Source organism: Anolis sagrei, chromosome 2 (assembly GCF_037176765.1).
Source record: "Anolis sagrei isolate rAnoSag1 chromosome 2, rAnoSag1.mat, whole genome shotgun sequence".
Classification (NCBI taxonomy): Eukaryota; Metazoa; Chordata; class Lepidosauria; order Squamata; family Dactyloidae; genus Anolis; species Anolis sagrei.
This window is the reverse complement of record NC_090022.1, coordinates 18,019,965-18,461,895: the sequence shown is the minus strand read 5'-3', so window position 1 is coordinate 18,461,895 and position 441,931 is coordinate 18,019,965. Positions and strand designations below refer to the sequence as shown.

The 441,931-nt window shown below is 42.6% G+C and overlaps 12 protein-coding genes across 14 annotated transcripts; 8 read left to right on the top strand and 4 right to left on the bottom strand.

Annotated features, from left to right (window-relative positions):
• Nucleotides 1-7,397: 7,397 nt before the first annotated feature.
• On the bottom strand, nt 7,398-58,705 carry EHMT2 (euchromatic histone lysine methyltransferase 2). 2 transcript variants are annotated; one of them, XM_060759470.2, is made up of 28 exons: nt 58,633-58,705; nt 54,565-54,631; nt 54,205-54,444; nt 52,243-52,547; nt 49,917-49,989; nt 46,671-46,771; nt 44,198-44,341; nt 43,146-43,301; nt 40,541-40,676; nt 36,755-36,856; nt 36,323-36,468; nt 35,304-35,447; nt 34,857-35,086; nt 31,067-31,258; nt 28,730-28,812; nt 27,942-28,069; nt 26,497-26,619; nt 25,597-25,698; nt 24,589-24,693; nt 23,074-23,228; nt 22,803-22,970; nt 20,159-20,303; nt 17,125-17,202; nt 15,890-16,005; nt 14,002-14,088; nt 11,840-11,918; nt 11,283-11,458; nt 7,398-9,310 (listed from the first exon to the last, which is right to left on the bottom strand). In XM_060759470.2, exons 1-28 carry the CDS (start codon nt 58,651-58,653, stop codon nt 9,130-9,132), a joined length of 3,783 nt encoding a protein of 1,260 aa, XP_060615453.2. In that variant the 5' UTR covers nt 58,654-58,705; the 3' UTR covers nt 7,398-9,129. The 2 variants fall into 2 exon arrangements, with proteins under 2 accessions (XP_060615453.2, XP_060615454.2); XM_060759471.2 differs by having other exon boundaries at nt 40,541-40,655.
• Nucleotides 58,706-65,773: 7,068 nt separating this feature from the next.
• Nucleotides 65,774-78,227, bottom strand: ZBTB12 (zinc finger and BTB domain containing 12). The gene is made up of 3 exons (XM_060759507.2): nt 77,959-78,227; nt 70,070-70,680; nt 65,774-68,087 (listed from the first exon to the last, which is right to left on the bottom strand). The coding sequence occupies exons 2-3, from the start codon at nt 70,570-70,572 to the stop codon at nt 67,052-67,054; spliced, it is 1,539 nt and encodes a 512-aa protein (XP_060615490.2). The 5' UTR covers nt 70,573-70,680; nt 77,959-78,227; the 3' UTR covers nt 65,774-67,051.
• A 6,381-nt stretch (nt 78,228-84,608) lies between these two features.
• LOC132765693 (uncharacterized) lies at nt 84,609-184,782 on the top strand. The gene is made up of 37 exons (XM_067464751.1): nt 84,609-84,879; nt 86,968-87,195; nt 89,259-89,444; nt 90,815-90,988; nt 94,510-94,623; nt 94,705-94,844; nt 95,935-96,076; nt 99,934-100,014; nt 105,342-105,392; nt 107,482-107,571; nt 111,403-111,543; nt 112,595-112,692; nt 114,598-114,709; nt 118,787-118,940; nt 123,572-123,651; nt 126,728-126,819; nt 132,002-132,134; nt 135,615-135,664; nt 136,940-137,112; nt 144,913-145,058; nt 151,959-152,168; nt 154,097-154,282; nt 155,980-156,153; nt 157,596-157,691; nt 158,962-159,098; nt 159,678-159,816; nt 160,493-160,645; nt 163,553-163,654; nt 165,983-166,120; nt 167,249-167,346; nt 171,081-171,198; nt 173,433-173,580; nt 177,111-177,190; nt 178,127-178,239; nt 179,984-180,116; nt 182,896-182,945; nt 184,485-184,782. Exons 1-37 carry the CDS (start codon nt 84,822-84,824, stop codon nt 184,662-184,664), a joined length of 4,698 nt encoding a protein of 1,565 aa, XP_067320852.1. The 5' UTR covers nt 84,609-84,821; the 3' UTR covers nt 184,665-184,782.
• A 5,623-nt stretch (nt 184,783-190,405) lies between these two features.
• On the top strand, nt 190,406-223,668 carry CFB (complement factor B). The gene is made up of 18 exons (XM_067465205.1): nt 190,406-190,501; nt 197,726-197,935; nt 199,944-200,129; nt 201,530-201,703; nt 203,655-203,750; nt 204,247-204,383; nt 205,141-205,279; nt 206,787-206,939; nt 207,129-207,230; nt 208,771-208,908; nt 209,738-209,835; nt 211,456-211,573; nt 212,364-212,511; nt 215,196-215,275; nt 216,121-216,233; nt 217,626-217,758; nt 220,540-220,589; nt 223,397-223,668. Exons 1-18 carry the CDS (start codon nt 190,444-190,446, stop codon nt 223,574-223,576), a joined length of 2,313 nt encoding a protein of 770 aa, XP_067321306.1. The 5' UTR covers nt 190,406-190,443; the 3' UTR covers nt 223,577-223,668.
• A 628-nt stretch (nt 223,669-224,296) lies between these two features.
• Nucleotides 224,297-244,767, bottom strand: NELFE (negative elongation factor complex member E). Its single transcript, XM_060759524.2, has 11 exons — nt 244,660-244,767; nt 240,205-240,301; nt 238,292-238,364; nt 238,050-238,195; nt 237,886-237,960; nt 234,951-234,985; nt 233,947-234,257; nt 230,903-231,047; nt 228,058-228,112; nt 227,366-227,468; nt 224,297-224,468 (listed from the first exon to the last, which is right to left on the bottom strand). The coding sequence occupies exons 2-11, from the start codon at nt 240,277-240,279 to the stop codon at nt 224,395-224,397; spliced, it is 1,092 nt and encodes a 363-aa protein (XP_060615507.2). The 5' UTR covers nt 240,280-240,301; nt 244,660-244,767; the 3' UTR covers nt 224,297-224,394.
• Nucleotides 244,768-245,029: 262 nt separating this feature from the next.
• Nucleotides 245,030-283,575, top strand: SKIC2 (SKI2 subunit of superkiller complex). The gene is made up of 29 exons (XM_067465080.1): nt 245,030-245,162; nt 248,317-248,438; nt 250,100-250,209; nt 250,411-250,528; nt 252,082-252,196; nt 252,875-252,949; nt 254,509-254,562; nt 255,816-256,039; nt 256,147-256,290; nt 257,335-257,480; nt 258,601-258,747; nt 258,831-258,915; nt 258,996-259,102; nt 260,511-260,657; nt 261,875-261,974; nt 264,055-264,267; nt 264,417-264,527; nt 265,001-265,112; nt 266,317-266,435; nt 269,550-269,687; nt 269,836-269,973; nt 272,469-272,573; nt 273,606-273,768; nt 275,735-275,861; nt 276,377-276,587; nt 277,805-277,915; nt 280,278-280,496; nt 282,363-282,503; nt 283,270-283,575. The coding sequence occupies exons 1-29, from the start codon at nt 245,144-245,146 to the stop codon at nt 283,468-283,470; spliced, it is 3,822 nt and encodes a 1,273-aa protein (XP_067321181.1). The 5' UTR covers nt 245,030-245,143; the 3' UTR covers nt 283,471-283,575.
• Nucleotides 283,576-285,300: 1,725 nt separating this feature from the next.
• DXO (decapping exoribonuclease) lies at nt 285,301-304,349 on the bottom strand. The gene is made up of 7 exons (XM_060759520.2): nt 304,118-304,349; nt 299,506-299,903; nt 296,752-296,981; nt 296,203-296,422; nt 294,237-294,372; nt 288,042-288,136; nt 285,301-285,589 (listed from the first exon to the last, which is right to left on the bottom strand). The coding sequence occupies exons 1-7, from the start codon at nt 304,130-304,132 to the stop codon at nt 285,448-285,450; spliced, it is 1,236 nt and encodes a 411-aa protein (XP_060615503.2). The 5' UTR covers nt 304,133-304,349; the 3' UTR covers nt 285,301-285,447.
• An 11-nt stretch (nt 304,350-304,360) lies between these two features.
• On the top strand, nt 304,361-316,063 carry STK19 (serine/threonine kinase 19). 2 transcript variants are annotated; one of them, XM_060759530.2, is made up of 8 exons: nt 304,361-304,551; nt 308,620-308,718; nt 309,228-309,373; nt 311,383-311,478; nt 311,568-311,707; nt 312,797-312,894; nt 315,027-315,174; nt 315,570-316,063. In XM_060759530.2, the coding sequence occupies exons 2-8, from the start codon at nt 308,637-308,639 to the stop codon at nt 315,613-315,615; spliced, it is 756 nt and encodes a 251-aa protein (XP_060615513.2). In that variant the 5' UTR covers nt 304,361-304,551; nt 308,620-308,636; the 3' UTR covers nt 315,616-316,063. The 2 variants fall into 2 exon arrangements, with proteins under 2 accessions (XP_060615513.2, XP_067321566.1); XM_067465465.1 differs by having other exon boundaries at nt 304,551-304,581.
• Nucleotides 316,064-321,737: 5,674 nt separating this feature from the next.
• Nucleotides 321,738-355,374, top strand: NEU1 (neuraminidase 1). Its single transcript, XM_060759521.2, has 6 exons — nt 321,738-321,982; nt 340,755-340,947; nt 342,771-343,033; nt 347,747-347,932; nt 352,724-352,943; nt 354,598-355,374. The coding sequence occupies exons 1-6, from the start codon at nt 321,842-321,844 to the stop codon at nt 354,816-354,818; spliced, it is 1,224 nt and encodes a 407-aa protein (XP_060615504.1). The 5' UTR covers nt 321,738-321,841; the 3' UTR covers nt 354,819-355,374.
• Nucleotides 355,375-362,874: 7,500 nt separating this feature from the next.
• Nucleotides 362,875-377,480, top strand: LOC132765695 (tripartite motif-containing protein 10-like). Its single transcript, XM_060759976.2, has 7 exons — nt 362,875-363,354; nt 367,220-367,315; nt 369,302-369,532; nt 370,729-370,751; nt 374,834-374,946; nt 375,391-375,423; nt 376,815-377,480. Exons 1-7 carry the CDS (start codon nt 362,938-362,940, stop codon nt 377,339-377,341), a joined length of 1,440 nt encoding a protein of 479 aa, XP_060615959.2. The 5' UTR covers nt 362,875-362,937; the 3' UTR covers nt 377,342-377,480.
• Nucleotides 377,481-388,858: 11,378 nt separating this feature from the next.
• LOC132765694 (zinc finger protein RFP-like) lies at nt 388,859-406,034 on the top strand. Its single transcript, XM_067465493.1, has 8 exons — nt 388,859-389,335; nt 391,352-391,447; nt 392,222-392,452; nt 396,065-396,087; nt 399,002-399,120; nt 399,273-399,383; nt 401,056-401,088; nt 403,612-406,034. The coding sequence occupies exons 1-8, from the start codon at nt 388,907-388,909 to the stop codon at nt 404,127-404,129; spliced, it is 1,560 nt and encodes a 519-aa protein (XP_067321594.1). The 5' UTR covers nt 388,859-388,906; the 3' UTR covers nt 404,130-406,034.
• Nucleotides 406,035-410,767: 4,733 nt separating this feature from the next.
• LOC137096164 (tripartite motif-containing protein 10-like) lies at nt 410,768-420,683 on the top strand. The gene is made up of 4 exons (XM_067464750.1): nt 410,768-411,172; nt 413,608-413,703; nt 417,363-417,593; nt 420,657-420,683. The coding sequence occupies exons 1-4, from the start codon at nt 410,768-410,770 to the stop codon at nt 420,681-420,683; spliced, it is 759 nt and encodes a 252-aa protein (XP_067320851.1).
• Nucleotides 420,684-441,931: the final 21,248 nt, after the last annotated feature.

Here is a 441,931-nt window from a genome sequence, read left to right as displayed (position 1 = left end):
TCCAGGTGTTTTGGACTTCAACTCCCACAATTCCTAACACAACACAACAGGCTGTTAGGAATTGTGGGAGCAGGCTGTTAGGAATTGTGGGAGTTGAAGTCCAAAACACCTGGAGGGCCCAAGTTTGCCCATGCCTGATCCCAGGGGCCATACATCAGCTTTGTGGTTACCTTTTGCCCATGGATGCAAAGACCCAACTATACATACGGGGGTTGAATGAAAAGTAATGCCTCCACCTTCATAACTCCTCAACAGATGGCAGTACTGGTATGCGACAGGTACTGGCTTGTTCAGTAGACTCTCCTCTACAGTTCCATTTTGGTGGGAAGCCTTAGCACTGAACTGTTGTGTTGTTAAAGTGAGAAGTATGGTACCCTGTGTGGACGGTCAGCCAATGCAACTGAAGCAACGTTCAGTCATTGAATTATTGACAGCAGAAGGTGTCACCCCAAAGGAGATTCATCAGAGGATGCAAGCTGTTTATGGTGATTGTGTTGATGTGAGTACTGTACATCGTTGGGCCGAGTAAGTTTAAAGATTTTGAGGTGACACCTTCTGCTGTCAAAAATTGTACCTTGTCACATTCCCACCACATATGCATATAGGAGCCAGTTTCTCCACATCTGTGCCAACACAATTTTGCAATTAATTTAGTTATTGGGGTTCTATACCATTTGGTCAGTATTTGTGTTTCTCTAGTATGGGGCCATGGTGGTGCAGCAGGTTAAACCGCTAAGCTTCTGAACTTGCTGATCAGAAGGTCAACAGTTCAAATCCATTGATGGGGCAAGCTCCAGTTGTTAGCCCCAGCTTCTGCCAAACTAGTAATTCGAAAAGATACAAATGTGAGTAGATCAATAGGCCTTCTTTGGTGGAAAGGTCAGTGGGAAGATAATGGTGCTCCATGCAGTCATGCTGACCACATGACCTTGGAAGCGTCTAATGACAACGCCGGCTCTTCGGCTTAGAAATGGAGATGAGCACCACCTCCCAGAGTCGGACACAACTAGACTTAATGTTAGGAGAAACCTTTACCTTTATTTATGTTAATTTTTTTTTACTTTGTTGTACTCCACCTCAAGTCACATTCTAGTTTCTGGAAGAGCAAAAAACAAGCGCTGCTCACAGTGGTTGTGCTGGAACTGCATAAGTTCCAGTTCCTTTTGTTAGCCTGACTCATCCACATCTTGAGAGTAGCCATTTTAAAATTAGTTTTATGAGGGTGGAGTTTAAGGAAACCCTTCCTGATTTGTGTCAGTCATTTTGTCTGTCCCTTTGCCTGAGGAAAGGAAGCCATTTTAGATGGTAGACCCCCAGGGAATCTTGGAAGCAAGATGTGTTCAGTTGGTCTCAGTGAGATCCCAATTTGGACAAGCCATTTCAAGTCAATTTTCTAAACCAATAATTAGTTAACCAATAACTAATTAATGCCTTGGAAGATAGGCTGAGCCAGAGAGAGGGGGAAGAAGAAGCTAAGGCAGCCATAATTATCAGTTTGGAATTTGGGTTTTGAAAGGTTAGAAGTTTTGAAGCGGAAGGAAGGAAGAGTTTTGGGAACTGTTTGTTAAAAGGTAATTTGAGGAAAATAGTTAAAGCCAGCCAAGAGAAGGAGTAAGAGATATGTTTAGGCCTCGATAGTGTTAGAGTGCTGGTGTGGAAAGAGGATTCAAAAAGTTCAGAATAACCTGTTTGTATTCCTGTGTGTGGAACATTGCTTTTAAGAAACTCAAGTTAAAAGACCATTCTTTGTAAGAAGTAAAGCCTGATAGGTTATTGAAACCACTGCGCACCTTTACTGCTCAAGAACAAAACAAACTACATATTCTTGTTTCATTTCACCTGAAGAGTTTGTGTGTCTTCTTAAACATTCTGGCAAGGAGGTGGCCTGTGAAACAGTAGAAGGTGGCAGCAAAAGAAATCTTATTAAATATTTGGTGGCAGCAAAGACAAATATAATATACAGTGGAAGCATCACAGTGTCCTGCCTTGTCTGTGAGGGTGTGTGTGTGTGTGTGTGTGTTGTTCCTCACTTCATATTAATGACTTAGATGAAGGGTTAGAAGGCATGATCATCAAGTTTGCAGACAACACCAAATTGGGAGGGATAGCCAATACTCCAGAAGACAGGAGCAGAATTCAAAACGATCTTGACAGATTAGAGAGATGGGCCAAAACTAACAAAATGAAGTTTAACAGTGACAAATGCAAGATACTCCACTTTGGCGGAAAAAACGAAATGCAAAGATACAGAATGGAGGACAATGCCTGGCTTGAGAGCAGTACGTGTGAAAAAGATCTTGGGGTCCTCGTGGACAACAAGTTAAACATGAGCCAACAATGTGATGTGGCGGCAAAAAAAGCCAATGGGATTTTGGCCTGCATCAATAGGAGCATAGTGTCTAGTTCCAGGGAAGTAATGCTACCCCTCTATTCCGCTTTGGTTAGACCACACCTGGAATATTGTGTCCAATTCTGGGCACCACAATTGAAGAGAGATATTGACAAGCTGGAATGTGTCCAGAGGAGGGTGACTAAAATGATCAAGGGTCTGGAGAACAAGCCCTATGAGGAGCGGCTTAAGGAGCTGGGCATGTTTAGTCTGAAGAAGAGAAGGCTGAGAGGAGATATGATAGCCATGTATAAATATGTGAGAGGAAGCCACAGGGAGGAGGGAGCAAGCTTGTTTTCTGCTTCCTTGGAGACTAGGACGCGGAACAATGGCTTCAACCCACAAGAGAGGAGATTCCATCTGAATATGAGGAGGAACTTCCTGACTGTGAGAGCCGTTCAGCAGTGGAACTCTCTGCCCCGGGGTGTGGTGGAGGCTCCTTCTTTGGAAGCTTTTAAACAGGGGCTGGATGGCCATCTGTCAGGGGTGATTTGAATGCAATATTCCTGCTTCTTGGCAGGGGGTTGGCTTGGATGGCCCATGAGGTCTCTTCTAACTCTTTGATTCTATGATTCATCAGGAGAGAGGAGTAATAAATGAAATTTATTATTATTATTATTATTATTAATAGTACTATTTAATAAAAATTGAAGTTTTCTGTTCCTGGTATGAAAGTGTTATTTCCTGTTTAATTGTGCAGTACTTACTTTGAAAGTCGTTGTTATACTCCAAAATCTTCATAGTTGTTATACTTCCAAAAAGTATAAAGTAGTTGTTATACTTCCAAAAATGTTGAAACAACAACCTTCAAAGTTAGTACTGGACAATTAAATAGGAAACAATAATTTCAAACCAAAAACAGATTTTTTTCAAAGTTTGTTACATAGTCTTATAATTATTATTTTGAGTGCGTGTTTTATTTTTGGCTTTCTATTTTGTTATTTTAAGACATTTAGCTATAATCTTGTTGTATAAGAACTTTGCGGTTGTGTAGTTAGTTGTATGGAGCCCCTGGTGGCGCAGTGGGTTAAAGCACTGAGATGCTGAACTTACAGACCGAAGAATTACAGGTTTGAATCCGGGGAGCGTTGTGAGCTCCTACTGTTAGCCCCAGCTTTTGCCAACATAGCAGCTCGAAAACATGCAAATGTGAGTAGACCAATAGATACCACTCTGGCGGGAAGGCAAGTGCCCTCTATGCAGTCATGCCAGCCTCATGACCTTGGAGGTGTCTATGGACAATGTTGGCTCTTCAGCTTATAAATAGGGATGAGCACCAATCCCCAGAGTTGGACACAACTGGACTTAATGTCAAGGGAAAACCTTTACTAGTTAGTTGTATATATCTCAAATATTTGCTTGCGTTTTGTTGTTCTCGAAGAATTATTTTTGTAAAAGTGACAACATATCCGTACGTTACTGGCTACCTTGCTAAAGCCCTGTGAAGTAAGTGAAGTGGGTTGGTGTTGCAATTTTTGAACAGGTCGTTTGTATTCTGCAGTTCCTCAAAAGCAGTCCTAAGAAAAGGGTTTTTTTACTTTGATATGGCTGAATAAGCCAAGGGAGAAATGGCTCCCCCTCCTGATCATCTCCTTAGGACTTGTTTCTCACATCCAAACCCAGAAATAGATCCAGAATCCAAAAATGGCACTTCTTGTTGTCCTTATTAAGGTATGATCAGCAGAGGGAGTCAGTCCCCTTAAACAAGTGAAAGCTGCAATGAAGTCTTGCACGTTGCGTGTTCCCATTCCAGGTTCCAGCCTTCTTTCAGAATACAGTGGTGGGCTTCACTTTTACGGATGCTATTACAGTATGCAATACAATTTTTGTTCCTGGATTATAAATGTCATTTTCTATTTGGTTCTATCATAGAAATATGGGCAAAGTTTATTAAACACAAGAGTTTGATTTTGCAGAACATCCTGCAGCACATTTTAGTCTAGTTTTTCAATGACTATCTCATAGAGTCTCAACCAATTCACAATAGTTAGCAGCAGGCACAAAAATGAAGTTTCTGGAGCATAAAAACTACTTTCAAAGTAAGTACTGCACAATTAAACAGGAAATAATGCTTTCAAACCAGGAACAGACCCCCCACCCCCAAATATTGTAATGTCACCCTTTGGCAGCATATGTTCAGCTATTTTTCAGGCTCTCTTATGCCCAGATTGCATAGACAAATTGAAGACATTTGTATTTAAGGCAGGTTTTGAGACACTAGAAGCAAAAGCTGACTAAACTGAGACTGTGGTACTTTGTCCATATCATGAGAAGACATGATCTAGACCAGTGGTTCTCAACCTTCCTAATGCTGCAACCTCATAATACTGTTCCTCATGTTGTGGTGACCCGCAATCATAACATTATTTTCGTTGCTACTTTAGAACTGTAATTTTGCTACTGTTGTGAATCGTAATGTCAATATCTGATATGCAGAATGTATTTTCATTCACTGGACCAAATTTGGCACAAATACCCGACACACCCCAATTTGAATACTGGTGGGGTTAGGACGAGATTGATTTTGTCATTTGGGAGTTGTAGTTAATGGTGTTTATACGAGTGTTGAATGAAAAGTAATGCCTCTACCTTCGTATCTCATCAACAGATGACAGTACTGGCATGCAGCAGGTACTGGCTTGTTCAGTACTCTCTTCTACAGTTCCATTTTGGCAGGAAGGCTTAGCATTGAACGGTTGTGTTAATGGAACCCTGTGCAGACGGTTGGTCAATGCGACTTAAGCAATGTGCAGTCATTGAATTCTTGGCAGCAGAAGATGTCACCCCAAAGGAGATTCATCAGAGCTGTTTAAGGTGATTGTGTTGATGTGAGTACTGTGTGTTGTTGGACGAGTAAGTTTAAAGATGTTGAGGTGGGAACATCTGACTTGCATGACAAACAAAGAGTTGGATGTCCTGTGACAGCAACCACCGAGTTTCACAAGCAAATGGTTGATAGACTGATTCAGGACAATTGTTGTATCACTCAAGAGAGAAACTTCAAGCATAATTAGCATTTCACAAGAATGTATGGGTCACATTATTGCTTTGCTTGGCTATCGGAAGATCTATGCACAATGGGTACATTGAGAGAACTGTGAGATGCTGGTTGCGGGAACAGAGTGTCGACTTCTTCCGTGACAGCTTCAGAAAACTTGTTCATCGTTGGAAATGTATCCAATTGTCTGGTGACTATGTGGAAAAGTGAATAATGGTAAAGAGCACATTCTAAAGATTATTTCTGCATTAGATTTATTAAAATATTCCCATCCAAACCCAAGTAACTAAGGTGGAGGAATTACTTTTCATTCAACCCTTGCAGTTCACCTACAATCAAAGAGCATTCTGAACTCCACCAATGAAGGAATTGAACCAAACTTGGCACACAGAACTCCCATGACCAACAGAAACTGCTGGAAGGGTTTGGTAGATACTGACCTTGAGTTTTCAAGTTGTTGTTCACCTACATCCTGAGAGCACCATGGAGTTTGAGTGTCGTTGTTCATAGAGCTGGACCAAACTTGGCATGAATACTCAATATGGCCAAATGTGAACACTGGTGGAGTTTGGGGAAAACAGACCTTGATATTTGGGAATTGTAGTTGCTGGGATTTATGGTTCACCTACAATCAAAGAGCATTCTGAACCCCCCACCAACAATAGAATTGAGCCAAACTTCCCACACAGAACTCCCATGACCAACAGAAAATACTGTGATTTGATGGTCTTTGGCAACCCGTCTGACACCTCATGACCCTCCCCCCAAGGGGTACCGACCCCCAGGTTGAGAAATGCTGAATTACTGGCTGTTAGAGGAGTTGTGGGAGTCCAAAACACTCTGAGGACTGAAGTCTGCCCATGCCTGCTCTAAGGAGATGCCCAAGAGTAGAGCTTCTTAATGTTTTCCACTTGTGACCCATTTCTGCCTGGGATTTTTACATGATTCTGGGCATATAGGTATATAAATAGTTCTAAAAATCAAACATTTACTGATAATAAATCAGTGTTTGCAAGACTTCCTAAACAGGCTGATTTTCCTTTTCATGAGGTATGGCTGAAGCATTTTCTGCAGAGTTCTTTCTAAACCCTGCACAACAAATTCATGTAAATGTCTAAAACAGCCACTACGTGGCATTTAGAAATTTTGTACTTTTTTTTTTGTCGTGTCAGGAACAAGTCGCTTCTGGTGTGAGAGAATTGGCCGTCTGCAAGGACGTTGCCCAGAGGACGCCTGGATGATTTTATGTGGGAGGCTTCTCTCATGTCCCCGCATGAAGAGCTGAAGCTGATCCGCCTCTCCCCAGATTCGAACCTGCGACCTGTCGGTCTTCAGTCCTGCTGGCACAGGGGTTGAACCCACTGCGCCACCGGGGGCTCATAGCAGGATCAAGTGTGTGTGTTAAAGAAAAACCTTATGATGTTAATAATTATGTGCAGCTGGTAATGTAGGTCAGCCAGCATGTTTGGGCCACACCCAATGGGGTATAACTGTATGGATTTTAAAATAGTTTGGAGAAGCAATACGCTACTCTGAGGAGGAGAAGGAATATGCTGTAATGCTGCTATGCTCTAACAGCTATGCTCTTTGCTATGGTGGAATAGCTATTTACTCGAGGTTTATGTTTTGCTCTCTCATTTGAATGAAGATGAAGAGGTCTTATTCTGTGTTACTTACAAGGAGTATGTAAGCTTGTTGCACTGTTTGATTTTGTATGCAACACTGCAAGTTTGTGCCTCTGCTGATAAGAGTAAAGTTTTTCTGTTCCTTTTTCCTCTTGCCTGTGTGTCTTTTGCATGGGACTTGGCTAAAATCCGCTTCTGCGCAATGAAGTTTTTGTGAGCTTACGAGACCCCATTTGGGGTCAGGATCCATAATTCAAGAAGCACTGATCTAAACACCTGGCCAAGGAAGATGGGTATACAAGTTAGCACTAAACTGGATGCCTCACACTGTCCCAGGCAGAAGAAATTGAACAGGAATGAGAGAAAACACACCATCCAACTCAACTTCCTTTTTGTTTGTATCAAAATCATCAGATGCCAACATTTATTGGTTTTTGTGGCCCCAGGAAAAAAAATTACAGTTTAAAAAAAAACTCTGCAAATGTGAAAATCCATAGAAAAAGAGATAGGAAAGAGAAGGAAGGGACGGAGAGAAAGAGAGAGAAAAGTATCGTCTCTAAAGGTCAACCAGACTTCTGCTGCTGCTCCAGACATTGAAAAGGAAGAAGGAACTCTGACAACTGCAGCCTTTGAAATGCGAGGCACCAACACAAAAATAAATCATTATCGAAAAGAGAGGAGAAAAAAAACATTAACTTGGACAAGAGGTGGAGAAAAGCCCTATGCGCACAAGTTGTTTTCTGCCCAATCAGATAAGTTAAAAGAGGGAGAACATAAATACTCACATTGTTCCAACCACCCTGGGAACATAACTGTTGGCCCTCCTGTTCCTACACTGAGTCTGCACAAAGGAATGACCTGCCAAACCATCTTAAATATGGCAAAAGCAGGAGAGCCATCTTACTTTTGAGTAACTATTCTCACAGAGCGAGAACAGTGGGTTTTTCCTAAACCTGTATGGTAAGGAGTGTGCAAATTCCTCAGTTGCAGGCTGGTAAAACTCAGGGAAGACATGCCTTGCTTTGGCAAAGCAAAAGGGCATTTACAGGAGCAGGATTCAGGGGATGTAGAAATAGGACGCTTCCATGTTGTCCACTCCTATTCTAGTTAGTGACCCAGTGTCATGACCTTATTTCCTGGTTTTGTGAGGAAATTAGGCCATGCCTTAGACCTGTCCTGTGTATATTTGAAATCTGAAAGAGGGTAGAAATGGGGAGGAATGCAGGGGAGGGGCCAGGGTGAGGAAACTAAACTGTCAGTTGGAACTTTGTTGCATTCCCTAATGCATGCTTTTAAATTAAAGCCTTCCAACTTTCTTTGTGAGGTAATTATGTCACCAGAAATCTACAGATCCGGACACCCAGGGGCACTGTTTTGTTTTGAAGACGATACATACAACTATTGACACTTAGAGCTATCGTGGAAACTACCGTTGACCACCTTGGAAATATTGGACACACATCAGATATTTTGATAGGAGGCAGGGTTACAACAGTTGTCTGCAGAAGTTGTGACCAAAGTAGAAAGAGGCAACAGAGAGTGAGAGAGGCTCCTGGCTCTCCAATTTGAAAAAATATTTTCTTACCAAAAACTGAACATTTGACTCGGTTCCAAAATAATGAAAAGGCTGCATACATACACACACACACTCACACACACTTTTTCCAGCAGGCAATTTCGCTCAGACGTCTCTTTGATGCAAAGGGTTTCCTTCCCTTCAGAGAAGATGGCCTTTCCTCTATTTTCTCTCTTTCTTTCACTTCTAAAATTGGGACATCTTTCTCTCTTCTCTTTCCACCAACTGGATGCTTCCTCCAAGGCCAGGTGTCGGTTTCATGAGGCGTTCCAATTGCTGTGGGATTGCAAGCTCCAGCAGTCCCCCAAGTCAGAATCGCCAATGGGGAAGAATGCTGGGAGATGCAGTTCAGCATCATCTGTAAAGTCTCATCATCCCACCTCTATTTGAGGAGAGAGACGCATGGAGAAGGGAAGCTTTGCATCTGGCACATCTGGCCTTAGAGGACCTGCCCAGGGTTGGAGACGAATGTGGGGCTGAGGTGGGGAATTTGGAGGAAGAGTCCCAAAGTCCAGGATTGACAGTTGGGCCTTGGCTTCGGCTAGGCTTGGGCAACTGGAAGGCTGCTGCTATCTGGCAAGGCGTCCTGGTGGGCCTCAAGGCGAGCAAGGCGGCTCTGCTCCAGAGCAATGGCCTCGGCCGAATGTTTGCACTTCTCCGAGCCACACTGGCATGTGAAGTACTTGCTCTTGATATCCCAGAAGCGGTCGCCATAGTCAAACCTGCAGTTCAGAGAAGAGAGAAAAAGTGTAAGAGGGCTTTCTTTTGCGACAGAGAAATGTGTCCTTTCTAGTGTGCTGCCCACCAGGTTTTTGGACTACCACTCCTATTATGTCTGACCCACCAGCCAGGCTAGCTAAAGCAGTCTAAAGAATGTGGAGGAAACTGTATCTGAGAAGGTTGCAATAAGGGATTTCATGTGCGCTGAGAGGTCCCGGTATCTACAGGTTGGGCTTTGACTGAGGAAGCCTGGAGATAAACTTTCACTTGCTTAACATAGCATTTTAGATGAATCATAGAATTGAAAGAGATCTTGTGGGCCACCCAGTCCAACCCCCTGCCAAGAAGCAGGAAAGTCACATTCAACGCACCCCCGGCAGATGGCCATCCAGCCTCTGCTTAAAAGCCTCCAAAGAAGGAGCCTCTAGCACCCTCCTCCCTATAACTTTCCCTCACAAATTTATACATGGCCCTCATCGTGTCTCCTCTCAGCCTTTTCTTCTGCGGGCTAAATAGCCCAGTTCTTTAAGCTGCTCCTCATAGGGCAAGTTCTCCAGACCCGTGATCATTTGAGTCGCTCTCCTCTGGACACATTCCAGTTTAGAATCAACACCTCTCTTCAATTGTGGTGCCCAGAATTGGACACAATATTCCAGATGTGGTCTAACCGAAACAGAATAGAGGGGTAGCATTACTTCCCTGGATCTAGACATTAGACTCCTATTGATGCAGGCCAACATCCCATTGGCTTTTTAAACTGTCATTTTACATTGTTGGCTCATGTTTAACTTGTTGTCCAGAAGGATGCCAAGATCTTTTTCACACGTACTGCTCTTGAGCCATGCATCTTCCATTCTGTGTCTTTGCATTTTATATCTTCTGCCTAAGTGGAGTATCTTGCATTTTTCCCTGTTGAACTTCATTTTGTTAAGTTTTGGACAATCGTCTCTCTAATCTGTTCAGATCATTTTAGAGTCTGCTCCTGTCCTCTGGAGTATTGGCTCTCCCTCCCAATTTGATGTTGTCTGCAAACTTGGTGATCCTGCCTTCTAACCATCTAAGTCATTAATAAAGATGTTGAACAGGATCAGGACCAGGAGGAAACCCTGCTGATGGCACTCCACTCGTCACTCGTCAATACTTAAGCCAAGTATTCCATCCTTAATTGACACTCAAAGGGACATTTCAATATTTTGCAGGGAAGAATCTTTCTATCATTATAGTTTCATAGAATCATAGAGTTGGAAGAGACCCCATGGGCCATCTAATCCAATCCCATGCCATATTTTGCATGGTGTTTTACTATTGCTGTATTGACTTCAGCAGAAATGAAAGCAACACAGTCCTCCAAGTAGTGGACTAAAATCTGCAAAATTTGTCAGCAAGTCCCAGCAACCCTATGATGGCTAGAATTGCTAAGACTTGTAATTCAAAACATCTTGGAGGACTGCATGCCTCTCACTCTGAAGTGCCTGGAAATTTGTTTCAAAAGCCTTTCCCAAACTCTGGTCCTACTATGAGAGTACTATGTTTTTATAGTGGGATATGAAATCGTATATGCTGGGGTTAGGTTCCAGGACTACCCCGCCCCCCCATGGATACCAAGACCTATGAATCCTCAAGCCCCAACATATACAATAGTGTAGTATCTGATTTCACTGTGTAAGACAAATTTTGTTCATGGGTTATGAGTACCATTTCCTAATTGATTCTATCATAAACACATGGAAAAAAAGTTTGTGGAGTTTTGAATCTTGGCAGAGCAGGTTGAGCTCCCTCTGTCAGCTCCAGCTTCCCATGCAGAGACATGAGAGAAGCCTCCCACAAGGATGGCAAAACATCAAACATCCGGGTCTCCCCTGGCCAACATCCTTGCAGACGGCCAATTCTCTCACACCAGAAGTTACTTGCAGTTTCTCAAGTTGCTCCTGACACACACACACACACACAAAACAAAAACAAGAATTGACTGACCCGAGCTCTTCGCCAGTCTGAATGTCCCGGCTGCTGAAGAAGGCAATGCGAGGGAAACGCAGGTCCTGGTGCAGCATGAAGACCCGGACGGGGATGATGTTAGGGTCGCACAAATGGTTGATGAAGCGGCTGACATTGCCGTAGTAACGTGCATCGATACAGTATACCTCCCCATCCTATCCAAGGCAGCAGAAGGGGAAGGAGAGGAAGAGAGAAAGACCAGGCAAAGTTAGATCTCAAGAAGGTCCACTAGGACATGAAAACTCAGTGGATAACCTTTCAAGTATAAGGCTAGCCAATTTTCCAGTAGAACAGGTGCAAATCATTGAATTTGCAAGCCAGATTCACAAATATGGAGAGCTAACTGCACCTTGTTGACAAACGTATGCCAGAACCTGGAAAAGCATATCCATTTGGGGCAGACCAAAACAATAACTTTTCCAAGCTCTGAGTTCTGTACACATTATCTGTTTGGGGTACTTCCTGTCACTTCCAAAGGACAATTTATTCTAACTCTTATTAAACTGACTCCCATCCAGGAAGGTGGACAACCTCACCTTATTGTCCAAATCAAACAGGTAGGAATCATCTTCTCTCACATCGGCCTCTGCATCAGAAATGAGTTCCCCAACATACCTGGGAAATGCACAAGGGGAAAAAAGCACATAGAAAATGAATACATAACTGCCAAATAATTACTCTTTTAAGCTAGCAAATTGCTCAGTGATATGGCGATGTCAACCAACATCTGGGGGAATATTGTGTGCATACCAGGGCTTTTTGTCTTAAAAGTTCTGCTGTTAATCCTATGCCAACCTATTGTATATACTCATGTATAAGTCTAGAAATCGGGACCAAAACTGACCTAAACCCTGAGCCAACATATTCACAGGCCCTTGCAATCTCTTCTAACCCAGATTCGTATCCTAACAATGACTGTGGAAGAGCACATTTCCCAGCCTAACTACTGGAAAGCAGCTGGATTTTAAGATGTTGTGTAAGTATGCTCTTAAACACAGAACAGTACATAGGCAACAATTATGCCTTGGCCATAAATCACTCTTTGACTGGACTATATTGATCTTGAAGCGTGCGTGAGGCACTCTCTGGTCTCATGGCCTGGCTGAAGGGACCTCTTATTTGCTTATCTAATCAGAAATGCAAAATGGTCAGGAAGGGGGCAGTCTGAGCAAAATATGACACTAAGGAGCAAAGGATTGTTGTCGAACGCTTTCATGGCCAGAATCACTGGGTTGTTGTAGGTTTTTTCAGGCTATATGGTCATGTTCTAGAGGCATTCTCTCCTGACGTTTCGCCTGCATGTATGGAAAGCATCCTCAGAGGTAGTGAGGTCTGTTGGAAATATGGAAGAGGGTTTATATATCTGTGGAATGACCAGGGTGAGACAAAGGACTCTTGTATGCTGGAGCTAGGTGTGAATGTTTCAACCGAACACCTTGATTAGCATATAATGGCCTGACAGTGCCTGGAGCAAACTTTTGTTGAGAGGTGATTAGATGTCCTTGTTTGTTTCCTCTCTGTTATTGTGCTGTTGTAATTTTAGAGATTTTTAATACTGGTAGCCAGATTTCATTCATTTTCATGGTTTCCTCCTTTCTGTTGAAATTGTCCACATGCTTGTGGATTTCAATGGCTTCTCTGCGTAGTCTGACATGGTGGTTGTGAGAGTGGTCCAGCATTTCTGTGTTCTCAAATGGCACTGTCAGGCCATTATATGCAAATCAAGGTGGTCAGTTGAAACATTAACACCTAGCTCCAGCAGACAAGAGTCCTTTGTCTCACCCTGGTCATTCCACAGATATATAAACCCTTTTTCCTAGTTCTAACAGACCTCACTACCTCTGAGGATGCTTGCCATAGATGCAGGCGAAACATCAGGAGAGAATGCCTCTAGAACATGGTCATATAGCCCGAAAAAACCTACAACAACCCAAAGGATTGTTTTCTTCGTCTTTCTTTTAAGACTCCTCAAGCTGGAAGTGATACATGGAGAGAGTTTGTTTGAAGGTGAAACAGTTACTTAGTTTATTTGTATCATTTTTATGGTATATGCGTAGTGGTTACATAAGATCAATTGCTTGCTGCTTACAGAACAATGTTTCAATATGAGTTTCCCTCAATCTATTCTTTTCTTCCAAAAGAACTGTTATGCAAATACATAACAACAGGTTTCAAACTATCTTTAACTTGTTTCTTTAACCAATTTTCCAGCTACTCTTCAGCTATTTCCTTCCAGACCCTCACTCACTGACTAACTGCTGTTCTCTGGGCAACACAAAATGGCTGTTCGCCCGCCAGTCCTTTAAGGTAGGTCACTTATTCACTTTTTAAAGCAAGCGAAATTTGCTACAGCATGCAACTGGTTGTGCAATTGTGCAAACCCAAATATGGCTTGTATAGTCCTATGTCAGCCTAAATGTATGTTATGCAGTTACCATATATAATCCTGTCATCCATGGCTTGGGAGAGAGGAGGATGTCACGGTATCCATAACTAGCAGTAAAAATATAACAACAGGAATGTAAATCTAACCATTGACAAAGCAAGTAATACTTGAATGCCCTTTCCTGCTATTCCTAATCTCTATGGCTCAAGGCAGATGTGTTCTTCTGCAAAAGGGTAAAGCCAGCCTTGGGAAGAGCTCTCTGAAGACTCGGAAAAGTGGAGGGAGGTCTCCCTCTCTGCAATGACCACTCACTCGCATATGAAAGTCCCTTGGGGGATCGTCTGCAGCGCTCGGACACCCCAGCCCATTTTGGCAGTGCGATACAGCTGTAAACGGACCCTGCGATGGAGGAAAACACAGGAGAACAAGATAGAACAGTTAGTCTGGATGACGGGCAAGACCAGAGCTTTGAAAATTGAATAGTGAAGGGTGACAACAGATCTCCAGCTAATGAACTAGGTTTGTGATATAGCAGATACTAAAATATTATGCAGTAACTAATAATATCAGTGGTTGGATATATAGACATGTAGCAGACATATAGAGGTGATGTGAATCATCACACATAATTGTATTAGACAGCTCTTGTGCAGCAGCTCCTCCATATCCACAGATGCTGCATCCACAATCAACCACTGGCGCCTTGAAAATATTTTTAAGTCACTCCCCAAAGGAAACCTTGGTTTTCCCATTTTATATAAGGGGACAACATATTACTATGCCACTGAGAATCCATGGATTCTGGTACCCACTGGGAAGGAGCTGATGTCCTGGAACCAAAACTCAGCAGATGCCAAGGGACCACTGTAATGTTTTCTTTTAGCTCAAGCTAAAATAAATAAGTTACCATACATACTAGAGCAGGGATCCTTAAACTAAGGCCCGGGGGCTGGATATGGCCCTCCAAGGTCATTTACCCAGCCCTCGCTCAGGGTCAACCTAAGTCTGAAACCACTTGAAAGCGCACAACAACAACAACAACAATCCTATCTCATCAGCCAAAAGCAGGCCCACATTTCTCATTGAAATACTAATAAGTTTATATTTGTTAATATTGTTCTTAGTCTTAATTATTGTATTTTTTCCGTGTTTTTTGCACAACAAATAAGACATGTGCAATGTGCATAGGAATTCATTTGTGTTTTTTTCAAATTATAATCCAGCCCTCCAACTGTTTGAGGGACTGTGACCTGGCCCGCTGTTTAAAAAGTTTAAGGACCCCTGTACTAGAGTATAACCTAACCCAAACATAAGCTGAGGCACCCAATTATACCACAAAAAACTGGGAAAACATATTGACTTGAGTATAAGCTAAGGGTGGGAAATGCAGCAGCTGGTGGTAAATTTCAAAAATAAAAATTGTCTCTGCCTCTTTTCTTTTCTTTTCCTTCCTTCCTTCCTTCCTTTCTGTCTGTCTCTCTTTCTGTCTGTCTGTCTTCCTTTTAATTACTCCACTCCGCTTTGATTTCTCATTTTCTGTCCTGGGCCCGGTCCTGGTTCAACATCTTTATTAGAGACTTAGATGAAGGGTTAGAATGCATGATCATTAAGTTCGCAGATGGGATCAAATTGGCAGGGATAGCCAATACCCCAGAAGGCAGGAGCAGAATTCAAAACAATCTTAACAGATTGGAGAGGTGATTGTCCAAAACTAGCACAATGAAGTTCAATAGGGACAAATGCAAGATACTCCACTTAGGCAGAAAAATAAAATGCAAAAATACAGAATGCCTGGCTCTACAGCTGAACTTGTGAAAAAGATCTTGGGAGTCCTCGTGGACAACTAGTTAAACATGAGCCAACAATGTCATGTGGCAGCTAAAAAAGCCAATGGGATTTTGGCCTGCATCAATAGGAGTCTAGTGTCTAGATCCAGGGAAGTCATGCTACCCCTCTATTCTGCCTTGGTCAGACCACACCTGGAATATTGTGTCCAACTCTGGGCATCACAATTGAAGGGAGATGTTGACTCTAAGCTGGAATGTGTCCAGAGGAGAGCGACTAAAATGATCAAGGGGCTGGAGAACAAGCCCTATGAGGAGGGGCTTAAAGAGCTGGGCATGTTTAGCCTGAAGAAGAGAAAGCTGAGAGGAGAACTAAAATCAACTTCTGAGATTTAGGATATTGTGGGAAGGCTCACTTGATGCCACTCTGCACAACCCGGTTCTTGCAGTTCCTCCAGCAAGTGCAGGCCTGGTTACATTCAAAGATCAAAGGCGGTTCAATCTTGTTAAACTCTTGCAGTAAACGTCCATCCTGAAAAGAAAGCAACAAGAAGGTATGTTAGCCAATATGCTGTTGCGGCAACAGCTTTTTAATCCCATGCTCCCACATCTGTGGCCTCCATTCTTCTATTTTATTTTACTTTGTATTGTCGAAGGCTTTCATGGCCTGAATCACTGGGTTGTTGTAGGTTTTTTCGGGCTATATGGCCATGTTCTAGAGGCATTCTCTCCTGCCGTTTCGCCTGCATCTATGGCAAGCATCCTCAGAGGTAGTGAGGTCAGTTGGAACTAGGAAAAGGGGTTCATATATCTGTGGAATGACCAGGGTGAGACAAAGGACTCTTGTCTGCTGGAGCTAGGTGTGAATGTTTCAACTGACCATCTTGATTAGCATACAATGGGCTGACTGTGCCTGGAGCAAACTTTTGTTGAGAGGTGTTAAGATGTGCCTGCCTGCTTCCTCTCTGTTGTTGTGTTGTTGCAATTTTAGTTTTTTTAAATACTGGTAGCCAGCTTTTGTTCATTTTCATGGTCTCTTCCTTTCTGTTGAAATTGTCCACATGCTTGTGGATTTCAATGGCTTCTCTGTGTAGTCTGACATGGTGGTTGTTGGTGTGGTCCAGCATTTCTGTGTTCTCAAATAAAATGCTGTGTCCAGGTTGGTTCATCAGGTGCTCTGCTATAGCTGATTTTACTTTTTTCCTCTATCTTTTGTTTTCTTTGCTATTGTCTTTGATTTTGTGACAAGTAAATGTTACTTTCACAAATAATGTATACCCCTTTCACAACCCCCCTAATAAAGATTTTTTTTAAAAAAGCCTGCCTGAATAGAAAGGTTTTAGGCTGCCGCTGGTACAACAGCAGGAAGGGGGGTGTTTTGACTTCCCTGGGAAGGAAGTTCCAGAGAAGAGGGGCATTTGCTACCCAGAAGAAAGGAAGACCTGCTCTCTCTCTCTCTCACTCTCATTCCCACCAACTGAGCTTGAGATAGAGATGGGACTGAGAAAAGGGATCTCCTGAAGGGGATCTCAGGGCCCTGGCAAGTTTGTACAAAGGGATGCTGTCAGCCAAATAGTCTGGACCTGAACCATCTAGGGCTTTAAAGGTCATAATCAGCAGTTTGAATAAACCACCCAACCCGAGTGCTCACCTTGTCGTACCAGCAGCGGATGCTGAGCTGGCCACACAGACAGTTGCTGGAGGAGCAGTCATCCTGGCAGGTGCAATGCTGGGAAGTGAAAAAAAAAAGAGGATAAGTGAGACAAAAACACACCTTGGGGATTACAGTGAGGTAATAGTACAGACAGCCTTCTCAATGGTCTCTCCCATCCTTCAGGCATCTGCTTATCCAAAATAATAAAACCTTCTTGGTATTACGTGTTGCGCAGAAAGCCGATTATAGCCAACGTCCCAGGTCCAAATGCACAAGACTCACAGACAAGAGGAAAAATGAACACAAATTTTTTTACCTTTAATAGCAGAGATGAAACAGAAACTTGCAATGCTGCATGCAAAAATCAAACAGTTCAAGAAACTTACATAGTCCTTGTAAGTGATCTGCTGCCCAGTGTGGAACACATCTCACCACACTAAAACAGTAGATGTGGCTCTTAATGAGATATGCTGCATTATCATGGGGTGTCTGCACCCTAAACCACTGGAGAAATTACACTGTTTAGTTGGTATTGCACCACCTGACATCTGCTGGGAAGTAGCAGCCAATAGTGAAAGGACCAAGGCAGTGACATCTCCAGCTCATCCCCTGTTTGGGTATCAGCCAGCACGTCAATGACTTAAATCAAGAAATAGTTTTCTAAGATCTACAGAGACACTCGCTGGAACACCTCAGCAAGCGAGAGTCCAAAAGTGGCAGGCTCAAACCCAGAACCTCAATCAATGGCTGATACCAAATGAGAGACTCCCCCCTGGGCACACAGAAGACTGGGCGACTTGGAAGGCACTGAACAGACTGTGCTCTGGCACCACGAGATGCAGAGCCAACCTCAAGAAATGGGGCTACAGAGTGGAATCCACAACATGCGAGTGTGGAGAAGACAAACTACAGACCACCTGCTGCAATGCAACCCGAGCCCTGCTACATGCACAATGGAGGACCTTCTTATAGTAACACCAGAGGCACTCCAAGTGGCCAGCTACTGGTCAAAGGACATTTAATCAACTACCAAGCTTGCAAATTTTGTGTTCTGTTTATTTGTTAAAAAATGCAATACAACTGTTTGGCTTGCTCCAAACTGCTCCCATGAGCAAAGCCTTTGAGCATAGAGCTCCTCAGAGCAAAAGCTAAACTGTATTCAAAAACCCATACAGTTATACCCCACTGGGTGTGGCCCAAGCTTGCTGATTGACCTACATTACCAGCTGCATATTACAATTACTATCATAAGGTTTTTCTTCAACACACACACACACACACACACACACACACTTGGTCATGCTACGACTTAGTGTAAAGTAATATACAGCAGGCCCACATTCAAGGCAAGGGATCTGTTCCGGGTTGCTTTGCGGCCCTCCTGTTGTTTGGGGCTCCAACTCCCAGAAGCCCTAACAAGCTTGTTTAGTTCTCGGGAATTCTGGGAGTTGAAGGCCCAAACAGCTGGAGGGCCACAGTTTGAGGATGCCTGGTGTAATACAATCTCTTTTTCTCACCTGAAATGAATGGTGTACTTGACTTCCAGACAAAGACATGCCATAGAATCACAAGTAAGGACCTAAGAAATGTTTTAAGTCTTTAGTGCAATTCTATATTTAACTGGTGGAAGTTCCAGAGGAAGTCAATCCATAGACCTGCACTGCAGACTTAGAGCTTTCCGAATTGTCTGTCGCAACACATTCATGTGTTGGTTACAGTGTACAGGTGTGTCACACAAACGTATGTGAATTTTATTTATTTTATCGTGTCAATATCAACCAGACAATTGTATTACATTTTTAACAAATTTTTAACAAAAAGACAAAACAGAATTTGCAAGCTTGGTAGTTGATTAAATGTCCTTTGACCAGTATCTGACCACTTGGAGTGCCTCTGGTGTTGCCGCAAGGAGGTCCTCCATTGTGCATGTGGCAGGGCTCAGGTTGCATTGCAGCAGGTGGTCAGTGGTTTGCTCTTCTCCACACTCGCATGTTGTGGATTCCACTTTGTAGCCCCATTTCTTGAGGTTGGCTCTGCATCGCGTGGTGCCAGAGCGCAGTCTGTTCATTGCATTCCAAGTCACCCAGTTTTCTGTGTGCCCAGGGGGGAGTCTCTCATTTGGTATCAGCCACTGATTGAGGTTCTGGGTTTGAGCCTGCCACTTTTGGACTCTCGCTTGCTGAGATGTTCCAGTGAGTGACTCTGTAGATCTTAGAAAACTATTTCTAGATTTAAGTCATTGACGTGCTGGCTGATACCCAAACAAGGGATGAGCTGGAGAACGTATGTGAAATAAGCAGTGAATCGTATGTGTTGTCAAAGGCTTTCATGGCTGGAATCACTGGGCTGTTGTGGGTTTTTTGGGCTGTATGGCCATGTTCCAGAAACGTCAGGAAAGAATGCTTCTGGAACATGGCCATGCAGCCCAGAAAACCCACAGCAACCCAATAAGTCATGTATTTTTTAATTATATATTAAAGTTTTTCATGAGATACATTATGCTCCAATACATTTAGTTATTATTACAATGCATGTATCTCTTATAAGGGGTTGGCTTAACCTCTGGTTTGTTAGTAAAATTGAATTACTGGGTCACAAAATGACACTTGTCTAAAAAGCATGTCACGGCCCTGAAATGTTTGGAAAACCCTGACCTAGAGAAACTACTTCTTGAGACATTGCTAGATCTTGCTGAACAATTCTATGGCATTCGAAATGCATATAACTGAAACCGCATTCAACAAGGTTGCATAATAAGTGGGCCAACTGTATTTCTTATAGCTAAAGAGGGAAGTTGAAGGGGGTGATATTACAAGATGTTATTTTCTGATTAAAATAATTTCTGATCAAAATTCATGAACTCTGGACTTATAACACCACCATTTTATTCCCTCTCTGCACCCCAAGCTCTATGTTTGAAAGCTGTGTTTGGGCCAGGTGTCCTGTTTTAAAGAAATATGCATTTTTCTAATTCCAGAATCAAGAATGTTATGTCAAAAGCTGGCTCTTGTTAGAAAGCCCATGCAAATACCTGCAGATGGGTGATGTTCCGGTCAATGTTCATGGTGGAAGTCTCACAGTTTTCAGAGATGTATTTGTAATCTTCCGGACATGGCTCATCATCAATAGCATTGACGCAGGGAATGGGCACATTCTCATAGCCACGGGCCACATCCCTGGAAAGAGATGGTAAAAACAGTGACTTGAGTGGCTTTCAAAATTTGCAATGCAATTCAGCAATCTTGGTTGCAGCATCCTGGAAAATTCAGTTAGAGCCATGCTTAAAATTATTACTTTACATTTGCTATTTACGTTTGCTTACTATTTTATTGGTGGGAAGCCTGATTACTCTAAATGACATAGTTTACTTTTTACTATGACAAGAAGACATAGCCAGCATTGCCCAGGTGTTGTTGGAACCACTGCTTGCCTACTTTCTCTTTTCTCCAGCTCTGAGAAGGCCAACCTCAGTGTCTCCATGATATTAATTTCCCTCCATCTTCTCACTCTCTTTTCTTTTCTTCTTTCTTTCTCTCCTTCCTTCCTCCCTTTCCCTGATACTCCTTTACCCTCTTTCTATCCTTTCTCTTCCTTCCTTTTACCTCACCACCTTCCCTTTTACCTTCTTTCTTCCTTACCTTTCTCTTCCCTTCCTTTGCTTCTCTCCCCTTTCCTTTCTCTCCCCTCCTCTCTTGTAATTTCTTCCCCCTCCCTCCCTCCTTTTTCACTTTGTCTTTCTTTCTTTCTTTCTTTCTTTCTTTCTTTCTTTCTTTCTCATTTTTCCCCATACACATATCACCTAGCAGTAGCCAAGCTGCTTCACTTCCTTTCTTTCCCAGTCCCACAAGGCCACTTCACCTGACTACAGTCAATTTACTATGACCCTCCCCCTCTGCTTTTGGCCCAAAATGAGAAGTTCTTTTACTTCAAACCCATTAAGTATTTTAAGTTGGATAATGAAGGGTATGTGTTTCAAGTCTGGCCCAGATCCATTAAGTCATGTAGAACCAACATACATAGAGAGACACATATAAGTCAAAGTATAGAAAGAATATATTTAAATTGGGTGGCTGTGTTTGTCTATTTCGGAAGAAAAACCAAAAATCTTATGGGACCTTTCCTGATTGAATAATTTGGTACAGGCTTTCATGATGATGATGATGATGGTAAAGATTTCCCTGACATTAAGTCTAATCGTGTCCAACTCTGGGGTGTGGTGCTCATTTCAATTTCTAAGCCGAAGAGGCGGCATTGCCCGTAGACACCTCCAAGGTCATGTCGACAGCATGACTACATGGAGCGCCGTTAATAATAATAATAATTATTTATTTATATTCCGCTCTATCTCCCCCGAGGGACTCAGGGCAGATTCCAAACATAAATGGCTAACATTCAATGCCCAAACACAACAACAATACACCCATAGTAAGGATACTTGGCAACCCAACATATAAAAACAAATTATGACTTTACAACTAAAATTAAATAAAAAACGCAGCCTGTTATATCAGACATAAAACAAAACATCGAACAGAAGCATCAATTTTCCAGTTCCTTGGAGGCAAGTAGATTGATCATTACTCAAGATATCTATTGACCCCGTAGGGCGAACATTATATGGAATGCCATTTGCTCCTATGGATACATGTAATAGAAAGTGGCTCAAACGCAGGCATGGGCAAACTTCGGCCCTCTAGGTGTTTTGGATTTCAACTCCTACAATTCTTAACAGCCAATGGGCTGTTAAGAATTGTGTGAGTTGAAGTCCAAAGCACCTGTAGGGCCAACGTTTGTCCATGTTTGCTCTAATGTCATTGGATTAATTAATATACTTTGGGCTTATCAAATATGCTGAATGAGGATAAGGTCAACCCCTGGGATCACTGTTTCAAAATTCAGACTTAAATATGGAGTTGGTTCATCACACCATTAGCATCAAAGCAAATATGTTTGTTTACAGACATTTACATATTGCTTTTCATTTTCTGAATCCCAAAGCATTTCACAATAGGATGGCTAAACTAACAGTAACATCCACCCATCCACACTGTGGAGTGTGGGAAAAGAGAAAAAGTTGGCTCTGGAGGAAGGGCATTACAATCCACAAAAAAATCATACTGAAATGATTTTTCAGACACATATCAGACACAAGGGCACCACAAGCTTCTATCCTGGTTGTAAGAAAGGTTACTTCATATTATTTATTTATTATTTATTTAAAACATTTCTATTCTGCCCTTCTCACCCCAAAGGGGACTCAGCATATATATATGGCAAACATTCAATGCCGGGAAAAGAATTCATACACACATACATACATAAACATTAAAAAAATCTCAATATTAAAATACACCATTTAAAACTGTCTTGGAGGGAAGTCTTGGAGGTCTTGGTCCTGGAGGCTAACACTGGGCAATATTTTTTTTATCAGTGACATTGGGTGCATCTACATTGTAGAATTAAATGCTCTTTGAAACCACTTCAACTGCCATGACTCAATGCTATGGAATCATGGGAACTGTAGCTTTGGTGAGGCACCAACCACTCTTTGGCAGAGGAGGCTGAAGACCTGATGAAGCCTAGATGTTTGCAATGAATGTGATGCAGACACAACCCCATAGAAGCCAAACACATGATCATTCCTCCCAGCCAAGAAGCCCACTGGCTCTGCTTACCTGCTGATGATGCGCTCGGTGCGGACGGAGCGATTCAGGATCCCCTGGCGGATTTTGCGATTGAGCTGCAGGGCGAACCACACCTCCGAGTTCTCCAGGGTCAGGTCCAAGGGCGTATCCCCTTCCTTGTTGCGCACCTCCGTGTCGGCGCCCCGCGAGAGGAACAGGCTGCAGGAAGGCGGAAGAGGGTTACAGCAAAGGCATCGGGACATCTTGCACAACCTCTCCCTCCCTCATGAATCTCAATAAGGAGGGAGCCCTGCTGACTTACAGGACACATTCATGGAAGCTCTCCCGTGCTGCGATGTGCAATGGTGTGTCTCCGTGGAAGTTAACCGCGTGGAGATCACACTGGGCATTCAGCAGGACTTCAGCGATCTCAGCGCTTCCTGTGAAGGAGGCCCAGTGCAAGCAAATATTCTCTTCCTGTTTGGGAGAAGTGAAAAAAGTTAACAGGTGAGCAATTGTAGCAGACTTTTCCCCAGTGACTCAAGACATTCAAATATCAAAACTGAAAGTGGAAATGATGACAGTCGACCTTCCACATTCACTAGGGTTAGGGACGCAGGACCCCATCAAAGTGAAAAACTGCAAGCTCTATAATTGTTGAGATTCCCTTTAAGACAGTGATTCTCAACCTGTGGGTTCCCGGGTGTTTTGGCCTACAACTCCCAAAAATCCCAGCCAGTTTACCAGCTCTTAGGATTTCTGAGAGTTGAAGGCCAAAACATTTGGGGACCCACAGGTTGAGAACCACTGCTCTAGGATGATGTGGCTTCTTCAGCACGATTCTACTGTCACTCTCCACTAGAAGTTGACTACAAAATGTATTAGAGGACACAGAGACTCTCAGACAGGTGGTCTCTCTAGGGATACTCTGGGTCCATCAGCGTGATTCTATGATCCAGTGGATCTAGGGATTTCTAGAGATAACATTTTAATCAAATCTCTCAATAACACTATGTAACGTGATTTTTTGATCCTGGGTTCTAAATGCCATTTCCTAAATGATTTTATCATAAAGGCATGGAAAAGGTTTATTAAACTGTAAAAACTTTGTTTTTGTGGAACATCCTGCAGCATATTTTGTTATAGTTTTTCAATGAATGGTTTGATGATGTGATTGGACGATGTTTTTAACGAGGAGTCCCTAATGAAACCTGTTTTTATTGATTTTATTGATTCTGTTATGGTTTTATTATTCAATTGTTTTATTATATTGAAATTGTATTTTATGGTCAGACATCCTGTCCACAAGCCAAGATACTAACCCCACTCTCCTATTTATTTACTTACAGTATTTGTATACCGCTTTTCTCACCCCGAGGTGGACTCAAAGTGGAATAAACACAGAATAAACGGCAGCCTTTCAGATGTTAATGTATCACAACTCCTATCAGCTCTGGTCCTGATGTCTAATGATAAGGAATGCAGGAGTTTTAGTCCAGCACTGGAAGGCCCGCCTAAAATGGCATGGTGGGCAGCATTCAGCTCGTGGACCTTGAGTTTGACACGTGTGCTCTAGGTCCTGCAGCATAACAGAGTCACACTAGAGGACCTTGAGATTCCTTGAGATACAATTTTAACCAAATCTATTAATAATCAAATCTGCAAAAGCCAAAGCCACAAATGTGGAGGGATGACTGTACTTCTGACTTAGAAAACATGGTCCTTGGATGAAAGCTCCCATTCTGAAGGGTAACTCCCCATCTAGCTCTCTTTTGCATCAAACTGCAAGGCTGAAGTTCATGAAACATGGCAACCAGGGAGTCCCAAACTCACATACATTGTCAGTCAGGGTGACGTCGGCTCCACGGGTGAGCAGCATGCGGATCACCTCAATGTGCTTATGCTCAGCGGCCCAGATGATGGGGGTCCAACCTCCACTGTCCTATAACATGTGGGGAGAAAGACGAATGTTGTGTGATGCTATGATAACACAAGAAGGTTGCGGTGAAGCTTCAGAAGCTAAAGCCTGGAAATAATGAGCCATAAGTGATATTTAGACCACACCTGGAATATTGTGTCCAATTCTGAGCACAACAATTGAAGGGAGATATTGATAAGTTGGAATGTGTCCAGAGGAGGGCGACTAAAATGATCAAGGGTCTGGAGAACAAGCCCTATGAGGAGCAGCTTAAAGAGCTGGGCATGTTTAGCCTGAAGAAGAGAAGGCTGAGAGGAGACATGATGATAGCCGTGGCAAAGGGCTGGGCTAGTTAACCCTTGCAATGTGCAAAAGATCTGATAATGGATGCTTATGGGTTCTGGCCATTCTACAATTCTACAAAACAGAGAAAACCAAAAAGGAAAGGAGGTATCAGATAAGGATCAATGAGACTCCTTGTGGAGAGAACAAGTGGGGTATAAATAATAATAATAATAATAATAATAATAATAATAATTGTAATAATAATGTCACATTGAGGAAAAACAATGAAAGAAAACAAAGAAAAACTCAGCTGTTATCAAGACCTCAAAATCGAATTGCAAAGGCTCTGGCAGGTGGTCCCAGTGGTCATTGGCACACTGGGTGCCATGCCAAAAGATCTTAGCCGGCATTTGGAAACCATAAACACTGAGAAAATCATGATCTGCCAACTGCAAAAGGCCGCCTTACTTGGATTTGCACGCATCATTCAAAAATACATCACACAGTCCTAGACGCTTGGGAAGTGTTCGACTTGTGATTTTGTGATACGAAATCCAGCATATAGATCTCGTCTGCTATGACATACTGTGGTTTTGTGTCAGTAAAATAATAATAATAATCCTTCCCCAAACCCTCACTTACCTGGGCATTGACATCCACCTGTCCTGTGGAGAGCAACAAACTGACCATTTCAACATTTCCATTCTTTGCCGCATGGTGCAGGCAGGTAGAGCCATCGTCCTCCTTGGGAAGAATAATAGAAAGAGTGAAATAAGAATGTGTGTGAAACAACCACTTTATAATCACCTAAATCATCTTTGTCGTTCTTCATCTTTGCAATGGCACCCTTCACATGCAAAAGTATTCCTAACATCATTTACTACGTTGCATGCTCTCATAGTGTATTTATTTATTATTTAAGGCATTTATACCCCATCCTTCTCAACCTCTGAAGAGGACTCAGGACAGCTTCCAACAGGCAACCATAAAATGCAACCATATACATCATAACAACAGTTTGCCAGGTTAAAATCGTCATACAAATCAGCCCACTGTGGTCAAACAAAGTCTTATCTTCACCAGTAAATCAGTCTATTCTGCAAATGCCTGATCCCATAGCCAAGATTTAAGTTTCTTCCAGAAGGTCAGGCAGGAGGGGGCAGATCTAACATCCCTAGCAAGGGAATTCCACAGCTGAGGGGCAACCACGGAGAAGGCCCTGTCTCTCATCCCCACCAAATGTGACTGCAATGGTGGTGGGACTGAGAGCAGGACCTCCCCGGATTATCTTAAGATCCTTGGTGGTTCATAGAGGGAGATAATGTATGCAACCATATCCACTGGGCACAACACAGAGAAATGTAATTAATTTCAGTATGCTATCAGTATTACAGAGTGTTCTTCCATAACACTAGCAAGACTTACATATCTGCCATAAAACAATTCTAATTTCTCAACTGCCTAAACATACCTAAATAGCGTTTTTAACCCCATCCCTGGAAATATCCCTCCATAAGGAGAGGAGTCTCTTTCTTTCCTAACCTTGGTGTAAACACAGCCGCCCCTTTTGATCAAGTATTTTGCCAACTCCACATGGTTGTTTGCAACAGCCTCCATCAGGGGTGTCCGCCGTAATTTGTCCAGAGTGTTTATATTAGCACCAGCCTGAAGTAAAATAAAAATAATAATAATTATATAGACCCTCTACACACCCAACGCCCTAAGTACAAGACTATACATTCAACCAACCTCCAAAATCTCTCATACCTCACGTGAATGTAACAGGAAACCTCTGACTCTATGATAAATAAGCTAAAAGTCATATAGTTTTAAAAATGCAAGTGAAATGTTTTCATGAGATATGTTGTGTTCCCATACATTTTGTTATTTCAATCTATGTTTGTATTAGTATCTCTCATAAGGAGTTGGTTTAACCTTTGGTTTGCTAGTAATCTTGAATTATTGTGTTGTGAAATGACATACGTCTAAAAGATGTGTCACAAACATGAAATGTTTGGAGAGTTCTGGATAAAGACAATGCCTGTATAGAAAAGGGGAGATTTTAGAAGAGACTTAAAACAAGAAGTTTTGCAACACAGCTGTGTTGGGAGGGGGTATCAGGTTTGAAGGAAAGCATGAAATATTCTACTGAAAAAGCAAGATGACACAAAGACAAAAAGTGATGGGAGTTGGACATTAGAGAAAAAGTCAGAAAATAACAATGATTGCCTACTGAAGGTCCTTAAAAAGGTGACTCTTGGCTTATCTACACTGGACTAAAACCCTATTTCCAATCCAGAAGCTGAACCCTGACATCCAGACTATATCCAAGGACTTCCAGTCTGTAACGTGAATGCATGTCCGTAACGTGAAGTTGGGGAATTGTCCAGTTTTGGAGAGATTTGAGAGTATCCCCAACCTTCAGTCAGTATGAACAGATGGAATGGCTCTAATCCAAATCAGTCCACTACCCACAGGATAAATGCATTTCATACTTAGACTTGGGCACCATTTCAGAGACATCGCATTAAATATTTGCAAATATTCCAAAATTCCAAAATATCCAAAATCCCCAAAAGTCTGGTGCCAAGTACTTTGGATAAGGGATACTCTGCCTGTACCAAATGCAACCACACAGCGCTGTATGCTACAGGCACAAATCTCAATTTGAGTTACTGTACACAACACCTAAAACAGGACAGTGGGAGCAGATCAAAGCCAACAAGCAATGCACTTATTTTACAGACAATGAAAGTTGAGGAGATCAAACAAACCAGAGAAGAACATAGTAGTGGGGATAAAAATCTCTTGTCATTTCAGAAATCAGAAGTCATCACACACCGGAAATTATTGGGAAAGCTACTCTGCATCCTACTCTATGTTGTGTTTCTGCCATGGGCAGCAATGAAAGAAAAGAGCAAAATGTTTGTGTTGATTGGATGGTGAGCAGTGGAGCCCTTCCCTCCTGCTACACAATTCTAACCCACCTGTAGCAAAACGTGGCAGATTTCCAAAAAGCCTTTCTGTGCTGCCGCATGAAGTGGAAAACGCTTGCTCTGCTGTTCAGTCTGGAAATTGGGATCCAAGCTGTCCACCGGAAAGGAAGGGCAAATGTCTGGAGATTGGGAGAGAAACAGAGAAGCTTGCAAAACAGGATATGAAAGAAACAATGCCGCCGTTCTCCCAGAATGGCACCCAAGGTGGCTTCCAAAATAATTAAAAATTCACAATAAAAATGTAAAAATAGTGGAAAGCATATAAAACAGTGTAAAAAGAGCTCTAGTGGGCTCATACATAGAGGTAAGGTCCTCCAAATAATTTGACCCTAAACCATAATAGGCTTTAAAGTCCCCTAGCCTTCCACAGTTTCTCATCTGTTTTATGTAACAGTCTCTCCCTAACAAGTCCTCTTTAGCTGTCTTGGGCTACATGCAAACACCTCCTTGGCTATAAAATGCCTGTTAGAGGAACACTGAAACCAGTCCATCCCTTAGAATCATAAGAGTTGGAAGAGACCTCATGGGCCATCCAATCCATCCCCCTGCCAAGAAGCAGGAATATTGCAAATTCTTCTTTGGTGATTTCTCCCTTTATCCACTTCTTGTGCATGTCTCTTTTGAGTCTTAGCACAGTTAGAAGTTCTTTGGACATCCATTCTGGCTTCTTTGGACTTGTTCTATTTTTTCTCTTTGTTGGCACTGTTTGCACTTGCGCCTTAAGTATTTCACTCTTGAAAAACTCCCTTGCAACATGGTGCCCTTTAAAAGCAACTTACACAACATTAGCACAACTTTCTGGAGCTCCCCTTGCTTAACCGAGAGATAGAGCTGGCGAGGGTGGAATCGTAGCTTCTTGCGCCTGTTGGGAAGAGAAAAGGAGGGAAGTCATAAGAGAGATATTTTTTCCCTTCTAGCCAAATAAAAGAAAATTTGGGAGGGTATGCAAAGTATGGAAACCAAAAGACAAATTGGGAATATTTGTTTCAGATGATCTGGGGGAAATGGCTGTGCGTTGTTCATTCAGATGAACTGGTAAAAAAAACACGGTTTATTGTTAAGCCCAACAAAGGTTGAGCATCCATTATCCGAAAATCCAAAATACAAGTTAAGTATCCTTGATCTGAAATGCCTGGGACTAGAAGCGTTTTGGATTGCAGATTTCCCTCCCCAATACCTCATTTGCCAATACCTGAGACATCTTGGAAATAGAACCCAAGTCTAAACAGGAAATGCATTTATGTTTCATATAGAGAATACACATCACAAGAAGGTAAATTTATCCACAATATTTTGAATAAATTTGTGCACAAAAAATTGAGTCATCAGAGAGCAAATGTGTCATTCTCTCCATTACCCATGTGGACTACTTCGGAGTATTTTGGAATATTTTAGATTTCCAGACAAGGGATGCACAATTTGTATCTCAAAATACAATACTGTCCCTGTTGGTGGCTGAGATGGTGGCTCTTCTGCTTAAAGGGTGAGTGTGTGCGAACTTTGTTTCATATACAAAATTATTAAACATATTAGGTGTAAAATGACCATCAGGCTAAGTGTATAAGGCGTATGTGGAACATAAATGAATGTTGTGTTTTGACTTGGGTCTAAACACACTCCAAGATATCTCAATATGTAGGTATAAGCAAAAACAGATATTCCAAAATCCAAATCATTTCTGGTCTAAAGCATTTTGGATAAGAAATATTCAACCTGGTACCACTTAGAAAGAGTAAACAGTTACTCAAAAATTAGACAACAAACCTAATAATTAATGACAACTATGGTAGAGCCCCTCAAACAATGGGACTTGGGTCAATGTTGACATGTTGACATCAGAATTCTTACTTTCTAATATTTCTGTATTTGAAGAAGAATAAAAATAAGGATTTGGTAAATAAAATTCTTATATTGCTTATATTGTGTGCCACAATAGGCAAAACCTGGGAAAAAATAAAATAAAATAATTTATCAATAAAGAATTGGTTGAACAGGATATGGGCAACAACGCTATCAGAAAAGTTAGCCTATACATTAAAATCAGCAAAAGGAGAAATAAAATAAGAGATATTTGATAACACAGAAAAGTCATGTGAATTCAAACCACCAAATGACCGAAGAAAGATTGTGGATGAACAATTGGAGAATATATTTCAATAATTATATGTAATGGGTGAAATTACAATAAGCAGAATTAATACAACTGACAGAACTGTATTTTTATAACACTTTGTGAATGGTGTTTATGTTAAACAAGGTCACTACTTTTCAAACTAGTATTTTAAGTTAAATATTTTTATAAATAAATAAATAAATAAGAATTCTTACTCATGCAACAGGTATGCTCCGATTGGGATATGGGTAATATCACACTACACTGTTACAGCAAAATTGATCCACCTTAGCTGCTATGTCTGTTCCTTATGTGAATCCAGTAATTTGCAATTTAGAGGGGGCTTATCTCAGCCAGGTAGTTCTTAGGGTTCACTAAACTACAAACATCAAGAATTCCATAGGAGGCAGTCATAGAAGTTAAAGTGGAATAATAGCACTATAATAGCGCAGTGAGAGCTTGTGGATTGCAACCTAAGGGATTGTGGTTCAGCAGGCTGAGTGTCAGCTGCATTAAGATCACTCTGACCAAAAGGTCATGAGTTCGAAGCCAGCCCGGGTTGGAGTGGGTTTCCAACCAATTGTGTAGTCTGTTGTCGACCTTTGCAACCCGAAAGACAGTTGCATCTGTCAAGTAGGAAAATAAGGTACCACCTTAAAGTGTGGGGAGGCTAAATTAACTAATTTATGAGGCCATAAAAAAAAGACTCCAGCAAAAGCATGCGGGGAATACGGAAGTACTTCATCAGTGTCGCAGATGGACGATGAAAGCGACAGCTCCCCTGGCGGCCAGAAAAAAGTTAAATAGCCTCTGTGTATGTCTGTATATGTTTGTATGTCAAAAATGGCATTGAATGTTTGCCATATATGTGTACACTGTAATCCGCCCTGAGTCCCCTGCGGGGTGAGAAGGGCGGAATATAAAATCTTTAAATAAATAAATAAGGACAAAAACAACTGAATAGAAGGAAAGTACATGGTAGGCATTGCCTGGCATCACTTACCGCTCAGACTCCTGTACTACCAGGGCACGCTCCAGTTGTTCCCTCCCAGGCCCCGGAGGCAAACCCTGTGCTGAGAGCACAGTTCCATTTGGCAGGTTCAGCCGTGGCCCTGCGCTATCGATTCCTGGGCCACCAAGACCTGGCGTATCATCCGGCGGATGCTCAACGCTCGAACCTCCCCGCATTCGGGCACTAAAGAAAGAAAGAATAAATAATAAATAAATAAATAAATAAATAAGATGCAGGGCTATACCATCAAGCCTATCAGAAGCTTCAACTCCCAAATACCTTTAAAGAGTTAATCAACAGTCCAAAATCAAGCCGATAGACCAGGCATGGGCAAACTTTGGCCCTCCAGGTGTTTTGGACTTCAATTCCTAACATCCAAAACACCTGGAGGGCCAATGTTTGCCCAGACCTGCAACAGACCAACAGAAATGTAAATATTAGAAGGATAACACAACAGAGAAACTGAATGCCCATTCCGGAATCGTAAGCTGAATACCAAAGTGTCCAGAGCACAATGTGGAATTGGAATCCGTAAGCCAAGGTAAGTCCAGGTTTCAGGAACACAAGATAGCAAGAGTCTTAAGGTTGCAGATTCTACGTTTTGGTATCAAATTGCTGCCTAATTTGTAATGCCACTCTGAGTCTACTTTGGGGTAGAGAAGGGCGGGATATAAATGAAGTAAATAATGGGTTGTTGTAGGTTTTTTCGGGCTATATGGCATTCTCTCCTGATGTTTCGCCTGCATCTATGGCAAGCATCCTCAGAGGTAGTGAGGTCTGTTGGAACTAGGAAAAAGGGTTTATATATAATAATAATAATAATAATAATAATAGTAATAATAATAATAGCAATAATAGTAATAACAATAAAACTGATGTTGCAGCCAGTAATAAGGTGCCACCCTTGAGCTCCTACAATCCTAAATCCACAGGTGTTACCTGTTGCTGGCTCTCTTCGGAGCTAATCCCAAGGACATGCACACCTGAGACCCCTCTTTTCGCAAGTCCACAAAAGCTGGAACAGCTAACTCTTCCTTAGCCTGCTCAGAGGAACTAATTTGCACTGGTTCTACTTCAAAGCTTGGCTGAGGGAGCTGATGGACACTGCTGGGCTCCAGCCAAACTGCTGGGCCTTCCACCGGCATCTCCTCTTCCTTGCTTTCCAAGCTATCCACAGCAAAACTTCAACTATCATGGGCTTAACTTGCAAACTAGATATCAAACCAACCCCTTAAAAGAGATGAAAACCTTTCATTCACACACACACACACACACACACACACACACTTAAAAATTCTATATAAAAATCCAATTAGATTAGACACAGATGACCAAGACGGTTTTAAATGGTGTATTTTAATATTGAGATAAATGTTTTTAATGTTTATGTATGCATATAATGAATTCTTCTCCTGGCATTGAATGTTTGCCATATATATGCTGTGCTCCGTCCTGAGTCCCCTTCAGGGTGAAAAGGGAGGAATATAACTGTTTTAAGTAAATAAATAAATAAATAAATACGTAACCATTTTTTTGCCTTTCCTCTTCATCCTTCCCTCCTCTCTCCAGGAACAGTTGTAGCTCTGTTCTTTGGATTATTTGTTCGATCATGAAGATTGTGTCGCAGCAAATTGTTGGGGTTCTTTGCTCAGCAACAAGCCAACCCTTCTTCAGCATTCCTCCTCCAGTTAAGGAGCAGACAAGCACAACTTGTATCTTTTATAGAAAACTTTATACAGAAGTAAAGCTTTCCCCTGACACTAGTAAAGGTAAAGCTTTCCCTCCAACTCTGGGGAGTAGTGCTCATTTCCATATCTAAGCCAAAGAGCTGCCGTTGTCCGTAGACACCTTCAAAGTTATGTGGCAAGCATGACTGCATGGAGCACCATTTCCTTCCCACAGAAGTAATGCCTATTGATCTACTCACATTTGCATGTTTTCGAACTGCTAAGTTGGCAGAAGCTGGGCCTAACAGCAGGAGCTCACCCTACTCTTTGGATTTGAACCATCAACCTTTTGGTCAGCAAGTTCAGCAGCTCAGCAGTTTAACCCGCTGCACCACCAGGTATTTACAAAAGTCTAGCAGATGTTATTGACTCTTTTCCACCCCTTCTTTTCAATACTTTACACTCCCAGTCAGTTCATACCTTCTCCATAGTATTATCTTCTCCCTGGTCTTCTTCATTAGTCCTTCAATTTCTCTGTATCTCCATCTCCAGCAGCTCAACACTCTGGCAACAACAACTCACCACCACAACAACTACTACACCTCTACTAGCAGATAACCTTGTGCTTGGCTGTAAATTCTTCAATACTAGCCAGGTGATTAAGTCCTTAATGCTTGCTGCTGGGATGGTCCTGATCCTTATGATTACTTACTGTTACTTTAGAAATGACAGAATGTTACAAATCTGGGTTGTGTAGGTTTTTTCGGGCTATATGGCCATGGTCTAGAGGCATTCTCTCCTGACATCCTGACATATTGCAAGCATCCTCAGAGGTATTGAGGTCTGTTGGAACTAGGAAAAAGGGTTTATATATCTGTGGAATGACCAGGGTGGGACAAAGGACTCTTGTCTGCTGGAGCTAGGTGTGAATGTTTCAACTGACCACCTTGATTAGCATATAATGGTCTGATAGTGCCTGGAGCAAACTTTCGTTGAGAGGTGATTAATGTCCTTGTTTGTTTCCCCTCTGTTATTTTGCTGTTGTAATTTTAGAGTTTTTTTTAATACTGGTAGCCAGATTTTGTTCATTTTCATGGTTTCCTCCTTTCTGTTGAAATTGTGCACATGCTTGTGTATTTCAATGGCTTCTCTGTGTAGTCTGACATGGTGGTTGTGAGAGTGGTCCAGCATTTCTGTGTTCTCAAATAATATGCTGTGTCCAGGTTGGTTCGTCAGGTGCTCTGCTATGGCTGACTTCTCTGGTTGAAGTAGTCTGCAGTGCCTTTCATGTTCCTTGATTCGTGTTTGGGCAAGGCTGTGTTTGGTGGTCCCTATGTAGACTTGACCACCATGTCAGACTACACAGAGAAGCCATTGAATTGGCCTGCACGTTGAGGAGAATTGGCCTGGACATTTTGGATTTGGGATTTATAGTTCACCTGCAATCAATGAGCAAAGATGGAATTGGACCAAACTTAGCATACACAGCCCCCATGACCAGCAAAATATACTGGCGGTCTTTGGGGAAAATTCACCTTGATTTGGGGGAGCTGTAGTTCACCTACATCCAGAGAGCACTGAGAACCCAAACACCGTTGGACTTGGACCAAACTTGGCACACATACCTGATACACTGAAATTTGGTTACTGGAGGGGTTTGGGGGAAAACTGACTTTCCTTTCTGTGAGTTGTAGTTCACCCACAACCAGAGAAACTGTGGCCTCCACTGATGATGGACCTGGACCAAATTTGGCACACAAAACCCCCATGACTAACTCAACGTACTGAAGGGATTTGAAGGGACTGACTCACCATAGTGGGAGTTGTAGTTTACTCTACAGCTAGAGAGCACACTGAACCCCACCGGTGATGCATCTAGAGCAAACTTGCCCAACATAACAAACTTTAAGTACTGATAGAGTTTTTCGGGGTTAACCTGGCATGATGCGAGTTGTAGTTCACCCACAACCATATGCATTTTGTACAATTTAAACAGTGACTTTTTCAAATAACCTGGGCAACTCCAGGTACCCAAGCTAGTTAGGAATTTAAAAATGACATGTTTCCCTCTCCTTCCCAGATTCCTGCATCCAAATATGGCACTGTGTTCTCACCTCGGTTGTGTAGTGTCAGCACGGCCCGTACCCTCGGAGGTGCCCTGGCCGTGTGATGGCGGGATGGGGACTGGAGTGGAGGTGTCTGCCTTGGCTATTGTAATCTCCTGGGCCTCGGAAGCATCTTCTCCACAGTGTGGACAGAAGATCATGCCGTTCAGCTGGGAAACGCAGGCCTTGTGGAAGCGATGAGCTACGCGGAAGTCAGGGTGGCACTCCAAAAAAGTACCCTGAAGGGAGAAGGAAGGGGGGGAAAAACAAGCTGTCAAGGACTCTGCGTGAACAGGGCTGTAACTGGCTGGATTTAAGTCTGACCTCTCTCTGGCTCCCTGGAACCATATCCTTTTCCTGAGATATATCACAAGTTCTGGCATTGGTTCCTTCTGCCCCAACGTACTAATAATCCCACCCTTCCCAACACAGCCCTCCTTGGTGTCATTTACTCACCGCAGTGCAGAAATAGCCACATCCGGGGCAGCAGTGATGTTTCACCATCCTGGCCCGGTGGGACTCACACAGCACCATAAGGGGAACTCGGCTGGAGGGGCGCATCGTCTCCCGCTTTAAGATGCTACTGCTGCAGCCGTTGAGCTAGGAATACACAAAACAATGCAATTACTTATATTATTATTATTGCTGTTGTTTTGTTGTTGTTTTTATTTATTATTATTATTATTATTATTATTATTATTATTATGTTTAATGTGCTGTCGAAGGCTTTCTTGGCTGGAATCACTGGATTACTTTGCGTTTTCCAGGCTATATTGCCATGTTCCAGAAGCATTCTCTCCTGACGTTTCACCCACATCTATGGCAGGCATCCTCAGAGGTTGTGGGGTCTGTTGGAAACTAGGCAAGTGAGGTTTATATATCTGTGAAATGTCTAAGGTGGGAGAAAGAACTCTTGCCCGTTTGAGGCAAGTGTCAGCTCTAGCTTCTGCCAACCTAACAGTTCAAAAGCATGTAATGAGAGTAGATCAATAGGTTCCGCATTGGCGGGAAGACAAAAGAGCGCCCCATGCAGATATGCAGACATGCCGGCAAGAAAATCAGAGAGGTCTATGGACAACAGGCTCCTCGGTATGGAAAAATGGAACAATGGCCAAAGTTGAGCATTGCCTCCAGACGCTGGAGATGGAAAAAAAGGGAAGGCCTTTACCTTTCCCTGTGTTGTCTGTCATTGTTCACTGTGTCTAAAAGCACAACATTTGTTCTCCCATTATAGCCTCTGCATTAAGAGCCAGCTCTTTAGGACTGTATGGAAAGTAAGGGATCTAATTTGCCAAATAGTCACTGTTGTATGTTTTTATGTTGAATGTTTTTATATTGTGTAAATGCTATTTTAAATTATAAGTCGCTCGGAGCACCTTGGTGGAGAGCGACTAATTAAGAAATAAAGTGAAGTGAAGATCTCTAAAATACATTGAACCGAAAAGGGCTTTCTTCCAAATCACGAAAACGCTCACCTCTCCGTCGGCACTTTCGGTGGCCATGCATTGATTCCCAGCCTGCTGGCTGAGGCGCTCAATCGTTGGGGCTTCCATGCGGCAAGAGCAAAGGGGCAGCTCCTCAAACCGTTCTGTCTCCAAAGAGCTCGTCTCATTAGACACTCCTAAGGGAGACAGGAAAGGGGAAAATGGGAGATGGGAAGTGGCTGCTGTCAACAACAACTCCAACCTCCAGTGTAGTTTGAAGGTTCTCTTCCATTGTCTGCTCTGTCAGCAATGCTACAGACAAAGCTTCACCCAGCATGAAATTGAGCTTAGTTTTTGCCATAGTCATGCAAACACAATTTGCTCAATGCCTTCCTCCTGCAGCTGACCTTGGATGTCAACCCATTACACTTTCCATTGACCGAGTTTACAAAATTTAACAGGGAGAGAAGCTGGAGTACAAACCAGCATGGTTGGGGGACAAGGCCCCTTCATTGGGCAGCTCCAAACAGCCAAGAGGCACTTCGGTATATTCGCTCTGGATGGCCGAAGGACCGCCATTCAACCCTAGAAAGAAAGCAAAAGAATGAGGAAAAGCAACGCACTCACAACCAACTCCATTTTGACAGTTGTTCACTTAATCTGTATAGTTTGCACTCCTGGGGATTTCAGCCTCCTGAATCTTGCCTTTCTCCCAATATGAAACTTGAGGCAGCTCACAACATTTTGGGTAATGCAAAATACAACCAAAAACACGTCATGAAAGTGATTTTAAAATAATAGTGTACTAATAAGCAGTACGAGTACGCGAGCAGTACGTGTGAAAAAGATCTTGGAGTCCTCGTGGACAACAAGTTAAACATGAGCCAACAATGTGATGTGGCGGCAAAAAAAGCCAATGGGATTTTGGCCTGCATCAATAGGAGCATAGTGTCTAGATCAAAGGAAGTAATGCTACCCCTCTATTCTGCTTTGGTTAGACCACACCTGGAATACTGTGTCCAATTCTGGGCACCACAATTCAAGGGAGATATTGACAAGCTGGAATGTGTCCAGAGGAGGGCGACTACAATGATCAAGGGTCTGGAGAACAAGCCCTATGAGGAGCGGCTTAAGGAGCTGGGCATGTTTACCCTGAAGAAGAGAAGGCTGAGAGGAGATATGTTAGCCATGTATAAATATGTGAGAGGAAGCCACAGGGAGGAAGGAGCAAGCTTGTTTTCTGCTTCCTTGGAGACTAGGATGTGGAGCAATGGCTTCAAACTACAAGAGAGGAGATTCCATCTGAACACGAGGAAGAACTTCCTGACTGTGAGAGCCGTTCAGCAGTGGAACTCTCTGCCCCGGAGTGTGGTGGAGGCTCCTTCTTTGGAAGCTTTTAAACAGAGGCTGGATGGCCATCTGTCAGGGGTGATTTGAATGCAATATTCCTGCTTCTTGGCAGGGGGTTGGACTGGATGGCCATGAGGTCTCTTCCAACTCTTTGATTCTATGATTCTATAATAAAATAGTACAATCAACCTTCTGCACCCTCCCCCTTCCACATTTGCTGGGGTTATGGATGCAGGACTATGAATAAAAGAATGTATAACAATCATCACAATCATCATCATCTTTATTTATATCCCACCACCATCTCCCCAAGGGAAGTCAGGGCGGCTAACGTGAGGCCAAGCCCAAAAAATTACAATAAGGCAAAATGAAAAAACAGAAAACAACTAATCACACTGAATACAGTGCAAACAATAAAACAAAAATAATACAATAGAATAAACACAAAATATATAATAAAAGAATTGAACACAGTGGAGCTGAAAGATCAATGTGTTGTTGAAGGCTTTCATGGCCGGAATCACTAGGTTGCTGTGAGTTTTCCAGGCTGTGTGGCCATGTTTCAGAAGCATTCTCTCCTGAAGTTTCACCCACATCTATGGCAGGCATCCTTAGAGGTTGAAGGTTCTGTTAGAAACTAGGCAAGTGAAGGTTATACTTTTGTGGAATGTCCAGGGTGGAAGAAAGAACTCTTCTCTGCTTGAGGCAAGTGAATGTTGCAACTGACCACCTTGATTAGCATTGAATGGCCTTGTAGTTTCAAAGCCTGGCTGGTTGCTGCCTGGAGGAATGCTTTGTTGGGAGGTGTTAACTGGCCCTGATTGATTCTTGTCCAGAATTCTGCTTTTTGAATGTTGCACATTATTTACTGTCCTGATTTTGGAGTTTTTTAAATACTGGCAGCTAGATTTTGTTCATTTTCATGGTTTTCTTCTTTCTGTGGAAATTGTCCACATGCTTGTGTATTTCAATGGCTTCTCTGTGTAGCCTGACATGGTAGTTGTGAGAGTGCTCCAGAACAATGTACTAATTTTCGCTAAAAATACCTAAGTCCTCCAGAGCAACTCAACGTAGATATTCTTAGAGAGGTGTTGCCTCTAGGAATATCTAGGTTTCCTAGCATAACTCTAGACTCCACATCTGGCAGAAGAATTGCACTGGAGCGCCAATAAATTCTTATAGAGATCTTATTAATCAAATCTGTCAATAACACTATGTAGCATGATTTTTATTCCAGGATTATCAATGTCATTTCCTAATTGGTTCTATCATAAAGAAATGGAAAAAGTTTATTAAATTGCAAAAACTTTGTTTCTATGGGAAGACATTCTTCAGTACATTTTGCTATAGTTTTTCAATGACTATCTCACAGAGTCTCAACCAATTCAATGTAGTTTGTGGCAGCCACAAAAACAAAGTTTCTGGAGTAGAACAATTACTTGCTGCCGAAATTACTGGCTGCCGATCTGCTACCGGGCTCAATTCAAAGTGCTGGCATTGGCCTTTAAAGCCCTAAACGGTTCTGGCCCAACTTATCTATCCGAACGTATCTCAACCTATCAGCCCACCAGGACCTTAAGATCTTCTGGGGAGACCCTGCTCTCTATCCCGCCGGCTTCACAAGTGCGGCTGGCGGGAACGAGAGACAGGGCCTTTTCTGTGGTGGCCCCTCGGCTTTGGAACACCCTCCCCATAGAGGTAAAATCAGCCCCCTCGCTGATGGTGTTTCGGAAAAGATTGAAGACATGGATGTTTAAACAAGCATTCGGTTAATCCGTTGCAACGAATTATGATGACTAAAGGACTGGTAATCATGGACGATGAATTTGGATTGCGACTCCAGTTACGAGATGCATTGGATGGTTATTGGTGGCCCAATAATTTGTATTGTATATGTGTTTTATGCTTTTAAACTGAATATTGTTGTTTTTTAAGTGTTGTAAACCGCAATGAGTCGCCGATTTAGGCTGAGATATTAGCGGTATACAAGCGCATAAATAAATAAATAAATAAATAAATAAATAAATAAATACTTTCAAAGTAAGGACCGCACAATTAAACAGGAAATAACACTTTCAAACCAGGAACCGAATTTTTATCAAATCTGCAAAACTTTGACCTCGAAGGCTGCATTTTTGAAAATTAAATAATAATAATAATAATAATAATAATAATAAACCTTTATTTATACCCTGCTACCATTTCCTGGAGGACTTGGTGCGGTTTACAAGAGGCCGAGCCCAATACATCAATAAAAACAACACAGCAATACAGACAATACATAACTCATAAACAAAGCAATAAACAAAACAGTAACACCACAACGCATTAAAACCTATGGCAGGGCCAAATGTAACAATTAAAATTTTAAAATACTGGGCATGACAAGGTGACATATATTTGGAGAGAAATGGAGCGAGCAGACAATCCTAGATCATCAGTAAAGTGCGATTAGGGACATGTTGCTTAAGGTTCCTTATTCTGGGAAGGCACACTGGAACAACCACGTTTTCAGGCTCCTCTTAAAGACTGCCAGAGTTGGGGCATGTCTAATAATAATAATAATAATAATAATAATAATAATAATCCTTTGTATACTGCTCTATCTCTCCGAGCAGATTCAAGACGGTTTCCAGCATGGTAAACATTGCACTTACCAACATAAAACATACAAAAACATTATAACTATATAAACATAGTACTATATGACAATCACACATATTTAAATTAAAACCAATTCGGTTTTAAAATGGTTTAAACACATAGTTTTGCTGGCATCTGGAAGCTCATCTCTCGGCTCTATCCAGACCACTTAAAGGAGGCATTGCTTCCCCAAGAATCCAGCTTCCATTTCCCAACAAAACATCCCTCTTGTCATTCCATCTTGCTTTTGTTTCAGAGCTATTGAACGACAATTACCTCTGGCATCCTTGGGATGAGGATCTTTGCGTTTCCGTTTGCGTGAGGGCTTGACCCAGGGACTGTCGTTCCGCCACCGTTTCCGGGCCTTGCGCTTGGAGCTGGAGGCAGCACTCTGCAGCACAGAAAGGAGACCCTAAGATAGGGAAACATCCACTTTGGGTAGGATTGTAGCTCAGAGACATCAGCGTCTACATAGGTATAAACCAGCCATGGGCAAACTTCATCCCTCCAGGTGTTTTGGACTTCAGCTTGCACAATTCCTAACAGCCTATCGGCTGTTAGGAATTGTGCAAGCTGAAGTCCAAAACACCTGGAGGGATGAAGTATGCTCATGTCTGATATTGACTGAGTATCCCTTATCTGGATCTCTGAAAAGAGATAGGAGGGGAAATAGAAAACTGAATTGGGGGGAAAAAAAACAAGACCAAACAAAGCAACTATTCCAAAAGTAGAAGAGAAAAGAACATTTTCAAAACTAAAGTAATGTCACCTTGTCTGAAAGAGCGTATGTTCTCTCTGATTTTTCCTTTCAATTTGCAACTGATGTCCTGTTTCTTCAACAAGACCTCGAATACTCATCTTGAAAGCATTGGTCTCGCTCTGAGACACAAAACCTCAAGAACCCAAAAGCTTAACAGAATTATTTCAGCTTCTAATGCCAATATGGAAAAAGGGGTAAAAATCCAGAAGCAAAGGAAACATAAAACAAGAAAAGAAGAAACACAAAGTGTTGACTATTTATGTCGTGTCAGGAGCGACTTGAGAAACTACAAGTCGCTTCTGGTGTGAGAGAATTGGCCGTCTGCAAGGACATTGCCCAGGGGACGTCTGGATGATTTGATGTTTTTATGTTGACTGATTGAACAAGTTACGAATCCCTCCTCCCAGAGCTCCATCCTCATATATCACTATGCAACATGATCTTTGTTCCTGGGTTATAAATGACATTTCCTAATTGTTTATATCATAAAACATGGAAAAAGTTTATTAAAATGCAAAAACTTTGTTTTTGTTGGACACCCTGCAACACTATAATTTTTCAATGAATATCTCCTAGAGTCTCAACCAATTCAACATAGTCTGTGGCAGCCACAAAAACAAAGTTCTGGAGCATAATAACTACTTTCAAAGCAAGTACCACACAATTAAACAGGAAACAACACTTTCAATTCAGAAACATAACTTTTTTTCAAATTTTGTTACTCTTGGAAATGGCAACCTTCTTGAATCCTCCACTACTAATCTGTTCGTATATGATTCTGTTTGTTTACTGTTTTGTATACGTACGTTTTGGAATGCAGCTTTCCCTTTACTCTATGTTTCCTGAGGTTGTGGGAGGGGCTGAAGACCACATTATCAGATCTGGGATTGCTCAAATCTCAGACTCCATTAGAGCACTCAACAAAGAGATGCTTTAGACCAGGGGTCCTCAAACTAAGGCCCGGGGGCAAGATACGGCCCTCCAAGGTCATTTACCCGGCCCTCGCTCAGGGGCAACCTAAGTCTGAAAGGACTTGAAAGCACACAATAACAACAACAACAACTCTATCTCATCAGCCAATAGCAGGCCCACACTTCCCATTGAAATACTAATATGTTTATATTTGTTAAAATTGTTCTTCATTTTAATTGCATTGTTTTTAAGTGTTTTCTGCACTACAAATAAGATATGTGCAGTGTGCATAGGAATTCATTCATGTTTTTTTCAAATTATAATCTGGCCTTGCAATTGTGTGAGGGACTGTGACCTGGCCCTCTGTTTAAAATGTTTGTGGACTGATTTAGACTGTGGACTGTTGAGATCATAAGATGCCCTGTGTTGCCTGCACAGAGAAACTACTTCAAATCTATCTGTAACTGGATTGACAAGTGGTGCACCTGTATGCTGAATACATGAAGGTTGTGAGTAAACCAAATATGTTACTTTTAATGAAATCTACTTTATTTTTGTCTCTTTAAAGCATGATATAGAAACAAGATGTTTTTGGGCACTGAAAAGAACACTTCTGAAGAACTGCTATATTTTGTGCATTGGTATAATCACTGTTCCTAACAGATCAGAGACAGTCTGACAAATGAAATCCAAATTGCCTTGCATAACTACTTGAGGATATATACTACTGAAGATAGGATTTTACTCCAATGAGTTTTTGGCTCTTCTCTGGAAGATCATACTTTTAGAAAAGGTTATGATTTTCAAATGGTGTGAATGCCATTTTTCTCCAAAAAGCTATGGAGATTATGGCTTATCAAAAGGTTACGATCTCTAAAACATTGTATCTTTCCAAAAGTTACATAGTGTATTCATTTGGTTACAGAATGTTATTGCCTAAAGAAAATATAAACATACAAGAAAAGGCCAATCCAAACTGGGAAAATAAAATCAAGCCGGAGACTGCTTAGAACAGAACACATATGAAGTAGGTACTCAATGAAGTCTAGTTTGAACCATTATGTTTTTTAAAAAATCTCTTGAAGGCTGAAGTTTTAAGTGCCAAGCAGCACGAAGGGAGTTCTGAAACTGAGGAGCCACCGCTGAAAAGGCCCTATCTGCATATTCATTAATAAAGCAATTAAAATGGAAAAATGACCTTCAACTCACCCTGTCAGAAAGATTACCAGATTCCTCATCCTCTTCCTCCTCTTCTTCTTCCTCCTCCTCTTCCTCTTCTTCCTCCTCCTCTTCCTCCTCTTCTTCTTCTTCCTCTTCCTCCTCCTCCTCTTCGCTCATATGCTCTCCAACAATATCAGCATCCGACTACAAAAGAAAAGGAGACATTAGAATCTGGGTGGTAATAATATTAACATTAATAATAATTTTATTTCTTACCAGCTTCTCCTTGTGGCTCAAGGCGGGTTACAACATAGTCAAAACACATAGGCCCCTTCCACACAGCTGAATAAAATCCTACAATATCTGCTTTGAACTGGAATATATGGCAGTATGGACTCAGAAAACCCAGTTTAAAGCAGATATTGTGGGAATTTCTGCCTTGATATGGCTGTGTGGAAGGGCCCATAATCACTGTAAATGCATATATTAAAATGTATTTCCATTAAAGATGTATATTAAAATGTATTTCTATTTAAAAACCCCATAAAATACATTTTAAAATACATTGATTGAATGAGTAGCATTCACTGATGGGAAGAACAGTGAAAATTGGGAGAAATGTGCTTACATTTCCTTCCAATAATAGTAGAGGAAAATAATAAATGTAATACAAATAATAACAATAATAATAGAGTAAAACAATGGAAATGTAATAACAGTAATAAAAGAGTATAAAAATAAATGTAATAATAGAGTAAAATAGTAAATGTAATAATAATAGAGTAAAATAGTAAATGTAATAAAAATAATAATAATAAGAGTAAAATAATAAATAACTTTGATTTGAGTATAAGTTGAGAGGACTTATAGTTGAGAGGGCCGAAAAACCTGGCTTATACTCGAGTATATACGGCAAGTACCGCACAATTAAACAGGAAATAACACTTTCAAACCAGGAACAGAACAATTATACTCGAGTATATACGGTAAGCCAAGTTTTTCGGCCCTCTCAACTATGAGTCCTCTCAACTTATACTCAAATCAAAGTTATTTATTATTTTACTCTTATTATTATTATTTTTATTACACACGCTCCATACCTTGCTGTCTGAGTCGGCGTGGCCATCCACGGAGTAGCTGTCGTAGAAGAGGGTGAAGTCGTCCCCCACCTCCGTCTCCCACTCGGGGCCTCTTTCGTCTTGTGAAGCAGTGGCTGGGGCCGTCATATCTTCTGTCACAGTGATCTGGGAATATAAGTGCACTCATTTACATCACCTGTTTGTCCCACTTCAAAGCAGATTGCAGAGTACACACATCCCTCCACATTTGCAGGTTTAACTTTGGATGTAACACAATTTATAAGGAGGTTACCTCACACACATTATTATTTTAATCTTTCTATAATTCTTCCAAAGAAGGACAATGGCTCTACCTGAATGCATCATGTTGCAAAAAAATTGAAATGTTGAAATTGTCAGCTTGTTGCTCTCCACAGGACAGGTGGATGTCAATGCCGAGGTAAGTGAGGGTCTAGGGAAGGGTTAGAATTGCTCCTTATCTGCTACTTCCTTTCTTTTCAATTTTAGTTTTCTCAGTTTCATAGAATTGTAAAATGGATAGAGCCCACAAGCATCCATTACACTATATAACACAATTTTTGTCCATGGATTGTAAATGCTGTTTCCTAATTGGGTCTATGATAAAAACAATGGGTTGCAATCACACTTCCCCCTCAAGATCTCTTCTCAGATGAAGTACTTGTTCCTCAAGGTGATCCGTAGCGAGTTCACTATGCTAAGAACAATCAGACTCACTATCAAAGCTTAACATGTGCAGTCAGATACAGTGAACCAGCCATCAGTATCCACAGATGTTGCATTCATGGATTCCTACATGCACAGCCTGAAAATATTAAAACAAAACAAAAAAAAATCCTAAAAGCAAATCTTGGTTTTGCCATCACTATATAAAAAAGTCAAAGTATGTATGTGTGTGTGAGTCTGCACCAAAAAGGTTGTTGCTAGGTGAAGTGGCCCTCTGTGATGTCGCTGGGAAAGAAAGGGGGAATGGAAGAAAGAAGAAAAGAAAGGCAAGGGATGGAGGGAGGGACAAAAGGGAGGGGAGAGATGGAATGGGGATATGAAAGAAAGGGTTAGATAGAAAAAAAAAGAAACCAATAGACAGAAAGGAAGTGGAAGAAGGGATGAAAAGGGGGGGGGGGCAATACCCGCTCCAACACCATTTTGCTGTTGCTGTTTATCCATTCAGTCGCTTCCGACTCTTTGTGACCTCATGGACCAGTCCATGCCTGAGCTCCTTGTCGGCCGTGGCCACCCCCAGCTCCTTCAAAGTCTAGCCAGTCCCTTCAAGGATACCATCCCTGGTCGGCCCCTCTTCCTTTTTCCTTCCATTTTGCCCAGCATCATTCTCTTCTCCAAGCTTTCCTGTCTTCTCATGATGTGGTCAAAGTACTTCATCTTTGCCTCTAGTATCCTTCCCTCCAATGAGCAGTTGGGCTTTATTTCCTTAAGTATGGACTGGTTGTATCTTCTAGTGGTCCAAGGCACTCTCAGAACTTTCCTCCAACACCACAGTTCAAAAGCATCTATCTTTCTTTGCTCAGCCTTCCTTAGGGTCCAGCTCTCACATCCGTAGGTGACTATGGGGAATACCATTGCTTTTATTATGTGGATCTTCGTTGCCAGTGTGCAGTCTCTACTCTTCACTATTTTATCGAGATTGGTCATTACTCTCCTCTCAAGAAGCGTCTCCTGATTTCCTGGCTATAATCTGCGTCTGCAGTAATCTTTGCACCTAGAAATACAAAGTCTGTCACGGCCTCCACATTTTCTCCCTCTATTTGCCACTTATTAGTCAGCCTGGTTGCCACAATCTTGTTTTTTTCTTATGTTTAAATGCAACCCAGCTTTTGCACTTTCTTCTTTCACCTTGGTGAGAAGACTCCTCAGCTCCTCCTCGCTTTCGGCCATCAAAGTGGTATCATCTGCATATCTAAGATTGTTAATGTTTCATCCAGCAATTTAAACTCCAGCTTTGCATTCGTCAAGCCCCACACATCGCATGATGTGTTCTGCATACAAGTTGAAGAGGTTGGATGAGAGTACACAACCCTGCTGTTCTCCTTTCCCAATCTTGAACCAGTCTGTTGTTCCGTGGTCAGTTCTTACTGTTGCTACTTGGTCCTTATACAGATTCCTCAGGAGAGAGACAAGGTGGCTTGGTATGCCCATACCACCCAGAACTTGCCAGTTTATTTTACTATACCATATATAGTGACGCTTGACCTATGAATTTTGGTAATCACAGTTTCCTAAAGGTATCATCATCAATATCAGTATCATCATCATCGCCATCCAGCATTGTCAATAACAAAGGATTGTTGGTATTTTAGTCCCACAAAAGGATAAAGTTTGCATTGCCCCCTGATTTAGATGCAACAAGTTTGTGCATCACCTTAAAAACCTGCCAGACGTTTTCAACTTTGGAATTGCTACTTCTACCTGTATGGAAAAAAACATTATCCAAAGTTAGACCAGGTGAAGGAAGGCCTACCTCTGTTGTAGCTCTGGGACTCGACCGCTGGAGAGAGAGAGGCATCCGCTTGTGCATCGCCTCTGCCATATAGTCATACTTCCTGCGTTTGGCAGGTTCTTCTACAGGAAGAGAGGGGGAAATGAGAGATCTTGTAATTCTTTGATTTTTTTTAAAATCTATGTATTGCCTGTTTTCCAAGACAGCTTACAAAAGGTAATATAGATACATCACACTGGCAGGATCCCAAAACAGGCAGCCCTCGAAAACTGATGGAGCAAAAAGGTATTCACCTGCTGCTAAAAAAATCAGCTAGTAGGGAGTTCCAAAAGCCTAATCTATATTGCATTTTGGAAACTGCATTGAACTGAATTACACTATGTAACAAAATTTGAAAAAAAAAATCTGTTCCTCATCTGGAAATATTCTTTCCTGCCTAATTGCGCGGAACTGACTTTGAAAGTAGCTGCTATATTCCAGAAGTTTCGTTTTTGTGGCTGCCATAAACTAGGTTGAATTGGTTGAGACTCGATGAGATATTCATTGAAAAACTGTAACAAAATGTCCTGCATGATGTCCCTCCCGCAAAAACAAAGTTTTTGTAGCTTAATAAACTTTTCCCATGTTTTTTATGATAGAACCAATTAGGGAATGACATTTATAACACAGAAACAAAATTCGTATTATGTAGTGTTTTATGTATCTACACTGACCATATACTGCCATTCCCAACTGCATTATATGACAGTGTAAATCAGGGGTCCTCAAACTAAGGCCCGAGGGCCGGTTACGGCCCTCCAAGGTCATTTACCCGGCCCTTGCTCAGGGTCAGCCTAAGTCTGAAAAGACTTGAAAGCACACAACAACAACAACAACAACAATCCCAGCCAAAAGCAGGCCCACACTTACAATTGAAGTACTAATAAGTTTACATTTGTTCTTCATTTTAATTATTGTATTGCATTTAAGTGTTTTTTGCACTACAAATAAGATATGTGCAGTGTGAATAGCAATTCATTCATCTTTTTTTCAAATTATAATCTGGCCCTCCAACAGTTTGGGGGACTGTGACCTGGCCCTCGGTTTAAAAGGTTTGTGGAGCCCTGGTGTAAATGGTAGTCATGTGTGCAGTAACCATTTCTACTCTTTAATCCATGTTTTCGTACCGTTTCTTTTATTTGGCTGGCACAATATATAAACGCCCCTCTGATATGAAAATAACTGCGAAACGAAAGAAAAGTTTGAATGGCAACCGTTTTTATGTCTGCTTTTCATGAGCACAGTTTAATCTTTTTTATGGATCCCCAGCAAACAAGAAGTAAAGCCTCATTTCCTCTCCTCTTCCAGGAAGTCATCACTCTTCCATATCTGCAATTGGGAAGCTTCCTTAAAATGTCTTGGAGAGTGCGTGCATGGATCCTCCTTCCTCCTTCTCGGCTCTTGGAGCTGCCCTGGCAGCTGCTACAGTGCTGCCTCCATCTCTCATGCAAGTAAAGTGCCTGTAGCCCTCTCCTTTTCCTCCTTTGCACTTCTTTACTCTAGAGTAAGGCAGGCATCAGCAACAAACCAAGGCATCGGCGGCAGCTCCAAGAGCCAAGGAGGGAGGAAAGCATAAGAGGCACGAAGGAGGAAGAGGAGAGGGGCTGGAGGTGCCTTCCTTGCACGAGAGATGGAGGAGAATGAGGAGGGTTCCCAGCAACAGCAGCAAGCAAGGACCCAAATCTTGGTGGGCTAAGAATGGTAGATGTGCTCTCCACGTATGGCAATTTTCACCCCTCTAGCCCTAAAACTGAGGGGAAGGGGAGCCTGGGAAGGCCGCCCATGTTGGCCAATGGTCCAAAAAGAATTGTTCTTTTGGACTCGAAACAAAAAAAAACTCATTTGGAAAGGTGTCCGTTTTCGGGAGAGGCATTTGAAAACGAAAACAGGGCCTTACGAATGAAACAAACGGAAATGGATAGCAGTTCTATACAAATGCACAAGACTACTAGATGGGGGCAGAGCCAGGGGGAAGCCACTAAGGAGGCCCTCCCTTATGTTGCCACCAAAATGTATGTGGGAGGGTGATGGGACAAAGTCCTCTCCAAAAGATCTCAAAAAACAAGTAGGCTCATATAGGGAAATAGAGAGTTTTGGATAATCCTGAACTGAACTGGAAACTATGACATGGAGCAATGGATTAATAGAATCATAGAATCAAAGAGTTGGAAGAGACCTCCTGGGCCATCCAGTCCAACCCCCTGCCAAGAAGCAGGAATACTGCATTCAAATCACCCCTGACAGATGGCCATCCAACCTCTGTTTAAAAGCTTCCAAGGAAGAAGCCTCCACCACACTCCGGGGCAGAGAGTTCCACTGCTGAATGGCTCTCACAGTCAGGAAGTTCTTCCTCATGTTCAGATGGAATCTCCTTTCTTGTAGTTTGAAGCCATTGTTTCGCGTCCTACAATTCACATTGTAGGAAAAGATATTCTACCTAAGCAATAGGAAAGAGCTGTTCAGCAGTGGGATATGCTGTTTTGTGTTATATTGTTTGTATTGTATCGATGGGCGTGGCCTCATGGAAGCCGCACCGAGCCCCCTTGGGGGAGATGGAGCGGGGTATAAATAAATATTATTATTATTATTATTATTATTGTTGTTATTATTATTATTATTATTATATGCTGCTGCCTTGAAGCCTGGTAAAGTCTCCTTCTCTGGAATTTTTTAAATCAGAGGCTGGATGGCCATCTGTCAGGAGTGCTTTAATAGTGTATTATTGCCTGGCAGAAAAAGGGTTGGACTGGATGGCCCTTGGAGACTCTTTCAACTCTAACACTTTCAGATCACAACTAGCATTTGGATTTGTGCCGAGAAATAAACCAGCAGACAATGTAGCTGTTTCAAGAAAGCAGTAATGAACTCCTGTATTCAGCTTGTTTGCAGTCTGGTTACATATCTCTTTCAAGCTGAGGTTTTGAATGCTCTTTGAAAGCAGCCACACCATCATCCAAATCAGGCATGAGCAAACTTGGGCTCTCCTGGTGTTCAACTCCCAATTTGTGTTCAACTTGTGGGACTTCAACTCCCACAATTCTAAACATCTGGTAGGCCATTAGGAAATGTGGGAGTTGAAGTCTGAAACACCTGGAGAGGGCCAATGTTTGCCCATGCCTGATCCAAATGGTAGAAAAGGAGATGTAAACAGACAGTTCTGATCCCCAGAAGCCTTAACCCCAGAATCGCATCCTATGTCAGATGAAAGCTGCCAAGGTCAAGGCATACCTGGCTCTTCGATGCTCCTTAGATCATCTGGAACTCGGAAATGTAACATCTCAGAGACTCGCTTTTCAGGGACCTTGAAGGAGACAAGAATGAAGGAAGGAAAAGACACTTTTATCTAAGCTCCAGCCTTGGCATTCTTTTGAGTAACAAACCAGTTGTGCTGAAGATAAACTCCTTTAACCAAGACCATCCCAAACACTTATTTAATTTGTATTCAAACTAACTGCTACATCAAATTGCGTTCAAGAAGGCAAGCAAAAAGAAATAAAACATTGTAGCCATTATGACAATAATTTACAAGCATGTTGAAACAGTTTAAAAGGTCAGACTGAAGAGCAGAACCTGAGTGTGCGTGCCTTCATGCTGTCTGTTGACATATGGCAACCATAAAGTTTTCTGATGCAAGGAACACTCAGAAGTGGTTTTGCTAGTTTCTTCCTCTGAAATATAGCCCAAGACACTTGGTATTTCTCGGCAGTATCCCATCTAAGTACTGACCTGGCTTAGTTTTAAACATCCACGTTGTTGGAAAGCTAAATTTTCCTAATGAGTACAACAACTCTACACTATCACCCTTCCCTAAACTGGTGCCCTCTAGACAGTTTGCTCTAAATGGACTCTTGGCCAAAGAGTGCAAAATTATTTTTTCAAATACTACAGTTCCAGAATCCTTTTATCACTACAGCTGCTAGCTTTATGCATCTAGGAGTCTTAATCCCAAAAACTAACTTTTCTAAACTCCATCTCTTAATAAATGTGTATGTTTGGTTTGGAGAAAAGAAGGCTGAGAGGGGATATGAAAGCCATGTTCAAATATCTGAAAGGTCCCCAGTGACGCAGCAGGTTAAACCACTGAGCTGCTGAACTTGCTGACTGAAAGGTTGGCAGTTCGAATCTGGGGAGTGGGGTGTGCTCCTGCTGTTAGCCCCAGCTTCTGCCAACCTAGCAGTTCTAAAACATGCAAATGTGATTAGATCAATAGGTACGACTCCAGCAGAAAGGTAACAGCACTCCATGCAGACATGCTGGCCACATGACCTTGGAGGTGTTTACGGATAATGCCAACTCTTCAGCTTAGAAATGGAGATAAGCACCCCCCCCCCCCCCCGAGTCAGACACAACTACACTTCATGTAGTTGTGGAAGTGAGCTTTTTCCCTGCTGTTCTGGAGACTAGGACACAACAAATTGGCAAGAATAATAAATAATAATACTTTATTTGTATTCCGCCCTATCTCCTCGAGGGGACTCAGGGCAGATTCCAAGATACACAAATACAATGCCTAGAAACAACAAAACACAGATAAAGGTAAAAGCTTCCCCTTCCGGCTCTGAGCGGTGGTGCTCATCTCCATTTCTAAGATGAAGAGCATGCTTTGTTCATAGACACCTTCTAGGTCATGTGGCTAGAATGACTACATGGAGCACTGTTTAACTTCCCGCTGAGTCAGTACTTACTGATCTACTCACATTTGCATGTTTTCGAAACTGCTAGGCTGGCAGAAGCTGGGGCTATCAGCAGGAGCTCCCCCTGTTCCATGGAGTCAAACTGCCAATGTTCCAGTCAGCAAGTCCAGCAGCTCAGCGGTTTAACCCATTGTGCCGCTGCAGCCCCAGAAGATTCCCCCTAAACCAGGAGTCCACAAATTAAGCCTCATGGGTCAGATGCTGCCCTGCAAGGTCGTTTATCAGCCCCCACCCTAAACTTTAGACTTAGGGTCATTCTGAAACGTCTTGAAGGTACACAATAACAACAACAATCCTAATTAACTTGATCATCTCATCAGCCAAAAGCAGGCCCGCACTTCTCACTGAAATACTGGTATTGTTCTTGTATGGTTTTGCTCTGCTCTACAAATAAGACACGTGAAGTGTGCATAGGAATTCATACATGTTTTTTCTCAAATTATAGTCAGTCTGAGGGACCATGAACTGGCCCTCGGCTTTAAAAGTTTGAGGATCCCTGCCCTAAATGTTAGAAAGAACATCCTGATGGTAAGAGGTGTTCAGCAGTGAAATATGCTGCCTTGGAGTGTGATGAAGTTTTCTCTAGATGGTTTTTAATCAAAGGCTGGACGGTCATCTGTCCAGAGTGCTTTGACTAAGTGTTCTTCCATGGCAGAAAGGGACTGGATTGGATGGCCCTTGGGGTCTGTCTCTTCTAGCTCTAAAATTCTGAATTTGCTTGCCCTGCTTCTTAGGGAAAAGTCTGTCTGTCTGGAACTTTTGAAAGTTTGGAAATATTTCAGGTACGCAACTGAAAGCGACCAAGCCATAGACACATGTGTTGTCCCTCTGCAAGTGATAAAATACGTGAGCAGATTTACCTGCACTGTGCTGGCCTTTGCCATTGTTTTCCGTGCCCGATGGACCTTGGGCTTGACCTCTTCAGCTGCCGGGGATGGGGACTGAGTCGGGGATGAGTTTGAGGCTGGGCCCAAGGTTGAGGCCGGAGTCTCTGTTGTGGGCATCCCAGGATCTCCAGGAAGCCGCGACCCAGGCATACTCAGCAGGCGCATGGCCAAACTCTGGATGGACGTCGGGGATTTGCTGGTTCCGGTGAGTGACATCTTTGCCCGGCTCGGACCACCCGTTTTGCTGGGAGATGAGGGGAAAGTCTTGGCCGCGTGGCCTGAAACCAAAAGCAATTGAACAAAGAATCCTCAACTACATTTCTAGTCTTCAATCTTTACACAGATGAGGGGTTCTCAACTTTTAGTCCTTCCCGATGTTTTGGACTTCGACTTCCAGAATCCATCATCACTGAAGTTTCTGGAAGTTGAAGTCCAAAACCGATAAAACTATGTAGTAAGATTCTTGTCCGTGGGTTATAAATGTCATTTCCAAATTGGTTCTAGCATGAAAACATGGAAAAAGTTTATTAAACTGCAAAAACATTGTTTTCGTGGGACATCATGCAGCACATTTTGCTATAGTTATTCATTGACTATCTCATAGGGTCTTAACCATTTCAACATAGTTTGTAGAAGCCACAAAAATGAAGTTTATGGAGTAGAACAACTACTTTCAAAGTAATTTATTTATTTATTTTATTTATTTGCTGCATTTGTTAACCGCCGCTCTCAGCCCTAGGGCGACTCGCGGTGGTGTACAACATATAAAAAACATATTTTACAATAAACTACACGACAAAAACAACATATCACTAGTACACTATCATCTAATCACACTAAAATAATCCGCTTCGTCTTATCATAGAATCATAACCAGTCTCGTAGTCTATATTCCGTTCCAGTTGTCATTTCCAGTTACTGTAGCATTTAGTTAAATGCCTTCTCGAATAGCCATGTCTTCAGGCTCTTCCGGAAGGACATAAGGGAGGGCGCCTGTCTGATGTCAACGGGGAGGGTGTTCCACAGCCGGGGGGCCACCACTGAGAAGGCCCTATCCCTCGTCCCCGCCAGGCGTGCCTGTGAGGCAGGCGGGATCGAGAGAAGGGCCTCCCCAGACGATCTCAAGGTCCTCGTGGGCTCATAGGCCGAGATGCGGTCCGAAAGGTATTTTGGGCCGGAACCGTTTAGGGCTTTGTAGGATAGCACCAGCACCTTAAATTGGGCCCGGTAGCAGATCGGCAGCCAGTGGAGCTGGAACAACAAGGGCATTGTATGCTCCCTGCGTCCTGCTCCTGTTAGTAACATGGCTGCCGCGCGCTGGACTAGCTGAAGCTAGTACTGCACAATTAAACAGGAAATAACACTTTCAAACCAGGAACACGATAATTTTTCAAATTTTGTTACATCGTGTAATCAATGTGGACCTCACAAATAAAGAACTATTACTATCAAAAGATCAAAGCTGGACTGTATTTAGAAGTTACAAAGGGGGAAAATGGGGACTTGTGCCTAAATGTACTTTTATTGACAAAACATTCATTACAAATGAATGACTTCCCCTCATATATTTATACATGGCGCTCATCATATCTCCTCTCAGCCTTCTCTTCTTCAGGCTAAACATGCCCAGCTCTTTAAGCCGCTCCTCATAGGGCTTGTTCTCTAGACCCTTGATCATTTTAGTTGCCCTCCTCTGGACACATTCTAGCTTGTCAACATCTTCCTTCATTTGTGGTGCCCAGAATTGGACACAGTATTCCAGATGTGGTCTGACCAAGGCAAAAGAGAGGGGTAGCATGACTTCAAATTAAGCCATTAGGAACAAAAGATATTATAAAGTACAAACAGAAGGTATAACAGCAGAAAAATAGACTAAACCCACAGCATTGGAGCCACGTGGATGCAATTTCACAATATGCCTTCTTTCCTTCTCACCTGGCAAGCCTTTGCTCCCTGGGCTTGGGCTCGTAGTGGATCCAGCCGAAATCCCTCCGGCTTCGGGCGATAAGCTTCCTGCTTCTTTATTATTCCCGGTCACCTGCGTTCGTGCTCCATCGTCGCTGTTTCTGCCAGAAGCCAGCGAGCTCTCGGACGCTCCTCCCAAAGCGTTTTTGAACTTCCGAGGGGACAAGGATTCCGAGGAAGGATTGGGTCCATCTCTGGAGGGGGCGGCATCTAGAAAAAGAGAGACACCGATATGCTCACGATACTATGTGTACGTTTCAAACCTGGGCCTGATGACAGAAGAGAAGGGCACCTGCCCCATTCTCCACCCCAAACTTCCAAAAAAATTACCTGCTTCGTCTGATCCCGCTTCTACCAGGGACGACACACCTCCTGATATCCCTCGGAGAGCTTCGCCCTGAGAAAAGGAGCAAAGAAGTGGATACATAGAACTCAGCAAGACTGTGGGTGCATTTATTATTGTTGTTGTTTAATATTTTGATGTAATTTTACCTCTATTTTTATGTGTTACTAGCTGTCCCCTGCCACGCATTGCTGTGGCCCAGTTTGTGTATATGTTTTGTTTGTATATATATTTGAGTATTTGTGTATATGTGTACGTTTGCATGTGTGTATGTATGTATGTGTGTATATATACATATAGGTGTATAGATGTGTGTGCATATATGTGTGTATATATATTTGCGTATTTCTGTGTTTATATGTGTATATATGCTTGCCTGTGTATATGCATATATGTGAGTATATATGAATGTATTTGTATATATGTATGTGTGTGTGCATGCATAATGTATATATGTGTATGTGTGCATGTGTTTATGTATGTATATTTGTGTGTGCTCATGTGTATATATATGTGTGTCTGTATGTTCCCTGCCCCCTGCCACGCGCTGCTGTGGCCCAGTTGGTGTATGTTTTGTGTGTATATATATTTGTGTATATGTATATATATTTGTGTTTGCATGTGTGTGTGTGTGTATATATAGATATATATATGTATGTATAGGTGCATAGATGTGTGCGTATGTGTATATATACACACATCTATACCCCACCCTCTCACCATCGGGGAGAGAGGGTGGGTTATAAATAAATTATTATTATTATTATTATTATTATTATTATTATTATTATTATTATGTTGGGCTCTGTAATAATTATGATAATATTATTTAAATATTTAAATAGCTAGGGGTTTTTGCCTGGGTAAGTCACATACTCTTATCTCCAGAAAATCCCAGGTTAGGATTGACTTGAAAGCATCTAAAAGCAACAAATGCCTTGATTTTGTCTCCATTCCCACAGCTGCACTGCACGCAAAGATAAAATTGGGAAAAATGTATCCCACCTGAATCATAGAATCATTGAGTTGGAAGAGACATCGTGGGCCATCCAGTCCAACCCCTTGCCAAGAAGCAGAAAAACGCATTCAAAGCACCCTCAACAGATAGCCATCCAGCCTCTGCTTAAAAGCCTCCAAAGAAGGAGCCTCCACCACACTCCGGGGCAGAGAGTTCCACTGCTGAACAGCTCTTACAGTCAGGAAGTTCTTCCTAATGTTCAGGTGGAATCTCCTTTCTTATAGTTTGAAGCCATTGTCCAATGTCCTAGTCTCCAGGGGAGCAGAAAACAAGATTGCTCCCTCCTCCCTATGACTTCCCCTCATATTTATACATGGCCCTCATCATGTCTCCTCTCAGCCTTCTCTTCTGCAGGCTAAACATGCCCAGCTCTTTAAGCCGCTCCTCTTAGGGCTTGTTCTCCAGCCCCTTGATCATTTGAGTCGCCCTCCTCTGGACACATTCCAGCTTGTCAACATCTCCCTTCAATTGTGCTGCCCAGAGGTATCAAAGGTTGAAAATACAGTAAATAGACAACAGCATACAACTGCCAATACCTAAGAGAACCTTAATCCAAATTCAGGAAACACCTTTCTATGGGCAAACCACATCTGAATCTTGGCTATTTAAACAATTGAAAGCAAGTTCAACCCTCCAGAGCTTTCAGACAACCCTCTTCTGACATACTTCACAATAAGACTGATACTAATAACAAAAATAATGGTAATAATAATAAATAATCTTCTTGCCTCTTGGGCATCTTTCCCCCCCTGCTTCTTCCTGCTCTGTTTTTCCTATAAACTGACCCATTTGGAGTAATTCCGACCCATTTGGAGGCAAGAACTAGCCAAGTGCAACCCAGTTCTAATCAAGGAGCTCCCATCTAGAAGAGGTGTGGCCTATTGCCAAAGGTGTAAGCCCCGCCCACTTCTCTTATGCAGACTCAAGAAGAAAAGGGGTGCATTTACACCAGGCATGGGCCAACTCCGGTAGGCTGCTAGGAATTGTGGGAGTTGAAGTCCAAAACACCTGGAGGGCCAGAGTTTGGCCATGCCTGATGTAGATTGAAATTGGGTTTGCAGTTATTGAAAACAATTGGGAATCTCACATCTTATTGTTTATGTGTTATATGTTTGCCCTTTCCTCTCAACTGAATATCTAAAATTAAGGTCTAGGGTCCATTCGGGTATACAAGTATAGTCGGTCTTCCATATCCACAGATTTCTTTATTTATTTCGCTTGTTTATTTATTTCGGGCTGGACTGTGTCCTCACAACCTCTGAGGATGTCTGTCATAGATGCAGACGATATGTCTGGAGAGAATGCTTCTAGAATAAGGCCATATAGCCTGAAAAACCTACAACAACCCAGAAAATACTGTGTTTTCTGATGGTCTTTGGAGACCCCTCTGGCACCCCCTCGCGACTCCCCCCCCCCCCCCCCCAGGTCCTGACCTTTAGGTTGAGAAACACTGTTCTATCAGGAAATGCTTAGAAACTCTACATGAATGTTTGTGTACATCCTTCTGGAGGATACTTGTGATCTTAACATCATTTACTGTCCAGATTGAAAATCAAAAGAAGTATTGGCATGATATCCCTGTTTAAATGCTTGAAACAATGTCCCATTGAGAAAACTTGTTTTCTGCTGCTCTGGAAACTAGGACACAATGCACCAATGGATTCAAACTACAGGGAAAAAAGATTGCACCCAAACATTAGAAAGAACTTCCTGATGGTAAGAGTTGTTGGGCAGTGAAATATCCTGCCTTGGAGCTTAGGGCCCTTCCACACAGCCATATAACACAGAATCCCACATTTTATGCTCTGAACTGGAATATATGGCAGTGTAGACTCAGATAACCCAGCTCAAAGCAGATTTCCTGCCTTGATATTATGGGATATAGGGCTGTGTGGAAGGGCCCTTAGTGGGGTCTCCTTCTTTGGTGGTTCTTCACCTGGGGCTGGGTGGTCATCTGTCAGGAAGTAATGCTACCCCTCTATTCTGCTTTGGTTAGACCACATCTGGAATATTGTGTCCAATTCTGGGCACCACAATTGAAGAGAGATATTGACAAGCTGGAATGTGTCCAGAGGAGGGCGACTAAAATGATCAAGGGTCTGGAGAACAAGCCCTATGAGGAGCGGCTTAAGGAGCTGGGCATGTTTAGCCTGAAGAAGAGAAGGCTGAGAGGGGATATGATAGCCATGTATAAATATGTGAGAGGAAGCCACAGGGAGGAGGGAGCAAGCTTGTTTTCTGCTTCCTTGGAGACTAGGATGCGGAACAACGGCTTCAAACTACAAGAGAGGAGATTCTGTCTGAACATGAGGAAGAACTTCCTGACTGTGAGAGCCGTTCAGCAGTGGAACTCTCTGCCCTGGAGTGTGGTGGAGGTTCCTTCTTTGGAAGCTTTTAAACAGAGGTTGGATGGCCATCTGTCAGGGGTGATTTGAATGCAATATTCTGCTTCTTGGCAGGGGGTTGGACTGGATGGCCCATGAGGTCTCTTCCAACTCTTTGATTCTATTATTCTAGGAGGACTTTGATAGTGTCTTTCTGCCTGGAAGAATGGGGTGAGACTGGATTGTCCTTGGGGTCTCTCCCAACTATGAATCTGTAAGTCCATAAAATAGGAAAAAAAGGAGTATTTGTGAGATTTTTCTGACAAGGTCCCAAAGTTATTGGCTCTATATTGCAGAATGGGGTTGGACTGGAGAGCCCTTGGGGTCCTTCTTCCAACTCTATGATTCTCTCAATGCAATCTGGGAACAGTGGGGAATCTTCCTTCCTTGACTGCACTTCCAAATTTCCAAGACACTACCGCTTCTCCCATGCACAGCTCCTTCCCCTCCATCCCACACAAAACATTTCTTTTGCATTTCCTTTGCAAACCCAAGCCCCTCCCATGTGGCTCCCCAAAAATCAAAGGCCACATGCAATGAGTACGGGAGGAAACCGGGGCCCCTTCCTCTTTCCACCCTCGGGATTATTTCCCCTTCCCCTCTCTCTGCATCGCCCCACCGATCTCCCGCCATTAGCCACGGAAGCCCCAAACCTCCGCGCTTGCAGCCTCCATGGCCTCGCGCCCAAGCAGCAGCAGCAGCAGCAGCAACAGACCCGGCCCCGCACTGACGTCACGAGCGAGGCAAGGGGAGGAGGAGGGAAAGAGGAGGAGGAGGAAATCTCTTAAAGGGGCAGCACAGCTTGATTCCCTGGCGCTCAGACAAAGAGCAAGGACAACAAAAGGGGAGGAGGCCAAGGCTGGCTCAGGGTGCATTCTATACAGTCATGCCATGCATGGCCCAGTGCTATGGGACCCTGGGGGTTGTAGTTTCACAAGGTCTTTACTCTTCTCTGCATCTCAGGATTCACTCTGTCGCCACCTGAATTGCTATGGGATCCCTAGGAGTTGTAGTTTTCCAAGATCTTTTGCTTTCTTCTGTCAACTAATTCTAGCCCTCACCAAACTATAAATCCCGCGATTCCATAGCATAAAGAAGCCGTGCCGTTTGACCCCACTGGCTCTGCCAATGCTATGGGACCCTGAGAGTTGTAGTTTCACAAGGTCTTTTGCTTTCTTCTGTCAACTAATTCTAGCACTCACCAAACTATAAATCCCGCGACTCCATAGCATACTACCGTTTGACCCCACTGGATCTGCTAATGCTATGAGAAACTGGGAGTTGTAGTTTCACAAGGTCTTTAGTCTTCTCTGCATCTCAGGATTCACTCTGTCGCCACTTGAATTGCTATGGGTTCCCTAGGAGTTGTAGTTTTCCAAGGTCTTTTGCTTTCTTCTGTCAACTAATTCTAGCACTCACCAAACTATAAATCCCGTGATTCCATAGCATAGTTAAAGAAGCCGTGCCGTTTGACCCCACTGGATCTGCCAATGCTATGGGACACTGGGAGTTGTAGTTTCACAAGGTCTTTAGTCTTCTCTACATCTCATGATTCACTCTGTTGCCACTTGAATTGCTATGGGATCCTAGGAGTTGTAGTTTTCGAAGGTCTTTAGCCTTCTGTCAACTAGTTCTGGAGCCTCACCAAACTATAAATTCCATGATTCCACAGCAAAGTTAAAGAAGCCGTGCCGTTTGACCCCACTGGATCTGCTAATGCTATGGGACACTAGGAGTTGTAGTTTCACAAGGTCTTTAGTCTTCTCTGCATCTCAGGATTTACTCTGTTGCCACTTGAATTGCTATGGGATCCTAGGAGTTGTAGTTTTCCAAGGTCTTTTGCTTTCTTCTGTCAACTAATTCTAGCACTCACCAAACTATAAATCCCGCGACTCCATAGCATAGTACCGTTTGACCCCACTGGATCTGCCAATGCTATGGGACCCTGAGAGTTGTAGTTTCATAAGGTTTTTAGTCTTCTCTGCATGTCATGATTCACTCTGTTGCCACTTGAATTACTGTGGGATCCTAGGAATTGTAGTTTTCGAAGGTCTTTAGCCTTCTGTCAACTAGTTCTGGAGACTCACCAAACTATAAATTCCATGATTCCGTAGCATAGTTAAAGAAGTTGTTCCGTTTGACCCCACTGGATCTGCCAATGCTATGGGACCCTGAGAGTTGTAGTTTCACAAGGTCTTCTCTGCATCTCATGATTCACTCTGTTGCCACTTGAATTGCTATGGGATCCTAGGAGCTGTAGTTTTCGAAGGTCTTTAGCCTTCTTCTGTCAACTAGTTCTGGACCCTCACCAAACTATAAATCCCATGATTCCATAGCATAGTTAAAGAAGCCGTGCCGTTTGATCCCACTGGATCTGCCAATGCTATGGGACACTGGGAGTTTTAGTTTCACAAAGTGTTTAGTCTTATCTGCATCTCAGGATTCACTCTGTCACCTCTTGAATTGCTATGGGATCCCTAGGAGTTGTACTTTTCCAAGGTCTTTTGCTTTCTTCTGTCTACTAGTTCTGGAGCCTCACCAAACTATAAATCCCATTATTCCATAGCATAGTTAAAGAAGTTGTTCCGTTTGACCTCACTGGATCTGCTATGCATGGCCCAATGCTATGGAACCATGGGAGTTGTAGTTTCATGAGATCTTTAGTCTTCTCTGCATTTCAGGAGTCACTCTGTCGCCACTTGAATTACTGTGGGATCCTAGGAGTTGTAGGTTTCCAAGGTCTTTCGCCTTCTTCTGTTAACTAGTTCCAGCCCTCACCAAACTATGAATCCCGTGATTCCATAACATAGTTAAAGTAGTATTAAACTGCATTCGTTCTACAGTGTAGATGACAGAACTCTCTTAGAATCAAAGAATCCTAGAATTGAAAGAGACCCCAAGATCCAACCAGCCCAACCCCATTCTGCCATGCAGGAATACACAATCAAAGCACTCCTGACAGATGACCACCCAGCATCTGCTTAAAACCCTTCAGGGAAGGAGACTCCTCTACACCCCAAGGCAGCAGCATATTTCACTATCAAACAGCTCCTGTCCCCAGGAAACATTTATTAATCTTTTCCCCATTATATACACAGGTAAAGGTAAAGGTTTTCCCCAGACTTGAAGTCCAGTCGTGTCTGACTCTGGGGGTTGGTGCTCATCTCCATTTCTAAGCCAAAGAGCCAGCGTTGTCCATAGACACCTCCAAGGTCATGTGCCGGCATGACTACATGGAGTGCTGTTACCTTCCCGCCGGAGCGGTACCTATTGATCTACTCACATTTGCATGTTTTCAAACTGCTAGGTTGGCAGAAGCTGGGGCTGACAACGGAAGCTCAAGCCACTCCCCGGATTTGAACCTGTGACCTTTCAGTCAACAAGCTCAGCAGCTTTTGTCTTCCTATCAGCAAGTTGTGGATGCAGAACCAGTGGGTAGGAAGGACCATTTTCAAGGAGAGAGGGAAAAAGCAAGCTTCGCTGCTTGACTGGACATCCAAAGTAAAGTGAGACTCATTGGGGATCCCTTTCCTTATTCCCCCTCCCCCCCAGACAAGGCCCCTTCCTTGGGAAACACGTGTCTCTGTCCAACATGTTTAGACACAGGTGTTCAGGGGGCTCTTTATTGGGCGCATCAAACCTCCAGGTTTAATTCCCTCCATAGGAAGGATGGCCTCCTCTTTCTCCTCCCTTTTTGTGACCACCAGAAAACGCTGTTGGCCATGGGGGTTCTGTGTGGGAAGTTTGTCCCAATTCTGTCATTGGTGGTATTCAGAATGCTCTTTGATTGTAGGTGAACTATAAATCCCAGTAACTACAACTCCCAAATGTCAAGGTCTATTTTCCCCAAACTCCATCTGTGTTTATATTGAATATTCGTGCCAAATTTGGTCCAGATTCATCATTGTTTGAGTCCACAGTGCTCTCTGGATGTAGGTGAACTACAATTCCAAAACTCAAGGTCAATGCCCAGCAAACCCTTCTAGTGTTTTCTGTTGGCCAGGGGAGTCCTGTGTGCCAAATTTGGTTCAATTCAATCGTTGATGGAGTTCAGAATGCTCTTTGGTTATAGGTGGACTATAAATCCCAGCAACTACAACTCCCAAATGACAAAATCATAATTTTTGAGTGATGGTCACTCCTTGTGTTGTGAGATGTTTTGTTGCCAAATTTGGTGTTATTTCGTTCATTGGTTCTTTTGTTTTTAAGGTACTCATTACGCACAGAGCATTTTTATATATATAGATTGTCCTCCCAACCCTGCTATATACCTGCGAAACGTGGACTGTCTACAGACATCACACTCAACTCTTGGAACAATTCCATTAGCATTGCCTCCGAAAAATCCTGCAAATCTCTTGGGAAGACAGATGGACAAATGTCAGTGTGCTGGAAGAAGCAAAGACCACCAGCATTGAAACAATGCTTCTACACCATCAACTTCGTTGAACTGGCCACGTTGTCTGAACGCCCAATCACCATCTCCAAAAGCAGTTACAATACTCTGAACTCAAGAACAGGAAACTTAATGTTGGTGGATAGGAAAAGAGATTTAAAGATGGTCTTAAAGCCAACCTTAAATACGGTAGCATAGACACGAAGAACTGGGAAGCCCTGGCCCTTGAACACTCAAGGTCAGCTGTGACCAGCAGTGCTGCAGAATTCGAAGAGTCTCGAATTGAGGGCGAAAGGGAGAAATGTGCCAAGAGGAAGGCACGTCAAGCCAACCCTGACTGGGACCACCTTCCACCTGGAAATCAATGTCCTCACTGTGGAAGAAGATGCGGATCAAGAAAAGGTCTCCACAGCCACCTACGACCCATCAGCAAGACACTACATTTGGAGGACCATTATATTTGGACTACGAGGGATCCCCTAAGTAAGTAAAGTAATGTTGAAGGCCATTTCCATACACAAACTGCCAGGAATACTTGTCCCATTCCTCACTGATGTTTCACCCACGGTCTAAACAAAGCAACAAAATTACAGCAGCTTTTATTGGTTTTTATTTATTTTTTTAGAAAAAATGAAAAACAAAAAAGCTAGTTAGGGTCCAGGAGATCAGAGTCAATATCATCACAAGGAGAAAAAAATCCATATCCCATTTTTGTCAGCTCTGGGACCAATTCATGGCTGCAAGGATTCTGTGTAAGTAGGCATTTTGAGACTGGGTCCAGCATTCAGTGATCCAGAGAATTTAAATCCTGTTTAAAAGCAAACAAATAAGTCAAGTTTCTAGTTCTGAAGGCTGTGATGATCAATACTTGAAAATGTGTGGCTAATGCTTGCTTTGCAGAGGTAGGAAATGGAGTTTATCCAGTACAATCAGGCTTTCCAATGCCATAGGTAACATGCTTGACATGACACTTTGCTTTCATTTTTATTTGCAGAGGAAATATATAGCACAGAGATTGTACATTTGGTTTGATTTTCCTCATCTGTCCAGGTTACACAACCCAGTTTGGTATTTTGGGTTATTAAATCACTCTCTCCCAGGCTCAGAGGAAGGCAAAAAGAAACCTTGCCACAAAATCCCTCTGAGATAAGGTCAATGTCAACATGAAGACACACAACAACAGCAAAATACTAGAAACTGGGTCATCCATTTAAGATGAATGGAGATTCAGGACAGATAAAAAGAAATATACTTCGGAGCCCCTGGTAGCACAATTGGTTAAACCTTACTAGCAGGACTGCTGACTGAAAGGTCAGTGGTTTGAATCAGGAGAGTGGGGTGAGCTCCCATCTGTCAGCTGTAGCTTCTCATGCAGGGACATGAGAGAAGCCTCCCACGGGATGGTAAAACATCTGAGCGTCCACTGGGCAACGTCCCAGCAGACCATCAATTCTCTCACATCAGAAGCGACTTGCAGTTTCTCAAGTCACTCCTGACACAAAAAAAAAAATGCACGTGACTTTTGGGATTTTGTGCTTGCAAGAAATGACCAGTAACTTCAAAAGAGGGACTAATGAAATCAATGGAGGGTAAGACTTCAGTGGTTATTGATCTCATCCAGTAAGACAGACATTTGCCTTGAAGAAGAGCAGGAGCGTTTTGTTTAGACTTGGAAACAATACTGTTTTTGGACGAGCATTTGCAAAAATCTCCAGCGACTTAAGGAACTGTAGTCCAAAAAAAGTAGCTGTTCCCAGCTATAGTTCTACTGCCCTCGTGCGCTGTTCCCAAATACATAAGATTCTGGATTATATAGTTCTTTGGTCTAAAACAGCAGAGTCCTTCTTACATTCACAGTTTTACATCAGGCTCTGTTTGGTGGAGTTTGAGGCACTGCTTTAAAAACAAACAAAAAGCAGTCGACTCCCTTGAGCCTGAAACGAGTGTCCCATGTTTCTAAATCTCTGTGCTATAACTTACAAAAATTATCACACTCCAAAAGTTTTTTTCTGATACCACACAGCAGGTTTCAAGCACATACTCACAGCCATGAGGACTAGAAACTTGACTGAAATCCTTAAGTTGTTCTCAAAAATAGTTTTGGACAAACATGCGCAATCACACATTGTTGTCATAGATAACCAGAATACACTAAACCTTCCTCTCCTTAACAGCTACTCCTCACACTCCTCTGGTTTTCTCTTGCACAGCTGGTTTCTTGGTGTTTGGACAAACTGGGCACTGTTTTCTCCAAGATTAGCAGACTTCTGAAGTCAAACTACATAGTAGAGACTCTTGTTTGCCCAAAGCTTTTGGAAAAGTCTAGAGCTCTGGAAGAATTCACACAATAAACTTAGGTTGTTGCCAACTTCCCTTTCGTTATGCTAGTCACCCAGTGTCTTCAAAGCAGACAGACTTCTTGGTAGGGTGTTGCTAGTCTTTGCACTTTTACTGGCGAATAGTAGACAAAGTTTCAGAATCTTTGGGTTGTGGTGAATTTTCTGGGCTGTATAACTATGTTCCAGAAGCATTATCTCCTGACGTTTTGCCCACATCTATGGCAGGCATCCTCAGAGGTTGTGAGGTCTGTTGGAAACAAGGCAAGTGAGGCTTATATATCTGTGGAATAATATCCAGGGTGGGAGAAAGAACTCTTGTCTGCTCGAGACAAGTGTGAATGTTGCAGCCAGCCAGCTTGATTAGCATTGAATGGCCTTTAGGTTCAAAGCCTGGCTGCTTTCTGCCTGGGGGAATCCTTTGTTGGGAGGTGTTAGTTGGCCCTGATTGTTTCATATAATTCCCGTTTTTTAAGAGTTTCTCTTTATTTACTGTCCTGATTTTAGAGTTTTTTAATACTGGTAGTCAGATTTTCATGGTTTCCTCTTTTCTGTTGAAATTGTCCACATGCTTGTGGATTTCAATGGCTTCTCTGTGTAATCTGACAGGTTGATTGTGGACCCTGAGAACGCACAACTAACAACTACCATGTCAGACTACACTGAGATGCCATTGAAATCTACAAGCATGTGGACAATTTCAACAAAAATGAGGAAACTATGAAAATGAACAAAATCTGGCTACCAGTATTTAAAAACAAAATCAGGACAGTAAATAAAGAACAACACTCAGAAGACAATGGAATCCCAGAAAAGAAACAATCAGGGCCAGCTAACACCTCCCAACAAAGGATCCTCCAGGCAGGATGCAGCCAGGCTTTGAAGCTGCAAGGCCATTCAATGCTAATCAAGCTGGCCAATTGCAACTTTCTACCTCAAGCAGACAAGAGTTTTTTCTCCCACCCTGGACATTCCACAGATATATAAACCTCACTTGCCTAGTTTCCATGACACCTCATAACCTCTGAGGATGCCAGCCCTAGATGTGGGTGAAATGCCAGGAAAAACTGCTTCTGGAACATGGCCATGCAGCCCGGAAAACACAGAGCAACCCAGTGATACTGGCCATGAAAGCCTTTGACAACACATTGTCAGAATCTTGTTGGTGCCTTTAGCCAACCTGGGGGACATCAACTGGATTCTGACTGAAGTCAAAAGCAATTGATCTCTGCACCTTATGCTGACTTAGATCAATTTACATTTTGACCAAAATCAAAAGCGACTGATCTGAGACAACCTCCGCAATGCCTTATGCTGAGATCAATTCACCCTCCCTACTGACACCATATTGTTTCAGTGACTTTTTTCAGTTTCTTTGGCTGCTGAGATAGAACGAGGTCACATTTATGCCCCTTTAAGCAGAGGGGGAGGTATTTATTAAGTCGTGTGCGTCTCCCCTAATAACCCACAGATCATGATCCTATACCATTTACTTGGGAATTGGACCCACTGACTTCAGGTGGGACATTGTGTATACTCATGTATAAGTCTAGAAATTGTAGAAATTAATCCCCTACTAGGTTGATCTAGCCATGGGTCCACTTAAGTATTGTGCCCTAGCTTGTATCGAAAAGGAAACATCTTATTTTAGTGGAATGACGAAAAGGTCAGTCCATCTCACAAGAACCTAAAATAAGTACAGACCTTCTATTGTGTGTTGTGGCACCTCTTCCAGCCTTTTTTGGATCCTTGGGTGGGAAAATAGTGGCAGCCAAGGGCAGGTCCAAGACAATGTGGTGCTTTCCCCACAGAATGACCCTTGCCTTACCCACAAATTAAAAATTAAATTTTGGCTCCAAAATCTACATGTGGTCAACTTATACATAAGTATATACAGTAACTACCAAGTAAATATGCATAGGATCAGGCTTTAAAAGAGGTAGTGATTTCTGGTAACAGGACATTAAAAACAGAGGGATGGGAACTGTGAAGAAAGGAAGTGAAAAGAACCATGGAATCCTGTATCCTCACTGCCCGGATTCCCCCTAATCTGACCAACTAGATCCCCTTCATCTCCTGGGCAACGCAGGAGCCTTACTTCCCATACGACCTACTCTTCTTTTCTAATCCACTAGCCCCTGCCCACCCACAAACTCCTTCCACACAATCCAGGAGTTTCCATCCCTCTAGTAATCTAGACACTAATCCTATCCCAAAAAACTCAAAGGAAGAGCTCTGGCTCGCCACCCCTACATTCTAACCACTACACCCCACTTCCCTCCCTCAGAGCTCAGGAACTCCTTTCCACTTCTCAACGCTCCCAACCCTGCCATTTCTCCCTCAGCGTATGAGGACGTTGATCTCGGTCACGCTGGCTTCCATGACGTTCTCCGCCGTGGTCTTCCCGTGCTGTTCCTTGAGGTGGCGCCGGATTGCAGGCTTGTGAGCGAAGCGGACGTCGCAGTAGGAGCAGCGGTAAGGCCTCTCGCCGCTGTGGAGGTTCATGTGGTCGTGGAGCGTGGACTTTTGGGTGAAGCATTTCCCGCAGATGGTGCAGGAGTGCGACTTGACACCGCGGTGGACATTCATGTGCCGGTTGAGGTTGCTGCTGTGGTTGAACTGCTTGCCGCAGCGGGGGCACATGAAGATGAAGTGGTGGGCTCTCATGTGGAAGACCAGCTTCTCCACACCTTGGAAAACCTCCTCACACTTGGTGCAGCGGATGATTCTAGAGGCGCCGCTGCCTCCTCCGCCTCCTGCGATTCCTGAGCTGCCGCCTCTCCCCATGGCAGGAAAGGTGGAGAAGGGACGCCCACTCAGTCCTGCCAGCACCAGCCCCATCCCACCACCACTGCTCTGGCACTCAGCCGCCACAGCTGCCGCCTCACTGGTTTCCTCCAAGTAGCTTCCACCTGGGATGATCAGGAGGCCTTCACCCTCAGCATCCTCAGACAGGCTGTAGGAGGCTTTCACTACGCCATGTTGGGGTTTCTCGGGGCTCGATTCAGGAGAAGACCCCATGGTTTCTGCCACTGTAGAATTGACTTGAGGCTCTTCTTGGTCTCCAGATCCATCCTTGTTCCACTCTGATGGGGGAGAAGACTCTTTGCCCCATGTTTGCTGGGGAGAACTTTCCTTATTCCAGCTCTGTTGGGGTGACATATCTTTATTATTCCAACTCGTGCCTGCCTGTTGCTGCTGCTGCTTCTTCTGTCGCTGAGCTACCTCTATGGCTGACTCAATCTTCACAATGCAGATATCAGAGATAGCATCTTCATCTCCGTAGTCGTCCTCCTGATCTTCATCTTCATCTTCTGCCTTCATCTCCAGCTCTTCTTCCAATGGGAACTCCAGCTTCACAGGGCGCTGCATAGATCTACCAGACATAAAGATATTCTTGTTAGTGCACAATGGGAAATCTAGTGAAAGCTGACCTATCTGTCTGAGTACTTAAACTGCAAGTCAGGGGTTGGTATTTTAGGAGGTATATTTATCTGAAACTGATAAGCTAAATACCTTAATTTGGCCCTCCAAGTGTTTTGGACTTCAACTCCCAGAAATCCTAGCCATCTTACTGGTTGTTAGGAATTGTGGGAGTTGAAGTCCAAAACATCTGGTGGGCCAAGTTTGCCCATGACTGCCTTAAGGCATGAGATCCCATTTTATCTTGGAAGCTCTGGTTAATATCGAAATGGTAGATCATCAATTAATATCAGATGCTGTAGTGCTGTAGGACTTTGCATGGATGCATAAAACTATGGTTAACAGGTAACTCTATTGAATGAATGACTTGTGATAGAAGCATACCAGAGAACTGGACTGGAGGATCTAGGAAATGCCTGACAGGACACCTCAAAAACAATAGGCAACTTGAAGGCACATGCATTTTCCTGAGATTACAGTAGGGATGTTTACAAACCAGTGTTACAGCAAAAAAAAAATATCTTCTCATAATTATCCATATACCATATGATGAACAGGGAACAAAGTACACTACAGCAGTCAGGCACATATGAAATGGCCTCTGTTGAAGTGAACCAGGGGTCACTTTACATGACAATCACCATTATGCACCAGCATTTCTCTTTGGGGACATCATGCCATAAATACCATCCTTCTCAGGACTATATCCTCTGAGAGAGATCAGCATTTTTAGCTTAATTCAATAGATCAAGAAAAGCTTAACTTAACCTGAAGCAGATAACATGATCACTATTTTGGCTTCCAGAAGATGGCACCATCACCTTACCTACTGAAAATATTTTTCATGGCACAGTTAAACATTGTGATCATTAAGTAACTTGTTCTGGTTGCCTGGGGCAGGTAAGAATCACCTCCATGTGCTCCAAGGAACTTGGGCAACTTGGGTTGTATTTGTTTTCATTTTCAGCAGGAACTTGACTAGAATGGTGTCCAGGATTCGGATCCCTGCTTGGACAAATGTCTGAGCAGGAATTCTAGGTCTGTCTTTAAACAGGGTTAAGAAATCAGGAACTGCAGAAATAACAATGACACACAAATACACAGAGCAAAGGTAAAGGCTCCCCCTTTCATCTCCGGTTTCTGGAGGCAGTGCTCAACTCTGGCCATGGGGAGGTGCTCTTTCTCCATTTCCAAACTGAGGAACCTGTTGTCCGTAGACACCTCCTGGTCATATTTCCAGCATGGCTGCATGGGTGCCTTTTTATTACTTTCCCACTGAAGCGGAACCTATTGATCAACTTACATTTGTATGTTTTTGAAATGCTAGGTTGACAGGGGCTAGGGCTAACAGCAGGAGCATGCCCTGAATTGAGGCTTCAAGTTGCCAGCCTTTAGGTCAGCAGATTCAACAGTTCAACTGTTTAACCCATTGTGCCACCGCTGCCCTCGCTAAAACACAGTATTTAATTTTTCTTGTCGCGTTCCAACTCTAAGATATATTTAAGTAACTTGTCTATATAAGACATCCTTGAACTCTTCCAAAATGTTTCCACAATTATCTATTTTTGTCTATTTTTTTCTCACACAAAATTGACTATTTATGATGTTGTATTTAATTGTATGAAGTTCAAGGAGAGGCATTTGCTCTTTTAAGATGAGAAGGAAAGAGGCATTTATTTTTCTGTCTAGAGTGTATCATCATAGGTTACCTTGCATTGAAAGGTTTTCAAGTGGGGAATCCTGGATACCATACCAGTCAAGTTTCTTATAAAAAGGAAACCAAATACAACCAGAATATAGCAAGTCACATTCCTTCAGTAGAAGGTAAACCACCTCTGAACAAATCTTGGGAAGAAAACCCTGTGATAAGAGTCACCGTAAGCTAGAAAACTGTGGTAGACTATTTTCCAGAACACAAAGTCTTCATCAGCAAACCTTTTTCGCGAGTGTTCTTTACGGGTTGAGGTAGAAGTAGTGCAGCCCACAACACTGGGGGATTTGGACCTCCGGTGGATCCCGTATTTGGCCGTTTCTTCCTTGAGGCTGATCTTGGGCTCTATGAACTGAGACAAGGCGTTCCGGCACTTCTCCACCACGTGCTCCATCTGCAGGTAGCTGGCCGCCGTCAGGTAGTTGACGATGTCTCGGACGGCGAACTCCAAGGCGCCAGTGTAGCAAGAGAGGAGGAGGTCGGCGACAATCTTGGCGCTGTGCATGAGGGAAACCTGGAGCTCTGAGGATGGGTTGAGGAGAAACTGGTCTCTAAGGAAGGGGGAACAGGCAGCGAGGATGACCTTGTGGCCCCGGAACTTGAGGCTGTCTGCCACAATGGTGACATCGCAGAAGCGCTCCTCGGAACGGAGCTGGTTCATGTTGCGCAGAGTGGCCGCCTCATGGCCGGGGAGCTGGAACCGAAGGAGCTCCACACCCGATGCCATTGGTTCTGAGCAAGATGGAGAAGAAAGTCCAACTGTTTGGTGTGGAAGAAAGCTGGAAACAAAGAGGGCAGGAAGTGCTGAGTGTTGGAAGGCTGCTGAGAAGTGAAACTAGAGGGGGAAAAGAGGGGAAGGGAATATGAGTTTTGACACTATATAGTAGACAAGGGTAAACTTTAGCCCTCCAGATTTTTTGGACTTCATCTCCTACAATTCCTAAAAGGCTACTGGCTGTTCAGAATTGTAGGAGTTGATGTCCAAAAAATCTGAAGGGCCAAAGTTTGCCCATGCTTGCTATATACCGTGGCTTTTGGAGCCCTTCACCAAGTATGAAAGCCTTCTGAATTACAAAAAATGTTTTGGACAATTTTCATACAGAAAACCACTCAAACACATAGAAAAATACAAAAATATGCACCACCACAAACAATCCTGGATGCCATACTACCCACAACATTTGATTTCTTCAAATGCAGTGCTTCTCACATGTTTTGGATTTCATCTCCCACGATTTCAGACTATAGGCCAAGGTGGCTGAATCTTCTGGGAGTTGAAGTTCAAAACACCTAGAGAAGGGCTTCTGAAACTTATCCACTCAGGAACCTTTTTGGGCTGAGAATTTTTTTGCACGGCTCCAGGTATATAAAATGAGTATAAAAATCAAATATTTACTGATAACAAATCAGACATTGCAAGGCTTGCTAAACAGACTAATTTTCGTTTTAATGAAATAAAGCTGGAGCATCTTCTGCAGAGTCCACTGTAATAATCACTGCACAACAGATCTGTGTAAATGTCTAAAACAGTGGTTCTCAACCTGTGGGTCCCCAGATGTTTTGGCCTTCAACTCTCAGAAATCCTAACAGCTGGTAAACTGGCTGGGATTTCTGGGAGTTGTAGGCCAAAATGCCTGGGGACCCACAGGTTGAGAACCACTGACCTAAAACAACCACTGGGCGATGTTCAAAAACACTGATTCTTGTCAATTTTTTCGGAACAAGAAAGACAAATATCTTGGAAATGTATGTTATTATCTTACAAATCATATATTTTTTGAAAAATACATGAAAGATCTTCATGAGATATGTTATGTAGCCATACACTTTGTTGTTATTTATATAGTTATGTATGTATCCATATCTCTTATAAAGTGTTCCAAGTAAAACTCAATTACTCTGCCTTCAAAATGATGCATGTCTCAAAAGTGTGCTGCCAACAAGAAATGTTTGGAAAGCCCTGATTCAGATTAACAGCTACATTATAAGCTGTTTCACTTAGGGTGAAATGAGATATTACTGTTGTTACATGCCTGTTTTTTGACTTACAATGACCCTATTGCAAAACTACCATGACATTTTCTCAATAAGGTTTTCCATTGCCTCCCTCTGAGGCTGAGAGTATGCAACTTGGTCAAGATAAACTAATGGGTTCCCATGGCAAACTAGGCTTTCAAGCACTAGTCTCTTACTGATCTAACTGTCTACACCAGAGCTTTCCAAACATTTCATGCTGGTGACACACTTTTGAGACATGCATCATTTTGTGAAACCGTAATTCAGTAATACTAGCAAACCGGAGATGAAACCAAAGCCTTATAAGATATAGGGGCTCATATTTAAATTGTCATAATGAAATGTAACAGAAAATCCCTTGCTTTGCTCCCGCTCTCTTCTTGGCACACTTTCACATCTCCTCTAGGACAAGTTGCAATTCAGTAAAGCCTTTCTTTTTAAATGTTTCCTCCCCTACAGCTTTTTAAATAGGAAAAAATAAAACCCACTGCTTTGTCTCTTGGGTCTCTTCTCCACTGCCACATAAAATCCAGATTACCTGCTTTGAACTGGATTATATGGCAGTGTAGAAAGGGCCTCAGGGCCCTTCCACACAGCCATATAACCCAGAATACCAAGGCAGAAAATCCCTTTCTACTACAATAATAATAATAATAATAATAATTTAGTGCTGGTGCATCAGTTTAGAGTCTGAGTTTTGGGACACTGTAATAATAGTGATTTTAAGAAATCCTTCAGTGTATTTTTTTTAAATAGGAAGCATAAAATCCCTAGCTTGGCTCACTCTCTTTTTTACACAGTTTTGCATCTTGCACAGAACAAACACGATCCAGTTCAATATATATTTTTAAATCCTTTGCTCCACTCTATATTTTTTAAAATAAGAAACATAAACTCCATTACTTTGCAGCTGCATTGCAATGAAACTGCATTATATGGTCAGAGAAGACATACTGTAGTTAAACTGTGTTATGAGTCTAGGCTGAGCTTATAACACACTTTCAAACTATATTATATGGCAGTGTTGATGTAGAAGTTTCTTTAAAATTCCTTTCTTTGGTGTAGCAGCTTTTTGAAATGAAATTATTTTAACTCCTATGATTTAATAAAGGAATTTATCAAATGTATTTTCTCTCTCTCTCTCTCTATTATATTTTTATACTGCACTTCTCACCCCTGGGGGGATTCAAGGCAATTTACAACATATTAATGGCAAGAATTGTTTCTCTCTCTCTCTCTATATATATATATATGGAAACAACATATAATGTATATAATATATAATAGGAAATCCAGATATATATATATATTTTAACATAACTCAAAAACCACTGGGCAAATTGGCACCAAATTTGGACACAAGACACCTATCAGGTCAACGAGTGACCATCACTCATAAAAACACTGAAAAACACAGCAAAAGAGACTTAAAAAGCTAAAAAGAACATTACAATGTATGCACAAAACCACATATATACAGGTATATACACATATACACACAGAGAACACATATATACAGACTGGGCCACAGCAACACATGGCAAGGGATGGCTAGTATATATATAGAGAGAGAGGGGGGGATATAATATATAATAGGAAATACAATATATTATATATATGTACAAGCCATCCCCTGCCGTGCATTGCTGTAGCCCAGTCTGTGTATATGTGTTTTGTGTGTGTATATGTGTGTGAATATGTATATATTTGTTTGCGTATATATGTGGTTTTGTCCATGCGTTGTAACATAATTTTTGTTTTTTGGCTTTTTAAGTCTCTTCTGCTCTGTTTTTCAGTGTTTTTAAGAGTGATAGTCACTCGTTGGCCTGATACGTGTGTTGTGTCCAAATTTGGTGTCAATTCGTCCAGTTGAGTTATGTTAATCCCACAAACGAACATTACATTTTTATTTATATAGACTAGCCGCCTCCTGCCACACGTTGCTGTGGCCCAGTCTGTGTATATGTGTTTTGTGTGTGTGTATATATATGTGTGTGTGTATATATTTGTATATATGTGTGTATATATATGTGTTTGTGTATATATGTGATTTTGAGCATTCGTTGTAATGGTTTTTTTTTTTTGTTTTTTGGCTTTTTAAGTCTCTTCTGTTTTGTTTTTCAGTGTTTTTATGAGTGATGGTCACTTGTTGGCCTGATACGTGTGTTGTGTCCAAATTTGGTGTCAATTCATCCAGTGGTTTTTGAGTTATGTTAATCCCACATACGAACATTACATTTTTATTTATATAGATTACATTATATAATATATGTGTGTGTGTATATATACAATATATAACGTATATAATGTATATTATAATAGGAAATACAGTATATGATATCTATCTATCTATCTATATATACAAACACATACACACATGAAACTCCTAGCTTTGCTTTTCATCTCTTTCTTGGCACCATCTTTCACCCAATAAGATCCAATTCATTCAATATATATATATATCTTCAAATACTTTTCATCTCTTTCTTGGCACCATCTTTCACCCAATAAGATCCAATTCATTCAAGCTATATATATATATATATATATATATATATATATCTTCAAATACTTTTCATCTCTTTCTTGGCACCATCTTTCTTCCAATAAGATCAAATTCATTCAAGCTATATATATATATATATATATATATATATATATATATATATCTTCAAATATATATATATCTTCAAATATATATATATCTTCAAATATATATATATCTTCAAATATATATATATCTTCAAATATATATATATCTTCAAATATATATATATCTTCAAATATATATATCTTCAAATACTTTTCATCTCTTTCTTGGCACCCTCTTGCACCCAATAAGATCCAATTCATTCAAGCTATATATCTTCAAATACTTTTCATCTCTTTCTTGGCACCCTCTTTCACCCAATACGATCCAATTCATTCAAGCTATATCTATCTATCTATCTATCTATCTATCTATCTATCTATCTATAGATATATCTTCAAATACTTTTCATCTCTTTCTTGGCACCCTCTTTCACCCAATAAGATCCAATTCATTCAAGCTTTCTCTCTCGCTCTATATATATCTTCAAATACTTTTCATCTCTTTCTTGGCACACTCTTTCACCCAATAAGATCCAATTCATTCAAGCTCTCTCTCTCTATATATATATCTTCAAATACTTTTCATCTCTTTCTTGGCACCCTCTTTCACCCAATAAGATCCAATTCATTCAAGCTATATCTATCTATCTATCTTCAAATACTTTTCATCTCTTTCTTGGCACCCTCTTTCACCCAATAAGATCCAATTCATTCAAGCTATATCTATCTATCTATCTTCAAATACTTTTCATCTCTTTCTTGGCACCCTCTTTCACCCAATAAGATCCAATTCATTCAAGCTCTCTCTCTCTATATATATATCTTCAAATACTTTTCATCTCTTTCTTGGCACCATCTTTCACCCAATAAGATCCAATTCATTCAAGCTATATCTATCTATCTATCTTCAAATACTTTTCATCTCTTTCTTGGCACCCTCTTTCACCCAATAAGATCCAATTCATTCAAGCTCTCTCTCTCTCTCTATATATATATATCTTCAAATACTTTTCATCTCTTTCTTGGCACCCTCTTTCACCCAATAAGATCCAATTCATTCAAGCTCTCTCTTTCTCTCTCTCTCTCTATATATATCTTCAAATACTTTTCATCTCTTTCTTGGCACCCTCTTTCACCCAATAAGATCCAATTCATTCAAGCTCTCTCTCTCTCTCTCTCTATCTTCAAATACTTTTCATCTCTTTCTTGGCACCCTCTTTCACCCAATAAGATCCAATTCATTCAAGCTATATCTATCTATCTATCTATCTATCTATCTATCTATCTATCTATCTTCAAATACTTTTCATCTCTTTCTTGGCACCCTCTTTCACCCAATAAGATCCAATTCATTCAAGCTCTCTCTCTCTCTCTATATATATATATCTTCAAATACTTTTCATCTCTTTCTTGGCACCCTCTTTCACCCAATAAGATCCAATTCATTCAAGCTCTCTCTCTCTCTCTATATATATATATCTTCAAATACCTTTCATCTCTTTCTTGGCACCCTCTTTCACCCAATAAGATCCAGTTCATTCAACCTCTCAAGCGATATATATATATATATATATATATATATATATATATATCTTCAAATACTTTTCATCTCTTTCTTGGCACCCTCTTTCACCCAATAAGATCCAATTCATTCAAGCTCTCTCTTTCTCTCTCTCTCTATATATATATCTTCAAATACTTTTCATCTCTTTCTTGGCACCCTCTTTCACCCAATAAGATCCCATTCATTTAAGCATATATATATATATACACACAAATACTTTTCATCTCTTTCTTGGCACCCTCTTTCACCCAATAAAATCCAATTCATTCAAGCTCTCTCTCTATGTATATATCTTCAAATACTTTTCATCTCTTTCTTGGCACCCTCTTTCACCCAATAAGATCCAATTCATTCAAGCTCTCTCTCTATATATATATATATCTTCAAATACTTTTCATCTCTTTCTTGGCACCATCTTTCACCCAATAAGATCCAATTCATTCAAGCTCTCTCTCTCTATATATATATCTTCAAATACTTTTCATCTCTTTCTTGGCACCCTCTTTCACCCAATAAGATCCAATTCATTCAAGCTCTCTCTCTCTCTCTCTCTCTCTCTCTATATATATATATCTTCAAATACTTTTCATCTCTTTCTTGGCACCCTCTTTCACCCAATAAGATCCAATTCATTCAAGCTCTCTCTTTCTCTCTCTCTCTATATATATATATATCTTCAAATACTTTTCATCTCTTTCTTGGCACCCTCTTTCACCCAATAAAATCCAATTCATTCAAGCTCTCTCTCTATGTATATATCTTCAAATACTTTTCATCTCTTTCTTGGCACCCTCTTTCACCCAATAAGATCCAATTCATTCAAGCTCTCTCTCTCTATATATATATATCTTCAAATACTTTTCATCTCTTTCTTGGCACCATCTTTCACCCAATAAGATCCAATTCATTCAAGCTCTCTCTCTCTATATATATATCTTCAAATACTTTTCATCTCTTTCTTGGCACCCTCTTTCACCCAATAAGATCCAATTCATTCAAGCTCTCTCTCTCTCTCTCTCTCTCTATATATATATATCTTCAAATACTTTTCATCTCTTTCTTGGCACCCTCTTTCACCCAATAAGATCCAATTCATTCAAGCTCTCTCTTTCTCTCTCTCTATATATATATATCTTCAAATACTTTTCATCTCTTTCTTGGCACCCTCTTTCACCCAATAAGATCCCATTCATTTAAGCATATATATATATATATACACACAAATACTTTTCATCTCTTTCTTGGCACCCTCTTTCACCCAATAAAATCCAATTCATTCAAGCTCTCTCTCTATATATATATCTTCAAATACTTTTCATCTCTTTCTTGGCACCCTCTTTCACCCAATAAGATCCAATTCATTCAAGCTCTCTCTCTCTATATATATATCTTCAAATACTTTTCATCTCTTTCTTGGCACCATCTTTCACCCAATAAGATCCAATTCATTCAAGCTCTATATATATATATATATATATATATATATATATATATATATATATATCTTCATATATATATATATATATATATCTTCATATATATATATATACACACACACAATACTAAAAAGCTTTATTTGAAGATATATATATATATATACACACACACAATACTAAAAAGCTTTATTTGAAGATATATATATTATATATATATATATATATATATATCTTCAAATAAAGCTTTTTAAAATTGTAAAATAAGAATATAAATATATATATTAAATAATAATAATAATAATAATAATAATAATAATAATGGAAACAGACCACCCCTTGCTCAGGAACAACCTGATTCCTGCCCTCCCTTCTCATTCACACCTCCCCAAGCCTCCAATTCTCCCTTAAGAGAATACACAATGTAACATAGGATACAATATAGTCACAATATGACAAGCCAGCCCTCTCTAGGGAGGCAGAGACACAATGCCCAACTTTTCCTCACCTGCTGCAAGGAGGGAAAGGGAGAGAGAGAGAGGGGCTGCTGGCCCCAAATGGCCAAACAAGGAGGTTAAAAAAAAACCCAGAGAAAGGAATTAAAGGGGGGGCTCCTTAAAGGGAGGTGAGGGGAGAGGGATTATTTGTCAGCCACACAGAAAAGAGAAGGAGCAGGGAAAGGTCAATGGAAGAGAAGGGCGGAGAGAAGCCTCTCTCTCTCTATGGAAGCCCACCCACAGGGGGGAGCCTTTAAATCCACTCCCGCGTCCCCTTTAAGGCCCGTGGCGTCATTAGAACGCGCCGAAGAGAAGGCAGATGGGAGAAGGGTGGGGTTTCTCCCTCCTCCCTCCCTCCCGTCACCTTGGCAACAAATAGTCCCGCCTCCTCTTGAATGAAAGGGGGAAAGGGTTGCTTTGCATGTTTGATTTGCATAGCCCCACCCCCTTTCAAAGGAAGGAGGGGATCCTTTGGGTTTCTCTCTAGAAGGACACACAATGGCAGGAGGAGGCTGCCTTCTCTACACTTTGGCACCAAATTGACTGCCATGGCTATTGCAATGCCTTAGCCCCCTTCTACACTGCCAGATAAAATCCAGATTGTCTGCTTTGAACTGGATTATCTGGCAGTGCAGACTCATGTCACCCAGTTCAAAGCAGATAATCTGGATTTTATCTGGCAGTGTAGAAGGAACCTATAATATAATCCAGATTATCATATAATCCAGATTATCCCAGCAGGTAATCCACATTAACTGCTCTGAACTGGATTATATGAATCTAAACTGCCATACAATCTAATCCAAAGCAAATAATCTAAAAACAGCAGAGAGGAAACAACCAGGCACATCTTAACACCTCTCAACAGAACATTTTCCCAGGCTCAGCCAAGCCTTCAAATGCTAATGAAGGTGATCAGTTGAAACATTCACACCTAGCTTCAGCAGAGAAGAGCTCTTTGCCCCACCCCAGTCATTCCACAGATATATAAACCCATTTTCCTATTTCCAACAGACCTCACTACCTCTGAGGATGCTTGCCATAGATACAGGCGAAACGTCAGAAGAAATGCCTCTAGAACATGGCCCTATAGACCAAAAAAACCCTACAAGAACCTAGTGATTCCAGCCATGAAAGCCTTCGACAATACAAATAATCTAGATTGTATATAGAATCAAGGAGTTGGAAGAGACCTCGTGGGCCATCCAGTCCAACCCCCTGCCAAGAAGCAGGAATATTGCATTCAAATCACCCCTGACAAATGGCCATCCAGCCTCTGCTTAAAAGCTTCCAAAGAAGGAGCCTCCACCACACTCTGGGGCAGAGAGTTCCACTGCTGAACAGCTCTCACAGTCAGGAAGTTCTTCCTCATGTTCAGATGGAATCTCCTCTCTTGTAGTTTGAAGCCATTGTTCCGCGTCCTAGTCTCCAGGGAAGCAGAAAACAAGCTTGCTCCCTCCTCCCTGTGGCTTCCTCTCACATATTTATTCATGGCTATCATATCTCCTCTCAGCCTTCTCTTCTTCAGGCTAAACATGCCCAGCTCATTAAGCCGCTCCTCATAGGGCTTGTTCTCCAGACCCTTGATCATTTTAGTTGCTCTCCTCTGGACACATTCCAGCTTGTCAATATCTCTCTTGAATTGTGGTGCCCAGAATTGGACACAATATTCCGGGTGTGGTCTAACCAGAGCAGAATAGAGGGGTAGCATGACTTCCCTAGATCTAGACACTATGCTCCTATTGATGCAGGCCAAAATCCCATTGGCCTTTTTTGCTGCCACATCACATTGTTGGCTCATGTTTAACTTGTTGTCCACGAGGACTCCAAGATCTTTTTCACACGTACTGCTCTCGAGCCAGCTGTCCCCCATTCTGTATGGCAGTGTGTGTGTAAATTTCTTCTTATGGCTGCTGCTCTTTAAATTATTTTGCTGTGCATTTGAGTATCAAAGGGTCCCTCCATACAGCCATATTGCTCAGAAGATCGTCAGATAATCCACAATATCGGCTTTGAACTGGATTATCTGAGTCCACACTGCCAGAAAACTCCAGTTCAATGTGGGATTATATTCAGCTGTGTGGAAGGGCCTTAAGACCTTTCCACACTGTCATATAAAATCCAGATTATCTGATTTGAACTGGATTATATGGCAGTGTAGACTCCCAACAATCCAGTTCAAAGCAGATAATCTGGATTTTATATTGCAACGCAGAAGGCCTTGGCCTAGATCTACATTGCCCTATATCCCAGGATCTGATTCCAGATTATCTGCTTTGAACTGGTTTATATGGCAGTGTAGACTCCCAACAATCCAGTTCAAAGCAGATAAGCTGGATTTTATATGGCAGTGCAGAAGGCGCCTTAGCCTGGCTCTACACTACCCTATATCGCAAGATCTGATCCCAGATTATCTCCTTTGAACTGGATTATATATCTACACTGCTGTTTAATCTGTAATAATAATAACAACAACAATAATAGCAATAATCTTTATTTATATTCTGTTCTATCTCCCCGGAGGGGCTCAGGACAGATTCCAAACATAAAAGGCAAACATTCAATGCCCGAATACAACAACAAGACATCCATACTAACAAAATTTAAACAACCCAACATATAAACACAATTTATGACTTAACAACTAAAATTAAATTTAAAAACACAGCCTCTTATAACAGACATAAGACAATAAACAGTAATCTGGGATCAAATCCTGGGCTATAGGGCAGTGTACATCCAGCCCAGGATTATTAATTTCTGTTTGGCTGTGTAGTTTATGTGGTTAAATTGGAGCAAACATTTGGGTCAATAGCATGGGGTGAATCAATGTTTTGATGGGGCGGGACTGTGTTTGCCTCTTTTAAAAATGCTAGAGAGAGAAGAGTGGAATGACCTTGACTTCTGGTAAACATACAAAAACAACACTGATTTACGGGAAATGAAAACGGCATGGTTTTGCAAGGGGCAGTTGAAGGAGCATACAACATTCAAACCAGGCTGCAGGAGGATAAAGGACTTGGGAGTCATCTCCCATTCAGGAGCATTTGTCAAACGGATCTATAGGTCTAATTGATTGGGGGGGGGGGGACATCTACACCAGGCATGGGAAAACTTTGGCCCTCCAAGCTCCTTAGTGACTTGGTTTTCTTAGTGTCTTGGTTTTTGGGCCTGTTCTTTTGAGCATTGATCCAATACATTTCATTGGAAAGACTGCATCAGCTCTAGGTTGCCCATGCAGTTTGATATCACTTGAACTGCCATGGCTCAATGCGATAGAATCAAGGGAGTTGCTGTTTTACAAAGTCTTTAGCTTTCCTGCCCAAAAGTGCTGGTGCCTCACCAAACTACAAATCCCACAACTCCCTAGAATTGAGCCCTGGCAGTAAAAGTGTTGTCACACTGCATTCCTTCATCAGTGTTGTGCTGGTACGGATGTACCAGGAGCTCCAACTTTATTTTCTTTCTGTTATCTGTTTGCAGTCATAGGGCAGGCCTCCTGTCCATCATAATTAAGCTTTGGTTCCGCCCCTTGTTCAGGGCTCTGGGAGGGAAAGGAGCCATTTTTTGGTCAGTCTCTCATAAGGAGGCTAAACTATAGGACATAAACCAGCTCGTCCCGTAGAAAAGCTTCTTTTCTCAAGACTATCCAGGGAAAAAGGAGCATCCAGGGAAACAGAGCATCCAGGGAAAAGGAACATCCGGGGAAACAGAAACAGAAATTCCAGGGAAAAGGCCCCAAGGCTCTGACTGAGAGCTCACAGCCTCTCAGCCTCACAGCAATTAGAGGGAAAACAGCCCTTAAATTTCAAAGAATTCTCTGAGGGAGGACAGCATTCCAGATCCACGGAACTCCAGCTGAAATATCTTCAAGCCTCGGCTGGTAGTTCTACTCGATACCTAGACGCATTTGGAATCGGTAGTAGGACCCACACCAATGAGGCATAGATAGTAAACAGCATGGGAGAGGTTTAAAAGGGTTTTTCCTACAGAGAAGGTTCAGTTAATTAAAGTCAGGTACCAGCCCATTAAGGACTAGACTAAGAAAGCCTTGAAGTGTTGTTTAAACCATTGAAGATTTGTTGGTTGTTCCATAATAAAGACTTTGTTGTATCATTAAAGACTCTAAAGACTATTACTTCAGAAAAATCCCTGAGAGCCTCTCTTTGAAGCGCCCCTGGCTTCCTGCTGGGCTTAAAGTATACATCCTATAGAAAAGACAGCTGTTACAGGCGTAGCGCGTGACAGAACAAGTGTAGATGCACCCTTGGAAACTGGACACCCTTGCAATCTAAGGAATGTATTGTCGAAGGCTTTCATGGCTGGAATCACTAGGTTCTTGTGGGTTTTTTCGGACTATAGAGCCATGTTCTAGAGGCATTTCTCCTGACGTTTCGCCTGCATCTATGGCAAGCATCCTCAGAGGTAGTGAGGTCTGTTGGAATTAGGACAATGGGTTTATATATCTGTGGAATGGCTGGGGTGGGGCAAAGAGCTCTTCTCTGCTAGAGCTAGGTGTGAATGTTTCAACTGATCACCTTCATTAGCATTTGAAGGCCTGCCTGAGCCTGGGAAAGAGATTTTCCCAGGCTCAGGCAGGCCTTCAAATGCTAATGAAGGTGATCAGTTGAAACATTCACACCTAGCTCTAGCAGAGAAGAGCTCTTTGCCCCACCCCAGCCATTCCACAGATATATAAACCCATTGTCCTAATTCCAACAGACCTCACTACCTCTGAGGATGCTTGCCATAGATGCAGGCGAAACGTCAGGAGAAATGCCTCTAGAACATGGCTCTATAGCCCGAAAAAACCCACAAGAACCTAATCTAAGGAATGTCGGCTCTGATTAATACAGATCAATACAAAAGGCTTGAAAACAGAAGTCTTTTGGAATGTTTTGAGACAATCGGCATGATTATATAATGGAGAAGGGACCCAAGTCTAAACACGGATACAGTCATGCTGGCCACATGATTTTGGAGGTGTCAACAGAGAGGAGCACCAACCCCCAGAGTCGTACACGACTGGACTTACTGTCAGGGGAAAACCTTTACTTATCATTTACCTATTTATATAGGCACTAGCCATCCCCTGCCACGTGTTGCTGTGGCCCAGTCTGTGTATATGTGTTTTGTGTGTGTATATTTGTGTTTATGTGTATATATGTGTGTTTATGTATGTATATATTGTTTTGCTGTAATGTTTTGTTTTGTTTTTTTTGCTTTTAAAGTCCCTTCTACTGTATTTTCCACTGTTTTATGAGTGATGGTCACTTGTTGGCCTGATCGGTGTCTTGTGTCCAAATTTGGTGTCAATTTGTCCAGTGGTTTTTGGAGTTATGTTAATCCCACAAACTAACATTACATTTTTATTTATATAGACTATCTGTACCCGCCACACATTGCTGTGGCCAACCTTCCCTCCCTCTTTCTCTGCTCCTTTCCTTCTCTCCTTCCTTCCCTCCCTCTTTCCTTCCTTCTCTTTTTTTCCTTTCCCTTCTTTCTTCCTTCTCTACGTGTTTCTTTTCTCACTTCCTTTGCTCTTTCGTTCCATCCTTCCTTGTCTCTTTCCTGTCTCCCTTCCCTCCCTCTTTCTCTCTTTTGTTTCTTCTCTCCTTCTCTCCCTCTTTCACTTTTTTATTTCCTTCTCTCCTTTCTTCTTTCTCTAGTTTTCTTTCTTTCCTTCCTTCTCTACCTCCTTCCTTCCTTCCTTCCTTCCTTCCATCTTTCTGTGTACGTCTTTTGTGTGTGGATATGTGTGTGTATATTTCTGTATATATTTGTGTATATGTGTATATATGTGGTTTTGCGCATGCGTAGCAATGTATTTTTTTAATTTTTTTGCTTTTTAAGTCTTTTCGGCTGTATTTTTCAGTGTTTTTATGAGTGATGGTCATTTGTTGGACTGATCGGTGTATTGTGTCCAAATTTGGTGTCAATTCATCCAGTGGTTTTTGAGTTATGTTAATCCCACAAACTAACATTACATTTTTATTTATACAGATTGAATGTTTGCCATTGTTATGCTGGAATCCACCCTGAGTCCCCTTGGGGAGATAGGGCGGAATTCAAATAAAGTTGTATTATTGTTATTATTATTATTACTATTATTATTGTCAGGGTTCAAGGCTATAGGATTCCTGTGAGTTGTAGTTTCCCATGGTCTTTTCTGCTAAAGAGCGCCTGAATATACCAAACAGTAACTCCCAGGATTCCTCTGCATTTGTGCCATAGCCATTGTTTCCATGTATACTGATGATACACAGCCATGGCTCAATGCTATGAATCCTGGGAGCTGTAGTTTCCCAAACTCTCTCTAGCCCAGGTATGGTAAACTTGAGCCCTCCAGGTGTTTTGGACTTCAACTCCCACAATTCCTAACAGCCTACGGGCTGTTAGGAATTGTGGGAGTTGAAGTCCAAAACACCTGGAGGGCCCAAGTTTGCCCAAGCCTGTGTTATACTGATGACACACAGCCATTGCTCAAGGCTATGGGATCCCGGGAGCTGTAGTTTCCCAAGGTCTCTAGCCTTCTCTTCCTCGCCAAAGTACAAATCTCAGGATCACAGAGCAGTGTGCCAGGGCAGTTCAAATTTGCGTAAATTCGGGAGATTTCCAAAGGTGTGTGTGTGTGTGTGTGTTGGGGGAGAGATCAAACATGCCCTTCCTTCCTAGCTGTTTGGAGTCTCCAGCCTCCTGCTTGGCCGAAGCTTGCTCAATCCCGGGCTCTTTCCCACGGCATCAGTTTCTTTTCTCGCCTTCGAAGGCGGATCCTAGGATTTCCCCGAAAAAGCGAAAAGGTTTCCTGGCGGCTGTGAAGATTTTCAACAGGGAATAGGGAATTTGCAACAGGGAATCCTCGCTGGAAGCTGCCATGGCCCTAAGGCTGCTGCTCCTCCTCCTCCTCTGCACCCTGCTCACCTTCTGCCCAGGTAGGAGTTGCCTTAAGATCAGTTTGCGACCTGGGATATTGCGGGGGGGGGGGGGGTTCCCCTTGTGGGTGCATCTACACCCTCCCTCCAGGTGTTTTGGATTTCAGCTTCCTTAATTCCTAACAGCCGGAAGGCCGAAGTTTGCCCATGCCTGATCTACACTCGAATGGTTGCACTTTGCAATGCAAAATCCTAGGAGATGTAGCTTTCAATATTATATAGGGTACTAGCCATCCCCTGTCAGGCGTTGCTGTGGCTCAGTCTGGTGATCTGGAAAATAAAGTAATGAGAAAGTGTTGTCGAAGGCTTTCATGGCTGGAATCACTAGGTTCTTGTAGGTTTTTTCGGGCTATAGGGCCATGTTCTAGAGGCATTTCTCCTGACGTTTCGCCTGCATCTATGGCAAGCATCCTCAGAGGTAGTGAGGTCTATTGGAAATAGGAAAATGGGTTTATATATCTGTGGAATGACTGGGGTGGGGCAAAGAGCTCTCTGCTGAAGCTAGGTGTGAATGTTTCAGCTGAGGGATCCTCTCGCCTCTGCAGGAGTCTACCTTATACCATGCAGCTGTGGACAAGTCTACATAGGGACCACCAAACGCAGCTTTGCCCAAACACGCATCAAGGAACGTGAAAGGCACTGCAGACTACTTCAACCAGAGAAGTCAGCCATAGCAGAGCACCAGATGAACCAGCCTGGACACAGCATATTATTTGAGAATACAGAAATGCTGGACCACTCCAACAACCACTATGACAGATTACACAGAGAAGCCATTGAAATCCACAAGCATGTGGACAATTTCAACAGAAAGGGGGAGACAATGAAAATGAACAAAATCTGGCTACCAGTATTAAAAAACTCTAAAATTACAACAACAAAACAGCAGAGAGGAAACAACCAGGCACATCTTAACACCTCTCAACAGAACATTTTCCCAGGCTCAGCCAGGCCTTCAAATGCTAATGAAGGTGGTCAGCTGAAACATTCACACCTAGCTTCAGCAGAGAGCTCTTTGCCCCACCCCAGTCATTCCACAGATATATAAACCCATTTTCCTATTTCCAACAGACCTCACTACCTCTGAGGATGCTTGCCATAGATGCAGGCAAAACGTCAGGAGAAATGCCTCTAGAACATGGCCCTATAGCCCGAAAAAAACCTACAAGAACCTAATGAGAAAGTGTTGGTTTCTAATACAGGGTTAGTCAAAATGCATAGGCCAATAAGCCATTCAATTGAATGGCTTATTGGCCTATGCATTTTGACTAACCCTGTATATGTAATGTCTTTCTGCTTGTGAGTAAACAGTATTTCTTGCTGTTTCTTTGTCATTGTGGATGTGGAGAGTGTCTGGTTTGCCTACTCTAGAACATGCAACATATAATTGTCCTTCTTTAGGCATGGAAGTTCAGGGGAGCACTGAGTAGTCGGAGTCCATTCATAAAAACAGGAAGAGGGATAGGGGATTATGGGATCATTCCAGCCTGGTGTTCTTGGCAAAACTATGAATTCCCCTGGTTTTGAACTATCTTTTACAAAGTCCTGGGGTTGGGGGGTCACCTCCGATCTCACATTTAGAGAGCGACGTGTTCTTATTGGTCTAAAGGTAAAGGTAAAGGTAGTCCCCTGACATTAAGTCCAGTCATGTCTGACTCTGGGGTGTGGTGCTCATCTCCATTTCTAAGCCGAAGAGCCTGCGTTGTCCGTAGACACCTCCAAGGTCATGTGGCCGGCATGACTGCATGGAGTGCCGTTACCTTCCCGCCAGAACCTATTGATCTACTCACATTTGCATGTTTTTGAACTGCTAGGTTGGCAGAAGCTAGGGCTGACAGCGGAAGCTCACGCTGCTCCCCGGATCGAACCTGTGACCTTTCGATCAACAAGCTCAGCAGCTCAGTGCTTTAACCCACTGCGCCACCGGGGACTCCCTCTTATTGGTCTAGAATCCTGGAAAATACATTCTGTGTATGTCTGTTGTTTGTTGTTCTCTGTTCTTTCAACACAAGATGCTTATGTAATGTTCAAGATGAGTGCCAGGGAAGGGTCGAAATGCAATTAATTCTTATTTCGTGTCTGTTGCAGTGGTTGACGCACAGGAACCTGCAATTCCATCATGTCCAATAAATGTAGCTATCCGAGGTGGCACTGTGACGTTCTCGGATGAGGGTCGCCTTGGAAGCACTCTCACCTATTCCTGCCCGCCTGGTACATACCCATATCCGTTGCAAAGCCGGGTCTGCCAATCTGATGGAAAATGGACCCCTATGCGTTCCCCACATGGACCCCGTGTCAACACAGCACAATGCAGAGGTATGTGTGAGGTTTTGGGGGCTAATTTGGGTTTGAACTGTACCCATATCCAGAGAGCATTGTGGACTCAAACAATGATGGATCTGGACCAAACTTGGCCCCGACCCCCAGGATGAGAAACACTGCACTAGCACTATTTGGCAGAACAAACTCTCATTATTCCCTACCATCGAACCATTATGGTTTAAATGGGCTAAAACTACATTAATTCTGCAATGTAGATGCACCCATAGAAAGCAGTGTTGGTGCAGGACCTTTGATCCTTGCTTATTCTGTTTTAATTTTAATGGCTGACCAGAGTCAAAAAAGCACTGAAGACTGGGCAATCACTTCTGCTTTTGCCTTTTTTGGTATTTCCAGAGAGCAGGAATGTGAGACCTGCGTGTCTTTTGTTCATTTTGGATATTACCAAACTAAGGGAATTCCAGTGTTACATATTATTACATATTCCGTGATGCCGTGGAAATTTCCCTCCTCCCTTGCCAGGAAAGAAGTGGACATGTGTACAGAATGATGGAATAAAAGACCAATAAAAATACAAATACAAACATAATGGATCATATAATAAAGAATACAAATAAATGTGCAGAGGGGTCAAAAGAGGGTTTCTCCTCTACCATCTGCCTCCTAATCTGTAGATTAATAGAAAGGAATAATTTATTACTTTTCAGATATTGCCCTCATGGAAAAAGGGTTTGCCTTGGAAGAAGCTCCTGATTTCTGGTTTATGGATTTATGTTTGGTTCGCTGCTTTGGATTTTGGTTCTTTTGACTTAATATATTTTGCCATTTTTGGATTACTGCTATTTTGTATTACCTGCTTTTGGGTTACTGCTATTTTGTATCTTCTATTCTACTGACCCTTTTGGGATTGCCCCTTGATTGGCATTTGATGGCCTGGTAGTGCCTGGGGGAATCTTTTGTTGAGAGGTGATTAGATGTCCTTGTTTGTTTCCTCTCTGTTGTTGTGCTGTTGTAATTTTAGAGTTTTTTTTAATACTGGTAGCCAGATTTTGTTCATTTTCATGGTTTCCTCCTTTCTGTTGAAATTGTCCACATGTTTGTGGATTTCAATGGCTTCTCTGCATAGTCTGACATGGTGGTTGTGAGAGTGGTCTAGCATTTCTGTGTTCTCAAATGGCACTGTCAGGCCATTATATGCTAATCAAGGTGGTCAGTTGAAACATTCACACCTAGCTCCAGCAGACAAGAGTCCTTTGTCTCACCCTGGTCATTCCACAGATATATAAACCCTTTTTCCTAGTTCCAACAGACCTCACTACCTCTGAGGATGATTTCCATAGATGCAGGCAAAACGTCAGGAGAGAATGCATGTAGACCATGGCCATATGGCCGGAAAAACCTACAACAACCCATTTCCTGATTTTTTTGGAAAGAGGGATAATTTATAGTTTTCTTCCACCCCTACTCCATTATTGCCATGTTAAAAGAATAGGGACACACACACACACACACATACTGAAGTCTACACTAAGCAGGGAATAGAAACAGGCTCATATCATTGATTAATAATACCCCAGCTAATCTGAAGAGAAAGCAATAAAATGAACAACGGATGAAAAAGGAAGCTCTTTTGTATGCGGTTTTGCCTTAACTTCTGAGCAAACATTACAGAAGGGTCTTTGCCACAAGGCACTGCCTGCTGTAAAATATGCAATTAAGTGGAAAAGCAATATTTCATCAGCAGTAAATGAGCACCAGGTGGTGCAGTGGGTTAAACCCCTGTGCCGGCAGGACTGAAGACTGACAGGTCGCAGGCTCGAATCCGGGAGAGGCGGATGAGCTCCCTCTATCAGCTCCAGCTCCTCATGCAGGGACATGAGAGAAGCCTTCCACAAGGATGATAAAAACATCAAATAATCCGGGCGTCCCCTGGGCAACGTCCTTGCAGATGGCCAATTCTCTCACACCAGAAGCGACTTGCAGTTTCTCAAGTCACTCCTGATACGACAAAAAAAATAAATCAGCGGTAACTTCACAGTCCCCATATTCCAAGCCCCAGTGTTATTTCTTTTTTAATCTTCCCCTCTTTTCTTTTCTAGAGATACGGTGTCCTCCACAGATGTCCTTTGAACATGGTTCATCCAGTCCACGGCGAAGCTCTCATCCGATTGGTGACGTTTTGAGCTTTGAGTGCTATGATGGGTATCAGCTCCACGGTTCCTCCCAGAGACACTGCTTGCCCAACGGCCGCTGGAATGGGACCTCCCCTGTTTGCGACGATGGAGGTGATTTTCTTCTAAGGTTTCAGCACCACAGCAATTTGTCCTTCCTTGCTAAAGGATATGAAGTGCTGACTATAAATAAGCCTTATATGTACTTAAGATGATATTGACTATATAACTACAGCCAATGGGAAAAGGAACATTGATAATCCCATTGGCTATAGCAGGTCTATATTCAATATCATCTTAAGTACATCTAAGGTTTATTTATGGTGATATCTATGAAGTCTGTATCCAAAAATTCAACTCACCATGGCTCTAAAATATTTTTAAAAGGATCCCAAGAGCAAAGCATTGAATTGTTTGCCTTTTTATTCACAATTGTTTATAATGGCCCTTTGGCATCCACGGATTTTGACAACCTTTTGACAGAATGGGGGACAATGCCTGGCTTGAGAGCAGTAAGTGTGAAAAAAATCTTGGAGTCCTCGTGGACAACAAGTTAAACATGAGCCAACAATGTGATGTGGCAGCAAAAAAAGCCAATGGGATTTTGGCCTGCATCAATAGGAGCATAGTGTCTAGATCTAAGGAAGTAATACTACCCCTCTATTCTGCTTTGGTTAGACCACATCTGGAATATTGTGTCCAATTCTGGGCACCACAATTCAAGAGAGATATTGACAAGCTGGAATGTGTCCAGAGGAGGGCGACTAAAATGATCAAGGGTCTGGAGAACAAGCCCTATGAGGAGCGGCTTAAGGAGCTGGGCATGTTTAGCCTGGAGAAGAGAAGGCTGAGAGGAGATATGATAGCCATGGATAAATATGTGAGAGGAAGTCACAAGGAGGAGGGAGGAAGCTTGTTTTCTGCTTCCCTCAAGACTAGGACGCAGAAGAATGGCTTCAAACTACAAGAAAGGAGATTCCATCTGAACATGAGGAAGAACTTCCTGACTGTGAGAGCTGTTCAGCAGTGGAACTCTCTGCCCCGGAGTGTGGTGGAGGCTCCTTCTTTGGAGGTTTTTAAACAGAGGCTAGATGGCCATCTGTCAGGGGTGCTTTGAATGCAATATTCCTGCTTCTTGGCAGAGGGTTGGACTGGAGGGCCCATGAGGTCTCTATGATTCTATGAGTCTATGGTGGTGGTACCTTGGAACCAAACCCCAGCAAATACTGAGGGCCTACTGTATGTACATATATGGAATTGGCAATACTTGATAAAATATAAGGTTTAATTTGCAATTAATGAGTTGGGGAGATTTCTTTTTGTAGGGATGGCATATATAATGCCGAAATGTAATGTAATGATTTATTTCAACATGACAAAAAAGTCTCTCCAAAGTGTTGTTAACAAATAACAAGGAATATAAAAATGGAGAAGTCATATCACCCTGTGTTTTCTCTCTCCTTGTCCTTTTGTTCCCTCTCCAGTGGGCCATTGCCGCAGCATTGCCATCCCGCCAGGGGCAATCGCTACTGGAGGGCGCAACCGTCTTGGCGATCGGGTCTCATTTCAGTGCCAGAATGGCTTTGATTTGGTAGGATCGGCACAACGTGTTTGCACTCCGGAAGGCGAATGGTCGGGAGCAGAACCAAGTTGCAGAGGTAACATGTCCCATTCAGGAAACCGAATTTGATCAGAGTTTTGGAATGCAACTCTTAGGCCCCTTCCACACAACTGTATAAATTCCAGATTGAACTGGATTATATGGCCGTGTGGACTCAGATAATCCACTTCAAAGGAGATATTGTGGATTATCCGGGACTGTGACGCAGCTGGCTGGGTGTCAGCTGCATTAAGATCACTACGGACCGAAAGGTCATGAATTTGAAGCCAGCCTGGGTCGGAGTGAGCTTCCGGCCAATTGCTGTAAGTTGTTGTTGACCTTTGCAACCCGAAAGACAGTTGCATCTGTCAAGTAGGAAATTTAGGTACCACCTATGTGTGGGGAGGCTAATCTAACAAATTTACGAGGCCATAAAAAAACCTCCAGCAAAAGCATGCGGGGAATGCGGAAGTACTTCATCAGTGTTGCAGATGGACGGTGAAGTGACAGCTCCCCTGGTGGCCAGAAAATTGGAATGTTAAATAGCCTCTGACTGTCTGTCTATATGTGTTGTGTGTCTATGGCATTGAATGTTTGCCATGTATGTGTACATTGTAATCCGCCCTGAGTCTCCTGCGGGGTGAGAAGGGCGGAATATAAATACTGTAAATAAATAAATAAATAATCTGCCTTGATATGCTGGGGTAACTTTGTAAACCCCCCCCCCCCCCCCCAATCCACAGGATTGCTACTGGTATGTGGCAGGTACTGGCTTGTTCAGTAGACTGTCCTCTACAGTTCCATTTTGGCAGGAAACCTTAGCATTGAACGGTTGTGTTGTTAAAGTGCGAAGTATGGAACCTTGTGCAGATGGTCGGTCAATGCTACTTAAACATTGAATTCTTGACAGCAGAAGGTCTCACCCCAAAGGAGATTCATCAGAGAATGCAAGCTGATTATGGTGATTGTGTTGATGTGAGTACTGTGCACCATTGGGCAAGTAAGTTTAAAGATGTTGAGATGGTGACATCTGAGTTGCGTGATAAACAAAGAATTGGACGTCCTGTGACAGCAACCATGAGTTTCACAAGCAAAAGATTGACAGATTGATTCAGGACTAAAGTGGTATCACTCAGAGAAATTTCAAGCATAATCGGGATTTTACAAGAACGTGTGGGTCACATTAATACTTTCTTGTCTTTTGGAAGATCTGTGTACGATGGGTACCCAGGATGAGAGAACCCAGGATGAGAGAATAATCGAAGGGATTGTGTAGGTTTCCGCTGGTTGCAGAAACAGACGGCTTCAGAAAACTTGTTCATCATTGGCAGAAATGTATCCAATTATCTGGTGATTATGTGGAAAAGTGAATAGTGGTAGTTAAAGAACACATTCTAAAGATTGTTTCTGCGTTTGATTTATTAAAATATTCCCATCCAAATACAAGTAATGAAGGTGGAGGCATTACTTTTCATTCAACCCTCGTATATGAGCCAGGAAACATGGATAGCACTTCTCCTCTTTCTGGAGAGCCACAGTAAATTAAATAACAATTTACTCCCTTCCCATGGTAACTATCTTCATGATATGACTAGCTTTGCAGGAATCCCATTGCCAGCCAAAAACATTGGAATATCTCATATATGATGTTCACACTGCAGTCTTTTCAGTGCCTGGTTGAGACAAAAGGCCTTTTGAATAGGGTTTATTGCCTCCATTTGCAGTTTTATGGTTGTGTTATCTTTTGTGTTTACCTAGAGAAGAATGGCATATGCTTTTTCATTGTACTTTTATACATCATTTTACGACTTGTAAAAATGAAATGAAGCCTTGAATTTTTAAAAGTAAAATCAACAAAGACTGGAATTCACTATTGCAATCTATGTAACTGTATGTAGGTCTACTCCTCTATATAGCCAAGGCTCTAAAAACAATCCCTTTAGATCATTGTGAAGATGTAAGATTGTCCCAATGTGCATTTGGCTCTATGGATGAGCATGAACACTTTCTAGCCACTTTCCCAATGCACATCAGTCACTTTAGCTGGATCTATACTGCCATATAATGTTGTTTCAGAATGCAGATTAACTGCATTGAATTGGATTATATGGCAGTGTAGGGTCTTTTCACACACCCCTATGTGACATATTATTAAGGCAGAAAATCCCACAATATCTGCTTTAAACTGGGTTATCTGATTCCACACTTAGATAAAGTGGGATTTCCTGCCTTGATATTCTGGGATATAGGGCTGCGTGGAAGGGCCCGTAGACACAAATAATACAGTTCAATGCATTTAATCCACCTTCTGAAATTGCATTATATGGCAGTGTAGATCCAGCCTCTATTGACTCCCTTACATAGTAGCATCATGTTAGCATCTTGTTGAATATGGACATTGTGAAACTGCTAATTGCTAAACTGCTAAAGACAGACATTCCTGTTTGAATTCTGACCATTGGCGCATATATATATATATATATATATATATATATATGGTTGGAGTTACACTTAAAACATGCACCTGTTTTGACATTTATACAAATTCAACTTAAGAACAAACCTACAGAACCTATCTTGTTCATAACTTGAGGATTGCCTGTACTGTCTCCAAAAGGTCATGGACATGTATTGCAATTAAGCTTGCTATATATTACTTTTATAATTTCTATTGAATTGCATTTCCATTGAATTGCATTGAACCGCCTGAGCTCTGCGAGTGCTGCATTTTTCCGAATGAAGAACCGGGACATCCGTAGGGAGACCAAGGTGCTTATTTATAAAGCTATTATCCTCCCAACCCTGCTATACACCTGCGAGATGTGGACTATCTACAGACATCACATGCAAGTCCTAGAATGATTCCATCAGCGTTGCCTCCAAAAAAATCCTGCAAATTTTTTGGGAAGACAAGCGGGCAAATGTGAGCGTGCTAAAAGAAGCAAAGACCACCAGCATTGAAGCGATGCTCCTCCGCCTGCTGGACTGACCTCGTTGTCCAGATGTCCGACCACCGTCTCCCAAAGCAGTTGCTCTACTCCGAACTCAAGAACAGAAAACGGAATGTTGGCGGGCAGGAAAAGAGATTTTTAAGGTGGGCTCAAAACCAACCTTAAAAACTCTGGTATAGATACTGAGAACTGGGAAGTCCTAGCCCTTGAGTGCTCCAGCTGAAGGTCAGCTGTGACCAGCAGTGCTGCAGAATTTGTAGAGGCATGAATGGAGGGTGAAAGAGAGAAGTGTGCCAAGAGGAAGGCGCATCAAGCCAGCCCCGACTGGGACCGCCTTCCACCTGGAAACCAATGCCGGAGAACATGCAGATCAATAATAGGGTTCCACAGTCACCTACGTACCCACTGCCAGTACACCGATATTGGAGGACAATCTTACTTGGACAACGAGGGATTGCCTAAGTAAAGTGAATTACATTTGTAGTCATTGAGTATGCTGATTTTTCATTCCCCTCCAAGACCATCCTACCCATCCAACAACTCCAGTTCTAGTCTTCTGGACTCAACCCAGCGGCTGGCTTCTCTTCCATCTTGTCTTGTAATGACAAACAGCCTTTCTTCCAAACAGCTCCCTATTCGTATGACCGGGCCGAAGATGTTCGAGCTGAATTTGGGGCCTCCTTCACGGATGTTCTGAGTGAGGTGTCATCATCTGGACCTGACCCTTCTGAGACACTTCAAGGTGAGTCTCCACTAGGCATGGTCAAACTTTGGCCCTCCGGGTATTTTGGACTAGTATTACTATTTTTCTTTCTCTCCACGCTAGCTCCAAATTTAGGACGAAGGCTGATATTGTCCAAAGACAATTTCCTCTACATCTACATGCTTGCCGACGCTTCCCACAGCGTTACTGAAGCCAACTTCCAGATTTTTAAAAAATGTCTGGAAATTATCATCAACAGGGTAAGTTTATACGGAAGAGGCTCATTTTATGGGATGAGGAGGGTTTGATGGGAAGTTATTTCTGGTTAGTCTCAGGCATCCTTGCACAGTAAATAAATAATGGTGGCCCTGGACCAAATTACATGATACCTTAACTGAATGATTACATTGCAAAAATATTTTTTCTTGGTATCTTGGATTTTTGGCCTATTCCTAGGGCTATTTGGGATTCAGATTACCATCTTTTAATTGGATTATATGGCAGTGTAGACTCATATAATCCAGGTCAAAGCAGATAATGTGGATTATCTGATTTTTAATCTGGGTTATATGGTAGTGTAAAAGGGGTCTCAGTTTCTTTTCCCAGTTTTGCGCTTGCCAGGTGTATATAAACCACACAATCCAATTGTTGGCTGGGGATGATGGAACAACATATCTGAAAAGTGCAACTTATCTAAATAGTGTATCTTGGAGAAGTCTGCACATATTCTCCCTTATGAACTATCAAGAATGCTAAGACCTTCCGGAGAGGCCCTGCTCTCGGTCCTGCCACCTTCGCAAGCACGTCTGGTGGGAATGGGAGACAGGGCCTTCTCTGTGGTGGCCCCTCAGCTATGGAACTCTCTCCCAAGCAAGATCAGATCTGCCCCCTCCCTCTTATCCTTCAGGAGGCTAGTGAAATCCTGGCTATGGAATGAAGCATTCCCATAAAGGCTGAGACTGGTTACAAACCAAAGTGAGTGACCACATATGCGAACTGAGTTGAACATGATTTTATCTTGGCGATTTGGCTTATATGTATCTTTCCTATATGTATTTTAATACCAGCTGTTAGGAATTGTGGGAGTTGAAGTCCAAAGTACCTGGAGGGCCAAAGTTTGCCCATGTCTGGTGTAGACCCATATAATACAGTTCAGTGCAGTTGAGCTGACCATATAATGCCCATTCAAACTGTATTATATGGCAGTGTAGATCCAGCTATTGTGATACTTTTGGAATGAAGCATCATCCTGCCCTCTTTATCTTTCAACATAACTTGTTATGGGAGACTGCACTGCTTTATTTTGTTCTTGTGCTGTCTCTCCATGGAGTATGGTCCTTCTCTTCCCAGGTTGCCAGCTTTGATGTAGCCACCAAGTTTTCCATCCTCTCGTTTGCTAGCCAACCAAAGACTATTGTTGACATCCATGAAGATATAGCTGAAGATCCAGAACTGGTTCTTGAGAAGATGAAGACTGACATGAATTACAAAGGTATTGGAAATATTATCAGATTTCTACCAGTTGCCTCTTCTCAAAGTTTAGTTTTAAATTCGGGATCCTTTGATCTTCCTGAATTATTTTGGGGATAGGAATTCTAAAAGGACAATATTTCATTCCTACACATTTCCTTCCTGGATTTTCCATTCTTTCTAAGTCTGGATCTACACTGCCCTATATTCCAAGATCTGATCCCAGATTAACTGGATTATATGAGTCCACACTGCCAGATAATCATAGAATCATAGAATCAAAGAGTTGGAAGAGACCTCATGGGCCATCCAGTCCAAGAGAAGTAGTAATCTGGGATTGGATCCTAGGATATAAGGCACCGTAGATCTAGCCTTCGAAACAAGTGCTCTGACTCAGGATCATAGAATCATAGAGTTGGAAGAGACCTTGTGGGCCATCCAGTCCTATCCCCTGCCAAGAAGCAGGAAAATCGCATTCGAAGCACCCCCGACAGATGGCCATCCAGCCTCTGCTTAAAATCCTCCAAAGTAAGAGCCTCCACCACACTCTGGGGCAGAAAGTTCCACTGCTGAACAGCTCTCACAGTCAGGAAGTTCTTCCTAATGTTCAGTTGGAATCTCCTTTCCACTGCTGAACATAACAACAACAACAACAACAACAACAACAACTTTATTTTTCATACCCCGCCACCATCTCCCCAAGGAGACTCAGGGCAGCTTACAAAGGGAACAAGCCCAAAAATTACAGAAAAAATGAAACACTTTAAAATCAATCAAATAAAAATAATAAAAACATAACACAGCTCTCACAGTGAGGAAGTTCTTCCTAATGTTCAGGTGGAATCTCCTTTTCTGTAGTTTGAAGCCATTGTTCTGCATCCTAGTCTCAAGGGCAGCAGAAAACAAGCCTGCTCCCTCCTCCCTGTGACTTCCTCTCACATATTTATACATGGCCGTCAGACAGTTTTCCTACTCAACACATAGGTGCTTTCCTCCCGTTTGAATCTCGAAAGTTATTTAAGAGTTCAGGTGCATCTGAATTGTAGAATTAAAGCAGTTTGATACCACTGTAACAGCCTTGGTTCAATGTTTATGGCATCATGGCTTTTCCTGGTCTTTAGTCTCCTCAACCAGAGAGTGCTGTTATCTTCCCAATCAACAACTTCCATAGTACTGAGTCATGACAGTTAAAGTGGTGCATCAATAGGAGCATAGTGTCTAGATCTAGGGAAGTAATGCTACCCCTCTATTCTGCTTTGGTTAGACCACATCTGGAATATTGTGTCCAATTCTGGGCACCACAATTCAAGAGAGATATTGACAAGCTGGAATGTGTCCAGAGGAGGGCGACTAAAATGATCAAGGGTCTGGAGAACAAGCCCTATGAGGAGCGGCTTAAAGAGCTGGGCATGTTTAGCCTGGAGAAGGCTGAGAGGAGATATGATAGCCATGTATAAATATGTGAGAGGAAGTCACAGGGAGGAGAGAGCAGGCTTGTTTTCTGCTTCCCTGGAGACTAGGACATGGAACAATGGCTTCAAACTACAAGAAAGGAGATTCCATCTGAACATGAGGAAGAACTTCGTGACTGTGAGAGCCGTTCATCAGTGGAACTCTCTGCCCTGGAGTGTAGTGGAGGCTCCTTCTTTGGAAGCTTTTAAACAGAGGCTGGACGGCCATCTGTCAGGGGTGATTTGAATGCAATATTCCTGCTTCTTGGCAGGGGGTTGGACTCGATGGCCCATGAGGTCTCTTCCAACTCTTTGATTCTGTGAAACTGCATTAATTCTGCAGTGTAGATGTGCCCACAGAGTCTATGCTGATCTCTTTTGTTGTAACTTTTGGAACACATCCCCCATTTGCCATATTGGAAATAATAAATTTTTGGATAGAGCAGCAGTGCTCATAATAGCAAGATTGCAACACTTAAAAAATTCCAAAAGTGGAAATTCTTCTCTAAAGCAAGGCGTGTGCCCTTGACTTCTCATGCGGGACCCTTTCCAAGAGGCTATTGCTGTTCAACACTGGAAGCAGACTTCCAGGAACACTGAGTATATGTGTGTCTTTGAAGGAGTAAATATGCTTGACTATTTCATCACACTAGAGCATGAATCCACTTTTAAACCCAGTTTCTGCCTCCTGCAGAATTCTGGAGTTTGTAGTTTAGTGAGGCTGCTAAAGGCCTCTGCAGGAGGCAGCAAACGGATTTAAAGTGGATTCATTCGCTAGTGTGACGAGGCTGGGGTTGGATCTGCCAAATACAGGAGGGAGGTTGGGGGAGAGGGAAGAAAGAAACGTAGCAACAACTTTAAGATGAATTAGTTTCTATTTTTGCATGAGTTTTCTTTACCTGTAATTTTACTTCTTCAAATAGGCATAGAACGGCAATGCCACATCTAAATAAGTGAATTAATATCCATGAAAGATCATGTGAAAATATACAATCCAATTAGTCTTAAAGGGACTACTACAGTCTCTTTTAAAAAAATTTCTGTTTCCTTCTTCCTTGTTTATGCTGCAAAATAATATAGTTGCTCACCTTTGGTGCAGAAATTCCTATTCCATGGAACATGAGGAGTTTGGAAAAAGGGTCCATTGGGATATCCTTTTCTAGGCACCATCTACCCTGTATTTGAATTGCGTTATAATGGTCAGTGTAGACCAGGCATGGGCAAACTTTGTCCCTCCCTCCAGGTGTTTTGGACTTCAACTCCCACAATTCCTAACAGCTGATAGGCTGTTAGGAATTGTGGGAGTTGAAGTCCAAAACACCTGGAGGGAGGGCCAAAGTTTGTCCATGCTTGGTGTAGACTCATATAATGAAGACTGAACTGCACTTAACTGCGTAAGATGAGTACACTGCCATATAATACAGTTCAAAGCAAGTAATATGGATTCTGAAAATGGATTATCTGGCAGTGTCAATGTGACCTGAAGCTGCATTATATGGCAGTGTAGATGGCCTCTACGTGGACCATTTAAGGCACTTCCAAGCCTGTTTCAAACACAAAAGCAAAGAAAAAAAGCCTTTAATGCGTATCAGTGCTCTGTGGTTTGTGTCATCACCATTCATGACACAAACTGGTTCCAGGATTTCCTATGACACGATCGAACCAGCAAAACCATTTTCTTCAATACTGCCTTGAAATGGCTTTATATGGACAGTATGGATGGGATCTTACGCTCACACAAAACCAAAAGATAAAACTTTAAAAACTGAGAGAAGAGCACTATTTTATTGCATTTTCATTTTGCTGGTGCGCTAATTTAATTGTAGTTTTCAACTCATATCCTAACTGTTATTAAATCTTACTCTTTAGCCCCACCTACAATGACTATTTAATGCAGTTTCCAACCATTATTGAAGCAAAAGGCTTCACTGTGCAGATTTTTTTTCCGTGTCAGGAACAACTTGAGAAACTGCAAGTCACTCCTGGTGTGAGAGAACTGGCCATCTGCAAGGACGTAGCCCAGGATGTTTTACCATCCTGTGGGAGGCTTCTCTCATGTCTCTGCATGAGAAGCTGGAGCTGACAGACGGGAGCTCAGCCCGCTCCCCAGATTCGAACCGCTAACCTTTCGGTCAGCAGTCCTGCTGGTACAAAGGTCAAACCCAATGTGCCACGTACAGATAGGAAACCAGTCTGAGGCACACATGACCATTACTCAACCATAAAGCACTGATACCTATTATGAGATTTCTTTAATTCGCTTTCACTGGAGTTTATTGTCTAGCTGCTGCAGTTTGAAGCTGGCTTCGAACTGTATTCCATTATCAGTGTAAACAGAGTCCTCGATTCAAATACATCCACATCTTTTGTGGGGAACAGGAAAGACATAAGCCCATACAACTCAACAACAATTTGTTTCCTCCTGCAGATCATGGCAATGCAACAGGGACCAACACCTATGCTGCCCTTGATGCCATCTACAGGATGATGATTAATGACCGAGCAAATGCTGAGGGGTTCCGGTATGGCGGTTAGCAGCAAGATCCAGAGCTGCGCCGATTAAAATCTAAATCTGAAGGAATCCAGGGCGAGCCCACCCTCCTCGACCACCCAAACTCGAGGAGAGAAACACCAGAAGATCTCGGCCACCATCAGGGGCAAGAGCGACCGGGGGGAATCCCAAGGAACAAGAAAAAGGGACCCGGCAAGGCGGAGGAAGGAAGAAGACAAAGGAGCGCCGCCATTACAACGCGGCTGGTCGGCTCCCTTCTCCTTCCCTTAACGCCTAGAATAAACCCTGAACGCCAAACCTCACTGGTGAGTGCTGGGCTCTAACCACCTCCCTGGCATGGTGAAGAGGCAGTCTGCCCGGTCGGGATAGCTGCCGGGGCCGCCGCCAACGCTGCGGACGACGCAGCCGCCGCCATTACAGCGGATCCGCTCCGTTGTGGGAACATCCGCTCCTCTCTCGGAGCGTGGGGAAGGGAAGGACAGACTGCTGCCTGTTAGTTTATCATCGTATCCCTCCCCTCCCCCCCCCGCTGTGCCACCCCACCTCGAAGCGCGGGGAAGAGTCAAGAGAGGGAGGAGGAGCTGGCGAGGACTCGGCCGGCCTCTGGTGTTTCGCGGCCGACTGGCACCTCGCCGCCTGCGACTTCGGCGTTGCCGCGGCCGCAGGATTACCGCGGAGGGATCGGGCGGGCTGCGGCTCTTCGGCTGCCTCTCGGCCCTGCACCAACTGGCGGCGTGCAGCCTACAGCTCCAGCCCTGGCGCTCCGTGACTCTGCGCCTGCCTCCTGACGCCCGGCCTGTGTGCCGTTCGGGCTATCAGCATCGACCGGAGTTTGAAGACTTCCCCCTTTTCCATCGGGGGGCGACTGGCCAGCGTGGCTCTACCCAGCCGCCATCTCAGAGCACCATCTTACCGCTTTATTGCTAACAATGTGTATATGCTTCTCTGTGAACTTGTGAACTGTGCCATTATATAACGGTAATATAATAACAGTGTGATAGCAATAATTAATAATAATTAACATCATATTGCGGCCGTTGGGCTCAAAATAAGACTTACACCACGGACAGCTGAGCCTAAACGAAAATCCGGAAGTTCTGTCCGCTCATGACTCAGGGCGTTAATTGTAACTCGTAGAGCCCTTACCAAAGAACTAGACATCCATTCCCCTTATACTGCCCTCTGTGGCTTAGGAAAAAAGTGCAATAATTTCTATTACACAACGGACAACTGTGTAGCATGCTGTTAATTAGCAACAACTGCAGATATTGCCTTCATCATACAGACTACCATCTGTTCTGTTGGATAATTCCCCACCCAAGACATTCAAGAAGAACCAGAGATCTGACCCTGGGTGCCGGCTTGTTGCTCCACGGGCTCAGGTAGCTGGATCTCACTGGTGCGAATTGTTTGTCCTGATTTAGTGGTCGGAAAGTGGTTACTCTAGAAGCCAGTAAACTCTGCATCAGCTGCACTTTAAAAACTTCAGAACCACTCAGCACGAAGTCACTTTAACCTAAGCACCTTGGTCCTTTCATCAGAACCACATCAGAACGGTCAGGTGGCTATAACAATTTGCACTTTATTCTCTGTACTCTGGGTTCTCATACTATTAATTGCAGTAAGCATAATTGCTGTTAACACCATTTTATTATCATTACTCTTATGCCAATGTTTGCTCTGCTTCTGCTGCTACTGTTATCCCTCCAACCTCCAACACAAGTGCACTTTACAACAATACGAGCACAAGTGCACTTTATATCGGCTCCAGCACGAGTGCACTTTATAACCCTCAATACACTAGAGGGAATGGACAGCATTAAGGGAGGGGAATATCAGGACCCAGAGACAGATAACAATAATTGTAAGCATGTGCCTACTATTGAGACCATAGCTGCTCGAAACGGAGGGAGCACCCCCGGGGGGAGCGGGACCACGGGTGGGGGAGCCGCCATAGAGGTGGTGACTGGTAGAGGGAGATACGGGAAAGGGAGAATAAAATTTCCATTTCGGCCCAAAATTCACAGTAATAAATTGGCTATCCCTAAAGATGCTAGAAATCAAAGACAAAAGCAAATTCGGCCCAAAATCTTTAATAGGACATTGGCAATTCCAAAAATAGACACTACTATTCGGCTCGAAATTAATAAAAATAGATTGACAATTCCAAAATCTACTCCCGACAAAATACAGCTGAGGTGCCAAGACGGTGGCCCCTCCAAGCTAAAGGTGGTGCTGTTCAATGCCAGGTCGGTAAACGGAAAAACTGCCATCATTCAAGATCTAATCCAAGAAGAACGAGCCGACCTGGCTTGTATAACGGAAACTTGGTTGGACGAGGGGGGAGGGGTTAATCTCTCCCAACTCTGTCCACCGGGTTATTCCGTTCAGCACCAACCAAGGCTTGGAGGGCGGGGAGGCGGAGTCGCAGTGGTCTATAAGGACTTTATCCCACTGATCAGGTGTCCCATCCCTCAATCATCTTCCTTTGAATGTGCCGGCTTTAGGATAGGTGACCGGGACAGGATAGGGATTCTGGTAGTGTACCGACCACCCCGCTGCACTACAGTCTCCTTACCTGAGCTAGCGGGAGTGGTCTCGGACATGGTGTTGAACTCCCAACGACTTCTGGTCCTGGGAGATTTCAACATCCATGCTGAGGCCTCTCTCTCCGGAGCGGCTCAGGACTTCATGGCCTCCATGGCAACCATGGGCCTGTCCCAGCTAATATCTGGTCCCACCCATAGTGCCGGACACACCCTGGATTTGGTCTTCACCCAAGGATGGGATGAGGGTGACGGAATGGAGGAGCCGACCATCGCCCCTTTGCCATGGACCGATCACCACCTGATCAGTTTTAGACTAACTGTGCCTTCTAACCTTCGCAGGGGTGGTGGACCCATTAGAATGGTCCGCCCCAGGAGACAGATGGATCCAAATGGTTTCCTGATGGCTCTTGGGGATTTTTCCACCTCCTTGGCTAGCGATTCTGTCGATGCTCTGGTCTCTGGCTGGAATAGTGAGTTGACCAGGGCAATTGACACTATCGCTCCGGAACGCCCCCTCTCGAGTAACCGAGCTAAACCAGCTTCTTGGTTTACTGAGGAGCTGGCAGCAATGAAGCGAAAGAAGAGGAGGTTAGAGCGCGTGTGGCGCCAGAATCCCACCAATCCAGCCCAAACACACTTGAATGCCTTTTTAAGGTCCTATAGTGTGGCAATAGAGGCAGCTCAAAAAACATTCATCACAGCCAATATTGCATCAGCGAAGAATCGTCCAGCTGAGCTTTTCCGAGTTGTCAGGGGCCTGTTAAATCCGCCAAAAAGCGAGGCCCCGGATAACTCGGTGGCTCGCTGTGAAGCATTTGCTCGATTCTTCGCGGATAAAATTGAGCGGATTCGGTCTGGCTTCGACGTCATGTTAACGGCAGTCTCCGGGGATGTAACGAGAGCATCTGCTTGTCCAGTTTTGTTGGATTCGTTTCAATTGGTTCAGCTTGAGGATGTGGACAGGATCCTTGGAGAGATGCGACCCACCACATGCATCCTAGACCCCTGCCCTTCCTGGCTGATTAAGGAAGCCAGAGGGGGTTTGGCAGGGTGGGTGAAGGTGATGGTTAATACCTCCTTACAGATAGGAGAGTTTCCAGCGAGCTTAAAGCAAGCTATTATAAAACCGCTGTTGAAGAAACCATCACTGGATCCCACCCAATTCGACAACTATCGGCCAGTTTCCAATCTCCCCTATTTGGGCAAAGTCATGGAACGTGTGGTGGCGACACAACTCCAGGGGTTTCTGGTAGACACTGATTATCTTGATCCGGCACAGTCTGGCTTTAGGCCGGGACATGGAACTGAGACAGCCTTGGTCGCCTTGGTAGATGATCTGCGCAGGGAACTAGACAGGGGGAGTGTGTCCCTGTTAGTTCTGCTGGACCTCTCGGCGGCCTTCGATACCGTCGATCACGGTATCCTTCTGGGCCGCCTCATGGACATGGGGCTCGGAGGCACTGCTTTGCGGTGGCTCCGATCCTTCCTTGAGGGACGGACCCAGAAGGTGTTACTGGGCGACACCTGTTCGGCCCCACAACCGTTGTTGTGTGGAGTCCCACAGGGTTCAATCTTGTCCCCGATGTTATTTAACATCTACATGAAGCCGCTGGGAGAGATCATTCGGAGTTTCGGACTAAGATGCTATCTCTATGCAGATGACGTCCAAATCTGTCACTCCTTCACACCTGTCACCAAGGAGGCTGTCCAGACCTTGAACCGGTGTTTAGCCGCTGTATCGGACTGGATGAGAGCTAACAAATTGAAGCTGAATCCAGACAAGACAGAGGTCCTACTGGTCAGTCGGAAGGCCGAACAGGGTATAGGGTTACAGCCTGTGTTAGACGGGGTTACACTCCCCCTGAAGACGCAGGTTCGCAGCTTGGGAGTGATCCTGGACTCACCGCTGAGCCTGGAACCTCAGGTCTCAGCGGTGGCCGGGAGAGCTTTCGCACAATTAAAACTTGTGCGCCAGCTGCGCCCGTACCTTGGGAAGTCGGATCTGGCCACGGTGGTCCACGCTCTTGTCACATCCCGGCTGGATTACTGCAACGCACTCTACGTGGGGTTGCCATTGAAGACTGCTCGGAAACTACAATTAGTCCAGCGAGAAGCAGCCAGATTGCTCACCGGAGCGACATACAGGGAGCATACCACCCCCCTGTTACGTCAGCTCCACTGGCTGCCGATCCAATTCCGAGCAGAATTCAAAGTGCTGGTTTTGACCTATAAAACCCTATACGGTTCCGGCCCAGTGTATTTGTCCGAACGGATCTCCCTCTACATCCCACCTCGAAGTTTAAGATCTTCTGGGGAGGCCCTGCTCTCGACCCCGCCAGTCTCACAAGTGAGGCTGGCGGGGACGAGGAGCAGGGCCTTCTCAGTGGCGGCCCCCCGCCTATGGAATTCACTCCCCGGGGAGATTAGATCGGCTCCCTCCCTCCTAGCATTTAGGAAAAAACTAAAGACCTGGATGTGGGACCAAGCTTTTGGTCACTCTGACAATTAACCTAAGGACCTGGCGATAGACAAAGATAAGTGGAATAGAACGGATGTACGGCTCTGATATATGGACTCTGACATGAGAAGGTTTTAGGTTTTATGTTTTTATGATGTATTGATGTTTTAATCTGATTGTGAATTGTGATATTGTTTGGATTATTTGTTGTGTAATTGGGCATCTAATTGTGCCCTCCCTGTAAGCCGCCTTGAGTCCCCCCGGGGTGAGAAGGGCGGGGTATAAGTGAATGAAATAAATAAATAAATAAATAAATGTCCTAGAGAAATGGAACCAAGTTCGCCATGCTATCATTCTTCTTACTGACGGTGAGGAGAAATGGGGAGATCAGAAGGCTTGAGAGGGGTGGGTAGTTGGATGCATTATACCCAAGACAAAGAGTTGAATTGCTCTGTTATTGTAGCATGCATCTACTACACTGTAGAATTAATAATACACTTTATTTATATTCCACTCTATCTCCCCAAGGGGACTCAGAGCAGATTACAGTATCCACATATATAGGCAAACATTCAATGCCATTTATACAGTGAACAGTGACATACAATACGCCAACAAAGGCAAAGGTTTCTCTTTCTGTCTCTGGCGTCTGGAGGCAATGCTCAACTCTGTCCATGGGGAGGTGCTCTTGTTCCATTTTCCATGCTGAGGAGCCTGTTGTCCGTAGACCCTCCTGATCGTGTTTTGCTGGCATGGCTGTTTGAGTGTCTTTTGTCTTCCTGCCGAGGCGGTACCTATTGATCTACTCACATTACATGTTTTCAAACTGCTAGGCTGGCAGGAGCTAAGACTGACAGCTGGGAGCTCACCCCGACTGGCGACTTCGAACTGCCAACCTTCCGGTCAACAAATTTTTCTGCAGCTAGCGATTTAACCCGCTGTGATACTGTGGCCCCAGTTAATGCAGTTTGAACTGCCATGGGTTGATGCTATGGAATCATGGCAGCAATAATTTTAGAATGTCTAGCTTTCTCCTCCAAAATGTACAGAGGTCTCACTGAACTACAAATCCCATCATTAAAAGGGTGCCAAACTCATCTTTTCATTTATTGAACAGAACTGAAAAAGTGAATACAATATTACTAGTAGTATTTCTACTACTACTACTACTACTACTACTACTTGTTGTTCATTCGTTCAGTCGTCTCTGACTCTTCGTGACCTCATGGACCAGCCCACGCCAGAGCTTCCTGTCGGCCGTCACCACCCCCAGCTCCTTCAAGGTCAGTCCAGTCACTTCAAGGATGCCATCCATCCATCTTGCCCTTGGTCAGCCCCTCTTCCTTTTACCTTCCACTTTCCCCAGCATAATTGTCTTCTCTAGGCTTTGCTGTCTCCTCATGATGTACTACTACTACTACTACTAATAATAATAATAATAATAATAATAATAATATACTTTATTTATATTCTGCTCTAACTCCCCAAGGGGACTCAGAGCGGATTACAGAACACATATACAGTAAACATTCAATGCTATTATACAGTTAACAAGGGCAGACAATACATAAACTGAGGTAAAGGCTGCTTATAGCTCCTTCAGTCCCCCAGTAAGAAGGGTTATGAGTGGCTACAGTTTTAAAAATAAATATTCCTCTATCACTCAAGAAGTGTCTAATTTCCATATGTCACTGCATAATAGTCGCCATCGCATAATAGTCACATCCCCATTTTTGGCTTGGCAAAATTGGTATTTTTGTGTTCCTCGTATAATTGTTGCAGAGCTAGCTGGAGGTAAGGCAGTTTATTGTTTAAGTAAAACAAACCGGATAATCGCAGGCACAATAGTCGTGGACAATATTAAACAGAAGATTTTCAGAAGACACTAGGAGGTCAAATTCCCTCATCTTTTTTTTAACTTTCCATATTTTTCTTCTTCTTTTTCTTCCCTTTTCTTTTTTTTCCTTTTCTTTTCTTTTTTTGTTTTTGTTTTTTTTCCTCTCTCTCTCTTTTGGAAACCTTTAATCCATTTGTATATTTTATGAAAACTCTAATAAAGATTATTTAAAAAAAATAGTCATGCCCCCTTTCTTTGATAAAAAAGGGAAAGTGCGACTATTATGTGATGAAATAAGGTATTTTTTTCTTGTGGCTTTTACCTTGGCACAAAATGTTTGTGCCAGGGCTCCTGGAATATGGCTTTGGACTGTGAGGTTTTTAATATACCTGTTTTTAATATTATGTGTATTCAGTTATTGATTTTAATGTATATGTTTTGTTTTAGCTTATGTAAAAGTGGCATTGAATTGTGCCTTTTTTGTAAGCTGCCCTGAGTCCCCAGCAGGCTTGAAAAGGATGGGATATAAATGAAGTAAATAATAATGATAAAAAATAATAAATTGCTAGCAGTGTAATTTTGTTCTTCTGTCTAAGCAAGTTGGTAAATCTAATCCCTAGGTAAATCTAATCTTGGGCAGCCTCCTAAAGCTGCAGTGAGAAACATAGAAGACTTGGTGAATGTGAGAGAAAACCGGATAGATTATCTGGGTGAGCCATCTAAACATATCTTTCTTTGAGTGATTGTTTTGAGGTGGTCTTTTGTGCCTTAGGAAGTCAAACTTCATGACAGGAACCTGACTGTTCTGTTGTGCGCTGGGCCTGTAAAGAATTTCTTTTAGAACAGGACGTGCAACCTTTGCCCAGCAGGAAGCCAGGGGCCCCAAAGAGAAGTTCTCAGAGGTTTTCCACCACAAATAATCTTTAGATGGCTTGTGAAGTATAACAAAGTCTTTTATTAATGAACAATCAAACAAAACCTTTCTTGTCTTCAACAAAGTTAAACAAATGCTTCCAGGCTTTTATGCAACTGGTGGCTTCCTAAACTTGCCCACAAAGGACAGGCAACTGTCTTCAATAACTTCTTCTTTACTTTAAAGGAAAATCCCCTTTTTAACTTCTCCCAGGCTGACTGTAATCTAACCCTTACTGATGTGGGCTCCGCTACCGGGTCAAACTGCGTCTCGAAGCACCGAGTGGACCTACCAGTAAGGGCTTGGATATACTTCAGCTGGAGTTCTTTGGTCTTCCAAACTGTTCATCCTCCGAAATTCCTCAAAGCTTTAGGACTGCTTACCTGGAAATCTTTGGGTGCTCTTAAGACTGTTCTCCCCCAGATCTTGGATGCTCTTAAGACTGTTCCCCCCCCCCCCCCCGAAAGTCTTAAGGGTTGAAGCTTTTGTACAGGGGAAGCTTGCACACGTCCTGTACATTAGCTTTCCTTGCTGGAACTAACTAAAAAATGGCTCCCTTCCCTTCCCAATTGCCCTGAGCAAGGGGCGGGACCAAAACTTAACGATGATGGACAGGTGACTTGCCCTGTGACTGCAACCAAAGAAAGCCACCTATCTGCAGAACCCTGAAACTTAGGACTGTAAACAAACATTTAATACAAAGCAAATAAAGTAGGAGCTCCTGGTACAGCCGTACCAGAACACTGACTACCTACAAAGCCAAGTAGAATGTCATGGTGATGTTCTGGGTCCACAACCTCCAATGCAATACTATCAAAGAATGTGTTGACACTGTAGAATTAATGCAGTTTGACCTCACTTCAAAAAGCTTCTGCAAAGGTGTTTAAAGTAGCTTGTAGGTCTTTTTCTAAATGAGCGCAGACTACATTCTCATCAGCAGCATATAAAGGAAATTGAGATGATATTGTGATGGACCAAGAGTTTGAGGAGCTCAGGGATTGACTGAGCTCTGGTGATATCAACAAACCTTTCAAATCCTTGGCTACATCTTTGTTTATCTTGCTTTGGGTCCTTATATTAGGGGAAAGGCCAAGTAAACGTAAAGTTAATAATAACTCAATGAGCCATGCATTCAGCACAGTCACTGACAAAGACTACTTTGAGTTTGCAGGAGTTGGTAATCCAAAAAAATAAACGTGTTGTCAAAGGCTTTCATGGCCAGAATCATTGGTTTGCTGTGAGTTTTCCGGGCTTTATAACCATGTTCCAGAAGCATTCTCTCCTGATGTTTCGCTCATATCTATGGCAGGCATCCTCAGAGGTTGTGAGGTCTATTGGAAACTAGGCAAGTGAGGTTTATATATCTGTGGAATGATGTCCAGGGTGAGAGAAACAACTCTTGTCTGTTTGAGGCAAGCATGTGGACAGTCAGCGGTGGCCCCTCGAATATGGAACCCCCTTCCTAGAGATATAAGATCGACCCCTCCCTCCTGACTTTCGAAGAAAGGTGAAAACCTGGCTTTTTGAGCAGGCCTTCCCAAAGGCCCGCTAGGCTAAGCTGGCATAGTTATACGATATCATGGAACCACTTGATGACGCAATTGAATAATGACTTGACATGGAAACGCTCATGATAATGTTTTAAGGCTTTCTACGGTTTTAATATTTTTATATTATCTCAAAGAAAGATTCTCCCAGGCACTTCCAAGCCATTAAATGCTAATCAAGGTGGTCAGTTGAAACATTCACACCTAGCTCCAGCAGACAAAAGTCCTTTGTCCCACCCTGGTCATTCCACAGATATATAAACCCATTTTCCTACTTCCAACAGACCTCACTACCTCTGAGGATGCTTGCCATAGATGCAGGCGAAATGTCAGGAGAAAATGCCTCTAGAACATGGCCATATAGCCCTGAAAACCTACAACAACCCAGTGATTCCGGCCATGAAAGCCTTTGACAATATATTTTTATATTGTTTGCTAATGTTTTTACCAGTATTTTATGATTGTTTTATTTGTTGTAATTATTGTGGCATCAAAGTGTTGCCAATTGTGCACCGCTCCGAGTTGCCTCTGGGCTGAGAGAGGCGGTATATAAATATAGTAAATAAATAAATAAAGTTAAACAGAAAGGAGGAAAGTATGAACATGAACAAATGAACAAAATCTGGCTACCAGTATTAAAAAAAATAGCAACAGTAAATAAAGAGCAACACTAAAAAAAACCCAGGGGAATTCCAGACAGTAAACAAACAGGTCTCTTCCTTTCTGTTGAAATTGTCCACTTGCTTGTGGATTTCAGTGGCTTCTCTGTGTAGTCCGACATGGTGGTTGTGAGAGTGGTCCAGCATTTCTGTGTTCTCAAATAATATGCTGAGTCCACGTTGGCTCATCAGGTGCCAAAGGTGGCCAGTTGCAGCATTCGCACTTGCCTCCAGCAGACAAGAGTTCTTTCTCCCACCTTGGACATTTTATAGATATATAAACCCCATCTTCCTAGTTTCCAACAAACCTCACAACCTCTTAGGATGCCTGCCGTAGATGTGGGTGAACCATGAGGAGAGAATGCTTCTGGAACATGGCTAGCCCAGAAAACTCACAGCAACCCAGTGATTCTGGCTATGAAAGCCTTTGACAACACATCAATACACAGTTCCTTTCCAATTCCATCTTGGGCCTGTTTCTATGGTAGAGAAATAGATTTTCATTATGATCCCCATTACCTCTGTTCTTTTCTGAAGACCCATCACTACCACAATGATCTCATAAGCTACAGATGCAGCAAAACAGGGAAGGGAGAGAAGTGGAGTCAGACGTAAATAAGGACACATAATATGCCTTTGTTTGGAATAGTTGTAAACTGATACACCAGGTGCAATGCTCCAAGAAAAGGAAATATATGGAAGGAACAGGTGCAAAGCTCATAAAAGGACCAAACAAACCGGCTTGTTAGAGGTCAGCTCCATTCGAAATAATTAATTTGTATCCTGCTTTTGTTCCGAATGGGACCCAAAGCAGCTTATAGTATGAATTAAAACAGAACAGCGACAATAACATGGAGTACACAAGCTTTAAAAGCATTGAACAACACATTCAAATAAATCCAGTTTTAATTATTAATGTTTTAAATATTAATAATTAAAACAAATATATGTGTTGTCGAAGGCTTTCATGGCCAGAATCACTGGGTTGCTGTGAGTTTTCCGGGCTACCAATGACAGAAGTGGGCCAAACTTCCCACACAGAATCTTCATGACCAACACAAAATACTATTTTTTTTCTGATGGTCTTTGGTGACCCATCTGAAACCCCTTTGCAAGCCCCCTCCCCAGGGTCCCGACCCCCAGGTTGAGAAACGCTGCCTTAGAAAATAGCTTCAAAAGCATTTCTGGAATTTCCTCATATTTTTTGGAATTCCCCCCTATTTGTTGGCAGTTGGAAAGCAAATCTCCCGTTTCAGAAATGTTTTAATGCCATCTGTTCACATAGTTCATTGCTGGCTGTGTAACTAGTTAAGTCTTCAATGTCAATGGCTCTGGAATTTTGCAATATCCATCTTTCCATCCAGGATGCATGTGCACATCGAGGAAATCTTTGTGGGTGTTTCTTTTTCTTCATTTGTTCAGATATCTATGTCTTTGGTGTTGGAAACCTTGATGTGGACTGGAGTGCCATGAATGAGATAGCATCTAAGAAGCCCGGTGAAAAGCATGCGTTCAAACTGGAAAACCTTGAGACACTCAAGGAAGCCTTTGAAGATATACTGGGTAGGTATGAATTCTGCACACCAGAAAGCTGCTGGCAGTACAAGAGGAAGAAAAAGGCAAGGCAGGGACAACACACAGTGTTAAATCCAGTTGTAGTTTTATAAGCTCTTTATACAGTACTTCTCTGCTAAAGACAGATGGTCCCTCACCAAACTACAACTCCCTGGATTCCATAGTATCGAACTGTAGCAGTTAAGGTGACCAGAAGTTCACTAGAAAGTGGAATATAGATCACCATAAACATATACACCCACTGAAATGACGTTCCCCTTACCTAGAGGTATCAACATTGGGGCTGTTGTTGTCCAAAAATATATTTTTACAAGTTGGGTTGTTTTAAGTTTTTCGGGCTGTATGGCCATGTTCTAGAAGCATTCTCTCCTGATGTTTCACCTGCCTCTGTGGCAAACATCCACAGATGCAGGCGAAACGTCAGGAGAGAATGCTTCTAGAACATGGCCATACAGCTCAAAAAACCTACAACAACCCAGTGATTCCAGCCATGAAAGCCTTCGAAATTACATATTTTCACAAGGTCTTCACAAGGAGAGAGTGGATGAGCTCCCTCTGTCAGCTTCAGCTCCCCATATGAAAGAAGCCTCCCGCAAGGATGGTAAAACAACAAAAACATCTAAGCATCCCCTGGGCAGCGTCCTTTCAGACGGCCAATTCTCTCACACCAGAAGCAACTTGAAGTTTCTCAAGTTGCTCCTGACATGAAGAAAAAAAAAACAATGTACAAGTTCCTGGATTCTATAGGACTGAACTGTTTCAGTTAAAGTGGTATCAAAGTGTGTTAGTTCTACAATATAGAGACACCCTGTGTTGGATGATCACTGGTGGAAGGAATTCTGGCAGGGAAGGAGTGAAATGGAAATTGATCTAAGCCTGGCTTCAAAAGGGGTCCTTGTTGTCTCACCATTTTCTTAAAAACAGCACTGTACAATAGTGCTAAATAATATTGTAATCAACCAGAGGTTTATTTTTGGTTTGCCAGGTACAAATTTGTTGAAACTAAATGTTATTTTTCCTCCATTTCTAACCCTCTCAGACCCCAAAGATTTGGATGATATATGTGGTTTGGCAAATTATTCCAGCAATGCCGAGTGGTATCAAAAGAACCCCTGGCATGTTCTCCTCCAAGAAAATGTAAGTAGAGTTTATTCTCTTCTTCTCCTTGCAATGCCATTATATGTTCTTCTTTACAAGGTTTTTAGTAGCCCAGAGTAGCATTCCCCTGCTAGATGACCTCATTTTGTATTCCAGCTTTCATAAACCCTAACTGTCTTGTTGGTTGAGCCTGATGGGAGTGGTAGTCTAAAATGACTGGGCTGTGGTGCCGCTAGTTAGTAGCCAGCTGCATTAAATCACTACTGACCGAGAAGTCATGAGTTCGAAGCCAGCCCGGGTCGGAATGAGCTCCTGACCATTAATAGTCTAGCTTGCTGTTGACCTATGCAGCCTGAACGACAGTTGCATCTGTCAAGTAGGAAATTTAGGTACTGCAAATTCTCCCACCAAAAGCCCTCCTCCTATGTGACTGATCGGCCTCTCAGCCAAGGGAAGAGCTGTTTCTGAGACTCCAAGTGGGGAGGGGAGAGCAGGCGTGCTTGGCGCATGGTGTGGTGCACATGTGTGGGCGAGGGAGAGCGTGCAACGCTGGAGAGAGACTCGCACCAGTCAGTCCCTTCAAGGACTGGTGGTTCTGTCTGGGATGTTTGACCCAATTCTACATTGGTGGGCGGGGGGGGGGGGGGGGTTCAAGGGGCACTTTGATTGTAGGTGAAATATAAATCCCTGCAACTACAACTCCCAAATGTCAAGGTCTATTTTCCCCAAACTCCACCAGTGTTCACATTTGGGCATATTGAGTATTCGTGCCAAGTTTGGTCCAGATCTATCATTATTTGAATCCACAATGCTCTCTGGATGTAGGTGAACTACAACTCCAAAACTCAAGGTCAATGCCCACCAAACCCTTCCAGTATTTTCTATTGGTCATGGGAGTTCTGTGTGCCAAGTTTGGTTCAATTCTATTGTTAGTGGAGTTCAGAATGCTCTTTGATTGTAGGTGAACAATAAATCCCAGCAACTACAACTTCCAAATGACAAAATTAATACCCCCCAACCCCACCAATATTAAAATTTGAGTGTTTTATTTATTTATTTTTGCAATATTTGTTTATTTCCCTTCTCAACTCCAAAGGGGACTCAGGGCGTAATGGGTACTTGTGCCAAATTTGGTCCAGTGAATGAAAATACATCTTGCATATCAGATATTTATATTACAATTCGTAACAATAGCAAAATTGCAGTTATGAAGTAGCAATGCAAATAATGTTATGGTTGGGGGTCACCATAACATGAGGAAATGTATTAAGGGGTTTGCGGCATTAGGAGTAGAGCAGCGAAAGGAGAGAACTTAGTCTGTCCTGGGAGAAACACCAATCTATTTCTACTCTCTTCGCACCTCTTTGGGGAAAAGCATTAAAATAGCCTCCAATGTGGTTTTCTCATTGTGACATTTTAAAAGGCCAGAAGGAGTGGAGAGAATGGAGGGCATCCATCATTCCTTTAGGTTCTCCTGGGATGGGCTCAGCTCTCGTCTTTCGTCTCTTTACTCAGAGAAGGAGACTGTCCCTAGGAAAATAAATATTAAGGTACAATACTTGCATTGTATTGTCGGAGGCTTTCATGGCCGGAATCACTGGGTTGTTGTAGGTTTTTTCGGGCTATATAGCCATGGTCTAGAGGCATTCTCTCCTGACGTTTCGCCTGCATCTATGGCAAGCATCCTCAGAGGTAGTGACCTCACTACCTCTGAGGATGCTTGCCATAGATGCAGGCGAAACGTCAGGAGAGAATGCCTCTAGACCATGGCCATATAGCCCGAAAAAACCTACAACAACCCAATACTTGCATTGCCCCATGAATAAATCTACTAAGTTTTTCAGGTTTTTTTCCACTAACATTTCTAGACATTTATATGAGTATATGCAATAATCTGAAATGGCTAGTCCTACCCTGAATTAATTTAGTCCACTTTTCCTGTAGCGTCAAGTAGAGCCTTCTTGCCGCGGTGCCTTGATTTCAAAGACGTGGATCCTGACATCGGCTCACTGTTTCAACAAGCTGAACGACATTTCCACCTGGAAAGTTATTCTGGGTAAGATGCAACATTGAGGGAAGGCTGGGTGAGACTTCATTCATTTTTTCATTGGGCTTGGTTCTAGTGCTGCTCTGTGGTTTTCAGCTAATCCCGGTGGTGACTATGTTAATGTGGCAGTGGATATGTTCTGGGCTTTTATAGGATCACCTCAAATTGTGCAGATCTAGAAAACTGCTTCAAACAGCCCTATCGAAACAATTATTTTTTGTCATGTCAGGAGCAACTTGAGAAACTGCAAGTCGCTTCTGGTACGAGAGAATTGACCGTCTGCAAGGATGTTGCCCAGGGGACGCCTGGATGATTTGATGTTTTTATCATCCTTGTGGGAGGCTTCTCTCATCAGGCATGTAGCCGGAGGGGGGGGGGGCTTGAGGGGCTTCAGCCCCCCCCCCCCCCCCCGAAATTCTCATGGTGGTTCGTGAAAAGGCCTTACTGGTGCATTATTTAAACTGTTATGTTTATTCATATCATGATCTGATCACCATACTCAATATATCCCATATGCATGGGGGTATTGGGGTAATGATACAAAAGGTTTGCTAGGCTAGACCCTCTTTCACTCAGACTCAGCCCCCCCCCCGAAACTCAGCCCCCCCTGAACCCCCCCTGAAAATTTTTAACCCCCCCCCCCCGAAACGAAATCCTGGCTATGGGCCTGTGTCTCATGTCCCCGTATGAGGAGCTGGAGCTGAAAGAGGGAGCTCATCCGCTTCTCCCCGGATTCGAACCTGCGACCTGTCGGTCTTCAGTCCTGCCGGCACAGGGGTTTAACCCACTGCACCACCGGGAGCTCCAATATCAAAACAAATGAAATTAGTAGATGCGTAAGTGGGCGCCCTGGCGGTGCAGTGGGTTAAACAGCTGAGCTGCTGAACTTGCTGACCGAAAGGTTGGCAGCTCAAATCCAGGGAGCGGGGTGAGCTCCTGCTATTAGGCCCAGCTTCTGTCACCCTAGCAATTCGAAAACATGCAAATATGAGTAGATCAGTAGGTACAGCTTCTGCAGGAAGGTAACAGTGCTCCATGGAGTCATGATGGCTATGTGACCTTGGAGGTGTCTACGGACAACGCTGGCTCTCCAGCATAGAAATGAAGATGAGCACCATCCCCCAGAGTCGGACACAACTAGACTTAATGTCAGGGGAAACCGTTACCTTTACTTAGATGCATACATGACAGTGACCGGCAATATCTGCCAAAATTGAAGGAACTGTTTATCATGTGTCTTTAGCCCAAACTGGGGGAGCCCCCAGTGGCTCAATGGATGAAACCCTTGTGCTGGCAGAACTGCTGACCAAAAGGTCAGCGGTTCAAATCCAAGGAGCAGAGTGAGCTCCCATCGGTCAGCTACAGCTTCCCATGCAGGGACATGAGAGAAACCTCCCACAGGATGGTAACACATCCGGGTGTCCCCTGGGCAACGTCCTTGCAGATGGCCAATTCTCTCACATCAGAAACATCTTGCAGTTTCTCAAGGCGCTCCTGACACACACATACACAAACCCAAACTGGGAAAAACTATTATAAAAAGAGCAGGCATACTACAAGTTATTCTCTGTAAATTCCATGTTTTCTTAAGTATCTAACAAGTTAGGTAATGAATTAGTTGACAATAATAATAATAATAATAATAATAATAATAATAATCTTTATTTATATTCTGCTCTATCTCCCCAGGGTGGATTCTAAACATAAAAGGCAAACATCCAATGCCCGAATACAACAACAATACATCCATACTAATAAAATTTAAACAACCTAACATATAAACACAAATTATGACTTAACCACTAAAATCAATGCAGCAAATCAGATTTCTGATTTTAATTATAATTAATTATTTTAGTCCTTTCCAACATTCACAACGGAGGAATTAATTTTGAGACTATGTTCCAAGCTCTGGTGAAGGATTGTGTAAAATAATTCCCAAAGGTTTTGCAGGGCACAAATGCCTATTCCTGCAGTAAGGTAAAGGGATGACAGGTTCAGCCAGCAAACATCAGTTTCATTCAGCAAATATTTTCTTTTCTCAACTTCCGTGTAATGTTATTGTAGCCTATTCAGAATGCCGCTGGAGGGTTAGGACTACGTATTAATTATCCCTTCATTCATTAGATTCATTTCTCCTGGGAGTGTGCTTTCTTTATAAATGACCAGCTTCCTTCCATTCAGTATATTGTGCATTGCCTTTTAAGAATGTGAAAAAGGTTACAAAGAAATAAGTAAATAAAGCCCTTTCCTAGCAACACACCAGGAACTAAACACAATAATCAAACACAGGGCAGTTTTGTATTCTCAAATTCCCTTAGATAGCTCAAGTATTTTGCCTTGCTTTTTCTTCCTAAAACAATGTAGGGACAATGAAAGTCAGTGTGGTGTACTGGTTTGAGCATTGAACTATATAAAGGATACTCTCCCAATCAACTTGGGATGTCCCACCAAGTGCCATCAATTATAACCAACTGCTCTTAACAATGACCACCTAGGCAAGGACAGTAGTTAGAATTTAACCTCACACACAAGATGGAGACAAAAAGGCAACCCAGGTGAGGCCGTGAGGGAATTTAGAGCACACGTACATCCTCACTCATACACTACCAAATAGTGGGGAAGCAATATTGTCGAAGGCAATGGTGAGAACACAGAAATGCTGGACCACTCTCACAACCATCATGTCAGACTACACAGAGAAGCCATCGAAATACATAAGCATGTGGACAATTTCAACAGAAAGGAGGAAACCATGAAAATGATCAAAATCTGGCTACCAGTATTAAAAAACTCTTAAAATTACAACAACACCACAACAGAGAGGAAACAAACAAGGACATCTAATCACCTCTCAATAAAAATTTGCTCCAGGCACTGTCAGGTCATTATATGCTAATCAAGGTGTTGTTTTTTTTTTTTTTTTGTCGTGTCAGGAGCAACTTGAGAAACTGCAAGTTGCTTCTGGTGTGAGAGAATTAGCCGTCTGCAAGGACGTTGCCCAGGGAACGCCTGGATGATTTGATTTTTTTATCATCCTTGTGGGAGGCTTCTCTCATGTCCCTGCATGAGGAGCTGGAGCTGATAGAGGGAGCTCATCCGCCTCTCCCCGGATTCGAACCTGCGACCTGTCAGTCTTCAGTCCTGCCAGCACAGGGGTTTAACCCACTGTGCCACCGGGGGCTCCAATCAAGGTGGTCAGTTGAAACATTCACACCTAGCTCCAGCAGACAAGAGTCCTTTGTCCCACCCTAGTCATTCCACAGATATATAAACCCCTTTTCCTAGTTCCAACAGACCTCACTACCTCTGAGGATGCTTGCCATAGATGCAGGCTAAACGTCAGGAAAGAATGCCTCTAGACCATGGCCATATAGCCCGAAAAAACCTACAACAACCCAGTGGGGAAGCTGCCACTAAATATATTCTGCCTTTGCTCCTTCCAAAATATTTATTAAACTTTACTTTCGCTGCCACCAATTTATGATCTTTACAGGCCACCTCCTTTATTGAAATATTTAAAAGCCACTTTAGTTGGAATGAATAGGAAATCATAGTTTGTGAACAGACAGTAAGCGTAAGGGTTGCAGTTACCTTAACAGGCATATCTGGTTACATAGGATGGTATATTAAGCTTAAGAACAGAACAGATTCCACACACAAAAGATTCAAAATGGAATCTTTTTTAACAACTCCCTCCCTTCCTTCACAGCTCTCTAAGCACTTTAGAGGCCTATAAACAGTTAATCCTCAAAGTGGTAACTTTTAAAAAATTGTACTGAGCAAGTGGGGTATGAGGGTTTTTTTTGGTGGGGGGAGGGAGATTTCAGCTGGAAAAAATAGTTTTAGCAATTATACAAAGATGGTCTAAGCCAGTGGTTCTCAACCTGTGGATCCCCAGGTGTTTTGGCCTACAACTCCCAGAAATCCCAGCCAGCTTACATCTGGGGCCCCACAGGTTGAGAACCACTGGTCTGTGCAGACACTTAGGAATACCATATGTGTGAGTCCACAGATGACCGCTGGAAGAACTACATTTATGGGTAAGCAGCCTGCTTTTTGCAAACATTTTTTTTTCTTCCTCAGGAGGAGGAGAGAAGAGGTTGCCAATAAAGAGACGTATTGATCACGACCTGTACAATGTCCGTGCAAAGGTGTCCCAGGGCATCCAGGAATTCTACGACTACGACATTTCTCTACTTGAACTGGAGAATCCAGTACCATTTGGTGGGAGGATCAGGTAAGCTGCACAGGGTCAGACAAAGAAGTATTTATCACAGTTTTGGCTTTTTCTAGAGTCAGTGTGATTTTTTGTGTGTATCAAGACTGACTTGAGAAACTGCAAGTGGCTTCTGGTGTGTGAGAATTGGCCGTCTGCAAGGACACTACCCAGGGGACGCCCGGATGTTTTGATGTTTTATCATGCTTGTGGGAGGCTTCTCTCAAGTCCCCACATGGGGAGCTGGAACTGACAGAGGGAGCTCATCCACGCTGTCCCTGGAATCGAACTTGCAACTTGTTGGTCTTTAGTCCTGATGGCACAAGAGTTTAACCCATTGCACCACCAGTCAGTGTGATGTAGTGATTTGAGTGATGGACCACAATTCCAGAATTCCAGGAGAACAGAATTCAGATACTTGCTTGTATATGGAAACCTATTGGGTTCATTTATTTTGATTTATTGTGTTGGTAGCAAATTGAGAATGCAGTTATAATGTATAGAAAAACCACAAACAAAGTTAAATACTACATTTCCTTCAACCAAAAGCTGGCCATTTCAAGTTCCTCTGGTGTCGCTGTGAGAAGGTCCTCCATTGTGCATGTGGCGGGGTGCACTGGATAACCCTTAGCAAGTCCTATATGATGGCACTTTGAATAAATCTTGCCAAGAAAATTCCATGATACACTGAAAGACTGGAAGGCACACAAGAACATATTTATAGGTAAAGGTTTCCCCTTGACACTAAGTTAGTGGTGTCCAACTCCGGGTGGTGGTATGCTTCTCCATTTCTAAGCCAAAGAGCCAGCATTGTCTGTGGATGCTTCCAATGTTTTGTGGACTTAGGCTTGGTTGCATTTCATTATTTTAATGGCCAATATTTTAATGCATTTATAATCTTGTTGTCTTATTTAATATTAATTGTTTGTATTGCGATTGTTTGTTTGTTGGCATCTAATGAATGCCAGTTGTAAGCCACCCTGAGTCCCACCTCGGACAGGATACAAATGCCCGAAATAGATAAATAAATAAGGTCATGTGGCCGGCATAACTGCATGGAGCATCATTACCTTCCTGCAGAAGCGGTACCTATTGATCTACTCACATTTGCATGTTTTCGAATTGCTAGGTTGGCAGAAAGTGGGGCTAACAGTGGGAGCTTACCCCACTCCCCGGATTTGAACTGCCAACTTTTCGGTCAGCAAGATCAGCAGCTCAGCGGTTTAACGTACTGTCACCAGGGGCTCCTGTTTATTTATAGAGTGCAACTAATGTACAAAATCTACAAGTTAAAGAATCAAAACAATGGATTCTGCAAAAAGCATGCAATCTAAACTATATGTGTATACTCACACTCAATCAATATGACTTTTATGCAGCCACAATGCAAGAAACAAAAGGTGAAGAAGAGCAAAAAACAAAAAACAAAACAAAACAAAAACCCAGGACCATGTGCTTCCTTCACAGGATAAATGGAAACATTATTAACAGAGGTGGTGAATATATATTGTAAAGAAGATGAATAGAATCCTAGAGTTGGAAGAGACCTCATGGGCATCCAGTCCAACCCCCTGCCAAGAAGCAGGAAAATTGCATTCAAAGCACCTTTGACAGACTTTGGAAGAAACATAGTCCTATATTTGCCATGTTACATTTTAGAGAAAGATAAGGCATTCATGCTAAAATAGCTGAAAGACATGCTGCACCATGATGCAGAAGAGAGTTTTAGAGTGGAGTTATACAACTGAATTTCATTAGCATAAAAATATATTGAAAACTACATATATATATATATATATATATATATATATATTTCCATGTCACTTCTGGTGTGAGAGAATTGGCCATCTGCAAAAACGTTGCTCAGGGGATGCCTGGATGTTTTACCATCCTTGTGGGAGGCTTCTCTCCCACAAGGATGGTAAGTTGGAGCTGACAGATGGGAGCTCACCCAGCTTCCTGGATTCAAATAGCTGACCTTTCGGTCAGCAGTCCTGCAGGCACAAGGGTTTAACCCATTGCACTAACAGGGGTTCCTACTACGTATATGAACTGATATCATTACCTAAAAATAGTATAAAGAGAAAACAACAAAGGGTCCAGAACACCAAGGAACACCAACTGAAAGTGGAAAGGAAAAAGATACGTAACCTCTTGATACTATATTTAATACATGAACTGAGAGATAAGATGTGAATCATCTGAGAACTGAATCATTAAACCTTAAGTCTTGAAGTGGCTCCAGCAAAAGAACATGATTAATTGTGCCAAAGACAAAAGGGCAAAATCCAGACTGAAAGGAATCCATTACAGAAATACAGGGGAAAAGGTGAAGGCAATATACATTTCAAAACTTTCAAAAAGAAAGGCAACGATGAAACAGGACGATAGAAAGAGAAGATGGATAAAGTGTTGTCGAAGGCTTTTATGACCAGAATCACTGGGTTCCTGTGAGTTTCCCAAGCTGTATGACCATATTCCAGAAGCATTCCCTCCTGACGTTTCACCCACATATATGGCAGGCCTCTTCAGAGGTTGTGAGGTCTGTTGGAAACTGGGCAAGTGCAGTTTATTTATCTGTGGACAGTCTAGGGTGGGAGAAAGAATTCTTGTCTGTTGTAGGAAAGTGTGAATGTTGCAATTGGCCAGCTTGATTTGCATTGGATAGCCTTGCAGCTTCAAAGCCTGGCTGCTTCCTGCCTGGGGAATAATTTGTTGATAGCTGTTAGCTGCTCCTGATTGTTTACTGTCTGGAATTCCCCTGTTTTCTGAGTGTTGTTCTTTACTTACTGTCCTGATTTTAGAGTTTTTTAATACTGGTAGCCACAGTATTCCACAGATTTATAAACTCCACTTGCCCAGTTTCCAACAAACCTGCCATAGATGTGGATGAAATGTCAGAAAAGAATGCTTCTGGAACATGGCCATACAGCAACCCAAGATGGATAAAGTTTCTAAAGTATCAAGTGAAAGCTTCTTAAATCTGTGATTAAACTCGGAAGGAAATGTACCAGAAGGAATGGGCAGATTAATAACATCAAGAAAAGGAAGAAGAATGACAAAAATCACAGTATTTACGAAACAAAAAGGAACTGGTTCAAGAGAGAATGTAGAAGGATTTGAAGACATCAGCACTTTGGAGAGTTCATCTAACAAGACAAGGAAGTAGAAAGGAACAGATGTGTAATGTCAGTAATCAGAAAGGTTTAAGAACAACAAGATCAGGAAGGATAGTTTCGTTTTTATTTTTAGCGTTAAATAAAAATGCAAAATCATCCACAGAGAATGATGGAAGGAGGAGTGGAGGAGAAGGCTTTCAAAGAGAATTAAAGCAGATCTTGGGTGCATTTGTTCAAGGCAAATTTAGAAATATTGTCCCTTCAGAAAAAAAAAACTAAACCCATTGTTGGTTAAGGACAGTTAATAACATTTATTTTCATTTATTTATGAAACATTTATACCCCATCCTTCTCGACCTCCGTGGAGGGACTCAGAAAGGCTTCCAAACAGGCAACAATTTGATGCCAAACAATATAAAACACATAATAAATACATCCACAAAATTAAAATTATTCTAAATATACATTAAGAACCTGCTTAAAATCACCATAATTAAAATTGCCATCCAAAGCAGTCCAAGTCCAGTCCAATAAATCTTGTCTTTCCCAGTAAACAAATTATTCTGTGAACGCCTGATCCCATAACCAGGATTTAAGCTTTTTCCGGAAGGTCAGGAGGGAGGGGGCCAATCTAACTTCAATCGGGAGGGAGTTCCACAGCCGAGGGGCCACCACGGAGAAGGCCCTGTCTCTCGCTCCCACCAAACGCGACTGCGATAGAAATGGAGATATGCACCAACCTCCAAAGTTGGACACGACTGGACTTAATGTTAGGGGAAAACCTTTACCTTTACCTTTATATATTGTTATAATGCTATTTTTATTGATGTTATGCATTTTAATGTGTTATGTTTTAACTCTGTTGATTGGACTTGGCCCCGTGTACGCCGCCCCAAGTCTCTTCGGAGAGATGGAGGCATGGTACAAAAATAAAGTTAATATCTGGGTTGTTGTAGGTTTTTCTGGGCTATATGGCCATGTTCTGGAGGCAATTTTTCTCCTGACGTTTCGCTTGCATCTATGGCAAGCATCCTCAGAGGTAGTGAGGTCTGTTGGAAGTAGGAAAAATGGGTTTATATATCTGTGGAATGACCAGGGTGAGACAAAGGACTTTTGTCTGCTGGGGCTAGCTGTGAATGTTTCAGCTGATCACCTTGATTAGCATTCAATGGCTTGGAAGTGCCTGGGGGGAATCTTTTGTTGAGAGTGATTTTATGTGCCTGTTTGTTTCCCCTCTGTTGTTTTGCTGTTGTAATTTTTGAGTACACTTATTAAGCTTTGCAGAGTTGGAAAATGTTTTGTACTGCAGTTCCCAACATCTCTTGTAACTCCCTGCCCGTTTTACATAACTTTGGGTTTGCTGGCTTTACTTTCTCACTCCTCTTCCTTCCACACAGCCATATAACCCAGAATATAATCCACAATTTCTGCTTTGAACTGGATTATCCGAGTCCACACTGCCACATAATCCCGTTCAATGTGGATTTTATACACCTGTGGAAGGAGCCTCAGACTCTCAATTCTTCTTTGCAGACCAATTTGCCTTCCTTGCACTGAAGGTGCCAATAAAGCCCTGAAGAAGAAGTCAGGGACGACAACATGCAAAGATCATGGTGAGTGGCATATCTGGTTGCCAGATTTTCTCTAAGAAAGATCATAAAGTCATAAGTGTTGGAAAAGACTCTAAGGACCCTTAGCATGGCTGTGTCATTGTGGAAAGGAGTTCACATTGGGCAGAATGGGTTGGTAGGAGGTGAGCGTTTCCACCTGGAAGTGGCTCTGTCCCATGTTGAATTTTAAATTGTAAGTTGACATTTTTAAATAAGATATGTGTGTTTATATTCAGATACTTGAATATCAGTATATATATGCAGTATATATAGCAGAGCTCTAGAATCATAGAGCTGGAAGAGACCTCATGGGCCATCCAGTCCAACCCCCTGCCAAGAAGCATTCAAAGCACCCCTGAGAGATGGCCATCCAGCCTCTGTTTAAAAGCCCTATGTGGAATATTAGAAATGTGGACCAGGGTCAAACACCGAAGTGGGGAAATGTGTGGCTGCCCAGTTATGGTGATCTCACAACAAAGTATGTAGCATTTGTGACATGATGAAAATCGCGCTTAGTTCATGTTTGATCAGCCCACATACTGCCTTGCCAGAGAAAGAAAATATGCCACGCAGATGAACAGTAACGAACAAGTAGTTTACTCTTTGTAGAGTAACAACATAGGTACAGTCATGTGATCAATCACATTAATTCACATAATGTCCTTTTATGAGAGATTTGAAATGGTATTTCTTTGTCCATGTGGATGAACTCCTTCCAGCAGCTCATGAAGCAAGAACACACTTCAAATTCTGTCTCTCTCTGCATCTCTGCAAGCACATGCATAGCTCAAGCCTGAGAAATGTAACAGTATCCAAAAATCCCAGGCTCAGCTATCTCCCAGGGTATTGCCCAACCAATTAGCTTTGTGGATTTTATTTTACGGTTGACACACAGTAACTGATTTCTTGCATGCTTCAACGGCATTGACAGAATTAATGCAGTCTGACACCACTTGAACTGCCATGACTCCGTGCAAAGAAATCCTGAGAGTTGTAATTTGGCGAGGTGCTAACGCTAATTGGCAGAGAAGGCTAAAGGCCTTGTGAAACTACAACTCTCAGGATTTCACTGCATTGAGTGATGCCCAAGAGAAAAAATTCAACAGTCAAGATGTGCCCAAGTGTTGGAAGAAAATGGGAGGCCAAAAGAGCTTTAAACGCTGCAAGCAACTGGCGTGCCTGTCATTCAAGGAGCTGCACACTTCAGTGCAGGAATGCAACCTTGCTTTTGCTTTATTAAGGAGGAAGTAGCTTCCACCCTCTCAAACAAACAACCCAACCCAATTTCAGTAGAATATTGCACAAAGTGGGTCAGATATGGCATTGGGTGGGGGGCACTTCTCAAGAACTAAATTGTTCCCCTTCTGGTCTGTAATGTGGTTTCTGGACTGTATGGCTGTGTTCTAGCAGCATTTTCCCCTATAGCTTCTCCTGCATCTGTAGCTGGCATCTTCAGAGGATGCCAACCACAGCCCTTTCCCTTCCTACTTCCTCCCCACATTGCAGCCACTTGCTTCCCGCATGATTCAGCTTTACCAAGTTCCCTAGTCTTGTCCTTCCCTATAGCTGCTTGCTCTGTACTGCAGAAAGTGAAAGGTTAGCTTGTAAGAAAGGAAATGATAGTAAAGGGAGGACATGATTGTATATCAGAGTAGAGCAGTGGTTCTTAACCTGGGGTCCCCAGATGTTTTTGGCCTACAACTCCCAGAAATCCTTGCCAGTTTACCAGCTGTTAGGGTTTCTGGGAGTTGAAGGCCAAAAACATCTGGGGACCCCAGGTTGAGAACCACTGGAGTAGAGTTTTGTGCAAATGATTTGGAGAACCTCACAGCGGTTGACAGGAAGGTTTTGTAAGAGTTCAACAAACCTAATCATAGAATAGTTGGAAGAGGCCTCATGGGCCATCCAATCCAACCCCCTGCCAAGAAGCAGGAAAATTGCATTCAAAGCACCTCTAACAGATGGCCATCCAGTCTCTGTTTAAAAGCCTCCAAAGAAGAAGCTTCCACAACACTCTGGGGCAGAGAGTTCCACTACTGAATGACTTTCACAGTCAGGAAGTTCTTCCTAAACCAGTGCTTTAAACCAGTGGTTCTTAATCTGTAGGTCCCCAGATGTTTTGTCCTTCAACTCCCAGAAATCCTAACAGGTGGTAAACTAGCTGGGATTTTTGGGAATTGTAGGCCAAAACACATGGGGACCCACAGGTTGAGAACCACTGCTTTAAAGAGGGTTACGTAGTGGAGGTAGTTTTTGAAGACAGGAGATCATCAATTGTTGGAGATAATGACCTAATTGTTATAGAGAGGGAGCCCCCGGTGGCGAGGTTGGTTAAAGCTCTGAGCTGCTGAACTTGTTGACCAAAAGGTCGCAGGTTCGAATTCGATGAGCGGCGTGAGCTTCCACTGTCAGCCCCAGCTTCTGCCAACCTAGCAGTTCAAAAACATGCAAATGTGAGTAGATCAATATCTACTGCTCCGGCAGGAAGGTAACGGCACTCCATGTAGTCATGCTACCCACATGACCTTGGAGGTGTCTACAGACAACGCCAGTTCTTCAGCTTAGAAATGGAGATGAGCACCACACCCCAGAGTCGGACACGATTGGACTTAATGTCAGGGGAAAGCCTTTACCTTTACATAGGCCAAAAATATCTGGGAACACACAGGTTGAGAACCACTGCTTTAAAAAGAGTGACATAGTGGAGGTAGTTTTTGAAGGCAGGAGGTCATCAAGTGGAGATAATGACCTAATTATCTCCAAATAGTAGAAGAACCCAATAGTTTGAGGAAAACATGATTCTGTGAATAGATTTAGGCAGACTGAGCAACCAACTCAGACCCAAAAACTGTTTTCTTAGAACAGTGGTTCCCAACCTTTGGTCCTCCAAATGTTTTGGACTGAAATGAAGTCTCCCATACTGCTTTACTCACTAGACCTCACTCCCCTTCTGCCAGAAAAATCCAGTTCAAGATTACTTTCCCTTGCTTTTACTTAGTAAGTGAAAGAGCCTCTCTTCTTAACTGTAAAGCTTTGAAGATCCACCATTGTGTTTACCTTTGCAATATCTGCCTTGTAGAGCTGGAGCTGCTGAGTTTTGACAAGGTGCCTGCCCAGTTTATATCCTTGGACAACAAACGGATGAACGTACAAATCAAGACAAAGAAAAGCGTAAGCCTATTATTTCCTCTAGATTGGCTTCTGAATGATAAACATTTGAGATGTTGACACAAGAGTTATAAAGAGCCATACGGTCTCTGGGTTGGTTCAAAGTATGCAACAAGCAGAGAAACCACAGGATCCCAGGCTTGTCATCTGTGAATGGCTTGATGGTGGATGCTGCTACCTTGCTCCTGGTTGCCAGCTGCTGTTCTGTCTTGTTTCCTTCTCCACAAACCATACCTCCACAAAAAAACCCTCTTAAACTCTGCATTCATTGGCTGATTTAGGATGTCTTTACAAGGAGCTCTATTACTAGCTAGGAATATTGGCAGTAATGGTGACACGGGGACAAACCATCCTTGCCAGGTTAAGGTACAGGTGTCAAACTTGTGTTCCTCCACATGTTTGGGACTCCAACGTTCAGAAGACCTAGCCAACTTGTCGAATGGCCAGTAATTCTGGGAGCTGAAGTCCAAAATACTTGGAGGTCCACAAGTTTGACACCACTGGTTTAAGGAAAGAGTAATTCTGGCAGAATCCATGTGGACAGGAGATTGGTCCAAAATGGACCTGATCGCAGTGTCCGAACTGCCACATAGCCCCAGGATACTCTGCAATGTCAAGCAAATTCCATAGTATCCTCCAATTTTGCTTAAAGCAGGACAAAGTTGGGTTAAGACAGGGGTTCTCAACCTGGGGTCCCCTAATGTCTTTGGCCTTCAACTCCCAGAAATCTTAACAGCTGGTAAATTGGCTGGGATTTCTGGGAGGTATAGGCCAAAAAACATCTGGGGACCCCAGGTTGAGAACCACTGGGTTAAGACAAGATAACCTAGGATATTTACCGTAAGTTCCCTGTACGTAATGGGAAAAGATAGTAGTGGATTCACCATGAGTTTGGGTTTTTTAGACAATGTAAACAACCCCTTAATGCAGTACTTCCCAACCTTTTTTTGACCAGGGACCACTCTTCAACATTAGTACCAAAAAGGTAACAAATTTAGATTTAGTTTGCTTATTTGGGGTGCTGATTCAGAAAATTGCATTGGCTAGACCATATCAGCTCTTGTTTCTGATACAGAACATATGCCATTCAGTAGGCACCATCTTCTTACCCATAGAAAAGCATATTTAATAAGCCTCAGCACTATAAGAGGGTTTTGTGTCCAGAGGAAGGTGACTAAAATGATAAAGGGTCTGGAGGACAATACCTATGAGGAGTGGCTTAAAGAACTGAGCATGTTTAGCCTGAAGAAGAGAAAGCTGAGAGGAGACATGATAGCCATTTATAAATATATGAGGGGAAGTCATAGGGATGAGGGATCAAGCTTGTTTTCTGCTGCCCTGGAGACTAGGATGCGGAACAATGGCTTCAGACTACAAGCAAGAAGATTCCATCTGAACATGAGGAAGAATTTCCTGACTGTGAGAGCCATTCAGCAGTGGAACTCTCTGCCCCAGAGTGTGGTGGAGGCTGCTTCTTTGGAAGCCTTTAAACAGAGGCGGGATGACCATCTGTCGGGGGTGCTCTGAATGCAATTTTCCTGCTTCTTGGCAGGGGGCTGGACTGGATGGCCCACAAGGTCTCTTCCAACTCTAGGATTCTATGATTGAGAGATCAGTCACTCTCTCTGTAACTGTGAGGCTGCGGACCATATTTTAGTTCTTGCGGACCACCGGTGATCCACGGACCACAGGTTGAGAACCACTGCCTTAATGGGAGAAAAACTAGTCAGAGCAGGAGTTATACCAATGTTTGGATGGCACCATAAATAAATGATAGAGCAAAGCCATTTTATTTATTCTGCTGTGTGCGCAACTGAAAGAGTTGCCTGCAACAGCAAGCTGTTCAAAACTGCTAAGCCAGAATTTCTGGGGTTCCCTCACTTTATTGTATTATGTAATTTTGGCCATAACTGTGTGATGCTCCTGTAAATGTGGTGTGAACTTTTGCAATCCTTAAATTCATTAGCAGGGAACTGTTGAAAAGGGGATTTCCTTTCTGTGTTAAGCAGCTGTTGCAAGGAAGCACAGTTTATGAAAGGAAGTGGAATACTGAAATAGTTGCAAAAAAACAGTACTGTGAAAGAGTCAGCAAAATAGAGAACTGATGAAATTTTTGGACTGTATTTGCTGCCAGATTGAACAAGGAATCCTGCTATAATGTGTACAAGCAGCATACGCATGTATGGAGCCCAGTTAACAGACTTTTTGTTCTCCACTCACATAAAAAGAGAGATAAATCTAATGTATTGTCGAAGGCTTTCATGGCTGGAATCACTGGGTAGTTGTAGGCTTTTCGGGCTACATGGCCATGTTCTAGAAGCATTCTCTCCTGACGTTTCGCCTGCATCTATGGCAAGCATCCTCAGAGATTGTGAGGTCCTACAACTACCCAGAGATAAATCTGTCTAAGGCCCCTTCCACATAGCTAAATAAAACCCCAAATTTCGGCTTTGTACTGGAATATATTGCAGTGTGGACTCAGATAAACCAGTTCAAAGCAGATACAGTGGGATTTCCTGATTTGATATTCTGGGTTTCATAGCTGCGTGGAAAGGCCCTAAATCTGCTACATTACATGATTCATGATGAATTTATTCCCTTTCCTTATGCACCCAGGGATTGGGTGACAAATATACATACTGTTCATATGGTAGTTTGATAAAGTAGGATCTGCAGCGTTAAATGACATGCAATGAGGCCAATGTGATGAATAGCACGCAGTGTTGAATCCAGATTCTGGTGGAGACCTCAAGGGATCGAAACTTCAAAGAGAAGGGAAATCTCTAGTTAAATGGCTCAGTGCTTTAAACTCCGAGATTCCTTCAGACACCAAAGTGCATGGCAGCATTACAAAATCAAACTAATGCATTTTATATGGAATTTTAGTCTTGATTCATTAATCCAGAGTTCCATAAATAAGATTGCCATCTGGAGTGAGGAATACTACATACAAATGCAGGATGACATAGATTCATTGTCATGTCAGGAGTGGCTTGAGAAACTGCAAGTTGCTTCTGGTGTGAGAGAATTGGCTGCAAGGACGTTGCCGAGGGGATGCCTAGATGTTTTGATGTTTTATCATCCTTGTGGGAGGCTTCTCTCATGTTCCCACATGAGGAGCTGGAGCTGATAGAGGGAGCTCATCCACGCTCTCCCCGAATTTGAACCTGCAACCTGTCGGTCTTCAGTCCTTCCGGCACAAGGGTTTAACCTACTGTGCCACAAGGGGCTCCGTACACTTGTGCATTTTAATTCATTTTATTATATAGTGCAACCCCAATATCTGCAGGGAATATATTTCCAAACTTAGCAAATTGTGAATAGTAGAAAACCTTATTGAAATGATATCTGGTCTAGGTGTATAATAGAATTGTGCAAGAAAATGCTAGAAAGTTTGTTGGTCCTGGACAAATGAAACCATGGATATCTGTTTCACAGATACAGAGGTCATACTATATGCCATGTTTCATTTTATTTCACAGTAGTGAAACTGGTAAAGGTAAAGGCAAAGCTTTCTCCTTGACATTAAGTCTAGTGGAGTCCAACTCTTGGGGTTGGTGCTCATCTCCATTTCTAAGCCAAAGAGCTGATATTATCCATAGATGCCTCCTAGGTCATGTGGCTGGCATGACAGCATGGAGCGCCATTACCTTCCAAAAGGAGCAATACCTATTGATCTACTCACATTTGCATTTTTTGAACTGCTAGGTTAGCAGAAGCTGGGGCTGACAGCAGGAGCTCATCCCGTCCCGCAGATCCAAACCACTGACCTTCCGCCCAACACATGTTATTTATTTACTATATTTGTATACCGCCTTTCTCAGCCCGAGGGCGACTCAAGGTGGTTTACAGAGGCAAGATTCAATGCCCAATAACACAAAACATTTAAAAACTTTAAGCATTACATATAATATATGATCATAGTAAAATCAATAAAACATAAAACAATTCCGTCCCCTAGTTAAAAACAAAAACCAGTCTCATCATCCAATTGTTCCATTCCTATGTCTGTTACACTGCCTTAAAGATTTCCAAATGCCTGCTCAAACAGCCAGGTCTTAACTCTCCTCCAGAATGTTAGAAGCAAAGGGGCTGATCTGATTTCCTTAGGGAGGGCATTCCACAGCCGAGGGGCCACCACTGAGCCATCCAGTCCAACCCCCTGCCAAGAAGCAGGACTATTGCATTCAAAGCACCCCTGACAGATGGCCATCCAGCCTCTGTTTAAAAGCTTCCAAAGAAGGAGCCTCCACCACACTCCACTGCTGAATGGTGACACACTCCCTGTCTCTCATCCCCACCAAACGTATTTGTGATGCAGGCGGGATCGAGAGTAGGGCAGGGCCTCCCCAGACGATTATAACGTCCTTCAAACTACAAGAAAGGAGATTCCATCTGAACATTAGGAAGAACTTCCTGACTGTGAGAGCCGTTCAGCAGTGGAACTCTCTGTCCCGGAGTGTAGTGGACGCTCCTTTTTTGGAAGCTTTTAAACAGAGGTTGGATGGCCATCTGTCAGGGGTGCTTTGAATGCAATATTCCTGCTTCTTGGCAGGGGGTTGGACTGGATGGTCCATGAGGTCTCTTCCAACTCTATGATTCTATGATTCTAGTTGGTTCAGAGGAGGAAATGTGTTCGGACAGGTAAGTTGGGCCAGAACCGTTTAGGGCTTTATAGGCTAAACCCAGCACTTTGAATTGTGCCCGGTAGCAAACTGGCAGCCAGTGGAGCTGACACAACAGACAAGTCATATGCTTCCTGAGCACTACTCCTGTTAGTAACCTGGCTGCCATCCGTTGAACCATTTGGAGTTTCCAGACAGTCTTCAAAGGCAACCCCACGTAGAGGGCGTTGCAGTAGTCTATATGGGATGTAACTAGAGCGTGGACTACCATGGTCAAATCAGACTTCCCATGGTATGGGCGCAGTTCATTCAGCAGCTCAGCGGTTTAACCCACTGTCCCACCATGGCCCCAATGAAACTATGTCCTAAATAGCAATTTAGCCATTTAATCTGTGACTGTATTGTCGAAGGCTTTCATGGCCGGAATCACTGGGTTGTTGTAGGTTTTTCCGGGCTATATGGCCATGTTCTAGAGGCATTTTCTCCTGACGTTTCGCCTGCATCTATGGCAAGCACGCTCAGAGGTAGTGAGGTAATCTGTGACATGTTATTTTCTGTAGCGTCCCTCCTGTATTTCCGGAGCTGTTCAAGAAGGCATGATATATTCCCAAGTATCTGATGTCTCTGAAGTGGTCACAAACAGATTCCTGTGCAGCGGGAATGACAACCACGTGGAGGCTGCCACTTGCAAAGGTTATTATTATTATTATTATTATTATTATTATTATTATATCTACACAAGAGCAGTGAATGTATCCAGATTAAGTGTCGGAAGCGTGGAGAGAGGAAAGAGGAGCTGATCTGAATTCTAAAGATGCCTCTTCATTCCAATAAATTTGTTTGGATATTCCTACTTGCTGGAACAAGCCCTATGAGGAGAAAAACCCCTATGAGGAGCAGCTTAAAGAGCTGGGCATGTTTAGCCTGCAGAAGAGAAGACTGAGAGGAGACATGATAGCCCTCTATAAATATGTGAAGGGAAGTCATAGGGAGGAGGGAGCAAACTTGTTTTCTGCTGTCCTGGAGACTACAATGCAGAGCAATGGCTACAAACTACAGGAAAGGAGATACCACCTGAAGATGAGGAAGAACTTCCTGACTGTGAGAACTGTTCAGCAGTGGAACTCTCTGCCCCAGAGTGTGGTGGAGGCTTCTTCTTTGGAGGCTTTTAAACAGAGGCTGGATGGCTATCTGTGGGGAGTGCTTTGAATGGATTTTCCTGCTTCTTGGCAGGGGATTAGACTGGATGGCCCACGAAGCCTCTTCCAACTCTATGATTCTAGCTCAGGTATGAGAAAACTTTGGCCCTCCGGGTGTTTTGGATTTCAACTCCTGCATTTCCTCACAGCCAGTAGGAATTGTAGGAGTTGAAGTCCATGTTGTTATGAAATAAAGTGTCTGGCCAGTGCTATGCACAAAGGTTAGGTGCGTTTCATACCTGCCCTAGTGTATTATATTATTATCGTTAGCTTGTATAGCACCATCAAGTAGACATGTCCCTTTTCAAGAAAACAAACAAAAACAGTGGGTCCTGCCAAAGCCATACGATCTGAAATATAGGTGTGTATAATCCACACCCAGAAAGAATGAGGAAAAACAATATTATCATTGTCATGAGTAGAAGAATCCCAGGGTATAAATAAAGATAGAATGTTTTAAAAGTCACATGAGATGGCCTTTATATGAGTGTCATCCCATAGAGCACTATTTCTCAACCTTCCTAATGCTGCAACCCCTTAATACAGTTCCTCATGTGGTGGTGACCCCCAACCATAACATTATTTTCGCTGCTACTTCATAACTGGAATTTTGCTACTGTTGTGAATCGTAATGGAAATATTCTATATGCAGGATGCATTTTCATTCACTGGACCAAATTTGGCACAAGTATCCGATACACTCAAATTTGAATACTGGTGGGGTTGATTTTGTTGCTTCGGAGTTGTAGTTGCTGGGATTTATAGTTAACTTACAATCAGAGAGCTCCACCAAGGATGGAATTGAACCAAACTTGGCACACAGAACTCCCATGACCAACAGAAATTACTGGAAGGGTTTGGTGGGCATTGACTTTGAGTTTTGGAGTTGTAGTTCACCTACATCCAGAGAGCACTGTGGACTCAAATAATTATGGACCTGAACCAAACTTGGCACGAATACTCAATATACCCAAATGTGAACACTGGTGGAGTTTGGGGAAAATAGACCTTGACATGATAGACAAGGACAAATGGAATGGAATGGATATATGGACTTGGAACCCTGAGCATGAGATTGTTTTATTATTTTAATATGTATTGATGTTTTAATTTAATTTGTTGAACTGTTTTTGTTTTGTTTTGTATTTTGTATTGCTTGTCAATTGATTTGGGCACCTAATTGTGCCTCCTTTGTAAGCCGCCCTGAGTCCCCCCCCCCCCCCAGGGTGAGAAGGGCGGGGTATAAGTAAGTGAAATAAATAAATAATAAATAAATTTGGGAGTTGTAGTTTCTGGGATGTAAACTCTAGTGTAGTTTCTACACCAGAGTTTTGGAGTTGTAGTTCACCTACATCCAGAGAGCACTGTGGACTCAAACAATTATGGAGCAGTCCTGAGTCCCCCTTCAAGGGTTGAGAAGGACATGCTAGAAATAATAAAATAATAATAAATACTCAATATGCCCAAATGTGAACACTGGTGGAGTTTGGGGAGAATAAACTTGTCATTTGGGAGTTGTAGTTGTTGGGATTTACATTTCACCTACAATCAAAGAGCATTCTGCACTCCACCAATGATGCAATTGAACCAAACTTGGCACACAGAACTCCCATGACCAACAGAACATACTGGAAAGGTTTGGTGGGCATTGACTTTGAGTTTTGGTATTGTAGTTCACCTACATCCAAAAGCACTGTGGACTCAAAGAATGATGGATCTGGACCAAACTTGGTACGAATACTCAATATGCTCAAATGTGAACATTAGTGGAGTTTGGGGAAAATAGACTTGACATTTGGGAGTTGTACTTGCTGGGATTTATAGTTCACTTACAATCAAAGTGCATTCTGAACCCCACCAATGATAGAATTGGGCCAAACTTCCCACACAGGATCTCCATGACCAACATAAAATACTGTGTTTTCTGATAGTCTGTGGTGACCTGTCTGATACCCCTTGTGACCCCCCAACAGGGGACCCGACCCCCAGGTTGAGAAACACTGCCATAGAGCCAGCTACAGTCACATGCACAGTTGCTTCCGGATAAGATGTCAACTAAATTGGCATGCCTTCTCTTTTTCTGTAGCATGAGTAACCAAATAGACTGGGGTTGCTATAGCTGTAGTTAAGCATTTAATCTCTATCATCTTTAGTAACAAAGTTGTGGTTTATTTGGATACATAGTGAATGCCAACCTGATGGATTTTGATATTTCAATATGGAAGAACGATAAAGGAAGTGGCATAGTCAAGATAGTTGATAGTTCAAAACTAGACTAAAATTAAGTTTTATCAAATCTGGGTGTCATTAAATCTTGGTGTTAAGCCTATCAGTCTAGACATGCTCCATCTCCTGGTATGCCTGGGTTTTATGGTTGCTCCATCAGTGTTTAACATTTACACAGATGATCAGCCACTGCCAGAAGGGAAAGAGAGTTTCATCTATGCTGACGATCATGCCATCACCGCTCAAGCAGGGAGCTTTGAAATGGTTGAAATGAAGCTCTCTGAAGCTTTAGGTGCCCATACTGCCTATTACAGGGAAAGACAGCTGATTCCTCATCCCTCTAAAATGCATGTGTGCTTTTCACCTTAAGAACAGACAAGCATCCCGAGCTCTGAGGATTACCTGGGAAGGAATCCCACTGAAGCATTGCAGCACACCAAAATACCTGGGAATTACTCTGGACCGTTCTCTGATTTACAAGAAACACTGCTTGAATATAAAGCAAAAAAATGGGTGCTAGAAATAATACTGTATGAAAGCTGACTGGCACAACCTGGGGATCACAACCAGACACAGTGATGACATCTGCCCTTGCGCTTTCCTACTCTGCATGGTTGCTTTGATGGTGAAGAAGAGTGGTCACGTTAAGAGAAAGAAAGCACTTGGTATATTTAGAAGCCTGACATGGGAGTGGGATATTGTGGTTCCTTGTGTCAGCCTTTAATTCCACCTTTTCCTCTTTTTATAGGAGAATCTGGAGGATCACTCTTTGTAGAGAGAAGAGAAAGACATTTTCAGGTAAGTGAGCCTCTCATTGTATCTGTCTACTTTCCCTAGACTGACTAAACGAAGACTGACCTACTTTGGCCGTACAATGAGAACTAATGGCTTACTAAAAAGGACAATAATGCTTGGTAAGGTAAAAGGAAAGGACAAAGACAGCATTCCAAGTGGAGACACTCAATCAAGGAAGCCACAGCCCTGAGTTTGCAAGATCTGAGCAGGACTTTTGAAGATACAGGGATTTAGAGTTCCTTCATTCATGGGGTTGCCATAAGTCCTCATAACTTTTTTTTTATTTCTAGATATGATCACTGTTCATTTTAGGAATGAAAGTTGAAGGATACATATCCCTGTAGGGGCAAAAGCGTCTCCATAATAATAATAATAATAATAATAATAATAATAATAATAATAACCATCATCATCATCATCATCATCATCACTATCATCATCATATTTATTACGAGCAATGAGTTATCTAATGCGACTCTATCCATGCGACTCTATCCATGCGGCTTAGGGAACTGGGCATGTTTAGCCTGAAGAAGAGAAGGCTGAGAGGAGATATGATAGCCATGTATAAATATGTGAGAGGAAGCCACAGGGAGGAGGGAGCAAGCTTGTTTTCTGCTTCCTTGGAGACTAGGACGCGGAACAATGGCTTCAAACTACAAGAGAGGAGATTCCACCTGAACATTAGGAAGAACTTCCTGACTGTGAGAGCCGTTCAGCAGTGGAACTCTCTGCCCCAGAGTGTGGTGGAGGCTCCTTCTTTGGAAGCTTTTAAGCAGAGGCTGGATGGCCATTTGTCAGGGGTGATTTGAATGCAATATTCCTGCTTCTTGGCAGGGGGTTGGACTGGATGGCCCATGAGGTCTCTTCCAACTCTTTGATTCTATGATTCTATGATTCTATGAAGTCATTGTGATGCAGCTAACAATAACAACAACCTCATAGCTTTTCATTATCCACCCTGATACATACTTGTTGGAAGTGATGCAGGACAACCATCTTTGGAAGGATTAAGCATCAGTGGATGAAAATACCAGCATGGTTTGGTTTGACAAGAATATGTAAGAAGCAAATGGTAGGCAAGCTTCTAGAAGAGCCAGGTACAAAATAGCTGGCCTGAAGGGCTGTGGCAATCCTAGAAAAGAATTAAGTTGATCTCAATCTGACTTCTGCCACACTTATTCCACAGAGATGGTGCAGAGATGGTGTACTTTGACCCCTGTAAACTGTAGATTTGGCATTTAGTTTTTGGCTGAGTTCTTTTCTCTTTCCTGACAGGTGGGTGTGATCAGCTGGGGTACCTACGATCCATGCAAAAGGAAGAACGCAGAGCAGATCATACGGGTCTCCCCTCCACGCAATCATAAACCACGAGATTTCTATATCAGTCTTTTCAGCATCCAGGACTGGCTGAGGCAACATTTGGGCAAATCGCTGAGATTCATCCCTATGCAATAAACCACAAACCTATACATTTGCTGTTCCCTAGCTTTTTTCCCAGGCAACACATTGATTTCCATTATGCTTATTAAAAAAGTATCTTCGTTACATTTGGCATGCTTATTTTGTTGAAATCCACAACTTGAAGGATCATGATCCAAAACTGATTCTAGATCAGATAAGGGCAAACCTAGGCCTGGGAACTAGATGCGGCTACTTGGGCTCTTTTCTCAGACCCTCCTCCTCTCCATCACCATCCAATCCTTCCTTCTCTCTTTCCTTCCTCCTTCCCTCCCCGGCTTCCTTCCTTACCTCACTTTCTCCCTCCCTCATTCTTCCCTTTCACCCTTTTGTCCTTCCTTCCTTCCTTCCTTCCTTCCTTCCTTCCTTCCTTCCTTCCTTCCTTCCTTCCTTCCTTCCCCCTTTCCTCCCTCCATCCATTTCTCCTCCTTCTCTCCCTTCCCTTTTGTCTTCCCTTCCCTTTTCTTTCCTCCTTCCCTCTCTCTATTCCAGTGGTTCCCAACCTTTTTTTGACCAGGGACCATTTAACCAGGGATCACTTTGACCAGGGACCACACTCCAACATTAGTACCAAAGAGGTTATGAATCAGTTTTGGTCAACTTTATTTATTTATTATTTATTTACTGTATTTATATACTGCCTTTCTCAGCCAATCGGCGACTCAAAGCGGTTTCCAACAAAACAGTACACATAATATCATAAAACAAGTTAAAACATCAAAACAGTATAAAACAACAACAATAATAACAACAACATTAGTGTCTCCTTTAGATTTGGTTTGGTGTGCTGATTCAGAAAATTGTATTGGATTGATCACATCAGCTTTAGTTTCTGATACAGAACTTATGTGGCAGGCCGAGTGAAAGGAGCAAAAATAAAATAAGTAAAATAAAATAAAATGGAAGGAGGCTTGTGGACCGGATTTTCGTCTTCGGTCCCCGGCCCACGGGTTAAGAACCACTTCTCTATTCCCTTCCTTCTATCCTTCCTTCCTTCTCTTCCTCCCTTCCCCTTTTCCTTCCTCCTTTCCTCCTGGGGGATGTTTAGCTGGGAGAAGAGACAGTTGAGAGGGAACATGAAAACTATGTTTCAAGATTACAAAGGGTGTCTCATTGAGGAGGAAAACTGGCTTTCTGCTGCCCTAGAGACCAGGGCACAAGGGAGCAATGGGTTCAAATGGCAGGGAAAGAGATTCAACTAAAAAGATTAGGAAGAACTTCCTGGAGAGTGGCATAGGCTGCCTGGGAGTGTGGTGGAATCTCCTTCTCTGAAAGCTTTTCTGCAAGGCAGAGGGTTGGACTAGATACCTTGGGGGTTTCTTCCAGCTCTAGGATTCTAGGATTATATATCAGGAGTACTTACTTACTTACTTAGGCGATCCCTCATTGTCCGAGTAGGATAATCTTCCAGGGTGGGTCCGTAGGTGACTGTGGAGCCCTATTCTTGATCTGCATCATCTCCCACAGTGAAGGCATTGGTTTCCAGGTGGAAGGCGGTCTCGGTTGGGGTTGGCTTGACGCGCCTTCCTCTTGGCACGTTTCTCTCTTTCACCCTCCATTCATGCCTCTTCAAATTCTGCAGCACTGCTGTGCACAGCTGACCTCCAGCTGGAGAGCTCACAGGCCAGGGCTTCCCAATTCTCAGTGTCTATGCCAGAGTTTTTAAGGTTGGTTTTGAGCCCATCATTAAATCTCTTTTCCTGCCCACCAACATTCCATTTTCATTTCTTGAGTTCAGAGTAGAGTAATTGCTTTGGGAGACAAAGTAGGCAATACAGATTCTCATGGATACACTTTCTCTCCCACTCACCCTCTCAACCTGGCCAAGGCTAACCCTGTTGGGATCCAAACTTTCCTGACTTTCCTTCAGTTTCTGCCTCCTTGGGGAGAACCTGGCCCACCCATCCTGCTCCAGCCCGCCATGCAGCCCCCAATTTAGAAAGTTAGCCCATGTCTCTTCTAGAATTTGTCAGCCAGAGTTGTTCCACCAAACTTTGACTTCGAGCAATGAGTTCAAATGACAGGAAAGGAGATTCCACCTGAACATTAGGAAGAACTTCCTGACATGATAGCCATATATAAACATGTACCTGTTCCGACTTACATACACATTCCAGTTAAGAACAAATCTACAGAACCTATCTTGTTCATAATTTGGGGACTGCCTCTGTGTGTGTGTGTCTCTCTGTGTGTGTATGTGTGTGCGCGCGTGTATAATTCCCCTTAGGAAGGAAGTCTCCTAACTGATGCAATTCATAAAGTACATTTGGGGGATTTTTTGAATATTTTACTGGAACTCCTTCTTTACTTGATTTCTACTCTTGCTGACATTCTTTCCTTCTTTGGGTGGTGCTCCTGGCACTGAATGGTACTTCTCCTCAATCCAGTCCAGCCCCATCTCATCCACTTACAAGGAAATTTACCCAGCTTTTTACCCAAGAATTTTTCTTATGGTTTAAATGAAACAGCGCTCCATGCGGTCATGCTGGCCACATGACCTTGGAGGTGTCTATGGACAACGTTAGCTCTTCGGCTTAGAAATGGGAGATGAGCACCAGACCCCAGAGTCAGACATGACTGGACTTAATGTCAGGGGACAACCTTTAACCTTACCCTTTAAATGAAACAGGTAAACTACAAGACTGACTGGGAATACCTTCACTCCTCAACATCTGTTTCATGTCTGCTCTGTACAGAATATTGTTAACTTTCCAAAATAAAGAATAAGACCAAAAAAATCACAAGGTTTGCTGATTGATTCTAAAAGAAACCCTTAGATGTCAACCACACCTGCATGCTTCAGATACTTACTTACTTAGGAGAATACTCGTAGCTTGAGGACGATGGCCCTCCAAGTGTAGTGTCTTGGTGGTGGGTCTGTAGGTGACTGTGGAGCCCTATTCTTGATCTGTATGTTCTCCCACAATGAGGACATTGGTTTTCAGGTGGAAGGTGGTCCCAGCAAGGGTTGGCTTGACATGCCTTCCTCTTGGCACATTGCTCCTTTTCACCCTCCATTTGAGACTCTTCAAATTCTGCAGCACTGCTGGTCACAGCTGACTTTCAGTTAAAGCGCTCAAGGGCCAGGACTTCCCAGTTCTCAGTGTCTATGTCACAGTTTTTAAGGTTGGCTTGAAGCCCATCTTTAAATCTCTTCTCCTGACCACCAACATTATGTTTCCCATTCTTGAGTTGGGATTATAGTAACTGCTTTGGGAGACAGTGATCGGGCATTCAGACAATGTTGGCAGTCCAGTGGAGTTGATGACGTAGGAGCATCACTTCAATGCTGGTGGTATTTGCTTCTTCCAGCACACTGACATTTGTCCACCTGTCTTCCCAAGAGATTTGCAGGATTTTTCAGAGGCAGCGCTGATGGAATCGTTCCAGAAGTTGAGCTTGACATCTGTAGACAGTCCATGTTTCACAGGCATATAGGAGAGTTGAGAGGACAATTGGAATTTTAGTTTTTATAATCCTGTATATTTTGATCACACACACTAGTCAGTTTGCTTTATATCATGCTGTATTTTTTGTCTTTTGTCACGTTATTTGTTTTACAATTGTCTGGAATAGTTGCATATTTTATAATTCTTATATTCTCTCTGGATATATGTGAATGCACATATATTTAATATTGTATGTCTTGGGCAGGAACAACTGTTCTGGGTTGTTTCACTTGTAAACCACCATCAAGTCTAGAAATACAGCCAGTCATTCGATTTTGTTGGGTCTAGGGGCACAGGACCCTTGTGAAAGGGAGAAAACTGTGAATCTCTTTATTTATTTATTTACTATATTTCTATATCGCCATTCTCAGCCTGGGATTGACTCATGGCGGTTTACAGAACCCCGAACTGTATTTAGCACAAAGAGTGCGTGTATTGGTGGGATGGCTTGGACCAACTATTTGTGTTCATTCACTTACATGAGAGGGACAGGGAATTGGGAGAAATTGGACAACCATCCCTTCTCCTTTTCCCATCCCACCCATGTCATCTGGATAGCAGTATGTGTGAAAAAGATCTTGGAGTTGTGGACAACAAGCTAAACATGAGCCAATAATGTCATGCAGCAGCTCAAAAAGCCAATGAGATTTTGGCCTGCAAACTTGTTTTCTGCTGCCCTGGAGACTAGGATGTGGAGCGATCGCTTTAAACTACAGGAAAGGAGATTCCACCTGAACATGAGGAAGAACTTCCTAGCTGTGAGCGCTGTTCAGCTGTGGAACTCTCTGCCCTGGAGTGTGGTGGAGGCTTCTTAATTGGAGGCTTTTCAACAGAGGCTGGATGGCCATCTGTTGGGGGTGCCTTGAATGTGCTTCTTGGCAGGGGGTTGGACATGATGGCCCATGAGGTATCTTCCAACTCTATGATTCTATGATCTAATGCAGTGGTTCTCCCCACATGTTTTGGCCTACAACACCCAGAAATCACAACCAGTTTACCAGCTGTTAGGATTTCTGGAGTTGAAGTCCAAAATATCTGAGGATCCACAGTGGTGCAGCAAGTTAAACGGCTAAGGTGCAGAACTTGTTAAACGGAAGGTTGGCGGTTCAAATCAATAGGACAGGGTGAACTCCCTTTGTTAGCCCCAGCTTCTGCCAACCTAGCAGTTCGAAAACATGCAGATTAGAGTAGGTACCACTTTGGCAGGAAGGTAATGACACTCCATGCAGTCATGCCAGCCACATGACCTTGGAGGTGCCTATGGACAATGCCGACTCTTCAGCTTAGAAATTGCGATGAGAACCACCTCTTAGAGTCAGACACAACTAGACTTAATGTCAAGGGGAAACCTTTACCTTTCCTTTACGCCAAATGAATCCCAGGTGAAAGGTTACAGAGATAACCTGGTGCTCAGGTACAGCCAGGAGTATGATTTCAGGGGAGCAAATGAAGGCATTTGGGTGGCAATGTCTCCATTTGCCATACCTAATTCACACAAAACAGTAAAATCTAGTACAACCACAGCTGGGAATAAGTGGTTTGGAGAACTCCGGATGTAGTTCTGTGGTCAGCAAAAAGTTGTCAGCTCTCACTTTTGAAACTAAGCACTTCCAGAAATTGTCAGCAGAGTGAATATCATGCAGTGGATATTCCACACTAATCTACCCTAAAGTCATATTTTCTCATTACTCTCTAATGTGCCAAAACAAAAGAAGATTCAAGCAAGAGCAACATGGGTTAAGAGAAGGATGTTGACCTTTCCGCTATTCAAACAAGGCAGGTACTTTGGACTTGAGAATGATCCGGGCAAAGAATATCAAAGGGACACATCTGTGAGATGAAACAATGGATTCTCTGTCCCTGTCTCTTTTTCATCTTCAAGAGACTAGTTATTGAACACAATTACATTGTTAATTATTCATGAGATTTCTTTAAAAGCTAATGAACAAAAGTAAGAAAGGAAATAACACTTCTTACTGGAAAATAGACTAATAGAAGACAGTTCCATCTTGTCTTCTGTGCTTTACTAATAATATAATATAATATATTATATATACATATAATATTGATAATATTAAATGTAATACAATATAATACCAGTAAGAATAATATTATAAATTTAATTATATATTTTATACTACATGTAATATTACTAATAATATTACAATATAATGCTATAGTACAGTATAGTAATATATAATACTGATATTGTACTGTGCTAATAATATAATATATTGTATGTATTTATATATCTTGTAAGTCACTATGAGTCCCCAGAGTGAGAAGGGCAACATATAAATGTCGTAAATAAATACTTTTCAGCATACTTTGTTTTCATTCTAGAAAATATCCTTAAAAATGTGTGCTTTCCCCCAAATAATGTCCCCAAAAAAGCTACACCTGGATGACGTCTACATCGAAGAATGAATACAGCTTGATACCACTTTAACAGCCATGGCTCAGTGATATGGAAGTCTAGGTGTTGTTGTCTAGTGAGGCACCTCTAGCTGAGAAGGCAAAAGACCTTGCATAACTACATCTATAATCCTGTGACATTGACTAATGGTATTCATTCTACAGTTTAGATCTATGTTTCTCAGCCTTCCTGATGTTGCAACCCCTTAATACAGTTCCCCATGTTGTGGTGACCCCCAACCATAACATTATTTTTGTTGCTACTTCATAACTGTCATTTTGCTACTGTTATGAATCGTAATGTAAATATCTGATATGTAGGATGTATTTTCATTCACTGGACCCAATTTGGCACAAATAACCAATATGCACAAATTTGAATACTGGTGGGGTTGGGGGGGGGATTGATTTTATAATTTGGGAGTTGTAGTTGCTGGGATTTATAGTTAACCTACAATCAAAGAGCAATCTGAACCCCACCAATGATAAAATTGGGTCAGATTGGCACACAGAACTCCCATAACCAACAGAAAATACTGGAAGGGTTTGGTGGGCATTGACCTTGAGTTTTAGAGTTGTAGTTCACCTACATCCAGAGAGCACTGTGGACTCAAATAATCAGGAGCAAACTTAGCATCAATACTCAAAATGCCAAATGTTACCACTGCTGGATTTTTGGAAAATAGAGCTTGACATTTGAGAGTTGTAATGCTGGATTTATAGTTCACTTACAATCAAAGAGTGTTCTGAACTCCACCAATGATAGAATTGGGCCAAACTTCCCACACAGAACCCCCATGCCTTGAAGGGATTTGCTGGTGTGAGCCTTCCTCCAGACTCACGCGCTCTCCCTTGCCTGCACATGCGCATCACGCTGCCATGTGCCAAGCACACTTGCTCTCTCAGAAATAGCCCTCCCCTTGGCTGAGAGGCTGATTGAGAGGCTGGCCAATCACAGCCGAGGAAGCCTTTTGGTGGGAGGATTTGCCATCTGTTTCCAGAAAGGAAGAGAAGGACAGGTAGAGAGATCTTCAGCCTTCTTTGCCAAAGGGGTTCCTAAGACCATCAGAATTATATAGAACCATATAATCATAGAGTTGGAAGAGACCTCATGGGCCATCCAGTCCAACCCCCTGCCAAGAAGCAGGAATATTGCATTCAAAGCCTACCACCCCGACAGACGGCCATACAGCATCTGTTTAAAAGCTTCCAAAGAAGGAGCCTCCTCCACACTCTGGGGCAGAGAGTTCCACTGCTGAATGGCTCTCACAGTCATATGTTTTCTTTGGCGACCCTCTGAAACTTCCTTGTGACTCCCCTCCCGGGTTCCTGACCCCCAGGTTGAGAAACGCTGGTGTAGATGGACCCCAAGTCATTTTCTCTCTCTGCATGCCAGAACTCTATTTTTAAGATGAACCAGTTTGAATGTTTACGCTTTCTCTCCTCCTGGCAACCGTAAGCTGCTCTTTGATAGCAGTCAATGGCTTACTTCTGAAGAATCTAATTTCCTGCTACACCGATGCCTAATAAAATGAGGAAATTCAACTGAATAAATATTGTCTCATTCAAAAAAGCAAACACAGGGGGAGGAGCAGGGATGGGGTTCACGGAGCTTGGCCCTGATCCATGCAAAAATGCTGAGGACGTGACCCACTCATACCCTCTGAGAAGTCTCCAAAATGTGCACATTTTCAAAACTCTGGTGTGTCTATACTGGGGGATTTCCCTGCTTAGCTGCCTCCAAGACATTTGGATATTTCTCTCATTTCCTTTCTGCAGGGTCTCTGCCAGCTCTCTGTCCACCTGCAGGCCAATATCCAACTTGCCTTCACCCCGCCCTGGAGTTGCTTAATCTATATTTATGCCATTTCCCAAAACTCAGCTGTTTCACTTGGGGTGGAGTTACCCAGCAATGAAGGTCTGAAGAGGAAGGCCAACAGTATCAGAAATCAGCAGGACTGCATTGGTCCTGCCACCACTGAAGCAAGGAGGTGCGCTGAAGGCAGAACCCAAAATGCAGCAACTTCACCCTTTTGCCTGCATCCTTGTGGCACTTTTGGCCTTTTGGACAGGTAAGCCAACATATCCCAGGGATAATGGCAGAGCTATCAGAGGGTGCATAGCTACCTACAAGAATCAGTAAATATTTGAAGGCAAAAATGGGAAGTGTTTCTATGAGCTGATGCTGGAAGTATTCATTCAGGACTATCTGTTCAGATATAGAAGAGTTGAAAAGGATGGTAAATGGGTTGTTGTTGTTTTTTTTGGGCTATATGGCCATGTTCTAGAGGCATTCTCTCCTGACGTTTCGCCTGCATCTATGGCAAGCATCCTCAGACTACCTCTGAGGATGTTTGCCATAGATGCAGGGGAAACATCAGGAGAGAATGCCTCTAGAACATGGCCATATAGCCCGAAAAAACCAACAACAACCCTGTGATTCCAGCCATGAAAGCCTTCGACAATAGGATGGTAAATGCTTGCTGAAGATCCCAGCGACAGTATCTATATTGTCGAAGGTGTCTATATTTTCGAAGTATCTATATTCTATATTGTATCTATATTGTCGAAGCCCTCACAACCTCTGAGCATGCTTGCCATAGATGCAGGTGAAATGTCAGGAGATAATGCTTCTAGAACATGGCCATATAACCTTAAAAACTTACACCAACCCAGTATCTATATTTACTGGATGTTTTTCCTCCATATGGCTGTATCTACACTGTTATATAATGAAGTTCATGGCAGCTATATGGGTTTTCACTGATCATATAATGCAGAAGCCGAAAGGTGACGCAGGCTTTGATCTAAACTGCCAGAAGCCCATGTCACCTTTCGGCTTCTGGCAACCCCCTTGAATTTCATTAGGTTTTCTTAGAGAAGGAAACCTTAGAGATGTTTTCGCCTGTTCCTTCCTCTGAAACCGAGCCTACAGCACTTGGTATTCATTGATGGTCTCCCATCCACTTGCTAACCATGGTTGGCCCTGCCTAATGTGCAAGATCAGATCAGCATTTAACATACAGGATATAGTTTTTATTAATATCTGATATCTTATGTGTAATCTGATGCCGTGCATAATACCAATACAGGTTGAACATCCCTTATTTGAAGTGCTTGGGATGGGAAGTGTTTTGGATTTAGAATTTTCCCTCAGACTTTGGGCATATCTGCATTTACAAAGCCAATTAGTCATGCATATCTTGTGGATGGGACACAAAATTAATTGATGTTTTATATGTGCACATAACTTGAGAGTGATTTTATACAATATTGTTAATACTTTTGTGCATGAAACAAAATTTGTGTGGACTGAACTATCAGAAAGCAAAGAGGTTGCTATGACAGCCACACATGTGGACAGTTTTGGATATCGGAGCGTTTTGGACTTTGGGGTGCAGTGGTTCAGTATAATGACAGAAGGATTATCCTGTAATCCTTTTCAATAATAATAATAATAATAATAATAACCCTGTTTCCCTGAAAATAAAACAGGGTCTTATATTAATTTTTGCTCCGAAAGATGTATTAGGACTTATTTTCAGGGGATGTATTTTCCCCCAAATGGATATATTTGAACAAAAAGAACATAATCTGGCTACCAGTATTAAAAAACTCTAAAATTAGAACAGCACAACAACAGAGAGGAAACAAACAGGGACATCTAATCACCTCTCAACAAAAGATTGCTCCAGGCACTGCCAGGCCATCAAAAGCTAATCAAGGTGGTCAGTTGAAACATTCACACCTAGCTCCAGCAGACAAGAGTCCTTTGCCCCACTCTGATCATTCCACAGATATATAAACCTTTTTTCCTATGTATTGTCGAAGGCTTTCATGGCCGGAATCACTGGGTGGTTGTAGGTTTTTTCGGGCTGTATGGCCATGTTCTAGAGGCATTCTCTCCTGACGTTTCACCTGCATCTATGGCAAGCTACCTCTGAGGATGCTTGCCATAGATGCAGGCGAAATGTCAGGAGAAAATGCCTCTAGAACATGGCCATACAGCCCGAAAAAACCTACAACAACCCAGTGGATATATTTTATTTAATTGTAACTAGTTTTTGAAGTAGGGCTTATATTTTGAGCATCCTGAAAAATCCTGAAAAATCATGCTAGGGCTTATTTTCAGGGTAGGTCTTATTTTCGGGAAAACAGAGTAATAATATATTGATATACCATCCTATCTTCCCCGAAGGGACTCAGGGCGGTGAGCAACAAAATCAGCAGACATTCAATGCTATGCAACAAAATACCTATCCCACCAAATCCCAAAACAAATACAGATTTATACCAAAAGTAAGAATAATTAAAACAAATGATAGCATAAAAATGTGCAAATTTACATAATTTACTTAGCTTTGCAAAAGGGCGATAATGTTTTTAAATGGAGGATGAATCAATTATGTGAATCCATATCTGCAGCCTGTGGGGGGACAATCCAACACAGAGACAAGGATGCTATCTTACTAGGAAGAATTGATTTGAGGCTACCCATAATTAGAGAAAGCTTGCTGAGTTATTTTGTGTATATTGATATTTTTACTGCTTTGGTTGTGTTGCTGTTCTAACAGAAAAAGAAAAGTAACTCACTACAGAGTTTAGCTTTCGGTTCTGTTGGTTTGGGGAGTATTGTATTTAGGAAACGAAAGCAGAAATTACATTAACTATTATACAACTCCCCCCCCCCCCCCGGTAGCTACAGGTTTTGCATCCACAGATTGAACCATAAGCTCAAAAATATTTACGTTACAAATCTGAAAAGCAAACTTGATCTCATAGAATCATAGAATCAAAGAGTTGGAAGAGACCTCATGGGCCATCCAGTCCTTTTGTTCCTGAGTTATAAATGTCATTTCATAGAATCCTAGAATTGTAAGAGACCTCATGGGCCATCCAGTCCAACCCCCTGCCAAGAAGCAGGAATATTGCATTCAAAGCACCCCTGACAGGTGGCCATCCAGCCTCTGTTTAAAAGCTTCCAGAGAAGGAGCCCCCACCACACTCCAGGGCAGAGAGTTCCACTGCTGAACGGCTCTCACAGTTAGGAAGTTCTTCCTCATGTTCAGATGGAATCTCCTTTCTTGTAGTTTGAAGCCACTGTTCCTTGTCCTAGTCTCCAGGGAAGCGTAAAACAAGCTTGCTCCCTCCTCCCTGTGGCTTCCTCTCACATATTTATACATGGCTATCATATCTCCTCTCATCCTTCTCTTCTTCAGGCTAAACATGCCCAGCTCCTTAAGCTGCTCCTCATAGGGCTTGTTCTCCAGATCCTTGATGATTTTAGTCGCCCTCCTCTGGACACTTTCCAGCTTGTCAATATCTTACCATACATTGAGCATCCTGAAGATGTTAGATATATCCTCAGGCTCTCTCCAGAACTCATTCGAGTTGTCAGTGTTGTATAGAACCTTCGCCATGTTTCTTCACCATTGAATATGCATGGATTTTAGTATCCATGGAAGGGGTGATTGGGTCCTGGAACCAAGCACCATGAGATATGAAGCATCCATTATGTAATCAACCACAGGAACACTGATAAAAATGGAGTGCATAATATTGTTTTGGAATTTCCCTGTTTAGGACATGTCAATATTGCACCCCTCTTTTCCTCAGCGTTCAGAGAAATTCAGATTTTATTATGATCTCTCTAGAAATCTCTAGGTTTTCCAGGGCGATTCTGTGATCACCTTCTGCTGGACACTGACCATATACTCACTCTGATAAACCTAGAGATACCAAGAAAGAACATGTGATTTAGTTAGAATCATGGATAAGAGGATCTGTGCCCGGTGGGTGTATGCTACAACCAGAAGGGCCAGGACAGAGAAACAACTCACCAAGTTGTAGATTAGTCACGGGGGTTTGTTACAATTTGGCTAATTAGGATGAAAGTACAAGCAATTTGCTTCAATGTATTGTCGAAGGCTTTTATGGCCGGAATCACTGGGTTGTTGTAGGTTTTTTTGGGCTGTATGGCCATCGTCTAGAGGCATTCTCTCCTGACATTTCACCTGCATCTATGGCAAGCATCCTTAGAGGTAATGAGGTCTGTTGGTACTAGGAAAAAGGGTTTATATATCTGTGGAATGACCAGGGTGAGACAAAGGACTCTTGTCTGCTGGAGCTAGGTGTGAATGTTTCAACTGACCACCTTGATTAGCATTCAATGGGCTGACTGTGCCTGGAGCAAACTTTTGTTGAGAGGTAATTAGATGTCCCTGCCTGCTTCCTCTCTGTTGTTGTGCTGTTGCAATTTTAGAGGTTTTTTTTAATACTGGTAGCCAGATTTTGTTCATTTTCATGGTCAGCCCATTGTATGCTAATCAAGGTGGTCAGTTGAAACATTCACACCTAGCTCCAGCAGACAAGAGTCCTTTGTCTCACCCTGGTCATTCCACAGATATATAAACCCTTTTTCCTAGTACCAACAGACCTCACTACCTCTGAGGATGCTTGCCATAGATGCAGGTGAAACGTCAGGAGAGAATGCCTCTAGATCATGGCCATACAGCCCGAAAAAACCTACAACAACCCAATTTGCTTCAAAATGTACAAGAAACGCAAGACATCTTACAGAAAAATGCAAGACATCTTATATAGTTCTGACAACAATTCAAACTTCCCACTCCCTCCTCAGATTGGCCAGGAAATAGGCTGGCCAAGATCTGCACCAGGATTGGCTGAAGGCTCCACTGATGTCATGGCTTGGTCTAATAGGTTGGCCTTCTAGGAGGGTTGGAATCTGGACAAGACAATGCTAGTGATATGTTGATAAACTTTTGATTAGCTCACTATCCAGTTCCATGACAAACAATGATACAGGGCTCAGGAAACAAAGATGCTGATCCTGGGCAATCAAGGGATGGGTTGTAAAAAGAATTAACAAATGTGCATATTTGTAAGTCTCTGTTTCCACAGGGGGCAGCAGGCTCTGAGCTTCAGGTAAATCACACAAAAATCTTTGGTCTACTCTGGCTGGCACTGGAGATTACTTATCTTTGCATATATACAGTGAACCTGATGGTTGCATTATGTAACAAATTTGAAAAATGTTCTGTTCCTGGTTTGAAAGTGTGATTTCCTACTTAATTGAGTGATACTTACTTTGAAAGTAGTTGTTACACTCCAGAACCATCATTTTTGTGACTGCTGCAAACTATGTTGAATTGGTTGAGACTTGAGATATTTACTGAAAAACTATAGCAAAATGTGCTGCAGGATATCACACAAAAACAACGTTTTTGCAGTTTAATAAACTTTTCCCCATGTTTTTAAAAAAATGATAGAACCAATTAGGAAATGGCATTTATAACCCAGGAACAAAGATTGTGTTACATAGTGTTATCTGTGGTGCAGCTGGCTGAGTGTCAGCTGCATTAAGATCACTCTGACCAAAAGGTCATGAGTTCGAAGCCAGCCCGGGTTGGAGTGGGTTTCCAACCAATTGTGTAGCCTGTTGTCGACCTTTGCAACCCGAAAGACAGTTGCATCTGTCAAGTAAGAAAATTAGGTACCACCTTAAAGTGTGGGGAGGCTAAATTAACCAATTTATGAGGCCATAAAAAGACTCCAGCAAGCACTCCAGCAAAAAGCATGCGGGGAATGCAGAAGTACTTCATCAGTGTCGCAGATGGACGATGAAAGCGACAGCTCCCCTGGCGGCCAGAAAAAGTTAAATAGCCTCTGTCTATGTCTGTATATGTTGTATGTCAAAATTGGCATTAAATATTTGCCATATATGTGTACATTGTAATCCGCCTTGAGTCCCCTGCGGGGTGAGAAGGGCGGAATATAAATGCTGTAAATAAATAAATAAATAAATAAATAAATCTGTATTGGGAAATGGCCAGAGGGATTTGCCCAACCTTCCTATTCCAGCGGGGTAATAATAAAACTTTTAATAAAACTTTATTTATGGGTTGCTGTACGTTTTTGGGCTGTATGGCCATGTTCTAGAAGCATTCTCTCCTGACGTTTCACCTGCGTCTGTGGCAGGCATCCTCAGAGTTGTGAGGTCTCACAACTTTCTTTATATTCCTCCCTATCTCCCCAGGAGGACTCAGGGCAGATTGCAATGGAGGTAATGAAGATTTGGCTGTCTCTGGGGCTACAATTTCATTAATTTTTTATAAAGCAGGTCATATAAAGTGTATATAGGAAATACAGTGTACAGTTAAGATACAAGTTGCACAAAATCATGAAGTTGATCCCACATTGAGTCACTCAGTGCTACAGTGAGTTGTTGTTTGATCATTTGGAAATTCTTTTCCTACTTGAAACACTCAATTAATCATTACCTATTCTGCTACAGCTTAATAACCAGATCTTGTTCCATTTCACTGCAATATTGGAAGCAAAGTAGGAATAGTACGGAAGTGATTCCATTACCCCTGCTTTGAGGATTCCCTAGGAATCTTCATCAAGGAAATGCCGGACTACTTTCCAATTGTTGAATGGCTAAAATGTAGAAAAGAAATTCCAGGATTTCACAACATTGAGCTATGGTAGCTAAAGTGGTGTCAAACTGCATTAATTAATCAATGTAGTTGCTCCATACATTAGAGAATTAATGCAGTTTGACACCACTTTAACTGGCCATCTATTGGGTGGGCTATCATTGTGTATCCCTGCATGGCAGAAGAGGGTTAGACTGGATGGCCCTTGGTGTCTCTTCCAACACTGTGATTCTGTTATTCTATTCCAAGTGCTCTTAAATCTATAGATATTAGGCTGCTAATTGTTCATGGATGCCTTTCCTAACAGAAACAGTTTATTTAGTATAGAGGAAAGAGTAACTTGATGGCAGGTTTGGAAGATGGTTCCCCAGATGAACTCTGGATCTCATGTTTTCTTAGTATGTCAAGGCAGTAAAGAGTTGGTCTGGAGTAAAGTCTAGTATATAACTATGAATAGATTGTGGCTTGCTGGTTTCAATGGATTTTCAACTTTCTATTATGTTCTCCTCCCAGATCCAACTGATGCTGCTGCCTGTGACCCTGAAACAGCCACAATTATAGGCGGCAATTATACTTTGCTGGAAAATGGCACACTTTTGCAATACAGTTGCCCAGCTGGACAGTACCCATACCCTACTGACTTCCGGCGTTGCGAATATAATGGGAAGTGGAGCTCCATGCAAAAAACAAATGGCGACGCCATCCGCCAAGCCAAGTGCTATGGTATGAAAAGACACTTGTTGCCTTGTAAATAGAGAGTTCTTGCATATTATGGAAGCAGTGTTTCTTTAGCTAAGGTTTCAGGGAACAACCAGATCCATAAATCTCCAGATATGGTTTCCACGACACCTCAAATGTGGAATGTAGATGTTGATGTTTCTTGTCACATGCGTACACAAACACAACCTCCAAATACAACTGTCTTCATCCAAGATCCTATAATACTTCAGTGCTGCATAAATATGGGATTCTGTTACACAATTTGTATACTGAATATCAGTCTCGTTTAGGGTGAGCAACTGGACAGGGGGTGAGGCCACTTTTTTCACGGCACCCACCTGATGATTCACACCAGCATATACAGTCCAGTGAATCCAAAATGAGGTCATTTTGGTGAGTTCTATGAGGATTGGGAGAAGCCAGCCATGGTGTTTTAGGCTCAATTGGGCTGGCTTTCAGCTTACTAATTATCCTAAAATCCTGAATCTAATAATACAAATTGGTTTTGGGGTTTGGGAGGTTTCAGGAGCAGTATTTGGGGGTCCCAAAGGCAGCACCCAGCCTCCATGCTTTGACCACTCCAGATTTGGTATAATGTATGTGGATCAGTGGTCTGTGCACATGGTTTACAACCCATTGTACAAGTGCTATCTGTGGCGTAATGTAAAACAAACCACGTGTAGTTTACATTTGAGCAGCCCACACACTGCCTTACCAGAGAAAGAAAATATGCTCCACAGATTAACAGTAAAGAACAAGTAGTTCTCTTTGTAGTTCTGAACAACATATGTATAGTGTAATCAGTTGCATCAACTGACATAATGTCCTTTTATGTGAGATTTAAAATGGTCTTTCTTGGTCCATGTGGACAAACTCCTTCAGCAACTCATGAAGTGAGAGCACACTCCAAACTCTCTCTCTCTCTCTGCTTCTCTCTTTTCTCTCTGCTTCTCTGCAAGCACCTGCATAGCTCAAGCCTGAACAAAAATGTAACAGTAACCAAAAGTTCCAGGCTCAGCCTGCTCCCTGGGCATAGCCCGACCAATCAGCTTTGTGAATCTTATTTTACAGTTGACACACACACATTAGCTGATTTCTCTACATGCTCCAACACTGTGTACAGATTTATTTATTTTATTTATTTGTCGTGTCAGGGCAACCAGTCAATTATATTACATTTCTAACAGAACAAAGCAAACAAACAGACAAAATACAAAATTTGTGAGTTTGGTAGTTGATTAAATGTCCTTTGACCAGTATCCGGCCACTTGGAGTGCTTCTGGAGTGTGTACAGATTGTATGCATTCACTTTAAGACAATGTGTACACATTGTATGCATGCACTGTGGGACATGCTTTTGTTGCCATCAGCCAAATATGTCCTTTGTTCATGGTCCAAAACACTGCAGTGTATGTCACTATTACAATGCTTATGATTCCATTACTTCAAAAAAAAATCAATGACAATACTATTTAGATATCTACTTTAATTGTCATGGCTCCATTCCAAGGGATCCTGTGTTGTGAGGTACAGTTGACATTTGCAGGTTTGCCTTTTGTGAAACTGATCATTCACTGATTTGATTGCAATGTTTTCCCTAGGAATCTCTGGGTCCTCCAATTCAATTCTATCCAGAACTGGATGTTGACCACAGAGATTCCTATAGTGTAATTACAAGCAGGACATTACTACACATTTTTCAACTATGTTGATTCATGACCTGCAGAATGTCAGGCTTGTTGATTAACCATGGCATGAACTAGATAAGTCTTTGGTCTGACCTAGCAGCGCTTTTCTTTATAACACAACAATTAATTTTGGCGGGGAGCACGAGACAGGCTTTGAGAGGGAATGTTTTATGAGATTGGCCAAACACACAGGCTGAAAACTAGACAGACCTCTCCCTTTCTGACATTGGCCCTTCGTTCCAGACATCCGCTGCCACAGGCCTATAGAGTTTGAAAATGGCATGTATGAACCAAGGCAGTTCTACTACAATGTAAGCCAGGAGCTGACATTCGAGTGCTATGGAGGATACACGTTGCGAGGATCCCAGAAGCGCACCTGCCTCCCAAATGGAAAGTGGAGTGGAGAGACAACCATATGTGATGATGGAGGTGAGACCGTTCTGCAAAGTCTTTCTCTTTGGGAAAAAGTAGGCAATAAAAGGTCGTTTACATCTATTGGCCCCATTTGTTGATTTATCACCATGTTCAGTTACCATCACAAAATCAGAGTTGGAAGAGACTCCAAGGGCCATCCAGCCCAACCCCATCCTGCCATGGAGGACTACTGATCTCTGTATAACAACCTCAAGAAAAGGAAACTCCATCACCGTAGAATGGTTCTTACCATCAGGAAGTTCTTCCTTCCCGTAGTTTGAATCCATTGCTCTGTGTTGAGTTTCTGGAGCAGCAGAAAACATGCCTGCTCCATCTTCAATGTGGCATCCTTTCAGATATTTAAGCATGGCTATCATGTCCCTTCTCCTCTGGGCTCTAAATATATCCAGTTCCCTAAGCCAAAATGCCATATTCAGGAGAGAGGAGGGGTAGAGATCAAAGAAACAGCAACAATTCTAAAAATTACATCAATCCTGAGCAATTCTGTGGACTTTGTTTCTCTGCAAAGTAATATTTACAGAGGACTTCATCAAACTCTTAGCAAGAGACAGTAGATCTCACTTGTATTCATCTTTTCTTACAGTTTTTTGCATACAGGTTGCAATCTGGAGCCCTTTCCACCAGTCTATTTTCTCCTCATACATGTTTGAAATAGTGCTCTTCTACCCATCACATTAAACCACTGAGCTGCATAATTTGCTGACCAAAGGTCACGGTTCAAATCTGTGGAGCAGAGTGAGCTCCCATTATTAGCCCCAGCTTCTGCCAACCTGTTTGTTGTTCATTCGTTCAGTCGCTTCCGACTCTTAGTGACCTCATGGACCAGCCCATACCAGAGCTCCCTGTTGGCCGTCACCACCCCCAGCTCCTTCAGAGTCAAGCCAGTCACTTCATGGATACCATCCATCCATCCTTGGTTGGCCCCTCTTCCTTTTTCCTTCCATTTTCCACAGCATAATTATCTTCTCTAAGCTTCTCTGCCAACGTAGCAGTTCAAAAACATGCCAATAATTAATAAAGAAATAACTTAATTTTTATACTCCGCCTCCAACTCCCCGAAGGGACTCAGGGCGGCTTACTTATGGCACAAATAAACATACAGTACAATACAAAAATAATACCAATAGCATATCAAACAATAATTTAAACTCAGAACAGCTCCCAATAACCTAAGGTGAGAACTGTCATCAATGTGAATAGATCAATAGGCCCTGCTCCAGTGGGAAGGTAATGGCCCTCCATGCAGTCATGCTGGCCACATGACCTTGGAGGCATCTACAGACAACGTTGGCTCTTCAGCTTAGAAATGGAGGTGAGCACCAACCCCCAGAGTCAGACATGACTAGACTTAATGTCAAGGGGAAACCTTTACCTTTACTTTACCTATCACACTATGGATCCATTCCAAACCTGGAAGCTCTGCAGCAACTTACAATGGTCTCTGTCTTCTGCAAATCAAGGTATTATTTGCAAAAGCTCAGTTGTGAACTAGTTAAGAGTGCAGCTGATGTTCAGCTTGATGTTCAGCCTAGAATAACAAAAAGCATCAGTAGTTGTAGTCTCACCCTATGGGATGCTAAGCCTCCCCTCCCCCAAAAAAGGAGTCAGATTTACTTGCATACACCATCCAGTATTCACTGTTACAATATCAGTGAAAGTTTCATTGTTGTTTCTTGTCTTTTCCCACACAGCTGGCCACTGTCGCAACCCTGGTATCCCAATTGGTGCCCGCAAAGCTGGTACGCAATACAGGATTGAATACAAGGTCCAGTACACCTGTGAAAGAGGCCTCTCTCTTGTGGGATCCAAAGAGCGGGTTTGCCAAGAGTCAGGAATGTGGAGTGGAGCAGAGCCGGAATGTCGAAGTAAGTAAATTGGTTTGAGTGACAGGTGGGAGGACTCTGGAGTTGGCATGCTGGAAATTATGCTTGAGATCTTGAAGAACTCTTGCTGGACTAGATGGATGAACGAATCACCTGGCATTTTCACATAGACTGGTGGGGAACCTGTTGGGAATTAGTGTCTCCTGGGTTGTTAGCCCTTTCTGGGAAACATCTGAAAATAAAAACTATTAGGAATTAACTTTTGTTTAGCAAAGTAGCAGATAAAATGTGCCTAAATTTCTTTATGTTGCTTTCCCAAGTTCCATTGTTGACTCCAAAAACAAAAGTCGGAAGTGGTAGGTTTGCTAATGACTTTGCATTTATATATGTATTAAGAATCTACATCTTAACTAACTAGCGAAAAGATTGGGTAAAATAGGGGTGTCAAACTCATTTTCATCAAGAGCTACATCAGCCTTCAAAGGGCTGTTGAATCCATGGATTGAGAATCCATGGATACAGAGAGTCAACTATACACAAACACACACACACACACACACACATGTGTATATATAGGTTGGTGGTGTTCAGTTTTTACCCAATTATGTCATTGAATGATAAATCCCATCACTTTTTATTATCTGCCTTGTGGACTGGGGATGATAGGAATTGCTGCCCATGAGCACCTGTGGCTCTGAAGTTGGGGGAAGGTTCAAGGGCGTTTCAAAGTCAGACTTCATATCTACATGCCTTGTATCTAAATTCAAACCCCATTATCCTGACTAAACAGAACAAGCTGCAACCTAGATGTTATTGCATCCCAACTCCCATCAGCTCTAGTCATGTCTAATGATGATGAGGAAGATTGAAGTTGTAGTCTGGCATCTGGAGGATCACAAATGTCATGGCGAGTCAGATTTGGCCCACATGCCTTGATTTTGACACATGTGAGATAAAGTCTTCATTCTTTCCCAACTCTAAATGGCGACGATTAGAGCAGAAGAGCAGAGAGAGAGAGAGATAAGGAGAGAATCAAGAAGGGAGAGACTTAATATAATTACAGCCCCCCAGGAAATGTCCAGAGTCACAAGGTCTACTTTCGAGGTGTTTATGACCATGCATTTCAAAAGAGGGGAAGAACAAGTGTAGGGTTTAAAGAAAGAAATGCAAGAAACCCTATTCTGTCTAAAATCCCTATTGTAAAAGTTGGACAAAAGAGGATTAATCGGGATCCTCCCTGGTAAATTGAGGATATGGACTGGAAATCCAGGGAAGTCCAAAGGGCTATTTCCGCATCTGGGACAAATCTTTTGGGCTTCAGGGAAATAAATGTCAGACTTCAGAGAAGTAACAATCCATGCTCTGCTTCAGTCCAAAGAGTTTGGCAAAGTGAATTTTTGTGTGTGTATTGACTCCCAAAAGCCGCCAACCACTATGGCCAGTTCTTCGTATTGCTAATTCTGCCTCCATATTTTCCTTTCCAGGCCCATTCAGCTATGACACCCCAGAAGAAGTCTCCTCCAAGTTCATTTCCTCTCTCACTGAAACTGCTGAGTCCAGTGATTCTGACAAAAATGTTTGTAAGTAGCTTTTGTGAGTGAGACTTCTTACGAAAAAGCCTCTCCTTTGGATATTCTGAAAGGAGAGACAGTGATGTTGTTGTTTTTATTACTGCTGCTGCTGTTGTTGTTATGTGCCTATTGTACACCAGAGTAGGAACACCTCTGATTTTAAACACCACACCAGCTTGGTAAAATCAGCAAGCAGTTTATTGAAGAATATAAGTAGGCAAGACAGTAAAATTAGCAAAACAATAAAGTTCCAAAACAAAGGTTAGTCCGTGAGCTTCAAGGCAAATCAAGGTCCATAGGTATATAAATCCATGAGACAGGCACAAGAAACCATGAAACGAGGCAGCATGAAACATCCAATACACAAATCAGGAGCTTGGCAAAAACTTGGTACATGAAACTAAGAACACTTGAGAGCAAAACTGACATGAAATTGAAACATTGACCCAACTGAGGCAACTCTTTCCCATAAGTCAATATAAGGCTTTTCCAGATCCCAAAACCAAAACAAAAGCATTTTGCTTGACCTTCCCACCAGATAAAGGTTTTTTAATCTCTCTTTTGCTGTAAACAAGTTGATCTTCTTTGTGCCTGAGCACTCTGTTGCTGTTTACAAAAGCTTTGCTTTCTATCTACACTCATTAACTTCTGCACCTGACAAATTATCTCCAGACAGTTGCTCTGAGAAAGACAGCAAAGGGCCTCTCTCAGGAATGTGACCTTGTGAATCTTCCAGAGACAGCTCGGGCCTCCCATCTAAGCTTAACTCAGGCCTAGGCAAACCCTCATCCCCACTGTCAACAGGCCCAGGCCCACCATCAGGAACATCATCCCCATTCCATGCATGACACAATCACACAGTAAACAGGCTGATGTACAACAGTGCCTTCAGGTCCTTTTTGACTTAAGGTGACTCTATCATGGAGAGTTCTCGCCAAGATTTGGTCAGCAGAAGGCTTGTTTTGGCTTTCCTCTGAAGCTGAATGAGTGTGACTTGGCCAAGGTTACTTGGTGGATTTTCATGACTGAATGGTGGGATTTTGACTTTGTGAGCATTTTGGGGAGAGAGGGGGACAAACAAACATTTGTCAACGGGAACAGTTTCAAATCCTTCAATGCGTTTATTAGCAGAAGACAAATTAGGAGGGGACATTGGAATATTCTTGGAAGCTTGGCAGATATAAAAAAGAGGTCGGGACCCTTTCTCCACCCCTGGTGCAGATGCTGGACGGTGCTGAGAAATTCCTCCCTCTCCATCTCTGGCTCTTTTCCTCCACAGCCACTACAGGGAAGCGTAAAATCAAGATTGAGAAGGACGGCTCATTGAACATCTACATCGTCCTTGATGCCTCGCGGAGCATTAAGCGGGACCAATTCAAGGAAGCTCAGAATATGTCCATCAAGTTAATTGAGAAGGTACGGACGGTTCTGCGGAAAATCTTTCTGACCTGCAGACGATTGTCAGAACAGTGTCCCTAGGCAGGTCTTGACATTTGAACATAATCACTAACACCTTGGAATAATGTTCTATTTGTTAGTATCTTGTGATTCAGAGGAGCTGGGAGTGTCAGAAGCTGTGTATGCTTACTTACTTACTTAGGCAATCCCTCATAGCTCGAGGATGATTGTCTTCCAGATGTGGTGTCTTGGTGGTGGGTCCACAGGTGGCCGTGGAGCCCTATTCTTGATCCGCATGTTCTCCTACACATTTCTCTTTTTCTCCCTCCATTTGTGCCTCTTCAAATTCTGCAGCACTGATGGTCACAGCTGACCTCCAGTTAGAGCACTCAATTGCCAGGTCTTCCTAGTTCTCGGTGTCTATGCCACAATTTTTAAGGTTAGCTTTAAGACCATCTTTAAATCTCTTTTCCTGTCCATCAAAATTTCATTTCCCGTTCTTGAATATGTCATGTTTGTGTATGAGAGAGAAAGAGAAAGAATGAGTGTGCACAAGTGAAGTGAACCTCTGAGCATGTCCATGGCCTCCCTTTGCAGATCTCCAGCTATGACATCACCCCCAGGTATGCCGTCATCACCTTTGCAACCGAAGTCAAGGAGCTTGTGCGTACCACAGATGATCAGAGCACTGATGCATCCTGGGTGATTGAAAAGCTGGAGGGAATGAAATATTCAGGTAAGGCATATTTTTCAGTTCTGGAGCCTTGCAGAGATTGCAATTGAAGGGAGATATTGACAAGTTGGAATGTGTCCAGAGAAGGGTGACTAAAATGATCAAGGGTCTGGAGAACAAGCCCTATGAGGAGTGGCTTAAAGAGCTGGGCATGTTTAGCCTGAAGAAGAGAAGGCTGAGAGGAGACATGATGAGGGCCAATTACAAATATGTGAGGGGAAGTCATAGGGAGGAGGGAGCAAGCTTGTTTTCTGTTGCTCTGGAAACTATGAGACAATGGAACAATTGCTTCAAACTACAGGAAAGGACATTCCACCTGAATATGAGGAAGAACTTCCTAACTGTGAGAGTTGTTCAGCAGTGGAACTCTTCCCTGGAGAGTGGTGGAGGCTTTTTCTTTGGAGGCTTTTAAGCAGAGGCTGGATGGCCATCTGTCAGGGGTCCTTTTGATGTGATTTTCCTGCTTCTTGACAGAATGGGGTTGCACTGGATGGCCCACGAGGTCTCTATGATTTGATAATTCTGTGTATCGGAAGGACAGCTGTGAAGGAACTGGAAAAGATCCTCAAGTGTCAAGATATGTCATTGAATAGCATGGTGCTGAAGTGCTCTCAAACCGCATTAATTTCACAGTGTAAATGCATCCTGTGGTGATGATTTTGCCTTTTTCCTTCTCCAGAACACAAGCAGAAGCCTGGGACCAACATCCAAAAAGGCCTTTCTGCTGTCTACACAATGATGATCACCCAGCAAGCAGCAGAAAGGAGGCGAGGACTGAATCCTCCTCCGGTGTCCGAAAAAACTCGCCATGTTATTGTCCTCCTGAGTGATGGTGAGATCTTCTGGAGAGAGGAAAACAAGCTCTTTGGTCCTCCAGAGAGAATGGGGTTGCTCTCAAACACACAAATGCATACTCCAAAAACACTCCTCTGAGTCTAGAGCTGCCAATTGGTGGAGATTATTTGTTTGTTTGTTTGTTTGTTTGTTTGTTTACAGTATTAATATTTTGCCCTTCTCACCCTGCAGGGGACTCAGGGTGGATTACAATGTACATATACATGGCAAACATTCAATGCCATACACACACACAACATATATAGACAAGCAGTCAGAGGATATTTGGCACAGCTGTCTGAGTGTCAGCTGCATTAAGATCACTTCTGACCACAAGGTCATGAGCTTGAAGCCAGCCTGGGTCGGAGTGAGCTTCCAACCAATTGTGTAGCTTGTTGTCGACCTTTGCAACCTGAAACAGTTGCATCTGTCAAGTAGGAAAATTAGGTACCACCTCTGTGTGGGGAGGGTAATTTAACAAAATTTACGAGGCCATAAAAAAGACTCAAGCAAAGCACTCCAGCAAAAGCATGCGGGGAATGCGGAAATACTTCATCAGCGTCGCAGATGGATGATGAAAGCGACAGCTCCCCTGGCAGCCAGAAAAACTTAATAACCTCTGACTGTTTGTCTATTTCTGTTGTGTGTCTTTGGCATTGAATGTTTGCCATATATGTGTACATTGTAATCCGCCCTGAGTCCCCTGCGGGGTGAGAAGGGCGGAATATAAATACTGTAAATAAAATAAATAAATAATTTTTTAACATTCCAATTTTTTCTGGCCACCAGGGGAGCTGTCGCTTCACCGTCCATCCGTGACACTGATGAAGTACTTCCTCATTCCCCGCATGCTTGTTGGAGATTTTTATGGCCTCGTAAATTAGTTAAATTAGCCTCCCCACATAAGTGGTCCCTAAATTTCCTACTTGACAGATGCAACTGTCGTTTGGGTTGCAAAGGTCGACAACAAGCTGCACAAATTGGTCGGAAGCTCACTCTGACCCGGGATGGCTTCGAACTCATGACCTTTCAATCACTAGTGATCTTAATGCAGCTGACTCCCAGCCAGCTGTGTCACAGTCGTGGTGCGCATTTAAAAATCTTATTTATATAAAGACGTTTATTTTGTATTTATGGAAAGCTTGTGGTGGAATGAAAATCATGCGTAATTCACGTCTTTACCAGTTCACACACTGTCTTGCCAGAGAAAAATATATGCCGCACAGATGTTCAGTTAAAAATAAGATGTTTACTCTTTGTTATACAGAGCAACATGTGAACAGTTGCATTGACTCACACCCTGTCCTTTAAGAGAGATTCAAATGGTCCCTGGATGTCCATGCGAAAGATCTCCTTCCAGCAGCTCAGAAAATATATTAACTTGTCTTGGCAAGCTCCTGCACAGAAAAACCTAAACATGTAACTGTAGCCAAAACTCCCAGGCTCAGCTAGCACCCTGGGCATAGCCCAACCAATCAGCTTCAGGCTTTGCATTTTTCAGTGAACACTCTCAGCAACTGATTTTTACATGCTCCAACAAAGCTTTCATGTGCTGCTATGTGAGCGCCCTACCCAAAAGGTTGGGACAAACATAGCAGCACGTGATATCTTAATGCAGCTCATATGCCCTCTAACATTTTATAGATGAAAACACCCAAAATTGCAAAAGGTATAAAAGAGAAAGAACCCACAGGATAGGAAAGTCTGCAGCAGTGTCAGGTATGGGTAAACCATGTAGGGCTTTCAAGGTCAATGTCAACACCTCGTGCTTTACTTGGAAACTAATTGGCAGCCAGTGGAGTGACTTTAGGATAGGTGTAATATGTTTACTCCTGGAGCCCCCAGTGGTGCAATGGATTAAACCGTTGTGCCGGCAAGACTGAAAAATGAGAGGTCAGAGGTTCAGATCCAGGGAGAGTGCGGATAAGCCCCCTCTGTCAGCTCCAGCTCCCCATGCAGGGACATGAGAGAAGCCTCCCACAAGGATGGTAAAACATCAAAAACATCCAAGCGTCACCTGAGCAACATCCTTGCAGACAGCCAATTTCCTCACACCAGATGCGACTTGCAGTTTCTCAAGTCGCTCCTAACATGACCAAAAAAAAAACCAACAACAACCTCCTGAATGTTCCTGTAACCAATCTGGTTGCCGTATTTTGAACCAGCCGGAGTTTCCAAAATTGGTACAAAAGTAGCCCAATGTAAAGTACATTGCAGAAATCCAACCTTGAGGATTTCTACCAACTTTAAGTCCCCCAAATCTAGGAAGGGGTGCACAGTACATACATAGTGAAAGCAATTAACTCTTTATGTAGGCTTCAACTCCATTTGTCAACTAGTAAAAAGCATTCCCTTTTATGCAGCCTTTAACTCCAGTGATCAATTTCTGAAAACATCCCAGGAGTTGACCCTCTTTCTACCAATTTTCTCATGGGAAAGACTTTGCAGCTTTTGGATGTTTTCACACTACAAATCCACCTGCTCTATATAAATAATACCAAGCTAATGAGAGAATGGGGCCCCTGGTGGCACAGCAGGTTCAAATCCAGGGAGCGGGTTGAGCTCCTGCTGTTATCCCTAGCTTCTGCCAACCTAGCAGTTTGAAAACATGCAAATGTGAGTAGATCAATAGGTACTGCTCCAGCGGGAAGGTAATGGTGCTCCATGCAGTCCTACTGGCCACATGACCTTGGAGGTGTCTGCTTAGAAATTGAGATGAGCACCCCCCCCCCCCCCCAGCGTCGAACATGACTAGACTTAATGTCAAGGGAAACCTTTACCTTTACTAATGAGAGAATGTGGCATGTACCATCAGCTCCAATATACAAACCACCTTTATAGTAATTGAATCTCTCATGATTGTTCTCCATCCATTCCTTTCTCTCCCCCCCCTCCTTTTCTACAGGTGACTACAACATGGGTGGTGATCCAATTCGTGTCATCAGACAAATCAGGGACTTCCTCAGCATTGGACGTAACCGCACCCACCCCAGAGAGGACTACTTAGGTAATTTAGACTTACTTACTTACTTACTTACTTACTTACGAGTTCCCTCGTACTGCGAGGATGATGGTCCTCCAAGTGTAGTATCCTGGCCATGGGTCCGTAGGTGACTGTGGAGCCCTATTCTTGATCTGCATGTTGTCCCACAGTGAGGGCATCGGTTTCCAGGTGGAAGGTGGTCCCAGTAGGGGTTGGCTTGACGCGCCTTCCTCTTGGCACATTTCTCTCTTTTGCCCTCCATTCATGCCTCTTCAAATTCAGCATAACTGCTGGTCACAGCTGACCTCCAACTGGAGCGCTCAAGGGCCAGGGCTTAATGTCACTAATTTAGACATAGTGATGCAGTGGACTGTGTGTTGGCAGGCTGACATGAAGTTTCTGGTGTTGCCGTTGGTGGTCTCAAGGGCTGCCTGGAGTCCAAGGCCCATGGTATCTCTTTCTTATGAGCCTGTTAGAACTCTACAATTGATTAATCTGGGCTCTTATGTTCTTTGATCTTCAGATAGTTTCAAATATTTTATGGGAATGAAGTCAATTCTGGGTATGTTCAGGTCGCCTGTCAACTTTATGGTGTTGTTGTTTATTGGTTCAGTTGCTTCCGACTCTTCGTGACCTCATGGACCATCCCATACCAGAGCTCCCTGTCAGCCATGGTCACCCTCAGTTCCTTCAGAGTCAAGCCAGTCACTTTAAGGATACCATCCATCCATCTTGCCCTTGGTCGGCCCCTCTTCCTTTTCCCTTCCATTTTCCCCAGCATAATTGTCTTCTCTAGGCTTTCCTGTCTTCTCATGATGTGGTCAAAGTACTTCATCTTTGTCTCTAGTATCCTTCCCTCCAATGAGCAGTTGGGTTTTATTTCCTGGAGGATGGACTGGTTGGATCTTCTTGCGGTCCAAGGCACTCCCCGAATTTTCCTCCAACACCACAGTTCAAAAGCATCTATCTTCCTTCGCTCAGCCTTCCTTATGGTCCAGCTCTCACATCCATAGGTTACTACGGGGAATACCATTGCTTTAACGTTGCCAGTGTGATGTCTCTACTCTTCACTATTTTATCGAGATTGGTCATTGCTCTCCTTTCAAAAAGTAAGCGTCTTCTGATTTCCTGGCTGCAGTCTGCATCTGCAGTCATCTTTGCGCCTAGAAATACAAAGTCTGTCACTGTCTCCATGTTATCTCTCTCTATTTATCAGTTCTCAATCAGTCTGGTTGTCATAATCTTGGTTTTCATTGTTGTTGTTTAACTGCAACCCAGCTTTTGCACTTTCTTCTTTCACTTTGGTTAGAAGGCTCTCAGCTCCTCCTTGCTTTCGGACATCAAAGTGGTATCATCTGTATATCTAAGGTTGTCAATGTTTTGTCCAGCAATTTTAACTCCAGCCTTGGATTCATCAAGCCCACTTTATGGTGATTCCACAAGTTTTTGAGGTTTTACTTGGGCAAGGAATACACAGAAGTAATTTTGTTGGTCTATGTATTGTCGAAGGCTTTCATGGCCGGTTGCTGTAGGTTTTTTTGGACTATATGGCTATGTTCTAGAGGCATTCTCTCCTGACGTTTTGCCTGCATCTATGGCAAGCATCCTCAGAGGCAGTGACCTCACTACCTCTGAGGATGCTTGCCATAGATGCAGGCTAACTATCAGGAGAGAATGCCTCTAGAACAGGGGTCCTCAAACTTTTTAAGCAGAGGGCCAGGTCACAGTCCCTCAAATTGTTGGAGGGCCGGATTATAATATGAAAAAAAATTGAATTCCTATGCACACTGCACATATCTTATTTGTAGTGCAAAAAACACTTAATACAATAATTAAAATGAAGAACAATTTTAACAAATATAAACTTATTAGTATTTCAATGGGAAGTGTGGGCTTGCTTTTCGCTGATGAGAAAGGATTGTTGTTGTTGAGTGCTTTCAAATCATTTCAGACTTAGTTGACCCTGAGTGAGGGCCAGGTAAATGATCTTGGAGGGCTGTATCCGGCCCCCGGGCCTTAGTTTGAGGACCTCTGCTCTAAAACATAGCCCGAAAAAATCTACAACAACCCAATTTTGTTGGTCCCTTCTTCTGACATATAGCTTACAGCACTTCCATTGCCACAAGTCTGATGCAAGATATAGCTATTGTTATTGTTTGCCCCTGGAAACTGCTGTCATGATTTATGCAGTCACTGATCAGTGGAAAGGCTCTCACAGCATAGAAAAAGATCTTAATGCAAGAGTACAATATGGATTTCCTTCTCCTTTACCCATTTTGGTTCTGCCTTCTTCTTCAGGAGGCTTGACATTTCTCTACTCATCTATATGTTTCTATCCACATTTTACCACAGATGTCTACGTCTTTGCTGTTGGAGGCACAGTCGTGATGGAAAATGTGAATAAGATTGCATCTCAAAAGAGTGGCGAGACACATGCTTTCAAAATAAAAACCTATGAAGACCTTCAGCTGGCTTTTGAGAAGATGATCGGTAAGAAAGACCTATATTTTCACTAATTTCATGCTTTACCTGTTGGGCCTCCAATGCCAAGCCCTAAGAGGTGCAACTTAGGAAGCTGGATAATGTTTAGCTTGAAGAAGAGAAGGACAGGTTTCAATATTTGAGGGCATGTCACATTGAGGAAGGGGCAAGCTTGTTTCCTGCAGCTCTGGAAACTAGGACACAGAGCAATGGATTCAAATGGCAGGAAAAGGGAGAAGCAACTGGAAAAGTTTTCACAATATGAGGATTTAAAGATAGAACTGCAAAGACTCTGGCACAAGCCAGTAAAGGTGGTCCCAATGGCGATCGGCACGCTGGGTGCAGTGCCTAAAGACCTTGGCCTGCACTTAAAAACAATCAGCACTGACAAAATTACCATCTGTCAGCTGCAAAAGGCCACTCTACTCAGATCTGCATGCATTATCCGCCGATACATCACACAGTCCTAGACATTTGGGAAGTGTCTGATGTGTGATCCAATACAACAGCCAGCATGGTGATCTTGTTTGCTGTGTAGTAATCTTGTTGTGCTTCATATAATATTAATACATTTACAGTAGACTCCCAGTTAACTGGCACCCAAGGGGATTGGCAGGAGCTGGAGCAATGTAATTTCTAATTGGTTGAGAATTGCCATTAAAAATAGGCCTACTTAATACTATACTCCATACTGTGCCATACTATAACTCTATATATTGACTTCATTCAGCATGGACTAGTTCAGAATGTGATCTTAGGAGCCAACAGTGTCATGCAGCAGCTAAAAAAGCCAGTGTGATTTTAAACTACATAAATAGGAGTATAGAGTTGAGATCCTAGTTCTTGGTGTCTATGTCACAGTTTTTAAGGTTAGCTTTAAGCCCATCATTAAATTTCTTTTCCTGTCCATCAATATTCTGTTTGCCATTCTTGAGTTGGGAGTATAGTAACTGCTTTGAGAGACGATGATCAGGCATTCGGACAATATTACATTACACAGTCCTAGACACTTGGGAAGTGTCCGATGTGTGATCCAGTACAAAAGCCAGCATAGTGATCTCGTTTGCTGTGTACTAATCTTGTCATGTATCTAATAATAATAATAATAATAATAATAATAATAATAATTCTTCCTAGATGAAAGTGAGACTTTGTCTATGTGTGGCTTGGCCAAGGAGCACTCAGATGCAGACGACCAACAGAAGAACCCCTGGTACACCACGATCACCATCAGGGTAAGATGGAGACCTTTGGAGCGGAAGCTGAAAACAGTTGCCTTCTTTGGTTGTGATGTTGAGCTCATGGCTTCCTCTTTCTCCAGATGGGCAGGAAAAGGGGGAAGCAAGTTATGGCTTTTTCTCAACTTCCGTGTTTATTTTATGTTCACCTTCTGTGCAGATTCTTTAGAGCAGAAGTTGAATTACAGAACACAGAGATGATGATGATGATGATAGATTTCATTTCTTATTTATCTCTCCCCTGGTTTGAACCAGGCTAACAGTGGTTCTCAACCTTCCTAATGCCGCGACCCCTTAATACAGTTCCTCATGTTGTGGTGACCCCCAATCATAACATTATTTTTGTTGCCACTTCATAACTGTAATTTTGCTACTGTTATGAATCGTAGTGTAAATATCTGATATCCGGGATGGATTTTCATTCACTGGACCAAATTTGGCACAAATATCCGATACTCCCAAATTTGAATACTGGTGGGGTTGGGGGAGATTTGGGAGTTGTAGTTGCTGGGATTTATAGTTCACCTACAATCAAAGAGCATTCTGAACTCCATCAACGAAGGAATTGAATCAGACCTGGTCACACAAAACTCCCATGACCAAAAGAAAATGCTAGAACGGCTTGGTGGGCATTGATCTTGAGTTTGGGAATTGTAGTTCACCTACATCCAGAGAGCACTGTGGACTCAAACAATGATGGATCTGGACCAAACTTGGCACGAACACTCAATATGTGCAAATGTGAACTCTGGTGGAGTTTGGGGAAAATAGACCTTGACATTTGGGAGTTGTAGTTGCTGGGATTTATAGTTCACCTAGAATCAAAGAGCATTCTGAACCCCACCAATGATAGAATTGGGCCAAACTTCCCACACAAACCCCCCATGACCAACAGAAAATATTGTATATTCTGATGGCCTTTGGGGACCCCTCTGACACCCCTTCGCGACCCCCCAGTGGTCCCGACCCCCAGGTTGAGAACATAGAGTTAAAATGCAATAGATAACTAAATAACATGTAGGAAAGTGGTGGACAATTTTAGGGATTCACAACTGTCTTTTAGCTTGCTGTAATCTGTTGTCTGGGCTTGGCCTCATGTAAGCTGCCCCAAGTCCCCGTTGGGGAGATGGTGGCAGGGTCTAAATAAAGATTATTATTATTATTATTATTATTATTATTATTATTATTATTCTGACCAGATAGTGCATCACAAAAAAACCAGTGTGGCATTGGACCACGTCACTGGAAACGAGGGTTTCGAATCCACGCAGAGCCACAAAACCACTGCTTGACCTTGTGCAAGTCACATTCTCTCAGCCTCAGAGAAAATAATAATAATAATAATAATAATAATAATAACAACAACAACAACAACAACAACTTTATTTTTATACCCCATCACCATCTCCCCTAGGGGTCTCAGGACAGCTTACAAGGGGCAAGCCCAACAATTGCAGATAAAAACAGAGACACAATTAATATCAATCAAATAGAGTATAAAACAAACATAGTCAAAAACAACATTATAAAACAGTATGGCTGAGATAATGGGAACATAGCTGAGTTCAGGCTCAATAAGTACCACAATTCTTAAAAAGAAAGTGCCGAAAACGAATGAAACAAGGGTTGGGAAACTATTGCCAAGAGTGTCGAGGTAGCTGATAAGAAGGCTGAAAGAAGGTGCAGAGCTTAAAGTAGGAACAGGATATATTTCTGGTGAACTGCCAAATCAAAGGCACGATGGAACATCCAGGTTTTTAGTTCCCTCCGAAAAGAGGACAAGGTGGGGGCTTGTCTGATCTCCCTAGGGATTGAGTTCCAAAACCAGGGGCTACCACCAAGAAGGCCCTCTCCCTCGTCTCCACCAACTGTGCTTGAAGAGAGAGCAGAACCTCTCCAGATGATGTCAGGGTCCACATTGGTTCGTAGGGGAAGATGAGATTGCGAAGATAGGCAGGTCCCGAACCGTTTGGGGCTTTATAGGTGATCACCTGTACCTTGAATTGGGACCGGAAACTTATTGGAAGCCAGTGGAGCTGTTTAAACAGGGGGGTTGACCCCTCCCTGTAACTAGCTCCCATGAGAAAGACAGTAGCAAACCTCTTTTGAACAGCTCTTGCCCAGAAAACTCTACAATAGGATCACCAGAGGTCAGAAATCACTTGAAGGCACACAACAATGACCAGTAAAGCTGCTTTATGGCCATTTACAGGACTGTTGTACCTTACATGAATTAGAAAAGAGACCCCTATTACTATTCAGCAAGACATGGCAGATATTGTTTGACACATTTTTAGATATTCTGTTATGTTAACATCTAAGTTAGTTACTAATAAAGGAAAGATGCATTTTGGAATTACTAGCCTTTCCCTGTTTTGTATATTTTGCTAGGGGGAGGTTTACTTCTCATTGCCAAGTGGGCTCAGGTTAGAGTTTGCAGTAGTTTGCTTCCAAAAAATTAGGCACCCGCAATGCTCAGGTTAGATATTTTTGACATGGGTGAACTAAAACTCCCACCATTCTTTGTCAATCTCCCTTAAAGCCTGCCAGTATTTTAAGATGGTCATGTTTGTCATTTTCGTCAAAATCCATCATTGGTGGGGTCTGGTGACTTGAGGCTGTTGACAAGGCAAAATTCAATACCACCAAAAACACAATTACAATATAAAAACTTTAACATCAATAAAATCATAACAGCGGTAATAAAGCATAATTCAATAAATACTCATTGAAACAATGTCCAATCCATCTTGTAATTGATTCCGATTCTTATGTCCATTACTCAGTATTCACAACTGCCTGCTCGAATAGCCACATCTTGAGTTTTTTCCAAAATGCTAAAAGCAAAGAAGATGATCTAATGTTCATAGGAAGGGTGTTCCATAGCCGAGGGGCCACCACTGAGAAGGCCCTGTCTCTTGTCCCCACCAGCCGTGCTTGTGATGATGGCGGGACCGAGAGCAGGACCTCTCCACACGATCTTAAGGTCCTCGAAGGTTCATAAGGTTGACTGTGCCCTCTGTATGTGGGTGGACTACAACTCCCATCATCCTGGGTCAATCCCCCACCCCCAAAATCCTCACCAGTATTTAACATTGGTCATAATGGGTATGCATGCCAAGCTTGGTCCAAATCCATTGTCGCTGGCCATGACAGCGCTCTCTGAATTTGGGAACCTTCTTGGAAAATACATACATACATACATACATACATATTTTGACTTTTATGTATATAGATATTTAAAGTGCTGAAAGGGACAGTGCTTATGAATTTGCTGAAATCATTAATTACAAAGGCCCCGTCCCAAGTCTTCTGTGAGGGAAAAAGGAGCAATATGAAGAGTGACTACCCTGGTGTGCTCCTAGTCAAACCAAGTTCTTCATCACACTAGAGAATGAAACCATTTTAAATCCAGTTTCTGCCTCCTGCAGAATTCTAGGATTTGTAGTTTAGTGAGGCTGTTAAAGGCCCCCCCTTAAACTACAAACCCCAGAATTCTGCAGGAGTAAGCAACCAGATTTAAAGTGGATTCATTCTCTAGTGTGATGAAGTGCCAAGATGGGTTAACAATCTCTTTTAACAATCCCAAATCCCTTTTAGAGCCTTGTGTGATAATGTCCTTATTCCCAAGTAATGATCTACAGGATTGCAGTTGCAAAATATTTATCTACCATTCCAATGACCCTCTATTTACTAATTCCCCACTGCTTTTCCCCCCTTCCAAACCAAAGCGTACAGGTGGCGGCTTTGAGTACTGCAAAGGAGCCCTTGTTTCCAAATACTTTGTCCTGACTGCAGCCCATTGCTTCACTATCGATGATACAGCTAGTCAGATCACTGTCACTATTGGTAAGTCATCTCATTTCAAGATGAGGATGGAGAGAGGGGAGGAATTGGTGGGTTGCCACATGGCCAGGAAAAATAAAACTGGTCTAGTTTGCTCTTGAACCTTTAACCATGTTAAAGAGGAGGAGATTCCATCTGAACATTAGGAAGAACTTCCTGACTGTGAGAGCCGTTCAGCAGTGGAACTCTCTGCCCCGGAGTGTGGTGGAGGCTCCTTCTTTGGAAGCTTTTAAGCAGAGGCTGGATGGCCATCTGTCAGGGGTGATTTGAATGCAATATTCCTGCTTCTTGGCAGGGGGTTGGACTGGATGGCCCATGAGGTCTCTTCCAACTCTTTGATTCTATGATTCTATGATTCTATGTCTCAGTGAACAGAGACCAGTTGGTGCTATTCCATGATGAATATAAGTGGTAAAAATATGCAGGAGGCTAGAAGACACTGAAACCAGAAGTGACTAGACATCCAATTCCAATCTTGGTTTTGGGACTTTCAGCTTCAATTAATTAAATGCAAAACAATGCTCCTGTTGGCAGGGGCGGCTCAGCCCATTATGTAAAGTAAGCATTTGCAGTATAGTTGATCTTACCCAGGGGCGCTCTTGAGGGAAAATAGACCTTGACATATGCGAGTTGTAGTTACTGGGATGTATAGTTCACCTACAATCAAAGAGCATTCTGAACTCCATCAATGATGGAATTGAACCAAATACGGCACACAGAACTCCCACGACGGACAGAAAATATATATCCGTGATTGGGGGGGGGGGGGGGGGCAAAATACTGTTTGCTTACCATTGAAAATTACCCAGGGCTGCCTCTGCCTGTTGGCTTCTCAGATTACCAAAATGTTGCTCACCATTTCCCCCATTCCCCTTTTTAAAATTTTACTTACATCCTGATTTACCACTGTCTCAAGTGTGGTTGGTGGGGACGAAAGAGCCACTACCTTCTCTGTAGTGGCTCCCTGGTTATGGAATACTCTCTCAAAAGAGATTAGGTTAGCTCCCACCCTTGACTCTTTCAGATCCATCCTAAAAACATGGATTTTTAAGCAGGCTTTTGGCCTCAAATAGGCTTTTTGTGTGTCAGGAGCACTGTGAGAAATTGCAAGTCACTTCTGGTGTGAGATCATTGTCTGTCTGCAAAGACGTTGCCCAGGAGATGCCCGGATGTTTTACCATCCTTGTGGGAGGCTTCTCTCATGTCCCTGCACAGGGAGCTGGAGCTGACAGAGAGAGCTCATCCACACTCTCCCCAGATTCGAACCTCCGACCTGTCAGTCTTCAGTCCTGCCGGCACAGGGGTTTAACGCATTGTGCCACTGGGGGCCCCTCTTGAGTAGGCTGAAATGGGCCCATATGAGGTTTACACTTTGGCACTTTAGTTGTGAATTTAAGGCAGCTAGTTTTGACTACACATTGTCTGCATTTTAAACAGTGTTTTATTTTATTTTTATGTGTTGACAGTGGTTGTTTTTATAACTTTGGTTATATTATTTTTATTGTTTTGTATTGTTTTGTATTGTTTTTATACTCATGTACCATTAATGTTATATACTACACTTGTGGTGCTTGTAAGCTGCCCCAAGTCCCTTTTGTGAGATGGTGGAGCGATATAAATAAAGATAATAATAATAATAATAATAAGTTGTAGTAGTAGTAGTAGTAGTATTAACAGAAAGAGGGGAGGGTGTCAACCAAACCTCCTATGGGAGGGAGACAGAAACAGCGGCTCTTGTATTCCCAAGATACCTGCCTCATACCCTCCAAGGCTTTGTTTATGCCAACAAAAATATTTCAGCCTTTCAAATATTGGTTTAGCTAGAAACATACCTGCTGAGCTTGTTGATCGAAAGGTCGCAGGCTCGATTCCGGGGAGCGGCGTGAGCTTCCGCTGTCAGCCCTAGCTTCTGCCAACCTAGCAGTTCGAAAACATGCAAATGTGAGTAGATCCATAGGTACCACTCCGGCGGGAAGGTAACGGCGCTCCATGCAGTCATGCCGGCCACATGACCTTGGAGGTGTCTATGGACAACGCTGGCTCTTCGGCTTAGAAATGGAGATGAGCACCACACCCCAGAGTCAGACATGACTGGACTTAATGTCAGGGGACTACCTTTACCTTACCTTTACCTAGCAACATACCTTGAGGTATTTAGATGAGCATTGTAACTGCGTGCTAATGTCTGTGGATGTCCACAGTGGGTGTCTGATTTATTTTTCTTTTCTCTTCCCTAGCCAGAAGACAATATGATGTCAGAGGCCTCTACTCCCACCCAGATTATCAGATTGGGAGGCTGGCCAAGAAGGGAATCCCTGAATTTTATGATTATGATGTTGCTCTAGTGGAACTTGCATCTCCCGTCATGCCCTCTCCTGCTCAAAGGTGAGATGAAAGGAAGGAAAAATGAAAATAACAAAGAGGGTTGGATTTTTGCTCCACTTAAAAACCAAGGAATGTCACCTGTGCCCATTGAGGGGCTTATCACACAGAGTAGGTCCTCCACTTCTGTTGGGGCTAAGGGTGCAAGATCTCTGCAAAAGTGAAAAAACCTGGGAGAACAAATCTCTAGGAATCTCTTAGGTCCCATCCACATAGTATCTTTATCCCAGGAGCTCCCGCTTCAAAATGGAGTGTGGCTAGACAACGTTGCTGAAAAACTCGCGATGATTTGTTACAAAGGAAGGAAGTTGTGGGTTAAAAGATCCCCTTTTAAGCAGATTTTGGCTGAAATATGCGGATCTTCACATGTCTGTGTGATCCTTCATGCCAGAAAACACATATTTTCCTTCCCTTCCCCCTGTGGAGACTGCTCCAGCTGATGTACATCACTTTTAAAAAGCCAGAAACAGCTGATCAGCTGATTGAGCTGTCAAAAGGATGCACAGCTTGGTAGTTATATGTTTTTTGGCCTATATGGCCACGTTCTAGAAGCATTCTCTCCTGACGTTTCGCCTGTATCCTCATAGGTTGGAGGATGCTTGCCATAGAGAATGCTTCTAGAACAGGGGTCCTCAAACTAAGGCCCGGGGGGTGGATACGGCCCTCGCTCAGGTCAACCTATGTCTGAAATGACTCGAAAGTTCACAACAACAACAACAATCCTATCTCATCAGCCAAAAGCAGGCCCACACTTCCCATTGAAATACTAGTAGGTTTACATTTGTTAAAATTGTTCTTCATTTTAATTATTGTGTTCTTTTAAAGTGTTTTTTGCAACACAAATAAGATATGTGCACTGTGCATAGGGATTCATTCATGTTTGTTCAAATTATAATCCAGCCCTCCAACAGTTTGAGGAACTGTGACCTGGCCCTCTGTTGACAAAGTTTAAGGACCCCTGTTCTAGAACATGGCCATATAGCCCGAAAAACCTACAACAACCCGGTGATTCTGGCCATGAAAGCCTTCGACAATACATTGGACGCACAGCTGATTGAAAGGAAGCATGAACAGAGAGCCATTAGAACTCTCTGAAACTCTTTAACACTGTAAACACTGTAAACAGAGATTTAATAAATAATTAGGGGAAGGGAGAAATCTGGGGGAAGTTTTTTTTTCTAATTCCCTCTGTTATGCACTGATCTGTATATACGCCCATCAAATATATGGATCAATGCATAATCATATGCTTTTTAAAAACTTCCAGAGGATGTCCCCCATCCTCGCTCCATTTTATTCCAAGAAACAGAAGGGAGGCCAGTGAGGGCGACAGGGGAAGAAATCCTGGGACATACAGATCTGTGTGCAGATCTGCTCTCAGGTCCTGGGTTTCTTTTGTGGTGTAGTGAAAATCACGTATAATTCACATATTATTAGTCCACACACTGCCTTTCCAGAGAAAGAAAATATGCCACACAGATGATCAATAAAGAACAAGAAGTTTACTCAGTTCTTGTGGGTTTTTTCGGGCTATTTGGCCATGTTCTAGAGGCATTTCTCCTGACGTTTCTCCTGCATCTATGGCAAGCATTCTCAGAGGTGAGGTCTGCTGGAACTGGGGAAAAAGGGGTTTATATATCTGTGGAATGTTTCTCTCTCTGCTGTTTTTGATGTTGCAATTTTAGAATTTTTTAGCAGAGAGAGAAACAGGCAGGGACATCTAATCACCTTTCAAGAAGAGTTTGCTCCAGGCACAGTCAGCCCATTGTATGCTAATCAATGTGGTCAGTTGAAAGATTCACACCTAGCCCAACTTACAAAAGCCCTTTGTCTCACCCTGGTCATTCCACAGATATATAAACCCCTTTTTCCCCAGTTCCAGCAGCCCTCACCTCTGAGGATGCTTGCCATGGATGCAGGCAAAACGTCAGGAGAAATGCCTCTAGAACATGGCTAAATAGCCCGAAAAAACCCACAAGAACTGAGTGATTCCAGCCATGAAAGCCTTCGACAATACAAAGAAGTTTACTCTTTGTCATGCAGAGCAACCGTTGAATTGACTCACACAATGTCCTTATAGAGACATGTGTCCATGTGGAAAATCTCCTTCCAGCAGCTCATGAAGCAAAGCTCAAACCTGAATATGTAACTGTTGCCAAACCTCCCAGGCTCAGCTAGCTCCCTGGGCATGGCCCAACCAATCAGCTTAGTGCTTTGTATTTTACAGTTAACATACTCACCAACTGATTTTTACATGCTCCAACATCTTTGTCCTACCTATTAGACCCACAATTTGGTGCTGTCTAGAAGCACCCTTAGTCCTTCAGCATGACTTTATGATCAGCATCCACTGGAAGTTGACCGTAGACCACTGAACATTGACCACTGGAAGTTGACCATAGAGTTATCCTGGAGGTCATTCAAATGCCTGGTGGCATTTGTAGGAATTTCTAGTTTCTCCACTCTCATTCCTCCAGAGAAAGTTGTACTGGAAGACCTAGAGAATCCTACAGAGAACATATGAACCTAATCCGCAAATGATCTAGTCTGCAAAAGTTAAACCCAAAAATGTGGAGGGTTGACTGCATTTCATTTTCTCTACATTCATACCGCCTTTGGCTGCAGTTTATCCCACAAGTGTTCTCCCAATGCTGTCGTTTGGATATTTGGAAAGCAATTATTTTCCTACTTGAAACTCAGAAGTATTTTGCAGGCGCCTTCCTCTGAATATAGCTTATGAATGTAGCTATCTGGTATTCCCTGGTGGTTATCCTTCCAAGTATTAACCAGACTTGATCCTGCTTTGGAGGTCACATGGGATATTTTTGCAATTAATTTACTGCTTTCTGTGTATCGTCTTTGCATACCTGAGATATATAATGATATACAAGAATGATAACAGGCATAAGACATAAAAAATCATTAGGTAAAGGTAAAGGTTTCCCCTTGACATTAAGTCTAGTCATGTCCGACTCTGGGGGGTGATGCTCATTTCCATTTCTAAGCCAAAGAGCTGGCGTTGTCCATAGACACCTCCAAGGTCATGTGGCCAGCATGACTTGCATGGAGCACAGTCACCTTCCAGTCGGAGTGGTAACTATTGATCTACTCATATTTGCATGTTTTCGAACTGCTAGGTTGGCAGAAGCTGGGGCTAACAGCGGGAGCTCACCCTGTTCCCCAGATTCAAACCGCTGACCTTTCAGTCAGCAAGTTCAGCATCTCAGCGGTTCAAGCCCCCTATGGGTGGAGAATATTGCTACATATTTCCACAGAAGCCAGATGTAGCTGCTTTTCAGGAAAAAAAAAAGCCATAATGTTTGTTGATACTGTCAATGTTAACTATAGTTTGTTGAGTTGTCTTGCAGATGACCCAAAGCAGTAAATTTGGCAATGGATGCTGCATGTGTATAGTTTGCGCTGGTGAAGTTAGAAATGTTAATACTGCCCAAACAATAATGATGCAAGACTAGGCCATGCCCCTCTACATCACCATCCCTCCTAATTTCTGCTTTTCCTTTCCCAATCCACAGGCCTATCTGTCTACCGTGTACAGAAGGAGCTACCCGAGCTCTGAGAAAGCCCCATCCTCAGACCACCTGCAGGGATCATGGTAAGAGAGTTGTGTGTTTCGTTTGTGATTGACCAGTCAGACTGAGTGGTCCCTTTTAGAGAGAGGAGCCAAATCAGCCCCTGGGTTTTCCAAGGAGCTGGTGGTGATGAAAGGAGTGAGAAAAAGGACTTTATCACATGGAACACAGCAGCAGGACTAACAAGTCTCTATCATGCAGCACCATGTGATACACATCACAGGTCCACCACTTCCCCACGATGAAACCTGTCAATAGCTCCTGGCCATGCCAGTCCTGGGACTTTGCAAGTGTGAAGTGTCTTAAAAATAAATTAAAATGTTAAACAGCAAGCAAAGGGGGAAGCACCACAGTGGGAGGGCAGAGTTATATTGCCCACCTGAAAGTGCAGCTTGCTCCCTCTTAATGGTTTTTTGTCCTCAGAGTATATTTTCCCACCTGTATGAAGGTCTATTTTTATGACCCCATTCCTTTATGAGTTTCTCCCTCACAAACAATCTACTCCATCCCTGTCTCATCCTGATTTTAGTATTTTTAGTATTTCAGGTTTTTTTAAATCTTGCACATGCGGCCCGCTCATTGTTATTTTATTGTGTATGATTTTCCTTTATCGTGTTTTTTGTACTCATATGTTGTATGCATTTTACTGTGTTGTTATTGTGTTTTGTAACATGCTGTTGGGCTTGGCCTCATGTAAGCTGCCCCGAGTCCCCATTGGGGAGATGGTGGCGGGGTATTAAATAAAGATTATTATTATTATTATTATTATTATTATTATTATTATTATCATCTGTCAGGCTTGTTTTCATTGTGCTGGGTTGGATTGGGTTGGACTGGATGGCCTTTGGGGTCACCATAGAACACCACAGATCTGCTAGGATCCCAGTCTCCCTGTTCCCCGGCCTCTCTTACATTTTCCGTTTTGCCTCACTGCACTCAATACTCTTGGCTTTTTTTAGAGCAAGAACTTCTCCCTGCTTCAAATGTCAATTCCCTTTTTGTAACTGACTGCGAAGACGGTGGCAAAAAAGGGCTGCGTCGCAGAATCGTGCGGATCAAGAATGGGGATCAGGTGAGGAATGTATCTGGGCGCCCATTATGAGCAAGAACAAGGAATGGCAACCTACGCTGTGGCTCTTGTGGGCATCATCTCATAGGGGTTTCTCGGAGAGACTCATTCCAAGATTTGTCACTGCTTTCTTTTATAGAGTGAGGGAGTGTGATTTGCCCAAGGTCACGCAGGATGCATCTGCACTGTAGAATTAATGCAGTTTGATTTTACTTTAACTGCCATGGCTTTGTTCTGTGAAATTAATTTGATGTGAGTGTTGGTGCCTCACTAAGCTACAGCTCCTGGGATTGTATAGCATTGAGTCATGGCAGTTCATGTGGTGTCAGACTGCATTAATTCTACAGTGTAGATATGTTCTCAGTGGGTTTCCAGGAACATGCAAGAATTTGAGCCAAATAAGTAACAACATTGGACAGACTATCTGTTTTGGTTTGAAAATGTTATTTCCTGTTTAAGGGTACTTACTTTGAAAGTAGTTTATGCTCCAGAAACTTTGTTTTTATGGTTGCCACAGGCTATGTTGAATTGGTTGAGACTTTATGAGGTAGTTATTGAAATACTACAGCAAAATGTGCTGCTGGATGTCCTGCAAAAACAAAGTTTCTGCCATTCAGTAAACTTTCCCCATGATTTTATGATGGAAGCAATTAGATCAACAAGTTAAACATGAGTCAACAATGTCATGTGGTGGCAAAAAAAGCCAAGTTTGCAGATGACACCAAATTGGGAGGGATAGCCAATATTCCAGAAGACAGGAGCAGAATTCAAAATGATCTTGACAGATTAGAGAGATGGGCCAAAATGAAGTTCAACAGGGACAAATGCAAGATACTCCACTTAGGTAGAAAAAAATGAAATACAAAGATACAGAATGGTGGACACATGGCTCGAGAGCAGTACGTGTGAAAAAGATCTTGGGGTCCTTGTGGGCAACAAGTTAAACATGAGTCAACAATGTCATGTAGCGGCAAAAAAGCCAATGGGATTTTGGCCTGCATCAAATAGGAGTTTAGTGTCTAGATACAGGGAAGTCATGATACCCCTCTATTCTGCCTTGGTTAGACCACACCTGGAATATTGTGTCCAATTCTGGGCACCACAATTCAAGAGAGATATTGACAAAATGGAATGTGTCCAGAGGAGGGCGACTAAAATGATCAGGGGTCTGGAGAACAAGCCCTATGAGGAGAGGCTTAAAGAGCTGGCCATGTTTAGCCTGAAGAAGAGAAGGCTGAGAGGAGACATGATGAGGGCCATGTATAAATATGTGAGAGAAGTCACAAGGAGGAGGGAGCAAGCTTGTTTTCTGCTTCCCTGGAGACTAGGATGCGGAACAATGGCTTCAAACTACAAGAAAGGAGATTCCATCTGAACATTAGGAAGAACTTCCTGACTGTGAGAGCCATTCAGCAGTGGAACTCTCTGCCCTGGAGTGTGGTGGAGGCTCCTTCTTTGGAAGCCTTTAAACAGAGGCTGGATGGCCATCTGTCAGGGGTGCTTTGAATTCAATATTCCTGCTTCTTGTCAGGGGGTTGGACTGGATGGCCCATGAGGTCTCTTCCAACTCTAGGATTCTATGAAATGACATTTATAACCCAGGAACAAAAATCATGTTCCATAGTATACAGCCTTGCTATGCTTTTAGCCTTGAAATACTTCTGTTTTGAAATAAGGTGCCTGGTTCATTGGGGGCTGCTCTGCCCACGTGCTGCCTGAGTCAATCCATCGTTTCTCTCTTTCTCAGAAATTTGCCTGCGAGGAAGATGCCAAGAAAGCTGACCACTACAAAAACGTCACCAATGTGGCAGACGTGGTGACGGACCGCTTCCTCTGCACAGGGGGCTTTGATCCCCAGGCGGACCCAAACACTTGCAAAGGTGAACTATTTCAGTCTGGTTCCTATATCAATTAAATGAAGGGTGGCACTGTTATGACTAACAAGTTGACTTCAGCTCACACTTCCTAGGACAGCTTCTCAACCTCTTCCTAATGCTGCGACCCCTTAATACAGTTTCTCATGTTGTGGTGACCCCCAACCATAACATTATTTTTGTTGCTTCTTCATAACTGTAATTGTGCTACTGTTATGAATCCTAATGTAAGTATCAGATATGCAGGGTGTATTTTCATTCACTGGACCAAATTTGGCAGAAATAACTGATAGACCCAAATTTGAATACTGGTGGGGTTGGGGGGATTAATTTTGCCATTTGGTAGTTGTAGTTGCTTGAGTTGCCTGAGAGCTTAGAGGGGCGGTATACAAATCTATATAAATAAAAATGTAATGTTCGTTTGTGGGATTACCAGAACTCAAAACCCACTGGACGAATTGACACCAAATTTGGACACAAGACACCTAACAACCCAATGTATGTCCTTCACTCAAAAAAATGATTTTGTCATTTGAGAGCTGTAGTTGCTGGGATTTATAGTTTACCTACAATCAAAGAGCATTCTGAACCCCACCGACGAAGGAATTGAACCAAACTTGGCACACAGGACTCCCATGACCAACAGAAAATACTGGAAGGGTTTGGTGGGCAGTGTGCTTTGGTTTTGGAGTTGTAGTTCACCTACATCCAGAGAGCACTGTGGACTCAAACAATGATGGATCTGGACCAAACTCTACAAGAATACTCAATATCCCCAATTATGAACACTGCTGGAGTTTGGGGAAAATAGAATTTTGACATTTGGGAGTTGTAGTTGCTGGGATTTATAGTACAACTACAATCACAGAGCATTCTGAACCCCACCAAGAATAGAATTGGGCCAAACCTCCCACACAGAACCCCCGTGTGGACCACAGCAACACGTGACAGGGGACAGCTAGTATAATAAATAAATAAATAGTTGCTGCGATTTATAGTTCACCTAGATTCAAAGAGTGTTCTGAACTCCACCAAGGATGGAATTGAACCAAACTTGGCACACAGAACTCTCATGACCAACAGAAAATACTGGAAGGGTTTGGTGGGCATTGACCTTGAGTTTTGGAGTTGTAGTTCACCTACATCCAGAGAGCACTGTGGACTCAAACAATGATGGATCTGGACAAATGTGGCACGAATCCTCAATATGCCTAAATGTGAACACTGGTGGAGTTTGGGGAAAATAGACCTTGACATTTGGGAGTTGTTGTGCTGGTCAATGACCAAAATAAATGATTTGATTTGATTTGGGAGTTGTAGTTGCTGGGATTTATAGTTCACCTATAATCAAAGAGCATCCGAACCCTACAGACTATCGAATTGGGCCAAGCTTCCCACACAGAACCCCCATGACCAACAGCAAATACTGTGGTTTTTGGTGACCCCTCTGACACCGCCACATGCCCCCCCCCAGGTGCCCCCCGCCACGTGCCCAACCCCCAGGTTGAGAAACACTCTCCTAGGGCAAGGAAGTTTTATCCTAGAATAAATTGTTTCATCTCTACTTATGTGTAATGATGTGTCCCTGCTTTTAAATCACCTGTCAATTCATAGTGACCCTATGAATTTCTAGAGTTTTCTTAGGCAAGGAGCAGTCTGAGGTGGTTTTGCGAATTTCCTTCTTCTGCTACAGCACTTGGTATTCATATTCATTGGTGGTCTCCCATCCATGTACTAACCTGGCCTGATCACACTTAGTTTCCAAGATCAAACAGAATCTGGAGCCTTTCTAAACAGAAATTCTTAACCCTTGGCCTGTGGACATAATATCTTCACAGGCGTAAATGAATGAATGAGAGGAAGAAAGATAGACATAAGGACAGATAGGCCCTTTCTGCACAACTGAATAAAATCCCACATTATCTGCTTTGGACAGAAATATATGGCGGTGTGGACTCAGATAACCCATTTCAAAGCAGATATTGTGGGATTTTCTGCCTTGATATTCTGGGTTATATGGCTGTGTGGAAGGGCCCACAGATATAGTCTTACCTTGATCTCAGGCTGCATCTACACTATCCTATATCCCAGGATCTAATCCAGATTATCTGCTTTGAACTGGATTATTGAGTCCACACTGCCAAATAATCCACTTCAAAGCAGATAATCTGAATTTTATATGGCAGTGTAGATGGGGCCATATCCGGGATAAGCAGATAATCTGGGATCAGATCCTGGGATATAAAGCAGTGTAGATCCAGACTCAGAAAGCAGAAGTCTTGCCAGGGATAGACGGCGCTGCAATATCTCAAGCTATTCGAAGGTAATGCAAATAATGGTTTGATATCAGTATCTCAACATATTGAGCAATATTTCCCAAACTACTCAAAACTTAGAAATAAAATGGCTTGACCAGAAAAAAAGTTTTCAGCACTTGCTGCTTTGTAGGCAATGAGATAATACAAGTGAATGACGCTGTATGTCCCAGGATTCTATAGCACTGAGCCATGGCATTTAAAATGGTATCAAACTACATGAATGCCTTTATCTGGCTTGTTATTTTAATGTAGCCCTTATTTCATTCTAACCAGTTACTCACACCGAAGTACCACTTCTGTAACGATTGAAATGAGTTAACTATTTAAATCAAATAGTTGCAGAAGTGTTACTTTGGTGTGAGTGACCATACTGAGGATCTGGACATGTCCACATCCCTTTGGATGACTGAGCTTCACATACTAGCCACTGACGCATCATTTAATTCACTTTCTCCTTTTGCTTACAGGTGACTCTGGTGGTCCTCTCATAATTCAGAAAAGGCTGCGTTACATCCAGGTAAGTGGGCGCTTGGTCTGGTCCCAGACTGCCTAGATAGATGCTTTTGTGACCCACATTGATGCCTTAATTAGATCTGGTCTTTATACTGAAGAAGCACACCAATCTCCGCACTGAGGCCCCTTCTACACTGCCATAGAATCGAGGTTATCAAAGCAGATAATCCACATTGTTCAGTCATTTCCAACTCTTTGTGACCTCCCGGACCAGCCCACAGCAGAGCTCCCTGTTGGCCATGGCCAACTCCAGCTCCTTCAAGGTCAAGCCAGTCACTTCAAGGGCAACTTCCATCCATCTTGCCCTTGGTTGGCCCCTCTTCCATTTCCCCCAGCATCATTGTCTTCTCTAAGCGTTCCTGTCTTCTCATTATGCGGCCAAAGTACTTCATCTTTGCCTCCAGTGAGCAGTCAGGCTTTATTTTTTGGAGTATGGATGATTGGATCTTCTTAGTTCAAAGGCGTCTATCTTCCTCCGCTCAGCCTTCCTTATGGTTGAGCTCTCGCATCCATAAGTTACTACAGGGAATACCATTGCCTTAACTATGCGGATCTCCGTTGTCAGTGTGATGTCTCTACTCAACTATTTTATCTCCGTCTATTAGGCTTGTTTGATAAAAAAAAATGGTTCAAAACTTGTTTCGGATGTAAGGGGTGCTGGTGGTTCGATTCAGAAGTCAAATCTGATTTTCACAGAAAAAAATGTTCAAAACTTTTTGAAACTTCAGACTTCCGAATCCTTCCTTAATGGTTTGAAAGTGTTATTTCCTGTTTCATTGGGTGGTCTTTCCTTTGAAAGTAGTTGTTTTACTCCAGAAGGAGGGGGTGGGGGGCAAAGGCAGGACATTCATCCGGTCTGGTTTAAAACACTTCCCAAGCTTGAGACCAGAAGGAAGGGGACAAGAAAGGCAGGAAATCCATCTGGTCTGTTTTTTGTTAGTTTTGGCCAATCATCTCTCTAATCTGTTAAGATTAATAATAATAATAATAATAATAATAATAATAATAATAATAACAACACTTTTTTGGACCCCGCTACCATCTCCTCAAAGGACTCGGTGCGGCTTACATAAGGCCGAGCCCAAACACAACAATACAAGCAATAATAACAACAATACAAGCAATTAAAAAACATAAACAATAAAATACACAACATTATCAATAAGACAACACACAATTAAAAACAGTGGGAAGGCCAAATGTAGAGTTAAAATTGGAAATAATGCTGGGACATGGATGAAAGGTGATACTGGCGTTTGTGGAAGATTGTTTTGAATTCTGCTCCTGTCTTCTGCAGTATTGCCTACCTCCCAACTTGGTATTGTCTGCAAACTTGATGATCATGCCTTCTAACACGCCGGGTTAGAGAAAGTAGATTTGTTCTGTAGGTTTGTCCTTAAGTTGAATTTGTATGTAAGTTGGAGCAGGTACATTTTAAAGTGTAACTCCATTCTCTCGTATCTATCAATCTTAGGATAGCACAAATCCCATTGCCGCTGTAAAGTTTCCCATCTTACCTTTTTTCCTCTTTTTTTTTTTGCAGGTGGGCGTGATCAGCTGGGGCGTTGTCAATGTCTGTAAGAGTAAGAAAATCTCCTGCGACCCTCCAAGAGGTGGCCATGTGAACTCGCCCAGACATGCCAGGGATTTCCACATCAATCTCTTCAAGGTCATGCCATGGCTCAAGGAAAGACTGAGGGACGAGGACCTGGGATTCCTGTAGATCTACCCTTCCCACCACACCTGGGACACTCTGTGTAAATAGAAATTGTGTCTTTGAATCCCTTAGAATGGATTTCAGGCTAGTCATTGTATATTAAATTGCATTTTTTGAAAAGAAAGTTGTGCATTCTCTCATTACTTTCATCTATTCGTCTACAATTCTGTTCAGCAGGAGTTTTGGTGTCACACAAAGAACTGTGTGTTATATTTCACACCATCATTGGGTCCAGAATTCAGCTTTCTCTGAATCTTAGCCTTTCTTGTTTTTCTTCCTGTGTTTCAACATCATATGAATGTACAGAGAAGCCAGAGGAAAAAATAATGTATTTTTAAAAAAATTAGAAACCTTTGATTTCAGTTAAGAATTTGTGAGCTGTGCCGTTCACTTTAATTTTTTTTGTTCCAAAAGCCAATATTATATATTTGAAGCAGGGCAGATTGGCCTAATGCAGCTTGTTAACAACTGAAGATATTCATTACAAGTGGAGGATCCCTTATTTAAAATGCTTGGAACCAAACATGTTCTGTATTTCAGATTTTCTCTTTGTTGACAATTCATTCATTTATTTATAGTATTTATATTCCGCCCTTCTCAGCCTGAAGGGGACTCAGGGCAGATCACAACACACACATCCACAGCAAACATTCAATGCCATTTTTAGACATACAAGACAGACAGATAGAAAGAGGTATTTTGACATTTTTTTCCAACTTTTCACCTGGAGTTTATGCTCGATTCCAGCTGCAGGGGGGAGCCTTTTGATGGCGAGCCTTTTGATCGCATTTTCTCCTTGTTCTTTGATCACTGGCATTTTTGTGGTGTCGTAAAATACCTCACTAATTAGACATTAGGGTGTCTAATTTCTCTAAGCCGTTTTCGAATTGCTTAGGTGGATAGCAAGCTAGGCTTAACAGTCAGGTGCTCAGTTTGGGTTTCGAACTTGCCACCTTCTGGTCAGCAATGATCTATTGCTGGTGGCAATTAACCAGCTGTGCTACAGCTATGCAAATAAGTAATTTGAATATACTTAATGAGATAGCACCCTCCCTGTAGACAACAGACAGGCGCCCTCCCTCATGACATTCCGTAAGAGACTAAAGACGTGGTTCTTTGAGAAGGCGTTTGATTAAGTGCTACGACAATTGGCAATGATGATTGGAACGGAATATGGAAAACGAGATTGGATTGTGATTCTACGATGAGACGTTGCGAATGATTTAGTGTAATTGTAGTATTAATAGTGATGTTATTGTTGTTTGTGTAATTGCCTTATTGTAAATAATAAATAAATATCTTGGAGCCCAAGTCCAAACATGAAATTAATTTATACACAAAACCCGAATGTAATTTTATACACAATAATTTAATAACTTCGTACATGACATAAAGTTTGTGGACACTGCATCCCAACTCCCATCAGCTCAAGTCATGATGTCTAAGGATCAGGAAGGCAGGAGTTGTAGTCCAGCATCTAGAGAGTCACTTACAATGACACAGAGGGCCAAATCCGGACTTCCTTGAGGTGATGTGTAAAGAGATTGTACAAATTCCTTCTCGTGTATAGCCAGTTTGTTTCCCAGGGTGAGTTTGATGAACAATAAAATGGTGAGGCAGAGGGAGCAGTCCACCAGACATCGCAAGACTGTAGATTCGCCAGTTCATCAAGATTCATACAACTTTATAGAATTCATATTTTGAGGGGAATTATTTTTCAATAAGACTTTCATTTTTTAAAAAAAAAACCTTCACCTGAGTGGCATCTATACTATAGAATAAATGCATTCTGACCCTGCCTTAACTACTATGGTTCAATGCCAAAAAATCATGGGAGTTGTCGTTTGGCCAGCCATCAGCACTCTGACTAAGATGGCTAAAGACCTTGTAAAATTGCAAAGCTCTTGATTCCATCGCACTGAGCCATGGCAGCAACATCAAACTGTATTTCCTCAACAGTGTAACTGCAACCCAAGTTATTTACTCTCTCTGCATGTCAGAACTCTATTTTTATTGTTTTTATTGCAAATAAAAAAATGCTCCATAAAGCGAGGAGCTTTCAATAGTCTTAGAGTGATAGTATATGTTTTGTCATGTTACATAAAAAGAGTGGGAACAATATACTTTAGTAAAGTAGGAGATTTCAACAGAGAACATAGTACACATGGAAAGGTAAACTAATAAAAGGAAAAGGGAAAAAGAAAAAAAATGAAACCGGGGGGGGGGGGGGTGCATGGATGAAAAAAACTCCCAGGTTCCCCAAGTTGTGGGGTCTTAATTCTATGCCCATATCATTTTTGTCGTCGGATTTACAGTACAGATCCTTTGAGTTTCTTTTAGGTCATAGTAGTATATTTTCATGTATTATCTTTTTTTACAAAGTCAAGGACTTTCCTCCAATCAGTTCTATGGATGTTTGCTTAGTTAACTGAAATTTTTTGAGTAAGGATGTCCATATTCATCGTGTCTAATACTTTTAGTATCACCTCTAGACCATGGCCAAATAGCCCGAAAAAACCTACAACAATCCAGTGATTCCAGCCATGAAAGCCTTCGACAATACTTTTAGTATCCATTGGTCTGTAGTTGGGATTTCATTTGATTTCCACACTGGCTAGAGTGATTCTCGCTGCCATAGTTAAATAAAAAAAAATGTTGGTGTTTTTGTCCATTGGGAAGTCTGTTATCCCTAAAAGAAAATATTCTGGTTTTATATCAAGTTTCCTTTGTAAGATTAATTCTATTTTTTTATGAATTTGATGCCAACATTTCTTGACTTTCTTACATTTCCACCACATGTGGATATAATCACCTATATGTTCCCCACATTTCCAACATCTGTCTTTTATTTTACCTTTACTGAATCTTGATAATTTTTCTGGTGTCAAATACCATCTAAAGAAAGATTTGTACCAGTTCTCCTTGAGTTTGGTTGAGTATGAGTATTTCAGTTTCTTATTCCATACCTCTTCCCATTCGGACATTGTAATCGAACGATTTATATCTACAGACCATTTTAACATATTTTCTTTCACCTGCTCAGATTCAGTAGACCAAATTAGTAGTTGTGGTATATCTTTCTTATTAGTTTTGTTTCTACTGTAAGCATCTTGTCCCAGAACTCTATTTTTCAGAAGCATCCGTTCGGATGTTTGCACTTTTCTCTACCTGGCAACTTTAAGTTGGACTTTGATAGCAATCAATTGCTTACTTCTGGAGAATCAAATTTCTTGCTCCATTTGCTATTGGAAATTGGATCCCAGCTCCATTGGGACAGACAGTAAGCACACATTGACCTCTCCTTTAATTCTAAACTAACCTTCAATGAACATTTCTCTGCAATGTTGCCTATCCTTTCTCTGGAAGAGCCACGAGGGTTGTCATAATACTATCTGATTTTATTTATTGACTTATTTACTACATTTGTATACTGCCCCTTTCAGCCAGGAAGGCGACTCGAGGCGGTTCACAGTTGGCAATCAATGCCCCACAAAATAAAATACGGTCAAAAACATTACATATAATATAAACCATATAAAAGCAATAAAACAATTAAAACCATAAAGTACATGTCTTCAGCGTCTCATTGCTAAAATCATTTTCGGTCGCATCGTCCAATCGTTCCATAAGTCTCAATTAATCAGTTATACTGTGTCTTCAAATGCCTGCTCAAACAGCTAGGTTTTACCTCTCTTTCGAAATGTTAGGAGGGAGGGGGCCGATCTAATATCCCTAGGGAGGTTGTTCCATAGCTGGGGAGGCCACCGCTGAGAAGGCCCTGTCTCACATTCCCGCCAATCGAATCTGCGAAGAAGGTGGGGCCGAGAGCAGGGCCTCTCCAGACAATCTTAAGTATCTAGATGGTTCATAGGGAGAGATGCATTTGGAGAGATGCAAACTGGGCCAGAACAGTTTAGGGCTTTAAAGGCTAACGCCAGCTCTTTGAATTGTGCCCGGTAGCAAACTGGCTGCCAGTGGAGCTGGGGAAACAGAGGAGTCGTGTGCTCCCTGAGTGCTGCTCCTGTTAACACAGTGGTTCTCAACCTTCCTAATGCCAGGACCCCTTAGTACAGTGCCTCATGTGGTGACCCCCAACCATAACATTATTTTCGTTGCTACTTCAGAACTGTCGTTTTGCTACTGTTATGAATCGTAATGTAAATATCTGATATGCAGGATGGATTTTCATTCATTGGACCAAGTTTGCCCCAAATACCCGATACACCCAAATTTGAATACTGGTGAGGTTGGGGGGATTGATTTTGTCATTTGGGAGTTGTAGTTGCTGAGATTTATAGTTCACCTACAAAGAGTATTCTGAAGTTCACCGACAATGGAATTGAACCAAACTTGGCACACAGAACTCCCATGACTAACAGAAAACACTGGAAGGGTCTGGTGGACATTGACCTTGAATTTTTGGAGTTGTAGTTCACCTACATCCAGAGAGCACTGTGGATTCAAACAATGATGAATCTGGACTAAACTTGGCACAAATACTCAATATCCCCAAATGTGAGCACTGGTGGAGTTTGGGGAAAATAGACATCAGCATTTGGGAGTTGTAGTTCCTGGGATTTATAGTTGACCCACAATGAAATAGCATTCTGAACCTCACCAACGATAGAATTGGACCAAACTTCCCACACAGAACCCCCATGACCAACAGAAAATACTATGTTTTCTGATGGTCTTTGGTGACCCCTCTGACACCCCCTCGCGACCCCCACAGAGGTCACGACCCCCAGGTTGAGAAACACTGTGTTAACAATTTTACCCTGCTAATGTTTCCTCATCTATAGTGTTGTGCCAGGAACCTTCCCATGAGGTCTCCATTGTATATGCCAACACCCTGAGCACCTTTTCTGTATCTAACTGGCACCCATTGTATTAACCCAAGCTGGAATATCATAACCCTTTTCAACCCATAATCTCTTGCCCCACTACATTCCTTTCCAATTGCACTCCACTCCTGGGAGGATCAATAAACAGACTTAAGTCTTCAAAATAATCCAATAATAGTTAAAATTAAATTTCCTGCCATGACTGGAGCCAACCAGCAATGACGGCAGACAAAGTCCCAGAACAATCAGAGAGCAGGTCCTAGTCAACCACATTTTAGACCAATCAGGGCTAGCGGAGCAATGTGCCTTTGTTTTGCTATAAGTATTTCTGTATGCTTGCACTGAGCTATGTCAGTCTTTGAAGCTGCGGACTTGACTGACATCCTTTTTGGCCAAGGAGAACAAAACAGATTTTGCCTTCAATCTGTCTGCGTCTGATCTGGCCTTCTGGATGCTTGACAATCCAGACCCTGAAATCACATAACACTCTGATGCCTAATAAAACAAGGAAATTCAGCTGAATAAATATAGTCTCATTCAAAAATGCAAATACAGAGGGAGGGACAGAGACAATGTTCACAGAGCCCAGCTTGGCAAAATATTGAGCACGTGACCCACTCCTATCCTCTGAGAATTCTCCGAAATGTGCAAATTTCAAAATTCTGGTGTGTCTATTCTAGGGGATTTCCCTGCTTAATTGCCTCCTAGACTATTGGATATTTCTCTCATTTCCTCTCTGCATGGTATCTGCTGGATTCCTGTCCACTTTCAGGCCTACATCCAACTTGCCTTTACCCCTGCCCTGGAGTTGCTTAATCTATATTTATGCCATTTCCCAAAACTCAGCTGTTTCACTTGGGGTGGAGTTACCCAGCAATGAATTTCCAAAGAATACGACTGCCACCACTGAAGTAAAGAGTGTGCCGAAGGAAGAAACTGAAATGCAGCAACTTCACCCTTTTGCCTACATCCTTGTGGCCCTTTTGGCATTTTGGACAGGTAAGCCAACATATCCTAGAAGTAATGGTGGAGCAGCTGGAGAATGCACAGTCCCTAACAAGAATGAGTAAATATTTGAGGGCAAAAATGCTGGAAGAATTAATTCAGAAATATTTGTTTGGATATAGAAGAATCGAAAGGGATGATAAATGCTTGTTGAAGTTCCTAGGTGTGAATGTAAGCATTTGCTGGATGATTTCTGAATGTGTGTGCTTTCAAGTCATCTGTCAACTTATTGCAACCCCTTAGAATTTCATAGGGTTTTCTCAGAAGTTAATTGCTTGTTGTTTTTCTGAAAAAGACTCTACAGCGCTTGGCATTGACAGTGTCCCATCCATGTGCTAATCAAGGTTGACCTTGCTTAACTTGCAAGACCAGATCAACATTTAATATCCTTCAGCCCCCCCCCCCCCCAAATTCTCATGGTGGTTCGCGAAAAGGCCTTACTGGTGCATTATTTAAACTGTTATGTTTATTCATATCATGATCTGATCACCATACTCAATATATCCCATATGCACAACACCACAAATATGATATCATAGGGATCACTGAAACCTGGTGGGATGACTCCTATCGCTGGAATGTAGATATCGAGGGGTATAACCTCTTTCACAGAAACCGAACAAAGGGGAGAGGAGGCGGAGTAGCCTTATATGTCAAAAGCTCTTATGCTGCAGAAGAGATTCAAGACAGCAATCTGGGAAACCAGCTTGAAATCATCTGGATAAGAATCAAGGGAACTGGGACTCAAAAAGATGTCGTTGTAGGCGTCTACTACAGACCCCCAAGCCAGGAGGAAGAACTTGATGAAGTCTTCTGCCAACAGTTGACCAAACAGGCACAGAAAAGAGATGTAGTAGTCATGGGCGATTTCAACTATCCCGATATTTGCTGGAAAACAAACTCGGCCAAGAGTACAAAGTCCAACAAATTCCTTGCTTGCCTTGCAGACAATTTCATGGTCCAGAAGGTAGAAGAGGCAACAAGGGGATTGGCTACTCTTGATCTCATCCTAACAAATGCGGAGGACCTGATCGATGCGGTTGAAGTGGTAGGATCCTTAGGGGCAAGTGACCATGTGCTCCTGCAATTTGAGGTACAAAGGAAGGCCGAAACTAAGACAAGTCAAACCCGCATTTTGGACTTTAGGAGAGCTGATTTCCAAAAAATGAAGGAAACGCTGAGCGGCATTCCGTGGACACAGATACTAAAAGACAAGGGAGTTACGGATGGATGGGAATTTCTCAAGAGTGAAATACTCAAGACGCAATTGCAAACCGTGCCAACAAAGAGAAAAAATAGGACAAGTGCAAAGAAGCCAGAATGGATGTCCAAGGAACTTCTAACTGTGCTAAGACACAAAGGACACATGCACAAGAAGTGGAAAGAGGGAGAAATCACCAAAGAAGAATTCAAACAAATAGCCAACACCTGTAGGGAAAAGGTCCGCAAGGCTAAAGCACAAAATGAGCTCAGGCTTGCCAGGGACATTAAGAACAATAAAAAGGGCTTCTATTCTTATGTCAGTAGAAAAAGGAAAAACAAGGAGGCGATAGGACCTCTTCGCGGAGAAGATGGGGCAATGCTGACAGGGGATAGGGAAAAGGCAGAACTACTTAATGCCTTCTTTGCCTCAGTCTTCTCACAAAAAGAGAGTCTTCAACCTCAGCAAGATGGAGTGGATGAGGGATTGGAGGACATCCAACCCCAAATTGGGAAAGAAGTCGTCCAGGAATACCTGGCCGCTCTTAATGAGTTCAAGTCCCCAGGGCCAGATCAACTACACCCCAGAGTATTGAAGGAACTAGCGGAAGTAATTTCGGAACCATTGGCAACCATCTTTGAGAGTTCTTGGAGAACGGGAGAAGTTCCAGCAGATTGGAGGAGGGCCAATGTGGTCCCAATCTTCAAGAAGGGAAAAAAGGATGACCCAAACAACTACCGTCCGGTCAGCCTCACGTCGATACCGGGCAAGATTTTGGAAAAGATTGTTAAGGAAGCGGTCTGCAAACACTTAGAAACAAATGCAGTCATCGCTAATAGTCAACATGGATTTATCAAAAACAAGTCATGCCAGACTAATCTGATCTCTTTCTTCGATAGAGTTACAAGCTGGGTAGATGCGGGGAATGCCGTGGATGTAGCGTACCTGGATTTCAGTAAGGCCTTCGACAAGGTCCCCCATGACCTTCTGGCAAGGAAACTAGTCCAATGTGGGCTAGGCAAAACTACGGTGAGGTGGATCTGTAATTGGTTAAGTGGACGAACACAGAGAGTGCTCACTAATGCTTCCTCTTCATCTTGGAAAGAAGTGACAAGTGGAGTGCCGCAGGGTTCCGTCCTGGGCCCGGTCCTGTTCAACATCTTTATTAATGACTTAGATGAAGGGCTAGAAGGCATGATCATCAAATTTGCAGATGACACCAAATTGGGAGGGATAGCCAATAGTCCAGAGGACAGGAGCAGAATTCAAAACGATCTTGACAGATTAGAGAGATGGGCCAAAACTAACAAAATGAAGTTCAACAGTGACAAATGCAAGATACTCCACTTTGGCAGAAAAAATGAAATGCAAAGATACAGAATGGGGGACGCCTGGCTCGAGAGCAGTACGTGTGAAAAAGATCTTGGAGTCCTCGTGGACAGCAAGTTAAACATGAGCCAACAATGTGATGTGGCGGCAAAAAAAGCCAATGGGATTTTGGCATGCATCAATAGGAGCATAGTGTCTAGATCTAAGGAAGTAATGCTACCCCTCTATTCTGCTTTAGTTAGACCACATGTGGAATATTGTGTCCAGTTCTGGGCACCACAATTCAAAAGAGATATTGACAAGCTGGAATGTGTCCAGAGGAGGGCGACTAAAATGATCAAGGGTCTGGAGAACAAGCCCTATGAGGAGCGGCTTGGGGAACTGGGCATGTTTAGCCTGAAGAAGAGAAGGCTGAGAGGAGATATGATAGCCATGTATAAATATGTGAGAGGAAGCCACAGGGAGGAGGGAGCAAGCTTGTTTTCTGCTTCCTTGGAGACTAGGACGCGGAACAATGGCTTCAAACTACAAGAGAGGAGATTCCATCTGAACATTAGGAAGAACTTCCTGACTGTGAGAGCCGTTCAGCAGTGGAACTCTCTGCCCCGGAGTGTGGTGGAGGCTCCTTCTTTGGAAGCTTTTAAACAGAGGCTGGATGGCCATCTGTCAGGGGTGATTTGAATGCAATATTCCTGCGTCTTGGCAGGGGGTTGGACTGGATGGCCCATGAGGTCTCTTCCAACTCTTTGATTCTATAATTCTATGATTCTATGATTCTATGCATGGGGGTATTGGGGTAATGATACAAAAGGTTTGCTAGGCTAGACCCTCTTTCACTCAGACTCAGTCGTCCCCCCCCCCGAAACTCAGCCCCCCCAACCCCCCCTTGAAAAAAACTCAGCTCCCCCCCCCCCCCCCCGAATCGAAATCCTGGCTACGGGCCTGATACAGGCTGAGTATCACTTTTCTGAAATGCTTTGGACCAGAAGTGTTTTGAAGGTTGGCATAATTATGTTTGCATATACATACTTAAGAAAATATCTTGGAGACTAAATGTTTTGTATACAATTTATACACATATAGTCTTGTTGTCAAGCCACGACACCCCCAACCCAAAGGTTTATGGACATTAAAGACACCCCAAGCAAAACATATGATTTTCCTTTATTTTAGAAACATTTTCTGCAGCTCCAAAGTTGCAAAATGCCGAAGATGCTAGAAGCTCCGGAATGGTCTTATCCTTTAATAAATGCTATCAACTTGATTATTTGTGTGTAACTTGTATCTTTTATGTACTGTGTACATTCTTAAAGATATAAAATGTATAAATTACATCAAAGAAATGTATCGAAATGTATCTTGAAGGCAGCTATCTTTCTGTGCCCTCAGTTTGCATATTCCCTGGGAACAGAGATCAGGGCCACGATCCCTCGAGTTATTTTTGTTTTTACAGTATTTATTTTCCGCCCTTACCACGCAGGGGACTCAGGGCGGATTATAATGCACATATACATGGCAAACATTCAATGCCATTTAGACATACAACATATTTAGACAGACGCAGAGGCAATTTAACATTCCGGCTTCATGAGGGTATGCTCGATTCCGGCCACAGGGGGAGCTGCCCTTTCACCGTCCACTTGTGACACCGAGTCCTTGATGGAGTACTTCCTCATTCTTGCGCATGCTGCTGGAAGGTTTTATGGTGTCATAAATTAGTTAAATTAGCTTCCCCACATAAAAGGATACTTAAATCTCCTACTTGACAGATGCAACTGTATTTCGGGCTGCATAGGTCACCAGCAAGCTAGACAATTAATGGTTGAGAGCTCACTCCAACACAGGCTGGCTTCGAACTCATGACCTCTCGGTCAGTAATAATTTAATGCAGCTGGCTACTATTTCCCAAATTAGATAATATCAAGATCTTTGTGTATATCTTCTTTAGAAAAGAATGAGTTCAGGATGTTTGCCTATTCAGTTCAGGATGACAGTATGCCATTCCTGTAGAAGAGGTGGTTCAGCAAACATGAATTTGTTAACTTTCTAAATGGGCAGCCAAACCAATTTTCCAATGATCAGGACCAGGGTCATAGCCAGGGGGAGGGGATTAAGGGTTCTAACCCCCCCCCCCCCGGAAACCCGGCTTACTCAATTTAAACAGGTTAACCAAGTTATGAGTATACTAGGTCTCTTTTTTAACCTGACACATTTCAGGGCAGGGTTAAATGTTTAAATCCCCTCCCCCCACTGGCTATGGCCCTGATCAGGACATGTCAATATTGTGCAATCTCTTTCCACTGTATGTGGCGACAGAAAGACGAATTTCAGATTCTTGATTCTGAAATTGATTCAAATGTGTGCAGAAGACTAAATTCTCATCCTACACTGTATCATATAAAAAGAGAGGTTTTTGACTGCAACACTTAAAGACTTCATACTGAATGAAGGCTGCTTGAATTTGCTCACAGCTACTGCAACTGAAGAAATGAAAATGCACACCCTCAGAAACACATGAAGCCCTCTGACGATCAATATTCACCTTTTGGTTAGACATCACGTGGAGTAATACTGTGTCTAGTTCTGGACACCACAATTCAAGGAGGATATTGACAAACTGGAGTGTTTCCAGAGAAGGGAGATCAAAATGATCAAAGATTTAGAAGCCAAGCCCTATGAGGAGTGGCTCAGAGAACTGGGCATGTTTAGTTTGGAAAAGGAAGAGAGGTGACTTGATAGCTATGTTTAAATTTTTCAAAGGCTGTCACAATTCTAGAGACTTCATCACACTACAGAATGAATCTACTTTAATGTATTGTCGAAGCAGGGGCGGCTCGTCCATTACGCGAAGTAAGCGGTCGCAGAACATTTTTTTTTGCCAGGGGCGCAGAGGCGCCTCTGTAAAAGCCCCTCGACCGCCACTTGAGGAGCACCCCTTCAGCTCACAACAGCCCTAGCAGTCCGGGGGGAGCCTCGGCTTTCTTGCCTCGCTGCCGGGCGATCCTCTTCCCAAAGGGGCCGGGCCCTTGAGCCTCGCCTAGCCCCTCTTGTTCTTGCTCCACCCGGCCACCGGGTGCGTGAGCAGAGCCAGCGCTCAATCATTCTCCACATTCGATCCCTTCCCCATGACTGGCTCCCTTTCCCGATCCCCTGGCGCTCCACCCGCCTCCTCTCCTTTCCCCAATCCGCGGGTGGGCCAAGGGGCGGAGCCGCCATGCCTGGCCCGCTTCAGGTCCGGAGGCGTGTCTGAAGACCCCAGCGTGTGCACCAAAAGTGGCCTCTTCTCCTGACTTTCTCTTCAGCCATTGGGACCAAGAGAGAGAGAGAGGGACCTCCGCTCCCTCCTTTGTTTTTGTGCCTACCTTCAGGAAAGGTGGGCATCTCCACCTCTCTCTCTCTCTCTTGGTCCCAATGGCTGAGGAGAAAGTCAGGAGAAGAGGTGACTTTTGGTGCACACGCCGGGGTCTTCAGGCATGCCTCTGGACCCAAAGCGGGCCAGGCAAGGGAGCAAGTGCGGCAAGTGTAGTTACTGGGATGTATAGTTCACCTACAATCAAAGAGCATTCTGAACTCCACCAATGATGGAATTGAACCAAATATGGCACACAGAACTCCCACGACAAACAGAAAATATATATCAATGATTGGTTGGGGGGGGGGGGGCGCCAAAATACTGTTTGCTTACCGTTGAAAATTACCTAGGGCCCCCTCTGTGTCGAAGGCTTTCATGGCTGGAATCACTGGGTTGTTGTAGGTTTTTGGGCTGTATTGCCATGTTCTTGAAGCATTCTTTACTGACGTTTCGCTTGCATCTGTGGCAAGCATCCTCAGAGTTTGCTTGCCACAGATGAAGGCAAAACATCAGAAGAGAATGCTCCTAGAGCATGGCCATATAGCCCAAAAAACCTACAACAAGTCAACGCACTTTAAATCTAGTTGCTGCCTCCTGCAGAAATCCTGGAGTTTGTAGTTTAGTGAGGATGTTAAAGGCTCCTCCCTAAACTACAGACCCCAGAATTCTGCAGGAGGAAGCAACCGGATTTAAAGTGGATTCATTCTCTAGTGTGATGAGGTCCATTCTAGAGCAATGAATTCAAGTTGCAGGAAAAGAGATTTCGCTTAAGCATTGGGAAGAACTTCCCAATGGAAAGAACTGTATAACAGTGGAATATACTGCGTGGGAGTGCAATGAAGTATCCTGGAATTTTTTATACAGAGTCTGTTTGTTTGTCAGGAGTGCTGTGATAGTGTATTCTTGCATGGCATCATCATCATACAATTCATCATAGGCTATCACTCATGGTTGAGTACGATTATCTTCCAAGGGTAGAGTTTTGGTGTTGGGTCCATAAGTGACTGTAGGAACCTATGAACTGGATGGTATTGTGTCTCTTTTAATTTTGTGATTCTATTCTAAGTAGACTTAAACTGTACAGGTTAAGTTGCTAGTTGTACATGGATGACCTTCTTAAAAGAAACCACGTTTTATCTAAAACAGAAGAAAGAGTAACTTGGTGGCAGGTTTGGCGGTGGGTCCTCCAGATGAAATCTGGATTTCATGTGTTTCAAATGTGACAAGAGAGTAGGCACTCCACCTGGAGTAATGTCTACTCTATATAGGACTATGAATGGGCCGTGGCTTGTTGGTTGCAATGTATTTTCAACTTTGTACTATGTTTCCCCCCCAGACCCAACGGATGCTGTTACCTGTGACCCTGAAACAGCCACGATTATAGGTGGCAACTATACTGTGTTGGAAAATGGCTCACTGTTGCTATACAGTTGCCCAATTGGACAGTACCCATACCCTACGGAGTTCCGGCATTGCGGGTTTAATGGGAAGTGGAGCCCCATGCGAAAACCAAATCGCGCCGCCATCCACCAAGCCAAGTGCTACGGTATGAAAAGACACTTGTTGCCTTCTAAATAGAGGGTTCCTGCCTATCATGGTGGCCTGGAAGCAGTATTTCAATTAACTAAGGTTTCAGGGAACCACCAGTTCTCGAAGACTTAGGAGTTCTCAAGCATAATAATAATAATAATAATAATAATAATAATAATAACAATACACTGACAAAATCAAGATCTGTCAACTGCAAAAGGCCACCTTACTTGGATCTGCACGCATCGTTCGAAAATACACCACACAGTCCTAGACACTTGGGAAGTGTTTGACTTGTGATTTTGTGATACGAAATCCAGCATATAGATCTCATTTGCTATGATGTACTGTGCTAATAATAATAATAATAATAATAATAATAATAATAATAATAAAGAAATTTCTTTATTCATGGTTTTTCATTTTCATGGTGGTCTTGTGCCTCAGGTGGCTCCTCAGCCAGTCATTGTAGTGTTGCCCATCTGATGACAACATTGTGAGAAGGATGCAGTTAATCACTAAGGATGCATATATTTCTTAGAGCAATTAACAAATAGCACCAAACATCTAAATTCACAAAATGTTCTGGTATCTGACTCGTTCACTTGCCAAAAATGAAAGGTGGCAGTTTAGAACTTTACCTGTCTTTAGATCAGGCATGGGAAGCTTTTGGTCCTCCGGGTGTTTTGGACTTCAACTCCCACAATTCCTAACACCTTACTGGTCCAAAACACCTGGAGGACCAAAGTCTGCCCATGCCTGCTTTAGATGGTTGTTAAGAAAGCTTAAACAGCTGGATCCATATAGGATGTATGTTGTTTTAGGAGAAACAACCAAGGAAGCAACACTTTTGACAGGTTAGTCCTGGATTCCAGAAAGGTGCAGTAAATCACTAATAATGTATTTTAGGGTTATTAAAAATAGAACAGTATCAATAAATTAACAAATGTTTCAGCTATATGAATTCATAAGCTGCAGAATGTCAAACATGTAGGTTGACTATTGTTGAGGCCTGTGAAGCCTCTGAGGATGGGGATTTTCTGTTTGAGCCTGGTGTTTCTGTGTTGGAAAGCAAAAGTGTTTTTGAGATGATGGGAATGCTTTGGGTAGATCTGTTGATGGGGAAGCAGGCAGTGATTCTCATAAGAATTGGCCAGGGATTTATTCCAAAAGGAATGTGGAGGAGACAGGAGAGTTACAGATAATCTAGCATTTACAGCTCAGAAGGAATAGTACGAAACAGAAACAAATTTGTTGTTCCCAGAGGCTGAAAGATAAAGAAAGGAAACCCAGGTGTGAGAAAGAGTGATGTCACAGACAAGAGGGAGTATTCTTAAGGGATTGGAGTCAATGTTCAGTGGGGAGATCAATATTGGATTTTTGTGTGTCAAGTGACCTCTCTTGGGAGCTTCGAGTCAGGAGTTCTATTTTTGGGTCTGTATCTTGTTTTCCTGTTTAAATTCCATGCCTCCTGTTTGGATTACAAATCTTGTTTCAAATTTCAAGTCTTTGGGATTATAGTCAAGTATCCAGCCTTTGGATTATGCACATGTTCATGTTTTTTGGATATAATTCTAATTTAAGTGCGACAATCCTTGGATTACAGCTTCCTGCTTTTGCCTTTTGAATTCATATTCAAAGTTGGCTAGCTCATGGATGAAACTTTGAAACTGCTTTTGCATACTTGGTTTTGCTGGTACTTAAGTTAATGCCTAGTCTGCTTATTTTGAGTGCTTTTTTGAAACTGCTTTTTATATTGCTCTTTTCTTAATATATTTATTGTTGTTGATCTGTGTGGTGTTTGGATGAAAAAGGGATCAAGCAGTCAGCTGGTCTACAACAGCCATGGTGTAAAATAGATAGACCTTTGGTCTTATCTAGCAGGACCTTTCTTGATATCAGAAAATACTTTTTCTGCAGAACACTAAGAGACAAACTGTGGTAAGGGATACCTTATGAGACTAGCCAAAACTGCAGGCTGAAAGCTAAATCTCTCCCTTTCTGACACTGGCCCTTTATTCCAGACATCCGTTGCCAAAGACCTTTGGATTTTGAAAATGGCATGTATGAGCCAAGGCAGTTCTACTACAATGTAAGCAAGGAGCTGACATTCGAGTGCTATGGAGGATACATATTGCGAGGATCTCAGAAGCGCACCTGTCTCCCAAATGGAAAGTGGAGTGGAGAGACAACTATATGTGATGACGGAGGTGAGATTGTTCTACAAAGTCTTCCTCTTTTGGAGAGGCGTAGGCAATAAAAGTTCTCGTTGTGTCCATCAGTTGACCACATTCATTGGCAAACTGCAATATGTACAGATAAGGGAAGCCTATTCCACTGCCAAACAGCTCTTACCACCAGGAAGTTCTTCCTAATGTTTAGGTGGAATTTCTTTTCCTATAATTTGAATCCACGTCTAGTCTCAGAAGCAGTGGAAAACAAGCCTGCCGCATCTTTAAGAAACAAAACTAGAATCAATAAAATTAAGCTTGAACAATTTAATGAATTTTGTTTTTCTGTAAAATAATATTGACAGAGTGTGCCAGCCCAAGACCTGGAATCTTTGCATGTCAAATAGTTTCTGTCTTCTGCAAGTCAAGATATTCTTTGCAAGAGCTCAATTGTGAATCAGTTAAGACTGTTTCTCAACCTGGGGGTCAGGACCCCTGGGGGCGGTTGCGAGGGGGTATCGGAGGGGTAACCAAAGACTATCAGAAAACACAGTATTTTCTGTTGGTCATGGGGGTTCTGTGTGGGAAGTTTTCCCCAATGCTATCGTCGGTGGGGTTCAGAGTAATCTTTTGATTGTAGATGAACTATAAATCCCAGCAACAACAACTCCCAAATGTCAAGTCTATTTCCCCCAGGAATCCCACCAGTGTTCACATTTGGGCATACTGAGTATTTGTGCCAAGTTTGGTCCAGATCCATCATTGCTTGAGTCCGCAGTGCTCTCTGGATGTAGGTGAACTACAACACCCAAACTCAAGGTCAATGCCCACCAAACTCTTCCAGTGTTTTCTGTTGGCCATGGGAGTTCTGTGTGCCAAGTTTGGTTCAATTCCATTGTTGGTGGAATTCAGAATGCTCTTTGATTGTAGGTGAACTATAAATCCCAACTTCCAAATGACAAAATCAATCTCTCCTCCAACCCCAAAATTTGGGCGTATTTGGGCGTATTGGGTATTTGTGTCAAATTTGGTCCAGTGAATGAAAATACATCTTGATTATCAGGCGTTTACATTGCAGTTCTTAACAGTAGCAAAATTATAGTTATGAAATAGCAACGAAAGTAATGTTATAGTTGGGGGTCACCACAACATGAGGAACTGTATTAAGGGGTCATGGCATTAGGAAGGTTGAGAACCACTGAATTAAGAGAATGCAGTTGATGTTCAGCTTGACAATACTGAATTGAAGCATCCTAGCTGTATTTGTTTACCCCATTGCATGAATTAGAAAATATAGGTGACTGGGATAACAAAGATTATCAGTAGTTGGAGTCTCACCAATAGGAGGCTTACAAAAAAAAATCTGATTTATTTTAATACACCACCCAATATTTACTTTTAAAATGTCAATGAATGTTCCATCATTGTTTCCCACACAGCTGGCCACTGTCCTAACCCTGGTATCCCAATTGGTGCCCGAAAAGCTGGCACGCAATACAGGATTGAATACAAAGTCCAATACACCTGTGAAAGAGGCCTCTCTCTTGTGGGATCCAAAGAGCGGGTTTGCCAAGAGTCAGGAATGTGGAGTGGAGCAGAACCGGAATGTCGAAGTAAGCAAATTGATTTGAGTGACAGGTGGGAGGACTCTGAAGTTGGCATGCTGGAAATTATGCCTGAGATTTTGAAGAACCTCTGCTGTCAACAGGAGAATATTGGACTAAATGGACAAACCTACGCACCTGGCATGTTCATATAGATTTGTGGGCAACCTGTTGGGAGTTAGCATTTTCCACAGTGTTAGCCCTTTTTGGGGAAGGTATGAAATTAAAACTGTTAAAAATTAACCATTGCTTAGCAGATGAAACATGTCTCAATTTCTCTATGTTGCTTTCCTAAATCCTCTTCTTGACTCCAAAAAAACCCAAGGTAGGCAGTTATAGGTTACATCTTAAAGTTTATTAATGTCTTTGCGTTTACATGTGCATGGGGAACCAACATCCTAACTAATAACTGAAACAATTAGAAATATAGTCTTTATTCTTAACACCTTTCAATGGAGGAGGAAAAATATGGTTGAGACTAGAGGAGGAGAGCAGAGCGAGTGATCAGAAGAGAGACGAGACTGAGAATATATAACCAAAGGCCCCAAGAAAGTGTCCAAAGTCACTTGGCCTATTTAAAAAGTATTAAATGACCATGCGTTTCAAAGAATAGGAAGATGTGGGGCTTAGATGAGAGAAATAAACAGAATGATTGTTTATTATTTATAACATTTATATTCCGCCCTTCTCATCCCGAAGGGGACTCAGGGCAGAGCACAACATATATACAGCAAGCATGCCAGGAGTTAAAATAATTATAAATATACACAGACATTGAAATCACTTACGGTCAGCAGAATAGTTTTCCTATTATTGCCTCATTCACTGTCCCAAAGGCTTGGTCCCACAGCCAGGCCCTTACCATCTTTCTGAAGGGCAGGAAGGAGGGGGCTTATCTAATCTCGATGGGGAGGGAGTTCCATAGCCGAGGGGCAATCACTAAGAAGGCCCTCTCTCTTGTCTCCACCAAACGTGCCTGTGACGGTGGCAGGACTGAGAGCAGGCCCTCCCCAGAATATTTTAGTCTTCGCAGTGGTTTGTAGAGGGAGATGTGTTCGGACAGGTAAACTTGGCTGGGGCCATTTAGGGCTTTATAGGCAATAGCCAGCACTCTGAATTGTGCCCGGTAGCAAACTGGCAGTCAGTGGAGCTGATGTAACATGGGAGTTGTGTGCTCCCTGTATGCTGCCCCAGTTATTAACCTGGCTGCCTCTCATTGGACCATTTGAAGCTTCCAAACAGTCTTCAAAGGTAACCCCATGTAGAGTGCATTGCAGTAGTCTGTCCTGGATGTAACGAGAGCGTGGACCACCATGGCCAAGTCTGACTTCCCAAAGTATGGACGCAACTGGCACACAAGTTTTAATTGTGTGAAAGCCCCCCTAGCCACTGCTGCAACCTGAGGTTTCAGTCTCTGCGATGAGTCCAGGAGGACTCCCAAGCTGCGAACCTGCACCTTCAAGGGGAGTGTAACCCCGTCCAGCACAGGCTGTAACCCTATACCCTGTTTGTTCTGACATGCAAGAAATCCTATTCTATCTAAAATCCAGCGAGAGGCAAGAGGTGAGTATACTGAAATTTTTCAACAGAACCAGGTGGATTTGTCAGCAATTGAAATAAAATAGGGAAATGGAAGGAGGAAAGATGAACAGGGACATATTTAAAGTATCTGTAAATATGGGACAAGGAGGATTAAACTGCATCACCCCTGATAAATGGGGACAGTTGCAAGATATGATCTTGGAATCCAGAGGTGTCCAAAGGATATCTGGAACAAATGTTTTACGCTTCAGGCAAAGAAAGGTTGCGCTTCAGATAAGCAGCAGGCTGTCTCCTGCTCTGGTCCAAACACTTTGGCAAAGTTAACATTTTGTGTGTATCGACTCCCAAAAGCCACCAGCTAGCATGGCCAGTTCTTGTGCTTGTGTTGCTAATTCTGCCTCCATATTTTCCTTTCCAGGCCCATACAGCTTTGACACCCCAGAAGAAGTCTCCTCCAAGTTCATTTCATCCCTCACTGAAACTGTTGAGTCCATCGAGTCTGATAAAAATGTTTGTAAGTAGTTTTTATGATGGGGCTTCATACAAAGGAGCCTCTTTTGAAAGCCATTGGTAGACAGTGCTGTTGTTGTTGTTGTTGTGTCCCTTCAGGACCTTTCTGATTTATGACTGCTCTATCATAGGAAGGGTGTTTGGGGGGGGGGGGTGGTGGTTGTTGTGGCAAGATTTGTTTGTGGAGGTGCTTTTGCCTTCCTCTGAGGCTGAGAGAGCATGACTTGTGCAATGACACTCAAATGCCATGACTGACTGAATTTTGGCTGTTTGTAGGTGCTTTTTGGGGGGAGTAGAGGGAAATGAAAACTTTTGCCAACATAAATTGTTTTGATACCTTCTGCTAATTTGAGATACTTTAGGCAGGTTTGGCAGACATAACATAATTGTTGGGGTCCCATGCCATGTATAGACCACATTTTCTTCTCTGCTGATATACATGCTGGACAGTGCTGAGAAATCCTCCACTCTGCCCCATTTCTGGCTCTTTTCCTTCACAGCCACTACAGGGAAGCGGAAAATCAAGATTGAGAAGGACAGCTCACTGAACATCTACATTGTCATTGATTCCTCACGGAGCATTAAGCAGGACCAATTCAAGGAAGCTCAGAATATGTCTGTCAAGTTAATTGAGAAGGTATGGACAGTTCTGCAGACATTCTTTCTGGCTTGAGCACGACTCTCAAAACGGAATCAAAAGGCAGCCCTTATGATTTGAACAAGATTGCTCTCACCTTGGAAATAATAATAATAATAATAATAATAATAATAATAATGTCATTTGTTACCCATTTCTCCTTGTGGTTCAAGGTGGGATACAAATGGCTGGTAGGCTGTTAGGAATTATGGAAGTTAAAGTCCAAAACACGTGGAGGGCCGAAGTTTGCCCATGTCTGATCTACACTGTAGAAAATATATAGTTTGACACCATTTTAACTGCTATGGCTGAATGGTTTGGAATCAACACTCTTCATCTGACAAAGCTAAAGATCTTGTCAAATTGCAATTCCCACATGATATCGTAACATTTAGCCATGGCAGTTGAAGTGGTATCAAACTGTATTCTTTCTACAGTGTAGATGTATCTCCAGACACATCTTGTTTTTTGGGGGGAAGGACCTGTCTTTGACCTAAAATGGCCCAAAGGGTGTGAAAACATGCCCCAAATGTCCCTCATAGCACCAAAAGGGAGTGAGGACAATAACTATGGGGTGCTCTTTTTTGCAGTGAAGGACTGTGATGAGGATGTGTGCCTAAGCCTAATGTGGCTTCCTACTTGCCCAAAGTGGCCCACCCCTGCTCTACATCTTTAATATTAGAAGGTACAATGGCCAAGTCCATTGCCACATAAAGGAGAGTGTGCCCCTGAGCATGTTCTTGGCCTCCTTCTGCAGATCTCCAGCTATGACGTCTCTCCCAAGTATGGTGTGGTCACCTTTGCGACCGAAGTCAAGGAGCTTGTCCTTACCACAGATGAACGGAGCAGCAATGCAGCCTGGGTGATTGAGAAACTAGAGGGGATCAAATATTCAGGTAAGGCATCTTTTCCAGCTCTGGTGGTAGTTGTCAAGATGGAGAAGGAGAAGGGAAACCAGAAGGGATTTGCAACATAATAATAAAAATGTAGTTCAGCGACCCCTCCTCTTTAATTGAGTGAAAGTACAGGATTGCTGCAGAAGTGAAAAACTGTGAGGACACCTCTCTTGCAATTTCTAGGTTCTCTAAGATGTTATCACATTGGGTTATACTCTGTTGTTGAGCTCTAGCAAAGGGTCGTGGTGCTGGAGCTTGAGCACCTCAATGAAGCCACAAGTAAAAACCGTGAAGGGACACCCAAGACGGGATTGGTCATGGCAGAGAGGTCAGACCAAACGTGATCCCTGGGGAAGGTAATGGCAACCCACCCAAGTATTCTTGCCAAGAAAACTAAATGCATCAGTACAACCAGAGATATGTCGGTATGCCATTGGAAGATGGGACTCCCAGGTCAGAAGATGGCCAAAATGATACTGGGGAGGAGCAGAGGATAAGTTCAACTAGCTCCAGATGTGATGATGCAGCTAGCTCAAAGTCAAAAGGAAGGCCAACGGCCAATGGTGCAGGAGGTGAACGATGAATCCGATGCTCTAAAGATCAACACTCCATAGGAACCTGGAATGTAATATCTATGAGCCAGGGCAAACTGGATGCTGTTATTGGTGAGATGTCAAGACTAAAGACAGACATTCCGGGGGTCAGTGAACTGAAATGGACTGGAATGGACCACTTCACATCAGATGAAGAAAAAAGAAAGAGGGGCCGACCAAGGGCAAGATGGATGAATGGTATCCTTGAAGTGACTGGCTTGACTCTGAATGAGCTGAGGGTGGTGACGGCCAACAGGGAGCTCTGGTGTGGGCTGGTCCATGAGATCACAAAGAGTCAGAAGCGACTGAACAAATAAACAACAACAACACTTGTTGAGATTCTTTGAACACAATTCAGAACAGGTCCAACCACATGACATATACCCCATTCCATCAGTAATCTGTCGGAATCTGTTTGCAAAAACATAGCAGAAACAGAGGAATTGCACACAGGATTCTATTTGTGGGTTTTTAAAAAATATTATTTACTATGATTTTATAAGCTGCTGAGCCACTATTATTATGTATGATTGGAAGATCAGTATGCATCCCATCAGTTACAATCTCGCAAGAACAGTAGTCCGAGACTTTCAGCCTACATCACTGTGCAATATTAGGGGAAAACATTGTAAAAGTGACATAGGGACCATCTGTGGTGTGATGAACCAAAGCACAGTATTTTCAAAACATAAGAATGGAGTGTGATGGGGAGAGTATGCATCTTGTCCGAATACAATATGCATCCACTCCTAAAAAAAAACTGGGACTCGGAAGGACAGCTGTGAAGGAACTTCAAAAGATCCTCAGGTGTGAAGATATGTCACTGAATACCATGGCCATTGAACTGGTATCAAACTGCATTAATTTCACAGTGTAGATGTATCTGATGATGATTTTTCTTCTCCCATCTTCAGATCACAAGCAGAAGCCAGGGACCAACATCCACAAAGGCCTTACTGCTGTCTACACAATGATGATCAGCCAGGAAGCAGCGGAAAGGAGGCGAGGGTTGAATCCTCCTCCAGTGTTAGAGAAGACTCGCCATGTTATTGTCCTCCTGAGTGATGGTAAGATCCTAAGGAGAGAGAAAAAAACAAGCCCTGGGATCATCCTAAGAGGATGTGGCTGTTTTTGGAATCAGCAGATCAAATATATCCAGAAAGAGGGCTAACATTTGAGGAACCAAAATATGTGTTGACTAGTGTCATATATTGTGCTTTTTTGCCATCCTTCTCTTCCTGTCTCCTTTTCCGCAGGCGACTACAACATGGGTGGTGACCCAACATCTGTCATCAAACAAATCAGGGGTTTCCTCCACATTGGAATTAATCACACTAATCCCCGAGAGGACTACTTAGGTAAGCTAAGATATGGTGATGGAGTGGGCTGGGTGGGTGCTGTCTGACTGGTGTAATGATGGTAAGCACTGGATGGACATCTCTCCCAGGCTACTCTTTGGACATGGTTTCCTTGTACAGTGAACACTCCATATCTGGAAGCCCTGGATTTGTGGATTCCACAAGTCACAGACTGTAAAAATAATGTTGAAATATACAGTATTAAAAAAATACAAACATAAAATAAAAAAAAACAGCATGGGACATCTCCTCTTCCACCGGTGGCCAACTATGATGGAGTCTGTTCTGCTATGGTCTTCTGCTTAGAGTTAAGAACCTGCAGAGATAAAGCAGGGAAGAGAGTGAGGCTGGATCTACACTGCCATAAAATGCAGTTTTATGGGAGCAAAGGCAGTTCTGTGAGTGTATGTCTTTCAGTCACCTGTCAAATTATGACGGCCCCGTACATTTCATAGGGCTTTCTTAGGCAAGGACTCTACAGAGATGGTTTTGCCAATTCCTTCCTCTGAAATATAGCCTATAGCACCTGATATTTGTTGTCAATCTCTCACCCAAGTACTAACCACAGCTGACCCTTGATTTGGGGTGTGTGTTAAATGTTATTTATATGTATTTCTTGTATTTTAACTTTATATCCACACATTTTTTAATTTTTGTATTTGCCTTGTATTTATTTATTTATTTGGATGCTGTCATGTTGTTGTTAGTTTTCTTGAATTCCTATGGAGAGAAGGAAAGGGTAGAAATAAAGTGAAGTAGGGGAAGAAGGAGGAATAAGAAGAAGAGGAGGAAGAAGTGGTGAGAAGGAAGTGAAGAAGAGGAGTGATATTAAGGATGGCTATAATTTTCATGGTCTAATTTTGGTTGGATCTTTCTTATTAATCACTATGCTAGATAAGATGGGCCTTGGACTTGATTAATCTGGGCTTTTATATTCTTTTGATCTTCAGATAGTTTCAGATGTTTTATAGGAACTAAGTCAATTCTGGGTATGTTCAGGGCACCTGTCAGCTTATGGTGACTCTCAATGATTTTTCTAAGGTTCTCCTGGACAAGGAATATACTGAAGTAATTTTGTTGGTCCCTTCCTCTGAAATATAGCCTACAGCACTTGATATCTGTTGGCTGTCTCTCATCAAAGGAGTAAACAAAGCTGATCTTGCCTGGCGTTCAAGATCAGATGGGGTCTGGTGCCTTTAAGGTGTTTAGATCCTAGGGATTTGCAAGTCAGTTAGCCAATTTGATCAAAAAGATAAATTCCATAGCCACAAGTATGATGCAAGATACAGCAATTATTATAAAGCTTTTAACTCCATGCTGATTTTGGTATTGGAAATTGCTGAATGTAACTATTTATGCAGTCAGATCAGTGGAAAAGCTCTTTTACGATATGAAAAGATTTTATTGCAGTACTACAATTTGAATTCCCTTCTCCTTTGTTCATGTTGCTTTTGCCTTATTCATTCATTCATTCATTCATTTATTCAGGATCCTTAGACTTTCTGTATTCACCCATGTTTCCATCCACACTTGCATGTAGATGTTTACATCTTCGCTGTTGGGGGCACAGTCAACATGGAAAACGTGAATAAGATTGCATCTCAAAAAAGTGGCGAGAGGCATGCCTTCAAATTAAAGGACTACAATGACCTCCAGGTGGCTTTTGATGAGATGATTGGTAATAAGAACGTACATTTTCACTAATTTAATGCTTTACCTGCTGTGCCTCTAATGCCAAGCCCTAAGAGGAACAGGTTAGGGAGCTGGGAATGTTTATCTTGAAGAAGAGAGGAGGCACGATAGCCATGTTTCAATATTGGGAAAGATGTCATGTTGATGAGGGAGCAAGCTTGTTTTCTGCTGCTCCAGAGACTATTGATTCAAACTGCAGAAAAAGATATTCCTCCTAAACCTTAAGGGAAAATGTCTTGATGGAAGAAACTGCTCAGTGGAATATGCTGCAGTGGAATATGCTGCCTCCTCAGAGCGTAGTGGACTCTCCTTCTTTGGAGGTTTTTAAGCAGAGGCTGGGTGGCCATCTGCCTGCGGTACCTTTGGTACCTTTAGGGCAGCGATGGTGAACCTTTTAGGGCCTCCATTACTTTAGGGCATTTAGGTTCTGCAAAGTTAGCTAGACAATTTGATCAAGAGGATGCATTCTGTCACCACAAGCTTAATGCTAGATGCAGGTATTATTTTAAAGAGTTGAACTCAACACTAACTGTTGCTGCTGGAAACTTCTGGCATTCTTTATGCAGCTAGTTCCAGTTTTTTTCTTATATACTGTACTCTATCCACTGACCAATATCAGTTTGGTTATTCTTCTCCCAGGAGCTTTTTGCTTGCTCTCTCCATGGACCTCATCCCACTGAACAGATCAAGTGTTTGCATCCCTTATAAAGTTGGATGGAAACCATCTCTCTGCTTTTCTAGGGAAAGGCATCCTCTGGTTTTTTAAAGGATGCTCCAAATTTCAGCAGCTCTGAAATATATCTTCCTGTTCCTAGATGAGAGCGAGACTTTGTCCATGTGTGGTTTGGCCAAGGAACACAAAACACCAGACTACCAACTGAGGAACCCCTGGTACACCACAATCGCCATCCGGGTAAGATTGAGACCCTTTGAGTAGAAGCTGAACCTTCTTTGTGCTCATAGCTTCCTTTTCTCCTGATAGGCAGGGAAAGGAGGAAGCAAGCTTTGGCTCCTTCACAACTCCAGGGCTTATTTCCTATCCACCTTCTGCACAGGTCCTTTAGAGCACTACTTATTAAACTGTGGGTCCCAATCTCAAACGAGGTCCCTTTAGCTCAATGTTGGGGGTCACAAAAATTGTCAACAGTAGAAAGCTTGTAAACATTACCCACTTGAACAAATCTGTTAGCAACAATGTGCAGTGTTTACAGTGGACTCCACAGAAAAAAGGTTCAGTTGTACTCCACAAAAAGGAAAATCAGCCTGTTTAGCAAACCTTGCAAATACTGATTTATTTTCAGTAAATGTTTGGGTTTTTTATACCTATTTTATGTATCTATATATCTTGGGTTGTGTTTAACATTTATTGGGCTGAAAGTCGTAGTGAGTAGAAAAAAAATAAGAAATCCTGCTTTCAAGCAGAAGTTAGATTACAGAACACAGAATGGGATGATAATGATAATAATGATGATACTTTTGTTTTTATCCATCTCTCCCGAACATTGGATGCAAGATACAACGTAGTGTTAAATATAGAATAGATAACTAAAAAGATGAAAATGTTTAAAACAGATTAATAACAGTTATAAACATATGATTCGAACTGGGTAAGCCTACTGAGGAGATAAATCTTTAATAATTATTTTTAAAATATTCAGAATGTTGAGTCTCTTCCAGCAGTTCATTCCACAGTTTAGGAATTTCTTCCCATTGACCATCCACACTACAGAATTAATGCAGTTCAACACCACTTTAACTGCTATGGCTCCATCATATGGAAGTTCTAGGATTTGTTGTTTGTTATGGGACCAGAGTTGCAAATCCCGGAATTGCAAAGCACCGAGCCATAGCAATTAATGTGGTATCAAACTGCTATAATTCTACTGTGCAGATACAGCCATAGACTCACATAGACTATAGTCTTCTTCAGGACTGTCATGCCTTACAGAAAATAGAACGGAAACCAAGAAACAATACTATTCAGCAAGCCATAATAGATGGAATTTGACACGTTCTTAGGAGCCGGATCTTCTGTGACTTTAATATGTGACACAAAGCAAACAGAAAAAGACTAGTTTCTTAGTCCCAACAGACCTCACTACCTCTGAGGATGCTTGCCATAGATGCAGGCGAAACGTCAGGAGAGAATGCCTCTAGACCATGGCCATATAGCCCGAAAAAACCTACAACAACCCAAAGTTCCTCATTCTTGTTTCTGTCTGTTAGGAGAGGAGGAATTCATGTTTTACATTTCTACCAACATTGCTGCCATTTAAAGGCCAGATAGACACACAGCCACACAGCTGGTTGATTGCTACAGCAACAACAACAACAACAACAACAACAGTTTTATTTCTTACCTGCCTCTCCTTGTGGCTCGAGACAGTTTGGAGTGTCCATCTTATGCTCATATGAGAGAAGTCAAGAATGTAATAGGATGTTTTCGTCCTGAGTAAACATGCACAGAATTGCATTTGTATCCAGTCTATGGCTATTCAACCATTTTCTATTACTTTTCTCTTCCAAACTGAAGCGTTCAGGTGGTGCATATGAGCACTGCAAAGGAGCCCTTGTTTCCAAATACTATGTCCTGACTGCAGCCCATTGCTTCACTATCGATGATGAAGCTGATCAGATCACTGTCTACGTTGGTAAGCAACCATATTCCAAGATGGGGACAGAGACAATGATGGGATTGGGGATATAAAACTGGTCTAACTTGCTCTTGGACTTTTAAAAATTTCTCAACAAGTAGAAACCAGTTGGTGATATTCAATGATATATATAAGAGGCAGACCACTTTGGTCTAATTTTTACTACCTTACCTGCTGCCACCTGTATAAAAGTGTGATGTTTTCATGCTACGCACAGTCCTTGTTGGACTTGGTATCCAAATTCTTAATAATTTTGGTTGCCCTTCTCTGGACACTTTCTAGCTTGTCCAGATCCTTCTTGAATTGTGGTGCCAGAACTGGACACAGTGCCATTCCCGGTGAGGTCTGACCATGGCAGAAAAGAGGGACTATGACTGATCTCAACACTTTATTCCTGTTGCACAGGCTTGAATCACGTTGGCTTTTTTAACTGCTGCATCACACTGTTGACGCATGTTCAGCTTGTGATCTACGAAGACTTCTAAATCCATTTTCAAGCCAGATGCCACAAAATGTTTTAGTTGTTCACATGCTCCAGATTCTGTTGGTTTTGCTGCCTACTGTGAGGTTTTTAGATAATAGTAATAGTAATAATAGTAATAATAATAAGCTTTATTTATATCCCACCCCCTATCTGCTTACAGTAAAACAAACAAATATAATAAATAATATAACACAGACAATAATCACACATCAATTAATAAAACAATATAACACAAGAATTGTAACTGTGTTCATGTCTGTGGATGTCTTACAGGGAATGCCTAATTTTTACCTTCTTCTCCAGGAAGGACACAATATAGTGTGGCTGCCCTCTACTCACATCCAAAGTATCAGATTGGGAAGCTACGGGATCGTGGAATCCCTGAATTCTATGATTACGATGTTGCTCTGGTAAAACTTGCCGCCAGTGTCAGATTCTCGGCTCTTGCAAGGTGAGAGGGAAAGGGAAGAAACAAGAAAGTAACAAGGTGTATTATGTTTATGTTAAATGGGCTCATGTGGACTAACAAGGCCCAAATGCATTTATATTTTCCAAATGTAATAATAATAATAATAATAATAATAATAATAATAGAGTAAAATAATAAATGTAATAATAACAATAAAATAGTAAAATAATACATGTAATAATAATAGAGTAAAACAATAAATGTAATAAAATAATAATAGTAGAGTAAAATAATATAAATATAATAAAATAATAATAAGAGTAAAATAATAAATGTAATAAAATAATAATAATTACAGAGTAAAATGATAAAAACTTTGATTCGAGTATAAGTGGAGGGGGGCTTTTTTAGCCTAAAAAAGTGCTGAAAACCCCAGTTTATATTAGAGTATATATAGTAACCTTTTTCCCATGCTGGTCAAACATGTGTTGGGCATGCCTTTTAATCCAATTTCCTGCTACCCCTTGTAGTAGTCCAGCAACTATTTGTAGGGTCGGTGGTTTCATGTTGGGAATCTGACCATATGCAGGGCTCCAACACTCGGGATGGGGAGGTAGGGTCTAGCTCCAATTCTTCTCTTCCTCTGCCATTGTAGGTCTGGCTGTACATAGAGCAAGCAGTGTCTGGAGTGCTTGCTATAGGGCCTAACCTAGATCTTCATTCAGCTGTGCACATTGTCTGTGGCCTGTCTCTGAGTTGAAACAGCCAGAGTCACAGTTCCAGCTGAGCTTTAACCTCAAATGATTCTGGAGATCAGAAATAGCATGCCAAACAGATGCGGCTTGTGTACTCATGACTTTATCCCTGTCACCTTAACTACACTTGGGGTGGTTAATATCACAATGAATGTTTCCTTCCATCTAGGTTGAATGGACTCATTTTTCCAAACTTTGACCTTCATCTCCTGGTTGGAAAAGGTGGTGATTTATATTCATAGACATATTGTTGAAATGTGGATTTTTTTCACATAACAAAGTTTGGTAATTCAGCATCTGGACATTCGTGAACCAATGTTGTTCTTTATATTCCACCAGGATAACAACAGAATGAGGGATCTGAATGAGGAGATCACATTTTGACAAAATGCCTATGAACATAGGTCACCACCTTGTCCAACTAGGGGACGAAGTGTGGGTCAAAGGTTGGAAAAATGAGCCCATTCAAATACCTAATGTTAGCTTATGGGCCTCTTCTGCCAGAAGCACCAGTGCTGCCACCGCCCGGAGGCAAGGAAGCCATCCCTTGGACATGGTGTCCAGTTGCTTGGATAGTTAGGCCACCGGCCAGAGCCACAATCCCAACTTTTGGGTTAACACTCCTATTGCTATCCCTTGCTTCTCACTCACATAGAAATGAAGGGCTTTTCCAAGTCTGGTTGGCCCATAATTGGTGCTGATGTCAAAGCCTCTTTGATCAGGTTGAAGGCCCTAGTGTGCTCAGGTGTCCAATTAAGGGGGTCTCAACTGCCCCTCTTTGTGGCTTCATATGAGTGTCATGCCATGATGGTAAAATTTGGAATCAAGATGTGGCAAAATCCCACTGCTGCATTCACTCGGCACTAGTCCTGAACTGGCCGGTAGTCTTGGGTGCTAGGCTTTCACACTGGCAGTAGAGGAGTGTCTTTTAAGTCTTTCCAGGTGTATTCAAATGCCTTCCACTACTGGGCAGTGACACAGGGTAATTTGGCATGTATAGGAAACTATGTACAAGTGGGTCACTTCTCAAGCTCTGTGTTTGCCAGTTAGGTCTTTCAAAAATGGCTGGAGACATTTATCTCCAGTGGCTCCCATAACTGTAATGGTGCACTCTGTGACTGAGGCCAAGTGGTTAATTAGGACAGACTAGACCTTCAGATATTTATGTATAAAAAGCAACAGCAAAAGCTGCAGCCAAACAACAATAAAGTTGCAGGGAATGGGGGAAAAAGGCAAACCCCTGAGGCATGCATCATCAGTTTGCCCAAAGTAGCCAATTTGGCAGTGGAAGCTGGATGTATGTTGTTTGCTTTGGTGGAATCAGAAACATTTCTACAGTCCAAACAATAATGAAGCAAGATTTGAGCCATGTCCCTTTATGTTGCTGTCATGGGCAGTGTGGAGAGCAAGGATGAAGGAAAGCTGATAGGAGGCTCAGCAATAGAGCTGAACAGAGTGAACTCAGCCATGAAGTAATGTCTGATGAAAGAGCAACTCCTCAGCCGACTGAGCAAATACAAGAGACTTCTAAACAGACTGAGGAAGAATTAACTGCTCCTTCTTTTGTGAGCTTAAGAAAAGAAAGATCTCAACCGCTAGAGTAATTGAGGCTAGCTGACAAGAGATCCAGCAACTCTAACACCAGTGAAAGTAGGATCTAAGCAAATTGAAATTTGTTACCTGATTGCTGGCTACAACATCATAGTGCTTGAGCCTAGACCCTGGACTCTTGATCTCTCATGTTTCCTGAAACCTGGACTATTTTGGAATATTAGCTCTGGACTTTGACTCAACCTTGTATATTGTACATTTCTGGTAATTGGCTCTTGACACTGGATCAGACATTAGGATGTATCTCTTCTGTATTCCAGTGATTGTTTGGCATCTCTGTGGAACTGCTTGTATTTGGGGGCCAGGGCTTTGATAGTTGCTCTCCCTCCTAATTTCTGCATACCATTTCCCAATCCACAGGCCTGTCTGTCTACCATGTACAGCAGGAGCTACCCGAGCTCTGAGAAAGCCCCATCCTCAGACCACCTGCAGGGATCATGGTAAGTGGGTTGTGTGTTTGGTTTTTGAGTAATCAATTGGACACAATCACTTCTGAATGCCCCCTCTTATGGAGTGGAGCTAAATCAGCTCCCTGCTTTTCCAAGGAGCTGATAGCAGTGAAATGAGCGAGACAGAACTAGTGGACCTTTCTCACACAGAGGCAGAATAATGCTGTTTGCAATATCCTATGCTCGACCCTTTTTATAATGTGTTATGCCCATTGTATTACTGGTTTATTGGTTTTTGTTAAGCATTTTTTATTGAGTTTCAATACTGCTGTTTTATATTCTTATGTTTTATTTAATTGTGTTTTTATCTGGATTGTTATATTTCACTATGCTCTTATTTTAATTGTGTTTTTGCCTTAATTGATATCTTGTATTTACATCTTGTGGGCATTATGCCCCATATGTAAGCCACCCTGAGTCCATTCAGGGAGATGGTGGCGGGGTATTATTATTATTATTATTATTATTATTATTATTATTATTATTACATGCCTTAGTTGCAGCCCATTTGGAATACTGGAAAATACTCTACATGGGAACATGCTTCTCCTTTGGCTGCTCTATTGGCTGCCAGTTTGTTTCTAGGCACAATTCAAAGTGCTGATTGTGACCTATAAAGCCCTATATGGTGTCATCCTCATGGACCTCCTTCCATTCCACGATACTGCAGCTAGAATGCCAGCAATCTCATATGTGGATTGGACATATTGTGTGGCACCATGTTGTCAATAATGTTGGATGCCACAGGTCTGTTAGGATCCCAACCTCCCTGTTCCCCAGCCTCTCTTGCATGGTCCACTTTGCCTCACTGCACTCAATACTCTTGGCTTTCCTAGAGGAAGAACTTCTCCCTGCTGCGAACGTCAATTCTCTTTTCGTAACTGACTGTGAAGACGGTGGCAAAAAAGGGCTGCGTCGCAGAATCGTGCGGATCAAGAATGGGGACAAGGTGAAAACCATACCTGGGTGCCCATTTTGAATAAGAACAAGGAGTAGCAACATACATTGAATCAGGTCACTCAGAATGCATTGACACTGCAGAAGTTGATGTATTTTGACACCACTTTAACTGCCATGACTCCATCCATCCTATGGAATCATGCAAGTTGATGGAAATGCTGGTGCCTCACCAAACTACAGCTCCTGGGATTGCATAACATTGAACAATGGCAGTTCATGTGGTGTCAAGCTGTAGTCATTCTACAATGTGTAGATGCACCCTCAGTGGGTTTCCAGGAACATGCAAAAAAATTGAACCTGGTCTCTTGAATTTCTAGTCCCAGGCTTAAACCTCCTGGGTACATTAAAGAAGAGGAAACACAAATTCAAGAGAAATATGCAACGGCACTGCTTTACCCTGAGCATTAGAAAATAGTGGCGGGGAATTGCAGGAGGTCTGGGGACCCATTTTCTGTCCTTGGGGGACCACATGAACTGCAAACAGAAGAAGAGGCAAGAAGTCCCCTTCTGAAGTTGAAAAAAAGTTTGATTTTTTAAAACATTAAGCCAGACACAATTCTTAACCAGACTACTGCAACGCACTTTGAATATCACTCAGAAAGTGCTGCTAACTGGTTCCCCATAATAAAACTATATGACCCCAGCTTTAAAATACCAGTAATTGCACTGGCTAGCAATAAGCTTCCCATCCCAATTCAAGGGGCTGGTGATGATATCCAAAGCCCTGAACTGCTTGGATTCAATACCTGAAAGAACCTTCTCCCCTTGCGAGGTTAGAGGTCAGCTAGAGAGGACGCTATTTCTGCCCCACCTGTCAGGGCAATATATTTTGGGAGAATATGGGAGAGGGCCTTCTCAGCTGTGGTACCCCAATTATGGAATAACCCCCCCCCCCCCCGGAAGCCTAGATACCTCTATCCTACATTGTCAGACTAATGCTGTTTGACATCACTATACCATGAGAATCCTGGGAGTTGCAGTTTGCTAAGGCACCAACCCTACTGGCAAAAAAGTTTAAAGACCATGTAAAACTATTTAACCGGATGGTGCCATGGCAGTTAAAGTGGTGTCAAACTGCTTTAATTCAATAGTGTAGATGCACCTGTTGTTGCTAATGCTTAGGGCCATTCCATCACAAAGCAAAAATATAAATCTTTGGGGGGGGGGGGCATGCATTATTTTTGTCCATATTTGCATATGCATGTTTTCAAATGGTTTCAACTGTTTTAATAATGGCTTTAATATGCTTCTAGCCTTTCAATCTTTCTGGTTTAAATAGTTGCAAACTGTTTATGTTTAGTGTCAGGTTGGTTGGGAGCTGCTCTGTTTACATTGTGCTACCTGAATCAATCCGCTGTTTCTGTCTCTCCCCTTCTCTCAGAAACTGGCCTGCGAGGAAGATGCCAAGAAAGCCGATCAATACAAAAATATTACAAATGTGGCAGATGTAGTGACAGACCGTTTCCTCTGCACAGGGGGCTTCGATCCTGAGTTGGACCCAAACACTTGCAAAGGTGAACACTTTCAGCCTGGTTCCTATATCAATGAAATGGAAGGGTCAGGTGGCACCCTTTCATTTAATCGACTAGCAAGTTTATTTCAGCACACGTTTCCCTGGATATGAAATGGTTATGTGTTTACTCCATACTTGTGTGTGATTGAGTCTCTGTTCCTTCAAGTTGCCTGTTTCTTTATGGCGATCCTACAAACTTCCTAGGGTTTTCTTAGGGGAAGAACACGCAGAGATGACTTTCCCAGCTCCTTCTTTTACAGCTCTTAGTATTCATTGGTGATATCCTGTCCAGGTACTAACCTTGTCTGACCCTTGCATAGATTCCAAGATCAGATATGATCTTGCGCTTTCCTGCTTATCTTAAAACATTGGTGCTTAACCTGTGGTGCACAGATCCTCGAGCAGCTGCAATGTCTTCACAGAGGATTCTCAAAGGCTTTTATAGTTAGAATCAATCAGTCAGTCATGCAGTCAATAAAAAGTACACAAAGGAAAAGGTAAAGGTAGTCCCCTGACATTAAGTCCAGTCATGTCTGACTCTGGGGTGTGGTGTTCATCTCCATTTCTAAGCCGAAGAGCCGGCGTTGTCCGTAGACACCTCCAAGGTCATGTGGCCGGCATGACTGCATGGAGCGCCGTTACCTTCCCATCGGAGTGGTACCTATTGATCTACTCACATTTGCATGTTTTCGAACTGCTAGGTTGGCAGAAGCTAGGACTGACAGCGGAAGCTCACGCCGCTCCCCGGAATCGAACCTCTGACCTTTCGATCAACAAGCTCAGCAGCTCAGTGCTTTAACCCACTGCGCCACCGGATGGAAAATGGAAAATCATATGTTGATTTCAAAGCCTGGATCTATACTGACATACGAAGGGTGAATGAAAAGTAATTCCTTCACCTTTGTAACTCCTCAACAGATGGCAGTACTGGTATGTGGCAGGTACTGGCTTGTTCAGTAGAATCTCCTCTACAGTTCCATTTTGGCGGGAAGCCTTAGCATTTTATTGAAGATAAGTAAAAGCAGCAAAATAAAAAAAAACATTTTAAAGGAATAGGTGAATCCAATTAGGGAAGAAGATAAGCAGGAACAAATTAGTCCAAGGTAAGGTTCAGCGAAGTCCAAAACAAAGTCCACTCTTCTCTAATAAGATCCAAAGAACTAGGAAATGTTGACCCAAGGCAGAGACCAAGAGTCAAACCATGGAACAAGAAATCCTTAAACATGACTCTTCCAGGCAAAACTTCCATGAGACAAAAACAAGAACTTAGCAGGATTCTGAACGATGCTTCATTTGACTATATTTCCCATGCACAGAACTTTTATTCCCCCGTTAAGTCATTCCCAGCACTCAGGAATTGGTTTCGCTTTCCCCTTATCTTTTTCTGTTGGAGCCTGGCAGAACGCCGAAGGCCTTGGTCAAGCTGTCTGTTATGGCTAATTTCCACCCACCTGTCTATATGCTCATTAGTTTCTGCAGGTGCCAAGTTGTTTTCAAGCCCCAAATCCTGGGAACTCTCTGGGAGCAATTCAGGGAGTAAACCATCATCCCTACATCCTGTAGGAACATTCTCATGGGAAACTACACTTTGAACAGGTGCCTCTATGCCAGTGTTTCTCAACCTGGGGTCGGGACCCCTGGGGGGTGTCGCGAGGGGGTGTCAGAGGGGTCACCAAAGACCATCAGAAAGCACAGTATATTATGTTGGTCATGGGGGTTCTGTGTAGGAAATTTGGCCGAATTGTATCATTGGTGGGCTTCAGAATGCTCTTTGATTGCAGGTGAACTATAAATTCCAGCAACTCCAACTGCCACTTGTCAAGGTCTATTTTCCCCAAACTCCACCAGTGTTCTCATTTGGACAATAGAATATTTGTGCCAAGTTTGTTACAGATACATCATTGTTTGAGTTCACAGTGCTCTCTGGATGTAGGTGAACTACAGCTTCCAAACCCTTCTAATATTTTCTGTTGGTCATGAGAGTTATGTGTGCCAAGTCTGGTTCAATTGTATCATTGGTTGAGTTCAGAGTGCTCTTTTAATTTAAATGAACCATAAATCCCAGCAACTACAACTCCCAAATGATAAAATCAACCCCCCGCCCCCAACCCCACCAGTATTCAAATTTGGGTGTATTAGGTCTTTGTGCCAAATTTGGTCCAGTGAATGAAAATACACCCTACCTATCAGATATTTACATTATAATTCATAACTTCAGCAAAAGTACAGTTATGAAGTCCCAACAAAAATAATGTGGTTGGGGGGTCACTACAACATGAGGAACTGCATTAAGGGGGTCGCAGCATTAGGAACATTGAGAACCACTGCTCTATGCCATTCTCTGCATCAATACCATTGCCATCTTGAACCTCATTGACATCATTCCCCACATCCAAAGCACCCTGATCCTGAAACACAATCACAGGCTGAACTTCAACAATTCCCATTAGCTGCTGCGGGGCTCTCCCGCCATCTTTAACCGCCATTCCACCAGCCGCTCTGTGGGAGGGAGCCAGTTTACCAACCAGGTACTCACCAACAGCTGCTAGAATATGGCCATACAGCCCAGAAAGCACACAATAACCTATTGAATCCAGCAGTGAAAACCTTCGACAATAGTTCATTACATGTAATTGCAGAAGAAGGTGTATTTTGACATGAGGACACATCCATGCTCCTGAATGTACCATGGATCTGGGCCACCCACGTGCTTTTTGGTCTGAGTTTCACATCACAGCTATTGAAACATTGCTTTATCATCTCTCTTTCCTCCTGCCTGCAGGTGATTCTGGCGGTCCCCTCATCATTCAGAAAAGGCTGCGTTACATCCAGGTGAGTGGGCACTTGGTCTGGTCCCAGGCTGCTCAGCTAGATGCTTTCGGGATAAAATTATTAGGTCTGTATAACAAACTTAAACAAGGAAAATATGAAGGAAAAATACAGAAATAAGACAAATTGAGAGAAATCCTTAAAAGAATAGAAAAATCAAAACGGAGTTAACAGGAGCATGGGGAGCTGGAGCTGACAGAGGGAGCTCATCTGCGCTCTCCCCAGATTTGAACCTCTGACCTGTTGGTCAGCAGTCCTGCCCACACAAGGGTTTAACGCACTGCACCACTGGGGGCTGCAATCATGCAAAATGGTACATGATTCCAGCCCAATTACCATCTATATAAATAAAAATGTAATGTTCGTTTGTGGGATTAACAGAACTCAAAAACCACTGGGGGAATTGACACCAAATTTGGACACAATACACTTAACAACCCAATGTATGTTCTTCACTCATAAAAACACTCAAAAACACAGCAGAAGGGACTTAAAAAGCATCAAAAAAGCTAAATGACGAAAAGGTAAATGATAATACTGAAAAAAGGAAGAAAGAGGGAGGGAAAGAAAGAAGGAAAGAGAGAAGGAAGCATGGAAGCAAAGAGAGAAGGAAGGAAGGAAGGAAGGAAGGAAGGAAGTAGAGAAGGAAGAAACGATTAGAAAGAGGGAGGGAAAGGAAGGAAAGTTAGAGAAGAAAAGAAGGGGAGAAGGAAAGAAAAAAGGGAAAGGAGGAAGGAAAGTGGGAGCGAAGGAAGAGGGAAGATGAAGAGAAAGAGAGAGGGAAGGAAAGAGAGAAGGAAGAAAAGAGACAGCAGAAGATTAAAAAAAGGGGGAAGGAAGGAAAGCGATAGAGAAAGAAGGAAGAAGAGAAGGAAAGATGGAAGGAAGGAAGGAAGGAAGGAAGGAAGGAAGGAAGGAAGGAAGGAGTGAAGGAAGGAGTGAAGGAAGGAGGGAAAGAGGGAAGGTTGGCCACAGCAAAGCGTGGCGGGAACAGCTAGCATATGATAAAAGGAGTAAGAACAATGTGCTGGGACTGTGGAAAGAATAAGGGATGTTACTCACACATGTGGTGGGAATGTTCAAAAGTAATCACATTCTGGGAAATGATAACAAAAGCAATGGAAAGAATATTTAAAATACCTATACAAGTAAAATTAGTTGTGATACTAATGGGAATGTTAGAAAACAAGAAAATTAATGGAAAAGAACAAGAACTGTTTGAAACTATGATTCGAGCTGGACAAGCAGTAATTGCATGGGAGTGGAAGGATGAAAGAAAGTGGATGTTGGAGAACTGGAACGATCCCATATATGAACAGATACAATTCCATATTATGACAAGGGCAACGAAGGAGGATACACAAGAAGATAGAGGAAATAAAAAATAAATGGACAGCATATATAGAATGGGTAAAATGGATAAAGGCAATACAAATATTATTAGTAAATTATTAAGAGAACTGTGCACATGGCTAAAAATAACAATATAGTGGAAAATGTGGTTGGGGAGTTGGGTGATAGGGGGATACCACAGGAGTGTTATTCTTCTCTCTTTTTTATTATTGCTTGCTTTAAAATTTATTAGTAAATGTTAATAAGACAAAGGATATGTCAAAGATTAAGATATAAACAAAATACAGTTTCCTCACTTATTGTGCGGGTTACGTTCAAGGACTTCCCACAATAAGTGAAAAACCGTGATGTAGGGACACTATGTTTATTTTAATATTTATACATTATTTTAGTAGTTATACACTACTTTAAGTCTTTACAAACTTAAAATAAAGTGAAGGAAAGGAAGGAAGGAAAGGCCTTTTACGGCTGGAGGGAGGGAGGACTGAGGAGGAAAAGTGTTTCGGAGAGTGGCGGCAGCAAAAACCCGCGAACCAGCGAAAATACTGCGATATATATTTTAAATTACTGTATATACTTGAGTATAAGCCTAGTTTTTCAGCACCTTTTTTTAGGCTGAAAAAGCCCCCCTTGGCTTATAATCGAGTCAATGTTATTTATTATTATACTCTGTAATTAGCATTATTTTTACTAGATTTATTATTATTATTACACTTACATTATTTTACTCTATTATTATTATTACATTTATTATTTTACTGTATTTATTATTATTATTATGCTCTATTGTTATTGTTATTATTGTTATTATTTTACTCTATTATTACATTTATTATTTTACTCTACTTAGTATTGTTATTATATTTATTATTTTACTCTATTGTTAATTTTATTATTACATTTATTATTTTACTCTATTATTATTATTGGAAGGATATGTAAGCACATTTACATTGAAGAAGGCTAGAATGTTGGTTTAATCAGAATTGGAAATTTTTATTTTAAATTATTTATGTAAATATTAAATACTGATGCCTCAATTAATGTAATTTTATTGGTATCTATTTTTATTTTGAAATTTACCATTCACGTCTGCATTTCCCACCCTCGGCTTATACTCAAGTCAATACATTTTTCTAGTTTTTTGAGGTCAAATTAGGTGCCTCGGCTTATATTCAGGTCGGCTTATACTCGAGTATATATGGTAATATTTTTTTAAAACAGCAAAACAGCGAGTCCGCTAAAAGCAAACTTTGAAATAGCGAGAGAACATTGTAAATAAATAATATGCTGAATGCTGAATACAAAAAGTCCTAGATGCAATTTCACCAAATGAAAATAAGTGTAAGCACTAATAATAGCATTTGCATGTCTATTCAAAAAGTTTATGAATATTTGCACCTAACTGAAATAAGTATAAATAATGTGATGAAAACGTCCCCCCTTTCGTTTTGCAGGTGGGTGTCATCAGTTGGGGCGTCGTGAATGTCTGCAAGACCAGGGAGCCCGCGTGCGAAGGGGAAAGAGGTGCCCAGCAGAACTCCCCCAGCCATGCCAGGGATTTTCATCTCAACCTCTTCAAGGTCATACCGTGGCTCAAGGAGAGACTGAGCAATGAGGAGCTGGATTTCCTATAGACCTGCTATTCAGTACAACCAGCATCTTTAAATGCCATAGATGAAAGGTCAGGCTAGCAATTGTATATTAAATTGCCATTTGCGAAAAGAAAGCTGTGGATTCTTTCTTTACTTTTGTTCGTTCGCGTCCAGTCCTGTCCCTTGTAGGATTTGGTGTCACAGTATAGATTACACTAGGCATGGGCAAACTTTGGCTTTCTAGGTGTTTTGGACTCCAACTCCTAAAATTGTGGAATTGAGGCATATGAAGCCCAAAACACTTGGAAAGCCAAAGTTTGCCCATGCCTGCATTACACAGTCCAACAACAAATTTTCTTAGTGTCTTGGATTTTGGGCCTTTTCTTGAGGTTATTTGGGGCACTGACTCAATAAATTGCATTGGACAGACCGCATCAGCTCTAATTTCTTATATACAGTTATGAGCAAATAGATGGCAATGAGCATCCTGCATATCCAATATTTACATGATCATAAAAGTAGCAACATTACAGTTATGAAGTAACAACGAAAATTATTTTATGATTGGGTGGGTCACCCCAACATGAGGGACTCTATGAAGGGGTTGCTGTGTTAGGAAGGTTGAGAAGCTCTGCATTAATGTGTTCTTGGATATCTGTGTGTTCAGACACTGGTGAGGTGAGTAGCCTTCCATACAAGACGTACATCATATCATTGAAGGAGTAGAAACACAGCCATCCAAATGACCTCAATGCAAAAGGATCACAAACAAACAAAACCAGTTCACATTTATTTGAACAGTTTGACTAAGCAAAAGCAAATGGCTCCACCATTGAAATGGAGAAGGTCACACCCCAACCTCAGAAGATATCCTCGTTGTAGACGACCTGGGAACGCTTGTCTCGGTGAGACCACTTGACACTGTTCCTCACAGCTGAAAAAGGGGAAAAAGTGTAAGTGATTCCAAAAATAGAAGACTCAAAATCATACTTCTATCAGTTCCTGGCTGACATCCTCGTGGTGAAAAATGCAGACATAAGGTGAAGTTCCACATGAGGGACCTTTGTGCAAGTGTTAGCACATGAACGTTCACCAAGAAACATGCAAATTCTCCTTGACCATCACACAACAGGCTACGAGGCATACACACTGATCCTTTATTTTTTTGTGGATTTGATTAATGTCTAGGCCAGTGCAACTTTATGATGAACTTTTGCTGTGATTTTAAGTTTTGAATACATTTTTATGATTTTTAATGAATTTTTTAAATACCACGGTGTGACGATGTGTAAGTTTTATTCCTTTGGTTATGTGTAGTTTGGACAGTAGTTTAGGGATGGTAAGTATGGGAGATTATGTTTTGTTGGAGATGGTGGCTTGGCGTTAGCTGAGTTGCCATAGCAACAGGGGCGGAGCCAACTGCCTCTTCAGGAGGCAGCTGTTTTAAAAAGTCAGTCAGTAAGCCGCCGAGCGACTGGAAACACTGAGTCTCTGGGTGGAGATTCAGGGAATGTGTCTGTATCCAGTGTGCTATAGGAAAGACTGAATCTCAGGGTGGGGATTCAGGGAATCAATTGGTGACCAAAGTAGTTGCAGAGAAGGACCTGGTAGTGAGAGAGCTACAGGGGATTGTTGATTCTGAATTAAGAATCAAGGTTTGGCTAGGTTTAAGCCTGCTGTGCCTGCTGTGAAACGTTTTGAACTCTATGCCTGAGATTATTCATGAAACCTTTCCAATGTAACCATCAAGATTTGTGCCTCTTGAGAAGAAACAGTTAAATATGTTATACTCCTGTTAAAATAAACTTGTTACTTGTTTTCCTCAAGCCTTGCCTGATACCGTTTCTTCTAAGTTGAACAGCCTGCAATAGTGAAGTCAGCCAGAGACAGTAAACGCTACGCTATCCACTGAATAAAACCTTCTGTAATTAACAGTCCCTTTATAAAATAGTTCCTAGGCTGATATTGATTGTTGCCCGGCTTCCCTCACAGATTACAACACGCACCTTCACAATTGGTGGCAGCAGTTTAACCACTCCTTCACATTTGGTGGCATTAAAATGGTCTTCTTTACACACGGATATTTAAAATACCACAGATATTCTGTCTTAATATTAGTATATTTGTAGGGTTTTTTGTATTGAAAATGCTTTTAATGTAAGCTACTCTCCTTGTGGAGAGAAAAAGCAGGATATAAATAAACATAACAACAACAACAACAACAACAACAACAATGTTGATCATAGGTTTCCACTGAAAGACCTAGAGGTTCTTCTGGTTAACAAAATGTGCTTTCTTATTCATAGTTTTCCCACTTTAAGCGAGGTTCTGCAACCCTAACACAGCAAATCTAGAGGGCTGGTTGTACATTGTCCTACACTGGTATTCAATTGTGCCATGTATGCATTATGTAACAACTCCTGCAGATGTTGTTGTTGTTGTTGTTGTTGTTGTTGTTATTGAGTTGCTGTGAGTTTTCTGGGCTGTATTCCAGGCAAGAAACAATCAGCACTAGTTGATTATCTCCCAACAAAGGATTCCCCAGGCAGGAAGCAGCCAAGCCTTGAAGCTGCAAGACTGTTCAATGCTAATCAAGGTGATCAATTCCTCCAACAGGCAAGAGTTCTTTCTCCCATCCTGGACATTCCACAGATATATAAACCCCATTTGCCTTGTTTCCAACAAACCTCACAACCTCTGAGGATGCCTGCCATAGATGTGGGCAAAACGCTAGGAGTGCTTCTGGAACATGGCCATACAGACTGGAAAACTCACAGCAACCCAGTGATTCTGGCCATGAAAGCCTTCAACAACACAATAATAATAATAATAATAATAATAATAATAATAATAATATCCCACTTTTCACCTGATGGGTACTCAAGGTGGCTAACACTCCTCACTAGAGAAGTTTAAAAGGTGCAATACAAAAGTTAAAAACAATTAAATAGTAACAGTGTGGTAAAAACATATTTAAAATACAGTAAATACACTAAAATGGACACTAAATCTCATATTCTGGGACAATGTAGGCTATTAGTCCCTAGCTCTGCCAGAGGAGACCAGCATGCAACCCACACAACATTGGATGTTCAGTACTCATCACGTAGTAATTAGAAAAAGAGACAGGAATTTTATATTGTGATGTTTTAAAGCATAAGCTGTTCACAATGCACGCTTATAGTGCTATATTCCACTTTAACTGCCCTAAAAGTCACCTATGAAATCCTGGGATTTGTAGTTTGATGAGGCACTAGATCTCTCTGGCTGATAATTCATAAACGGTAGATTGCATAGGATGTTGCCATGGCAATCAATGTGGAACGAAAGCACTATTTATAACCATGCACACTGAACTGCCATGGCTCTGTGCTATGGAATCCTGGGAGTTGTCATTTGGTGAGGCACCAGCACTCTTTGGGGGAGAAGGCTAAAGAACTTTGTAAAACAACAGCTCCCATGATTCCATAGCACTGAGCCATGGCAGTGCAAGTGCTGTCAAACTGCATCAATGCTAGAGTATAGATGTGGCCTTGCCTTCATTAAAACCAAAATAAGTACAGTAAAAAAAAGGAAAATTTGGTTTCCTAAACTTTTTTTTGTTCCCCATTTTTCTCACTTGCCTCTCCGCAGGGCCTTAACTTCTCTATAATATCTATATGCCGGACATTTTGGTAGTCCAAAAAAAACATAGCCAGGTATATTCTCAGTGTCCATGTTGAATGTGGAATTCTGGGAAATGTAGAACAGTATAATAATTCCTATAATCCATTTGCCAATTCCAACTAAGCACAGGACTATTGTATCTAGGTAATTATGAGGAATACATACCCAAGGATCCCCACACAGATTTGCCGGTGGCTGCATCCAGCATGGGCTGCTTGCGGGCAATGCTGACCTTCAGCTGAATGTCTTCCACCACCTTTCCATTGAGCTATAAGGAAATGAGAGAGAGGCTAAGCATTCATTTATATATACTGCAGTACAAATTCTGCTTGCTGAGTAAGAATGTGATTACTTTTTAACATACCCACCCAGAGGCGGCCCTAGGTAATTTTCAACGGTAAGCAAACAGTATTTTGCCCCCCCCCCCCCCCCCCACCAATCACTGATATATATTTTCTGTTCGTCGTGGGAGTTCTGTGTGCCATATTTGGTTCAATTCCATCATTGGTGGAGTTCAGAATGCTCTTTGATTGTAGGTGAACTATACATCCCAGTAACTACAACTTGCGTACGTCAAGGTCTATTTTCCCCCAAGAGCGCCTCAAGAGTGCCCCTGGGCAAAATCAACTATACTGCAAATGCTTACTTTGCGTAATGGGTTGAGCCGCCCCTGTTCCCACAACATATGTGAGTACCATCCCTTATTCTTTCCACAGTGCCAGCACATTGTTCTTACTCCTTTTATCATATATGATGTTGCTGAAGATACTTATAAAAATACTACAAGAATCTCAGCTGACATTTTACGGGCCCAGCAGAGAAGAAAAGCACAAATGGGAAAAAGCAGAGATTCTGACCTCAGTGATAGCTTGATCTGCGGACTCCATTTTTTCATAGGTGACGAAAGCACAGCTGGGAATGAGAAAAGAGAAAGGTTAGCATTGATGCTGGGTATGCTCCCAGTACATCCAATGGCCCCCAGGCAAAAAGTGAAACTTGAAAAAGTTACTTTTTCAACCATAACTTTTAAGATAACTGAGGTAAGGCTTCACAGACTGCCAAAAGATAAACAAATTAAATAACCCTGAAGGAAAACACCTGGAAGTCTACTCTTAGGCCTCATTTACGATCAATGTAGTTGAACTGCATTATAATGGCAGTGTAGATGGGGTCCTCCTTTTAAAAAATTGGTTTCTTTGAAATGGGTTAAACAATGTGTAAAAGGCTATGCCTAATTCCCACTGCCCCTGTGAAGGCAGGACTGAAGACCAACACGTCGCAGGCTCGAACCCGGGGAAAGCACAGATGAGTTCCTTCTGTCAGCTCCAGCTCCCCATGCGGGGACATGAGAGCAGCCTCCCACAAGGATGGTAAAACATCAAAACATTTGTGCATCCCCTGGGCAACACCCTTGCAGATGGCCAATTCTCTCACAACAGAAGCAACTTGCAGTTTCTCAAGTTGCTCCCGATACGACCAAAAAAAAAAATATCCCCAAAAGATACAACTTTCTGTGTGATCTTGGAAGCTAAGCAGGGACAGTAACTGGATGGGAGACCACCAATGAACACCAGCTACTGTAGGCTGTATTTCAGAGAGAGGAACTGGCAAAACCACCTCTGAGTATTCCTGGACAAAGAAAACCTTATGAAATTCAAGGGGTTGCCATAAGTCGACTGGGAATTTGGAGGCACAAATAAGGACATTCATGGAGCAAATCAAGGCTGAATTCTCTCCATATTCCAGAAATGATCAGATTGATTTTGTTAAACCTCTAGACCCGGTGGCGCAGTGGGTTAAAGCACTGAGCTGCTGAGCTTGTTGATCGAAAGGTCACAGGTTCGATTCCGGGGAGCGGCGTGAGCTTCCCCTGTCAGCCCTAGCTTCTGCCAACCTAGCAGTTCGAAAACATGCAAAATGTGAGTAGATCAATAGGTACCGCTCCAGCGGGAAGGTAACGGCGCTCCACGCAGTCATGCCGGCCACATGACCTTGGAGGTGTCTACGGACAACGCTGGCTCTTCGGCTTAGAAATGGAGATGAGCACCACACCCCAGAGTCAGACATGACTGGACTTAATGTCAGGGGACAACCTTTACCTTTTTTACTAGACATATGAGATGACATGACTTGTTAGAAAAAGTTAAGTCTTGGCAAAGTGGAAGGAAAAGGAGGAAGGTGGATAGATTAAACCAAGAAAGCTACAATCCTAAATTTGCAAGAGTGGTGGAAGGCAGGATATTTGGAGGTCTCTCATTTGTAGGACCACCATAATTCAAAGCCAACCTCATGACAATTAACAACAAAAATAGTAAAAAAAAAACCCACTATATATCTAGAAGTAGATGTATAGGACAGTTGATCCATTACACAGTTGTTATACAAATATAAACAATTGTTTCATAGTTATTGGCACAGTAGCAATATTCAAAAACAACTTAATACTGTACTTCAAATATTGATACAAGTTGAGCATCCCTTATTTGGAATTCCAAAATCCAAAATGCTCCATAATCTAATGTTGGGTAGATGAGATAGTGACACTTTGATTTTCTGATGGTTCAATCTCCACAAATTTTGTTTCATGCACAAAATGATTCAAAACATTGTATAAAATGACCTCCAGAGCCCCCAGGGGTGCAGTGGGTTAAACCCTTGTGCTGGCAGGACTGAAGACCGACAGGTCGTAGGTTCGAATCTGGGGAGAGGCGGATGAGCTCCCTCTATCAGCTCCAGCTCCTCATGCAGGGACATGAAAGAAGCCTCCCATAAGGATGATAAAACATCAAATCATCCAGGTGTCCCCTGGGCAACGTCCTTGCAGACGGCCAATTCTCTCACACCAGAAGCGACTTGCAGTTTCTCAGGTCGCTCCTGACACGACCAAAAACCTCCAGACTATAAGCACATGAAAGATAAAAAAATGTGTGTTTAAACTTGGGTCTCATCTGCAAGATTATGTACATACAGTAGTCCAAAATCTGAAGAAATAAAATGCAAAATAAAATCCAAGAATTTTGGATAAGGGATGCACCGCCAGTATGGCCCTATTCTTTCTCCATTTAGGGCACAGCGTGTACATAAAAGCTTGTGGTTGATATGATGTAAAACTCATGGACCAAAGTGCATTTATAGGAGAATGATCCCAGAAATGTGATCTGGATCCGTCTTGTTGTGGCCTGGTTGAGGTAAAGCAAAATGGCTGTTACTTCAGGAGGCAGATTACACTATGTAACAAAATGTGAAACATTTTCTGTTCCTGGTTTGAAAGTGTTATTTCCTGTTTCATTGTGCAGTCCTCACTTTGAAAGTAATTGTTACATTCCAGAAACTTCATTTTTTGTGGTAGCCACAAACTATGTTGAATTGGTTGAGACTTGATGAGATATTCATTGGAAAACTATAGCAAAATGTGCTGCAGGGTGTCCCACAAAAACAAAGTTTTGGCAGTTTAATATACTTTTTCCATGTTTCTATGACAGAACCAATTATGAAATGATATTTATAACCCAGGAACAAAAATTGTGTTACATAGTGTTATGGGTGACTTTAAACTGGCAGTTTGGGGAATCTATCAGCAGAATTTGCTATCCACTTGTTGACTTATTCTTTTCTTTGTGACATGCAATAATAGTAATTCCTGGTGGATTTTCTTAAGCACAACAATGACCTGGCCCAGCCTTCATCCTTCCCAGCACTTACTTGCGGGGGTTGTCCATGGAGAGATCAATGATGTTCCCAAAGACTGAGAAAGCGGTACGGAGCATGTTCTGGTTCATGTCAGCCCCATAAACATACACTGTATTTCCTTTGCGTGGGGCACGGTGGTCTGGGAAAGAATCAGATCCTAGGGAGAGAAAGAGGGAAGAAAAACAAAGATACGTTGTTTTTCTTGCCCCAGGAAGCCTCATTCATGTACAAATGTATGTATTTATTTACTTCATTTATATACCGCTTTTCTCAGCCCTTAGGCGACTCAAAGCGGTTAACAGCAGCAAAATTCAATGCTCAACATCATTAAAACAGTTAAAAAACAATTAAAATAATAACGTAATAAACAGTTAAACATCAATATAACATCTCATTAGCGTCTCAAGTAAAATCAAGATCCAATCGCATCATCCGTTGTTCTGTATTCCTATGTTCCTATGTTCATTACACTGCCTATTCAAATGCCTGCTCGAACAACCAGGTCTACACTTTCCTCCGAAATGCCAATAGGGAGGGGGCTGATCTAATTTCTGTAGGAAGGGTGTTCCACAGCCGAGGGGCCACCACTGAGAAGGCCCTGTCTCTCGCCCCCCCCCCCCCCCCCCAGACGTACCTGTGATGCAGGCAGAACCGAGAGCAGGGCCTCCCCAGATGATCTTAATGTCCTAGCTGGTTCATAGGAGGAGATGTGTTCGGACAGGTAAGTTGGGCCAGAACTGTTTAGGGCTTTATAGGCAAATGGCAGCACTTTGAATTGTGCCTGGTAGCAGACTGGTAGCCAGTGGAGCTAACGCAACAAAGTAGTTGTATGCTCCCAGAGTGCCACTCCTGTTAGTATCCTGGCTGCCGAGCGTTGGACCATCTGAAACTTCCTAGCAGTCTTCAAAGGCAACTCCACGTACAGAGCGTTGCAGTAGTCTATACGGGATGTAACCAGAGCGTGGACTACCGTGGCCAAGTCAGACTTCCCAAGGTACGGGCGCAGCAACGTCCCCTTGAAATATTGCCTACTGCCTCAAGAAACCTAGGCATAATGTTCCCATTGGGCCTTTCTCATCTAAACATGCAGTTTAGTTCATATGTGTACAATGGGTCCTTCGGAAAGTGGTATGTGTCATATTGTTAAATGGCAGTGACGTGGACACAGGTGATGTTGAAGTGTGCACAATTTATGTAGCCACTATTTAATAATATGGAAAAACATGGACCATCTCATATTTCTGATGGGTCCCTGAACTGAACCCCCACAGGTAAGTCGGCCCGCTGTACTATGTGTGTATACTTTCAGTAGTTATGCCACTGTTAGATATATAAAAAAAATCACAGTGCAGATATAGATATAGATTGACAGTAAATCCCTTTATTTTTACTGGCTGTCTGAGGGGTCACATTGCCCTATGAACTTTGGAAAAGTTACTTTTTGGACAATAGTAGTCTAGAATGTTTATCTCCCAATCTCTGCATATGAGCTTGTGGAGATTTTGAGATCTTTAAGGATGTTTTTATTTTGCTCCATTTGCGTAACATACAAAGAAGTCATTCTCTGTGGCTCTTTGGAGATGCTCTACAAATGGAGGCAAGATTGGCTACTATTCTGTTATAATTTTGTTGGCAAGTAAAGTCTTTTGTGTTTTGCAGTTTTGACAACTGACTACTAAGGACAGGACTTGTCAACAACAGGGTTCTGTACTTTTCTTAGTTACGGATTTTAATCCAGCAGCCTTTTACTCAAAACTGGGACCCAAGGTGGCTTGCTTTAGCTTTATGGAGATTGCCAGTAAAATGAAAACAACACCCACTATTAATGAAAATTGCAAATGAATATATGCATCAAGTACAGAACCCTACTAGCAACAAGTGCAACTTGGCCAGAAGTCAACCACTAACCATTGGTTATTCACACTTTTGCAAGGGTCCTTTGCCCCCAAACTCAGCCAATGTGGAGGACAAACATCCCTTGCAAAAGTGGAAAAACTGTGAATAAACAAAGGGAACACCTTTGTGGGAATTTCTAGATCCTCCAGCATAACTCAATAGTTAACTTCTGGCCAAGTTGCACTGGAGGACCCATACATTTTTAGATAAAACTTTTTGATTATAGAATCCTTGAGTTGGAAGAGACCTCATGGGCCATCCAGTCCAACCCCCTACCAAGAAGCAGGAAAATCGTATTCAAAGCACCCCTGACAGATGACCATTCAGCCTCTGTTTAAAAGCCTTCATAGAAGGAGTCTCCACCACACTCTGAGGCAGAGAGTTCCACTGCTGAACAGCTCTCACAGTTAGGAAGCTCTTTCTAATGTTCAAGTGAAATCTCCTTTCTTTCCTGTTGTTTGAAGCCATTATTCCATTGCGTCCTAGTCTCCAGGGCAGCAGAAAACAAGCTTGCTCCCTCCTCCCTATGACTTGCCCTCCCATCTTGATCCATGGCCCTTCTCTTCTGCAGGCTAAACATATCCAGCTCTTTAAGCCGCTCCTTATAAGGCTTGTTCTCCAGACCCTTGATCATTTGAGTTGCCCTCCTCTGGACACATTCCAGTCTGTCAACACCTTCCTTAAATTGCTGTACCCAAAATCGGACACAGTGTGATTCCAGGTGTGGTCTGACCAAGACAGAACACAGGGGTAGAATGACTTCCCTGGATCTAGGCACTAGACTCCTGTTTATGCAAGCCAAAATCCCATTGGTTTTTTTTTAGCTGCTGCACCACATTGTTGGCCCAAACTAAGGAATAATCAAATCAACAAAATTTACCCCTCCCCCCAATGTGGAGAGTTGACTGTAAGTCTATTCAATAAATAAACAAGTGGAATCTTTCAAAACAATTTCCAGCCTCTCTCTACAAAACTGTGATGCCCAGCTTGGCTACTCAAGATAAGGGATCTGGAATATAGGATGTGATCTAAGTATTTTAATAAGTAAATGAAGAAGCCATTTGGATATGATCCCCGCTGGGAAGCCAGGACATCAGTCCTATCTGAGAAGCTGCAGTGCCTGCCCCTTCCCCCTCCAAAAGCCAGGAAGAATTCCTTACGGCGAAAGCCGCCCTCTCGTTCCCGCTCCCGCTCCCGCTCTCGATCTCTGTCCCGGTCTCTGTCCCGGTCTCGATCTCTGTCTCTCTCCCGATCGCTGTCCCGATCCCGGTCTCGATCCCTTTCCCGATCTCGATCTCGATCCCGGTCTCTCTCCTGGTCCCGATCTTTACTCCGGTCCCGGTTGCGATCCCGGTCATAATCCCATTCGAAACCACGCATGTTTTCACTCCGGTCCGACTCCTTCTCTGGATCCCGGGTCACATCTGAATCTTTCTCTTGGTCCCGGAGCCGTTCACTGGAGCTCACAAAGCTGGACAAGGGATGGGAAAAAGAGGGATTCCTTTGGGATAAAGATGCATTTAAAGATCCTCTTGGCTGTGCTGGTCAAAGACATCATGGGCCTGCCACAAATTCATTGCCACAAGCGAGAAATAGTGTCTAAGGCAAAATTAAACATACGAGATTGCTAGTAAAGAAGATGACTAACACTGGTAGTAGCCAGACTAACCAATAGCAACCTGACTGGTATACCACCTGTAATGGGATTTCGATGCTTGTGTGGGACTCTGTTGTGCAATGTGATTGTTCTTGAATCTCAACATCTTGTGCTGAAACTTTAACACCATTTTAATTACCATCGGGAACAAAAATCTTTGCTTATTTCATGCTTATATAGAAGAAGGGATCATTTCAAAAGTTATTTCTTCACTCAGTGAGAAAGTGAGGGTTTGGGGGCTTTGCCACATTTTTTTCCTTTGGTCCGGATTCTGGGATTTTTCTGGCCAAAACAAAATGTCAAATTGCATTATATGGCAGTACAGATGGGACCACAGAAACTGTATTACGCAAAAGATCCTGGGAAATACGTGAGCCTACTTCTGCCATTGCCATCATACCTCACTGCAAAACAATTTAATCATTAAATCATCCTTTGGAATAAGGTGAGATTTTACTTTTTAAATTCCACACTGGCATGACAAAGAAAACTATAAACTGAACTGACCTTTCATAGAGAGACTTCCTTTGGGGCCGCCGAGCCTAAAACAAATATTTTTTAAAGGAAAGGAAAGACAAAGCAGTGAGTGAACAACTGAAATCAGTAACTCTGGAGATCAGAACACCCTTGTCTTTATTTTCCCCTTTCTTTGAACTGCCCAGAGACATTATAAAACCAGTCCTTCATCTCCTGCTCCAACCCAGTATTTTGGATTAGACTGAATTATTTCAAACAGTATAATTCATCTATAGTGCAATTGTAGGAAGTTTGTGTCAGAAATATTAAAAATTAACTAGATATTTTTAATTACAAAAATGTGAGTCAAGCACTGAAAGGGTTAAATGGATGCAATGACTCAGCAAAAGCTGCAGTTCTATACAAGCAGGTGTGCCTGTAGCTTAGTAGCCTCAGTTTGTGAGTGGTCTCTGTGGGAGAAGGGCCTCAGTGTGTTAAAGGCCTCAGTATGAGAAGACCTCAGTGTTAGATCGCCTCAGGATAGGAGAGCCCTCAGTGTGAGAAGACCTCAGTGTTAGATCGCCTCAGGATAGGAGAGCCCTCAGTGTGAGAAGACCTCAGTGGGAGAAAGGTCCCAGTGGGAGAAAGGTCCCAGTGTCAGGTAGGCCCCAGTGTCAGTAGGCCTCAGTATGAGCATGCCTCAGTGTGAGAGGAAGCTCCAGTGTGAAGGCTGCTCTGTGTAAAAAGCTACTGTGTGAAGTTCCTGTGTGACTTCAGTGTGAGAAGAGGCTCTGTGAGAGTGAAGCATAGAAGCATGGAAACAAAGAAGAACTTTATGGCTTCAAACTACAAGAAAGGAGATTCCATCTGAACATTAGAGAGAACTTCCTGACTGTGAGAGCCATTCAGCAGTGGAACTCTCTGCCCTGGAGTATGGTGGAGGCTCCTTCTTTGGAAGCTTTTAAACAGAGGCTGGATGGCCATCTGTCAGGGGTGATTTGAATGCAATATTCCTGTTTCTTGGCAGGGGGTTGGACTGGATGGCCCATGAGGTCTCTTTCAACTCTATGATTCTATATTTGTGTTATGCCAGTAAGGTAATGCTCAAGATCCTGCAAGGAAGACTCCAGCAATACATGGAGCGAGAGTTGCCAGATGTTCAAGCTGGGTTTAGAAAAGGTAGAGGAACGAGAGACCAGATTGCCAATATCCGCTGGATAATGGAGAAAGGCAGGGAGTTTCAGAAAAACATCTACTTCTGCTTCATTGACTATTCTAAAGCCTTTGACTGTGTGGATCATAATAAATTGTGGCAAGTTCTTAGTGGGATGGGCATCCCAAGCCACCTTGTCTCTCTCCTGAGGAATCTGTACAAGGACCAAGTCGCAACAGTAAGAACTGAGCACGGAACAACAGACTGGTTCAAGATTGGGAAAGGCGTCCGGCAAGGCTGCATCCTCTCACCCAACCTTTTTAACTTGTATGCAGAACACATCATGCAATGTGCGGGGCTTGATGAATGCAAGGCTGGGGTGAAAATTGCTGGAAGAAACATTAACAACCTCAGATATGCAGATGACACCACCCTGATGGCCAAAAGCGAGGAGGAGCTGAGGAGCCTTCTAATCAAGGTGAAAGAAGAAAGCGCAAAAGCCGGGTTGCAGCTAAACGTCAAAAAAACCAAGATTATGGCAACAAGAATGATTGACAACTGGGAAATAGAAGGACAGACTTTGTATTTCTAGGCGCAAAGATTACTGCAGATGCAGACTGTGGGCAGGAAATCAGAAGACGCTTACTTCTTGGGAGGAGAGCAATGTCCAGTCTCGATAAAATAGTGAAGAGTAGAGACATCAGACTGACAACAAAGATCCGCCTAGTCAAAGCCATGGTATTCCCTGTAGTAACCTACGGATGTGAGAGCTGGACCTTAGGGAAGGCTGAGCGAAGGAAGATCGATGCTTTTGAGCTGTGGTGTTGGAGGAAAGTGCTGAGAGTGCCTTGGACTGCGAGAAGATCCAACCAGTCCATCCTCCAGGAAATAAAGCCCGACTGCTCAGAAGTACTTTGGCCACATCATGAGGAGACAGGAAAGCCTAGAGAAGACAATTATGCTGGGGAAAGTGGAAGGCAAAAGGAAGAGGGGCCGACCAAGGGCAAGATGGATGGATGGCATCCTTGAAGTGACTGGACTGACCTTGAGGGAGCTGGGGGTGGTAACGGCCGACAGGGAGCTCTGGCGTGGGCTGGTCCATGAGGTCACGAAGAGTCGGAGACGACTGAACGAATGAACAACAACAACAAACTTTGTCCTTGTAAATAGCGCAACCATATTAATTTGCTATAAAGAAAAGCCTCCTATGGAAGAGATAACATTTCTCTTTGTTGTTTTTGTTCTTTTTATCACTTTGGGCTCCTGGTGGTGGCTCACGCTGCTGGTAATAATTTACTCTGCTGTACATTGATGAGGGTCTTTTGTTAATAAGCCCACTCGCCCAACAGTTTGTAACACACAAGGTCCCACCATCCTTTCCCCAGCATCCATTCCCTCAGCTAGACTCCCTGAAATTTAAACCAAGCTGCTCTTTTCTCCCCAATTCTAAACCATAAGGCACAGGGAATGCCCTTCCCACTATACACTGCACTTTCTATCCATCATACCTTCTTGGCAACCTATCTTGCTAGCTCTAAACGCTCCCGCCAACCTATTCTTGCATGGAAAATGTTGAAATATTGCTTTTGTTTCTAAGTTCCTAGAACCATTAGCCAGATATGGCTGGTGGATGCAAAGAGTTACAGTAAAAAGGTGTTCTTTCTCCCAGACACTACCTATGGGATTTCCAGAAGTGTCACATATCATGCCCAATAGCCAGGAATAAAAGTTGAAATCCTAGATTTTCCATCCCAAGGAATAGAAAAGCAAACCAAAATACCCCTTTTCTCTTCATTCATCCCATTCCAACACAGACCACCAAATTCCAGGTACCTCTTGCGAATCATCATCTGCTGAGATGCTGCGTTGGAAAGGCTGGAAAGTCGGGGCTGGCCCTTTCTCAGGATCCTAAAGACACACAAAGGGTTTAAGAGTGGGGTGAATGTTCACTGGTCCTATTAATGCCATCATGCCTCCAACCCAGTGTATCTGCTTACTTTCAGTTTCCCCTCCAATGTGCGGGAGCGCTTGAACCCCGAGTTCTTGTTCTCAGCCTTAATAGCACTAATGGCCCCTGTTTTCACCAACATTTTGGCCTGCTCTGTCGCTGTTGCCGTATCCACCACAGGCTGGTCTGAGATGGCTGAGAGAGAAAGAGAGCAGAGTATAGGAAGATCTCAGAATTACTGTACCCTGACCCGTCCCTCTCCCCTTCTTTCACAAAAAGCTGTTAACTTACAGCGTTTAATTCCTCCTTGGCTGGCCTGACTGGTTGAACTCTGTTGCTTCTTTAAGGCCACGAGGGCCTTTTTCTGTTGGGGAAGGAAAGAAAGAAAAAATGGTTAACAATGCATGTTTTCAAGCCACAAACATAAAATGCAGATATAGGATTTACATGTAACAATCACTGGAATGGCCTGACCTTGATTGTGGATAGTGTGATTTTATAGCTATAAGTGGTAATGTTTATGTTTTAATTGCTTTTAACTTTGTTTAGATTTTTAACTGAATGTTCATTTAATTGTTGAATTGTTTAAGGCATTGAATTTTGCCTCTGCTATAAGCTGCCTTGAGTCCCCTTTGGAGTTGATATAAATACAGTAAATAAACAAATAAAAAATAGGATCGCGGAGAAATAGTTCGGCAATATTATACATGAAAAGGACCTTAGGATTATTATTAATCCTAAACTGAACATGAGTCAACATTATGTTGCTGCAGCAAACAAGGGGAATGCTATTTTATTTTAGTTGCATTAATACAATACTAGTTTCCAAGTAGAGTGAAATGCACTGGTGAAGCGTCATCTGGAGCAGGGCTTCTTAAATTTCTCCCATTCACGGCCCCTTATGTGACCCAAGGTACAGACATGTAAAATAGGTAAACAAATCAAACATTCACCAATAACACTATGTACAGTAACACCATTTTTGTTCCTGGATTATAAAAGTAATTTCTTATCACTAAAACATGGGGAAAGTTTCTTAAACTGCAAAATCTTTGCTGTGTGTTTTCCAGGCTGCAGGGCCATGTTCCAGAAGCATTCTCTCCTGATGTTTCACCCACATCTATGGTAGGCATCCTCAGAGGTTGTGGTGTCTGCTGGAAACAAGGCAAGTGAGGTTTATATATCTGCGGAAAAATGTCCTGGGTGGGAGAAAGAACTCTTGTCTGTTGGAGGAAAGTGTGAATGTTTCAATTGGCCACCTTGATTAGCATTTAATGGCCCTGTAGCTTTAAAGCCTGGCTGGTTGCTGCCTGCGGAGATGCAGTGCCAAGAAGACACAAATCAAGGAATATGAAAGGCACTGCAGACTAATTCAACCCGAGAAGTCAGCCATAGCAGAGCACCTGATGAACGAACCTGGACACAGCATATTATTTGAGAACACAGAAATGCTGGACTACTCTAACAATCACCATGTCAAACTACACAGAGAAGCCACTGAAAGCCACTGAATTCCACAAGCATGTGGGCATTTCAACAGAAAGGAGAAAACCATGAAAATGATCAAACTCTGGCTACCAGTTTAAAAAAAACGCTCTAAAATCAGTACAGAAAATAAAGGGTAACAGTCAAAAAGCAGGGAAATTCCAGACAAGAATCAATTGGGGCCAGCTAACACCTCCCAAGGAAGGATCCACCAGGCAGCAACCAGTCAGGCTTTGAAGCTACAAGACCATTAAATGCTAGTCAATGTGGCCATTGGCAACAGTCACACTTTCCTCAAGCAGACAAATTCTTTCTCCCACCCTGGACATTATTCCACAGATATATAAAATCCTACTTGCCTAGTTTCCAACAGACCTCACAACCTCTGAGGATGCTTGCCATAGATGTGGGCAAAACATCAGGAGAGAATGCTTCTGGAACATGGCCATACAGCCCAGAAAACTCACAGCAGCCCATTGATTCTGGCCATGGGAGGAATTGTGGGAGTTGAAGTCCAAAACACCTGGAGGGCCCAAATTTGCCCATGCCTGATCTGCACTGTAGAATAAATGCAGTTTGGAGCCATCTGAACTGCTACAACTCCATGTGATGGAATCACGGGAGTTGTGATCTTACAAGGTCTTTAGCCCTCTTCCCAAACCAAGGTAGGTCCAGCCTAAGGATGGCAACGTCCAGCCTTGGTACTCATAAGCCCTGACCTTCTTCTTGAGTTTAGCAAACTTCTTCTGTAGCGCTTCCTCTTCTTCCGTCAGCCCCGGAGGTAAAACAATCATGGTTGCTCAGCAAGGTCACTGCCTGGAATGGAAAGAAAACAAAAGCAACACATTAATGCATTTGAGTAAAAACACATTTTTAAAAAGATACATAAAAATTGCCCAATAATAAGCCACACTTATTTACACATTATTATTATTATTATTATTTGGGGTTCTTGTACCCCGCCCTTCTCACCCCGAAGGGGACCCAGGGCGGCTTACACAGTAAAGGCAACAATTAGATGCCAACATCATAACAATCATCACAACTTACAGTAAAATTTCACAATTACTAACAGCTTCATGCATTATTCCAGTAAAAATCAATAAAATCAATCAAATCAAATCACATTGAAAGTTTGCGTAAATAAATAGCACAGACCAATACACAACTTGGTGCCTCCAACATTAGGCCTGTTTCTGGGTATATTTGACCTACTAATTTAAAAAATGGCACCTGTTTCCCCCTATCGGCTCTAGTTTTTGAGTTACAGAACATATGGCATCTACCAGTCTCCATCTCCTCAGTGATAGGAAACCATATCTAAGAAACTTCAAACTACAAAAGAGGAGATTCCATCTGAACATGAGGAAGAACTTCCTGACTGTGAGAGCCGTTCAGCAGTGGAACTCTCTGCCTCGGAGGCTGCTTCTTTGGAAGCTTTTAAACAGAGGCTGGATGGCCATCTATCAGGGGTGCTTCAAATGCAATATTCCTGCTTCTTGGCAGGGGGTTGGACTGGATGGCCCATGAGATCTCTTCCAACTCTTTGATTCTATGATTCTATAAACTAGAGATGTTGTCTATCCAATGCAATTTTCTGAATCAGCACCCCAAATAATTCTAGGAATAGGCCTAAAAACAAGTCACCAAGAAATGTTTTTTTGTTGCTTTGCACGGCAGCAATCCCTACAAAACTCTAGTTATCCAGCCTATTGGACTACTGGGTTGTTGTGAGTTTTCCGGGCCATGTCCCAGAAGCATTCTCTTCTGACGTTTTGCCCACATCTATGGCAAGCATAGTAAAGTCTGCCGGAAACTAGGAAAATTGGGTTTATATATCTGTGAAATGTCCAGGGTGGGAGAAAGAACTCTTGTCCTTTGGAGGAAGGTGTGAATGTTTCAATTGGCCACCTCGATTAGCATTTGATGGCCTTGCAGCTTCAAAACCTGTTTGCCTCCTTGACCTGGCCATTCCACAGATATATAAACCTCACTTGCCTAGTTTCAACAGAGGCTGGGAATACTGGGTTGCTGTGAGTTTTCATGTTCCAGAAGCATTCTCTCCTGATGTTTCACCTGCATCTATGGTAGGCATCCTCAGAGGTTGTGGGGTCTGTTGGAAACTAAGAAAATGAGGTTTACATATCTGTGGAATGTCCCGGGTGGGAGAAAGAACTCTTGTCTGTTTGAGTTAGGCGTGAATGTAGCAATTGGCTACCTTGATTAGTACTAGCTGTGCCCTGCCATGCGTTGCTGTGGCCTATAGTAAGAATTTTCGAAGTAGAGGTAGATATCTGGACTATTATGAAAGAGAGGTACCTACCTATTCCTTCCCCCTTTTTCTTCCCCTTCCCCTTTCTCTCCTTTCTTCCTTCTCTATCTCTTTCTTTCATTCCTTCTTTCGCTCTTTGGTTTCATCCTTCCTTCTCTCTTTCCTTCCTTCCCTCCTCCTTTCTCTACTTCTTCCTTTGTCTCCTTTCTTCCCTCCATGTTTCCTTCCTTCTTTCACTTTTTTATTTCCTTTTCTCCTTCCTTCTTCCTTTACTTCTTTCCTGCATTTCCCTCCATTTTTCTTTCCTTTCTACTTTCTCTTCTTCCTTCCTTCGGTACCGCTTGCTTTCCTTCCTTCCCTCCTTCCTTCTTTCCCTCCCTCCTTCTCTCTTTCCTTCCGTCCCCCTTTCCCTCCTTCATTACTTCCCCTTTTTTTTCCAGTGATGGTGAGGAGTTGGATTGTGAGGAGTTTTATTGCCAAATTTGGGGTCATTTGGCCCTGTAGTTTTCTGGTTTTTAAGCCACTCATTATGCACAGAGCATATATATAGATAGATAGAAGATATAGATATAGATTTATTGACCTAGCAGTTTTCAAGGCCTGGTTGCTTCCTGCCTGGGGGAATCCATATTTTGTCAAATTTTTGTTTATATATCTGAGGAATGTCCAGGGTGGGAGAAAGAACTATTGCCTGTTTGAGGTAGGTGTGAATGTAGCATTTAATGGCTTAGCAGTTTTCAAGGTCTAGCTGCTTCCTGCCTGGGGGAATCCAGATTTTTGTACCATGTCAGACTACACAGAGAAGCCACTTAAATCCACAAGCATGTGAACAATTTCAACAGGAAGGAAGAAACCATGAAAATGAACAGTATTTAAAAACCCCTCTATAATCATAACAATAAATAAAGAAAAACACTCAAAAACAAGGGAATTCTAGACAAGACTAAATCAGGGCCAGCTAATCACCTCCCAAAGAAGGAGTCCCCCAGGCAGGAAGCAGCCATGCTCTGAAGCTGCAAGGCCATTAACTGCTAAACAAGGTGGGCAATTAAAACATTCACACCTATCTCAAACAGACAAGAGTTCTTTCTCCCACATTTCACAGATAAACAAACTCCATTTTCCTAGTTTCCAACAGACCTCACAACCTCTGAGGACGCCTGCCATAGATGCAGGTGAAACATCAGGAGAGAATGCTGCTGGAACATAGGCATACAGCTGGAAAGTGTCCAGAGGAGGGCGACTAAAATGATCAAGGGTCTGGAGAACAAGCCCTATGAGGAGCGGCTTAGGGAACTGGGCATGTTTAGCCTGAAGAAGAGAAGGCTGAGAGGAGATATGATAGCCATGTATAAATATGTGAGAGGAAGCCACAGGGAGGAGGGAGCAAGCTTGTTTTCTGCTTCCTTGGAGACTAGGACACGGAACAATGGCTTCAAACTACAAGAGAGGAGATTCCATCTGAACATTAGGAAGAACTTCCTGACTGTGAGAGCCGTTCAGCAGTGGAACTCTCTGCCCCGGAGTGTGGTGGAGGCTCCTTCTTTGGAAGCTTTTAAGCAGAGGCTGGATGGCCATTTGTCAGGGGTGATTTGAATGCAATATTCCTGCTTCTTGGCAGGGGGTTGGACTGGATGGCCCATGAGGTCTCTTCCAACTCTATGATTCTATGATTCTATGATTCTATGATTCTACAGCCCAGAAAACTCACAGCAACCCCGTGTTCCCAGCCTGTGTTGAAACTAGGCAGGTGAGGTTTATATATCTGTGGAATGGCCAGGTCCCCCAGTAAGGAGGCAAACAGGTTTTGAAGCTGCAAGGCCATCAAATGCTAATCAAGGTGACCAGTTATAGAATCATAGAGTGGGAAGAGACCTCATGGGCCATCCAGTCCAACCCCCTGCCAAGAAGCAGGAATATTGCATTCAAATCACCCCTGACAGATGGCCATCCAGCCTCTGTTTAAAAGCTTCCAAAGAAGGAGCCTCCACCACACCCCGGGGCAGAGAGTTCCACTGCTGAACGGCTCTCACAGTCAGGAAGTTCTTCCTTGTGTTCAGATGGAATCTCCTCTCTTGTGGGTTGAAGCCATTGTTCCGCGTCCTAGTCTCCAAGGAAGCAGAAAACAAGCTTGCTCCCTCCTCCCTGTGGCTTCCTCTCACATATTTATACATGGCTATAATGTCTCCTCTCATCCTTCTCTTCTTCAGGCTGAACATGCTCAGCTCCTTAAGCCGCTCCTCACAGGGCTTTTTCTCCAGACCCTTGATCATTTTAGTGATCAAGGATCAAATGCTAATCAAGGTGGCCAATTAAAACATTCACACCTACCTCAAACAGACAAGAGTTCTTTCTCCCACCTGGGACATTTCACAGATATATAAACCCAATTTTCCTAGTTTCCAACAGACCTCACAACCTCTGAGGACGCCTGCCATAGATGCAGGCGAAACGTCAGGAGAGAATGCTTCTGGAACAGGGCCAAACAGCCAGGAAAACACACACCAACCCAGTGATTCAGGCCATGAAAGCCTTCGACAATACATAGACCAACAAAATTACTTCTGTGTATTCCTTGCCCAAGCAAAACCTTTATGGTGGAGTCACAACAACCCAGTGATTCTGGCCATGAAAGCCTTCGACAACACAATTGGACTACAATTCCCAGAATCCCCAGCTGCCTTGGCCAATGGCCAGGGATTCTGGGAAATGAAGTTCCAAACAGTAAAGCCTTGAAAACACTGTTTAGGTGGTTTAATCAAGTCTTAACTGTAATTAATAACCCATAATGTATTCATGCCAAGATTGACTTTACCCTTATAATAATAATAATGATAATAATGATAATAATAATGGCTTTGAATGTATGTTATTTAAAGATGTTGCTTATTTCCCTCCTTACCTTGTTTTTCTGCCTCTAGCTGGAGCCTCCTTCCCTGAACAATTACAGAGAAGGAGGCGGGGCTTGTGTGATTTGCATAACCTACCCAGCAACGCTTTCCCTATTGGTCATTAAGAAAATCAGCTCAAAAGATTTTTTTCTTCTCCGACCTAAAGCCATTCGGCGGGGAGGTTTTGATTTGCATATCGGCCGCTCATTGGCTGAGCCGCGTTAGTGGGCGGAGACTTTCGAAGCCTAGAGAGATGCGGGAACCACCCACTCTTTTTGATTTGCATGTCGCACTGCCATTGGTCGTTCTCCTTCCGCCCTTACTAAAACTTGCCCAATCGCCTTTCGACTTCCGCTTTCCCGCGATGAGGCCCAATTTCCGCCCTTTTTTCCCCTTTGAGGCAGTGGAAACTTCCGCCCTCAACGTGTAATCCAAGAATGGGTGCTTCCGGTTGAGCAGAAGTCCTGCCTCTATGGGGAATCCTTGACAGTTAATATGGACCTGGAAAGGATAGGTAAGAAGGAAGCTAGGCATGCTTTCCCATTGTAAAGAGTTATGACTGTATATAGAATCATAGAATCATAGAATCAAAGAGTTGGAAGAGACCTCACGGGTCATCCAGTCCAACCCCTGCCAAGAAGCAGGAATATTGCATTCAAATCACCCCTGACAAATGGCCATCCAGCCTCTGCTTAAAAGCCTCCAAAGAAGGAGCCTCCACCACACTCCGGGGCAGAGAGTTCCACTGCTGAACGGCTCTCACAGTCAGGAAGTTCTTGATAATAATAATACACAGGTTGCTGATGAGCTTGAGCTTCATTATGCAGATAATAATATTGCATTTATTATACTAATATTATTTATTTATATAAGCTTCAGCAATAATATAAAACATAGCAATTAAAAGTGGGTCCAGCTAAAGGCATACAATGAAAAAAATGTAAATGTATGTACAACATATGTAAATATATGTAAAATGTGCAAATATATGCAAAACATGCAAATATATGTAAAATACATGTTGGAGGAAAGTTCTGAGAGTGCCTTGGACTGCGAGAAGATCCCACCAGTCCATCCTCCAGGAAATAAAGCCCGGCTGCTCATAGGAGGGAAGGAGACTAGAGACAAAGTTGAAGTACTTTGGCCACATCATGAGGAGACAGCAAAGCCTAGAGAAGACAATGATGCTGGGGAAAGTGGAAGGCAAAAGGAAGAGGGGCCGACCAAGGGCAAGATGGATGGATGGCATCCTTGAAGCGACTGGACTGACCTTGAAGGAGCTGGGGGTGGCCACGGCCAACAGGGAGCTCTGGCGTGGGCTGGTCCATGAGGTCACGAAGAGTCGGAGACAACTGAACGAATGAACAACAAAACATGCAGATGATGCATGCCATATGCCATAAGCATATTGATCCCCTCCCCCCAAAATGTGAGATTAGAAATACCTATTTTGTTGCTTATGATGCTTGCTTTTATTGCTTATGATTATGTTGTTTTTATGCTGTTTTATATTTTGCTGTTCTGTTTTTAACTGTATGTTATCTGGGCGGTGGCGCAGTGTGTTAAACCCCTGTGCCAACAGGTCGCAGGTTCGAATCCGGGGAGAGGCAGATGAGCTCCCTCTACCAGCTCCAGCTCCTCATGCGGGGACATGAGAGAAGCCTCCCACAAGGATGATAAAACATCAAATTATCTGGGCATCCCCTGGGCAACGTCCTTGCAGACGGACAATTCTCTCACACCAGAAGATTCTGAAGTCTCTCCTGACACGACAAAAAATAAAATAAAATCTGGGCATGGCTCCATGTAAGCCACCCCAAGTCCCTTCAGAGAGATGGAGGCGGGGTAGAAAAATTAAATTATTATTATTATTATATGTCAGCAAATATGGAAAACACAAGAATGGCCATCAGACTGGAAAAAAATCAACTTATATCCCCATACCAAAAAAGGGAAATGCGAAAGACTGCTCCAACTTCCGTACAGTGGCCCTTATTTCTCATGCCAGTAAGGTAATGCTCAAGATCCTGCAAGGAAGACTCCAGCAATACATGGAGAGAGAGTTGCCAGACGTTCAAGCTGGGTTTAGAAAAGGCAGAGGAACGAGAGACCAGATTGCCAATATCCGCTGGATAATGGAGAAAAGCAGGGAGTTTCAGAAAAACATCTATTTCTGTTTTATTGACTATTCTAAAGCCTTTGACTGTGTGGATCATAATAAATTGTGGCAAGTTCTTGGTGGGATGGGGATACCAAATCACCTCGTCTCTCTCCTTAGAAATCTGTATAAGGACCAAGCAGCAACAGTAAGAACTGACCATGGAACAACAGATAGATATGGTGACCTCATTAATTGCATAGGGTTTTCTTAGGGAATCCTCAGAGGTAGGTTTGCTGTTTCTTCCCTCCAAAATGCAGCCTACAATACCTGGTATTTGTTGATGATCTCCCATCCAAGTACCAACAACAGGGCTGACCCTGCTTAGTTTCCACGATCAGACAAGATATATAAGGGGCTGCCTCTGAAGACTGCCCGGAAGCTTCAACAAGTCCAACTGTCAGCAGCCAAGTTCCTCACCGGAGCAGCGTACAGGGAGCACACAACTCCTCTGTTATGCCAGCTCCACTGGCTGCCAATCAGCTTCCGAGCACAATTCAAAGTGCTAGTTTTAACCTTTAAAGCCCTAAATGGTTCAGGACCAGACTACCTGTCTGAATGTATCTCCTGTTACGAACCATCACGAAATTTAAGATCATCTGGAGAGGTCCTGCTCTTGATCCCACCACCATCGCAAACATAATTGGTGGGAACGAGGGACAGGGCCTTCTCTGCAGTGGCTGCCCATCTATGGGACTCCCTCCCCAGGGACATCAGATTGGCCACTTCCCTCCTGTCTTTCAGAAGGAAACTTAAGACCTGGCTTTAACTAAGCATTCGACCAGTAATAACAGCAAGTAAAAGAAGAATTAAGACAATGAATTGACCCGGATTGGACTTTAACAGGCGTGTTTTAATCAGTTGTTTAATTACTGTTTTTAATATTTTAATGTATGGTTTGACTATTTTAATAATAATAATAATAATAATAATAATAAACCTTTATTTGTACCCCGCTACCATCTCAAGAAAGACTCGGTGTGGCTTACAAGAGGCCGAGCCCAAATACAATAGTAAAAACAACAGCAACAACAAACAGCAAGATAACTCAGAAAACAAAGCAATAACATTGACAACACACAATAACACAATTAAAAACAATGGCAGGGCCAAATGTAATAATTAAAATTAAATGTGCTGGGCATGACCAGGTAGAGTGTTTTGGAGGGGGGTGGGCATGCAGATATCCTAGATCTCTGATAAAGTGCGTTGGGACATAATGCTAGGAGTTTCCTATTCTGGGAAGGCACACTTATGTTGGCACCTTATGGTGCTTTTGTGAGGCCACCCTGAGACCCCCCACTAGGGAGTGAGAAGGGCGGGGTAAAAATATAGGAAATAAGTAAATAAGATAAGATAAACTATGAGAGGCAGGTCCTTATTGGCCTATAAGCATCTAGTTCTTCAACAACTGCTCACTTACAACAGGATATATAGCAGGGAGATAACACTGCTGGAGAAAGAGATAGACAGTAGCTGACAGGATTTTAAAATGGTTTGTTTCTTCAAGCACTGCCCCCTCGTGGACCCCTGGATCTGCCCCTCTCGGTCCTGGAAGTTGGATGCGCTGGTCGCTTTGAGCTCATCACCCAAGAGAAGGGGCCTCATGGAGAGGGCTTCCCACTCACCACGGTAAGACCTCTATGCAATGCTTCTGTGATATTTAATCATGGAAAGACACAGTCAGTTTCCTTCCATGTCCAGGAGTTGTCTGAATAAATTCCAGAATTCCTAAGACCCACCTAGAAAAAGAAAGCAATGCTATATTTAAAAATAAAGCAATGCTACATTTAAAAATCTAATTTTTTAATTTTAGGTGGTTTATATAACAGTCAGATGTAATGTGCCTAATTGCCATTCTGTAGTCAGACATGGTTAGTTCTCCCACCCTTTCAGAGTAATTTTCAAGATGAAAGCTTTTTAAAGGTTGGGTCCAGTGCATGCTGTGTTTGATGTTTTTTAGCAAGTTTCTAAATGGTCTTATTGGTTTTAATTATGTATTTTTAATAAGTCCCATGTTTAATTCTATTTTAATATTTGTATGCTCTGGTTTTTACTTGACATACAGTATTGTATGGTTTTTAGTGTTAGCCACTTTGAGGAAGTGGGATATAAATAAATACTACTACTACTACTACTACTACTACTACTACTACTAATAATAATAGTTCTTGTTGAAGACATAAAGCTGGACGCAAATGAAGATATCCTTTTTACATACTTGGCGACTGCGGCTAGAATAGCATGCTAGAAAATGGAAATTAAAGGAAATGACGACAAAAGAAGAATGGCTAAATAAAGTCTGGGACATAAAAGACATGGATAAATTGACTTTCTATCTGAAAGAATACACAGGAAGACCAGTGAGGAAAACTGATTGGAAACAGTTTGAAGATTACATGAAAAACTGGTCACCAACTACTTATTAGAGAAGATAAAACAGTAGAAGACATAGACTAATAACAACTAGAAACTTAAGCCGAAGGGAAGAAGAAGAAACAAACTTGATAGACATAGAAGAAGTTGTGAAGAAGATTGGGAAGCCAAGATCCTCCACCCCCTTTTTATTTTTTTATTTTTTCTTTCTTCCTTCCTCTTATCCCCAACACCCCTTCCTAATAGAGACCTTTCCACACTCTCTTTCCTGCGCCCCAACCCATGTTTCCATAGCACTTTGTCCTCCAAAGCACTTTACATTTTTAAGTCTGCTCGTATGCCCTTCCATAAACACCAGTATCATCTTCCGTTCATGTCCCAGCATATCTCCAATTTTAAATTTACATTTAGCCTCCCCTCTGTTTTTAATTATGTGTTGTTTTTTGATAATGTTGTTTATTTTATTGTCTATGTTTTTAATTGCTTGTATTGTTGTTTTATTGCTTGTATTGTTGTGTTTGGGCTTGGCCTCATGTAAGCCGCACCGAGTCCCTTGGGGAGATGGTAGTGGGGTACAAATAAAGTTAATAAATAAATAAATAAATAAATACTTGTTATTTCCCTGTTATCTTCCCTTCTAAATGGATTCCCTCCTTTTTTCTTCTCTTTTACCATTCCCCCCCCCCCCCTTTGTAATTTAATTTTATGTATACGGTACTTATTTTAAAAAAGTTTAATAAAAATTATTTTTAAAAAATAATCGTTCTTGATGATGTTAGACAATTTGGATTCAGAATCCTTGCTGGTCCAGAAGAGACTTTTCTCCCATTTCTCAGTGTGGTTCATGAACAAAATGCTTATGACTTTGAGAGGTAATAAACATTTTTTCTTTTTTGTTTTTAAACCATGGCTCTCAGTTGCCCCATGGGTTGCCCCCTTACGCCGAGGATCTGGCATCTGAGCTGGAGCAGAAATTTCTCCACAGCCCTGAATGGCTTCCCATCCACCACTTCGAAAGGTCTCACAGGTGAGCATTCACAGAGCCTTTTGTCGGGCTTCAGGATGTTAGGAATTGTGGGAGTTGAAGTCCAAAACACCTGGAGGGCCCACGTTTGCCCATGCCTGATCTCCACTGCCCTCATAAGCAAAATAGTGGCAGGCGATGTGTTTTACTGAATGGATAATATAAACTAATTTTGACCTCTGCATGCTCTTTTTTCGGGGGAAGGTTCTGGCCGCGTGAGAAAGACACCCATTCTCTCTTTGAGGTGGACGTCACGCCTGTCCACTCCACACTTCGGGCCGACCGCAACCCTACCACAGGAGAGTTGCTCGGCTTCACAGAGGTAAGAAATTGTCCCTTTCTCTTCACTCAGGGCAGATGCTTTGAGTGGCAAGTTGCGGGTAAATATACAATCCAGTGTCCTCTTTTTCTCCAGTTCTAGAAATACCAGATGGGAGAAGATCAAGTAGGCTAGAAAGGGAAGGGCTGTGGTTGGAGGAGGTCTTTATCTGGTTATGTTGCCTCATTAATTATGGTACTTATGAAAAGGCACCCAAGGCAGCTGCCACCAGTAAAATTGGAAGATAAACAATTACGCCGCACAACAGCTTAAAATATAATTTAAAAAACGGAACAGTAAGTCCAAAAAAAGGACCCCTGATGGTGCAGCAGGTTAAACTGCTGAGCTGCTGAACTTGCTGACTGAAAGGTTGGCGGTTCGAATCTGGGGAGCTGGAGGGAGCTCCCGTTCTTCGCCCTGCTCCTTGGCAGGGGGTTGGACTGGATGGCCCATGAGGTCTCTTCCAACTCTAGGATTCTATGATTCTTCTTCTGAGGCTAGGGCAGTGGCAACTTGATTTACTTCTGTGCCAAGGCATGATGGAGCTATGCCTGCCCAATCTCTCCAAGGCCAGGGCAATAGCAATTGGGATGTAGGGAGGGTTTTTCACCTGCTTTTGGAGGTAGGCACAATTGAACTGTCCCTGCCCTCTCCCTTATTCCAATGCCAACACAATGGCAGTTGTTATGGAGGGAGAACCTTTCATCTGCTTCTAGGACTAGGCATCATGGAGCTGTGCCTGCTTTTTCTTCTCTCCCTCTGAGGCCAGGGCAATGGCAGTTGGGATGGAGAGAGTGCCTTCCACTACTTCTGGGCATGAGCTTGATGAAGCTGTGCCTGTCTCTCTTTCTCTCTGTCTCAACCTTTCCAAGCTCTACCCAATTTAAATCAGTAACAAGGAATGAGAATTAAGTAGCTACCCTTATACTGTATTACTGTAGCTCTACATGAATGCTACAGATCTATTTTCATGCAGTGCAACTCCCATCACCTGTGGCAGCTCACTCTCCTGGTTATAGCTGATGGGGATTGTAGTTCTCCAGCACCTGCAGGGCCACATATTTCCATACCTGGTGTGTGAGAATGTACAGTAAAAACTGGTTATATAATAATAAATAATAAAATAATAAAACTTTATTTATACCCTGCTACCATCTCCCCAAGGGACTCGGTGCGGCTTACATGAGGCCAAGCCCACAGTACATCAGTAAACAAAGGCAATAACAAAAACAATCAATACAAAACAATTAATATAAATCACATAAACAAAAAATAAACAATAACAATAACACACAAGCATTTAAAAAACCTATGGCGGGGCCAAATGTAATAATTTAAAATTTAAAAAATAATGCTGGGTATGAACAAGGTAGGATATAACTGGGATAGGGTTTTTCAAAGAGAGATGAGGGAACGTAGTCAGTCCTAAATTAGTGGTAAAGTGCATTTTGAGGGCATATTGCTGAGAGTTTTCCTTATTCTGGGAAGGCACACTGGAACAACCATATAACACAGAGTTTTAGCTATTTATTATTTTTTCTCATTTTCAATTCCAGGCACTTGTGGATAACATGGGCCTCTCAGCCAAGAATTCACTGTCTTTCCAGCGAGCCCCTGGTCCCCCGGCAGAGGCCCTGAGGGGCAGTGCCACCAATTATCCCTTCTGGCCAGGTATGGGGTGAGCATAGAGAGTGAATGCTATGCCATGGGTGCTGACCACGGGACAGATGTTGAGGGTAGATTAGCTGCAAACAGGCATTGACGGGGTAGGGGGAGGATTTGGGGATTATACATTACAAGTTGCACCTTGTGCCATACTTTTTTGCACCTGACTGACATCAACGTGGAAAATCCTAGATTGTGTTGTCGAAGGGTTTCATGGCCAGAATCACTGGGTTGCTGTAATTTTTCCTGGCTGTATGACCATGTTCCAGAAGCATTCTCTCCTGGCCCAAGTTTGCCCATGCCTGATCTACACTGTAGAATAAATGCAGTTTAGAGCCATCTGAGCAGCCACAACTCCATGGTCAGCCCATGAGACCTTGATCTTACAAGGTCTTTAGCCCTCTTCCCAAACCAAGGTCTATGCATCTATGGCAGGCATCCTCAGAGGTTGTGAGATCTGACCTCACAACCTCTGAGGATGCCTGACATAGATGTAGGCAAAACGTCAGGAGAGAATGCTTCTGGAATATGGTCATACAGCCCGAAAAACTTACAGTAACACAAATCCTAGAATGTTTTTCTAATTCAGATGCGAATTTAAATCTCCTGGTTGTGGAACTCTCACAATGACTGAAGCCAACTTTTAGCCATCTGTGCTCACTTGTTTTCACCTCTGCTAACCAGGTGGGATGGATGAACCCAGTCTAGAGCAGATCCAGGCAAAGGAAGAACTGGAAGAGGACATTGATTTTGAAAAAGGTACTTGAGTTCACTTGTCTTCCTTCTAAAAAATCTTGGTCATTTTGTCATGCTTGCATCCACTCCGGGATACACAGTAGGCCTTGTTGTTTATCCTCCTTGTTGCGGATAAGGGTAAGAAAAATGAAGATTAAATGTGTTTGAGGGTGCATGTCAAACCGAGTGCAGTCTCTTACTTTGCAGGTTACCTTTTGATTTACTCACATTTACATGTTTTCGAACTGCTAGGTTGGCAGAAGCTGGGGCTGACAGCAGGAGCTCACCCCACTCCCTGGATTCAAACTGCTGACCTTTCAGTAAGCAAGTTCAGCAGTCAGCGGTTTAACCCACTGTGCCACCAGGGACCTCTCTTGGAGTAGCTTATCCAAAATCAGTGACAAGGGCAAAGAAGTCCCATCCTACAGACTTTAATCTAAAAGTAATTGTACACTTGAATATCGATCCAATAGCTTGGAAGAGAGCAGGATTTGGAAAGAGTGACTTCCCTTTTGTGCTAGAAAGCCCAGAATTTCCTAGTCCACATGCCCATGATTAAGGAATCTAGTCCCATATATATACTTGAAGGAGCACAGCAACGATCTGTGCAGAACAGGCTTGTGCTGTTTGCAGTAGTCGCTTCAAGATAGCAGATTTTTATTTTTAACCTGCCCTCTATCCCTAGAGGGACGCAGGACATCTTACAAAAAAACCCCCAAAAAACCAAAAAGTGACAAACATTCAATGCTGTATACTGTCAATAATGAAACATTAAACATACTATTAAAACACATTGGACGGCTTTGGCTAAAAAGGTATAAATCAGTCAATCAGGCATCAAAGATGGTACAGTTAAGCAATTATAATCTGTATAAAGTATAAAAGTATAAAATCATAGCTCTTCAATAGGTTATATTATCATTGTCGACTACGTCCACCAGGATGGACTCTGTGATAATATTTTTCCTCCTCTCCATACGCTAGTGAACTTTTGTTACATACAGAGGCAGCCCTAGGTAATTTTTAATGGTAAGCAAACAGTATTTTGGTGCCCCCCCCCCCCACCCCAACCAATCACTGATATATATTTTCTGCTCGTCGTGGGAGTTCTGTGTGCCATATTTGCTTCAATTCCATCATTGATGGAGTTCAGAATGCTCTTTGATTGTAGGTGAACTATACATCCCAGTAACTACAACTCGCATATGTCAAGGTCTATTTTCCCCCAAGAGCACCTCAAGAGTACCCTGGGCAAAATCAACTATACTGCGAATGCTTACTTTGCGTAATGGTTGAGCCGCCCTTGGTTACATAACTTTAGGATATTAATTCTGTGGCTAAATGAAGAAATGTTTAATTTCCTTAGAGACCAATATAGCCAGACTAGTCTTTCTTTCCTTGATCCTCATATGTGTGCTCATGTTTTCTAACCAAAACTGAATCCTATCTCAGCTTGTGCATTTTACCTTCTTTTTTTTCAGTTGCAACTCTCAAAATCCTCTTGCCAGTATAAGGGAATCTGGCAGCTGTTAACCAAAAAAAGAATACATTTCCCAAGGTCTCTGTTTTTCTTTCCTCCACAGACTTGCTGACGGTGCCACCTGGTTGGAAGAAGGGTGTTGAATTCACCAAACAAGGTAACTGGTTGTGGCATTAGTTTGTATATACTGTATATTCTGTAAGATAGCTATTGATTTACTCTGTTACAGAAGAAGCCAGCCATTTTGGTTTGAACTGATGAGCCAAGGGACAGTCCTCTGTTTCTGTACCTCCCCTGAAAAAAACTACAATTCCCAAGACTCATGGAGACACGGCATTCAAAGTAAGGTCCAACTGCATTTATTCCACAATGTAAATGCACCCAGAAATGGGTATGGACCTTGGGAAACAATAACTCCCAGGAGGATTCCATCACATGAAGCCATGGCATTCACGGGGTGTCTGCGCCCTACACCACTGGAGAAATTACACTGCTTAGCCGGTATTGCACCACCTGACATCCACCGGGAAGTAGCAGCCAATAGTGAAAGGACCAAGGCAGAGACATCTCCAGCTCATCCCTTATTTGGGCATCAGCCAGCATGTCAATGACTTAAATCAAGAAATAGTTTTCTAAGATCTACAGAGACCCTTGCTGGAACACCTCAGCAAGCGAGTGGCAGGCTCAAACCCAGAACCTCAACCAATGGCTGATACCAAATGAGAGACTCCCCCCTGGGCACACAGAAGACTGGGCGACTTGGAAGGCGCTGAACAGACTGCGCTCTGGCACCACGAGATGCAGAGCCAACCTCAAGAAATGGGGCTACAAAGTGGAATCCACGACATGCGAGTGCGGAGGAGAACAAAGCACTACCACCTGCTGCAATGCAACCTGAGCCCTGCCACATGCACAATGGAGGACCTTCTTGCAGCAATACCAGAAGAACTCCAAGTGGCCAGCTATTGGTCAAAGGACATTTGATCAAGTACCAAACTTGCAAATTTTGTGTTTTCTTTTTGTTTTGTTCTGTTAGAAATACAATTGACTGGTTGCCTGACACGACAAATAAATAAAATGGCATTTAAAGTGGAGTGTGAGGGCATTCATATAATATAATATATTGTATATACATATAATATATTCTAATATTATAGTGTAATGCAATATAATAATAGTAATATGATATTATAATTATGTATTTATATTACATGTAATATTACTAATAATATTACAATATAGTAATATTTAATACTGATATTGTACTATGCTAATAATATAATAATATAATGTATTTTATGTATAGCTGTCAGAACTCTTCCAGCAGGTCATTCCACAGTCTTGAGGGGACTAGTGAAAATGCTCCCTAGGTGACGATCACTATGTGTTTCTATGTTTTCCCTGCTTCAGAGCTCAAAGCCTCCCCAGGGCTGCTGAATTTGACAAACTTGTTGGGAGCCCTGGACACCTTTGAATTGGGCAGCTCCAGCGATGAAGAAGACAAGGCTGAGGAAGGGGAGAAGAAGCAGAGGAAGAAAGGGGCGGAAGGCAAAGGGACAAAGGCAGGAGAGGCAACGCCAGCGGAACAGGCCCCTCTGCAGAGGGCAAACAGTCTGGAGGAGTTGGTGCTGAAGGTAGAGAAAAGCAGATACGCCCATAGCAGTATGAAAGGATCTAAAGCAGTTCAAAGCTTGGAGCCCATTTTCACCATTTATGTCCCTCTTCTTTGCCTCAATCTCAGGAAGTGACTCCCACCCCCAAATCCTCCCCTCCGGCTGCCCCGGCTCCTACTACTGAGCCCCCCAAAGAGCAGTGGGCCATCCCTGTGGATATCAGTTCCCCTGTCGATGATTTCTACAAACGCATTCCTGACCCGGCTTTCAAGGTAAGGGGGAGGAAGGGAAACGTAGGGCTTTATTATGGTTGGAGTGATTGGGATTTGTGTGGGAGATCTAGATCCATGCCCTCACAGAGCCATTCATTGGAGGGCATTGGTGTTGTTGCTTCTTCTCAAGCCTAATCTACCTGACTGAGTTATTACGAGCATAACATAAGGTATTAGGAAAGTTTTGTACCGTATATACTCAAGTATAAGCCGACCCGAATATAAACCGAGGCACCTAATTTTACCACAAAAAATGGGAAAATTTATTGACTCGAGTATAAGCCAAGGTTGGGAAATGCAGCAGCTACTGGTAAATTTCAAAATAAAAATAGATACCAATTAAATTAAATTAATTGAGGAAACAGTAGATTAAATGTTTTTCCATTTTTACATAAAAAATGTAATTTAAAATAAGAGTGACCAACTTTGATTAAACTATTATTCTAACCCTTTTCAGTGTAAATGTGCTTATGTATCCTTTCAATAATAATAAAGAAAGTAAAATAATAAATGTAATAAAAACAATAATAAAGTAAAATAATAAATGTAATAAAATAATAATAGAGTAAAATAATGCAAATGTAATAATACCAATAATAGAATAAAATAATAAATGTAATAACAACAATAACAAAATAAAACAATAAATGCAATAATAATAGAGTAAAATAAATGTAATAAAATAATAATAAAGTAAAATAATAAATGTAATAAAAACAATAATAAAGTAAAATAATAAATCTAATAATAATAATAAAAGTAAATAGAGTAAAATAAATGTAATAAAATAATAATAGAGTAAAATAATGCAAATGTAATAAACCAGTAATAGAGTAAAATAATAAATGTAATAAAAATAATAGTAATAAGAGTAAAATAATAAATAACTTTGACGAGAGTATAAGCTGAGGGCAGCTTTTTCAGCATAAAAAGGGGCTGAAAAACTAGGCTTATACTCGAGTGTATACAGTATGTACAGATATATCAATATAACGCAAAGCTCTCTTCTCCTTTTGCTCATGTTCCATCCCTGCGACCATCCAGTGGCCCTTTGAGCCTGATGTTTTCCAGAAGCAGGCAATTCTCCATTTGGAGAAGCACGATTCGGTGTTTGTTGCTGCCCACACCTCTGCCGGGAAGACTGTGGTGGCCGAGTATGCCATCGCTCTGTCACAGAAGCACATGACACGGTGGGAGCATCTTGGTTTCCTTCTGTTTGTACTCTTTAGACACCCAACCTCAGTCTCACAGTGAAGGTATCAGTGGTTGGAAATATTAGCAGCTGGACTTGGGGTAGTTTTCAAGTTTTGGACTGCAAGTCACAAGATTCCCCAACCCCACATGACTGTGTTGGCTGAAGGGATTCTGGGGCTTACAGTCCAAAAAGATTAAGTAAGTTCACCTAGGTGAGGCATAGGGAAACTTTGACCCTCCATGTGTTTTGGACTTCAACTCTCACAATTCCTAACAACCAGTAAGCTTTTGATTATCCACCATTTGGATGGGGGATAATGGGAACTGCAAGCCAACAGCCCTAGTGGCTCTGAGGTTGAGGAAAGATTGAATGACATTTTAACGTCAGACCTCATATCCAGAAGAAGCCTTGTATTCCAATTCAAACCCCCTCTCCTGACTAAACATAACAAACCACAGCCTTCCAGATGTTAATGTGTCACAACTCCCATCAGGGCATTAAGTTTGACACATGTGATCTAGTGAGTGATATCCGCATGGAATAGGAACCATTAGGGAGAAAAATGAGGAACAATGTATTGTCGAAGACTTTCATGGCTGGAATTACTGGGTTGTTGCAGATTTTTCGGGCTATATGGCCATGTCCTAGATGCATTCTCTCCTGACGTTTTGCCTGCATCTATGGCAGGCATCCTCAGAGGTTGTGAGATCTTCAGATCTCACAACCTCTGAGGATGCTTGCCATAGATGCAGGCGAAACATCAGGAGAGAATGCATCTAGGACATGGCCATATAGCCTGAAAAAACCTACAACAACCCAGAAATAAGGAAGCTTTGACCTTTCAGAAGTTTTGAGTTTTGATTTTGAGAGGACTTGGCCTGCATAGTTAATGGTATTGTTTTGCAACCTTTGGTTAAGAACATGACTATTTATTTTGTATAGAGAAGGAGATCTGCATAGAACATTTTATATTGGGCATGGACAAAATTCTGCCCTCACTGTGGGAGTTGAAATCCAAAACACTGGGAGGGCCGGAATTTGCCCATGCTTGTTCTATATCCTTCAGCTATTTCCTTCCTTTGGGCTCTTAAGTCTTCCTCCACATTCTTTTTCAGTACCGTCTACACTTCTCCAATCAAGGCTCTTTCCAATCAGAAATTTCGGGATTTCAAAAACACCTTTGGTGACGTGGGGCTGCTGACGGGAGATGTTCAGCTGCATCCAGATGCCTCATGTCTCATCATGACAACAGAGATCCTTCGGTGAGGAGGACTGAGAGAAAGGTTGCCTAGGGTTTGTGTTAGCCTTAGTTCGGTTCTGCAATACTTCTCTTTTCTGGTTCCAGGTCCATGCTGTACAATGGCTCCGACGTTCTCAGAGACCTGGAATGGGTGATCTTTGATGAAGTGCATTACATTAATGATTCTGAGGTGAGAGCTACATACTGGATTGTCCGAGAAGTGGCGGGGTGTGTCTTCCATATCTCATTTTCCCTCCTCCTCCTCTGCAGCGAGGTGTGGTGTGGGAAGAAGTCCTTATTATGCTGCCGGACCATGTGAACATCATCCTGCTGAGTGCCACTGTCCCCAATACCTTGGAGTTTGCGGATTGGATTGGGTGAGCCTTGGGGATCAAACCCAAAGTCTGTCTGATCTAGAGGCCTATCTAATCCGGCACCATGTTTTCCACAGTAGCCTGCCAGATACACTTGAGAAACCCACAGACAAACTAATTTAATCTCATATTTCTGTTCTTTAGTTGTAAACCAGGTACAAAAATTTAGTCATATAGTGTTGTCTAGATTGGGAAACAGCTAGAGGGATTTACCCAATCTTCCTGTTCCAGCAGAGTCATGGAGGTTTGGCTGGCTCTGGGGCATTCTGGGGCATTCTCATACATTCTTATAAAGCAGTATATGTAGGAAATAGATACAGTGTACAGTTAAAATATACAAATTACACAAAATCATTGAAAAACTATAGCAAAATGTATTGTCAAAGGCTTTCATGGCTGGAATCTCTGGGTTGTTGTTTTTCGGGCTGTATGGCCATATTCCAGAAGCATTCTCTCCTGATGTTTCTCCTGCATCTATGGCAGGTATCCTCAAAGTTGTGAGGTCTGTTGGAAACTAGGAAAATTGGGTTTATATATATGTAGAATGTCCAGGGTGGGAGAAAGAACTCTTGTCTGTTGGAGGTAGGTATGAATGTTTCAATTGGCCACTTTGATTAGCATTTCATGGCCTAGCAGTTTTTAAGGTGTGGCTTGAAAACCTCCAACACACAAGATTTCTTTCTTCCACCTTGGACATTCCACAGATATATAAACCCAATTTTCCTAGTTTCCAACAGGTCTCACAACCTCTGAGGATGCTTGCCATAGTTGCAGGCAAAATGTCAGGAGAGAATGCTTCTGGAACATCGCTATGCAGCCCAAAAAACCTCACAACAAACCCTATAGCAAAATGTGCTGCCAGATGTCCTTCCCATAAAAACAACATTTTTTGTAATTTAATTAACCTTTTCCATGTTTTTATTATAGAACCAATTAGGGAATGGCATTTAGAACCCAGGAACAAAAATTGTGTTAGATCGTGTCATTTTTAGATAGTTCCAAGTTCTAAACTACAACTCCCAGGATTCCATAGCCTTCAGCCCATGGCAGTTAAAATGGTGTCAAACTGCATTAATTCTACAGTATAGATACATCCCATGACGATGGAAGCTTGCACTGCAACTTATTTCTATTAGCCTCAAAAGTGGAACCATATCCCTTTGCATGTAAGGTTTCTTTAGTAACACCTGCTAGTTTCTCTGCTATGCTTACCTTTCTCCTTATGATCAATTTTATTTTCAGTGTTAGCAAATAACTTGGAGGTCTTGTGATGTTTGCAAAATCTCATTTCTGCTGCATGGGTACAGTGACCTTTATTTGGAATATAGACAAGCCCAAGGAGAAGCTTGGGGATGAGGAGCCTTCAGTGGGATCCTGGTAGAACATCTGCATTCTTTCACCCTTCTTGCAGGAGGATCAAAAGGAAGAAAATCTATGTGATTAGTACGCTGAAGCGACCTGTCCCTCTGGAGCATTACCTGTACACAGGCAACAGTCAGAAAACCCAAAACGAGCTCTTCCTCCTAGTTGATGCCCGGGGCACATTTCTTACCAAGGGGTAAGCCCACCCATGTCAAATGTTATCTCTCTTTCCACACGTATTCTTCCTGCCTTTCTTATATACAGTCTGCCCTCAGTCTATATCCACAGATTATGTATGTGCTCATCGGTACAACCATCCACAACTTGAAAACATGTTTCTTCGAAATTTCCCAAACGTAAACTTTGATTTTCCCTTTTTATGTATGGGACATCAGTTTACTTGCGCCATTGTATATAATGGGACTGGAGCTTTTATGGATTTTGGTATGCCCCATAAGGCATCAGGTTTAAAAGCCATATTGAGCCATTTTAGCTTTCAGCTGGAATAAATGGTCCCTTGGAGCTTCTAAGGGTTATAAATTCTGCCCGAAGCCTGAATTATTATTATTATTATTTGTTTATATCCCACTTTTTTTTCTCCACAAGGAGACTCTAAGTGTTTTTAGAATTAAAAACAATTCTGTTAAAATCAATAAAAACATGTTCAAAACTAAAAACTTTGTTGAATGACCTTGGCTTCTCGTATTAGAATATATATCAAGTAGGAAGAAAGCCCAGGTCCATCCAATCCAACCTCTTTCTGGCATTCATGAATACACAATTAAAGCACTCTCTGCAGATGTCCATCCAGCCTTTGCTTAAAAACCTCCAGAGAAGAAAGCACATAATGGTACCTCCCTCCTCTTTATCTGTACTCCATTCCTCAGTCCCGCCTTCCTCACAGATGCGTTTGGCTGGCGATGAGGGACAGGGCCTTCTCAGTGGTGGCCCCTCAACTGTGGAACGCCCTTCCCAGGGACATAAGATCAGCCCCCTCCCTTCTGACTTTTTGAAGAAAACTTAAAACCTGGCTTTTTGAGCAGGCCTTTGCTAATTCAGCATAATTATACGAAATCATGGAATGACCTGACAATGCAATTGAATAACGATTTTAACAAGGAGATGCTCATGACAATGTTTTTATGGCTTGTACTGTTTTTTATATTTTTATATTTTATGCTAAATGTTTTTAACAATATTTTATGATTGTCTTACTAGTTGAGGCATCAAATGTTGCCAACTGTGAACCGCCCTGAGTCACCTTCGGGCTGAGAAGGGTGGTATACAAATATGATAAATAAATAAATACGTTTGTACACGACTACCATTGTAAACTTCATACACCTTTCAGGCAAGTATCAGTAATTTCCTTAACATGTTTACTTGCTTTTGTCTTGCACACAAATCTTCCAGGTATTATGATGCTGTGGAGGCTAAAAAGGAGCGGGCCAGCAAACACTCACAGACTTTCGGGGCCAAACAGCCAATGCATGCGGGAGCCGGGCCAGGGCAGGTATGCTAAGCCAAGCCCATGGGTTGGCTGCTCCATTCACAGAACTTCTTGTTCTTTTCATGGAATCATAACAACTGAAGAGACTCCCAGGGCCATTACTATCAGGAAGAAGGTGGAATCTTTTTCCTAGTAATTTGAACCCATTGTTCTGTATCCGGGCCTCCAGAGCAGCGGGAAACAAGCTTTTCCATCTTGAAGCAGGCACAGTCAGATATATGAAGGGCTCTATGAATATTTTATTTATTTATTTACGACATTTATATGCCGCCCTTCTCACCCCGAAGAGGACTCAGAGTGCCTTACAAGTAATATGTAAATACAATATATTATATTATTACCATAGCACAATATTGGTATTATATATTACTATATTGTACTATACCATTATACTGTAATATTGTAAGTAATATTACATGTAATATAAAATATATAATTATAGTATTGTATTATTAGTAGTTTTATATTGTATTACATTATAATATTATCAATATTATAAGTATATACAATATATTATTTTATATTATTAGCACAGTGCAGGAGACAAGATGGCCCTTTGTCTCTGTTAGAATCATGGCCCAACAGTGAGCGTATTCATAACATAAGTGTGCTACTTTTGCTGAGTCCATAAGGACATAAAGCCTGTCTTTCTGAATCATGGTGGACAATATGTAGTTGTGAGCTATATGTGGCACTCCCATCCATTTCTGCACCTCTGCTGCCACGCTACTGAATTCGTAGCTGAAATTAGGTAGTATAGCACTTTCAAAGTGGTGTTTTGCTTACTTACTTTACTTACTTAGGTGATCCCTCCAAGAGTAGTGTCTTGGCAGTGGGTCCGTAGGTGGCTGTGGAGTCCTATCCATGATCTGCATGTTCTCCCTCAGTGAGGACATTGGTTTATTTATTTATTTATTTGCTTTATTTCTATACCACATTTTTCAGCCCTTAACAGGCGACTCAATGCGGTTTACATGGTACAATTATCAAACAGTGTCAGTGCAATTAAAACATAACAATGCAACAAACAGGATCAACAGCATCAATCCACAACAGTTAACAATCAACAAGACAGATCAACAAAACAGACATAACATAACACCTCAGTTGAAATCAGATCCGTTCTCATAATCCTTGTGCCATTCCTATGTTCCATTTACTGGTTTCCAGGTGAAAGGACTATATGGATAATACATCATATTTAAAGGAAACAAAAACCACTTGTATGTAAGTGTTTGGGTTTGTTTGTTTGTTTTTTTAATATCTAATGAAATCTGACCCCAAACCCACCCAAAAATAGCCTTCAGCGTGTATTTATTTATTTATTTGCAGTATTTATATTCCACCCTTCTCACCCCGCAGGGGACTCAGGGCGGATCACAATGCACACATACATGGCAAACATTCAATGCCATAGACACACAACATCTATAGACAGACACACAGAGGCTATTCAACATTCCAGCTTTCATGAGGGTATTCTGGTCACCAGAGGAGCTGTCGCTTCACCGTCCATTAGTGACAATGATAGAGTACTTCCTCATTTTTTTGCACGGTTGCTGGAGATTTTTATGGCATCGTAAATTGGTTAAATTAGCCTCACAGCATAAGTGGTACATAATTTCCTACTTGACAGATGCAACTGTCTTTCAGGCTACAAAGGTCGACAGCAAACTACACAATAGTCAGAAGCTCACTCCTACCTGGGCTGGCTTCGAACTCATGAGCTTTGGTCAGTAGTGATGATAATGCAGCTGACTCCCAGCCATCTGCGCCACAGTCCCAGTGCTAAGAAGAATACCAAATCTTCAGTACTTCCAGTGTTTTGGACTTCAACTCCTACAATTCCTAATAGCCTGCTGGCTGTTAGGAGTTCTGGGAGTTGAAGTCCAAAACACCTGAAGGGACAAAGTTTGTCCATTCCTGCTCTTGAGTATTCTTCAGTAGTTGCTGTTTTGGAATATCTGAAAAGGAAGGAAGGCAGCAACAGAATTGGAGTAAAGGCCCAGCTTTCCCAACTGGAATGAGGGGACATCATGAAACTTAGCCTTGAGCAAATCTGGACTTCTTGTATCCCCTCCAGGACAAAAACATTTGGCTATCGCTCATTGACATGCTGCGGAAGAAGGACCAACTGCCAGTGGTCGCCTTCACATTCTCTCGCAACCGCTGCGATGAGAACGCCTCTATGCTGACCACTGTGGATCTGACCACTACCACCGAGAAAAGTGAGATCCACGTCTTCTTCCAAAAGTGCATCTCCCGCCTTAAAGGCACGGACCGCCAGTTGCCTCAGGTCAGAAGGAGTCAGAGCACTCCCAAGGAATTTAACGAGTGTCTCTTTTTCAAATTGGAGATATAGAAGTAGAGAAATCCAAGAAAGCAGGCCACGAGGCTTCCAAAAAAGAAAGAAAGCATTCAACCCTTTCATATTTATTCTTTCAGGTTCTTCACATGGTGGACCTCTTAAAGCGTGGCATCGGAGTCCATCATAGTGGCATCTTGCCCATCCTGAAGGAGGTGGTGGAGATGCTGTTCAGCAAGGGCCTTGTCAAAGTGAGTCTCATTGGCCTTCTTGCAAAGGGGAAGGAGAAACAAGAGTTTTGGGCTGCATGGGGGTTGCAGAAGAGAGAAGAATAATGTCATGCTGGCATATTGCACTTTCCCTCAGCTTTCCCAAGGAGTCATTGCACTTACTCTGAGCCCGAACCCAGTTTCAAATTGGCCAGCCAGGGTATAGTTTTTATGATGTTAATTGATTTTAATTTTTATTATTATTTGTTGTTATTGATTGTTTTTACTGTGTCTGTTTTATTTGTAATCCTTGGGCTTGTCCCTCTGTAAACCACCCTGTCCCTTCGGGGAGATGGAGGCGGGATATAATAATAATAATTATTATTATTATAATTATAATAATTATTATTATTACTACTACTACTATTCAGCCATGACTAGTGTGATGTTGCATTAGGAATGAGGTCAGAGCACCCTCTCCTCTTTCTTCCATTTCTCCTATTGCTTCCATTTAGATCCTCTTTGCCACAGAGACTTTTGCCATGGGGGTGAACATGCCAGCCAGGACCGTGGTCTTCGATTCGATCCGTAAACACGACGGCACGAACTTCCGGGACCTGGTGCCAGGTAGGGAAACGAAGGTGGAGATCAGAGTAGTTTAATTTCTCCCTGCCTTGAGATATATTCTGTATTGTAACCAGGATGGCTAACTATAGTCTTAAAACACAGTTGTCTTTCTGCATTTGCAGTTTTTACTTTTGCGGGTTTGATTGTACAATAATAATAATAATAATAATAATAATAATAATAATAATAATCTTTATTTATATCCAGCTTTTCTTCCTAACGGGACCCAAAGCGGTTGACAACATAATACAATACAAATCAAAGCACATTTAACATAAAATACATGACAAAAATCAGAAAGCATAATAACATGCAAAAATAAGATATAAATAAATATTAAGCATTACAAACATTTAAAAACAATTACAATTATTGTGGCAATTCATCAATTAAATAGTATATTTCGCTAAGCTCAGTGCAAATTGACCTTGCTGTCATTAGTAATTGAATTCATTGTCAAAAGCTTGCTTGAACAGGTAGATCTTCAACTGGTTCTTGAAAGATCTTCAACTGGTTCTTGAAAGATAACAGGGATGGGGCAATTTTAACCTCAATGGGGAGGGAGTTCCAAAGGGCCAGAGCAGCTACCGAGAAGCCCCCCGCCCCTCTCTCTCATCTCCACAAACCGTATTTGTGACGGTGGTGGCAACTAGAGAAGGGTCTCTCCAGAAGATCTTAATTATCGGCAGGTTGGTAAAAGGCGATGCAGTCAGATAGGCAAGTTGGTCCAGAACCATTTAGGACTTTAAAGATCAAAACCAGCACCTTGAATCAGGTGCTGTAATGGGGTGGGGGGTATGCTCCCTGCATCTATATTGTAGAATTAATGCTGTTTGATGCCACTTTAACTGACATGACTCAATGCTATGGAATCCTGGGAGTTGTAGCTGCAGAGGCACCACCATTATTTGGTAGAGAAGGCTCAAGGCCTTGTAAAATTACGGCTACCGCAATATCATAGCATTGAGCCATGATAGTTAAAAGTGGTGTCAAACAACATTAATTCTACAGTGTAGATGCACCTTTGGAAGCCTGGAGGCCATTTACTCTGTCATCGTGGGAAAGCAAAAAGGAAGCTTGCCCTGTTGTCCTCCTTAAATCTACCTAGGTTCCTAGTTGCCAGCTGTATTCCCTCCTGAGTTGCACTGGACTCTCAGTGTCACCACCTTTTAACGTTTTCTCTTGCTGCCATCCTTTCCTATAGCTGAATATATCCAGATGGCAGGCCGGGCTGGTCGCCGTGGCCTTGATACTACTGGGATGGTGATCATTCTGTGCAAAAACCAAGTGCCTGAGATGGCTGATCTTCACCGGATGATGTTGGTGAGTGACTCTTGCTCTCTTTCCTCTCTCTTTCTCTTGGCATCTTTCACTCATATAGTATTTTTCTTTTTAGTATGTTTTATTTAAAAAACAAACAAAATAAAATATACAAAGTGATTCTTTTCTTATGTCAGTAGAAAAAGGAAAAACAAGGAGGCGATAGGGCCTCTTCGAGGAGAAGATGGGGCAATGCTGACAGGGGATAGGGAAAAGGCAGAACTACTTAATACCTTCTTTGCCTCGGTCTTCTCACAAAAAGAAAGTCATCTTCAACCTCAGCAAGACGGAGTGGATGAGGGATTTGAGGACATCCAACCCCAAATTGGGAAAGAAGTCGTCCAGGAATACCTGGCCACTCTTAATGAGTTCAAGTCCCCAGGGCCAGATCAACTACACCCCAGAGTATTGAAGGAACTAGCGGAAGTCATTTCGGAACCATTGGCAACCATCTTTGAGAGTTCTTGGAGAACGGGAGAAGTTCCAGCAGATTGGAGGAGGGCCAATGTGGTCCCAATCTTCAAGAAGGGAAAAAAGGATGACCCAAACAACTACCGTCCGGTCAGCCTCACGTCGATACCAGGCAAGATTCTGGAAAAGATTGTTAAGGAAGCGGTCTGCAAACACTTAGAAACAAATGCAGTCATCGCTAATAGTCAACATGGATTTATCAAAAACAAGTCATGCCAGACTAATCTGATCTCTTTCTTCGATAGAGCTACAAGCTGGGTAGATGCGGGGAATGCCGTGGATGTAGCGTACCTGGATTTCAGTAAGGCCTTCGACAAGGTCCCCCATGACCTTCTGGCAAGGAAACTAGTCCAATGTGGGCTAGGCAAAACTACGGTGAGGTGGATCTGTAATTGGTTAAGTGGACGAACACAGAGAGTGCTCACTAATGCTTCCTCTTCATCTTGGAAAGAAGTGACGAGCGGAGTGCCGCAGGGTTCCGTCCTGGGCCCGGTCCTGTTCAACATCTTTATTAACGACTTAGATGAAGGGTTAGAAGGCAGGATCATCAAGTTTGCAGACGACACCAAATTGGGAGGGATAGCCAATACTCCAGAGAACAGGAGCAGGATTCAAAACGATCTTGATTAGAAAGATGGGCCAAAACTAACAAAATGAAGTTCAACAGTGACAAATGCAAGATACTCCACTTTGGCAGGAAAAACAAAATGCAAAGATACAGAATGGGGGATGCCTGGCTCAAGAGCAGTACGTGTGAAAAAGATCTTGGAGTCCTCGTGGACAACAAGTTAAACATGAGCCAACAATGTGATGTGGCGGCAAAAAAAGCCAATGGGATTTTGGCCTGCATCAATAGGAGCATAGTGTCTAGATCTAGGGAAGTAATGCTACCCCTCTATTCTGCTTTGGTTAGACCACACCTGGAATATTGTGTCCAATTCTGGGCACCACAATTGAAGAGAGATATTGACAAGCTGGAATGTGTCCAGAGGAGAGCGACTAAAATGATCAAGGGTCTGGAGAACAAGCCCTATGAGGAGCGGCTTAGGGAACTGGGCATGTTTAGCCTGAAGAAGAGAAGGCTGAGAGGAGACATGATAGCCATGTATAAATATGTGAGAGGAAGCCACAGGGAGGAGGGAGCAAGCTTGTTTTCTGCTTCCCTGGAGACTAGGACACGGAACAATGGCTTCAAACTACAAGAGAGGAGATTCCATCTGAACATGAGGAAGAACTTCCTGACTGTGAGAGCCGTTCAGCAGTGGAACTCTCTGCCCCAGAGTGTGGTGGAGGCTCCTTTTTTGGAAGCTTTTAAACAGAGGCTGGATGGCCATCTGTCAGGGGTGATTTGAATGCAATATTCCTGCTTCTTGGCAGGGGGTTGGACTGGATGGCCCATGAGGCCTCTTCCAACTCTTTGATTCTATGATTCTATGATTCTATGAAAGGGACATTTTAGAAACACGATAACTACAGAACGGCATTCTATACACTAGACTGGTTTTGGTCCAACTTACCTATCCTAATGTATCTCTCCTTATGAACTATCTAGAACATTAAGATCTTCTGGGGAGGCCCTGCTCTCGCTCCCGCCTTCCTCGTAGATGCGTTTGGTGGGGACGAGAGACAGGGCCTTCATAGCGGTGGCCCTGTCTAGGGATATAAGATCGGCCCCCTCCCTCCTGACTTTTCAAAGGAAGGTGAAAACCTGGCTTTTTGAGCAGGCTTTTCCAAGTACAGCATAGCTATACGAATTCACGGAACGACTTGACGATGAAACTGAATAATGACTTAACATGGTGATGCTCACGATAATGTTTTTAAGGCTTGTAAGGTTTTTAATATCTTTTTAAAATCTTAATATTTTATCCTGTATATTAAATGTTTTAATGCTATTTTATGTTTGTTTTTAACTGTTATAATTGTTGTGGCATTGAATTGTTGCCAATTGTGAACTGCCCAGAGTTGCTCTCGGGGTCAAAAAGGCGGTATATAAATATTATAAATAATAATAAATAATAGAACTAAACAACTATTTTTAAAAAACTACTAAGTTTCCACTCTCTAACTAATGGTTGTTGTCCCTTGTTAGTGTAATCTCTTTAAACCTTAGGAAACACTCTATTATTGTGTAGTCAAAGGCTTTCATAGCTGGAATTACAGGGTTGCGATGAGTTTTCCGGGCTATCTGGAAAACTCACCAAAAGCATTTTCTCCTGACGTTTCACCCACATCTATGGCAAGCATCCTCAGAGATTGTGAGGATGAAACATCAGGAGAGAATGCTTCTGGAAGATGGCCAGACAGCCCAGAAAACTCACCGCAGCCCACTCTAGAATTTCTGAATCCCATGGTTAATAAATGCCAATTACACTATGTAACAAAATATGAAAAAAAAATCTGTTCCTGATTTGAAAGTGATATTTCCTGGTTGATTGTGCGGTTGTTACTTTGAAAGTAGTTGTTATATTCCAGAAACTTTGTTTTTGTGGCTGAGGGTAGTACTATTATTCCCTTCAGTCTAGATAAAACAAAAGCAAACTTGGGCCCTCCCGGTGTTTTGGACATTGTGGGAGTTGAAGTCCAAAACACTGGGAGGGCCCAAGTTTTCCCCAACCTGCTCTAACCCTTGTCCTCTTTCCTTAGGGCAAACCAACTCAGTTGCAGTCCCAGTTCCGCTTAACCTACACCATGATCCTGAACCTCTTGAGGGTAGAAGCCCTTCGCGTGGAGGACATGATGAAGAGGAGCTTCTCTGAGTTCCACACCCGGAAGGACAGCAAGGTAGGAAGGGGATGTACAAAAGGGGACAGGACCTCTGATGATCTGGGTAATGGACATGTGAGCCTTGAAACCTTATGGGATGGATGGACATCTCCCTTCAGTTATCCCAGATTTTGAATCGTATCTTCCCTCTGCACACACCTCCCAGGCCCATGAATACAGAATTGCCCAGTTGAGCTCCATCTTGGCCAACATGGAAATACCAGATACAACAGGACAGCTCAGTGATTTGGAAGAATATTACCGGGCGGTCCAAGACTTGCAGGAAAATCGGGAATTCATACAGGTAATTGATTTGACGAAAGTCTGCATTTCCTTGCCTTGCCATTGTTCAGGCTTCAGATCTGACTGATTAATATCCCAGATATAGGATTCAGGTATGTCTCTAGGGCAGACATAGAATCATAGAATCAAAGAGTTGGAAAAGACCTCATGGACCATCCAGTCCAACCCCCTGCCAAGAAGCAGGAATATCGCATTCAAATCACCCCTGACAGATGGCCATCCAGCCTCTGTTTAAAAGCTTCCAAAGAAGGAGCCTCTACCACACTCCGGGGCAGAGAGTTCCACTGCTGAACGGCTCTCACAGTCAGGAAGTTCTTCCTCATGTTTAGATGGAATCTCCTCTCTTGTAGTTTGTAGCCATTGTTCTGCGTCCTAGTCTCCAGGGAAGCAGAAAACAAGCTTGCTCCCTCCTCCCTGTGGCTTCCTCTCACATATTTATACATGGCTATCATATCCCCTCTCAGCCTTCTCTTCTTCAGGCTAAACATGCCCAGCTCCTTAAGCCGCTCCTCATAGGGTTTGTTCTCTAGACATGGGCGAACTTCGGCCCTTCTGGTGTGTTGGACTTCAACTCCCACAATTCTTAACAGCCTACTGGCCAAAAGAGCTTTTGCATGCATTCATAAATGATTTAGGGAGAGGCCTGCTCTTTCTGTAGGCGAGTCTTGGAACTTCATACTTGTATGCATGTAATAGTAAATAATAAGAAACGTTATTTCTATACCGCCCTATCTCCCCAAGGGGACTCAGGGCGGTTCTAAAGCATCTTTGGCTCAGCACTAAGAATCTGATGTGCATCCTAATTTTGGAAAGATGATTTAGATTTCCATAAATACAGTATGTGATTGTATAGAGGTGTTTGACTATGTAGTGCCCTGTTTTGAGCTGAAAGGAGAGGTGGGTAATGAATAAAAATACTATAATATTATTGTTTGATACACAACAAGATTATTCCATAGCAAACAAGATCATAATAATGACGAGGATGATGATGATGCAATCGATGTTGCAATCCCAGGTGACAGGAGGATTTAAGAGAAATAACTGGAAAAGCTGACACAATATGAGGATTTAAAGATTGAACTGCAAAGATTCTGGCACAAGCCAGTAAAGGTGGTCCCAGTGGTGATCGGCACACTGGGTGCGGTGCCTAAAGACCTTGGCCTGCACTTAAACACAATTGGTGCTGACAAAATTACCATCTGCCAACTGCAAAAGGCCACCTTACTGGGATCAGCACGTATTGTTTGCCGATACATCACACAGTCCTAGACACTTGGGAAGTGTCCGACGTGGGATCCAGTACAACAACCAGCAGAGTAACCTTGTTTGCTGTGGACTCATCTTGTTGTGTTTCAAATAAAAACAACAACAACTTCATTTTTATACCCCGCCTCCATCTCCCTGAAGGGACTCAGAGCGGCTTACAAAGGGACAGGCCTGAAAAAACACAGATTAAAACACAATGCAATAAAGTAAAATCAAAAACAAAATCAAAATATCAGAAATAAAATAAACATATCACAATAACACAACACAATATAATAAAAGCAATCCCTAGGCTGAACAGTAAAAATACTAATCTCAGAGAGCTAAGAGTTTGTGCAATAATTTCTGGATAGCAGGCTTTTGTATTTAATCATAAGTCAGACACTTCCCAAGTGTCCAGGACTGTGTGATGTATTGGTGAATAATGCGTGCAGATCTGAGTAGGGTGGCCTTTCGCAGTTAGCAGATGGTAATTTTGTCAGCACCGATTGTGTTTTCAAGTGCTGGCCAAGGCCTTTTGTCATGGCACCTAGCGTGCCGATCACCACTGGGACCACCATTACTGGCTTGTGCCAGAGTCTTTTCAGTTCTATCTTTAAATTCTCATATAGCGTAATATAGTGTGTTGTTATTGTTGTTCTTCTCCTTCCTTCTTCTTCCTTCTTCTTCAGCTTCAGCTTCTCCTAGTAATGTTGTTGCTATTGATGTAGTTCTCCTCCTCCTCTTCCTCCTCCTACTACTACTACTACTACTACTACTAGAGCTTCTCCAAGATATTCAAAATGTTTGGAGAGTAGAGTTGTGAACTTCGGTTACTGCCTTTAAAGCCTAGGTCACAACCCAGAGCAGAGTAATCACAACATTTACATAAGTGGTTCCCAACTCTTGGTCCTCCAGGTGTTTTGGACTTCAGCTCCTACAATTCCCAACAGCTGGTAAACTAGCTGGGATTTCTGGAAGTTGAAGTCCAAAACAACTGGAGGACCAAAGGTTGGGAACCACTGATTTACATGGAAGCCACCAGGGAAAAAGCCTTATGGAGGAACAGGTCTTTCCCCTATCCTGTGCTACAGCACCCATCATCCACAATCAAGATTAGATATGGAGCTGGGATTGATGGGGGTTGGGGAAGGGTAGAGTCTATGTTTTACCCTATCTAGTGTTACTGCCATTGATAGCAAGGTGGGTGTGCCTGTGGGTTCCTATCTACTTATTTCTTGCTTTCAGAGGCGAGTCATGGAATCGCTGAATGGTCTGAAGGCCCTCTCTGTGGGACGAGTGATTGTAGTGAACAATCAAGAACACAGGAATGCCTTGGGGGTGATCTTGCAGGTAAGGATGGGGTTGGGGGGGGGGGGATACCACTTTCTGTTGTACTCAGGAATCTGAGATTCATGGTATGGACCTGTCTGCACATGTTGCTCATTTATAGCTTTTTGGTTGTTTTTATATATTTTTTATTCAAAGAAACCCATCTACAACTACTAACAAAGACAGATTGGAGAGACGAATTATGCAAAACAAAAACGCAATATTCCCTGCCCCCCAAAACTCCAAACCTTTTTTCCTGTATATAAAACACCAACCTACAACAACTAATAACACTATATCCCATGTCATTTCCTAATTGTTTCTATCATAAAGACATGCAAAAAGTTTATTAAACTGCAAAAACTTGGTTTTTGCGGGACATCCTGCAGCACATTTTGCTATAGTTTTTTGCTGTGAGTTTTCTGGGCTGCATAGCCATGTTCCAGAAGCATTCTCTCCTGACATTTCGCCCACATCGATGGCAGGTCTCTTCAGAGGTTGTGAGATCTGTTGAAAACTAGGAAAATTGGGTTTATATATCTGTGAGATGTCCAGGGTGGGAGAAAGAACTCTTGTCAGTTTGAGGTAGGTGTGGATGTTGCAATTTGCCATCTTGATTAGCATTGAATGGTCTTGCAGCTTCAAAGTCTTGCTGCTTCCTACGTGGGGAATCCTTTGTTGGGAAGTGTTAGCTGGCCCTGATTGATTCTTGTCTGGAGTTCTCCTGTTTTCAGAGTGTCGTTCTTTATTTACTGTCCTGATTTTAGAGTTTTTAAATATTGGTAGCCAGATTTTGTTCATTTTCATTGTTTACTCCTTTCTGTTGAAATTGTCCACATGCTTGTGGATTTCAATGGCTTCTCTGTGTAGTCTGACATGATGGTTGTTAGACTAATTCAACTCATTCCACTTTCGCTTTTCTGCAATGCTCAATTTTGGTTTAGTGTGGACTGAAAGTCATATTGGGGGGGGGGGGGAGCGGTTGGGCTTATTTTTTGGACATGCAGCCTTCTGATACCTTTCCAAAGCCAATTGTTGGACTCCCAACTTTAGGTGTCTTCTGATGCTGCCAACCGGACCTTCAGCACCCTGGTGATATGTGAGAAAAAGTCCCCCGAGGAAGATAAGGGAACGGACACGCAGACCGGTCTCTCCTCCCCTTCACAAGTGCCCCTTCCCAATGACCTGCTGCGCACCAAGCTCTTCCTTCCAGAGGGTAAAACAATGGCATGTCTCACAAGATGGAGCTGGAATATATCTAAGGCAGGCATGGGCAAACTTGGGCCCTCCAGGTGTTTTGGACTTCAACTCCCACAATTCCTGACAGCCTGTAGGCTGTCAGGAATTGTGGGAGTTGAAGTCCAAAACACTTGGTGGGCCCAAGTTTGCCCATGCCTTGTCTAAGGGAATGTTTCCTTGCTCACATACTTGGACAAAATCCACAAGAGTTTAAGCTGCAAATGTGGAGGGAGGACTATACATTGCTGTGTCCCTGTGGCAACGTAAAGGTATTTTGAGATTGCTTAGCCTTGAAGTAGGTGATTGTTTGTTTATTGAAACACTTCTGTCTAAGCCAGGCATCCTCAAATTGCATCCCTCCAGCTGTTTGGGCCTTCAACTCCCAGAATTCCTGAACAGAATCGAACAAGCTCGTTAGGGCATCTTGGAGTTGGAGGCCCAAACAGCTAGATGGCTGCAGTTTGAGGATGCCTGGTCTAACCCTCTATCACAAGGCTTCGGGGTGGCATATGATAGATTAAAAACAATGGACAAGATTTTAAACATTGACTAAAGCTACTTTCCAAGCCACAGTTAAAATCACCTTTGAAATTCCTAAGAATTTGAAACCATATTAGTCCAGTACTGTGTGCAGAGATTCATCTTGTTGACGGGAAGCTTCCCACCGGAGTGGAAATCATCTATCGGACAGACGGCAAGCTATTTAATCCAGGGAGAGCACAGATGAGCTCCCTCTGTCAGCTCCAGCTCCCCATGCGGGGACATAAGAAAAGCCTTCCACAAGGATGGTAAAACATCAAAACATCTGGGCATCCCCTGGGAAATGTCCTTTCAGACGGCCAATTCTGTCACACCAGAAGCCACTTGCAGTTTCTCAAGTCGCTCTTGACACAAAAATTATTATTATTATTACTAGCCGTCCCCTGCCACACGTTACTGTGGCTCACATGGGGATTCTGTGTGGGAGGTTTGACCCAATTCTATCATTGGTGGGGTTCAGAATGCTCTGTGGTTGTAGATGAACTATAAATCCCAGCAACTAGAACTCCCACATGTCAAGATTCTATTTTCCCCAAACTACACCAATGTTCACATTTGGGCATATTGAGTATTCATGTAGAATTTGGTCCAGATCCATCATTGTTTGAGTCCACAGTGATCTCTGGATGTAGGTGAACTACAACTCCAAAACCAAAGGACACTGCCCACCAAACCCTTCCAGTATTTTCTGTTGGTCATGGGAGAACTGTGTGCCAAGTTTGGTTCAATTCCATCGTTGGTGGAGTTCAGAATGCTCTTTGGTTGTTGGTGAACTATAAATCCCAGCAACTACAACTCCCAAAAGACAAAATCAATTTTTTGAGTGAAGGACATACATTGGATTGTTAGGTGTCTTGTGTCCAAATTTGGTGACAAATTTGGTCCCGTCCAGTGGGTTTTGAGTTCTATTAATCCCACAAATGAACATTACATTTTTATTTATATAGATTGTTGTTATTATTATTATTATTGTCTGGATTTCATATTTTGCCATGATATCACTGGAGTAGAGTTGTGGTTTCCAAACAAGAAGCGAAGGAAGAAAAGTCAAGAGTTCTACGTAGCATATTGTGGAAAGTTGTGGGCTAAACAAGCTCATGCAAATACAACTTTTGAACATTAAATGCTATGAAAATTTGGATTTACCAAAGGAAGAAAGCAAGATGAACTGAACGTGGAAACATGGTCAGCAACTGTATCGTAGTGGACTTTCCCTAATACCTCTAGCAAGAATGTACTTCAAGAGAGCTAGAAACTTATTTTTAAAAATTGTTTATAATTTGTATAGCTGGGAGAAGTATGATTCTGGTGGAGAACCCACATGCGAGGTGGGCAGTGTCCATTCTGAGTTGTGGTTGACGGTAGCCATTTGTTAGAATATTTTCCTCCTCAATTCTGTCCAGGCCCCTGTGGACATACCATCAAGAAGCTGGGCCCATCTGACATTTTTGGCATCACCACCAAAACCCTGCGCATCAACGCTGAGCGTATCCTGGAGGATTTCAAGAAGCGACAGATCCCCAGATTCAGGTGAGCTGCAAGGAAAGGCTGAAAATGATTAAGGGACATATGCATATGCAAGTCCGCTGGGTGGAGGGCCAAAAAGGGATTACTGCACATGGAACATATTCTACTGATAGCAGTGGAAACTGAGTTGCTCAGGCTACATTTTTATTTATGTTGTGCCTTCTCAAGTTGTAAGGTACGTGTTGTGATTGTGGATTTGATACTTTGCATTGTGGTTGTGCATTGCGTATGTTGCGTGGAGCAATTGCACACAGGGTTGCTAGTCTTCATGATTGAGTAGTACATCCATGGCTTATGTCGATATGTGGCATTTATGCTATGCTACAAGCATGTTGGATCTGGGCCACAGTGTGCCCCACAGAAACATTTGTGAAGTCCACACAGCCAATGTTGAAGGTTAATATATTGACTTCAGGGCCAAAGTAGGTGTTTATCGGAGGATCTTGAACCTAAGCCGTTGGGTTCAAGCTTAAAAAGTGTTCTGGAGCCCCTTCTTTATTTGCTCTCCTCATGCTCAGGAATGATCCACCTGGACCATCTGCAGCCACAGCGACCCAAGAACTGCTGCGCTTGGCTGAGGGTGACCCGGAAGGCCTCCCTTTCTTGGACCCCATCAATGACCTTCAGCTAAAGGACCTGGAAGTGGTGGAGGGCGTGATCAAGGCCCGGCACTTGGAGGAGATTTTGCTGGGGTTCCAGTGTGTGCACAGCCCCCGCTTCCACGTGGAGGTCAGTTATGGGTCTTGGGTGGCAAAATGGATTCAAAGATTGGGGAGCTTTTCTTGAAGAGCAAGGGGAAGTTATTTTTTTCTTTTTAGATTGCAGCTGCTAAAATCCCCAGCTGGCTTGACCCAAAACACCTTATTTATTTTATTTATTATTTACATCACTTATATCCCGCCCATATCAGCCCGCAGGCGACTCAGGACAAGTGCCAGGCACCTGAGACTGCACCCCATATGATCCCATGCCATGGGCTTTGCTGACTGTGGATGATAGGTGTTGTAGAACAAACAAAACTGGATGACCACACATTGCCCACTTATATTTATAGGCCCGTAATGTCCCTAGGGGCCTATAAATATAAGTGGGACATGTGTGGTCATCCAGTTTCATTTGTTCCACAACAAAAATTAACTTTCCCTAGCTCTTTAAGAAAAGCTCCCCAAATACATTTATAGTTCCGTAATGTCCCTGGAGCCCTCGGTGGCTCAGTAGGTTAAACCACTGAGCTGCTGAACTTGCTGACCGAAAGTTCAGCGGTTCAAACCCAGGAAGTGGGGTGAGTTCCCGCTGTTAGCCCCAGCTTCTGCCAACCTAGCAGTTTGAAAATGTGCAAATGTGAGTAGATCAATAGGTACTGCTCCTTCGGGAAGATAACGGCACTCCATGCAGTCATGCCAGCCACATGACCTTCTTGGCAGGGGGTTGGACTGGATGGCCCACGAGGTCTTTTCCAACTGTATGATACTATGACTCATCTACAGACAACGCCGGCTCTTCAGCTTAGAAATGGATATGAGCACCACCCCACAGAGTCAGACACGACTAGACTTAATGTCAAGGAGAAACCTTTACGTTTACCTTTATCATCGCTATTTTTTTTTCTTTATTTTATTTACATCCCGTTGATCTCTCTGGCTCTTCTTGGAGTGTGGTGGCGTCTCCGTTTCTGGAGGTTTTTAAGCAGAAGCTGGATGACCATCTGTCGGTGGTGCTTTGATTGTGCTTTTCCTGCACAATCTGAATCAAAACGTCCCATTTTGTCCAACTTTATTTCACTCACCTCAAGCATCACAGTGTTTACATGTTCCATTTTTTTCTTATGTATAGCTTCCTTTGCTTCTCATACTCTAAAAGTATGAGAGTATCTTGTTGAGAGTTGCTAAGTAGTCCACAAATGGCATCATCATTCTCTTCTTTTTTTTTCTTTCCATCTCTTCTAGTTTGTGCGGTTCAGAGAACGGCAACGGGTGCTGGAGGAACTGGAGAAGCTGCGGTTCCTGCTTTCTGACCAGTCCCTCCTGCTGCTGCCAGAGTATCACCAGCGTGTTGAGGTAAGAGTATCAAGGCATCTTGTGACCAAGATTTCATTCCCTGTGTATAGAGAGACAGCCTGGTGTACTGCAGGGGCATCAAACTTGTTTTCATCAAGGGCCACATGAGCCTTATGGCTGCCTTCAAAGCTCTATGGAATCCATTGATGGAGAATCCATGGATATAGAGGGCCAACTATAACCTTTTTACATAGTGGTCAGTGCTCTTCAGTATTTACCCAATTTAGGTTCCCAGATGTTACTGAATGACAGCTCCCATCACTTTGGATTATCTGACATGCAGACTAAGGGTGATAGGAATGGCAAGTCAGCAGCACTTGTGGTTCGAAGGTTGAGGAAAGGTTAATGGACATTCAAAGACAGATGTCCACTTCTGGGCACCACTATTCAAGAGAGATATTGACAAGCTGGAATATGTCCAGAGGAGGGCGACTAAAATGATCAAGGGTCTGGAGAATAAGCCCTATGAGCGGCTTAAGGAGCTGGGGATGTTTAGCCTGAAGAAGAGAAGGATGAGAGGGGATATTATAGCCATATATAAATATGTGAGAGGAAGCCACTGGGAGGAGGGAGCAAGCTTGTTTTCTGCTTCCCTGGAGACTAGGACGCGGAACAATGGCTTCAAACTACAATCTGAACATCTGAACATCAAACTACAATCTGAACATCTGAACATGAGGAAGAACTTCCTGACTGTGAGAGCCGTTCAGCAGTGGAACTCTCTGCCCCGGAGTGTGGTGGAGGCTCCTTCTTTGGAAGCTTTTAAACAGAGGCTGGATGGCCATCTGTCAGGGGTGATTTGAATGAAATATTCCTGCTTCTTGGCAGGGGGTTGGACTGGATGGCCCATGAGGTCTCTTCCAACTCTTTGATTCTATGATTCTATGATTCTCAAACCGCGTATCTCAGTCCAAACCCCACTCTCCTGACTAAACAGACCAAGCTACAGCCTTCCAGGTGTCACTGTATCTGAACTCCCATCAGCTCCAATTATAATGTACAATGATGAGGAATACAGGAGTTGGAGTCCAGAATCTGGAGGGCCACATAAAATGGCACGGAGGGCCTTGGGTTTAATATACATGGTGTAGTGGTTTGAGCAACATCAAAGGTCAGGATGCATTCAAATCCCCGCTCCGCCATGGAAACCCACTGCACTACCTTCCTCTCTTTGCTTCAAAGGAAGGAAGGCAAAACCCCTCTCAACAAACCCATAAAAACCCCAAAATCAAAACGTGATCATGTTGCCAAATGTCAGAAATGACTTGAAAGTATATGACAGTAATCAGCCTGTTTAGCAAGCCTTACAAATGATGATTTATTATCAATAACTGCTTGATTTCTACACCTGTTTTATGTACCTACCAGCTTAGGTACTTAGTGATGCCCAGGTTAAGTAATTTGTAATGCTACTTATTAGAAAAAGTCGATCTTTGCTTTTGTTTTTCATGAATATTCCCATTAGAAAATGCATAAGGTCCCAACATCGTGGGCCAGTTCCCCACAAACTCTCAGTATTCAAAGTTGGCCATGTTGGGTATGTTTGCAAAGTGTGGTCCAGATCCATCGCTGGTTGGGTTCACAGTTCTCTTTCATTGTGGGTGAACTACAATTCCTAAAATCCTGGATCAGTATTCCTCAAACACTACAAGTATTCAAAGTTGGCCATGTTGGGTCTGTTTGAGAAATGTGTTCCAGATCCATCACTGGTTGGGTTCACAGTGCTGTTTGATTGTGGGTGAGCTACAACTTCCAAATTCGCAGATGAATTCCTCCCAAACCCCACCAGTATTTGAAGTTGCTCATATTGAGTACGTCCAGATTGGTCCAGATCCATCATTGGCTGGGTTCACAGTGCTCTCTGGATGTGGGTGAGTGGGAAAGGTTTAAGGAGTCTTGGTCTTGGCTATATCACACTTTCCTGGATAGGAGCCCCCGGTGGCACAGTGGGTTAAACCCCTGTGCCGGCAGGACTGAAGACTGACAGGTTGCAGGTTCGAATCCAGGGACAGCACCATGAGAGAAGCCTCCTACAAGGATAATAAAACATCAAAACATCCAGGCGTCTCCTGGGCATCGTCCTTGCAGACGGCCAATTCGTTCACACCAGAAGCGACTTGCAGTTTCTCAAGTCACTCCTAATACGACAAAAAAAAAAACTTTCCTGGATAAAGGGAAGGCAAGGGCTGCAACTTTGCATATCCATACAAAGTCATGTAGTGGAATTAACACTGTGGGAGAGACCTCTAGTTACTTCACAAGATGAGGCCAGGAGATGGGTGTTGCCTGGCACAGTCTGGGGTGCTGTATTCTTTCTCCTCACAAAAATCCCTCTGTTCCTTCTGTTTTTTCAAACCCCTAGGTCCTCCGTTCTCTGGGCTACATCAATGAAAACGGGGCCGTGGAGCTCAAGGGAAGTGTGGCCCGCCAGATCAGCAACCACGAGCTTCTCCTGACACAGCTGCTCCTGGACAACGCCCTGACGGATCTGCGGCCGGAGGAGATTGTGGCCTTGCTCAGCTGCACCGTCTGCCAAGTGCGCACCCAGGAGGAACCCCAGCTGCCCTCTGTCCTCCAGAAGGTGAGCAAGTGGGAGCGGAGACCATAAGAGAAACCTTTCACTGTGTGCATCGTGAAATTCTGGAACACCTTTGCCTCAAGGTGCAATGATGGCGGCCAAGTTGGAACAGCTTTCAGATACTGAGCTCTTCAGTGGAGGAATATACTGCCAGGGGATGTGATGGAGTCTCCTTCTTTGGAAGTTTTTAAACTGAGGCTGGATGGTCATCTGTCGGGAATGCTTGGGATGTATGTCCCTACATGAAAGAATAGAGTTGAACTGTATCGCCCTTAGGTTCTCTTCTCATTTTATGATTCTACTAGCTGTACCCAACACGCGTTGCTGTGGCCAACCTTCCTCTTTCTCTCCTTCTTTCTCTCCTTCCTTCCTTCCTTCCTTCCTTCCTTCCTTCCTTCCTTCTTCCCTCCCTCCCTCCCTCCCTCCTTCCCTCCCTCCCTCCCTCCTTTCTTCCTTCCCTTTTCTTTCTCTTCCCCTTCCTTCCTTCTCTACCTATTCTTGGACTGCAACTCCCAGCGGTCTTCCTGATCAATCTATCTACCTAGCTATCACCATCAAATCTAGTTATCTGGAGGATTGCTGGGAGTTGCAGTCCAGGAATAGGAAAGTGGAAATATGCAGGAATTGGGATGCTCTCAAAGAAATCCAAGAAGAAGAAAGCTTGCATCTTGGAAGCAGTGCGTTTGGATCATCTTCCTCTCCTAAATGATCTGGTCTAGGGGATGCTGGGAGTTGTAGTCCAGAAGAGGGAGTGGATATGCTAACAACCACCATGTCAGACTACACAGAGAAGCCACTGAAATCCACAAGCATGTGGACAATTTCAACAGAAAGGAGGAAACCATGAAAATGAACAAAATCTGGCTATCAGTATTAAAAAAACTCTAAACTTACAACAGCAAAGCAACAGAGAGGAAACAATCTGGAACATCTAATCACCTCTCCAGAAAAGATTGCCCCAGGCACTGCCAGGCCATCAAATGCAAATCAAGGTGGTCAGTTGAAACATTCACACCTAGCTCCAACAGACAAGACTCCTTTGTCCCACCCTGGACATTCCACAGATATATAAACCCCTTTTTCCTAGTTCCAACAGACCTTACTACCTCTGAGGAAGCTTGCCATAGATGCAGGTGAAACATCAGGAGAGAATGCCTCTAGAGCATGGCCATATAGCCCCAAAAAATCTACAACAACCCAGTGATTCCGGCCATGAAAGCCTTCGACAATACATTGTGTTTTGTTTGCCAGGGGAGTCTTTTTTCACATGCTCTGTAGCATCTTTTTGCTCTTTTTTTTGGCTTTTTAAGCCCCTTTTGCTGTGTTTTTCAGTATTTTTATGAGTGATGGTCACTCGTTGCCATGAAATGTGTATTGCCTCCAAATTTGGTGTCAATTCATCCAGTGGTTTTTGAGTTATGTTAATCCCACAAACAAACATTACATTTTTATTTATATAGATGAGGTTGAATACATTAATTGCAGATGGAGCTATTAATAGCTACTAATCGCAACAGATACATATTCAGTATGCCTCTGGAACTTGCTTGCTGGCGTGAATAAGCACAAGTGTGGCATTACTCTCAGGTCCTGCTCAAGGGCAAGTGGTTGTGAAATCACCATGCTAGACAAGATGGGCTCTTATCAGAGGCAGCATTAGCTCTTAAATTCACAAGGCAACCCCAAACACTGGAGGAGAAATTGGCCTTTGACTGTTGACTTAATTTCTCCCCACTTTGTGCCTTCCAGATGTGTTGGGCTCCCAGCAGCCAATACAGCTTGTGATCAGGAACTCTGGGAGTTGGGACCTAGCTATTCATGAGCCTGGGCTTTGTGGGTCATGATTCCCTGTTCCCTTTTACCTTTCAGGGCATAGAGCACATCCGATCCGTGGCAGAGGAGATTGCCCTCTTGCAGCGGAAGTGTGGCCTACAGGAGTCGGTGGAGGACTTTGTGGAGCAGTACAAATTTGGGCTGGTGGAGGTGGTTTACGAATGGGCCCGTGGCATGGTAAGTGTTTGAACTCTATGGCTGGAAGATTGTGTCCAGTTCTGGGCACCACAAACCAAGAGAGATAGGGACAAACTGGAGCATGCCCAAAGAAGGGAGACTAAAAATTATCAAATGTCTGGAGACCATGAATTCCTATGAAGAGTGGCTTAAAGTGCTGGGTATGTTTAGCTACAGAAGAGAAGGTTGAGATGAGATATGATAGCCATGTTTAAATATTTGAAAGCTTGTCATAGGGAAGAGGGAGGAGGCTTGATTTCTCAATGTATACACATGGTCAGCTTATACATGAATGCATACTCTGAGTGGAAGGGAGCCAGCCTGCCAACCAAGCACTCTCCAACACGTGCTGAGAGGCCATCCCGCCATCTTTAACTGCCATTCCCCGGGCATTGAGTGGAAGGGAGCCAGCTTACCAATCCGCCACTCTTCCAACGATCATTGAAAGCACCTCCCTCCATCTTTAACCAGTTGCCGAGTGGGAGGGAGCCAGCCTACCAACCAGGCACTCTCCAGCAGCCACTGAGAGACCCTTCCACCATCTTTAACTGGCATTCCACTGGTCGTTGAGTGGGAAGGAACCAGTCTAACAACCAAGACTCTCCAACAGCTGCGGAGAGACCCTCCCGCCATCTTTAACTGCTATTCCACTGGCCTTTGAGTGTTCTAAATCTCAGCTCTCAAAATTCCTGGCCATTGGGCTTCTGGAGGTCGGAGGCTCAGTTTGACACCCCTGAACTAACTTATCCTTTTGTTTCCTCCCAAGCCATTTGCCGAAATTGCCCGCCTGACTGACGTGCAGGAAGGGATCATTGTCCGCTGCATCCAACGCCTGGATGAGACCTGCCGTGAGATGCGCAACGCTGCCCGGGTCACTGGAGAGCCCACGCTCCACGCCAAGATGGAAGCGGCTTCCAACATGATCAAGAGGGACATAGTGTTTGCTGCCAGTCTCTACACTCAGTGAGCCTGTGTGGCCCATCTCACCTCCTTGGGAGACTGTGTGTTCTGGTCCCTTTTAATTCCTGACCTCTGAGAGGCTGAGATAAAAGAATAAAAACTTTCAACCAGAGTGGAAATGTGAGCTTTTTCTAGATCTACATATTCTTTCCCAGCAAGGTTTGGCTCGATATGCCTTCCTCTTGACACGTTTTTCCCTTTCGCACTCAATTTCTGCCTCTTCCATTTCCACAGTCCTGTTGGTAATATGTGACCTCCATTTCCAGTACCCCAGGGCCAGAGCTTCCCAGTTCTTGGTATCAATAAAGGGACCTTTTTGCAGCAAACAAACCCATCCAGGTCAGGTGTGTGTTCAAAATAGAGAATTGCTGATCATAGAGACATTTATGACAGTAGTGGGGAATGTGTGACCCAAGCCTCTAGATCGCATGTGTCAAATTCAAGAACTGTGGGCTGAATCTGGCCCAACATGTTATTTTATGTCCCTCCAGATGCTGGGCTACAACCCCCGTATTTCTCATCATTAGACATCATGGCTTCTTTCAGCTGATGGGAGTCTGGATATAGGAACACTGAAGGGCTCTCATTGTTCAGTCAGGAGAATGGGATTCGGATTTAGATACAAGGCTTGTGGATCTGACTTTGAAGTATCGATTGATCTTTTCCCAACCTCTGAGCCACAGGTGCTGTTGGGTTGCAATTCCCATTATCCCAAGTCCACATGGCGGATAATCAATGGGAGTCGTCATTCAACAACCATTTCAAGGTAACCAAAAGGCTGGTGTGGCCCTCAATAAAAATGAGTTTGACACCTCTGCCCTAGATCTATTGTTCTGGTCCCTGAAACTCCTTTCCGGGTCCCCTCCTTGTAAATATTTTGGTTCAATTGCTTATTTTATTTTGTATGATTCTTGCCCTGAAAGTCATCCCACAACTTTATTCAACTCTAGGTACTTCTCTTTAAGCTACGTTCTAGATGCCATTTAGCTGTGCCTGGTGGGAGTTGCAATCCATCAATACCAGGTGGTCCCACTTGGCCCAATTGTGGCCACGTTCAGAAAAAGGAAGCTAAGATAATTTGCAGTTGGATATTTTGTCCTCTGCAGAGTGGTTGTCAAATAGAGAAGTAGATGGAACACCAGGGCCAGAAAACATGGCATTCCAGGAAGGGAGAACAGATGCATTCCAATTCCCCCTTCATAGAACCACAGAGTCAGAAGAGACCACAAGGGCCATCCAGTCCAACCCATTAGCAAACAGAATCAAAGCTCCCCAAGCAGATGTCCATCCAGCTTCTGCTTAAACACTTTCTGAGAATTCAGATTTGCCAATTCTGACCTATATCCACTGAAAGAAGATGCCACATGAACATTAGGAAGAACTTCTTGACAGGAAGAGCTGTTCAGCAGTGGAACTCTCTGCCTAAGAGTGTGGTGAGGCTTTTAAACAGAGGCTGCCTGGCCATCTGTCAGGGGTACTTTGATTGTCCTTTTCCTGTGTGGCAGGGGGTTGGACTAGGTGGCCCATGTGGTCCCTTACAACTCTGATTCTATGGAAGTTCAACAGGTGTAGACCTCCCTCCCAAGATAGTTTGCTGCTTGAAATATGATTTCTCACCTCCTGCAACTAAAAGAACCAACAGGACTTCAGCTGGATGGGGGATTCTGGGGATTGCAATTGAAAAAGGAACCATTCCAAGCTCTCTGCTTCTGATTGCAGATGCTTTCCTTCTGGACCCATTGTCTTCCTCATAGTTGGGTCCATTTTCTTCCACGGTGAGGCAATAATGAGGAGCAAAGACAGACCCTCCTCCCATAAGCACTGTTAAGAAACGATGTATTTACAGTGTAATTTATTACTTTGTTCTGTCTTCCACCCCCATCGGCTTCCAGCCACTGCCTCTCCTGGTGTGCCAACATCTAGGTAGAGAAACAGCTTGTCCCCTACATCCCCCCTCCCACCCTCATAACCCAGGTCAAGCTGATCAGTCCGGGATCCGTGGCGTTGGGGGCTTCTCCGTGCTCAGGGCCTCCACGTACCAGTCGGGCAGGAAGGTGTAGCTGGAGTCGCGATGCACCGTGAAGGAAACTGGTTGCCCAGGCTCCCAGGCAAAGAGGTGGACCAACCTGCAAAGGGAAGCCGATCAAGGGTGAGATACTCTCCCCGCAAAGCAATGAAAACAGTAGGACAAATGGGCTGCTTTGGAAACAAACCCCAAAGGTTCTTACATTTTACACTCTCTAGTAAGCTAAGGAGGGAACAAACCAGTGTGGCTGGATTAGGAGTTCAAGTCCTCACTCTGCCATAGAAACTCATTGGGTGGCCTTGGGCAAGTCACACAATCTCAGCCTCAGAGGAAAGCAAACACTCTGTGAACTACTACTACTTCTTTAATTCTTGAATATTTAAAGAAAGAAACATAACTTACAGCACAGAATGTTTGCTGTTGTATGTATGCTGTTTACCGCCCCGAGTCCCCATTGGGGAGACAAGGCGGGATACAAATAAAGATCATTACTATCATCATCATCACCACCACCACCACTATGGAAAACAATCTGCCAGATAAGATGGGCCTTCAGCCTGATTAATCTGGGCTATTATATTCTTTTAATCTTCAGACAGTTTCAAATGTTTTATGGGAAGAAAGTCAATTCTGTGTATGTTCAGGTCGCCTGTCAACTTAGGTTTGTGTGTGTGTGTGTGTGTCAGGAGCGACTTGAGAAACTGTAAGTTGCTTCTGGTGTGAGAGAATTGGCTGTCTGCAAGGATGTTGCCCAGGAGATGCCCGGATGTTTTGATGTTTTCCCATCCTTTTGGGACGTTTCTCTCATGTCCCCTCATGGGGAGCTGGAGCTGACAGAGGGAGCTCATCTGCGCTCTTCCCAGATTCGAACTTGCGACCTGTCGGTCTTCCGATTCTGCTGGCACAAGGGTTTAACCCATTGCGCCACCGGGGGCTCCTGTGGTGACTCAATGGGTTTTCTAGGGTTTACTTGGGCAAGGAATAATTTGGCTGGTCCCTTCCTCTGAAATATAGCCTACGGTACTTGCAGAGGCAGCCCTAGGTAATTTTCAACAGTAAGCAAACAGTGTTTTGGCACCCCCCCCCCCCCAACCAATCACTGATATATATTTTCTGTTCGTTGTGAGAGTTCTGTGTGCCATATTTTGTTCAATTCCATCATTGGTGGAGTTCAGAATGCTCTTTGATTGTAGGTGAACTATACATCCCAGTAACTACAACTCACATATGTCAAGGTCTATTTTCCCCCAAGAGCGCCTCAAGAGCACCCCTGGGCAAAATCAACTATACTGCAAATGCTTACTTTGTATAATGGGTTGAGCCGCCCCTGAGTACTTGATATTGGCTGGCTGTCTCTCATCAAAGGACTAAACAAAGCTGGTCTTGCCTGGCGTTCAAGATCAGATGGGATCTGGCGCCTTTAAAGTGTTTAGGTCCTGGGGATTTGCAAGTCAGCTAGCCAATTCGACCCACCCAAAAAGATAAATTCCATAGCCACAAGTCTGGTGTGAGATATAGTTATTATTATAAAGAGTTGAATTCCATGCTGATTTTGCTCTTGGAAATTGCTGAATGTAATTGTTTATGCAGCCACTGATTAGTGGAAAATCTCTTTTGCCATATGAAGAGTAATACAATTTGAATTCCCTATTTATTTATTTATTTATTTGCATTATTTATATTCCACCCTTCTCACCCCGCAGGGGACTCAGGGCAGATTACAATGCACATATACATGGCAAACATTCAATGCCATTTAGACATACAACATACATAGACAGACACAGAGGAAATTTAACATCCCAGCTTTTTTTCTGGCTTCATGAGGGTATGCTTGGTTCTGGCCACAGAGTAAAATAATAAATATAATAATAACAATAAATAGAGTAAAATAATAAATGTAATAATAACAATAAATAGAGTAAAATAATAAATTTAATAATAACAATAAATAGAGTAAAATAATAAATGCTCGATTTTAGCCACAGGGGGAGCTGCCGCTTCACCGTCCACTTGTGACACAGTCTTTTGATGGAGTACTTCCTCATTCTTCCACACACTGCTGGAAGGTTTTATGGCATCGCAAATTAGTTAAATTAGCCTCCCTGCATGAAGTGGTACCTAAATTTCCAACTTGACAGATGCAACTGACTTTCGGGCTGCATAGGTCAACAGCAAGCTAGAATATTAAGGGTTGAGAGCTCACTCTGATCTGGACTGGCTTCGAACTCATGACCTCTCGGTCAGTAGTGATTTAAAGTAGCTGGCTACTAACTAGCTGCGTCACAGCCTGGCCCTTCTCCTTTATTCATATTGCTTTTGCCTTTTTTGTTTATTTGTTTATTCAGGACCCTTAGAATTTCTCTACTCACCCATGTTTCCATCGAAACTTGCATGTAGATATTAGCAATTAGGAAATGACATTTACAATCCAGGAACAAAAATTGTGTTGCATAGCGTGAGTTGCCAAAGCAAGATCCTTGGTATCAACCCAGAAAATGCTGGAAAGCATTCTCAATGCTGGATAAAGGAAAGAAGATGCAGCTACTCACTTTGAATTGTCTTCTGTCACCACTTTCTTCACAAAACCCAGAAATGCTGCACAAAAATTCATGCACACAGCTGGCTTCCAGCAACTTGGGTCTTCCTGTGAGGGAGGAGAAAGGAATGTGTGTTACATGGGAATAATGCATATTTTCTGTATTCTTCCAAACAGCTCCATGTTGGCTAATTTCATCCCCTTCAGTGTAGAAAGAGATAATGCTTTGCAGTTAGGGCACCAACAACCTGGATCAAGCTCTTTTGTAATCAAGGTTTCTTTTTTCTGTTTTTATTTACAATATATACTCGAATATAAGCCGACCCAAATATAAGCCGAGGGACCTAATTTTTCCATGAAAAACTGGGAAAACATATGACTCGAGTATAAGCCCAGAGTGGGAAATGAAGCAGCTACTGGAAAAAATCAAAATCAAAAATAGATACCAATAAAAGTACATTAATTGAGGCACCAGTAGGTTAAATGTTTATGAATATTAACACAAAACTGTAATTTAAGATAAGACTGATTAAACCATAATTCTAACCTTCTTCAATGTAAATGTGCTTACGTATTCTTCCAATAATAATAAAAAGAGTAAAATAATACATGTAATAAAAAAATAATAGAGTAAAATAATGGAAATTTATTTAATTAAAAATGTAATGTTCATTTGTGGAATTAGCATAACTCAAAAACCACTGGATGAATTGACATGAAATTTAGACACTAAACTCCTAACAGACTAATGAGTGACCATCACGCATAAATCCACCCACCCCCAAAAAATGCAGAAAGGACTCAAAACCCAAAAAAAGCTAAATGACGAAAATTTAAATGATGAAATAGAAAAAAAGGAAGGAAGAAAAGAAGGAGGGAAGGAAGGAGAGGAAGGAAGGAAGGAAGGAAGGAAGGAAGGGGGAGAGAGAGGGAAAGAAAGAAGGAAGGAAGGAAAGAGGTAGAGAAGGAAGAAGAAGAGAAAGATGGGAGGGAAAGAAAAAGGGGGAGAGGAAGGAAAGAGATACAGAAGGAAGGAAGGAAGGAAGGAAGGAAGGAAGGAAGGAAGGGGGAGAGAGAGGGAAAGAAAGAAGGAAGGAAGGAAAGAGGTAGAGAAGGAAGAAGAAGAGAAAGATGGGAGGGAAAGAAAAAGGGGGGAGGAAGGAAAGAGATAGAGAAGGAAGGAAGGAAGGAAGGAAGGAAGGAAGGAAGGAGAGAAGGAAAGAAAAAAGGGGAGGGAGGGAGGGAGGGAGGAAGGAAAGAAGGAAAGAAAGAAAGAGGGAGCAAAGGAAGGAGGAAAAGAAGGAGAGAAAGAGGGTGGGAAGATTGGCCACAGCAGCGTGTGACAAGTACAGCTAGTGTAATAATAATAGTAATAATAGAGTGAAATAATAAATGTAATAAAAATAGAATAAAATAATAAATGTAATAATAATAACATAGTAAAATAATAAATGTAATAAAAAGAATTATAATAACAGAGTAAAAGAATAAAACTTTGACTTGATTATAAGCTGAGGGGGCCTTTTCAGCATAAAAAAGGGCTTATACTCTAGTATATATGGGATTTTAAAATGTTTTGGTAGTGTACTCAGCTTGGATACTTTACAGCTATACAACCAAGCCAGTAACAATGTAATTATTATAGAAAATCTAATAAAAATGACCATATATAATCATGACGTTGAAATATTTGGAAGCTTCAAATATTGAATAGATGTTAAAAGCAAGCAAGCAAGAAAACTTTTACAGCAGTGATAAAATCATGGGCTGAAAGAATGTTGGAAGAGGAAGGTCCAAACGCTACCAAGGAGAATGCCAATCAGAGCTCTCTAGGGATGTAATAAGACCATAATATAGCGCTTAGTGGCGCCTGTTCCATAGCCAACTGTTTGCACTTTACCAACTGTGGCACTTTACCCCTCCCAACTCCTCCTGCCGCACTTTAGTAGTATAGAGGGCCAAATATTTTCTGTTGAGGCTGTTGCACTTTAATATCTTGTTGCACTTTAAAAACCTTGCACCTTAAGAATTACTCGGTAGCCGCGGAATTTACCTTGCACTTTGCACTTTAAGACTCTAGTACTCAAGGACCATCCTATTTCGCGGCTAACGCTTGCCTCTGGTACCCTTCATCTATCGAAGTGTCCATTTCCATCCATGTGGTCCCCCACCCTCCTATGCTTACTGTCTCTGTCACTACTATCTGGTGGAAGGGGCAGGGGAGGTAGTGGGCTGGAACCTGTGGGAAACAATGAGGGGAGGAGGGGGGATGAAGAAGGCCAGCACAATTGGCAAGATAAAACGCCAACATCCCAAACAGCTGGTGAAAGTGTGATTAAGACCCTAGCCAGAAATAGCGGCATGGAGGAGGGGAGGTGTTCCACTAGCCGAGGGGCCCCCATAGAGGTCGTGGTGGGAAGGAGGAGATGCGGGAAAAGGAGACCTCAAATTCGGCCAAATTCGGACCACTTATCTATAATCAAAATTCCAAATCGGTCTCCTAAGGTAAATTGGTGTAACCAGGTGAGCGGACCCTCCGGTCTGAAGGTGGTGCTGTTGAACGCCAGATCTGTCAACGGAAAAACGACCTGGATCCAGGACTTAATCCTGGACGAACGGGCAGATCTGGCGTGCATCACGGAGACCTGGTTGGATGAAGCTGGAGGAGTAAATCTGACCCAGCTTTGTCCTCCGGGTTTCTCCGTGCAGCACCAACCTAGATCCGGAGGGCGGGGAGGCGGGGTCGCAGTGGTCTATAGGGACTCCATCCATCTGACCAGGTGCCCCATCCCGCAGACCGCAAATTTCGAAAGCGTCTACCTGAGGGTGGGTGACCGGGACAGTATAGGGATTCTAGTAGTGTACCGTCCACCTCGCTGCACTACAGTCTCCCTACCTGAGCTAGCGGGGGTGGTCTCGAGCCTGGCATTGAAGTCTCAACGGCTTCTTGTGCTGGGAGACTTCAACGTCCATGCCGAGACGACCCTCACAGGCGCGGCTCAGGACTTCATGTCTGCCATGGCAACCATGGGGCTGTCCCAACAAATATCTGGCCCCACCCACTGTGCTGGACACACATTGGATTTGGTTTTCTGTCAGGGATGGGAACAGGGTGGCGGTGTGAAGGAGTTGTCCATCTCTCCGTTGCCATGGACCGACCACTTCCTGATCAGATTTAGGCTCACTGCGCCCCCTAACCTCTGCAAAGGTGGAGGACCCATTAAGATGGTCCGCCCCAGGAGACTGATGGATCCGAATGGCTTCCTGACGGCTCTTGGGGATTTTCCCGCCACCTCGGTAGGTGACCATGTCGAAGCCTTGGTGGCGCTCTGGAATGGGGAGATGACCAGGGCTATTGACATGATTGCTCCGGAACGTCCCCTCTCAAGTAGCCGAGCTAAACCAGCCCCTTGGTTTACTGAGGAGCTGGCAGCTATGAAGCGAAGGAAGAGGGAACTAGAGAGCGTGTGGCGTTCGGAACCGAGCGAGTCAAACCGAGCACGGTTTGTGTCCTTTCTTAGGGCATATGCCGCGGCAATAAAGACCGCAAAGAAAACTTTCTTTGCGGCCACTATTGCGTCTGCAAAGAACCGTCCGGCGGAGCTGTTTCGGATTGTCAGAGGTCTTTTAACTCCCGCCTCTGCAGGTGGGAGCCCTGACAATTCGGTCGCGCGCTGTGAAGCATTTGCTCGGTTCTTCGCAGACAAAGTCGCCTTGATCCGTTCTGGGCTGGACGCCGCGTTAGATGCAGACTCTGTGGATGTAACGAGAGCACCTGCTTGTCCTATTTTGTTGGATTCTTTTCAGTTTGTGAAACCCGAGGATGTGGACAAGATACTTGGAGGAATGAGGCCCACCACGTCCATCCTAGACCCCTGCCCATCCTGGCTTCTGAGAGAGGCCAGAGGGGGATTGGCCGAGTGGGTAACAGTGGTGGTGAATGCCTCCCTTCGGGAAGGCAAGATTCCAGCGAGCCTAAAACAGGCTATTATAAAGCCGCTGTTGAAGAAGCCATCACTGGACCCCACTAAATTGGACAACTTTCGGCCTGTTTCCAATCTCCCCTTTTTGGGCAAAGTCATGGAAAGCGTGGTGGCCTCACAACTCCAGGTATTCTTGAGAGACACGGATTATCTGGATCCGGCACAGTCTGGTTTCAGACCGGGGCATGGTACCGAGACGGTCTTGGTCGCCTTAGTGGATGATCTGCGCCGGGAGCTAGACAGGGGGAGTGTGTCCCTGTTGGTGCTCCTGGACCTCTCAGCGGCCTTCGATACCGTCGACCACGGTATCCTTCTGGGGCGCCTTGCGGAAATGGGTCTTGGAGGCATTGCTTTGCGGTGGCTCCGGTCATTTCTGGAGGGTCGCACCCAGAAGGTGTCATTGGGGGACTCCTGTTCCGCACCACAACCTTTGACTTGTGGGGTGCCACAGGGTTCCATACTGTCCCCCATGCTGTTTAACATCTACATGAAGCCGCTGGGTGAGATCATCCGGAGTTTCGGGGTGCGGTGTCATCTGTACGCAGATGATGTCCAACTCTGTCACTCCTTCCCACCTGCTACTAAGGAGGCTGTCGAGGTCCTGAACCGGTGCCTGGCCGCTGTAACGGTCTGGATGAGGGCGAACAAACTGAAACTAAATCCAGACAAGACAGAGGTACTCCTGGTCAGTCGCAAGGCCGAACGGGATATAGGGTTACAGCCTGTGCTGGACGGGGTCGCACTCCCCTTGAAGGCGCAGGTTCGCAGCTTGGGTGTGACCCTGGACTCATCGTTGAGCCTGGATCCCCAGGTTTCAGCGGTGACCAGGGGAGCATTTGCACAGCTTAGGCTCGTGCGCCAGCTGCGCCCGTATCTCGGGAAGTCTGACTTGGCCACGGTGGTACACGCTCTTGTCACATCCCGCCTGGATTACTGCAACGCTCTCTACGTGGGGCTGCCCTTGAAGACGGCCCGGAAGCTTCAGCTGGTCCAGCGTGCGGCAGCCATGTTACTAACTGGAGCGGGTAGCAGGGAGCACACAACGCCCTTGTTGTCCCAGCTTCACTGGCTGCCGATTTGCTACCGGACCCAATTCAAGGTGCTGGTCTTGGCCTACAAAGCCCTAAACGGTTCTGGCCCAAAATACCTTTCTGACCGCATCTTGGCCTACGAGCCCACGAGGACCTTGAGATCGTCTGGGGAGGCCCTTCTCTCGATCCCGCCTGCATCACAGGCACGGCTGGCGGGGACGAGGGAGAGGGCCTTCTCGGTGGTGGCCCCCCGGCTGTGGAACACTCTCCCGGCACACATCAGACAGGCGCCCTCCCTCATGTCCTTTCGAAAAAGCCTTAAGACCTGGCTGTTCGAGAGGGCATTTAATTAAGTGCTAAGCAACAACATTACGGTAATGAGAACTGGAATGGTATAAGGAAAATGAGACTGGCTATGATTCTACTAAGAGACGAAGCGGATTTTTATGTAGTTTGTATTTGTTGTATAGTCATATGTTGTTGATACTGGCCTCTGTAACTGTCTTTTTATGTGTACTGTACACCGCCATGAGTCGCCCGTAAGGGCTGAGAATGGCGGTCAATAAGTGCATCTAATAAATAATAAATAAATAAATCTACACTCTAGAAGTAATGCAGCTTGCCATAGCTCAGTGCTATGAAACATGGAAATTGTAGGTTTACACGGTCTTGAGCTTTCTCTGCCAAAAAATGCAAATGCCTCACCAAACTACAACTCTGAGAATTGTGTAGCATTGAGCCATGGCAGATACTGCATTTAATTCTAATGTAGAAGCAGCCTTGGGAGGGGGGCATTCCAGAGATTAGGGGAAGGCACTATCAGGGAGGTCTTTCACGGTTAGCCCTGCAGCATCCAACTAAAACACTGTGAAGGTGACTTGCAGTGAGGTATACATCTTCTTTCAGTTTAATGTGTCCCAAGTTCTTAAAGGCTTTAAAATGTAGAATGTAGCACTTTGAATCAGCTTCAGAAGCTGATTGTTATCCAGTGTTGAAGACTGAAGAGTGGGATAAAATACTCCATTCCTAGAATCAAGTACTGTTTTGGAAAGCCAAAAGACACCAATAACTGAAACTGTTTTGAAGCTGTCACTACTTCCATCTTTGAGGAAAGGGGACGAGCTATAGATCCAGCACACAAATTGAATTTTTTTTCTCAAGAAAATTTAACTTGGGGTCCTGCCACACTCTCACCCTAATGAGCTGAAATATCTTCATGGTCTCAAAGGTCTCCAGCCCCACAATGGTGCCATCTGGACCCCGGTATCCGGCCACGATCCGTGACACTCCGGGCAGGAAGGACTGAGCCCACCATTTGATCATCTTGTGCCTGGGAATAAAAAGGGGAACTCTGTAAAATCCTTTGGTCACATCAACTACATGTATTAGGGAACTCGCAGCCCACCTGCCCCTGCTCCCCCGTTTACTAATATTTTTCATGCTTTCATAGGATCATAGACACTTAAAAGGATTGGCCACAAGGGGCATCTAATCCCATTTGCTCCTGCCAGGCAAGAAAACACAAACACTCCTAAAAGATGACATCCAATCTCTGTTTGAAGCCTCCAAAGAAGGAAAGTCTGCCATTCTCATCGGTAGTACTATTCCATTTGTCAAGCAGCTCTACTAGCCAAAAAAAATTAGGTAGAATCTCTTTTCTTGTAACTTGAATCCAAATTTACATTCCAAAAAATAAATTCAAAGAGCCAAGAATCCTGTTAGGTCAGAAAGAAAGCTTTCTCTAACCTGGTATTCAGAGAGGCCAGTGGCACATTGGAGTCAAAAGTAAATATTACTAATTACAGGCAGTCTCTGAGTTCCAACATCTTTCTTACATACGACTCTTAGTTATAAACATAGGGGAGGGCACTGCCAGGTGGGCCTTGGAGCAGACATGCCAGCCAGCAACTAGGCCTTTTGCAGTATTTGAAAATCTTTAAGTGTTTACATGCAAAGGTGAAAAAAATTACATGTATGTTAAGACAAACATCTGTCCAAGTTGCATTTGAAGTCGAACTCCATATAAATTGTATTTTGTTAGGTTTGATTAGTATTGTACACTTCATATCTAGATAGGAAGTTAACAGGGCCTAGCTATCTAACTCACAGAAGACAGGGTTGTTGTAGGTTTTTTGGGCTATATGGCCATGTTCTAGAGGCATTCTCTCCTGACGTTTTGCCTGCATCTATGGCAAGCATCTTCAGAGGTTGTGAGGTCCTCTGAGTGACCCAGTGATTCCGGCCATGAAAGCCTTCTACAATTCACAGAACACACCTTGGCTAATTTTGGCTACATTAGCCATGTTAAAATGAGAAGAAAAAGAATAACAAAAGTGCTTTTTCCTACCAACCAACTTGTTTATCTATCTAAATCCTTCATAAGAACTACAATCTTATGCCAGGATATGGTTGAGTTCCAACAAATACAAATTCAGCTTAAGAACAAACCTACAGAACCAGTCTTGTTCACAACCTGAGGACTGCCTGTAAACCCTCCAAAAGACCCACGTTGCAAGCTAAAATGGGCCCTTCCAGACAGGCCCTATATCCCAAGATCTGATCCCATGTTTTCTGTTTATCCCAGATTATCTGGCAGTGAGGACTCATATAACCCAGTTTAAAGCAGAAAACCTGGGATCAGATCCTGGGATATAGGGCCTGTCTGAAAGGGCTCTGAGTCAACTTTGCAACAGGAACAGTGTTAAGTTCTCCTTAACTCAATATGACAATCCTTTCAAACATGCCTATCATCAGGCATGTAGCGGGGGGGGGGGGGGGGGGGGGTTGAGCCCTCCCCCCGAAATTCTCATGGTGGTCCGCGAGAAGGCCTTACTGTTACATTATTTAAACTGTTATGTTTATTCATATCATGATCTGATCACCATGCTCAATATATCCCATATGCATGGGGGTATTGGGATAACGATACAAAAGGTTTGCTAGGGTAGACCTTCTTTCACTCAGACTCAGCCCCCCCGAACCAAACTCACCCCCCCCCCGGAAACAAAATCCTGGCTACGGGCCTGCCTATCATAGCCTCTCTTAACATTCACACAAGAACGAAATAATTCTGGGGTGGTGCCAGCAAGGCCGGCAGTGCCTCCACTATGAGGCCTGGGGAGAACTCCCCCAAGACCACCTTTGCTGTTCTTTGTCTCACCTATAAAAGCTCCTCCTCTGGGCAGGGCTGTGCATGACTTTGCTCGTCTTCAGCTCCACATAACAGCTGGGTGGGTCTGGCCAGGGGCTCCGGGGGTCTGTGCAGTCCACCTCACCAGAGAAGAGAAGCGAGTGGGTTCCCAAGCGGGTCCGGATGACTGTGCAGTAACCCTCATTTGTGTTCACCACTCCAGTTGGATCTGGGGTCCCATCTGGAGTATCTGGAGCAGAAAGAGAATTTAATAAGTGTTGCTTTTGACTTTTAAAGCCTTATACGGCTTGGGTCCAGTTTACCTACAGGATCTCCTTCTCCTATACCAGTGGTTCTCAACCTTCCTAATGCCGCAGCCCCCTAATACAGTTCCTCAATATGACAATCCTTTAAAACACTTAAACATGCCTATCATAGCCTATCATATCATGGCTGGGATTCCTGGGAGTTGTAGACCAGAAACATCTGGAGACCCCAGGTTGAGAACCATTGCTGTAATGGAAGACCAAGTGCAAGGACTAGAAGCAAGAAGAGCCTGCAGTTCTCTAGCTAGCTTACCTGCACACATGTATTGCTCAAACTTGTATCCCATGTAAGTGAGCTCCTTCAGCAGCTCTGAGCGTTCTTCCTGCTGCTTCCGGGCAGCCTCTGTCTCCACCTCGCTGATGTAGAGGGTCCCACGGAAGAGGCTGACAGCCAACAGCCAGCCCTCCTGCGTCTCATATGGCGTGGTTAACACTTTGGTGAGGTGCCCTCGCCACGTGATGAAGTCTGCGTTCAGTGGCCGCCTGCAGATGGAGAAGAAAACAGGACAGATGATTATAAAAGAAGGCATGGGAGAGAGCACTTTTTGGGTGCAGAAAGTAGTCAATCGATGGATATGGACTAAACTTGGCACACATATCCGTCATCACCAACTTTAAATACTGGCTGAATTTTTGGGGGATTGATAAAGGATGGTGGGAGCTGGATACCACTGTGAACCGCACCAATACTGGATCTGTAACAATGGGGCAACTTTTAGCTATTGATTGGATTTATGAATTTGAGGAATGTTATTACAAGTAGAAGTATGGATATACAGTGTTACCTAAAGGGAGTAGGAAAACACAGTATGAAAATTAAAAGACAATGAGTGTGAAGTTGGGTTAATAGTTCCAGTACTTATCAGTGCTGTTATGGTTCAGGATAGGGTGATTTAGTTTATTTATTTAATTCATTTATATACCGCCCCTCAAGCGACTCAGAGTGGTTTACAGTTAGTATCGAAAGCGTAAAATACAATTAAAAACTGTTAATCTAAGTATAAAACCAAATAAAACAATCAATATCAATAAAAATATATATCAATTTGAGTCTCCTAGTTAAAAGAGTTATCCAAAAGCATCGTTGATTCGTTCCATTTTTTCTCCATGTCTGTTATATTGTATCTGCAAAGGCTTGCTCAAAAAGCCAAGTCTTGAGCTTCTTTCAGAATGTTTAAAGGGAAGGGGCTGATCTAATATCCCTAGGGAGGGCGTTCCATAGCCGAGGGGCCACCACTGACAAGGCCCTGTCTCTCGTCCCCTCCAGACATACTTGTGACAAAGGCGGGATCGAGAGCAGGGCCTCCCAGACAATCTTAAAATTCTGGAGGGTTCATAAGGGGAGATGCGTCCGGACAGGTAAGTTGGCCAGAACCATTGCACTAGATAGTGTAGTTTTAATTTTATAGATTATGCAAATTTCCTTTTTTGTATTGTTCTTGTTCTGTTTGTATAGTTCTTGTTCTGTTTGTATAGTTCTTGTTCTAACTCCTGCTTCTATTTTTTCTTTATTCCTGAATAAAAATTACTAAAAATGTTTATTATTGTGCACAGTTTGAACTATTCTACTTTGAACAAGATATCATAGGGGATAGTGCAAAAATCACCAACGTTGATGACTAAGGAACAAGCCCCAAGCAAATAAAGAGTATGAATGTGTTGTCGAAGGCTCTCATGGCCAGAATCACTGGGTTGCTGTGAGTTTTCCAGGCTACATGGCCATGTTCCAGAAGCATTCTCTCCTGATGTTTTGCCCACATCTATGGTAGGCGTCCTCAGAGGTTGAGGGGTCTGTTGGAAACTAGGCCAGTGAAGTTTATATATCTGTGGAATGTCCAGGGTAGGAGAAAGACCTCTTGTCTACTTGAGGCAAGTGTGAATGTTGCAATTGGACACCTTGATTTAATGGCCTTGCAAGTTCAAAGCCTGGTTGGTTTCTGTCTGGGGGAATCCTTTGTTTGGAAGTGTTAGTTGACCCTGATTGATTTTTGTCTTGAATTCCCCTGCTTTTTGAGTCTGGTTCTTCATTTACTGTCCTAATTTTTGAGTTTTTTAAAACTTGTAGCCAGATTTTGTTCATTTTCATGGTTTCCTCCTTTCTGTTGAAATTCTCCACAAACTGTAGATTTCAGTGGCTTCTCTGTGTAGTCTGACATGGTAGTTGTGAGAGTGCTCCAGCATTTCTGTGTTCTCAAATAATATGCTGTGTCCAGTTTGGTTCATCAGGTGCTCTGCTATGGCTGACTTCTCTGGTTGAGGTAGTCTGCAGTGCCTTTCATGTTTTTTGATTCGTGTCTGGGCAATGCTGCTGCATTTGGTGGTCCCTATGCAGACTTGTCTACAGCTGCATGGTATACACAGTAGACTCCTGCAGAGGTGAGAGGATGCCTCTTGTGTTTTGCTGAACGTAGCATTTGTTGTATAATGGCCTGACAGTGTCTAGAGCAAACTTTTGTTGTACAACAGCACAACAACAGAGAGGAAACAAACAAGGACATCTAATTACCTCTCAACAAAAGTCCATTATATGCTAATCAAGGTGGTCAGTTGAAACATTCACACCTAGCTCCAGCAGACAAGAGTCCTTTGTCTCCCCTGGTCATTTCACAGATATATAAACCCCTTTTCCTAGTTCCAACAGACCTCACTACCACTGAGGATGCTTGCCATAGATGCAGGTGAAACGTCAGGAGAAAATGCCTCTAGACCGTGGTCATATAGCCCGAAAAAACCTACAACAACCCAAAGAGAATGAATTTGGAAATTCTCAAAAAAAGGCCATTTTATTTATTATTTATTTATTTACAACATTTCTACCCTGCCCTTCTTGACCCCCGCGAGGGGACTCAGAGCAGCTAACAATGGCAACAATTTGATGCCACAAATATCACATTATAACACCAAAATAAAACCATACAAACACAATAGATTAAAACAAACATTAATTTTCCCTCATTCCGGTTATAGCTTTGTAAGCAACAAACAGGGGTGCCCCTTCCTTCCTTACGCTTTGTCCTCCGTCTGTAGTAGCTTCCGGTTCTGAGAGACCCATCTCAGCAGATGCTCCAATCCCTCGCGGACGCTTTCATCCCGCCGCACATAGCGGTCATGGTAGCCATCCCGCAGGTCAAATCCCGGGGAGGGTCCCTCAATAGGAGGCGGAGCATAGTAGCGAAGTTTGCGGGCGTCCCCATGGTAGCAGCGCTGGCCATCGAGGGAAAAGTGTCCCATTTCGGATGGACGGCGGTAGAAAGGGAAAGGGCCATCGTAGCGGGAGGGGCCAGCAGGCAAGGTAGGGGGAACCTTTGGGTCAGTCCGTTGCCGCTTGGCGCTGCAGTCCTTCGGTACCTCCCTGTCCTCTTTTCGTTCACAAGTATCAGGGCTGAGAGACGTCTTCATTGACAACTGCAGCAGGAAAAGAGAAAATGTGAAATCCAACTTTTTGTTCAATTCGTTTCATCTAGCCATCCTGTAACAGGGCTGTGCTTAGTACAAAGTGCTAGTTTTGACCTTTAAAATCCCAGATGCACTGGGCCCAGGTTACTTACAGGACCTCCTTCACCCAGACCATAGAATACCCTGCCAGATGAGCTCCAACAGCTAAACCAGCTGTTGGAGCTTAAAAGACAATTGAAGGCCCGTCTCTTCTGGAGACCCAATCAGTGAATTTTTAACTATGAATTTTAAACTAATGCCCTATGTTTACTGTATTTTAACCTTTATTCTGTGTATTTTAATATATGCATCTCACAGAAATACATTATGTATTTTAAATATGAAGTGTTTTCAACACAGTGAATCGCAGTGCTCTCTGGACCATCCTCCAAAATTCCTGCGGCTCCTCCATGATGACATGATACCAATAGTCTTGGACAGCAATAGCTCCCAAAGTGACCCATTTAAGGTGGAATCAGGTGTCAAACAGGGATGTGTTATTGCCCCAACCTTATTTTCCATCTTCATCGCTATGATACTGCACCTTGTTGATGGGAAGCTTCCCAGCAGAGTGGATACTATCCATCGGACAGACGGCAAGCTATTTAACCTCAGCAGACTGAAACCCGAAACCAAGGTCACAACAGCATCTGATATAGAACTCCAATATGCTGATGATAATGTAGTGCTCATTCAGAAGAAGACCTACAAGCCACACTAAAAACCTATGCAGAAGTATACAACAAAGGAACCCCCGGTGGCACAGTGGGTTAAGCCCCTGTGTCAGCAGGACTTAAGACCGACAGGTCGAAGGTTCAAATCCAGGGAGAGGCGGATGAGTTCCCCCTATCTGCTCCAGCTCCTCATGCGGGGACATAAGAGAAGCCTCCCACAAGGATGATAAAACATCAAATCATCCAGGCGTCCCCTGGGCACCATCCTTGCAGATGGCCAATTCTCTCACACGAGAAGCGACTTGCAATTTCTCAAGTCACGACAAAAAAAAAAAAGTATACAAAAAGTTTGGCCTCTCACTGAACATCCAGAAAACCAAGGTACTCTTTCAGCAGGTATCAGCCAATTCTTCTGCAATGCCAGAAATGCAATTTAATTGATGTCTCTGTTGTTGTTCATTCGTTCAGTCGTCTCCGACTCTTTGTGACCTCATGGACCAGCCCACGCCAGAGTTCCCTGTCGGCCGTCACCACTCCCAGCTCCTTCAAGGTCAAGCCAGTCACTTCAAGGACACCATCCATCTTGCCCTTGGTTGGCTTCTCTTCCTTTTTCCTTCCATTTTCCCCAGCATCATACTCTTCTCTAAACTTTCCTGTCTCCTCATGATGTGGCCAAAGTACTTCACCTTTGTCTCTAGTATCCTTCCCTCCAGTGAGCAGTCGGTCTTTATTTCCTGGAGGATGGACTGGCTGGATCTTCTCGCAGTCCAAGGCACTCTCAGCACTTTCCTCCAACACCACAGCTCAAAAGCATCGATCTTCCTTCGCTCAGCCTTCCCTAAGGTCCAACTCTCACATCCGTAGGTTACTACGGGGAATACCATTGCTTTGACTATGCAGATCTTCGTTGCCAATGTGATGTCTACTCTTCACTATTTTGTCGAGAGTGGTCATTGCTCTCCTCCCAAGAAGTAAGCGTCTTCTGATTTCCTGGCCACAGTCTGCATCTGCAGTAATCTTTGCGCTTAGAAATACAAAGTCTGTCACGGCCTCCACATTTTCTCCCTCTATTTTCCAGTTGTCAATCATTCTTGTTGCCATAATCTTGGTTTTTTTGATGTTTAGCTGCAACCCAGCTTTTGCGCTTTCTTCTTTCACCTTGATTAGAAGGCTCCTCAGCTCCTCCTCGCTTTCGGCCATCAGAGTGGTGTCATCTGCATATCTGAGGTTGTTAATGTTTCTTCCGGCAATTTTCACCCCAGCTTTGCATTCATCAAGCCCCGCACATCGCATGATGTGTTCTGCATACAAGTTAAAAAGGTTGGGTGAGAGTATGCAGCCTTGCCATACGCCTTTCCCAATCTTGAACCAGTCTGTTGTTCCGTGGTCAGTTCTGACTGTTGCTACTTGGTCCTTGTACAGATTCCTCAGGAGAGAGACAAGGTGGCTTGGTATGCCCATCCCACCAAGAACTTGCCACAGTTTATTATGATCCACACAGTCAAAGGCTTTAGAATAGTCAATGAAGCAGAAATAGATGTTTTTCTGAAACTCCCTGCCTTTCTCCATTATCCAGCGGATATTGGCAATCTGGTCTCTCGTTCCTCTGCCTTTTCTAAACCCAGCTTGAACATCTGGCAACTCTCGCTCCATGTATTGCTGGAGTCTTCCTTGCAGGATCTTGAGCATTACCTTACTGGCATGTGAAATAAGTGCCACTGTACGAAAGTTTGAGCAGTCTTTCGCATTTCCCTTTTTTGGTGTGGGGATATAAGTTGATTTTTTCCAACTCGGATAGTCATTCTTGTGTTTTCCATATTTGCTGGCATATGGCATGCATCAACTTGACAGCATCATCTTTCAAGATTTTGAACAGTTCAGCTGGGATCCTGTCATCTCCTGCTGCCTTGTTGTTAGCAATGCTTCTTAAGGTCCTTTCAACCTCACTCCTCAGGATTTCTGGTTCTAATTCATTCACCACACTGTCAAAACTATCCTCAATATTATTATCCATCCATACAAAGGGCATTTGATCTATGTTAATTTATTAATATCTGTTTGTTTGTATTTTATTCTGTACAATTTCGCTATGTAAATCGCCTAGAGCATCTCGGATGGAGGGCGATTAATAAGTAATTAAAGATGATTAATAAGTAATTAAAGAAGAGAAGGCTGAGAGGAGACATGATAGCCATGTATTATTATTATTATTATTATTATACTTTATTTGTACCCCGCTAGCATCTCCTGAAGGACTCGATGCGGCTTACAAAGGCCAAGGCCTCAACACAACAACAACAGACAATAACAATACAATACAAAGCAAATTAAAAAACATAAAGCAATAACAAAAACATTACACTATTACGCAACAAACCAGGGCCGGGCCAATGATGGGTACAGGTTAAAAGTGCTGGGTGTGAGAGGTGATATGTTGGGATTCTGGGCAAGTGCAATGTGCAGAGAGTCTTAAACTCTAAGAAAGTGCTTCTGGAACGTAGTGCTGGGGTTATCCTATTCTGGAAAGGCACATCGGAATAGCCAGGTCTTCAAGTTCTTCCTAAAGACTGCCAATGTGGGTGCTCCCACGTTGGGGAGGGGAGATCATAGGGAGGAGGGATCAAGCTTGTTTTCTGCTTCCCTGGAGGGTAGGACGCAGAACAATGGCTTCAAACTACAAGAAAGGAGATTCCATCTGAACATTAGGAAGAACTTTCTGACTGTGAGAGCCGTTCAGCAGTGGAACTCTCTGCCCCAGAGTGTGGTGGAGGCTCCTTCTTTGGAAGCTTTTAAACAGAGCCTGGATGGCCATCTGTCAGTGGTGTTTTGAATGCAATTTTCCTGCTTCTTGGCAGAATGGGGTTGGACTGGATGGCCCATGAAGTCTCTTCCAACTCTAGGATTCTATAATTCTATAAGTTCTCTTCCAACTCTATGATTCTATGATTTTAAGTCCCGCACATCGCATGATGTGTTTGCATACAAGTTGAATAGGTTGGGTGAGAGTATCCAACCCTGACATACACCTTTCCCAATCTTGAACCAGTCTGTTGTTCCATGGTCACTTCTTACTCTTGCCATTTGGTCCTTATACAGATTCCTCAGGAGAGAGACAAGCCATCCAGTCCAACCCCATTCTGCCAAGAAGGTGGCTTGGGATGCCCATCCCGCCAAGAACTTGCCACAATTTATTATGATCCACACAGTCAAAGGCTTTAGAGTAGTCAATGAAGCAGAAGTAGATGTTTTTCTGAAACTCCCTGCCTTTCTCCATTATCCAGCAATTTGGCCTCTGGTATCTCTGCCTTTTCTAAATATATTTGTGAATATCTTAGTATTGTTATTATTACTGCGAATCCTATTGTTCTTATTATCAACAACAATAATACTAATAGAGCCTAGGCAGCAGCAGCAGCAGCAGCACCCACTGGGGAGGATTCAGGTCACAAAACCAAAAGAAGCAAAACCTCTTCGCTTTCTGTTCTGACCCTTCCCGGCACTTGTACTGACCTGCTCTGACGTCATCGCAGGGCAGCCAATCGCTCGCCTCCCAGAGGACCGAGGGAACGCGAGGCCAAGCTGCCTGGTTTCCTTTCACGCTCCCCTCCTTTCAGCCATTTACTCACACGCCCGACATCTTGACCCAAAACAACGCCAGGTTTCGTTTCTTGGCGGCAGCGACGGCGTGATGACGCCATCCCCAGCCGCCGCTCGGAAGCTTCGTGCCCTTTCCTAGCTTGCCTTTACCAAAGATGGCGGCAGGAAAGCCCATTGGCCGGCTCAAACTGTCAATCACGCCTTTTCGCCCAATGAGGGGCGAGTATGCAAATAAGGCCCCGGGCCTGGAGAACAGCGTGACGTCATGGCAAAAAGAGGAGGAAGAGGGCAGCTGAGGAAGGAGGGTGTGATGTGTGGCTGAATCTCCCTAAGCAGGGCCAGCCCTGGTGAGTATTTGGGTGGGAGACCGGAACTTAGTAAGTATTCATTCCTTGTGGGTTTTTTCAGGCTATATGGCCATGTTCTAGAGGCATTTTCTCCTGACGTTTCGCCTGCATCTATGGCAAGCATCCTCAGAGGTAGTGAGGTCTGTTGAAACTAGGAAAATGAGTTTATCTGTGGAATGACCAGGGTGGGACAAGGAACTCTTGTCTGCAGGAGCTAGGTGAGAATGTTTCAACTGACCACCTTGATTTGCATTTAATGGCTTGGAAGTGCCTGGGGGGAATCTTTTTTTGAGAGTTGATTAAAAGGTAAAGGTTTCCTTTGACATTAAGTGTAGTTGTGTCCGACTTGGGGTGTGTGTGTGTGTGTGTGTGTGTGTGCTGATCTGTATTTCTAAGCCAAAGAGCCAGCATTGTCCGTAGACACCTACAAGGTCATATGGCCAGCATGACTGCATGAACGGTTTGGGACCAGCCTACCTGTGTGACCGCATTTCCATCTACGAACCCACGCGTTCTCTTCGGTCATCTGGAGAGGCCCTACTCGTGATCCCACCGGCGTTGCAAGCGCGCTTGGTGGGGACGCGGGACAGGGCCTTTTCCGTAGTGGCCCCCCAACTCTGGAACACCCTCCCCAAAGACCTTAGACAGGCCTCTTCTTTGGCTATCTTCAGAAAGAACTTAAAAACCTGGCTTTTTCGATGCGCCTTCCCAAATTAGGAAATCTCCATTACCGAGTCCTACAAACACTTTACCAGAACCAATGATTGCTGCACACCGCACATCGCACTTGCCCTAGAAACCCTTTATACACCTCCTGTCAATTCAGCACTTTTAATCCTTGTACCCACTTTTTTGGCCCGGCCCAGTTTTATTGTGTTTTAATGTACTGTGCCTGTTGTTTACTTTGCTTTATTTTGTTTTAATTGTTTGATTTGCTTGATTGTGTTGTTATGTTGTGTTGTTGAGGCCTCGGCCTGTGTAAGCCGCATCGAATCCTTTGGGAGATGCTAGCGGGGTACAAATAAAGTTTAATAATAATAATAATAATAATAATAATGAAGCACTGTTACCTTCCTGTAGAAGCAGTACATATTGATCTACTCACATTTGCAAGTTTTCGAACTGCAGAAGCTGGGGCTAACAACGGGAGCTCATGCCACTCCCCAGATTCGAACCGCCAACCTTTTGGACAGCAAGTTCAGCAGCTCAGTGGTTTAACCTGCTGTAATACTGGGGAGAGGGCGTGGATAGATAGATAGATAGCTTTGGATAACATAGAATCATAGAATCAAAGAGTTGGAAGAGACCTCATGGGCCATCCAGTCCAACCCCCTGCCAAGAAGCAGGAATATTGCATTCAAATCACCCCTGACAGATGGCCATCCAGCCTCTGTTTAAAAGCTTCCAAAAAAGGAGCCTTCACCACACTCCGGGGCAGAGAGTTCCACTGCTGAACGGCTCTCACAGTCAGGAAGTTCTTTCTCATGTTCAGATGAAATCTCCTTTCTTGTAGTTTGAAGCCATTGTTCCGCGTCCTAGTCTCCAGGGAAGCAGAAAACAAACTTGCTCCCTCCATAGGGAAGGTTTACCACCCCTGTGGTGTTTGTTTTCTTGTCCGTGCCCCTCTTCAGAAGATTTCATTTCTCTTTCTGTCATTGGGACCACTGGATTTTGAAAAAAAAAATGGCTTGTTGTGGAAACAAGGATTGGTGCTAAAGTTCCAGTGGAGACATCTTTTCCACATGATAATAACTCTTCCCAGAGTGAATTTTGCTTCCTAGTAGTAGATTAATTTCACTTCCTGTTGTCTCACCCCCATTCTTAACTATGAGCCGTTTCTAAGCCAGATGTTTGTAACTCAGGAATGGACAGTATATCAAGGAAGGGGGAATTCTATAAATCAGGTAAAATAAGAAACAGCAACACCGAATCTGAACTAATCCTAAGAAGACAAATCCCTATTTGATCTAATTGCTATAGGTGTGATGCTCATCCTTCTTGTTTGACTAGTTCCCTATCCTGGCATACACAAAACATTGAGGAGCTGCAGTTCTTCCTGGCATAGTAATGTAGCCATAAGGAAATGCGGCAATTTTGTGCTTAATTGTAGAGTTGGGAGAGACACGATCTAGTCCAACCTCATTTTGCGAGGCAGGAATGCATACACAGTCATACCATTCCCAGAAGATGTCAATCCCATCCTGAAAATTATTATCATGGGGAAAAGGTCTCTCCACAAAAGGTTTATCACCAATCCTTGCTTCCACAACAAGCCAAATTCTCAAAATCCCATTTTCACAGGGACAGAAAGTGAGTTGAAATTTTCTGACCAGGGGCACAGACATCAAAACATACAACTTATATATTACCTATCCAACGCTCATAATAATTAATAATAAATTTCTATCTCCCACGGGGGACTCAGGGCAGTTTATACATACAAAGACAAATATTCAGTGCCTGGCACACACACACACAATTCTATCTATCTACCTATGGATATAATTTTATTTATTTATGATATTTCTATCCCGCCTTTCTCGAACCTGAAGGTGACTCAAGGCAGCTTACAACTTGGCTGGAGTTAAAAATGCACCTGTTCCGACTTGCAAATATAATCAACTAAAGAACAAACCTACAGAACCTCTCATTCATAAATTGGGGACTGCCTATATTTTAAAACAAATGTATGATAGATTTGCGTGAGACATGTTATGTCCCCTTTACATTTCGTAACAGGAGAGTTTTGCTTATCCAACCTTCTCTTATCCAACTTTCTATATTATCCAACACAGTCTGCCGCTCACCCAGATCCACAGCTATTTCAATACATTGCGATGTTTTGGGGCTAAATTCATAAATGCATTAATTACTATATAACGTTACCGTGTATTGAGCTGCCTTTTCTGTTGGTTTGTTGTAAAACATGATATTTTGATGCTTAATTTGTAAAATCATAACATAATTTGACATTTAATAGGCTTTTCCTTAATCCCTCCTTATTATACTCTGCTGGCATGTTTATGTTGGATAAGTGAGACTTTACTGTATTAAAATTTATGTATATGTCTGTATCGTTTATAAGGGGTGGTAGTGTGGACCCAGACAACCTAGTTCAAAGCAGATATTGTGGATTATCTGCCTTGATATTCTGGGTTATATGGCTGTGTGGAAGAGCCCTTGGATACCAAGATAAAAATTGTTGGGCTGTGCTGAGTAATTACTTCCCCTTATAATCTTGTAATCCATCTAATGTAATAATAGTTCTCATGTTTTGGTAGTGGAATAGCAGGTTGGTGTGATAACATCCCTAAGCTGCTGTGTGAATGTAACCATGCAAACCAATTCTTTTCCACATGTAATATACAACTAGACTAGGGGCCCTTCCACACAGCCCTATATCCCAGAATATCAAGGCAGAAAATCCCACAATGTCTACTTTGAACTGGGCTATCTGAGTTCACACTGCCATATATTTTAGTTCAAAGCAGATAATGTGGGATTTTATTCAGCTGTCTGGAAGGGGCCTAGCTTTCCTGCTCTCACTTAGAAATATTGCTGGTGTAAATCTAAACTGAATTACCATGTCACAAAATGGTGCATGTCTAAGACCAAAGCAGCTGGATGACCAAAACAATGAGAACCACTATTACATTACATGGATTATAAGATTATAAGGGGGGGGGGGGGAAGTGATGACTCTGTGTATTCTACATGTATTTTGAGGGAAAGGAACATTTAATTGCTTTACTTAGAAAGTGTTGAGAAGGTGATGGATACCCATGAATTTTTAGTGGGGATTATTATCTTTCAAAAGGTATCTAGTTTAGAGGTGATTTCAAAAAAGTAGCCATTTGAGAAATGGGGACCCAAACAAACAGTGTCAACTGATCGCTTACATCAGTGGTTCTCAACCTGTGGGTCCCCAGATGTTTTGGCTTTCAACTCCCAGAAATCCTAACAGCTGGTAAACTGGCTGGGATTTCTGGGTGTTGTAGGCCAAAACACCTGGGGACCCTCAGGTTGTGAACCACTGACTTACGTCATATCTTGGTCTTCCACTCATAGTGCTTCCCTCCAGCCACATGAAGAGGAAACAGCTCCTTTCTGATACTTTCAAGGCCAAGAAACAGAAGCTGGCGTTCGGATCAGAGCCTTCGGAACAAGGTGAGAAAGCAGGAAACATTCAGTCTTAAATTGAAGTGATGGAAAGAGGGAGAACCAGGAGATGTTGGAGAGTGGTTCCTGGTCAAAGTGGTCCCCGGTCAAAAGAGGTTGGGAACCATTGATCTAAACTGTAGAATTAATGCAGTTAGAAACTGCTATGGCTCAATGCTATGGAATCCTGGGAGTTGTAGGTTGACAAGGTCTTTAGGCTTCTCTGCCAACAAATCTACAAAGACAAAGCATTGAGGCATGGCAGTTCAACTGGGTCAAACTGCATTGCTTCTACAGTGTAGAGCAGGCATGGGCAAACGTTGGCCCTCCAGGTGTTTTGGACTCCAACTCCCACCATTCCTAACAGCCAATAGGCTGTTAGGAATGGTGGGATTTGAAGTCCAAAACACCTGGAGGGCCAACGTTTGCCCATGCCTGATGTAGATGCACCCTGAAAGAGGGATTGCTGCGTTCCAGGAATACTGAGGTCTTATTACATGTGTTATTTCTGTTCCCAGAGGGCCCTGAAGCAGTGGATTCTGCTCTCCAGTATTTAGTCTCTCTCTTCCCTCGCAAGTTGTTTGAGGATTCCCTGCCACCCTTGATCCTGAGGCACCAGATCTACAGCCTCGTCAAAGACCGCACAACTGTGGACAGGCGCCTGGTAGGAGACCCCCTTCCCTTAATTTTTTCTACCCCTATCTACAGTGGCGTTTTGTGGTCCAGAATAATATCGCTTTTCCTCCATTCATTTGCTGTAATCCTCTAGCAACAGTTAACCTATGAGCAAGTATCCTTAATTGAAGATCTGTTAGCAGCTCGCATCTTTCTAGTGTAATCATGGGTCGCAGTTTTGCTAACTTGGCCACGTTGTCCAAATGCCTGATCACAATCTCCCAAAGCAATTGCTCTACTCTCATCTCAAGAATGGAAACTGCAATGTCAGGGGACAGCAAAAGAGATTTTAAAATGAGCTTAAAGTTAACTTTAAAGAGGGGTTTTTTAACACAATAGGCATTGTTTAGTGTTGTATTGTTTATTATGATTTTTATTATGAAGTGTGGTTGAGTTTTAAATGTTATTTATTAAGTTATGTCTGTATGTATGTACATGTTGGCATTGAATATTTGCCTTTTATGTTAGCCGCTCCGAGCCCCGTATTGGGAGATGAGGCAGAATATAAATAAAGTTTTTATTGGGCTGTTGTTGGTTTTTTCGGGCTATATGGCCATGTTCTAGAGGCATTTTCTCCTGACATTTCACCTGCATCTATGGCATCTTCATAGGTAGTGAGGTCTATTGGAACTAGGAAAATGGGTTTATATATCTGTGGAATTCTTCTGTGGGACAAAGAACTCTTGTCTGTTAGAGCTAGGTGTGAATGTTTCAACTGACCACCTTGATTAGCATTTAAAGGCACTGCCAGGCCATCAAATGTCAAGGTGGTCAGTTGAAACATTCACACGTAGCTCCAACAGACAAAAATTCTTTGCCCCACCCTGGTCAGGAGAAAATGCCTCTAGAACATGGCCATATAGCCCAAAAAAAACTACAACAGTCCAGTGATTCCGGCCATGAAAGCCTTCGACAATACAAAGTTTTTGTTATTTATTAGGTAAAGGTAAAGGTTTCCCCTGATATTAAGTCTAGCCGGTCCAACTCTGGGGGGCGGTGCTCATCTCCATTTCTAAGCTGAAGAGCCAGCATTGTCCGTAGACACCTCCAAGATCATGTGGCCAGCAGAAGTGATATCTATTGATCTACTCACATTTGCATGTTTTTGAACTGCTATTTCTTCTTCTTCTTCTTCTTCTTCTTCTTATTATTATTATTATTGAAAAATGTGGCATAAACACTGGGAACTGGAAGGCCGTAGCCCTCAAGCACCTACCTCAGGCACGGGCAAACTTTAGTGCTCCAGGTGTTTTGGAGTTCAACTCCCACAATTGTGGGAATTGAAGTCCAAAACACCCGGAGGGCCAAAGTTTGCCCATGCCAGGTCAGCAGTTACTAACATGCTGTGGATTTTGAAGAGGCATAAATGGAGGGAGAAACGTGCCAAGAGGAAGGTGCATCAAGCAAACCCTGGTTGGTCCCGCCTTCCTTCTGGAAATATATGTCCTCAGTGTGAAACACTATGCGGATCCGGAATAGTTCTCTACAGTCACTTACAGACCTATCGCCAAGACTACTACAAGGGATCGGCTATGATGATGACGGTTGTTGCCCAAATTGGACCTTCTTGGACTCTGTAGAGCATGAGAGTAGTCTGGATTCTACTGTGCTCTCTAGAAGTGCTAAAGGTGCATCAAAACTGTAGAATTAATGAAGTTTGATACCACTTTTAACTTCCATCTCTCAATCTAAGGATTTACACTTTGGTGAGGCACTTAACTCTTTGGAAGAGGCTTAAAGACTGTTTAAAACTACAGTTCCCAGGATTACATGGCATTGAGCCATGACAGTTAAAGTGGAGTCAAACTACATACATTCCACGGTATAGATGCACTCTAATGCTGGTTGGAGCAGCAGGGAACCTAGTGGCTGCAGCGCTACACCCAAAAGATTTGTGCTTTTAGAGCAGCTAAGTGGAAGAAGAACGACATTGTCCTCACTGTTTATGTGTCGTTTTGAAAATAAACAAAGAGTAAATCAATCATTTTCTCCCTTTAGAGCCAATTGAAGGATGAGGGCCGGATCCGGATATTCCAGCACGGCTTGTATGCAGAAACCTTTTTTGTGACATTTACAGACAACTATAAATCAAAGGTTTTAACCATGTCCTGGAGGTTTGTGGGTTGGCCAGAGATGCAGAGACACGTGGAAGATAGTAATGGCTCTTTTCCCATCTCCGTCAGGTGCTGGAGTTTGCTTCTGGAAAGGAATTTGCTCGAACAGTGACCAAGTTTTTGGATTCTGTCGTTACCTCCTGCCCTGACATCAGCTATGACAAGAAGAGAATGCTGAATGAATTTGGCTTTCGGGACACTGAGATCACGTGAGTAAATGTTTCTCTGGCTGGGTGGCAAAGAGGCAAGAGGGTACTCCTGTGAAGCAAAGATATTTTAAGATCCTTGTAAATGAGTAAGTATATATAGGTAAGTCCCCCACATCTACGGGACTGATGTTCCCGGCTGGATCTTTTAAATATGAAACCGCAGATATAAATGAACACCGTTAAATAACGGGCTGGCCTTTGTGTTTACTTCCAACATTATGATGCTATGAAATTACCTCACAGAGTTGCATTGGAGGGTCTAGAGTTTCCTAGGGAGTTACTCTCCGACATAACTCCATGATAACATCTTGGAAAATTGTACGATAGAATTACCTGGAGCACTTAAAAATGTCTAAAGAGACTTATTTTTCCTGAGACAAGAGTAAATGACAACACAGAACTGGGGGTCTTTCCACACAGCCCAATATCCCAGAATATCAAGGCAGGAAATCTCACATTATCTGAGTGTGGACTCAAATAACCCAATTCAAAGCAAATATTGTGGGATTTTCTGCCTTGATAGTCTGGGATATAGGTCTGTGTGGAAGGGCTCTGGATTATATATGTCATTTCCTAATTTGTTCTATAATAAAAACATGGAAAAAGTGTGCTAGACATTTGCGGGACATCCTGTAGCACATTTTGCTATAGCTTTTCAATGAATATCTCATAAAGTTTCAACCATTTCAAACATGGTTTGTGGCAGCCACAAAAAATGAAGTTCCTGGAGTATAACAAAGCCAGTACTGCAGAATTAAATAGAAAATAAAACTTTCAAACCTGAAACAGAAAAAAAAAAATCAAATTTTGTTACATAGTGTAATATATAGCTGCCTTCTCTACATCATGTTGTTGTTATGTTTATGTTTTTATAGTTGTTATTCTGGTTATTATGTTTCTTTATACCACACTTATTCTCTTCACAAAAGAGATTCAAAGCTGAAGAATGTTTAAAACCATGGAGAAAGAAAAGCTGTGTTTATACAGGAATGCAAGAGTTGCAGCACATCCATGCAGTCAATAAAGCAAAAGGAATTAAGATTGGTGATGTAGTATTCCACGGTGTTCCCCTCTTGTGTTTGTGTTCAGGCAGCTGGTGAATGCAGGGGTCCTGACTGTCCGTGATGCTGGGAGCTGGTGGCTGGCTGTACCCAGAGCAGGCCGTTTTGTCAAATACTTCATTAAAGGTTATTTGCAACCTTCATTTCCTTCTGAAAAAGAGCAATGCAATGTTCCCTCATTTATTGTGTGGGTTATGTTCCAGGACCTCTGCAATAAGTGAAAAACCGCAATGTAGGGATGCTCTATTTATTTTAATATTTCTACATTATTTTAGTAGTTATATACTATTTTAGGTCTTTACAAACTTAAAGGAAGGAAAGACCCTTCAAGGGTGGTGGGAGGGAGGGAGGACTGAGGAGGGAAAGCGCCTCAGAGAGCTCAGAGAGCGGCGGCGGCAAAAGACCATAAAACAGTGAAAATACCATGATATATCTTTTAAATCAATATCTGTTATTTCAGATAGGCCTAGTTTCTTAGTCTTTATGTCTTCAAATCTTTTCATAGATCTTTGGGTTCCTTTTTGAATTATTAAAATTTGCAAGGTCTGTTACATGATTTTTTTCTCTGCTGGGTTATTGTATTTTTAGTGGTTTTGTTTATTCATTCATTCATTCATTAATCTGCCCTGAGTCCCCAGTATTTCTATTCCGCCCTTCTCACCCCACAGGGGACTCAGGGTGGATTACAATGCACATCTACATGGCAAACATTCAATTTCGTTTAGACATACAACATATATAGACAGACACAGAGGCAATTTAACATTCCAGCTTTTCCGGCTTTATGAGGGTATGCTTGGTTCTGGCCACAGGGGGAGCTGCTGCTTCACCGTCCACTTGTGACACCGGGTCCTTTGATGGAGTACTTCCTCATTCTTCTGAACACTGCTGGAAGGTTTTATATCATAAATTAGTTAAATTAACCACCTCACACAAAGCGGTATCTAAATTTCCTACTTGACAGATGCAGCTGTCTTTCAGGCTGCATAGGTTGACAGCAAGCTAGACTATTAATAGTTGGAAGTTTACTCCGACCTGGGCTGGATTAGAACTCATGACCTCTTGGTCAGTAGTGATTTAATGCGGCTGCATACTAACTAGCTGTGCCACAGCCTGGTTCCTGGTGTTTTAGAGGAGATCATCTTACACTTTTCCCACTTGCGACCCCTTTCTGTTTGAGAAATGTTAACTTGAGCCCGAGTATATAGGTATATAATAAAATAGATACGAAAATCAAACATTTACTGATACATAATCAGCATTAGCAAAGTTTGCTATACAGGCTGATATTCCTTGTTATGAAGTACAGCTGAAGCATATTATTATTGTTATTATTATTATTATTAGTCCCCCAGGGGTGAGAAAGGCGGTATATAAATACTATAAATAAATAAATATGCTTATTGTATTTTGAGATGCTTTGAATCTCCATATGGAGAGAAAAAGCAGGATATAAATAAAATTATTTATTTATTTATTTATTTATTTATTTACAGCTTTTATATTCCGCCCTTCTCACCCTGCAGGGGACTCAGGGCGGATTACAGTGTACACATATACGGCAAACATTCAATGCTAATTTTTGACATACAAACATATACAGACATAGACAGAGGCTATTTAACTTTTTCTGGCCGCCAGGGGAGCTGTCGCTTTCATTGTCCATCTGTGACACTGATGAAGTACTTCCGCATTCCTCGCATGCTGGAACGCTTTGCTGGAGTCTTCTTTATGGCCTCATAAATTAGTTAATTTAGCCTCCCCACACTTTAATGTGGTACCTAATTTTCCTACTTGACAGATGCAACTGTCTTTCGGGTTGCAAAGGTGGACAACAGGCTACAAACAATTGGTTGGAAACCCACTCCAACCCGAGCTGGCTTCGAACTCATGACCTTTTGGTCAAAGTGATCTTTAATGCAGCTGACACTCAGCCAGCTGCGCCACAATCCCGGTTTATACCCCACTTTTTCTCTCCTATAGGAGACTCTTCTCCAAAGTCCACTGTTAATACTGCAAGTTGTTGCTGATAGGTTTGTGTAAATGGGTGCCATTCAGAAATCCTTTTTGCTGCCATTTTTGTGACCCCCAACACTGAACTAAGAGGACCACATTTAGGGTCAGGACCCACAGTTTAGGAAACAGTGTTTTAGAGACCTAGAGAGCTTTCATTTATTGACTAGCAGATATCAGAAATGAGCAAGACTGGAACGAACTCAGAAGACAATATCCTGTTCATTTATGTATCTTTTTCCCAGGGAGAAAAGCTGTGCTGGGTATGATCCAGAAAGCCAAATACAAGGAAGTTCTACTATCTGATTTACAGAACCGTCAAACTCCACGTGCTGTGAAACTGGGGATTCCCTACCACATACATGACATCATTGGAGCCCAGCTGGTCGACTGGTATTAGTTTTTTCCCTCTTTTTCTTGCACCATCTTTGATTGTGTGTTTCCGTGTTCCTGCATGGCAGAATGAGGTTGGACTGGATGGCCCTTGTGGGCACTGATTCAGAAAATTGCATTGGATGGACCACATCAGTTTTGGTTTCTCAGATATAGTTATCATGGCTTTCTATGGATGAGCACATGGTGATGAGTAGATATTTTGAATCTCAAAAACTAGAGCTGATAGGTAAAAAACTGGAAACAGGAGGTCAAATATACCCAGAAACAGGGCTAACGTTGGAGGTACCAAAATGTGTGTTGACCAGTTCTATTTTTATTATTCCTTTGCCAACATTTGTAACATCATTGTGTTGTTTTTTTAATAACCTGAGAGACTTCTCTATCTCTTCCAGTGTGCCAACCACAACAGGAACGCTCCTCCGACTGGCTGATGATTAAACACAAACCTTGCTATTGTCTTATCAGAGTTGTGCTCGAAATGATTTTTACTTGGGACTCTTGGAGGTGATTCTGGCATGTGAGAATCTTTCTTTGAACTACAAGCCACAGAAAAACAACTTTTACTTATGAACGGATAACGCATTTTGCACTTAGTATGGTTCTATGTGAAGAGAGCACTTCAGCAGGACATATAACTGTGAAGTTATGTTTACAATGTCAGAGAAGACTGTGATGAGAATAGGACTTTGAACTGTGATCTTTGGCCATAATCTGAAGATAGTGAAGCATATTATGCCTACCCATCTAGGGTAGGAACACCCAATGTTAAACATTTTCTACACTTAATTCATTACGGTGTTTGGAGTGGATATGTCCCATGCACTCAGGTCTTTGGGCTGCCAAGAAATTCAAATGCCTTGAATTAAAAACTATATCTTTCTCTCTTGCCTTTTGTTTATTCTTTTTTTTTCCAGTAATGGCTAAAGGTTGTGATGCTATGGTCTGTTCCAAAAGAGGTTCAACAGTAGGACCTGTGCACTGAACTCATAAGCATCTGCAAATACTATTTGCAAATACATCTAAGAAAGAGTTCTGTCTAAATTTTATAGTTGCTGCCAATCAGTGGAAGCTATAGAGTGTTCCCTCGCTACTTCACGGTTCGTTTATTGCGGACTAGCTGTTTCGCGGATTTCAAAAAATATTAATTTAAAATATATATCATGGTATTTTCGCTGTTTTGTGGGGTTTTGGCTGCCGCTGGTCTTCAAGATGCTTTCCCTTCTCAGTCCTCCCTCCCTCCAGCCTTGAAAGGCCTTTCCTTCACTTTATTTTAAGTTTATAAAGATTTAAAATAAATAAATAATAATAATAATAATAATAATCTTTATTTATACCCCACTACCATCTCCCCAAAGGGGACTCGGGGCAGCTAACATGAGTATAATACAGGGTGAGGCAGCATAACTTCCTTTTTTAAAATGCGTGCCATTCAGTCGGTTGAAGACGTAGCAGAGCACTAGTGGTTTCGTTCGAGAGGCGGGAGGATAAAGTTTTGTCCTGACACAGTTCAGTCGCCATCATGCGTTGAAACAGTGAGGAGCGTGCTTTTGCCGTTGAGGCTTCCTTTTCGAGTGGATTTGGAGTGGCCGGCCCGCTCTCCAGATTTGGCCCCTTGTGATTTTTTTCTATGAGGTTTTTTGAAATCTCATGTTTATGTGAACCATCCAAGGACCCTACAAGATTTGAAGACCAACATCCAGGAAGAAATTGCGAACATAACGCCTGCTATGCTGGCAAGAGTCATGCCAAACAGCAGAAATAAGTTTACTCATTGTATGGAGAATGAGGGACATCACCTACCTAATTTGATCTTCAAAACTACGTAAATCAAAACTTTAGGCATTCACCTACATTATAAAAAAAAATAAAAAATTCTGATTCATACAATGGGTTTTATTAAGTTTTGAAAAAAGGAAGTTATGCTGCCTCACCCTGTATAACTACTAAAATAATGTATAAATATTAAAATAAATAGAGCAACCCTACATTGTGGTTTTTCACTTATTGCGGGAGGTCCTGGAACCTAACCCCAGCAATAAGTGAGGGAACACTGTACTGTGCACGTTATACCGTTGGATTGACAGAGTGTATGCAGATTCCTCTGTTCTCTTGCTTGGACTGTTTTCACTGGAGCTGCCAGAGACTTAAACATAGGTATCTAAGAATACCTATCTGATCAAGCATTGTGTTAGCCATGTCCAACTTAATGCCTCAGTGAGAAAGTCCTACAATAAAAGTGAGAGCATGATTGCACTTTCCCACCAGCCACTATTTCTAAAAGTATATCTGGAAATCGATAGATAGATAGCTCTTGACATCTGGTGAGTTTGGTTCCAAGAGTGTTCTTGAATCTCAAAATCCCAGGATTTTCAAGGTATATCATATACAGTGGTATGTAAAATTGTGTCCCTTATATGACACGAGAACAACTCAAATGAGAGCCTGAGGATCTGTGAAATGGCAGCAGGATACAACAAAGTTTGCCGCAAGATCAATGTCTGCTTTGGGGACTTTTGTTTTTAATATTTCTGAGCTGTGCTTGGTTGAATCTGTGGACACAGAATCATTGAGGGCCACTTGCTATGTGATGTTTTTTGCTAAGGGAAAAAGTCTGACTCAAGTAAATGCTCTTTGCAAGAAAACTGACCTTTAAAAGGGTTCTCCCTTGAATTTAGTACTCATTAGATGAAGAGCCATTGTTCTGACATAGTAATCAGACAAAAAGGGAATATTTTTGTTACAGCATCAAGCTCTGTTCATGGAATATGAGGTCTCTTTTCAACACCTTGACATCACTCAACTGAGCAGTAAGGAGAGGCATCTGTTAAAATTGGACAGTGATCAAAGAAAGGAAAAGGAAGTCTCCTGCACAGCTTTCCCACCCTAATTGGAAAAGTTGCATGCATAACCAGCTGTTTCCAGCCGGTGTTTTCAGGTGTTGGCTGGGTCTTAACGTTTTGACTATTATTTATGTGAATTTTGACACAATAGACTGATTAAATACAAATTGCCTTTCTTTACACTTTCAGGATCTTGTCTATTTGCTTCATAGCTCCTTTCCATATGCTTGTTGTCTTCTGATTTCTTTATTGCAGTCTCTGTTCCGATTGAAGTATTGAGCCAAGGTATCAAATGTTGTACTACTCCATTAGAAAAGGAAATCAGCTGTGTTTCATGCATTACAGAAAATTCTTGGATTACACTATGTAACACAATGTTTGTTTCTGGGTTAAAATGTTACTTCATAATTAGTTATATCATAAAAACATGGGACGGGGAGTTGTTTATTAAACTGCCAAAACTTGAAAGTTCAAAGCAGATAACACCATGTAATGTGATTTTTGTTCCTGGGTTATAAATGTCATTTCATAATTAGTTCTGTCATAAAAACATAGAAAAAGGTTTTTTAAACTGCAAACGCATTTTGCTATAGTTTTTCGATGAATATCTCATAAAATCTCAAATAATTCAACTTAGTTTGTGGAATATAACAACTAGTTTCAAACTACTTTCAAAGTAAGTATTGCACAATTAAACAAGAAATAACATTTTAAAACCAGGAACAGAAAACTTTTCAAGTTTTGTTACATAGTGTCATGGAGAAAAAAATGGATCACTCTTAAAGGAATGGGCATGCCATTAATTGTCCCAATGAGTAACCTGTACTATTTTTATCAGTTTTATACTAATTTATCCAATGCTTTTTATACGAAATAAATCTGCACTCAGAACAAGAGGCTACTATTAGGATAGACTACAGAGTAGTTTCCAATTAGCAGAAGAGTCAGGCAAGGCTCCATTTTATCACCCTATCTATTTAGCTTTCGTGTTGAAAATATCATGTGGAAAGTTGGATTAGACTCGGAGGAAGTAGGCATGAAAATTGTGGAAAAAGAAACATCAATAATAGTTTGTGGTTTTTTAAATGGTTTATCAGTGTGCTGCTCATGTGATATATGAAGCAGATTAGAGTCAGAAGAAGAGAATGTGAAAAGTAGAGAAAAAATCGTTGGAGTTAATTGCTTTCTTTAAAATCTTTTCCCCAAAATCTGGGTCTCAAGATAGCTTTAGTGAGTAAACTAAGTTTACAAGACTTACAGTGGAAGCTAGTCTTGAGCTTTACCTTAAATAAAGACAATAATAATAATAATGAAACAGCACCATATACAATAAAGTAAAAAACTTCAGTTCAGAAGACTGGGAAGCCCTAGCTTCAGCTTTTCTTTTAGTTTCCTTAGTTTCCCCAGGGCGAGATCAACTACACCCAGGAGTAATGAAGGAACTAGCGGAAGTCATTTCGGAACCATTGGAAACCATCTTTGAGAGTTCTTGGAGAACGGGACCCACACGCTCACTCCGATCATCTGGGGAGGCCCTGCTCGTGATCCCACCCACGTCGCAAGCGCGCTTGGTGGGGACACGGGACAGGGCCTTCTCCGTGGCGGCCCCCCGACTTTGGAACACCCTTCCAAAAGATCTCCGACAGGCCCCCACACTAGCAGTCTTCAGAAGGAATCTGAAAACCTGGCTGTTCCGTTGTGCCTTCCCGGATTAAGAATCCCCATCCCAAGTCCTAGTAGCACTTTAGTACAATTAACACTGCTGCACACCGTACTTTAATTCCTACGCCCCTCCTGCCATTTTCAGCACTTTAACCATGTACCCCTCTCACCGGCCGAACCAGTTTTAATATGTCTTGATGTATTGTTATTGCTGTTTTGCTAATTTTTGATTTGTTTCGCTTTTGATGTTGATTTGCTTTGTTATTACTTGTTATGTTTTCTATTGTATTGTGTGTTGTGGCTCCGGCCTGTGTAAGCCGCATCGAGTCCTTCGGGAGATGCTCGCGGGGTACAAATAAAGTTAATAAATAAATAAATAAAGTTCCAGCAGATTGGAAGAGGGCCAACGTGGTCCCAATCTTCAAGAAGGGAAAAAAGGATGACCCAAACAACTACCATCCAGTCAGCCTCACGTCGATACCAAGCAAGATTCTGGGAAACATTATTAAGGAAGTGGTCTGCAAACACTTAGAAACAAATGCGGTCATTGCTAATAGTCAACATGGATTTATCAAAAACAAGTCATGCCAGACTAATCTGATCTCTTGCTTCGATAGAGCTACAAGCTGGGTAGATGCGGGGAATGCCGTGGATGTAGCGTACCTGGATTTCAGTAAGGCCTTCGACAAGGTCCCCCATGACCTTCTGGCAAGGAAACTAGTCCAATGTGGGCTAGGCAAAACTACGGTGAGGTGGATCTGTAATTGGTTAAGTGGACGAACGAGAGTGCTCACTAATGCTTCCTCTTCATCTTGGAAAGAAGTGACGAGCGGAGTGCCGCAGGGTTCCGTCCTGGGCCCGGTCCTGTTCAACATCTTTATTAATGACTTAGATGAAGGGCTAGAAGGCATGATCATCAAGTTTGCAGACGACACCAAATTGGGAGGGATAGCCAATAGTCCAGAGGACAGGAGCAGGATTCAAAATGGTCTTGACAGATTAGAGAGATGGGCCAAAACTAACAAAATGAAGTTCAACAGTGACAAATGCAAGATACTCCACTTTGGCAGGAAAAACTAAATGCAAAGATACAGAATGGGGGATGCCTGGCTCGAGAGCAGTACGTGTGAAAAAGATCTTGGAGTCCTCGTGGACAACAGTTAAACATGAGCCAACAATGTGATGTGGCGGCAAAAAAAGCCAATGGGATTTTGGCCTGCATCAATAGGAGCATAGTGTCTAGATCTAATTCTGTTAGATCTACCCCTCTATTCTGCCTTGGTTAGACCACATCTGGAATATTGTGTCCAATTCTGGGCACCACAATTCAAGAGAGATATTGACAAGCTGGAATGTGTCCAGAGGAGGGCGACTAAAATGATCAAGGGTCTGGAGAACCAGCCCTATGAGGAGCGGCTTAAGGAGCTGGGCATGTTTAGCCTGAAGAAGAGAAGGCTGAGAGGAGACATGATAGCCATGTATAAATATGTGAGAGGAAGCCACAGGGAGGAGGGAGCAAGCTTGTTTTCTTCTTCCCTGGAGACTAGGACACAGAACAATGGCTTCAAACTACAAGAAAGGAGATTCCATCTGAACATGAGGAAGAACTTCCTGACTGTGAGAGCCGTTCAGCAGTGGAACTCTCTGCCCCGGAGTGTGGTGGAGGCTCCTTCTTTGGAAGTTTTTAAACAGAGGCTGGATGGCCATCTGTCAGGGGTGATTTGAATGCAATATTCCTGCTTCTTGGCAGGGGGTTGGACTGGATGGCCCATGAGGTCTCTTCCAGCTCTTTGATTCTATGATTCTAATTCTAACCTTAGGGGCCAGTAAGAGTTTTGGACTCCATTTCCCAGAATTCCTGAAAATTCCTCCAGGTGATTGAGGCTTCTGGGAATTGAAGTCTCGCGTTTCCGCAGCCCCCTGAATGTGCCTTTCACTTCCTGGTTGGCTCACGTGATTTTTCTCTGACGTCTGCTTGGGCTGACTCCTCCCCTCTTCGATCCAGCCAATCAGATGCGCTCCTCTGATCTGGGGCGTTCCCAAGGGTTGCTACAGTCTATTAGAACAAACAGAGCCAGCGGGGAGGGAGGGAGAGGAGGCGCTCTTAAAGGGGAAGCGTCCCTTTTTTGAGTTGGTCGAGGGGGATCCAGTCGGTCGAGACTATGAGAGCCGGACGTGATCCCAAGAGGAGATCCCAGCCCTGGAATAGCCTTGTGTTGGCACGGAGGGGCTTCTGCTTAGGGGCGCTGCTAGTGCTGGGCCTGTGCTGCTGGGATGTACTTGGAGTGGCCTCTCCTGACCAGGTAAATAATTACAATATCAACAACAATAATAATAATATTTATTTGCTGCCAACCAAGCAGAGTAAATAGTTAAAAATACACACAGAGTGTCCCAAAAGTCTCCATAATGGTCAAAAAAGAATATTATATATTTTTAATATTTAATATTTTATTATATTTCTTGGTATTTGAATCATTTTAATTGCAATTTATATATTTTGCATAATTAATCCTTTTCTACATTGATCTACAGCTTCATACAGAGTGTCCCAAAAGCCTTTATACACAGAGAGAGAGAAAACAACAAAACATATATTTAATATTTATATTTTATATATTTTATTATATATATTTATTTTATTTTATGATATTAATTGCAATTTATATATTTTGCATAATTAATCCTTTTCTACATTGATCTACAGCTTCATACAGAGCCTTCATACAGAGAGAGAGAAAAATAACAAAACATACTTTTAATATTTATATTTTATATATTTTATTATATATATTTCTTTTATTTTATCATTTTAATTGTGATTTATATATTTTGTGTAATTTTGTATGTTTATCTCCAGCTTCATACAGTGTCCCCAAAGCCTCCCTCTATAGAAACCCCCCCCCAAATACATATTTAATGTTTTTAATGTTTTTAATATTTATTTATATATTTTTTATCATTTTAATTGGGATTTATATATTTTGTATAGTTATTCATTTTGTACATTGAGCTACAGCTTCATACAAAGTGTCCCAAAAGCCTCCATACGTAGGAAAAAATAACAAAGGGATATTTCATATAAATTGCAGGCGAAACGTCAGGAGAAAATGCCTCTAGAACATGGCCATATAGCCCGAAAAAACCCACAAGAACCTAGTGACTCCAGCCATGACAATACAATTTATTGAATATTTTATTATATTTTTGTATGTCATCATTTTAATTGTAATTTATTTTGTACATTTATCTACAGCTTCATACAGAGTGTCCCAAAAGCCTCCATACATAGGAAATAAAGAAATAAAAAATGCATATTTTATTTTATTTTTCATATTTTTGTATTAATATAGTTCTTACATATTTTTAAATTTTAATTTATATGTTTTGTATTGAATTATTTGTACATTTTGCTCCAGTTTCCCTGTGTATAGTGACATTTGGAACACCCTGTAGTTAAAATAAAGGACCATAAGAATATATATACTGCATTTTATATGTGTGTATATATGTATATATATATAGAGAGAGAGAGAGAGAGAGAAGAAAGATTGAAACACCAACACTATTAAAATCTAGATTAAACATTCACTGGAACTCTGTCTTGTTGCCTTCCCAAAGAAGTTAAATGGGGCCAAATCCCAACCAGATTTGTCTAACCCGCTAGAGCAGCTCTAAAATACAGCTTGAATCTCCAAATCCAAAATACCCCCAAATGGGTAATAATAATAATAATAATAATAATAATAATAATAGTAAAACTTTATTTATATTCCACCCTGTCTCCCCGAGGAGACTCAGGGCAGATTCCAACAAACAAAAATGAAAAAGTCAAACATTCAGTGCCTTGATATAGCCATAAATACAACCTCCCCCCCCCCCTAAAAAACAACAACCATAAAGGTAAAGGTTTCTCCTTGACATTTAGTCTAGTCGAGTCCGACTCTGGGTGTTGGTACACATCTCCATTTCTAAGCTGAAGAGCCGGCGTTGTACTTAGACACTGGAAAGATCATGTGGCTGGCATGACTGCATGGAGAGCCATTACCTTCCCACCGAAGCAGTACCTATTGATCTACTCACATTTGCATGTTTTCGAACTGCTAGGTTGGCAGAAGCTGGGCCTAACAGTTCGTTCCTGATACGATAATTAAACAGTGGAAGATCACCTCATCCCGTGGATTCGAACCGCTGACCTTCTGGTCAGCAAGTTCTGCAGCTTAGTAGTTCAACCCACTGCGCCACTGCGGCCCTGTACATAAATACAAACAAATATATCTACACTGTAGAATTAATGCAGATTTACACTTAACTTCCACGGCTGCAGACTGTGGAAACCAAGGGTTTGTAGTTTGGTGAGGCACTACCACTCTTTGGCAGAGAAGGATAAATAATAATAATAATAATAATAATAATAATAACAACTTTATTTATACCCCGCCGCCATCTCCCCAAGGGAACTCGGGGCAGCTTACATGAGGGCAAGCCCAACAACACATCAGTAAAAACAAAACAGCAAGCAAATAAAACAGTACAATTAATATAACTCACATATAAACAATAACACAGAGAATTTAAAACCTTATGGCTGGGCCAGATGTAATAAATTAAATTTTTAAAAATAAACACTGGACGTGAACAGAGGTAAGATGTATCTAAGCAGGAGGGTTTTAAAAGAGAATGTAGGGAGACCAACCTAACAGGTAGTAAAGTGCTTCTGAGGACAATTGCAGAGAATAAACACCTTGTATAACTCCAACTCTCTTGAGACCATAGCACTGAACAAGGACAGTTCAAGGGGTGTCAAACTGCATTCGATCTACAGTGTTGACCAGGCATGGGCAAACTTGGGCCCTCCAGGTGTTTTGGACTGTTAGGAATTGCGGGAATTGGAGTCCAAAACCCCTGGAGAGCCCAGGTTTGCCTAAGCCTGTTATAGACACACCTTCATAATGACAGCTTTGCTTGCATTCATAATTAAATATTTAAAATATTGTATAAAGTTACCCTCAGGCTATGTATATGTCTAAGAAGGAGTATATGAAAGGTAATTGAAGTTTGCATTGAGATTTGCATCCCGTTTATGTGATATCTCACGATCGATATCTATGTAAATGTAGATATTCCGAAATCCAAAACACAAGAGGCACTGAACCTGTATGGTTCTATCATCATTAGACAGACCATCTAATCAAGGGGTTAATCAACAAGAGACACAAGGTATATCTACACTATATAATGAATGCAGTTTGACCACACTTCAACAGCCATGGGTCAATGCTATGGAATCATGGGAGCTGCAGTTTTACAGGGTCTTTACCTTCCGCAAACTACAATTCCCAGGATTCTCTAGCATTAAGCCATGGCAGTTGTAGTTTTACAAGGCCTTCTCTGCCAAAGAGTGCTGGTACCTTACTAAATTACAAACCCCAGGATTCCATAGCATTGAGCCATAGAACTGGAATGTGTCCAGAGGAGAGCGACTAAAATGATCAAGGGTCTGGAGAACAAGCCCTACGAGGAACGGCTTAGGGAACTGGGCATGTTTAGCCTGAAGAAGAGAAGGCTGAGAGGAGATATGATAGCCATGTATAAATATGTGAGAGGAAGCCACAGGGAGGAGGGAGTAAGCTTGTTTTCTGCTTCCTTGGAGACTAGGACGCGGAACAATGGCTTCAAACTACAAGAGAGGAGATTCCATCTGAACATTAGGAAGAACTTCCTGACTGTGAGAGACGTTCAGCAGTGGAACTCTCTGCCCCGGAGTGTGGTGGAGGCTCCTTCTTTGGAAGCTTTTAAGCAGAGGCTGGATGGCCATCTGTCAGGGGTGATTTGAATGCAATATTCCTGCTTCTTGGCAGGGGGTTGGACTGGATGGCCCATGAGGTCTCTTCCAACTCTTTGATTCTATGATTCTATGATTCTAACTAAGGACTTTAACAATCTCCCTAAACTACAAACCCCAGAATTCTGCAGGAGGCAGAAACCGGATTTAAAATGGATTCATTCTCTAGTGTGATGAAGTAATAAGTGAGGCCAAACTGCATTAATTCTACAGTATAGATGCATTCTATATGTGGCTACTCCATTTGGACTAACCCATACTGTCTGTTATATTTCAGAGGAAGAAACTGGCCATCTCCACTGATCATATAAGCCGGTTTCTGAATGAAGGTTATTAACCTAGACTGCCATATAATCCAGTTTAAAGCAGATAATCTGCATTCAGGAACTAGATTATATGATCAGTGTAGATGGCACCGGAGTACTCCTTGCCTAAGGAGGGAATTTCACTAGCCAATTTGAATACACAAAATAGGATTCAGACCAAAGGGATTTTCAGTCCTCCTCTATTCATCCATGTAGCCATTCTTGTTTCTATAGTCATAGTATCAAGTAACTTCTAATCTTGAGGGTTTAAAAATATTTAAATGTACTATAATTAAATTTAAATTAATATATATCCTGCCTTTCTCCCATTCTATATAAATAAAAATGTAATGTTTGTTTGTGGGATTAACATAACTCAAAAACCGCTGGATGAATTGACATCAAGTTTGGACACAAGACATCTCTCAGGCCAACAAGTGACCATCACTCATAAAAACCCTGAAAAACACAACAGAAGAGACTTAAAAAGCAAAAAAAGGAAGAAAGAAATACATTACAATGCATGCGTAAAACCACACACACACATGCATATATACATGCAAACACACATATATACACACAAAAATCATATACACAGACTGGGCCACAGCAACACGTAGTCTATAATAAGCAGTTGCGTTAAAAAGGCATTGACTTACAGAAACTTTAAAAGTATTCAAAACATCGTGATAATGGTAAAATACATGGCATGCCCTAGTTTAAGGTTGTGCTGCATTCAGTGAACAAGCAAAGTCTTGGGTAAACAAGGAATTCTTTGCCTGGCAGTGGAAAGAAAAATAAATAGAGGGCCAATCTAGTTTTACTGGCTGGCAGGCATTAATAAATCCTCTCACCAATTGTGGTTTTGATGGTGGTAAGATCAAAAGGAAACCCTCTTTAGAGGAGCTTTTTGACCCAGATAGGTCCACATTGCGAGATACGCAATGTAGAACTTTGTAGGTTTTTGAATGGAGGTCATTTCATATCTTTTTGTGGTCTGTGAGCTTTAAATCTATAAGACTCTTTGTCTCCTTTACCACAGCCTTTCGGATATTTATACATGGCTATCATGTTCTCTCTCAATCTTCTCTTCTGCTAGCAACTCTTTAAACCACTCTTCATAGGGCATGTATTTGATATACTTAATTGTATTATAGTACGACTCCTGTATCAGCAGAATATACTTTTTGGACTTACATTTATGCAGTTACCATATTTTGGAGCTCCCGGTGGCTCAGTGGATTAAACCGCTGAGCTGCTGAACTTGCTGATCGAAAGGTCGCCGGTTCAAAAACAGGATGAGCTCCCACTGTTAACCCCCGTTTCTGCCAACCCAGCAGTTCGAAAACATGTAAATGTGAGTAACTCAATAGATACTGCTTTGGCGGGAAGGTAACGGCGCTCTATGCAGTCATGCTGGCCACATGATCTTGGAGGTGTCTATGGACAATGCCAGTTCTTCGGCTTAGAAATGGAGATGAGCACCAACCCCCAGAGTGAGATACAACTGGACTTAATGGCTGGGGAAAACCTTTACCTTATTATTTCTCTAACTATGAGACACCATCAATTGTTATACGTACCCTAATGTCAATACCACCATCAGCAACAAATAATACGTAAGATACACTTGTGATCCTAAGATACAACCCATTTTTAGAGATGTTTGTATAGAAATAAAGGAATTGCAGTAATATATGTGGAAAGTGGCATATACTTATTGTTTTACGGTAGGACTCCCATATCTGCAGAGGATACTCTATCTAATACTATAAGTCTTGAAGTGGCATATACTTATTATATTATGGTAGGACTCCCATATCTGCAGAGGATACTCTATCTAATACTATAAGTCTTATATAAATATAAATAAGGTATTTTTTCACAATGAGCTACTATAGTAAGACATTATTTTTAATGTCTCAGCTACTGTCTTTGATGCATGAATGTAGTGGTTTGAGCATTGGGCTATGACTCTAGAGACCAGGCTTCGAATCCCTGCTCAGTCACGAAACCCACTGGGAGACTATGGGGAGGTCACACTCTCTCAATCTCAGAAAGACACAATGGCAATCTTCTGAACCTTTCTTGCCAAAAAACGCCTCAATGTCATAGGGTTCTTGTAGGTAAGAAATTTGTAGGCACACAAGAGCAATGCTACCACCATCATCTGCCCATGTTTTCCCGATCATATAACAAAATGAAATGCAAATTGTTCATACCTTCCTTTGTGCCTATGAATTCCACCCCTAACTATAAAAAACAGTTGTTGTAAATAAAGTTTTTTCCTCCATGGAGACATGAGAATCACACTGAAAGATCGAGAGTAATGGGGAAGTGAAAATTAGAAGGAAAATAACCCCTGCTCCCAGGCCAGTTTCGCTTCAGTTTCTTAAAACTGGATATTCCTCATTTTTTCCTTGCCCATTAATCTCTGATCACTAGGGTACAAAACACATAGGCTTTAAGAAGTTAAAACACATTGATTTAACTTCTTATTTTTAACCTTTGTTATGTTTATTGTTACGTTTTCATTTGACCTCCTTTATGTTATATTTATCTTTTATTTTTTAGTGTATCTTATATAGATTACATTATTGCTTTATTTTTATTTATTTATTTTGTTGTCCTGCTTGCATTGCTGCTGTTTTGTAAACTGTCTCGAGTGGGTGGGATATAAATAAAGATATGATGATGGTTTTTTAAAAAATGATACCCACTACCAGTTAGGCTGGGCAGGACTGCAGGAAGGCATAGCTCAGCCACATTTGTCGAACATTGATTTATTATTATTATTATTATTATTATTATTATTATTATTATTGGGTGGCTGTAAGTTTTCCGGGCTGTATGGCCATGTTCCAGAAGCATTCTCTCCTGTCATTTCGCCTGCATCTATTGACAGGCATCCTCAGAGTTGTGTTTGTGAGTTGCTACCAGTATTTTTTAAAAAAACTCTAAAACCATAACAGTAAATAAAGACAGGGAGCTCCAGACAAGAAACAATCAGGGACAGCTAATCACCTCTCTACAAAGGATTCCCCAGGAAGTAAGAAGCAGCACTTTTAAAACTGCTAGGCTATTCAATGCTAATCAAGGTGGCCAATTGAAACATTCACATCTACCTCAAACAGACAAGAGTTCTTTCTCCGACCCTGGACATTCCACAGATATATAAACCCAATTTTCCTAGTTTCCAACAGACCTCACAACCTCTGAGGATGCCTGCCACAGATGCAGGTGAAACATCAGGAGAGAATGCTTCTGGAACCTGGCCATACAGCCCGAAAAACTTACAGCTACCCAGTGATTTCAGCCATAAAAGCCTTTGACAACTTCTTCTTCTTCTTCTTCTTCTTCTTCTTCTTATTATTATTATTTCTTAGCTGCCTCTTCTTGTCGCTTGAGGTGGGTTGCAACATAGATAAAAACAATTAATCACCATTAACATTATATAAAATGCACAGAACAAAGATTAAAGTATAGTGAACACAAGACGCAAGTTTAAAATTAATGATTAAAGTTGACCGGGCAAGCCTGCCTGAAGAGATAAAGAATAGATATATGAAAACCCTGCAAATTTCATAGAGTTTTCTTAGGCAGTTTTGCCAATTCCCTACTCTGAAATTAGCCTACAGCACCTGGATTCCTTGGCAGTTTCTCCTCCAGGGCTGACCTAGGTTAGATATCCCAGTCTAATACTTATGCTGTCCTAATTCCTAAAATGCATTTTAAAGTAGCTAAAAACAAAACATGCAGTAGGGTGCTTTTATTTAAAATATTCTCTCGTTATATTTTTCTACCTCATTTATGAAAGCAATATATTTTCTGTATTGTTGAAGGCTTTCATGGCCGGAATCACTGGGTTATTGTGAGTTTTCCGGGCTGTATGACCTTGAAGGAGCTGGGGGTGGTGACGACTGACAAGGAGCTCTGGCATGGACTGGTCCATGAAGTCACGAAGAGTCGGAAACAACTGAACGAATGAACAACAACATGGCCATGTTGCAGAAGCCATGCCGAAATGCTGAACCACTCTAACAACCACCATATCAGACTACACAGAGAAGCCATTGAAATCCACAAGCATGTGGACAATTTCAACAGAAAGGATGAAACCGTGAAAATGAACAAAATCTGGCTGCCAGTATTTTAAAAAACTCTAAAATCAGGACAGTAAATAAAGAACAACACTCAAAAAACAGGAGAATTCCAGACAAGAAACAATCAGGGCCAGCTAATCACCTCCCAACAAAGGAGTCCCCCAGGCAGTAAGAAGTCGGACCTTGAAACTGCTAGACCATTAAATGCTAATCAAGGTGGCAATTGAAACATTCACACCTACCTCAGATAGACAGGGGTTCTTTCTCCCACCCTGGACTTCCCACAGATATATAAACCCCACTTGCCTAGTTTCCAACAGACCTCACAACCTCTGAGGATGCCTGCCATAGATGCAGGTGAAACGTTAGGAGAGAATGCTTCTGGAACATGGCCATACAGCCTGGAAATCTCAAAACAACCCAATATATTTTCTATTATACTATGTAACAAAAATTGAAAAAAAAGTTCCTGTCTTGAAAGTGTTACTTCTTGTTTAATTGTGTGGTACTTAACTTTGAAAGAAGTTGTTAGATTCTAGAAACTTTGTTTCTGCAGCTGCCACAAACTATTTTGAATTGGTTGAGACTCTATGAGATATTCACTGGAAAACTATAGCAAAATGTGCTGCAGGATGTCCTGCAAAAACAAAGTATTTTGCAATTTAATAAACATTTTCCATGTTTTTAATGACATAACCAATTAGGAAATGTCATTTATAACCTAGGAACAAAAATAGTGTTACATAGTGTTATTTCTTTTGGGGCATTTTCAGAAATTTTTAGCTATGTGCCATGTTATCCTAAAATCGTCAACATAGATGTCCTTCAACTAGATTTAAGTTCACTCCTATTCCTTGCGCTTCTTCTATCGGGGATTGTTTAAACATTAACCTTCCTATATCAATCTGTTGAAAGAGTTCACTACATAAGACATGATAGTGATAGCAAGAGACCTCTTGGTCAACCAAAGCAAGGCATTTGTTTAATTTCTAATCTGCTTTTAGGAGATTAGAAACCTCCTTGTAACTACAAATATGTGGATGCTTTCTCTTTGGTGTGAGGTCTTTAAGTTCTATCCATGCCTTTAAGGAAAAGCTGATGCTAAAAGTACAATGCAGTCAGTCTGCATATTCTCGAAGGCTTTCATGGCCGGAGTAACTGAGTTGTTGTGAGTTTTCTGGGTTGTATAGCCATGTTCCAGAATCGTTCTCTCCTGACATTTTGCCCACATCTATGAGAGGTTGTAAGGTCTGTTGGAAACTTGGAAAACGGTGGATGACACCTTCATCATTCGAAGCCATGGAGGAGAAGAACTAAACAAGGTGAACTGAGCCACCTAAACTGGGCCCTACAGGCCAGTGAAGACTCCACCACAGACATCAGAAGAGCTGCCAGATCGAGAACAAGCCACAAGAGTCCAGACGAAGATCCACCAGAGGAAAAGTATTCTTGCAATACATCAAGGGAACCACTAACCGCATAGGGAAGCTGATGAGGAAACACAACATACAAACCCCCTACAGACCCACCAAGAAAATCCAACAAATGCTACATTCAGCAAAGGACAAGAGGGATCCTCTCACTTCTGCAGGAGTCTACCGTATAACTTACAGCTGTGGACAATTCTACATAGGGACCACCAAACACAGCAGCATTGTGCAAACACGCATCAAGGAACATGAAAGGCACTGCAGACTACCTCAACCTGAGAACCAACCTGGACACAGCATATTATTTGAGAACAAAGAAATGCTGGGCCACTCTAACAACTACCATATCAGACTACAAAGAGAAGCCATTGAAATCCACAAGTATGTGGACAATTTCAACAGAAAGAAAGAAACCATGTAAATGAACAAAATCTGGCTACCAGTACTAAAAAACTCAAAAATTATAAAAGTAAATAAAAAACAACACTCAAAAACAGGGGAAATCAAGACAAGATGCCTGTGGTAGAGTCTTCATTGGCCTGTAGGGCCCAGTTTAGGTGGCTCAGTTCACCTTGTTTAGTTCTCCTCCTCCATGGCTTCAAATGGTGAAGGTGTCAAGGTCAGCTAATCACTTCCCAACAAAGGATTTCCCCCAGGCAGTAAGAAGCCAGACCTTGAAAACTGCTAGGCCATTAAATGCTAATCAAGGTGGCCAGTTGAAACGTTCACACCTACCTCAAACAGACAAGAGTTCTTTCTCTTACCCTGTATATCCCACAGATATATAAACCTCATTTTCCTAGTTTCCAACAGACATCGCAACCTCTGAGGATGCCTGCCATAGATGCAGGTGAAAGGTCAGGAGACAATGCTTCTGGAACATGGCCACACAGCCTGGAAAACTCACAACTACCCAGCCTGCATCTTGTTTGTGAACTGACACACATTTTTAAATACTTGTAATTTTCAATTTTGTAAACCTGTGACAAATGGGAACCCAGCATCCAATGTACGGGAGGGTTCACAAAAATCAATAACCCAATTTACTAGCCTTGTAAAACACTCAATTGTTGGTGTTAGGTGCCCCCAAATTGACTTTGATCTCATGAACGAAAGACCTCCGAGGCACCCCATTATAATGAACAGCCCTGCAGATTTGGATATCTTCTTTCTTTGATTGAGCCTGTCCATCTGGAAGGAGATTGTCCTCATTTCTCGACTGCCTGCTACCTTGCCAAACATTATTGTCTTTTCCAGTGAGTCATGTTTTCGCATGATATCACTTGAGTCATCTTGGCTTCTAGGGAGAGTTCAGGCTTGATTTGCTCTAGGACCCATTTCTTTGTCTTTCAAACAATCCACAGAACTCTCCTCGGGCACTGCATTTCAAAGGAGTTGATTTTCTTCCTTTCTGCTGTTGTCTTCACTTTCCAGCTTTCATTACCATCAGCAGGAATAAGAAATACCTTGCCATGGGCTGTTCAAACTTTACTACCCAATTATATTTCTTGACTCTTCAGGATCTTGCCTAGTTCCTTCATTGCTGCGCTTCCATGTCTTCTGCTAATTTCTTGGCTCCAGTTTCCATTCTGATGACTAGAAAATATTGAACCATTCCAATGTCTTGATTACATTATGTAACAAAATTTGAAAAAAAAATCTGTTCCCAGTTTGAAAGTGTTATTTCCTGTTTAATTGTGCAGTCCTTACTTTGAAAGTAGTTTTTACTTTATTATACATGGTGCTGTTCCTTGAAATCACTGCATATTATTATCATTGTATTTATTTGTACCCCGCTTTATCTCCCCAAAGGGAACTCAAAGCGGCTCGACGTAAAAGCATCAGTATCCAATTTCAAATATAGAAATATACAAACATTAAAACAGAATTAATGACAAACAGCACGAAACACAAGTATACATGTTAATATTTACATAAATACAAATGTAAATATTTACATAAATACAATGTAAATATTTATGTAAATATTTACTGAAATGTAAATAACAGAAATGTAAATATTTCCCCGAAAGCACTAGCAAAAGGTAAAGCTCAAGACTAGCTTCCATTGTAAGTCTTGTAAACTTAGTTTACTCACTAAACCAATCTTGGGACCCCCAAATTTTGGGAAAAGTTTTTAAAGAAAGCAATTATTCCTCTACTTTTCACACTCCCTTCTTCTGACTCTAATCTGCTTCAAATATCACATGATCAGCACATTGATAACTGATTTTATAAAAAACCATAAACTATTATTGATGTTTTCCCCCCCATAATTTTCATGCCTACTTCCTCCGAGTCTAATCCAACTTTCTGCATGATATTTAAACTCTTGTGCCGGCAGGACTGAAGACCGATAGGTCGCAGGTTCAAATCTGGGGAGAGCATGAATGAGCTCCCCCTGTTAGTTCCAGCTCCCCATCCGGGGACATGAGAAAAGCCTCCCACAAGGATGGTAAAACATCAAAACATCCGGGTGTCCCCTGAGCAATGTCCTTGCAGACGGCCAATTCTCTCACACCAGAAGCGACTTGCAGTTTCTCAAGTCACTCCTGACACTAAAAAAATATGTTATGTAAACCTTCAGTGGTCTCCCCCAGTCCCACTTTTGAAATGGATTTATTTTTTTCTCCTATTGGTTGTCTTCACTGTCCAGCTTTCACAACCATACCTAGAAATATGAAATACATAACTCGAAGTCAGCTTGATGGCAGTTAATAAGAAATGGCTCTGTGGCTTTTTTCATGTGTATGTGTGCGTCAGTCACATCCCTTATGAGTCAACCAGGCGTTTGATGCATGCTTGGTTTCCACCAGAAGGAGAGAGTTCACATCCTCTCTGCTTTGTGCTCTATCCTTTGCAGCATTGGTCTCTTATCCCCCCCTCTGTTCCTGAGGTCACATGCACCCATTGATTCTGCTTGTCCTGTGCCTGCAACCATTTCCCAAAGTTTAAGCAAATATGAGACCAGTTTAACCTGCCATCTGATCCTTTTAGCTGAATCAGGCTGACAGTGAGATCTGGATTCTCCAAATGTTATTTGCTTATTGAGTTAGTAAGACAATATTTTTAAAAAGGGATGGTAAACAAAACTATATGTCACTCCGATGATGATGATGATGATGATGATGATACACAACAAGATTCATACACAGCAACCAGGATCACTATGCTGGCTTTTGTATTTGATCACACATCAGACACTTCCCAAGTGTCTAGGACTGTGTGACTTATTGGCGAATAATGTGTGCAGATCCAAGTAGGGTGGCCTTTTGCACCTGACAGATGGTAATTTTGTCAGCACCAATTGTTTTTGAGTGCAGGCCAAGGACTTTAGGCACTGCACCCAGTTTGCCGATCACCACTGGGACCACCTTTACTAGCTTGTGCCGGAGTCTTTGTATTTCTATCTTCAAATCCTCATATTGTGTAAGCTTTTCCAGTTGCTTCTTGTCAATCCTGCTTTCGCCTGGGATTGCAACATCGACGATCCGTACTTGGTTTTTTTCCACGATTGTGAGGTATTATGCTCCAAAACTCTGTCAACCTGAATTCAGAAGTCCCAGAGTAGTTTGCCATGTTCATTTTCCATAACTTTTTAAGGCTTGTAATCCCATCAGTTCTTTGTTGCAGTCAAATGATATTTTTGACACAAGTTCCAATGGATAATCTGAGCAATTGTGTTGTGCCTCTGCTTGTAGTCCATCTGCGCGATCTTCTTGCAGCAGTTGAATATGTGATCAATTGTTTCGTCTGCTTCCTTGCAGTGTGTCTACACTTCAAATCCTCTTTCATTTCTTTTACTACTGAAGAATGAATTGAGTAACTTTTATTATTCAGAATTGAAGGATTGCTGTCATGAAGTGTCTAAAATGCAGAAAATATATTTTCTATTTTCTTATTTTATTTTTTAAGGGGTTCCAGTTTTATTAGATTTCATTGTGCTGGAATTCAAACTAAATACCTCGCCGGAGCAAAATCCAAGAAGCAGCTTGTTTATTCTGCTTGTTTAGTAGACTCATTGTGTGCCTATGTTTCAGCTGCCTTAAAAACAACAAGCTTGCCAAGGGTTAAAGCCAAGGTTTTTTAAAATAGTCCCAGCAATTAGTAAGAAGCAGTTTATTATTGCTCAGCATTTCAAAGGTTGGCAATGCACCAGTGGAACAAAGTAGTCAAGGTTACAGTCAGCTTGACATTTTTCTCCCAGGCGTAAAGCAGATGGATGGATGGATGGATGGAAGGAAGGAAGGAAGGACAGGAAAACGGTGGATCAGCAGACAATCCATGAGAGCAAGGGTGAGCAGGTGTTTTCCCAGCTAAAGAGGGTATCCAAATGGACTCTTCTGGCTTCTGACACCTTCACCTTCAAAGGAACCCAAAGCACACCAGAACCCCTTGAAATATCAGATGCGATTCCCCAATACCCCCAGTTGTCGTTGTCATTCATTCATTCAGTCGCTTCTGACTCTTTGTGACCTTATGGACCAGCCCACGCCAGAGCTCCCTGTCGGCCGTCACCACCCCCAGCTCCTTCAAGTCAAGCCAGTCACTTCAAGGATACCATCCATCCATCTTGCCCTTGGTCGGCCCCTCTTCCTTTTTCCTTCCATTTTCCCCAGCATCATTGTCTTCTCTAAGCTTTCCTGCCTTCTCATTAAGTGGCCAAATTACTCCATCTTTGCCTCTAACATCCTCCCCTTCAATGAGCAGTTGGGATTTATTTCCTGAAGTATGGACTGGTTGGATCTTCTCGTGGTCCAAAGAACTCTCAGAACTTTCCTCCAACACCACAGTTTAAAAGCATCGATCTTCCTTCGCTCAGCCTTCCCTATGGACCAGCTCTCACATCCGTAGGTGTCTACAGGGAATACCATTGCTTTAATTATCTGGATCTTCGTTGCCAGTGTGATGTCTCTACTCTTCACTATTTTATCGAGATTGGACATTGCTCTCCTCCCAAGAAGGAAACGTCTTCTGATTTCCTGGCCACAGTCTGCGTCTGCAGTAATCTTTGCACCTAGAAATACAAAGTCTGTCACTGCCTCCACATTTTCTCCCTCTATTTGCCAGTTATCAATCAGTCTGGTTGCCATAATCCTTTTTTTTATGTTTAGCTGCAACCCAGCTTTCACGCTTTCTTCTTTCACCTTGATTAGAAGGTTCCTCAGCTCCTCCTTGCTTTTGACCATCAAAGTGGTATCATCTGCATATCTAAGGTTGTTAATGTTTCTTCCAGCAATTTTAGCTCCCAGATAGAGATGGGAAATTATCTGTGCCTGGAGGCAGGACAATGATTAACAGCTTCTCTGCAGTTGTACAGCCTCCACCCTCTTCCTTGAAGGTTGGAATGCCCCTCCTAAGGCTTTACTACTTCCATTAAGAGCTATAATAATCTGATATTTGCTGGTATTATGGGCCTCACCCTTTTGCTTCTGGCTTCACCCAGGGCAAGAATGCTTCTGAGTAGAATGCTTTCTGTCTGAAAGACATTCATCAGCCATGATGGGTAATGTTGCTGCTGTATTCAGATTGTTTAAGATTACACAACCTGGCAAGATTTGTAAAGAGGAGGATTGCTTTTGTCTGCCTCTGAGGCTGAGAGAGTGTGACTTGCCCAAGGTCACCCAATAGATGTCTGTGGTTCAGTCGAGATAAAAAAATATTGCAATATTTTGGATTCTTGCATCATTGTTGTATGTCTTCAAAACATTTCCAATTTATGGCAATCGTGCCATGATGTTTGTTCAGAGAGATGTAGAAAAACCTACAACAACCCAATGTTTTAATTCTTTTGAGGTTGAGAGTGTGACTTGCCCAAGGTTGCCTAATGTATGGTTAAGAGAGGATTCGAACCCTGGTCTCCAAAAGCCCTAGTCCAGTGATTCTCAACCTGGGGGTCTGGACCTCGGGAAGGGGGGGGAGGTTGTGAGGGGGTGCCAGAGGGGTCGCCAAAGACCCCTCTGTTTTTAAGAAAACACAGTATTTTCTATTGCCCATGGGGGGGGGGGGGGTTTCCATGTGGGAAGTTTGGCCCAATTCTATCGTTGGTGGGATTCAGAATGCTCATTGGTTGTAGGTGAACTATTAATCCCAGCAACTACAACTCCCAAATGCCAAGGTATATTTTCCTCAAACTCCACTGGTGTTCAAATTTGGGCATATTGAGTATTTGTGTCAAGTTTGGTCCAGATCTATCATCGTTTGAGTCCACAGTGCTCTCTGGATGTAAGTGAACTACAACTCCAAAACACAAGGTCAATGCCCAGAAAACCCTCCCAGTATTTTCTGTTGGTCATGGGAGTTCTGTGTGCCAAGTCTGGTTCAGTTCCATAATTGGTGGAGTTCAGAATGCTCTTTGATTGTAGGTGAACTATAAATCCCAGCAACTACAACTCCCAAATGACAAAATCAACCCCCCCCCCCACCTCCACTAGTATTCAATTTTGGGTGTATTGGGTATATGTGCCAAATTTGGTCCAGTGGATTAAAATACATCTTGCATGTCGGATATTTACATGACAATTCATAACAATAGCAAAATTACAGTTGTGAAGTAGCAATGAAAAAAAATTATGGTTGGGGGTCACCACAACATGAGAAACTATTAAGAGGTCGTGGCATCAGGAAGGTTGAGAACCACCTAGTCCCGTGATGGTGAACCTATGACATGCATGTCAGGACTGACACGCATGGCTATTTTCGATGATACGCGGCCACATGCGGCCACATACAGAGAAGTGCACCTTATAAGAGCCAATCTAATTCCACCTTAAATTTGTAAAAGGCTCTACAAATTTAACATCTGCATGTTTGACCATTGTTCACACCATAACTCAGCATGGAATATACATTTTTCTTATTTAAACTATAAATATTGCAAAATTATGGTTTTTTTTCCTCGAAGTTGACACCCCTTCCAAGTTATGCTCAGGTTTTTGGAAAATTTTGACACACCAAGCTCAAAAGGTTGCCCATCACTGACCTAGTCCAACACTCAAACCATCCTACCACGCTGTCTGTATATAGTTACAGGGTCATTTTAAATGCCCCTATTTGCTTTCTAGAAATCTTTTTTTAAACGTTTTTCACATATTATAGGGAAAGATATAACAATGGAAATAAAGCATGCCTCCCATTCAAAGTGATATACATTTTACATTCCAGATTATTATTATTTTTGTGGCACAGCAGAGCTTTAAGAGAAGAGTAGCTACCCAAAGCTCCAATTGTGAGTTGAGTATATGTTTAACTTCCCCATTAAAAACTGTAAAACATAACACAACAAGCATATCAATTAGTAAAATACATTCATAGTCAAAAAGATTTTAGTTCTGTGAAATCAGTTATTTGTGTTCCTGAATCTTTCTTGGCGTGGTATAAAAGGCACCATTCAAGAGAGACGCTAAAGTACTGCTGAGCAACTCAGTTGTTGCAGCTTGAATAAACTGAGCTGAACAAGTTGAATTCATGCATGAGATCATAAGGCAAGCAACATGTGAATGGAGAAAAAAAATTAAGCCAACTATTTCAAAGAGGGAATGGTAAAGGAAATGTCAATGTGTCATAACGCAGCAACAACTTGTGAAATAGCCACTTCCCTCTCTTTCACATTGCCACTAAACACTTAGTAAAGAATGAGATATCCATGAAATAAAGACTTCAAGGCTGGGTTGCATCAACTTGGATACAGTAAACAGTGCAATAAATACTGTGTTGTTAATAGACTACTATAATTGTGTGTGTGTGCCTACAACAGGCAAGATAAGCAGCTGCCTCCAAAGCTTTTAAATAGGAAAAAAGCAGAATAGGTAAACAGATAAAAAGAAATTACAGATAAGCCTCACCAGCAGCCCCCAGCATAAAGAAAGTAGTTTCTTGAACTTCGAACTATTTTAGTTTACTTATGCAAAGTTTATGCAAAGTTTACCTCTGTTGCACTCCAGGACAGGAAAAGCCCTCTGACTTTAAACACCACACGTTGAATAGGAAAACAATCCTTTTATTGAAGATAATTAAAAAGTAGCAAAGTAAAAAGCACTTTAAAGGGATAGGTAAATCCAATTAGGTAAGAAGATAAGCAGGAACAAATTAGTCCAGGGTAGAGTTCAGCAAAGTCCATGAAAACAAAGTCTACACTTCTCTAATAAAATCCAGAAAATCAGGAAACATTAATCCAAGGCTTAGGTAAAAAAAGGTAAAGGTAAAGGTAGTCCCCTGAAATTAAGTCCAGTCATGTCTGACTCTGGGGTGTGGTGCTCATCTCCATTTCTAAGCCGAAGAGCCAGCGTTGTCCGTAGACACCTCCAAGGTCATGTGGCCAGCATGACTGCATGGAGTGCCGTTACCTTCCCGCCGGAGCAGTTGCAATCATAAAATCCAACAATCCAAAACCATGAAACAAGAAGTATTTAAGCATTAATCTTCCAAGCAAGGCTTCCATGAAACATGGACGAGAACTTAACTTGATTCTAAATGATGGTTCATCTGACTACATATCCTAAATTTGGGACTTTTATCTCCTCGTTAGCTATGTCACTAGTGCTCAGAAACTAGTTTAGCTTCAGCTGATAATTTGTTATCTTTTTCTGTCGGAGCCTTGCAGAACGCTGAAGCCACTGTTCGGCTCTCCTGTTTTGACTGATCTCCTCTCGTCTATATGCTCATTCTCTATTTGCTCATTAATTTCTGCAGCCGGGGGGTTTCATGTTCTCTCTCATGGGAACTCTCTGGTAACAATTCAGAAAGCACACCATCATCCCCACACCCCTCAGGGACATTCTCATGGGAAACTACAGGGATCACCTGGTCATTCTCTGCACCAATATCACTGACCAAACCATTGCCATCTTGGAACTCATCTTGAACCTCATTAACATCACTCCCCACATTCAAAGCACCCTGATCCTGAAAGACAATCACAGGCTGAGCTCCAACAACCTGGTCTATTTCTTTCATTGCACCTGTTCATTCTATTAATTTTGGATTTTAAAATTTGGTAAAACTCTTGTGGTAGGGACCGGGCTTAGCACAGTGGGTTAAACTGCTAAGCTGCAGAAAATCCAGCCAATCAAAAGATTGGCAGTTCAAGCCCAGGTCAGGGTGAGCGCCCAACTGTCAGCCCCAGCTTCTGCTCACTTAGCAGATCGAAAACAAATGTGAGTAGATAAATAGGTACTGCTTTAAGTGGGGAGGTAATAAAGGCACCCATAAGGACATTGGGAGGATGTCAACAAAAGCTCCTTGGTATGGAAGATGGAGTGACAGCACTCAACAGCAAGGAGCAGGATTAGGCTGAAGGGCTTGCTGCAGGGATGCTGATTTTTATCATTGCCTAATGTGTTCTCCACAAGGACAGCCTACTAACCCTTTCTTTTTGGGTCTCGTCTCTGCAGGTGAAGCCTATCATTGCCATGGAGCAGTTGCTGTGGGTGAGCGGCAATGTGATCGGGGAGGTGAACACTTTCAGGGTCCCTCTCATTGCAGCAACGCCTCGGGGCACCCTTTTGGCCTTCTCCGAAGCCAGGAAGCATTCCTCCTCAGACATCGGGGCTAAATTTATAGCCTTACGCAGGTCGCAGGACAAAGGTTTGAACAGGCCTAAGAGGGCTGAAAGCAGTGAAAGGGACACGGACCTCTTTGTGTGCATTTTCATTGGGGGCCACATTAGCTTTATGGTTTCCTTGAAAGGGCCATTTATTTATTATTTATTTATTTCGTGCATTTCTACCCCACCCTTCTCCCCGCAAAGGGGGACTCAGGGTGGCCTCACATAAGCATCATGTGATGCTGTCAGCATATAAACAAACAAAGATTACAGTTAAAAAATATTAAAACACATTATACAGATCATTAGACAATAAATTAAACGTATCAATTAAAACCAAGACCAAGTTGGGTAAATCCAATGTCACATATGTCCTAAATTTTCTTTCTTGAATCCACGGGCAGAGAATCTGTGGATACAGATGGCCAACACACACACACTCTCTCTCTATATATATATATACTCAGTGCTCTTTAGTTTTTACCCAGTTTGGTCCCCATATGTTACGGAATGACAATTCCCATCACTTTTGATTATCCACCAAGTGGACTGGGGATCATGGGAATTGCAACCTGAGGTTGGGGAGTTGTTTTTTTTTTTGTCGTGTCTGAAGCAAGTCGCTTCTGATGTAAGAGAATTGACTGTCTGCAAGGAGGTTGCCCAGGGGACGTCTGGATGTTTTGATGTTTTTACCATCCTTGTGGGAGGCTTCTCTCATGTCCCTGCATGAGGAGCTGGAGCTGATAGAGGGAGCTCATCCGTGCTCTCCCCAGATTCGAACCTGCGACCTGTCAGTCTTCAGTCTTGCCGGCACAGGGGTTTAACCCACTGCGCCACTGGGGGCTCCTTGGGGATAGGTTAAAGGACATGTTCAAGTCAGACATCATATCCACAAGGCTTGTATCTAAATTCAAACCTCGTTATCCCAACTAAACAGAACAAACTGCAGCCTTTCAGTTGCTACTGTATCACAACTCCCATCAGCTCTAGTCATGATGTCTAATGATGAGGAATACAGGAGTTTTTAACACGGCATAAAATGACATAGTGGGCTAGACTCAGTCCGTGGGCTTTGAGTTTGACGCATAGTTTAAACTATAGCTCTCAAAATATCCCAGCCAGCCATGGGAGCTCAGCTTCTCTTTCACCAGGCTGAAACCTAGAGAGGGCTCGTTTCCCTTTAATAGTTGTGTAGAAAAGGGAAGATGGTGCTGGTTGTGCAACTGGGTAACAACAACACTTGCTGAATTTCCCTTTTCTCCACAATTTATTAAATTTTGTCTCCCTTTTCCCCAATGGCACAGCAGGCTGTAGAACTTGCTGACTGGAAGGTTGGCGGTTCAAGTCCGCGTGACGGGGTGAGCTTCTGTTGCTAACCCCAGCTCCTGCCAACACCAGCCACATGACCTTAGCGCCGTCTATGGACAACAACCACACAATCTAGTCACAGTTTAAAACAAAGCAAATACATTTAAAAACAAACAAACAAAAAACAATTAAATAGTACTGTGTGGGGTGTTGTGTTGTTTCCAAGCTGTATGGCCATGTTCTAGCAGCATTGTCTCCTGACGTTTTGCCTGTATCTGTAGCTACCATCTTCAAGGACATGAGAGAAGACTCCCACAGGATGGTAACACATTCAGGTGTCCCTGGGGCAACGTCTTTGCAGACAGCCAATTCTCTCACACCGGAAGCAACTTGCAGTATATTCTCGATTTGTTTCTGACACAATAAGAAAAATCTTCAGTACTGTGTGGATTTAAGGTTAAAATGCAGGTGGCAGAACACAATTTTGACTATGTCTGTATACAACAGAATGTCGATAGTAAAGCGTCATGACTTGTCCTTATGTGTCTTTCCCAAGGTGCTACCTGGAGCCCAACTTCATTCATAGTTGATGACGGCTCCTTAGCAGATGGTCTTAACCTTGGAGCCGTGGTGGTGGATTGGGAAAAAGACATTGTGTTCCTGGTGTATACTCTGTGTGCCCACTACCACCAATGCGCCACCGCCAGCACCATGATCATCCGCAGCCGTGATGATGGCGTCACGTGGAGTGTCCCCCGGAACCTCTCTGAAGACATCGGCACAACCATGTTTGCTCCTGGTCCGGGCTACGGCATCCAGGTGAGTGGCAGTCTGCAAGAACATTGCCCAGGGACGCCTGGATGTTTGATGTTTTACCATTCTTATGGGAGGCTTCCAATGCTTGTTGTGTGTGTGAGTGTCAGGAGCAACTTAAGAAACTGTGAGTTTCTTCTGGTGTGAGAGAATTGGACGTCTGCAAGGACATTGCCTAGGGATGTTTGATATTTTACTGTCCTTATGGGAGGCTTCTAATGCTGTGTGTGTGTGTGTGTTTGTGTCAGGAGCGACTTAAGAAACTGCAAGTTTCTTCTGGTGTGAGAGAATTGGACGTCTGCAAGGACATTGCCCAGGGATGTTTGATATTTTACTGTCCTTATGGGAGGCTTCTAATGCTTTGTGTGTGTGTGTGTGTCAGGAGCAACTTAAGAAACTGCAAGTTTCTTCTGGTGTGAGAGAACTGGATTTCTGCAAGGACGTTGCCCAGGGGACGCCCAGATGTTTGATGTTTTACCATCCTTGTGGGAGGCTTCTCTCGTGTCCCCACATGGGGAGCTGGAGCTGACAGAGAGAGCTCATCTGCACGCTCCCCAGATTCGGACCTCCGACCTGTTGGTCTTCAGTCCTGCCGGCACAAGGGTTTAACCCATTGTACCACAGAGAGCTCCATCCCTAATGCTGACTCTCATGTGTGTGAATAGGCCAACATAAGGCAGAGAAACCTTATGGTACTCCCTCCTCAAACAGAAGGCAATAAAGTACTGAAGACATTTGGGAAGAAGATAGAAGTGACATCTAAATGCAGGCAGGGAGCCAAAATACCAAGAGTTACTACAGGCTTTCCTCTGTCCCTCATTGTTTTGTATATAAATGTTGATGCCTCTTCACTTCCAACAGTAATTAAGATGAAGTGCCATGAAATACAAACTAGAGTAGACAAATTGAACCAGTAGGATTTACAATAATTTATGAAATTCCTCTAATTTCAGTTGGTGAAACAACTGAATACCAACCGAATGTCTATGGAAGCCATAGCAGGAAGCAGGTCTCAATCTCAATGGATTGTCCTTGACGAATGCACCGGGGATGTCGAAGAGGAGGACAACACTTTTCACCTACACAATTCACACCAACAGGATCACTTTTCTGGAGACCTACACACTACATTGCACAAAAGGGGCCCTGTCATTCCTGAAAGTAAACAGGTCTTGGTAGTAGGCGACTCCCTCCTTAGAGGAACGGAAGCTGTCATTTCCAGACCGGATGGGATGGCTCGAGAAATATGCTGCCTACCGGGGGCAAAAATACACCATATCACTCAGAGGCTCACCAGGCTCCTCAAGCCCTATCACCGTCCTCCCCTCATGTTGATTCATGTAGGAACCAATGATACTGCAAGGCATACGTTTCAAAAGATCACAAATGATTTTCGAGCTCTAGGAGCAAAGCTAAAAGAATGTAATGTACAGGTGGTCTTTTCATCCCTCCTCCCTGTTGTAAGACACGGACCCACAAGAGCCAGAAAAATAGTACAGGTCAATGACTGGCTTAGAAAATGGTGTCAGGAGGAACTCTTTGGCTTCCTCGACCATGGCCTGCTATTCCAGGAGGATGGCCTACTGGCAAGGGATGGGGTGCATCTCACACAAGTAGGAAAACACCTTTTTGCTCACAGACTCGCAAACCTCATTAGACGCACTTTAAACTAGGTCCACCGGGGGAGGGGGACAACAGCCTTGCGAACACTACTTTACCCATAATGTCTGGGAATCGCCAGAAGGCTAAACGGAGGGCTGCACAAACACAACAAGGACCAAGTACCAAAAGCACAATAATCCCAATTAAACAGCTCAAGGGAAGATCCCAGGGGCTCACATGTCTTTACACTAATGCACAGAGCATGGGAAATAAACAAGACGAACTCCAACTTCTAGCACTACACCACAAATATGATATCATAGCCATCACTGAAACCTGGTGGGATGACTCCTATCGCTGGAATGTAGATATCGAGGGGTATAACCTCTTTCACAGAAACCGAACAAAGGGGAGAGGAGTCGGAGTAGCCTTATATGTCAAAAACTCTTATGCTGCAGAAGAAATTCAAGACAGCAATCTGGAAACCAGCTTGAAATCATCTGGATAAGAATCAAGGGAACTGGGACTCAAAAAGATGTCGTTGTAGGCGTCTACTACAGACCCCCAAGCCAGGAGGAAGATCTTGATGAAGTCTTCTGCCAACAGTTGACCAAACAGGCACAGAAAAGAGATGTAGTAGTCATGGGCGATTTCAACTATCCCGATATTTGCTGGAAAACAAACTCGGCCAAGAGTACAAGGTCCAACAAATTCCTCGCTTGCCTTGCAGACAATTTCATGGTCCAGAAGGTAGAAGAGGCAACAAGGGGATTGGCTACTCTTGATCTCATCCTAACAAATGCGGAGGACCTGATCGATGCGGTCGAAGTGGTAGGATCCTTAGGGGCAAGTGACCATGTGCTCCTGCAATTTGAGGTACAAAGGAAGGCCGAAACTAAGACAAGTCAAACCCGCATTTTGGACTTTAGGAGAGCTGATTTCCAAAAAATGAAGGAAACGCTGAGCAGCATTCCGTGGACACAGATACTAAAAGACAAGGGAGCTACGGATGGATGGGAATTTCTCAAGAGTGAAATACTCAAGGCGCAATTGCAAACCGTGCCAACAAAGAGAAAAAATAGGACAAGTGCAAAGAAGCCAGAATGGATGTCCAAAGAACTTCTAACTGTGCTAAGACACAAAAGAGACATGCACAAGAAGTGGAAAAAGGGAGAAATCACCAAAGAAGAATTCAAACAAATAGCCAACACCTGTAGGGAAAAGGTCCGCAAAGCTAAAGCAAAAAACGAGCTCAGACTTGCCAGGGACATTAAAAACAATAAAAAGGGCTTCTATTCTTATGTCAGTAGAAAAAGGAAAAACAAGGAGGCGATAGGACCTCTTCGAGGAGAAGATGGGGCAATGCTGACAGGGGACAGGGAAAAGGCAGAACTACTTAATGCCTTCTTTGCCTCGGTCTTCTCACAAAAAGAGAGTCTTCAATCTCAGCAAGATGGAGTGGATGAGGGATTGGAGGACATCCAACCCCAAATTGGGAAAGAAGTCGTCCAGGAATACCTGGCCGCTCTTAATGAGTTCAAGTCCCCAGGGCCAGATCAACTACACCCAAGAGTACTGAGGGAACTAGCGGAAGTCATTTCGGAACCATTGGCAACTATCTTTGAGAGTTCTTGGAGAACGGGAGAAGTTCCAGCAGATTGGAGGAGGGCCAATGTAGTCCCGATCTTCAAGAAGGGAAAAAAGGACGACCCAAACAACTACCGTCCGGTCAGCCTCACGTCGATACCGGGCAAGATTCTGGAAAAGATTGTTAAGGAAGTGGTCTGCAAACGCTTAGAAACAAATGCAGTCATCGCTAATAGTCAACATGGATTTATCAAAAACAAGTCATGCCAGACTAATCTGATCTCTTTCTTCGATAGAGCTACAAGCTGGGTAGATGCGGGGAATGCCGTGGATGTAGCGTACCTGGATTTCAGTAAGGCCTTCGACAAGGTCCCATGACCTTCTGGCAAGGAAACTAGTCCAATGTGGGCTAGGCAAAACTACGGTGAGGTGGATCTGTAATTGGTTAAGTGGACGAACACAGAGAGTGCTCACTAATGCCTCCTCTTCATCTTGGAAAGAAGTGACAAGTGGAGTGCCGCAGGGTTCTGTCCTGGGCCCGGTCCTGTTCAACATCTTTATTAATGACTTAGATGAAGGGCTAGAAGGCATGATCATCAAGTTTGCAGACGACACCAAATTGGGAGGGATAGCCAATAGTCCAGAGGACAGGAGCAGAATTCAAAACGATCTTGACAGATTAGAGAGATGGGCCAAAACTAACAAAATGAAGTTCAACAGTGACAAATGCAAGATACTCCACTTTGGCAGAAAAAATGAAATGCAAAGATACAGAATGGGGGACAATGCCTGGCTCGAGAGCAGTACGTGTGAAAAAGATCTTGGAGTCCTCGTGGACAACAAGTTAAACATGAGCCAACAATGTGATGTGGCAGCAAAAAAAGCCAATGGGATTTTGGCCTGCATCAATAGGAGCATAGTGTCTAGATCTAAGGAAGTAATGCTACCCCTCTATTCTGCTTTGGTTAGACCACATCTGGAATACTGTGTCCAATTCTGGGCACCACAATTCAAGAGAGATATTGACAATCTGGAATGTGTCCAGAGGAGGGCGACTAAAATGATCAAGGGTCTGGAGAACAAGCCCTATGAGGAGCGGCTTAGGGAACTGGGCATGTTTAGCCTGAAGAAGAGAAGGCTGAGAGGAGATATGATAGCCATGTATAAATATGTGAGAGGAAGCCACAGGGAGGAGGGAGCAAGCTTGTTTTCTGCTTCCTTGGAGACTAGGACGCGGAACAATGGCTTCAAACTACAAGAGAGGAGATTCCATCTGAACATTAGGAAGAACTTCCTGACTGTGAGAGCCGTTCAGCAGTGGAACTCTCTGCCCCGGAGTGTGGTGGAGGCTCCTTCTTTGGAAGCTTTTAAGCAGAGGCTGGATGGCCATCTGTCAGGGGTGATTTGAATGCAATATTCCTGCTTCTTGGCAGGGGGTTGGACTGGATGGCCCATGAGGTCTCTTCCAACTCTTTGATTCTATGATTCTATGATTCTATGAATTTCTTTGGGATCTGCTCTGTCTTTCAGAAACACTATGCACCCAAGAAGGGCCGTTTGATAGTCTGTGGCCACGGGACATTGATGCGAGATGGGATCTCCTGCCTCCTCAGCGATGACCACGGCTTGACTTGGCGATATGGGCGGCAGCCCCTGCATGGGATCCCTTACGGAGAGACAAAGCTTCTCAGCGACTTTAATCCTGACGAATGCCAGGTAGGTGTCATCATCTTGAATGTGCTTCATCATCCCTCATATGGGGATTGGGCCACAAAGGGAGGAAACAAGCAACAATTGTAAAGGGACACAGAATGGATATAGCTATATATTCTGCCCTGTTGTCCTCAAATAAAGGGCCCTTTCACACATTACCTGAGTGTCAGCTTCCTATGGGCCCATTCAGCCTACTCAAGGTCAAAGGCCTGTCTGAACATTCATGTTTTCAGATTGGAATGGAAGGATTGAAGGGTGGGGGCTAATCTAATCTCTTTTGGGAGGGTATTCCAGAGCCGGGGGGGGGGGGGGGGGTGCCACAGAGAAAGCCTTTCTCTCCTCTCCACCAACAGTGCTTGAGACGATGGTGGGACCGAGAGAAGGCCCTCTCCTGTCAATCTCAAAGCCCACGTAGAAAGAGATGCGGTCTCCAAGATAGGTTGGGCCCAAAGCGTATAGGGCTTTATAGGTAATAACTTGCACCTTGAATTGAGTCCAGAAACTTGTCAGTGCCTGTGCTCTCTCACTTAGAATCATAGAATCAAAGAGTTGGAAGAGACCTCATGGGCCATCCAGTCTAACCCCCTGCCAAGAAGCAGGAATATTTCATTCAAATCACCCCTGACAAATGGCCATCCAGCCTCTGCTTAAAAGCTTCCAAAGAAGGAGCCTCCACCACACTCCGGGGCAGAGAGTTCCACTGCTGAACAGCTCTCACAGTCAGGAAGTTCTTCCTAATGTTCAGATGGAATATCCTCTCTTGTAGTCTGAAGCCATTGTTCCACGTCCTAGTCTCCAAGGAAGCAGAAAACTAGCTTGCTCCCTCCTCCCTGTGGCTTCCTCTCACATATTTATACACGGCTATCATATCTCCTCTCAGCCTTCTCTTCTTCAGGCTAAACATGCCCAGTTCCCTAAGCCGCTCCTCATAGGACTTGTTCTCCAGACCCTTGATCACAGCAACTCAATCCCAAATAGGCTGGTTTTCCTTTTTTATGGAATACAGTGGAAGCATTTCTGTGGGGTCCACCATAAACACTGCACATTGTTGCTAACAGATTTGCGGAAATGGATAACCTTCAAAAACCTTTTACTGTTGCCAAATTTTTCATGATCTTGACATTAAACCGCTGAGCTGCTGAACTTGCTGACTGAAAGGTTGGCAGTTCGAATCCGTGAGTGGGGTGAGCTCCTGCTATTACCCCCAGCTTCTGCCAGTCTAGCAGTTCGAAAACATGCAAATGTTAGTAGATCAATAGGTACCGCTTCGGCAGGAAGGTAATGGCATTCCATGCAGTCATGCCGGCCACATGACCTTGGAGGCGTCTACAGACAACGCCGGCTCTTTGGCTTAGAAATGAAGATGAGCACCACCCCCCCAAAGCTCGACACAACTAGACTTAATGTCAGGGGGAATATTTACCTTACCTAACATTGAACTAAGAGGGAACCCCCATTTGGAGTTGGGAGCCAGAGTTTCAGAAACTGTGATCTAGTGTATCTTAAAGAAGGAGGACCAAGCTTCATGTTGGAGAGATTTTAGAACTCCCTGCTAAGGAAAGCTGAGTTTATTCCCTCTCTATTGTCCATCTCCTGACAAGCACAGACCATTTTATTCAGACATGTATGGTGTTCAGTTGTGAAAGGAGGTTTAACTAGGAGGGTTTTTAAAAAACATTTTGGGGATCTTGTAATTCCTTATGCTATTATTGATAGCTGCCTTGAGTACCTCATTCTCAAGAAGGTAGGTGAAGAAATGAATAAATACACTCTGGTTATATACAGTCAGCCATTCAGATTCACAGGGACTCTCTGCATGTAGATGTAGGAGATGCTAGCGGGGTACAAATAAAATAATAATAATAATAATAATAATAATAATAATAATAATTTGGAACAGATAATAATAATAATAATAATAATAATAATAATAATAATAGATTCTTGCAAAAGTGGGACAGCAGCAGTAAAAAAAACTTATTTTTTCTCTAGGACAGCTGGTAAACTGACTGGGATTTCTGAGAGTTGTAGGCCAAAACATCTGGGGACCCACAGATTGAGAACCGCTGTTCTCGGAGAACATCTCTCTAGGAATCTCTAGGTCTTGTAATATTATTATTATTATTATTATTATTATTATTATTATTATTATTCTGCTCTATATCCCTGAAGGGACTCAGGGCAGATTCCAAACAAAAAAGGCAAACATTCAATGCCCGGATACAACAACAATACATCCATACTAACAAATTTTAAATAACCCAACATATAAACATGAATTTTAGAGTTGTAATGCAACTCTATAATCAGCTTCTGGCGGAGGTTGACAACCAGATCACACTGGAGAACCTAAATATGTCTAGAGAGACATCAAATCTGTAAATAATCAAATCCATAGAAATTAAACCTGCAAATGTGGAGGGCTAACTATATTCCTACCTGGGAAGAAATCTATATTTTTTCTTCTGTCTTCTTCACAGAGTCTGTGTGCTGAGCTTGGGGATGCACAGTCCCATCAGGCCACCCGTGTCTTATCTAATTGGCTCAAGACAAAAGCAGAAACCATACTAATTGGGCCTTAATTATTTGTTTATTCTCCTCTGAAAATATGTGGCTTCAGGGAAACATGAGAATCTAATGGTTAGTCAGGTAACAATCAGTCATTGGGCATTACCTAGGATTCCTATGGGCTTGGGTATATAAAAGTAGTGGATTGGAGTTGGCATTTCTTCCATGCCTTATAGCTTGTTAGTGTCTTACAGTGTTTGTTCTTTTGGTCCTGGGATCCTACTCAGTTGAGGCCTGTATTTCGGTATGTATCCAGTAGGATTAGCCAAGCTTTTCCCCCCTTTTCTTTAATTTTTATTTTTTGTGCGTGCTTGTACATTTCCCAAAAATGTCTATATATCTTCTTAATACAGTCAGCCCTCCATATGCACTGGGATTAAGAGCGCAGGAGCCTCGTGAAAGTGGGAAAACTACAAATAAAAAAAATCTGAAAGTTGAATGTAGAATCACAATGTAGGACCTACAGCAGGGATGTCAAACACATTTTCATCAAGGACCACGTCAGCTTAATGGGTGCCTCAAAGTGCAGTTGAATCCATGGATGGAGAATCCGTGGATACAGAGGGCCAATATTTTTTTTATACATAGTAGTCAGTACTCTTTAGCTTTTACCCACTTTGTGTCCCCAGATGTTGTTGAATGACAACTCCCATCACTTCGGATTATCCACCATGTGGACTGGGGATAATGGGGATTGCAACCCAACGGCACTTGTGGCTCTGAGGTTGGGAAAAGGACATTTTAACATCAAATTTAAACCCCACTATCTGGACTAAACAGAAAAAAACTGCAGCCTTTCAGATGCTGTTGTATCACAACTCAGCTCTAGTCATGATGTATAAAGTTTAGAAATCCTTAATGAACATATTCGAGGACCAAGAGATGATCTCACCTTGCACTTTACGAGACTGATATTGTTTGCAGTTTGTTTTATATCTGCAGCTATTGTTGCATGTTATTGATTTTTAACAAGTGGGGTTTATGATGATGTTAGTTATTGCTTTTGCGTTATTGTTTAGGAACTTGTTGTATTTTGTGTGTTTGCACGTTTGAGTGCTTTGTGAGCTGCCCTGAGCCCTTTCAGGAGATGGTGGCAGGGTATAAATAAAGTACTATTATTATTACTACTACTATTATTATTATTATTGACACAAAAACACAGTATCTCACAGCAAATGAGATATATATGCTGGATTTCATATCACAAAATCATTATTATTATTATTATTATTATTATTATTATTATTATTAGGAGCCCCCGATGGCGCAGTGGGTTAAACCCCTGTGCCGGCAGGACTGAAGACTGACAGGTCGCAGGTTCGAATCCGGGGAGAGGCGGATGAGCTCCCTCTATCAGCTCCAGCTCCTCATACTGGGACATGAAAGAAACCTCCCACAGGGATGATAAAAACATCAAATCATCCGGGCATCCCCTGGGCAACGTCCTTGCAGACGGCCAATTCTCTCACACCAGAAGCGACTTGCAGTTTCTCAAGTCGCTCCTGACACGACAAAAAAATTATTATTATTTAGTTCAGCATCTGGAGAGTCACATAAAATGAAATGAAGGGCTGGATTCAGCCTGCAGGCCTTGAGTTTGACACATATGACCAAGAGATTCATAAAGAAGTGCTTTCTAAAAGAATATCTAGTCCTTCAGTGTGACCCTACAGTCAACATCCAGAGGACATTGACGATTATGTCATATTGAATAATTTAGATATTTCTAGAGAGAATGTTCTCATCAAATCTGCAAAAGTCAATGTGGAGGGCCAACTGTATTCCTTTTATCCTTGTAGATAAACCTTACCTTCTTAGATGAAGTTGTGTATGCGTTTCAAAGATGTGGGTACTCATGTGGTGATGTAGTCCTTGTTCCTTAGACTATTAGGAATTTCCTGGAAAGCATGGAAATATGACCTAGGCCTTGAGTTGGGCAAAGGGGAACTGGTTGCCCACCTTGCAGGGTTGGCAATAAATCCTGATAGGCGTTCATGCCTGCTTGGTTTGAAGCTTAGCGTCATTTGATGTTGTGTTTTCGGAATCCAAAACTGTTCCCATCTGATGATTGTATTTTCCTTCCCTGGATATTCTCTTCTAATACCAAGTAGTACAAGAGGAAGAAGTAAAATATTACTGGGACTAATGGGAGGGAAGTACTCATCCACACACCAAAGAAAACTCCTCTTCACCCCAAGTTCATTCCAATATTTCTCTCCTTCACAGCCTTATGAGCTGCCAGATGGCTCTGTGGTGATCAATGCCAGGAACCAGAACTTCTACCACTGCAGTTGTCGCATTGTGATTCGCAGCTATGATGCTTGTGAGACCCTCCCTCTGGAAAATGTGACTTTTGATATAACCTTGGTAGACCCAGCCGTGGCAGCAGGAGCCTTGGTGAAATCTGGCCTCGTCTTCTTCAGCAATCCAGCCCACGAGCGAGAACGTGAGTGAGAAATCACAGCACACGTGTGCGAGAGAGGCAGAAAGAAAGAGTGCAGGAATGTGTTTGTACAAGTGTGAGAGACACTGCTATACATCGGCTGGCATCCTTTTAGCGACATATACCTGCATAGGTCACCCTACACATACGGAGATGTCAGGTATAGGCAAACTCTAGTTCAGAAAAGAAAAGCTCTCAAAAGTCTAGACCTGGCATGGGCAAACTTTAGACCTCCAGGTGTTTTTGACTTCAACTCCCACAATTTCTAACAGCCAATAGGAATTGTGGGAGTTGAAGTCCAAAACACCTGGAGGGCCAAAGTTTGTCCATGCCTGGTCTAGTTGCTTTGTTTAAGAACAGAATAGATCTGAGTACATTGTTGTTATCAGGACTGAAGGATCAGCATTTGCCCAATATGTTGTCGAAGACTTTCAAGGCCGGAATCACTGGGTTGTTGTGTGTTTTCCAGGCTGAATGGCCATGTTCCAGAAGGCCATTGCCCAATACATTCGTAGGTAAGCAATTCAGTCTTGACACCATCTGCAACCTCTTTTGTCAATTAATATAAACATTCTTTCTTTAGCAAGCTCTATACCAGTGTTTCCCAAACTTTGGTCTTCTGAGTATTTGGACGTTCATTTCACAGAATCCCTCATCATAGGTCCAGGCAACTGTGGCTTCCGGAACTGAAATCCAAAACACTTGCAGAATTACATTTTGGGATCCACTGTTCTAGACCCAGTGATAAAAAATCTCAGAAGTTAAAACAGCTGGCAATCTGTTGGCAATAATAATGACTAACGCCATCACAATTCACCTTTTTTATTGTTGCAGCTTTCAAAGTTCTATTATTCCAATGATATAATGACCCAAATGTTTCCTGGCCTACCCTATAAACACCCCAGCTCCTCCATTTCTGTGTTTTCAGAGAGCAGAGGTATGAGTGGATATGTGTTCAGCTGGATATGCTACACCAGGCATGGGTAAACTTTGGCCCTCCAAGTATTTTGGACTCCAACTCCCACAATTTCTAATAGCCTGGCTGTTAAGAATTGTGGGAGTTGAAGTTGAAAACACCTGGAGGGCCAAATTTTGCCCATAATCATAACAAAACTTTGTTTATACCCAGCCACCATTTCCCATAGGGACTCGGAGCGGCTTACGAAATAGCACAGAAAGATGCCATACATAAAATACATAATACATAAAATAAAATACATCAACATGAAGATAATAATAATATTACATAAACCAGTTATATAAATTGGATAAAGCAACATCTATTAAAATAGAATCAGTTAAAAGATCCATGTAATCAATATAGCAGCCCAAGTGCTTTTGGAAATCAGTTCTGATTACTGTCTAAACATTATCAAATGCCTGCTGGAAAAACCAAGTTTTTAACTCTTTCCTAAAGTGCTGTAGTGGAGGGGCTTGTCTAAGGTCACTGGGGAGGGGCCATGCTTGTGCTACATGGACAAAGAATCATAGGGTTGGATGGGACTACTAGGGCCTTGTAGTTCAACCACATTCTGCCAATTATGGAAAAATACATAATCAAAGCAACCCAACAGATGCCCCCTCAGCCACTATTTAAAAATGACCAGAGAAGGAGATCTTCCTCTAAACCTGACCCCCACCTTCTCTTTCACCCCAGGAATCAACATGACACTCCGCTGGAGTTTCACCAACGGCTCTTCATGGTGGAAAGAGCCCTTGCAGATCTGGAGCGGCGCCAGTGGCTACTCCTCCATGACGGCATTGGACGGATCCACCCCTGAAGATGCCCAGAGCCTGTTTATCATTTACGAGAAGGGTCGGGTGACTTCCACAGACAGTATCTCAGTGGCCAAGATTAGCATTGACGGGAAGCTCTGACCATCTGCGTAGGCCCTTGGTAGCCTCCCTTCATCCTGTGTGCCTTGATCCCTCCTGGAACTTATGACTGCCAAGTTAAGAAGGGAATTTGCACTGAGACCAAGGAAAGGTGGGACAGCCGGACAGTTCTGCCTGGAAGGCATGGGCAGGGTGCTCAGAGGAGCCCTGCTCAAGCAGGAGTGGGCCAAGTAGGTCACGAGCCTGGCTTCTGTCCCCAAATTACATCCTATGTGCTCTACTTGCCTCCCCAGCAGGCGAGATGAGGCCAGGCCTTTCCTTGTCCTTTCTCCACAGTGGTGTTGGGGCTGTCTTACTACCTCAGAAACACTCCTGACTATAGATGCTGCTACTGAATTTCTGGGAGGACAAAGATTTATGGAGGGGAAGTGGGGAGAGAATGTGAGAAAGGAGGAAGAAGAATGCAAGATGGCAATAACCAATGATACAGAGCAAATTGTTACTCCAGTTCGGACCATTTCTTATCAGTGAAATCAACTGGGAAGAAGAAAACTGGATGGACGTTCTTGTGATTAATAAACTAATTAATGCACCTTTATCTTGCTCTTGTTTTGTGCCTTCATTCTATTTGTTCATGTTGTGGTTTAGAACAACTCTAAGGCTGGAACTATACTGCCCTATATCCCAAGATCTGATCTTAGATTACATTGTGTAACAAAATTTGAAAAAAAATCTGTTCCTAGTTTAAAGTGTTATTTCCTGTTTAAGTGTGCAGTACTTACTTTGAAAGTAGTTGCTATACCCCAGAAACGTTGTTTTTGTGGCTGCCACAAACTATGTTGAATTGTATTGTCGAAGGCTTTCATGGCCGGAATTTTTTTTACAACAAAATTACAACAACAACAAAATTACAACAGCAAAACAACAGAGGAGAAACAAACAGGCACATAAAATCACTCTCAACAAAAGATTCCCCCCAGGCACTTCCAAGCCATTGAATGCTACTCAAGGTGATCAGCTGAAACATTCACACCTAGCCCCAGCAGACAAAAGTCCTTTGTCTCACCCTGGTCATTCCACAAATATATATAAACCCATTTTTCCTACTTCCAACAGACCTCACTACCTCTGAGGATGCTTGCCATAGATGCAGGCGAAACGTCAGAAGAAAAATTGCCTCCAGAACATGGCCATATAGCCCGGAAAAACCTACAACAACCCTATGTTGAATTGGTTGACACTCAGTGAGATTTTCATTGAAAAACTATATCAAAATGTGCTGTAGGATGACTTGCAAAAAGAAAGTTTTTGCAGTTTAATAAACTTTTCCCATGTTTTTATGATAGAACCAATTAGGAAATGAAATTTATAACCCAGGAACAAAAATCGTGTTACATAGTGTCATCTGCTTTGAACAAGATTATCTGAGTCTCCAGTGCCAGATATTCAGGGATCAGATCCTGGGATATAAGGCAATATCGCCAGGTTTTCTTGGCAGGATTTATTCAGAGGTTTGTCATTGCCTTCCTCTAAGACTGTGATTTTCAGTATCATATTGTAGTGCCCTGACCTGCATTAATTCTAGAATGTAGGCCACATCTACACTGACTTTTTAATGCAGTTCGAACTGCGTTATATGGTCAGTGTAGATTTATATAGTGCAGTTAAATGGCATTATATGAGTCTACACTGACCATATAATGCAGTTCTATCTGCATTAAACCTTTAAAGGAGATGGGGCTATAGGCACAGTACCAAGTTGCAAAGAAGACCCAGAACCTTAGAGTTCTTTCCTGGTGACAACAGCATTGTTTCAAGGCCTTAATAGATAATTAAAGCAGATAATTTATCCATAGCTTGATTCTGCTCTGAATCCTCAGTGGAAGAGGTGTTTATAACCCTTGGCAACAGAAGGTTTAAAAAAAAAAAAAGCATACGTTTACGCTGTGCTTGGACGACAACCAAGTGACACAGTACACCTCACTCAGGCAAATTCTTAGAAAAAAAAAGAACGAGTTGTCCAAGGGACTATGTTATACACACAGTTTTGTTCTTTATCAGGAGACTAATCAGATAAGTCTTTCGTTGATTGACTGAGGAGGGTATGTTGTAACTGGTACAGCTGTAATGAAGCAGACCATTGTATGGCAAGGGAGCAAAAGGATAGCCCTCTTACGGTCAGCCTCCACTTTCACTGGAGTTGGGGCAAAAAATCCCTGTGAAAGTTCAAATCTGCAAAAAAAAAAAATGTTATTTTTTTAGCCTGAGAGAACAGCTCTAGGAATTTCTAGTTCTTATAATTATTGTTATTATTGTTATTATTATTATTTTACTGACACAGCATTATTATTGGTATTATTATTATTTTACTCACACATTATGACACAGCAATAATAATTGTTCTCAATTATTAATAATACTTTATAATTATTAATATAATACAAATATAACATTATAATATTACCGTATATTAATAATTTATTATTATTATTCCAGCATGACTGTGTGCTCAGCCTTTTCTGGCAGCTCAACATAGAATTGCCCTGGAAGAACTAGAGATTTATTTATGTACTATATTTCTACTCCGCTTTTCTCACCATGAAGGACGACTCAGAGTGGCTTGCATTTTGGCCACTTCAGTGCCACATTGCAAATATAGAGTATATAAATATAATACATTACAAATCAAAGAACATTTAACATAAAATGCAAGACAAAAACCACACAAAACATAATAACATCCAGGAAAAAGATATAAATAATTATTAAGCATTAAAAACATATTTAAAACAAATTACGATTATTGCAAAGACTCATCTATTAAAAAGTATATTTCGCTAACCTTAGTCATCAGTGATAAACATGAGCCAGCGAGAAAATTAATAGACATCTCCACAAAACTGCGCTCCATGCAGTCATGCCGGCCACATGACTGTGGAGGTGTCTATGGACAACACTGGCTCTTCAGCTTAGAAATGGAGATGAGCACCACACCCCAGAGTCAGACATGACTGGACTTAATGTCAGGGGACTACCTTTACCTTTACCTCCACAAAATAAATAAACAAATATAATAAAATCTAAAAAATAAAACAAAAACAAAAGTCACCACTGAAGACCAGGAGGTACAGAGTTGAAAATCTGAGCGTTGGCAGAGAAGCTAGCAGCCCAAATCCAAGCCAAGCACTAAGTTGATGGACAAAGGGGGGTGGTTGGTAAAATTCCCCAGTGCTGTCGTCCTATAAGGTAACTTCGGTCTATTGCTAGCTAATGGCGAGGTCACAGTATGATGACTGGAAATGGCAGTGATGGTAGAGTGAATCTGCTGCACCAATCTCTCCAGGTCAGTGCTGGGCAGTGGGAGGAAAGCCAAGTGGAGCACAGCTCATGAAAGTCGCCAATTGGGTGGTATCTCGGTGGTCAGGTAAGCATGAGACCATAGGTGTCCTGATGGAATTAGTCCCTCAGCAGAGCACTAGTGAGCCAGACAGCCGAAGGAAAGGGCTGCCCCAGAGCAGTTAAAGAACATAGGAAGGGATCTCAGCAACTATTGGCAGGGTGCCTGGTCAGTAGACTATCTCCTCCCCACTCAGCAGCTGCTGGAATGGCACTTACCGGCCGGTGGAATGGCACTTAAAAATAGCAGGGGGGGGGGGGGCCTCCATGGCTGCTGGAGAATGCCTGTTTGGTAGAATGGTTCCCTCCCACTCACCGGCTGGTGGAATGTCAGTTAAAGATGGCGGAAGGGTCTCCCAGGTTTTTTTGTTTTTGTTTTTGTCATGTCGGGTCGCATCCTGTTGTGAGAGAATTGGCCGTCTGCAAGGACGTTGCCCAAAAATTATTTTTGTTGCTACTTCATAACTATAATTCTGCTACTGTTGTGAATCATAATGTAAATATCTGATATGCAGGGTGTATTTTCATTCACTGGAGCAAATTTGGAACAAATATCTGATATGCCCAAATTTGAACACTGGTGGGGTTGGAGGGGGGTTGGTTTTTGTAATTTGGGAGTTGTAGTTGCTGGGATTTGTAGTTAACTACAATCAAAGAGCATTCTGAACTCCACCAGCAATGGAATTGAACCAAACTTGGCACCTACAATCAAAGAGCAATTTGAACCCCACCAACAATAGATTTGGGCCAAACTGATGGACTTTGGTGACCCCTCTGACACCCCCTTTTGACCCAACCCCCAAGTTGAGAAACACTGGTCTATACAGTGTTCCCTCACTTATTGCTGGTGTTAGGTTCCAGGACCTCCCGCAATAAGTGAAAAACCGCAATGTAGGGATACTCTATTTTATTATTTATATATTATTTTAGTGGTTATACACTATTTCAAGTCTTTATAAACTTTCCTATAAAATAAAGCGAAGGAAAGGAAGGAAAGGCCCTTCAAAGCTGGAGGGAGGACTGAGGAGGGAAAGCGCCTTGGAGAGTGGCGTGGCAAAACCCCACAAAAAGTGAAAATACCATGATATACATTTTAAATTAATATTTTTTTGAAATCCATGAAACAACGAGTCCGCAAAAAGTGAACCGCGAAGTAGCGAGGGAACACTGTAAACAGTAGCAGGAGATTACCTGGTTGGTAGGCTGGGCCACTCCCACTCAGAAGATGGAATGGTAGTTTAATATTTATTTATTTATCGAGTCATCAGCAACCAATCAATTATATTACATTTCTAACAGAACAAAGCAAACAAACAGAGAAAATACAAAATGTGTGAGTTTGGTAGTTGATTAAATGTCCTTTGGCCAGTATCTGGCCACTTGGAGTGCTTCTGGTGTTGCTGCAAGAAGGTCCTCCATTGTGCATGTGGCAGGGCTTAGGTTGCACTGCAGCAGGTGGTCAGTGGTTTGCTCTTCTCCACACTCCAAAAGTGGCAGGCTCAAACCCAGAACCTCAACCAACGGCTGATACCAAATGAGACACTCCCCACTGGGCACACAGAGGACTGGGCGACTTGGAAGGCGCTGAACAGACTGCGCTCTGGCACCACGAGATGCAGAGCCAATCTTCAGAAATGGGGCTACAAAGTGGAATTCTCAACATGTAGTTTAAGATGCAGGGAGGATCTCTAAGCGACTCTAGGAGAGTGCCTGTTGGGAGGCTGGGCCCCTCCACTCAAAGTTTGGAAGAATGACAAAGTAGGAGGGAGGGTTTATAAATGGCTGCAGGAGAGTACCTAGTTGGTAGACTGGGCCTCTCCCACTTAGGAGATGGTGGAATGGCAGGTAAAGATGGGGGGAGGGCCTCTAAACGGCAGCAGAAGAGGACCTGGTTGGTAGACTGGGCCCCTCATAGAATCATAGAATCAAAGAGTTGGAAGAGACCTCATGGGCCATCCAGTCCAACCCTCTGCCAAGACGCAGGAATATTGCATTCAAATCATCCCTGACAGATGGCCATCCAGCCTCTGTTTAAAAGCTTCCAAAGAAGGAGCCTCCACCACACTCCGGGGCAGAGAGTTCCACTGCTGAACGGCTCTCACTGTCAGGAAGTTCTTCCTCATGTTCAGATGGAATCTCCTTTCTTGTAGTTTGAAGCCATTGTTCCGCATCCTAGACTCCAAGGAAGCAGAAAACAAGCTTTCTCCCTCCTCCCTGTGGCTTCCTGTCACATATTTATACATGGCTATCATATCTCCACTCAGCCTTCTCTTCTTCAGGCTAAGCATGCCCAGCTCCTTAAGCCGCTCCTCATAGGGCTTGTTCTCCAGACCCTTGAACATTTTAGTTGCCCTCCTCTGGACACATTCCAGCTTGTCAATATCTCTCTTGAATTGTGGTGCCCAGAATTGGACACAATATTCCAGGTGTGGTCTAACCAAAGCGGAATAAAGGGGTAGCATTACTTCCCTAGATCTCCTATTGATCCAGGCCAAAATCCCATTGGCTTTTTTTGCCGCCACATCACATTGTTGGCTCATGTTTAATTTGTTGTCCACGAGGACTCCAAGATCTTTTTCACACGTACTACTCTTGAGCCAGGTGTCCCCTATTTTGTATCTTTGCATTTTGTTTTTTCTGCCAAAGTGGAGTATCTTGCATTTGTCACTGTTGAACTTCATTTTGTTAGTTTTGGCCCATCTCTCTAATCTGTCAAGATTGTTTTGAATTCTCCTCCTGTCCTCTGGAGTATTGGCTATCCCTCCCAATTTGGTGTCGTCTGCAAACTTGATGATCCTGCCTTCTAGCCCTTCATCTAAGTCATTAATGAAGATGTTGAACAGGACCGGGCCCAGGACGGAACCCTGCTGATGGCACTCCACTTGTCACTTCTTTCCAGGATGAAGAGGAAGCATTGGTGAGCACCCTCTGGGTTCGTCCATTTAACCAATTACAGATCCACCTCACCGTAGTTTTGCCTAGCCCACATTGGACTAGTTTCCTTGCCAGAAAGTCATGGGGGACCTTGTCGAAGGTCTTACTGAAATCCAGGTACGCCACATCCACGGCATTCCCCGCATCTACCCAGCTTGTAACTCTATCAAAGAAAGAGATCAGATTAGTCTGGCATGACTTGTTTTTGATAAATCCATGTTGACTATTAGCGATGACCGCATTTGTTTCTAAGTGTTTGCAGACCACTTCTTTAACAATCTTTTCCAGAATCTTGTCTGGTATCGACGTGAGGCTGATCGGACGGTAATTGTTTGGGTCATCCTTTTTTCCCTTCTTGAAGATTGGGACCACATTGGCTCTCCTCCAGTCTGCACTCAACAGAGGGAGGAATGGCAGTTAAAGATAGAGGGAGGGTCTCTAAACAGCTTCTGGAGAGTACCTGGTTGGTAGGCTGGGCCCCTCCCACTCAGTAGATGATGGAATGGCAATTAAAGATGCTGGGACCCTCTCTATGCGGCTTCTGGAGAGTACCTGGTTGGTAGGACAGACCCCTCGCATGCAAAGGATGGAGGAATGACAGTTAAAGATGGATGGAGGGTCTATAAACAGCTGCTGGAGAGTACCTGGGTGGGTAGGCTGGGCCGCTCCCACTCATAGGATGGTTGAATGGAAGTTAAAGAAGGAGGGGCCTTCTCTAAACAGCTCCTGGAGAGTACCTGGTCGGTAGAGTGGGCCCCTCCCACTCAGTAGATGGTGGAATGGCAGTTGAAGAGGAAGGGTCTCTAAATGGCTGGTGACAAATAGGTGGGCCCCTCCCACTGAGAGGATGGGGGAATGGTAGTGAAAGTTGGAGGGAAGGTCTCTAAACAGCTGTAGGAGAATACCTGGTTGGTAGGCTGGGCCCCTTCCACTGAGAAGATGATGTAATGGCAGTTAAAGTTGCAGGGAGGGTCTCTAAACAGCTGCAGGAGAGTACCTGGAAGGTAGGCTGGGTCTCTCCCATTCATAGGATGGTGGAATGGCAGTTAAAGATGAATTCAGAAACTGGACTTTATGGCAGTGTGGATCCAGACTCGGGCCCCTTCTACACTGCCATATAATCCAGATTATCAAAGTGGATGATCCACGTTATCTGATCTGAACTGGATCATATTAGTCTATGGAGCGTCTGGTGGCACAGTGGGTTAAACTCCTGAGCCGCTGAACTTGCTTACCAAAAAGGTCACAGGTTCGAATCCGGGGAGCAGCGTGAGCTCCCGCTGTTAGCCCCAGTTTCTGACAACCTAGGATTTCAAAAACATGCAAATGTGAGTAGATCAATAGAGCATGCCTCGCACACCGTGCAACTTGCAGAAGACACTGTCGAAAAGTACAAGGTAGAAAAGTGTATAACTTTTCTGGCGGGAAGGTAACGGCACGCCATGCGGTCATGCCAGCCACATGACTTTGGAGGTGTCTACGGAAAACACCGGCTTAGAAATGGAGATGAGCACCACCCCCCCAGAGTCGGACACAACTGGACTTAACGTCAGGGGAAAACCTTTACCGTGCCTATATTAATCTACACTGCCATATAATCCAACTCAAAGCATATAATCTAGATTGCATATGGCAGTGTAGAAGGGGCCTCAGTTGTCTCCACGATAACATATGTATGCAACCTGTTGCTTGTGTGTGAATATAATATAATATAATATAATATAATATAATATAATATATCATTTGTGTTTCCTTGTCTTCCAGCTCACTCCTGTTGGCTCTCCTACCTGACGGAGGAAGATACCTGCAAAGGTAAGAGCACGTGCTTGCCATGGCCTCACCTGTGTCGGTGGTGGATTTGAAAGAAGATGCCCTCTGTCCCCTTTGCAAGCAGTACCTGACAGACCCGGTCCTGATGGACTGCGGCCACAACTTCTGTCGGACCTGCATCTCCGACTATTATGTCTCCCAGAAAGAAAAAGGAGGGCCTTTGCAGTGTCCGGTATGCAACTCGCCCATCCAAGAAGGGATGCTCCGGCCGAACCAGCAACTGGGTAGCATAGTTGAGAAACTCAAGAAACTCCCAGCCCTCAAAGTAGGAAAGGACTACCTGTGTGCAAAACACAAGGAGAAACTGAACCTCTTCTGCGAGGATGATGAAGAACTGGTCTGCTTGATTTGTGAACGCTCCCCGGAGCATGCCTCGCACACTGTGCAACTTGCAGAAGACGCTGTCGAAAAGTACAAGGTAGAAAAGTGCATAACTTCAAAAAAGTTGATACTATACCTATATACATTTATATAAGACTTTAAAATGTGTATATTGTATGTAAATGACAGATATTTATAATAAATATTTACATGTGATAAAAAATGTACACTAATCTACTAACAAAAGAAATTAATTTTAAGATACAAACATAGATGGATGTCAACAAGAGTGGCAAAAAATATGGCTACATCCTTTGGAAGCAGTGTTAAAACCAACATATAATGAGGAACTGAGAACCTATAGGGAATATCTAATTGAAGAAAAAGAATAACGGAAACTAAAGGGGAGTTAGGGACACATGACTGGTTTCGTTATCATCAATTACAGGATATATTTAGGAAAGATAATAAAATTTTGTTTCCTAAAAACAAATCAGAGTTGGAAAATATTTTGGGGAGAGAAAATAAAGGATTGATCTCCAGGTTATACAAGTATAAGGTAAAGGTAAAGGTTTCCCCCTAACATTAAGTCCAGTCGTGTCCGAATCTGGGGTGTGGTGCTCATCTCCATTTGTAAGCCGAAGAGCAGGCGTTGTCCATAGACACCTCCAAGGTCATGTAGCCGGCATGACTGCAAGGAGAGCCGTTACCTTCCCGTCAGAGCGGTACCTATTGATCTACTCACATTTGCATGTTTTCGAACTGCTAGGTTGGCAGAAGCTGGGGCTAACAGCGGGTGCTCACGCTGCTCCCCGGATTTGAACCTGTGACCTTTTGGTCAACAAGCTCAGCAGCTCAGTGCTTTAACCCACTGTGCCACTAGGATATACAAGTATATCCTAGAATATAATTTGGAAGACAATAAAATAAAAACAGTAATGATTTCCTGGCCCAGAGACTTTGGGGAAAATATAGATTTGCATAATTGGGAATACTTATGAAAAAAAGGATTTAAATTTTCAGTAGTGGGTTCTGCAAGAGAAAATATGTATAAAATGTTCTTAAAAAGTTATATAACCCCTGAAGTATTGGCTAAAATTGATAATTCTCAAAAGGGGGAATGTTGGAGATGCAAATGCAGAAAGGAACTTTCTTCCATGTTTGGTAGATTATTTATCTATTTATCTATTTATTTAAAGTATTTAAATTCAGCCCTTCTCACCTCGCAGGGGACTCAAGCCGGATTACAATGTATGTAGTATGCATATAGACAGACACATAGAGGCCATTTAACATTCCAGCTTCATGAGGGCATTCTGGCCACCAGAGGAGCTGTCGCTTCACCATCCATTTGACAGTGATGGAGTACTTCCTCATTCTTTGCATGCTTGCTGGTGATTTTTATGGTGTCGTAAATTAGTTAAATTAGCATCCCCACATAAGCGGTACCTAAATTTCCTACTTACAGATGCAACTGTCTTTCGGGCTGCAAAGGTCGACAGCAAGCTGCACAATGATCAGAAGCTCACTCCCACCGGGGCTGGCTTCAAACTTTTGATCAGTAGTGATCTAATGCAGCTGACTCCCAGCTAGCTGCGTCACAATCCTGGTGCAAAAAAAGTTTTGGAAACCAACAAAAGGATTACTGATAAAATTAACAAAAACCCAGAAATGTGCTTATTGGGTTTGTTTCAGGACATAATTATTATAGCAAAATCATGGAAGGGAGAAAAAAACCTATGTATTAAGGATTGGAGAATGAAAGTAGTAGAGTATATCAAAATGACCAAGCTCTCCAATGGCATAGGTAAAGGTAAAGGTTTCCCCTGACATTAAGTCTAGTCATGTCTGGCTCTGGGGGAGGCTGCTCATCTCCATTTTAAGTGAAGAGCCAGTGTTGTCCGCAGACACCTCCAAGGTCATTTAGACAGCATGACTGCATGGAATGCGGTTACCATCCCGCAGGAGTGGAACCTATTGATCTACTCACATTTGCATGTTTCTGAACTCTTTGGTTTAAAAATGGTGATGAGCACAAACCCCCAGAGTCGGACACGGCTAGACTTAATGTCAGAGGAAATCTTTAGCTTTTAAGGCTCATTTTTTAAAATTTTTTGGAGTAGTTGAAGTCCAAAAAACCAAAAAAAAAAAAACATTTCTAGGCTCTATTTTTTTTTTTTTACGTCAGCATCTTCATTTTATTTAACACTTTTTTTTAATTTTTATTTTGGATAACAAAACAATACAATATGAACCTTAGCATCAAAAGACAATATCAAAAACTGATTACAATTTTTATGTCTAGGATACAGGTTCCAATTGTGCTTCCCTTAACCATAAATCTTGATTGATCACCCTTTTAAAAACCCCTCCCCACCCACCCACCCTTACCACCCTCTCCTCACCTCCCTCCCACCCCCATCTGGGTTACTTGAATCAATTCATTGATTTAATTGTCTGGAAGGCCTGATTTAAAGTTCTGTACCTATCTTTTCCTTCCGTTTTTTCGATTAAACAAGACCATTTTCTAAACCAATCTTGTCTTGACTGAATATTCAAATATTTATTTTTCTTTTCATAAATGAAATCACTAATTAAATATTCAGAAAGATAAGACCACCAAGTTTTCATGTCCCACCTTGTTTTATCTTTCCAACCTCTGGCGATTGTGGCATGTGTAGCAGCTATCATAATTTTTTGGAGTAGTTGAAGTCCAAAAAACAAAAAAAAAACCATTTCTAGGCTCTAAACAGAGCTTTAAAAGCAGATTTTGTTATTTGTAGAGAATGTGAGAATGTACTGTGGTAATTTGCTTTTATTTCTGTTCTTAATAATACAGTTATTACTATTACTATTATTATTATTATTATTATTATTGTGATTTCCCCAAAACTAGGAGTCAGGGTGACTCCCCAACAATTTTTTCCTTGGTATCTTGGTTTTTAGACCTGCTCTTGAGGTTATTTGGGACACCAATTCAGAAAATTCCAATATCTAGATCACATTATCTGTAGTTTCTAAGATAAGTGTATCATGCTTTATTATTGGTAAGTTTTTTGGCCTGCATCAATAGGAGCATAGTGTCTAGATCCAGGGAAGTAATGCTACCCCTCTATTCCGCTTTGGTTAGGCCACACCTGGAATATTGTGTCCAATTCTGGGCACCACAGTTGAAGAGAGATATTGACAAGCTGGAATGTGTCCAGAGCGACTAAAATGATCAAGGGTCTGGAGAACAAGCCCTATGAGGAGCGGCTTAAGGAGCTAGGCATGTTTAGCCTGAAGAAGAGAAGGCTGAGAGGAGATATGATAGCCATGTATAAATATGTGAGAGGAAGCCACAGGGAGGAGGGAGCAAGCTTGTTTTCTGCTTCCTTGGAGACTAGGACGCAATGGAACAATGGCTTCAAACTACAAGAGAGGAGATTCCATCTGAACACGAGGAAGAACTTCCTGACTGTGAGAGCCGTTCAGCAGTGGAACTCTCTGCCCCGGAGTGTGGTGGAGGAGCCTTCTTTGGAAGCTTTTAAACAGAGGCTGGATGGCCATCTGCCAGGGGTGATTTGAATGCAACATTCCTGCTTCTTGGCAGGGGGTTGGACTGGATGGCCCATGAGATCTCTTCCAACTCTTTGATTCTATGATGGTAGATGGCATATCTTCTGCATCTCAAAAACTAGAGCTGACGGGAAAACCGATGCCATTTTTGAGATCAGCAGATCATATATACGCAGACACATTTGAGGCATCAAAATGGGATTGGCCAGTCTTATTTATTCATGTATGCATTATGAGTATTTGCTCATTGCTTTCAAATTGCTGAATGAAATTTACATAAGTTGGGAACTGTCGTGTAGGTTTTAAAGACAGCAGGGGCATGCTATTTAAACAGTTACAGATTACTCTTGTGAAAAGGAAACATGCTTGAATGGTGATGTTTTTGGTCCCACCCCAATCTTCAGATCCAGATGCGTGTCCGCTTAGTGAAGCTCAAGCAGCTGAAAGAAGAATTGGGGACAACTCCGAGAGATGCAGAAAAAGAAACTTTTGACATGCTTGTAAGTCTTCCTTTTCCACAGATGAGCAAACATAAGTCAGTCTGTACCTGGGGGAAAACAAGTAGAAAACAGTTTCAGGTTATTTCCTTCTTTCCCACAACAGCAGATTAGGTTTACTAGACTGAAGATTGATCTATACTGCCATATAATGCAGTTTCAAAATGAAGATTAACTGCATTGAACTGCATTACGTAGCAACATTTAAGCTTTGTTGTTGTTCATTCGTTCAGTCATTTCCGACTCTTCGTGACCTCATGGACCAGCCCATGCCAGAGCTCCTTGTCGGCCGTCACCACCCCCAGCTCCTTCAAGGTCAATAAAGTCACTCCAAGGATCCCATCCATCCATCTTGACCTTGGTTGGCCCCCTTTCCTTCTATTTTCCCCAGCATAATTGTCTTCTCTAAGCTTTCCTGTCTTCTCATGATGTGGCCAAAGTACTTCATCTTGGCCTCTACTATCCTTCCCTCCAATGAGCAGTCGGCCTTTATTTCCTCAAGTATGAACTGGTTGGATCTTCTTGAGGTGCAAGGCACTCTCAGAACTTTCCTCCAACACCACAGTTCAAAAGCATCTATCTTCCTTCGCCCAGCCTTCCCTATGGCCCAGCTCTCACATCCATAGGTTACTATGGGGAATACCATTACTTTAACTATGCAGATCTTCATTGCCAGTGTGATGTCTCTACTCTTCACTATTTTATCGAGATTGGACATTGCTCTTCTCCCAAGAAGTAAGCGTCTTCTGATTTCCTGGCCACAGTCTGCATCTGCAGTAATCTTTGCACCTAGCAATACAAAGTCTGTCACGGCCTCCACATTTTCTCCCTCTATTTCCCAGTTGCCAATCATTCTTGTTGCCATAATCTTGGTTTTTTTTTAATGTTTAACTGCAACCTAGCTTTTGTGCTTTCTTCTTTCACCTTGATTGGAACATATATGCTAGTTCGATGCAATTAACCTGCATTCCGAAACTGCATGATATGGCAGTGTAGATCCAGCCTCTGTAAGCTTCCTCATCCAGTGGTGATTTCAATCATATTTCCCAAATCTCATATTCTACCCCAGGTATGGGTAAACTTCGGCCCTCCGGGTGTTTTGGACTTCAGTTCCCACAATTCCTAACAGCCTACCAGCTGTTAGAAATTGTGGGAGTTGAAGTCCAAAACACCTGGAGAGAAAATGTTTGCCCATGCCCATTCTAACCTCAACACCAAGCTGGCTTTGTTGATTGCAATTGTCAAAAAAAGCACAATACCTCTTAATTGTACTCCTGATGCTGTCCTACATTATAAATACATTCTTACAGTTATCTATATAAATAAAAATGTAATGTTCATTTGTGGGATTAAGATAACTCAAAAACCACTGGACAAATTGACACCAAATTTGGACATAATACATGTTATCAGGCCAACGAGTGACCATCACTCATAAAAACACTGAAAAACACAGCAGAAGAGACTTAAAAAGCCAAAAAACAAAAAATTACATTACAACGCATGCACAAACCACATTTATACACACAAACACACACACACACATATATACACATATACACAAATATATACACACACCAAACACATGTACACAGATGAGGCCACAGCAACGCGTGGCAGGGGATGTCTAGTTATAAATAATTATGAACCAAAGGTTGGAAAACACACTTTCGGGGGATTATAAATATTTTTTTATTCCTCAGTGAATGTTATCAGTGTCACTACAATGATCAGATGAACCTATTACTGTACAGATTCAAGAGCTTTAAAAATACAGAATGCATACTGATTGAAATGGAGTATTTCCAAGTGTGATAAGGTCCTGCATCAGATGGGGACAGGACAAATAGCCTGGGGATCAGGTTGCCTTGCAACTTCCTTAAGTCCCCTCTCTACTGATCTTTCCATTGATACTACGAGGCTCTGTTTCTTAATGTTGCTCTCCAACATTTTCATTCTAATATTGGTTTTCTTTCATCTTTATTGCAGAAGATGGTAGAAAAAGAAAAGGAAAAGACCACAGTGGAATTTAAAAAATTGCATGGATTTCTAGATGAGCAGCAGAACCTTCTTCTGACGCAGATGCAAGAGCTGCAAAAGGAGGTCGCCAGGAAGAGGAAGCACTACGTGTCCAGCCTCTCCGAGGAAATGATCTCCTTGACAAAATTAATTGAGGAAATACAGCAGACCTGTGAGCAGCCAGCTACTGAATTCCTCATGGTAAGATGGTGGTGGAAGAAAAAACAACAAAAATAACAATAACAACAACAACCCGGCCTCCTGACTCCAAAGGGCAAGTTGCACTTACATTGGGAGTAAATTATGCTGGTAGCCAGGTCTGTTGTGTACTAAAAAAGCAACCATATACATGTTTCCTTAGATATAACCTCCACCGATTTAAGGCTTTGCTACACTGGCCACTTTATTTATTTATTTATTTATTTATTTATTTATTTATTTCCTTTGCTTATATACCGCTGTATCTCAAGCCCGAAGGCGACTCACAGCGGTTCACAAACAGTAGAAACAGTAGAAACAGCAGTGGTTCCATACAACATATAACAATTGACTTAACACATTATCCATAAATTACCAATAAGCAATTACAATGCACAATTATTACAAAAAACAACCGTACCCAATCTTCTCATCATCCAAGCGTAGTCCAGGTTCGTCGTCCATTGTTCCATTCCTATGTTCCATTACCAGATAGCACTAAATTACTCAAACGCCTGCACAAACATCCAGGTCTTCACCTTTTTGCGGAATACCATTAGAGATGGTGCTAGTCTAATGTCCGTAGGAAGGGCGTTCCACAGCCGAAGAGCCACCACCGAGAAGGCCCTATCTCTCGTCCCCGCCAGTTAGTCTAGAGCACAGTTAGTCTAGAGCAGGGCTTCTTAAAACATGGGTACCAACGTCAAATGGGTTCCCCTTCACTTAGTGTTGGGGTCACGAAAAAAATGGCAACTGTTAAAAGTTTCTGTATGCCACTCATTTACAGTGATTACAGTGGGCTCTGCAGGAAATGCTTCAGCTGTACTTCATAAAACGGAAAAACAATCTGTTTGGCAAGCCTTTGAAATGCTGATATTTGATTTTTATGCCTATTTTACATACCTGGGGTCACATAAAAATTATTGAGCAGAAAGGGGCCATCCTCTGGTCTAGAGTATAGTACTCTGGATTGGCATCAGCATACTTGGTGCCTGACCCACAACGGTGGTGGTGTGCAGTCTATATGGTCTAGTCAAGCTGAAACCAGTTGAGACATGCTGACTCATCACCTTCTGTATGCTGTTGCTGTTGCATCTGCTCCTGCCATCACCAGATGCAAAGGGAGAGAGGGCTGAGGAAAGTTCATAATATAGCTTGTGTCAGGAGACAAATTCCTTGTCTCTCTTTTCCCATCACAGGATTTCAAGCTGAATTTCCAGAGGTAAGTAGACTCCATGGTAGTACACAACTTCTCTTTCTTATGACTAGGAAAATGCAAAGAGATGGGCACTTGCCTGTCCCTGAAACAAATAATATCCCATTCCTAAACCATTACCACATTGTACTGTTGAAGGCTTTCATGGCTGGAATCACTGGGTTGTTGTAGGTTTTTCTCACGACCTCACTACCTCTGAGGATGCTTGCCATAGATGCAGGCAAAACATCAGGAGAGAATGCCTCTAGAACATGGCCATATAGCCCGAAGAAACCTACAACAACCCATCACCAGATTGTTTTGCTTCCTCCCTCTCCCTCCCTCCCTATATTTTTTTCTTTTCTTTTCCAAAATTCTGCCTTGGTGGGTTAACATTTTCTTTCTTCTTTTTTTTTTAATGGTTTTTATTAAAGATTTCATCATGTTACAAAAATGTGCAGAAAGTAAGAACTGGATATAGGGTGTGAATAGGGCTGGGGGGGGGGTAGAGATGACGAGATGTGGGGTAAAAGAAGAGAAAAAAAGGGGGGGAGGGGGGATAGCATCAGGGAAGGAAAGGGAAGGTGGAGAGAGAAAGATAAAATAAATAAAAGAAAGTGTGTAAAAGAGGGTTGGAGACAGATGGTCAATGTCTCTCTCGTTGACTCCCTTCATATCTTCCAAGTGGGGGTTCCTTTTCCTTCTCTCGTCCTTATCTTCTTTGTCATTCTCTCTTCTGCTCATTCATCTGTGCTGTTATTCATATAGTCGGTATAATTTGTCACTTTTGTCCAATCAGTTTCTTTTATCGGGGTTCCTTTGCTTTTAGTGATCAAGTATGTTAGCCTATCCATGTTTTTGATGTCTAGGAGTTTCTCGATCCAATCCTTTATTTCAGGGGTTTCTTCTTTCTTCCATAATTTCGCGTAGCAAATTCTTGCCGCCGTAGTCATTAAGAAGAGCAGTTTGTCTGAGTTTCTTTCCATTTTTGAGTCTAGTATTCCTAGCAGGAATATTTCTGGCTTAAGTTGTAGTTTCATATTTAATATTTCCTGTGTTGTTTTATGGATTTTTTTCCAATATCGCCTTGCTTTTGGGCACACCCACCACATGTGGTAGTAGGAGCCCTCCGCTCTCCCACACTTCCAACATTTAGGGTTTACATTTTTATACGACTTATTTAATTTTTGGGGGGTCATGTACCATCTATGGGCTACCTTTAACCAGTTTTCTTTTAAATCTATTGCGTAAGTGTATCTAATTTTTGTTCTCCAAATCTTTTCCCAATCTTCTTTTTTAATTGATCTGCCGAAATTTTCGTTCCATCTTTTCATATATTTTTTCTCTCCATCTTTTTCTGAGTTCCATTCCAATAGTTTCTTATACAGCTTTGTTAATATCTTTCTATTCGAATTTAATATCTTGTCCCAAAAGGTGTCTTGTTCTTGAAACCCATGAATATAATCCTTCTTATAGCATTCAATTATTTGTGCGTATTGGAACCACGATATATTTTTGTTTATCCAATTCATTTCTTGCTGTGTCTTCATTACTCTTTCACCAGCCTCTTTTTTTAGTAGATCTTTGTACTTCGGCCAATTATTCCATCCCATCTCTCGTCTTTGAGTAGCCTCTAGAGGAGAGAGCCATAATGGAGTTTTTTCACATATTTTAGCTCTATATTTCTGCCAGATTTTTATAATTGTTGATCTAATTAGATGATTTCCGAATTTCCTTTCTTTCTTGGGATCTCCGTACCATAGGTAATGGTGCCAGCCTGTTCTTAGTTCAATTCCTTCTAATGTGAGTAGTTTTTTCTTCTTTAATTCCACCCAATCCTTGACCCACATCAGTGCGCTGGCTTCGAAGTAAGATCTTAAATCCGGGACTGCAAAGCCGCCTCTCTTTGTATCTTCAGTCATATTTTTGAAGTTAATTCTTGCTTTTTTTCCTTGCCAAATGAATTTCATTATCTCCTTATTCCATTCTTTTAGTAGACTTTGGTTCCTAATTATTGGTAAGTTTTGAAAGAGGAAAATAATTTTAGGTAATATTTTCATCTTAATGCAGGCAATTCTACCCAATAGAGATAGATTTAGATTTTTTCAGCTCTCTATTTCTTTTTTCATTTTCTTCCACCCTTCTATATAGTTATTCTGTAGCAGTTGTATATTCTTAGCCGTCATTATTATGCCTAGGTATTTCAATTTGGTTACAATCTGGATGTTCCAATTCTTGCCTAATCTCTCCTTTTCTTTCTGTGTAATATTCTTCGTTAGAGCTTTTGTTTTATCCAGATTTAATTTAAAACCCGCCACCTCACCGAATTCATTTATTGTTTGTATCCATTTTCCCAGATTTCTTTCAGGATCTTCTATTACGCAAATAATGTCATCGGCGTCGCCCTTACTTTAAATTCCAGGCCTTGAATTTTTGCGCCCTCCAGTTCTTTATCTTCTCTAATTTTATCAAGTAAGGTCTCTATGGTCAAGATAAATATCAGGGGGGATAGGGGGCAGCCTTGTCTCATCCCTTTCTCTATTTCAATATTCTCTGTTTCTTGTCCATTAACACAAATTTTGGCCTCTTGTTTCTCATAAATTGCATTTATCATGTTTTGAAAGTTGTATCCAATATCCATTTCCCTCATAAGCGCTTTGAAAAATTCCCAATTTACCCTATCGAATGCTTTCTCCGCATCCAGTGCTAATAACATTACTTTTCTTTGGCTATTGATATCATAGTATTCGATCAGGTCTATTAGTGTTCTGACATTATCCTTCTGTTGTCTATTTGGGAGAAAACCGGATTGTTCTTCCTTAATTCTTTATGAAAGTAGTTTTTTTAGTCTCTCTGCAATTATAGAGCTGAATAATTTGTAGTCCAGATTTAGGAGTGATATAGGCCTATAATTTTTCACATTTTCGGGGTCAGAATTTTCTTTGTGTATCACCGTTATATTTGCTTGTCTCCATGAATTCGGTATGGTTTTGGTTTCTCTAATCATGTTCATAATTTTTTTAAAGTATGGGATTAATTCTTCTTGAAAGGTCTTATAATAGATTGCGGAAAAGCCATCCGGGCCTGGGGCCTTGTCTGTTTTCAGATTTTTAATTGCTCCTTTTATTTCTGTATCTGAGAACTCTTTGTTCAGCTCTTCTCTTTCCTCTTCTGAGATTCTTCCAATTTTTCTATTTCCTAAATATTTTGAGATTTTTTCATTGTCTATCTCCTCTTTCTTATATAGGTTTTTATAATATTTCATAAATTGCCTTTTTATTTCCTCTTCTTTTGTATATATTTTATCTTTGTCTTTCAATTTTGTCACAAATGTTGCTTCCCTTTTCCATCTTAACTTCTTAGCTAGCCATTTCCCTGGCTTGTTTGCGTTCATAAAATGATTTTGCTTTAAATACTTCAACTCCTTTGCTCTCTCCTCTAGTTCTAGAAGCTCTCTTTGTTTGTGTAGTATTTTTAATTTGTCCACACTTCCATTGATTCGGGGGTCTTTTTTTAACTTTTCCTCTTCTTGTTTAATTTCTTTCATGATTACTTCCCATTTTTGTCTTCTTACTTTATTCTTTCTTGCTTTTTGTTGAATAAAATTACCACGCATTACAACTTTGCTGGTTTCCCAAACTGTATACAGGTGTGTTTCTTTCTCATCATTTATTTCGAAGAACTCCTTTAACTTTTTCCTGTTGTTTTCTATGTCCTCTTCCTTTTTCAGTAAGTTTTCATCTAATCTCCATCTTCTAGTCGTTTCAGATAGTTGCATTTTCATTACTAATGGGCAGTGGTCCGAATCTATTCTTGGTAGTATACTTATTTCTTTGACGTTCAGTGTTAGGGAATTTGTTATCCATATCATATCTATTCTTGACCAGCTTCTATAGCGGTCCGAATAGAAGGTGTAGTCTATTTCCTTTTCATGTTTTAATCTCCAAATATCTTGTAATCTATATTCATTTATCCAATTTAGAATTGACTTTGGTAGGTTTCCGCTGTTTGATATTCTTTTTCCCTTCTGTTTTAATTTTTTGCTTCTGTCTAATTTATTGTTTATTACTCCATTAAAATCCCCTAGAATTAACATTTTCTTTCTTCAGGTGTGATGCAGCATGTCAGGATTCAGCCAGTTTTCCTCTTGAGTTAAAGTGGAAACTCTGGGAGTTCTGTGACACAAATCTTTCGCTGGATAGCATGTCACGCCGATACAGAGGTAATGAAGAATCATCAATTGAAAGATTTGATACTGTACATTTATGTTATTTTTTATTTCTTTTTATTTGATCCTGCTTTTCTCCTAATATAGTGACTCAAGATGTTTGATTACAGGTTGAGTATTGGATAAGGGATGCTCAGCCTTTTGGATTTTTTGAGCTTTTGGAATTCCTGCATTTGCATATATGTACATAATAAGACATCTTGGAGATGGGACCTACATCTAAACCTGAAATTCATTTATATTTTATAACTTAACCCACTTATTATACACATAGCCTGAGTGGCTCCTAAAAACCTAAAAATCTCTCTCCCCCCAAAATTTGTAGTATTTCATGTTACCTAAACATAAGGAAGGATAGAGATACTCTCATGAAGGGAGCTGTTTTTGGCCTTATGAAGGGTCTATGATGTGTAATCTTGCTTCTGTTTTCTTTCCTAGACGCTTTCGCCTGTGGATTTCAGCCGCAAAAAGGTACTTATTAGAAGCTGGTGCATTCTTGATAAAACTGTAGAAGTTTATGGGTTTGTTAAAAATTGCTGATATATCACATCAGATTTGCTTTGATCTATTTAGGACTTTGAAACTATTCATATGTTAACTTGTGAGAAGGTCAGTGAAATACTGCATTAATCTAAACCAGTGTATTGTCGAAGGCTTTCATGGCTGGAATCACTAGGTTCTTGTGGGTTTTTTTGGGCTATAGGGCCATGTTCTAGAGGCATTTCTCCTGACGTTTCGCCTGCATCTATGGCAAGCATTCTCAGAGGTAGTGAGGTCTCAGTTTCAATTGCTGACTGGAAATTCTATTTCCAGTCAGCAATTGAAACTGAGACCTCACTACCTCTGGGCAATTGAAACTGAGACCTCACTACCTCTGAGGATGCTTGCCATAGATGCAGGCGAAACGTCAGGAGAAATACCTCTAGAACATGGCCCTATAGCCCGAAAAAACCCACAAGAACCTAATCTAAACCAGGCTTCTCCAGCCTATGGCCCATGGGCTGCATGAAGCCCAACACAAAATTGTAAACTTATTTAAAACATTGTAAGATTTATTTTCCCTTTGTTAACTCTATTACATGGTTCTTGAGCCCAAACTTTGTAGATGACAATGGAATGGAATAATGAGAATATGGATGCAGGGTGAACTGCAATTTCTCAGGGTCAATCCCCCATAACCATAGAATCATAGAATCCTAGAGTTGGAAGAGACCTCGTGGGCCATCCAGTCCAATCCATGCCAAGAAGCAAGAAAATCGCATTCAACCCCCCCCCCCCCAACAGATGGCCATCTAGCCTCTCTTTAAAAGTCTCCAAAAAGGAGCCTCCACCACACTCTGGGGCAGAGAGTTCCACTGCTGAACAGCTCTCACAGTTAGGAAGTTCTTTCTTATGTTCAGGTGGAATCTCCTTTCCTGTAGTTTGAAGCCATTGTTCCACATCCTACTCTCCAGGGCAGCAGAAAACAAGTTCGCTCCCTCCTCCCTATGACTTCCCCTCACATCTTGATACATGGCCCTCATCATGTCTCCTCTCAGCCTTCTCTTCTGCAGGCTAAACATGCCCAGCTCTTTTAGCTGCTCCTCATAGGGCTTGTTCTCCAGACCCTTGATCATTTGTGTCACCCTCCTCTGGACACATTCCAGCTTGTCAATATCTCTCTTCAATTGTGGTGCCCAGAACTGGACACAATATTCTAATATCCATTCAATTTTTGGAAATGTTTATATGGGGAAAAAGTAATTCTTATAATCAAATAAATATGGTAATTTGAGCTATGTGCACAAGTGATGTCATTCTCACAACTAATGCTATTGTATTTTTTAAAAGACTGTTTTTCCTTATCCTTCCCATTTCAACAGAAAAAATAACTCTGGATCCAAGCACAGCCCATCCCCAGCTCATCCTGTCAGAAGAGAACACAAGTGTGAGAATGGGTGAATTTTATAAGAAATTTCCCAAAAGTCCTGAGAGATTTGACGAATGGCCTTTTGTTCTGGGATACGAGGGATTTGCAGAAGGCCGACACTTTTGGGAAGTCACTGTGGTGGACGAAGACACGTGGGGAATAGGAGTTGCCAAAAGCTCAGTGCAGAGAAAAGGCGATATCAACTTTAGTCCCGAAGGGGGTTTCTGGGCCGTGGGGAAGTGGGAGGGGAACTACACAGCTTACAACCCCCCCTTCTACACCCTTATGACTTTGCACAGAGAGCCCAAAAGGATACGGGTATTCCTCAACTGTGATGGCGGTTGGGTGAGCTTCTTTGATGCAGATACCGCATCCCCCCTGTTTTCGTATTCTGCAGCTTCATTCTTTGGAGAGACCCTTTTCCCTTTCTTTTATGTGTTTGGGAAAGCCCAGCTCAGTTTAGCCACCATCCAGAGTTAACACAACTTTATAACCCCTGCTTATGTTACGTACCTGATTAACTAATAAGAACAAGAAAAAGAAACATTGCAGTTGTACAAAAAATCTCAAAAGGTTGCAAGTTTCAAAAATCCAGAAAAAAAAGACTAAAACTGAAGGTTCCCCCACCACCTCTTTGCAATTCCTGTTATAGTTCATTTACTGAAAGTGGTAACACCTTATTAGTCATATATAATACCTGTTGCCAGAAAAGGAAGAATTCAGAAGCAGGTCCCAAAGTTATTTTTCATTCATGAATATGCAGTCTTAAGTTTTCCCTTCGATTTTGGAGCTACTTGAGGAAGGTGTGGTCCACCTAGCCATTCTGTGGCAATCCCTGGTGTTTCCAGATATTTTTGATAGGAATTCTGGGATTTTCTTTACACTTCTGTGATGGATATGGCTTGGAATATCTTGTCTATGCTGGTCTAAAACACCAAATCTGCAAATTTGCCAACTGGAAGACTCTACTGCTTTTCTACGCTAACCAGTCTGGATCGGAAATGCTATGGAGATGTTTATATTTTCCATCCCCAACTGGCTGCAGCAGTGGAATGGAAACCACGAGCTCCAGTCGGGCCAAAGGCTTTCACTGTACTTTTCCTGTCATTGCTACTGGATGGACAGTGCTCTTAGAGAGCTCTTGGTGATCGTAGGTGAACCTCTTCTTTCTCTCTGTTTATGTGGCTTCTTTTTCTGATGTCTGTAAAGGGAACAGCCATCTGCACCAATGACGGGGGTCACATGGGCTCCATCAGTTCCCCTTTCCTTGCGCTGAAGAGAGCAGAGAAAAGGGGATAGGGTATCAAACCATGTGGACAGCAGACTGGAGTCTATTGTCCACACTCTGCCCAAAACTCTAGAGCAGTGGTTCTCAACCTGTGGGTCCCCAGGTGTTTTGGCCTACAACTCCCAGAAATCCCAGCCAGTTTACCAGCTGTTAGGATTTCTGGGAGTTGAAGGCCAAAACATCTGGGAATCCACAGGTTGAGAACCACTGCTCTAGAGTCTTTCTTGCCTTTCCTAGCACAGGGAAAGGCTGGATCAATTTAGTTTACCCCACCTCATATCCTCGAAATCCCTGAACACCATGAAGATAACTAGGAGCAACTTCTGGGCCACTTTGTACTTATTGGTCTGTGTCGACAGGCCCTCAATCTTCTTTCCTCGCAGATACAGCCCGGTTTATCTTGTTTGATTTTGGTAACCAAACTGGACTTGGTCTTACCATAATCTTCCTTCTGCTAGTTAGAGAAGTGAGCATACTCTTCTAATTTTACTCCTCATTTTGGACCAAACTCAGAACCAAACTTCTCTTCACCATATTTTATCTCTGTAAACCAATCCTTAGAAACTTAGCATCAAGAAGCCTCCTAGTTTCCCAGTTGTCTCCAAAAGCTACAGCAGAAGCAGGTAGTTCTCTTTCCTCATACTTCTGAAGTTATCCTCATTTCACATTCTTCTAGGCCAGTGGTTCTCAACCTGCGGGTCCCCAGGTGTTTTGGCCTACAACTCCCAGAAATCCCAGCCAGTTTACTAGCTGTTAGGATTTCTGGGAATTGAAGGCCAAAACATCTGGGGATCCACAGGTTGAGAACCACTGCTCTAGGCTAGAAAAAAAAGGCAGGGTCTCTCCCCAGAAAAGATGTACTAGGTCGTGAAGAAAAATGCACTTGATAGTCATAAGCCATCGCAGTACATTTATGTGATAAACTGCTTGGAAATGGTATTCCGAGTAACTTTTCTGATCAGCTGCAATTAGCTCGATCACCAGAGCCAGTCAGACCTCTGCCTAATTCTAGTTTTGATTTCCCACTTTCCCCTTTTTCTTTTTATCTGTAAACCCACCACATCTGTTAATATGCAAAACAATTTTTTAATCCTGCAAAGCAATGATTTCTAAACTTTGAGACCTCCATGTGTTTTAGACTTCAGCACTGGTGGGTAGTTAGGAATTCTGGAATCTGAAATCCAAAATAGTTAGTGCAGTAGTTCCCAACCTGTGGGTCCCCAGGTGTTTTGGCCTACAACTCCCAGAAATCCCAGCCAGTTCACCAGCTGTTAGGATTTCTGGGTGTTGAAGGCCAAAACATCTGGGGACCAGCAGGTTGAGAACCACAGAGCTAAGGGGCCAAAGCCTGGAAATTACTGCTTGTAAAACAAATAGCAAACCCAAAAGCAAACAACACGCAAAGTCGTTGTTTCTGTTCAGAGAGCCCAGTGCAGCTCCAGTTAAAGGCAAGTTACTTGTATTTAACAAGCAGAAAATGAGTATTGTCCAGTGTGAATTATAGCAGAAGATAATCCCAAAGGAAGGGTGTTTAACCTAACTAGTTCAAAAAATATCTATTAAGGATGAGAGATTGTCCCCATGTTTCTACTGGAAGAAGATTTGTAAAGGTTCTATCTACAGGTTCAACTGCTCTTTGTTAAAGCTGTCTCTTTGTACCACACCTTGAGCCTTGGCAAAGCAACTAAGAAATCCCTTGGATAAATAAAACGAAGGCTGTCTGTTGAGTTTTCTCTTATTATGTGTGTCCCAGTTGAAATTGTGTGTCTGCCCAGAGGTTAGACTGCAACCCCCAGCGTTCCTCACCACTGGCTAGGTCTGCTGAAAGCTGCTGTCCAAGAAATGTTGAGACCATATGAATGTTTTTCTTGTTGTTTATTTAAAAATTCTGGGTATTCTAAAATGTGTTCAGTTATATTGCTGAATAAAGCCTTCTGTTTCATATCGTATGTCTCACTTCACCTTCTATCCTATTTACAGGTTGATAAAGTAGATGCGTTCATGGGATTTATTTCCTTAACAGAATTTCAATACAAAAGGTAAAAAAAGTCATAAGAAAGAGGAATAAGTTCCTAATGTAATCTTCCCATTGTCAAAAGAAAAGTAGAAGATGTGGCTTCAAACACTTTATTGCAAACGAACAATCTACAATGTTCTGTCGAAAGCTTTCATGGCCAGAATGACTGGGTTGCTGTGAGTTTTCCGGGCTGTCTGGCCATGTTCCAGAAGTGTATTCTTCTGATGTTTTACCCACATCTATGGCAGGCATCCTCTGAGGTTGTGAAGTCTGTTGGAAACTAGGCAAATGAATAATGAGGCAAATATGAGGCAAGTATGAATGTTGCAATTGGTTGATTAGCATTGAATGGCCTTGCAGCTTCAATGCCTGGCTGCTTCCTGCCTGGGAGAATCCTGGCAACCTCTGAGTATGCCTGTCATAGATGTGGCCAAAACATCAAGAGAGAATGCTTCTGGAACATGGCCATACAGTCTGGAAAACTCACAGCAACAACATGTTGTTGTTGTTCATTCGTTCAGTCGTCTCCGACTCTTCGTGACCTCATGGACCAGCCCACGCCAGAGCTCCCTGTCGGCCGTTACCACCCCCAGCTCTCTCAAGGTCAGTCCAGTCACTTCAAGGATGCCATCCACCCATCTTGCCCTTGGTCGGCCCCTCTTCCTTTTGCCTTCCACTTTCCCCAGCATCATTGTCTTCTCTAGGCTTTGCTGTCTCCTCATGATGTGACCAAAGTACTTCAACTTTGTCTCTAGTATCTTTCCCTCCAGTGAGCAGTCGGGCTTTATTTCCTGGAGGATGGACTGGTTGGATCTTCTCGCAGTCCAAGGCACTCTCAGCACTTTCCTCCAACACCACAGCTCAAAAGCATCGATCTTCCTTCGCTCAGCCTTCCCCAAGGTCCAGCTCTCACATCCGTAGGTGACTACAGGGAATACCATGGCTTTGACTAGGCGGATCTTTGTTGCCAGTCTGATGTCTCTACTCTTCACTATTTTATCGAGACTGGACATTGCTCTCCTCCCAAGAAGTAAGCGTCTTCTGATTTCCTGGCCACAGTCTGCATCTGCAGCAATCTTTGCACCTAGAAATACAAAGTCTGTCACGGCCTCCACGGTTTCTCCCTCTATTTTCCAGTTGTCAATCATTCTTGTTGCCATAATCTTGGTTTTTTTGACGTTTAGCTGCAACCCGGCTTTTGCGCTTTCTTCTTTCACCTTGATTAGAAGGCTCCTCAGCTCCTCCTCGCTTTCAGCCATCAGAGTGGTGTCATCTGCATATCTGAGGTTGTTAATGTTTCTTCCAGCAATTTTCACCCCAGCTTTGCATTCATCCAGCCCCGCACATCGCATGATGTGTTCTGCATACAAGTTAAAAAGGTTGGGTGAGAGTATGCAGCCTTGCCGTACGCCTTTCCCAATCTTGAACCAGTCTGTTGTTCCGTGGTCAGTTCTGACTGTTGCGACTTGGTCCTTGTACAGATTCCTCAGGAGAGAGACAAGGTGGCTTGGGATGCCCATCCCACCAAGAACTTGCCACAATTTATTATGATCCACACAGTCAAAGGCTTTAGAATAGTCAATGAAGCAGAAGTAGATGTTTTTCTGAAACTCCCTGCCTTTCTCCATTATCCAGCGGATATTGGCAATCTGGTCTCTCGTTCCTCTGCCTTTTCTAAACCCAGCTTGAACATCTGGCAACTCTCGCTCCATGTATTGCTGGAGTCTTCCTTGCAGGATCTTGAGCATTACCTTACTGGCATGAGAAATAAGGGCCACTGTACGGAAGTTGGAGCAGTCTTTTGCATTTCCCTTTTTTGGTATGGGGATATAAGTGGATTTTTTCCAGTCTGATGGCCATTCTTGCGTTTTCCATATTTGCTGGCAAATGGCATGCATCACCTTGACAGCATCATCTTTTAAGATTTTAAACAGTTCAGCTGGGATCCCGTCGTCTCCTGCTGCCTTGTTGTTAGCAATGCTTCTTAAGGCCCATTCAACCTCACTCCTCACAACCTAACAACATACACATGTGAAATAACCAAATTATGGAGCTGGAAAAGACTATTTAAGGCATCCAGTCCAACCCCATTCTTACACAATCAAATCATCACTGTGATTCAGCCTCTGTTTAAAAACCTCCAGAGAAGAGGACTCCCCCACACGCCAAGGCAGTGAGTTCCACTATTAAACAGCCAGTACCTTCAGGAGGTTTTTTCCTAATGTTTAGGTAGATTTTCTTTTTCTGTGGTTTGACTCCATTGCTCTTTGTCCTGGTCTCCAACACAACAGAAAACAAGCATGCCACCTTCTCAATGTGGCATCTTTTCAACTATTTAAACGTGCTTAACCTTCCCTTCAGCAAAGGATCGCCGCCTCTCCAGCAAAGGATCGCCGCCTTGCCGGGGCGCTGGAGCTTGAGCACCTCAATGATGTCATGAGCGAAACCGTGAAGGGCCACCCAAGACGGGACGGTTGTGGCAGAGAGGTCAGACCAAGCGTGATCCCTGGGGAAGGCAATGGCAAACCACTCCAGTATCCTTGCCAAGAAAACTAAATGGACCAGTACAACCAGAGATATGTCGGTATGCCATTGGAAGATGGGACTCCCAGGTCGGAAGATGGCCAAAATGCTACTGGGGAGGAGCAGAGGATAAGTTCAACTAGCCCCAGATGTGATGATGCAGCTAGCTCAAAGCCGAAAGGAAGGCTAGCGGCCGACGGTACTGGAGGCGAACGACGAATCCGATGCTCTAAAGATCAACACACCATAGGAACCTGGAATGTAAGATCTATGAGCCAGGGCAAATTGGATGTTGTTATTGGTGAGATGTCAAGACTAAAGATAGACATTCTGGGGGTCAGCGAACTGAAATGGACTGGAATGGGCCACTTCACATCAGATGACCACCAGATCTACTACTGCGGACAAGAGGAACATCGAAGAAATGGAGTAGCCTTCATAATTAATAAGAAATTCGCTAAAGCGGTGCTTGGATACAACCCAAAAAATGACAGAATGATCTCAATTCGAGTGCAAGGAAAGCCTTTCAACATTACAGTGATCCAAATATACGCCCCAACCACAGCTGCTGAAGAAGCAGAAGTAGATCAGTTCTATGAGGATCTGCAGGACCTACTGGATAATACACCAAAAAGAGACATTATTTTCATTACAGGAGACTGGAATGCCAAGGTGGGAAGTCAAATGACAACTGGGATCACAGGCAAGCATGGTCTGGGAGAACAAAATGAAGCGGGACGCAGGCTGATAGAATTCTGCCAGGAAAACTCGCTGTGTATAACGAATACTCTCTTCCAACAACCTAAAAGACGGCTTTATACATGGACCTCACCAGATGGTCAACACCGAAATCAGATTGACTACATCCTTTGCAGCCAAAGGTGGCGGACATCCATCCAGTCGGTGAAAACAAGACCTGGGGCTGACTGTAGCTCAGATCACGAACTTCTTATTGCTCAATTTAGAATAAAACTAAAGAGATCAGGGAAAATACACAGACCAGTTAGATATGATCTCACTAACATTCCTAGCGAATATACAGTGGAAGTGAAGAACAGATTTGAAGGACTAGATTTAGTAAACAGAGTCCCAGAAGAACTATGGACAGAAGTCCGCGACATTGTTCAGGAGGCGGCAACAAAGTACGTCCCAAAGAAAAAGAAAACCAAGAAGGCAAAATGGTTGTCTGCTGAGACACTGGAAGTAGCCCAAGAAAGGAGGAAAGCAAAAGGAAACAGGGATAAGGGGAGATATGCCCAGTTAAATGCGCAATTCCAGAGGTTAGCCAGAAGAGATAAGGAACTATTTTTAAATAAGCAATGCATGGAAGTGGAAGAAGACAACAGAATAGGAAGGACAAGAGACCTCTTCCAGAAAATTAGAAACATTGGAGGTAAATTTCAGGCAAAAATTGGTATGATAAGAAACAAAGATGGCAGGGACCTAACAGAAGCTGAAGAGATCAAGAGAAGGTGGCGAGACTATACAGAAGATCTGTATAGGAAGGATAACAATATTGAGGATAGTTTTGACGGTGTGGTGAATGAATTAGAACCAGACATCCTGAGGAGTGAGGTTGAATGGGCCTTAAGAAGCATTGCTAACAACAAGGCAGCAGGAGACGACGGGATCCCAGCTGAACTGTTTAAAATCTTAAAAGATGATGCTGTCAAGGTGATGCATGCCATTTGCCAGCAAATATGGAAAACACAAGAATGGCCATCAGACTGGAAAAAATCAACTTATATCCCCATACCAAAAAAGGGAAATGCGAAAGACTGCTCCAACTTCCGTACAGTGGCCCTTATTTCTCATGCCAGTAAGGTAATGCTCAAGATCCTGCAAGGAAGAATCCAGCAATACATGGAGAGAGAGTTGCCAGATGTTCAAGCTGGGTTCAGAAAAGGCAGAGGAACGAGAGACCAGATTGCCAATATCCGCTGGATAATGGAGAAAGGCAGGGAGTTTCAGAAAAACATCTACTTTTGCTTCATTGACTATTCTAAAGCCTTTGACTGTGTGGATCATAATAAATTGTGGCAAGTTCTTAGTGGGATGGGCATCCCAAGCCACCTTGTCTCTCTCCTGAGGAATCTGTACAAGGACCAAGTAGCAACAGTCAGAACTGACCACGGAACAACAGACTGGTTCAAGATTGGGAAAGGCGTACGGCAAGGCTGCATCCTCTCACCCAACCTTTTTAACTTGTATGCAGAACACATCATGCGATGTGCGGGGCTTGATGAATGCAAGGCTGGGGTGAAAATTGCTGGAAGAAACATTAACAACCTCAGATATGCAGATGACACCACTCTGATGGCCGAAAGCGAGGAGGAGCTGAGGAGCCTTCTAATCAAGGTGAAAGAAGAAAGCGCAAAAGCCGGGTTGCAGCTAAACGTCAAAAAAACCAAGATTATGGCAACAAGAATGATTGACAGCTGGAAAATAGAGGGAGAAACCGTGGAGGCCGTGACAGACTTTGTATTTCTAGGGGCAAAGATTACTGCAGATGCAGACTGTGGCCAGGAAATCAGAAGACGCTTACTTCTTGGGAGGAGAGCAATGTCCAGTCTCGATAAAATAGTGAAGAGTAGAGACATCAGACTAACAACAAAGATCCGCCTAGTCGAAGCCATGGTATTCCCTGTAGTCACCTACGGATGTGAGAGCTGGACCTTGGGGAAGGCTGAGCGAAGGAAGATCGATGCTTTTGAGCTGTGGTGTTGGAGGAAAGTGCTGAGAGTGCCTTGGACTGCGAGAAGATCCAACCAGTCCATCCTCCAGGAAATAAAGCCCGACTGCTCACTGGAGGGAAAGATACTAGAGACAAAGTTGAAGTACTTTGGCCACATCATGAGGAGACAGGAAAGCCTAGAGAAGACAATTATGCTGGGGAAAGTGGAAGGCAAAAGGAAGAGGGGCCGACCAAGGGCAAGATGGATGGATGGCATCCTTGAAGTGACTGGACTGACCTTGAAGGAGCTGGGGGTGGTAACGGCTGACAGGGAGCTCTGGCGTGGGCTGGTCCATGAGGTCACGAAGAGTCGGAGACGACTGAACAAATGAACAACAACAACAACCTTCCCTTCTCCAGGTAAAAGAGCAAACAAATGAAATGACTGTCACATAACCCTTTCATGATTAAACAAAGCCATTTTGACCATATGTAAGCAAGGGTGATTTTTCCTTTTGGCAGCCTGCATTTCTCTCATTTCCTATTTAGTGGCCAGACTTATAAATACACTAGGTCCCTATATTGCATTAGGGATCTCATTTAACCTCTAAAGTCCCACTTTTCAGACCTGAAAGAAATGTCTTGGCCTTTCAGCTGAAACATACTATTAGAAAAATGCTATGAAAGACCTAAACATGCCTTGAGAAGTCTTCTCTCCAGGCTTCCAATACAATTGTGTGGTCAACTTCCAGCTTCATGTTCACCCTTTTGCCAGCAAGTAGGGATTCAGTTCAAAAGTTTTCCTCATTGTGGCAGCATTGACAAGGTAGATTTAATGCACTTTGACACCACTTTATCTGCCATGGCCCAATGCTACGGAATTCTGGAAGTTGCAGTTTGCTTACGCACCAGGACTTCTGGGCAGAAAAGGTTAAAGATATTGTAAAACTAAAACTTAACATAGTAGAATTGATTCAGTTTGCCACCATTTTCACAACCATGGCTCAATGTAGTTATACAAGGTCCCAGTGTCTTTTCATGTTTAAGCAGGGACTTGAACCCAGGTCTCCATAATCGTAGTCCAATGTTCAAACAATCCTATCTCACCAAGGCTGCCATGGGAAAAAAGGAGACTGCCCTACTCCTGTCTGTTCCAGCTATGGTTTTAAGGAAGGGGGGAGAGGGAAACCCCAGTCACTACTTTGAATCATCACAAGATGGCAATATTGTTCTGAAAATGCATTTCCTTCAGGTGTATTCTATTTGGTAGGTTTTGTAACAACAACATGTTCATTAATGGAAGTTAATGGTTCATACTCAAAATCTGAAGTCCCTCGTTTATTAAGGATTTATTTATTTATTTACAGTATTTGTATACTGTTTTTCTCACCTCGAGGGAGACTCAAAGCAGTTTACACATAAGTGGTGGCAAAAAAATTCAATGCCAGTACAAACAATTACAATTAAACACTACAATTAGACATAAATCAAATTAAAATACATCCATGAGAAATAAAACAATAATTAAAACAATAAAACAGTCTCGTCCGTCAAATCGCCATTCCAGTCATTGTCTTTTTCTATTTCTGCATTCAGTGTTTGTGGAGAATATATTATTTCAAGCTGTAGATGATAAAATCAATAGATGCTGAATCCGTGGCTATGGAGGGCTATTTGTGAAAGGCAAAACAGACAGGAGATCACAATTAAAACAGTGGAAACCATATTCATGCACAAATTGAATCCAACTATTTTCAGCCTGTGGATAGTATAATCCAGTGCTTCTTAACTTGTGGGTCCCCAGGTGTTTTGGCCTTCAACTCCCAGAAATCCCAACAGCTGGTAAACTGGTAGGGATTTCTGGGAGTACCTGGGGACTCACAGGTTGAGAACCACTGGTGTAATCCATGGATTTGAACTGCAGTAAAAGTCTAAAACATGTCACCTGTCCAAGAAAAGAGACCACAATTCAAACAGTGAAAACTATGTACATTTATAAATTGGACAGAAATGTTTTCAAGCTGTGAACGGTGGAGTCCATGAATGCCAAATCCATGGATATAGACATCAAAAGGTAAAACAATGGGGATCTAAAAATGTCATCTGTTCACAATTACAAACAGACAAAATCATGCATACAAAAAATTGGATACAATCTTCAAGTATGATCTTGCTGCAATATAACTTTTGTATCTTGAAGTCTAGGGGTTTTTTCTTCAAAAAATTATAATCCTCCCTCAGGTTGATAAAATTTATTCCAACTTTGATCAGAGGTTGGCAATGTTTCAACAGTTGATCCCTTCCTCCTAATAATAATAATCATCATCATCATCTTTATTTATTACCCCGCCACCATCTCCCCAGTGGGGACTCGGAGTGGCTTACATGAGGCCAAGCCCACATGACAATTACAATAAAGAAAAACCAAAAACCAAATTTATAGCAGTGGTTCTTAACCTGTGGGCCGTGAGGACAAAAATCTGGTTCGTGAGCCTCCTTCCTCTTTATTTATTTATTTTCCAGTCCTTTCACGCAACTCCTTCCCTGTCGCTGACCATGGCATATGTTCTGTATCAGAAACAAGAGCTGATATGATCTATCCAATGCAATTTGTAACCCTTTTGGTACTAATGTTGGAGAGTAATCTCTGGTCAAAGTGGTCCCTGGTCAAAAAAAGGTTGGGAACCATTGTTTTATAGGAAGTGTACCATACAGTCTTGTTCCTGGAAAGTGTGAATGCCAAACCTGTGGATATGGAAGGTCATTTGTGGAAGGCAAAACAGTAATAGAAGATCAGTAAAGTCTAAAAACATGTTGCCCATTCAAGAAAAGAGATCACTATCAAACAATGTATGTACAAATTGTATAAACAAAAAATCAAGCCGTGGATGGTGGAATCCGTGAATGCTGAATCTGTGGCTGTGAAGGTCCAACGGTATAGGTTAAAAACAGTGAAAGTCTACAAACATATCACCTATTCAAGAAAGCAGATCACAAGTAAAACAAGAAACTATATATGTGCATATATTGGAAACAAAAATTTACAAGCTGCAATATATGGTGGAATCCATAAATCCACGAATTTGGACTGCAAAAAGTAAAACATTGAATGTCCAAAATCATCACCTGCTAAAAGAGACCACAACTAATCATGTATAGGTAGAAACGTAATAAAAATATTTTCAAGCAGTGGATGGTGGAATCCGTAAATGCCAAATCTATGGATATGAACTATAAAATGTAAAATTGTGAACGTTTTAAAATGTGAGCTGTCCAAAAAAGGGAGACAATTGTGTAAAACAAACCTTAAGTCATGATCTTCCTGCAATATAATTTCCATATCTGTTGTGCTTGATGTCGGTTTCTTCAGAAAACAACCCTCCTCCCACTTTTGACAAGATGTATTCCAATTTTGGTCAGAGGTTGGCAATGTTTTCGACAGCTGATCTCCTTTGAGTCATTTACAGGAAGTGTGCAATCCAGACTTGTACCTGGAAAGTGAAACTAACTTGCACTGCTCTTGTTTTCCTGCAAGAGGAAACCATGGCCGGTGTCTCTGGAGGCTCTGTGCAGGACCTGTGTGAGGAAGCCACTTGCTCAATTTGCCTGGATTATTTCAGAGATCCAGTGACCCTCGCTGAGTGTGGGCACAACTTCTGCCGGACCTGCCTGGGCCACTGCTGGGGGGACTTGGAGAAAGAGGCCTTCTGCCCGCAGTGCAGGGTCACCCTCCGGAGCAGGGATGTCATCCCCAACCGGCCACTGGCCAACTTTGTGGAAATCACCAAGAAACTCAGCCTCCAGGAGCCCAGGGGGAAAGGGGCCATGGTGGGAGTCTGTGTGGAGCATCAGGAGCCCTTCAAGTTCTTCTGCAAGGAGCACCAGAGGCCCATCTGCGTGGTCTGCGACCGGGCCAAGGAGCACCGAGAGCACACTGTCATTCCTCTGCAGGAGGCTGCCCAGGAATATCAGGTCAGGATTCGCTGGGGAAACTCTTCCGCATTCATTCTGTTTTTAAAAAATCCATAAGACAGAATTGGAATTAAGCCTCCAAGACACTGTGTAGTCAGAGGCTTTCCTGGCTGGAATCACTGTGTTGCTGTGAGTTTTCTGGGCTGTATGACCATGTTCCAGAAGCATTCTCCTGATGTTTTGCCCACGTCATACAGCCCAGAAAACATGGAACATGGTCATACAGCCCAGAAAACTCACAGCAACCCTCCAAGACACTTTTTTTGTCTGGTGTGGTGGAGTCTTCTTTTCTGGAAGCTTTTAAGCAGAGGCTGGATGGTCATCTGTTGGGATCCCTTGAATGATGTATTCCTACCTGGCAGAGCGCTAAAGACCTTGCAAAATTACAGCTTCAAGATTTCCAAAGTATTGAGCCATGGCATTTAAAGTCATGTAAAATTGCATTCATTCTACAATATACATCTGGCATGGGCAACCTTTGGCCCGCCAGGTGTTTTGGACTTCAATTCCCACAATTCCAAACAGCCAGTATCTCCACCATTGAAAGAATGCAGTTTGACACCACTTGAACTGCTGTGGCTTAATGCTGTGAATTCATGAGAGTTGTAGTTTAGTGATTAGTCCCCGGTTGAATTGCCATGGATCATTGCTACGCTATGGAATCCTGGGAGTTGTCGTTTGGAGATAAACCACTCTTTGTAGAGTTTGAAAATATTGGGGGGGGGGGGGACGACTCCAGCACTTTTTGAATTGCTGGCCAATTTCTACAAGGGATATTATTTTGCTATGCCTTTTATATCATGGGACTTGAGCATCCACACATTTTGGAATCCATGAGGGATCCTGAAAGCAAATCTGAGTGGATACCGATGACCCACTGGGAGTTGTAGTTTGTTGAGGCACCAGCACTTTTGGACAGAGGAGGTGAAAGACCTTGTAATTTATTATTTATTATTTATTATTTATTTAGACAAGACGGAGGTACTTCTGGTCAGTTGAAAGGCTGAACAGGGTATAGGGTTACAGCCTGTGTTGTACTGGGTTACACTCACAACTTGGGAGTTCTCCTGGATTTACAAGCGCGACTGGTGGAGACGAGAGACAGGGCCTTCTCAGTGGGGGACCCTCAGCTATGGAACTACCTCCCTAGTGAAATTAGAGCAACCCCTTTCCTCCTGACCTTCAGGAAGAAAGTAAAAACGTGGTTATTTATTTATTTATTTATTTATTTTTACTGTATTTATATACTGCTTACCTCATTCCAGGATGGACTCAAAGCGGTTTACAAAAAAATTGGCAAAATTCAATGCCTTACATACATAAACCAAATCAAAAATCAAACAACATATTAACTAAGCATAAATTCAATAGTTCAATACAGCCTAAGATAAGAAGACATTTAAACATGGAGATATAAAATTAAAAACAACTAATAAAAACATTAAAATCACAAGATCCAAACTCGTAGGCTGGGTCATTCCAAATGTTGATTGTACATATTCCATATGTACTTCTTGTACTGTGTTACTTTACTCATCAAAAGCTTGGCTCCATAACCATGACTTAGTTCTCTTTCTAAAGGCCAGGAAGGAAGGCGCTGATCTAATCTCACTGGGGAGAGGAGCCACCATTGAGAAGGTCCTGTCTGTCATCCCCACCAACCGCGCTTGGTTATGGGACCAAACCTTCGGATAGCAAGTTTTTAGTGCAACAAGAGAATAAGGAATAGTGAACCGAAAAATGGAACGGTTTTGGATTATGATTTTGGATGATGTGATTTTAATAATTAGTTTTAAATTGTGCTGTTTTAATGTTTTGGTTTTAATGTAAATATTTATTTTATTTTATGTTTATTTTTGGCATCACATTGCTGCCTAATTTGTAAGGCTTCTCCAAATCCCCTTTGGGGTTGAGATGGGTGGGATATAAATGACATAAGTAAGTAAATAAATAAATGAATGGTTCAACTTCTTTCTCTTTAAAGCAACTAACATGCTTTCTCTTCCTTTTTTTCAGGATCAGATTTGCAATTGTCTGAAGAATTTGAAAGAGGACAAGGAGAAATTTCTGGCATCAAAAGCTGCCATAGAAAAGGAGAGCCAAGACATGCTTGTAAGTGTCCTAAAACTATGATCTAGAAAATGAATAAAAAGCTGTGATAGCAAAGTGCTTGATCTCCAGAAAATTGTTATTAAGAGGCTCTTTTGAGAATGAGCAATGCTCCGTCTTCAAGAGGTGCTTTCTCTTCTAAATACTAATGTAACTTCTGTGAAAAGGTGGCCTTTCTATTTATTTATTTATTTATTTCATTTACTTATACCCCGCCCTTCTCACCCCGGGGGGGACTCAGGGCGGCTTACAGTGGGGGCACAATTAGATGCCCAAAACAATTCACAAGCAATACAAATACAAACAATTCAACAATTAATTAAAAACATCAGTACATAATAAAATAATAAAACAGTCTCATGCTCAGGGTTCAGAGTCCATATATCCATTCCATTCCATTTGTCCTTGTCTATCATCAGATCCTTCAGTTAGCTGTCAGAATGACCAAAGGCTTGATCCCAGATCCAGGTCTTCAGTTTTTTCCTAAACGCCAAAAGGGAAGATGATCTAATCTTCCTGGGGAGTGAGTTCCACAGGTGGGGGGCCACCACTGAGAAGGCCCTGCTCCTCGTCCCCGCCAGCCTCACTTGTGACAGTGGCGGGGTCGAGAGCAGGGCCTCCCCAGAAGATCTTAAGCTTCGAGGTGGGACGTAGAGGGAGATCCGTTCGGACAAATACACTGGCCGGAACCGTATAGGGTTCTACAGTGTTTTATAGCCTAATTTTGCCAAAAGTGACTACATTCCTTAAAGAAGCACACTCTTTTCCTGTTTGCAGAATGAAACAGAAGTAGAGAGGGAAAAAGTAATGTCCGCATTCAGAGAGCTGCATCACTTTCTCGAAGACCAGGAGAAGCGTTTGCTGGTCCAGATGGAAGAGATAGAGAAAGAAATTAGAAGAAAAAGGGAGGAACATCTGGCCAGGTTTTCCAGAGAAATCTCATTCCTTGGGAGTCTCATCCAAGAGGTGGAGGAGAAACGTCATCAAGAGGCCAGTGAATTCCTGCAGGTAAGCTGGTGAGAGGCTTCATCCAGCCACCTCTCAGATGAAAAGGTGGCTCTCAGTCACCTTGTGAGTTTCTCTTCCAAATGGGAAGTGAAGGATCTCAGCTCTAGTTTCTTACAGCTTGATCAGTGTGAAGTCTTGGCTCTGCCTTTTCGTCTCCTCTTCTTTAGTTCCCCCTGTTTATAGGCCTTCTCAATAGTGTAGATAACTTCCTTTGTATTAGTTTTTGGGTGGAGCTTAAAAATCCCCCCGGAAGACGGTCTAAGTTAGTCTATTCCATTTCCCTGCACAAAGCTCTTTGCTGGACTCCTTCTTTCTACAGCAGAGCTACAGTGAATTAGAGGCTTGGATATTGTCTGAAATCCTAGGCCAAGAAAACCAAAACAGGCAATCTTAGCACCTGCTGCTGCATTTAGCAGTATTAGGTCGCCTTAGTGGATGATCTGCGCTGGGAGCTCGACAGGGGGAGTGTGTCCCTGTTGGTGCTGCTTGACCTCTCAGCGGCCTTCGATACCGTCGACCACGGTATCCTTCTGGGACGCCTCGCAGGGATGGGTCTTGGAGGTACTGTTTTGCAGTGGCTCCGGTCATTCCTGGAGGGTCGATCTCAGAAGGTGTTGTGGGGTTCCTCAGGGCTCAATATTGTCTCCCATGTTGTTTAACATCTACATGAAGCCGCTGGGGGAGATCATCCGGAGTTTCGGGGTACGGTGGCATCTGTACGCGGATGATGTCCAACTCTGTCACTCCTTTCCACCTGCTACTAAGGAGGCTGTCCAGGTCCTGAACCGGTGCCTGGCCGCTGTGACGGTCTGGATGAGGGCGAACAAATTGAAATTGAATCCAGACAAGACAGAGGTACTCCTGGTCAGTCGCAAGGCCGAACGGGATATAGGGTTACAGCCTGTGTTGGATGGGGCCGCACTCCCCCTGAAGATGCAGGTTCGCAGCTTGGGTGTGACCCTGGACTCATCGCTGAGCCTGGAACCCCAGGTTTCGGCGGTGACCAGGGGAGCATTTGCACAGCTAAAGCTTGTGCGCCAGCTGCGCCCATACCTTGGGAAGTCTGACTTGGCCACGGTAGTCCACGCTCTGGTTACATCCCGTTTAGACTACTGCAACGCTCTCTACGTGGGGTTGCCTTTGAAGACAGCTCGGAAGCTCCAACTAGTCCAACGCTCAGCAGCCATGATTTTAACAGGAGCGGAGCACAGGGAGCATACAACCCCCCTGTTGCGCCAACTCCACTGGCTACCGATCTGCTACCGGGCTGAATTCAAAGTGCTGGCGTTGGCCTTTAAAGCCCTAAACGGTTCCGGCCCAAGCTACCTATCTGACCGCATCTCTGCCTATGAACCCACCAGGAGTTTGAGATCTTCTGGGGAGACCCTGCTCTCGATCCCGCCTGCTTCTCAAGCTAGGCTGGCGGGGACGAGAGATAGGGCCTTCTCGGTGGTGGCTCCTCGGCTGTGGAACGCCCTTCCTACGGACATTAGACTAGCACCATCTCTAATGGTATTCCGCAAAAAGGTGAAGCCCTGGATGTTTGTGCAGGCGTTTGAGTAATTTAGTGCAATCTGGTAATGGAACATAGGAATGGAACAATGGACGACGAACCTGGACTACGCTTGGATGATGAGAAGATTGGGTACGGTTGTTTTTTGTAATAATTGTGCATTGTAATTGCTTATTGGTACTTTATGGATAATGTGTTAAGTCAATTGTTATATGTTGTATGGAACCACTGCTGTTTCTACTGTTTTTACTGTTTGTGAACCGCCGTGAGTCGCCTTCGGGCTTGAGATACAGTGGTATATAAGCAAAGTAAATAAATAAATAAATAAATAAATAAATATTATTATACCAACACTCCAAAGGACAACAGAAGCTTTTGGCCAGCCTAAGCTTCAGAGGAGAGAAGATTAAGACAGTTTTCAAGCAACAACTTATAACCCATCGCTTTGTATCAGAGGCAGAAGGTCCCAAAAAGATGACTACAACCAGGAAATTCTCCTTTTGTACTGTATTGTTTTAAGTTATCTTATAATAGTCCCGGGTGGAGTTAACCATTTATTCATCTTGTTTTAGTAAACTCTTTTGGTTATCTTTTCACCTTGCCTCAAAGTGCCTCTGTCTGCTAAGATTCTTAATCTTAACAGAAGGTATCAGATAGTCTCCCAAAAATATAGTTTTCCCAAAGGCTCGGGCCATCACAATCACTTACTTGAAGATGACCATAGAGACATGCTGGAGGGCCCAGATATTACTAGAGAGGTGTTCTCCTAGGTTCAAAATGTGTTTATAATTTGTTTCTTTTGTTAACTGCTATCAAGTCAACTCCAACTTACGTTGATCCTTTGTTTTGGAGACCTCCAAACTCCCTGGCCACCAACTGCCCTGCTCAGGTCTTCCTTAGTAGTATCTATCCACTTCTAGTATGGTCTCTGTTTTTCCCCCAGATTGTTTCCCACTTTATCAAGCATTGAGTCACATTGTCACGGTATAGCTCCAAGGTACAGCAGTCAACTTGCCTTCTACATCAACAAACAAAAAAAAACTTTATTTATATACTGTTCTATCTCCCTGAGGAGACTCAGAATGGTTTCCAAGTAAAATCATCAATACATACAAAGTAAACAACATAAACATAAAATTAGCAAGAAATATAAGCATAAAAATCACAATAGCACATATATATTTAAAATAATCCTGCCTGTTCAAGGCCATTTAAAAGGCCGGGCTGACGCTAGTGCAATTTGTAGAGGGCCCGGGAAATTAGGTGCAATGCTATAGCAGGCAACAACAATAATAGGTAGAGTCTACGGCTGTTCATTTCTGGGGCCTAATAGAAGGGAGGGGCCTGGGTAATTGGTAGAAAAAGATATGGCCATATTCAACAGTATCTGGGGCTGAGCTAGAACTAGTTGTTCTCAAAGGCTTGTTTAAACCACCAGGTCTTCAAGCTGTTATGAAAGGAGGGGAGGGATGGGGCCTGTCTTACTTCTTTAGGAAGGGCATTCCAGAGGTGGGGGGCCACCACTGAGAAGGCCCTCTCTCCTGTCCCCACCAACTGTGCTTGTGACGGTGGTGGGAGCGAAAGGAAGGCCTCCCCGGAAGATTTTAAAGTTCGCGCCGGTTCATAGAGGGAGATGCGATCGCAAAGATAGGCGGGTCCCAAGCCACTTAGGGCTTTATAGGTCATAACCTGCACCTTGAATTTGGCCCGACAACTTATTGGCAGCCAGTGAAGCTTCTAGGGAAGGCATCTGTTTGATTTGCTTTTATCTATCTTTCTAGCTGTCCATTGTATTCTAAGAACTCGTCAGCACTGCATTTCAATTCTATTCAATTTCTTCAGTGTGGCTTTTTTTTACCCTTAAGCTTTCACAATCATACATGCCAAAGCCAGAAACATTCAATTTTGCTTGCTAACTAACTGTCTCATAAAGGTTTTCTACACAATATATTAAGGCAATCACTTTGATGTGTTCCCATCCACTCATCCTCAAGCTTAAGGATGCTGGCATCATCTGACTATGAGAGGGCCATCGTCCACTGTCATCTTCAGACTGTGGCAAGCACTGAACTCTCTTCTTTCTCTTTCTCTCCTCCTAGGATATTGGAAGGATCTTGAAGAAGTAAGTAGAGCACTTACATCATGTGGGCAATGTGATTTTAATAAGTGTTTTTAAGGTTTGATATGTTTTTAATTATTATTTTAATGCATTTGTTTTTATGAAAGTACTAGCCATTCCCTGCCACATATTGCTGTGGCCCAGTCTCTGTATATGTGTTTTGTGTGTGTATATATGTGTATGTGTGTGTATATATATTTGTGTATATGTGTATATGTGGTTTTGCACATGGGTTGTAATGTTTTTTTTTAATATTTTTGGCTTTTTAAGTCTCTTCTGCTGTGTTTTTCAGTGTTTTATGAGTGATGGTCACTTGTTGGCCTGATTGGTGTCTTGTGTCCAAATTTGGTGTCAATCACCCAGTGGTTTTTGAGTTATGTTAATCCCACAAACGAACATTACATTTTTATTTATATAGACTAGCCATCCCCTGCCAGGCATTGCTGTGGCCCAGTCTGGTGATCTGGAAAATAAAATAATGAAAAAGTGTTTGTTTCTAATATATGTTATTTCTTTATGCATGTGGGTAAAGAGTATTTGATAATGTTTTCTTGCCCTGGTGAAGGGAGTTGGACTGGATGGCCTTAAGTGTTTTCTATTGAGGTTCTGTGTGGGAAGTTTGCCCCCATTCTATTGTTCCTGGGTTCAGAATGTTCTTTGATTGTAGGTGAACTGTAAATCCCAGTAACTACAACTCCCAAATGTCAAGGTCTATTTTCCTCAAGCTCCATCTGTGTTCCTAGTTGGGCATATGGAATATTTGCGCCAAATTTGGTCCAGATCCATCATTGTTTGAGTCCACAGTGCTCTCTGGATGTAGGTGAATTGCAACTCCAAAACTCAAGGTCAATGGCCACCAAACCCTTCTAGTGTTTTCTGTTGGTCATGGGAGTCCTGTGCACCAAGTTTAGGTCAATTCTATCATTGGTGGAGTTCAGACTGCACTTTGATTTTATCATTTTGTAGTTGCTGGGATTAATAGTTCACCTACAATCAATTTTTTTTAGTGATGGTCACTCTTTGGGTTGTTAGGTGTATAGTGTCCAAATTTGGTGTCAATTGGTCCAGTGGTTTTTGAGTAATGTAATCCCAGAAACGAACATTACATTTTTATTTATATAGATATTAACATGGCATTGAATCGTTGGCTATGTATGTATGCCGCCTTGAGTCCCCTATGGGGTTGAGAAAGGCAGGGTATAAATAGGGTAAATAAACAAATAATGATGAATACATTTCCCTTTATGGCACCAAAGAAATCTTGCCAAAGAAACCCCAATGCTAGAGGTGCTGTAGGTTAGAAACAACTTGAAGGCATACAACTACAACAACAACCCCATTGTACCCATGCCCTCTCGTTGAAAACAAGCACTCTGCTTTTCCCATCTTTCACAGGAACCTGAAAACTTGGTGGTCCTAGCAGGCCTTTGGAAATGATTAGCCTGAGACCCTTCCCCGGCCATCAGCTAGGACCTTGCCCTGAACTTTATCCATTTCCCTGGCCCTATGCTACTTCGTTTCATGAGTCCTTGGCCATCCCTCTCATAGCTGACTAGGTCCACTTTGCAATTTCTGGCCATTGGTATTTGAATTCCTGTTTGATGGAGAAATACTGATACCAAAAACAAAAACAGTTAAATTTTGGCCTGCATAAATAGGACTCTAGTGTCTAGATCCAGGGAAGCCATGCAACCACTCTATTCTGCCTGGGTCAGACCATACCTGGAATCACACTGTGTCCAATTCTGGGCACCACAATTGAAGGGAGATGTTGACAAGCTGGAATGTGTCCAGAGGAAAGCGACTAAAATGATCAAGGGTCTGGAGAACAAGCCCTATGAGGAGCGGCTGAAAGAGCTGGGCATGTTTAGCATGCAAAAGAGAAGGCTGAGAAGACACATGATGAGGGCCATGTCTAAATATGTGAGGGAAAGTCATAAGGAGGAGGGGGCTAGCTTGTTTTCTGCTTCCCTGGAGACTAGGACACAGAACAATGGCTTCAAACTACAAGAAAGGAGATTCCACCTGAGCATGAGGAAGAACTTCCTGATTGTGAGAGCTGTTCAGCAGTGGAACTCTCTGCCCTGGAGTGTGGTGGAGGGTCTTTCTTTGGAGCTTTTAAACAGATGCTGGATGCCATCTCCTGGGGGTGCTTTGAATGCAATATTCCTGCTTCTTGGCAGGGGGTTGGACTGGATGGCCCATGAGATCTCTTCCAATTCTGTGATTCTATGGTTGCTTTTTATAGGATTTACATTTATGTTTTATAATGTCTATTTTGTACGGTTTTTGTGGCATTCAGCAATTGAATGTTTTGCCTATGTTGGAAACCACCCTGAGTCCTCTCTGGGAGATAGAGCGGTATACAAAGTTTTATTATTATATTATTATATCTTGGCTCGGTGACTTTGAGCAAATGCATGGTAACAATTTTACCTTGTATGCCTTTGCAAAGGTGTGCTGTTAGAATGATCAAAATAGAGACTGCATGGGACGTGTGGATATTGTCAAAGGCACCCATTTGCTGTCTCATCTCACTGGGAATATCTGCAATCTTACTTAGGCGATCCCTTGTTGTTCGAGTAAGATTATACTCCAAGTGTGGTGTCCTGGCGGTGGGTCCGTAGGTGGCTATGGAGCCCTATTCTTAACCCGCATGTTCTCCTGCAGTGTGGACATCGGTTTCCAGGTGGAAGGCGGGCCTGGTTGGGGTTGGCTTGATGCACCTTCCTCTTGACGTGTTTTTCTCTTTCGCTCTCCATTCACGCCTCTTCAAATTCTACAGCACTGCTGGTCACAGCTGACCACCAGCTAGAGCGCTCAAGGGCCAGGGCTTCCCAGTTCTCAGTGTCTATATCACAGTTTTTAAGGTTAGCTTTGAGCCCATCTTTAAATCTCTTTTCCTGTCCACCAACAGAACTGAGAAGAGACGGACATTTTGCAGTGTTGTGTTCATTCCATCTGCCATGAAATTGAAGATCTCAGATATGCGCGATATGAATCCCTTTCTAGAGGATGTGCTGAAGAAATGTAAAGGTAAGGAAAGAGAGCTGCAAGCATTTTACCTGGGCTCTCTCATTGTCCTTTTGGGAGCTAAATATGAAGCTAGGGTGTTTCCAAGAAGAAGGTTTCAAGCACAATGGGGGAAATGGCATTTTGCGACTGTTGTGTTTTTTTCTCGTTTTCAGACCTCTTTCTAGAAAGGAAAAGGATGGAAGAAGTAGCAGGAAACATGGCAGAGTTTCAGTCTGAAAGCACTGGCATCAGGGCCCATCCTCAATTTCCAAGAAGTTGGGAAGGTATGTACACAATTAAATCATCATGTCTGGACCAGGGCAAGGGAGGACTTCATTCTTTCCCATGAGCACTTTTCTCAGTTTGTTTGGAAAAAGATATTTGAGAAGGTGTGCTCTGAAACAGGTTTTCCCCACTGGATGGGTATTTAGGTGCAATTTTGGAGTTTCAAGTGATCAGTCACTGCAGAATGAGTCAACACTGCCTGGTAAATCCATGGCCGCTGTAAAGCAGAAATGTGGAACTGAAATGCCCCCAATTGGCTCTAGGGATAGCCACACACACACTTCTGAACTCTTTGTGGTGCCACATTGGCATTCACACAGTATAGTCCAGTGGTTCTCAACCTTCCTAATGCCGTGGCCCCTTAATACAGTTCTTCATGTTGTGTTGACCCCCAACCAATACATTCCTTTCGTTTCTACTTCCTAACTCGAATTTTGCTACTGTTATGAATCGTAATGTAAATATCTGATATACAGAATGTATTTTCATTCACTGGAACACATTTCATGCACTGGAATACCCAATCCGCCCAAATTTGAATAGTGGTGGGGTTGGGAGGGGGATTGGTGTTGTCATTTAGGTGTTGTAGTTGCTGGGATTTATAGTTCACTTATAATCAAAGAGCATTCTGAACTCCACCAATGATGGAATTGAACCAAACCCCCCTGACCAACGGAAAATACTGGAAGGGTTTGGTGGGCATTGACCTTGAGTGTTGGAATTGTAGTTCACCTACATCCAGAGACCACTGTGGAGTCAAACAATGAGGGATCTGGCTCAAACTTGGCACGAATATTCAATATGCCCAAATGTGAACACTGGTGGAGTTTGGGGGAAAATAGACCTAGACATTTGGGAGTTGTAGTTGCTGGGATTTATACTTCACCTACAATCAAAGAGCATTCTGAACCCCACCAATGATAGAATTGGGCCCAACTTCCCACACAGAACCCCCGTGATCAACAGAAAATGCTGTGTTTTTTTATGGTCTTTGACGACCCCTCTGACCCCCCCCCCCCCATAATTGTTAGAATATGTTAAGGTATGTAATGTGTTTTAAATGAAATTTCATGTAGTTGTAATATGGATGCCACAAGATTGTATTGCTGTGATGTATGTTTATGTTTGAGGCTGTGAGATAGTAGCCCTGAGATACTCTCTGAGCTGAGTTGTGAGAGAAATTAGGGAGTATCTGATATCTGCCAAGCAGCTGCAGGATTGTTTACATTTCCACTTTCTTTGTTCTGCCTACTGTGTACTTCATGTTTTGTCGCTTACTGTAATGGACGTGTTTTGAACTGCTCTAAGTAAATTGAACCTGCTTTGTAACCAGAAGTCTCCAGAGTCCATGATTTCTACCAAGCCTGTGCAAAACTTCCGCTAAACGCTAACAATGCCCTCAGGGTTGTGAAATGCTGGTCTAGTCAGTCTGAGACTTCATGAGCCCTGCTGGGTTCTCTCCTCACTTTCTTCTTTTCCTTGTACTGACAATGGTGGTGTCTCATTTGGAGAACAGGTGGTCAGGATCAGACCAAATCCAAATCCTAAATAGATGACACGTTCCATACATTCTCTGGTCGTACCAGTTTACTTTGCTATGAGCTGACATTTGTGTTTCAAAATTTGTTAGATTGGTCGGGTGCTTATATTTTGTACATCTATTCTTTTCAGATGTCCTCTTATCTGGACCTCCACCAAAGAAAGGTAAATTTACAAAGCAAGACTTCATCTTCATAAGGAGTTGGGAACTGGGCAGAAACCTGGTTGCCTGTGTTTTTGTGAGTAGGGTGACATAAGAGGGTTCTTATGTTTTGGGTTGACATAAGAGGGTTCTTATGTCATAAGAGGGTTTTGTGAGTAGGGTGACATAAGAGGGTTCTTATCAGCACCAAGGTGCTGATTCTAGTTGGTGTAGATTTGGGTCATGGATTGGTTCTGAAATAACAATCCAGGTTGTGGGTGGAGCAGAACACAGTTCTCTGCTCCTATGTAACTTCCTTATTTCTAGCCATGAATGTTTTCCAAAGCTGCATCTACACTGTAGAATTAATGCAATTTGACAACACTTTAATAGCCATGGCTCAATGCTATGGAATCCTGGGAATTGTAGTTTGGTGAGGTACCAGCAATTTCTTTTGGTTGAAAAGGCCGAAGTCCTTCTAAAACTACAATTCCCATGATTTCATAGCATTGAAGAGCCCACTTCCATCCCTGAGACAGTCTATCAATTGTTTTTTTACAGTTAAGAAGCTCTTTCTATATAACTGTGTCTGTTTAATTATTAATTCTATTTTGGTGTAATAACTATTAATTTATAATGATATTATTTTGTACTGTTTGATTTATGTGGTTGTCTTCCTATCAAGGCATTGAATGTTTACCTTTCTTTTTTGTCTGGAAGCAATCCTGAGTCCCTTTGGAGAGATAGGGTGGCCTAATAATAATAATAATAATAATAATAATAATAATAATGGGAATGTTTTCTTGTTATGGGAATCAGGAAAACAGAGTTCATCTCATCATCTACTTGACATATTTTCAGTTGTTTAAAGATAGCATTCATGTACACTGGCTAGTAAATCCATAACCAGTCCGAGTCCACTGCACTGATGAGTTAAAGTCTACATGTGTTGCAATCCAGAGCAGGGAACGAGGCCCTAAGATAACTATCCACCACACTTGGCTGTGAAAAACAATCCTTTTTTATTGAAGAAAAATGGTTACAAAATAAAGGAAAAATGCAAGTCAAAAGCCACAGCAAAATCAGCAAACATGAATTTAAATGGACAAAGCAAAACCAAAAGCCTCACTGTGAAATACTGGAACCTGTTAGCAATCCACTAACCGTACTTGATATCCTAGAAATCTTCCCAAACTATGGCCAGGGAACCGGGAGAAATGCCAAGGTCTTCATCAATTCTGAAACGATGCCTGAACTGAGACAGTCAGCCCGGTGTAAGGCAATTAAAACTCAAGAATTGGTTCCATGAACCACCCTTCTGTTTTGAAGCCAATGTTTTTAATTCTTGAATTCGGGAGGATCGACGCAAACTGAGTGATTTACTTCTGTCTTCCCAAATTTGGCCCCTTCTGTTGTCATTACAGTTAACAGGTGCAGAAGGGAGGGAAAGTTCAAGGTCACTGGTACTTTCATTTTCCAAATCTACAGAAGTTCCTTCCTCACTAATTTCAGGAACATTGGCATTTTCCAAACCTACAGCAGTTTCTTCCTCACTAATTTCAGGAGCATTGGCATCAAAAGGTACATTTCCATTAGCATCAGTAAATATACTTTCATTAGCATCAGGAGGAACAAACAGAGAATCAGGTTCAAGTTCAAACTCAGGCTGAACCCCAATAACATGGCCCAGCCAGACTAAGATTGCAATCATCTTCTTCCTTTCCGTATTTCAGTCACTGCTTCCAAACCAGTCTGCTGACCACATGGGGTGTCACCATCATCACATTTTCCCTGCTGTCATTGCTACAAGGAAAGGGGGAAATAACATGCCCACATTTTTGCCTCTCTGAGCCAACCATAGAGCTTTGTGTGAACTCCTGGCCATCAGAGGTGCCCTGTTTCGACATCACCAGAGGCATCTGTAAGACCAGGAAGAAGGAGAGAGTTGATCGTCCCACCTTCTTCTTGGTGGCATGGGCATCTTTGTTGGATAGCCAATTCAGGACCCAAATCTCAGCAGCTATATAAAAGCAGTGATGGCAGTGACATGGTCACAATTGGTGCCCCAGATATTGGTGATGGTGCTCCATGTGGACAGTAGTCCCAACCAAATCAGACTTGATCCAGCTGTCCCAAAGCTATAGGATAGTCCAGAAATTTAAGCACATTTCAAAGCATCCCTCAAAAGCAGGGCAAAAAAAGATCTACGCACCATATCCGTTGAGAAACATTGTGAAAACAGCCAGAATCCAAATAATGGTGAATCTGAGTTTTAATGCTCAGGTAAATAAGCCTATTGTTTTCTCTTCTCCAAGTCAAACATACCAAAATGTGGTGTGTAGTTTACTGGAAAGGTGCAGCAATTCAGGACTGATTGAAAAGGGGTTCATCCCAATCAATCCTGAACAATTACCCATGAAAACCCTCCTGATTGGTTAGAGGAACAAGATTTTGGGGAAAGGAGTTGTTGAAGTTCAGGACATTGATACTCCAGTTGATTTTGCTTATCTTTCATTTCCTTATTTCCTCCTTGCAAATCTCTACAGTGAATGTAACTCTGGATCCAGACACAGCTTTCCCTCGACTCATCTTGTCTGAAGACCTTAAAAGTGTAAGATGGGACAAGAAGTATCAAGACCTGCCGGAGAATCCTGGCAGATTTAACCTGTCTTCCTTTGTGCTGGGCCGTGAGGAATTCTCAGCAGGCAGATTTTTCTGGGACGTTTCTGTAGGAAGTGAGGAGCGTTGGGCTGTGGGAGTTGCCAGAAAGTCTATAAGGAGAAAAGGCCCTGTGATTATTAGTCCTGAAAGCGGGATATACGCAGTAGAAAAGTCAGAAGGTGAGTATAAGGCCTGCATCCCACCTCAGAATCCTCTCCTCAACCTGAATGAAAAGCTGAGAAGGATCCGAGTGTTTCTGAGCTGCGGGGAAAACCAAGTTGCCTTTTATAATGCAGACACAGTAGATTTTCTCTATGGGTTCGATGACGTGTGTTTCGGAGGAGAGCCCATTCTGCCCTTCTTTCGGGTGTTCCTAGAAGGCCACCTCAGAATCTCTCCTTAAGGAAGACAAGTTGGCATCATGGACCTACATCTCCAAAGCAAGTTGATTAAGCTAAAAGCCAAGGATTTGTTGGACAAGTTCACCTTTTCCCTGTAAGGAATTAGTATTTCCCAGTGTGATACGAAAAATAAAATAGTTAGGAATTAGCATTCATTTAGTAAAGCAGCCAACCGAGTGTGCCTCAGTTTCTCTATGGTGCTTTCCTGAGTTCTTTCATGACTCCACAAACAAACAAGGTTTGCAGTTGTAGGTCACAAATTTAAGAGTTTACAAATGACTTTGTATTTATATGTGTATGGGGGAACCTCCATTATAATTAATTAATGAAAGGATTAGATAGTCTTCCCTTTTAACTCATTGCTTTTTGATGGGGCTGGATATTCAAGGAGGATCATAGAAAGAGAGGACAGAAGAGAGGGTAGACTAAGGCCCCATCTACACTGATAATTTAATACAGTTTCAAACTGATAATAAAAAAATGGGTTCTCTGTGCAGATATTTAATACATTCCCCCAAATGAATATCTCTAAAAATGGGATTCATGTTAGAATGACAGGTGCTTTTACATATATGTGTGTGCATACACAAATACACACATACATATGCATATAGGCAGTCTCCAAGTTGCAAGCATCTGACTTACACATGACTCATAGTTACAAGCAGAGCTGTGACAACAGAAAGTAAGAGTAATCTACCCCTCAGAAGGGGAATTCACTCCTGAAAGAGTTGTTATCTCTTTTTTCCTGACCAGAGTGATTAATCTCTAAATCAAATGTTTTATTGGTTGGAATCCTGTTTTCTGCTATCTAAGGCTTCTCATGTGGTTCACACTTCTTAAATGTCAAAGGAGACGTTGTCCTGTATTTCTCACTCCCTGAACTAAATACTTAATACCATGTCATTCTGTTATGCTGTCTTGTACTTTTAAAATAAAATATCACTTCACAGGGACTTATGACAAAATCTGATTGTTGACACTGCTTATTGCACATCCCTGCCACACTTGCCACTGTAATACCACAGTGTGATCATCACAGTTTTTTTTATTTGCATCAATGCCATCATCATTATTTGCCCCAACTTGTGTTTTATTTACTCCATTTTTACCCCGCTCATCTCACCCCAAAGGGGAGTCAGAGCAGCTTCATAAAATTGGCAGAAATTCAATGCCGCATTACAACAGACATAGCAAATAAACATAATAATATGTTTTTTTATTATATGAATAACTGAATAATTGCCATATGTAAGCTGCCTTGTGTGTGTACTTCAGCCTGTGTGTGTACCTGAACCTGATTCTCTGATTGTATTTCCTGATGCCCATGATGAGGTCAATGTAGAAGATGACGGTTTGTGTAGTGAAAATCCTGCAGCTTTGGAAAACGAAAGTCAAAGTTTCCATGAGAACAGTTCAGAGCCAAGCGGGGAACTTTCACTCCCTTCTCCTCTTATTCTTAGCTCTCCAGATAATCTGACACCTGGGCCCTCTAACGAGGATAGGAGGGGGCAGATTTGGCAAAACAGAGGAGAAGCACAGAGTTTACGGAGGTCAACTAGATCAAGAGAATTGCAAAGAAAGCTTTCAGGCATGTCATGAAATAGATTTCTCGGCCTTAAGTACGCTTGGCCGAGATGCACCTTCAGATCAGGCATCGTTCCAGGTTCATGCACAAGCTTTTGCAGTTCTGTTGATTCCAGTGATCTTGTTCCAAGGAGGTTTTCTAGTGGTTCCAAGTACTGTTAGTGGATTGCTAACTAGTTCCAGGACTTAGCAGTTTTGCTGTGGTTTTTTTTATCTTGTTCATGGACATTTCTTGTTGTTGATTTTTACTGTGGCTTTTTACCTTTGCATATTTCCTCTATTTTGCACACATCTTTCATCAATAAAAAGGATAGGTTTTTCCTGAAGTCAAGTGTGGTGGATTGTTGTCTGAGGGTCCAGTTTCCTGCTCTGGGTTGCAACACCCCTTGGGGTAGAGAAAGATGGAATATAAATAGAGTAAATGAATAAATAAATAAATAATATAATAAAAACAAATAAGCATACAATACAATTAAAACAGTAAAATTAACAATTCTTAATTAATAATAATTTATTATTTAAAATATTTTTAATAAAAACTTTGAAAATTTGCCAAAAATCCATGGAGAAGTTGAAGGTTATGAAATTTTGTGAGCTAACCGTAGTCCATGTGTTCTACCACTGTAACAAGTTTAATCAGGATTGCTCTAAAAATGAGGGAGGGAGAATCCCCTGAAGTTTCCCCAGTGCCAGTGCTGTTTTTTTCCTACTGCGCATGCGTGTTTGCCATTACAAATCGATTCGGAAGTTTTGGAAAGTTTTGATTTTTAAAAAATCGCAAATGATTTTAGAATTGAACCACCAGCGCCCCTTACATCCAAAACAAGCTTTGAACCATTTTTTGGATCAACCAAGCCTATGATCTACACTGTAGACAATACTTTATCTACTAAGGTTCAATGAGATGGAGTCCTGGTAGTGGAGTTTTACAAGGTCTATAGGTTTTTCTGCCCAAAAGTGGTGTTGCCTCACCAAATTTCAGCTCCCAGGAATCAACAGCATTGAGACACGGCAGCTAAAGTGATACCAAATAACATGTTTCATCCCAGGACAGCCATCAGCGCAGGACATTGAAGCCAAAGTCCAGATCATCATTTAGAGTTTATTGATGGGAGGGGCCTCAGGCAACAAATTTTCTTTTTTACTTCCTGCTAATCCAGAATTGCACAGAAGGGAAGCCTCAAAACAAGCGAAGCATTAAACTGGTAAGTTTTCCCCCTCCATAGGAAAGTTGGTAGAGAAGGCTTCATGTTTTGAGCAGCATCAAAAGGAATATAGTGTCTAGATCAAGGGAAGTAATGCTGCTCCTCTATTCTGCTTTGGTCAGACCTCGCTTAAAATATTGTGTCCAATTCTAGGCAACACAGTTCAAAAGAGATATTGAGAAGGCGGGAGGTGTCCAGAGGAGGGTAACTAAAGTGACCAAGGGTCTGGAGACCATGAATCTCTATGAGGAGCATCTTAAAGAACTGGGTACATTTAGGCTGTTGAAGAGAAGGCTGAGAGGAGACATGAGAGCCATGTAAGGATGTCATAAGAAAGAGGGAGCAGGCTTGTTTTCTGCTGCCCTGGATTGTGACAAAGGGGTTTACACTGGTCGAATGAAGAGAAGCACAGTGCTGGAAGATCATGGCAAAGGGAATTAAAATTACCCTGCTTTCTCCGCAAATAGGATGTTTATTTATTTATTGTGTCAGGAGCAACCAAACAGTTATATTGCATTTTTAACAAACAAACAAAACACAAATTTGCAAGCTTGGTAGTTGATTAAATGTCCTTTGACCAGTATCTGGCCACTTGGAGTGCCTCTGGTGTTGCCGCAAGAAGGCCCTCCATTGTGCATGTAGCAGGGCTCAGGTTGCATTGCAGTAGGTGGTCTGTGGTTTGCTCTTCTCCACACTCGCATGTCGTGGATTCCACTTTGTAGCCCCATTTCATAAGGTTGGCTCATGGTGCCAGAGCGCAGCTTGTTCAGCACCTTCCAAGTCGCCCAGTTTTCTGCGTGCCCAGGAAGGAATCTCTCATTTGGTATCAGCCATTGATTGAGGTTCTGGGTTTGAGCCTGCCACTTTTTGACTCTCGCTTGCTGAGGTGTTCCAGCGAGTGTCTCTGTAGATCTTAGAAAACTATTTCTTGATTTAAGTCGTTGGTGTACTAGCTGATACCCAAACAGAGGATGGGCCGGAGATGTCACTGCCTTGGTCCTTTCACTATTGGCGGCTTCTTCCCGGTGGATGTCAGGTGGTGCAATACCAGCTAAGTAGTGTAATTTCTCCAGTGGTGTAGGTCGCAAACACTGCATGATAATGCGGCATGTCTCATTAAGACCCACATCCACAGTTTTAGTGTGGTGAGATGTGTTCCACACTGGGCATGCATACTCAGCAGCAGAGTAGCATAGCGCAAGGGCAGATGTTTTCACTGTGTCAGGTTGTGATCCCCAGGTTGTGCCAGTCAGCTTTTGTATGATATTGTCTAGCTCCCACTTTTTGCTTGATACTCAGGCAGTGCTTCTTGTAGGTCAAAGGTATTTGGGTGCGCTGCAATGCTCCAGTGGGATTCCTTCCCAGGTAATCCTCAGAGCTTGGGATACTTGTCTGTTCTTAAGGTGAAAATCACATGTCTGTGTTTTAGATGGATTAGGGATCAGCTGGTTTTCCCTGTAGTAGGCAGTAAGAGCACCTAGAGCTTTGGAGAGCTTCTGTTCAACAATCTCAAAGCTCCCTGCTTGAGCAGTAATGCCACGATCATCGGCATAGATGAAGCTCTCCGTCCCTTCTGGCAGTGGCTGGTCATTTGTGTAAATGTTGAACATTGATAGAGCAAGCACGCTCCCCTGAGCCAGGCTGTTCTTCTGTTTCCGCCATCTGCTTCTCTGGCCCTGAAACTCAACAAAGAAGCTCCTGTTTTGTAGCAGGTTTCCTATGAGGCGGGTGAAGTGGTAGTCCTTTGTGATATTATACATTTTTCTCAGGAGGAGGCGGTGGTTCACAGTATCATAGGCTGCTGACAGGTCTATGAAGACAGCTCCTGTGATCTACTGCCTTTCAAAGCCATCTTCTATGTGCTGAGTCAGGTTCAGTACTTGCGATGTGCAGCTTTTGCCTTTCCTTAAGCCAGCTTGCTGTGGAATCAGACATGGGTCATTTTTTTCCATAATTCGATGCAAAATAAGTCTCTTCAGAACTTTGTAAAGATGGCATAACAAGGAGATTGGTCTATAGCTTTTTGGATCATTACGGCCTTTGCCTGGCTTCAAGATGGCGATGACTCTTGCTTTCCTCCAGATTTTGGGGATCTGACAGGATGCAGTGCAGTTGTTCATCAGCTCCAGCAACCAGCGCCTTGCTTTTGGACCAAAGTTCTTGATTTGTTCCATCCGTAGATCATCCATGCCAGCTGCTTTGCCATTTTTACATTTATTGAGAGCCATGTCCAATTCAGTAGATGTAAAGGGTTCATGAAGGTTGTTGTTCTCAATCTCTTGTTGTCTGGCTATTGGTTTCTTTCCTACTTTGGTGGCAAGGTTGGGTTTCCCATTCTTCAAGAGTTGGTGTGCTATCTGATCTGCCTTTATGTTGGCATGGGTATTAGTTTGTGAGGGGTCATTGCTCAACCGTCTTAGCAACCTCCACGCCTTCTGGCTGCTCCTGCCCATGTTGACCTCTGTGATCAGCTTTATCCACTGTTCTTTCTTGGCTTCAGAGATGGAGGACACAATGCTCTGCGCTGCCTGAAGGGTTTGCTCACTAAATGGGTCTTTGTTGTGGAACCTGTAATAGTTTTCCAACAAGGCAGCTGCTTCAGGAGTAATGCCCTGAAGGTAGTTGGTTCTGCAGCCTTCCGGTATAGAGGCCCGTGAGCAGGTTTTCACGATTTCAATAAAGCGCTCGTATTCCTCAGGGATTGGCGCGACCGATATGATCATGTCATCTAACATGTCTGAGAATTTGGTCCAATCTGCCTTTCTGAAGTTGAATCTTCATTTAAATCGAACTTCCCGAGGCCTTATAGTTGGGAACAGTTGGCATACAGTTGGGAACAGTTGGCATAGAGTTGGGAACAGTTGGTCGGTGCTGTGTGTTTGGAATTGGTGGTCCCAATGATTTACTGCATTGCTGTACAATGCTGTCGCTCACAAATAAGAGGTCTGGGTTATATCCTCGGTGCCATCTCCCGCTGTTGTAGGATGGTGGGAGCTTACTATCCCCCAAATGGGATGAAGTCCCTAGTAATTTCTAGCTGACTATTTCAAGTCTTGTGGCACATAACATAACATAATTCCATATAATAATACCAAATCCTTATTCTTACTTTCAAATACAGAAATAATTAGTAGAGCGCCCTCAAAATGTATTGTTTCCCCCACTATTTGACTTATCCATGATAGAACCACCCCTGAATCTTCATACTTTGGGGCATATCAGCCACAAGTGATTTCAATCCTATTTCTTTACACTTTCTCCAACATAGTCTTCTTAGAGCTTGCCCATGCACTTGCCCCTAATGCTATTATCCTTGGATGTGTGACTTATGTGTAGCTGTATGCCTGTTACTATTCTGGCACAATTTATGCGTAGCTGTAATGAGGCTTGCACCTGAAACTTGGAATAGAAAAGTCTCTTGAGCAGTGGTAATGGAAAGGGGGGGGGGTGTTTTTTGGGGACTCAAGGTGTGTAGTAGAGACAGGTCTGGCCCCAGTTCAGGGGACAGACTCCCATTACAGCATATCCTGATCACAGCGGAAGACATCCAATGGAGGGTATGATGCACATGTGGCCCCTTGTCATCCCATGGGTTGTGGGCGGAAATATTGAACTCACTGATCAACAGACAGGTGGTTGATGCCTGGATCCAGGACTCATGTGTTTGGGCCAGCCCTGTTTATAGCTGTAATCAATAAAGTTGTGGCCTTTTTTTGTTCCAAAGGTCTTGATGTTTCTTGTTGGGCGGAGCTGACTCACCCTGAACACACAATTAGCAGACATTTCTTGCAGCTCTAAGCATTTCCAGTCCTGCTCTCCTTCTAACAGTTTCAGCAGCTTGAAGAATCATGGCCAGTGGTTCTGTGGATATGGAAGAGGAAACAAATTGCTCTATTTGCATAGAGTGCCTGAAAGACCCAGTGACAGTGGACTGTGGCCACAATTTCTGTCGCGCCTGCATCACCAGCTATTGTGAGGAGCAGGAAGGAATAAGGGACTTGGAGTGTCCCCTCTGCAAACTGAGGATACAGAAAGAAACTTTCCGTTCAAACTGGCAGCTAGCCAACATCATTGAAAAAATTAAATTCCTGGCGCCAAATCTGAGGAAGGAGGATCTGTGTGCCAAACACCATGAAAAACTCAATTTGTTCTGTGAAGAAGACACAGCATTGATATGCGTGATTTGTGAACGAGCCCCAGAACATAAAGCCCATCATGTGGTTCTCAAGGAAGAGGCTGCTCAAAAGTACAAGGTAGGAAAGCACTGAAAATGAGGTGCTTTTTGAAAATATGGACCTTTATTCCAAAAGGACAAAATGATCATTTCTTCCCCTTGCTCATTGAGTTAATGAGTTAGGTTTACCTCATCCAGCCCATTACCTCTTCCAGGCATTCACTCAGAGGAGACATAGTCTGGATCTACACTGCCATATAATCCAGTTTCTGGATTCTGATTATCTGTCTCAAACTGGATTATATGGCAGTGTAGATGGGGCCACACTATCCTTAGCTGAGACTGTTTTTGAAGATAAGCATTAATTATCTTCAATTATCTGCCACAAACACCATTATCTCCTTTTCGTCTATGTCCCAGCATTATTTCCAATTTTAACTTTACATTTGGCCTTCCCATTGTTTTTAACTGTGTGCTGTTTTATTGATAATGTTGTATATTTTATTGTCTATGTTTTATTTTTTGTATCGTTGCTGATTGCTTGTATTGTTGTATTTGGGCTCGGCCTCATGTAAGCCGCACCGAGTCCCTTGGGGAGATGGTAGCGAGGTTTTTTTATTTGTCGTGTCAGGGCAACCAGTTCAATTGTATTACATTTCTAACATAACAAAACAAACAAGCATACAGAATACAAATTTTGGTAGTTGATTAAATGTCCTTTGACCAGTATCTGGCCACTTGGAGTGCTTCTGGTGTTGATGCAAGAAGGTCCTTCATTGTGCAGGTAGCAGGGCTTAGGGTGCATTGCAGCAGGTGGTCAGTGGTTTGCTGTTCGCCACACTCGCATGTTGTGGATTCCACTTTGTAGCCCCATTTCTTGAGATTAGCTCTGCATCTTGTGGTGCCAAAGCGCAGTCTATTCAGTGCCTTCCATGTTGCCCAGTTTTCTGTGTGCCCAAGGGGGAGTCTCTCATTTGGTATCAGCCATTAGTTGAGGTTCTGGGTTTGAGCCTGCCACTTTTGGACTCTTGCTTGCTGAGGTGTTCCAGCGAGTGTCTCTGTAGATCTTAGAAAACTATTTCTAGATTTAAGTCATTGACGTGCTGGCTGATACCCAAACAGGGGATGAGCTGGAGATGTCTCTGCCTTGGTCCTTTGGTCCTTTCACTATTGGCTGCTACCTCCCGGTGGATGTCAGGTGGTGCAATACCAGCTAAGCAGTGTAATTTCTCCAGTGGTGTAGGGCGCAGACACCCCGTGATAATGCAGCATGTCTCATTAAGAGCCACATCCACTGTTTTAGCGTGGTGAGATGTGTTCCACACTGGGCATGCGTACTCAGCAGCAGAGTAGCATAGGGCAAGGGCAGATGTCTTCACTGTGTCAGGTTGTGATCCCCAGGTTGTGCCAGTCAACTTTTGTATGATATTGTTTCTAGCACCCACTTTTTGCTTGATGTTCAGGCAGTGCTTCTTGTAGGTCAGAGCACGATCCAGAGTGACTCCCAGGTATCTGGATGCGCTGCAATGCTCCAGTGGGATTCCTTCCCAGGTGATCCTCAGAGCTCAGGATGCTTGTCTGTAGCGGGGTATAAATAAAGTTTTATATTATTATTATTATTATTAGTAGTAGTAGTAGTAGTATTAGTATTACAAGGGAATCGTCTCCAGCTTTCGCTTTGGGAGCCTTATCAGTATGAATTTCCACTTAGTCATGAAAAATGATACTTGTGCAAGTTACAGTTTTCCAGCCAAAGAATAATGCAGTGCCAAACATCTGCTGAATGCCAGGAAAATACCTAAAGTAGTGGTCTCATCCTTTACAGCAAGAAATGTTGTAAGAAGAAGACAAACGGAAACAAGAGGAAGCAACTATAATATAGCTGATGGGCTAGGTAGTGCACATTATATCACTTATTCAAAATGCCTGGAACTAGGAACTTCACCCCATTAATGGGGGGAAAGCGGGGGAAAGTGGAGGGAAACGTCTTCCCATGTTCCCTACCACTGAAATGCATCTTCTGGGATAGGCAGCCATCAATGTAATCTCCCCCCCCCCCCCCGCCTTTCTTCCGGTTTAGGTCTCTGTTTCCATGTGATGTAGAAATGGAGTCCCACAGAGACCCACTGGATGTGCCCTTACATCATGTGATGGATTCCTGTGGGACTCCGTTTCCAAAGTCCATGGAAACAGAACCCTAAATCTGTGGGATGAGGTCCTAGAAGCATTTTGGAATACTACTTTTAAGAAACAGCCTAATTCAATGTGCTGCCAAAATATTACTTCACTGTCATTACATAAAGGTAAGTACATTAAAAACAGATTCCATTAATTGTTACATTAATTATAGCCATTTGCACTTTTAAAAAGGCACAGAATTAACAGAGATGGTCATATGTTTCTTGACAGTGTTAAGTCTTAGTGTTAAGTCTTAGTGTTTTCTTACTGTCTTAAAAAAAAAGAACGAATGCCCCCCTGCCTCCAAGCAAACAATAACCATTTTGTCCTCATCAGGATGAGATCTGGAACTGTCTGGAGGCTCTAAGGAAAGAGACAGAGAAAATTCAGGCATACAGAACTGATGTAGAAAAGGAAAGTCAAAATTTCCTAGTAAGTAGCTCACTATTTACTATGATTTTGATAAAGACTCTGTGATTGGAACATTTCAATGTGAAATGCAGAAGACTTTCTATAAAACTGTCATCTCCCTTTTGTCTATCTAGAATAGCTAGAAATGTATATGTCTACGGCCCCTTCCACACAGCTGAATAGCATCCCACATTATCTGCTTTGAACTGGGATATATGGCAGTGTGGACTCACATATTCCAGTTCAAAGCAGATATTGTGGGTTATTCTGCCTTGATATTCTGGGTTATACTTATTTATTTATTTGCTGCATTTCTATACCACTCTCTCTCACCCCCGAGGGTTCCAGGCTCAGAGGAGAACTTCCAAGCTGTGCTTTCAGGGGGAGTATGATCCCATCCATCAGAGGCTGTAACCCTATTCGGCCTTTCGACTGACTAGAAGTGCCTCTGTCTTGTCTGGATCCAGACCGTCACAGTTGCCAAGCACCGATTCAGGATCTGAATGGCCTCCTTGGCAGCAGGTGGAGTGATAGAGTTGGATGTCATCTGTATACAGATAGCATCCAATTCCAAAACTTCGGATGATCTCCCCCAGCGGCTTCATGTAATGTTAAACAACATGGGGAACAATACTGAACCCTGTGGGACCCTGCAGGACAATGGTTGCGGGGCCAAGCAGGTGTCCCCCAACAACACCTTCTGAGAGTGACCCTCCAGGAAGGACTGGAGCCACTGCAAGACAGTACCTCCAAGTCTCATTCCCATGAGGTGCTCCAGAAGGATACCATGGTCTACAATATTGAAGGCTGCTGAGAAGTCGAAAAGGACCAACAGGGACACACTCCCCCTGTCCAATTCTCTCCGTAGATCATCCACTAAGCCTAAGGAGACCAAGGCTGTCTCAGTTCCATGATCCGGTCTGAAGTCAGACTGTGACGGTTGGATCTAAATAATCTGATTCTTTCGAAAACACCTGAAGTTGGGAGGTGACCATATGTTCCAAGACTTTGCCCAAAAAAGGGAGTTTGGAGACTGGCTGAAAGTTGTTCAATTGAGTGGGATCCAGTGATGGTGCTTTTCAGCAGCGGCTTTATTACAGCCTCTGGAATCTTGCCTTCTTGCAAGGAGGCATTAACCATCACCTCCACCAACTCTGTCAAACTCTCTCTGGCCTGCTTTAATCAGCCAGGATGGACAGGGGTCCAGGATGCATGTGGTTGCTCTCGCCTCTTCAAGGATTTTGTCCATATCCTCAGGTTGCACCAATTCAAATGAATCCATTAAAACCAGATAAGCAGATGATCTTGTTACATCTTCAGAGACTACAGTTAAGGTGGTGTCCAGGTCAGTGCAGATCAGAACGACTTTATTTACAAAGAACCAAATGCTGCCAAATGGTCAGGGATACCGTCTTGTGGGATGGGATTTAACAACCCTCTGATCATTCTGAACAACTCAGTTGGATGGTTCCTTGCAGAAGGATCCTTGGAGAAGTGCGTCCTACCACATGCATCCTAGACCCCTGCCCATCCTGGCTGATAAAAGAAGCCAGAGGGGGTTTGGCAGAGTGGGTGAAGGTGATGGTTAACACCTCCTTACAGGAAGGACAATTTCCAGCGAGTTTAAAACAAGCTATCATAAAACCACTGTTGAAGAAACCATCACTGGATCCCACTCAATTTGACAACTATTGGCCAGTTTCCAATCTCCCCTACTTAGGCAAAGTCATGAAATGTGTGGTGGTAGCACAACTCCAGGGGTTTCTGATAGACACTGATTATCTAGATCCGGCACAGTCTGGCTTCAGGCCGGGACATGGAACTGAGACAGCCTTGGTCGCCTTGGTAGATGATCTGCGCAGGGAGCTGGACAGGGGGAGTATGTCCCTGTTAGTCTCCTGGACCTCTCAGCGGCCTTCGATACCATCGATCATGGTATCCTTCTGGGACGCCTCATGGACATGGGACTCAGGGGCACTGCCTTGCAGTGGCTCCAATCCTTTCTTGAGGGATGGTCCCAGAAGGTGTTATTGGGTGACACCTGTTCGGCACCACAACCTTTGTTGTGTGGAGTCCCACAGGGTTCAGTTCTGTCCCCAATGTTATTTAACATCTACATGAAGCCACTGGGGGAGATCATTCGGAGTTTCGGAATGAGATGTTATCTCTATGCAGATGATGTCCAAATCTGTCACTCCTTTCCGTCTGTCACTAAGGGGGCTGTCCAGACCTTGAACCGGTGCTTGGCTGCTGTGTCGGACTGGATGAAAACTAACAAATTGAAACTGAATCCAGACAAGACAGAGGTCCTACTGGTCAGTCATAAAGCCAAATAGGGCATAGGGTTACAGCCTGTGTTAGATGGGGTTACACTCCCCCTGAAGACGCAGGTTCGCAGCTTGGGAGTGATCCTGGACTCATCGCTGAGCCTGGAACCCCAGGTCTCGGCGGTGGCCGGGAGAGCTTTTGCACAATTAAAACTGGTGCGCCAGCTGCAACCATACCTTGGGAAGTCGGATCTGCCCACGGTGGTCCACACTCTTGTTACATCCCGACTGGATTACTGCAACGCACTCTACATGGGGTTGCCTTTGAAGACTGTTCGGAAACTCCAACTAGTCCAGCGAGAGGCAGCCAGAGTACTAACAGGAGCATCATACAGGAAGCATACCACCCCCCTGTTGTGTCAGCTCCACTGGCTGCCGATCCAATTCCGAGCACAATTCAAAGTGCTGGTTTTAACTTACAAAACCCTATACGGTTCCGGCCCAGTGTATCTGTCCGAACGGATCTCCCGCTACGTCCCACCTCGAAATTTGAGATCTTCTGGGGAGGCCCTGCTCACGACCCCGCCCCTATCACAAGTGAGAATGGTGGGGACGAGGAGCAGGGCCTTCTCGGTGGTGGCCCCTCACCTGTGGAACTCACTCCTGGGGGAAATTAGATCAGCGACATCCCTCCTTTCCTTTAGGAAAAAAAAATGAAAACATGGATTTAGGATCAGGCATTCGGACAACCTGGCAGATGAAAAAGGACATGGCGATAGAATGGAATTGACATATGGAATGGATTAAGGAACTCTGAACGACGTATGCTGAGCTTGTGATTAGTTTTTAATGATTGTGTTATTTTAACTGTTTAACTGTGATAAATGTTGATAGTTGTTTTATATGTACATGTATTCTATGTAGGCATCGAATTGTGCCTTTTGTAAGCCGCCCCGAGTCCCCCCTTGGGGGTTGAGAAGGGTGGGGTAAAAGTAATGGTAATAAATAAATAAATAATAAGCAATGTTGACCACAATGGGATATTTCTTTGTGGCTACCACTGCCTCAGAGTATGTCTTTATATAGGCACATACTCAATCAGATTCGCTACAAGTTGAATGCCACATGCGCTCTATACTGTTTTTTCTATAGTTATATCAGTTTTAGGTGGAACAGAGAGATTTTTTTAAAAAAAAACTTCCTGAAGGATGTATGTAGGTGGAAACTGGCCCAGAGTAAGAACATTAAATTGCAAGTCAGTGTTTTGGGAGCTGTTTCCCTATTGAATATTGAGATGGCCCTTGGTGAAAATGCAGACATGCTATTTTTTTTAAAAAAATTCTGAACCTCCCATGTTTCTGCAAACACTGACTGTATTCCTAACACTGGCTTTCTCTTTCCATTTTGTGGTAGGATGAAACAAAGTCAACGAGAGAAAAGACAGTAGCTATCTTCAAAGAAATACGGCTGTTTCTGGAAGAACAGGAGAAAGTTTTGCTGGGTCGGATAGAAGAGGTGGAGAAAGACATTGCAAAGAAAAAGGATGAACACTTGGCCAAACTCTCAGAGGAACTTTCTTCTCTTGGAGAACTGATCCTGGAGATGGAAAAGAAGCACCAACAGTCAGCAAGTGAGCTCCTGCAGGTAGCAGCTGCTCTCTAACCCACGATTGGCTCCAAAACTTGGTATGTTTTACATAAGGAGTAAAGGAACCCCAGTTCATTCCATTGATAGTTAGCTTTGATTGAAGCAGATTAATCCAACACAAATGCAGACCATCTCCCACAAGAGTTTAATCTGGTCATGATCACAGCAGTATATATTCCACCTGATGCTAATAGTAACACAGCGCTTGGATTTTTGTATAATGCTGTCAAAAACCAGCAAAAAAGCATCCTGATGCTGTGCACATTTATTTTATTTATTGTATCAGAAGCGAACCGAGTGTACAGTTGCATTTTAAAAAACACAAAGTTTAAAAAAACTTGGCATTATACTAAATGTCCTTTGACCAGAAGCTGGCCACTTGGAATGCCTCTGGTGTTGCTATAAGAAGGTCCTCCATTGTGCATGTGGCAGGGCTCAGGCTGCATTGCAGTAGGTGGTCTGTGGTTTGCTCTTTTCCACATGTGCATGTCGTGGACTCCACTTTGTGGCCCCATTTCTTAAGGTTGGCTCTGCATCTCGTTGTGCACAGTCTGTTTGGTGCCTTCCAAGTCATGCTGTCTTCTTCAAGGAGGGAGTCTCTCATTCAGTATCAGCCATGGCTTAAGGTTCTGGGTTTAGCCTGCCACTTTTGGACTCTTGCTTGCTGAGGACTTTCTGCGAGTATCTCTGTAGATCTGAGAAAACTATTTCCTGATTTAAGGCATTGGCGTGCTGGCTGATATCTGAACAGGGGATGGGCTGGAGATGTCACTGCCTTGGTCCTTTCATTATTGGCTGCTACTTCCTGGCAGATGTCAGGTGGTGCAATACTGGCTAAACAGTATAATTTCTCCAGTGGTGTAGGGCATAGACATCCTGTGATAATGGGGCATGTCTCATTAAGAGCCGCATCCACTGTTTTTTAGCATGGTGAGATGTGTTCCACACTGGGCATGTGCACTCAGCAGCAGAGTAGCAAAGCACAAGGGCAGATGACTTCCCTATATCTGGTTGTGATCCCCAGGTTGTGCCAGTCAGCTTTCGTATGATATTGTTTTAAATTGATTAGGAAACAGCTGGTTTTCCCTGTAATAGACAGTAAGAGCACTAAAGCTTTGAAGAGCTTCTGTTCAACCATTTCAAAGTTCCCTGCTTGGGTGATGATGGCACGATCATCATCATGTGCACATTATAGCAGGGGACTTTAACCATGCTGACTTGAAAGCAGTGCTCCCTTAATTCTATCAGCATATTAAGTGTGACACCAGGGGAGCTAACTCGTTGTATAAAGTGTATACTAACATCAAACATGGCTACGTGTCATAAAATTACAACACTTGGGGCAGCCAGATCATGTATCATTGTTCTTGGCACAGACTCTGCCTAAAACAAAGATTGTGAAATCCTGGCCTAAAGATGCTTCCCAACAACTTCAGGATCTCTTTTAGAGGAGATCTATCTATCTATCTATCTATCTATCTATCTATCTATCTATCAACCAGACCTGGAAGAACATATTGCATTTTAAAAAAAAATTATTGCCATGTGGCAGACAGTACATGGTGACACAGACAAGGACAAACAGAGAGATAGCTATTTGAACTCCATGGTTTTGCACTGATGTGGCATTGGGGGCTGTGTGTTGTGGTGTGTGGGGGTGAAGGCATGTAATTTTGTTGTGCAATAGCACAATGACAAATAAAACTATTCTATTATATCCTTTCTTCATGCTCTCTAAGTAGATCTTAATTGTATCATTTGGCCAATAGCAGTACAGAAATTTTGGACTAGTTGACCCATTATATTAATCCAATAAGACTTCAAGGCAAGGACATCTACCATTGTAGCATTTTGTTTAGTTTAAAATGCTAAGCTATCTTTTTGAGAGTATTGTCACCAAATCCTGTGAGGGAAGGAGGTAGTATTTCACAGAAGAGGTGGACACCAAATATCAAAGATGCATGGGATACTGGGGAAGAAGAATCTTGCAAGAAGCAAATAGCAGCTTGAGTGGATGACCAACCATTTTATATTTCATTTGCATAAAGTATGGGAAATAAACAGGATGGACTTGAACTCTTAATGCAGTAACAAACATTATTTGATAGGCATTTCTGGAAATGGAAGGGTAAGACTCATGGCTGGAATGTTATAATGGAGGGATTAACATTCAAAAGTAGAACAAGCAGGAAAGGAAGAGGAGTTACACTGTATGTAAATGTTGTGAATGTAGCATGACTTGTAACATTCCTTGTCCTATAATTTTACCCAAATCCTTACCAGTTGTAGCAATTTCATCTCACTTGAAGGCAAGTAGTGAGGATTTGGGTAGAATTATAGGACAAGGAACCAACTGTGACTTCAATATGGGACTGGACCTGCATTATATCTCCACGCCTCACTGAAGGCTTGGATGGCAGATATGGCAGATCTGTTCCCTCCCTCTTTACGTTTCGGAGGCAAGTTAAAATGTGGCTATTCGAGCAAGCGCTTACAAATTCAGAGTAGCTAATATAGGAAATCGAATGACCTGGCATTGGAATTGGACAATGCTTGAGAATAATGAGACGCTGATGATGTTGCTTTTATTGCTTTTGTGATGTTTTATATTGTTTAATGTTTTTTATCTATTATGTTTGATGTATACTGATTTGTTGGATAACGCCTTGAGTCGCCAATTGGCTGAGAAAGGCGGTATACAAATAGAGTAAATAAATGAATGAATAAATAAATAAATAAATGGTGCCTTCTTAGATCAGGTTAACAAAGATTCAGAATGAGATCAAAAACAGGAGACTTCAACTACTTGGACAGCCATTGGAAGTTGTACAAAAGTTAAGAAAGCTTCAGAGTGAGATTAATGACAGGATACTTCAACTACTCAAATACCAGAAATTGTACCAGAAACACCTACAGCCATTCCCTCTCAGTTGAATATTTTTTACTGGAGTTCTTGAAAAGAGATGGTTGAAAATTAGCAGGCCAAGTGGCATCATTTGCCAGAGTTTGCAGATTTGTGGGTTATGTTCAAATACTGATCTCTTTTTTTCTCTCCTCAAGGATATTAAAAGGACCTTAAAAAGGTAAGGGAATCCCACTTATTTTACTACATGGTGCTGGAATTAGGCATTATATGAAACACATGGCCCCCAAAAGTCCTAGGAAAGGATTTTGAAGCCCTTAACCCTGTGATTTTTGCTGAGAACCAAGCAGAAGCCATTAAGAAAATATGGGGGAGAGGAAATGTAATTATGCAGAATTATAAGGTAGACAAAAGGCACACACTAAAAAAAACTCTGAGGTGATGAAGTCTCGAGATCCCTATGAGTGGAACTGGCATTAATGGGGAAACTAAGATACCCATTATGTTTGAATTATGTGGAAAAAGCTACGTTGATCTTTTGACCTGAATATTGAATTGGCATCAGTGGGGAGACATGGATATATTGATTGCTGAATATTAAATTGGCATCTGTGAGGAAACATGGATATATTGATTTTTTAAATTGTGCTATTTTCATTTTATGTTATACTAGCTTGGGTACTCAGTGTTGAAGAAGTAATTTTTGTATTTTACAAAATGCATAAGGTTGTGGGTGAATTACAACTCACATCATGCCTGACCCCCTGAAACTCCACCAATGCTTAAAGTTTGTCATGTCAGGCAAATATGCTCTAGATGTATCATTGGTGGAGTTCAGTCTGCTCTCCAGTTGCAGTATTAATTACAACTCTCACCATGGTGAGTCAGTCCTGTCAAATCCTGCCAGTATGTTCAGTTGGTCATGGGGGTTCTCTCTGCCAAGTTAGGTCTAGGTCCATCATCAGTGGGATGCAGAGTGCTCTTTGATTGCAGGGAAACTATAAATCCCAGTACCTACAACTCCCAAACGTCAAGCCCAATTCCACCCAAAATCCACCAGTATTCAAATCTGGGCATATGGGGTATTAGTGTCAAATTTGGGGCAAATCCATTGTTGTTTGTGTCCACAGTGCACAGTGTAGGTGAACTATAATTCCTGTAAATCAAGGTGAATTTTCCCCAAAGCCCTCCTGCATTTTGTGTTGGCCTTGAGTGTTCTGCATGCTAAGTTATGTCCAAGTCCATCATTGGTGGGGTCCAGAGGGTCCTTGGACTGCAGGTGAACTATAAATCCTAGTACCTACAATGGCTATAATTCAAGACAAATTCCCCTCAAACCTCTCCAGTATTTTTCATTGGCCATGGAGTTACAAATGTGATCCAGGTTCATTGTCGGTGGGAGTCACAGTGCTGTGACTTGATGCAGGGTGAACTACAACTTCCATCAGGTGGAGTCAGTCGCCCAAACCCCTCCAGTATATTGCTGCTGAGTTCTGCTCTGTTTGTTATGCAGACAGAGTTTAAAAGAGTGGGAAAGAGTTAAGGGAGAGGCAGTGGGCAGGGTTATGCAAATTTCACACCAATGGAAAGAGAAAGGAACCCTGGGATGCCTTTCTGTGGTGGAGTAAACACATCAAATTTATTATTATTATTATTATTATTATTAACTTTGTTTGTACCCCGCTAGCATCTCCCGAAGGACTCGATGCGGCTTACACAGGCCGAAGCCTTAGAACACAATACAGTAGAACATAACACAACAATAAACAAAGCAAATCAAAATAATTAAGCAAAATAACAGCACAGTGACAATACATCAAGACACTTTAAAACTGGGCCGGCCGGCGCAATGGGGTACAGGGTTAAAAGTGCTGAAATGGCAGGAGGAACGTAGGATTAAATAGTGCGGTGTGCAGTAATATTGATTGTACTAAAGTGCTTCTAGGACTTGGGATGGGGGATTCCTAATCTAAGAAGGCACATCGGAACAGCCAAGTTTTTAGGTTCCTTCTGAAAACTGCTAAAGTAGGGGCCTGTCGAAGATCTTTTGGAAGGGCATTCCAGAGTCGGGGGGCCGCCACAGAGAAGGCCCTGTCCCGTGTCCCCACCAAGCGCGCTTGCGACATGGGTGGGATCACGAGCAGGGCCTCCCCAGATGACCGGAGCGAGCGTGTGGGTTCGTAGATGGAGATGCGGTCACGCAGGTAGGGTGGTCCCAAACCGTTCAGGGCTTTGTAGGTGAGCACCTGCACCTTGAATTGGGCTCGGAAAATAAATGGCAGCCAGTGGAGCTCCTTAAACAGAGGGGTAGACCTCTCTTGATAATGACCCCCGGTTAGCATCCTGGCTGCCGCCTGCTGGACCAATTGAAGTTTCCGAGCCGTCTTCAAGGGCAGCCCCATGTAGAGCGCATTGCAGTAATCCATTCTAGAGGTGACCAAAGCATGGACCACCCCGGCAGGATCAGCCTTCGCGAGGTACGGTCGCAGCTGGCGCACAAGTCTCAATTGTGCAAAGGCCCTCCCGGATACCGCCGACACCTGAGCCTCAAGTGTGAGCGAAGAATCCAGGAGGACACCCAAACTGCGGACCTGTGGCTTCAGGGGGAGTGTAACCCCGTCCAACACAGGTAGCCACCCTATACCCCGATCCGGTTTGCGATTGACCAGGAGGACCTCTGTCTTGTCAGGATTGATCTTCAGCTTGTTCCTCCTCATCCAGATCGACACAGCGGCCAGGCACTCGTCCAGCACCTGAGAGGCCTCCTTGGAATTAGGTGGAAAGGAGTAGTAGAGTTGTGTGTCATCCGCATAAAGATGGCACCCAACTCCAAAACCCCGGATGACCTCTCCCAGTGGTTTCATGTAGATGTTGAAAAGCATGGGAGACAGAATAGAGCCTTGCGGGACCCCACAGGTCAAAGGCCAGGGGTCCGAGCAGGCGTCTCCCAGCTTCACCATCTGGGTTCGTCCCTCCAGGAAGGACCGGAGCCACGACAGAACCGTGCCCCCAAGGCCCATCCCAGAGAGACGACCCAGAAGGATACCATGATCGATGGTATCGAAAGCCGCTGAGATGTCCAAGAGAACCAGCAGAGTCACACTCCCCCTGTCCAGCTCTCTGCGGAGGTCATCCACCAAGGCGACCAAGGCTGTCTCGGTGCCATGACCAGGCCTGAAACCAGACTGTGACCGATCTAGGTAGTTGGTATCGTCTAAGAAGCTCTGGAGCTGGGAGGCGACCACCCGCTCCAGCACCTTACCCAAAAAAGGGAGGTTGGAGATTGGCCTGTAATTGCTCAGCACCGTGGAGTCAAGGGAAGCCTTTTTGAGGAGTAGACGAACCACGGCCTGTTTCAAATTAGATGGAAAAAGCCCTTGCTCCAACGATGCGTTGATAATCAATACAAACCAATCAACCAGCCCCTCCCTGGCTGATTTAATGAGCCAAGATGGGCACGGGTCTAGAGATGAGGTAGTCGCCCTCACAGCCCCAAGAATCTCCTCCACGGTTTCAGGAAGAACAAGCCTAAAAGAATCCCACAAAGTTGGACAAGCAGATGCCTCCGTCACCTCTTCTGGCACTGCGATGAAATTGGAGTCGAGCTCAAGGCGTATCTGGACGACTTTACCTGCAAAATGGTGTGCGAAATCGCGACACCGAGCTGCTGGGTCATCAGTGACCCCCTCCACCACAGGTGGGTGGAGGAGTTCTCCCACGACCCGAAACAGCTCCGATGATCTATTTGCTGCAGACGCTATGCGGGTGGTCGTTAAAGATTTCCTGGCCACCTGTATAGCCACGGAGTAAGCCTTAAGAGAGGCTTTAGCCTGTGCTCGATCAGACACGTCCCGAGATTTCCTCCATTTGCGCTCTAGCCCCCTTCTCGTATGCTTCATCACAGCCAGCTCCCCGGTGAACCAGGGAGATGGCCTGTCACGACGCAACGAGATGGGGCGTTCGGGTGCGATCGTATCTATCGCCCTGGACATCTCCCTATTGTAGAGAGTCACCAAGGCGTCGATAGAATCGCCAGGCTCCAAGGCAGGAAGAACCCCAAGATTCCTCAGGAATCCATCTGGATCCATCAGTCTCCTAGGGCGGACCATTTTAATCTGTCCTCCACCCCTGCGGAGGTTAGGAGTCGCAGTAAGTCTAAAACTAATCAGATAATGATCAGACCATGACACCGGAAGAATGTTTTGATCTTCCACTCTAATCAATTCGTTGTCCGCCACGAAAACAAGGTCAAGAGTATGTCCGGCTTGATGGGTGGAACCAGATATTATTTGTGACAGTCCTATGGTCGTCATGGTGGCCATAAAGTCCTGAGCTGCACCAGATAGGGTGGTCTCAGCGTGGATGTTAAAATCTCCCAGCACCACCAGGCGCTGGGAAACCAAGGCCGAATTAGAGACCACCTCTGCTAGCTCAGACAGGGAGGCTGCTGGGTCGCGGGGTGGGCGGTACACCAGCAGGAACCCCACACTGTCAAGGCTCCCCACCTTCAGGTGGACACACTCAAACCCAGAAGCCTGCGGAACAGCGCATCTGATCACGGCGATGGATTGCCGAAAGACTACTGCAACCCCTCCTCCCCGCCCCCCTTGTCTGGCCTGCTGATGCACTCCAAAACCTGGTGGACACAACTGAGAGAGATTTACTCCCCCCAGCTCGTCCAACCAGGTCTCGGTGATGCATGCATTTAGGATTAAATTCTTCCAGAATGAAAGTATTTCTTGGGTGGTGGGCCGTAGTGTTTGAGGACAACATTGGCAGGGGTTGGGCTACATGTTCATGGCGCTCGCTGTAACCTGCAATGTCAATGGAAGGAGTGCCTTTGGAGGCTTCTCAGGATTTGGAACTATAGCCTGTTTGTGGAGACGGGAGGCTGTCTGTGTAAGTGGACACTTCTGCCACATACACATTTTTCACTTTATTATGTGTGTATAGATGTGTTGATTGTTGACTATTATTATAATTTTTAAATTTTAATTAATATTTTTTAAATTTTATATGGTATTGTTTTATATTCATGTACTGTTTTAAATAGTATGCTGCACCTTGTGGCTCTTTTACAAGCCACCCTTAGTGCCTTCGGGGAGATGGTGGTGGGATATAAATAAAGTTTATTATTATTATTATTATTATTATTACTATTACTATTTAATTGATACTAGTGATGGATATGGGAATATTGATCTTTGGATCATTATAGTGGGAATACACACTTACATTGATCTTCTGATAACTTTGAGATGTGCAAAAAGTGCATTTTAGGCCCTACCTGACTCTTCTAAGTTTTCTGCCTTTTTTGCCATGCTCCTGCCCCTGTTTTCATTTCTTTTGTCCAACAGGCATTCTGGATGCAATTACAGTAAACTAATAATTTTTTTCTTTATCAGTGTCAAAGAAAGGAAGAATTTTGAGAATACAGTGGTTTTTCCTGCTGAATTGAAATGGGAAATTGTGGACATCTGTGATATACATCTCATCCTAGGAGATGTCAACAGACAAATCAAAGGTAAGGAAAAAAGGTGAAGAATTCTAGGATGCTGCCAGATGGCAGCATCCTAACTCTTTACCCATCCAAAGCTATTGTACAGCTCTTCAATATTTAGTTTATTTTTCTCTGAAAGCAAAAAAAGCAAAAAAAAAAAAAGACGGAAGAAACAGTAAAAACAAAGAATGTGTTGTCAAAGGCTTTCATGGCTGGAATCACTAGGTTGTTGTGGGTTTTTTCGGGCTATACGGCCATGTTCTAGAGGCATTTTTTAATACTGGTAGCCAGATTTCTTGTCCTTTGCTGAACGTATTTGTTGGATTTTCTTGGTGGGTCTGTAGATTGGTTGTATGTTGTGTTTCCTCATTAGCTTCCCTATGCGGTCAGTGGTTCCCTTGATGTATGGCAGGACACTTTTCCTCTGGGTGAATCTTTGTCTTTACTCTCTGCAAAAAGAATCTGCGAACCCCACCTCCTCCAAGATGAACTGAACCACCTCAACTGGGCTCTCCAGGCCAATGGATACTCCACCTCAGACATCAGAAGAGCTGCAAGACCGAGAACAAGCCACGAGAGTCAAGATGAAGATCCACCCAGAGGAAAAGTGTTCCTGCCATACATCAAGGGAACCACTGACCGCATAGGGAAGCTAATGAGGAAACACAACATACAACCAATCTACAGACCCACCAAGAAAATCCAACAAATGCTACGTTCAGCAAAGGACAAGAGGGATCCTCTCACCTCTGCAGGAGTCTACCGTATACCATGCAGCTGTGGACAAGTCTACATAGGGACCACCAAACGCAGCATTGCCCAGACACGCATCAAGGAACATGAAAGGCACTGCAGACTACTTCAACCAGAGAAGTCAGCCATAGCAGAGCACCTGATGAACCAGCCTGAACACAGCATATTATCTGAGAACACAGAAATGCTGGACCACTCTCAAAACCACCATGTCAGACTACACAGAGAAGCCGCTGAAATCCACAAGCAAGTGGACAATTTCAACAGAAAGGAGGACACCATGAAAATGAACAAAATCTGGCTACCAGTATTAAAAAAACTCTAAAAATACAACTGCAAAACAGCAGAGAGGAAACAACCAGGCACATCTAGACACCTCTCAGCAAAAGATTCCCCCAGGCTCAGCCAGGCCTTCAAATGCTAATGAAGGTGGTCAGTTGAAACATTCACACCTAGCTCCAGCAGACAAGAGCTCTTTGCCCCACCCCAGTCATTCCACAAATATATAAACCCATTTTCCCAGTTCCAACAGACCTCACAACCTCTGAGGATACTTGCCATAGATGCAGGCGAAACGTCTCTAGAACATGCCTCTAGAACATGGCCATATAGCCCGAAAAAACCCACAACAACCAAAGAATGTGTTGTCATTTACATTCTCCATCAAATTCCATGAATGAGAGGCAGGGATTACACATTGATACCTCTCATTTTCTAGCACTGGAGGTGACTTTCTAGTTCTGAGTCCTTGTTGTAATTTGATTGGTGGAAGGTTCTCTAGTGATTTGGTGTATGTGCCCTTCTCTGACTTACTACCTTGGTTCAAACCCCCCCCCCCCCCCCAGTTCCAAACCTTGCACATTATGGCCAAAGTCCTATGATATCTCTGGCTAGAGTAAACCCATTGAATTATCTCTGGCTAGAGCAAACCCATTGGGTTTGATTTTCACAGCACCTCACTGGGATGATCTTGAACAAGTCACACATATTTAGCTCCAGAAAGCCTCATGGCAGAAATGCCTTAGGATTGGTTTAAGTAAGAAATGACTTGAAGATGCTAACCACAATATGTTGACTCATCACTCAACAATGGGTTCATCAGGAGTAACCAACAGAAAAGAATTCAAATTAAAGAGTCAAGAAGAATTGAAATTCCAGTTTAGAAATGTATCTTAGTTCCAACATCGACATCTTAGAGAAAGTGATGACTTGAAGGGAAAAAAAACTACTTTCAAATGGGAAAAAAACCATTACAAAGATTTACAGAATACCCTAGAATGGCATAGAAAAAGAACAAATAAAGAAATGTATGTCAAGATGGGCAAGAAATATGTTGAACAAATGGGAGAACATACGGAATAAAAAATTAAATGACACTTATGCATATGATATGAATGGTACATGACCCCTCAGAAAATTGCAAAATATTCCAAAGACTTAAATTACAACTGCGGAAGTGTGGCAAAAGTGAAGGAACCTTCCACCACATGTGGTGGTCCTGCGAGAAAGCAAAACACTTTTGGAAAGAAACTCACGAATAATGCCAAAAATATATAATGAAAGTAAAGATTCCATTGCAACCAGAATACTTCCTATAAGGGATGACTAATATTGGGTGGAGTAGAAATATAGACAAACTTTTCACAATAGAGGCAAGGATTGTATTCGCCAGAGCGTGGAGACAAAAGGTAATACCAACAAAAGAAGGATGCATAGAGAAAATGCTACACATTATGAGCATGGACAAATTAACTTTTTTGATACCCAAATCACAAGGCAGATTTATCAAAACAACAGACCGGACTCCTTTTAAAGAATGGCTGAAAGAATGTGTGTGTGTGTGTGTGTGTCAGGAGCAACTTGAGAAACTGCAAGTTGCTTCTGGTGTGAGAGAATTGGCCACCTGCAAGGACATTGCCCAGGGGATGCCTGGGTGTTTTTGATGCTTTACCATCCTTGTGGGAGGTTTCTCTCATGTCCTCGGATGGGGAGCTGGAGCTGACAGAGGGAGCTCATCCATGCTCTCCCCAGATTCGAACCTTTGACCTGTCGATCTTCAGTCCTTCTGACACAAGGGTTTAACCCATTGTGCCACTGGGGGTTCCTAATAAAAATGTTAATTTAATCTGATGAAAAGTGACGATTAAAATACCATTGCGGAAAATTCAGAGAATGAGAAGATTAATGGACATTACTGGACTTTTTTTATTGCACCATTACAAAGAAGAATGAAAGTACAACCTTTCAGGCTCTTACTCTATTCCTTCCCTCCCCTTTTGCCCAATTAACCCCTACTCTTTCCCCCTCTACCCCTCTTCCCTAAGATGTTTTGTGATGTTTTTACCCAATGGTGTTCATTTAAAAAACCTGTAATAAAAATTATGGAAAAAAGGAGCAACCAACAGGATTTCAACAGATGTGTTCCCTGACAGATTACAATGTGAGCCTGTCTTCCTTTCAGCTTTCTCACCCTATTCAATTTTTTCAGGTTCTATTAATCCTTTATTTGAAATAAAGAAAAATAGATGTTGCATGCACTGATTAATAAATGTTGATCAATATGAGATAAAACAGCTAATACATTGTTTTAAATACAAAGTTTATAAATGTAAACAGTTGCTTCCATTAAAAAATTGATGGGTGCAATAATGTGCAGTGTGAATTTTGTATCTCTATTTTCACAGATGCTGTTCTCTCAGGAGATCAGCTGAAGAAAGGTAAGTTTCAAAGTATGGCTGCATTGTAGCCTGAGATAGGAATGTTATTGGGAAGGTATCACTATATCACATTAAAAAAACTTACCAGTAACCTTTGCATTGAAAGAGGTTGTTTCATTTTAGTTCTGTTAATTGTAGTCTGCCATTTAATTTTGTTAATCACATTAAAATATCACAAGTAGAAGAGTGGAAATTTTTCATTTATTTTTTTCCACCCGTGCATTTTTTTTTTTTTTTTAGAATTTGGGAAAGAAGGGAATAGCTGTGTTAATTATGAAAAACAGTGCTTCTCAGCTACTCCACAACTATACAGGAAGCATGCAAGAAACAAAATGTTTAATCTACAGTCAGCTCTCCACTTTTTCAAGGGTTAGGAGAGTAAGTTCCCTGCAAAAGTGAAAAAAGTGACAAATGTAAATAAAAATTGTGATCGTTGGTTTTTTTCCCTGAGAGAAAAATCTGCTGATTGTCTAGGCAACTCTAGATTGTCCAGTTTATTTATTTTATTTACTTATCATGTCAGGAGCGAACCAAACAGTTGTATTGTATTTAAAAAAACAAACAAACAAAACACAAAGTTTGCGAACTTGGCATCTTATTAAATGTCCTTTGACCAGTAGTTGGCCACTTGGAGTGCCTCTGGTGTTGCTATAAGATCCTCCATTGTGCATGTGGCAGATCTCAGGCTGCATTGTAATAGGTAGTTGGTGGTTTGCTTTTCTCCGCACTCGCATGTTGTGGATTCCACTTTGTAGCCCCATTTCTTGAGGGTTGGCTCTGCATCTTGTGGTGCCAGAGCGCAGTCTGTTCAGTGCCTTCCAAGTTGCCCAATCTTTTGGCTCATGTGGGGGTTTTTTGTTCGTTTGTTTTTAATGCAATACAACTGTTTTGGTTCGGTCCTGACATGATGGATAAATAAATAAATAAATAAATGACAACTATATCTACGAAACTAGAGCTGATGTGTCTATCCAATGCAATTCTATGAAACAGTACCCCAAATAATCCTAGACTCACAACCTCTGAGGATGCCTGCCATAGATGCAGGTGAAATGTCAGGAGAGAATGCTTCTTGAAGATGGCCATACAGCCCAGAAAACCTACAACAACCCAGTCTCTCCATGTGGACTCTTAGGCAATGCTGATGAGATATGTACCCATTTCCTTCCTTCTTCAAGCCAAGGCCAGCCGGTTCATCAGTGTCTGAAGTATCCCCCCCCCCCCCATATTTTCCGCTCCCAGTTGCTTAGAATCAGTACTAACTTCCCTTGGCAAACCCACTGTCCAGACTGTCAGAAGCCTTGGGATTCTCTGGATTTTCCACCAAACTCTAGGTCAGCATTTCTTAACCTCGGGGTTGGTAACCCTGGGGGATTGTGAGAGGGTGTCAGAGGGGGTGCCAAAGACCACCAGAAAACACAGTATTTTCAGTTGGTCATGGGGATTCTGTGCGGGATGTTTGGCTCAATTCTATGGTTGGTGGAGTTCAGAATGCTCTTTGATTGTAGGTTAACTATAAATCCCAACAACTACAACTCCCAAATGTCAAGGTCTATTTTCCCCCAAGTGTTCACATTTGGGCATATTAAGTATTTGTGCCAAGTTTGGTCCAGATCCATCATTGTTTGCGTCCAGAGTTCTCTCTGGATGTAGGTGAACTACAGTTCCAAAACTCAAGGTCAAGGCCCACCAAACCCTTCCAATATTTTCTGTTGGTTATGCAAGTTCTGTGTGCCAAGTTTGGTTCAATTCCATTGTTGGTGGAGTTCAGAATGCTCTTTGATTGTATCAATCAATCCCAGCAACTACAACTCCCAAATGACAAAATCAACTCCCTCAACTCTACCAGTATTCAAATTTGGGCGTATGGGATATTTGTGCCAAATTTGGCCCAGTAAATGACAATACATACTGCATATCAGATATTTACATTACGATTCGCAACAGTAGCAAAATAAAGTTACGAAGTAACAACAAAAATAATGTTATGTTGTGGGGGTCACCACAACATGAGGGACTGTATTAAGGGGTCGTGGCATTAGGGAGGTTGAGAACCACTGCTCTAGAGCATTCCCCAACTTCACTAAAAGTGGGGCAAAAGTGGTTTAAACAAAAAATCCACATTATACTCATAGGAAGCTGCTGTGCGTCATAATGACATAAGTCCAGTCTTTGGACCTCTTAGGGTGAGAGTACTGATCTGAAAAGTAAATGAATGTGTGTATGACCTTGGATTTTGCATTTGAACAATATGTCCTGAGCAACTTAATGGATTGTGCTTTAATGCTTACCCTTATAATGTCATCCTTATAAGATTACTAAGGTCTACCTGTAACATTACTTAGACACAGTTTTGGGCCTGGAGTTTCCTACTATTTCTTCATTTCTAGAGGTGTATCTACACTGAAAAATATTACATAGTATTATATGATGATATTAGGGTTGCACTGGTAACCCAATAGCACTTGCATTACATTACTGTGATAAGGAACATATGTTTATGGTGTGGATGTGAGAGGTAGCATACATCTCTTATGTTATCTGTAGAGGAAATGGAAGATCTAGTTGGTGTTGAGATTCAGGGCCCTTCCACACAGCCACATAACCCAGAATATGAAGGCAGAAAATCCCACAATATCTTGGACTGGGTTATCTGAGTCCACACTGCCATATATTCCAGTTCAAAGCAGATAATGTGGGATTTTATTCTTCTGTGTGGAAGGGGGCTCAGGATATCGATTTCTCAAAGGATGCACCTTTTCTTCTGTTTTCTTTCCCAACAGAGAATATAACCATGGATCCAAACAGAGCTGACCAGCGTTACATTGTATCTACAGATCTTAAAAGTACAACACCTATAAGAGATTCCCGGTTGTGGCGTTTTATTTTGGGACATCAAGAATTCATATCCGGCAGACATTTCTGGGAAGTCACTGTGGGGAACGAGGGGGATTGGGCCGTAGGGTTGGCAAGAAAGAGTCTATGGAGAGAGGATTATGTTCTCTGTGATCCAGAAGGGGTCTGGGCTATATGGAAGTCGGAAGGAAAGTATTGGCTACAGTTGCTCTCATATACGCGCCATCTTTCTGGACCAACTTACCTCCCTCCCTCCTTTACCCCGAGTAAAGATCCCAAGAGAATTCGAGTGTCTTTAAATTGTACTCACAAGCAGGTGGCTTTTTACAATGCTGATACAGGAGACCATCTGTACACATTTTCTGGGGTCTCGTTTGAAGGAGACACGCTTGTCCCCTTCTTTTCTATAGGGCTAAATGGGCACCTCAGAATCTCCCCTTGAGGCAATCTCCCCAGATATTCCAGGGCGACTTAGTTAACAAAGCCTCAGACATTGAAGTTCTTTTTTTACATATCCCCATCCCACTTCCTCTTCCTCCTCTGTCTAGTTGAGAGTTTTTTCTTTAGCAGCACTGGCATTAGGAAGATGTGTTAAAAGAGTCCTGTTCATTTCGCCATGGTAGGGCATGGACTGGAGGCCCTTATGGTCTTTTCCAACTATGATGCCAGGGTTGGAAAAATATAACTTCTGGTCTTGGGTTCATCATACCATACAAAATGGAAGAAATAAAACTTGGGCTGGAAAGAACAGATTCTCCTGGTTCCCACCTTAGGGCCCTTCCACACATCCATATAACCTAGAATTTCAAGGTAGAAAATCCCATAATATCTACTTTGAACTGGGTTATCTGAGTCCACACAACCATATACCCCAATATACCACAACCAATGCAGGTAATGTGAGATTGTATTAATCTGTGTGGAAGGGGCCTTACTGTAACTTAATGTGTGCTTGCCTACAACAGGTGAGTTAAACAGCAGCTGACCCCAAGGTCCTTTAGTTGGCTGAAAAGAAGGAACAAAACGAAGAGAAAATGGGAGTTTAGATATGCCTGCCTCTGTCACCATCTCTAGCATATTTAATAAAAATATAAACCTATATCTTTGGCCAACAAAACTGAATCATTAAACAAATAATAGATGGTGAAAGAAATACTCACGCCTGATTTTATGTTAATTTCTTGCTATCGAGAATTTTTGGATGAACATGCCCACTGGAATGAGATCATGCTGTCTTCACATAGCGAATCATAAAGGGTTTTTTTGGGGGGGGGGGGGGTAAATACAGAAAGTTATAAATTTTCTGCTCAGGTTGACAGGCTTTAGACTATAGAGAATTATCTTTTTCTCTTTTGGGTTGCTGTGTGTTTTCCGGGCTGTATGGCCATGTTCCAGAAGCATTCTCATTTGCAAACTCTCAGTTCCGAATAAAAACTTTGCTGAAACCAGTTGAGCTGCTCTTTTTTGTGGGTTAAAGAATCTATCTGTGTTTTTTTTTGTTATTCCTACCTTGCGGAATGGGGCTGGATTGGATGACCTTTGGTGTCTTTGCCAACTCTATTATTCTATTCCCATAGAATAGGATTAACATATGAAGTTTTGCAAGAACCAAATGAACACTCCCCTTTCCCAGGCTATACAGTCAGACCTCTACATTTGCTGGGGTTAGGGGTCCAGGGTCCCTGTGAATGGAGCAAAATGTGAAGACCTTGAACAGTGGTTCCCAACCTTTTTTTTACCAGGGCCTACTTGACCAGGGACCACATTGACCAGGGACGACTCTCCAACATTAGTACAAAAAGGGTTACAAATCAGTTTTTGGTCAATTTTAGATTTTGTTTGGTTGTGGCTGGTCAGAAAGTAGCAGAAATAAAATAAAACAAATAAAATAAATAAAGAGGAAGGAGGTTTGCAGACCAGATTTTCATTCTTGCAGCTATGGCCCACAAGTTGGGAACCACTGACCTAGGGGACTTCCAAATAGCCCTTTATTCCAGGAACATCCATGTTTAAAAAACACAGATGTTCCTGGGCCACTATCCACATACACCCCAGAAAGCACGCACTTTCTGGGGTGGGTGTCCAGATGTTCTTTTGGGACTGGCCTGGGAGAACACCTGGAGATTCAACTTCCCTCCCCCAAAGCCCTAAAACTCCTTTTAAAAGTAAGGAAAACTTACCCAGCCTCCATTACAGTTTTGGTGGAGCTCTCCCGGCGTGTACAAGTGACACGCCAGAAGGGGGGGGGGGGTGATAATTTTCCTCCCTCGCCCCACTCTCCTGGCGTATCATTTATACGTGCTGGGAGAGCTCCGGCAAAACACTACAGGAGGCCGGGTAAGTTTTCCTTACTTTTAAAAGGAGTTTTAGGGCTTTGGGGGAGGGGCTTGGGATTCCCACAGTTTTCCAGGCTAATTTAGCCCAGAAAACCATGGAAGTAGTGGATTTATCCTGCATCTTCCAAGAAGGCGTGGAATAAATCCACTATGATTTGTGGTGCATTAATTATGGTTTGTCCAGAATATCCCCCCTTTTATTGCGGAAGTTTTCATAATAAAGGGGTGTCTGGATGTGACCCCATTGATTCCTAGCGAGGTCTTCTCTCTATGAATCTCTACATCTTCTAGCAGAAATTGACCATACAGCCACATTGGAAGACCTTGAGATTCATAGAAGATTTTAATCAAATCTGTGAATAACTAAATCCACAGAAATTAAACCTGCAAATATGGAGAGCCAACTGTACCTGCAAGTTCACTGACTTGCAGGTAGTTCTTTTAACCATGGTTTGGGACAGTTAATGTTAAGCATAGTTTGCCTGTTTCAGATGTCACCCCATGCTGTTGTTGCAGAAAATTGGGGCTCCGTTCACTACACAATTATAGCACTTGTATGCCAATTTAACTGTCTTGATTCCATCCCATGAAATCCGGGGATTCGTACCTTTATGAAGCACAGTGTGATCTTGGTATCTTGGTATCTATCTAGCTATATGGTGCAGTCAACACTCCATATTTTCTGGGTTTAGGGGTAACAGCCCACATGAATGTGAAAAACCATGAATAAATATGCCATGTTCTATCCAGGGAGAATACCCCTTTAGGAATGTCTAAGGCCCCTTCTACTCTGACATATAATCCAGATTTATCAAAGCAGATAGTCCACTATATCTGCTTTGAATTGGATTATTTGAGTCTACACTGCCATATAATTCAATTCAAAGTGGATTATCTGGATTGTATATGGCAGTGTAGAATGGGCCTCTCCAGCATGAGTACAGAATACTAACCATGGGAATACACTGGAGGAACTAGAGAACCATAGAGAACATTTTCATGAAATCCATGGAAAAATCTAATCCACAAAAGTCAAACCTGTATATGTGGAGGGATGACCATAATGTCATGGGGGGGGGGGGGGGTGAGTGAGGTGACTTTCCATTGTTATGTCTTGTTGCTCCCTGTTCTCATTCTCCAATGCTCATGCATTATAACACCAATTACCATGAAAAGCCATGGGCTTCCGCCCTCTGTCTTTCTCCTTCCTTGCTTTGTGGCCCAGGAATCCTGTTAATTCCTATTCCTGCTGATAGGATCCTCTCTTTCCAACCTGATCATGCTGCAGTTTTTCTCACTTGCCCTTACCTGCTAATGTGTTGAAAATCTTCTTTTGCAATACTCTGTGGATTTGGAAGCTGCGACGTGGATTCCATTTCAAGTGACTGAAACAATAAAAGAGCCAATATTTTTTCTCCAGGATCCAAAATGCACAACATACTATACTTTATGCAAGCTGTCAAAACTTCACTGGCTTTACATTGAAGTTGTTACAGCTTCAGACCTTTTGTTTTTGTCTCAGGCCCCTTCTACACTGCCATATAATCCAGATTATCAAAGAAGATAGTCCAAATTATCTGCTTTGAACAGGATTATCTGTTCAAAGCAGATAATCCAGTTCAAAATATAATCTATAAATTATCTACACTTACTAAGAAAATCCAACAAATGCTATGTTCAGCAAAGGATAAGAGGGATCCTCTGCAGGAGTCTATTATATACCATGCAGTTATGGGCAAGTCTACATAGGGACCACCAAACACAGCAGCATTGCCTGGATGCGAATCAAGGGACATGAAAGGCACTGCAGACTAATTCAACCAGAGAAGTCAGCCATAGCAGAACACCTCGTGAACCAACCTGGATGTCATGATAAAATATGCTGTATGGTTTGAGTGAGATTGTATGAAAAGCGTATGAATGTGGCCCAACTGGGCTGAAGATACCATTCTAAGGAATGAGGCCTGGAAAACTACAAGACAGAGGCAAAGGACTTGTGGACTAATTAAAAATTGCTGATGAGATTTGAGAACTGTTGACATTCTGACTTGATTAACTCTTGGTGGAAAAACAACTTGTTTACATTGCCAAAGACAATGGTTCTTTTAAGTAAGGAAGTGAACACTGTGGCTCCTTACAGAAATGTTTACAAGGCTCCTGGATGAGGAAAGCCAATCAATCAGAATCAACATCTGTCCAAGAACTGATAGAATCTGTCTGTCAGTAATCTACAACTTTCAGAACCACATCAACAGGAAAAACTACATAAAAGGACCCTTCTCTCTCAGAGAGTGTGTGTCAGATCAACTGAACACCATTTCTGAACGCCATCATGAACTGCTGCCTCCTCTCAAGAAGCTGATCATCTTCAGCAAGAAGAATGGTAAGAATGCTTGATGAATGAATGGATGATGAATGAATGATTGAATGTTAGAGTATATGTGTAAATGTTAATGCAGTATTCCCCTTTGTCTATGTAAACAATATAATTATTATAAAACCTAGTACTGGAGTCTGTGTCTATTTTTTCTCTCTGAAAGTGCCTAATGCAACCTGTCTCACTAAAAGCTGAATAAAAGAACCTATTTAATGTTTTAAAAAGTATTTATGACATGGACACAGCATATTATTTGAGAATACAGAAATGCTAGACCACTCTCACAACCACCATGTCAGGCTACACAGAGGAGCCACTGAAATCCACAAGAAGCATGTGGACAATTTCAACAGAAAGGACGAAACTATGAAAATGAACAAAATCTGGCTACTAGTATAAAAAACCTCTGAAATCAGGACAATAAATAAAGGACAACACTCAGAAAACAGGGGAATTCCAGACAAGAAACAATCAGGGACAATTAACACCTTCCCCCAGGCAGAAATTAGCCAGGCTTTGAAGCTGCCAGGCTATTCAATCAATGCTAATCAAGGTGGCCAATGGCAACATTCACACTTGCCTCAAACAGACGAGTTCTTTCTCCCACCCTGGACATTATTCTACAGATAGTCGTAAGGCCGAACAGGGCATAGGGTTACAGCCTGTGTTGGATGGGGTCACACTCCCCCTGAAGACGCAGGTTCGCAGCTTGGGTGTGATCCTGGACTCATTGCTGAGCCTGGAACCCCAGGTTTCGGCGGTGACCAGGGGAGCATTCGCACAGTTAAAACTTGTGCGCCAACTGCGCCCATACCTTGGGAAGTCTGACTTGGCCACGGTAGTCCACGCTCTGGTTACATCCCATTTAGACTACTGCAACGCTCTCTACGTGGGGTTGCCTTTGAAGACGGCTCGGAAGCTCCAACTAGTCCAACGCTTGGCAGCCATGATACTAACAGGAGCGGAGCGCAGGGAGCATACAACTCCTCTGCTGCACCAGCTCCACTGGCTGCCGATTTGCTACCGGGCTCAATTCAAAGTGCTGGCGCTGGCCTATAAAGCCCTAAACGGTTCTGGCCCAAGCTACCTATCCGAACGTATCTCTGCCTATGAGCCCACCAGGACTCTAAGATCTTCTGGGGAGGCCCTGCTCTCTATCCCGCCAGCTTCACAGGCGCAGTTGGCGGGGACGAGGGACAGGGCCTTCTCTGTGGTGGCCCCTTGGCTGTGGAACGCCCTTCCTACGGAGGTTAGATCAGCCCCTTCGCTAATGGTGTTTCGAAGAAAATTAAAAACTTGGCTGTTTGAACGGGCATTTGGATAAACAGTGCAATGAATATGATGAATACAGGAACGGAATTATGGACGACGGATTGGATTACAATTCTAGTTACGAGATGTTATGGGGCTGTTATTGATGTATTATTATTGTGTATACTATGCTTTTAATGATTTCAAATTGTATATTGTTTGATTGATTTTTTATCCTTGTTGTAAACCGCGTTGAGTCGCCTGTTGGGCTGAGGAACTGCGGTATACAAGTAAAGTAAAGTAAAGTAAATAAATAAATAAACCCCACTTGCCCAGTTTCCAACAGACCTCACAACCTCTGAGGATGCCTGCCATAGATGTGGGTGAAATGTCAGGAGAGAATGCTTCTGGAACATGGCTAGATAGCCCGGAAAACTCACAGCTAACTGTAGTGAACCCTTCCCTTTTTAGCAGCCAGGATGCAGGGCCTAGAAAAGCTTGAAGGCCAAAACAGTTAAGATGTGGACATGGTGAAGCCCTGGCGGCCATTTTAGAGTAGGGAGATGCCATCTTAGAGTAGGTTTCAGAGAGGGGGGCGTGTCCTAGTCAAGAAGCCTGAAGGGAATGGCCGGGATTGAGGGCAGAGCCTAAGTGAGCTGACAGGAAAAAAGTAGCATTTTGAATTCTGAGGCTGGAGTTGACAGTTAGGAGTTGACAGTTGAAGTTTAGAGATATAGTAGTGAAGAATTGAAGGAAGTCTAACTTGATATAGATTCTATATAGTTGCTTCTAGGAAGAACTATTACTAGACAGACCCTGGTGGATTGGGATGTTTGTAGAGGAGAATCTGTTTAGGGGAATATTAAGATTCCCAGTTTTAAAAGTTGACTGGAACCTGTAATTCAAGCACTGTACTAGTTAGGAAACCATCAAGCATCTGTACCTGAATATTTTCAAGACTGTTAAATAAACATTTTGTTCTAGTTAACAATATCACAGCCTGTGTGTGAAGATCCTTGATATATTAAACCAGTGGTTCTCAACCTTCCTAATGCCGCGACCCCTTAATACAGTCCCTCATGTTGTGGTGACCCCCAGCCATTAAATTATTTTCATTGCTACTTCATAATTGTAATTTTGCTACTCTTATGAATTGTTATGTAAATATTATGTAAATAATATAAATATCTGATATGCAAGATGTATTCTTATTCACTGGACCAAATTTGGCACAAATACCCAATATGCCCTAATTTGAATACTGTTGGGTTGGGGTGGGAGGATTGATTTTGTAATTTGGGAGTTGTAGTTGTTGGGATTTATAGTTCACTTATAATCAAAGAGCATTCTGAACTCGACCAGCGATGGATTTGAACCAAACTTGGCTCCCATGACCAATGGAAAACACTGGAAGGGTTTGATAGGCATTGACCTTGAGTTTGGGAGTTGTAGTTCACCTATATCCAGAGAGCACTGTGGACTCATGCAATGGAGGATCTGGACCAAACTTGGCACAAATACTCAATATGCAGAAATGTGAACACTGGTGGAATCTGGGGAAAATAGATCTTTACATTTGGGAGTTGTAGTTGCTGGGATTTAGAGTTCATTACAATCAAAGAACATTCTGAACTCCACCAATGATAGAATTGGCTCAAACTTCCCACATGGAAACACCACGACTATCAGAAAATACTGTGTTTTATTATGGTCTTTGGCGACCCCTCTGACACCCCCTTGCGACCCCCTCAGGAGTCCCGACCCCAGGTTGAGAAACACTGTATTAAACCCTCTGAAGAAGAACAAACAATATTGTAACACGGAAGAGTGTGTTACTAAGTTTCCTCAGCCCTAATAATAGAAAGGTGGCAGCATACCCAAAGGGAAGCAACTAGGGCTGGGCAACCACAGAAAAATTTGTTTCTAAACTCGATTCGTTTTTAGGGGTTTTTTGCGTTTCGTTTTTTAAAAGAATTCCAAAATTTTCCTTTAAAAAAGTTAGAAATTTACGAAATTTTGGAAATTACGAAACAATTTCGAAACAATAACGAATCAATTCGTTAATGGCGGGCGCGATTGCGCAATATGCTAAAAAACCCTCCAAATGGGACAGGGGGAACTTCTGAAGCTTCCCTCTCCCTCTGTTGTTGACTGTTGGTGTGATAATTTATTTTTTTATCACTGATAAAACAAACAACAACTATAAAACTTGCACCAGACATACGGAAATAATAACGAAACAATTTCAAAACGATTTCAAAACAATTATGAAACAATTATGAAACGAATTGAAAAATTCGTTTCGATTTTTAGTTGCTCCTGAATGGTTCAATATCGGATCGTAAGATACTTTAAATACGAATTATTAACGAATTACGAAATTAACGAACGAAACTGCCCAGCCCTAGAAGCAACAGTTACAACCCCTCTCAGTCCAGACAATAAATCAGCTATTATATACACAGTTATATCCTTCCCTCATGCCTAAAAGAAATTCCTCCTTGGGTAAATAATTCCTTATAATTGGGTCAGCGGGTGAGATTGATTAAGACCATTATACTAACCAATCTGGATTTTATATGGCAGTGAAGAAGTGACCTCAGATGTTACTTTTTTTGCCAGTTAACTTGAGAAGTGATTCCTAAACACTTTCTATTAGGTTTCCTTGCTATTCTGTTTCACAACGATACATTGAAATGGGGTGAATGATGGCAGTGATAGTGGTAACTGCAGTATACAATGATATATAGTGACATTTCAGGGTCTTATCTCATTCCTTGATACTTCTTTCAAATCCTAGAGTGCATCTACACTGAAGAATTAATTCAGTTTGACACCACTTGAACTGCTAGTTGTAGTTTTACAAGGTCTCTGTTAGAGTTCTGTCATCCTACCAAACTGCAACTCTTATGGTCCCATGGCACTGAGCCACGGCAATTAAAGTAGTGTCAAACTACATTCATTCTGTGTTGTAGATGCACTTCCAGCCTTCTGATTTCTTGTCTGCAGACTCCATTCTAATTAATACTTGAGCCAAAATAACTGAGTCAAAATTTGGAATTATTTGTATGTCCTCATGGACTCTATTAAAGTTATGTAAATCATGTGTGGTAATTATTTTCACTGCAGAAAAGCACAATTTAGAACAAAAGGGTAGCTTTTTAATGGCACCTAAGGAGATAATTTGAGTGCATCTATACTGTAAAAGGGATGCAGATTGGCACCACTTTCACGGCTCAATGCCATGGACTCATGGGAGCTGTAGTTTGGGGAGGGACCAACACTTTTAGGCAGAGAAGGAAAAAGCCCTTGCAAAACTACAGATCCCATGATTCCAAAGCATTGAGTTATGACAGTTTGTGGCAGCAAACTGCATTAACTCTACAGTATAGATGAACTCTAGTTCAGAGTTATAAATTCAATCTTTAATTATCATTTTAATGCCAGGGGTTCAAATTGTCTTCCCTGCTCAGACATTCATTGCTTGCGTTGATAAGATTGCAAACCTCTCTTGAAAGCCTCTCTCTTTAATTTTTGACACATTTCTCTACTGGCTGAAATTTTCTTTCATCCTTTCTCACAATTTTTTTATATATTTGTGGGAAAAATTTAGAAGGAAAAAAAATCAGAATTTTGACTTATTTAGGGTATCAGTGACTGAATCCACTCTATGAATGCAGTT

Excerpts from the sequence above, each read along its gene's own strand:
- EHMT2 (XM_060759470.2), bottom strand. The coding sequence starts at position 58,653 with ATGGAGGCTGCAAGCGCGGAG. Across the intron at positions 40,677-43,145 it reads CTGGTAATCTTTCTGACAGG|GGTCTCCTTTCTGTGCTGCA; the intron begins GTGAGTTGAAGG and ends TCCCTATCTTAG. Across the intron at positions 16,006-17,124 it reads TCCGCTGCTGGTACGACAAG|GATGGACGTTTACTGCAAGA; the intron begins GTGAGCACTCGG and ends CTTTCTTTTCAG.
- ZBTB12 (XM_060759507.2), bottom strand. The coding sequence starts at position 70,572 with ATGGCATCGGGTGTGGAGCTCCTTCGGTTCCAGCTCCCCGGCCATGAG. Across the intron at positions 68,088-70,069 it reads AAAGAACACTCGCGAAAAAG|ATCTATGCAGCGCCCTGTGA; the intron begins GTTTGCTGATGA and ends TATGTCTGGTAG.
- LOC132765693 (XM_067464751.1), top strand. The coding sequence starts at position 84,822 with ATGGCCCTAAGGCTGCTGCTCCTCCTCCTCCTCTGCACCCTGCTCACC. Across the intron at positions 171,199-173,432 it reads TCAGATCACTGTCACTATTG|CCAGAAGACAATATGATGTC; the intron begins GTAAGTCATCTC and ends TCTCTTCCCTAG. Across the intron at positions 180,117-182,895 it reads GGACCCAAACACTTGCAAAG|GTGACTCTGGTGGTCCTCTC; the intron begins GTGAACTATTTC and ends TTTTGCTTACAG.
- CFB (XM_067465205.1), top strand. The coding sequence starts at position 190,444 with ATGCAGCAACTTCACCCTTTTGCCTACATCCTTGTGGCCCTTTTGGCA. Across the intron at positions 190,502-197,725 it reads CCTTTTGGCATTTTGGACAG|ACCCAACGGATGCTGTTACC; the intron begins GTAAGCCAACAT and ends TTTCCCCCCCAG. Across the intron at positions 217,759-220,539 it reads GGACCCAAACACTTGCAAAG|GTGATTCTGGCGGTCCCCTC; the intron begins GTGAACACTTTC and ends TCCTGCCTGCAG.
- NELFE (XM_060759524.2), bottom strand. The coding sequence starts at position 240,279 with ATGATTGTTTTACCTCCGGGGCTGACGGAAGAAGAGGAAGCGCTACAG. Across the intron at positions 238,365-240,204 it reads TTGCTAAACTCAAGAAGAAG|AAAAAGGCCCTCGTGGCCTT; the intron begins GTCAGGGCTTAT and ends CTTCCCCAACAG. Across the intron at positions 234,258-234,950 it reads AGGAAGTCTCTCTATGAAAG|CTTTGTGAGCTCCAGTGAAC; the intron begins GTCAGTTCAGTT and ends TCCCTTGTCCAG.
- SKIC2 (XM_067465080.1), top strand. Across the intron at positions 250,210-250,410 it reads CACTTCGAAAGGTCTCACAG|GTTCTGGCCGCGTGAGAAAG; the intron begins GTGAGCATTCAC and ends TTTCGGGGGAAG. Across the intron at positions 257,481-258,600 it reads TCACAGAAGCACATGACACG|TACCGTCTACACTTCTCCAA; the intron begins GTGGGAGCATCT and ends ATTCTTTTTCAG.
- DXO (XM_060759520.2), bottom strand. Across the intron at positions 296,423-296,751 it reads TGAGCAATACATGTGTGCAG|ATACTCCAGATGGGACCCCA; the intron begins GTAAGCTAGCTA and ends TTTCTGCTCCAG. Across the intron at positions 288,137-294,236 it reads AGATATTTCAGCTCATTAGG|GAAGACCCAAGTTGCTGGAA; the intron begins GTGAGAGTGTGG and ends CCTCCCTCACAG.
- STK19 (XM_067465465.1), top strand. Across the intron at positions 311,479-311,567 it reads CAGACAACTATAAATCAAAG|GTGCTGGAGTTTGCTTCTGG; the intron begins GTTTTAACCATG and ends CATCTCCGTCAG. Across the intron at positions 311,708-312,796 it reads TTTCGGGACACTGAGATCAC|GCAGCTGGTGAATGCAGGGG; the intron begins GTGAGTAAATGT and ends GTTTGTGTTCAG.
- NEU1 (XM_060759521.2), top strand. The coding sequence starts at position 321,842 with ATGAGAGCCGGACGTGATCCCAAGAGGAGATCCCAGCCCTGGAATAGC. Across the intron at positions 340,948-342,770 it reads ACGCAGGTCGCAGGACAAAG|GTGCTACCTGGAGCCCAACT; the intron begins GTTTGAACAGGC and ends GTCTTTCCCAAG. Across the intron at positions 347,933-352,723 it reads TTAATCCTGACGAATGCCAG|CCTTATGAGCTGCCAGATGG; the intron begins GTAGGTGTCATC and ends TCTCCTTCACAG.
- LOC132765695 (XM_060759976.2), top strand. The coding sequence starts at position 362,938 with ATGGCCTCACCTGTGTCGGTGGTGGATTTGAAAGAAGATGCCCTCTGT. Across the intron at positions 370,752-374,833 it reads TTCAAGCTGAATTTCCAGAG|GTGTGATGCAGCATGTCAGG; the intron begins GTAAGTAGACTC and ends TTCTTTCTTCAG. Across the intron at positions 375,424-376,814 it reads TGGATTTCAGCCGCAAAAAG|AAAAAATAACTCTGGATCCA; the intron begins GTACTTATTAGA and ends CCATTTCAACAG.
- LOC132765694 (XM_067465493.1), top strand. The coding sequence starts at position 388,907 with ATGGCCGGTGTCTCTGGAGGCTCTGTGCAGGACCTGTGTGAGGAAGCC. Across the intron at positions 396,088-399,001 it reads ATTGGAAGGATCTTGAAGAA|AACTGAGAAGAGACGGACAT; the intron begins GTAAGTAGAGCA and ends GTCCACCAACAG. Across the intron at positions 399,384-401,055 it reads ATTTCCAAGAAGTTGGGAAG|ATGTCCTCTTATCTGGACCT; the intron begins GTATGTACACAA and ends TATTCTTTTCAG.
- LOC137096164 (XM_067464750.1), top strand. The coding sequence starts at position 410,768 with ATGGCCAGTGGTTCTGTGGATATGGAAGAGGAAACAAATTGCTCTATT. Across the intron at positions 411,173-413,607 it reads AGGCTGCTCAAAAGTACAAG|GATGAGATCTGGAACTGTCT; the intron begins GTAGGAAAGCAC and ends TGTCCTCATCAG. Across the intron at positions 417,594-420,656 it reads CAGCAAGTGAGCTCCTGCAG|GATATTAAAAGGACCTTAAA; the intron begins GTAGCAGCTGCT and ends TCTCTCCTCAAG.